General features: G+C 45.2%; 2 protein-coding genes across 2 annotated transcripts in view; one reads left to right on the top strand and one right to left on the bottom strand.

Moving 5' to 3' along the window:
• Positions 1–36,647: 36,647 nt before the first annotated feature.
• On the top strand, positions 36,648–325,678 carry LOC146821350 (alpha-tectorin-like). The gene is made up of 9 exons (XM_085609343.1): positions 36,648–36,919; positions 117,166–117,254; positions 148,584–148,688; positions 170,684–170,844; positions 224,146–224,281; positions 236,694–236,788; positions 298,613–298,781; positions 305,397–305,511; positions 325,025–325,678. Exons 1-9 carry the CDS (start codon positions 36,832–36,834, stop codon positions 325,195–325,197), a joined length of 1,131 nt encoding a protein of 376 aa, XP_085465469.1. The 5' UTR covers positions 36,648–36,831; the 3' UTR covers positions 325,198–325,678.
• A 141,601-nt stretch (positions 325,679–467,279) lies between these two features.
• Positions 467,280–519,069, bottom strand: part of FBXO30 (F-box protein 30) — a 151,998-nt gene continuing 100,208 nt past the window's right edge. Inside the window, exon 3 of the mRNA XM_085612280.1 lies at positions 467,280–474,746. Within this exon, the coding sequence (XP_085468406.1) occupies positions 474,543–474,746 (204 nt within the window). The 3' untranslated portion in view covers positions 467,280–474,542. The remainder of the gene's footprint in view (positions 474,747–519,069) is intronic.

Below are 519,069 nucleotides of genomic sequence, written 5' to 3'. Positions count from 1 at the left end.
GTCAAGACTCCCTTGGGCCGTGCGTTGCTGCAGCATTGACCTGTGCAGGCCCTGGCCCTCCCCCGAGCCCTGGGACTTCTTACCTGCTTCTGCTGCTTCTTCCCAGGCCATGGAGCCTGGTGGGACCCTCGCTGTTACTCTAGGGACTGTCCTTGGTTGGAGTCTACCCCCCTGCTTGACTTACTTGATTTTCCCTTGGGTCATGGGCCTTGCTGGACCTGCGGGGCCAGGGAGCCGACCTGTGTCATACCCCCACTGGCTGACACGTGCACTGGTCTCCCTCTTCCTCCTATTGCCCCTCAACACTTGGGTGATCTTGGACATTCCTTTGTCCTGTGTGTAGCTGAGTGGGCCTTTCACACGCTGTGTGGTCTCTTCATTCCCTGCTCTCTCATAGGCACCCACCCTTGGCCTTGCCACCGCTTGGAAAGCTCTGCTTCTTCTCTGGCTGGGGCCTTGGTACTTCTGGACCCCATCACCATGCCTCCTAAACACAGAGGCAATAGAGACACTGATTTGGCGGCCTCCCGTGACAATCCGGTGACCTCCCTGGGGTCTAAGGCACCCCCATCTACTCAGGAGGACACCCCTGCCTCTTCGGCGCCCTCGGACTCGTCAGCCCATGCTGTACTGATCACCCAGGCCTATATGTCGTCCTTCCAGCAGGAAATAAAGACCAAAATCAGCTCTCTCCGACAGGACTTCAAGGCCGGGTTGCAAGATATCCGGCAGAGATGTCGTAGAGATTGGCGACAGAGTTGAAGGCCTTGAAAGGACACTGGATGCTAGGACAGAAGACATTGAAGGCCTCTGGAAGAAGGTATCCGAGTTGGAAGATCAGAATATTACCCTGCAGTTGAAGCAAGAAGACCTGGAAAACCGCAGTCGGCGGAACAACCTTCACATCTGAGGCGTCCCATTGGGCATGGAGTGGCCAGATATCCTGATGTACACAGCAGACCTCTTACATGCCATCCGCGAGGGTACCTCACCACCCATGCTGGATAGAGCGCATCGAGTTCCTGGCCCCCACAACCGTCCTAATTTTGTCCCGGACATTATCACAAGAGTCCACTTTTTTGCGGACAAAGAAGCCATCCTTCGCAAGGTGCAGGAGGTTCAGACGGTTTCTTATAATGGGCTCTCTATACAAATTTTTCAGGCCCTTGCACCTTCTACTCTTCGCCGGAGGAAGACCTTTAAACCTGTGACTGACAAATTGCGGGCCCCGGAGATTGAATGCCAGTGGAGGCATCCCTTTACCCTGTCGTTTACCTGGAAGGGTCAACGGCGAGTCGTTATGTCTTTACAGGAGGCGCAACGTCTCCTCCGCCTTCCTGTGGATTCGGACAATGACGATCTTCCATCCTCTCGCGCTTGCCCTGCGGGTTCGTTCCGGCCAGAGTGGTCCACTGCTCCTCCCCCTCGCTCCCAACGCCACTCGAGGGACCTTTATTCAACACAGGCCAAGCAGGACGTCATCAACCAAGTTCGCTCCCTGAGTGCCTCCCCATCTCTTACGAACTAGATGCCTTCTATGCGGAGCAGTTCTTGTTTGTGTTTCTACCGCGGATCTGGTCTTTGGGGCCCTCCGACAGGGCCTGGTGGCCGGACTCAGCTGTGCATTTTATTTTGCTATACGGAGGGCTGGCAGTGGAGGCTCCTCGCCCTCTGCGTGTCTGCCGCCCCCCTCTCCAGAGTCCTATAGGAGAGTGACTTCTCTGGAATGACCCACCTTCAGGAGTCCGGGCTGTTCCGAATGGATTCTTAATTGCCTTGGCCCAGTGTGCCTGTTTATTCTTATTTCTTTCTTTTCCTTTTCTTTCTTCCTTTTCTTTCACCCTTCTGTGGGCTCTCTTTGGATGCGTCCCTGCCTGAGACTGTAATGTGGTCTTGTCCTGGGGGTGTAACGGGGGGCTGTTGTCAACCGCTCGGGCCAGCTGGCCCTGTCCCCCTGTGTCCTATCCATTTCCTCTGTCATTGTTTCTGTCATTGTGCCCTTCTCCCTCCCTTGTACGACCTTGGAGGGGATGCCTCTTTTTCGGTCATGGTTTTTTTCTTCTGCTGCTTTCTAGGAGAGTGCCTGGTTGGGTGTGTGTTCTGGGGGTCTCTACAATCTGCTGATGTGCCTGTAGCATGTTGCCCCTCCTCTCTTCCACTATGACCCGTAGTGTCACTTTCCTCTCCCTTAACGTGAAGGGCCTCAACTCCCATAATAAGTGCCGGCAGGTGTGGCGCTATCTACTCCACCATGATCCTGCGTGATTTTCTTACAGGAGACCCACTAGCTTTCCTCGGACACCCATCTCATGTCGCACCGCAAATACCCTACCCAATTCTGGGCATGCTCTCTGACTAAGACATGTGGGGTGGCACTTTTGTTTAAACCTGGTTGGCGCGCGACGACGGCTCAGGCTGTGGCTGACGCTGGTGGGAGATATCTTAAAGTTGACATGGTATGGGGTTGGGATTCCTGCACCTTTGTTAATGTCTATGCACCTAACCAGAAGCAGGATATGTTCCTGCACCACCATCTTGGGTCTCTGCAACGTTCCCTCTCGACCCCTGTTGTGTTTGGGGGGGGTTTTAATTTGGTCTGGGACCCTGAACACGTTCGCACCCCGCAGGGGCACCATGTTGCTGGGGCGATGTCAGCGCCATTGAGGAATACCATCACTGACTTGGGGCTGGTTGACGCCTGGAGATACCTCCATCCAGATTCCCAGGACTATTCATTTTTCTCGCGCGTTTATCGCTCTTATTCACGTAGCGACAATTTTTTTCTCTCGCTTCCCTTGGCTCACTTGCTGTGTACTGCAGATATCTCAGACATCTCCATCTCTGATCATGCGCTTGTCCTGCTTACGCTCCGGGTTCCTGATGCCCATGGCGAACCTCTCCCTCGGTGGCGTTTGCCCCCCCAGGCCCTCCGTGACCCGGTGGACATGGCGGATATTCGTAAGGAGATTGAATGTTTCTTTGTGACAAACTCTCTCTCTGATACCCCTGAGGATGTTAGTTGGGATGCTTTTAAGGCTACTATCCGGGGGGTTATCACTTCAATCTCCATTGCCAGGACTAGAGAGGTGCGACTGGTCGAAACCACTCTCTCCCGGGATATTAAGGTTTGAAGCATGTGGATCATGCCTGTCCCTCTCTTGCCAATAGGTGGCGCCTGGCTACCCTGCATGGCCAGCTGTGCTTACTGCGCACTAATAAGGCTGAACCTCTCCTTGTTAATCTTAAACAGAAATACTATGTGGGTGGTGACAAAGTTGGGGCAGCTTGGCTCGCCGTCTACGGGTTCAGACGGCTCGATCCCATATTGCAAAGCTCAAGAGACCTGATGGCTCCTGGGCTACCGCTAAGGCAGACAAGGCTCATACTCAGATGGCCTTCTACTCTCTGTATGGCAAGGATCCTTGCCCCCCCGGCGGAGGTTGCGTTGTTTCTTGACTCCTACCCCTGGGACCCTATTGATCCTTATTTCAGGGAGATACTTGACGAGCCTATCTCCCACGAGGAAATTGCGAAAGCACTGAAACAGCTGCCGACAGGCAAAACCCCACGTCCCGACTGCCTTCCGGTCTCTTTTCATCACCTCTTCTATCCGCAGCTGCGGGACCATCTTCTCCACCTCTTTAATAACTCTACTGATCGCACCGGCCTCTCCCCCACGATGAATGAAGCAGAAATTGTGCTTGTTCCTAAACCTGGCAAGGACCTGACCCTAGCGGCCTCCTTTCGTCCCATCGCTTTATTGAATACTGACGCTAAACTATTCACCAAAATCTTAGCTAATCATTTGGAGCCTCATCTCCCAGGTCTTATAGACCAGGATCAGGTGGGGTTTATCCGACACCGTCAGGGTGCGGATAACATTCGGCAGATGGCCCATTTGGTAGAAAAATCGCGAATTAGAGATATTCCGGCATGCCCGGTCTCTATCGATGCTGAAAAGGCGTTCAACCGCATGGATTGGGGGTTCCTCCGGGCGGTCCTCCTGAAGGTTGGCTTGGGGCCGGCTTTCATCTCTAAATTGATGGCCCCCTATGTGAAACCTACCACCCGTGTTCGCTTCAATGGAACCGTCACCACTCCTATCTCTATCCATCGAGGCACTCGCCAGGGCTGTCTGCTCTCCCCTCTCCTTTTTGCTCTTGTCGTTGAGCCCTTAGCTATTGCTATACATCGCAATCAGACTATACGGGGTATCCGTATGGGGGGTGCTGAGCACAAGGCATCTCTTTTTGCTGATGACCTGCTCTTGTCTTTGTCCTCTCCCTTGACCTCTCTTCTGGCAGTGGCTGGGCTTTTGAAGGCCTTTGAGTCCGCTTCGGGCTACCGGATTAATCTTGCCAAGTCTCATGCTCTTAATCTCACACTTTCACCCTCTGAGGGCCGGGGTTTACGGGACTTGCTCCCGGTGCAATAGACAAATGAGTCAATTCGCTAGTTGGGTCTTGACCCGACTCCTAACCTGGCTTTCTGTTCTTCCTCTAACTGGCCTAGGTACCGGAAGTCCATCAGTGATGAAATGCACCGCTGGGATGGCCTCCCACTGGCGTGGCTGGGACGCCTTAATGCAGTCAAAATGTCCCTTCTCCCTAAGATTCTTTATTTATTTCAGTCCCTTCCTACTCCCATTCCGCACGCTGACATCCTGGCTCTGCAACAGGATTTTACCAAGTTCATCTGGGGGAAGTCCCGCCCCCGCTTCCCTCAGAAACTACTTATGCTACCACGGTCTCGGGGTGGCCTGGCCTGTCCCAATTTGTTGGACTATTACTGGGCTTGTCACCTTCGGTTTATATCGGAATGGATCGTCCCCGAAAGCGAAAAACACTGGTTCCATATGGACCGTGCGGTGGCCTGTAGACTGCTCTGGGATCTGGCCTGGCTCCCACGCGGGGCGCGCCCACTTAGTGCCTGCATCGCAACCCAACGAGAACGTTTTTGGAAATATGGGATAAATTGGCGCTCTCCCGGGGCCTTACAACCTTCCTTTCCCCGCTAACACTCAACCCTGCGTTCCCCCCTGCTTTGCAATCTTAGAGCTTTGCGGCGTGGACTGTAGAAGGTCGGCGAGTGCTCCAGGACTTTTTTCAGGGTTCTGCCCTACGCTTCTTTGATCAATGCAAGCAATTTTTTCGCCTCGGGGATAGCGCGCGTTTGCAATATTGTCAATTGTGTAATTGGCCCTCTTCCCCGGTGTACTCCCAAGGGGTGACTCATCAGCTCACTCCCTTCGAGACCCTGATGCGCAGATTCGAGGGCACTCGAGCTTAATCTCTAAAACCTACTCTGTCCTTCAACACTCTCAACAGCCTTCTCCTCATGGCTACCAGGTGCGCTGGGCTTCTGATTAGGCTGCTGATATCCCCCCGGAGGACTGGGACCGCTTCTGGACGGACATTCCTAAAGTATACCGTAGCATTCCCCAGCGCGAATCCGCTTACAAGCAAATGACCCGTTGGTACTACACCCCCCTCCGCCTACACCAGATGTTCTCGGACACCCCCCAACATGCTGGCGTTGTCAGAAAGATAGAGGGGACTTCCTCCATATTTGGTGGTCTTGCCCAAGCCTTCTCATGTTCTGGAAAGAGGTCCTTAGCCATATTAAGAAGGTGGTGGGTTTCCCGATCCCTTCTACCCCGTCCCTAGCGATTCTGGGCATTCTTCCTGGTGCATTGAAGGCCATGTCCACATCCCTCTGGCATTTAATACTTCACTTTCTGGGAGCTGCGAGACAGTCCATTGCCTCCTGCTGGAAGCGGCCCCACCCCCCTCCCATTGCAGCGATTGTGGGATGTCCTGTCTTTAAAGCTCCTCACGGCCCGTCTCACTCTCACTGACACACGCTACGACGGCGTCCACTCATACATTTTCTCACTAAAACCGAACACTCTCGCCTAATGCCCCCTCGACTGCGGGCCATTCAACTATTTGATGATCCTTTGGAGCCATTCACGCGGGGCAAGAGACCGGCTACCCCGGAGTAACCAGTTTGTCTTGCTGGGCAGCCCCCTGGAGCCTTCTGTCCTCTAGGCACCACCCTAGCTCCTGGCTCCCCCCCCCACACTTCTTGGGCACATCCACACCTGGTCTCTTTTCTCTTTTTCTCTTCTTTGGAGGGTCACCCCCTCCACTGTTCTTTATTTCTCTCTTGTCTTTTCTCTATCTTTGGTTCTTCTCCCTACTCTTTTCTTGGGTTATGCTGATCTTGGTTTTATAAATGACAAAGTGTATTACTATTGTTGCAGTATATGTTGTGCCTTCCGGGATGATGGGGAATATAGATTTGTTTGGAACTTGTTCACCTTTCCCACCTGGGGGGATAATGGGGAATCTAGATTTGTTTGGAACTTGTTCACCTTTCCCACCTGGGGGGTTTGGTTATGCGACTGCTGGACTTTGATACTGGGCCATGAGACTTTAGCTAGGTCCACATTTGTTTGTCCCTTTCATGACCCCCCTGCGGCTGGGATGCAGGCCCTTCCCCCCTTTTTCTATAGTGACCCCCTATATTCTGGGACGGTGTAGAACCTGCATGGCATTGGTACTATTATTCCCACCTAGCTTAATCAGTCTTATTGTGGGTGTCTTGATCTGTCTGTTGCACCTGTTCCCCGCATTTGGTTTCCTCCCCACCCTGGCCTTTCTGATACTGCGACTTGTGTAAACAGAACCTTCCCTTTTTCTTTTTTTCCTGTTATGTGTTTGTTTGTATTCAATAAACAGATTTCAAACAAAAAATTCTGACGCATCTGTTGGTCCAAAAGTAACGCATTGCTGGAGTTGCTCATGAAAGTGATGCAACTCCAGCAATGCGGCACAACATATAGGTGAGTCCCATTCAAAAAGCCATGCGTCATTCCTTACTCCTGGTCTGAGCAGGCGTAGGGATTTTGATGCAGTGAAGGCATAGAGTGACGCAGTGAAATGCTATAAATTTCAGTGCGTCAGTTCTACATGGCTGTTTGCGTGGGAACGCCCACTCTGCATACATTATACCTGAAGCAGGTATAATGTGACGCAGGGCTTTACAACGTGACGCATCTCCCTAGATGCATCACGCTGTAAATTGGCCGCATTGTTTGCACCACCATTGCGTCAAAAAAAGTGACGTAATGGCGGAGCAAGGAGGCACAAGGGGCTTGTAAATCTACCCCGTAGTTTCCACACCTCCTTAAATCTGCACACTTCACACAGAAAAAGACCATGAGGCCCAAGTCATAAGGCACATATATTTAAACAGACCATACCCCAGGCCTGCACCTGCACTCTCGGCTTTCGGGCCCAGTCACCATCGCCTTGTGCCCTATGTTGATGTAGGGCCATTAGGCGATGGTGACTGGGCCCGTATGTAGTAGGGAAGGCAGTACAGGTGTTTTCCAGACTTGTTCAGAGAGATTTAGTGGTGGAGGGGACACTGAGTATGAAAGACAACAGACATTAATTGGTACACAAGACCTTTACCTTGGTGGCCTGGGTGGAATTAAAAGAACGCCCCCTGACTAGGCTGAGAAAATTGGGCTTCTACAACAGTACCAAGGTGGTATGGCTGTGGTCACTCTGTGACTCTTCCCAGGCATTGAGAGGATGGTTGGTATGCTTCATCCAACAGGAAACATGAGATGGAACTCCTATCACACATCCAACATAGGGCAGATACACCACATAGGTGGGTATCACAGCACTCTGAAAAGCACCTCCCTTGTAGCAACATCAAATATTCAACACAGCACACTAGACCCTACCCTACATATGCACTCAATATAACACAGATATTCTATATACTGGAGCACCAACATGCTCATCAAAGCACAGTAACAAACAACACACACAACTGTGCAAATTTCTGTAGCTGGATCTGGTAGTGTGGAGCCAATGGAGCTTCCAGTGGTGCCAGCGACCATAAGCAGTAACCACAACCTCTAGTAAAATACATTAGTCCAGACAAGACACATGCTTCCAAAATAGCTAATAGACGTCATAAAGTTCAATCAATCAGGGGGAATTGTAAGCGCACTACTCACCCGTGAGGGTCTCAAGGTGCGGGGGGAGGTGAAGCAGGTCCGTTCAGTCAAAGAGCCAGGTCTTTCTGAAGATGTTCAGGGAGGGGGTGAGTCTGATGTCGATCAGGAGCTCGTTCCAGGTCTTGGCCGTGATGTAGGAGAAAGCTCTTTCCCCTGTTTTAGCTCTGTGGATCCGCGGGATTTCGGCGAGGGCGAGGTCGGCTGATCGGCGGTTTCGTTTGGTTACATGGAAGGAGATTCTCTCATTGAGGATTTGGTTCCGGTGTTGTGAAGGCATTTGTAGGCATGGGTGAGTATCTTGAAGGTGATTCTCTGTTCTATGGGGAGCCAGTGGAGGTTCCGCAGGTGTTGGGTGATGCGCTTGTGTCGAGGGATGCCAAGGACGAGTCTGGCTGTGGTGTTTTGTATGGTCTGGGGTTTGTGGAGCAGGGACTTGTTGATTCTGGTGTACAGGGAGTTTCCGTAGTCCAGTCTGCTGGTTATGAGTGTGTGGGTGACAGTCTTACTTGATTCATGGGGGATCCATTTGAAGGTCTTTCAGAGGATGTGGAGGGTGTTGAAGCAGCTGGAGGCGACGGTGTTGACCTGTCGGGTCATGGAGAGGGAGGAGTAGAAGACGATGCTAAGTTTACGGGAGTGGTCCGTGGGGGTGAGCGGGCTGCCGAGGGCAGTGGGCCACCAGGTGTTGTCCCATGCAGAAGGGGAGGGTCCGAGCACGAGGACCTCTGTCTTCTCTAAGTTGAGCTTCAGGCAGCTGCTGCTCATCCAGGAAGCGACGTCCTTCATTCCTTCCTGGAAGTAGAGCCTGGTGGTGATGGGGTCCTTGGTGAGGGAGAGGATGAGCTGGGTGTCGCCTGCTAAGCCCGTGCTGTCTGACGATGGCGGAGAGGGGGGCCATGTAGATGTTGAAGAGCATGGTGCTGAACGACGATCCTTGCAGTACTCCCCAGATGATTTCCTTTGGTTCGGAGAGGAAGGGTGGCAGTCTGATTCTTTGAGTTCTGCCGGTGAGGAAGGAGCAGATCCAGTCGAGGGTGGATCCCTGTATTCTGGCGTCACCGAGTCTGGCGGTGAGTGTGCGGTGGGAGACGGTGTCGAATGCTGCAGAGAGGTCAAGTAGGATCAGGGCTGCGGTGTGTCCTTGGTCGAGAAGCATGAAAATGTCGTCTGTGGCGGCAATTAGAGCAGTCTCAGTGCTATAGTTGCTGCGGAATCTGGTTTGGGAGGTGTCAAGGATGGTGTTTTCTTCGATGAATCATGTCAGCGGTGCATTGACGGTCTTATCAGTCACTTTGGCTGCGAACGGGAGAAGAGAGATGGGTCGGTAGTTCTTGAGGTCAGTGGGATCTGCTGAGGGCTTCTTGAGTAGGGGTCTGAATTCTGCACGTTTCCATTCGTCTGGAAAGATGCCAGTATTGAAGGTGGCATTGATTGCGTGTCGTAGTTCTGGAGCGATGGTGGCTCTGTGGACGATGTGCAGTGGGCAGGGGTCTTTGGGGACTTCTGAGTGGATGCCTTTCATGGTTGAGGTGGTGTCTTCAATGGTAACTGAGGTCCAGGAGGAAATGGTGGTCTGGACAGCTTTGCTGGAGGAGGATGTGGTTACGGGGTCAGGCGTCTTGTCGTTGAAATTGTCATATAGGCCCTTGATTTTCAGATGGAAGTAGGATCCGAGCTTGTTGCAGAGGTCCTGGGAAGGGGTGATGTCCGCGGTTTCGCTGGGGGGCTTGGTGAATTTCTGGGTGATGCTGAACAGTTCCTTCGAGTTGCTGGAGTTGGTGAGGGTCTTGTTTTGGATGAAGGTCCTTTTGGTTGATCCGATGCGTTGGTGGTGTTCCGTCATGGCGTTCTTGTAGGCGGTGCGATCTTCAGACGTTTTGCTGTTTCTCCAGTTCTTCTCGAGGCGTCTGCAGGTACGTCTGGATTCTTGGAGATCGGTGGTGAACCATGTGGCCTTCCTGCGGTGTTGTCTGTCGGGGTTACGTAGGGGTGCGAGCTCGTCTGTGCAGTTGGCGATCCATTTGTGGAGTTCCTTGGCTGCGATGTTAGCATTGGCCGAGGTGGTGGGGGGTCTCGGTTGAGGGTGGAGATGAGCTGCTCCTCAGTGACTTTGCGCCAGTTTCTTCATGGAGGGCACGGTCCTGGTTTGGGCAGCGTTGGTTTGTTGATGCAGAGTGTACACAGTGTTGGTCTGTTCATGAGGGTTGCGTGGTGTGGCTGAAGTGGATGTTGTTACCTCCTGCGAAGATGGGGTCCAGGGTGTGTGCTGCCATGTGGGTAGGTGTGGTGATGAGTTGTTTCAGTCCAATGATGGCGAGGTTGTCCAGGTGGGTGGCAGAGTTGGGGTCGCTGGGGTTGTGGAGGTGGAAGTTCAGGTCTCTGATGAGTATGTAGTCCATGGAGGTGATGGGGTGGGGGGGCGATGAGGTCGGCGATGGTAGTGGTGAACGGAGCCCGAGGTCCTGGGGGTCTGTAGGCGAGGGTGCCGCGAATTGTGATTCTAGGACTGGGCTGGATCCGGAAGTGCAGGTGTTCAGTGGTGGAGAAGGAGTCGCTGGTGGTGGAGGTGGAGAGTCGGAGGGAGCTCTTGTGTGCGATGGCGAGTCCTCCCCCTGGATGGTCCTTCCTCTGGATCTTGTATCCGTCAGGGATGGTGGAGGTGACGTCGGGGGCGGAGGAGGCGTTTGTCCAGGTTTATGTGAAGAAGGCGACGTCTGGTGAGAGGGTGTTGAGGAGGTCCCAGATCTCAACGCCGTGTCTGTGCAGGGAGCGCACGTTGAGGAGGATGCAATTCAGGGCTTCGGTGGTGTTGGCGTTCGGTGTGGGGGGTGTGGCCGTGGGGGTGCATGCGGTGGTGCAGGTAGGGTGGCAGTGACGCAGGAGAACTGTCCGTGGGTGGTACTAGGCGTTGCCCGCTGGCACTTGTTGCTCCTTCAGGGGTCAAGTGCGAGGAGGGTGGCTGCGTCGTAGCTATGGATGATGGGAGATGCAGGGTTCCTGGTGCTGATCGCGGATGGGAGCAGATGGGCTTGCCTTTGGTGTGCCAGATACGCACCTGGCATTAAATAGGGCAGGAGGGAGGGAAGCACAGCTGGTAGGCGGGCCTGAGAATGGCAGGGGTGAGGGGCTACGGGGGAGCAGTGGAAGGAAAAAGGCAGCTAGAATAGGCAGGAAGGGGAACGAGGGTACAGGCACAAAAAAAAACGAAAGGCAGAAAGAAGAGAACACAGACAAAAACAGGCACAGAAATTACAGTGAAAAAAGCAGTAAAGACTGGAAAAGACACCACAAGAGATGATGTGTAGGCAAGAGCCTCCGGGTGGAGGACGGCCTCGAACACCTACCAGGAGAGAGATGTCTGGGGCAGCGGCAGGCGAGGCTATGTCGGAGCTGCTTGGGCGGAGAGCGGGACCCTGGCCAGGAGGTCAGAGGTCCTGCTCATACACCTGAGCAGGGGCCGCCATTAAATAGGGCAGGAAGGAGGGAAGCACAGCTGGGAGGGGGTTGCGAGAATGGCAGGGGGGAGAGGCAGCGGGGGGCGGCTGCAGGAAAAAGAATCTGTAGTGTTGTCACTGTATTACTGTATGTGTTCACAAATGCTTTACACACTGCCTCTGAGATAAGCCTGCCTGCTCGTGCCAAGCTACCAAGGGGGTGAGCAGGGGTTATTTTAGGAGTGTAGCCCCTTACCCTGACTAGACGCAAGGGTCCCTATTTGGTCATAGGTACCTACCTCTGCCAACTAGAGACCCCCAAATCTAACACTACATAAGAAAACAAAATAGCTATTTGGAATGATACAAGTTTTGCCCCAGATGACTACAGAATACCGTCTATGGTAATGAATAGTCTGAGATTTTGTCACGATTAGGTGGTTTGCACTGATATATTTTCTCTACAAATATAGACAAAATGCATGGTAATCGTCCTTGTGATTGTTGGTGGAACACTGAGGTCTAGGGGCCCAATCCACAAAAACTCTAATCTGGATTTACGAGGGGTAACATTTTCCTCACAAGAGTGCACAATATGGGAAAAAGTGACGTACCTGCAGTGGAAGGGGCTTGTAAATAAGCCCAGTAGTTTCTTAGGCCACGGGTCTCAGTTAAGCAACGACCGAGGGGCTGTGAAAGGCCAGACAGTGCTCTAACGCTATCAAAACCAGCTCAGCCCAAGAATGCAGCAAGAAGAGCACGCCCGGTGCACTTACACATTGGTTCCCATAGGCCACCTGGGCATGACGAGGGAGGCATCGTTCTCCCTTACCAGCAACCACGCCCCCGGGGGCTGCTGCAATGGCAGGTGCAGACTTTAAAGGCCTGTATACGTCATTGGTTTGATTTACAGTCCCGCCTCTGAGAGAAAGGTGAGCATATATACATGCGTATTCACGAGTGCCGAGGTACACAGCATTCTAGTCAGTGATTTGTTGCTACGTGATAACGGAGGTAAGGAAATGTTGTGATTTTTGTACATTCTTTTTGTTATTGGTTTTTACATTACATACAATTGCGACAAGTTGTGCCTTCCGATGCTACATTTCTAATGGTCCACACAGGAAGCACACATTGATGCAGCAAGATCGTTGAATGGAACAGTTTCGACAACAGTCGTGAAGGACTTGTTGTTAAGGGCTAGTGATTACTACCAGCACTTTGCCCCAATGTGGTTAACTGGGGAAGGGATAGGGCATGTAAGGCAGGTGGTGCGGGCAGGCCGAAACGGGTGAGAGAGGAGGATGTAAACATAGGTGGGTGTGTACCTTGTTATCTGGATTTCATGGCGAAATACTTGTAGCAAAGTTTTTGTCTAGTTGTTGAGGTTAATCCTGTGTAGGTTGTGACAGGTGTTTGTTTGTCTGGGATGGTTTACAGTGTTCTCTACATCCAGGAAAGAATTGCTGCCTGGCAGTCATGTCTTGGTAGAGGGTGGAGAAATGCTGATTAAACTGTTTACATGGGAAATCTCTCTATATTCGTTCGGGGCTTCTGGAAAACGGGTTGTTTAAAGTTTTGTTTTTGTTGCCCAAGTGGTTGTAGTTTATTAAGTTTTGTATTTGCTTCCCCAGGGGGTAGTACAAAAAAAGTTAATACATTTATGTTTGTGGCCTTAATAGAGTCTAGACCTTCAGATAGGACACATTGGAAAATCTGAATGAGTTGCATTTATTGTTATGATTTGTATATTTATTGTATGTCTTTAAATGTCTTGGAATGTTCCACTTGATTGTTCCAACATCTAGAATATCAGGCTTTCTGTTGGGCATATACACTACCACAGAATAATCCATATGTTGTTGTTTCCTATTGCCGCAAATGTATTCCTGTAAGTTGAGTGAAGTTAGTAAAACACACCATAAAGGTCACTTTTTCCAAAGCAAGATAATGGTAGAAAGGCTATCTAGGGAAGTATGGAGACATCATTACTTTAATAGAGGATGTGTGCCGGTTCCTTCTAGGTAGTTCGGTAACTCCCACCGGTTTACGTTAACCAGAGAGGGCATGAATTTGACCTTGGGAGTGGCCTTAGACTCTAAAGATTGTTCTCTACACGGATCCACGTAAACCAATCCATTGTCGCGCCTGGGTTCTTCTAGCTTCTTGCATTCTTGCGCTGATTTAATGAACACCGATAGACTAGCCGCAGTACGCGTCAACGGGCATACGCCTCTATAAAAATTGTGGATTTAATCTGCTCCCCATTCAATTGTCTCGGTTTATTTTACCAAGAGTGCAGTGTCATTGCTGGGCTGATTAAAAAAACGTTGTGTGTGTAAAGTGTAATCCGCGTGCATGTAAGAAATTGGATTATTATTTAGAGTGGATTACTGCCTACCTGAAGGAGTAATCACAGCCCCTGTCAGGGTGAACCCTTAAAAGTTAAAAATGTACTTGAGCTCAACCCGCTGGTAGCTAAGGCACAGATCAGACAGGCTTAAATTAGAGCATTGTGTAAAGTATTTATGCAGTACAAAAACAGTGATAAAGTCAAGATATAAAATTATAAAAACCCCAAGCCCAACTAGAAAAATAGACTTAAATGTAGTAACCAATATAACACTAACATGACAACGTTTTAAGTAGAAACAGCACCAAAAAGCACAAAGCGCCAGTGTTAGACAATGGTCAAGATAAACCAGGATTTAGGGGCATTTTGAGTCTGGCTGCGATGGAACAGTGGTCACAAGATTTTACCTTTTGACTTATTCTTTCAATTCGCAATCTACAAGAGGAGTACCCTTTTAAAACCCCCAAGGACCTCTAGAGAGGCACTTAGAGACTCAAAGGGTGTCACACAGAGACCAACATCAGGGTTCAGTCCAAGTCCAGTTGCCACTGGTCAGCTGGGTGCTTCAAAGAAAAGGCCTCTTGCAGCTTGTTATCACCCTGTAGCAACAAAGATCAGCTAGTTTAGCCTTGGTGTCCACTTCCTTGTCCTGGGTGCAAGAGGGAGCATGTCAATTCTTTCAAAGGCTCCTCTCCGGTCACAGACAGCAGACCCAGTCCTGCAGATCTTCCGCAGATCTTCCGCAAGTCCAGAAAGTGTTCTGAAGTGGGTGTCTTGACGTACCACATAAGCTAGTGGTTGAAAATGACTCCTGCGCATGCCCTAAACAATTCAATAAATGTTCCCGGGGTAACCCTTGTAGGAAGGTGGAATCTGACTATATGGTTGCCCCCATTTTTTTCCTGGTGTTTGAGTGGTTTTTGACTAGTCTGGCTGGGATCCTGCTATTCAGGACCCCAGCCTATCTGCTTACTCCCTAAAATGATTGATGTGCATACTAGATGCACTAGTGATTGGATACTGTGGTACCTTGTGAGCCCCTAGTATATGGTACCTTAGGTACCTAGGGCATTGGTACTTCACAGGCCTACCAGGGGCTGCAGCATGTATTATGCCACCCCTGGGAAGCAGTCTCAATCTGACACCACAGGCCTGCTACTGCAGCCTGTGTGAGGTAGTGTTAGCACTCCTCACTGAGGTATAGGTTTCTATATCTCACCATACACACACATATGAACCTATCAGTCACCCCTATGGTAGGCCCTATCAATCCCAAGGGCAGGGTGCGTGGTTTACTATGTGAGGGGGTGCTTCTGCCTGAGCAGGACCCCTCTGCAGCTGGTAGAGTCTATTCTCTGCTGCTGTTTGTGGATGCGGTTAAACCATATACTCTTAAGTGCATTATAACCTCCCGGTTAATGCTAACTTTGGAATGACTGCATCAAAACATGTCGTGTTTGGTGTCAAACGTTTTGGAATCATACCCCCACACCAGTAACTGGTGTGGGAGTATGATCCCACCCTACTAGAGGGGACGACATGTACACACTGTACCAAACGGTAGAAATCTTCTAAAGCCCTGGCATCACAAAATGGATGCCACCAGCACAGACACCGGGCTGCCCTCCTGCTGCTGACCGAAACTCACAGTGGAGGGAGCTCAACAAAGGGTTTCCTGTCACAGGGAGGTGTCACAACCTTCCAGACAGGATTTAGTGTATTGGAGCTGGGTGGGTGCACTCTTAGAGTGCCTTTGAAGTCCTGCACTGGGGGAGCAGTAGGTTCCTCTGTGCATATGCCAGCTCAAACCGGTTCAGGGGCCTCTGCCCCTGTCCTGGCGCGAAACTGGACAAAGGGAAGTGGGTGTAACCACCCCTACCCTGGCCCTCCTAGAGGAGTGGCCATAGAGCTAGTCCCTCCCATCTTTACAGTATAAGATACCAAATATTGCCAATGCAATTCAGATTAGACCTGGACGATGCTCTACGAAGAAGAATCCGGTCCCTTCAACGTTCTACTACCTTTAGAAGACCGAAGGATCTCCCTTGGAGCCAAGGAGTGGCTCCCCTGCTTTGCAGGCACCTTAAGGACTGAACAACGGTTGCAAACTTTACCGCTCCCGCCGGAGCCCGAAGTTCCTGCGTCCCCTGAAGTCAATTTCCTGACCTCCCTACGGCCATTTTGAGTCCCCAGTGAAGCTGTGGCGTCTGGACCCCACGAGTGACGAGGAACGACAATACCAGGGAACCGTGCACTGATTTCAAGTGCAAGCCCTGAACGACAAACTACAAACCTGTGCTTTGGACCACTTAATGTCCAAGTCCCGAGCAGGTACTGAACCAAAGATCAGCGGCCTACCCCGTCCCGAGTGACCGTGGGCTGTTGCTGAAGTTTTCCTGCAAAGGCGTCTTCGCGGTTGCTTGCCTGTTGGCTAGTAGCCCTCCTGAAGACATCCTCGACTATTCCAAGAGCTGGCCTGGTTGCTCTGGGCCTACCCTCACTTACCCTTGCTGGGTAAGTCCCTCGGACCTTGCTGGTCTGAGCCATCCACCATCTTCACTCTACACGAGACTTGCAGTTGCCAAGGTTTGTTGGCTCCAATCCGAGTGCCGACACCGCCAACAGCTGCAGACGTTGTGGGACCCTCCAACTCCAGCTGCTGATTGTCATCGATCCCTCCTGGACGACGTGGGCGAAGAGACAAAACACCATCAGCGACGAAAGCGACGCGACAGTTGTGGTCATCTATCCTGAAGGCCACCGGTCACTGGCAAGTGACTCTGAACTCTGTCCCCTCAATTTCCAGGTCGCCTGCAACTCCAATCCATCGTTGGAACCGAACGGACACCTCTCTCGACGACACAAGCAGCAAGAACACCTCGATTCCCATTGAAATCAGCATCGCGACCCGACACCAAAGGACACCTGTGCACCCGGACTCCCTGGGTGAGGTAACTCTGGCATTACGGTGCCCAAGTGTGCATTGGCTATCGAAATACTTACCCTGTAAGTTGTGTGCTTGTTGTCCACTCAGAAGTGCCCTAGAACTTTAAAATACAAATCGCGACATTTTTGCATTGAAGTCTATGAGAAACTCGCGTGCGTGTTTAGACACTGCACGCGCCTCCTGTGGGCTAGTTACTTACCTGAAAACACTACAGCAGTGAAGCCCCAGCGATTCCCAAGGCCCTAGGCCTCTTCATTTTGCTTGTCGAATTTGTTATACCATTTACTTAGTATATGGTCTGGTACGCCCCTAGGGCTACAGTGATTTATGTGCTTAATTTGTTGAGAAATGTTGATCTTTTAAATGTCTACCTGGGACTAATCTCATAAAGAGATTAGTAGAGTATATTTAGTAATAAATACATATATATTTCATATATATACCTGTGTGGTGTCTTTTCATTTGGTAATTCAAGAGATTATAAGGTAAAACAAGCTGCTTTACATTCCTCAGAGACTTAGCCTGAAGGCTGCTCTCCACAGCTACCACTAGGATAGCTTTCTTTTAAAAGGTTGTCTTTAAACCTATCTACCAAGAGTCGAATTGGACTGGTGCAAGGTGGCCACTAGAACTAGTGACCAGCATATGCCAGGCCAACTTCTCACATTGGTGGGCAGCGTGTGGGATTACAGCTTGCCATTGTTTTACCAGAAAATCTCAATTTGAATTACTAACTGAAAACCACTTAAGGTACTCAAGGTACATATAAAGTCAAGCTAGTATCAATAAGTTCTACTGAACTTAGAGCTGTGTGTAAAGGGATAAGCACACCCTTGCTACAGCTCAAGCTAGGTTTAGTAGGCCACAACTAGTGTAGGTAGTACAACACTGCACAACACTAGTATGCCTCACCAGAATGGAGCCAGTGGGTCCATCCCAGCTCAGTACAAAGACCTGGCCTACACTGACCTGAAGGCCTTATGCTTTGAAAGAGGACTGAGGGTGGGCAGGAGTCCCTCATCACAGCACCTGATAGATCTGCTAGTAGCAGATGACCTGAAACAAGCTCTAGGAGCAAGTGGGTCTGGATCAGGGGGTGGGTCAAACATAGTCTCTGGGTCTGATGATGAAAATCAAGATGACCTGGAGTCTGTGATTGAAGGGCCAGACTCAGAAGAGTCTGAAAGGAACAGAGGAATTCTCCCTAAGAGAACTGACAGAGTGGGAGAGAGGCCTAGGTCCCTCTCAAGGGAATCTGACCATTCATACCACTCTGGAAGAGAATCTGTCCCACAGAAGAACTCCAACTTTCCCAGGGAGACCTCTTCTGAGAGAAGGTACAAGTTGCTACAGTATGAGGAAGCTAGGCTTGCTCTCAGAGCCAAGCAACTGGCCTTAGATAGGGAAGCCTTCGAGCTCCAAAGAGCTTCAAAGAAGGAGGGGTTAGATGCCCCTGGTGGCAGCAACAGTGTCCCTAGAAACAGAGATTATACTCCTGACCATAGGAACCTGTCCAAGGTTGTTCCTCCCTACCAGAGTGGGGATGATATCCACAAATGGATAACTGCTATGGAGAGGGCCTGTAAAGTTCAACAGGTCCCCCAGAAACAGTGGGCAGCAATCTTGTGGCTCTCCTTTTCAGATAAAGGCAGAGACAAGCTCCTCACTGTCAGAGAAGAGGATGCTAATGACTATGAATCCCTGAAGAGTGCTTTGATAGATGGGTTTGGCTTAACCACTGAACAGTACAGGTTGAAGTTCAGGGTTACCCAGAAAGCACAGACTCAGGATTGGGTGGACTTTGTAGATTGTGCTACCAAGGCTCTGGAGGGTTGGATTGTTGGCAGTAGAGTCACTGACTTTAAGGGATTGTATAATCTGATTATGAGAGAGCAGATCCTTAATAATTGTCAGAACCAACTCTTACACCAGTACCTGGTGGACTCTGATCTGACCTCTCCCCAAGAATTGGGAAAGAAGGCAGACAAATGGGTCAGAACCAGGGTTAGGCCCAAGAACCAAGGTGGTGACCAGAAGAATGATTCCACTAAACCCAAAGAGAAAGGTGGGGATGACAAAACAGAAAAGTCCTCTGAAGGGCCCCAAAAACCAAGTTCTGGGGGTGGGTCCCAAAATCCTTCCTCTTCCAATAAGAAACCATATTGCCATGTGTGCAAGCAACCTGGACACTGGAAAACTGGCTCCAGCTGTCCAAAGAATGGCAATAAAGAGAATGTTCCTCCCAAAGCAGCTCCAACACCTCCTGTTACTACCAGTAGTAATCCCCCAGGTGGTGGGAGTGCACCCAAAAACTTAGTTGGGTTTTCTTGGGGAACACAGGTGGACTCTGGCCTAACCAGGTCCCCTACACAAGCAACTCTAGTCTGTGATGGTGGCATGGGGTTTGCCAACTTTACCATGAGTCCCAATACCTTGGGCAGGTACAGACAAGAGCCTATGATCAATGGTCAGAAGGCTGTGGCCTACAGGGACACAGGGGCTAGTGTCACCATGGTGACAAGGAGACTAGTGCCCCTAGAACAGCTTTTACCTGAGTTTAGCTACCAGGTGACCAACATTGATGGAATTAGGACAGACCATCCCATGGCAGTAGTAAATCTCAGCTGGGGAGGGGTCACTGGCCCCAAGAGAGTGGCAGTGTCCCCAACCTTGCCTGTAGATTGTTTACTGGGGAAAGATCTAGAGATCTCAGCCTGGGCTGAGGTAGACCGCAATGCCCATTTAAGAATGTTAGGCATCCCTGAGAGAGTGGATGAGACCCTGAGGGCCTCACCTCCACCCCAGGAGAAAGTAAGGGGAGTGAAGCCTGAAACTATGGATCACTCTACCCAAACAGAGAGCATAGGGGGAGAGGAACAGTCCTCCCCCCACCAGACCAAGGGTGAGGGTCAAGTTTCCAAGGGAACTGATCCTGCCCCCTGTGAAGTAACTGCCCCAGAAGTGGACAGGCCTGGCCTGGTCACCTCTCTGATGGCAGGGGATCCTTCCCCGGTGGTACCCAGTCTGGAGCAGGTATCCTGCCCCTCTCTACCCTGCCTCAGTCAGCCCAGGGCTGCAGAGGTCAGGGAGGTCAGTGGACCCTTAATGGGCCCCTGTCCAGAGGAACCCCCTCATCAGCAGATTAGGGACACCCAGCAGAGTAATTCTAGCCAGGTGAAAATTCCTCTACAACCTGAGGGATCCCCCTTACCCCTAGGTATAGGCACCCCTCAAATGGATGTTGTTGAACACAGGGAAACCTGGGGCCTAGTTGCCCCAAACCTTCCAGTGCCCTCCACTATTCCAACCAAAGGGATCCAACCCCCAGCTGTAGGCAGCCAGAGGTTGACCCTTAGGGCCAGATATGACACAGTCATGGGCAGAAAGGCTTCCATAGTGGCCAGTGATCTGAGGAGGTTGAGACCAACCCACATAGGGCCTCACTTCCAGACTCAGACACCCCACCAGCCCACCTCTGACCCAAAAACCAATACAGGTAATTTCCCTAGACTTTGGAGAAACTCTAGAACCCCTTGGGGTAGAATTTCCCAAGTGGACCATGAGACAGGGAGCAACCATGCTAGTGCAGGTTCTTCCTTATATGGCCACTCAGGAAATAAAGGCTTATCTGGACAAGGTTAGCCTTATCTCCTTTCGTTTGGGGGGGGGGGGTTATGTAGGAAGGTGGAATCTGACTATATGGTTGCCCCCATTTTTTTCCTGGTGTTTGAGTGGTTTTTGACTAGTCTGGCTGGGATCCTGCTATTTAGGACCCCAACCTATCTGCTTACTCCCTAAAATGATTGATGTGCATACTAGATGCACTAGTGATTGGATACTGTGGTACCTTGTGAGCCCCTAGTATATGGTACCTTAGGTACCTAGGGCATTGGTACTTCACAGGCCTACCAGGGGCTGCAGCATGTATTATGCCACCCCTGGGAAGCAGTCTCAATCTGACACCACAGGCCTGCTACTGCAGCCTGTGTGAGGTAGTGTTAGCACTCCTCACTGAGGTATAGGTTTCTATATCTCACCATACACACACATATGAACCTATCAGTCACCCCTATGGTAGGCCCTATCAATCCCAAGGGCAGGGTGCGTGGTTTACTATGTGAGGGGGTGCTTCTGCCTGAGCAGGACCCCTCTGCAGCTGGTAGAGTCTATTCTCTGCTGCTGTTTGTGGATGCGGTTAAACCATATACTCTTAAGTGCATTATAACCTCCCGGTTAATGCTAACTTTGGAATGACTGCATCAAAACATGTCGTGTTTGGTGTCAAACGTTTTGGAATCATACCCCCACACCAGTAACTGGTGTGGGAGTATGATCCCACCCTACTAGAGGGGACGACATGTACCCACTGTACCAAACGGTAGAAATCTTCTAAAGCCCTGGCATCACAAAATGGATGCCACCAGCACAGACACCGGGCTGCCCTCCTGCTGCTGACCGAAACGCGCAGTGGAGGGAGCTCAACAAAAGGTTTCCTGTCACAGGGAGGTGTCACAACCTTCCAGACAGGATTTAGTGTATTGGAGCTGGGTGGGTGCACTCTTAGAGTGCCTTTGAAGTCCTGCACTGGGGGAGCAGTAGGTTCCTCTGTGCATATGCCAGCTCAAACCGGTTCAGGGGCCTCTGCCCCTGTCCTGGCGCGAAACTGGACAAAGGGAAGTGGGTGTAACCACCCCTACCCTGGCCCTCCTAGAGGAGTGGCCATAGAGCTAGTCCCTCCCATCTTTACAGTATAAGATACCAAATATTGCCAATGCAATTCAGATTACACCTGGACAACGCTCTACGAAGAAGAATCCGGTCCCTTCAACGTTCTACTACCTTTAGAAGACCGAAGGATCTCCCTTGGAGCCAAGGAGTGGCTCCCCTGCTTTGCAGGCACCTTAAGGACTGAACAACGGTTGCAAACTTTACCGCTCCCGCCGGAGCCCGAAGTCCCTGCTTCCCCTGAAGTCAATTTCCTGACCTCTCTACGGCCATTTTGAGTCCCCAGCGAAGCTGTGGCGTCTGGACCCCACGAGTGACGAGGAACAACAATACCAGGGAACCGTGCACTGATTTCGAGTGCAAGCCCTGAACGACAAACTACAAACCTGTGCTTTGGACCACTTAATGTCCAAGTCCCGAGCAGGTACTGAACCAAAGATCAGCGGCCTACCCCGTCCCGAGTGACCGTGGGCTGTTGCTGAAGTTTTCCTGCAAAGGCGTCCTCGCGGTTGCTTGCCCGTTGGCTAGTAGCCCTCCTGAAGACATCCTCGACTATTCCAAGGGCTGGCCTGGTTGCTCTGGGCCTACCCTCACTTACCCTTGCTGGGTAAGTCCTTCGGACCTTGCTGGTCTGAGCCATCCACCATCTTCATTCTACACGAGACTTGCAGTTGCCAAGGTTTGTTGGCTCCAATCCGAGTGCCGACACCGCCAGCAGCTGCAGACGTCGTGGCACTCTCCAACTCCAGCTGCTGATCGTCATCGATCCCTCCTGGACGATGTGGGCGAAGAGACAAAACACCATCAGCGACGAAAGCGACGCGACAGTTGTGGTCATCTATCCTGAAGGCCACCGGTCACTGGCAAGTGACTCTGAACTCTGTCCCCTCAATTTCCAGGTCGCCTGCAACTCCAATCCATCGTTGGAACCGAACGGACACCTCTCTCGACGACACAAGCAGCAAGAACACCTCGATTCCCATTGAAATCAGCATCGCGACCCGACACCAAAGGACACCTGTGCACCCGGACTCCCTGGGTGAGGTAACTCTGGCATTACGGTGCCCAAGTGTGCATTGGCTATCGAAATACTTACCCTGTAAGTTGTGTGCTTGTTGTCCACTCAGAAGTGCCCTAGAACTTTAAAATACAAATCGCGACATTTTTGCATTGAAGTCTATGAGAAACTCACGTGCGTGTTTAGACACTGCACGCGCCTCCTGTGGGCTAGTTACTTACCTGAAAACACTACAGCAGTGAAGCCCCAGCGATTCCCAAGGCCCTAGGCCTCTTCATTTTGCTTGTCGAATTTGTTATACCATTTACTTAGTATATGGTCTGGTACGCCCCTAGGGCTACAGTGATTTATGTGCTTAATTTGTTGAGAAATGTTGATCTTTTAAATGTCTACCTGGGACTAATCTCATAAAGAGATTAGTAGAGTATATTTAGTAATAAATACATATATATTTCATATATATACCTGTGTGGTGTCTTTTCATTTGGTAATTCAAGAGATTATAAGGTAAAACAAGCTGCTTTACATTCCTCAGAGACTTAGCCTGAAGGCTGCTCTCCACAGCTACCACTAGGATAGCTTTCTTTTAAAAGGTTGTCTTTAAACCTATCTACCAAGAGTCGAATTGGACTGGTGCAAGGTGGCCACTAGAACTAGTGACCAGCATATGCCAGGCCAACTTCTCACAACCCTACTTACCTTTGCAGCAGTTCCTGTTTGCCCTACTGCAAACATGCCCAAAATGCCGTGTGTCTGCCTTTTCAAGATGGCGAACGCCTTTTGCCACACTATACTTGAACTCCGAGGGATGAGGATGTGTGTGGAAAGTGTACTAAATTAATCCAACTAACCCAACAGACCTGTCAAGCAGGATTTGACATTTAGTGTCAGAAACAATGCCCACAACATGCATATTCTGTGGCATTCAGAGGAGTCATCTCTGTTGTTTCATCTCTGCACTATTGTTTGCTTCTCACCTTTTTTGTACACCTATCTAAGGCTGCACGCAAGCTGTGAGCTAGCAGAGACTTATGCTACTTTGACCTTCTGACAGTGGAGGCAGGTAAACAGGAACATTCTAAAAGTTACTTTTCCTTTACAATGATTGAAAATCCGACTTACCTTGTGAACTGGATTTTTAATAACTATTAAAAATAATGGTTTAATTAGTTTTGCAGTAGATCCCATCCCCACAATAAAATAATTTGTATTTTAATCTGTACCCTGGTTTCCTACATAGGACAGCTAGATCTACCACAGTTAAAACAACTTTTAGGTCACTGTTACAGTAGGGCATGGTAACATTAATTTTCTTCATTTCCCAGTTTTAAATGGCACACACCCTACCTTGTGGTCTACAAGGCTTACTTATGGGTGACTTGCTAATATTTAAAAAGGATATTTTTACATGTCAAAAAGTGTTTATTTTGACAGGCCACATTGACTTTTTCACTACTGGTTAACAGGCTTCAGTGCACAGACTTTAAAGTCAGCTGAAATATATGGTTCAGCAAAAGAAGAAAAATCTGCTGTAGCCATGCAGCAAATGCAGATTTCCTACAGTGCACAAGTCACTGATTCAGCTAACCTATAACTATAAAATGTACACCCATTAATGCAATTTTCAGCTGCAGAAACTCCACAAGTATGCATAGTTTCGTCAGTTATAAATTTAGGAGTGGGATGAGAAAATTGATGTTGTACATGTAAAAAGCAGAAGATTTCCCTCAGGCAGATATGCCCCCAGAATATCAAGATAGGAATCTCGATAGCATCAAATATCGTGGACACAGTATCGAAGAACAGAATAGTGAAAGGTAAGTGTAGATTTTCTATACCTAACTCCACATATATGTACCATGATGAGATATATATATATTGTCACGGTGCATACATATGGAGTTAAGAATAGTAAATCCTCTTCCTCTGTATGCATTTACCTTTCGATATTTTGTCCCTAGATAATCTGTCCTCAATATCAGTGAATCACAATATTTGTAGCCTTGATATTCTGTAGTACAATCCCTCAGGCAACAAATCCTTCCATCTACTAAGTGTTATATTCTCATCTGAAATCTCCCCTCTTCCGCATGTGCTAGTTTATGCTGAGTTGCATGTTCTCGTTCATGGCAACAACAACTGGCAATGCAAAGCATAATCAAGCCATAGAAAACTGATTTTCCTTAATTTTGATTCATGTGTATTTCCTTTTTAGTTCGAAGCCTACCAGGCAGCGCAGCTGTCTGTTTTGCTAACGACAACTAGGGGACATTCAGAAAGCTTAAATTCCACCCATTGCTCACCATTGGCTTTGTGGTTTGTAACTCAAATTTACTTGATTTCTATTTACTGGCTCTATTTGTTTTAGCTTGTCCAGCTTGAGTTTGTCGCTTCCGTTGCCCAAATCCTATTTACTGTATTCTTTCACCAGTGCTGGATTTCTGTAAACAGGCCTTTAAATCTTGTTCTTATTTTGTCACATTTGTTGTACAAAGACAGAGGTCAAATGTCAGGCTCCGTTTGCCAGGGAGCTTGGTGTTTACTTTTCTTTCTCTGACGTCAAAGCGAGAGGATTTATGTGACATTCATGCTGGCTGTTGGGAGTGTGCTAGAGGAAAACTGTACGATGATATTTTTTTTCTAGCACACAAAATGTAAATGTGTGTAAATTAACTATGCTGTTATTTCAGAATACATCAAAATTGGGAAAGCACACATGAAGCACATTTTTGGTAATCCTGAAGTGTGGTGGAAGCAAACATTTTAATAGGATCAACATGAATCAATACACTAAGGGCCATATGTAGGTAGCATACAATTTACCACTTCTTAAATACCGAACTTTACCGATTCGGTATTTAAGAAGTGGTAACTTGTATGTAGGTAATCATTCGGTAAATATTACCGAATCGGAGAAATTCGGTAATTACCGAATCGGTATTTACCGATTCGGTAATGAGGCATACCTTCCCATTGATTCCTATGGGCCTGGAGGCCCATAGGAATCATTGGGAAGGTATGCCTCATTACCGAATCGGTAAATACCGATTCGGTAATGGGGGGAGTACATTCAAGGGTGGCAGGGTGTCACATTGACACCCTGTTGCACCCCTGATTCCTGCATGTGTGCACATGTGGCGAACATACATGCCCTAAGGGCATGTATGTCTGCCACATGGCACTCTTTTTTCAGCAAAATATTGCTTTTTGCAATGTATTCGGTATTTAACACCAACCTATATTTGGTGTTAAATACCGAATTACAATTCCCTCATAACACTCATTAGAGTGTTACCTACATCTCCTTTCAGGATTCGGTATTTACCGAATCGGTAAAATTACCGAATCGGTAATTTTACCGATTCGGTAAATTACCGAATCCTGAAACATGCCCCCTACATAGCAAATGCCAAAATACCGGTCGGTAACGGGATAATTTCCGAAAATCGGCCGTTACCGACCGGTATTTGGCTTCCTACATATGGCCCTAAGTGATGACATTTCCACACTTTATCATATGTGCGCTGTATACTTTTAGCAATAAAACTGTATGTCTGTGCAAATGTAATGGTATTATAATTGAAGACATGAAGATATGTTGTCTATAGTTGCATTACGTTACCGCACTATGCATACTCTACTCTACTTTACCCCACTCCACTCTAGTCTGCGCCTCTCCACACTATGCCACTCCACACTGCATCACTGCACTCTAGTCTGCACCACCGCACTCTTTGCCACTGCACTCTACAGCACTCCACTTTGTGCCCCTCCACTACATGCTACTCTACTCTGCAACTCTGCACTCTATGCCACTGCACTCTATGTCAATGCACACTACTCTGTATCACTCCACTCCAGTGCACTCTATGCCAATTCACTCTATGGCACTCTAAACTACTCTGAACTCTACGCCACTGTACTCTACCATGCATCACTTCACTCTACTCTGAAACAATCTACTCTATGCCACTGCACTCAGAGCCACTGCATTAGACAGCACTCCACTCCATGTCACTCCACTCTGCAGCACTTCACTCCACGTCACTCCACTCTACTCTGTATCACTGTACGTTACTCCAGTGTACTCCACACCACATTGCTCAAAACCAAGGCACTATATGCCACTTGACTCTACACCAATCTACTCTGCACCACTGCCCCTACGCCACTATACTCTACTCTGCAACACTTTACACCACTGCACTCTATGCCTTTGTATTCTTTGTCACTGTACTCTACGCCACTCTAGTCTACTCTGCACCAATGTACTCTATGCCACTATACTATGCACCACTCTACAACACTGCACTCCATGTTGGTGCACTTTATGCTACTCTACTATAGACCACTGCCCTCTATGACAGTCTACTCTGCAACACTGCACTCTCTGCCACTGAAGTCTACGCCACTGAACTCTACTCTGCACAACTCTACTCTGCACAACTTTACACCAGTGTACTCTACGTCACCACACTCCGCAACACTCATCTCTACACCACTGCACTCTATCCTGCATCACTTCACTCTGCTCTGCACTGTTCTGCTGGGGGTTACAATTAACAGCCTTTTATACATTTCGTGCCACGTATGAGAAAATTCCACTGAAGACAGTTGCCATACAATAAATCATTGTGGTCAGGCGATAATCAGGAGGCTAATCCAGGAGGTGCACCTAGGGTGCACCGAAACTGCCCGCAAGCACACTCAACGAAAACCCACAAGCTACAAACATCCTGCACCTGGTGTTTGCACACCATCATCACCATGTACACAGTCTCCGTTTCTCCACAGACAAAGAGAAAAAGAGCAATGAATAATATGAATTGCAAAATGACGTACAATTTATAAAATGGATGACCAGTTGCTCACATATATCTACTTCCACAAATCTCTGCCACTCAATTCTGCACCACTGCACTCTATGCCACTGCACTCTACTCCGGACCTCTCTACTCTACGCCACTCTTCTGCACTCCACACCAATGCTCTGTACCTTGCTACACCAGAAAAGCAAACAATAACCGCCTACCCAATAACTTTACAACTGCATAAGTCAATCGCACATTGATTGTTCAATACATATATGTTGAGCCGAACATGCAATCTGCATGCACATATATCTTTTTTTAAGCTTTATATATGTTGATTTTTCTTCAAAATATATTCTCTTTTTAGCCACATAATTTTGTTATCTTTTATGTACAATAGTAATTACACAAAATGCAATGCTCTGAAACAATATTATCAATGTTTTGCCAGAAAAGATATACAAACCCTTCTCCACATATCATTGTATTAAAAAAAATCAACCTACTTTCACACGTTACCAGACATTTATCAGGCATACCTGAATTGCAACCGCCATCACACAACATTAAAAACCATAAGGGGACACAATGAGAGATTTCTGCATCGTTTGAACATATGTATATTGTTCTTGGAAAATGAAAAGATATATGTAGATATATATTGCATGTTGGGCTCAAAATATATGTATTGAAATATCAATGTGAAATTAACTTATGCAGTTGTAAAGTTATTGGGTAGGCAGTTAATGTTTTTTTTTTCTCGTTTATATTCCCCTGGATCCGCCCCCTAGGATATGTGTTGCTCAGCGTCTCTCTTCTTTTTTTCTGTAGGCCACTACACTCTATTCCACTTTATTCTGCATTGTTCCACTCTTTGCCGCTGCACTCTACGTCAATCCACTCCAAGTCACTCTTATCTACTCTGCATCACTGCACTCTATGACACTGTACGCTATGACACTGCACTCTACTCTGAAACAAGCTATTCTGTCATTGCAGTCTTCGCCACTGCACTCTACGCCACTGCAATCCATGCTACACCACTTTACTCTACACCACTGCAAACTACGCCATTCTTCTTTGTCACTGTACTCTACCACAATGCACTCTACACCACTTTACACAAAAACAATTCACTCTACACCACTGCACTCTATGCAAATCTACTCTGCACCACTGTACTTTATGCCACGTCTCTCTAGGTCACTGTACTCCACTCTATGACACCCCACTCTACATCATTCCACTCTACGACACTCAGCTCTATGACACTCCACTCTACGATAATCCACTCTATGACGCTCTGCTCCATTAAACTCTGCTCCACTCCATGATATTCTACTCCACTCTATGACACGCCACAACACTACTCCACTCTACAACGCTCTAGGCAACTTCCTCTATGCCACTCCATGACACTTTACTCCAATCTAATCTACGACACACTACTCCACTCCATTACGCCACTCTATTCCACTTCACTCTGACACTCTTTGCCACTCCGCTGTACGCCGCTCAACTATACAACAATTTACTTCACTCTATGCCATTTCACCCTTCTACACTACTCCACTCTATCAATCAATCAATCAATCAATCAATCAATCAATCAATCAATTAATCAATCAATCAATCAATCAATCAATCAGTTAAGGGTTTTAAGCACAGCTACTCACCCGGAAGGGTCTCATGGCCCAGGGAGGGGGAGTGGGGGGCACGGCTCCTAAGGACTCGCGGATTATCATTGGAGGAGGGATCAGTGGTCTTCCATGGCCCATCAGGGTATGTGCGGTGCCGGATGCTTAAGGTGATTCATCGAAGAGCCAGGTCTTGAGGTCCTTCAGGAACTTGGAGAGAGTTGGTGTCTGGCGAAGGTGGAGAGGGAGGGTGTTCCATGCCTTGACTGCGAGGAAGGAGAAGGGACAATCTCCAATTCGGGTATTCTTTATGCGCGGTACCGTGGCGAGGGAAAGCTGGGCTGAGCGGAGGGATCTTTGGGGTGCATGGAACGAGAGGAGGTGGTTCATGTAGGCAGGGCCGGTGTTGTGGAGGGCTTTGCGAGCGTGGGTGAGAAGCTTGAAGGTCATTCTCTTCTCGATGGGGAGCCAGTGTTGTGCCTACAGGTGTTGGGTGATGTGGCAGTGGCGCGGTAGTTTAAGGACTAGTCTGGCGGTGGCGTTCTGGGTGTTCTGGAGTTTGTGGGTGAGGTTCTTGTTGATCCCGGCGTAGAGTATGTTGTCGTAGTCCAGTCTGCTGTTGATGAGGGCGTGGGTGACGGTTTTCCTGTGTTCAAGGGTGATCCAGTTGAAAGTCTTACGTAGGAGACCGAGGGCGTGAAAACAGGAAGAGGTGACGGCGTCGATCTGGCGGTCCATTTTGAGTTAGGAGTCCAGGATGATTCTGAGGTTGCGTGCATCGTCCAAGGGTGGGGGTGGGTCTCCGAGGGCGGGGGGACACCTGGTGTTGTTCCAGGCATCAGGATGAGGGCCTATGGTGAGTACTTTGGTTTCGTCTGTGTTCAGTTGTAGGCAGCTGTTCTTCATCCACCTTGCTACCACTTCCATTCCTTCATGAAAGTTGTGTTTCGAGATGCTGGGTTCATTGGATAGTGAGAGGATGAGTTGTGTGTCATCTGAGTATGATACGATGTTGAGTCTGTGTGTTCTGATGAAGGAAGCGAGAGGGGTCATGTGGATGTTGAACAGGGTGGGGCTGATGGAGGATCCTTGGGGGACTCCGCAGGTGGTTGGCGTGGGCTCCGAGATGAAGAGAGGGAGTCTGACCTGCTGCGTTCTGCCGAAGAGGAATGAGCAGATCCAGTCGAGGGCTTTGTTCCGGATTCCAGCATTCTGGAGTCTGCGGGCTTGGGTGCTGTGTGAGACTGTGTCAAAAGCCGCGGTAGGTCCAGGAGAATGAGAGCCACAGTCTCTCCTCTGTTGAGGAGGGAGCCGATGTCGTCTGTTGCGGCGATGAGGGCGGTCTCTGTGCTGTGGTTCTTCCTGAAGCCTGATTGGGAGGAGTTGAGGATGTTGTTTTCGTCGATGAAGGAGGCGAGTTGGCTGTTGACAGCTTTTTCAAAGACTTTTGACGGATAGGGAAGTAGGGAGATCGGTGTGAAATTCTTAAGGTCAGCAGGGTCCGCCAAGGGTTTCTTTAGGAGATGGTTGATCTTGGCGTGTTTCCAGTCATCGGGAAGGAGGCGGTCTCGAAGGATCGGTTGATGATTATTTGTAGCTCGGGGGCAATGGTGTCTGTGGCTCTGTGGTAGATGTGGTGGGGCAGGGGTCCATGGGGCCCCAGAGTGGGAGGTCCTCATGGTCTTTAGGACTCTACGCAACTCAGTCTACACCACTCCACTCTGCTCTACACCACACCATGACACTCTGTGCCAATCCACTCTGCTACACTCTGACACTCTACTCCACTCAACTCTATTCCATTCTACTCAATTCCACTCTACTCCATTCATGCTCCTCCACAACACTCCACGCCATTCCACTCCATGAAACTCCACTTTACTCAACTCTATGTACTCAACTCTACTCAAAACCACTCTATGCTGCTCCAGGTCACTATACAACATTCCATTCTATTCCACTTTACAACACTCCACGACACTCTCCTTTACCCCACTAACTCTACACCATGCTGAACAGCAGCCACGCTGGTGTACATAATGGCTTAAACATATTGGTAAACAAATAGCTCCAGCATAGGCAAGGTTTAGGTTTTGCATCGCACTTGTACCCCATTGCGTGGCGCAAGGGTCAACGCAAAACCTTCATAAATATGGGCCTTCAAGTCTAATAACAACTGTTCTGGGAAATTGTGATCCCTGCACAAACACCAGCTTATGGAAGGCTCTAAATTATAGGTAAGGCTCCTTGTTTTCTGTTTTTACGCATTTTTACTAATAAATACAGACAATGTGTTTTCTGTCTGCATTTATTTTAAAAAGTGGATAAATACAGAAAATGTGCTTCTTTTAAGTTACTCTTCGTGCTGTCTTTCATGAATTATAGCCCAACAGATGAGCAGATTGACGGCATGGGAAATTAAAAAACAGAATGAAATTTCTTTAAATAACTGCATGTGTCAACATACATTTGTGGTATAATGCTAATATTTGCCAGTGAATGTACTGTTATGTAATATTTGGCAACTTAATTAGCTAAACCAAGACAGACATTAAAGAACGAGTGTTGGTATATCATTTAAATAAATATGAAAATGTACAGTTTTACAACTACATTTATGCGCAAAACACAAAATAAATATGGATAAATACAGATAAAATGGCCAAAAAATAAATATGGATAAATACAGACAGAAATGTTAAAAAATATAAATACCATAAAACTGGCAGCCATAATTATAGGTAGTGGGACGGTAATCGCACATAGTAATTACCAATTGTGATTAAGTTTATACCCTTTGTTAAAGTTCGGCAGGTCAAACCTGCCGGATTTTAACAGGAGAGAAAGGCCCTGTATTTACCGTGCGTGCAGATTTTTATGCTGTAACCACCAAAAAGTCGAAATAGGCGAGAATTATCTCATCAGACGTGGGCCACTCACAATTAGACCTTAAGAGTGAGGGAAGCATTGTGCATCTAGTGTGAAGGAAGCAATCACCAGACAGTGAGAAGAGCGATGGAGACGTACCGTGCATCACAAATGCTGTATTTATGAATTCACGACATCTAAGCAGGGCCGTTTCTACCATTAGGCAAGACTAGGCAGCCGCCTAGGGCCGCAAAAGGTGGAAGGCGGCAAAAACATGAGTTTGGGAATATCTAATGCAATATTCTTCTAGCCCTGGATGACAGGAGAAGAGAGTGATGGTAGTAAAAGTGAGGGGTCGGCATTTTTCAATTCTCGCCTAGGGTGGCTAAACACCTAGAAACGGCCCTGCATCTAAGGGATATAAAGGGATTTGCTAATGCTCTTTCTCTGGGTTTTACCTTTGATAATCAAGTTATTTTGACATACACATAAACACACCCGCTATTTGTGATCCATGAACCCAGTATAGGCACTTGTTCAGGTTCTGTCAGTGACGCTCAGTGTCTGTGACACGCTGCCGGGTGATGTCTGCCTTAGAGTGCAGGCATGTGGACATTGACTCTATACAGACCACTGGCGGGTGTTTGCTTCACAGAGCCTCACCAGCATAAATGTGGCAACTCATATGCACAGGTGACCATGGCTTAAGTGCTATTCCGGCCATTAACTGGAGCAAAAAAAATAAACGAACCTCTCTCACTGCTATATGTTGATGTCAGTGCCACTGGGTGATTTGAAACATGGAGCGAGGATATTTGTAAAATACGATCCGTGATGTTCTTTCGAGATATTCTCTCTGTGTCCTTTCCTAGCCCTATACTATCAAGTGGTTTACACATTCTGGCAAGTACCCTGGGCAATGCAGAGTCAGGAGCCAAAATTCAGATTTCGAGTTAGGTGAAAACAGTGCATTGATGCCCAGTTTTACCCACAGAAATTCATCTATGCATAACGTAACAATGGAATTCACGTGCGCATTTCAAGTGGAGTAAAATTACAACTGCACTTTATTCCCTGTTCCTTTCTGTCAAACTCAGAATCGAGCATAACATTGCCTCAAACACTAGGGTCATAGGGGCATATCAGCAACAGCCGGCGATAATTATCGCTAAGCCCGCTTAGCGCGAGGATAATTATCGCCGGATTTTATCGCTGAGATAGCGCGATATCAGCGACGCTTATCTCCAAAGCGATAAAAATCCAAGCGATAACTGATAAATGTGTGATTATCGCTGGCGCACAGCCATAGGCGATAGCTTGATGATAGGGCAGGGCAGACTTAGCCATAATATCCACCTTCCATTGGATATAATGGCTAAGTCAGATTAAAAGCAGGCATAAGAAAAGTAGCGATAAGCGCTGTTAGCGCTACTTTTCTTATCTCTCTGCAGGTTAGCGTTCAGATTGATGATAGGAGAAATGTCGTTAAGCGACATTTCCCACGTTATTTTGGCGTGGAATGCCCACTTTGCATCTCATTAGAGATGCAAAGCTGGGCGTTAAGAAAACAGGCGCCGAGGCATGAATTCACGCGATAGCGTGACCTTGCTGATATTGCGATAAAATTATCGCCGCTTTTCGCCCGACAACGGACGCTAAAGCGGCGATAATTTTATCGCAGCGCCTTGATGATATGCCCCATTATTTACCAGCCCCCTGCGCCGCCGGTGTGTCAGTTTTTCCCATATTAAAAGTGATGCATCGGCGGCGCAAAGGGCTTGTAAATAAGCCCAAGGTGTTTATCAGTGGGTCGCACATTCCCCTGTTTGCGCACTGGTCGGAATTCTGACTTGGGTGCTATTTAAAGCACCGCTAATTAATAAGTATGTTATATACCTTATCCTTCTTTAAATTTTGGCAGGTCAAACCTGCAGGAATTTAACAGGAGAAATGTGTATGGTATTTACCACACCACATAGATTTTGGTGCGTTAACCACCAGAATCCACATATTATTTCCCAAAAACTCAGAACAGGCGCCATTTATTATATCCGAAAGATACTGTACCCGGGGTATCATTATTTATTATCAGGTGCGCCTAACGCTTGTTCACGGATTCAGAGCCTGAGGGGCATATTACCAAGGGCCGGCGATACAATTTTCACCGCTTTAGCGTCCGTTTTTCAGGCGCAAAGCGGCGATAATTATATCGCATTATTTAAGAAGGACACACTAGCACGTGTTTCCTTGACTTAGCTCCCGTTTTTCACACGCCTTGCCTCGCATCGGTAATGAGATGCAAAGTAGGCGTGGCTGTGAAAACAACATGGGAAAATATCGCGAAGGCAGCTTCACGATATTAACAACGAGGCGTAGCCATAATTTAAATTGCGCTAACTCTGCCTTAACTCAGGAATTGAACTTAACATCTGTTAAATTCCTGACTAAGGCATACCTAACATGGGAGGTGGATTGTGGAGCTAAGGCCACAGGGCCTATCATCAACCTTATTGCCGTTTTCCATGGAACATTGCTGGAAAACCAGTGATGTTCCATGGAAAACCCCGCTATCGCTGGAATATTTATCGCCATAGCGCTAAGCGTTGATAATACAGCGCTAGCTTGGCGATATATTCCAGTGATAGCCGGCGATGATTAAGAGCTGGGGCTTGATAATATGCCCCTAAGTGTTTTAACAGCATTTCTCCCGGGCGATTTTACCTCACGATAATTTTGCAGTTATTTGAATGATGGCCTCTGTGTACTATCATTAGAGGTAAAAAGCATGTAGTGTTGTGACTACTTTTTCTAGCTTTGTTGTTTTTTCCACGTCTTTTTTCACAGCACTGTAATCGCACTACGTTCTTCAGTGTAAATAACGATTATTTGGAGGCAAGTTTTTGGTGTCCAGGTCTAACTGTCATCGTACAGGTGTGCCCACTCGCAATTCTCTAAGTATGCTTTAAAATTCACTATGTACACCAATACTTGTGATAAAGTGTGTTTTTTGATAAACTAATGCAAATATACAGAATTCTAATTTACAAGAGTAATAGACAGAGAAATTGATTATTATATATCAATATATTTGTATATAAATTCACTCATAAAAACTTTAAAGTTTAGTGAAGGTTGACGGGGATAAATAGAGAATACGAAGATGGAAACTCCACAAGTTAAGATAGTAAAGTTTTCTTAACTTCTATCCCTCCTCAATGCATGTCAGTAAGTGTATGACAGTGTGGGCGAATGTGTGATACTAAATTAGTGAGTGATGACATCCATGGAGTAACAGATGAGCTGAATCAGCAATTGTGCAAGCATTTCTTCGTGCAAGTCTGTTATTTACTGAATATATCTGACAGTAAGGATTTGATCTTTAACTCTGCAGATTATCTGTCGACCTATGGCACTCAATTTATGTTTTTTTTAGGTATCGCACTTCTCCGCCCTTATGTCAACAATAGTGATATAGTGGATGAAATATGTTGTATGTGTGAAATAATGTGTCCGTTAATAAAGAGTGCAATGATAGGGTGCTGAAATTTGAGAAGTCTGTAATTTACCCAAAAATGCTTTCTTTTCACAGTAACAGGGATTACCAGTCTTTATTAATAACTGTTGCTCAGTTCTCACCGGCCATCACTGAACAGTGATATATCTCTACTGTGTTGCTACATCTTGCTTTACACCAGATGCGCATATACAAGCTTTAATGGCAATATCTCATTGGGGGATGCGGTACTCGAAACAGGAATTTGTTGATTTGTGTTGTAGTTAACAGAATCTGATTCTGTAGACATTTACACCAATATGTGGGATGTACAATCATATAAAATCAATTCTAAGCATGGCAAAATATACCCAGTCATGACACCACCTTGCAGGTGGCCATGCCTTGGCTCCGGCCTTCGAACACTGATGTTGCTGCTCTTAACTTTGCGGGTATGCACACACCGTCTAAAACCTTTTAGCAACCATTTGCACACTTTTAACTTTGTGTCAAGACAGGCTTTAGTTGGGTGTGAAAAACATATCCCACAACATACTCATCCTGCTGGTGTAGCGTAAAGGATCTCTGCATTCGGAAACATATTTGCCTTTTAGGGAAAAAAAGTGAGGATGCATTTGTGCCTTTTCCTTAACCATATACTGAAAAGTGAAGGAAAGGGAAGGAAAAGAGGGGAAGGATATGAGAGAAGAGAAAGAGAACAGACAAATGGGGCAAGGAAAGGAGTCGAATCTTCATTAAGTTCCATTTGTGACTAAGCATTTGAATTAGGCTGTATTTCAGTAATTTCTAAACTGTAGTGTACATTTTGTTTGCCAGTACATCGAAGAGCGGTTGTAGGGCACTGCACCAAAGCCTACATGTGCGCTTCCAGTGCAAACACGTCTCTTGTAGACAACAGAATCTCTCGAAATGGAAGTCTTTCACTCTGTGGGGCCCACACAATGCTTGTTTGACTCTTAACGCAATTTATTGGTTCCAAGAAGGGAAAAGAAAGGGTGTCCCCCACTTAATGGCCTGCAGAGTTGACCGGACAAAGATAAAACCCAAGAGCTGGATAAATGGTCTGGGCGAGTTACGGGGGTCCCACGGCAGGCCAATAAATAGCACAGGATCGGGCTGCTGCTATAGCACTGGTCAAAAAATGTGCTGTTTTCCCCTTCATTCCCCTATGGAGCAATTTGGTCTTAAAAGAGCGGCGTGTTTTGTTGTGTGAGCAGGCTCGGTCTCTACTGACCGTCTCTGTGCACCTTAGGAATTCCATTGTCGAGCTCGCTATATAGCATTCACGCGCTCGCTGAGAGGCACTCATCTCTGTAAAAAGAGTACAAGAAAAGAAATAGTTAAAAAAAAAGAAGTGCGTCAGGTGGGTGATTTTTGCCACTCGCTCTGGGCTGAGGACATTTAGTTCTCTCGGGGAGAAGGGAAGCTAGCAGAGTTTCAGAGGCCACCCGAGGGGTTTCCGTCCCTCAGCGTCCTGACCTCAATGGCGTATTCTGGAATGATCTTTGCCTTCGTGCATGCCGCATTTCTGGTCGTCTCTGCCACCGCCGCCGATACCGATATTGGGGAAGGTAAGATTACCAGATGGCCAAGGACAAAGTGTGCGAGACAATTAAAGCATGTTCCTAAATTCTGCATACATATTCATCCGGAACCTTGTCGACACTTGTAGGCCCATGCATTTGACGGGAAATCGAAAGTGTGACGTTGCTAGCCACTTTTTTACTCACGCGTTCTTGTGCCTTGAGAAAAAGGTGCCTCAAAAAATATTTAAGGATAATCATATGTGTACTACAGTACACCTGCTATCCTTTTGAACCCACATCAGACTCGCATGTCTAGCGTTCAGTTTACAATTTCAATTACTGTAGAACTTGTCTTCTGTTTAGACAATACCTTTAACGAAATTTCGGAAGTATGCATTGCACCTAGCTTGTAATTGTACTGTTTTATCCTTTAGACACATGGTCTAGGTTTCTTTTAAGTAATGTATTTTTATACGCACTTATTAGCCTAAAAACCTAAATTAAATTTAAGACAATTTCCACCAAACTTAGCGCTTTTGGCTGAAAACCATGACAGAGGGAAAACCACCTGCACGATTGTAGTAGGGAATATTGAACCCAGAATATTGACAGAACAGAATTTCATTACAACAATTTCGAGGGACAAAATATTGTAAGGTAGGTGCACAGCTGGAGGTAAGGATGTTCTATTCTATTCATGACTCCACACACACACACATATATATATATATATATATATATATATCAGCAAGGTACATATATGTGGAGTTGGGTATAGAAAGTGTATAGAAATGTACCTTTTGATTTTTGGTCCCTTGATATTGTTGTAACAATATTCTGTCCTTTGGAGAATCGGGACTCCATATCCCCAGCCAACACCTACATGCATATTATTCATCAAATATTAATGCTGAGGTGTGACAGGGTGGAGTGATGGTTGCGCTTTGGTCTTGCTCCTTGTGGACCTCTGCGTTGCTGGTATTACCTTTCTTCGACGGCAAGGCGAGCTAACATTTGGTGTATGGAAGGACAACCTGTTTGTTTTACTTTGAGGACTTTAAGAAGACCTACTGTATTGTAAAGGAGAAATATAGTGACAGGTTCGCCTAAGGCACCTTTGGGTTTATTTAGAGCTGATAGAATGCATTGGGCCTCTAGATGTTTGCTGCTGGTTTGACATCTTTGCAAGAGGCTAAAACATACCAGGGGGATTATTTACAAGGAGTTGACACCAGAACATCTCTTTTTCTGACGTTTTGGTGGCGTTCACTCCTTCACCTCATTTACAAGGCAACTTTAAGCCACGTTAAGTGGCTTAAAGTTGCCGTGCAAATCACGCCCCCATTCATGCAGCACTTAGAGTGAAAGGGGCGTGCAGTGGGCGTTCCGCCGCAACACCCATTGCTTTTTGACGCTATCCCATAAGATATTGGGCAGCAGCAAAAAAATGCCAGGGAATACCTGGTCTTAAGCAGACGATACAAGGAGAAATGTTTTATTTCTCCTCTTATTTTGCTCTTTCCACATGTGTTGCATTCTGCGGCACACATAGATAGAGCAAATCGCCTGTAGAGATTGTTTATGCACAGGAAGGTGTCCCTGCACATAAACAATTGCCCCTGCAGTGCAGGCACCCTAGCAAAACTGGCACTAGGGTGTCTCCGCTGGTGATAGGCAGCTTTTTTAGCGCCAGCGTTAGTTGTAATGCAGGGGTGCAGCGCATTCTTGTGAATACAGCGCATCCCTGTTTTTTTAACCTGTTAGAGCACGACGTTACCAATTTGGCATAACACCTCGCTCTGCCAGTTTCTTTGAATATGCCCCCAAGTGTTTAGCTAAGTGGGTGGGAGTGGCACTGCCAAATTGTAGGCCCCTTCAATACCATATTGTCATGGTAGGCACTGCAGAAACATTCACCTGAGCTGTACCTGAGATTGATGGATGACTCAGACTATATATAAACAAAATGTGAACAGATCTTACGCTTGGAGATTAACTCTTGTAAATTGCACACTCAAAGAGTAGTCTCCATACTTTAAGGCATGGGCAAAGTGAACACTTGCCCAGGGCTCCCACCTTACAAGGAGACCCCTGGTAAAATATTTTTTCTCTCAACCTATCTCACCCTTGTTGTTCTACCTGTCTATCAGAACCGTTCACCCTCTCTGTGCCTGCCTCTACCTCTGACTCTGTCTTTCTACCCTGTGCCATTTTATGGATTTTTCACCCCTAAAAAAAAAAATATATATATATATATATATATAGATTGTTTGGCATCATGGAGGCTTGAAATAGAAGACAATAGGCAATGCAATTTAAAGTTGTTCTGAACAGGGGCCCAAAAATATGTCTGGCCCGGGGTCCCAAAATTCCTTAAAATGACATTGAGGCGGAAGCTGTAGATTTTTTTCTAGCATTAAAGAGGGCCTGGCGGTGCTCTTTGATATTACCCACCTTTAATCTCTATATGCATGATTTGGACACAGCACTGTGGGATGTTAAAGTGATGTAGCACTGGGTCGATCCACACCAGGTAGAATTTTATAGATAATGCTATGCTGCCTGCCTGCCTGCACAGAAAACGCCATGGTCTCCATGTTAAGCGCAACAATGCGTGGCGCCCCTACTGAGCACGCTGTCACCTCATTGTAATCCTGATTCTAAAGGTCCAAACAATTTGGTAGCTATGATCTATACTTTGATATTACTGGCTGCAAATCCCATTATGTTTAAATTGCCATTTGTGGTCCTCTGACTTCCTTCGTTGTTCAGTCAGAGGAACGGTGGCATGGGTATCCTTGGGACATCTTTGGTAAAAGCATAACTGTTGTGCTGTAGGTGACGTAAATCTGGGGTTTCGTGAAATCTGTCCTGCTTTCAAAGAGGGGGATCTCTGGCAAAGCCCCAGCCCTAACCACGGGCGGATCTGCGAGCACTGCTTCATTTGTGCCGGTGGGTGCAAGCGGTGGGCCTGCAAGAGGGTGGTAAAGAGACTGGAAATGCAGTGTGGTAGAAGAAAGAGACATTATGGGGCATATGTACAAGCCCCTATCGCCACCACAACGTCACTATTACCGATGTTGTGGTGGCGATAGGGGCTGCGCCTTATTTACAAGGCAGCGTTAAGCCACTTAACGTGGCTAAAGCGCCTTGTAAATAAGGCCCCCTTGCACGCTATGGTTAGCGTGAAAGGGGTGGGCAGTGGGTTTTGCGGTGGGCGTTCCACCGCAACACCCATTCATTTTGAGGCTGCCCCCTATGTACAAGGGTGGCGCACATAGGAGGCAGCACCAAAATTAAGACAAGGTAAATCCTGGTCTTAATTTGTCGAAACAAGGAGAAATGCATTATTTCTCCTAGTTTTTGCTTCTTCCATGTGTGCTGCCTTGTGCAGCACACATAGAAAAAGCAAAATGCCATGGTTTGTTTATGTACAGGAAGGTGTCCCATCCTGTACATAAACAATAAAAAAAAAATGCCATTTTGTCACTTTCATGTGTGCTGCTTCATGCAGCACACATGAAAGTGACAGAATGGCATTTTTAGGATTGTTTATTTGCAGGAAAGGACACATTCCTACACATAAACAATCCTCCCCTGCACGCAGATACCCTCGCACTATGGTGCAAGGGTGCCTGCTTTGGTGCTAAGTTGCGACTTCTAAACTTGCCATTAGGGTCTGATGGATATCTTTTCCTGGGGTCGAGAAACACAGCTCTGTTACGTAAAGTCACCACTGGCGCAGTACCGGATTACCAAATAAGCAAAGTAGACACTGGCTAGTGGGCCCCACTCCTTTTATGGACCCGCAACAACGGATCAAATTAAGCACTGCTCACAGCATAGACTGCAGTGTGAGGAGGGTTGCCGTCTCTCTGCATTATGTGCATGTTTCAGTCTTGAAGTACAGTCTGGGAGTTGTAGGTATCAGTTACCTCCAAAAAACCAATTTGGCTCTCGCACCTGAACACAATCTTTAGTAACTGAAAAGCCTAAGACTGTGCGTGTGGTATCTTTCTTAACAACATGGAGTGAGAAAAAAAACGTAACTGTAAGAGCATGCCAAAGATGTGGCCTAATGGCTAGAGAAGCCAACTTTGGAACTAGGGTACCAGATTCAAGTCCTGGCATCAGCTTAGCACCCCATGATTCTGAACAGATAACATAACATGTGTGTTTGTAAAGCGCACGTTCACCCTTGGGTATCTTGGTGCTGAATAACAGATGTTTATTGTTACCCAACTCAGAGGTACTCATTTTATCGACCTCAGATGGATGAAAGGCTGAGTGGACCTGCCAGGATTTGAACCTGTGGCCATGAGGTCGAATCACAAAGGAGGGACTGGGGGCTTTTTAGACCGCTCCAGCATACATGCCCTAACAATAATGAAGATACAAAAGGTATGCTGTTCCTAATATCGAGACAAGGAAAAACTGGTTTTATGTGGTCATGAAGTGTAGAAGGATGAGGGTTCCTCCTCTTGGAATATAGGGCCCTCAGACACCCGGAAAGGTGTCATGCTTCATCATATGGGCTGCTCCTCATCAGGTCGGAGATATTTCCGCCAAAAAGCCCCTCATAGAGAGCCTGTCAGGTATTGCAGCGCCGACCTGACGAGGAACAGCCCATATGATGAAGCATGACACCTTGCCGGGTGTCTGAGGGCCCTATATTCCAAGAGGAGGAATCCTCATCCTTCTACACTTCATGACCACATAAAACCAGTTTTCCCTTGTATCGGTATTAGGAACAGCATACCTTTTGTATCTTCACCATGAGGTCAAACACAGGCCCCTGCAGTGGACACATTAGTCCACTGAGCCATCAGACCCGGTCAGTTAATCTCTGTGGTTAATTTGAGCCATTAGGGTCCACTGCACTTATTTTTCTCATTAGACATATACGGAGAGCAAGAGAGGGAAAAACACACATGGGTGAAGAAGGAGGAAAAGAAAGAAAAAACATCAAAGGTAGAAATGAGGAACCTGCAAGAGTGAAATAAAGGGGCAGAGAGTGTCTGGTAGTGGATTAAAGATGCGCATAATATGCAGCCTTTGTATTTGGCTCCTGGACATTTAATAGCACTGACCACAAAGCTTCTGGGCAGAGCTTTGCACTCCGGCACTCATTGTTTTACAATTTAAACACTGATCTCCCAGCACCCACAAGAAAAAACAAAATCTTACAACGCATAATGTAACCTGGTGCTCATGTAAAGCGCTCTAATTCACGTTATATAAAAACAATAAAAACATTTTTCACCTGACTTTCTCCCATTGCTTGTTGATGCCAGTGGCAGCAGAAGTGACATACCCTTTGATCGTAATGATGTCACAGAAAGTGACATCATATGACCTTTGAACCTGCATCATCCCAAGAAGTGATGTCTTTAACCTTAATCCTGATATTATGATAATTACCATTGCTAAAGTGACACAATTGCATAATTAATATTCTACATTCTTCTAGGGGAGAACAGAGGGTGGGGGTTTCTCTCCCTTGAGAAAAGTTTGAAAAAAATGCGCTTTACTAGTGCATTTTAATGCACAATTTTCACATAAATTTGCTAAAAAGCCTTAGGCTTTAAAAAGACACTCACTAAATATTTAAGCCCTTTAATGGTGTGCCAAAGTGAATGAAATCTGTCAGTCCCCAAGAGTTCACCCAATTATGTTTTTTATCTGTTCTTTGGGTGCCCCCTTATGTCTAAAATTACCTCTATTGTTGGGACCAGCATTTTGCCATGCCATGGTGGCTACTTTTTCCCAAACATTACATACAATGTGCCAGTGCCAGGATTTTCCTAACACTGCTTCTCTTGCACTGTGGAGGTCCCTTACCCCAAAAGTTATGTCTAATATGTCAAGAACCACATTTTGTCATGGATGACCCCATGACCTTGCCACAGTTATCTTCTCATATGCCAAGAATTTCCTTCAATGTTCCATCACCAGAAATTTGCTACAGGATCCCCCTGTGCCAAGAATTTCCCCCAGGAGGCCAGTGGTGCATTTTTTTCATGGGTGCTCCATGCCAAAATTTACAGAGGGCCAGCAGTAGCATTTTGCCAAGGGTATCCCATATGCAAGTTTTGCCTCTTGTATTCTAATGTAAACATTTTGTCAAGGGTGCTTCGGTGAGCCAAGAATCATGTCAGGTCCAACAGTGGATCCATAAGCATAACAACACATGCTCACTGACATTCACTTACACCCATTCTATCATTAGCACTTACTTGCACTCATTCATTTTCACCTACTTTTGTTTACTCGCTCCCACCCCGAATCACTCGTTCGCACTCTCTCACATGCTCACACACATACACGTTCTCTCACACAAACTAACTCTCACCCACAGGCACGCACACAACATACATTAAAACCCTTTTATTTTTCATATATAAGATGCCAGTGAAGGTCCATATCTTGCTGCTCCACTTTTTGTTACACCAATAATAGAATATTATTTACTATTAATGTAATACAAATGAGCAGAAAATGAGGTTAGAGCCTGACTCTGATAATACGAGACTCCTCTGTGTTCTTGGTACTGATTATGCCACCTCTGAGGCCAGGAGTTGCAAAGGCAGTGCCAGGGGTAGCAAGGAGCAAGCTAGGGGTCGCAACTGTGACTCTTAAATGGCGTCCATTCATACTCCACCCACATTTTGTGAGGGTGACCCAGGGCTTTAAGTGGGCTGGGTTCAGCCGGGTCACAGACCTGGCAGTAAATAAAACTAAAGATATCTTTAACTTTACAGCCAAAAACACTGATGCAGTGTTCAATGACTGGAAAACCTGTTAAGGTGATCTGTGTCAGCTTTGTATTTCATGTTTACATTTGACATGCTTTACTTAATCCTGCACCCCAAGAGTGTTTGCTGTTTCAATGGTGTGTTTTTGGAGTTTTTTTTCGTGAAGCATATTAGTCTTGTACAGAGTATGTTGGGTGTTTATAAAGTGCTCTGAAGTTGAGGCTAAAGACAGTGTGTTTCTCACAGTGCCTGTCTGTGGGTCATAAAGGGTTTTAGAATACATGTTTATGCAGTACTTATCTATAAATAGTGCAACAGGTGCAGTAGCACTGGGACTTAGAACTTAGCAGAATTCAACTCTCTAGACTTAATTCAACTGGTTCACTCAGTGCTATACTGCAGTATTCCACTCCTTTCTGGCTTGAAACTCGTGCCATGATGCAGATGACAACAGAGGCCAGTGGTGAATGTTTAACATGTTGAGCTATTATGCAGCATACAGAATAAGTTGTAATAACATTCATATGGGGTATTCACTCAACGCATTTGCAGGGGTGTCTTTAACCGGCTACTGTGTCCCACAGCAATCTCTCCTCTTTGTTCCATACCAGACACCCCTTATTAAATGAATTATTATTGTTTTCTCTGATGGAAAATACCTTAAACCATTTACTGGAATGGAGAGCATCACATCAAACATATTTCAAATTACACAGCAAGAATATTCCGAATGGCAAAAACAGACTGCAAAAGGGGCCTTCTATTGTTTGAAGGCTTTCACATTGGTTTTTATCAAGTAGCGGCTGCTACTGAGCGTGGGTGTTCGGCGGTTGGGCGGAAGCTGGGACTACAAAAAAAAATGGACTTACCTGGGTGCCACCAATTGCTGCCGCCTCTCCTCCGTCATCTTGTGACACAGCAGCAGGAAGCTCATAGCCTCCCAGAATCCCCTGTCCAATCACAACACTGTCTTACATCCCTGTGTTTTGGCGCTGAGACAGTCTCTTGGAGGCTGGGCATATTCCCCACAAGGCTGTGTAATGCAGCCTGGTGGGAAAGATGCGAAGTGCGCATGACGGTTTGGCCAGCCCAAGAGGGCCGGCCAAACCGTCATGCGCACTTAGGGAGCATGCTAAACGCTCCTTCCCCTGCTCCCTGCACTGGCCAGTCAGCCCGCCCCGCCCCGCACCCAAGCAGGAAGGAAAACAAAAAGCATAATAGCATTAGTTATGATCATTTTTGTTTTCCTTTTTGCACTGCTCGCAGACCAGTGGACAACGCACCTCTGCCTTGGCAGAGAAGCCGCCGCTACTTTTATCAGGCTTCTGGGGTCATTTTGCAAAAATGGTGTCCCACGCTGACACCCTCATTGGCCACTCTTTTTTTGTAATTTAGCGGCACATCACAGCTTCCTCTGCCCAATTGCTCAGTTTGCTGTGTCACTTGTTGATTGTGGGGACACAGCCTGATTTCCATTAAGATGAAGCGGTTGTCTTAACCATTGTTAGCACTAGATTAATAAATTGACAGGTGTCTTTTTTCCACCTTAGGCCTGAGCACAAGACCTAATAGGTAATCACACAGGAGGCACTGTTCCGTGGTGAGTGTGGTCGGAGGACGACCTACACATGCAAAAGGGTCATGGGTGGGAAAAAGCGGGAGAAGTTAGGTCAGAGACTTGGTACTTGAGGTGGGGGGAGGCATAAGTTGTCTCTTTTTTTTAAGTTCAAAAGATTTTTATTAAAGAATAAAGGTGCCGGTACATAGGAAGAACCTAAAAACATAACAGTAATATGAGAGGTAAAATAGACATGCCTGTGAAAATAAACGTGAGATTAGGAAATAACAAATAATTGAGGCTAAATAACAGAAAGCAATACTGAAGATAATATGTAATACAATGGATTATGAAAAATGCAAAGGAACAAAAAGGTCAATCAAGGAGGTTTAGAGACCTCTTGCTGAAAAGGAGGCAAATGAGATGAACGTCTAGCACAAATATCAAGGTACAGGGTCACAGGAAGCCAAAGATCCTGTCGTTTCTTAGCCAGACTGTGGGGATAAACAAAGACAGTATCTAGCCTGTGATTGTGACAAACGTTGTACCACCATGCTCTGAAAGAAATGTTAGCAACATTTTCCCAATTAACAGTAATTTGCTGGAATGCAACAGCTAGCAGCAAATCAACAATTTGCACATTAACATCAAGATCTACCCAACAAGGAGAGAGACTTCCTAAAAAAATATTGACAAAGGAAAAGGGAAATGCAGTATGAAATATGGCATTAATTTGAGCCCAAACTTGTTTCCAAAAATTGTGCACAGCAGTGCAAGAAAAAAGCATGTGAAAGAGAGTAGCCTTGGGTATCAAACAAGACCAGCAAAGGTCAGGGGTTGAAGGAAACCTCTTATGCAACATATGGGGTGAAAAGAGAAGCCTGTTAAAGATAAAAAAGGGTTTGTGTGAGGGAAGCAGCCCTGGATGATTTGCGAATTTTGGTCCACAATTAATCCCAAAGAGAGGTGGACCAAGAGATGTCAAAATCAGACTCCCATTGTTTCTCAACCGTGGATTTTGGCCTAGGTGTGAGAATCTTGTGAAATGAGTGGTAAATTGAGGAGGCTGTGGGGCGGGTGCGCAACAAGGAGTGAAGGTGCAAAGTAGGATTGGAAGGACCGGACTGAGTAGGAGAGTTGGAAAGTTGGGCATAGGTGGACATGACTGCGTCCTTAAGCACAAGGTACTTGCGGGCACAGGAATGAGGGAAATTAAAATGTTGGCGAAGAAAGGAGAAAGGTAAGACGACAGGACCAGAAAAGAGATGGGAAACCCATATCAGACCTTTTTTTCTCCAAGATTTCCAGTAAAAGGGCTTGTGATTAACGAGGATGCTGTTATACCAAATGGTGGTGTTAAGGAATTCGGCCACAGAGGAAGGAGGGTTCGGGGAAATGGAAAGAAGACGTTTGGTAGTGAATTTATGGATGGGAGTGGAAGTAAGCTGGGGTTTACGGGAGAAAGACAGATACTCAGCGAAAGTGAAGGGGGATAAAGAGAGACGCTCAATAACAAGCCAAAGGGGGGGGGAACTCAGCAAGATCTCGCAACCAAAGGGAGGCTTGTCGCAGAAGGAATGCTTTATGGTAAGTGGGAAAGTCCGGGAAATTTACCCCACCCTCTGACTTGGGAAGTCGTAGTCTGAGCAGGGACATACGCGCTTTTTTACCGGACCAGAGGAAAGAAGAGAGAATAGTGTTGATTTTCTTGAAAAATTTAGCTGGAATAGGAATTGGAATATTAGAGATAGTATAAAGTACTATTGGAGATAGCATCATTTTAATCGTGTCGAGGCGGCCCCACCAGGAGAGGTAAAGAGGGTGCCATCTAGAAGTGAGGTCAGACAATTTCTGAATACACTTGTTAAGGCATAGCGAGACAGTGTCGGGAAGGGAGGGGGCAACGTGTAAACCAAGATACTTGATATGTGAGGGACTCCAAATAAAATTGGACGCAGCAAAATCATGTTTGAAGGTAAATTTCGTAAGGGGTAAAATTTCACACTTGTCGTTATTCAACTTATAACCAGAAATTTGGGAATATTCATGTACTTCAGTTAGAAATGCAGGAATGGAAGTAGCAGGGTTGGACATAAAGAGTAGGATATCAACAGCATAGGCAGCAAGTTTGATATTAGTTTGAGAGATACGGAAACCATGTAAATTAGGGTTTTGACGTCATTTTGAGAGAAAGGGTTCTAAGGTCAGATTGAAAAGGAAGGGAGAAAGGGGGCAACCCTGACGGACTCCTCTACCTAAATTGAAGAAAGAAGAGACAAGGCCATTAGCGCAGACCGCCGCTCTGGGACTGGAATATAGGAATGAAACAAAGGAAATAAAATTAGGACCAAACCCAAACCATCTGAGAGCAGAAAAAAGGAAAGTCCACTCTACTCTGTCAAACGCTTTTTCTGCGTCCAGAGCAATTGCCGCTAACGAATCTTGAAATCGTGGGGATTTGGACAGGACATTGAACAGAAGTCTAGTGTTGTCTGTGATGAAACGGCCTTTAACAAATCCAGATTGTTCTGGACCCAACAACTCAGGAAGAAAGGGGTCTAGTCTTATGGCAAGGGATTTAGCATATCTTGTAATCAATGTTAACTAAAGAGATTGGTCTATAATTCTTGCAATGTTGAGTGTCTTTTCCTTCTTTGGGTATAATACATATATGGGCGTCTGAGAAAGTGCCAGAGGAAGTGCCAGTAAGAATAAAAGAATCAATAAGAGAGTGTAATCTGGGTAATAGTAATTTAGAAAATTGCAAATAAAATTCAACTGTAAATCCGTCTGGACCTGGAGCCTTGTCCTTCTTAAGTGATTGAAGTGCAGTGTGCAATTCAGTACTAGAGATGGGCGTTTCAAGGATGGATAAGTCAACAGGGAAGTTCGGGGGAGTCTGAATGTTGGAGAAGAAAGTGGCAAGGGATTGGGCAGTAGGGTGAGTTTCAGAGGAGTAAAGCGTGGAATAAAAACGGGAAAATTCCTCTAAAATATCAGCATCTGTACGTTTTAAAACGGAATTAACATCATAAACAGATTCAATGTTCAGTTTGTGTTGCTTGATCTTTAAATAGTTGGCTAAAACCTTCCCCGCTCGATGGGCTCTGTAAGCGTGGCTGCGGGCTCAGTGCCACCTTTCTCCACATCCTCTGGGAGTGCCGCGAGGTGGCGGAATATTGGCGCCGGGTGCATGATGTTATGAAACGAGTCACTGGGGTCGCTCTGCTGCCGGAGGTGCGCTGATGTGTTCTGAATGTGTGGGAGCCCAATGACTATAATGCGGCCCAGACTCGGTGGGCGGCCCTTGGGAACATGATTGCAAAGAGAGATATTGCGCAGCTTTGGGGTTCCCGACGGCCTCCCACCGTGTGCGTATGGAAGGAGAACATGGACTGGTGCATGTTCAAGGAGAAGACGGTGTATGTGGCTTGCGGTAAACCGGGGGCATGGGGTAGAATCTGGGGTCAGTGGAATGTGTATCGAGGGACTATCTGTTCTCCCCCCCTGGTGGATACGTCTGAGGTTGCCTTGTCCCCCTGATCCTTGAGGGTTCCTTGCTTAATTTGTTCATCTGTGTACAGTTTTGGTTTTCCCGTGGCCCCCCCCTCCCTCTCAGACCCCTTTTTATTGACCACCCTATGGTGGTCGGGTGTGGAGTTCCTCTGCTGTGGTTAGACGCCCTTTCAATGTTTTTCGCCTTGCTTTTTGTTTTTTTTATTTACTTTTGTTGATATTTATATAAAATGGGTGTATCCTGACGTCCCTTATGTGCAGTCTGATCTCCTGTAATTTGGCAGAGCCCCTGTGGGCCAGTCATTGTTTTTGAACTGCTTGACCATTTCTGGATACTAGCGGCCGGCCCAGGAGGTTGTAGGCCCGTGCTTGTACCTTTTTTCTCTGCACAATAAAGCTTTTTTACCCCCCCCAAAAAAAAAACAAGAAAAAAAAACCTTCCCCGCTTTATTCTTACCGCCATAAAATTTTGAGCTAGATTTCAATAAATATAACGAAGCATCTTCAGTGGATTGTTTGTTAAATTGCATCTTAGTTTCAATGAGAGTAGTCAAACTTTCCTGCGAATGGGAGGTGTAAAAGGAATGCTCCAATGTTTTAATTGTGAGGAGAAGGTCACTAGTACGCTTATGAGCAGTTTTGAGTGTTCTAGCCACATGATCAATGATGAAACCTCTGGCTGCAGCCTTATAAGCGTCCCAAATAGCATGCTTGGGCACAGTGGGTGTGTCATTGATGGTGAAAAATTCTGTAGTAAATTCAACAAAGGAGGTGGTGAATTTGGGATCAAGAAGGAGGGTATTGTTGAAGCGCCACCTTTTTGGTCCGGTGGACTTGGGTAAGATATCAATGTTAACCAGTACAGGGGCGTGGTCAGAGAACAAGATGGGGCCAATATCGGCGTGGGTGAGGGACTGAGAGATATGATGGGCAAGAAAGATTGGGAGTAATAAGTGAACTCTTTAGTAGTAGGATTGCATAAACGCCAGGCATCAATGAGTTTGTGCTGGGATATTGCTTGAACAAACAATTTATGAGATTTGTTAGGGATATAAGATACTTTGGAATGCCGATCAAAAAAGGATCGAGGGGTAGGTTGCAATCTCCTGCCATAACAAAATTATCATCAACGTATTCAGAAATGCGAGAGGCCATTGCGCGCCAAAAGACGGGATCACCGCCCGTAGGCGCGTATATGTTGAGAAGGGAAATGGGAATACCCTTCGAGGAAAGTTTGACATACAACCATCTACCCTCGGGGTCCGACTCAGAAATCAAGAGCGAATGAGAGAGAGATTTGCGAATTAACACAATCACACCATTTCTTTTACCATCCCCAGGAGCAGAGAAAACATCACCTACCCAACCCCTCTTGAGCTTAGCAGCTTCAATATCAGACAAATGGGTTTCTTGCAAGAAGGCAATGTCAACATTCAACTTGTCTAAATGAGAAAGAATCTTTTGCCTCTTAATAGGAGAATGGAGACCTTTAACGTTCCAAGATACAATACGCACTGACATTAAGGATAATTAAAAAAGAAATGCAGAGAAAAATTAAAGCAGTGAGAAAAAGCCTCTCGAGAAATAAAAACATAGGAGGAGGGAAGAGAGGAAAAAAAATAGGGAAGAAATGGAATGGACAAGGGAAAGAAAAATAAGAGAAGACTAAGGAATACCATAAAGATAGAGGAAAACCGAAATGTTACTGAGATCAGTAAGATGATTAAATGAGGTCCAAAGAGAATAATAAGTAGGGTCCAATGAAGGAGGAGAAAGAGCATGCGCAGAGAAAGCAATAAACAAGCAAAATAAGAAAGAGGACGGCTTTGAGGAGAGGAACGCAAGCATAAGTCAAAGGAGAAGTGAAGTGGCAAGTGGGTAAAATGGAGAAAGAAAAAGACGCATGTCCTTGAGAGCAAATAAGCAATGAGGAAAAAGGATGAAAGAGGAAGAAAGGAAGAAAAAGGTCGCGAAGAGGGTACAGACACCAGTAAACCTGAAAACATAGAAGGAAAAAACAAAGTCAGAGGTAACAGAACGAGATCAAACTTGTCAAAAAAGATATGAAGGATACTTACAAGGGGTAACATAGGGGGGTGTAATCAGGAACAAAGACAAACAAGGACGCACGTGAAAACGGGAGGGGGGATGTAGGGCCAACTGGAGAAGGCGAGCACTCGGGGTCGGTGAGACATCCAACAGAGGGACAGGCGGAACGCAGGACATTGATCTGTGAAGGAAGAAGGGTAAAAAGGTTAGACGACAACAGACAACAGGGTCATAAGACAGGCAGTGAGTGGGGCGAAACAAGTAGCCGCAACATATATAACGAAACATTTCAATAAAAAGCAAAAACCCAACAGGAGAAACATGCAAATTTTAAGATCCGTTGAATAAGAAAAATCAGCAAGCATAAGAAAGGGGGGCATCATAATACAACTTCGGAAAGAGTCATGTTGGGAAAGAAGAGGAAGGCCCAGAAAGCTCCATGTCAGCTTGACCACAGGAATTCAGGAAACTTCAAAGGCGTGTAGGCTCCTCATATGTCATAGTCTTATTGTTGTAGGTGACTTTGAATAAGCAAGGGTGAAAGAGACCGTATCTGGCACCAATGGAGCGGAGGTCAGGTCTCATGTCCAAAAAGGCCTTACGACGATTCGCAGTGGCTCTGGCGTAATCCTGCGCAAAGAACAAAGTGGAGCCTGACCATGAAAGACGAGGAGAAGCTCTGGCTGCTGAGAGAACTTTCAGCAGATCTGTGTATTCCAAAAAATACATTATTACTCTGTCGTGTCTACTCACTTACAATGACGACAGACACGGAGGGTTCTCTTTTCATGTGCTTTATTGCGTTCCTTACACCAGCATGTCTTTCCCTCAACTGCCGACCTGACCTCCCCACTCCGCCTCTTCCTGTCACCCCAGTCCTCCCCTATCTCCGCCCATACTGCTCCGCCCACACAGCCACTAGACCCCTCATCTCTACATCTCCCCCTTTGTTAGCAACGAACGGGGTCACCAAGAGTTACATCTCCTCAATCAGCCGCTTGGGCTGACGGATAGTTTGTCGTGGACGGAGTGTGCGGCCTTCAGGCACTGTATCTGATTCGGTTCCGGGTGTCTGCCCCACTGGACTGTCACCCTTGCTCTGTGCCTCGGGTTGCAGAGTTTTTGAAGGTGCAGGTTGCGACTCTAGAGTCTCTTGCAGAGCCGGGCTGCACTTCTGAAAGTGAGACACATTCCGGGTTACACGCCTGGTGTCTGACTCTGCTGTCAGCATGGTGCCTTTCTGACGAGTGACCGTCAGAGGTTCCGCTCTGAACCTGCTGTCTGTCTTCTTGGATTGTTCTTGCTTGACAATCACGCAGTCCCCTTCGTGGAACGAGAGAGAGCGAGCCCGCCGTCTGCCATCTGCGTACGCTTTCATGCTTTCTTTGCGAGCTTTGTCGGTGGCTTCAACCTCCCGATGAATACGGTTGGGAGAAATGGGTCGCAGCGCTCCCTCCCAAGTGGGTATCCGGGTCCTGACCGGGCGCCCCAACATAAGTGTAGCAGGGCATTTGCCTGTGGTGGCATGCGGCGTCGTCCGGTAGGCTCGGAGTACATCATTGAGGGCTGCCTGCGGGTCTCTTTTGTCCAGAGCGGCCTGTTGGAATGTCCTTTTTAAAGTGGCCATGAACCTCTCCGCTGTGCCGTTGGCCTGCGGCCATAGTGGTGTGACTCGTCGGTGTCGCACATTCATGAGCGTCAGGAAATCACTGAATTCCCGGCCATTGAACGGAGGCCCATTGTCTGTTTTCACCTCCGCGGGTAGGCCCCAGGCTGCAAAGACTTCATCCAGGACGGTGAGCGTGGCAGCTGCGTTGGTGGATGGGACGAACCGGGCGATGGGGAACCTTGAGTACTCATCTATTATAACTAACACATACTTGCCCGATGACATGGGGCCGTAGAAGTCCATGGCCAGTTCTTGCCATACCCCTGGTGGCAGGGGCGTCATCTGGAGTGGAGCGGGTGGGTCTCCTTGCCTTACCACTTGGCACTGCAGACAGTCTTTTAGGGTGTGCTCTACCATTTTGTCTAGGAAGGGGAACCAGACACGTTCACGAAGCGCTCTTTTCGTCGTGACTACTCCTCGATGACTTTCGTGTGCCAGGTTGACGACTCCCTGTCTCAGTTGTTGGGGTATTACGATTCGAATGTCTCGCAGCAGTAGGCCATCAGGTGTGACGGACAGTTCTTCACACACGTTCCGGAATGCTTGCCACTCCTGACGCCTTGTGGTATCACCCTTTTCGTCCTCCGACTCTTCGTGCCGCCACCTGTTCGTTCGGACCCTTCGGATCACCTGCTGCAGCATGGTGTCTTGCTGGGTGGCATCCAGGATGGCCTCTAGGGGGACCGCCGGTGGCCGCGCTTGATCCACCACAAAATGGACATACTCGTCTGCCATGGACGGTGTGTGTCGCTGTGAGTCTTCCGGGTGGCGCGACATATAGTCAGCCGGGTTGGCAGCCTTCCCTGGCTTGTGCACGATTGTGAATGTGTATTCTTGCAGACGGAGTCCCCACCTCTCGATGCGGGGTGGCATCTTGGACCGGGGGTTGCCATAGATGGTGACGAGGGCTTGGTGGTCTGTTACCATGGTGAAATGCTTCCCGTAGATGAACACGTGGAAATGCTCACACGCCCACACCACCGCAAGGCTCTCCTTTTCCGGTTGGGAGTAGGCTTTCTCCGTGTCGGAAAGGCTCCGGCTGGCGTGCGCCACAATGTGGCGGTGGTCCGTGTCCTTGTCATATTGAGCCAGGATGGCTCCTAGCCCGACGGGGCTTGCGTCCACTGTTATTTCTGTCTTGCGATCTGGGCTGAAATAGGCCAGGCTTTCCACCGAGCCCACCGCTCTCTTTATGTCCTGGAAAGCCTGCTCGCATTCGGGAGTCCACTCAAAGGCTTGTCCTTGCTTGGTGAGCGTGCGAAGTGGGTGACTTATTGTGGCATAGTCCTTGATATACCTTGAACAGTAACTCGCCATGCCAAGGAAGGATCGCACATCACTGACGTCAAGTGGACTCTTGGTGCTGTTCAGAGTACTCACTTTGGCAGGGTCTGGTTGCATTCCGGCTCCTGAAAAGATGTGGCCAAAGAATTTCAGTTGCGACTGATGGAACTCGCATTTCTCCTTATTGAGCGTGAGGTTAGCCTCCAGGAGAGCATGGCAAACCCTATCTAGGGCCGTGTCGTGGGCCTGGAGCGTCGCCCCGTAGACTAGAATGTCATCGCTGTAGTTCAGCGTATTTGGGATGTGATGTATCGTTTGCCGGATAGCTTCTTGGAATATTTCAGCGGCTGATGAAATGCCAAAATTCAGTCTCTTGTATCTGAACAACCCTAGGTGCGTTGCAAATGTTGTGATATAGCGGGAGCTCTCGTGTAGTTCCAGCTGATGATAGCCTTTGTTTAGGTCCAATTTAGAGAACACCCTCGCCCCATTGAGGGCGGCAATCATGTCACTTAAATGAGGTCCGGGATGACGCTCTCTCTCAATGGCGGTGTTGGGCATTCTCATGTCCACACAGAGCCGCACTTTCCCTGGTGTGCCTTTCTTTGGTACGATCACAACGGGAGATACCCACGGTGTGGCGCCCTCCGTCCGTTCGATGATGTCGGCGTCCAGCAGGTCTTGTAGCTCATCCTCCACCGCTTGCTGGAGGTGGAACGGAACTTTCCGCGGGTGTTGGGCAACCGGGCGGACCTGGTCATTTATGTGAAGGCGGATCTGGCCTCTGTTCATTTTCCCGAGTCCAGAAAACAGCTTTGGGAACTTGTGCACGGTGTCATTTTCACCAGTGACACGGTACAGGATTTCCACCAGTTTCAACCGTTCAGCGGTTGGCAGACTGAGGAGACAGTCAGCTTCCGGTCCCTCGATGACGTGAATCACGGCCGGAATAGATGTTGTTCGATGCCTTAGTGTCGTTGAAAACTTCCCCAAGCATGGGAGCGGCTTCCTGGACATCCAGGTGTAGACACGCACATGTGCGGGGTCGAGCCGAGGCCGAGGGTTCATTTTCTGGTATTCGGTCACTGGGATGTAGTTGAGGGATGCCCCGCTGTCCATCACGAACTTTGTGGGATGCGTGCCAACGCAAATGTCCAACCGAGGGTATTTCTTGAGCTGATCGGGATCGGCAATCATGTTTGCATATTCTACAGAGTATTCGTGTTCACTCGAAGGTGATTCGGAGTCTCTTGATGGTGATCTTCTAGACCATCTTGAAGACCGTGACTCCCTGCTGGACTGGGAGGATTTGGAGGAGGACTTCCGGCGGTCACGTACCGCTCGCGCGTGGTGGCGGCGTGTCTCACCTCTTGGTGACCTTGTGGAGGCTTTTTCTTTCTCCCGGCGGTAGTCTCCGCACATGGTCTCAAAGTGATTGTTGCGACCACACTTGTGGCACTTCTGTCCCAGGGCCGGGCACGCTCCGATGTGTGGGAAGTCGTACTCCTCTGGGCTTCGCTGGTGAGGATAAAGAGGAGGAAGCTCGACCAAGTCTGTGGGCGCGTTGGATATTTAGCGATGTATCCTCGGGTAAGTGTAAGATCTTGGGAAGAAAAGACTTGAAAATGTTGACAGGGTCGCTCCCCTCACAACCTTCCACCAGGCCGTAGAGGCGAAGATTATTGCGCCTATTACGATTTTCCAAGTCCTCCACCTGCTTTTGGAGAGATGAGATCTGCGCATGCATATGAGTGACCTTGGCTGCAGAGTCCTGAAGAGAAGAGACATCGAGCTCCACCGACGACATTCTTTCATCCATTGAAGCCCAGTTATCCGTAAGAACTTGCAACTTCGCGTTGGTTTCTTCCATAAAAGGGCGCAATGCCCGTATCTCTTCAAGGAGTAACTCCATCGAAATGGCCGAAGAAGATTTGGGAGGCGAAGGTGGATCTTTTTTTAACCTCTTGGGCGTCGTCTTTGCTGAAGACTGTGAGGAAGTATCCATGGTCGGCGTCGTCTCACCAGGAGGAGGAGACTGAGAAGCTTCTAAATGAGCTAACTCCGTAAAAAGCTTGGAATTTTTAATATAATTGCGCTTTTGGAGCTTGCCAGAACAGTCGGCCATCGACGCGCCTGTGAGGTGCAGGTTTACTGAAGACACATAGGCAAACTGGAAGCAGAGCAGGCACTTTGCCGGGCCCAGGGAATTTGAAGTATAAAGTCAGGCAACAAGAGCAGGCAAAGAAATGTGTCAGGCCAAAAAGACAAAAATACCTAAAAGCCAGGAGATGCAGATTGGGGACCAAAAATGGCTGCCTGATATGAGGAAAACAGATGAGGTCCATTAAGTCCGTATATAAAACATAGCAATGAATAAAGAGTCACCTAAGGAAGCAGAACCATGACATCTGTGCCGCTGGGGGTGCTGAAATTAATGCAGAGTCGTCGGAACAATCAGGAATCCAATGCGCGGGAGGCGCGTTGATGAGGGGATCGCGGGCTCAGGAAAAACAAAATGGCGGTCGCGGCCGATGCAGAGCCGCGACCGAGACTTATAATGGCAGCAGTGTCGAAACCGAAGCCGCCGCGGCATCAAAAACGAACTCAGGATACGCCCGACATCATCCCACGACGAACACCTTCATCCAAGGCTCGCACAGGGAGCGCAAACCGCCGGAGCACTCCGGAACGGACGGAGCACCTACGCCGGCGCCGCCATCCTCCTCGGGCGCCTAGCCACGCCCCCATAAGTTGTCTCTTGTTGCCCTCACACACCCCAAAGGATGTCATGCTTCATCATCGGGCAGTTGCTCCTCGTCGGGCCGGCGGTGCAATGCCCTACGGGTCCCCCGAAGGGTCTCTTTAGCGGAGATCTTTTAGAGAACTGCCGATGGGTGCATGTGGGTATGTGGAAATAAGTACCAAGTGAGAAGTGATGGTAGTGCGTGCAGTGTAAGTTAAAAATACCTCAGGGTTACCAAACACAGAGGAGTAATTTAATAAAGAGGTGCCCTTGGTACAGTAAAAAACCCGTAGGTTAACAGTTATCAATAGAGACGTAATGTGTCTGGGTAACTAGGCTAAGGTCGACATGTTTCACGCCTTGAGTGGTCAGTAAGATCCTTGGCGTTTCATCAGGACCAGGGGTGATGGTGATGTGGGGTGAGAAACCTCGCGTTGAAAATCTCGCCGGGAGGTTTATTTTCCACGCTCGCGATCGCCAACTTGATGTTGCTGATCGCGAACGAGGAAAAAGTCTCGCCGGGATGTCATTTTGCTTGCTAGCGGTCGCCAACTTGACATTGAGGACCGCGAGCAAGCAAAAAATGACCGCTGCACTACGCAACACTATGCTACGCGTGTTCGCACTGTGCTACGTGCAATTCGCATAGTGCGAAGTAGCGCAAACTTCGCAAACTACGCGAGCGTAGCGTAGTGCTTTGCCCAAGCTTAGTGTTAACCCGCGTTGTTGTCCGCTCATGTATTCGGAGTCCAGGTGAATGCACCCATGTCCACTGTTGTCGTGGGATATGTGACCTTATCTCAAAGATGCAACAAGGTGTTGGGACATGTGCAATGGGTTCCAATCTGTTGTGGCTGCAGGCGCATAGTTACTCGTCCATGAAGGCGATTGCAGCTTCGTAGGCTATCAGTTCCAACATGAGGTCGTTGTCCCATTAGCAGGTCCGGACAGATGTGCTGCGTCAACCCCCTTTCACCAATTAGAACTACAGCCCAATAGGGGAGCAGTTCAATGTGGTCACTGCACACTAGGAGTTTTCTCCCAGGTCCAGCTGCCAGCATGTATGCCAAGTATCAAGACATCCCATAAATGGGTATCACTCCTGGTCATGGGCCAACAGGGGGCACACACACATGTCAAAATCCAGTTCAGCTACCGTCCTGTTGGATAGGCAGACATCCATGGACCACTCGAATATGCACTATCGACAATGCAACACAGGCTGAACGCAGGTGACGTTGGCAAGGCAGAAGTTTAGCTGGTAACTGATCCGCAGCACTGCCAGTGGCAGTGCCCCCAGAAAATGCAGCATACATGCACGGTACAGTTCCACGTGACATGGGTTGTGCATGTGTCCGGGATGTTCTGCCATTGCGTAAGTGGCTCAGGTTGAAGTGGCCCTGTTCTGACCTGCGCCAGTTCTGTGGATGAAATGCCACAGCTCGGATCAATGAGTTGTTTTAGTGTGCAACGGTTGTACGCCTGGGATGATGTGGGAGTAAATATGAAGGCCATTCCATGCAAGATAGCTTCGAGCAAGGACTTCTGTGTGTGGGGTGTGTATACGTTGATCTTTCGTTGGGCTGTGCGTGGTGTGGGAGTCGTCATCAGCTGCTATAATATCTGTCAGGGGGTGCCGGGCACATGCAATTCCGAGGTCGGAGGTGCAGATGTGCTTCCGCCTGATAATTCAGACAAAGGAGCTTTCATCCCTAATTTTAGTTTGTCATCTGCTTGCATTCAGGAAATGTGATGTGGCTTGTAGGGGGGGGGGTGTGATGTGTGTGACTTTGGGATTCATGTTTGACATGTCTTCCTTGTGGCAAATGAGCGGCATCACTGTGTGTTACGTTGCCTCACAGCTGCGCGGTTGCATCACTTGCACTCCTACGGCACACCATTGTCATGCCTGTCTGCGTGTGTCCACAAGCCTGACAACGACACTGTGATGTTGGCCGTTGAAGGTGGGCGGCCACGTGAGTGTAGGCCTATGGTAAGGATAGGGTGGACGCAGATGTGGAGTTCATGCCTGGCTGAACTCGCGCTGCGATTAGGTCTAGGAATTTGGCTCATGCTGCTGCAATACAGATACACACAACACTTGGCATGTATGAGCCAAGACCCCGAGCGGTCTTGCGCTCCTTCATTTCTCCGTTCGTCCGAGCCCGCCCTTCGGGTGCATGCTACATTGCCACATAGTCTATTGCGGGCCGGGTGGCGCCGACACTCCAACAGAGACACACGCATTAGTTACTTCCTTGTCCAGGCCAGAACTGAACCACGCCCAGAAGCCTGGGCAAATTCTTCACACCCCTATGCTGGACTGGCGTACGCTGGCCCAGCCCAGTCCGCTTACGCTTACAGCGGGGACGACAAGGCTACATGTCCAATGTCTTACCCACTGCCTGAGGTGACATGGTTGTGTCCGCTGTCCACAGCACAATGTAATGTGGTAGGGCCCGGGGCCATCATGCATACATAATGACCACACGGGCACACTTAGATAGATAGTGGAACTGGCTACGGGCACGTGCGCCCGGACCCTTTTTATTACCAGGGTCACATGTCCAGTGACGCCTATGCTGGATGGGTGTGGGTGAGTGTGAGCCAGCCCTCAGGGAGTGGTTGGTGCTGACAACCACTAGAACAGTGATCATTGGATCACACACAGATTCAATCATGAAGGGTCCATGACTTGTGGTGCACTGAGGGAGGGGCACCAGATCTGAAATCACACACACAAGATTCAATCATAAAGGGTCCATGACCTGAGCTGCACTGAGGTAGGGGCACCGGAGCTGAGCGTGCTTATGTGAAGAAATTGTTAATGATTGTGTCCCTTCGGGATATTCCTGCTGCAGCTGCAGTGGGGTGTGGTACACCTGCCTCATCTTCATCATTGTCCCAGGTCTTCCCCACTGCCTAACGTGACATTGTTGCGTCCGATGTCCACAGCACAAAACCCAATCATAAAGGGTCCATGAGTTGTGGGGCACTGAGTTAGTGGCACCTGAAGAACCGAGCAGGGTATCGAGCTGATGATGGCATCCAAGACAGGTGTAAGCAACTTTGATAGGCTGGCTGTAAGACTCCTCCGACTCTGGCAGTTGTTGGTTGGAGGTTGTCCTGGCGGTGGTGGTGGGTGTGCAGCCAGCGATGATGGCATGTCCTTGCAGGTCAGGATTGGATTTGATATGTGTGAGCCCTGCTGACTGCAGTGTAGGCCAGAGGCAGCGGCCAGCAAGGGCCCACAGCCACGTGGCGTTGACTTGAGCTGCACAGAGTTGGTAGCACCTGATGAGCTCAGCATGTGCGCAGCCAGCGATGATGGCGTGTCTTTGCAGGTCAGGATTGAATTTGATATGTGTGAGACCTGCTGACCGCAGTGTAGGCTGGAGGCAGTGGTCAGCAAGGGCCGACAGCCACGTGGCGTTGACTTGAGCTGGTTAAATCCCTGCTGCTAACGCGCCATATCCCCTGTTTTTGGTTTGCATTGCAGATCTGTCTGGTTGTTGAGAATATCGCGAAGTGGTGTTTTTGTGTTGTGTTGCACGGGAGCGCCTACTCTCCATATCATTAGCGTTAGTTGTTGCTCTCATCCATGGTGATGTTTTTTGCGGCAGCTATCGCTGGAAAACTGGCGATGTCAGCAGTTTGCACCAGCTTGAGAATAGGGCGATAAATCTATCGCCACTTTTGCGGCACTAAAGTGCAGATAAATCGGCAATAAGTCCTTGAGAATATGCCCCTACCAGTCTTAACTATTCACACTGCCATTCATTTCAGTCTTGCCTGCTTTCATCATGCCAGCTTCTATGAATTAAAACCTTCCAACAGTGCCTCACAAGTGGGATTCTGAGTCCACCTCACACCCGCAGTGCATGAAGGAGCAAGGGCTTGGTATCACTGGAATAGGCTAATTTTCCAGGCGTTTGGGGCTGTTAGAAATTGGTTGAGGGTGGTGTTAACCCTTCTAAGCAACAATTACAATCCTTGTCAGTGAGAACCACAAAAGTCACTAAATTAACCTGTGCTAACCCCTGTGGTAGCTTGGCACAAAATCAGTCAGGATTAACTTAGATGCACTTTGTTAAGTGTTTGAGCAGCACACAAACAGTAATAAAGTGAAAACACAACACAAGGAAAAATCTCACACCAATCTATAAAAATAGAGAAAAATAAAAAGACACAATTCAAATAATCTTTATTCTGTGTGAAAAATCTCACCATAAAAGAATACACTCACAAAATATTTACACATATGCAAATACATCAATAATTCATGAGGATGCGTTAAAATTTTTTAAGAGTACATAAAAAAGATAAGTAGGGTAGTCATAATGTTCCATGTTGACACAAAATGCGGTATAGGGTGTAAGGTTTGTCCTGGGAGCAATACATTTGTCTTTGGGGGGGAAAGTGCTAGTGCTTAAATATGCAGAGTTGGATCAAAGTAGTGCAAAACATTACATCTCAAAATTACAGTACAACACTTCTTAAAAATCATATATTTACATTCTAGTTAAAACAGTTGTCCAATTAAAAAGAGAAAAAAGACATTATATCAATACATATTACATTTGGATCGATTTCCTGCACCTAAAAACATTTTTTAAAAAGGTTGTTATAGAGGCCATTACATAAGGTGTCTCCAACTGTTGAAGGGCTATAAGGGCTGGACGACATTGCCTCAAACCAAGTAGTTTTAACAGAGGAATAATCCATAAATTCCTCTGCACTGAATAAAATTTACAAAAGAATACCACATGAATGGTCGATTGACCTGACGTATCATCACAAGGACATTTACACAGTACATTTGACCAATCATTAGCTGTAGGGAAGCTAGTTAATCTATGTAAAATGCCTAGACGAAAACGAATTAAAAGGAATTTTTCATAGTCGGATACTGTCAGGTCTAGGTATGGTTGCAATTTAAAAGATGTTAAAGTAAGGTTATGCGCCTGGACCGTTTTTTTGTTCATTTCTATACAGAGCCTCTGGTCATTAAGAAAACCTAAGGACTCTCTCTTAAGGTCCTTCCTAGATATCCTGAGCATAGTGGTAGGATCATCATAAAATTCTTGGTGACCCAGATTATATAGGAATGTTTTAACATAAAGCAACCATTTAACTTGTTTCACTCCATCAAGACCCATACAATCAGTGATAATCAAGCGATTAAGTTTCAATTCCTCTATTGTCCAAACTCTATGCCACAGCAGAATCGGTTGAATCTTTATGATGTCTTCCAAATATGTCAACCCTAATTCTGTATGGCAAATAAAAGAGGAAGTGCTGTTTGGGACCATTAATAGAAACCTTAAGAAAATATTCTCGACTACCTGGATGGGATATACATCCATGTATCCCCAAACACCCGCTCCATATGTGGCTACAGTAACACATTTTGCTTTGTATATATTTAGTAGTTCCACCGTTGGTCGTCTGCTCATTTTCCTACTAAAGTTGGAGAGGGCAGAAAGGGTTCTTATAAATAGTAGCCTTCTAGTTCGGACTGCCTCCAGCCAGGAACCCTTACGTTCGAAAAGGATACCAAGGTAGGAAAATGTTTTAGTACTTTCGATCCGTTTTTTATCAATAAAAATGGTCTGGGGCTTTGTGCATCTAGTCCCACAATTCATTATAAGTGTCTTGGATGAATTAATGGTTAAGCCCCTCTCTGACATAAAATTTGCAAAACTATCTACAACCCTTTGTAATCCTTGTGACGTACGAGCCATTAAGACCGCATCGTCTGCGTATAATAATGCAGGGATGGGTCGCTTACCAACTAGTGGTAAGTCCCTGCACTCCTGTATTAAAACCTTTTCCAAACTATTTATATATAGCGTAAAAAGAAATGGAGCAAGGACGCAGCCTTGTCTCACACCACGCCTCACTTTAAAGTGTCTAGTGCATTCCCCCTTTATCCCATAACGAACCTGCGCCTTGGCCCCGTGATATAACTGCCTTAAAAAGGAGATCAAATCCACCTCCACGCCCATCTCCTCGAGTATGTGCCATAATTTATTGTGTATGACGCAATCAAACGCTGATGACAAGTCAACGAAAGCAAGGTATATTGGACCTTTTTTGGCTTTAATGTATTTATTCATTAAAATGTTGAGATTAAGGCCCTGTTCTATTGTGCCTAATTTTTTACGGAACCCATATTGCAAATCACTTAGCACTGCCTGTTCCTCCGCCCAGTCCTGTAATCTATTTAGGATCACTCGGCCTACAATTTTTACGGTACTATCCAACAAGGATATTGGCCGATAACAGGCCGGATCAGACCTGTTCCCTTTTTTAAAAATAGGTACCAAGATGGATTCATACCATGTGGGGGGAAGGCCAGCGGGGCCACATGCATTAAAAACTTGTGTCAACAATGGGGCCCAGACTTCCAAATTGTGTTTAAAAATGTCAACTGGGACGCCATCTGGACCGGCGGCTTTTCCACCCAGGCTTTTGTTAATTGCAAGGATTACCTCATCATGCTGGAAGTGCAGATGTGAACCCTGACCCCCTATATTCACTTGAACACTTTTCTGTTCAGAAGTGGTCTGGGGTCCTACATTGGGGTCATTATACAGAGCAGAAAAATGGTCGATCCACTCCTGTTCAGTTATTGCCACCTCTATTGTGGCTGTATCTTTTGAAATAAAAAAAGGGGCATTAACTGCCTTCCAGAAGGCGCTAGTATCCCTACTATGGGCGGCTTCATGTAAAGCCGTCCATGCTTCCAATTTAAGGGCCTTTTTTCTTTCTTTTAGGGCATAGTTGTACTCTTTTCGCGCCTCTCTAATCCTGGGCTTGTCTTTTTTTTCCAAGTGGAGAGCCTTTTTGAGATTCCTATGGGCCCTAGTACAGTTAGTATCAAACCAGCCCTCGTTCTTCTTGGTACCATTCTTACTTTTAATTGTAACAGTAAGCTCCTCCTTGATTTGATTTGTAATAGCAATGAAACCATTAATGACTTCATTGCTTGTGGAATCCTCATTCAAGCAAGCCAATAACTTATCGTTGCATTTCATTAAGACATTGTTCATTACCTCGTTTGGGTCTATTTTATCCCACTTTAAGGCATAGCCATTTAGCCTTGAGAGGCAAATATCCCTTAATAGAGGATTAGGGCTTTTAGATCTCATAGCTTCATTTCCAAACAATATGATAGCGACACTCTGGGGAAAATGATCACTTATGGCAATCTTATGTATATGAAAACTGGTAATTCTAGAACGGTGCCTATTAGTGACCAAAATAAAGTCAATTGTAGAGAAGGTTCCCCGACCATTGAAAGTTGGACCAAAAGCAACCGGCGGGGAGCACAAAATGTTCGCAAAGCCCAAATCAAAGTCAGATGGTATGTCGTTTAGGCTCTCACCATACTTGGAATGAGGGAAATGAGGAAAAGTAGTTTCCATGTCGTAAATCATACCACAGTTCCCCGTATCCGAATGTTGGCACAGGCCGGAATTAAAATCCCCACCCCAAATAATCAGTAAGTCGCTGGATTCAGTTTCCTGTAATTTGTGAATATGACCAGATATAGCTTTAATAATCATTTCTATTTGGTCTTGGGGCACATTGTTATAGTAATTCACTAAGATTACTATTTGGGATTTTTCCAAGGATAGACTAATAATAATATAGTATGAATCCTCCGCTACCGTGTGGATATTACCAGAATTCAACAGGTTAGAAACATAGATACATAAGCCACCTTTGGCTCTGCCATGCTTAGAGGTTATTGCTGGCATGTGTACAGTTTTATAGCCATTTATATGTATCGGCTCCACTGACCAAGTTTCCTGTAGACATATAAAATCAAAGCTATGTACAAATTTATTCCAATCTACATTCCTTATTTTTGATTTTAAACCTGCTACATTCCAAAACAGGAAGTTACAGCTGTGATTATGTGGATCATTTATACAAACATCTGGAGACTCCCCTGGTTTGGGAACGGGCTGATTAACCTCCTGTGTTAAGTGTGGTGCTATAATATTTTTAGCCAGCATTAACGTAGAGGTTGATATTTTTGCACAGGCTGCTGAAGGTGGAGTATCATACAGATTATGTATCAGGGCAGAGTCCAATGTCCCCCCCTGACTCGCATGTTCGTATAAAGCCAGTGTGTCTGTTCCCTCTCTTATATCCTTATCTCTCTGTATCGTAGATTTGATAGGCCCAATAGTGGAATCCAAGGCTGGTATGCCCACACCTAATTCCTCCTTGCTTTGACTAGGGATAAGCCTAGTTGTGTTAAGACCATTTGCCCTCAGTCAGTCCACTTCTTCCAGGTTTGCTAATGCCTGAAAGCGATTATATGTACTTACGCCCCTTAAAAAATTCTGTGCCACCAAAGGAGCATTTGAACCTTGTCCTGTATGGCCATGGTAGCTGGGTTTGTAGAAAAAGCCTAAAGGTACAATATTGATGTGATGTAGTGATATCTGATTACTTCCAGCTCTATTTAGGATTAAATCAATTAACTGGGGGGTTTTAAAATTTAGTATAACACAGTCACCTGCCAGATCTTTAGTCTCCCTACCTATCCACCTCACCCTTCTTGCCATTTTGAACTCTTGGAAGAGTCTCTCGGTTAACCCGGTTCTGCTCCCCAGCCAAGATATTGATTTATTTCTTAGGCTCTCCCAAGTTTCACTCATACCCTGTTGCAGTCTAGGGACGTTGGCTAAAATAATTGTATATGGTGTTGAGGCTGGGGGAAGGTCTATATACATATTTAAATTTTCAGAAACTTCTTCCGTCACAAAACCCCTTATATCACCGGTCGTGGGGCCATCCTTAGAAACATAACTAGGTCTACTTTGGCCAGATGGATTATGATTCGTCCTAATTACATCAGCACTTATTGGCCGATGTTCATGCCTGGTTGTAATATTTGGCTGGATAACAGGATTAGTAATCATATTTCTTGTTTTCATAGTATCCTTAAGTTCAGGGAGCTCCCGATTAGCCAATTTTGTCAAGACTTTTTCCATTTCCCCCACCCTATTTATTAGGTCAGTTACAGAGTCCCTTAAAAAACTCTCTAGGACATTGAACTTATTTTTTAAATCCAGAACTTCACTCTGTATCAGATCACCATAGATCTTAAATGCTGACTCCCCCCCAGTTTGTTTGTTCGTGGCAGAGGCCTTAACTTTTTTGGGTAGCTTTCTTTGTGTTACACCCACACTTGTCTTATTCTTTGATCCTCGTTCCTTACTCTCACTACAGATAGGGTCTGGATTTCTGGGGCGCTTCGGGGTGGTTGGGGGTCACTCTCTGGATCACTATCACTAATATGGTCTAATATATTCACCGCACAGCAGTTGCTACTACCTGGCCCACTGAACTTATCCGCTAAAGGGCCCACCAGGGGGTCTGTTGCGCCTTCATCAGTAACCGATGTAATCAGTCCCATGCCTTTATCAGGAATAGTTTTATCAGGTTTCATTGCTTCTTCTACCGTCAATATTTGTTTTTCTATGGCGCCCACCGCACCTGTTAAATATGTCAGTAGTGATGAGCAAGGGGCTCCCCCTTCTTTAGACGATTTTTTCTTATTTACTATGGAGGAAGCAATGGAGGATGTTTTTCTCTTCCCCATAGTGCGCCCAGTTTACTATCCCTTACCCAGTACCTAAGAGTCAGTGTAATTCAGTGCAGGGGCCTTTGTTTATAAATACCTCTAATACAACAAAGGCTGTAATCAACCACACCAGAACACTGTCTCTATGAAAGTCCAGGTGTGAATCAACAAGTCCTACTTCCGGAAGAACACCTCCGTTACATAGCCATCAGTCACTGTGGGTCATGAAGCTATTTAGGCAATTGTATATCTCAGTACCTTCAAACGGATGGCACAGCGTAGAACAGCCAAGGTACCTGGCCCAGCCCGGCCTCCTCCGGTCAGCGACGGGCAAGGACGGGCCCGCCCTTGCCCGCGTCCCGCGTCCCGCGCTGCGTTGAGCCTGTGGATCTTTTAAGTGTGCTGGGCGCGGGCTGATGTCGTCACAGCCGGGCGCCCAGCAACAAGGCTTCTGGGTATTATAGTTCTTTGGCCGTTTCCCTCACGGCGTTATCTGGGTAATGGTGGTGCTCGATTCTCCCCCACAGTAGCCGTTCCCCTCACGGCGGCAGCAAGAGCAGTGTGGCAGGGTCTCCGGTAAGGTCCTCCAAATGCGCGTCCCTTATGTAAGGCTTCTAGCAGCGCTCAGCTTATGAGCAAGAGCCAATGGAAGTGATGTTTTCTTACTAGCTCTCACACACAAAAACAAATTAAATCCAATCAGTAGAATCAGAGTCATGAAATTTTTAAAGTTTTAAGTGAAAAAAAGTGCCAAAGTGTCAACTGCTGGCATCTAGTCACGCAAGATTGGGGCAAAGTTGAAAGTTATGGCTGACTGCAGGGGAGCGCTTTTTGGATAGAAGAAGTGCATTGAAGTGCATTGCTTCTGGTCTCAGATTACCTTCGGACTAAGAAGACATTTTTATGAAAAATGTCTGAGTGGCTAAAGTTCAGCAGGGCAAGGCACCTGGGTGTGACGAGGAGGCAGCGTCATTGTCGGGGAGCTGCTGGATGGAGCTGCGGTGAAGATTTTTACGTGCAGACTTTGCTACTCAACAGGATTTGCTGCTGCGGAGAGGAATGTAGCAGGAGCTACTGTGAAGTCAGGTCAACAGGCGATGCACCTTGGGTAGATCAGCGAGCAGGTAGAGCCCAGTCTCCGGTCGATTGTCAGTGCACTTTTTGGCTGCAAATTTTATAAGTCCCATGGTTTGTTTTTTGACTGTTTGGGCACCTTTAGCATACCTTCCAAGGTTCCAGAACTGGGGTGGGCACTACTTGGAGGGTAGGACTCACTTCAGGTAGGGTCCAGGTGCATGCAAAACGTTGTTGGAGCTTTTGGTGTCCTTGTAGCTTAGAAAAGGAGGCCACCAACTAGCCCTTGGAGCCACGCTGGTAGTCCTGGGTTCAAGCAGCAGGGCAGGGCTCAAGCAGCTCAAACAATGCTCTGGTAGCAGCAGGGCAGTTCTCTGAGGTACAAAGCAGGCCTCGAGCAATTGGGCAGTCCTCTGAAATAGATGGCAGGCCTTCTGAGTGTCCTCTGCAGATCCAGGAGTGAACTGAAGAGCGGGTCTGAGGGTCCTATTTTTATACCTGTTCCAGCTTTGAAGTGGGAAAAACTTCTAGACTTCCCCCCACATTTGATTATCGAAAATTCCTTCCTTCCCTGGTGAGGTCCCAAGATGTCTAGGGTAAGAAAAGGCTGGTGCCAAGTTCTATGTGAGTGTCCTGGAGGCAGCCCTTTGAAATGTAAGTGGGGCAGGGAACAGCTCCACAGCTCTCATCCTGGCAGGAAAGCCCATCCTGCCAACACCTAATCCTCCTTTGTTACACTGTCTGGGAGGAATACGCAAAGCCCATCTGCTGGCTAATTGCAGTCTTTTGACCCAGGACACAGGCTGCAGGCACCAAATGGTTAGGACAAGAAAATACCAACTTTCTAAAAGTGGCATTTTCAGAACTGCGACTTAAAATCTGACTTTACCATTAAAGTGTGGGTTTTCAATTACAATTAATTTGAGACCAAAATTACATTTCTACCTGTTTCCAAACAGAAGTGATCACTTATTAAATGTTATAAGGTAAACCAATGTTATCCTATGGGAGAGATAGGACCTACAGTAGTGAACAACAAATGTGGGTGTTTTTCACTACCAGGACCTATAAAACCTAAGAGTACGTGTCCAGCTTTTTGAATACAGTGCACCTTGCCCTATGGGCTGTTTGGGGCCTACCATAGAGGTGACTTATTTGTATTAAAAAGGAAGGTTTAGGCCTGGTAAAAGGTTTATTGCACTATGTCCGATTGTCAGTTTACAACTGCACACAGGCTGCAGTGGAAGGCCTAAAACATGCTTTAAAAGGTTATTTAAGTGGGTGACACAATAAGGGCTAGGGACTTGTAAGTAAATTAAATGTGGAAGGTGTACGTTAATTTTACCATCTTTTAATGAGTGAGCACAAGCACTTTAGCATTGGTTAGCAGTGGTAAAGTGCGCAGAGTACTAAAGCCAACATAAATGATTTTCAGCAACAGAAGGGGTGGTGGAAAGAGGTTGGAGGAAAACCACACCTAAGGCTGATAGTCCTAACATGGGCCTTCTTACAAGTATCAGAGAGGCCCTGTAAGTTTTGTAACCAAATTCCACTCTGGTATTACATACATGAGGGCTTTTAAGGAGACCTGCAGCCTAGACTCTTTCACAGGGTAGAACTGCACACCAGAATCAGCCCTAGAAAACATTTTTAAGCTGCCAGCCCTGAAGGAGTCTGCAACAAGGATTTGACAATGGAATCTTTCTTGGTTGGGTTATGAAAGCCAATCCATGCTGTGAATGCAGCTCCCTATCCTTCAGCCTACGAGGATGATGCCTGAGTGCCAGAAAGGCGAGTCCAGCCCTGCTCCTTCCCAGTCTTGCTCCTTCCCAGTCTTAAACTAAATCCCACCTGTCTCACAAACACCTGTCAGTCAGGACAGGCCCACCATTCAAGAAACACTCTTCACAAGTGTGGCTGACACTAGAATGGTCCCTGGATGACAACAGTACACTCAGTCTCATACAGGAAATACACATATAACCCCAGTTAATAACATCTTATCTGAAATTGTGCTCAGATCAAAGTAACTGAAATAAACAGAAACGTGATGACTGGAATCCTTAAATTAATCTCAGCCTGGTAATTATGTCGGCCACATTCCATCCATATGTTTTTGCCCGAATTGCCCCCTCAGATCATTCCCAGCCTTATGCGATTCAGCCTTGATCCTGCTCCAGTAGGAACAGTTGAGCCTGAATTGGCAAACCAGGTCCTTTCCAAATTGGAACACAAGCAACTCAAGACCTATTTTGTCCTATTTGGGCTCTTCAGTCAAGTGCAGCTTGGTCCCAGTGGCACACTTAGCACTGGACCCTCATCTGGGCTTACCTGTAACACTTAGTGCGTTGCTCTCAAGTAAACAAAAAAGTGATGGATAGGATGCTTGAATTAATCTCAGCCACTGTTAGTTCCTGGGGCTGCATCCCAGTCCATTGTTTTCTTGCTTATAATGCCATATCAGATTAGACCCAGCCATATGCAAATCATCCTTGATCCTACTCCTGAAGAAACAGTTGAGCCCAATCTTCCAAGTCCTCACTGAACTGGAATACAAAGAACCCAAAACTGGTTTCACCCTAATTGGGGTTCTTTAGTTGGGGGCAACTTGGTTCCAAGGCAAAGTGAGAATGGGACCCACATCTGGCCATACACGTCACACTTATGGTGTCACTCTGAAGTAAAAAAAAAAAGTGATGCGTGGGATGCTTGAATTACTCTCAGCCACTGGTACTTTGAGATTTCATCAGCAATGTCATTTATTATGTTTAGAGTGATGAAATATACGAGGTCATAATTAGTTTGTTGCACCTGTCAGCCTTAGGGTGGTTTCCCCCCAAAACGTTTTGCCTTACTCCATATTTTTCAGATTTTCTGTTGGCCTTAGGACTCTTGGCATGTCACCACTGCTAACCAGTGGTAAAGTGCATGTGCTCACTCTATAAAACAAAGTAACATTGGTTTATCCCTATTTGGCATAACTAATTTACTTTTGAGTCTCTAGTAAAGTGGTACTCCGTGTTCCCAAGGCCTATGAATTAAATTCTATTAGTGGGTCTGCAGCACTAATTGTGACACCCACTTAAGTAGCCTTTTAAAACATGTCTCAGGCTTGCCACTGCAGCCTGTGTGCATTTATAACTGCCTATTCGACCTGGTCAAATAAACCTTTAGCATGGCCTAAACCTCCTTTTGAATACAAATAAGTCCTTTAAATATGTCTCAGGTCTACTATTGCAGCCTGTACAGTTTAGAACTGCCACTTTGAGCTGGCAAAATAAACCTTTTGCCAGACCCAAACCTTCATTTTTAATACATATCAGTCAACTCTAGGATAGGCCCTATACAGCTCACAGGGCGGAGTGCTATGAATTTAAAAAGTGGGACATATATTTATATGTTTTACATGTCCTGATAGTAAACAACTCTTAAATTCGTTTTTCACTATTGCATGGCCTACTTCTCCCATAGGATAACATTAGAGGTAAATTATTATAATTAATAAGGATAACTTCCAAATGGGAACAGGTAAACAGTTCATGTTCTGTGTCTTTGGAATTGTAATGAAAAATCTTCTTTTATGGTAAAGTCGGATTATAAATTACAATTTCAAAAATGCCACTTCTAGAAAGTTGGCTTTTTCCTGCCTTAGCTATTTAGTGCCTACAGACTGTCTCTGTGTCACATGACTCGGTTTCGTTGGCAATTGGTCCTTGTGTATTCCTTCCAGACAGCCACACACAATAGAGAGCTTAGGCGTGCCTGGATTGGTCATCACTAGCAGGATGAGGGGTTGGAGCTGGGCTCAACCTCACTTACATCTGAATAGGCTGTGTCTTGCCTTCATAGAAAGGATTGCATACTCCCTGTAGTTAGTCTTGAGCCAGGACAGTGGAGGCAGGAAACCTGAGCACTTCAAAGGGAATGCTCTTTAAATGTGGGACCTCAGACACCAACTCTTTCGTACACTTCTGGACCTGCCAGGAAGAAGGACTGCTGTGCTGCTGAGAAGGACTTCTACTCTGTTGGACTACTGCCCCAAAGTACTTCTGCCCTGCTGAGCTGCCCTCTTGCCTGGGTGAGAAAAACTGGGCCTGCAACCTGTACCAGGAACACCAGAGTGACTCCAAGGGCTAGTCTCTTGTAACCAGAACCTGGACTCTGCACCTGTGAGTCCTACCCTGCCAAGTGGTGACACCCAATGCTGTACCCTTGGAAGTGGGCCTGAAAGGAAAGTGTTCTGCCAACCCGTCTGTGGACCCCGCAGAACGGACACATCTCCTCTGCTGCGTGGTGCAGCCCCAAGCAGATCTGATGCTTCGCCTCTGCTGCGTGGACTTTCCTGGTGCCGGGACTTCTCATCACCCTCTTAGCTGAAAGCCTCCTCAAAACTGCCACTGAGTACGCATCCCCATTGCAGGCCTGACAATAGCTTCCTCAATGATGATGCTGGACTTCACTTCGCAAGCCATGCAGCTTCTATGGAACCAAACTGTGCGCAACGCTTCCCAGATGCAATCCCTCGCATCGCCAGCCCCTCATCGAAGTCCTCCTCGACGATGATGCAAGGCCTCACAACGTAGCCTCACAACTCCTAGGAACCAACACTTCACAATGCTTCTCCGAGGCATCCTCGACTCAGGACCTCGCAGCGCTACGCAACCAGGTTTAAGGTACTCTTGTTCAGCATGCCGAACTGAAAGCCTGTAGCTGGCCAGCTCTCCAATCACGGTTGGCCTGAACTTATGACTTTGTCACAGTTCGGTGTGATTAGATATCCACAGTTGATGCTATGTGTTTTTTTATGCTATTTTCACTGAAATCTTTAAATTTGCATATCTCTGGTTCTACTGATTGGATTTTGCTGGTTTGGTCTTGATTTATTTATTAAAATGTACTCTATTTTTCTAATTTGATGTGAGATTTTTCTTATGTTTTGTTTTCACGTTATTACTGTTTAAATTGTTGCACAAATACTTCACAGATTGCCTCTTAGGTAAGCCTGACTGCTCTGTGCCAAGCTACCAGAGGGTTGACTCTAGGTTAATTTGTGGTTTGATTGTGCCTTCACCCTGACATGTATTGTGGTTGCTGCTTGAGTAGGGTTTCACTCCCCTCAACCAGTTACCCAATTTCTTACATAGTGCATGGTAGTGGCGCAAGTTATAGTTAGTTCAATAAAATATTACTGGTGAATTTCAGTGTTCCTTTTGCTTTCAAACAATATTGTTTATATTGTCACAAGGCCTAACTATAACGTCACCTTAACTTTAGTTTTTTTCTGTGTATTTCTATTGTTTCCCCCCGTAAATGTAGATATTATTATAGTACCTAACTGTAACATCACTTTCATCTTTGGGGTTTTCAGTGACTTTCTAAGATTTTATTTAACGTAAAGTAAGATCTTATTACAATACCTAACTACTTTTTTCAGTGAATTTCTTTTTTTAAATCATATTCACCCAACTCCCTCACTGAACATACATTTTGAGGGTTGGATGTGGAACCTGGCCTTTGGCCACGCCCGGGCCTAAACCCACGGGTGGCTTACTTCCCACTGCGCATAACCTTTGGTCGTGCTCTGTGTACGGTTGGCGGTAGGGCCTGAATATCAAGCTCTGTGACTAAACCTCTGTTTGGAGGCCAACCCCCTGCCTTGGATGGCTTTCGGCCGTGCACACCATGGGGTTGGGTGCAGGGCCTGGCTCGTGGCTAGGTTCTGTGCTCAACCCCCCCCTTGGACAGTTAATAACCCATTGATGGACACCACCCCCCGGACAACTTCCACTATTTTTTTTCTCCTCTGTACTGCAATACTTTCCTCCCCGAGGACGACACTGGGGTCCATGCTGGCTCCCGCATGGAGGCCTCACTGGGTCCAGCAGGAGTACAGCGAGATGGGCAGAACAATTTGTTTTTAGTTTAATTTGGCCCCAGTGATGGTCCCAGAGGGATCCCCCCCCAAGGGCCATGGTACCCCTACCATAAACCCTTACACCTTATTTAATTCTTAATTTCAGGACACAGGGTCTGGGTGCCCATCTCCTGTAAGGGTGACTGCAACATTTCGGTTGATGTCACAGCCAGCCAATCAGATTCAGATTGCTCAGTCCTGCGGGACAAAACCGGTCCTGCATGTCTGTGATGTCTGACAGTAAAAAAAGCCCTCTAGGCTAATCAGATTCTCAGGGGTACCATAGGACTCCGTCAAGACCAACTATTCAAATATCACTAACATTTCAACCTTAGTTTCTCCCAAAAATTCTGAATAGACACCAAATCACAAAAATTTAAAATTTAGGGTATATTTACAAGAACAGTGACGAGGCGTTAGCCTTCTATGCTTAATACCGCGCTCCTCCACTTTTGAAACGCAGGGCTGCACCGTATTTACGACAATAAAGTGCAGCCCTGCGTTTCCCCCATGCTGGCACTAATTAAAGCTACCTAGCGCCAACGCAGGCAGCCTTGAACCATAGTGCAAGGGTGCCTGCGTTGTGGGAATGTTTGTTTATGTGCAGGAACGTGTCGCTCCCTGCACATAAACAATCTTAACTGGCGATTTGCAACTTCTATGTGTGCTGCTTTGTGCAGCACACACAGAAGTTGTAACTCGTCATTTTTAAAATGATTTTTTATGTGCAGGAAGGAACACCTTCCTGCACATAAACAATAATGCATGGTGATTTGCTGTTTTTGTGTGTGCTGCTCAATGCAGCACACATAGACACAGCAAAAACAAGGAGAAATAAAGCATTTCTCCTTGTTGCGCCATGTTAAGGCTAGGTTTTTTTTTTAGTCTTAATTTTGGCGCTGACCCATATTTACGCCACCCTTGTAAATACGGGGCAGCGTCCAAATCAATGGGTGTTGCGGCGGAACTCTGCAACACCCATTGCCGACCCCTTTCACGCTAAGTATAGCATGAAAGGGTACCTTATGTACAAGGCAGCATAAATAAGGCGAAGCCCATATTGCCATAGGAATGTTGAAAAAGTGACGTTCCTGTGGCAATATGGGCTTGTAAATATGCCCCTCAGCTTTCTGCCAAATTTGGTGTAATTCTGTTCAGTCCATGTTTCTAAAAAAGTTCCTAGAATTCTTATGGAAAATTGATTAGAAAAACGTGTTTTGGGAACCTATTTTTTCCTGGCCCCCACTTGATTGATCACACAAAACTTTCTAGGGAAGAGGTGTGGTGGATAACCTTTTATTTGAAAGTTTCCTGAAGATTCATCAATGAGTGGTAAAGTTATTACCAAACCAAAAGAAGCTCATCCTATGTGAATGCCACTGTGTAATATATATATATATATATATATAAATATAAATATATATATATATATATATATATATATATATATATATATATATATATATATATATTGGCTCAACTGGAGTAGGTTGAAGATCTTCTTGACCAGGTTTAGATAGCTAGCTAGTCACTGTCACAATGGCTTGGGGGAGTGAAGGTAATATGGGAGTTAAAACAGAGCCCCTGGTTCCTCACTCCTTTTTTATTGGGCTGGGTTGAGGTGGTACCTTGTGTTGTAGGATGAAGTTAATTGAAGAAGGTCCAGTGGCTCATCCCTTACCAAGATGATCTGTTTCATGAAGCCATTTAGTCACAGAAATCTTCAGACGAGCTGTGAACTTTGGTTGATTATCTACTTCCTTAACTGCCAAGGATAAAGCAGTGTGTCATCAGCATTGATTTGGTATTAAACTTGGGTTTGTTGTTTGACTTGAACCAGGGGTTTCATTTATGCATTGAACATTAGAAGGAGATAAAGAATATCAAGGTACTTAATAAGCTGGGTCTGGTGGCTCAGTGGATTAATGCATCCACTGCAGAGTCCTGTGTTTGACCTCATGATCGCAGGTTCAAATCCTGATGGGTCCACTCAGCCTTTCATCCATCTGAGGTTGATAAAATGAGTACTGTTGAGTTGGGTAACAATAAACATCTGTTATTCAGTACCCAAGATACCTACGGGTGAATATGTGCTTTACAAATACATATCTTATGTTGTTTCCATAATGCTGGACGTAACTGTTCCTCTTACAGACCAGCTGGCTATGGCCCATCAAAAAGTGTTTGCTACATTAAAGAACCATCTCATATATTGCTATCAAGTTGTGTAGCAGTGATAAATCACACATTGCAGATAGGTGAAAAGTAGGACTGTTGTTTGGGTCTTGTGTGGGGTGGTGAGTATGTTTTCTGTGACACAGAGTGAATTCCCTGAGCAGTTCTGAACGAAGATATCTGGTCACGAAGTAGGCCGTAAACCTCAATTAGGTCCTGAAGTTGTAGGATCATGTCTGCTTCCAGGATCTTATTTTGAGAAGAGAGATATGAGGTTTGCCAACATTTTGAGCAAAATAGCACTCACGATGCTGACAAATTTGAAAGTTGGGTGAGGAATTTGGATGTGGCTTTGTTATGCATCATGGGCTAAGAACCCTGCTACTAAAACGTGGAAGTGGTGGAATTTCAGGAAGGGTTGAATGCTATCCAGGTGTCAACATGGGAGGAGAATATTTTTGTTCTCCAGCTAGCTAATGACACGGATATTTATTTATTATGAGTTGTCTAAGAGGAGGTGAAGAAAGACAAAGGGGCATATCTACAAGAAAATGTCACGCCCCTGTGTTTTTCCTTGCGCTAAAAACAGCTGCCTAGCGCCAACACAGACACCCTAGCGCTATAGAGCAAGGGTGTCTGCGTTGCAGGGAATTATTGTTTATTTGCAAACAGAAAGGTGTCCCTTCCTGCACATAAACAATCAATAATGACAATTTGCTACTTCTATGTGTGCTGCATTCTGCAGCACACATAGAAGTAGCAAATCATCCTAATTTAATGATTGTTTTTGTGCGGGAAGAGACACCTTCCTGCACATAAACAATCATTAAATGCGCTTTGATCTTTCGGTGACTGCTGCAGAATGCAGCACATATAGAAAGAGCAAAAACAAATGCCTACTTTTTCATGGTGTTTTGTTCGCTGCCTCAGATTTACACCTCCTTGTAAATATGGGGCAGCGTCAAAAAGCAATGGGTTTTGCGGGAGAACACCCACAGTAACACCAGTTGCACACCCCTTTCACACAGAAAACTGTGTGAAAGAGTACCATATTTACAAAGCAGCGTTAAGCCACACAAAGTGGCTCAACAGCACTTTGCAATTATTGTGCAGGGCATTGCGCCACCGGAAAGTCATAAAAAGTGATGTTCCAGTGGCGCAATTCCTTTGTAAATATGTTTCAAAGTCTTTTGGAATATGGCTAGGTTGAAGCATTTTAGCACTGGTAGTTTTTACGCTAGGGGAAAGTAGTATCAGTCTGTTTTGCAGACCAGTTTTCCAGGGACAGTCCTTGCAAAAAGTATTTTGTGTTACCTCAAGACCTAAATAGTGTTTCAGTTTCACTGAACTGCAAGCAACCTCTTTTCAGTTGTTGAATTTCGGGGTGTAAAAATGTGCACGATTAAGGCTTCCTCCTTGTGAAGATGCAGGTTGCGATACTCACGTACAATGTATACATCAAATAACATATTAATTGTATCATCCAGTCATTGTAAAAAGATGAAGGGGGTCATTAGGGTTTGGTGAACTGGGAGAACTGTTGTAAATCAGCTAGTCTCTGCCCCCCCTCCCCAGATCAATCCTGTGAGTCTCTGCCCTATATACAGGTGGCAGAGGCTCAGCTGGCATTGCCGGCAAAAACCTTTGACCTGGTGGCCCATCCTTGGCAGGCTGCTAGGTCATAGTAATGGCTGCCTGTTAGAAAACCGGGCAACCGGGTCAGCAGTCACCCGGCCTTTGCAAGCATAAAGGGGTAGCTTGGCTCGAGCGGACGGGGGTCAGGCAGCGCGTTAAGCGTACGTCACACCCTCACAATAACCATGCGTTCATCCGTTCCAAAAACGACACTACACAGTAAAAATTTAGGAAAGAATCTCTTTGTGTTTATCTTACTTTTCTCTTAGTTGCAGGGTTATGTCACAAATACAATACAAAAGGATTTTCTTGAAAATAGCAGGTCAATTAAATAATAACACTTTACAGGTGCAATAAATAGGATTAGGTCATAAATACACAAGGAATAAATAGAGGTGCGATAAATACATAGGGCAAATAAATACTGTCAGACAATAAATACCAGGCAGGAATAAATACAGTCAGACAATAAATAACACTCCTTCAATAAATAATATAAGCAGTCAAACAATTGCAAATCAGATCACATTTATGAGGTAGATTGATTTTACCATGCCCAAGTACAGCTTGTGGTCACTGGGGTGGCCTGGGGATGTCCCACCTAGGGTGGCTAAGGCTGGGGCCTAAGCTGAGGTAAAATGAGGGTAACCTAAGGTTCTGGCTCACCAACTACACAGTCCCTCACACAGGTCCCTGCACCAGTCTCAGTTTGGTCCTAACACCCCTCTAGCCCCTAGAATGGTCTTTTAGGGCTCCACAGGGCCTCAGATGCCCTTTCTACCACTTACTGCCCTTTTCTCGGTGTTCGGCTCCGCTCGGCGCCGGGTCGACGTCGATGGGCGGCTCCGGTTCGATGACGAGTCGATCGGTTCCACTCGACGCCGTGTCGATGCCGTCGGCCGGTTCTGGTTCGATGTCGCTGGTCGGCCTCGGTTCGATGTCGGGTCGATCCGCTTTACCTGACGCCGGGTCGATGCCGTGAGGCGGCTCCGGATCGATGACGCTGGGCGGCCTCGGCTCGATGTCGGGTTCCGGTGTCACAGGGTCACGGTCTCCCCGCTTCCGGGCGACTCCGGAGTGCGACCTCCACTCCCGACCTCCGTCGGCTCCACTTCGGGTTCCGGCGACTCCGGAGTGCGATCTCCACTCCCGACCTCCGTCGGCTCCACTTCGGGTTCCGGCGACTCCGGAGTGCGATCTCCACTCCCGACCTCCTGCGCGCTTCGCCTCGACCTCAGGCGACTCCGGAGTGCGATCTCCACTCCCGACCTCCTGCGCGCTTTACTTCAGCTTCCGGCGACTCCGGAGGGCGGACTTCACTCCCCCGTCGACGCCTCACCTCAACCTCAGGTGACTTCTACTTGACCTCCGGTGTCTCTCCACGACCTCCGTCGGCGCCCTCACTCAACCTCTAGCGGCTCCGGTTACGACGTCTGCCTTCTGTCAGCGCCGCTTCTCCACCTCGGGCTCCAGGTCTCCAGGCTTCTCGACTTCGGGTCTCCAGGAGGATTCCACCAAACAGGTCAGGAACTTGCTGTTCTTCTACTTTAAGGCCTGTTCCGGCTGTTCAGGTCCTTAAGATGATTTTCTGGTCTTTATCCCACACAGGGTTTTAGGCTGGGCTCGGTCAGTAGGGACTAGTATCAAGGATGGGTTTCTGGTCCCCAATCCAGGCACAAGTTTCCACCCCTGCTGCCTTACTCCTGCCTCCTTCTGTTTCTCTGTCCTCTCTCTTCACTGGTCAGGTGCCAACTGCTGCCTTCCAACTGCCAACTGCCAACTCTGAGCTGGCTTCCCAACATTCCAAACCTGCCTCACACTGTCACAGGGTTCTAGAATGTTCTGGAAGGTACTAGTAGGTTCCAGTGATGTCACAGGTGACAATGGGTGGCCACCATTTTGTGTCTCAGGCCCTCAGACAGAAGTTCCAGGGGTAGGGAAAATGGCTCCCTGACCCTGCATCAACACTAAAAAGTCTGGTGGTTCCCAAAAAGGAAAAATTCTAACAGGGTTTGAGGCAGAAGGGGCACAAAATAAATAATGATGAGGAGGGACCACCTAAAGGGCTGACAGGTCTAACACGCGTCCCCCCCAGCTGAAAGTGGGGAGAGCTACCCAACCCCTTGGGAGTTCTCATCACTAAGGCGGAAATACCTTGAGAGACCGTCTGCATTGGCGTGGTCCACTCCAGGCCGATGTTCCACCTGAAAGTCCATTCCCTGTAGGGAGATAGACCACCTTAGCAACTTGGGATTCTCCCCCTTCATCTGCATCAGCCAACGAAGGGGTCTGTGGTCGGTCTGAACCAGGAAGTGCGAGCCAAACAGGTATGGCCGCAACTTCTTCAGAGCCCATACCACTGCAAAGGCTTCACGCTCTATTGCACTCCACTTCTGTTCCCTGGGAAGTAGTCTCCGGGATAGGAAGACCACGGGTTGATCCAGACCCTCTTCATTGAGTTGCGATAACACTGCCCCAATGCCATGTTCCGATGCATCCGTCTGGACAATGAACTCCTTGGAAAAGTCTGGGGCCCTTAAGACCGGGGCCTCGCACATGGCTTGTTTCAGTCTCACAAAGGCCTGCTGACAAGCCTCCGTCCAGACTACCCGTCGAGGTTGTTTCTTGGACGTGAGCTCCGTGAGGGGGGCCACAATGGTACCGTATCCCTTCACGAAGCGGCGGTAATATCCTGTGAGGCCCAGAAAAGCTCGGACCTCAGTCTGTGTCTTGGGGGGTTCCCAGGCCATGATAGCCTCAATTTTTGCCTGGAGGGGTTGCACCGCTCCCCTACCCACCAAGTGTCCAAGGTACACTACCGACCCCTGCCCGATCTGGCATTTACTGGCCTTGATCGTTAATCCAGCTTGTCTCAGGGCCTGGAGAACAGCTTGCAGGTGACGCAAGTGATCCTCCCAGCTGTTACTGAAGACGGCTATGTCATCCAGATAAGCAGCAGAGAAACTCTCCGTTCCAGAGAGGATCTGGTTCACCAGACGCTGAAACGTGGCAGGTGCGTTCTTGAGCCCAAAGGGCATCACACAGAACTGGTAGTGGCCATTGGGCGTGGAGAAGGCTGACCTTTCCCTTGCTCCATCAGTCAGAGAGATCTGCCAGTACCCCGAAGTAAGGTCAAAGGTACTTAGATATTGGGCAGCTCCCAGCCGGTCAATCAATTCATCCGCCCTCGGGATCGGATGAGCATCAGTCTTGGTTACTGAGTTCAGTCCCCGGTAGTCCACACAGAACCTCAGTTCCGGTTGGGCACCCGGTGGTGCAGCTTTTGGTACTAACACCACCGGACTGGACCAGGGGCTGCTGGAAGGTTCGATCACTCCTAGCTCCAGCATCTTGGTGACTTCACCGTGAATGCTGGCCTTCACCTTGTCTGACATCCGGTAGATCTTGGACTTCACAGGTGGGCTGTCTCCTGTGTCCACATCATGGACGCACAGGTGAGTCCTACCCGGAACAAGGGAGAACAACGAAGAGTACTGTCCCAGGACCTGGCGGCAGTCCTCCTGCTGTTCAGGAGTTAGAGATGGGGAGAGAATCACTCCCTCCACCGACCCATCCTTCTCTTGAGACGCAAATAAGTCGGGGAGAGGCTCGCTTTCCACGTCCTCTGCTCCGTCAGTCACCATCATCAATATGACTTCGGGCCTCTCGTGGTGGGGTTTGAGCCGATTGGCATGCAGCACCCGTAGGGGCTGGCGAGGGGTCTTAAGATCCACCAAGTAGGTAGCCTTACCCTTCTTCTCCAATACCTCAAAGGGTCCTGACCAGCGATCCTGGAGGGCGCTAAGCTCTCCTGGTTCGATCACCCACACCTTCTGGCCAGGCTCCAACTCCACCGGGTGAGCGTTGTGGTCATACCACGCCTTCATTACTGCTTGGCTGGCTTCCAAGTTATCAGAAGCTTGCTTCCACAACTTAGCCATTTGGCTCCGGAAGGCCAGCATGTAGCTCACCACATCCTGGGGAAGCTTTCTGGGAGTTCTTTCCCATCCGTCTCTCACCAGGCTGAGAGGTCCACGCACAGGGTGCCCATACAAAAGCTCAAAGGGGCTGAAGCCCACTCCCTTCTGTGGCACTTCCCTGTAGGAAAACAATAGACAGGGTAGGAGGACGTCCCATTTCCTCCGCAGGCTTTCAGGCAGACTTCTGATCATGCCTTTCAAGGTTTTGTTGAACCTCTCCACCAGACCATTGGTCTGGGGGTGGTAAGGAGTGGTGAACCGGTAGGTCACTCCACACTCCTTCCACATCGCCCGCATGTATGCTGACATGAAGTTGGTCCCCCTGTCGGACACAACTTCCTTGGGAAAACCCACTTGGGTAAAGATTCCCATCAGGGCCCTAGCCACAACAGGTGCGGTAATGGTCCTCAGAGGTATGGCCTCTGGGTACCGTGTGGCATGATCCACCAGAACCAGGATAAACCTGTGACCAGCTGTAGTAGGCGCATCTAACGGACCCACAATGTCGATGCCCACCCTTTCAAAGGGGGTGCTAACGACAGGAAGTGGTTCCAGGGGAGCTTTCAGCTTCACCCCTGTTTTCCCACTGGCTTGGCAAGACACACATGTCCGGCAGTAGGTGTCGGACGACACTTTCATTTGAGGCCAATAAAAGTGTGGGACAAGACGGGCGAAGGTCTTGTCTTGCCCCAGGTGTCCTGCCAAGGGGATCTCGTGAGCCAACTCCAGTAGGAAGGCTCGATAACGTTGAGGGACTACTAAGGCTCGTGACGATCCATGTAGGGGTGCCTTGGGTTCACTGTAGAGGAGGCCATCCTCCCAGTAAACGTTGTAGTTCCCCTCAACGTTCCCTGCTGCCTGGGCTTCGGCCTGTCGCCTCAGTCCCTCAAGGGTAGGGCACTCCCTCTGGCCCTTGCAGAATTCCTCCCTGGTCGGCCCTCCCTCCACGTGCCACTCGGCCGGGATGGGTAGGTCCTCCAGTTTGGTAACATCCCCCACCGCGGTCTCCTGGTCCACCACCTCCGGTGGCCTATCCGTCCCACGGGGCGCGGATGCCGAGGCAGGCTCCTCCTGTCCTCGGTTCCTCCCTTGGTCGGCAGCTGGCTGGGCCTTTGTTCCAGGCTCCAGCCGAAACGAACTCCCTCTCCGGGTAGTCGCGGACCTTGTGCTGACACAGGCCCAGTCAGGTGTACCCAGCATCTCAGCATGAGTCCGGTATTCCACCTCCTTCCAAGCATTGTGCTCCATGTCATTCCCCAGCAGACAATCGACTGGCACGGCAGGGCTTACGGCAACTCGAAGTGAACCTGCAACCCCCTCCCATTCAAAGGGAACCTCGGCCACCGGATAGTGGCCTGTTCTGCCGTCAGCCACCGCGGCTGGGTGGAGTACATCGGGAATTACCTGCTCTGGAGACACCAGTTGGCTACGTACCATAGTCATACTGGCTCCTGTGTCTCTCAGAGCCTCCCATCTTTGGCCGTTGATGGTGACCCACTGCCCATACTTTACGGTATTTGCGGGCACCTGGATCTTAGGAACCATCTCCCGTTCTCCCAGGGACACTAAAGTGACACCCGCCCACTCCCTTCCCTTATCTAAAGGCATCTCCTCCCCGAGCACTACACTAGCTACTCCGGGGGCTTTTCCTCCGATGGGAGGGGGTGGTCTTTTCGGGCACTTCGCATCTCCCTTATAGTGTCCGACGCCACCGCACTCGTAGCAATGGACAACCCTTGGCTGCTGACTCTGGCCAGGATTAGGGTTTCTGGGTGGGTTAGCCCTAGGGGTGAATCCTGTTCCCTTCCCTGGGAAACTATTTTGGGGGCCTTTAGAGAACTCCTTTTTCTTTTCCCCTCCCTCTTTCTTCTGGGGGGCGCCCTGTCCGGCCTTTTGAGTATCCCCTCCAGTCCCCCTTGTGGACACCCGGGTACTAGCCCAAATGTCCGCCTCCTCAGCAAGCTTCCGGGGATTGGTCAGCTTGCTATCCACCAGGTATTGACGCAGTTCAGGGAAACATTTTTCGAGCAGGTGTTCCTTCAACATTAAATCAAACAACCCCTCGTAGTCCCTCATCTCACTGCCCTGAATCCAACCCTCTAATGCCTTGTTTGCATAGTCCAGGAAGTCCACCCAATTCTGTGTGCCCAGTTTGTGGCTACCCCGGAACTTCTGTCTGTATTTCTCGGGTGTTAGTCCAAACTTTCTCACGAGCGCCACTTTCATGGTGGGGTAGTGGGTCTGCTCATCCTGCTCTAGGGCCAATAATGCATCCCTACCAGCTGGAGGCATGTATTTGTACAATCCCCCTCCCCAGTACTTCTCTGGAACCCCATGGGCCCTTAAAGAGACCTCATAGGCCGCTAGCCACTTGGCAATATCATCCCCTGCACTATAGCTAGCTACTATGTCTTTCGGCAGATAGGGTTTGGGTTCCCTGGTGATCTCTCGGTCTTTGCTGCCACCATTAGGAACAGTTTGTGCCCCGACTCGTAAGATCTGGAGATCCATCTCCTTGAGCCTCAACTCGTGAGCCATCCTCCGTTCCTCCTTTTCTTTCTCCAGCTCCGCTAACTTCCATGTGAGCTGTCTTTTCTCCCTCCGGTCAGTTAACTCTGCTTCAGATAAGCCACCACTAGAGACAGTGCTGCCCTTCCTGGAAATGGTTCTGGGCCCCGCTAACAGGTTCCCCACCTCAGGTTGGTACAACCCAGCCCCCTCGCTGTCAGGCTCTCCATCCCTGTCCTCCTGCTCAGCCTTACTCTCCCGTCGTGCCTCCCCCCAAGCCCTCAAGCTGGTCTGGAGTTCAGCCTTCTTGGCACCTGGGGGACAGTACACCCCCTCTCGCTGACAAAACTCTCTGAGTTGGGCCACAGTATAAGTTTCCACATCTTCCAACACAAACTCCATTTTGCCCACTCAGAATAAAGAACAGGTGTTTACAGAAGCTATGCAGGGGGGTACCTTTTGTAATACCTCCTCCCACCACCAGAGTAAATTTGGAAAAAACAAAACTCAGAATTAGGAAGTCCGCTTTGAGAAAACTCCCGGTGTAGGCCTATGGACTACCCACAGTTATTGTCGAGTGGACGCAAGCACAGCTGAATCCCACCGCTGAACACCAATCATGTTAGAAAACCGGGCAACCGGGTCAGCAGTCACCCGGCCTTTCCAAGCATAAAGGGGTAGCTTGGCTCGAGCGGACGGGGGTCAGGCAGCGCGTTAAGCGTACGTCACACCCTCACAATAACCATGCGTTCATCCGTTCCAAAAACGGCACTACACCGTAAAAATTTAGGAAAGAATCTCTTTGTGTTTATCTTACTTTTCTCTTAGTTGCAGGGTTATGTCACAAATACAATACAAAAGGATTTTCTTGAAAATAGCAGGTCAATTAAATAATAACACTTTACAGGTGCAATAAATAGGATTAGGTCATAAATACACAAGGAATAAATAGAGGTGCGATAAATACATAGGGCAAATAAATACTGTCAGACAATAAATACCAGGCAGGAATAAATACAGTCAGACAATAAATAACACTCCTTCAATAAATAATATAAGCAGTCAAACAATTGCAAATCAGATCACATTTATGAGGTAGATTGATTTTACCATGCCCAAGTACAGCTTGTGGTCACTGGGGTGGCCTGGGGATGTCCCACCTAGGGTGGCTAAGGCTGGGGCCTAAGCTGAGGTAAAATGAGGGTAACCTAAGGTTCTGGCTCACCAACTACACAGTCCCTCACACAGGTCCCTGCACCAGTCTCAGTTTGGTCCTAACACCCCTCTAGCCCTTAGAATGGTCTTTTAGGGCTCCACAGGGCCTCAGATGCCCTTTCTACCACTTACTGCCCTTTTCTCGGTGTTCGGCTCCGCTCGGCGCCGGGTCGACGTCGATGGGCGGCTCCGGTTCGATGACGAGTCGATCGGTTCCACTCGACGCCGTGTCGATGCCGTCGGCCGGTTCCGGTTCGATGTCGCTGGTCGGCCTCGGTTCGATGTCGGGTCGATCCGCTTTACCTGACGCCGGGTCGATGCCGTGAGGCAGCTCCGGATCGATGAAGCTGGGCGGCCTCGGCTCGATGTCGGGTTCCGGCGTCACAGGGTCACGGTCTCCCCGCTTCCGGGCGACTCCGGAGTGCGATCTCCACTCCCGACCTCCGTCGGCTCCACTTCGGGTTCCGGCGACTCCGGAGTGCGATCTCCACTCCCGACCTCCTGCGCGCTTCGCCTCAACCTCAGGCGACTCCGGAGTGCGATCTCCACTCCCGACCTCCTGCGCGCTTTACTTCAGCTTCCGGCGACTCCGGAGGGCGGACTTCACTCCCCCGTCGACGCCTCACCTCAACCTCAGGTGACTTCTACTTGACCTCCGGTGTCTCTCCACGACCTCCGTCGGCGCCCTCACTCAACCTCTAGCGGCTCCGGGTACGACGTCTGCCTTCTGTCAGCGCCGCTTCTCCACCTCGGGCTCCAGGTCTCCAGGCTTCTCGACTTCGGGTCTCCAGGAGGATTCCACCAAACAGGTCAGGAACTTGCTGTTCTTCTACTTTAAGGCCTGTTCCGGCTGTTCAGGTCCTTAAGATGATTTTCTGGTCTTTATCCCACACAGGGTTTTAGGCTGGGCTCGGTCAGTAGGGACTAGTATCAAGGATGGGTTTCTGGTCCCCAATCCAGGCACAAGTTTCCACCCCTGCTGCCTTACTCCTTCCTCCTTCTGTTTCTCTGTCCTCTCTCTTCACTGGTCAGGTGCCAACTGCTGCCTTCCAACTGCCAACTCTGAGCTGGCTTCCCAACATTCCAAACCTGCCTCGCACTGTCACAGGGTTCTAGAATGTTCTGGAAGGTACTAGTAGGTTCCAGCGATGTCACAGGTGACAATGGGTGGCCACCATTTTGTGTCTCAGGCCCTCAGACAGAAGTTCCAGGGGTAGGGAAAATGGCTCCCTGACCCTGCATCAACACTAAAAAGTCTGGTGGTTCCCAAAAAGGAAAAATTCTAACAGGGTTTGAGGCAGAAGGGGGACAAAATAAATAATGATGAGGAGGGACCACCCAAAGGGCTGACAGGTCTAACACTGCCCCACCGTGTTTAGGGCAAGACGACCATCACTAGATTGCCACTCCCTCAGCAAGGCAATGCGAGTGAGGCATGGCGTTCCTGACAGGGCAAACAATTAATGGTAGCATACCCCCATTGCAGGGATTTGTTGCTGGAAATCAAAATACTTTGCCGAGCAGCTGCAAAAGCCATGCACCTACTTGACAAAAGATTACAGCCTTCACTGCAACCGCTGCACCAGTGGTTTTAATGAAGGCAGGAATCTCTATATGTGGTGGGTAGTCCACTGCCAGAGGCTAGAGGCCAAAGGCTCCACTGACCTGGAGAGCCAGTAGGCCACCACCCAACTTTAACTTAGACTCTAAGGGGGAGATTCACTAAGATTTTATGCTGCATTTGTATCACAAAAGTGACGCAAATCGGCACATCTTTTTTTCCAATTTACTTACAAATAACGTGAAAGTAACTCAAAGCAGCGCATATTGCTCCTTTGCATTACTTAGCGCCAAGGGGGCGTACCATAGGTGGAGCTTGGGCTTTCCCATGCATCCACCCAAGGTTTCTGACACTGAAACCTATTTACTAAATAAAGTAGACAGGGTTTAGTGTCAGAAAACTGTGCCCTTTTGAAGTAGCCGCAACAAAGGAGAAATGCTTTCATTTCTCCAACCTTTTATGACTTTGTACGCGTGCTGCACTTTACTGCACACTTACAAAGAGGGAAAAGAGTTAAAGTCAGTCTATGCATAGTATTTTGTTCAGCAAAACCTATGCTAGACCAACTGAGCCACCCTTGCACTATGGCACAAAGGTGTTTCGGTGGCGCTTGGCAGCATTTGCAGCTGTGGCACTGCGTGAGTAAGTGGTAAATCTGGCCCCTAAGACTTTCATTCACATGAGGTTCAATTCAATAGTTACAATTCTAACCCTACACAATTTTAACACTTTTCTACACAACGCATGGCGCTCTAACTGGACATTAACCAGGGCTAGCCAGGGCCAGCAGCAGTGACCACTTGATTGCCCTTAATACATCTGGTACCGCCCTTTTTACTCCTGATCTGGGGTGTCACGAAAGGAGAGTTAGGAAATTAAAGTAAGCACTACTCTAAGAGCTCTCTTTACTTCCTGCAGTTTCTAAACATTGCCCTCACCCTGATCATTCAGCAGCAAATAAGAAACTGTTGGGCAGGTAGTGGTGGAACAAGTGATCAAACTTGTAATGTCATCAGGGACAAGATGGGGTGTGGTGTCACTTCCGTTAGCCCTGGCATTTTGATACATCAGCATCCATGACTCTGACGTCACTTATTAGTAGCAGCTTAAATTCACTTTGAGTTAACTCGGAGCAGAAGAACCACGTGTTTTTATGTTACGAACGTGGACATTGTACGTATGTTTAGCATGAACTTTGCAGATGTTACGTTGTCATATTTTGGAGTCATACTTGACCTGGTGTCAATCCAGTCCGTTTTTGGTGAATCTCTGCAGTCAAATGTTGGGGTACTTTGAAGCCAGTATGTTGCATAGTTTCAGATCCTGTGGTAAAATTTTCCAGCCCCATGAATCGCTCTCACGCCGTCTGTCATACCAAGGCACTCTCTTCCCCTCCCCCTAGCGCCGGAGTTGATTTCAGTTGCCGTGCGCCAGAAACACACCTTAGTGCCATAGTACTTGGGTGCGTGCCTGAGTCTACCAGTGTTTTTTACTGGAAGGGTACCCATCCAGTACGAAATACTATGGCTAGACAAGTCAGAAACCTTTTTTCTACTTTGTATGTATGCTGCCCAGTCGGAAAAGCAAGGAGAAATTACATTTCTCCTTTTAATGCTTGCTTTTCAGCAGCATTAATTTTTGGCGCTAAATTCTGTCTGCCAATGTTAGTAGATAGGGTTTAGCATCAAAAGGCATGGGTGGTTGCATGGGAACGCCCATGTACCACCCATGTAACGCCCCTTAGATGCAAAGTAGCGTTTCGTGCTGCTTTGCGTTTCTTTTTTATACAAACTATCACAAATACCAATTTGCGTTGGTTTATTGATCACGAAAGCAGGTTTAGCGTCGGATTACAATAAAAACGTAACGCTAACCTAGCGCTAAACCTTTGAGAATCTGGGCCTAAATCTCTCCACAATCAGGGCAGCAGGTAGTTTCATACCCACACACGTAGCTACCCCGGCAGGTGATGGAAGTCTAGGCTTCTCCTATGTGTGGCAACAATAGCTGGCCTTCTCCCGTATCTGGGTTGACCTTCGGGCCCAGTGGCTCCTGTTGATTCTTGAAAGTAGTGAGGTTAAATTCCCACTTCGAATTGCACAGGGCATTGGGGTCTGACTTCCACTGGCAAGGGTGCAGTCGATTCTCCCAATTGTGCTTTACATATTTGCTAAATAGCCCAGTGTTCTAAAGGGGCACTCATGAAATATTGCAATACTAATCAAGACTGTCTACCCGGGGGCGTTCTGGTTTCTTCGGGCTCAATTAAACTTCAAGAAAATGAAGGGAAATTGTACATTTTTCAATATAAAGCCATAGATGATACAAGCAGATGGAAACTTCAGAAAGCCTTTTATTCTTCAGAGCACTGCTCTTCATTCATACACTTCGCTTGCTTTCATTTTCCCAACATATACCATATAAGGAGATTCCTAGTTGTATGTTATGACTGAGAATCTCCTTGGAAGTGCCAGGTTGGAAAAACACTTGAAATTTACTAAAATCAAGCCTTACAAGCAAAGCTAGGCAGATTCAACAAGTTCATTCAGCAGTGCAATCACTCATTTGAGAAATACCCAACATTCGCTATAATTAATTTTGTTATACCAAGAATAGCATTATAGCAGATGGGCCCCAATATGCCATGAATGGCAACATTAACAATATGATAAGGATACCATTATTGGATGCCGAGATTTACCATTATGCCAGGGCCAACTATCACACACACACACACGCTTTTATTTTTACTCACCCTATGACACTTTTCGCTTTTGCTCTGCCATCTGCTGGTGGGCCATGCCAAGCTACGCCATTAGGGTCCCACCCAAGGTGCATGACTATTGGCTTTATTACATACTTTGTGCTGTAAATCACACTCTAAAGTGTGGCACCGGAGCTGCTACTGGCTTAGAACAGCATTATTCTGGAGAGCCTCACCACTCCAATAAGCAGTAACTGTTTCCACACATCAAAAAACACAAACTGCACACGTGAGTGACCGAGCATGGAGAGCAGGACCATTACACATGCACAGTTTCTTTTTCCCACCATCACACAAAGAATCTGGGGGTTGGGGGCACTATAAATCTCCAAACCCTGGGGAAGACACACATATGGGTTGGCCAATTCTAGGGTCAACATCCCTCCTATCCTTGCCTGGGCTGAGGATAAGTCAAGATCTGATGGGTGGGTGGGGGGTTAATGGCGGTGTAGGGGCTAGTCACCCTGACCAACCCAGAACCAGGTGCAAGCAGCTTGGTAAATACTGGTTTCTTTTTTAGTACAGGTGAGAACCATAAGTGGGATAGGTGTGCACATGTGAAGCTGCTTGGGAAAGGATGTTCCTCTTTCAGAAAGTAAGCAGCCATGTGAGACTCCGAGGGGTCCCCTGTGCTGGATCCATTGGTTAATTGTTAAACAGATACCAAGTTTACAATTAATCCACCACATCTGATTTCATTGTCAGGTGTCCTTACTAAACACAAAACTGATGATTTCACATGTCAAGTTTATTAAGCCTGCTTTACAGAGACCTGCAACTAGTTAAAGAATGCTCCTATAATTTGGCGGCTGAAAATCTGCAGCTGTATTAGATGCATTTTATATGTACATATTCATTTCATCAATGATGTCATCTGTGATGTCACTGATCATGTCAATAGTGATGTAATATGTGACATCATCAGCAGTGCATTGCGGGGGCACGAGTTATAGTTAGCTCAACTAACTATAGTGGCCCAATTTCTCTGGCTTTGTACAAATGAAATGTTCAACTTACTATAACGTCCCTGAAACTGTGGTTTATTCAGTGAATTTCCAAGGTCTTTTAAATTCTAATTTCTAAATAAAATGTCCCTGATACCTATGCTTTTCTCAGTGAATTTCTAGGGTTTTTTTAAATGCTAATTTTTAACTATATCATCCCTGAAACTTTTGTTTTTTTCAATGAATTTCTAAGGTTTTAAATGCTAATTTCTAACTATAACTTAGTGGTCGCATTTGCAGAGTGGTGCAGAAAGGGGCCTGGGCCTACAAACAGCACTCAGGAATTTAGCTGCATAGGACTTACAGGAGGTACCAGGAGGGCTATCTGGCTGCCAAACCAGTACTGTGCCAGGAGGCACATTTGTAGAGTGATGGAGAAAGGTGAGCGTGGCTCCGAAGACCTTTTAGCAATCCCACTGTGTGGGACTTACTGGAGGTAACAGGAGGGGTAGGCCCCCAAGGTCCAACTACCCCTCCTATTACCTCCAGTAAGTCCCAAACAGCAGGATTGCTAAATCCTCATAGCAGGCCACGCCTCCTTTCCCCACCATTCTGCAAATGCACTCATTGGCGTGCTCTTGGATGGGGATTAAAATCCCTTCGCTGCTGGGGGTCCTTAGGGCCCAACTAGCCTACCTGATACCTCTAGTATGCCCCAGATAGTGGGATTGCTGCCAGGTGGACACAGGCCCCACCCCATTTCTTCACCACTCTGCAAACACACCACCTGGGGCATTCTTGGTTGGGGGATTAAGTCTCCTTGAATCCTGAGGGTCCCTGGGGGCCAACTAGCACACCAGGTACCTCCAGTAAGCCCCACACATCTGGATTGCTAAGAGTGGTCTGAGGCCACGCCCCCTTTTCACACTACTCTGCAAACGCGCCTCCTGGTGCACTACTGCTCGGGGATGAAGTCCACTTTAGTCCTGAGGTCCTCAGGACACAAGAGGACCTCCTCGCCCCACCAGCAATGTGCCAAGAGGCATGTTTGCAGAGTGTTTAAAGAGGGGTGTGGCCTCGAACCACTTCTCAGCAATCCCACTGTGTGGGGCTTACTGGAGGTACCTGGTGGGCAAGTTGGTCTCTAAGGACCCTTAGCATTCAAGGGGCCTTAATCCCCCAACCCAGAACGTGCCAGGAGGCGCATTTGCATAGTGGTGCAGAGAGGGGGCGGGGCCTCCGGTGAGATGCCGGCTTTTCTTTTTATATTTTTTAAGGGGGGCTGTGTGGCCCTCTTCTCTCAGTAGTTTTTGGGCCCTGGGGACCCCATCCCCCAGGACCTAAGCCTTTTTTTTAAACTTTTAATAAAAAAACAGTCCAGAGGCCTATTTCGGCCCCGGGGATCCCATTCCCCAGGGCATGGCCACTTTAAAAAAAATAATAATAATACAACATTTAAAGGAGGGGGCAGCGTGGCCCCCCTCCTGAGGTCATTATTGGCCCCGGGGACCCAATACCACAGGGAATTGCCTCTTTAAATTTTTTTTTTTAAATTAATATTATGGGAGGGGGGCCGCGTGACCCCCCTTGCTCACTTTTGGCCCCGAGGTCCCGAGCCGGCATTGCTTTTGGACAAGGGGAGCTGCTGACATGCAGCTCCCCTTGTCCAAAAGCAATTCTGCTTCGCTTCATGGAAGCAAGAGCAAGTTTCCTGCTCTCACTTCCATGAAGCAAAGCAGTATTTGCAATGACAGGGTCATTGCAGACTGCAATGTTCCGGGGGTGGGCACCCCGGGACATTGCTGGAGCCAGTCCTGGGGGGGTGGTGTCCCCCCCAATAACTGAATGCCCTGGGGAGGTGGCGATCCCTGGGGCAGCGTGTGGGGACAGGAGCCCCCCCACGCATTTTAATAAAAGCCCCAGTAGGTGGCGATCCCCCGGGCTGCAGGGGGGCCGCGTGCCCCATCGCATAATTAATAAAGCCCCGGGGAGGTGGCAGTCCCCAGGGCTGCAGAGTCCATGCCGCCCCCACATATATTTGGCATTTTGCCCCCGGGAGTTGGCCCACGGGGGCTTATTAAAACGAAGCAGAAGACCGCACTTTGTTTTTTTACGGCAGGATTCGCGAATCCCACCGATTTCCTTTTTTTACAAAAATGCTTTTTTGGGCCCTGGGGCTCCCTGTGGGACTCCCTGAACATGCCTAGGGGGTCAGGGTGTTTCTACCCTGTCCCCTTTTCTTTTTTTTAACCTTTTTTCTAGTGACTCGGTTCTACCGAGTCACAAGATGGCTGCCAACACTTCCTGGTTTGAAGTGTTGGCAGCCAATCAGAAACAAGCTTGTGATCGGGAGGGTTCAGCCAATCAGATCTCACAATTCTCAGATATCGATATCTGTAAATCTTTAATTATCTCAAAAACTACTGAACGGATTTACACCATTTTTTAAAAAAGCGTGCTTTCTGGACCAAAAGCTACCTTTTTGCCAAATGTGGTGTAATTATGTTCAGCAGTTCGGGCTGTAGCCGTGTTTAAAGTTTCCAATGGAAATTAACATGGAGAAAACACGTTTTGGGACCCCTTTTTTCTCGACCCCGCTTAACGAATCACCCCAAAACTTTCAAGACAGGTTCTGACGTGAGTGGGCCATTAGTTTTGAAAATTTTGCGAAGATTCGTCAACTGGTGTTAAAGATATTGGCAAAAGAAAAAATGCTTTTTGAATAGAGACAAGATTCTAACTATAACTACCTACTGGCGCCTACCAGTAGGTAAATATATATATATATATATATATATATATATATATATATATATATATATATATATATATATATATATATATATTCACAGAAAAAACCATAGGTTTCAGGCACGTTATAGTTAGGAATTAGCATTTAAAAAACCTCAGAAATTCACTGAAAAAACCATAGGTTTCAGGGGTGTTATAGTTAGCTGGACTTTTCACTTGTACAAAACCATTGAAATTCCCCCGTTATAGTTAGTTCAGCTAACTATAACACGCGCGCCCGCAATGCACTGCTGATGACGTCACATATTACATCATTCATGACATGGTCAGTGACATCACTCATGACATCACTGATGACATCTCAAATGACATCACTGCTGACATCATCCAGTGAATGTGTGTTTTTCTGAAAATTAAATATGTTTTATATATGTATATCTCAAGGTCGATGGAAGAATAAATGGGTATATAAGTGTCTGAATGGATGATTTGTTTTTGAAAAATTGATTGTGTAACTGACTGATTAAGTGTATCATAGTGAATACATGGCTTAGTGAGTAATGTTTAAATATGTAAATATCTGTATCAGTCTCTCACTTTGTGTATAAGTGGCTGCATGGGTTGGTGAGTAGCTACATGGGTGTCTATATAGGTTATTAGTTGGTTTTTTGAGTATCAGTCTGAGTGTCTGCATGGTTCGGTGGGGGGGTATTACGTAGTGCATAGGTGCATGAATGAGTGACTCACTCTTTGTATGTGTTGAAGACAGCATGTGTGCAGGACTGTATGGGTGGATGAGTGTGTGTATGGGTGTGTTAGTGAGTGAATGACTGTCTCAATAGTGTCTTTATGAGTAACTACATATGTTTTAAACTAGTATATGTGACTATTGGTGTATATAAGTGAGTATATGTGAGAGTGAGAGATTGAAAGAGTTCCTGTATGAATAAGTATGTGTTTCTATAAGTTATTGTTTAAAAGACTAAGTATGTGTAAGTTTCCGTAGAAGTAAGTGTGGTGGTGTGTGTATAACTGTATATGCAAGTAAATGTATGTTTGATTCTTTATTAGCATGAGTGACTATGTGTGTGAGTAACTCTATGGATGAGTGGCATTGTGGAACAGGATGTATAGGTGTATGAGTACATATGATGAGTGAGTACATGTATGAGTGACTGTATAGGACTGTTGGTGAATGAGTGGATGTGTATGTGGATCTTAGAATTACTGAAGAGGTTGTTGTAACTGGTATTGGTATGTCCATTGTTTTGAAAAGTTTAGTCTCTATTTTTGAATGTGTGTATCAAAGGTTATATTAGGGTGAGAGGAGGTCTGCCACTCTATCACAAGGATGATGTCATCAGTGATGTCATCAGCGATGTCATTTGAGATATCATCAGTGATGTCATGAGTGATGTCACTGACCATGTCATGAATGATGTAATATGTGACGTCATCAGTAGTGCATTGCGGGCGCGCGAGTTATAGTTAGCTGAACTAACTATAACGGGGGAATTTCAATGGTTTTGTACAAGTGAAAAGTCCAGCTAACTATAACACCCCTGAAACCTATGGTTTTTTCAGTGAATTTCTGAGGTTTTTTAAATGCTAATTCCTAACTATAACGTGCCTGAAACCTTTGGTTTTTTCTGTGAATTTCAAAGGTTTTTTAAATGCTAATTTCTAACTATGCCTACAGAGATAGGACATGTGAAGAAAGAAGAAGTGCAGAAAGAAGCAACAGAAGTCCTCAAAGACGAAGAAAAGTGCAGGAAGAAGGATAACGTGCAGAAAGAACAAAAAGAAGAGCAGAAAGAAGCCTTGTTGCAAAATCATCCTGTACGCTCAACTTTTTCAGACGGATACTGGTGGTAACTGAGTCTGACTAAGCAGTCCTAGAGCCAGTGGTATGTTAAAAGACACTTAGAATACAGTGAAAACACCTACATACACTAGGGAACATTATGCGTTGGGGTCCCCCTGTGATTAGCATGACCTCCTCTGTAAGCCCCTAGTATATAATAGGGCAGGGGGATTAAAACTACCTCCTAAAACAGGCCACAGGGCGTTTTTGCACACGTTAACTCAGGCCCTGTCCCCTCCCTTCACCACTGTGTAAACACGCCCTGTGTCCGTTTTTAGTTGGGAGATTAAGTTCATTTGAATCCTGAGGGTCCCTAGGGTCCAACTAGCCCACTAGGTACCTCCAGTAAGTGCCACAGAGCTGCGTTGCAGAAAGGTGTAAAAAGTGGCACGGCCTGGACCACCTCTCTGCAATGCAGCTCAGTGGCGCTTACTGGAAGCACTTGGTGGGCTAGTTAGCCCCCAGGGGCCCTCAGTATTGAAGGAAAATTATATCCCCAATTTAAAATGTGCCATAGTGCGTGTTTGCACACGTCACCTCAGGCCCTGTCCCCACCCTTCACCACTGTGTAAACGCGCCCTGTGGCTGTTCTAAGTTGAGAGATTAAGTCCCCTTGAATCCTAAGGGTCCCTAGGGTCAAACTAGACCACTAGGTACCTCCAGTAAGCGCCACAGAGCTGCGTTGCAGAGAGGTGTAAAAAGGGGCTTGCCCTCAGAACACCTGCCTGCAGCGCAGCTCCCTGGCGCATACTGGAGATGCCTGTTGGGCTAGTTGGCCCTCAGGGACCCTCAGTATTGAAGAGGAATTACTTCCCCAACTTACAACTCGCCAGGGGGCGCGTTTACAGAGTGCTGCAAGGAGGGGGCGTGGCCTCCGGCACGATGCCAGTCTTTTATTTATTTTAATTTTTTAAGAAGGGGGGCTGTGTGGTTCCCCTTCTTATTCTAATTTATTGGCCCTGATGACCCCATCCCCCAGGGCCTGTCTCCTAATTATATTTTTTTGACCCCAATCCCCAGGGCTGGCCACTGTTTTTTATTATTTTAAAAAAATATATATTTGTAGACACACCTAGGACATGCTGGACAAACCGTACGTACCTATCACCATGACGATTTGCGTGATATTTATTAAAATGCGACTATGCATACAATGAATCCACGTGGAATGTATTTACACCACTAGTGAAGCTCTGACATGTCTGATGCCCTACCGTGCCTAATCCCAGTAGACACCCATGTCGTTTATTTATACAAACATGGGTAGCTATTGATGGGCACATTTAATACACATGCACACCAAGCCATTCAAAGGGGATTCGACAAAAATTCGACCAAAACTATGCAAGAAACCCCCCTCACGGTTAATAAAACACACATCCACTGCCGGATGTGTAATACTTTTTATTTTACTCTCTGGAAAGGGGACGAACATCACTTGAGAGTCACAGCGCGCTCCTGTCAGAGCCCAATGCTGTGTTACACCCACCATTGCCTGCTGAGTGCCACACACCTCTGTGTTGTATTCCACTAGCTAGTGCATATGCTATGACACTCTCTAGCCCATGTGTACTGTAACACCACCCCGTGAATATGTCATGCCACACTTGTCTTCGCACGGGTTATATTGCCCCATCTAACGTGCCTTCCTCGATGCCTATGTTATAACGCACAGTGCTATGCCATACATATTACAATCTGGGATCCATATCTTTGTCACAGTGCATATGCAACGTTACACTCCCCAGCACATATTTTATATTACAACTTTAGAGACTAGTTAGGTTACACAACACTGCCCTGTGCATATTACACTCCAAGGCGCATATCGCATAGCACGCGCTAGTGCCTGTGCTATCTCGCGCTCTCCAATGAATCTGTCATTGCGCACAATGTATTGCATATTATATTTCACGCCCGGTTCATCTTATATCACACTTTTTGGTGCATAGTTTATACCATACACTATATCTAGTTTTCATTTTCAATCGTGCTTTCAGGACTATGTTCTATATAACACTGTGTTCACCTACCCTTTTCACGGGCATTACATTTTGCGATAGGGGGTGGAGGGTCAGGGGGTGTTTCTGCCAAGTGAGCCCGGAGTCACAGTCACAAACGTCCTCTTCTTCCTGAATAAAAGTGAGATTATGCTGCATACTTGTTCATATTTTAAGTAATTCGCACAGACACACGTTTTAAAAACAATAAAGTTCCTAATACTCGCCTTCTCTGAGCAGTTAGCTTGCTGCCCCATCCCCCTCCTCCCTATCCTCTGTTGTGTGAATCCATGGACTAGCCTCCTCCCTCCTGCCATGCATGGTCTGATGTGCTGCCACTGCCCTAAATTTAGTATGATGTACCAGTCCACCCCTCCTGCCCTCCATTGCCCAATTCTATGCCCCATCATTGACCTCCTGCTTAAACTCTGTGCTTAGCTTGCTGCCCCTATTCTCCTTCCCCCTGCCCTCCGATGTCTTTGTGCATGCCCCTGCTCCATCCTTTTTGCCCACCATGTTCCATGGACCTGCCACTCCTATCTACTCTGAGTGTTCTGTTGAGCTGCCACTCCCCTCCCACCTGCCTAGCATTGTCAGATGAATGTAACCTGTCCCTGCCACCTCCACCCTGCCTGTCCACATGCCATGCCCTATCCTCTTCCTCCTGTCCTACATGGTCCATTGTACTGCCACACCCTTCTGCCCTCCCTGGTCTGTTGTGCTGCAACTGCTCCTCCTGCCTTCCCCGTGCGGTCTGTTGTGAGGCCCCTTCCCCTGAACTTTCTTGTCTGTGCCCAGGTCCTGACCCTCCCTTCTATCCTCCATCGTCCTTTGTGCATGCCCCTGCACCCTCCTTCTTGCCAATCATAGCCATTGTGCTGCCACTAACCCTCCCACTTGCCATGCATGGTCTTCTGTGCTGCCATGGCCCCTCCCACCTTCCCTGTGTGGTCAGTTAGCTGCCCCTGAACCCCTCCCACCTTCCCTCCATGGTCTGTGTGTATGCCATCACAGTCTCACTGTTGCTCTTCATGGTGTGTCTTGCTTCTAGTACCCATCCTGCCTGACCTCCATGGCTATCTTGCTGCTCCTGCCCTGCCCCCTTGCCCCCAGCCCTCTGTTTACATGTGCAGACCCCTACTCCCTCCCTCCTGGCTTGTCTGTTCCATTGTAATGCCCCTGATCCGTCCCTCCTGCCCTTTATGGTCTGTTATGCTGCAGCTTTCTCTCCTGTCTGTCCATTATGGTCAGCTAACTACCATTGCCTCTTACCCCTCTGTTCTCTGTTGTCCATGTGCATGGTCCTGTCCCCTCCCTCTTGCTTTCTATGGATTGTTGTGCTGCACTCCCGTCCTGCATGCCCTCTGTGGTGTATTGTGCTGCTGCAAACCCTGATGCCTGCCCTGCAGGGTCAGTTTGGTGCACCTCTCCATGTCCCTTCTGTCCTCTGTTATCCAAGTCCATGTCCCTACCCCATTTCCTTCCATGATCCAATGTACCATACTTGTGAACATTTTGAACTTGGTAAGAGGGAGATTTTGAAAAAAAACTGGGGTATTGATTTCCCCCTTTGAGTTACATTGAAAAAGAGGAGATTGTAGACAGGAGACAGATCAAATAAAGCCCATTTGAGCTTAAAAACATTGGACGTTTCCTGGCTGAATCGGGTCTGTTGGCATGTATGGTTGTACTACCATTGCCTCTTCCTTCTGCCCACAATGGTCTATTACATTGCCACAGCCTCTCTTGCAAGTCCTGTATTGTTGGTCTGTTGCCCCTGCCCCCCTTTCCACTGCCCTCCATAGTCTGTTGTGCTGCCACGGCCCTTCCTGCCTGCTCAGTGTGGTTAAATTGTTGCCTTTGCACCCTCCTACCTGCCTTCAATTTTCAGAGTCAGTGCCCCTGGCCTCTGCCTCTCAACAGTATCCTAATGAACAACTAGATTGCTAACATTCTATATTTATTACAAAAGTGTGGAACGCCTGACGTCATCTTGATGTAATCAAAACTGTAATACCTAGAGCATTTCCTTTAGAAATTACATATATGAGAGGGTCTTATTGGCATCAAAATTATGGTTAGTGCTCTAAAAGACTAAAATAAGGACATATTTTCTGAGTTTTCAAATAGCGACAAAGCACTTTTAAATTATTTGTTACCTTTATGTTTTTTTATCCAGTTGACCACTTGATTAAATGTTGCACTTAGGGGAGAGGATGTGGTGTTACTTCCAGAACTGCAGACTTTGCAACTGGGGAACCAGGTTGGAGTTTCTGCTTCAGCTCAACATTCTGTGATTCTGGTCAAATCACTTAGTCTCCCCATGTCTACAATCAAAATGAATTTGTTCTTGTGTGATGTAACCAATGCTCATGTAAAGCACTCCAATACCTGACAAGTCTGCACTATATAACACTGCAAAAACACAAAATAATAAGTGTTTTGCACACTTCTGTCATTGGGCTATATTTGGGCTACATCTGGGTGATGTTGGGCTACATTTGGGCTCTTTTGTCTCCGGTGGCCATCTTGGAAGATTTATTTGTTATGAAGTTTCCTAATTTCCTCATGTACTGCAGTCTCCTCAGTAGGAAATGCTTTCAAAATGTCACTCAAAATGTGCCCTAATTTTCTTTCTGCAGCACTAATCATACATTCTATGGCAAAATGCACCCTTTCATTTTGTTCCTTTTAAAATTAAATGTTTTAAATGTTACCACTTTATTCCAATCAAGATGGCTTCAGGTGTGCCATACCTTTGTCATAAGTAAGACTGTTAGCGCTCTAGTTGTTCTTTGGAACACTCTGGGAAGCTGCAGTAGAACACAAAGGAATCAACTGACAGTCTCTGCCCTTGTTGGATGTACATGTTTTACTGAGAATGTCAGACTTCATTCTCACATGACTGAGAAAGATAATGTGAATTTACAGAAAATAAGCTCTCAGTTTAGCTTATAGATCACCTTCCAAACCTCTGTGGGAAAAGCATGAGAAAATATTTTTCTCTCAATCATGATATCCCAGCAGAAGGCTTTTTCACATGGTGAAATTACCTTAGAACATACCACAATTCCTAAAATGAGCATGGTACCATCAACAAATGATTTATAATGTAACTAAAGTCTTAAAACCTTCTATTAACTGCAATGCTTTTTAATGAGGTGCTATCATGTATATTGGTCCCAAGATGGCTGCCAACACTTCTTGGATGAAGTGCTGACAGCCAATCAGATCTCAGGATGAGATGTGTGGTTAGGCTCCGCCCACATATGTATATGATTTTACTTTTGATTTTCTCCGGAACTACTGAACAGATTGACACCAGACCTGCAAAAGGCACATCCCTGACCTGAGGACTACCTCTCTGCCAAATTTCAAGTAATTCTGTTCAGCTGTTTGGGCTGTACCTTGGACTAAAGGTCCCTATGGAAAATTGCATGGGGAAAACGCGTTTTGGGACCCCCCTTTTTTCTCAGCCCCCGCTTGACGAATCCCCCGAGACTTTCAGGGTAGGAGCGGAGCGGAGCGCCCCACCTATTTTGAAAATTTCGCGAGGATTCGTCAATCGGCGCCAAAGTTATTCCAAATAGAATGTTGCGGATTTTTTAAATGCTAAGTTATGTATTTATTAATTTTTACTTTTTCAGGTTTTTCACCGTGCGCGCACCGTGAATTCTTTTTTTTAAAAATCGCGAGGTGCGCGGTCGCCAGTAGATAGTTATAGTTAGGACCGTGTTTCCATAGGAAAACTGAAAATTCTATTTTGAATAACTTTGGCGCCGGTTGACAGATCCTCGCGAAATTTTCAAAACTAATGGGGCGCTCTGCTCAGCTCCTACCCTGGAAGTCTCTGGGTGATTCGTCAAGCAGGGGCTGAGAAAAAAGGGGGGGTCCCAAAACGCGTTTTCCCCATGCATTTTCCCATAGGACCTTTAGTTGAAGGTACAGCCCGAACGGCTGAACAGAATTACTTGAAATTTGGCAAAGAGGTAGTCCTCAGGTCAGGGATGTGCCTTTTGCACATATGGTGTCAATCTGTTCAGTAGTTCCTGAGTAAATTGCTGTCAAAAGTACATAAATATCTATAGGCGCACACCGTGCGCGCATGGTGTGCGCACCATACCGTGCGCGAGCGTAATTCTGATTGGTGGTTACATGTCAGTCAACATTCGAAACGGTCAAAATCAGGAAGTGTTGTTCGCAATTTTGTGTGTGACAGTGAAAAAGAAAGGTGGAGAAGGTGAAAAGGGGGCAGGGTACAGTGTTTCTGACCCCCTAGCTTTTGTCAGGGGGTCCCTAAAAGACCATGAAGGGTGAAATTTTTTTTTTTTTTATCGCGGTGCGCGCACGGCGGAAAAAAAATCATTAAAAAACTAGAATTAAAAATCAAATTTAAGTGTTTAGATGTTAGGTGGCTCTAAAAAGAGCCGTTGTGTTAATTAAGGAACAGAGGAACAAAAAAATGACAAAAATTATAGGGTGCTGCTGTATCTTGCTCTCTATTAGGGGAATGCTGGTGTCCCCATAAGAGAGAAGAGCATTGCACGCATTGCACCGTATATGCACCCTCTTAAACAGAGGGTGTATATCCAGAGGAACAGAAGCAGGTGAAGCTGCCACTGCAGATGAAGTGCTCGGCTGAGCTGCCGATGATGTGCTCGGCTGAGCTGCTGCGGATGTGCTCGGCTGAGCTGCTGGAGGGTTTTCTCTAGCAGCTCGAGCATAAGCCACAGGATGCACATCTCTAACGTGCCTGATCATAGTGAAGATACTAAAAGAGTATTTCTTTTTAGGATCTCCTCTTGATAAGACACAAATAGTGCAGGTGACTTTTGGAGCATTCACCTTCTTCTGCCCCTCTGGAAAAGTGAAAAATTGCCATATAAAAGAGTTTTTCTGTTTCCTCTGTCTCTGTGGCACAAGGGTCTCCTGCTCACTCCCAGAAGATGACTGCTGCTCTGCCATTCTCAAGTACTGGAGTACTGGAAAAGCTGCTCAATTCCTTCTCCCAGGGAATCAGAAGTAATAATTAGGGGAGTGGGTGTGGTGTTGGAAGTTTCTGGAACTGAAACTACTATAAACCAATGAAAAGTGTTGTTTCTAAATCACATGACCTGAAACTACTATAAACCAATGAAAAGTGTTGTTTCTAAATCACATGACTTGCCGTGCGCGCACCGTGTGCGCACGGTGCGCGCACGGAGCATGCACGCGTGCATGCGCGTACGTGCACGGAGCATGCGCGTACGGAGCACACGCGCATGCGCGTACGGAGCACGCGCGTACGGAGCACGCACGACGTACGCATGGAGCAGGTACGCATGCGCACATGGAGCACGTACGCATGCGTGCACCGTGCGCGCATCATGCGCGCAACGTGCGCGCACGGTCAAAAACACTTTAAAAAATAAAATAAAAGTGTTTATAAGTTTATAGAAGCTATTAACTATGCTGTTCAACTCTATCCAAATAAAAAAATTAAAAAAAACTGAGCCATTCCATATTACAGGATAAAGTTAATCTATAACTATATATATAGGTAGCTTATTGTAAAATAAATATTAAAAAAATTATAATAATACATTCATAAATTAGCATTTAAAAAACCTTGCAAATTCACTTAAAAAAACCATAGGTTTCACACACGTTATAGTTAGGAATTAGCATTTAAAAAACCTTGCAAATTCACAGAAAAAACCTTAGGTTTCACACACGTTATAGTTAGGAATTAGCATTTAAAAAACCTTGCAAATTCATTGAAAAAACCATAGGTTTCACACATGTTATAGTTAGCTGGACATTTCACTCGTAAAAAAACAATGAAATTCCCCCGTTATAGTTAGTTCAGCTAACTATAACTCGCGCGCCCGCAATCCACTGCTGATGACGTCACATATTACATCACTCATGACATGGTCAGTGACATCACTCATGACATTACTGATGACATCTCAAATGACATCACTGACTTTGACTTCTCAAATCCTCTTCTATTTCATAAACAAATTCTGACATGCAGACTGAAACATGCACTTTGAATACCAGCAGCAGACTTCCCTGGTGAGCAGTAGTTTTACTACAGTGATCTAATGAGCAACTAGAGTGCTAACATTCAGAATTTATGGCAAATGTGTGACACATCTGAATGCCTACTTGATGGAACCAAAATAAAAAACTGAAAGTATTCCCACTGAGGAGACTGCAGTAAATGAGGAAATTAGGAAACTTCATAACAAATAAATCTCCCAAGATGGCCACCAGAGACAAAAGAGCCCAAATGTAGCCCAAATATCACCCAGATGTAGCACAAGTATAGCCTAATGACAGAATGTCCCAGAGTGTTCTTAAGAACAACTAAAGCGCTTACTGTCTTACTTATGACAAAAGTATGGCACACCTGAAGCCATCTTGATTGGAATAAACTGGTAACACTTAAAACATTTAATTAAAAAAGGAACACAATGAGGGGGTTCATTTTGCCATAGAAATTATGATTAGTGCTGAAGAAAGAAAAATTAGGGCACATTTTGAGTGACTTCTCAAATCCCCTTCTATTTCATTAAAAAAATCTGATATGCAGACTGAAACATGCACTTTTAATACCAGCAGCAGACTTCCGTGGGGATCAGTAGCTTTACTACAGTGATCTAATGAGCAACTAGAGTGCTAACATTCAGAATTTATGGCAAATGTGTGACATATCTGAATACCTTGTTGATGGAATCAAAGTAAAAATCTGAAAGCATTTCCTACTGAGGAGACTGCAGTAAATGAGGAAATTAGGAAACTTCATAACAAATAAATCTCCCAAGATGGCCACCAGACACAAAAGAGCCTAAATGCAGCACAAATATCACCGAGATGTAGCCCACATGTAGCCCAATGACAGAAGTGTGCAAAACACTTATTTTTTGTGTATTTGCAGTTTTATATAGTGCAGACTTGTCAGGTATTGGAATGATTTACATGAGCATTGGTTACATCACACAAGATCAAATTCATTTTGGTTGTAGACATGGGGAGATTAAGTGATTTGACCACAATCACAGAATGTTGAGCTGAAGCAGAAACTCCAACCTGGTTCCCCAGTTGCAAAGTCTGCAGCTCTGGAAGTAACACCACATCCTCTCGCCAAGGTGCAACATTTAATCAAGTGGTCAACTGGATGAAAAAACATAAAGATTACAAATAATTTAAAAGTTTTTTGTCGCTATTTGAAAACTCAGAAAATATGTCCTCATTTTAGTTTTTTAGAGCACTAACCATAATTTTGATGCAAATTAGACCCTCTCATATATGTAATTTCTAAAGGAAATAATCTAGGTATTACAGTTTTGATTACATCAAGATGATGTCAGGCGTTCCACACTTTTGTAATAAATATAGAATGTTAGCAATCTAGTTGTTCATTGGGATACTGTTGAGAGGCAGAGGCCAGGGGCACGGACTCTGAAAATTGAAGGCAGGTAGGAGAGTGCAGAGGCAACAATTTGACCACACTGGGCAGGCAGGAAGGGCAGTGGCAGCACAACAGACCATGGAGGGCAGTGGAAAGGGGGGCAGGGGCAACAAACCAACAATACAGGACTGGCAAGAGAGGCTGTGGCAATATAATAGACCATTGTGGGCAGAAGGAAGAGGCAGTGGTAGTACAACCATACATGCCAACAGACCCGTTTCAGCCAGGAAACGTCCAATGTTTTTAAGCTCAAATGGGCTTTATTTGATCTGTCTCCTGTCTACAATCTCCTCTTTTTCAATGTAACTCAAAGGGGAAAATCAATACCCCAGTTTTTTTCAAAATCTCCCTCTTACCAAGTTCAAAATGTTCGCAAGTATGGTACATTGAATCATGGTAGGCAGGAGGAATTGGGGTAGGGACATGGACTCGGATAACAGAGGACAGGAGGGACATGGAGAGGTGCACCAAACTGACCCTACAGGGCAGGCATCAGGGTTTGCAGCAGCACAATACACCACACAGCGCATGCGGGATGGGAGTGCAGCACAACAATCCATAGAAAGCAATAGGGAGGGGACAGGACCATGCACATGGACAACAGAGAACAGATGGGAAAGAGGCAATGGTAGCTAACTGACCATGATGGACAGACAGGAGAGAAAGCTGCAGCATAACAGACCATAAAGGGCAGGAGGGACGGATCAGGGGCATTACAATGGAACAGACAAGCCAGGAGGGAGGGAATAGGGGGTCTGCACATGGAAACAGAGGGCTGGGGGCAAGGTGGCAGGGTAGGAGCAGCAAGATGACCATGGAGGTCAGGCAGGATGGGCACTAGAAACAAGACACACCATGGAGAGCAACAATGAGACTATGGTGGCATACACACAGACCATGGAGGGAAGGTGGGAGGGGGTCAGGGGCAGCTAGCTGACCACACAGGGAAGGTGGGAGGGGCCATGGCAGCACAGAAGACCATGCATGGCAAGCGGGAGGGTTAGTGGCAGCACAATGGCTATGATGGGCAAGAAGGAGGGTGCAGGGGCATGCACAAAGGACCATGGAGGATAGAAGGGAGGGTCAGGACCTGGGCACAGACAAGAGAGTACAGGGGAAGGGGCCTCACAACAGACCGCGTGGGGCAGGCAGGAGGAGCAGTTGCAGCACAACAGATCAGGGAGGGCAGAAGGGTGTGGCAGTAAAATGGACCATGGAGGACAGGAGGAAGGGGATAGGGGCATGGCATGTGGACAGGCAGGGTGGAGGTGGCAGGGACAGGTTACAGTCATCTGACAATGCTAGGCAGGTGGGAGGGGAGTGGCAGCTCAACAGAACACTCAGAGTAGATAGGAGTGGCAGGTCCATGGAACATAGTGGGCAAAAAGGATGGAGCAGGGGCATGCACAAAGACATTGGAGGGCAGGGGAAGGAGAATAGGGGCAGCAAGCTAAGCACAGAGGCTAAGCAGGAGGTCAATGATGGGCCATAGAATTGGGCAATGGAGGGCAGGAGGAGTGGACTGGTACATCATGCTAAATGGAGGGCAGTGGCAGCACATCAGACCATGCATGGCAGGAGGGAGGAGGCTAGTCCATGGATTCAGACAACAGAGGATAGGGAGGAGGTGGATGGGGCAGCAAGCTAACTGTTCAGAGAAGGTGGGTATTAGGAACTTTATTGTTTTTAAAATGTGTGTCTGTGCGAACTACTTAAAATATGAACAAGTATGCAGCATAATCTCACTTTTATTCAGGAAGAAGAGGACGTTTGTGACTGTGACTCCGGGCTCACTTGGCAGAAACACCCCCTGACCCTCCACCCCATCGCAAAATGTAATGCCCGTGAAAAGGGTAGGTGGACGCAGTGTTATATATAACATAGTCCTGAGAGCACGATTGAAAATGAAAACTAGATGTAGTATATGGTATAAACTATGCACCAAAAAGTGTGATATAAGATGAACCGGGGCGGGAAATATAATATGCAATACATTGTGCGCAATGACAGATTCATTGGAGAGCGCGAGATAGCACAGGCATTAGCGCGTGCTATGCGATATGCGCCTTGGAGTGTAATATGCACAGGGCAGTGTTGTGTAACATAACTAGTCTCTAAAGTTGTAATATGAAATATGTGCTGGGGAGTGTAACGTTGCATATGCACTGTGACAAAGATATGGATCCCAGATTGTAATATGTATGGCATAGCACTGTGCGTTATAACATAGGCATCGAGGAAGGCACGTTAGATGGGGCAATAGAACCCGTGCGAAGGCAAGTGTGGCATGACATATTCACGGGGTGGTGTTACAGTGCACATGGGCTAGAGAGTGTCATAGCATACGCACTAGCTGGTGGAATACAACACAGAGGTGTGAGGCAATCGGCGGGCACTGGTGGGTGTAACACAGCATTGGGCTCAGCCAGGAGCACGCTGTGAGTCTCAAGTGAGGTTCGTCTCCTTTCCAGAGAGTAAAATAAAAAGTATTACACATCCGGCGGTGGATGTGTTTTTTATTAACCGTGAGGGGGGTTTCTTGCATAGATTGGTCGAATTTTTGTCGAATCCCCTTTGAATTGCTTGGTGTGCGTGTATATTAAATGTGCCCGTCAATAGCTACCCATGTTTGTATAAATAAACGACAAGGGTGTCTTCTGGGAGAGTACCCACCGGCGGGGGCGCCGGGATTAGGCACGGTAGGGCGTCAGACACGTCAGAGCTTCACTAGCGGTGTAAATACATTCCATGTGGATTCATCCTATGAATAGTCGCCTTTTAATGAATATCACGCAAATCGTCATGGTGATAGGTACATACGGTTTGTCCAGCATGTCCTAGGTGTTTCTATAAATATATATATTTTTAAAATATTAAAAAACAAAGGCCGTCCCCGGAGCCATAAGTGGCCTGAGGAGGGGGGCATCGCAGCCCCCTCCTAAAGAATTTAAAGAAAAAAAAGGCCATGACCCGGGGGTTGGGTTCCCCGGGGCCGATTAAGGCCTTGGGAGGGCCAAATTAATTTTTTTCAACAAAAAAAATTAGGGTGCAGGCCCTGGGGGATGGAGTCCCCAGGGCCAGTAAATTAGAAAAAGAAGGGGGGGGCCACACAGCCCTCCTTCTTAAAAAAATAAACTAAATAAAAGACCGGCATCGCGCTGGAGGCCACGACACCTCCTTGCAGCACTCTGCAAACGCCCCCCCTGGCCAGTTGTAAGTTGGGGAATTCAATACTGAGGGTCCCTGAGGGCCAACTAGCTCAACAGGTATCTCCAGTGTGCGCCAGGGAGCTGCGTTGCAGACAGGTGTTCTGAGGCCACGCCCCTTTTTACACCTCTATGCAACGCAGCTCTGTGGCGCTTACTGGAGGTGCTTAGTGGGCTAGTTTGACCCTAGGGACCCTTAGGATTCAAGGGGTCTTAATCTCTCAACTTAGAACGGCCACAGGGCACGTTTACACAGTGGTGAAGGGAGGGGACGGGGCCTGAGGTGAAGTGTGCAAACACGCCCTGTGGCGCGTTTTAAGTTGGGGAAATAATTCCCTTTCAATACTGAGGGACCCTGGGGGCCAACTAGCCCACCAGGTGCTTCCAGTAAGCGCCACTGAGCTGCGTTGCAGAGAGGTGGTGCAGGCCGTGCCCCTTTTTACACCTCTCTGCAATGGCGCTTACTGGACGTACCTAGTGGGCTATTTTGCCCCTAGGGATCCTCATGATTCAAGGGGACTTAATCTCCCAACTTAAAAAACGGCCACAGGGCATGTTTACACAGTGGGGAAGGAAGGGGACGGGGCCTAAGGTGACGTGTGCAAACACGCCCTATGGCGCGTTTTAAGTTGGGGAAATAATTCCCCTTCAATCCTGAGGGTCCCTGGGGGCTAACTAGCCCACCAGGTGCTTCCAGTAAGCACCACTGAGCTGCGTTGCAGAGAGGTGGTCCAGGCCGTGCCACTTTTTATACCTCTCTGCAACGCAGCTCTGTGGCGCATACTGGAGGTACCTAGTGGGCTAGATGGACCCTAGGGACCCTCAGGATTCAAATTAACTTAATCTCCCAACTAAAAATGGCCACAGGGCGTGTTTACACAGTGGTGAAGGGAGGGGACGGGGCCTGAGTTAACGTGTGCAAACAAGCCCTGTGGCGCGTTTTAAGTTGGGGAAATAATTCCCCTTCAATCCTGAGGGCCCCTGGGGGCTAACTAGCCCACCAGGTGCTTCCAGTAAGCGCCACTGAGCTGCGTTGCAGAGAGGTGGTCCAAGCCATGCAACATTTTAAACCTCTCTGCAACGCAGCTCTGTGGCGCATACTGGAGGTACCTAGTGGGCTCGTTGGACCCTAGGGACCCTCAGGATTCAAATGAACTTAATCTCCCAACTAAAAACGGCCACATGGCGTGTTTACACAGTGGTGAAGGGAGGGGACGGGGCCTGAGTTAACGTGTGCAAACAAGCCCTGTGGCACGTTTTAAGTGGGGGACAAATTCATTGGAGAGCGCGAGATAGCACAGGCATTAGCGCGTGCTATGCGATATGCGCCTTGGAGTGTAATATGCACAGGGCAGTGTTGTGTAACATAACTAGTCTCTAAAGTTGTAATATAAAATATGTGCTGGGGAGTGTAACGTTGCATATGCACTGTGACAAAGATATGGATCCCAGATTGTAATATGTATGGCATAGCACTGTGCGTTATAACATAGGCATCGAGGAAGGCACGTTAGATGGGGCAATAGAACCCGTGCGAAGGCAAGTGTGGCATGACATATTCACGGGGTGGTGTTACAGTGCACATGGGCTAGAGAGTGTCATAGCATACGCACTAGCTGGTGGAATACAACACAGAGGTGTGAGGCAATCGGCGGGCACTGGTGGGTGTAACACAGCATTGGGCTCAGCCAGGAGCACGCTGTGAGTCTCAAGTGAGGTTCGTCTCCTTTCCAGAGAGTAAAATAAAAAGTATTACACATCCGGCGGTGGATGTGTTTTTTATTAACCGTGAGGGGGGTTTCTTGCATAGATTGGTCGAATTTTTGTCGAATCCCCTTTGAATTGCTTGGTGTGCGTGTATATTAAATGTGCCCGTCAATAGCTACCCATGTTTGTATAAATAAACGACAAGGGTGTCTACTGGGAGAGTACCCACCGGCGGGGGCGCCGGGATTAGGCACGGTAGGGCGTCAGACACGTCAGAGCTTCACTAGCGGTGTAAATACATTCCATGTGGATTCATCCTATGAATAGTCGCCTTTTAATGAATATCACGCAAATCGTCATGGTGATAGGTACATACGGTTTGTCCAGCATGTCCTAGGTGTTTCTATAAATATATATATTTTTAAAATATTAAAAAACAAAGGCCGTCCCCGGAGCCATAAGTGGCCTGAGGAGGGGGGCATCGCAGCCCCCTCCTAAAGAATTTAAATAAAAAAAAGGCCATGACCCGGGGGTTGGGGTCCCCGGGGCCGATTAAGGCCTTGGGAGGGCCAAATTAATTTTTTTCAACAAAAAAAATTAGGGTGCAGGCCCTGGGGGATGGAGTCCCCAGGGCCAGTAAATTAGAAAAAGAAGGGGGGGCCAGACAGCCCTCCTTCTTAAAAAAATAAACTAAATAAAAGACCGGCATCGCGCTGGAGGCCACGACACCTCCTTGCAGCACTCTGCAAACGCGCCCCCTGGCCAGTTGTAAGTTGGGGAATTCAATACTGAGGGTCCCTGAGGGCCAACTAGCTCAACAGGTATCTCCAGTGTGCGCCAGGGAGCTGCGTTGCAGACAGGTGTTCTGAGGCCACGCCCCTTTTTACACCTCTATGCAACGCAGCTCTGTGGCGCTTACTGGAGGTACTTAGTGGGCTAGTTTGACCCTAGGGACCCTTAGGATTCAAGGTGTCTTAATCTCTCAACTTAGAACGGCCACAGGGCACGTTTACACAGTGGTGAAGGGAGGGGACGGGGCCTGAGGTGAAGTGTGCAAACACGCCCTGTGGCGCGTTTTAAGTTGGGGAAATAATTCCCTTTCAATACTGAGGGACCCTGGGGGCCAACTAGCCCACCAGGTGCTTCCAGTAAGCGCCACTGAGCTGCGTTGCAGAGAGGTGGTGCAGGCCGTGCCCCTTTTTACACCTCTCTGCAATGGCGCTTACTGGACGTACCTAGTGGGCTATTTTGCCCCTAGGGATCCTCATGATTCAAGGGGACTTAATCTCCCAACTTAAAAAACGGCCACAGGGCATGTTTACACAGTGGGGAAGGAAGGGGACGGGGCCTGAGGTGACGTGTGCAAACACGCCCTATGGCGCGTTTTAAGTTGGGGAAATAATTCCCCTTCAATCCTGAGGGTCCCTGGGGGCTAACTAGCCCACCAGGTGCTTCCAGTAAGCACCACTGAGCTGCGTTGCAGAGAGGTGGTCCAGGCCGTGCCACTTTTTATACCTCTCTGCAACGCAGCTCTGTGGCGCATACTGGAGGTACCTAGTGGGCTAGATGGACCCTAGGGACCCTCAGGATTCAAATTAACTTAATCTCCCAACTAAAAATGGCCACAGGGCGTGTTTACACAGTGGTGAAGGGAGGGGACGGGGCCTGAGTTAACGTGTGCAAACAAGCCCTGTGGCGCGTTTTAAGTTGGGGAAATAATTCCCCTTCAATCCTGAGGGCCCCTGGGGGCTAACTAGCCCACCAGGTGCTTCCAGTAAGCGCCACTGAGCTGCGTTGCAGAGAGGTGGTCCAAGCCATGCAACATTTTAAACCTCTCTGCAACGCAGCTCTGTGGCGCATACTGGAGGTACCTAGTGGGCTCGTTGGACCCTAGGGACCCTCAGGATTCAAATGAACTTAATCTCCCAACTAAAAACGGCCACAGGGCGTGTTTACACAGTGGTGAAGGGAGGGGACGGGGCCTGAGTTAACGTGTCAAACAAGCCCTGTGGCACGTTTTAAGTGGGGGAAATAATTCCCCTTCAATCCTGAGGGACCCTGGGGGCCAACTAGCCCACCAGGTGCTTCCAGTAAGCACCACTCCGCTGTGTTGCAGAGAGGTGGTCTAGGCCGTGCCCCTTTTTACATCTCTCTGCAACGCATCTCTGTGGCGCTTACTGGAGGTACCTAGTGGTCTAGTTGGACCCTAGGGACCCTCAGGATTCAAGGGGACTTAATCTCCCAACTTAAAACGGCCACAGGGCGTGTTTACACAGTGGGGAAGTGAGGGGACGCGGCCTGAGGTGACGTGTGCAAACACGCTCTGTGGTGCGTTTTAAGAGGTAGTTTTAATCCCCTGCCCTATTATATACTAGGGGCTTACAGAGGAGGTCATGCTGATCACAGGGGGACCCCAACGCATAGTGTTCCCTAATGTATGTAGGTGTTTTCACTGTATTCTGAGTGTCTTTTAACATAGCACTGGCTCTAGGACTGGTTAGTCAGACTCAGTTATCACCAGTATCCGTCTGAAAAAGTTGAAGGTACAGGATGATTTTGCAACAAGGCTTCTTTCTGCTCTTCTGTTTGTTCTTTCTGCACGTTATCCTTCTGCCTGCACTTTTCTTCGTCTTTGAGGACTTCTGTTGCTTCTTTCTGCATTTCTTTTTTTTCTTTCTGTGCGTTTTTTCTTCTTTCTTCACATGTCCTATCTCTGTTGGCATAGTTAGAAATTAGCATTTAAAAAACCTTTGAAATTCACTGAAAAAACCATAGGTTTCAGGCACGTTATAGTTAGGAATTAGCATTTAAAAAACCTTAGAAATTCATTGAAAAAACCATAGGTTTCAGGGGCATTATAGTTAGCTGGACTTTTCACTCGTACAAAACCATTGAAATTCCCCCGTTATAGTTAGTTCAGCTAACTATAACTCGCGCGCCCGCAATACACTGCTGATGACGTCACATATTACATCACTCATGACATGGTCAGTGACATCACTCATGACATCATTGATGACATCTCAAATGACATCACTAATGACATCACTGATGACATCATCCTTGTGATAGAGTGGCAGACCTCCTTTTCCCCTAATATAACCTTTGATACACACATTCAAAAATAGAAACTACAATGTTCAAAACAATGGACATACCAATACCAGTTACAACAACCTATTCAGTAATTCTAAGATCCACATACACATCCACTCATTCACCAACAGTCCTATACAGTCACTCATACATGTACTCACTCATCATATGTACTCATACACCTATACATCCTGTTACACAATGCCACTCATCCATAGTTACTCACACACATAGTCACTCATGCTAATAAAGAATCAAACATCCATTTACTTGCATATACAGTTATACACACACCACCACACTTACTTCTACAGAAACTTACACATACTTAGTCTTTTAAACAATCACTTATAGAAACACATACTTATTCATACAGGAACTCTTTCAATCTCTCACTCTCACATATACTCACTTATATACACCAATAGTCACATATACTAGTTTAAAACATATGTAGTTACTCATAAAGACACTATTGAGACAGTCTATCACTCACTAACACACCCAAGCACACACTCATCCCCCCATACAGTCCTGCACACATGCTGTCTTCAACACATACAAACAGTGAGTCACTCATTCATGCACCTATGCACTACGTAATACCCCCCACCGAACCATACAGACACTCAGACACTCATACTGATACTCAAAAAACCAACTAATAACCTATATAGACACTCATGTAGCTACTCACCAACCCATGCAGCCACTTATACACAAAGTGAGAGACTGATACAGATATTTACACATTTAACCATTACTCACTAAGCCATGTATTCACTAAGATACACTTAATCAGTCAGTTATACAATCAATTTTTCAAAAACAAATCATCCATTTAGACACTTATATACCCATTTATTCTTCCATCGACCTTGAGATATACATATATAAAACATATGTAATTTTCAGAAAAACACACATTCACTGGATGATGTCATCAGTGATGTCATTTGAGATGTCATCAGTGATGTCATTTGAGATGTCATCAGTGATGTCATGAGTGATGTCAGTGACCATGTCATGAGTGATGTAATATGTGATGTCATCAGCAGTGCATTGCGGGCGCGCGAGTTATAGTTAGCTGAACTAACTATAACGGGGGAACTTCAATGGTTTTATACGAGTGAGAAGTCCAGCTAACTATAACGCCCCTGAAACCTATGGTTTTTTCAGTGAATATATATATATATATATATATATATATACACACACACATATATATACACGTATATATGTATATATATATTCACTGAAAAAACCATAGGTTTCACACACGTTATAGTTAGGAATTAGAATTTAAAAAACCTTGCAAATTCACTTAAAAAACCATAGGTTTCACACATGTTATAGTTAGCTGGAAATTTCACTCGTGAAAAACCATTGAAATTCCCCCGTTATAGTTAGTGCAAGCAACTATAACTCACGCGACCGCAATCCTCTGCTGATGACGTCAGATATTACATCACTGTATTTAGACACTTATTTACCCATGTCTTCTTCCATTAATTTTTAGCTATACATATATTACAAATATTTTTTTTTCAGAAAGACACATATGTCATCAGTGATGTAATATCTGACGTCATCAGCAGAGGATTGCGGTCGCGTGAGTTATAGTTGCCTGCACTAACTATAACGGGGGAATTTCAATGGTTTTTCACGAGTGAAATTTCCAGCTAACTATAACATGTGTGAAACCTATGGTTTTTTAAGTGAATTTGCAAGGTTTTTTAAATGCTAATTCCTAACTATAACGTGTGTGAAACCTATGGTTTTTTCAGTGAATTTGTACGGTTATTTAAATGCTAAGTTATGTATTTATTTTTATATTTTTTTAAGGTTTTTCACCGTGCGCGCACCGTACGCGCACCGCGCACCGTGCGTGCGACCGCACGCCCACGTTACGCAGTTTGCGGAATTTTTCCGTTTCTACCGTACGCGCACGCTACGCGTACTCCGCGATTTTTCGTAAAAAAATTAAAAGAAATTTTGGCCCTTGGGGGTCCTTCTGGGACCCCCTGACAAAGGCTAGGGGGTCAGGAACTGTCCACCCTGCCCCCTTTTCACGTTCTCCACCTTTGTTTTTCACCCCCTCAGACTGCGAGAGACAAAATGGCGGCCGACACTTCCTGGTTTCGACCGATTCGAATGTTTACTAAGATCTAACAACCAATCAGAATCGCGCTCGCGCACGGCAGCGTGCGCGTACGGTAAGTTTTACCGTACGCGCACGGAGCGTGCCTATAGATATATGCTTTTAAATGCTATTTTCTCAGGAAATACTGAACAGATTTACACCAGACCTGCAAAAGGCACATCCCTGACCTGAGGACTACCTCTCTGCCAAATTTCAAGTAATTCTGTTCAGCCGTTCGGGCTGTAGCTTGGACTAAATGTCCTATGGAAAAATGCATGGGGAAAACGCATTTTGGGACCCCCCTTTTTTCTCAGCCCCCGCTTGACGAATCCCCCCGAGACTTTTAGGGTAGGAGCGGAGCGGAGCGGAGCGCCCCACCTATTTTGAAAATTTCGCGAAGATTCGTCAATCGGCGCCAAAGTTATTCCAAATAGAATGTTGCGGATTTCCTATGGAAACACGATCCTAACTATAACTATCTACTGGCGACCACCAGTAGAAAATATGTGTGTGTGTGATTGTAATATTACAATATCCCAATTTTATTAGCAATTCATTTTAAAATTGCACTGTTCTACATTATCTGTAAGACTGTTTTAATCAATTAAATGTTGACCTTATCAATGCAGAGACCATCCTAACTTGTATTAGAAAATTGGAATGTTGGGAGATCCATTGTAGACAATTGAGTGCTCCCTGCTTCTACGGGCTGGTAAAGGCCCGCAGAGCAGCATTCCAGTGTGTTACAAAGTCCTCTAGGAGCTAGAGGGGATTTAAATCCACTCGAGCTTCGAGAAGCCTATGTTTAATTTGTTAGAACATTCTGTGCTCTAGTGGCAGAATGTTCTAATAGCCTTATAGCCCTTCGTAGCAGAGCTATACCGGCTATTAAATTCCCGTCCCTTGTTAAAGTCCCTCGCCTTCGGCTCGGGCCTTTAACGCGGGAGCGGGCCGATATTAGCCGGTATAGCCCACTACGGCGGGCTACAAGTCTATAGTGTTTCATTTGTGTTAATTACGTTTTTACAATATTTTTATGGCTGGATTCGTGGGGGAAACCAGGAGATGACTTTGTTGGTAGAGAAGCTTTAACTCCCAGAGAGCAGGAGCTCTTTTGACATGTTTAGGTCACCAGTCTGGCTGCTGTATTTTGGAAAAATTGCTGACTATAGTTTTTTTAATGTGTGGCAGGCAGAAGAAGTTAATGTAGTCACTGCAGGCGTTGAAGGGAGCTCAGACTAGTCGGGTTACTGGGAGATGAATGAGAGCGCACATCTGTACCTGATTAACTTATAACAGGATGTGGTGACTACGGATCTAATGTAATCATCAGGCTTAATTTTTGGTATTGAGAAGGTACAGTAGTTAGTTGAAGCAGGTTAGTTTCATGCAGCTGGTACCCACCCAAGATCAGGGGACAAGAAAGGCGGCTTTTATGGCTGGTAATGGTTTTCTTGCTGATTATGCATGGATATACGTATGTCTCATCAGTATAGGAGTGAAAGAGGATTCCCTAGTTTTCCAACAGTCTTCTGGGGAAGCAGTAATACATGTTGAAGAAATTGGTGAGCAGCAAGAAGTTGGAGAAACTCCAGAAAATAACACAAAGGTGATAGATGGGAAGATGCTTATCTTGAGGTGCTGCAATCAGTTTGATGGTAAGAAAGTAAGCCAGGAGAGAGGAGAGTCTCACATTCCTGCCATGCCGCAAAGTTGGTGAAGCAGTATCCCAAAAATTAAGCATCAAAGAGAGCTAAAAGTGTAGGAGTTCAAGCAGACAAGCTTACACTTTTCTGTAGAAGAGTAGACATTGGCCCAGAATTTACATAAAATAGTATAGACTTCTACTTGTCTTATTCTACAGTTCTTGTGCTAATTCCTTATCAATTGTCTTCTAAAGATACAATTGCTTTTATGATAAGGCTCTTTCTCCCAAGCTTTTTTTTAACTTGTGGTATTTTGAAATGGATCATGTTTGTAAGCTCTAGGTTCATTTCCTTGGATGTGTTCTCCAATGTGCACTTGTTCTAACAAATTTACTGCTCAGCTTACAATGTATTGCTCATAGGAAAGGTGGCATAATTTATACCTACATATAGAGGGCACATATATTTGGAGTGTCAGCAAAACTAGGAGCAGAAAAAGCAAGGAGACCTTGGAGTGACTGAAAAAATGACTCTTAGATTATTTGTTGGTGTTATTGTGCACGCAAGATGTTTTTTAACACATTCAATGTTTTATCAGGACATGAAAGTTTCTCCATTGATGCAGGCACTTCGCTGCTTCAGGGAGAACTCAAATGAACAGCATTCTCTGTTTTGCCTCACACGGTACATATATAAGTTTGTTAGTCATCAGTGCACACCCTTTAACTGAACGTCTCAGTTAGGTATTTAAAATCCAACACCCTCTTCTCAGTGATCAGAAATATAGAGTAATCTGATCATCCATAGAGAGCAAACAGTTCACACGTCTCCAATTTCACAGTATCTGAGATTTGATTCCCATTGTAAGAAGTAATAAATCATTTTTGGTCCTTATCGTACACGGTATAACTATCTTTCCTTGTAATATGATCTAGTGAGAAAATACTTCAATTTATTATTTGACAATAAATAAATCTTGACAATAAATCTTTTTAATATGTCTTTTTACCATGGGGAAATGTGGCTGACAATTTTAAAACAAATATAAAAATATATAATTCCTTAGGAACAAATAAATGCATTTCTTCATAACATGAGTTATTTGCATATTGGTGCTTCTGTTTTTTATCTTTCTGGTTATATATAAACTTTGGCTTCATTTAGAGTTGGGTGCCAAGGATAAACCTGCTGATCTGTGTAGCAGGTTGGTGTGAGCACACAGCAGGACCCATTTGTGGAATTTCCAGTGAAATTTCTGTCTGTGTGTGGACTTTATTTGTGATTTGCACATTTTCACAAATTGTGGAACTTTCTGTTACTAGCCAACTGTAAATCATGACCTTAGACAATCTGTAAAGATGTTACTGTACTTCTGCAACTCAATAAATATGTATTTAGAAAACAAATGGTTTCACAGAACTGAATCAAATCCTTCATTTGACTGCGGCATTCTTTAATCTTCACACAGAGATTAACGAGACTGTAATCTGCACCAAAGATTTGATTGAAGTGGAGATTCCGAGTGCATTCTTTCTTACGAAGAACCCCCCAATTGACGTAAGTGAAACGCATAAAGTGATAATGCTTACTACACAGGGCAAATGGGGCATTTAGTTTTATATGGACTTTTAAACATTGTATATGACTTGTATAAACAAATCAAAAGCTACACTATTATGTTTGTACTCTTTTCAGATCAATAACAGCAATGTATTGAAAATAAATTTATTTTAGGGCTTGGTTGTGAGAGGACCATGTCCTTCTGGCACATCATTCTCATAATGAAGTCATTATGGAGTAAGGTTTGGAATACAAGAACATACTGGAGGAGGGAACTGTGAAAATAACTGGCCTACATTGGTTATAAAACCAAAGTAAATTTGGAAAAACATCATTGATCATCACATTAGGCTGTGAAACAAGGCAGAATTTAATGTGAAAAGAAAAGAAAAGTTGCAAAAAGAGAATGAAAACATGTCCGCCTTGCCTTGCCTGTTTGTTATGTATGCTATCATTTATTGTTTAGTGTATATTCTTCTATCGGTGTGGCCTCATAGTGCTTTCTTTAATCCATTGAGTTTGCACATGGTTCCAGGGTTACTGGTAAAGAATGAAATCTAATTCAGGTTGTAAAGATGTGTTTAGTTGTGGAGGCAGGTTTTAGAGCAGTGGGACGTGGGGTATATTTCTCCCCAAAGGGGCACAGGGTCAGTTGTGGCTGTTAAACTGTCAATGTGGGCAGGGAGATATATGGCAGCTGTAAACAGTGGTGCCTGATGAAGTTTAACAGTGGGGCATAAATGCACAGGACAAACATTCTAAAGGAAGTGAATGAAGTGAGTGAGCTGTAATTGGATCAAGTGGGACGCAATGAGACTAGACCATGCCCGCAAACTTTTAGGGCTGAAATACGTTGAAAATTTTATGCAGGACATTGGTCATCCAGAATTTTTTATCTCACCTGACAGTATGAATCTTATTAATCGGAAGGAGTTTAAAAAAGCATGCATGACTCATCTAGAAAGAAACAGGTTAACCCTGGAGCTGAACAAACCCATGGTGGTTAAACACCAACTAATTAATACTACGTGCAATATCCAACCATGGGGCATATTATAAAGCCAGGCGATAAAATTATCGCCGTTTTAGCGGCAGAAAACTGCCGCTAAAACGGCGATAATGGGCTTGATAATATGCTCTATGGAATTCCAATTGAAGCCCATGTTAGATGTGAAGGACATCTAACATGGGCTTCAATTGGAATTCCATAGAGCATATTATCAAGCCCATTATCGCCGTTTTAGCGGCAGTTTTCTGCCGCTAAAGTGGCGATAATTTTATCGCCTGACTTGATAATATGCCCCCATTTTTGTTATACGCCCCAGGAGGATATGATAGACGAGATTTAGGTTTGGGACCTTTCATCACATGATTACTTACCCTGCCACTAACGACTGGTCAAGGGAACTTTGCCAATGTCCCTGTGACAATATCGCGTCACAAAGTACAATGCACGTGGTTCTATTCTGTACGTTTTACACTAGTGAAAGTCATAGATGGCTAGTACCACTTTTAAGACAGGGAGGATGGAGGCAATGTCGCCGGCTAGTACCACTTTTAAGACAGGGAGGATGGAGGCAATGTCGCCCTGCCTTTGTGTACTTACAGATGTTGGGTAATTGTTACTGTACTGGCTCTATGGTGGGTTTTTTAAAGAGCGTTTTGAGGACCAGGAAAGGTCTCAATAACTGAATCTTGAGAGACATAATTGGTTGTAATTAATTAGTATGAGTTAGACCGCCAAGGGAATCACAGAATGTTTACATGCATATTATGAATTTATAGGAATCTATTCACGAAAGTAGTGCACTGATGAACTATAAATGTAAAATATGACGATGTATTTTTTAATATGTTTGCTTTTATGATTTTAATGTCCAAAATCGAATAAAGTTCTTTTTTGATTTGATTTGATTTGGATCAAGTGGAAGGGGATGAAGCCCCTTCCCCCTAGAAAATGTTATAGGTATGGGGTCAAATAGTGCCTTTAAGAGCGTAATTTATACCTAAATAGGTTAAACAAAACCTTAGGTTCTGAAGGAGCACTTGTTAAATAGTCCAGTACTTTCATTGTGTTCTAAGCAGGCTTGGCCGTCACCATGATTATTAGGTTTTCATCCTCCCCAAGAAACGTGACAAAATGATGACAAAAGTGCTTTTTTCCAGTACAATTTCACACAAAAATCCTAAGGGGATTAGAAGCATGTAAAAACGTGGGTATCCCCTATATGTTTTCAAAATGTATCTTGCATTCTCCTTCATTTCTATATTATTCTTTATTTGTTTTACCCTGTGCGTTCAATACTTTAGGACTGAACATTTAAATGGAAGGGCATGGTGAAATATCTAAAAGTTACATAAAACTCACAATATAAAGCCTTAGAGAGTGTACAGAGACACACACAGACCCTAAAGGATCATACAGCACAGCCACTCCTCCCAATCTTACACACTCAGATTTCAAACAACAATAATCCTAGTCATTATATCTTTTTTCTTTATTTTGTAACTTTATTTTGCATTTTACAATTAAAACAAAACATCATGTGTACAGCATACAGTATGACATCTTCCTTTTTTTTAGCTTAGTTTGCGGCATTGAAGGTCAAATGATAACAGCAGGGGTACAGAATCATTCTTACATACGGTACATATTGGAACGGAGCATGGTTTAGGCCATATAAGCATTAGTCCTAAACTTAGCATTTATTCTCCTTGGCCTCCGTTTTCTCGTTGGTTTTCCTCATCTGTCCCCCCCTCCCCAGTTTCTGATGCACTGTGTTCGGACTCACTCCCCATTGTTAGCCCAGTATTGCACATTTCCCGCCATTCCATCAAATCTGATTGTAATTTTTCATCTATACGTGTGAGCTTCATGTGTTTCTCCTCTACTAATGCCCATTCCTGAACGTACAAAAGGAAAAAGCACAGAGAGGCAACACAAATATTAACAAGCATTGGCATAGCCAATACGTCTCGCCTTTGGGACCTAATAAGTGTTTAGCCATGCAACAGTTGATGTTGTTGCACCAAGGATATTGTGCTGGATAACTAAGCACTTATAAGGTCCCAAAGGCGAGACCTACTGGCTATGCCAATGCATGTGTTTACGTGTTTTTGCGTGTATCCGTTTGAGCGAAATGACAGGTGGCATTTTGGAAGGTTCTGTGAAACAGCGTCATTCTAAGATACGCTAAAAAAGTAACTTATGCCGCTAGAACGAAAAACTCGTAGCAGATATATTACAGGACCAGCCTGTGGAATATTCAGCCTGTGCATTACTGTAGAGGAGCGAATTAAGAATAAATAAAACTAGAAGTCTAAAATCGGTCAATATTATAAAAAGCACAAGTGGCCAGGGAAGACGAACCTCGCATTTATTTCACATCTGCCCAGCCTTCCCTTACATCCAGTTGAAGATGCGTCAGAGCCGAGGAGCCGAGCCTCGGCAGGGAATGAACACAATGAGGCAGCTTTCTTCTTGAATATTGCACATGTTCAGAGCTGCAGCTGGCAGCTTTGTCTCACAGAGTGCATTCGTGAACACCAGGCGCGTATATTCCATGATGAATTACTCCGATGCCTCGGCTTCAATAGAGTCACTGCGAGCATTAAGAAGCGGCAGTTGCTAATCAACAAATGCAGCAAACCAACTGTGAGCCACCTGCTGACAGCATACGAGGGCGCGTGTAAAGCGAGCACAACAATTCAGAGAAACGCGTTGACTGAGTGACTTCAGTGCCCCCTGCCGGCATCTGGATAATCCGCAAGCGAGGACATCGAATTATTCCGGCAAGGCCAACTCAGTTTTACGTTCTTTCGACTACAATATCCTCAAATTAGCTTATAGTACAGTTGTTGTACGGTGCACAGAATCGACACAAGCAATGAAAATAAGTGGGACATAAAAACATATTAGCAAAGCAAATAGGTTTGTCGGGCTCACTCAAGCGCTGACCAAACAAGCATTGGCCGCGTGACGCGGGCGGAAAAAGTGAAAGCTCCAGATGACGCCTCGGGCGCTGAAAGCTGCCGGCTGCGCGTTTGCACGCTCGCGTGAACGCAAGCGCTAGGCCGTGTGGCAGCACTTTGAAAACCCGTACACTAAATGTCTCGGCCAGACCAGTGCAAGCGCTGGATCAGGCAAGACCTAAAAAGCACAAATACAAGCAAGAAAATCTATCTGGAATCTTCAGTGATGTTTTATCAAATCATTTAATGAATACTTGAACCACAAATGACGTAGTGCAGTGCAAATGCAGCCAACACGTTTCACCCTGAATAGGGCTTCCTCAGGGCAGTAGTCAAAAGTACTGCAATCTGAAAAGTATTCAGGAATGTACCCAGATTGTTGTAAAGTCCGTGAAAACTCAAATCGATGAAATTAAATTCCAGAATTTAAAGCCAAATCCAGTTCCTGATCATTGGATTCAAACAGACTGTCAAATGTTCACTGTGATAGGTGAAGCATCTATGATTTCAGCATCTTAGTATAAAGTGCTTAATAAGCTTTCGAAGGACGCGGTATCTCTCAACCACCCGCCAAACAATAAAGACGCGTTGGCTGCATTTGCACTGCACTACTTTGTTTGTGGTTCAAGCATCCATTAAAGGATTTGATAAAATATCACTGAAGAGTCTGGATAGATTTTCTTGCTTTGCATTTGTGCTTTTTAATATTTGTGTTGCCTCTCTGTGCTTTTTCCTTCTGTATCATATTGGTGTGGTTCATTGGCAGTGGACCAAGGAGCTGGGCAACAGTGACCCTGTGTATTTAAAAACAGTGTATAGCTAGGTAGTGCGGCGTTAATCATCCCTTGCTGCCATTTCTCTTCTTTCTACCATTCCGAACCTCCTTGAGCCAGACTGACACCTCCGGGCCCCTCTGCCCCATCCATGCAATGGCCACTCTACGTCTGGCAAGTACTAGCATTAATTGCAGGAATTTGTAGGGTAATTTGCGTTTTTTGGGCTTCTGTACGTGGGCTAGTAGGCATTGCAATGGTTCTTTCCTAAGCGGAAGGCCTGAAACCTCCCTTACCCGATGAACCACCCCCATCCAGAACTAACTCACCACCAAACATTCCCATGCCAGGTGTATAAAGTCTGCATTTTCCGTGGCGCAGCTCGGACATCTGCTATCTCTGTCGTGGGAGATGCGTTTTAACTTTGCCGGCGCCAGGTACGTGCGGTGTAAAAAAAATTAATGTATTAGTTTAAATCTGCCATTGCAGAAGACAGTGTGTGTGAGAGCGCCGATAGACGCCCACTGCCTCTCTTCTATCTGCAAACTGAGGTCTCTCTCCCAGGCTGCCCTGGAGGGCTGCGTTGGGGGCGTGGAGTCTTGCTTCATGGCTTCATATAGGAGGGAGACCATTCTATGACCAGCGCCGCATGTGAGTAGGATATCTAAGGCATGTGTCGGTTGGGGAATGTCTGGCTATTGTAGCCAGGTGATTTTAACTACCTCCTGCATTCCTCTGTAGTGTAGGTAATGCCCCTGCCCTAGATTAAAACACTCCCTGGCCTGTTCATAGGATATGAAGGTTTTGTTCGGGAATAGGTCGGCAAGGACCTCACAGCCGCAATCTCTCCACGTCTGAAAAGACATGTGGGTTCCCATCTCTCTAATGTCATTATATCTTTAATAATTGTAGTTGATGGAATGCCTCCACCAGTTATGAAGTAACAGTAACAGCAGAAATGGCCCTCTTGCACCAAGGTAGAAACATCAGCAGTAAATCTCCTGAAGTTGGCATGAATGGCAATCACTTCATCCTGAAACATTAGCTTGCTAGTTTAAGGGAATATACACACTTTGCAGTGGAATACAAGTTTTTCATTTTAGATAAATAAGCTCAAATTTACAAAACAAAACCATGTATTTTCATGTTAAAATGTGATGATGTCCTGAAATATACTAGCTTTGTAGTGTTTACTGCATATAAGATTGATCCTGAAATGTCAGTGTGTTACACTGTGTGCCTTACATGCATATATGGCATCGTCACATGAAAAGAATTCAAGGTATATGCCGGGTATTTCCACCTCTTTTATTTCAAGGGTCGGCTCAGTCATGCCGTTGATGTCGACAATATGCCAGAAATGTACATCATTCTGCTAGGGAAAGAATTATGTCACTGCAAACACTATTATTCTATCATAGTCCACAATAAGGCAAAAATACCACCATTAGGCCATAAAAAGATGGAGGGCACCATCATGCCATGACTCCCCCAGCATGGCAGAAATTAACACCATTATGCCTTGGAAGGCATTTTATCAGGTGTGGGCAGCAATATCTCATGAATGCCCATACTATGCCAAAAACTTCCACCATTATTCTAGAGCAAGCATTATTACAAGAGTGGTCACCATCATTCCATGGATGCCAACAATATGCCACAAGTTACCTGTTTATGCTGAAGGGGGTACCATCATTTCTTGGATGCCATCAATATGACAAAAATTACCACTATTATGCCATGGGTGCCATCTGCAACCCAGGCATTGTACCACTGACAGGTAGTGGTAGTGTTCAGGTCTTGTGTCAGTTGCAACTGATGCAAGATATTGCAGGTTTGAGAGTATGTGGGATTGAATACAGTGACACAGAGTGAAAAGTATGGTATCCACATTGTATGTTCAACAATGGAACCTGGGAACAAGGTGCAAGATAGTTCCTCAGAGACCAAGTACCGCAATATCACATGAAGGATCAAATATTGTTCGGCTAACTGCAGGATGCCTCTCACTCAGCTGTCAATACTGTGAGGCATTGATGCATAGTCTAGGGGAAATGGTCTCTGATTGAGAGATCTCTCCTTCCCAGATTTGAAGGTGTCTTCTGCAGAGATTGGAGAGATGTGCTGCATAGACAAGAAGTCTCCTGAACTGACTAGGAAAGGTCTTCTGCACAGACTGAGAGGAAGCTCTTGCACAGTATGAGAGATTTTCTACGCTTATTGGTGGTGGACTTTCGCACAGACCAAGAAACACCATCCTTATAGCCTGGGAGTAATCTCCGGCTCAGACAAGAACAACTTTTTTGCACAGACAGTAGATTATTTATGAAGAGATTTCTATTATGTTTCCTACTCAGATTTGGAGACATCTCCAGATTTGGAGACCCAAAGGTTTATCCTGCACAGACTGGAAGAAAACATATGCAAAGTTTGGGAAATATATCTTTTACAAAGCAAAACTTTTACAAAGTAGAAGAGATCACCTTCATATACCTTAAAGGATCACCTGCGCATATGGAGAGAGGTCTCTAGCAGAGACTCAGAGAGATTTTCTCCTAAGTATGGGAGGGGTGTCCTCCAAAAACTAGGACAGGACTCTGCACCGGCATAGGCTAGAGGAGGTAACCTGCAAACACAGAAATGGATCTTCTTCAAAGACTGGACGACTGCTCCTACACAGATTGGCAGTTGTCTCATGCACAGACTAGGAGGGAACTCCTGTACAAAGTGGAAATAGACTCTTTCACAAACTGAAAGGGGTCTATTGCAACTACTGGGAGGGGTCTTGTGCACAGGCAGGAAGTTGACTCATGTACAAAATGGGAAAGGTCTTCCACACAAACTAGAAATGATCCATTTTACAGCTGGTAAGAGGAATACTGTATACATAGGGAGTGTCCTAGTGGGCAGAGAAGTAAACGTCTCTCGTAAATACTGGAAGTAGATACATGATACAAGATACGCATACTGACTGCATAAAAGATTTCTTGAAAACAATTTCCTCCATACGTCCTGCAGCCTAGAGGCCCTGTGTGCCCCACCTGACGTCAGTTGCCTTCTGCTCTATTTTTAAGGTGCTCAGCATACACACAGAGTATTTCCCTTTCCTTGGAATGATGGACCTTCCGGAACTACTTGCACACACAGTGGGCCCTAAGTTGAATGCATTAAGCCAAGTTAGGTTCATCTTGTTTCACCAGCACCAGCATAAGGAGATGGCAAGTGAAGAAACACTTCCACATGGATGTGGCTAGCAAGAGGGGCATGAAACTGTGGGATGGTGCGCTCCTATATGGAGTCCTGGAATGCAGGAGGTATAAGGGGCATGGAGATGAGGTATTGTGCACCTTACTAAAAGGGGCACTAGAGAACAAGGTGGAAGAGGTAGAAGGGTCATAAAACTGTAAATAAACACTTCACACAGAGACCTGAAGGACAAAAAATACAAAGGGCAAGGATCCAGGAGGTCACACATTTACAGGGAAGGCAGGGGGCAGGTGAAGGGGCAGGGAGGGAGTGCATACTTCATTAAAAAAGACTGGGAAGCATTGGGTTTAGGATGCTGAGTAGAGTATGACAGAGAAAAGGGGCAAAGAGGGGAAGCTTTTACGAGGGAGACTGGAGGGCTGCAAAAGGCCAGGAGCCAGGTGAAGATGCTGAGAAGAAGGCACCAGGGGCAGAAAGCTAAAGATATTCATTAGGGGCAGGAGAAAAAATAGGTTACGTAGAAGGAGGGGGGCTGATTATAGTCTAGTGGAGCCCTCATCGATCAAGGTTGGTATCCTGAAATCTCTCTAATCCGATCACCTTTATTCATTAGTAAAATTTTAATTGAGAATGCTCATTAACTTTAAGTGGAGAAATCATGATAACTGGATCAAATTTAGTTAATATATTTTAGTTTATCAAATCTTTTAGAAGAATACGTGCATCAAATAGGAAATAAAACATTTAGTAATCAGGTCAAATACCCAAAGCTCACAAGTTCAGGAAAGGATGTAAAATGACAGTTTTAGTGGTCCCAAAAGGGAGGGACCACTGAGCGCATGCAGCCTATGCGTTAATTAGGAAAGGAAGCCAATTCAGTTTGCATCGAAAAGTTCTGCAAATCTCATCAGTCAGTTCGTAATTTGCCTGCACGCAGAGCAGCAGCTATCCATCACCACCATCAGCTGCACAAGAGTATCTCTCCAAAAATTAAATCCCCTGAAACTTTCTCATCAGGCAATATTATATTCTTACGATTTCTGGGATGTCACCTCCTGGTGTCACCTCATTCGATCAGATCACTCAGTTCATTGGTCAGTTCATGTGGAATGTCGATCGGGTGACATAAAGAAGACACAAAGTGCGGAGGAAATAGGTGGAACCATTACACCATCCTTAAGTCATCACGTTATTTGAAATGTTAAACAATGCCCCTTTAGCTAGAGCTTGTAGTAGAATTTTGAAAGGGCAGATTCCCAGGCAGCTGTCCTGAAAGTAGTAACATAAATGTAAAAAAAATCTTTATACCATACATGATACTCTCAAGAGGGGAAAGAACTTGATACAGTCAACTGTTACATGAAGTGATTTTCTCAAACTCAGCGTGTTTTGCAATTTGGCCTATGTTAGCTTAGGCTAATTTAACACAGAATATATACCATAAATTTACAAAAAGCATATAGAAGTAAAAGTTCTAGTATAATTTCTGATGCACTTGATAACATTTTTGTATGGTCAAAATGAATTCAAGTAGAAATAGGGTACTACTTCATTTTAAAAGTATCAACATATAAATGCACTTAAAAATAGAGATAAACATTTTTGTTTCAAGCAATTATTATTAGCAAATGTGCAAAGAACATTCTCTCAATCAATCAATCAATCACATGTTTGTTAAGCGTGACAACTCAACCGTAAGGGTCTCAAGGCACTGGAGAGGAGGGGAGGTGCAGGTTCCAGTCCATCAAGGAGGGGGTCTGTCGAAGAGGCAATTTTGGAGGTTTCTCGTGGAGATGGTGTGAGAAGTTAGCCTGGTATATGCTGTCCACTAGTTATAGTGGGCACCTTGTACCAGTCCAAACAACCCTTAATGATGAATAGGTTTAAGACAACCTTTATTGAACGCTATCCTAGTGGTAGCTATGGAGAGAAGCCTTCAGGCTAAGTCTTGAAGGAGTGTAAAGCAGCTTGGTTTACCAGATTATAACCTCTTGAATAACTAAATGAAAGGAGAACGACACAAGGTATATATATAAAATATATGTATTTATTTCTAAACACTCTCTTCTAACCTCTTTATGAAGTTAGAGAGCAAGGCACACAATAATACAGTTATTAAACGACAGTAAATAGCACAATATACAATGGGCCCCAGGGGGAGACCAAACCATATATTAAGAAAGTGTTATAAGAACCACGACTTGACCAGACACAGTGCTTAGAGCACGTAGAATTGCTGGGACCCCAAGGAACCACCCAAGGCAGTGACACAGGAGACCCACGGGGGACGTGTGCAGTGTGAGAACACAGCCGCGAGCCCAGTACAATTCAATAGAAAAGTCGCGGTTGGAATTTTAAAGAATAAGGACACTTAGAAGAGGACTTTGAGCATACCCCTTTAGACCTAGAGGATTCTAGGGCCAGCACCCACGGGAACACCGGAGTACTCGTGTTACCTCACCCAGGGAAGCCGGGTGCATAGGTGTCAAATGGTGTCGGGAATTGTCGTTGATTTCAATGGCGATGTGCTGCAAAGTGCTGCTGCTGTGGAGAGGAGAAATGTCCGGTGTGATCCAAGCCTGGATCGAAGATGTGAAGAACCTGAAAGCAGAGGGGACAGAGTCTGGGTCACTTATCAGTGACCAGGGGCACGATAGACGAATGCCCACCGATGTCGGGTGTTTCAGGTGCGAAGAGTTGAAGCTTGACTCCACTGCCACGGGGACCAGGAGGCTTCGACGATGATCACAGTCCGCAGCTGAGCTGTCCCACAAACGATGTCGAGTGCTGGGGGTCAGTTTTCGGATTGGAGACCAAAAAGACTTGGCAACTGCAACCCATGCGGTGAGAAGAAAATGGCTTCCGTGTGGACCAGCAAGATCCTGTGGACTCCCCAAGCGATGGAGAGTCAGGGCATGTCTGGAGCAACCAGGAAAGCCCATTGAAAGTAAAAGTACCCTTCTCAGGGACCCACAAGTTGAGAGACAAGGGATCGCGAAGGGACCTCAAGAGGAATCACTATATACCAGCGCACGGGTCACTCGAGGAGTGTAGGCCATCAATCTTTGGTGGAATCACTGCTCGGGTACTGGACTACAAGTAGCCCAAAGCACTGCCTCAGGGTTTGCCAAGAAGCATATGCTGCTGCAAATGGTTACGGTGTCCAAAGGATTCGGGTTGCACAGTCCCCACGAGGGCTTTGGATCTCAGAGTTGCTGAGGGCATGGATCAGCCTTGAGGAAGCTTGGAAACCTACCTCCACTGTTGCAAAATCATCGGTGTCCTTCGGGAGCAGTGTCGATGCAAACCGGACAGATGCGTCTTTGGTGCCTGACTTGCAGGGGAGTAACTCCTTTACTCCAAGGGAGATTCTTCGGTCATCCAACGTCGTTTAGCTAGTAGAAGTTCTGGGATTCTGTAGCAGAGTTTCGTCCAGGTAAATCTAAAGTCTTGTAGTCAGGGGTTCCTACTTTATACCCGAGGAAGGGGTGGACAAACTCTGGGGATCCACCTGTGGGAGGGTCAGAAAAGAGGGGTGGCTACACCCATTTCCTTTGTCCAGTTTCACACCAGAGCAGGGGCTGGTAGCCCCTGCAACCGTTTTGAGCTGAACTATGCACAGGGACACCAAATGTGCCCCCAGTGCAGACATCAAAGCACTCTTGGAGTGCTCCCACCCAGCCCCAATACACTAAAGCCTCTCTGGGAGGTGGTTACACCTCCCTGTGACAGGAAACCTATTGTCCTGGCCTCCCCTGCCGGTGTTTTGTCCAGCAGCAGGAGGGCAGACTCTTGTCTGTGGCTGGCAGCATCTATTTTGTGATGCCAGGGTCTGTTAAGCTGGTACCGGGTATACCGGTGCTGTCATGTTTCTCCCTCTAGTAGGGTGGAATCATACCTCCCACACCAGTTACTGGAGTGGGGGTATGATTCCAAGATGTTTGACACCAAACACAACATGTTTCCATGCAGCCATTCCAAAGTTAGCATTTACCGCAAGGTTATAATGCACTTAAGAGTATATGGTTTGGCTGCATCACAAACAACCCCGGAATAAAGGTTCCAAAAGCTGCAGAGGGGCTCTGCTCATGCATGGGAACCCTCTCACATGAAACCCAGCACCCTGCCTTCAGGATTGTTAAGGCCTGCCATAGGGGTGACTGATAGGTTTACATGTGCAGTGATATGCAGAGATATAGGTAACCTATATCTCAGTAAGGGGTGCATACACCACCTTACACAGGCTGCTGTAGCAGACCTGTTGTTTCATTTTAAATGGCTTCTCAGGGGTGGCACAATACATGCTGCAAACCCTGGTAGGCCTCTTGGGTACCTATGCCCTGGGTACATAGTATAACAAATACTAGGGACTTATAAGGGTACCCCAGGATCTAATCTGGAGTGTACCTAAGGTACATGCAATCAATTTAGAGAGGAAGCAGCTAGGCTGCGACCCTGAACAGCAGGGTCCCAGCCAGACTAAAGTCGAAAAACAGTGAAACATCAGCAAGAAGTGGAGGTAACCATAAGAAGCAGATCCTACTCTCCTACAGAGAGGGAGTGATGTTGTCTGTCTGAAGTGGAGTGGAGTGGTAGGGCGTTCCAGGCTCTGGCCACGAGGAAGGAGAAGGAGCGGCCTCCTGAGCTGGTCTTTCTGGCGTGGGGGACCACGGGGTAGGAGAGCTGGGCTGATCGTAGGGTCCTTTGATGCATGTGGAATTTGAGTCAACTACTCAGGTATGCTGGTCCCGTGTTGTAGAGGGCTTTGTGTGCGTGGGTGAGGATCTTGAAGGTGATTCTAGTCTCGATGGGGAGCCAGTGGAGTGTGCGCACGTGCTGGGAGATATGGCAGTGTCTTGGCAGGTTGAGGACCAGTCTTGGGGTGGTGTTCTGGATGTTTTGTAGCTTGCGGGTGAGGTTTTTAGGTCTTGCCTGAGCCAGCGCTTTAGCGCTGCTCTCGCGAGAGCTTTAGTAAACGGGGGGGATTTGGAAGTGCAAACTAGTGCTTTCAGGCCTCCACATACAGTGCATGTGGGCCGGGCGCGCGCACCATTTGGCAGCCTGCGTGATCATTTCGCGGCCGCTTTGATGTTCTCAGTGAGCCGCGCGGCCACTGAGAACATCAAAGCGGCTGCGAAAGTGCTCACCATTTGCCAGCCTGCGTGCCTCTCTCCCCTACCCCCTCCCTTATCCCACTTCCTTATAGCGCGAGGAGCTGTCTATCCCTAGCGCGCGCTTCAACGTTCCTCCCCCACCACAGAGTGCGACTCGCGGCCGCGCGTCTTCCACAACTCCCGGGCTTGTTCTAGTACCCGTGCATATTTTTCTCTGCTCCATCCCTCTAAGTACCCCCATCCCTTCTGCGGCCACTGCTGCTGTGTGGAAGGGTATATATGTTTATAAACTGCTACTTTACCAATAATCTAGTCTTAGTAACAGTCGCAATAAACTAACCACCGAGACCTGGACTGAATATAAACTGAATAAAACATATTGTCTGTGATCACTAACTGACACTCAGCAGCATCATCACAGGTACACTGTATGGAACAGCAGACCATGCTTTCTTCACACATACATGAGGCACACCACATGCCTGAGTTGTGCACGCTTTGTTTGGAGGCAGAACAGGTACAATACACCCAGCTGTGCCAAGAGTCAAACGGAACAGTTTCAGCCCAGCAGATGCAAAATCCTCTCCCAACTCAGAACAAACTTAGAAAGGGTAACAGTCAAAGCTTCTCTTACATGAAAATATGCATGTCACTGTCACAGACATCTAGAGTAAAACTGTTAATGATGCAGAGACTCGAATCCCGTTCCCAACGTCCAAAGTCGGCAGCTCCGGAGGTTACTCCAGTCTCTCTCCTGCTAGACATCAGTGTGTTTGGCTGCAACTTTCATATTGTTTTCCGCCCTCGCTTAAAGCGAGCTGTCGATGGAAAAGCCTGCTTCCGGGGCTGGCCTTGATTATCCTTCCAGCGCCATGCAGCCAATCTATCTTTTTACCTCCACCCAGGCCTACTCCCCCCGCCGATATCCTGCTGTCCATACTAGGTGCCTTCATAGCAACATAGCGGTAGCTTAAGTCGAGAGCTCCCGTAGGCGGGAGGGTTCGAGGCTCACCGCAATCCAGGGCAGCTCCCATGTGCGGGGGGCGCCCCGAGACCACAGAGGCTGCTCTCACCTCCAGGTTGTGCCGTCAGAGACCGCACAGATCGCTCTTGACTTTAAGAAAGCCCCATCGCTGTTAGGAGACCCGCAAATTCACCCCACAAGCCTCTGGTGGTTCGGAGGGTTTGTGAAGGTGGTGCGTTTACTCACAAGGTAATGACTTTCACTCGCACCGCAACTGCACATTTTTACAGTTTGCGATATCTTTTGTAGCACCAGTCACCTTAACTGGAGTTAATTTCAGCCACAGCTCCTGCCTCCTAGGGGCATGGATATTTAATTCATTCAGGTACCGCCGCCAGCGGTGAGTTGTGTAATGTTGCAATCTTCGCGTTGCGGAGCAATAATTTTCTAGCAGTTTAACTCGCCATCTTTGTTTATGCAACAGCTTCTGCCTTTATTAGGCACAGCTGTTTTGACCATTACGGTTGCAGTGGCTTATTTAAGCAGGACCCACGGAGCCTACTTCTTTTTGTGCACTAGTTTTCACTTTGTGCCCGTGTGAATTGCTGGTGCCGAGGCATTTTACTACTCCACTGCCTAGAGGTGATATGGAACTGATTTCTTCGCATGCAGTGATCATTAAAGAGGGGCATCAAATTATTTCCGTCGGGCTGCTAGAGCCACGGCAACGCTGAGCCGAGCTGGTGTGCTGCAACCCGCACCGCCTCAGCTGGCTCAACCCTTGACACTAACCCTTTAACAAGCATTGGCATAGCCGATAGGTCTCGCCTTTGGGACCTTATAAGTGTTTAGCCATGCAACAGTTGCATAACTAAATACTTATAAGGTCCCTAAAGCGAGACCTATTGGCTATGCCAATGCTTGTTGTTTATTCCGGCGTAGAGTGCATTGCCGTAGTCGAGTCTGCTGGTGACGAGGGTGTGAGTGACGGTCTTTCTGTGCTCGAGGGGGATCCATTTGAAGGTCTTGCCTAGGGGGCAGAGGGTTTGGAAGCAGGAGGATGCAACAGAGTTGATCTGGCGGTCAATTTTGAGTTCGGAGTCCAGAATGATTCCAAGGTTGCGTGCGTGGGTCGTGGGGGTGTGTGGGCTTCCGCGGGCGGGGGGCCACCAAATGTCGTTCCAGGCATCGGGGTGTGGGCCCATGATGAGTACTTCTGTTTTGACGGTGTTGAGTTGTAGGTAGCTGCTTTTCATCCATTTGGCAACAGCTTCCATGCCTTCTTGAAAGTTGTGTTTGGCTGTGTTGGGTTCGTTGGATAGGGAGAGGATGAGTGTTGCCTGCGTATGAAACAATGTTGAGTCCATGGGTTCTGACGATGGGGGTGAGCGGACCCATGTAGATGTTGAAGAGCGTGGGGCTGAGGGAGGACCTCTGGGGGACTCCTCAGGTGGTTGGTGTAGGGTCCGAGAGGAAAGGAGGTAGTGTGACCCGCTGCGTTCTGCCGGAGAGGAAAGAGTGGATCTAGTCGAGGGCCTTGTTCCGGATTCCTACTTCGTGGAGTCTGCGTGTTAGGGTGCGGTGGGAGACTGTATCAAAGGCCGCTGAGATGTCGCGGAGGATGAGGGCTACTGTTTCTCCTTTGTCCAGTAGGGAGCGGATGTCGTCTGTTGCGGCGAGGTGGGAGGTTTCTGTGTTGTTGTTTTTTCTGAAGCCGTATTGGGAGGAGTCGAGGATGTTGTGCTCTTTGATGAAGGTGGCGAATTGGCTGTTGATGGCTTTCTCGATGACTTTCGGTGGGAATGGGAGCAGGGAGATGGGTCTGTAGTTTTTGAGGTCGGCCGGGTCCGCCGAGGGCTTCTTCAGGAGGGGGTTGACCTCGGCGTGTTGCAAGTAGTCGGGGAAGGACGCGGTTGCCAAGGAACGGTTGATGGTGTGGCGAAGCATGGGTGCGATGGTGTCTGCGGCTCTGTTGAAGATGTGGTGTGGCAGGGGTCCATGGGGGCCCCGGAGGGGATTGACTTAATCGTCTTCAGTGTGTCTTCAGTGGTAAGGGCTGTCCAGCTGCCAATCGTCGGTTTCAGTGTGTCGGGGGTGGCTGGTGAGGGTTAAGTGTGTTGGTTGTCTTTGTTGAAGTTGTCGTAGATGTTCTTAATTTTGTGGTGGAAGAAGGCGCTGAGTTTGTTGCAGAGGTCTTGTGAGGGAGGAATGTCAGTAGACTCGCTGGTGGGTTGGGCGAACTCCTTAATGATGCTGAAGAGTTCTTTGCTGTTGTGCGCGTGTGTGGAGATTCAGTCTTCGATCGCTGATTTTCTCGTCTTTCTGATGAGTTGGCGGTGGGTGTTGGTGGCGGATCTGAAGTTGTTGTGGGCTTCTGTGGATTTGGAGTTCCTCCAGGCCTTTTTGAGGCAGCGGCATGTGCGTCTGGACTCTCGAAGCTCGGTGGTAAACCATCTGGCTTTCTTGGCGTGTGTGTTGTTGTTCTTCTTGATGGGGCTATGGAACGAGGGAACGTGCGTCACGGCAGAGAAACAAGTCTGGGCTCCGGCTGCCACATGTGGACCAGCTCTGCGATCAATGCGTGCAGACACCGTGAAATATCCAGTAATTTGGGCTGCGGCTTCTCAGAAATCGATAAAGCGTTTTTAAGAAAGGCCCAAAGGTATCAGAGTGCTTTACAAAAGCACCAGTTGAATTACAAACGGACACATTCATTTTCACGGGGAGTAGTGATTTGCCCAGAATCACAGGATGCTTGAGCATTCCGACAGACTCAAACCGTGTTTTTCAGCTTTAAAGACGGCCACTGTAGCCGTTAAGCCACATCAGTCTGGCATATTTACACTCTAAAATATAATGATTTTCTCCATGAGGAGTGGGAACTGTAAACAGACCGTGTTTAGAAAAATACTAGTGAATTGTCCAAGAGACCTAATTCAATGTACACTCTCGATAACTCAAATGTGGGCCACTTACTGCTGTTGAAAGCAGGTCTTCTCCAAACTTGTCAGTGTTCTCGTCATGTCTTCAGGTTGCATCCATTACAAATGCAGTGCCATATCTACTGTGGACACCATAACTGCTGTTCGTATGTTTAGAAAGCAATTCCAATTGATTTTCCGGTCACTTTAGAAAGAGTTAGAGGAAATTAAATGATCAATCTCGTACAATCCTCTGTCCCCCCATGCCTGCTTTAACAACTGCGGCTATGAATGCGGATGTTAAAAATTACTGGCGAGAGCTAACAAGCATTGGCCGCGCGGGCGTGAAAATGACACGGCCGCGCGGCCCGCGAAAGTGAAAGTGATCGCGGACGCGATCAAGCACGGCAGAGTAAGACACATGACGGCTGCGCGCATGCACGCTCACGTGATCGCAAGCTTTAGGCCACAGGCAGCACTTGGAAAACCCGCATACAAAATGTCTCGGCCAGATCAGCGCATGCGCTGGATCAGGCGAGACCTAAAAATGCACCAAAGGCAGGGAGCTGAGGGTATCAATTTGACGCGGAGGCAGCAAGCAGCACTAAGAACTTGCAGTTCCACTCTGGCTTGTGGGTGGGCTGCATGTGCATAAGAGCCCTGAATTCACACCTTCAGTGTCATTGATTGTGCTTGGCCACATTTATGACAGGCACACCTGCCCCGCACTGTTAATCCCAATGTGTGAACCTGCCAGCTCAATAGCATCTTTGAGACTCCATTTTAATGGTCACAGGCAGACTGTGGAAGAGATTGAAAAGGTGCATAGGCACAGGAAATGGAAGCAATAGAGAGTGACGGTCCATCCCCTTCCCCAACCCCACAATGCCCCCTCCCCCACACACAGCTCTGCCACTGGATTTGTTGCACGCATTGTATTCTAGTACAATTCGTGGTAATGTCATTGAGCTGCAGGGGTATGAATTACTTGATTAAAGATTACAAGATTGCTCCTAAATGTGTCCCATGGGAAACTACCCAATAGTATTTAAGGCACAACATCTATAGAGGTGCCAATCATCACAGCCAAGGAGCCCATCCTTCAAAATCCTGATATTCTAACAGCTCTTTTCTAAGGCATCTTCTGATGTATTACCACAGTCGTTCAGGTACTTGGTAATGGCTGGTAGTAGATGTGTGTTTTTTCCAGGTCCTGAAACTGTCATTGGTTATTGGGCAGTATCATTTAACACTGCTGTTCCCGGGTCTCAGGGAGTGTTGCACTTTAATTGAATAACCCAATTTCCCTTTGTGAGCATTTCTCTTTTGGGGTAGGAAGTCGAGAAGTTAAGACTACATTTCAGAGTTGGTAGAAAGTTTGGAATTTGAACTCTATATGACATAACTTACTAAATCCAAGAAATTAAACGTTCTAATTCACAAAAGCATTCATGAGTCGGGAAATAGTACTACAAGAGTTCTCTTTTATGTGCAAATTTGCATGAAATTTCCAACTCCTTATTAGTAAAAGTGCAAAGAAGGCACAGACCACTCTCTTTTCATTTTATTCTAATATTAGATCTTTGGGGCCAATTCCCAAAGGCATGTAATAGTACGTAAAAGAGTACTACAGGATTACTACTTTTAGTTCGCCGAAATTACTTTTTAAATAGGCCACACAATGTTAATTAAGAGCTAATTCTTTTTAAAAAATTGATTTTTCATTTACATCAATGGAGGTAGGGAAGGTGAAATCGCATATACCCAGAGGTTCTAACACCTATGCAAGATACAAACCCAAATAATATTCTAGTTTCCAAGTGTTAGGTGCAACATTAAGAAGTAACATGGGACCGAATCCATAATTTCAATCTACGGGTGAGAACGTAAACAGGCTCAGTATATTGACTATAATCAAAAAGTCTCGAGTATATTGAGCAGAACAAACATTAGTGAGCATTTAACTCTATCTAAGTTTGAAGAGGCTCTGGAGTGGATAAACCCAACTGTGACAACTATGGAAGGCTACTTAAAAGACTTGCTGTCAAACCAATGGCTTGGCATATGACATACCGCAAGGATGTATAAGTGGGGACCAGGTTTGACTATGCTGTTAACCCGGGCTTCTCATCATTGTTTCTTTTAGTGTGCGTGCTCAAAGACAAGGAGGTTGTTCTTTACCTTCTTTTTTCCCTGAATTGCTTTGCCCATGAATGTTAATGAAACTGGTGCACCAACTGTTACAACACATTTTCCAGTCACTAATTGGTAAGGTCCATAGTTGCATGCACCCTGTGATGTGTGACTTCTAAAACCTTTCTGAAATGTGTGTCTTCTTGTTCCTTTTATTGTTAGATTAATCTGCACTGACCCGAAAAACCTTCAGTGTTATGCTAAGTAGATTTGTAATAGAGGTAGATATGTTTCTCTGCGTTTCAATATTTTGTAGCTTCATCAGGATGATGCTGTTTGCCAGGACTCCGTTTGGCTTGCAGCCCTCTTCTTTGTTGACTGGTTCATGTGCCCGGAAGTGAATTTTATATAGTCTTCTCTCTTCCTTTATATGCTGATTTTTGCATTATTTTGCAGCTTTTTAGAATGTGTTCTTTTAAGATTTTCTCAAGTTGTGCTTCAAGTTATCACCATATAAACAGTAGGGCTAAATTACAGCAACAACTGTGCACCAACATAATACGTGTCCAACTCAAATCAGTGCTTGCATTAAAATGCCTGATGGTATTGTTTGATACTATTTCAGCATTTTCACAGGGGTCCAAGTGAGACACTCAGGAGTAGATTTATTCAAAAAATAGCACAACACAGTGCAGCAACCAATGTTGCTGTGCTGCATTGTGCTAGAGAGAGAGAGCAGAGCCTTATCTATTAAGATATGATGCTGCTATTCCCTTCCCTAATACTGCCGCACAGTTTGTCTATGCCACACCCATTCCTTTGCACCATAGTATGAATGTGTGTGTATGTGCTGTATAGTATAGGTTTGGCATGGGATAAGAACACTTCCACTACAAAATACTATGCTAAAACAAACCTTTAAAATCGTCACACATTAAAGTGTACTGTACAGAACAGCATACATGCAATGCGTGAAATGTAAGAAGAAATGAAAAGATTTCTCAGTCCTAGTGCCTGCCTCAAGTAGGCATTATTTTTGGTGCCAAGCCCTGTTTAACAATTTTAGTAGAGAGAGGATATACTTTTATTTGATTTCATAAAAAACCATAAAAGGGTGGAAAAACCACCATAGATAAAACTTCCAAGAATGTACATTGTGATAATTATAAAAAGTATAAAAAGTTAACATGTAAGCAGAACTTTCAAATGGTTTCAAAACCAGGTAATCTAATACTGCGTAAGTTGGTTAATGGGTTCTGCGTTGTCGAAATCTCTTGCTGCATTTTTTAAAAAGTTTATGGCTCTGCAGGACAATGGGATGGATGATCCAGTAAGACAGTGAATCACTGCTGCTCTACAAGTTCTTATTTGTTCCTTCCTAAAGATCTCCCGAAGGTCCTTTTTGGGCATTTCTGCCAAGGCAGGGCAGATGCATAGTAGATGCAGTAAAGACTCATCCCAAGCTCCACACAGGTGACATCCCTTGGATTGCCATACGTGTTTCCATTTTGGGGTCAGGTCCTTTGAGGGATATGACCCTAGCCTTAGTAAAGTAAAAAAGTGTTTTTTCTGGGCTGAAAAGTGATCCAGCAGGTAGGGTTGGGGTTGCAGCCTCTGGTATGACTGAATCACGGCCCAGGCATGTTTATTTTTTGCTAAGGCAATTTTATCTAATAATATGGAATGCCGTTTTATCTCTTTGTTGACCAATTGTTTAAAGCAAGAGTAGGTGGAGGCTGTAAGCCATGCCTCCTCTAACTTCAATGCTGAGAGAGAGGCCCTCAGAACTTTGAAAATTGAATTTGTGAAGCTAGCTTGCTTTTCAATTTCCGCCCAACAATAATGTGCGAGTATATTTTCCTCTGCGTCCCGCATCCTCCAGTAATACTTGACTAGTATGCCTTGTTTGTCAGGGATCTGATTTTTTAAACCATATTCGAGACGAATTTGGGCTTGCGGGATGTGGCGGGGAATTGCAAACAGCTTCTTAAAAAGGATTGACTGATCCAAATTCAGGCCTGTAGCATCCTTACCATTGAGGATTTCTGTGCCATATGAGATGGAAGGCAGGAATGTTGCTGCTATAACCTTTAATAGGTGCCCAGTGGAGCCACCTGCGAGTTTGTTTTTTAAAGTTTTAAAGCCAAACTGCAGCTGTTTGGATTTCGTTTGACCTTGGGACATATGGGTCTTAAAAGTGAGTCTGCGATCAATTTGGAAGCCGAGGTATTTGTATGAATCCACCTTGGTCAGAGGTCGTGTATCCACAATCCAGGTAAATTTACGGTCAGCTTTATGGTGTTTGTCAAAGCTCATCACCTTAGTTTTTTTGTGATTGATGGTCAGTTGGACCGAGGTGGTGTAGGCTCCGAGTTCAGTAATTAATCGTTGCAAACCAATTGGTGTTTGCGCCAGTAAAACAATGTCATCCGCATATTGGAGGCTGGATATGGGTGTTGTGCCAAGTTTCGGAGGATCGCATTGGATTGACCGGAGATGCTTGTCCAAGTCTGCGGTGTAGATGTTAAAAAGGCACGGTGCCAACACTCACCCTTGTTTTAACCCGTTGAGTGTGTGGATCTTCTTGGTGATGCTAAGTCCGTCTCCTTTCCTAATCTGGACCCACGTTTCGGAGTACAGATTGATTATAGCCTCCAGCAACTTTGCTGGGACGCCCCAGTTGCTCATTTTTGCCCATAGCCTGGCTCTAGAGACCTTGTCAAAGGCCGCTTTGAGATCGATGAAACATAAGTAAAGTGGCCTTAAATTACTAAGAGCTTGATTGGCCATGAGTGTTACTGCAGAAATATTCGTCAAGGTGCCCATCCCGGCCCTAAAACCGGTATGTGTTGGTGGAATAAGGTTTATTCGCGCCACCCAGTCTTCTAGATCTACCAACAGGTTTGATGCGTAAATTTTAGCCTCAACATCAATTAACGCAATCAGTCTGTAGTTTGCAGGATCAGAACGAGAACCCGATTTGTATATTGGACTTAGAATGCTTCCCCTCCAGGAGTCAGGAATCATATTAAAGGTTAGAATGTCCGAAAAAAGAGGGGACAAATAATCTGCCCAGAATGGTGGATTGTGCCGAAACAAGGCATTCGGAAGGCCATTAGGCCCGGGGGCACCCTCAGATCTTAATTTTTTTAATTATTTTCAGTACTTGGCCTTTAAGAATCCACAGGGGAAAATCTGAATCGGAGGGGAAGTCGTTTTTCGTTGAGTCTGTAATGGTAACTCTGTTGCTGAGTTGGGAGCCGCTGTCAGCGGTGCCTGGGGAGAAGATTTCGTTGTATAATGATTCGATGTGGGCTCTCCATGTGTCTTCCATGATGTCCGAATTATAGTGGCGATGCCTGCCGTTAGTTAGCTGGTTGATGATTTCCCAGAAAAGCTTGGAGCCTCTTTGTTTGCAAGAGTAATGGAGTTTCGCCCAAAGATGTTCCTGGAATGCTTTCTTGGCCGCCTTGATATCTTTTTTAAGATCTTTTTTGGCTTTGGAAATTAAAAGCAATTGATCTTTAGTAGGAGGTAAGCCCTGTGTTCTTAGTTTACGTAGGTTTTTGTTCAGATGTTGTTTTTGAGTTCTCAGGCTTTTGGTGAACCATGCTGCCCCCAACGGTTTGCCTGCTTTGTTACCAATAGCCAGTTTGGACCAATTTTGATTTAGTTCGGTGGTAAACGTCTCCCAGGCCCGGATGCTGGATGCTTCAAGATTGAGTTTCTCCAAAATGCTAATACATGTTGCCATAAAGTCACTGATATTATCCTTTTTCCAGATAAGGCGTTTGAGGTTATAGCATTGGAGTTCTTGAGACTTTGCGTTAATGAGAGTTGGCTTTATATTATTACTTAAGAGTGTGAAAGATTGCGGTTGATGGTCACTCTCTGCTCTATCCAAAATTTGAAAGTTTTTGATCAGAGAAGCAAGATTATTATGATCTATAAAGGAATAGTCAATGATTGAAGCTGACTTTTGAGTGACCCTTGTATATGCCGCTGGGGTGTCGGATGGACAGTGCCCGTTAAGCATGCGCAGAGAAAGTTCATACAAGTGAGCTGCGCATTGCTTGCCGAGGGTGTCATGTCGGGTTTTGGCCAGAGTGTGCCGCCTAATGACATTTGTTTCTTGCAATAAAGACATATTAAAGTCCCCTGACAGAATGATATTAGCGTCGGGGTAAGCAAGTTTTAAAGTGGCAAGTGAGGCTAATAAGTGGTCGATGCTTGCCCGTTTTAGTTTAGACGCGGGATGAATGTAAGTATTTATGATCAGCAAGCTATTGAAAGGCGGAGTGTCAAGTTTGACACATAACAGCCAGGGGGAATCAAGATCTATGGAAACGGCGAATCCAGAAATATCAGTTGAAATAAAGGTGGAGAGGCCCCCTTTTGCTCTCCCTCGATTGGTCCCCTTTGTGGCCAAATTCTGGAATTCCTTATATCCTACTAGGGGAGTAGATTTTATTAACCAGGTTTCCTGGAAGAGGAGTATTTTGTATTGTATAATGAACTCCATGAAGTCGGGGTCTTCTAATTTTGTCCCAAGGCCGAACACATTCCAGGAGCAGATTTGGTAGCCTTTAGGTGAATTTGTGGCGACTTGTGGATTTTTTCATGCCCTGGTTTGGAAAATTCCGGGTTTATTAAAGTGCCGGAGTCCAATGGGCTGACTGACTTCAGGGTGAACAAGGGTGATTGTAATTGTCCTAACCGTGGAGTCTATGCCTGGAGAAAGACTTTGGTTATCCAGGCCTTTGGCGCCTTTTAAAAGGCCCGCTGGTTGTTTAGGCATGTGTAATGGACTGGGATAACGTGGGGGGTCGATCTTTTTTAACTCAATGCCCCATTTTCCAAATGTAGCCCTCTGCTGCCAGATTTGCTCAGTGACGATGGAGTCAATGAACGTGATGGTAGTTGATTCTTGGAGTTCCACTGAATGCTGATTCTGGTAGAACCCTATGCTTTTGATGTCCCTGGAGTTAATGTGGCTCAGAGTGGGTAAGGCCCTAAATAACTTCAACGGAACACTTCTGTTAAGGAAGTCATGGTTGCCCCTTGAGACATAGTGGGGGATAAAGTCCAATATTTTATTATCTGAGAAAATCTCAGACTGCTGCGCACGTTCAGAGCTATATTCCATTTTGGTAGCTCCCTCAGTAGGCCCAGGAAGCATCAAAGGCAGATGCAGGGAGGCATTAGTATTGACTAATGTTGGAGTTTTATTGGCCTTTGTGTTTGTGATGACGTTGCGTCCCGGACTCGGCTTGTACTTTTTTTTCCCAGTTTTTCCTGAGTTGCTACAGTCTTTCCGGTCGTTGTCTACAAGCGCATTATCCACAGTGGGGCTCATTGTGGTTGGATGGTACGGTTCAGTCCTGGGCAAAAATATAGAGTTGACTGTTAGTTTTGGCGAAGTATTAAGATGATGCTTCTCTTTCTTTGTTGGTGGTTTAAATAAACTGTATAAGTTATCTGGCAGCGTTTGTTTGATTTTAGTATAATTTGGGCTGCTTGGTGTGATGACAGAATCAAGCTGGGCGGTTGGAGAATCCTTGTTGCATGTTGCTACCGAAGTATGTGGGACCTCATCGTTGGTATTTTGTTTCCTTCCCTCTTCTGGTAGAACAGTAATTGCATTGATTAAGTGGTTTGATTGTTTGCTTTTTCTTGCTTTTCTAAGGCGTTTTTTTTCCCGCTTAGTTGGTGGCATGGTTGGTTTAATTGGCCTTCCAGGAGAATGATGGTGATTATCGGAAAATTGAGAGGCCGAGGTATTAGAATTATCATGAACAAGAGCGGCCAGAGGTACTGATGTATTTTCTAAAATTGGCGACGAAGATTGGCCCGTATTGCCGATTGGTTGTCCTTCCATGGGCCTGGAATGAGCCATATCCTTTACCAGCAGGTCCTCATCAACTTGCCCTGCCTTGGGAGAATTGTTCAAAAGGGCTTCCTTGGTGGTGCCCAAGAGGTCTGTTAGTAAGATTGGGACCGCTGCGAGTTTGTCAATAATTTGAGTGCAGTGGCAATGGCGCAATTGGTAGGTAGTCTCTTGGTCTCGCTGAACCTTCGTGATCATCTCATTAAAGCTATGTATTTTTTGTTCAATCCCCTGAACGTGAATAGCTAAAATGTTTAAAAGGTCAACTTGGGTGTCGAGCTTGTTAGCGTGGAGGGTCATGGCTTTGCTTATAGTGTCTAGGGTGTTGAGCAATTTTAGTAGATAGGTTTTTGCACCAAAACTAAGGGAGATTGTATGGAAATGCCCATATATCATCCATTGGATGCACCCTTAATGAAAAGTAGTGCAAAATAGCTCAAAAAGTGTTGTAAAGATTTTTTTCCAGAGGAAAAACCTGTTTTTCTGGAAAGTAAATAATTTACCAACATTTTATGCCGATTTGTGTCACTTTGCACCAATGTGAAGTGTTAATAAACCTGCCTCCTAGTATGTTGGTTGACGAAATACAAAGTATGTGGTTCCTTTTCAGTAAATCTTACTTGCTGGAGAATAAGTTCTCCCTAATTTAAACGACATAGGATCGAATTATATACATTAGATCTGTTGGCCCTACGGTGGGGTGGGCTACTGCACCAGTATATGAGAGTGGTTGCAATTTTAGTGGGGGTCTTGTAAAGATAAACCAGTTTTTGCCCCAGTGTTATGCCCTGTGACATAATGTGTGCCAGTATGTCCCGTGGCAAGCGTCCTATTCAAAAGGCTATGGACCTTCCACGCATCTTTTAAATGTTGACTAGGAAGATTCTTTTGCTGGTGTGGACTAAGAAAGCAGCATTCATAAGCGGTTCTATCAGTTTGTATTGCACAGCTGACATTGGGGTAGCTAGACAGCCCTTGCGCTGGGAATGCACTCTCGGAAGGAACACTGCCAACAATGAGAGGCGATTGTGCCTCTCTAATGCCCCCATAACTATTTTATTTACTTTGGCCCCGGTAGGTTTCCTCTGGACCCCCCCCCCCCGCCCACACATGATCCAGGGGTTCAGGGTACCACTACCCTACTCCATTAAATTTTATTTTATTTTTTAAATTTCAGGACACAGAGACACAGCTTCCGTGTCCGGTAATAGCATCAACAACATTTCTCTTCATGTTGTGGCCAGCCAATCAGAGAATGAGATCCTGCGAGACGTGCAGTAGCCTATCCCTTCGATGAAAGCGAGGCAGGAGATGGGAGAAAAAACACACTCGGTCAATTAGATTGCTTTATCCTTTGAAGTTGTGTGTCTGCAGGGCTCCCACATCCCCAACCGTACAGCTATCTATACATTTTTAACCTTAGTTTCCCAAAAACGACTGAACGGAATTACACCAAATCACAAAAAACACTCTTTTAGGGTAAAGCTCCAGCTATCTGCCAAATTTTCTGTAAACCTGTTTAGCTGTTTTGGCGATTGCGCTGTTAAAAAATCCCTATGCATTTTGCAGGGGGATATTGTGTTTTGGGGCCCCACCTTTTTCTTCGCCGCCACTTGATGGATCACGCCAAAGCTTTCCACGAAGGATCTGAGGTGCATGAACGTTTTTTGGGGATAGTTTCATGAAGATTCATCAATTGGCCCAAAGTTATTAGCAGACCAAAAATAGATTTCCTATGGTAACTAGGTCCTAACTATCACTACATAGCGGCGACCGCTAGAGCGTAATTTAAATCTATTTTTAAATATAGATAATAACAAACTTGCATACAAGTGAGATTTAACATTTTAAGCAAACAACATTGTTTTGCAATGAAAAGTAGTTGGACAAGTAGAAATAAAGCTGGGGCATGGGCCCCACCTGTATTTCGTACATATGCTACAAGAGGGATTTTTGTGATGCGTCATCAAGGAGAGAAAACATTCTAATGGTCCACTCTATTCTTCTGTCCCTAGATCCCTGAAATGTTAGCCAAAATTGTCAGTTACAACAAAATATAGCTAACTTTGAAAAGTTTAGAGAAGGAGACGCTATCAGTAATCTCACAACTCAATTTACAAGGTTTTAACACTTATATTACACTTCAATGCTTAGTTTTTTTTCAAGACTGCAATTCTTAACATCTAGAAACATCTGCTGGAACCTCCTCAAACTAACTGAGAAGTTTCACATACAGATGTGCTAAAATGACCGCTTGGAAAACATATCTGGAATGTGGCGATAGCAAAGAAAACCTAATATTGGAGAAGCAGTGATGAAAGAGGTCAACAAGATTTTTTATATAGATGCCCCCAACCTTCTTAGTTATATTCTACTGAGCCAAGCTAATCCACTAACATACCCACTGTGCTCCCACAAATGAAAAGCAATAGTGACAACCCTCTGTGTGGCTAAACAGGTTATACTGCTAAATGAGGCATCAACTCCATCCCAGACCATCTTGATATGCTAATCAAACTATGGGACATTGTAGGCATGGAGAAACTCACAGCATCCATAGACAGTTCAAACTGCTGCAATTTGACAAAATGTGGGCCTCCTGCATCTGTTTAGTTGCATGTGAATTCTGGGAACCCACTTGCCTGCAATATCTCCAGATTCTTCGACTTCTACAACATGAGGAAAAGAGCGCTCACCTCAACATGAATTGAAAGATTTGCTATTGGTGCCAGGTGGCAACATAACCTCACAATGCTGAATCTGAGAGGACAATGATACTATCGAGATCACCCCCTCTGCCCCTGGTCCGACTCTCTCGTGCTTATCCTCCCCACCCTGCTCTAGATCTGTCCACCATTCCCTCCTGTGTCCCACACTTTCCTCTTATACCTCAGCGGCCGATGGTTGTAGCTGAGTGACTGTGTTAATGGTTAAATAAATCAAAATGGTTTAAACCATAAAACCTAATTTTGGTATCTGGAAACACATCAGAAGTTAATTGGACCACTTATCAAGGTCGGACAGTCAGAGGCATTGCTATTTTATGTGGTCTGCCCCAACAACAGCTGAAGAATTGAACTTCTGAGACCCTATAAAACAGATTGATGCACACATGTGGTGGTTGCACTTTAGACAGTAAAGAGCTCTGATGTAGACATACGTTGATACTAGACTCTTCTTGAATATTGAATAATGGTGCCATGTTTAATGATGCTCGTGTTTTTTAAGCAAAAAATTGAAATTTTCATTGAGAAGTAATCATGGGTAAGAAATTTGATTTTCAATAATACCATTCAATTGTTCATATCTGACAAGCGTGTGGGTTTTGCAGCTCTTATAATAGAATGAACTAATACCAGCTAAGGCAATATACCCCCATCATTAAGGATTCTAATTAGTACAATATATTCAAAAACAGGGAAATCATAATATTTCTTTGGGATCTTCAATATCCTATCTTTACTAACCCTTAGGAAGCGTGAAAACATCCAGCGAAACACGTCTGCTGGATGCAATAACAGTCATTCGAGGAACCAATGTTCAAACTGTGTTGACCGAACAGTCCAATGATTATTTGCAGACCAGCTTGGTGAACTTTCTAAATACAACATATCGGGGCATAATATCTACAAACTGCGATAAGTATCACAAAACGCGCTTAGCGTGTTTTACATTATCGCCCTCTATCGCTGAATTACATCGCCGTGTTACCGGCGTATTAGCAACGCTTTGCTAACAGGCGAAGTACAATCCAGTGACAGACTGCGAAAATCCTCATTAGCGTGTGAAATCCAGCGATGATTTCACAGCGCTAATGAAAAGCTTGGTAATAGGAGAGTGTGTACTTAATCATACAATCCACCTCCCATAGGCAATAATGGTAAGTCAGGTTTTATTCAGGTGTTGGGATCATGCGTTAATGGGGGCTTACCTCGCCTTACCTCATCACTACTGCTTTAGCGGCAAAAAGTGCCGCTAAAGCGGCGATACTGCCCTTGATAATATGCCCCATTGTGTGGTAACATATAAAGCGCTCTTTACAAGAAGGATTATGAATTATGCAACTTTATTATTTTTAGTCACTGTGTAATTCGGACTATTTTGAGAACCAATTGCAGGAGGATCATCCACTTTGGGACAATTTCTGTTCATCTTGGACAAGGATGAATTCCTGCTGTGCAAAAAGATCACAATGTCAATCTCCTTATGCTCTATTTTACTGTTTTTCAATTGATGCACAAAAATAATAAATGTAAAGCAATATTGTCATGACTTTTGAGATTGTTGTCTGGTACAGCTTGCCCCAAAACCATGCATTTTGCATGTCTCTTGTATACCTTAAAAAGACATCTTAGGGTACTGTTGGAGGGCATTAGCTTTGCAGGACCACTGAAGAGTTTTCTCCTCAATTGTACCCTTTTTGTCCCTGTTAGAACTCGAACTGTTGCTTAATTGGAGCCGGGGGTTACCGGTGGGGCCCACCTGCATTCATTTTTGGGCACCAGGACTTGTTTTTCATCATCAGATTTTGACCCAGAACAAGAGAGAGAAATGCAAAAAAGGGGAAGGAGAAAGATAGGAAAATAGTGCCAGAAGGAGAAAGCAGGGATGAAAAATAATCTGCAAGAGTGAGCTAAAGATGCAGGACATGCAGGATAGTGGATGAGAGCGGCAAGAGGTGGAATCAAGATATTCAGCAATCCAGCTATTCGGGTGCTCCGGGGACATAACCATGAAAAATACCTTTGGGCCCCAGCACTTATGCTTTCACAAATGAATCACTGACTGGAACACTATGCTAGTGCTACGTCACTGTGAGCATTGAAACCTTAACAGCACAAGTCTAGCGGATCTCCCATATATCCCAGAGAATGGTTATCATTTTGAAATATAGGTATGTATAAGTTTACCTGCATCCGTTGTTTTGAAAATAAAGGCCTGGATTTTAGAGCACAAGCTTAATGCTTGACGTTATCGGGCTGTCCTCGAATTCTATACATAGTTCAACCCAAGGAGCAGCAGCTACAAGAAACTTGTGGTAAATGGAAGAATATTTTTACTTCTCTATAGTTTGGCCGTCCTATTCCCATCTCTCTAGATATACTGTTCACGGCTGGTTTGTTTGATTCTATGATTCTAATTTACTCATGCATACATTCCAATAGACCCGATTTGAGGCAAAAAATGGCTTTATTTTGGCTATCTCCCATCTAAAATTGCCTCTCCTTCAATAGATTTCAATCGGAGAAATACATTCTCCCGATTTTATTTTTTAAATCTTGTACTTTCCTCTTCTAAAATGTTGTCATTTATGCTTCATAGGTCAGTGCTTGGGTGTACCCCAGACTTGAAAGTGACACGCCTGGCTTCAAAATATATGTCTAATTGGCTGGTGTAGGAATCTAAAGGAAGTTCTATTTATTTACTCGAAGGTAGTGCCAGGGGTCACAAGGGACAGGCCAGGGGTCTCAGCAGGGACCCCTGGCGACCACTAAATGATGTCCGTGATTCACCCTCTTGACTCTACATTTAAATCCCATAAATCCATGTAATTGGGAATGACGTCTTGTATTCTGCTGTGTCATCCGCATGACTGTGATTAAAATTGCGTCATTTGATTAAACAGAGAAGCTACTAGCAGTGTCCGGCGTGCAGTGGACAATCATGTTCTCTGAGATGGCCTTCACCTGGAAAGATGCACACATTTAGCATTTGCTCTTACGAGTGAATACAAAAAATGCATCTAGAAAATGTGCAGGTCCAACAAATTCTGATGTTCTTGTATTGTATTGTATTGTATAATTTCTTGTAAAGCGCTATCTGCCACCCTACGGGTATCCTGGCGCTGTGAGACATGACCGCATGAGACAACACAGAATGAACTGGCCAATGGACAGGGTTAGTGCCCTACTATGCCTGACGGAATAGCCAAGTCTTTAGATCTTTCCTAAAGCCTAACAGCGTTTTGGCCTGTCGCAGCTCTAGGGGGATCTGATTCCACAGGCGAGCTGCCGCCGTGCTGAAGGCCCTACCTACCATCCTGACACGCTTTACTCTGGTAACAACTGCCAGGTTCTGACTACTCACACCTCCAAAGTATTTCAAACCAGTTCTGGGGAGTCAAACTTTCAGCACTCCTGCTAAGGGGCTTGCAATCTCAGGTGTTTCTTTGCATTTTGTGGGCAATGCAAAAATCTTTTTCAGTTGCCTTTCGAAGACCCTATTATGATCTCATTTAATGGTGACCTGTAATTTCGTTTTTTCGTGTACTATAATTTGGTGTTCACGGATTGGTAAAACAATTGGATAAAATTGCGTGTTTGATGAAATGTAAAATAGCTCCTTTCTTTTTCAGATATGGGACCTTCATCTAAATGATCCCGAATGCCGAGGCACTGAAATTGGACCTGTGTATGTGTTCAGCATTAGGACCAACTTTACAGACTGTGGAACCATCACGGTAATCTGTGCATTTAATTGCGATTTCTAATTACATGACACAGCAGGAGTATGTACATTTATATATATATGTTTCAGTAAAAATTATTGTGAGCAATGTGTCCTGAGGGATTTGTCAAGAATATATTTTCTAGAAGGTACATTTACTAATTCCTTGCTAAAACTGGGAATATTCAGTGGCATTGTTTTCAGTTCTAAACTTTTCAAGAGACAAGGGTAATATCTAGCCAACTGGTAGAATTTTTCAAATATTGTGAGTTTTAGGAGCATGGCCTGTGGAGAAATGGGGTAGTCGTATCTAGCTTTTCCAGAATGCCTGAAGTACCGCTTTATCTCTAAAAAGGCTCTAATAGTTGAAGTGCTTTTGAGCCCCAGGCAAAGTGGAGCACCAGGCTGCAGGACTGCGATTAACCTCAAGAATGATCGAAATTCAGACCAACGCATGCCCGCTTTCAACACTGGAAGTGCCAGTTTCTAGCTGCTGAGACCCAAGAAGGAGGCTCAAAGATTGGGGCTTGCCTTTCATCTCCTCTAGATGGTGGCTCTCTGGGGCCTCGATTGACACACGTGTTGGATCACTGTTGGAGGCTGAGAAACAAAATAGTAATGAAGTGCAAAGCGGACCCATAAAGGCAGGTGTGACGGAGAGACCCTAAGTTCCTGGGTGATGCTTAGATGCACCCTGTTGTACAATCCTGAAGGAGGGTCTGCTCAGAAAGGGAAAATCCATGGAACTAGTGGGGTTAAAGGACAGATACTCACACTCAACGAGGAAATGGGAAGACTCCTTTTTGTACCACTGAAACGAGCAAACAACGGGGTGGCATCATGAACTCAATCCACAATCAAAGCATGCAGAGCAGTGGGCGTCATATATTTACCAGTCTATTCTAGAGAGGGTAGTTAGCTCATATTTTGATGAGATGGCACCATATGGCACAGCCTCGGACACCACAGTGTTAGACAGTGGATGGATATCACAACTGCCCATGCTAGATATTCTTTGTAAAACTCACTTGGATTGCTTCACTTAATCAAGCCACACTTGACGAAAGGCCAAGATAAAACTGAGACAGGTACAAAGCCCATGATGCTCGCTTACTTGTGGGAAGGAGAAGGCAGTGGGCTAAAGTAACATGATAGGATTCCCCTACAAAATCAGATGAGGGACCCATAAATCTACCATATCTCATAAATATTCATTAGCCTTGGGCTGGATGGGGCTTCCTAAAGAGCTGGGGGACCCCTGTAGGTTTGTGGGCACCCGTGCACCGCAGGGGCTGCAGAGGCCTGCATTTCGTCCCTGGAACGAGGCAAGATGCTGGTCTCCTATGTGCTGGGATTCTCCCACTTGCCTCAGAAAAAATTTGCTTCTCTAATAGCTACAAAAGCATTGATCGCGAAAGCTGCCCAGGAGTTAGGTGAGGGGTTGTACACATCACCATACGTATCTCTAAGGTGGCAAGCAATAAGGCAAAAGGGAGATCTCGGTGAAGGAGATGCTCACTCCAAAACAGGCCATGGTGAACAAGGAGCTGCCAAACTCCTCTCTATAGATTTTCTCACCTGATAATCAGTCCTAGGCAAGAGAAAATGAACATTACCAAAGAATATATGCATCAATTCCTACCATCATCAAAAGCAAGATAGGAGCCATAAAGGAGGATTTTGAAACGTTTCACAGAACTTAGAGGGGATCTTACATCCATTCATGCAAGGGCCAAAGACCTTTGAGGAACTGTTGATGACTGCTAAGAAGAGCAACATCCGGTATAGGTTGTCCTCCAGAAACTATGGTATCAGAACATCTTCCTATAACTGAAGATTGAAGACATAGATTGGTCCGGGAGATATAATATACAGATTAGCTTGTCAAAAGGAGGATGAGTCAACGACATCCAAAACTGCATTCAGGAGCTGCTGCATTGCGGAATGGCAGAAGAGCAAGACAACTGCTGAGACTAAACCAAACAAGTTGAAAATTGAGACCCCAGAGGTGATGCATCCCATGATATACTCACATCTGTACTCTTCTTTCAAGAAAATAGGGAACTAATGACAAAATGTGATCTCACATTTGCGGCCAAGAGTACAATTCTAGCAATACTTCCCCAAGCTCTGACAGCACCTAGATATCAGACGGATTACAAAACACTTGAAGACAAAGAAAGTGCATATCAGTATGAACACCCGTTGTGTCTTACCTGCAGGAGAGGAAGGAAATTAACAGGTCTGGAGCAAAGAGACTTCTGAACATTGGGATGAGAAGTCAGCAGCAACTGAGGAAGATCCCCGCGCGGAGGCTCCGTTACCACAGCAACTGCAATGGAAGCGAGTGAGACCCCATAGACGTAAGAGGGAGCTGACCCTGGAGGGCATTGCTGTGGACAGAGCAAACGTGCATCATCAACAGAGAGCACTTATTAGGAATGACAACAACCCACAAGACTTTGTTGACTCAAACTGGGACTCACAAAAAAAGAGAGAGGCACTTAAGCCTTTAACACGTGTAGATGGCCTAATGCCAAACCAGACTGTCTTGAGTGTATATGGGGGGGGGGGCTCTCATACGCAATAGGTTCCCTGATTCTGTTAGAGGTGGAATATCCCCACTATTTGCCTTTAAATATGCTATGGACATTACTGTTTATGATTCTGCAGATGGATTAATAGTTTGTTTTTCTAGTTCTGACACTGTGTAAAAGGCTGGGGGAGGGTTCATTGGTGCTGATTATGCTACTTGCTACAAGCCCTAGACTACTACAAATTGCAGTCACACTTCTGAATACCTTAATATACGTGTTCCATCCTGTAGGTGCATAATAGGTGGGCAGTGAAACTCATTAGAATTAACGCTAAGGGCCTTAACACACTGGCCAAGCATCTGGCAGTATTGAATCTCTTACACGATTTTAAGACCCATATAAGGCTATTTCATTAAACCTAGGTGACGAAAAACAGACTGGTTTCATCTTCAAAAGGTGATTTCCTTACCAGTTTCTTTCTTCTGGCACCACAAAAAATGGGAGGGTGGCAATCCTAATATCCAACATAAAGTTTTTTAAGAGCTGGAGAACAGCATCAATGATTACTTTGCAGAGGATGATTGGGCTCCTTAAAGCTAAACTGAGTGGTTGTTTGGTTTCTGCTTCCACAAAACTTCAGAAATCAGAACAGACATATACATGCACCTTGAGTAACTGCTTGCCCGAACTGTAGCGAAAACTACTGGCGATTCCTTTATCGATCAGAGAGAGTACTTTATTGGGACAAGGCAGAATACACCGTGCTACGTCTTAGAAAAAGATACTATTCGGGGAAGGTTGGGAAACAAGGCAGAGCGAATGTTAACATGCAAGCTGCTGGCCAAGAGAGTGACATAGAGGATATCAGATGATAAGGAGCTTGGCAATGCCTTTAGCACCTTCTACGCGTACCTACCTGATTCAGACCAGGTATCATCAGAGTGTGCCACATCTTATCTGCAAAGGTTTCAAGTGCAGATACTAATGCTGGAAGAGGTTACAATCAGGAGCGACCCTTTGAGATTTAGGAAGTAATGACTGAAGCAGCAAGTCTTAAAAAGAGCAAAGCCTCTGTCCCCGACAGTTACACAGCCTTGTTAAAGAAAATCCTTTGCAAGCACCCTGCACCGATTTTGACCAGACTTTTTAATTTAGTAACCACGCACCTTTGATGAGGGAGGCTGTGATATCAGTGATTTCCAACTAAGCCAAAGATGCGACTCACTGCAGTTCCTACAGAATGATTTCCCTTCTTTGATATAGACAAAAAACTCTTCACTAGTAAATAAGCGCCTGGACTAGGTGTGATGATGCCTGGCTTAATTGACCCAGAACAGTTAGGCTTTGTTTACAAGAAACAATGCAGAATAAATAAAATAAATCCTTCATGTCCTTGAAAATGTATGCATAACTCATAAGCAGGCCTGAATTATCTTCCTCGACATGAAGAAAGCACTCGACTGAGTGGACTAGTGCTCCTTGAGTAAGATGCTTGACAAGTTTGGTTTAGGGTTATCCTTCAAAACATGGATCATTTCCAGGGTACAATAACCTTCTGTGATGGTAAGGATCAAATGAGGTATTCCCTCCTTTTCCTATAAGTAGGGGCTTCAGCAGGGCTGCTCTCTATCCCCATTGTTTTTTGTGCTCATCATGATACCATTTGCGGAATGTTTCTAGTAGAAATTATAGCTTTCAGGGATTTTGGCTAGGGAGGGATACCTCGAAAATGACTGACTGACTATGTATGCCGACACAATATTTCAAGATGGCCCAATTGTGACACCAAATTGAATGGAATAAACAGAATTGGGAGAACAATGGCTCTTCATGGCTTTTCATTGACCGCTAGATAGATTGCACCATAGCTGGGAGTTTACTCCTTGCGGGTACAACACAAAAAGATGATGGAAGGAATGCTGAACATTGTCAAACATTCACCCCCAGTACAGAGATCTGGGCTTAAATCCATTGTGTTTTGCTCACCATGCCATTACAGTTTGGAACCAGTCATATGCAAATCAGTCTTGACTCTACTCCTCACGGGAACAGTCCAGTCCGAACAGTCAGGCCTGGGCCTCCCTGGACGGAAACAAGAATCCTGGAGCCGGTTTCGGGGTATCATGCCTCAACAGTCAGACTAGCTTGAATCCAATGGCATAGAGAGCATGGGGCCCTCGTTTGGGCATACCTTTCCCACTGGGAGCGACTATAGCAACACAAAAAGATGATGGACATTGTCAAACATTCTCCCCAGTACAGAAATCTGGGCCTAAATCTATCGTTTTTTGATAACCATTCCCTTCCAGTTTGGAGCCAGCTATATGCAAGTCAGCCTTATCCCTTTCTCACCACTTCCACCTTGATGACTTTCTGTGATAAGGTCTCAAACAAAAGGAGCATCACAACGTTTCCATCCCATATGTCGCCCATCAAGGGTAAACCCATTTTTGCTCCTGTGCTACAGGAGACACAGTTTATTATTTGGGTTTCTCACACTTACCTTAGATAAGGTTACAATGTGACATAAATGGGAGAAGATCATTTGAAATGCTGAAAAGGACACATAGCCTTCATGAGAGTGAAAAATACAACTATTATCAAATTTAACATTGGGTTCTGCACCCTTCAATCAAAACAAGCTTCTCCAGGGTCCTTAGGAAGTTTAAAAAAAGGATACTCACAAAAGTAAAAAATACTGCACTGGCCCAACATTCTTAAAATAATTGTAAACCACTACATGTTCTCAATTGGTTAGTGATAGTGGGAGTATATATAAAGTGTAACTCGGGTTCTCAGTTTTGTGACTATGTCTTTGGTGAATTTTGATGCTTTTTTGGTACTTATGAATTTAATTTTTTGATTCCTATTTCAATGTATAGGTGCATATTTCCAGTGTTTGTAAAGTGTGATGTGTGTACAAAATGCCAGTTGTAGCTGGACATACAGTCTTCATTGCAGTTGTGATGTCTGTTTATACTGTATTCAGTCTCAGCCGTTACATGGAGTACCTCAAGTCTTGTTTTCTGCTGAACACTTGTAATGTATGTATGTATGTATGTCCCCTGACAGTGCTGGGTGGTCTTTTTGAAATCAAGAATCATGGGATTTAAAATTATTTGAGACCCACCCCTCTGCTTCCTCCTCCTTTGTAGATTACAGTGAGGTCAGCAGACCCCCTGACAACACAGTGGGGAGATCTTTCTCTTTTACGGAAGGATACCTTGAGGTCGCTAGACCATGTGAAAGCGAAGCCCTATCCAGAGCAGGCAACCTGTTTTCCTTCTCTGTCCATGAAGCCAGAGTATTTCTCCTTCCAGGAAGAGTAGTCCGTGCAGTGAGTTCTCCTGCAGATGAGAATGCTCTGCTTTTTGTGGAATTGAAAGGAGGTAGAACTGGATTATTTGGCTGCTTCGCTACTACAATGGGCAGAATCCCCAGCTTTTTTTTAAACCTGCCTTCAATAGGGCAATAGGGTGATGGATAATTCATGCAGCCCAGTTGGACCACCTGGTAAGAGACATGACAATCACTTGGGCCCAGCCGCGGCCTGTGCCGATAAGAGCGGTGGGGCAGTGGGGCCGGGGGGGGGGGGGGGGGCTATTTTGACCGGCGTTGGAAAATTATTTATTTAATTTACCTTGTGGTCTTCTGTCAAATCCCCCCAACCTGGCCCCATCTCTCTCACCTGCAGGGGCCGTGGCAGCTTGGGCTCCCGGAGAAATGGAGTACATAGATGTCACAGGTAACGCAGTGCGCTTACAGTCCTCATGCGTCTTTTCATAAAGTGACCACGCTTACAGGAAATTACTACATCATATCGCAACCTATTGCAACAAAAATGTCTTCTGTGACTCATTCATATCTCAAGATCCAGTGGCTGCATTGTTACATTGTTTAACAAGCCCCTCCTTCCTCTGATATACATTTCCAAACACAGGTTTTCCTTCTTAGGAAAAGTTTGCTGCTTGTAAAGCAGGCAATGGAGCAAGCAATGGTTTTGCTGAACTACACATTACACTGAGATTTTCACTCCATGGCAGAAATCGATCCAAATGAGTTATTGCTTTTTGTAAATGTTTGCTGTTTTTGCATCGTGAAGAATGGAACAGATATACAGTTAGAACGTTTTCGTGAGTACTGAGGTATATCTTCCTGTTGGAGCCTATGACGAACATGATGGTCCTAGACCTTCATTACCAGAAGGGGCTATAGGCCCTTACTCAGTGGTATCATTCACTTAATTGTGAGCTAAAATGAATAGGTTTGGTAGCTCTCGGTATTAAATACAGTATTCAACATAAACAAGGAGTGCAACAAAACAAAATCTAATTCACCATACATTTATTTCCTTACAGTCTTTACTTTTGACAATTATCGTAGTCGAGATCACTGCATCAATAGATCCAGTCCCTGGAATATCTCATATATGCACTGTACCTTTAAAAACTCACTACCGGGGTTTGCCTGTTTCTGACCAGCCTGGGTTGGGGTTGCCCCACTTTGTCTGGTGTGCATTGCACATAAAGCACAGGAGATGGCTCAAATTAATCCTCCTTCGTCTCCGGTTCCTACTATTGTGTACAGGCACACGCCTCCAAATCTGGAAGGTGGAACACATGGACACAGGAGGGGCAAACCACACTCTGCTCGCTCCAGCCAGTACAAGGGCATTTTTTCATGTGGCTCTCCTGCCAGCTCAAACTTTCAAGCCACGCACACAAACAAAGCAAAGAAAACATTCCTTATCACAGCAGTGGTATTGTCGGAGATGGGTATGACACCACTGAATGTGGCTGAGATCCTTTGTAGGGCCAGTCCAACTGAAGCATTTTGTTGTCTCGAGATGAAACTGTTGACAGTGGTGGTGATCTTCTTTATGCCAAGGCGTCCAGGACACTTTATGGTCAGGTTTATCCTTCATAGTCACGTGAGACCTTATCAGCAACTTTCTGCATATGTTTGTAAACTGGGTAGGGGAATCTCTAACCCCATGTGCACATGCAAGCACAAATCTGTGGAGCACATCACCTTACTCCTGGGCACCCTGCAAGGGGAACGAGTACCACAAGAACTAACAATACGTCCTGGTGGTGCAAATCCTTCCCTGGGCACAGTGGCCCCAACTTCAGTTCTTCTTGTTCAGGCCCGTGCGCTCTTCCTCTTCTAGGCAGCGTTTCCTTCTTGTAAGAGCACTTCTGAAATATTCGCTCAGTAGTCGGTTCATTCATTCCTTATTGAGGGTTTCAATGCCACTCTTTCTATCAGTATGCAAATTTCCAGATTCCTGCACTCGAACCTGGCAAGGGAAGTTGCCACTCAGTGACCCGCAACCCTGACACAATGACTGGGGATTTCTGCCCTATATTTAACTCAGTTTGCAGAAAGGGATTGTGGGTGCCACAGGCCCAAATCTGGCACTGAATTTAGGTGGTTCCTGACTTTGTATTCATTGTTACCAAACTGGTCAAGCTACGGTCTTTGTCCTCTGGTTTTGGGACAAAGGAGGGGTGGGGCTGGGAGCTCCCTGTCAGTAAGGCACAAAAGAGGGAAAGCCTCAGAACTTGTTGGGGGTAACACTTCTGGAGAAAAATGGAGTCAGAAGGACCAAGTATTGTCCCTGCACTTTAAACAGGCCATTTTTCTTCCGTCATCCACACACTAGAGTCTGGTCCTTTTCAGATGAGCACAGGAATATTTAGGAGAAGCCGGGCAATTCACATTGCTCTGAGTGGTGTTAGTCACACAGCACACATGCCTCTCCTACTGCACATGCACAGTCTCAACATGCATGTGTCATCCATGTTGTGCATGGTGCTAGTTGTAGAGGACTGACAGACAACTTTAAAAAGGACAGACCAGAAGGCAACTCTCTCTGTGTAGACAACATGTAAAAAGGGCATCCCTACAAGTATAATCAGTTGCTGTCATCACTGTTAGTCCTCCACAGCCCAGTGTGCTGATAGTAGTTGTGTTACGACAAGGACCGGTGTGTGCTCCAAACCACAGACCCTCACTCTGGGTCGCAATCCCTTTCTACACAGGCCTACCACATACAGATATAATTGTTGTGTGTGCTGCAGCTAAAAATCTAAAATATCTGTAAACTCACAACTTTGGAAACTCAGAGCAAGGCCAAGCCAGGTAATCAGGTGGTTTCTGCTGGAGAGGAGGATATAGGAGATATTTATCCGCTTTTGGCTAGGCAGTATGGTGCCTGGGGGGGCGGAGGTATGGAATGACCTCATATTGTAAGTGCTGCGACAAGTAAGTAATGCAGGGGGGAGTAATGAAGATTACCAGAAATTCATTGACACATTCATGAAGAACTTATACTGGAGATGGTTCTCACACCTTGGATAATTTAGGATGTGGCTATATTGATCATGCTGCATGGAGGTCACATGGGGCATAATGTACTTCACATCAGTGTAGACTGTTCACAATGCCACCGGTGAATATCAAATATCTTCAAGTTTGCAAGAATGTCTTCTAGTCCACACATCCAATGTGTCCCTAGGCTCTCTGTAGATGTCCTTCATGTTGTGATAATGAAGATTCTCTCCTAAACACCTTCTTAAGTAAAAAAAAAAATATCTGTCCCATGGAAGCTTTTTTCAAGTTGACATGTTTAGTCTTCAGGCTCTTTGAAAATTGACAGCAATCCTTCAGAGAATGTTCACTCCAAGACCATTGCAGTTTCACCTTAGTGACACCAAGATGGCGTGGGCAGCGGAACAGAATTAAGTTCACACGAGGACACAAAATGCAAAACATTCAGATGGACAAATGTGCTTATCACAGCCTTAATAAACCTCTAGAAATACTATTAAAGAGACAGAGGAGCGAAGGAGAATAGAAAGGCATGTTGTGATGTGAACACCACATCCGAAAGCATCACTGGGGATTTTACAATTTACTGCTACTTTTGTTCCATTTTCAGGACCTTTGGAATCTATGCCCTTGCTGTTTGTTCTCCTGTGTTCACTTCAAATATAACTTTGCTTTGGAGCTTCTCAAAAGTCTTAAAAGCAACATCCATGGATTCATATGGAAATGTGGTTCTAGACATTCCAAGCTGTCTGAATAGCCGGACTTCATAGCCTCAGCTTTTTGTTGTCATATGGGCATATTTATTACCCTGGTCTTTTACCCGGCGTCATCCTCTGTCGTGGGTCTGAACAATGTCTTTCTTTTCTTTCTGTTTGAAGACATCAAAATGGAGGCTCGGGTAGCACTCTGCTTGCTTTGTTCTTTGCGTTTCAAAGGCTTGGTTTATTGAAACATGGAGGCAAGACTCAGAGCCTTTGTTGTCTAAATGAACTTAAAGAGGTACAAAATTATGGCAGACTATTAAAACGACTTCAAAATGTTTGAAGTATGGCTGCTTGAGCAACAATGATCCTGGTCAATAAAGGCAACAAGGCGTCTCAAAGGAGGCTCAGTATCTCTGGACAAGAGCGGCTACATAGGAAAACTGCTAGAAGGATGCCCGTGAGCGAGGCCTTCTAAACGAGAGATATCTTCCAGGAGGTGAAGCAACACATTTCTAAGAGTTACAGATCTTGCACCATCCTGAAGGCATGATAGAAAGGACTTGTCACTCATGCAATTTTCTTTCCTTTCAAACGGGGAAAGGGTAATTATTCTGGTGGAGAATTATCAGGTATGATTTTATAGTGCGTCCTTTGCACAGGTTTCATAGGTGATTCGTGTTTTTTATTGTAGTCCCAACAATACCTCTTTAGGATGAGAGCTGAGAGCACATATTACCAAACTCATATGGTTCAATCAATCAACCAATCAGTATTTATTAAGCGTGACAACTCACCCTTGAGGGTCTCAAGGCCCTGGGAAGGGGGGCTGCAGGTCCGACTGGGCAATGAAGTTCAATCAAAGAGGCAAGTCTTGAGATCCTTCCTGAATTGGGTCAGCGACAGGGATAGCCTGAGGTGGAGAGGCAAGGATCTTCCTCTGGCCCTTGTCTTGTGGATCAGAGGGACATTGGCAAGGGCCAGTTGGGCAGAACGGAGGTGTCTGGTGGGTAGGTGGAATGAGATGCGGTGGTTCAGGTATGCTGATCCGGCGTTGTGGAGGGCTTTTGAGACATGTATGAGGGGCTTGAAGGTGACTCTTTTGTTAACTGGGAGCCAGTGGAGTTATTGCAGGTGTTCGGAGATGTGGCTATGGCGGGGGTTGTTGAGGGCCAGTCTGGCTGCGGTGTTTTGAACGTTCTGTAGTTGCCTGAGGAGTTTCTGGGTGACGCCTGCTTAGAGTGCATTGCAGTAGGCAAGTCTGCTGCTGATGAGTGTGTGGGCGACCGTCTTTCTGGCCTCAGTGGGGATCCATCTGAAGGCGTTTCACAGCAGGCGAAAAGTGTAGAAGCATGATGAGATGATGGCATGATCTGGCGCTTAACAGTGGGGGAGGAGTCCAGTATGATGCTGAGGTTTCGTGCGTGGTCCATGCGTTGACTCTTCTATGTATCCACAGGGTCTGCAAAACTAGATTGGGAGGGCAATCCTTCTCCTTATTAGCAGCCAAGCTGTGAAACTCACTGCCGAAAAAGTTGCAAGATACCCACTTGGAATCATTATTTAAATCTGGCGTAAAGACCTTTCTTTTTAGGGAGGTGTAGATATGATAGTTTGAGCTGCTAACTCAAGCGCTGGAACGCTCCCATTAGAAGCAGCTGATCACGCTGTACAAATGTTTTTCCATTCATTCATTCATTGGCAAAGCAATGTTCCTCAGTATTTTTGTAATTTTTAAAGCGCGACAATCACCCCAACGCATCAAGTTGCTAGAGACTGACCGTCAGGAAGAAGGATGAAGAGAAAAGTAGCCCGAATATCTGCTAGGCCAAGAAAAGCCAGGTCCTAAGAGCTTTTCTGAATGGTAAAAGAAGTGGAATAGGCCTAAGAGCGAGAGGAAGGGAATTCCAAAGTTTTCTAGCTGCCATGAGAATGCTCTATCCCCCATTTCCTCTTTTTGGTTCTTGGTACCACCAGTTGCAATTGAAGCGAAGATCGAAGGGGTCTACTGGGGGAGTGCCAACTAAACATCGTTTTTAACCTGGACGGGTAGAGAAGGTACAGCGATTTATGTACCATGCAGAGTGACTTGAAGCAAATAAGTTTTTCAATGGAGAGCCAGTGCAGGGATTCTAGTCCCTTCCTGGCTGATTGTCTCTTGGGAATGTCCGAAACAAGTCTTGCCAGTGCATTCTGTAGCACCTGAATGTTTGTACTGCATACTCTTATTGGCGGCCAGGTATAATGAGTTGTAGTTATCAAGTCTGGACATTACCAAGGCCAGAGCTACCTGTATTCGTGCTGGTCGTTGGATGAAAGGCAAGATTTCTTTTAGCATCCTTATGAGCCAGGTGCACGTAGAGATGGTACAGTTCGTTTGAACATTAAAGTTAAGTTCAATATCCATCAGAACTCCAAGGTTCTTAGCCTTCTTGGTCAGGACAGGACAGCATCCTAAGGATTGAGGCCAACACTTGCTGTTCCACTTTGATGTCCCTGAACCGAATATCATTACTTCTGTTTTCTTCCCATTAAGTTTTAAGAGGTTAGCAGACAGCCATTCTGCCACTTTTGTCATGCACCCAAGAATGTTTTCTGACGTTGAGCATGAGCCTTTGGGGATAGTAACCATGATCTGTGTGTCATATGCATATGACACTACCTCCAGTGCAGATGAGTGAATCACGGTTGCTATAGGTGCCACATATAGATTAAGATGAGTGGGGCTCAGAGAAGATCCATGCGGAACTCCACAAGGTAGAACAAAGGAATCAGAGTAAAACTCCTTTAGTTTCACCCTTTGGGATCTCCCTGTCAGGAATGAGGACAGGAGGGCTAGTGCTTGATAAGAAACACCAAGACTCTGGAGTCTATCCTGCAGCAAAATAGGATAGTATCAAATGCCGCTGCAAGATCCAAGAGAATCAGCACCACCCCCTGTCCTTTATCTATGGTAAGTCTGATATAATCAGTGGCAGATATTAAAGCAGTTTCCGTCCCATGGTGTTTCCTAAATCCAAATTGAGAATCAGTAAGCCATGATTGTGTTCTGCCGTTTCCATCAGCTGCTTATTGAGATGCAGTTCCAACTTTTTTGCAGGAACTGGAAGCCAAGATATGGGATGATAATTCTTACAGTCCCCTGGATCTAGGTTAGGTTTTTATAGGAGCGGCCTAATCGTAGTTTGTTTCCAACAGTGCGGATAGATTCTGGATAGAATCACATTATTCATGAATATACAAAGAGGTTCTGCTATGGTGATAGCTGCCATATGAAGAACTGCTGATGGACAAGCCTCCATGGGTGATCCTGCATGCGTTCTCAAGAGATATTGTGAAACAAGTAGGGGCGAGAGATCAGAGTACAATTACTCTTCACACATGCCATCACATATACCAGCACACATGGAAACGGCAGAAATTGTTCATAGTTCACCCTCAACCTAATTCACACGGCATCATACCCATATTGTTGGTTATGAGATGTCCCCTAATAACACCATTAACCTCTACACAATGATAGCAACACACAAACCGTCACAGCACACTCACTGAAATGCAGAACACACAACTCAAAGACTCAAGTTGACTCAAAGAACCATTACTAAGTACTACAGAGAACACGACCATTGTTACGCAGACTAAAAAACGATAACTATAACTTTGCACAGCTAGGACAGTAAGAACCATGCGGAAAGGCCCCCCCAATGGCTGTAAGTGCTACAAGGTCATAGAAATGGCAATATGATAAGTTTTAGCTGGCTCTAGCAGTTGTATGGACCAACAAACACTATCAAAGGTGATAGTGTTCATGTTCTCCACTACGTAGGACTATAGACACCTGGGGGCATATTATCAAGGACGGCGTTAAAAATTATTGCCGGTTTAGCGGCAGAAAACTGGCGCAAAAACAGCGATAATGGGCTTGATAATATGCTCTATGGAACTCCCATAGAAGCTCATGTTCTGGTGTGAACATGGGCTTCTATACGAATTCTCCAGAGCATATTATCAAGCCCATTATCGCCGGTTTAGCGGCAGTTTTCTGCCGCTAAACCGGCGATAATGTTAACGCCGTCCTTTTTAATATGCCCCTTGATATGCAGTGGAAAGTTGGCCTCTTAAGCATTCTTGACTCTGCAGGTAGACGTTAATGAGCAGACAAGACCTAGTCAAGAGAGTTTCTGTAGGGCGTGTTAGGCAACAGTACAACATCATTATCACATGTTTAGTAAAGAAGTGAATATCTGGGGGGGAGGCAAGCACAAACCAACATTGCTGCCAATCTACAGAGCTCCTTTGTATCCTTTGAGCTGCTCATTTCTGCCAGGGATGCTTGTCGGGCTGTGCTACCTCTTCAGCAGGCTAGAGACTTTGGAATGGCCTTCCGATCCAGCCAGCAAAGTGGGATGTTCAGACTTCAATATGTTGACACTCTTGGTGGAACGTCCTGGCTGCAGATTGTGGGAGTGATTGATGGCTCTTTCTCTAGTGATAGAACCATGAGCCGATAGGCCTGCAAGGAATTCCTAGAGGGGGAGACAGCCACTGTGGGAAACACAACTGGCAAGTAGTTGTAGTGATACAGAGGAGTGGCAGTGAACTGGCAGCTGGGGTCGAGGCGAGGAAGCATAACAGGTGGTGACCCAGCATTGGTCCACAAAAGTATGAGCGAAGGAAATGGGAATACACTGTCAATGAGATCTAGTAAAGAGCCCACCTAAAGAGTACAAAAAAACCCAGCTAAGGTAAGGTCTACCCGCATACATCTTCATGTGGAGGAACACGATGGGAAAGGGAATTTGAGTCTGAAGTGGCACTTATCCAAGGGAAAGCTTAAATTATGCTTGTTCCTAGAACTGCAGAATTCCTCTGTGCGAATAGAGGACACTGGGTGTCTGATTTAGATCTCGGCGGACGGGTTACTCCATCACAACGGTGACGGATAAGCCATGAGCCAAAAATATAATGTGACGTCAAGATTTGTAGGTAATAGAAAAGGAGATGCTTTCTCTGGGAGCAGAGGTCTCCTACCTTTTCCTGCTAGAGTCAGAATCCAGGCAAGTGGGAAGACATTTGTTTTCACCCACCGAAGCTGGCTGAAGAGCATCTGTGGTCAAGAAGTGAGCATGAAAAGAGTGACAATAACAAAGTCCGTGTCTAAGAAGACTCCTTCTAAAGGGGATAGTTAATGCATGATCAAACCAGATCTGACTTCATACCCATGTGATAGGGCAAGCGTGGGTTGTACAAATGTTTTGCTGCATATTCGGGGTCAACTCATGTGTTTTGAAGTTTTGTCAAATTAGAGGATAGGTATCATATTATTATTTCCCAGGCTTCTCTCCAATCTCCACGCACCGTATTCTTCATTCAAGAAACAACTTGGTGAGTGTGTTGAGTTTTATCTACTGTATTAAACAAGTAACTCTTTTTAGATTGAGCCCGGGCAGTGCCTGCGCTGCTCTGCGAGGCATGCTATATTGAGGGCGGGACTTGAAGCTCCGCCTGCTCTCCGCCCACATTTGTGATTGGCTTGTGTCATTGTCCACTGTAAACTGTGGCTGTTCATTGGTCAAAAGGCTTAGTAGTCCCTTCCTATTATGGCCTAGTCTTATTTTGTTACCTCCCATGGGTACACATCCTGTTACATGTGTTGTTGCTTGGTAGGCTTTAATTACACCCTCCGAGCACTATTTTCTCAAATAGCTTTCTCTCCTAACGCTTTTTTTATTTTTATAGCACGCATTTGCAATGCAATAGGTCTTGCATTTGCAAGAGTTTAAGCTATTGGCATTGTAAATACCCACCACATTATGGAACCTACCCCCGGTTACCAGACACTACCCATGTGGCCAATGTGTAGTCTGTCCGCTAACACAAGCAACCAAGACAATCCAACTTACCCACAACTGGACCTGGACCCAAAACAAACACATCAACTGCAACACACGCAACTGTATCTATCTCATTACGTGTCCATGTCATTGCCAATATATAGGAATGACTACACGTGCGGTGAAGATAAGAATTACTGAACTTAGGCGTAATCTACGCTGCAAAAAACCCAATACCAAGGTGTGTTCACACTATGTAGAACATAATCATACTCCTAACGATCTACAGTGGACGGTCCTTGAAGCTTTCCCTTTCATCACAAAGGAAGCCCTTTTCAAGAAAGAACAATGCTGGGTCTTTAAACTGGAAGGACACATATGGGGGCTCAACGATGAAATCCCATGGGCAGAATTGCACCACTAGTACCTCCTGTCTCTACACAGCTCCTCTATGCTAACTTCTACTTAACTGGCAACTACCAAGAAACGCCATTGACACTTTCCTTAACAGTTCATTATAGTGACATTAAGACATACACTTGCACTGTAATCATCTTGAATCCACACAACCCCATCAAGACCCAGGGGTTAAGTCCTCCAGCGTACCTCCCGCTGGATTCACTAAGTACCTACCACGGTCCTGGACCACCCTTTGTGCACTTTTGTTTAAACTCTAGTGAGGCCACCAACCTGAACTTAGGTGTCCCCTTCCCTTAGCCATGACCAGCGTTCATCGGCTACAATTGATACATATATAGTGCTCCAATTCCTTGGTGAGCGACCTACAATAGGCATTTCCTCTCCATGAGGCTACCATCATGTTGCCCTTACAATTCAAACACTTGTTTTAGGTAGCCAGTCATTATCCACCCCTTGCCTCCAGCCAGCTAGCTGTACGCTGTTTCTCTCAATAAAGTTTCCCTCAACACAATATCCCTTCCCAAGATGGCCGCCACGCTCCTTACGTTACGACACACCTCTACTTAAGCTGCCAGTCGGAAGCCTTCCACACGGGGCCCTGAGCAAGGGTAGGACGATCGCTAGTTGCCCGCCTACACCTGTGAGTATCTGCCTGCATTCCCATACCACCGGTAAGCAACATCTTTGTGACATATGTTGTATTCAAACCATAGGTCCTTAGTGCCCTCTCTGGTGTGCTTGTTTTTCATAGCGATCGGAGCAATGACGTGCTCTGGTTTATCCCCGCCAGCCTTGACTAGTTAGCTAGGGGTGAGTGTCTTACTATCGTGAAATTACTTTTACATGCTGTTTGTATCGCATCTTAACGCTCACTACTTCATCGCGCCTACCACTGGCACTTCCCCTATTCTTTATTAGTTAACATGTAACCTCCGCCATTCCTTCGTCAGTTTCACTCGATCATTGGTACGTCCCAACTCACCGAGGTGTGCTTGTCCTCGAGTACCATGTTTTATTCCACCCCCACTACGGCAAATAACCACTCGGAGCTACTGCCCCGATGCCGGTTCACGGGTCACATACCTTCTGCGGTTTTACCCGACCATTGGTACGTTTCAACTCCCCGAGGTGTGCTTGTCCTCGAGTACCTTGTTTTATTCCACCCTCACTACGGCAAATAACCACTCGGAGCTACTGCCCCGATGCCGGTTCACGGGTCACATGATCACGCACAGCGGCCCCCAAGTTTGCCGGCACAGACATTGGTTCAATAACCATTCACCTCATTTTCATCACGGTTTTTAGATACTCCCATTCTTGCTCACCAATGCATCCCCATACAAGATAAACTCCTCATTACCATCGCTACCACAAGATAAGAGTTACCATCCTTGCAGCAATATACCCGCGAGGCACTCCTCTGATGTATCTCCCCAAATAGTGTGTTTTCACTATTACCGCTAGTTCCCCTAGCTTTCCAATTCTGCTAATAAGCGTAATACTTCCAATTGCTTGCTAATCCTTGCATTTCACAAAAGAATAATTTTGTCGCATTACAAATACATAACGTTGACGTGAATTGAAGTGTCCGTAATCAATGTATTTCAAAGGATATTGTTGCAATTAAGGAGCTTGCTTCTATTTTTAATTTGTTTTAACCTCTTGGTTGTCTGTCCCCATTTTATTTTTCTCTCTCCCCTTTCCCACAGGTCTATAAGTATACCCCAGCACTAGCTTACCAGTATACTCCCTAGCGCCTCTGGCATAATTAACCTCACTTGCCAGACGGTAGTACACACACTACCTTCAGTTTAATGGTCCTGACGAAGTGCCAATTGACCCTTATCGGGCAGCTTGGGCATGAAACATGTTGACCTTTGACACCACATCAGCCCTTTAGGAACATTATTCCAACACAAGGGTTCCTTCACTATTTTAACCAGGCAAGAGCCACCTAATAATAAAACTTCACTTAAGTAGGACTGCTCTGAACCTTTTTAACCCACTGCACTCGTGCACTACCTAGCCCCCACACCCGCACGCACCCTACGGCTTCTTCAAAAGATCCCCGATAAAGAGCCCCGGTTTCGGGAGCCCGTCAGGCATTGCAGCACCAGGCTGATGAGGGGCAAGTGCCCAATGAGGAAGCATGACATCCCTTGGGGTGTGTGAGGGCATTACGAAGAAAGACCTGCCTGCCCCCGCTTTCCCTTGTTCCTACCAGGAACTGCTCACCCCTCTGATACTGATTGTAAATGACAATGCCTTTTATTTATCTGTTTTAAAAACCACACATAAATAAAAGACATTGTAATTTATAATGCCAATAGCTCAAACTCTCATAAATGTGAGACCTATTGCATTGCAAATACTTGTTTTACATGTAAGGTGAGATGAAGTGTGTTGCGATTTCCATTCTGTTTTGTAGTCGTAGTTTCACAGTATATGACATTGAATGCTCCTGTTTTTGTGCAGATTAATAAGATTGGAACCTGCAGATGTGCATGGCCAATCAGATTTGTGGGGACACATTGTCTCAAAGTATATACGAATATTTACAGGTCAAACGAGGATATAATAATAGAAAGCACACAAAATACTAAGTGATCCTGAACATTGAAACAGCCCTGAAAGTGAAAACACAGCCCAGTGGCAATGCAGTTCCTAGAATGTTGGAATGGTTCCAAAATATTCGTATACACATACAAATTGCTAACTCACCCTGATCACAACACAGTATTATGAAGGATCAGCAGCCTCTTGCCAAGACGGACATATTTTGCATGAAAGTGATAAACCTATTGTTACCTTCATATTTTTTAACATTGGATATACATTGAAAACAAAACAGCATTATTTATACAGTGGGGCCTATTTATGAGAAATTAATGGAGAGCAGCACAGCAAGTCACCTTTAGGCCCTATGCTATAGGGAAGGGGCAGAAATGCACCCTATTTATCCAAATAAGGTGCATTCCTGTCCTTTCCCCGGTGCTGGTGCACAGCGAGCTGCCTAGCGTCAACACAGGAACACCATGGTGCAAGGGTTCTCTGCACAAAAACAATTCCCTGAGGCATATTCCTCTATCTATGTATGCTGCAGAAGAGGAAGAAATGAGGAGAAATAGAAATATTTCTTCTCTTTATGCCTCCCCTGAGAAGGCTTAGCATTTTGGCACATTCCCAGGTCCACCAGTAGTGGGTCAAAATCCATGGGAGTTGCATGGGAGTAACCATGCAACGCCTTGCCAGGGCAGAGTACCGCAACTCAGCCAGTTGCACAGCGCTGCGTTACTCCTGATTTAGTAAGCCACACAGGGCCACGTAAAGTGGCCTTGCATGACTTGATAAATCGCATTTTGGTTTTGCGTCACGCATGTACCACTTTGCGTGGTGCAAACGAAACACAAACCCCTTCATAAATATGCCTCAGTGTATCTTACACCCTACAAAAAGTAAAATTTGGGAAAGTAAGCTAGTGTGGCCAGGTAAGATTAGGCTGTCTTCTGGTAAAGGATTAGGTAGCATCGGTCCCCAATATGTTGCAATCGAGAGGGACATGGGCAGTACTTAATTTGTAAAAGAATAAGTGGCAGGGCCCTTGTCAGGAGGCCACTGTAGCTTGCACCACCATTGCCCTTGACATCGCTGCCACTGACAGTACCAACACAACTACAAACCATTGCATTCCTAGATATTTGACAATTCAGAATATTCAAGAAGCCCAAAGCTCTAGTAATAGCTTGGATGCAGGTATTAGTCAGTTCTAATGTATATTGTAATAATAAAAAACTGTTGTTGTTCTCATCTGTAAATTAGACAAACAGCACCACCATGTGGCAAACTCTCATAAGGGGCAGTGTTGACAATTAAGTGCTGGTGCCGAGCACCGGAAACCACTGGCTCAAATTAAGCACTGGGAATGAGTCAAAGGCTGTTCACTTAGCTGGGTTCTACCTCGATGATGGAGACCGGCAACATAGAGTCCAATCCACTGTAACCAATTCAAGCGCACTGGTACAAAGGGCTGGTCCTAGCTGACACAGATTGTTTTGCTTTGGCTAGCGCGCAAGCTAACCACGTACTAAATTGCCTCAAAAGCACAAAGTCAACTGAGAAGAAAATAACAAAAAGTGGTGCTGGGAGGGAGGAAGTTTGCTCACCAGTGCACTTGTAGCATTAGTCTCTTGCAGCAGTCTTTGATGAGAGGTACAGAGTGTTTCAAGACGCTGTGTCTGTATCTTTGGAAATCCCATGATGGCTGGAGTCCTCAAAATCAGCAGCAGTAGGTGAGGGTAGCAGTACTTCAGCAAGGGGCCTTTAGCTTGTACCTAGCCTAGAGGAAATGGGCAGCAGTCAGAACAACATTATGGAAGCAGAAAGGTCCATGTAGGTCTGTGTCCAAGAGGTGTTCAACAAGCTGGAGCTGAGCTTATTAGCTAAGGTCTGGCAGGTGGGCCATGTCCCAAAGCCTATCGAAGTCTCTAAGTTTGCAAGGTCCAGAAAATCAGATGGGGTCCAAGGTTCCTTCAAGGGGTTGCTGGGAAGACTCCCTTCCCACAATGCATTCCAGTTGCCCCTGTCTACGAGCGTAAGACCAGATATAACTTCTAGGAGCTGTTCAGGTTGGAAGTCTTGACAATTGCGGCCAGATAGCCCTGGAAAGAAATAACGGAGGAGGAAGAAGAAGTTGGAAGGGGGTTATCCTTCATGTTCAAGTGGGTACTATCCGTCCTCCATCTATCAAAGTGATTCTTACACATAAATACACGTATTTTACTTGGCAGGCAGGGCTCTGAAGTCCTGTGCTAAGTGAGGGTAATGAGTCATGCGCCCTCTAGACAAAGTTTAATGCTTTATTTATTTATTTATTTATTTAGCGATTTTTATTGCGCAAACAAATACCCGAAGGTGTCTCGGCGCATGTGACAAACGAGAGACCAAGCCGCAGGATTACTGATTGAACAGCCATGTCTTTAAGAGCCTACGAAAGCTTAACAAATTGGGGGCAGTTTTTATGGTGAGTGGCAAAAGGTTCCAGAGTTTAGGTGTGGCAACCAGGAAGCGCCTGTCTCCCCAGGTTGCCGTTCTGGTGTGAGGTAACGGAAGCAGGCAGGAGTTGGCGGATCTCAGCTGTCTCTTGGGGCTATACAACTGGAATGCTTCAATCAGAAACTTTGGACCGACGCCATGCACTGCCTTATAGGCAATGCAGAGGGCCTTGAATTTAATGCGGCCCTCTACTCTTAGCCAATGCAGGTGACGAATGGCTGGAGTAGTTGGCTGGCGGCGGGGGATGTCAAGAAGAATTCTTGCAGCAGCATTTTGTATGGACTGCAACTTAGATAGAACGAGTTTCTGAGTATTAAGGAAGAGGGCGTTCCCATAATCGATTTTAGAAAACACTGGGGTAGAGACCAAGGTCTTCCCAGCTGAGGTGGGAAGGTAAGGCAGTATTTTCCTAATTTTTTTTAAAATAAAGAACGCAGATGACACAACCTTGTTGACATGAAGGTTGAATGACAGCTTGCTGTCAAAAATGACTCCCAGGTTTCTGGCCTTATCAACTGGGACAGGAGGAGGGCCCAGCTGGTCAGGCCACCAGGCAGAAGACCAAACCGGGGAGAGATTACCAAAGGTCATGACCTCAGTTTTGTCCGAGTTAAGCCTCAGACAGTTGGAGGACATCCAGGTACTGACAGCAAGCATGGCGCTTTGGAAATTAGCTGCCACCGCTGGGCCGTCCTTGTGTATTGCCAGAACCAGTTGGGTGTCATCTGCGTAGGATGTAAGTCGCAGCAGTAGGAATAGGAACTCCCAAAGTAGGATATAATTTTGTCGCTGCACGTAATGGCCATTGTGCACATGTGAAAGTTGCTCAACCCTAAATAGGGCAGGACTTTCGCCAAACAATTTAAGTAATAGAGACTAAATCGGTTAGCTCAATTGGGGCAAAACTGATTTGTCCTCTGTTTTGCAACTGTTCCATGTTTACCCAGTATGTCCATTCTTAGGACTGAACTTTGAGATAAAGCTTTGTCGTCTTTACGACACAATAACATTGTTAGTCCCAAACGTGTATTTAATTGTCATGTCTGAACTGCTTTTATGTAACCCAAAATGTAATTTCAATTGTTGGTTCTCAGAAGTAATCAAGTGTTTTTTTAATTTTTGATGCAGGCCTCAGATGACTCACATATTGTGTTTATAAACACAATACACAGCAACTCCTCCGATATTGTCACAAGATCGTACATCAATATCACGTTTGCTTGTCGGTATCCTATAAATTACATGGTGCAGCAGCCTAATGGGGAGAACAGGATCAGTGTTGATATCAGGTAAGGTCAGCTTCTAGGCCTACATTTTGAAAATGGTGGATGTAAAGATCAAGTCTCAATTTGTAATATATATATATATATATCATGTGATCAAGGCCGCTCGGACGGCCGAAACGCGTAATGGCAGGCGAGGAGGAATAAAATTATTCATCTTACTTAATGGAGTCTACGTTCGTTCTTTTCCTGGAGAAAAATTTGGACGAAGAGTTTGGATATATATATATAGAGAGAGAGAGAGAGAGAGAGAGAGAGAGGGAGAGAGATAGAGAGAGAGAGAGAGAGAGAGAGAGAGAGAGAGAGAGTCACTGTGTTGTATATAGTGACTGTGTTGACTGAAACGCGTTAAGGCAGAGTGGTGAAATACAACATTTGAAAAATTGAAGAGCTGTGGACTCTGTGTCTGGTCGATTTGGACATAGCAAATACGGGAGGTGATATGTATATATATATATATATATTCACTGTAAAAACCATAGGTTTCACACACGTTATAGTTACGAATTAGCATTTAAAAAACCTTGCAAATTCACTTAAAAAACCATAGGTTTCACACATGTTATAGTTAGCTGGACATTTCACTCGTAAAAAACCAATGAAATTCCCCCGTTATAGTTAGTGCAGGCAACTATAACTCACGCGACCGCAATCCTCTGCTGATGTCGTCAGATATTACCTCACTGTATTTAGACACTTATTTACCCATGACTTCTTCCATTAATCTTTAGCTATACATATATTACAAATATTTATTTTTCATAAAGACACATATGTCATCAGTGATGTAATATCTGACGTCATCAGCAGAGGATTGCGGTCGCGTGAGTTATAGTTGCCTGCGCCAAAGTTATTCAAAATAGAATTTTGAGATTTCCTATGGAAACTAGGTTGTAACTATAACTATCTACTGGCGACCGCCAGTAGATAATATATATATATATATATATATATATATATATATATATATATATATATATGCAACCAATCCTGTTGTCAAGGTTCAAAAACAGGCGTAGACTCCGTGAGAAATAAGCATGAAGGAATTTTATTTCGTACAAAGACCAAGACGCGTTTCGACGGCAAGCCGCCTTTGTCAATATCTCAGGTAATACCAATGGCTCCCATTAAGTACTGTGTGTCACAGACAATCGTCATGGCAACGGTAAACAACTGACATAGAAAACAACAATTTGTGTACTTTTCAGCCCAGAATAAAAAGACAGACTAATACGTTCAGTGTGTTGGTTCTCACTGCAAGAAAAGATTATTTAGTTAAAATTAAATTAATGATTAACCAAAATCTAAATTTCCAACAGTGTGAAAAATCCGCAGAGACAGTAATATAAGCCAAATTTAAACATGATTATTACAATTGTTTGAAATATAAAGCCCCAGTGGGCCTTCCTATACCTCCCTAAAAAAAGACTTTTGAATTAATCGTTTGAACAGAAAGTGGCCAGTTGGCTACCATTTTTGAAACTGTTCTAACTGAGGGGAGAGAAAAGGGGTCTCAGCTGGATTCATATGAGTTCAGAGAAAACACAACGTCTGTCATCATGGGCTAAGGATACTTATTGTATAGACACACAGTTCTAAACAAACTAAAAAGTACAATAGGGTAAACCTGGGATACAAAACGGAGTAAGGGTACGGTAAGAGACAGGCAGAAATAGATTCACAAATGTACGGATAAAGCCTCATCCGTATTTAATCCAATGGGTATTTTGGTGTTAAACAGAATAATGTACTTGGATTCCAGTCTACGCAGTGTTTGCTGTCTATTGCCTCCTCTTGGGTTCCTAGGAACAGTATCAAGAACACAGTAGGAAAGGTCAGATGATTTTCCATTGTGGCATTGATTAATGTGTCTGGCCACCGGGTAATTGGGGTCATCGTTGTTAATCGCCCGCAAGTGCTGCAGTATACGTACATGAACAGGGTGAATGGTAGACCCTATATAACGTTTGTTACATGTACATTGTAACATGTACACTGCAAAATCGCTTTTACACGTATAACTTCCCCTTATAATAAAGGGGGAGTGTCTGAGTGGAGAACTGATTTCTTTTACGTTAATACCATGGCGGCAGGCCTTGCATTTGGTACATTTTCTAAAGCCATTGTTGGTTTTGAGCCACTCAGAGCCTTTGTTGATACTGGGTGCATTGTTAACTAGATTCTGTCTCATGGATTTTGCACGTCTAAACGTTAATGATGGTGTCGTTGGCATATTTGGACCTAGAACGGGGTCATTGCGCACAATTTGCCAATGTTTGTACAGAGTTTTTCTCAAAATGTCATGGTAGGTGTTATATCCAGTTATAAATCTTGGTGTCCCAGATATGAACTTTTTGCTTTTTTTCTTTAGTTTTTCTGGGTTGGGGAAAAGAAGTTCTTTTCTAGTGACTTTCTGGACTTTAGAGTTGGCTTTATTTAAAGTGTCTGCATTGTAACCTCTTTGTTCTAGTCTGTCAAACAGAGTGTTAGTTGCTTCAACAAGACTGCTCTCTGTACTGCAATTTCTCTTCATACGAAGACATTCTGCGTATGGGATGCTTTGTTTCAAAGAGGTGGGGTGGAAGCTACTATAGTGGAGAATGGAATTTCCTGATGTAGGTTTCCTGTAAGTTCTGGTCTCCACTCTAGAATCTTCCACAAATACCTCTAAGTCCAAAAATTGTATAGTTGACTTGTTGATGTTGCATGTAAAAGATAAATTGAGAGAGTTCTCATTGAGTGCTTTGGCAAAGTTAAGAGCAGATTCTTCCGTCCCTTGCCAAAGAAAAAACAAATCATCTATATAACGGACGTCTAACACCACATTTTCAGTCATTGTTTGTTCATGGTCAACCATGAGCACCTGCTCCTCCCACCAGCCCATATGCAAATTAGCATAGCTGGGGGCGAAGCAGGTACCCATGGCAGTCCCGCACAACTGTTTGTAAAATAGTTTGTCAAATATGAACACATTGTTATCGAGACACCATTCTGACATCTTTAACAACATAAGTGTATGATTGAACAATTCTATGGGTCTTTTACCTAAGTAATATTTCAATGCATTGAGTCCATCTCTGTGTTTTATACTCGTATACAGAGTATTAACATCAAGTGTCATCAATAAAGAATTTTCATCACAATGCAAGTCATAGATTTTTGTCAGAAAGTCTCCCGTGTCTTTGATAAAAGACGGGAGGGTCTGAACATAAGGTTGTAAAAAAGAGTCAATTAATTTAGAAGTGTTCTCAAAAAGACCTCCTATGGCGGATATAATAGGCCTACCAGGTGGATTCGTGGCACTCTTGTGTATCTTGGGAATTAGATACAACTGTGGAACAATAGGATAGTCTGTTTTGAGAAACTCAAATTCCTGTTTAGAGATCAGATTGGAACATCTCCATTGGTATAGGTCGGCATGATATTTTTCTTTTGTACTTGCTAAAGATGTGGGGCTTACCCAACAGTAACATTCTGGGTTTTGGAGTTGTTGATGTGCTTCCAAATTGTATTGATTTAATGGCCAGAGGACGACATTCCCACCTTTGTCAGACCATCTCACCACGATATCTTGGCGTGTTTTGATTTTGTTTATGAGTTTCTCATATTCAAGTCTCTGATTATGATTGGTCTGAATAAACCTTGTGCTGGATGTGGTGGATAGACTTTTAAGATCTTTGATCATGTTTTCCGCAAAAATATCTATGTTGTCTCTTGGCATAATAGGAAGGAAGACAGATTTTGGTTTGTACGGAGTAGTTTTCCTTCCGTAAATATCCAATCCCATGCTGTCTGCTGTTTGTTTGGATGTTATGTATGCACCAGATTCCAATGCTACCATATCTTGTAATAGTTCCATATCGGCCACTTTCAGGTTGCCCATTGGTGCGTTTATGTCCGTTAGATTCGGTGCTGGAATTTCTGTTTTGTTACTTGAGCTGAAGTATTTTTGCAATTTCAGTTTCCTTGTAAATTGAAAGAGATCGATACGGGTTTGCACGTAGTCAAAATTGGTAGGAGCACACCATGACAAACCTAGTGTCAATATTTCTTGTTCTTTTTCAGTTAAAGTCATATTGGTGAGATTTATGACTGTGTTGTCTATGGTGGTATTCGATCTTACTTTCTCTTTGTTCGTCTGTTCGTAGTTTTGGATACGTTTTTTTCTTCTCCCTCCCCATCTCCGGTCTTTCCGCCTTCTCGTCTTTGATTTTGTGTTTTCTTTGTTTGTTCGTAGCGAGGTGGGCGGGGTCTCAGATACATGGAACGTTCTATCCGTAAAAAATCCAGTTCTTGAATTACGGATGGCGCAATACCAGAAGCGGTGTCTTCTATATCGGATTCCACCTCCGAGCTGAGTTCTGAACCACTTGGCTCTGTTGTTTTTGTTTGAGAGATGTTGGCTGAGGATAATTGTTGTCGTCGGATGTTATCGAATTTCTTTGAAAATGTATATATCCTGCCATTAAGATAATCACGTTTATCTCTCTGAAATTTCGTTGCTTTGCGTTCCTTAATTGGTTGCTCATGTTTTGTCAGTCTTTTTTGCATTTCAATTTGTGCTTTGCTGAGTTCGTCTTTATCGGGGAATTTGTCTAATTCTTTCTGTAACTCATCTATTCTTAACAGAATTTTTGCACGATCACTGATTGCATACTTTATTAGGATCTCTAACATACGCCGTGATGAAATAGCGCTGTTCTCTGCCCACTCCTTCAGCATATTCGGGTCCGGATTCTCATAAGTTGGTGCAACGAGAACTCGTAGTCCTCTCGGTATGCGACCCACATCCAAGTACCTCTGTAATGATTTGCACTCCCACCATTTGGATATCTCCAACTTGCGTAGCTTCTCCAAATCGTACATAGTCTGTTTTAGATCTTTGTTTTTGTTCGTAGCCTCAATGCTGTTAGTTGGCTGTAAATCCGTTATTTCATCATTGAATATGTCCAATGCTGCCTCTTCTCTTTCTCGTACCCACTCCTCGGCCATGTTACGAATTGAAAATCTCCCTTCTTGCTTCTCACTGCCCGAATGGTTATCTCGGGACTACCTCTCCCATCAGCCACTATAATACCACTTTTAAGACCAAGCATGCGAAGAGATTCTTACCCGACAAACAGACCGCCCTCCGGCTATCCTGTGTGTCCGCAAGGAAAGTCAACGCGATACAGCGGCCGAAGTGGATTAATTCTCTGCTGCGGGGGGCGCCGCGTTTTCAACGCTGAAGTAACCACAAAAGTCCCGGTTACGCGGTGCTCCTAATCGAGGAGGGTCTACCAAAAGACTCCGGAACGTCTTAAACATGCAACCAATCCTGTTGTCAAGGTTCAAAAACAGGCGTAGACTCCGTGAGAAATAAGCATGAAGGAATTTTATTTCGTACAAAGACCAAGACGCGTTTCGACGGCAAGCCGCCTTTGTCAATATCTCAGGTAATACCAATGGCTCCCATTAAGTACTGTGTGTCACAGGCAATCGTCATGGCAACGGTAAACAACTGACATAGAAAACAACAATTTGTGTACTTTTCAGCCCAGAATAAAAAGACAGACTAATACGTTCAGTGTGTTGGTTCTCACTGCAAGAAAAGATTATTTAGTTAAAATTAAATTAATGATTAACCAAAATCTAAATTTCCAACAGTGTGAAAAATCCGCAGAGACAGTAATATAAGCCAAATTTAAACATGATTATTACAATTGTTTGAAATATAAAGCCCCAGTGGGCCTTCCTATACCTCCCTAAAAAAAGACTTTTGAATTAATCGTTTGAACAGAAAGTGGCCAGTTGGCTACCATTTTTGAAACTGTTCTAACTGAGGGGAGAGAAAAGGGGTCTCAGCTGGATTCATATGAGTTCAGAGAAAACACAACGTCTGTCATCATGGGCTAAGGATACTTATTGTATAGACACACAGTTCTAAACAAACTAAAAAGTACAATAGGGTAAACCTGGGATACAAAACGGAGTAAGGGTACGGTAAGAGACAGGCAGAAATAGATTCACAAATGTACGGATAAAGCCTCATCCGTATTTAATCCAATGGGTATTTTGGTGTTAAACAGAATAATGTACTTGGATTCCAGTCTACGCAGTGTTTGCTGTCTATTGCCTCCTCTTGGGTTCCTAGGAACAGTATCAAGAACACAGTAGGAAAGGTCAGATGATTTTCCATTGTGGCATTGATTAATGTGTCTGGCCACCGGGTAATTGGGGTCATCGTTGTTAATCGCCCGCAAGTGCTGCAGTATACGTACATGAACAGGGTGAATGGTAGACCCTATATATAATCTACTTTGGCGCCGATTGACGAATCCTCGCGAAATTTTCAAAATAGGTGGGGCGCTCCGCTCCGCTCCTTCCCTGAAAGTCTCGGGGGGATTCGTCAAGCGGGGGCTGAGAAAACGGGGGGGTCCCAAAACGTGTTTTCCCCATGCATTTTTCCATAGGACCTTTAGTCCAAGCTACAGCCCGAACGGCTGAACAGAATTACTTGAAATTTGGCAGAGAGGTAGTCCTCAGGTCAGGGATGTGCCTTTTGCAGGTCTGGTGTAAATCTGTTCAGTATTTCCTGAGAAAATAGCATTTAAAAGCATATATATATCTATAAGCGCGCACCGTGCGCGTACGCTAAAACTTACCGTACGCGCACGCTGCCGTGCGCGAGCGCGATTCTGATTGATCGTTAGATCTTAGTAAACATTCGAATCGGTCGAAACCAGGAAGTGTCGGCCGCCATTTTGTCTCTCGCAGTCTGAGGGGGTGAAAAACAAAGGTGGAGAACGTGAAAAGGGGGCAGGGTGGACAGTTCCTGACCCCCTAGCCTTTGTCAGGGGGTCCCAGAAGGACCCCCAAGGGCCAAACTTTCCTTTAATTTTTTTGCGAAAAATCGCAGAGTACGCGTAGCATGCACGTATGGTAGAAACTGAAAAATTCCGCGGACTGCATAGCGTGGGCGCGCGGTACGCGAAGCGCACCGCGCGCCCACAGCGCGCGCACGGTGAAAAACTTTAAAAAAAAAAAAAAATACATAACTTAGCATTTAAAAAACCGTACAAATTCACTGAAAAAAACATAGGTTTCACACACGTTATAGTTAGGAATTAGCATTTAGAAAACCTTGCAAATTCACTTAAAAAAATCATAGGTTTCACACATGTTATAGTTAGCTGGACATTTCACTCGTGAAAAACCATTGAAATTCCCCCGTTATAGTTAGTTCAGCTAACTATAACTCGCGCACCCGCAATCCACTGCTGATGACGTCACATATTACATCACTCATGACATGGTCCGTGACATCACTCATGACATCACTGATGACATCTCAAATGACATCACTGATGACATCATCCAGTGAATGTGTGTTTTTCTGAAAATTAAATATGTTTTATATATGTATATCTCAAGGTCGATGGAAGAAACCCTGAAAGTCTCGGGGTGAAGGGGGTCCCAAAACGTGTTTTCCCCATGCATTTTTCCATAGGACCTTTAGTCGAAGGTACAGCCCGAACGGCTGAACAGAATTACTTGAAATTTGGCAGAGGGGTAGTCCTCAGGTCAGGGAAGTACCTTTTACAGGTCTGGTGTCAATCTGTTCAGTAGTTCCTGAGAAAATAGCATTTAAATGCATATAAATATCTATAAGCGCGCACCGTGCGCGCACCGTGCGAGCACCCTAACGTGCGCGAGCGTAATTCTGATTGGTGGTTACATGTTAGTCAACGTTCGAATCGGTCGAAATCAGGAAGTGTCAGCCGCCATTTTGTTTGTTTTCAGTGCGAGAGTGAAAAAGGAAGGTTGCGAACGTGAAAAGGGGGCAGGGTAGAGAGTTCCTGACCCCCTAGGCTTTGTCAGGGGGTCCCTGAAGGACCCCGAAGGCAGAAATTGTTTTTTAATTTTTTTTTTTTTAAATCGCGGGGAAAAAACCAAAAAAATAAAAATAAATTTTTAATACGTAGTTTATTGTAAAATAAATATATAAAAAAATAATAAAACATAAAGAAATTAGCATTTAAAAAAACGTACAAATTCACTGAAAAAACCATAGGTTTCACACACGTTATAGTTAGGAATTAGCATTTAAAAAACCTTGCAAATTCACTTAAAAAACCATAGGTTTCACACATGTTATAGTTAGGTGGATATTTCACTCGTAAAAAACCAATGAAATTCCCCCGTTATAGCTAGTTGAGATAACTATAACTTGCGCGCTAATTCCTAACTATAACGTGTGTGAAACCTATGGTTTTTTCAGTGAATATATATATATATATATATATATATATACATACATACATATTACCTACTGGCGGTCGCCAGTAGGTAGTTATAGTTAGGACCCCTTTTCCATAGGAAATCCGCAACATTCTATTTTGAATAACTTTGGCGCCGGTCGATGAATCCTCGCGAATTTCTCAAAATAGGTGGGGCGCTATGCTCCGCTCCTACCCTGAAAGTCTCGGGGGGATTCGTCAAGCGGGGGCTGAGATAAAAGGGGGGTCCCAAAACGCGTTTTTCCCATGCATTTTTCCATAGGACCTTTAGAACGAGCTACAGCCCGAACGGCTGAACAGAATTACTAGAAATTTGGCAGAGAGGTAGCCATAAGGTCAAGGAAGTGCCTTTTGCAGGTCTGGTGTAAATCTGTTCAGTATTTCCTGAGTAAATAGCATTTAAAAGCATATATATATGTGGGCGGAGCCTAACCACACATCTCATCCTGAGATCTGATTGGCTGTCAGCACTTCATCCAAGAAGTGTTGGCAGCCATCTTGGGACAAATATACATGATAGCACCTCATTAAAAAGCATTGCAGTTAATAAAAGGTTTTAAGACTTTAGTTACATTATAAATCATTTGTTGATGGTACCATACTCATTTTAGGAATTGTGGTATGTTCTAAGGTGATTTCACCATGTGAAAAAGCCTTCTGCTGGGATATCATGATTGAGAGAAAAATATTTTCTCATGCTTTTACCACAGAGGTTTGGAAGGTGATCTATAGGCTAAACTGAGAGCTTATTTTCTGTAAATTCACATTATCTTTCTCAGTCATGTGAGAATGAAGTCTGATATTCTCAGTAAAACATGTACATCCAACAAGGGCAGAGACTGTCAGTTGATTCCTTTGTGTTCTACTGCAGCTTCCCAGAGTGTTCCAAAGAACTACTAGAGCGCTAACAGTCCTACTTATGATAAACGTATGGCACACCTGAAGCCATCTTGCTTGGATTAAAGTGGTAACTCTTAAAACATTTAATTTAAAAAGGAACAAAATGAGGGGGTTCATTTTTCCATAAAAAGTATGATTAGTGCTGCAGAAAGAAAAATTAGGGCACATTTTGAGTGACTTCTCAAATCCTCTTCTATTTCATTAACAAATTCTGACATGCAGACTGAAACATGCCCTTTCAATACCAGCAGCAGTTTTCCCTGGTGAGCAGTAGCTTTACTACAGTGATCTAATGAGCAAAAAGAGTGCTATCATTCTGAATTTATGGCAAATGTGTGACACATCTGAATGCCTTCTTGATGGAATCAAAGTAAAAAACTGAAAGTATTTCCTACTGAGGAGACTGCAGTAAATGAGGAAATTAGGAAACTTCATAACAAATAAGTCTCCCAAGATGGCCACCAGAGACAAAAGAGCCCAAATGTAGCCCAAATATCACCCAGATGTAGCCCAAGTATAGCCCAATGACAGAATGTCCCAGAATGTTCTTAAAAACAACTAGAGCGCTTACTGTCTTCATTATGACAAAAGTATGGCACACCTGAAGCCATCTTGATTGGAATAAACTGGTAACACTTAAAACATTTAATTTAAAAAGGAACACAATGAGGAGGTTCATTTTGCCATAGAAATTATGATTAATACTGAAGAAAGAAAATGAGGGCACATTTTGAGTGACTTCTCAAATCCTCTTCTATTTCATTAAAAAATTCTGACATGCAGACTGAAACATGCACTTTTAATACCAGGAGCAGACTTCCATGGTGGAGTAGTTTTACTACAGTGATCTAATGAGCAACTAGAGTGCTAACATTCAGAATTTATGGCAAATGTGTGACATATCTGAATACCTTCATGATGGAATCAAAGTAAAAAACTGAAAGCATTTCCTACTGAGGAGACTGCAGTACATGAGGAAATTAGGAAACTTCATAACAAATAAATCTCCCAAGATGGCCACCGGAGACAAAAGAGCCCAAATGTAGCCCAAAATCAACCAGATGTAGCCCAAATATAGCCCAATGACAGAAGTGTGCAAAACACGTATTATTTTGTGTTTTTGCAGTGTTATATAGTGCAGACTTGTCAGGTATTGGAGTGCTTTACATGAGCATTGGTTCCATCACACAAGAACAAATTCATTTTGGTTGTAGACATGGGGAGACTAAGTGATTTGACCAGTATCACAGAATGTCGAGCTGAAGCAGAAACTTCAACCTGGTTCCCCAGTTGCAAAGTCTGCAGTTCTGGAAGTAACACCACATCCTCTCCCCTAAGTGCAACATTTAATCAAGTGGTCAACTGGATAAAAAAACATAAAGATAACAAATAATTTAAAAGTGCTTTGTCGCTATTTGAAAACTCAGAAAATATGTCCTTATTTTAGTCTTTTAGAGCACTAACCATAATTTTGATGCCAATAAGACCCTCTCATATATGTAATTTCTAAAGGAAATGCTCTAGGTATTACAGTTTTGATTACATCAAGATGATGTCAGGCGTTCCACACTTTTGTAATAAATATAGAATGTTAGCAATCTAGTTGTTCATTAGGATACTGTTGAGAGGCAGAGGCCAGGGGCACGGACTCTGAAAATTGAAGGCAGGTAGGAGGGTGCAAAGGCAACAATTTAACCACACTGAGCAGGCAGGAAGGGCCGTGGAAGCACAACAGACTATGGAGGGCAGTGGAAAGGGGGGCAGGGGCAACAAACCAACAATACAGGACTTGCAAGAGAGGCTGTTGGAGGGAAGATCTATTACGGGTCAAGGAAGCTAGGGGCGGTCCCCAGATCCCCGGGAGCCACCACAGAACTGAGCAGGAGAGTGAGTCAGGGACAAAAGGGGCACCTTAATTTGAGCCGGGGTGCCTAGGAACGCTTGCTCCAAAAATGAAGAAAACAGACATATGAGACATGGAATTGGAGGCAGAATACAATGGCAGTTTAATGAGAAAATGCAACTTCAAAGAAACCGCAGAATAGAGACATAAAGTACAAAAAACAGAATCCAGATAATCATACTGTGGTAAATAAAATCTTCTTTACCGGACTGAATTTCATACGGAATCTTAAAATAAAGTGAAATAGCTCAAAATAACAAGAGGCAGAATCCGTGGTATAAGAGGTTTTCTAAATGGGCTTTATTCCACTCAAAATGGCCGACTCGAGTCGCGGCCTTCAGGTTCCGTCACCACGAGGGTTCAGGAAGTGAAGTACAATACTTTATTGACAAGAAGTAACTTTTATAGGTTATACATTTACAATGAAACGAATGCAAAAAGGCGTAACAATTGATAAGATAAATTAACATAGTGACACGTAATCGAAACTAGGCGTAATAAGGAGCAAAAAGAAACATGATTGGCTCTGATTATCTTACATAGGTGGATCTATACGATAATACTTAACATAGATGCGCGCGCAGCAGCATGACGTGTGATTGACGTGCAACTAGGGGGTGAAGGGACTTGACATTTAGCTCTACATGTGGAGACGAGAAGTCTGGGGGGTCAAGTCAACCTAATCCCAAATCATATCTAACATCCTATGTTTAAAGAACTATGTTATCCACAAGGAAGGACTCTCGGACAGAATCTAGTCTATACTGACTGTGTGCGTGCACAAACGCCTAAGTGTCTATATGATATGCGAGAGGCAGAAAACTTTCCATGGCAGCAGGGCTATGAATCACTTGCAGGAGGACGGAAAGGCTGAGTCCTTTGCTTGTGAGCTAAAGGAAATGTTTACCTAAATCACTAGACAGGAATGCATCGGCTGGAGAGCAAAATAGATAATTCGAAGGTGAAATACAGCTTCTTGGCAGGCAGGCGAAAACTGGCCGAGGCAGGCACCGTTAGCTGCACAGGGAGTAGGACAAAGTTCATGGATACAGATGCGAGCTCAAGCTGAAGCTGTTAAAAGACAGAGAGCAGGGAAAGGCTTTGAGGACAGAATCGGGCCTACTTGCCTGAACTGTAAAAATGGAGTAACTTAGCCATATAAAGTCGGTGGCCTTTCATGCTTAGGAATCGAATATCCAGCCCATTGATGGCGGATCTGACAGAGAACATGTCGACGGTAGACACACATATGTTTGCGTCTTAGAAACTGGAACTGGAGGGAACATACATGTACTTGTAACATGCATATAGAACCGTTGGGGTCCAAGATAGGGGACATAACTGATCAGGAAAATCCACATTTCCACATTCCCTCCTTGTCCCCTACTTGCCCTTCAAGAGATATCAATCTTCATCATTCCATCGATTTGCTCATGGAGCATCATTTCTTCTTCCTTCTTCTTCCGGTATTTTGAACGAGAACTGTGATATGGAATGCATGATGTGGCACACAGACCACAAATCGCTGGTCCACATTGCAGGCATAAACAACAACTGAAGAGCATAAGAAGGCCAATACCTAGGAAGGATAGAACTCTCCATCCCCAGGCTGATATCACACTCCAAAACCACCCGGACCACGTCCAAGTGCCTGGATTCTCGTGTATCTGGCTCACAATCTTATGAAGGCGTGTTATAGCTTTATATACAGATGGCGAATTTTCTGGTATAAATATGCAGCAGCTGGATCCGATGACCCTGCAAGCTCCGCCCCTATCGGCCAGGATGACGTCAAGGACAAGACGATTCTGGAGAACAACAATTCTCATCACTGATTGTTCTTCTGTCAGATTGCCTAGGGCGGCTATAGTCTCGTTTACTACAGCTTCAAGAGTCTTGGTTAGTCTGCGTATCAGCTTACTATTTGATATTGTACCTATATAGGGAAAGATACCTTTATTGAAATCTACATACTTGTCCCATGCCGTCTCAGTATAATCGACAACTGGGAGATCTCTTCGCTCTCTATTGTGTACTAAATGAACATTTCGATAATAATCAGGGGGGGCTAGGAAAACAGGTGGCAGAAGGAATGCTATGTAACAGGTACCATCCCAATCTAGAGGCAGACGCATATATGCCGTCTGACCACATATAAAGTAAGAATGGCGAGAAGCTCTAAATGAAGATTTACCTTGATCACGATATTCTACTGTAGTAACGCATTGGCTATGGCCCATATGTATGGAACCAACTTTTCTCACACATAATTCACCCTTAACTGGAAATACAGACATAGTGGGCAGAATTAGTTCAACTTCGGTTTTGACATTCAAAATCATAAGATTAGGCGTAAAATTACCTAATTTATACACTTCATTTTCTAAATCAGTTCCTGTTCTACTGGGGTGACCCTCCTTATTAGGGTGACAGACTTTGAATAAAACTAGATTCAGATTTCCCCATATCCAATGTTGTTGATAAACTGCTGTGTCTGGGTCTATGGAATTTAATAAACTAAACCATGCTCCACAGGAGCCATTGTGTGTGAACGGATGTGGAAAGAAAGGCAGAACTCCTTTGTTATTCTGATAGGGAGGGAGTCGGCCACACACCCAACAATTGGTGGCATTACTAGTCTGATGGGAATGATGTAACATACTAATGAATGTGTTATTGCGCAGCGCAAGTCTATAGGACAACTCATGTGGGGGTAGGTCACTAAAAGAATGTTCATCAGTTATATTGAAAGCACGTTTAGAAACAGGATAATACATATGCAACAATATACTTGCAGTAACTATTAAAAAACTCAAGGAAAACAAAATTAATAAAGTCACAATACAGTGGCTACACAGTAATTTACAATAAGCATGTCGTTTCATTATGATTCTGGACTCTACATCATTCAGACCTAAGGGATACATGTCGGGACAGATTCAACCGCTTCACCTTGGAGAGGACTTAAACAATCAAATCGTCCGACAGTTTGGATCTGGACCTGAGTTTCTGCTTATAGAGTTCGGTGCTACTGGCCTCAGCCAAAGGTAGCTTTGAGTCAATGGGGGAAGACACACGGGGAGTACTGTTTGTGTCAGGAGGAAGTCCATGAATTTTCTTGATATGGCTGGAATGCACCCAGCCTTTTCTCCCTTCGATCTTCACAGCTGTTCTGGTCGTCAGCAGGACCAACTTAGGAAGCCTCCACCTTGGCTCCAGTTGGGTTTTCCGATCGAAATTCCTGACGAGAACATAATCGCCGGGAATTACATCATGAGGTTTCACCTCGGTGTTGTCGGGAAAAGCTGCGACTACCTGTGAACGACAAGATTGTAGTGCAGACATCAAGGAAGCCAGGTAATCTGTCAGCATATTACAGTCAACATCAGTTATTTTACGGGGTATAGGCGTCCCCCACATATTCGGTGGTCTACCAAAGATCACCTCATAAGGGGATAGCCCTGTTCGAGAGTGTGCTACCATCCTCATGTAAAATAGCGCAACTGGTAAAGCTACTATCCAGTCCACACCTTTTTCCTGACATATTTTAGACAATCTGATTTTTAAAAGTTGATTATGTCGTTCCACGAGACCTGCTGCCTCGGGGTGTCGGACACAGTGGAATTTCCACTGATATCCCAACAAAAGTGAGACATGTTTCATTAATTCGGATGAGAAAGGCTGGCCGTTATCTGAATATACAACACGTGGTAAACCGTACCGTGGGAAGAATTCTCGAACTAGCTGCTTGGCAGTAGTCGGGGCAGTGTAATCTGATACGGGATACGCCTCTGTCCAACGGGAGAGAGCGCAGACAACTACGAGAACATATTTGAATCCTCGACAACGTTCCATCTGGATATAATCCATTTGGAGCACTTCAAAAGGATGGTCAGGAGGCTGAAATCCACCCTGCTCTACGGGAGCACTCTTTCCTGGATTAAACTGACAACATATCATACAGGTACGGACCTTTTGTTTAGCTGCTGCTCGTAGATGTTTATTGAACCAAATGTGTTGAATGCTATCTAGCATAGCTTTTTCTCCTAAATGCGCCGGGCTGTGAATTGTAGCTATAATGGCTTGGACCATAGAGTCAGGAAGAAACCATACAGATTTCTCCTTCGTCATCCATCCCTGATCTGTCTGGATCCCTCCTAGTTCAGTCCATTTCTTTAATTCTTCTGCAGTAGCATGTGTCTGTATGTCAATTACGTCAAGTGCGGGATCCTTAATTGTCATACACTGTGTTGGTGTCTGAACTATTGGCTTTGTCATGTCTAATGTGCGATTCTGAGCAGTCTGTTTAGCTGTTCTGTCAGCTAAATCATTGCCTTGAGAAATGATATCAGTAACCTTCGTGTGTGCTTTACATTTCATAATCGATATAGCAGTGGGTAGATGTATTGCGTCTAACAAAGCATGAATGAGGGGTCCGTGCTGAATGTGGGCACCATGGGAGGTTAAATAACCTCTCTCTCGCCACAGCACGCCGAAGTCGTGTACAACTCCGAATGCATAACGTGAGTCAGTGTATACATTAACTTTCTTATTTGTGGCTTGAATACAGGCTTGTGTTAGAGCAATAAGTTCTGCTGCTTGGGCTGACAAAGTATCTATACAATTTGTCTCAATAACTTCAGTGTCTGTTGTGACTGCATACGCGGCCACTAAATCTCCTGTACTTGTTCTCATGCACGATCCGTCTACATACAACGTCAGGTCTGGATCTAACAATGGAACGTCTGTCAAGTCTTGTCTAGGTTTCGTCTTTATTTCAATGATTTCAACACAATCATGAGCTAGTGGGTCTGTTCCAATTACAGGTAATAGTGTAGCAGGATTCAATGTATTACACCGTCGGATCTCTATGTGTGGTTGAAACAATGTCAGTTCATAACCGGTAAGTCTTGCTATGGTCAAGTGTTGTGTTTGTGTTCGGTTCACAAGAACCTCTACTGCATGTGGTACTTGTACTGTCAATGGATGTCCTAACACTATGGCATCGCTTTGTCTGATTGCTAAAGCTGTCGCTGCCACTGATTTCAGGCATGCAGGCAAAGCCTGAGCTACGGGATCTAATGTACTGGAAAAATAAGCACATGGCTTGCGTGATCCTGCTTGATCCTGAGTGAGTACTGACAAGGCAGTACCTTCGCGTTCTGTAACAAAGAGTGTAAAATGTTTGCTATAACATGGTGTTGCTAAAACAGGTGCTTGACATAAAGCTTCCTTTAGGCTTTCAAAAGCTTGTGTATGTTCCTGAGTCCAAGGGAGAACAGTCGATGTGGCTGCCTCCTGTGTGGTTAACTGAATGAGTGGTTTTGCTAGAAATGCGTACTGAGGGATCCACTGCCTACAATATGAAGTGAGGCCTATGAAAGCCCGCACCTCCTTTTGTGTCTGGGGTATTGACATGTTAGCAATTAACTGGATGCGATCTGGTGTAAGCTGCCTTCCCTCCTTGGACAGCGAATGACCAAGATAAATAACTCGCTGGACACAGAATTGCAGCTTAAAAGGAGACACCTTGTGCCCCTTGTCGGCTAGAAAATGTAAAACTGTCAGAGAAGCCTTTTCACATTCTGGCTCGCTTCTTGCGGTGATCAGCAGATCATCGACATATTGAAGCAGTGCAGTATTGACTGGCATGTGGATACTGTCAAGTTCTCGTTTCAGTGCTTGGCTGTAGATGCTGGGGCTTTCTGTGAATCCTTGGGGAGCGCGTGAGAATTTAAAACTGCGCCCATTTAAACTGAATCCGAACAAATATTGGCTTTCCGGATCTATTGGGACGCTGAAAAAGGCATTCTTGAGATCGATTACAGTAAAGAATGTTGCTTCGGAATCAATTGCTGTCAACAATGATGATATATCAGGGACCACAGGGAATTGTGGTACAATACACTTGTTTAGTTCACGCAAATCAATAACCAATCGGTACACTGGTGGGGCAGTAGGATCAGTTCGTTTAAGAATCGGAATTATCGGTGAATTACATACATTGGAGTCTGTTTCTACAACTACTCCCTGGGCAATCAGCTCATCAATGATTTTCAGCAAAGCCACTACAGCATCATGCGGTAACTTGTATTGTCGCATTCGTGGTAGTACCACTCCTGCTTTCAATGTGACTCGATAGGGTGTAATGTTCATGCAGCCAACATCCGTAGGGCCTTGTGCCCATAGATGTACTGGTAAAGTCTGTAGTCGGGGATCCATGTCTCTACACGCATAGTGACCTTTAAAATCACGTAGAAACAACCTTACTCCTTCCGGAGAACAACATATTATGGCTCCTAGTGCTTTCAGAGTTTTAATTCCTAACAGATTTTCTGGGCATGATTTAGTAAGCAATAAATCTGTAGTTCGTGTCAAAGGTCCTATCGTAAGTGGTAGAGGCTGTGATACTTCATTAACAATAGGTTTTCCCGAAAAACCAAGGGAAACATTTTGAGAGCCTGAGAGGGGTGCCCCTGGAACTTCACTACGTTTTATGGTTGTTCGACTTGCCCCTGTATCGAGTAAGAATTTTCTATCTTGACCTAATAATTCACTATGTACATAAGGTCCTTCTTGATCTACAGGAATCTCGATAAGCGGTAAGTCAACTTCCCTCTCTAGGCTGGTTCATGCGTAACGCTGATACTCAGGGTATTCATACTGTGCAGTCTGATACATTTGTCGTGTTGTGGTTTGTGTGGCAGTAGCAGGCAACGGTGGTGCAGCTGGCACAAACTGTATGGGTTGCTGTGAGGCTGGCATGGACTGTTGTTGAACTGGCATGGACTGTCCATGCTGCATAGCTCCTTGTTCATTCTGATCTTGTCTAACTAATCGTGGTCTCTCCTTTGCAATACCTGTAGCTATATTACGTTTCAGGACTGGACAATCGTGTACATAATGGCCCAGTTGTTTACAGTAATTGCAGGTTCCCTTTACAGGAACTGCAGAATCACCAGAATGTGTCACACCCTTTTTGTGACCATCTGCTGGTACTGTCTGAGAAACTAGCATTTTCATTTTTGTATCCTTCATGCGTCTATGCTCGTGTTCTTGTTCATCCCTAATTCTATTGTGATGATACTGTAACATTTGTAGCATTTGCGACGGAGTGTTACTTTGCCAGGTACTCTCGAATTTCAATATTCTATTCTTTACTGGAGGCAATGCATTTTCCACTAATTTTGTCACAAATAAATGTGGATATGAGTCACTACTTGCTTTTATACCACTATTTATACCAAAACATTTTTCAAATCGAGCATAATAATCGCTTGTGTCTTCATCTTGCTTTTGTTTGCAGGCTGTGATTGCACCCCAATCTTCCTTTTTTGTAGTTAATAAACGTGGCAGTACCTGTACTAGTAAACCTGGTAACAGTTTAACTTTATCCCCGAGCCCTGAACCTGCAGTTCGGCCCCTTTCTTCCTCTGCTAATGCTGTCCAGTCTATCTTTTGGTCACCCACTTCCCACTCTTTTTCTTTCAGTTTTTCATAAATGCCAGCAGGCAAAAGCACCTTTAATATCGTCATAATATCAGGAAAGGTGTACTCTCCCATCAGTAACATGTCTTTAATTTCTCGGTGGAAACCCGCTGGGTCTTTGTCATGACTAGGTACTACTTTCTTCATTTCCAATAATTCCATTTTTGATATGGGTGTGTAAACAAATACACGGTGAAACTCATTGTCTTCGCCTTTTATTGGGTGCACTTCTCGTAGGGGATTTTGTCTATCCATATAGTACGGCGCTCTTTCTCTGCGGGGCAGCGAGAGAGAATCCGGACTTACAAAAAGGACATACTGCTTACGTGACACTAATATCTCTTTAATTAGCTTGTTACTAGAACCTCTCCATCTGTTCGTGAGTAGTTCCGTTAATATATCAGGTAAAGGACCAGGGTCAGCATGTTGGCTCTTATATAATATGAGGAGTTGCTGAATCATATAGATTCCAGCTAAACGTTGTTCATCTGTACTGAGATTAAAAAACGTGTGTGCTACGGTCTCATCACCGTATTTTTCAGGACTGTCAATCCAGTGAACGGCTGATCTAGCTAATTCTTGCTCATCCATGGAATCGAGGAGGTGGTAACCCCTTCGTTCTCGTAGTATTTTATCTGCGGCTTGAAACGAATGTTCAGGAGACTTCAGATTTATTATAGGCGTCGGATACGTTCTGCTATTATTTGGGCATACAGAGTGTATGGGATCAGAAAAACATCTAGCATTATCACAGGATCTTCCTCTGCCTACATAGGCTATGGTCTCTGACTGTCTTGCGGAATTCCCTGATTCGGACACTTCATCTTGCTCAAACTCGTCTGTTCCCAATCTTTCTTCATGAATACGCTCTATTTCTTTACGGATTTTTCGGCACATGGCTATTATACAATTTTGCTTATCGTGTCTCCCTTCTGATATATTCTGACTCCATCTTGTAAGAATAAGCATTGTATTCGGGTCTACCCCCGGGCGGTCTTGATTTCTGATCACACAGTTTATGAGGAAACGTAACAGTTCCCCCTGTATCTCTACTTTCTGGAATTCCATAGCTCTGTTAATACATCCTGGATCTCGTCCTGTTTGAACAAAATGATATATGTTATCTAGATGCGTAATCATTCCTGGTAACCTTGCTAAATACTCTGCGGCTCGCCTGATACGTAATGATGCCAGGACCATTTCGTCCTCTTTACCAACCACCGGGTCATATCTACAATTTACAAGGAGTTCCTTAAGCGTACGTTCACTTACGAATTTAGGTGTACGTGAATGCGCTGACTCTTGAAAAACAAGTTTATTTATTCTGGGTGGTGTAAAGGTAATGCTAGCACCTCCCGTGGCCCCATCTGGGGCGTCGGGTGTGAATGGATTCGTTGAACGTGACACAGCAACTATGGGTGTCGATACCCCTGTAGGATCGACTGCGGAGACAGATGCGGAAACAGATGTGCTTGCCGAAGCTTGTGTCGGGACTTGCTGTTGCACGGGGACAGATACCTGATCCTGACGTTGAACCCCTACACCAGACGGTCTGTGTGGTGCGGCGTTAGCATACTCGGGAGCTGCGTCGTCTAGATATGAGGAAAGAAAAACATCTTCTGCGGTTCTGGGATGCCCTTTTGGATGTACCTTAATTGGAAATAATGGGGGTGGCAAGTCTTTTGGCATCTCTGGAGCAGCCTTAGGTAGTCCTTCGGCTAGAAGGGGATACATACCATTCATAAGAGCATTTCTTTGTCTATTTACTTGTTCTGATTTCACTCGGATACCTTCCTCAATTAATAGATTTTCTTGAACTTTATTTGAACTTTCTTTACTCCTCTCTTCTTGTCTACGTGCTTTTTCTGTACGTCTATGAGATTCTTTACGCCATAACTCAACAGCGTCTTTCTGTGACTGTCTGACCTTTCTTTTCCATAACTCTTCCTCTACTTTCATGATGCATTCTGCATCCCAGGTTCCCGCTACGGGCCACCTTTGACTTTCCGGCAATCCCTTGGTATAATCTACCCATAGATCAAGAAACAATATGGCATCTAAGCCATGCTTATGGTACATAAAATGCCCTGGAGTGTCCCTAGGAGGAATAGGAACTGCTTCTTCAAGCACCCCTTTTCTGGTAGTAATCTGTCTTAACTTCGAGAAGAGCGGCATATTGACAACTGATCTGATACTTACTCTTGAACTCACTTAATACGAAAAACACAATAATGAACAGTGAACAATGAACACTCATTCATACCACAATATTTGAACACTTTAAACATTAAACATTAAACATTTTAACAACGACCGACAATGATGACAGTCTGCCTAACTAATCACCACGCTGAATTCTTGACAATAACTGCATACTTCGGAATACTTGATATACTGCTAAACAGTACATATACACTGCTAAACAGTGCAGACCGGATTTGTGTACCCAAATCCGTCTTGACCGGCACAACCTATGTGCGCGTCAACACGCCTCCCCGGCGATGGTACTCACCGAGTAGCTCCTTGAAACGGAAGGCCTCAGAGAATGGACAGGACTCGATGACTGCGGACAGCGGACCCTCTGGACATCGGGATTTCGAGAAACCTGGTGGGCCTCTGTATACCTCGGATCTTGCTCTCTCAGCTAGGCTCTGGTCGGGATACTTCGCACTTCTCACCGCCTCGTCTGGGTTGATCGCAGCCTCAGTCGCCCCCGCTTGACCGGAGGGAGCTTACAGGAAATCCTGCTGGTACGCGTTTATGGTCCGTCCAGTTGTGGCAGGAGACCGGGCCTGCAACGCACCGCCGGCGCGTGAGATGAGAAAGTGTCCCTGTTCGGGCGCCATTATGTGGTAAATAAAATCTTCTTTACCGGACTGAATTTCATACGGAATCTTAAAATAAAGTGAAATAGCTCAAAATAACAAGAGGCAGAATCCGTGGTATAAGAGGTTTTCTAAATGGGCTTTATTCCACTCAAAATGGCCGACTCGAGTCGCGGCCTTCAGGTTCCGTCACCACGAGGGTTCAGGAAGTGAAGTACAATACTTTATTGACAAGAAGTAACTTTTATAGGTTATACATTTACAATGAAACGAATGCAAAAAGGCGTAACAATTGATAAGATAAATTAACATAGTGACACGTAATCGAAACTAGGCGTAATAAGGAGCAAAAAGAAACATGATTGGCTCTGATTATCTTACATAGGTGGATCTATACGATAATACTTAACATAGATGCGCGCGCAGCAGCATGACGTGTGATTGACGTGCAACTAGGGGGTGAAGGGACTTGACATTTAGCTCTACATGTGGAGACGAGAAGTCTGGGGGGTCAAGTCAACCTAATCCCAAATCATATCTAACATCCTATGTTTAAAGAACTATGTTATCCACAAGGAAGGACTCTCGGACAGAATCTAGTCTATACTGACTGTGTGCGTGCACAAACGCCTAAGTGTCTATATGATATGCGAGAGGCAGAAAACTTTCCATGGCAGCAGGGCTATGAATCACTTGCAGGAGGACGGAAAGGCTGAGTCCTTTGCTTGTGAGCTAAAGGAAATGTTTACCTAAATCACTAGACAGGAATGCATCGGCTGGAGAGCAAAATAGATAATTCGAAGGTGAAATACAGCTTCTTGGCAGGCAGGCGAAAACTGGCCGAGGCAGGCACCGTTAGCTGCACAGGGAGTAGGACAAAGTTCATGGATACAGATGCGAGCTCAAGCTGAAGCTGTTAAAAGACAGAGAGCAGGGAAAGGCTTTGAGGACAGAATCGGGCCTACTTGCCTGAACTGTAAAAATGGAGTAACTTAGCCATATAAAGTCGGTGGCCTTTCATGCTTAGGAATCGAATATCCAGCCCATTGATGGCGGATCTGACAGAGAACATGTCGACGGTAGACACACATATGTTTGCGTCTTAGAAACTGGAACTGGAGGGAACATACATGTACTTGTAACATGCATATAGAACCGTTGGGGTCCAAGATAGGGGACATAACTGATCAGGAAAATCCACATTTCCACAATACAGCTGTCATAATATTCTCTGTATCTCAATTAATGTACTGACAGAGAGAGAGAGAAAACACATCTATAAATGCATCATGAGAAACAAGTTACACCAAGGAAAATGTTACCTAGGAACACTCACGTTTACTCTTAGAGCAAGCATTCCTGCAATTACAATACAAAATCTTTTAAATGCAAAAGTAAAGAGAACAATGGTTAAACATAACATGACATTTCATATAGGTAAAATAGAATAAGATACTTCAAGCAAAGCAGAGCAAGACATTTTAAGCAAAGGAAGACAAGAGCTCCCAGCTCTTGGGGAAAACCTGCACTGCCTGTTAACCTACATACAGACGGCGAGGTAGTCCGTCGATATCTGTGGGTGCTCCCTTTTTATATCATTTTGTGGGCTCCTTTGCACGCTACATCTACCTACGTATGCTACCCAAAAGCTTCAACTGCAGATTTTACCAGACATTTCGTCATTTACCCACTTAATGCTGACAATGGACTGGGTGAAAAGGTCAGTCTCTCAGGCCAATCGCTTATCGTAAGTTCCATAGAGCAAGCAGAAAATAATGGGTATTGTACGGGAATTCAATATATTCATGTATAAAATCTCCTCAGTTCTCCTAACTTGACGCTCTGCGGTTGCCACTTCCTTAAAAGCGGGAAACCTGCCCAGGAAGCAAGTACCAGTCCAGGATGCAGCCTACTGTATGTCGACAGCTTCAGGGGGATGTTGAACTTTGATACCGAGCACGGAGCACTCGGGTAGGGTGGGGGCTACTAGTTTGGATCAGAAGGCCTTGCAGACCTGCCTTCAGACTGCTATACACTAAAATTGCAGAGCTATGGTCAATTTAACAAAGAGGCCTACATATTGAACAGAAGGGCCTACACAGGGGTTTTATGCTGGCTGAGTGGTAAGGATGTCTCAGGATAATTATATAGCAATACAGGACCCGCTGGTCAATTTAATACGGCCTACAAATGCAGCTGGCAGGGCAAGGACAAGGGTCTCATACTTCAGGTGTGGACAGAACGGGCCAGGGGCCCCCTGTGATACAAAATCTACCCTCCTTCAAGGCTGTGGCAATGTAATAGACCATTGTGGGCAGAAGGAAGAGGCAATGGTAGTACAACCATACATGCCAACAGACCCGATTCAGCCAGGAAACGTCCAATGTTTTTAAGCTCAAATGGGCTTTATTTGATCTGTCTCCTGTCTACAATATCCTCTTTTTCAATGTAACTCAAAGGGGAAAATCAATACCCCAGTTTTTTTTCAAAATCTCCCTCTTACCAAGTTCAAAATGTTCGCAAGTATGGTACATTGGATCATGGAAGGAAATGGGATAGGGACATGGACTTGGATAACAGAGGACAGGAGGGACATGGAGAGGTGCACCAAACTGACCCTGCAGGGCAGGCATCAGGGTTTGCAGCAGCACAATACACCACACAGGGCATGCAGGGCGGGAGTGCAGCACAACAATCCATAGAAAGCAAGAGGGAGGGGACAGGACCATGCACATGGACAACAGAGAACAGAGGGGCAAGAGGCAATGGTAGCTAGCTGACCATAATGGACAGACAGGAGAGAAAGCTGCAGCATAACAGACCATAAAGGGCAGGAGGGACGGATCAGGGGCATTACAATGGAACAGACAAGCCAGGAGGGAGGGAGTAGGGCTGGGGGCAAGGGGGCAGGGCAGGAGCAGCAAGATAGCCATGGAGGTCAGGCAGGATGGGCACTAGAAGCAAGACACACCATGAAGAGCAACAGTGAGACTGTGATGGCATACACACAGACCATGGAGGGAAGGTGGGAGGGGGTCAGGGGCAGCTAACTGACCACACAGGGAAGGTGGGAGGGGCCATGGCAGCACAGAAGACCATGCATGGCAAGTGGGAGGGTTAGTGGCAGCACAATGGCTATGATGGGCAAGAAGGAGGGTGGAGGGGCATGCACAAAGGACAATGGAGGATAGAAGGGAGGGTCAGGACCTGTGCACAGACAAGAAAGTTCAGGGGAAGGGACCTCACAACAGACCACACGGGGCAGGCAGGAGGAGCAGTTGCAGCACAACAGACCAGGGAGGGCAGAAGGGTGTGGCAGTACAATGGACCATGTAGGACAGGAGGAAGAGGATAGGGGCATGGCATGTGGACAGGCAGGGTGGAGGTGGCAGGGACAGGTTACAGTCATCTGACAATGCTAGGCAGGTGGGAGGGGAGTGGCAGCTCAACAGAACACTCAGAGTAGATAGGAGTGGCAGGTCCATGGGACATGGTGGGCAAAAAGGATGGAGCAGGGGCATGCACAAAGACATCGGAGGGCAGGGGGAAGGAGAATAGGGGCAGCAAGCTAAGCACAGAGTTTAAGCAGGAGGTCAATGATGGGGCATAGAATTGGGCAATGGAGGGCAGGAGGACTGGACTGGTACATCATACTAAATTAAGGGCAGTGGCAGCACATCAGACCATGCATGGCAGGAGGGAGAAGGCTAGTCCATGGATTCACACAACAGAGGATAGGGAGGAAGGGGATGGGGCAGCAAGCTAACTGTTCAGAGAAGGCGGGTATTAGGAACTTTATTGTTTTTAAAACATTGTGTCTGTGCGAACTACTTAAAATATGAACAAGTATGCAGCATAATCTCACTTTTATTCAGGAAGAAGAGGACGTTTGTGACTGTGACTCCGGGCTCACTTGGCAGAAACACCCCCTGACCCTCCACCCCCTATCGCAAAATGTAATGCCTGTGAAAAGGGTAGGTGAACACAGTGTTATATAGAACATAGTCCTGAGAGCACGATTGAAAATGAAAACTAGATATAGTGTATGGTATAAACTATGCACCAAAAAGTGTGATATAAGATGAACCAGGCGTGAAATATAATTTGCAATACATTGTGCGCAATGACAGATTCATTGGAGAGCGCGAGATAGCACAGGCACTAGCGCGTGCTATGCGATATGCGCCTTGGAGTGTAATATGCACAGGGCAGTGTTGTGTAACCTAACTAGTCTCTAAAGTTGTAATATAAAATATGTGCTGGGGAGTGTAACGTTGCATATGCACTGTGACAAATATATGGATCCCAGATTGTAATATGTATGGCATAGCACTGTGCGTTATAACATAGGCATCGAGAAAGGCACGTTAGATGGGGCAATATAACCCGTGCGAAGACAAGTGTGGCATGACATATTCACGGGGTGGTGTTACAGTGCACATGGGCTAGAGAGTGTCATAGCATATGCACTAGCTAGTGGAATACAACACAGAGGTGTGTGGCACTCGGCAGGCAATGGTGGGTGTAACACAGCATTGGGCTCTGTCAGGAGCACGCTGTGACTCTCAAGTGATGTTCGTCCCCTTTCCAGAGAGTAAAATAAAAAGTATTACACATCCGGCAGTGGATGTGTGTTTTATTAACCGTGAGGGGGGTTTCTTGCATAGTTTTGGTCGAATTTTTGTCGAATCCCCTTTGAATGGCTTGGTGTGCATGTGTATTAAATGTGCCCGTCAATAGCTACCCATGTTTGTATAAATAAACGACAAGGGTGTCTACCAGGATTAGGCACGGTAGGGCATCAGACATGTCAGAGCTTCACTAGTGGTGTAAATACATTCAACGTGGATTCATTGCATGCATAGTCGCCTTTTAATGAATATCACGCAAATCGTCATGGTGATAGGTACGTACGGTTTGTCCAGCATGTCCTAGGTGTGTCTATAAATATATATTTTTTAAAAATAATAAAAAACAGTGGCCGGCCCTGGGGATTGGGGTCAAAAAAATATAATTAGGAGACTGGCCCTGGGGGATGGGGTCATCAGGGCCAATAAATTAGAATAAGAAGGGGAACCAAACAGCCCCCCTTCTTAAAAAACTAAAATAAATAAAAGACTGGCATCGTGCCGGAGGCCATGCCCCCTCCGTGCAGCACTCTGCAAACGCGCCCCCAACAGGCATCTCCAGTATGCGCCAGGGAGCTGCGCTGCAGCCAGGTGTTCTGAGGCCAAGCCCCTTTTTACACCTCTCTGCAACGCAGCTCTGTGGCGCTTACTGGAGGTACCTAGTGGTCTAGTTTGACCCTAGGGACCCTTAGGATTCAGGGGGACTCTCAACTTAGAACAGCCACAGGGCGCGTTTACACAGTGGTGAAGGGAGGGGACGGGGCCTGAGGTGACGTGTGCAAACACGCACTATGGCATGTTTTAAATTGGGGATATAATTTCCCTTCAATACTGAGGGCCCCTGGGGGCTAACTAGCCCACCAAGTGCTTCCAGTAAGCGCCACTGAGCTGCATTGCAGAGAGGTGGTCCAGGCCGTGCCACTTTTTACACCTCTCTGCAACGCAGCTCTGTGGCACTTACTGGAGGTACCTAGTGGGCTAGTTGGACCCTAGGGACCCTCAGGATTCAAATGAACTTAATCTCCCAACTAAAAATGGACACAGGGCGTGTTTACACAGTGGTGAAGGGAGGGGACGGGGCCTGAGTTAATGTGTGCAAAAACGCCCTGTGGCCTGTTTTAAGAGGTAGTTTTAATCCCCATGCCCTATTATACACTAGGGGCTTACAGAGGAGGTCATGCTAATCACAGGGGGACCCCAACGCATAATGTTCCCTAGTGTATGTAGGTGTTTTCACTGTATTCTAAGTGTCTTTTAACATAGCACTGGCTCTAGGACTGGTTAGTCAGACTCAGTTACCACCAGTATCCGTCTGAAAAAGTTGAGGGTACAGGATGATTTTGCAACAAGGCTTCTTTCTGCTCTTCTTTTTGTTCTTTCTGCACGTTATCCTTCTTCCTGCACTTATCTTCGTATTTGAGGACTTCTGTTGCTTCTTTCTGCACTTCTTTTGTTTCTTTCTGTGCATTTTTTCTTCTTTCTTCACATGTCCTATCTCTGTAGGCATAGTTAGAAATTAGCATTTAAAAAACCTTTGAAATTCACTGAAAAAACCATGGGTTTCACACACGTTATAGTTAGGAATTAGCATTTAAAAAACCTTAGAAATTCAATGAAAAAACCAAAGGTTTCACACATGTTATAGTTAGCTGGACATTTCACTCGTAAAAAACCATTGAAATTCCCCCGTTATAGTTAGTTCAGCTAACTATAACTCGCGCGCCCGCAATGCACTACTGATGACGTCACATATTACATCACTCATGACATGGTCACTGACATCACTCATGACATCACTGATGACATCTCAAATGACATCACTGATGACATCACTGATGACATCATCCAGTGATTGTGTGTTTTTATGAAAATTATATATTTTTTATATTTATGTATATCTCAAGGTCAAAGGAAGAATAAATGGGTATATAAGTGTCTAAATGGATACTTTTTTTTGGAATTTTTTTTGTGTAACTGACTGTTTAAGTGTATCATAGTGAATACATGGCTTACTGAGTAATCTATAAATATTTAAATATCTGTATCAGTTTCTTACTTTGTGTATAAGTGGCTGCATGGGTTGGTGAGTAGCTACATGAGTGTCTATATAGGTTATTAGTTGGTTTTTTATCACTATGAGTGTCTGAGTTTCTGTATGGTTCGGTGGGGGGTATTACTTAGTGCATAGGTGCATGAATGAGTGACTCACTGTTTGTATGTGTTGAATACAGCATGTGTGCAGGACTGTATGGGTGGATGAGTGTGTGCATGGGTGTGTTAGTGAGTGAATGACTGTCTCAATAGTGTCTTTATGAGTAACTACATATGTTTTAAACTAGTATATGTGACTATTGGTGTATATAAGTGAGTATATGTGAGAGTGAGAGATTGGAAGAGTTCCTGTATGAATAAGTATGTGTTTCTATAAGTGATTGTTTAAAAGAGTAAGTATATGTAAGTTTCTGTAGAAGTAAGTGTGGTGGTGTGTGTATAACTGTATATGCAAGTAAATGGATGATTGATTCTTTATTAGCATGAGTGACTATGTGTGTGAGTTACTCTATGGATGAGTGGCATTGTGTAACGGGATGTACAGGTGTATGAGTACATATGATGAGTGAGTACATGTATGAGTGACTGTAGAGGACTGTTGGTGAATTACTGTATGTGTATGTGGTTCTTAGAATTAATGAATAGGTTGTTGTAACTGATATTGATATGTTCATTATTTTGAACATTTTAGTTTCTATTTTTGAATGTGTGTTTCAATGGTTATATTAGGGGGAGAGGAGGTCTGCCACTCTATCACAAGGATGATGTCATCAGTGATGTCATCAGTGATGTCATTTGAGATGTCATCAGTGATGTCATGAGTGATGTCAGTGACCATGTCATGAGTGATGTAATATGTGACGTCATCAGTAGTGCATTGCGGGCGCGCGAGTTATAGTTAGCTGAACTAACTATAACGGGGGAATTTCAATGGTTTTTTACGAGTGAAATGTCCAGCTAACTATAACATGTGTGAAACCTTTGGTTTTTTCATTGATATATATATATATATATACATATATATATTACCTACTGGCGGTCGCCAGTAGGTAGTTATAGTTAGGACCCCTTTTCCATAGGAAATCCGCAACATTCTATTTTGAATAACTTTGGCGCCGGTCGATGAATCCTCGCGAATTTCTCAAAATAGGTGGGGCGCTACGCTCCGCTCCTACCCTGAAAGTCTCGGGGGGATTCGTCAAGCGGGGGCTGAGATAAAAGGGGGGTCCCAAAACGCGTTTTTCCCATGCATTTTTCCATAGGACCTTTAGACAGAGCTACATCCCGAACGGCTGAACAGAATTACTAGAAATTTGGCAGAGAGGTAGTCCCTAGGTCAAGGAAGTGCCTTTTGTAGGTTTGGTGTAAATCTGTTCAGTAGATTCTGAGAAAATAGCCTTTAAATCAATATATATATCTGAGCCCGCTTACGGCACGCTTACCGTACGCGTACGGTGGCGTGCGCGAGCGCGATTCTGATTGGCTCTTAGATCTTAGTAAACATTCGAATCGGCCGAAACCAGGAAGCGGCGTCCGCCATTTTGTCTCTCGCACTGAGTGTTATTTATCAAACATGATGCCCAAAAACATGTTACGGGGCTGTTTTGACAACTCCCTCCCACATAGTCATGTTGAGGGAGTCCCCAAACATCCCCCAGAGCAAAAACGGTTTTATTTTTTTTTCGGCAATTTCGCCGAGTACGCTTACCGTACGCTTACCGTAAGCGTACGGTAAAAAATAGAAATAAAAAAAACACTATCCACACTTACCCCACCCCCTGTGCTTTTGGTGGCCGTAGGCCCCCAAATGTACAGGGCTTATTACATCAGTAAAAAAACTATATTTTGGCAACATGAAATTATAAAATCGAAATAAAAAAAACACTATCCACATTGACCCCACCCCCTGTGCTTTTGGTGGCCGAAGGCCACCAAATGTACAGGTCCTATTAAAGTTGATAAAAACCGTGCACGGAACGCACTGCGTTAAGTGGGCGCGCACGCCTCGAATGGCGTAAAGTAACTTAGCATTTAAAAAACCGTACAAATTCACTGAAAAAACCATAGGTTTCATACACGTTATACTTAGGAATTAGCATTTAAAAAACCTTGCAAATTCACTGAAAAAACCATAGGTTTCACACATGTTATAGTTAGCGGAAATTTTACTGATAAAAAACCAATGAAATTGCCCCGTTATAGTTAGTGCTGGCAACTATAACTCACGCGACCGCAATCTTCTGCTGATGACATATGTGTCTTTATAAAAAAAAATATTTGTAATATATGTATAGCTAAAAATGTATGGAAGAAGACATGGGCAAATAAGTGTCTAAATACAGTATTAGCATCAGCAGAGGATTGCGGTCGCGTGAGTTATAGTTGCCAGCACTAACTATAACGGGGCAATTTCATTGGTTTTTTATCAGTAAAATTTCCGCTAACTATAACATGTGTGAAACCTATGGTTTTTTCAGTGAATATATATATATATATATCAAAAAGTTTCTTCAAATGACGATGCACACTCAGGAGTCCATTGCATCCACAGGTGTTTATTTCAAACAATCGCTACGCGTTTCGAAACACAGAGTGTCTTGATCACACGATCTCATTAGAAATTCATGACGTGTATATATTAGCAAGCAACATAGAAAAGGCACGTCCTGTCAGGTATACAATCTCGCCACATTGATTGGCATCCATCTTGCACTAGTTTACATATAATGAAATACATCCCTGTTTCTTAGGTTTGCAAGTCTATAGAACGACAGAAGATTGGTTTCGGCATTAATATATCATGTATTTCGTAATCATACATAATGTGGTCGTTTGAAAACTGGTGATGTTAAACATTGCAATAAAACAAGATAATCATACATCAGTGCTATAAGGTTGGTTCGATTGCACAGTAAACAAATATGTGTGTTGTACTCGCGAACTGCAAGTGCAGAAAATTGCAAAGTAACCCATCAGCCGAATACATCTAAAACCAATACTGACAGCTGTGTGAACTCGTATTGTCATTGCCAGTTGTCAATAAAGTTTACAGACAAAAATTAAAAAAATATATATATAATGCGACAAGTGTCCAAAATAATACAAGACTCCGTTTGTTTCTTTGTAAGTTATTACCAGTGTTGTGCTTACAGGCTATTGTAGCAGAACAGATGGAATGCATCCTATGATTAGACAGTTTAGGGCATACTAAAATATGTGCGATCTAGTGTCCAAATTATTTAACGTTGGTAAAGTATAAGCATGGCTTGAAAAGGCAAGTGCCCTACAAAAACTGACTTGTTATTAGGGAAAGGAAAGTGAGATGGACCGTTTAGAAATTAAACGCCACAGTGGCTATGATCCAGGCCTTTAGACGTGGTTCAAGTTAATAAATTCCAGGTAAGTGCATATAAACATACAAAATAGTATCAGAAAAAGTGCTGTACATAATCTAATGTGTTTTTACTTCTCTTTGATGGTGAGTGCCCAGATGATTCTGACGAAGGAAAAGGGTAGGGTGCCCGTGAAGTTGTGCCCGCAAGTGCCAGTGAAGGGTCCCTTCCTTTCCTCCTAAAATTCAACAAGAAAAAAACTTAGTTAAAAACACATTATTTACAATATAAATATGAAGTAATCAATACATTTATCACAAAATTTCTGTACATACAATTTCATATTTAACACAGTTTGTAGCCAAGAGAGGGGGGGGGGGGGTTAATCTTCATGTAGATGACTTGCTAGTTCTTCATCGAGATTATGCCCCCCCCCGGGAATCTGGTTTCTAATTCTATAATCCATTTGGATTCCTTCTTTCTAAGGGCTGCCTCTCTGTTTCCGCCCCTCTTACTTGTGTTGACCTGTTCAATGGCAAAAAATCTCAGAAGGGAGTTGTTTGATTGATGGTTTGCTTCGAAATGACGAGCTACGGGGTAATCCTGATCTTTATTAGTAATAGCCCGTAGATGTTCCTGCACTCGTTTCTTAACCATGCAGGTTGTGCTCCCCACATATCTTAATTTGCAAGGGCATTCTAGAACATATATTATGAAGTTAGTGCTGCATGTTAGGAATTGCTCTATCTTTCTGTTGTGTTTTGTCCCTGGGACCCCAAACTCTTTCACCATGTGGCTAGATTTACACGCCCTACAGTGCCCGCATGGGTAGAAGCCTTTGAGGTTATGATTCTTTTCAGGAATTTCAGTAATGTCTCCTTTAACTAAGATATCCTTTAGGCTTCTGCCTCTCCGATACGTGATCAGGGGTCTGTCTCCTATATTGGGACCTATCACGCTCTCAGTTTTTAAAATTTTCCAGTTGTCAACTAATATTTTTTTAATCTTTTCAGAATCATGATTGAATGTAGTGATTACTCTGGTTTCAACTTCCTCACTTACTATTGGTTGTTTGGTTTCCAGGGTACTTGATCTCGTGGTATCCTTGATTTTATTAATTGCTCTGTTAAGAGCCCATTCTGGGTAGCCACGTTCTCTGAACCTAGCAAGCATTTTCTCCTGTTCATGTAAATACAAGTCCTCAGTACTACAGTTCCTCCTTGCCCTCAGTAATTCCCCGAAAGGGATGCTCCATTTGAGAGCTTCCGGGTGAGCACTGAGGGCAGGAAGAAGGAGACTGTTCCCAGCTGTTTCTTTTCTGTGGAGACTGCTGACTAGCTTGCCTTCTTTCACTACAATAAGAGTGTCAAGAAAATCCAACTTTTCCTTGCTAATGTTGGAAGTCAGTGAAATGTTGTATGGGTTAGAATTAAGTTTCTCAATGAAGATATGTGCTTCTAATTCCGTACCCTTCCAGATGACAAACAGGTCATCAATGTACCTGATCCACATCACTACTAAGTTAAATTCAGATTTGAGATTATCGTCCTTGCGAATTTCTTCCTCCCATTTGCCTAAAAATAAATTAGCAAAACTCGGTAAAAAGGGGGCAGGGTAGAGAGTTCCTGACCCCCTAGGCTTTGTCAGGGGGTCCCTGAAGGACCCTGAAGGCAGAAATTGTTTTTACATTTTTTTTTTTAAATCGCGGGGGTGCGCTCACCGTGCGCGCACGGTGAAAAACCAAAAAAATAAAAATAATTTTTTAATATGTAGTTTATTGTAAAATAAATATATAAAAAAATAATAAAACATAAAGAAATTAGCATTTAAAAAACCGTACAAATTCACTGAAAAAACCATAGGTTTCACACACGTTATAGTTCGGAATTAGCATTTAAAAAACCTTGCAAATTCACTTAAAAAACCATAGGTTTCACACATGTTATAGTTAGGTGGATATTTCACTCGTAAAAAACCAATGAAATTCCCCCGTTATAGCTAGTTGAGATAACTATAACTTGCGCGCTAATTCCTAACTATAACGTGTGTGAAACCTATGGTTTTTTCAGTGAATATATATATATATATATACATATACATACATACATATATATATATACATATATTACCTACTGGCGGTCGCCAGTAGGTAGTTATAGTTAGGACCACGTTTCCATAGGAAAACCTCAACATTCTATTTTGAATAACTTTGGCGCCGGTCGACGAATCCTCGCGAATTTCTCAAAATAGGTGGGGCGCTACGCTCCGCTCCTACCCTGAAAGTCTCGGGGGGATTCGTCAAGCGGGGGCTGAGATAAAAGGGGGGTCCCAAAACGCGTTTTTCCCATGCATTTTTCCATAGGACCTTTAGAACGAGCTACAGCCCGAACGGCTGAACAGAATTACTAGAAATTTGGCAGAGAGGTAGTCCCTAGGTCAAGGAAGTGCCTTTTGTAGGTTTGGTGTAAATCTGTTCAGTAGATTCTGAGAAAATAGCCTTTAAATCAATATATATATCTGAGCCCGCTTACGGTACGCTTACCGTACGCTTACGGTACGCTTACCGTAAGCTTACGGTGGCGTGCGCGAGCGCGATTCTGATTGGCTCTTAGATCTTAGTAAACATTCGAATCGGCCGAAACCAGGAAGCGGCGTCCGCCATTTTGTCTCTCGCACTGAGTGTTGTTTATCAAACATGATGGCCAAAAACATGTTACGGGGCTGTTTTGACAACTCCCTCCCACATAGTCATGTTGAGGGAGTCCCCAAACATCCCCCAAGAGCAAAAACGGTTTTATTTTTTTTTCGGCAATTTCGCGGGGTACGCTTACCGTACGCTTACCGTACGCTTACCGTAAGCTTACCGTACGCTTACGGTAAAAAAATAAAAATAAAAAAAACACTATCCACACTTACCCCACCCCCTGTGCTTTTGGTGGCCGCAGGCCACCAAATGTGCAGGGCTTATTAATAGAGAAAAAAAACGTAATTTTGGCAACATGAAATTATAAAATCGAAATAAAAAAAACACTATCCACATTGACCTCACCCCCTGTGCTTTTGGTGGCCGAAGGCCACCAAATGTACAGGGCTTATTAAAGTTGATAAAAACCGTGCACGGAACGAACTGCGTTAAGTGGGCGCGCACGCCACAAATGGCGTAAAGTAACTTAGCATTTAAAAAACCGTACAAATTCACTGAAAAAACCATAGGTTTCACACACGTTATAGTTAGGAAATAGCATTTAAAAAACCTTGCTAATTCACTGAAAAAACCATAGGTTTCACACATGTTATAGTTAGCTGGACATTTTACTGATAAAAAACCAATGAAATTCCCCCGTTATAGTTACTGTAGGCAACTATAACTCACGCGACCGTAATCCTCTGCTGATGACATATGTGTCTTTATGAAAAAAAAATATTTGTAATATATGTATAGCTAAAATTTAATGGAAGAAGATATGGGCAAATAAGTGTCTAAATACAGTATTAGCATCAGCAGAGGATTGCGGTCGCGTGAGTTATAGTTGCCTACAGTAACTATAACGGGGGAATTTCATTGGTTTTTTATCAGTAAAATGTCCAGCTAACTATAACATGTGTGAAACCTATGGTTTTTTCAGTGAATATATATATACATATATATATATATATATATATATATATATATATACATATTATCTACTGGCGGTCGCCAGTAGATAGTTATAGTTAGGACCGTGTTTCCATAGGAAATCCGCAACATTCTATTTGGAATAACTTTGGCGCCGGTTGACGAATCCTCGCAAAATTTTCAAAATAGGTGGGGCGCTCCGCTCCGCTCCTACCCTGAAAGTCTCGGGGTGATTCGTCAAGCGGGGGCCGAGAAAAAAGGGGGTCCCAAAATGCGTTTTCCCCATGCATTTTTCCATAGGGACCTTTAGTCCAAGGTACAGCCCGAACGGCTGAACAGAATTACTTGAAATTTGGCAGAGAGGTAGTCCTCAGGTCAGGGAAGTGCCTTTTGCAGGTCTGGTGTCAATCTATTCAGTAGTTCCTGAGAAAATCAAAAGTAAAATCATATATTTATGTGGGCGGAGCCCAACCACACATCTCATCCTGAGATCTGATTGGCTGTCAGCACTTCATCCAAGAAGTGTTGGCAGCCATCTTGGGACCAATATACATGATAGCACCTCATTAAAAAGCATTGCAGTTAATAGAAGGTTTTAAGACTTTAGTTACATTATAAATCATTTGTTGATGGTACCATACTCATTTTAGGAATTGTGGTATGTTCTAAGGTGATTTCACCATGTGAAAAAGCCTTTTGCTGGGATATCATGATTGAGAGAAAAATATTTTCTCATGCTTTTCCCACAGAGGTTTGGAAGGTGATCTATAAGCTAAACTGAGAGCATATTTTCTGTAAATTCACATTATCTTTCTCAGTCATGTGAGAATGAAGTCTGACATTCTCAGTAAAACATGTACATCCAACAAGGGCAGAGACTGTCAGTTGATTCCTTTGTGTTCTACTGCATCTTCCCAGAGTGTTCCAAAGAACAACTAGAGCGCTAACAGTCCTACTTATGATAAACGTATGGCACACCTGAAGCCATCTTGCTTGGATTAAAGTGGTAACTCTTAAAACATTTAATTTAAAAAGGAACAAAATGAGGGGGTTCATTTTTCCATAAAAAGTATGATTAGTGCTGCAGAAAGAAAAATTAGGGCACATTTTGAGTGACTTCTCAAATCCTCTTCTATTTCATTAAAAAATTCTGACATGCAGACTGAAACATGCACTTTCAATACCAGCAGCAGTTTTCCCTGGTGAGCAGTAGCTTTACTACAGTGATCTAATGAGCAAAAAGAGTGCTAACATTCTGAATTTATGGCAAATGTGTGACACATCTGAATAGCTTCATGATGGAAACAAAGTAAAAAACTGAAAGCATTTCCTACTGAGGAGACTGCAGTACATGAGGAAATTAGGAAACTTCACAACAAATAAATCTCCCAAAATGGCTACCAGAGACAAAAGAGCCCAAATGTAGCCCAAATATCACCCAGATGTAGCCCAAGTATAGCCCAATGACAGAATGTCCCAGAGTGTTCTTAAAAACAACTAGAGCCCTTACTGTCTTCATTGTGACAAAAGTATGGCACACCTGAAGCCATCTTGATTGGAATAAACTGGTAACACTTAAAACATTTAATTTAAAAAGGAACACAGTAAGGGGGTTAATTTTGCCATAGAAATTATGATTAATGCTGAAGAATGAAAATGAGGGCACATTTTGAGTGACTTCTCAAATCCTCTTCTATTTCATTAAAAAATTCTGACATGCAGACTGAAACATGCACTTTTAATACCAGGAACAGACTTCCATGGTGAACAGTAGTTTTACTACAGTGATCTAATGAGCAACTAGAGTGCTAACATTCAGGATTTATGGCAAATGTGTGACATATCTGAATAGCTTCATGATGGAAACAAAGTAAAAAACTGAAAGCATTTCCTACTGAGGAGACTGCAGTACATGAGGAAATTAGGAAACTTCACAACAAATAAATCTCCCAAAATGGCCACCGGAGACAAAAGAGCCCAAATGTAGCCCAAAATCACCCAGATGTAGCCCAAATATAGCCCAATGACAGAAGTGTGCAAAATACTTATTATTTTGTGTTTTTGCAGTGTTATATAGTGCAGACTTGTCAGGTATTGGAGTGCTTTACATGAGCATTGGTTACATCACACAAGAACAAATTCATTTTGGTTGTAGACATGGGGAGACTAAGTGATTTGACCAGAATCACAGAATGTCGAGCTGAAGCAGAAACTCCAACCTGGTCCCCAGTTGCAAAGTCTGCAGTTCTGGAAGTAACGCCACATCCTCTCCCCTAAGTGCAACATTTAATCAAGTGGTCAACTGGATAAAAAAACATAAAGATAACAAATAATTTAAAAGTGCTTTGTCGCTATTTGAAAACTCAGAAAATATGTCCTTATTTTAGTCTTTTAGAGCACTAACCATAATTTTGATGCCAATTAGACCCTCTCATATATGTAATTTCTAAAGGAAATGCTCAAGGTATTACAGTTTTGATTACATCAAGATGACGTCAGGCGTTCCACAGTTTTGTAATAAATATAGAATGTTAGCAATCTAGTTGTTCATTAGGATACTGTTGAGAGGCAGAGGCCAGGGGCACGGACTCTGAAAATTGAAGGCAGGTAGGAGGGTGCAAAGGCAACAATTTAACCACACTGAGCAGGCAGGAAGGGCCGTGGCAGCACAACAGACTATGGAGGGCAGTGGAAAGGGGGGCAGGGGCAACAAACCAACAATACAGGACTTGCAAGAGAGGCTGTGGCAATGTAATAGACCATTGTGGGCAGAAGGAAGAAGCAATGGTAGTACAACCATACATGCCAACAGACCCGATTCAGCCAGGAAACGTCCAATGTTTTTAAGCTCAAATGGGCTTTATTTGATCTGTCTCCTGTCTACAATCTCCTCTTTTTCAATGTAACTCAAAGGGGAAAATCAATACCCCAGTTTTTTTTCAAAATCTCCCTCTTACCAAGTTCAAAATGTTCGCAAGTATGGTACATTGGATCATGGAAGGAAATGGGGTAGGGACATGGACTTGGATAACAGAGGACAGGAGGGACATGGAGAGGTGCACCAAAATGACCCTGCAGGGCAGGCATCAGGGTTTGCAGCAGCACAATACACCACACAGGGCATGCGGGACGGGAGTGCAGCACAACAATCCATAGAAAGCAATAGGGAGGGGACAGGACCATGCACATGGACAACAGAGAACAGAGGGGCAAGAGGCAATGGTAGCTAGCTGACCATAATGGACAGACAGGAGAGAAAGCTGCAGCATAACAGACCATAAAGGGCAGGAGGGACGGATCAGGGGCATTACAATGGAACAGACAAGCCAGGAGGGAGGGAGTAGGGGTCTGCACATGTAAACAGAGGGCTGGGGGCAAGGGGGCAGGGCAGGAGCAGCAAGATAGCCATGGAGGTCAGGCAGGATGGGCACTAGAAGCAAGACACACCATGAAGAGCAACAGTGAGACTGTGATGGCATACACACAGACCATGGAGGGAAGGTGGTCAGGGGCAGCTAACTGACCACACAGGGAAGGTGGGAGGGGCCATGGCAGCACAGACGACCATGCATGGCAAGTGGGAAGGTTAGTGGCAGCACAATGGCTATGATGGCAAGAAGGAGGGTGCAGGGGCATGCACAAAGGACGATGGAGAATAGAAGGGAGGGTCAGGACCTGTGCACAGACAAGAAAGTTCAGGGGAAGGGGCCTCACAACAGACCGCACGGGGCAGGCAGGAGGAGCAGTTGCAGCACAACAGACCAGGGAGGGCAGAAGGGTGTGGCAGTACAATGGACCATGTGGACAGGAGGAAGAGGATAGGGGCATGGCATGTGGACAGGCAGGGTGGAGGTGGCAGGGACAGGTTACAGTCATCTGACAATGCTAGGCAGGTGGGAGGGGAGTGGCAGCTCAACAGAACACTCAGAGTAGATAGGAGTGGCAGGTCCATGGAACATGGTGGGCAAAAAGGATGGAGCAGGGGCATGCACAAAGACATCGGAGGGCAGGGGGAAGGAGAATAGGGGCAGCAAGCTAAGCACAGAGTTTAAAAAGGAGGTCAATGATGGGACAAAGAATTGGGCAATGGAGGGCAGGAGGAGTGGACTGGTACATCATACTAAATTGAGGGCAGTGACAGCACATCAGACCATGCATGGCAGGAGGGAGGAGGCTAGTCCATGGATTCACACAACAGAGGAGGGGGATGGGGCAGCAAGCTAACTGTTCAGAGAAGGCGGGTATTAGGAACTTTATTGTTTTTAAAACGTGTTAAAAGTATGCAGCATAATCTCACTTTTCTTCAGGAAGAAGAGGACGTTTGTGACTGTGACTCCGGGCTCACTTGGCAGAAACACCCCCTGACCCTCCACCCTTATCGCAAAATGTAATGCCCGTGAAAAGGGTAGGTGAACACAGTGTTATATAGAATATAGTCCTGAGAGCACGATTGAAAATGAAAACTACATATAGTGTATGGTATAAACTATGCACCAAAAAGTGTGATATAAGATGAACCGGGTGTGAAATATAATATGCAATACATTGTGCGCAATGACAGATTCATTGGAGAGCGCGAGATAGCACAGGCACTAGCGCGTGCTATGCGATATGCGCCTTAGAGTGTAATATGCACAGGGCAGTGTTGTGTAACCTAACTAGTCTCTAAAGTTGTAATATAAAATATGTGCTGGGGAGTGTAACGTTGCATATGCACTGTGACAAAGATATGGATCCCAGATTTTAATATGTATGGCATAGCACTGTGCGTTATAACATAGGCATCGAGGAAGGCACGTTAGATGGGGCAATATAACCCGTGCGAAGACAAGTGTGGCATGACATATTCACGGGGTGGTGTTACAGTGCACATGGGCTACAGAGTGTCATAGCATATGCACTAGCTAGTGGAATACAACACAGAGGTGTGTGGCACTCAGCAGGCAATGGTGGGTGTAACACAGCATTGGGCTCTGCCAGGAGCACGCTGTGACTCTCAAGTGATGTTCGTCCCCTTTCCAGAGAGTAAAATAAAAAGTATTACACATCCGGCAGTGGATGTGTGTTTTATTAATCGTGAGGGGGGTTTCTTGCATAGTTTTGGTCGAATTTTTGTCGAATCCCCTTTGAATGGCTTGGTGTGCATGTGTATTAAATGTGCCCGTCAATAGCTACCCATGTTTGTATAAATAAACGACAAGGGTGTCTACCGGGATTAGGCACGGTAGGGCATCAGACATGTCAGAGCTTCAGTAGTGGTGTAAATACATTCCACGTGGATTCATTGTATGCATAGTCGCCTTTTAATGAATATAACGCAAATCGTCATGGTGATAGGTACGTACGGTTTGTCCAGCATGTCCTAGGTGTGTCTATAAATATATATTTTTTAAAAATAATAAAAAACAGTGGCCGGCCCTGGGGATTGGGGTCATCAGGGCCAATAAATTAGAATAAGAAGGGGAACCACACAGCCCCCCTTCTTAAAAAATTTAAATAAATAAAAGACTGGCATCGTGCCGGAGGCGATACCCCCTCCTTGAAGCACTCTGCAAACGCGCCCCCTGGCGAGTTGTAAGTTGGGGAATTAATTCCTTTTCAATACTGAGGGTCCCTGAGGGCCAACTAGCCCAACAGGCATCTCCAGTATGCGCCAGGGAGCTGCGCTGCAGACAGGTGTCCTGAGGCCAAGCCCCTTTTTACACCTCTCTGCAACGCAGCTCTGTGGCGCTTACTGGAGGTACCTAGTGGTCTAGTTTGACCCTAGGGACCCTTAGGATTCAAGGGGACTTAATCTCTCAACTTAGAACAGCCACAGGGCACGTTTACACAGTGGTGAAGGGAGGGGACGGGGCCTGAGGTGACCTGTGCAAACACGCACTATGGCACGTTTTAAATTGGGGATATAATTTCCCTTCAATACTGAGGGCCCCTGGGGGCTAACTAGCCCACCAAGTGCTTCCAGTAAGCGCCACTGAGCTGCATTGCAGAGAGGTGGTCCAGGCCGTGCCACTTTTTACACCTCTCTGCAACGCAGCTCTGTGGCACTTACTGGAGGGACCTAGTGGGCTAGTTGGACCCTAGGGACCCTCAGGATTCAAATGAACTTAATCTCCCAACTAAAAACGGACACAGGGCGTGTTTACACAGTGGTGAAGGGAGGGGACGGGGCCTGAGTTAACGTGTGCAAAAACACCCTGTGGCGTGTTTTAAGAGGTAGTTTTAATCCCCCTGCCCTATTATATACTAGGGGCTTACAGAGGAGGTCATGCTAATCACAGGGGGACCCCAACGCATAATGTTCCGTAGTGTATGTAGGTGTTTTCACTGTATTCTAAGTGTCTTTTAACATAGCACTGGCTCTAGGACTGGTTAGTCAGACTCAGTTACCACCAGTATCCGTCTGAAAAAGTTGAGGGTACAGGATGATTTTGCAACAAGGCTTCTTTCTGCTCTTCTTTTTGTTCTTTCTGCACGTTATCCTTCTTCCTGCACTTTTCTTCATCTTTGAGGACTTCTGTTGCTTCTTTCTGCACTTCTTTTTTTCTTTCTGTGCATTTTTTCTTCTTTCTTCACATGTCCTATCTCTGTAGGCATAGTTAGAAATTAGCATTTAAAAAACCTTTGAAATTCACTGAAAAAACCATGGGTTTCAGGCACGTTATAGTTAGGAATTAGCATTTAAAAACCTCAGAAATTCACTGAAAAAACCATAGGTTTCAGGGGTGTTATAGTTAGCTGGACTTTTCACTTGTACAAAACCATTGAAATTCCCCCGTTATAGTTAGTTCAGCTAACTATAACTCGCGCGCCCGCAATGCACTGCTGATGACGTCACATATTACATCACTCATGACATGGTCAGTGACATCACTCATGACATCACTGATGACATCTCAAATGACATCACTGATGACATCACTGATGACATCATCCTTGTGATAGAGTGGCAGACCTCCTCTCACCCTAATATAACCTTTGATACACACATTCAAAAATAGAGACTACAATTTTCAAAACAATGGACATACCAATACCAGTTACAACAACCTCTTCAGTAATTCTAAGATCCATATACACATCCACTCATTCACCAACAGTCCTATACAGTCACTCATACATGTACTCACTCATCATATGTACTCATACACCTATACATCCTGTTACACAATGCCACTCATCCATAGAGTTACTCACACACATAGTCACTCATGCTAATAAAGAATCAAACATACATTTACTTGCATATACAGTTATACACACACCACCACACTTACTTCTACGGAAACTTACACATACTTAGTCTTTTAAACAATCACTTATAGAAACACATACTTATTCATACAGGAACTCTTTCAATCTCTCACTCTCACATATACTCACTTATATACACCAATAGTCACATATACTAGTTTAACACATATGTAGTTACTCATAAATACACTATTGAGACAGTCATTCACTCACTAACACACCCATACACACACTCATCCACCCATACAGTCCTGCACACATGCTGTCTTAAACACATACAAACAGTGAGTCACTCATTCATGCAACTATGCACTACGTAATACCCCCCACCGAACCATGCAGACACTCAGACTGATACTCAAAAAACCCACTAATAACCTATATAGACACCCATGTAGCTACTCACCAACCCATGCAGCCACTTATACACAAAGTGAGAGACTGATACAGATATTTACATATTTAAACATTACTCACTAAGCCATGTATTCACTATGATACACTTAATCAGTCAGTTACACAATCAATTTTTCAAAAACAAATCATCCATTTAGACACTTATATACCCATTTATTCTTCCATCGACCTTGAGATATACATATATAAAACATATTTAATTTTCAGAAAAACACACATTCACTGGATGATGTCATCAGTGATGTCATCAGTGATGTCATTTGAGATGTCATCAGTGATGTCATGAGTGATGTCACTGACCATGTCATGAGTGATGTAATATGTGACGTCATCAGCAGTGCATTGCGGGCGCGCGAGTTATAGTTAGCTGAAATAACTATAACGGGGGAATTTCAATGGTTTTGTACAAGTGAAAAGTCCAGCTAACTATAACACCCCTGAAACCTATGGTTTTTTCAGTGAATATATATATATTCAAACTCATTGGCCCAACGTTTTTCTGGTGTACCAGAATGAAGACTACCACGGCTGCTGACTTTTGGGTCCACCTCAAGTTTCTTTCTTCCACCACCTTACACTTCCTGTCTCTACCTCTTTCTTGCAGGTTTCTTTTCATCCCTATTTTCTCCCTTTGTCTCTGATACCTATCTTCCACTTGTTTGTTCTTTCTTTTTTCTCACTTTCCTTCGTGATTTCTGTCAAAGTCTCATAATGATATGTAAACCCAGGTCCCCAAAAATGAGGGCCGCTTTTACCAATTACAACCACGGGCAGAAATTCAGCACTGCAAACATCTCTGGATAAAGGGAATCCAAGGAAGAAATTATGGAATGTTGAAAGTTTCCACGGAGTGCCATGGTTTTATGTTGTCACCCAGGGATATTCAAATAAAGCAAAAGGACTGTGGCTTTTAAATGTTGTATTATATAACATAATCAACACAAACCTATGAGTTAGAGTGCACAGAGAGACAGAATAGAGTGAGGGAGTGACAAGCAAGGGAGGGATCAAGGAAAGACAGGTGAATTTTGTGATTATGTGTGTGGTGGAAAATCTAATGGCCTTATTTATGAAGAATTGGCGTAGGGCTGTGCCACAAGTCTTCTTGCTGCACTGGCCTATGCCAATGTGAAAGGGTAGAATGCAACGTATTTATGAAATACGGGGGATTCCTGTCCTTTCCTGCTGCGATGGTGCACAATTTGCTGCCTAGCATCAACATAAGCACCCTTGCACCATGGCACAAGGGTGTTCCCGTTGACGGCAGGATTGTTTGTTGCAGGAAAGGGCACCTTCCTGCACAAAACAATCCAGAGAGGCGTTTTCCTCTTTCATGTGTACTGCAGAGTCCAGCACACATGGAAAGAGGGAAAAACAAGGAGATATAAAAATGTTCAGAGTAAGGCAAGACAGCGTCTTGCGCTGCTTTGTCCAACTCCATATCTATGAGGCCATGCCAAGCCATGCAGAGTGGCTGTGTTTCGCCTCATTGATATGATTGAGCGGCTTACGCCGCCAGAGCATATAAAAAGGTGACACTCCAGCAGCCAAGCCTCTCGTAAATAAGCCGCTAAGTGTGTATCTGTTTAAAATGCATCCACTGACCATTCCCAAGCACAACCACACACACAAATCAGCCACCAACATTTACTAAGACAGCACCCCAAAACTTGCAAGCATAACACCTCCAGAGACATTTATAAGTTCACAGATAACCCCTACTTAGAGATCACACAGATAAATGCCAGAATACAGAGAATGTTAATTCCAAGAATTCTATACATGCAAATTCACGCACAGGTGCATACCGCACACAACACTCTGGTCAGACATTTAGAAAACACATAGTGACATATTCATCAACACTTTGCACTGGTGCCAAGGCACCAAAAATGACGTAAACCGATGCAAATTGTTGATTTATTTACTTTTGTGCTGGAGTGTTGCGTAAAAAGTAACTCAAAGCAGCGCTCTAAGCTACTTTACATCAAAGGAGTGCCTGGTAGATGTACATGACCATGTTTTTTCACTCAAAACCCTATCTATTAACATTTGTAGGCAAGTCATGATGACAAATGTTACTATTCCTCAAGGCAGGCAAAAAGGAGAAAAGTTTTCTTTTTTCCAAACCTGTCTAACTTAGCATGTGTGGTTTACTGAACAACAGACATACAATGTGGGGAAATGTTTAAAGTAAGTCTAAGTATAGTATTTTGTACAGGAAGAGTACCCTTAGAGTACCAAACCTATGCTAGACACACACAGATAGATGGTGCTAGGAAGTCATAAAGTGCATCAGCACTTGGGAAGAGGGAAGCAGCGCCATATCTTTGTTTACCTTCTGTCTCCCTTTCTTGTAAGACAGTGCATCAACTTTGGTTGCTGCTTTGTGTTGCGTGTTTTAAAAAAAAAAAAAATGCCACATAGGCTTGAAGATCAACGGAGCACCTATTCCGAGAGGCCCACAGAGGCATTTAAATACACAAAGAAAACCCCAAACACCACGTGTATGCAACAAGATACAAACAGAGATCCGAACACTCATGCATGAACACACACGCAGTGATGCCGGTGCTCATTTTGTGCCAGACTTTAATTGAGAAGAATGCTAAAATGTGATGGGTATATTGGTTGAATTAATCTCAGCCACTGGAAATTACTCTGGGCCTCATCCCAGTCCTTCCAAGTTTTGCACGCTGTGCCAACTTAGTTTGCACCCAGACATATGCAAATCAACCTTGATCTTGCTCCACAGGAGGAAATCAGCATTTGTTTTAGACTTAGATTTGAAATAGCTTACCTGCTCTATTTCTGTTTTAGCCAGTGCTTTCAATGGGCCGGTATTCACCGGTACTGAGTACCGGCACATCTCAGTTTTCTCCCCTGAGTACCAGAACCTTTTTTTGGGCAAGGAGAGTACCGGTACTCCCAAAAGCAGCAGGGCTCAGGCCCTGAAGTATGGGTAAGTGCAACGCAAAAACTACTGAAAATGACCCTTTCAGATGGAGCTTGATTATGTGCCGCTCTGGCAGGCAACGGGTAGTGTATTCTTGTACTGGGTCGCTCCTGCAATGTTAGGTTCTAATTGGCTTCTCAACAAGAATGACGATGTGGCCAGAGCTGCCAACAGTGGAACTGGCAAACCAGGTTCAAATCCTCCCGACGTCAGCTAATCATCCTGTGATTCTGGGTAACTCACTTAACCATTGGTGCTTAAAAAAAGTAAGCTTGAATGCAAATGTTCTGATTATCATTTAAAGTGCTCTAATGCCCACGGGCCAAATTCACGCAATATCAAACTGCCAATAATGAGGCCGGCCCTGCACGTATGACATAGAAGCTGATGCTTGCCATGTCTCCTAATGTACATGTTGGGAGCTGAGTGTTCATTGACCTGGCTGAGTAAGGAGGTAGTGAGCTGAGACACAAAACACATAAACGGGACCGCAGTCCCCATGTATAACAAAAAATAAATGTTAGGTTGCCTTAAATAATGCTGACTTGATTTTTCTTGAATGTATGTGCCTATGCCCGCTGCCACATGCCCACATGTAGTGGCAGGGCTGGAAGAGACACGCTGGCACTTACTCCCTCTCACACCAATTCCAGAAGCAGAAGGTTTAGAATGTGGGTCTCATGGTGACAGTTTACAACTATCGAGACTACACCCTCTCTGTAGTGCTATATCTTAAACTTTAGGTTGTGCTATACGATGTTTGATTGAATATTCAAAGTTCACCAACCTCTGATCCACGCAAAAACAAATGTGGCTGTTGTTAAATGCCTGACTCACAGCCACACCCTCAGACACGCCCCTAACTGCCCACCCAGTCTAAATAGTGAGTACCGGCACTTCTAATTTCCCATTTAAAGCAATGGTTTAGCGCCTATGGGATTCAAAAACCAATTCAAAACCTATACATAGCTCATATTTCCACATGCAGGTAATAGAATGGAGTTAAGGGCCAGATGTACTAATGCTGTTTAGAAACCAGGGATGTGCAATTGGCACACTGACTGACTTGAGAAAGCAATCTGCAATGCAGATTAAGTGCTGTTAGGTCACATCCCAAATTGTGCATTTGCAGGTGGGGTAAGGGTCACAAAGTGACAAGCCAAAGGAATGTTAATTATGGAGGTCCGAATTTGCGACGTCTGCTATTGCCCATGAATGTAGTGAGGAGCAGATCTCCATCCCTGCACTTGCTTTCCCAAAAAGGAAGCTTTTTTTTCTTAAAAGAAAAACAAGCAGCCAGTGTTCTTTAAAGACACAGGTGATGCTTTAAAAAAACACAAAGGGGCAGATTTACAAACCCCTTGCGTCACTTTTGCGCTGTTGTTGCGTCACTTTTGTGATGCATCGGCAGCTTAAAAGATGCGGCCCATTTACAACGTGACGCATCTAGGGAGATGCGTCACGTTGTAAAGCCCTGCGTGACATTATAGCTGTGTCAGGTATAATGTATGCAGGGTAGGCGTTCCCACGCAGGAAAGCCTTGTAAAAGTGACGCAGTGAAATCTACAAGATTTCACTGCGTGACTTTTAGGACGCCACTGCGTCAAAACTTACGCCTGCTTGAAGCAGGCGTGAGGAGTGACGCAGTGTATTGGGAATAGGCCGCAACACGCATTGCTGGAGTTGCGCCGTGCTTGCGACACTACTCCAGCAATGCGTGACATTTCCATCAACAGATGCGTCAGAGTTTCTGACGCATCTGTCAATCTTTGCGCCATGGTGCGCCGAATTGTAAATACGGCGCATCCATGATGATGCAAGGGTTTTGCATGGTGGCGCAGGGAAAGTGACGCTTCTCTACAGATGCGTCACTTTCTTGTAAATCTGCCCCAAAAGGTTTCCACTTTGGTAAAACATCGAGGGGAAGAAGGCTGTGGTTCTCTGGGTCATTGCCTTCCCCCTTCGAGGCCATCAACACAATTGACAAAGCAGATAGCCCGTCCAACAGGGATATCTTCCGTTTTGTGGTGAAAAAGGAGAATCAATGATTCTGCCAAAGTTTTATACCTTCCTCAGTTAAATTAGTAGGCCACAACTCCAATGAAAGCTACATATATTCGAAATTTGCAGGGAGCAGTCCTGCTTCACAAATGCAGATCCACTTAACAATGTCGGCCCACATTTGTGAAATATAAAAAGCAGATATTGGCAGCACACAGTGGCGGCCAGCACAGATCGTGGGTGGCGAGGTGGGGGGGATCAAAAATAAGAAAAAAACCACTTATCGCCGCGTCTCTCCACCGTCTCTCCTCCGTGTCGGTAATGGAACAGGAAACACCCAGGCTCCCCTGACCAATCACGACCCTGCAATGTGTGATTGGACTGCGCACTGTGGTTCGGTGCTCAGCCATGGAATAGGAAGCTGGGTATGTTCTCCACCCAGGCTGTAATGCAGGCGGCCGGTCAAACATTCATGCACACTTGCGGAGTGTGCCCACCACTTCTCTTCCTGCTCTGAGAGCAGAGCAGCTCTGCCAGCCCGGCCAAGCTGCCGCAGCAGGAACAAGTAAAATGATAATAACGTCGGGTTATTATCGTTTTATTTTTCCTTGATTTCACTGCTAAACAGCAGTGCGGCAACGCTCCTCTGCCTTAGTGGAGGAGCCACCACTGGCAGCACATATCTGTCTAGAGGACCAACTGTTCATTTAGAAAGTGCCGCTGCCCAAGCCAATTGCCACAAGTGCACTGAGTAAAGTAAAAGTAAAGACTTATACAGGTACTGCACCTTTAAATAAGTTTTGTACTGCCTTTTGCACCACAGTTTGATATGAAAATACCAGTGCAGCTCTGTTTTCATGCCTAACTGGGAGGGTGGCGGTTTTCAGGGGCATGCTTTGCCCACTCTAATGCGGACAATTGGGGCATCACAAACTCATTTACATCTGTAAGTGTAATACATTTTGCTGTAAAAAACAAGCGATCTAAAAGTTCTTCACTTTTTTCAAAGTGCCACACAGGGAGGTTGCACTCGTGTTTTTTTAGTGCAAATGTGTTGCATCCATTGGGGGCATCATGATGTAACTCAATGTGGGGATAAGTGGCCGCATGTTTGTATGTTTAGTGGTCTTACCAAGAAAAGAAGTAATTGTCTTAATACAAAAGAGCTCTTACGCTCATGGGGAAGTCCCTTATTAGAAACACCCACCCAGTGTTTGCTTCTCTTTGTTGGGAACCAAGAGGGTCGAGTGTCGTTAGGTAGCCCCCTCTTATGTTGTATGCTACTGGTCAGTGCTGCAACAAAGGAAAATGCAGACTCTGTGGCCCAGATTTGCAAATACTTTGAGTCAGATTTGCATTACTTTTAAAATGTAAACCAGACACAAAGTGTGATGATAGTATTCACAATCCATTGCAAAACATGATGTGTGCTGGATTGTAGTCAAAAGTAGCTGTGCAATGTTTTGCCTTGCAATAGTTTGCATTTCCATGGGTGGGGCAAATCCTGGCACTGCTTAAGGCAGTAATTAACTAGGAGAAATGTTCTAATTTCTCCTTGTTTTTCCCTCTTTGCATGCATGTCGGCTGCATTGTACAGCACACATACAAAGTGAGAAATGCTCACTACCCATGCACTTGCACAGAGGTTTGTGCTGGAAAGGTTGCATTCCTGTAAAAAACTATGCTTGCCACATCACTGACACCCTTGTGCTATGACACAAAGGCATCTGCTTTGGCACATGGCAACTTAAAGTGTGCCAGTACAGTGAGAGAGCAGAACAAGCACCACAACTGAGTAGATATGGTGCAGTTCTGCTCTCTCCTGTTCAAGCAATACAGCGGAGCAACTTTTCTTGCTGCACTCCGTTGCATGAATTCTTTGTAATTCTTGGCCTGTGTATATAGGCGGAAACTAGGGGAAGGGCAGAAACAAGGTCTGTTTTGAGACTCATTGAGGCTTTATTGAGATACCAAAAAATGAGTACCGGATCTCAAGTATTAACAGACCTAAAAACTAATAAAAAAGCCCGATATATGTGACTTGGCTTTAGATGGAGGCCTCTTCCCTAGAAACCCCAAGTGGCTATTTAGTGTTTTAGACCCAGTGGTTTGTGGTTGGCTGGGACACACCGAAGCCAGACAGACTGCCGCGTCCTAGATAGTATGAGTATGATACACTTGTCAGATAACCTTTGCATGAACACACATGTAGTGGGCTCCATTTGTGCCAGACTTTAATTGAGAAGTATGCAAAAATGTGATGGGCTGAATCGTTGAATTAATCTCAGCCACTGATAATTACTCTGGGCCTCATCCAGTCCAACTTAGTTTGCACCCTTTGGTAGCTTGGCACAGAGTAGTCAAGCTTAACCTTAGAGTCAAAGTGTAAAGCATTGTCACAGCACCACCCTTGCAACACACTGATTACACTACAAAAAGACTCCACACCGTATGTATAACACACTGGCCTTTGGCGACACTTTGATTAGATTGTCGGGACCACCTAAAGCGGAAGGAAACAGTTACTTGGTTTTGTCCATTCAGGTTAGGTTATCAAGGCACCAAGCAGCACCTTGATGAGTGTGGGATCCCTATCCCCCCCTTAGGCAAAAGACTGTGACACTGGAAGCTGGCGTGCTTCCAATTATGAGAAATGTTTCCCCCTAGGCCGAGGTGCGAGCCGCAGGCGCTCCAGGCAGCCAGCTGTGGGTGCACACAAGGAACAACGGGACCCCTCGGGTCCAGGTACGATGCTACTAACAGAGTACCTTGTGGCGTGGGTCCGGGGAGAGGAAGCCGGTGGCTGCATTTTCAGGCCCTGTCGCCCTCCCGAACCAGAGGTCGGAGGCAGCTCAGTCTTCTAGCTCCTTTCCCGCAGACTCGGCAAATGTCCCCCAACACCCCTCGGACACTATGCACTACAAAGTGCAAGCTAGCACAGATTTCCGGTTGCAAGCTCAGGTCCCTCAGACTCGTCAAACTTCCCTCAGCACTTCTTGAGCTCCTCACTTTACGGCACCCCAGGTGGGTAGCTGATCTTTAATAGCACACTCCTCTGCACAGTGTGATTACTACAAACGTTGGGATAGTCCTTGTCCCAGCCAACAATAACTTCCATTCATTTCTGCTGAACCCTGCATGGTCCTTAAAATTTCATGGATACAGGAAGATCCTTTCTGTCCCTGGATCTCATGGACAGGAGGCCAGCCAACCGGCCCTTGGAGAGTGCTTAGGGACCCGGGCCACAACAGTTGACAATTAGCTGCTGGCCAGCAACATCCAGGCAAAATCCACCAAGTGATAGTCCTTTTCCTGGAGCACAACAAGCCCCAGGCCACGACAAGTCTGTGGATATTCCCATTGCAGTCCCTCCTGCCCCAGTGGTTCCTCTTGTGGATGTCCCAGCATCGAACCAGCGTAGTAAGGTTTCAACCTTAAAAGCATCTCTAAACTTCTGAGGACTGAGCCCCAGTAGTTATACCCACGATGGCCTTTGAAAATGAGGTCAGTTCAAAAGGCCACCTTTGAAATGCACGGGCCCCCTCTAAATGTATTCCTGTCTGCTATCCTACCCTGGGAAACTTGATCAATATCTTAAGTGGAGCTGGGACACTGCCCTTTGGAATGCAAGTGCCAATTCCACCCCCTCTTATCTGTCCCAGGAAGGCCCTTCAGGGTCAGGTGTCTGCAGTTTCCCTTGAGGTCCCATAGTTTGTGGCCATCTATCAGGAATGCACAGATGTAGCTGTCCTCCCCAGAACCCAGATGTGTATTGGAGACAGGCTGACAGGAACACAGAGAGCCACAAGCATAGAATACCCGCTTTCCCCAAAATGGCATTTCCACATTAGTAATGTCAAATCCACTCTCATGACCGGAGAGGATTTGCCATTACTAATCCAGCGATACAAGTCACCATACTGATACTCTTCCGTAGGAAATACAGCTCAATAGCCTTTCCACAGATCCCCCATGTCAATCAATGCGAGAAGTAGGCCTCACATTACTGAACACACCATCCGATGTTATTCACTACTAGGTCATGTAGTGCACACGTGCACATACCCTCCCTCTTCTCTATATTGCACCCTGCCCCCAGGGAGTACTCAGATGTAGCGAGAGACATTGAGAACTTTGGCAAGTAGCTTTTAAATGCCAAGCTGAGTAGCAGTAACCTGCACACACAGGCCCTGCCATGGCAAGCCTGTGTTACGTTTGAAGAGTTACCTCCGTGGGTGGCACAACCAGTGCTGCAGGCCCACGGAGTAGCATTTGAGTTACATGCCATAGGTATATGTCTTACCACTGGACAAGGTACTTACAGCTAACTCAAAACAGCCAATCGTATAAATAGCAATCACCATTATGTATATGACCAGCACAGCGCTTTAGCACATAATGGCAGTGTCAAAGCACTCAAAGTCCTAAGGCGAACACGTAGCTCAGCGGAAAACCAGGAGGTACAAAAGCAAAAAGTTGAGGGAAAGCACCCTAGAAAAGGCCACTTCCAACACTGTGTATATCACATTCCACTTTGATTCATAGGACTAATTTGTTCAGAGAATGCCCTGCCATAGAAAAAATGATTTAATAGGCATTAACCCCTTCCATGCGCGGGGAATTCCCACGCCGTGCGGGAGTTTTTATTAGTGGGCGGGGATTCGGACGGCCAGGAGCCGTCGTGCGCACACGCCCACCGTGACACGTGACGGCTCCCGGCCGTCCTGCGCATGGAAGAGGTTAAGAAGTATTGGAGCCACTAGGGCATGCGTAGTGAGCATCAAGCAGCTGAATTTGTCTAAGGCATCATCTTGAGAATAGCCATCAGAGACTATGATAACATAGTGATATTTTATGGTCCTGATTCACGAAGGTACCTTACATTTCTGATTAATTTCGACTTTTGAGTATGTTTCCTACTTTTTTGTCTGTTCATAAAATCAGAGGGTTACTTACACTGTTTGTGAAATTAGTAAGCTTACTCAAAAGTGCATAACCCTAGCCCCTTTAATTTGGTAGAGATATGTAAGTTATACCTTTGAAGTAAATTTACACTCGGAGTTTGTGACTAGACAAAATGTAGAAAATGTAATCAAAAGTGTAACTTACTCAAAAGTGTATTTTTCCATTGTGAATCAGGCCCCATGTCTTTTCTAACCTTAACATAATAAACCGTGGCTATTTCGCAATAAAATACAATGTATTTTTGCATTGGCTCGCCATTGTAAGGCAGGAACAAAAACTTGAGCAGTCATGAAGGGGTTCAAGTGATTCATTTGTAAATAAATAAAGAAATACGTGGAGGTTTCAACAGTTTTTCACAGAAGCCTGCCACCGGCATTGCCAGAGCACCTCGGTTGTGAATTCCAAGGCTGCCTAGTCTGGATTCCTGCTTGTGGCTCTATTTTCACCATTTTACGCATCCCGTCTCTGTATCTGACTCTTTCATGTTGTTTTTTATTGCTTCTTCCATTTCTGCCTTTCTCTCTCTCTCTTGCTCTGTGTCATAGTCTGATTATGAAAAAATACCCAACGTTGACTGTCCACCACCTGCAACCACCAGCACAAATGAAGCACTTGACTTTTAAGATATAATTATTAATCCCAGGTAACGCCTTGATCTAAATGGATAAACAAGTATGTATTTTGTCAACAGAACCATCACTCTAAACACAGAAGATGGGAACTTCTCGGTATCGATGATGCTGTACAAGGACAAGGATTTCGAGGACATGTGGACCACCGTTCCGTTTCTCACTCTCGAAGACAACATCTTTGTCAGAGTTCATATGGTACGAATTAAACTTTTATATAATGCTTTGGGTCTAATTGTGTCATGCAGAACTCAATGTCTAGTGAACAAAGGCATTATAATATACGGCTGTCCAAAAAACAGATAAGGTGAGGCAGTTAGTGACTTATTGTGTTCAGTGACAAAGTGCTGTACAAAAAATAACATATATAATACATATTTACACAAAAAATTAAGCACAAGTGTCCCAAATTGAGTACATAAACCACAGCAGGATATGGAATTTCCTTATTCTAGTTGTGGAATTGCAAGGACAAATTGAACTAAGAACGTCGACGTTTCGACCCTAAGATGTAGTGCAGATTTGTAAGCATCTATTGTGGGTCTTCATCAGGACAGAAGAGGATCTGACAGCCTGTAAATTTAAGAATTGAATCAGAATGGTGTGTGTGTTTATGAACTACGAAAGAGAAAATAAGTGGCGACCAACTGCTCGCCTGGTAGTAAAGAAGTGTAATGATTGGCTTCCTTGAATTATACTCTTGGAGGTGTCAGCCGACACCATCCATTCATTTCAAAGGTCGTCTATTCTGTAAGGAGAGGGAGGCGTGGGTCAGGTCTGTGTTATTTAGTACACACGCAGGGGAGGGGGAGCAATAGGTGTTGGTGTATACATACCTATGGCGATTATCTTAACCTTTGTGAATTCTGCCGGTTGATTGAAGGAATAGGGCCCCGCCGTAGCGATCACCAAGGACTGTGAAGACAAGGGGGGGCATGGATGAAGCTCTTCCCGATTACTTGTTATTGTGCATGTTAATCTAATACAATTAGAATGACCCCAGGGCGTTAATTGCGGCCATACACCATAAAAGTGGTGTGTCAACTAGTGAGGCGATATTGCGTATATAAGCGCCTGTGAGGTAAGTTTAAACATAATATGTGACTTCGGGTGTGTGGTATAACGCGTATGCGTGTAGTTGGAAGATTATACCGACGCGGAAGGACAAGTGCACATCGTACCTGAAAAGCAGGGTAGCGCTCATTTAAAAATAACAATTTGGTCTAAGAGGCGTTATTTTAAAATGAAAGGGTCGTGGCACGGCATGTCGTATTCCGTGCGCGAGGCCAAATAATCATAAAGATCGGTCTGTTCGCCAGATAAATATAAAGCGCGTTTAAAATTAAGCATTCTAGTTAATAATCCCTGTTAAGTGCGAGAAAACAATTATAAGTAGGGATTGATCGTGCTATTTAAACTCTGCGCTCAATTCAAGTGATTTAATTAAAAAAGCCATGGTTTCCCGTGTTGCTTACTTGGGAGAACAGAGTGAGACGTCCTCGTCTGTCTGCAGCTTGCAAAGAATAACAGCGAGAGCTCGTGACCTGTCAGCTTTTAACCTATTGCGGCGTTCGCTGTACGTGTTGCTAGGCACATATCGGTTCGAGTACACCTAGTGTCAAAGTAAAGCGTGGTGAGCACTCCATGGAGCGGATTGGGCTTCTAAGACTAATTTAGTATTGCGAGTGTACGGTTACATGTATGATGAGATGTCGAATTCTTTAGAATATTCTCGTGTCAGTAATGAAGCAATGTTTACAGTAGAGCAAACTAAATATCTTTAACAATTGTGGTAAAAACATTTGTAATCTTAAATACACCTCTTCATTTAGCATTAATGAAAGACTTTTTAACAACATTTCAAAAAGTTAAATATATGTAAGAATATATCCAATTGGATTTCTAATGCACAAGTCGCCCATACATTAAGAATAACGGTATTTCAGTAATCCTGAACTTATGCAAGCGATATCATGTAGTACTGGCAAACAATAAGAACAGCAGTAATTCAGTGTACATGCGTTTGAAGGCTCTTAAAGCCTACTCATTTGTATGTATGTTTCTTCATGCTCGTTAAGGCCATGGTTAACGGCCTCAAGTGTATGTATCCAGCGACACTCTTTGTAGTTGAGAGAGGTGGCGATGTCGCCCCCCCTCTTGTTTAAGGAGACTTTTTCCAAAATCCACCATTCCAAGTGTTCATGGGTGTGTCCTGAGCTAGTGTAGTGTTCTACCAGAGGTGCCCCTTGGGTCCTGCATTTTAGTCTACTATGATGCTGCAGGATCCTGTTTTTTACTTTCTGTGTGGTCTGACCGACATAGATCATGTGGCATGGGCATCTGATAGCGTAAATTACGTTATGGCTGTTACAGTTTGTAATCTGAGCAAGGGCATATGTTTTTCCACGATGTATGAACGAGGTTCCAGCAATTGAATATTGGCAAGCATTACAGTGGCCATATTTATGATGTCCTTTTACAGGTGGCAGACTGAGTTTTGATCTGATATCTGGTGTTGGTGGTGGTTCAAGGAATGAGGATACTATGTAATCTTTTATGTTTTAGCCCATTTAAATGAAAACCTGGGTGCCTCCATCATGCAGATTTCAGATCCTACCAAGTTCCAGTATTTTTTAATCACCCTTTTTATCTCGTGGCTTCTAGTATTGAAGGTGGTAACGCCTATAAATTTGTCCATTTTTGCATCTCTTGGTTGTACTTCCAACAGGGTATCCCGTGGTCTATACCAGGCCCTTTTTCTGACTCTGTTAAGTAAACCTTTGGGATAGCCCCTTTCTCTCAGGTTTGTGATCAGTGCGTCAGTTTCTTTGAAGTAGTCTTTTTGTCTAGTACAGTTGCAGCGTAACCTCAGAAATTGCCCATATGGCAGATTGTACCGGAGGTTCCTTGGGTGATGGGAATTGTACTGTAAGAGGGTGTTACGGTCTGTTGGTTTCTTGTAAAGGTTCATCAATATTCTTTAATCTTCCACTTCAAGTGTGAGATCTAGAAATGGTATGGAGTCGCTGTTGTGAGTCATCGTGATTTGAATGTCCTGGGAGCGAGCATTCAACCATGTAAAGAATGCCAACAAGTGATCCCTTTGTACCGGTCCATAGCATCAGCATGTCATCTATGTACCGTTTCCATGTGGTGATATTATCAATTTAGGGGTTTTGTTCAGAGTAGATATTTTGGTCTTTAAAATTATCCATGAATAGATTTTCCGGCTTGGCGCGAACCCGGCCCCCATGGCAACTCCTCTGAACTGGTAAAAGAATGTGTTTTGAAAGATAAAGTAATTTTTAGTCATTGCAATTTGTAGTAGTTGCACCAAGAATTCGGTGGGGATCCATTGTGGTGAAGGTTGAGTCTCCAGTAAGTTTCTGATGACTAGGATGGCCTTTGCTTGTGATATGCTAGTATAAAGCGAGCACACGTCAAGTGTGACCAGTAGCTGCATGGATTTCTCAAAAGGTTGATTTTCAAGCAATTGAATGGTGTGCATTGTGTCTCTGAGGAATGGTCTAGTTTCCAACACAAATGGCTGTAGGAAGCTATCTAGGAACTGGTTCAAGGGTTCCAGGATAGAACCACAACCAGGGACGATTGGTCTGCCCGGAGGTTTTTGTACATTTTTGTGTACTTTCGGGATTGTAAAGATCGTGGGGATCCTAGGGTTAGTTTTGTTGAGGAACTTAAATTCAGATTCTGAGAGAAAACCTTTCTCCAGACCCTGAGTCGTGAGGTCTTTGATCAATTTTGCTATTTAATTGGTAGGGTCTCGTTGAATGCGGGTATAGCTGGTTTCACAGTTGAGTTGACGATTCATCTCTTCAATGTAGTCTTCTATATTCTGGACTGCAACTGCGCCTCCTTTATCCGCAGTTTTGATCACAATTGATTTATTCTCCTTCAGCGATTGTAGGGCTGCTCTTTCTTCCTTCGTGATGTTGTGTCTGATGTATTTGCTGTTTTGTAGCAAGCTCATAACCTCAGTCATCACTATTTTCTCATACGCCACAATTTTTTCACTCATGAGCTGTGAAGCTGGTGTGAACGTGGCGGCTGGACGGAATTCTGTTGCCGCGGCTTTTCTGGTATACATGTCATTCTTCAACAAGAAGTACTTTAGGTGAATTTTTCTAAAGAATTGTTGCAATTGCAGTTTTATGTTGAAGGAATTAGGAGGAGAGGTGGGTACAAAGGACAATCCTTTTGATAGGACATCATGTTCGGTCTTGCTCAGGGTGTAGTTGGAGATATTGAGAATAGGGTCTTTTCTATTCGTGTTGGTGGCTCTATTTCCTTATTCTGCATCAGGATGCTCCCCTCTTATTGTTGGGTCATCAACTGGTGTAGGAATTACCAGCGATAGGTCTGGCGCCTAGTCCAAATTTCTCCATGATTCTGTTGTGGTTGTGATTGGAAGTGTACCCTGTTGTTCCCACGTTGGTTGCCCTTTGATTGGTTCCATCTGGGTGGTCTCCCCCAACTTGGGTCTCTGTTGGTCCAGGTGGGATCGTCTAAAAAAGACGATGAAGTGGAAGGTCCAAAGGTATCTTGGTAATGAGCACCGGATTGATACGATGGTCCTTGTGGGAACGAAGGCCCCTGTGGTTGGTACGTCTGTCCCTGTGGTTGGTAAGTGGGACCCTGTTGGTATGCCCGGGGATCAGTGCTGGTGCTCGATCTTTCAGATTCACTCTCTGAACCGCAGCCAAAAGATGAGTTGGAGAAGGTGGCAAATCTCCTTGAATTCTGTCTTCCACGATTAGTGAAATAACCCTGTCAATCTTGTGTATAATAATCGTCGCAGATGTATGGGTATGTAATCTCCTTGTCGTATGCCTAAATGTCTTTGGCTAGTTTCTCTAGTTTTCTGATCAATGTTGTGGTGTTGAACTCGGCTGTAGCCTTCTCAGCCCGTTCCAGAGCTTCTTTCGTGCTTTTTAAGCCTCTATCCTCCAAAATCTCCTTTTTGAGGTCAGCGATTTCCTGAATAAGTTTCTTTACGTATTCCAATGCTGTCTCCACTCCCAACACCATCCAGTGCCAGGAGCAGTTGTTAGCCACAAAGCTGAAGCCTTCTCGGAAGTTGGGGAGGTCTATGAAGATGGCCGGCTCATTCCGAACTTGTAGCCCTTTGGGAATGATGTTCGCTTGCAGATATTTTGTCAATAAATGACCATGTAACCGAGTGCGAATAAGTTTTTTCTCTAGTCTTTCCAGGTGGGATAGTTTGTCATTCAAGGTGGTGTCTATGGGGGTTAGACCGGTACCCAAATAATCAAATTCTGCTTGTTGTAGTATTAAATTATTAATGTACTCCTCACTGTAGGACAGTGTTTCTTTTTCTGACATCTTATGTAACTTAAATCTACTACACCAAATGTGTATGAACCCTCGCAGGTGTGCACCTGCACTAGATAGCCATTAAAGATAATGGGGTAACCCAGTAACCCTCAGACCCTGAGTATGATTGCAAAACAAAAAAAGGTTCTGTCGGGAATCACGTAACCTGAGTTTCTATTGCACTTAATACATTTCACAGATATTACATTAATCATTCAATGAAGGTAAAACACACAGACACACATCATTAATAATAAATAAGAGAAAAAGTTCAGTGGATAAAATCCTTTTTACTCTCTAGATTAATCAAACAAATTATAATATACGGCTGTCCAAAAAACAGATAAGGTGAGGCAATTAGTGACTTATTGTGTTCAGTGACAAGGTGCTGTACAAAAGATAACATATATAACACATATTTACACAAATAATTAAGCACAAGTGTCCCAAATTGAGTACATAAACCACAGCAGGATATAGAATTTCCTTATTCTAGTTGTGGAATTGCAAGACAAATTGAACTAAGAACGTCGACGTTTCGACCCTAAGATGTAGTGCAGATTTGTAAGCATCTATTGTGGGTCTTCATCAGGACAGAAGAGGATCTGACAGCCTGTAAATTTAAGAATTGAATCAGAATGGTGTGTGTGTTTATGAACTACGAAAGAGAAAATAAGTGGCGACCAACTGCTCGCCTGGTAGTAAAGAAGTGTAATGATTGGCATCCTTGTATTATACTCTTGGAGGTGTCAGACGACACCATCCATTCATTTCAAAGGTCGTCTATTCTGTAAGGAGAGGGAGGCGTGGGTCAGGTCTGTGTTATTTAGTACACACGCAGGGGAGGGGGAGCAATAGGTGTTGGTGTATACATACCTATGGCGATTATTTTAACCTTTGTGAATTCTGCCGGTTGATTGAAGGAATAGGGCCCCACCGTAGCGATCACCAAGGACTGTGAAGACAAGGGGGAGCATGGATGAAGCCCTTCCCGATTACTTGTTATTGTGCATGTTAACCTAATACAATTAGAGTGACCCCCAGGGCGTTAATTGCGGCCATACACCATAAAAGTGGTGTGTCAACTAGTGAGGCGATATTGCGTATATAAGCGCCTGTGAGGTAAGTTTAAACATAATATGAAACAAAGGTTTCTCAAAGGTAGTGGTCGCGACCTGCTGTGATCACTTGCATTGAGAAATCCAACCGCCCGTATTAAGAAATCCCAACAGGAGGTTAATTTTCCTCACTCGCGCTTGCCAACTAGACCGTGGCAAGTACGAACGAGGAAAAATATCACCGGGTGGTGGATTATCCTCACTCATGCTCACCAACTTGACATTGACAAGCGCGAATGAGGAAAAAACTTGCGAACGGAGCGGAGTTCTCTGCCCAGGGTAACTAACAGAGCAGTGGAAATGGAGACAAATGCAGATTTGTGGGGGTTCTAACTGAGAGAAAACAATATTTTGTAAAATAACCAACATTTTTTAAAAAGTTCAAAACAGAGAGGGAGAGTGTGTGTGTGTTTTAGTCTGAGTGTATGTAAAAGTTCCAGGTGCAATCTGAAACACCTTACCATACATGACTGAAAGCACCTGTACCCAACTATTTACCAGAAAATGCATTTATTGGGGGTTGTAACACCCCAAACAACACCCCTGAAGCTACGCCCCTGGATTTACATATCACCAGTGCCATGCTGCTTTCTCCCCTTTCTCATGCGAGTGCATATTTTCCGTTTTTGTTTTTCTCATGCCAATTAATTTTGCATGTGATGGTTGTGTTTCACTCCCACATTGTAAAATAATGAGTCTGTGTCTGGTGCACTTGGTGTTTGTCTAGGAGTGCAGGTAAGTGTGATAATAGCATTGCTAATGTTTATGAGCACCCCAAAAACTATGACTCTTTCAGTGTGTCATTTGCACACCCCAATTATGCCAAGAGTTTGCGGGCCTAGGTCAAAAGTTTCATGTGGGGCGCCACATACAATGAGCACCTGTTTCTGAGTTTTAAAAAAACATGTACAGAGAAAACCCAGTAGTTCTGGCATCTGGTGCCATCTGGTGTTAGATGCATCATCATTAATAAAGAGGACAGCCTTACTTCAATATCTAGAAACAAATTTTGCAGCTCAAGCTTGGGGCCCTGAAAAAGCTTGGGACTGGGGAATAATGCCCCTTCTACCCACCTTTGACGGCCAACCTGTCTGACATTTCCTTGAGCCCATCCACTACTCTTTCCCTAGGTGTCACTCATGGGCATATACACTATGATAGTGGTGACCTGCTTATAATGATTTCAAAGACAACTTTATCATTTACAAACAAGGAACTGTTGAACTTGATGGCAACTAAGGGGGAGCCATTGTAATCTCTGCAAAGTTCCTACTTTACTACTACTTACAGGTGTTAGACAAGTGTTTTTTGCGTGCTTAGGATCTGGTGACTCAATGACATTTTATGTGTGAGTACATACCATGCTTAACTTCTTCTCATGAAGATTCTGAATCTGTGTTGTGCTGATGACTCACATGCATTTTGTGTGGAAGTGTGTTCCTTGCTGGACTTTCTTCAAAAGTGACATCAGAAACGAGACTTGCATGCATTTTTTTGTGACAGTCCCGTGATACTAGGGCAGAAGTCTCTCTAGTGGCAAACTATGGGTACTTTGAGAGGTTTTTGTGGTGTTTGTTGAATCGCGCTTACTTCATGATGAAAAAACTATGGGACATATTTACAAGCCCCTATCGCCACTGGAACGTCACTTATTTTGACTCTCTAGTGGCGTAGCGCCATTTTCAATATTTAAAAGGTTGTGCTAAGCCACTTAGCGTGGCTTTAACGCCACCTTGTAAATATGCGCCTTTCTGCCGCAGCCCTCTGCTGTAAAGGGGCGTGCAACAAGTTTTCCTGTGGGCATTCCACTGCAACACCCATTGCCTTTTGAAGCTGCCCCAGATTTACACGGAGGTGTAAATCTGTGGCAGCGCCAAAAACTTATGCCATGCAAGCGCAGTTCTTAGATAGGCGTACGAAGAGAAATGCTTTTATTTCTCCTCGTTTTTGCTCTTTCTAAGTGTGCTGCAACCTACAGCACACATATAATGAGCAAAAAAACTTGATTGCTATTATTAAGGGACATCTTCCTGCACATAAAAAATGATTCCTTGCAACGCAGGCACCCTTGCACTATGGTGCAACGGAGCATCCGTTGGCACTAGGCAGCTAATTATAGTGCCAGAGCTAGGGAAAGCACAGGGCTGTGCCATATTATAGTAAATATGGTGCTTCCCTGCATTTTGAAAATGTCAGAGCACATCACTGCCAAGTTTGGCATTGCTCCACGCTCCAACATTTTCTAGTAAATATGCCCCTCTGTGAGTTTGTATGTCCGTTCGCACAATGTGCCCAAGGAAGAGTGACCTGACTGATTCAAGCTGATTCATGTGTCACTATTTGAATGATTTGAACCTTTATTTGAGTTCCTCACTCAATCTGATACGGGGGCAAATTTACTAAAAATTGATGTTGCATAAAAGAGGGAGAGCAGGGCAGCACCATATCTGCTAAGAGATGGCACCGTTGCCCTCCCCCCCCAGACTAGGTGGGTAGGGCAACTGCAATAGAAAGTAAACATCTATTATGATGCTTATTAATGTCGTTAATGGATTGTGTTGGAATAATTGGGGTCTTCTGGTTAACTCTGCTAATAAAAGCTGATGACAATGACGAGTCTGACTTCCATACTGTGAACAGCTTACAAATGTAGTCGAGAAACCACTGCAGAGACAACTTTTTGCCGTGAAAAGTGCGACCACAGTAGAGGGCTTTTCATAGGAGCATAGTCTAAAATGTATATGGTTGTATCACTGGTATCCTCTTTACTGTGTAGTTTTTTTTAGGTATTTATGAAATATCGAGGACAAAATATCAAAAAGAAGTTAGTGTAGGTTTTCCATACTGAACTTCATTTATATATACTTTGGTGATGAATATATCTTCAAGGTATGTAGATGTGCAGTTAGGAATAAGAAATCTATGCTTCCCTACATGCACTGACCTTTCGATATCTTGTCCCTCGATGTCCTATGAACAATATTCTTGTATGCCAATATTCTTGCGCTCGATATTCAGTAGTAGAACGCTTATTTCTGGCCCTGTTTTAAATCGTTTTTTAAAAACTAAAATTAATTTATTAAAACAAAATCAAACTGCTGAATATATCACGCAGACGACCGCAGTGGCAGGGTTTCAAAATATTTCCATTTTTTTCAAAGTTATAAATTCTCAATTGTTTCAAAGATTATTTTTGAAATTGTAACAGTGAGAACGCAAGGACGACGTGTTTGTTTTTTCGAAATGCAGATGACGATGGCATGCGTAATAGGAAGGATACGAAAAGTGCGAAATTTTGAAGTAAATATTTTGCAGCCGGTCTTGTTGACGCAGGGATAACAGGCAGTTATTGTTCTGGGATGAAATGAAAAACAAGAAACATCACCCTTTCAGATGCGCTACTATTTCGCCATCCGCGGTTCAAAAACGAATCTAAAATGGCCGCTGGACCTAAAAACAGAGGATTTTTTAGCACAGGTGACGCACGCAAACAGGGAGGATAGGTGGCCGCCAGCACTTAATTAAATGGATCTCTCGTGTTTTCTCATTCTTCAAATTGTCGAGCTGTCTGCCAGGCGGCTGCTCTTAATTTTAATAACGGGCACCTGACAGAAGAACTCTTGGCCCGGCCATGCAGGTATTTCACAGAGCCCTCTTTCATGCTGCGAGTGCCTAGAAGTACACACTGTCCTTGTAATTCTGATGTTGGATTCTTCAGACGCCAATAATTCTCAGCCCAGGGCTAGAAGTGGGAAAAATATGTTTTTAGACCTTGGAAAGATGCATCAAGTACTTAGCATGTTTTGACGAGTACTGAACGTTTTTGTAAGTAACTATACGAAAAGCCTGGGAACAGGCAGGCATAACAGGAGGTCCAGAGAAAGTCCAAGTACATGTAGAAAAGCGTACAGAGCAACAAGTCAACAATGCCCATGAACTGCGATGTGCTTAAGTATGGCTTCCAGGTTTGGAGAATTAAAAGTATTCTTAAAGCATCTGGTTTTTCTCTCAGACGTCCCCCAAGTCACTTGCCTCCACTCCATGTGCGGACACTTGAACTGTTACAAATCGAATTGGCTGTTCTAACCTCTGCTTTGCTCACAGCATTGAAATAGGCATTGATAAAGCCAGCAGGTTTGCTTCTTGTGTGGTGCATGTACGCTGGAACACATAATATTCGTACCTAGATTGACAGATTACAGATCCATGCACCCATTCACACATAGCTGCATATATACATATATTGTTTGTGCACAAATCAGTGTATGTAGGTACAGCAGCACACATTTAACACCAGGCATATCTGCAACCATGCACTCAGATCACCAGGCCTATAGCCACCAGGGCAAGCAAGCCAGCAGACCTGCTGGTACCCAAGCAGACAGACCACCCGGCTGCATGCGGCATGCACAAACACTTTCACCTATACACGCTAAATAGTATCCAACACATATTCTGCTACTTACATACAGCATAGCACACACATATACAGTTCCACACAATATAGTGAGACAGCACAGAGGTGTGTGCATATAGGCAGGGTCGGAGGGACAGATTTAGGGACAACAGAGAGATGGAAAGACTGAGGGACACCTAACTTGTGCAAGAACACTCAGGCTATTTTAGATGGAGAAAGCAGTGGAGCACTCATTCCCAATCAGTCTTTGGTCTCTCCTTCACACTGAGTGATGCCAGATTTAATTTCCCACGCCTATTCAATCCTACTCATCTTTTTAATGAATATCTTTACGCAGCAATACTGCATTCCACTTCGCACTCAGCATTTTTTTTTTACCATTGAGTACGCCTCTCTATAGTACTAGCGTATGTCGCATTTAGGGTTGCATAGCTGAATGTCCACAGTACAACATACATCCAGCTCCAGGCTTTCATTTTGCAAATAATTTTCATCAATTGTGTGAGGGCCATATGAATGAAATTTCCATTTTGCATTTCCTAAAGAGCGAATACCAAGAAATCACTATTTAGGAAATGCAAAATGGAATGTACGAAAATAGAGGTTTCCTAATAGTGATTCCTGCAGAGTAGGAATCGCTATTAGGAAATCGCTATTTAGGTAATGCTAAACCATTTGTTCCTGTGGCCCATAGGTTAGAATAATTTTGCATTTCCACATTTGCGATTTCCTAATAGGAAATCACAAATTAGGGATTGCAAAACCAAGGGTGCCGCCAATGGGCGTAAGGCACCCCTTGATGCTCCCCCCAAAAAAGTGGTGCACATTTAAAGTGCACAAATGACCTAGGGTATGTGTGCGCTACATGGCACGTCAAAAAATGCTTTTTGGATGCATTTTTTAGAATTTCACGTGATTACCATCAACTTTGAGTCGAAGGTAATAGCATTTCCTAAACACCTATTTCGCATTTAGGAAATGCTTTGTACACGTGCTTGGGAAATCGCAAATAGGAAATCCCTATTTGCGATTTCCCATTTAGGGAATAGCAAAATAAGATTTCTACTGGGTCGAAATCACATTTTGTGATTCCTTATCTGCCTTTGTACATATGGAAAGGCAATTGAGCATTTCTTAATAGACCAAAATCGTGATTCGGTCCGTTAAGAGATGTTAAATTCTTTCCTACATATGGCCCTTAGTTTCGTTAGGAAAAAAAAGGAAAAAATATAAGACTAAAACTCCCATGATGCATCAATTTGTTAAATAAAATCCCAAGATGATAAGCTTGCTACAAAGTGTCTCATGTATAGTGATGATCCATTTCCTCTTTGTGTCTCCCATTATGCTCCCTAGTGTTTAGCTGTTTCTACCTTCCTAAATTCGTGCCTCCACCATCGCACTTACAGCTGGTCATATTAGTGTCTTTAATGTTTCTTCTTACAAGTAATTTGATGTGGTGTTACATCAACATTGTTTTATCCACAGCGGGCTGATATACTTGGGTCGAATGTGCTATGGGATTGAACACATAAAATAAATGACATAGTATAATGGAACATAACATAACATCGCTTTCAGGATGGTTCTTCAGGACGAGCAATGTTTGCATCGTTCTTTAGCACGAGTAATGTTTGCATCGTCTAAAATAGCAAAAAATGGCTTTTGTCCTGATGCACTCTATAAATGACTAAATCATAAATGTTTTTCTTCTGAATAGATCCCAGGTCATTTGATTATACGACTTGAAAAGTGCTGGGCTACACCCACAAATGACCCATCGCATGCCATCCAGTATACTTTTATTCAAGACAGGTTAGTATCGAGAATGCACATTCTTTTTTAATATCTTTACATTTCAAGAGGGTATCAGAGTCTGACAAATAAGCAATGTGACATGGCATGTTCTTCTTGTGAATGAGTGGACTGTTGGCTCAGAAAACTGACAAGCTCTTTTATGAACTAAGGGGCAAATTTACAAGCCCCATTCGCCACCAGAACATAACTTTTTTTGATGCTCCGCTGGCGTACCGCCATTTCCCATATTTACAAGGTGGTGCTAAGCCACTTAACGTGGCTTAAACCCCCCCCCCCCTTGTAAATTTGCCCCTTTACGCCGCAGTCCTCTGTGGTAAAGGGGCGTGTAATGGATATTGCAGTGGGCGTTCCACTGCCACATACATTGCTTTTTGACGCTGCTCCAGATTTACAAGGCTAAGGCAGAGCCAAAAACGAACATCAGGGAATACCTGGTCTTAGAATGGCGATACGAGAAGAAATTATTAATTTCTCTTCGTTTTTTGCCCTTTTATGTGTGCTGCAGAACAGTACACTTAGAAAGAGCAACTCGCCATTTTTTATTGTTTGTATGCAGGGGGCAAGATTCCTAGGCTGGCGCTAGGCAGTTGTTTTTGCCCCAACGCTAGAGGAAAGACATGGGTAAGCCGTATTCTTGTGAATACAACACATCCCTGCGTTAAAAAAAATGTCAGAATATGGCATCACAAAATTTGGGGTGGCACCACGCTCTGACTTTTTTATAAATAAGTCCCTTAGATTGGCTGTTGCAACCTCGCAGGTATCAAGAGAGCTTCACATAACTTATAAAGATGCCATTCTTTAATGGATTTGATGACTCTTTCCTCCGTGCCCTTGCACGTTACCATATTTCAGACTTTAAGATAATGAAGATGTCAAAGATAGCTAATGTTAATGTTCTTCTTTCAGGAGAAACTTAAAACAAGCAAAGAAGGATATTTTCCTGAAACAAAACCTTCTGGTAAACTATAGATTTTGAGGTGGGGAAAACAAAAAGCTTTACTTCAACTGAATGTTTGGTTAATCGTTATTTCAAACTTTGAATTTGAAAAGATAGGTAGTAGATTATTCTTGGAATGTTATTGTTGCTTCCGAATTGCCTTATAATTCTCAACGCCAAATTTTTGAGCTCTATTTCAATATTTTGTTAAAATTTTTATTTGATTTTCTGTTGTTTTACAATCCAATATCGAGAAATAGACATTAAAATATAGTGCATCATTGTATTGTAATTGCATTTATATAGCGCTTACTACCCCTGACGAGGTGTTGAAGCACATTCTCGGATGGAGTAGCCACTCCAAAACGCAAAGAGCAATATTGGCAAATTAGTATAGGGAGATATGAAATACATTTTAGCGGTGGACATGTGAGTTTGTTATTTGGATTGAAAAAGGAACGTGTAGGAATAGAGGAAGGAAGGTTTTGCATTTATATAGCGCTTGCTACTCCTTATGAGCTGTCAAAGCGCTTTTTGGTGGGTTGCACGCTACTCCGGAACTCAAACAGGATTAGTGGGGAATTAGTATAGAGAAATATGAAATAAATTTGAGTGCTCACATTTATAACTTATGACATATACTTCCCTACTTAGCATACCTGGTTTAATTTCACCTCTGCACTCTGCACGGGCTATAAAAATAAAATCAAAAGAGTTCACATCTTTTCCACATCTTATGGACACAGAATGTGCAATCAGACCCATACTGTGCACTGGCAATATCGATCCCACTCTCCTTTTGTCTCTTTCTAGTTCTAAATAGTACATTTCCACTATCCATGGGAGGCCTTATCCTACCAAGAAAGAATCGGACTTGAGGTGTTAACAGTCTCACCGTCTCTGGAGAAGTGTTGATCTAAAAAAACTGATAAATGTGACCCTTTTTATTGCTAATCCTTTAATAGGGCCCCTTCCAAATCTTCAATTGGGTCAAATCTAAATAATCGATTTAGCATATCCACCATTCAGAGTTGCTGCACTGTGCTGCACTGCATGAAAGAGCAGGACAGCACCATATCTACTAAGGTACGGCACTAGTGCTTTTAGGCTGCCTAGTGCCCCAAGCACACTTTTGCATCATAGTGCAAAGCTGTGCGTGTGATGTCAACCATAGGGTTTGTACTGGAAGGCCTCCTTCCAGGCCAAAACACTATGCTTAGATTTACGTTTAAATTGTTCCCACTTCGTATGTGTGCTGTACAGCGCAGCACAAATGCAAAGTTGGAAACATTTAGGGAAAGGAAAATGTTTCTCCTTTACACTTACCTAAAGGACACCTCATTTTTTTGGGGTGCAAAGCCCTAACTACAAACGTTAGGAGATATGACTTTGCTTAAAAACCATGAGTGTTTGCATGGAAACGTCCTTGTACCATCCATGGGACACCCCCTGAAGCAGAGTAATGCAAAGCAGAGTAAAGCGCTGGATTCAAGCTAGCCTGGCTGATGAGGGCTGTTAGCCCGAAACCGGTCCCAGGCTGCTTGTTTCTGGTCCAGGGAAGACATGGCTTGGCAGTTCGGGCTGGACTGTTCCCATGAGGCACAGGCTCAAGACTGATTTACACATAGCTGTGTCTGAACTGGGGTGGCAAAGTGAGCTAAAGATTGATGATAGATTCAACCCAGATCCTTGACTGGGGGTAAGTGTTTGAAAAGTTTCAGCACACCCTCCATCATCCCCTTGTGTTGCTTTGTTCACCCTTAGTTGGCAGGGAATGCACAGACGTGGGTCCCTTGCTCACTTTGCCACTGGATTCAAGCTAGCCTGGCTGATGAGGGCTGTTAGCCCGATACCGGTCCCAGGATGCTTGTTTCTGGTACAGGGAAGACATGGCTTGGTAGTTCGGGCTGGACTGTTCCCATGAGGCACAGGGTCAAGACTGATTTGCATATAGCTGTGTCTGAACTGGGGTGGCAAAGTGAGCTAAAGAATGATGATGGATTCAACCCAGATCTGTGACTGGGGGTGAGTGTTTGAAAAGTTTCAGCACACCCTCCATCATCCCCTTGTGTTGCTTTGTTCGCCCTTAGTTGGCAGGGTATGCCCAGACGTGGGTCCCTTGCTCACTTTGCCACTGGATTCAAGCTAGCCTGGCTGATGAGGGCTGTTAGCCTGAAACCGGTCCCAGGATGCTTGTTTCTGGTCCAGGGTAGAAATGGCTTGGCAGTTCGGGCTGGACTGTTCCCATGAGGCACAGGGTCAAGAGTGGTTGGCATATAGCTGTGTCTGAACTGGGGTGACAAAGTGAACTAAAGAAAGATGATGGATTCAACCCAGATCTGTGACTGGGGGTGAGTGTTTGAAAAGTTTCAGCACTCCGTCATCATCCCCTTGAGTTAGTTTTGGGCAACTGTAAAGTAATCCCCAAACCACAACTTTCTGTAGTTTGCATCCCTTTGTGTGACTCTGTGTCTCTGCAGAAGGTCTGTTAGGACATGGCTACTTTGATGCAGCAGGGCTAGAAACAGACCTACTCTCTGTTTTTGCCCTGGAGTCGAAGTCCCACATTCTCCCCCCAAGAGGGCAGTGAACAAATATTTGATAGCATCCAAATTGTTTATTTTGAGAAGACTAAACTTCATGACCATGATGTCATCTGGGAGAAATGACATGAGAATTTACCTTACCACTCGTGTTAAAGCCACCATCTGGCATGCTTTTCCTAAGCACTAGCTATTTAACTGAATATATGAATGAGAACCACACTATCAGGAGGTAGAGTACATTTTTGAGAGTGATGTTTATACTAGATGTGAAAGACATGAAAATATGTACTGATGAGGTGTCCATCAATGATGAAGGCATAAGGTAAATGTTGATTTATTTGTAAATTGATTTCGGTAATATTTCATTATAATTTGTTAATGATTTTAGCTGTCATCAGAGTTATTTCAAGTCATTCTGTTCAGAAGCAGCACCCAGTGACACTTCTTGCCTGTTGGGGAGACTTCATGAACTTCTGGGAGACTTTGGCTGAAGAAATGGTGCCAGTCTGTGAGTGAGGGTAGCCGCAGTGATGGTGAATGGCTTCTGCGATGGTAGTGCCTGAGTCACACTCACAGGTACACAGTGTGATTGGTGAGCAGTAAGATTGATTTCCAATGCCTGTCTGGGTTTCTTCATTAATCAGTGCTCTCCTAGCTTTTATCTGCCAAGTGATCCAGAATTTTACATCAGACGGAAGCAGAACCCCGATTAAGCACTGCCACAGAGGCTGGAGTGAGAGTCTAATACTGGAGTTGTAGGCACTAGGAGATTTCCATCCTCTGCCACTGCTAACTTCATGGCTGCCACAAGAATGGCCTACTAGGGCCCTCACTGACTGCACACCAACAGTCAGATACGCATGACCGTCTGTGTATGAGCCAGGATGCACACCTCAGCTTTCTTTCCCCTATGTGCAAACAGTGCACAGCCACATATATAGCTCCGTTCAATTCAAAATCGGGGTACTGCATGCATGGATGGGGGGGGGGGGGGGGTGGCTACAGGTGTCGCATCCTGGATCTTTAAGTGATCGCAAAGAAGCATCAGTACCACACTTTGTTCTGCAGTTTGATACTCCCTGTACTTGCCAGCATGTAGGGAAGATTCACATAAGGTGTTTGACTGACGTGGGGTGCGTTATTGACGTGGTGTGTATCTGCTACGGTGTACTTAATTGATAAGTGTGGCCTAGCATGTCAGTTTGTGCTGTATGATATGCTTTACAACAAACAAATGATGGACGGAATGCTGACAATGCAGACATTCTCCCCCAGTCAAGAGATCTGGGTTAAATCCATCGATATTTTGAATGTCTGCATTGTCAGCATTCCGTCCATCATTTGTTTGTTGTAACGCTTTTCGCTCTAAGTGGGATGGGTATGCCCAGACGTGGGTCCCGTGCTCACTACGCCACTGGAGTCAAGCTATCCTGGCTGATGACGGCTGATAGCCAGAAACCGGTCCTAGGATGCTTGATTCCGGTCCAGGGAAGACATGTCTTGGCAGTTCGGGTTGGACTGTTCCCATGAGGCACAGGGTCAAGACTGATTTGCATATGGCCATGTCTGAACTGGGGTGGCGTAGTGGGCAAAAGAACGATGGATTTAACCCAGATCTCTTGACTGGGGGAGAATGTCTGCATTGTCAGCATTCCGTCCATCATTTGTTTGTTGTAACGCTTTTCGCCCTAAGTGGGATGGGTATGCCCAGACGTGGGTCCCGTGCTCACTACGCCACTGGAGTAAAGCTATCCTGGCTGATGACGGCTGATAGCCAGAAACCGGTCCTAGGATGCTTGATTCCGGTCCAGGGAAGACATGTCTTGGCAGTTCGGGTTGGACTGTTCCCATGAGGCACAGGGTCAAGACTGATTTGCATATGGCCATGTCTGAACTGGGGTGGCGTAGTGGGCAAAAGAACGATGGATTTAACCCAGATCTCTTGACTGGGGGAGAATGTCTGCATTGTCAGCATTCCGTCCATCATTTGTTTGTTGTAACGCTTTTCGCCCTAAGTGGGATGGTTATGCCCAGACGTGGGTCCCGTGCTCACTACGCCACTGGAGTCAAGCTATCCTGGCTGATGACGGCTGATAGCCAGAAACCGGTCCTAGGATGCTTGATTCCGGTCCAGGGAAGACATGTCTTGGCAGTTCGGGTTGGACTGTTCCCATGAGGCACAGGGTCAAGACTGATTTGCATATGGCCATGTCTGAACTGGGGTGGCGTAGTGGGCAAAAGAACGATGGATTTAACCCAGATCTCTTGACTGGGGGAGAATGTCTGCATTGTCAGCATTCCGTCCATCATTTGTTTGTTGTAACGCTTTTCGCCCTAAGTGGGATGGGTATGCCCAGACGTGGGTCCCGTGCTCACTACGCCACTGGAGTCAAGCTATCCTGGCTGATGACGGCTGATAGCCAGAAACCGGTCCTAGGATGCTTGATTCCGGTCCAGGGAAGACATGTCTTGGCAGTTCGGGTTGGACTGTTCCCATGAGGCACAGGGTCAAGACTGATTTGCATATGGCCATGTCTGAACTGGGGTGGCGTAGTGGGCAAAAGAACGATGGATTTAACCCAGATCTCTTGACTGGGGGAGAATGTCTGCATTGTCAGCATTCCGTCCATCATTTGTTTGTTGTAACGCTTTTCGCCCTAAGTGGGATGGGTATGCCCAGACGTGGGTCCCGTGCTCACTACGCCACTGGAGTCAAGCTATCCTGGCTGATGACGGCTGATAGCCAGAAACCGGTCCTAGGATGCTTGATTCCGGTCCAGGGAAGACATGTCTTGGCAGTTCGGGTTGGACTGTTCCCATGAGGCACAGGGTCAAGACTGATTTGCATATGGCCATGTCTGAACTGGGGTGGTGTAGTGGGCAAAAGAACGATGGATTTAACCCAGATCTCTTGACTGGGGGAGAATGTCTGCATTGTCAGCATTCCGTCCATCATTTGTTTGTTGTAACGCTTTTCGCCCTAAGTGAGATGGGTATGCCCAGACGTGGGTCCCGTGCTCACTACGCCACTGGAGTCAAGCTATCCTGGCTGATGACGGCTGATAGCCAGAAACCGGTCCTAGGATGCTTGATTCCGGTCCAGGGAAGACATGTCTTGGCAGTTCGGGTTGGACTGTTCCCATGAGGCACAGGGTCAAGACTGATTTGCATATGGCCATGTCTGAACTGGGGTGGCGTAGTGGGCAAAAGAACGATGGATTTAACCCAGATCTCTTGACTGGGGGAGAATGTCTGCATTGTCAGCATTCCGTCCATCATTTGTTTGTTGTATGATATGCTTGGCATTATCATCTTCTGACCTATGACAAACGCTGGGGCAGATTTACAAGAAGGTGCTGCAGCGTGGCACCGCAAGCCCTTTGGCTGCACCACGCTTTGGCACTTTCAGAGTACAGGAATGCAACATATTTACAATGATATGTCGCATTCCTGTGCTCTCCCGTGCGTTGGCGCAAAACAGCTGCCATGCGCTGGTGCAGGCACCCTTGCACCATGGTGCCAGGAATACCTGTGTCATGGGGAGATTTTGTTTGTGCAGGAAGGGGCACCTCCCTGCACAAAAACAATCACTGCATGCATTTTCCTCTTTCAATGCGTGCTGTAGAATGCAGCACACATTGAAAGAGGAAAGAAACGAGGAGAAATGAAAAATTTCTCCTCGTTGGGTGGCGTAGCATACTGACGCATTTGCAGGTTTACGAATCCTCGTAAATCCGGAAATGTGTCTGGTTCCGTGGGTGTTGCATGGGAACACCCACAGCAACACCGCAAAAAGTGCTATGTATAAAGGGACCGTAATGACAAGGAAAGGAAAAGCCACGCAGGGTGGCTTCTCTTGTCCTTGTAAATATGGGGCAGAGAAATGCGCTGCCAGTGCGTCACAAAAAGTGAAGTACTGGCAGCACAAGGGGCTTGTAAATCTGCCCCCCTCATGTAGAAGATTTGCAATGTGTTACTCCTTGTAGGGCCTCCTAGGAGTGGTTGGGTAGTGTTTTGCCAACTGTAACTGTCTGTTTATTTTATTTTGTAACGGTATGCTTGCCGTGTGGAAATACGCTTCATACAGTACGTCTGAGAAAGTTACGGTGACAAACCGATGGTAAACGTTGGAGGCCTTATTGGTTATTTTGAGGATTTTATAACAAAGGCCAAAAGTCTGATCTTTTTATTATAAAAAGTAATGACAAAGTCACTAGGTCTGTCTTAATTATTGTGAAAAGCCCACGTAAAAGACAACAGACCTTTAATTGTGGATTGTAATTTCACTGTGTTAAAATCTGTGGACAGGTATTTTTCTAAAAGGGGTCTCTCACGTTACTTTATAATATAATGGGTTTAGTGTTCGTAACCCCCTCTGAGGAACCCTGTTAAAATATTTACATCACATGGTTAGTGACAGCTCTCGTATGCACATTCACTTTCGCTTAGGTGCTAACGCTAAAAATATACCTAGTAAAAGGCACTCACCTTGCAATCATATTGTACATATTGTATGATTGTTTTAAATTCCAACATGGCTGCTATGTTTAGAAGTATCATTGTTTTATGGCTCCAGGATGGCCAAACCATTACTTCTAAACATAGCTACTTTTATAGGTCACCTTTAATATATTGATTTCTCAATTTTGTTTGTTTCCTGCAGCTCCCCAGAGAGTGCTAAAAGGTCACTTGCTGCTCATTTCATATTCAGTGTGTTGTATTCCGTTTGGACAACATGGAATGGTCCTGTTCATGAATTTTATTGTGTTACCATTGCAAGATCGCTGCCTGTTAGATCTGTGCCAAGATCTGTAATGAGAACAGTGCCAAGAGCTTACTAGTAACTAGTTTACCCATTGTAATTTTCTTGGTATATTTTTACTTTTTATTGCAGACGTATATCGGCCACGTTTGAGCAGCAGTATGCTTTGTATACTTTTACTCTTTTCATTTATCTTGTATATGTTTGTTGAATTTGTATTCTTGTTTTATTGTGGATGGGTGAAGGTAAGAACAAATCAGTGGGTGGAGGAATGATGCATCTGGGTAGGAATGAGTGACAGAGATCCTTTTTGATGACTTACTGAGTGTATAAAATCAGTGACTAAAGAGCACTTTCAGTTAAAAGCAAGACCTATTGGCGTTGCCAACGCTTGCTAAATTTGAAGGTTTACTATTAGTGTTTTGAATTGCACATGTACTGCTTGTGTCCAGTAACCACTTTTTAAGCTTCTCCAGTGTGGACATCAACTCAGGGTGACGCCAGCTCTCCCAGCATTGTGCTCATAACCTCTCACCCTGCGAAAGGTCCAGTTTGGGAATTTTCAGTCCAACCTTGCGTCTCTTGTCTCTGCAAGTTAGTGCCACCATAAAATGTGCTTTGAGGGATCCAGCATTGTGAATTCTGAAGTATATATAAGCACCTTGGGTGCAGTACCATATTTGTCAGAGAAATTCTATCTGCCATTGACAGAGGTAGTGTTTGCCAGAATTTCACAGAGGCTCACAGACTTGTCAGTACGCTGCCCATGATGAGAGCGAATTGCTTCTCTGATGTGTGCGCCACCTGTATCCCCAAATATCTAAATGCCTCCAGTTCCCATGCAGCAGGGACTTCAAGGACCTACCCTGTAGAATCACTAGGGGAAATTTCAAGGATCTGTTTTGATTGACCAGAAGGCTGGATGCATTGCCGAATCGCTGCAGCACCTGCAGGATGAGCAGTACTGACACCTTGGGCCGCTGCAAATAGATGAGGGATACTTGATGCAATTAAGGAATAGAGCATCAATAAAGAACAAGCAGAAGCATGGAATAACAAAAGATGGGTGAGTAGATAAAGGACAGAAGTAAGATATATTAAATGGAAGGAAGGGTGAATGGAAGAATAAGTGGGTGGATGAATGAGTGGGTAGATTGTTCTGATTGGGTAGATGAATGAGCGAGTGAAAGGATGAATGGATGGATGAGTGAATGGATTGGTGGATGGACAGGTAGAGTATAGGGATGGATAGGTAGATGGGCAGGTGAAAGGATGGAAGAAAAAAGAGAAGGACTGGTGGATGGCAGGCGAAAAGATGGCAGATTAAAGGAATTGATGGATGGGTGAAAGGATGAATGAATGAATGGATGGCAGAGTAGATGGATGGATGGAATGGTGGCAGAGTGGATGGATGGTAGCAGGATGGATGGATGGAATGGGGAAATATTGAAGGATGGATGAAATAATAAATGGAGGAGAGAATGTAAAGTTGAAATAGTGGATATTAACTGGCGGATGAAAGGGTGATATGATGAATGGATAGATGCTTGGATAGAAGAGACAAGGGAGCTTTTCTAGGGGAACTACCTTTACAACGCAACTTTTACCACGCTGTGCTATTACAACGCTTTTTTTACAACGCTAAAACTTTTACAACGCATGCTTTTACAACACGTTCCATTATATGGTAAGTACCTTTACAACGCATATACCTTTACAACGCATTTAGTGGAAATGCTTTTACAACGCATGTATTTACAATGCATGTGTTTACAACGCAAGATGTTATATTGTAAGTACTTTTACAACGCATATACTATTACAACGCATTTTTTTTTGCAAAATATTTATCTTGTTTGTTTTTCTAAATATTATTACTTGGGTAGCATTAAAATTAATACTTGAGTATTTTTTTTTTTTTTAATATAGCAATTCTAATTAAAAAAAGGGCAGTAGTTAATAAAAATATTAATACTTGTTTATTTTTTCTGGTAGAAATGTTTGGTTGGTTAGCAGTAAAATAAATACTTGAGTATTAAAATAATTTAAAAAAATGCAATTTTTATTTGTAATAAGTGAGTAGTATATAAAAATAATAATACTTGAGTATTGTGACTAGAAGAAAAGTTTGGTTTGTTTGGTGATAAAATAATACTTTAGTATTTTTAGTTTCTATAGTAGTTTCAAATAAGTGAGTAGATAATCAAAATTTTAAAGCATGTGTATTTTATTATGTAGAAATGTTTAATACTTGAGTTTTTTAAAATTTAATACTTGAACATTTAGTTTAGTGTTTTTAAAATAAAAAAATAGATACTTAATAAAAACTTATTTTAAATGTTGAGTATTTATCTACTTAAAAATAAGTTTAAATAGACATTAAAGAGTATATAATATTTAAATATATAGAAAAATGATTGAGTACCTATTTTTAAAAACTAGAGTATTTTTATCACATATGAAAAGACAAGAGTATTTATATGTTTAAAAAAAAGTGTCCTTTTATAAATAAATGGAAGTGTATTATTGATTAATTTATTATATAAATAAATAAATAATATATTTAAAAGATTAATATCAACATTAAAAATTTTTTACAGTAATAATTATACTAATTTTACATTTTTAAAATTTAGAAATCAGAAATAACAATTATAACTTACTTTTTGAATTTATTTCCCACGGTTTTCCATTGAAGTCTATGAGCGTGTTTGTCCTTTATTTATTTTGGCAGCCTCTGCATATACAGCCCGCGGAACAAGAAAAGAAGGTACAGAAAGTGAAGTAAGAGGAAGTTTAGAAAGGAAAAGACAATAGAGCCAAGGTAAGGAACATATTAAGTAATTATACATTTATTAAATTACAATATTGGAGATTTAAACATTTAATTAAAAATAATGATAGGAAACAATTATTTATTTCACAATTTTATTTGATTAATAAAACATGAAAAAAATAAACATATTTTTCATGAATTTTTAAAAATAAGTTTTATATTTAAAACAAAATATAAATATTTCATTTACATATATTAACATTTATTAACAGTTGAATGTAAAAAAGTAGTCCGCCATAAATAGAGAAGCACGCGATGACGTAAGGACGTGTGCGTCGACGTAATACGCCATTTTGCAGAGCATCGGAGGAGGAAGCAGCAGGAAGCTGATCTGCGTCCAGGTAGGAAATATTTTCTGTTGATATTATAGATTAAACCTTTTTAAGGGATACATATATAGTAAGGAAAGAATAAGGGGAGGTTGCTGGAAAACTAATAGATGTTTTAAAAGTTGTTAAACATGTCCACATTAATGTTATTAATACATGCCTATGTCGGGTCGCTGAAAGTAAGTTAGTTGTTTTAAAAAAGTATGTAACTCTTTCTAAATAAAAAGTTACGGATCAGACAGTTGATTTTTTTGTTTCCGAAGATAAAGAAGTACTGTCGATCTTCATTTCTTTGTACAAAAATTGTGCGTACTTTAATATTTTGTAAATTTATAATTGAAATACAAATGAAAATTCGGATGCAATGTGTATTAAGGAATATGGATTCATTTCTATTTTATAGTTCGGATTGAGTTTTGGTGATTGGTTTTGACGGAAATAAAGTAGGATTTTTTCGAAATTTAGAAAAATGGCGTACCGATAATGATAAATGGTTCGAATACTAAGGAACAGTAAATTTTTCAGCATTGGTTTATTTTTGATGAAATGAAGATTTGTTTGAAAAAATGAAAAAAACCCGACTTGTTAATTTGAAAATTTTTTTTAAAAAAAAATAGTTGTATGCCAATTGAATCATTGTAATTACTATAATTTTTAGCAAAGCAGGAAAGTAAGCAAATTCATTGTTTTAAAAAGAAAGAATGTTAGAAAGATTTTCGAGGTAGTCTATAGCCACACACAACGAAAACTGTTGTAGAATTGCCAATAGTCTCTCAGACATTTCCCTTGTTTTGACTGTTACTCGTGGGTTTAGACTACCTGCGAGTGTTTGTGCTATTCTCATTTCTTGGAAACTTTGCTCCTTCTTCAAAGTTTCCAAAAATGAGTAGAAGTTAGGATGTGGTTTACCAATTGTATGATTGAAGGAGTTATGCCACCCCTCAATGGCATTGTTTGTTTTGGCCTCTCCCTCTAAACAACTCGTGTAGCAGTTCCACCACTCCACATGGAATCGTGGCTTCCTCCTGCGACCCGATCTGCTTAGGTGTCCAATCCATGTGTCCTCAAAATAATTTAGAATGGGTGCCAATTTTTCCTCGTTACTCGTATAATAAACAGATTCTATAATTGCAGTGTAGTACTCGTCCACACTTTCGGGAGGAACAAAACAAAGTGCAGTTAATTTTTTAAGTTCAAACTGTAATTTGCTATCCCGAGAATATTCTGCAACTAGGGATGTTTTTTGTAGTTTACGCCAAAATGCCTGCGAAAAATGGAAGAAACATCCCTGAATTTGGGTATCCGTGTACGTTTTGGTGATCACATTGATCATGCTCAATTCGAAATCGATTATTATTTTTCGAGGACTTGCAGATGTTTTGCTTTTAATCACTGATAAAAGTTCAGTGTATGTTGCAGAAGTCTTATCAGGTAGCAAACTATACACTAAGGGAATTACACTATTGTTAATCTTAGCATGTATAGTGTAAATTTGAGTGAAAGGATGGGGTGTACTTTTAAACGTCCCATCCATCATCCAAATTTCACTACTTTCTAACTTAGCAAGGTTACGGGGGGTACTAAAAATTAAAATACGTTTCTGAGGGTTTTCGTTGTCATGCAGAAGGAAAGGTTCATCAGAAAAAGAAATAGAAAGATCATGAGGAATTCTAATGTCAGAGAATGTATGTGGTGTAGACAATTGAATATTACTTGCCTGCTTTTGTCTCTGAATAATTCTTCGCAAATTGGGTATTATAGGCATGTTGCTAGCAACATGACTGGGGACATGCTGTGCAACCTCCCTTAAAATGGATCCTGTAGAATCATTAGAGGTGCTTGCAATAGCTTTCATCTCATTAATTGTCTCTCTGATTTCTACATCCATTGCAGAGGCAGAGTGGTTATGTTCTGTGGTTTTCACAACCAAATTATCAACAGTAACCGCTCTGCCACTGCAATGGGTAGTGTAGTATTGCACGCACCTCCAATGATTTCTAGTTAAACTTATTCTTTCCTTACTATATATGTATCCACCATGGTTTAAAAGATTTTTGCCCTTCCTGGATTTAATGAAGTTGGCTGCTCCAAGGCTAGACATTATCTGAAAAAAGGAGAAAAGATAAAACATTTAGCTTGATATTTATAAAAATTTGTATACAAAACATAACATGTACTCAATCCTTTCTTTTGCCTACTGATGCATCTTTATGGAGTAAGAATAGCAAATTGTTACCCCTACACTATCCAACACTTTCCCTACTGATGCACCTTCCTGGAGTTAGAATAGTAAATTGTTACCCCTACACTATCCCACACTTTCCCTACTGATGCACCTTCCTGGAGTTAGAATAGTAAATTGTAACCCCTACACTATCCAACACTTTCCCTACTGCAGCACCTTCCTGGAGTTAGAATTGTAAATTGTTACCCCTACACTATCCCACACTTTCCCTTCTGATGCACCTTCCTGGAGTTAGAATAGTAAATTGTTACCCCTACACTATCCAACACTTTCCCTACTGCAGCACCTTCCTGGAGTTAGAATAGTAAATTGATACCCCTACACTATCCCACACTTTCCCTACTGATGCACCTTCCTGGAGTTAGAATAGTAAATTGTTACCCCTACACTATCCAACACTTTCCCTTCTGATGCACCTTCCTGGAGTTAGATTAATAAATTGTTACCCCTATACTATCAAACACTTTCCCTACTGATGCACCTTCCTGGAGTTAGAATAGTAAATTGATACCCCTACACTATCCAACACTTTCCCTTCTGATGCACCTTCCTGGAGTTAGATTAATAAATTGTTACCCCTATACTATCAAACACTTTCCCTACTGATGCACCTTCCTGGAGTTAGAATAGTAAATTGTTACCCCTACACTATCCAACACTTTCCCTACTGATGCACCTTCCTGGAGTTAAAATAGTAAATTGATACCCCTACACTATCCAACACTTTCCCTACTGATGCACCTTCCTGGAGTTAGAATAGTAAATTAATACCCCTACACTATCCAACAATTTCCCTACTGCTGCACCTTCATGGAGTTAGAATAGTAAATTAATACCCCTACACTATCCAACACTTACCCTACTGCTGCACCTTCCTGGAGATAGAATAGTAAATTGATACCCTTACACTATCCAACACTTACCCTACTGCTGCACCTTCCTGGAGTTAGAATAGTAAATTAATACCCCTACACTATCCAACACTTTCCCTACTGCAGCACCTTCCTGGAGTTAGAATAGTAAATTGTAACCCCTACACTATCCCACACTTTCCCTACTGATGCACATTCCTGGAGTTAGAATAGTAAATTGTTACCCCTACACTATCCCACACTTTCCCTACTGATGCACCTTCATGGAGTTAGAATACTAAATTGTTACCCCTACACTATCCAACACTTTCCCTACTGCAGCACCTTCATGGAGTTAGAATAGTAAAGTGATACCCCTACACTATCCAACACTTACCCTACTGCTGCACCTTCCTGGAGTTAGAATAGTAAATTAATACCCCTACACTATCCAACACTTTCCCTTCTGATGCACCTTCCTGGAGTTAGAATAATAAATTGTTACCCCTATACTATCCAACACTTTCCCTACTGATGCACCTTCCTGGAGTTAGAATAGTAAATTGATACCCCTACACTATCCAACACTTTCCCTACTGATGCACCTTCCTGGAGTTAGAATAGTAAATTAATACCCCTACACTATCCAACAATTTCCCTACTGCTGCACCTTCATGGAGTTAGAATAGTAAATTAATACCCCTACACTATCCAACACTTACCCTACTGCTGCACCTTCCTGGAGATAGAATAGTAAATTGATACCCCTACACTATCCAACACTTACCCTACTGCTGCACCTTCCTGGACTTAGAATAGTAAATTAATACCCCTACACTATCCAACACTTTCCCTACTGCAGCACCTTCCTGGAGTATAAATAGTAAATTGTTACCCCTACACTATCCCACACTTTCCCTACTGATGCACCTTCCTGGAGTTAGAATAGTAAATTGTTACCCCTACACTATCCCACACTTTCCCTACTGATGCACCTTCATGGAGTTAGAATAGTAAATTGTTACCCTTACACTATCCAACACTTTCCCTACTGCAGCACCTTCCTGGAGTTAGAATAGTAAATTGATACCCCTACACTATCCAACACTTACCCTACTGCTGCACCTTCCTGGAGTTAGAATAGTAAATTAATACCCCTACACTATCCAACACTTCCCCTACTGCAGCACCTTCCTGGAGTATAAATAGTAAATTGTTACCCCTACACTATCCCACACTTTCCCTACTGATGCACCTTCATGGAGTTAGAATAGTAAATTGTTACCCCTACACTATCCAACACTTTCCCTACTGCAGCACCTTCCTGGTGTTAGAATAGTAAATTGATACCCCTACACTATCCCACACTTTCCCTACTGCAGCACCTTCCTGGAGTTAGAATAGTAAATTAATACCCCTACACTATCCAACACTTACCCTACTGCTGCACCTTCATGGAGTTAGATTAATAAATTGATACCCCTACACTATCCAACACTTTCCCTACTGCAGCACCTTCCTGGAGATAGAATAGTAAATTGTTACCCCTACACTATCCCACACTTTCCCTACTGCAGCACCTTCATGGAGTTAGAATAGTAAATTAATACCCCTACACTACCCAACACTTACCCTACTGCTGCACCTTCATGGAGTTAGAATAGTAAATTAATACCCCTACACTATCCAACACTTTCCCTACTGATGCACCTTCAAGATTTTGGAAAAGAAAATTGTTACCTCTACAGCATGGTACATTTTAAAAATTGTTGCAGCTTACAATGTTGGCCTAAATTACCTTTTTTTCCGATTTGGTTTTCTGGCAGACTGTTGTTCAGTGGTATTGGTGAGTCGGTTTGTGTAGACACTTTTGAGGTGATTTGATGGGGAATGGATAAATAAATGTCTGGAAATGTGAAAAAAGGAAAAAATTGGAAAACTGACCGATGTTGAGAAATGTGTTTAGGAAAATTATTCCACAAAAATTGCACATGTGATATAAGTTGCTGCACATAACTATTTCCGTAAGGAAAATCCATTCTTTAGACATGAAATATAATTCTAAAATTTGAAAATGTAATCATAATTACATTGATTATTTCTTTGAAATTTAGCTATGTGATAGTTATTCAAATATTTTGAAGGTAAAGAATCCGTGCTGTAAAAAAAATACCTTGTTTTTGAGAATTCGCTTTTGTGGATGAGGTGGTAGAGGATGTTTTTCTTTGTTGGCTCAAAATTTTACTTTTGAGAAAAAAAATCTTTTCTGTTCTGGAAAAAAGGCGATAAAAAGATCATTAACGGTGGGTAGAAATGTAGTACTTGAGTATCTTTAAAATTTAACAGACATACAATTTAACTAGTAATACATGATACTGTCCTAATTAAAACACATTACTGTAGTAGAAATAGAGATATGTACCCCTACCCTACACAAAAATATCACTGATGGTGCTCTTTCCTACAGAAGAAATTGAATATTGTTTCTCAAAACTATCCATTAGTTTTCAAAATAAAGAACGGTACAGGAGGAATAATTGCAAAGGAAAGGATTATTAATGTATCGTTATAATAAAATGGAAAAGAAAACATACCTTTTCTAGTAGGTTTTTTGTTATCGTGCCTTTATCCTGATGTTTGCTGGAGGTTAAAAGGTTTTTGGGAAAAGATGTTCACTGTTGGAGTGGAAAAAAAAAAAAAAAAGTTCCTTTGTCAACGTTGGTTATAAAAAGAAAAATTTGATTTTTATGCGGTGTGATTGAGTATTAAAAAAAAACACCATTGGCATACATGACTTTATGAAATTTTTACAAATAAATTTTACAAGTAGAACCATGACACAAAAATAACATTTACCTAAACAATTGAGTTTGTCAGTCGTTTACGTGGTGGGGATGTCCAAATAGGTTCAGCTGCTGTGGAATGTTTAAATCTTCCGTTTTTCTGGTTGAGGGAAATAAATTACTTGTTTTAATTTTGTGTTTTATTTTATTGATAATATATTGGAAACATTTCATTTCTTAAGTTTTTATTATTAAGTGAAAAAATATTTTTTGTGGTTTATGAAAATATATTTTTCTAAAAATTATCGTTTACATATATATTATTAACTTACTAGTAGTTGCTCTGTTGTGAATTCCGTGCTCTCTCTGAGGAGGTCGCAGTGCAGGTGACAGAGGGTCAGCTTATTACGTCTGCTCTCTCTGCTAGTTGATAATCAACTGAGTGCAAAATGGTGTCTCACTTGTATTTATAAGTTTTACTGTGTGTCACTATTAATTTTTTTAAAAACTGCGTTCGTTGTGTTTTTTTTAATACTTTGGTTTACTGTGGAAAATGATATTTTAAAAATGCTTTTAAAGAAATATTTTTTTCATTCATTTGCCCCGTTTTGGCATCCATTTTGGAACATGTCTTTTGGTATTGTTTACATAGAAACTGTGGTAGGACAAGTTTTATAAGTGAGATGGTTAAAATGGCGCCTATGTGCATGTGTGTTATGTGTTCGTTAGTTTACTTAGTTTGCGATCTTTTCATGTTAAAAATGTGTATGTACTGCAAATTATTTTTTCCTTATTATTTAAAAACTTACTATTGTCTTCAAACGGATTTTTATGGGGCATTTTGAGTATTGATTTTAATACTCGAGTATTAATTTTAATACCCGAGTATTAATTTGTTACTGCATTTTGGTCGATTTACGTACAGTTCTTCTCCACGTTTTAATACACTTCCCCACCCTAAAACCCCTAATTTCCCTGCATCCTGTGCCAGATTTTATTGTACTTTTTATTAAAAAAAAAAAAAAATCGCGTTGTAAAGGTATGCGTTGTAATATACTTCGTTATAACAGCACTTTTCAGTATTGTAATAGGTTTTGCGTTGTAACAGAATTCGTTGTAAAGTAATGCGTTGTAATAGTACTTGCGTTGTAAAAAATGCGATGTAAAGGTATGCGTTGTAATAGCATGCGTTGTAACGTCATACATCCGCTTTTCTAGGCAGGTTTGGGCTCACTTGCTTCAGTTACATGATGCCAGCAAAGCTTTAGTTTAAAGTGGTAGGCATTTAATCTTCCCGTAGTTACAGCTCCCATAGGGCCAGAGGGAGCTCCTTGAGGTTCAGAATGATAGTTACTTGAAACATTTTGTTTCCAATATGCTACAGTCAATAGAATGGGTTTTGGGTCAGCCCCTTTGTTAGAACTGCATGGTTTTGGTGGTCATCCCACTTCTCTGCTTTTGATTTGATGACTTTCATCCCTATTCTTATGTTTATCCTGGCTAGGAGCATTTAAGTCTCACAGTGTTTTGAGTGGTTGATGAACTCATCCACAGTTGACATTCGACTTTCATTGCAGTGCATGGGAAGGACTATTTTGTCTTCCTCTCTTTCACTCTTCCATCCACCCACTACCGAAAAAGATGAAAAGTAGTACAAACTTAAATGGACAACAGAATTTTGTGCACATGAGAACGTGGAGGTAAAGGATAACGCATTCTCAGGAGGTGAAGGTTGAGACACACCCAAGGTAAGCCAGAGTGAGACAAAGTGAACATAGCGGAATGACACAGACATATACAGAAGAAACACCCTATCCACAAAGTCAAAGGTGATTTGTTAATTCACCCCTAAGCATTGCATGGTTGCTGTGATTCCCCAAACAGCAGCATCCACATCTTCACAAGCTTCTTTCATGGTAGTCTGAGGCAGAAATAAGCCCACCTAAGCCAAAAACCAAGCACCTAGCATCCTGGTCAGTAGGGAACACACACAGACTCACCTCTGTCACAGGTGCATGGCCTCAAGGATCCAGGGAGAAATCCCAGTGTGGTATGTGAGGCAGGTGAAGGTGTGTGAGAAAGGAAGATGCTTTAAGCTAGTGAAATGTGAGCGGTGGTAAGGTGTCAGGAGTCAAGGTAGGATGAGACAAGCTGTGGGAGTGGAAGTTGAAAAAGGAGGTCGTATGTGAGATTCTTGGAGAGAGGTGGATAAGAGGGAGGAGCTTGAATAAGGTGTACAGTGCATCATGTAAGCAAGTAGAATTCGCAAAACAGGATTGCTCTTAAGATGCAGGAGACAATATGTCTTGAAAAAATTAGGAGCATAGCTGCTAATGGTGCAGTGCAGTCCGTTCAATAGCACCGGGGCCCCAAAATGTTTGGGCCCCAGCCTGCCCTGTACTGCCTGCAGTTCTTTATATAGAAGTCTCAGCAGATTTTGCCTGAAGGGAGCCCTTTTTAAATTGTAATTGTAAGTGTATTTATATAGCGTTTACTGCCCCTGATGAGGCGTCAAAGCACTTTTTTTCCAGTAAGTAGCATGCTACTCCGGAACCCAAAAAGAATTAGTGGTGAATTAGTATAGGGAGATATTAAATTAATTTGAGCGGTGGACATGTGATGTTTACTCTATAAAGAGGTGGGAGGGCTGGGAGGATAGGAGAGACTCACTTTAATAGAGAACCAGACAGGCCTTGGCAATTCCGAACTGGAGTGGAGCAGGAAGGTTACAAAGGCTTCCTGTTTACATTTGTGAAGCTTCTGCTCTTCTTGACCTGAGTTGCCTTATGATTGTCTGGCTGCAGCATCCTACATCCAATTACAAAGCAGCTCACCTCAAGCCAGCACTTGATGGAGATACCAGTGGATCTATTATTCCTGAGGGATAGGGCCCCATCAGGACCATCCCAGCCTATCCCACTCAAGAGGGACCAAACTCGGTTCTGTCAAAGGACTCTATCAGGTACTCGGCTCGAGCGAGAACTGATTACCCGCCAGTATGCGAAGGTGGATTCAGGATAGCAAAGTGGACAATTGGCAACATGTCAGCACAATACAAAACACAATCTAATTAATAAATATACCAAAAACAAAAAACCCAGCTTCAGCTCTGATGAAAAAAGATGTGCTTTGGGATAAATGACTCTCAGGTGACTCTCTTGTGCCTCAAACTACTAGTTCCCACCTACCCATCTACTACTCTGTGGGCCTGATTTACAAAGGTAAACTGAGACAAAAGTCTAATCTTACGACTTAAGGTATTCGCAAAGAGCGTTTATGAGTAGTACAGTTAGACTTTTGTCTCAGTTAAACGTATGTTTTGGTCTTAAGTTTAACCATTTCGTCTAAGCTAAACATAAGACCACAACATAAGTTTAACTGAGACAAAAGCCTAATTTTACTACTCATAAATGCCCTTTGTGAATACTGAAAGTCGTAAAGTTAGACTTTCATCTCAATTTACCTTAGTGAATTGGGCCTTCCATGTTGGAGATGCCCCTGCTACTGTAGAAATACTCCCTTTAAAGTGCTCCACTGCTCCTTGCTGAATTTAAGATAATAACGTGCTTACATGTAGCGTGAATTAAGATGCAATGTGACACTTTACACCCTAGTTTGGCCTTAAACTGTCTTACACCCCAGTTTTGACTCTTCCCCTTTCAGATCCCAGTTTGGCCTATGCTTACCTTACTCTTCAGGTTGGCCTGTGCCCCTTGCCTTCCAGTATTACTTATGGCCCTCTTTAAGCCTCAGTCTCCAATCTTGCTTTTGCCCCCTTGGGCCCAAGTCTGGCTTGTGGCCACCTTGCACTCAGTGGCCTGCACCCTCCTGCCCCTCACCCTTCTGATAATCTCCAGTCTAGCTTGCCCTCTCCCGAAATTCACCCCCTCACCCCCAGCCCCCTTATACTTCAGCCTGGCCTGTCTCTGCACATCAAACCCAATCTTTCTTTAGCACAATTTCATCTTAGGGAGGGTCTCTGAAATACCAAAGTTTTAAATCTGACCCTGGCCAAAAAGCTGCAGTCTCTGTGATCACTGGGGGTCGAGATTTGGAAGGCTTAGTTGCCCACACTTCTTCCATCCCCCCCCCCCCCTCGGAGGTGAGAGTTAGAGTCATGACCTCAGAAGGACTCGCCTCACAAGGCAGAGGGAAGGCCTGAACCTATCTCTTCCTCCCACCAACCACTTCCTTTTCCCTACTAGCGAGTCCATATTTCAAGAAGGAGGGTAGAGCATTCCACCATTATGAATGATGTATCAAAAGGGCCAAGGACGGGGAGGGCCAGCATGACCAAGACATTATGTGCTACTTCTAGCTGTTCTGAGTGGATTGTGGTTGACTGGACTTAATAGAAGCCTGACTTGCCTGTATTTATTTGTTGATGTCTATCACTGAGCCTGTATTTGAGAAGTGACAAATTTCTTTCAAAGGTTTACGTGAAAATAGCCAGTCAGTCAGGGGCACCGTGAGTATACCCAGTCTTAAGGCCTCAAGTCAAGTGCCTTAATAATGCTGTGTTACTATGAGGTGACTTGTAATATACTTTTTAGTATACCTGTTGGGTATTTTATTCCTTTAGATACAGGTAGTCATTGTTACTTAACTGCCTCTTTTTTGTTTGACACCTTCAGCCAGCCGTGGGCATTAGCGAATAACAATTTGCATTCTGGTAAATCAACATCCTAGCTATAATGTCTGTAAAAAAAAAAATATGTCACAAAACCCAATTACAGGATTCTTTTAAAATTTCTCAAATAAACAAGTTCTTTGCTTACATATATTTTTGCACTTTTTGTTATGCATTACTGTGCAACAGCTCACTTGTACCAAATTACATTGCGCTCCAGCGCTGGTTGCATTCTTTTCGGCCACTTGAGGGAAACGAGTGGACTGGCGTGGAAGTAGTCCCTATGTAGCAATCAGTCATGTCTCCGCTTTTAATGCCATAATATTGTGTGAATTGTTTTAAGAGCTGGAAGAGGTTCTGCCAGACCACACAACATTTGCACTGCTCTGTTCCCAGTCCAGTGTGAGGAACTGTAGCACCTTGGCAGGTGGAATAAATGTCTCAGCAGGCAGGGAGAGGAACATTTTATAGGGTAAAGTCTTCCTGCTGTGGCATCTCTGTAGGTGGGGTGAGATAGGCAGGCTTTGCATAGCTTGTCTCCCCCTCCACACAGACCCTGTCTGGCTGTGTTTCCAACCTCATGTGTGCTGCTGCAACATCTCAGCTGATGGGACAATGGGTTGGTAAAGACTGCTGTTCTGTCAGTGCCAGCCCAGTAACACAAACTGACTTGCGGACTTGCCGTGTGATATTACTACTCGCTTATAATAAGTCATTCATTCAAAGTGAGTAGCTCTATATTTTCTTATTATGGGCACGTTCTTACATAAAAACATGGCTGCAATATGGCCTTGATGGGTCCAGGAACGAGAAGGTACTTTATAACACAGCCAATGGTAGTGGCAAAGCGGGACATAGTCGCCTCATGGAACTGTCCTACACCTCCCAGCTCGGCCGGATGGAGAAGGGGGGTGGACTGGTGCGCGGCACAAGAGAAACCCTTGTACAGGGCTCGGGGGTGTCCTGGGAAGTACCGGAGGGTGTGGGGAAATGGCTGGGTGCCGTGGTCTAGCCTGTCCAATCCGTACCTTATGCTGTTCATGGTGGGAGGGCGGGTCTGAGTGTCATGCATGTGTTCTTCACAATGAATGGTGTCAATGTCTATATTCGGCAGTGTTGATGCTTTGGTGGTTGCTTTCTCTAAAACAATAAAATGTGTTCATCAAAAAAAAAAACATGGCTGAAATAATGAAATTTTAAAAACAAATATTTACAGTGATTTCAATGTTCCTCACTTGTAATAAGTGATTACAAGCAGTTACAAATGTTCCTATTACATGTTCTGATAATCTCCTCACTACATTTGTGTGTATATATAAATATATATTCACTGAAACAAACAAAATAAAGGTTACAGGAACGTTATAGTTAGGGTCAGATTTTACTCATACAAAACCAGAGAAATTCGGCTGTTCTATATACCCGAGTCAACTATAACTCGCACCCCAGCAATGCACTGCTTATGACCTCACATTTTACATCACTCATGACATGGTCATTGACATCACTGATGACATCACTGATGACATTAGTGATGATATCATCCAGTGACTGCTTTTAAAAAGATTATGAGTGTTAAATATATATACTAAGGTATATTTGTGAATCAGTGGTTGCTTTTTTTGGCCCTGGGGGTTCAACCCCTGGTCAAGGTGTTTCTACACTGCTCCTTTTTTTTTTGTTTTTTTAAAAAATGTTTTTTGTTGTGACTCGTTTCAAACGAGTCACAAGATGGCTGCCAACACTTCCTGGTTTGAAGTGTTGTTAGCCAATCAGACCTCAGGCACTCGATCGGGAGGGTTCGCGGATCCACCGTGGCCACAGTTGTATATCTGAGAAATCTTTACATTTCTCAGGAACTACTGAATGGATTTACACTATTTAACAAAAAGCGTGCTTTCTGGAGCAAGCGTTACCTTTCTGCCAAATGTGGTGTAATTCCATGTAGCACTTCGGGCGGTAGCCGTGTCTAAAGTTTTCTATAGAAATTAACATGGAGAAAAAGCGTTTTGGGATCCTTCTTTTTCTCGGCCCCAATTGACAAATCACCCCAATATTTTCAAGACAGCAGCTGAAGTGATTGCATCGATAGTTTTGAAAGTTTCGCGAAGATTCGTCAAATGACACCAAAGTTATTGGCAAATCCAAAACAGCTTTTTAATAGAAATCAGGTCCCGATATATATATATATATATATATATATATATATATATATATTACCTACTGGCGTTTGCCAGTAGTTAGTTATAGTTAGGACTTAGTTTCTATTCAAAAAGCGTTTATTTGTTTGCCAATATCTTTGCCACTGGTTGACAAATCTTTGCGAAATTTTCAAAACTAATGGGGCGCTCCAGTCAGCTCCTGTCTTAAAAGTTTCGGGGTGATTCGTCAAGCGGGGGCCGAGAAAAAAGGGAGGTCCCAAAACGCGTATTCCCCATGTTAATTTCCATAGGAACTTTAGACAAAGCTAGAGCCCGTATATTACTGAACAGGATTACATCACATTTGGCAAAAAGGCAGGTCTTGGTTCAGAAAGAGCCCCTTTTTTAAAATGGTGTAAATCCATTCAGTAGTTACTGAGAAATTAGAAAAAGAAAAGTTTTGATACCTGAGTACCGAGGAGGGTTCGCGAACCCTCCCGGGCACGAGCTTCACTCTGATTGGCTGCCAACACTACAAACCAAGAAGTGTTGGCAGCCATCTTGTGACTTGGTAGAACTCAGTCACAAGAAAACAGTGAAATAAAGGTTAAAAAACAAGAAAAGGGGGTAAGGTAGAAACGCCTGCTCAGGGGGTCCCACAAGGACCCCCAGGGCCAAAGAAAGCATTTTTGAAAATAATAATTGTCGAATTGACGCTGGGTGTGCGAATCTGGCCGAGAAAATAAAAAAAAAGAAACGGGGGCTCCCACGGTTCGTTATTCTTAAGCCCCCGGGTGGGCCAGGTCCCGGAGGCAATGCCTAAATACATTACCCTAGGTTGAAGAATGACCGTGCTATTGATGCATAAAGTAACATACTTGAATAGGTTAAGGGTACATTACCCAAGATTGATGACTTAACATGCCATTGATTCTTTGGGTACAAAACCTTGGATACACGTTGTAAATATTATTGGGATATCGAGAAACCACAGCTTTGAATTGTAGTATCGCTCCCATATTGGGTGTTTAGTATGTAAGTTAGGAGATTGCAATATCCCGTTACATTACTTAGCGGTAACTCTTTCTCTCTGTGGCCGATAGAACACATATGGGCATGTTGACAAATGTACGTTCTTTATGTCTATGATCAAATTTTAAAAATAATAACAATTTGCGGGCCAAGCATAATATTAATATGTATTTAACCGGCACAACTTTACTGTTATTTTGATCCATTGTGATACAATTTGCGTTACTTATTGCAATCAGTACTGATCTGGAGCGTAGTATGTCTTCCATTGCTATGAACTTGTTTCAGTATTTCTATGGGAATTTGAACGTGCTGAATTAACTTGATAAAGGCATCGCTGAAACGTGTTGTTTGTGTGCACAATCAATTTGTGTATAGTCCTCTGGTATGCCGCTTGGTCTTTGCTGGAGTTCCTGCATCGTCCTCTCACTTTGAGATATATATATATATATATATATATATATATATATATATATATATATATATATATATATTATATTCACTGCAAAAACCATATATAAACATAGCAGCATGCCTGGCACAACATACCAAGGGGCATATTCTCAAGGATCTATCGCCGAGTTATCGGCACTTTAGCGCAGCCAAAGTCATGATAAATTCATTATTATGAAATCTGTTTATTGGCATTTTGTAGATATAATCACATTACCCAGTACATTTGAGCAGCCTGATGGCTAATGATTGAAATAAGACCAATGATACATCGATGAGCATGGTGACAAACAGGATCAAGTGCTACACGCACCTATTAGGGAAAATGAGCATTACGGGCCTCCCAACCAGCCCCATTATCTCAGTAACCCCCTCTGCTCTCACGTCGCTGGGTGGCTACCCCTGGAGGAGCCACTCGTGATGCACCCGTACTTCCCTATTGCATTCCTTTAAACAGTTCCCTTAAACAATAAGAAGAGAGGACAAAACAACAAGTGCCTCTATATGACAACAGCAGCAACTACAGCATTCTCTGTAACATCCCGTGTGCCGCCCCCCAGACTGACTCCCCCCTTCAATCCCGCATCCCTTTGTGCAGACAGCTTTATTGATAGTATCTTTCTACTCTCCGATACCACACCTAGTCATCTAAGGCCTTTAAAACACCTTTTATGCCTGACTCCCTGTCCGACCTCCATCCCCCTCCTCCTCAATAAGTGTATCCCCAGCGTGTGTCTCACGGGAACCCAAGGTGTCCCCGTCTAGTTGTGTCAGGGTCTGTAAGAGTGTGTTCCATTGGTTCGTTATGGGCGTTCGCCTGAGGCCCACCGTTTCTTCCCTCAAGAGGGCAGCGCCCTCCGCTCCCGCCCACACCAGCATTGAGTTCCACCATGCTCGTGCTCGGGGGGGTTCCGCTGCCTTCCAACGTTTGGTAAGCAACCTCTTCTTCACCACCAGGCCCAGGTCGAAAAATCGAGAGGGGACCTTCGTGGGAGGGGTTCTGCGAAACAGGTGTAGTAGGCAGACCAACCACTCCAGCGGCGCAAGCCGACCCTTGCAGGTGCTCATTGCTTCGTGCACCACCCGCCAGTACACATCCAACGCGGGGCAGCTCCACAACATGTGAACCAATCCAGCAACCTGCAGCGTGGACAACTTGCATCTGTGCGATGGAAATACCTATTTATAGAGTGGGGTGTGAGATACGCCCTATGCAGAATAAAGTATTGGATTTGGCGGAACCGCATGTTCCTGGGAATCCGTGTGGGACCTTGTAGCGCCTTACTCCATTCCTTGTCAGCCATTGGACGGTCCAGGTCCGCCTCCCATTTACAGAGCAGCGGGGACAAGTCGGTCGCCGTATGCGTGCGCAGGGAAGCTGCGAACCAGCGTATCAGATGCCTCCCCCGCCCCATGACATGTAGATATTGTATCGTGAGGTGCTGTTCTGGTTCCTCTTTAAGATCTCCCCAGCGACTCGCCAGCGTCGAAATAAGTGATCGGTGACACAGAAATTGGCCTGTTGGTAACCCCGTCTCCTCCGCCAACAAGGCGAATGGGACAAGAGCACCATCTCGGTAGAGGTCCCCAATGTGTAGATATCCGCCGCATGCCAGTCCGCAAGCTCAGTCGGGCGCAGAACCCTCCGCCCACTAGGAGAGCCCTCTATCGGTATGGCAGGGGTGTAAGGGATGCATTTCCGGGTTAGATGAAGAACTCAACGGTAGCATTTATAGGCCACTTTAACGAGGAGGGGCCGCGGTTTAAGCACCCTTGCAGTCGGATAGAACGACGCAATGATGTCAGTCAAAGGGATAGGGGGTTCCGCGGACGCCATGTCATCCCGCTCTCTTTCCGCCAGCCACCGGGCCACCCATTGTAGTTGTGCTGCCAGATAATAATGCGCGAAGCACGGCACCGCGAGACCCCGCTGACCCATGGGGAGGTATAACTTCGGCAGTGCCACCCTGTGGCGCGCATTACCCCACACAAAGTCCCGAAGCGAACGCTCTAAGGTTGCAAAGAAGGATGCCGGAATATAGATCGGCAGGTTAGCAAAATAGTATAGGAGCCTAGGCAGAACCACCATTTTAACTAACGCGATGCGCCCCGTGACCGTGAGGGGAAGGTTACCCCAAAACCGCATCTGGGATCGGACCGCTGTTACTGCGTTACCCAAATTGCCCTCTACTAGATCAGCTGGCTGCCTGTATATTTGGATGCCCAAATAACGGAAGGTGTCTGATTGCCATTTGACTGGCACACCCCCTAAGCAGAACTGTGGCTCCAGAGTATCTGCCCGGAACGCATAAAGGCACGACTTAGCCGCGTTTACCCGTAGTCCGGAGAGCGCAGCGAAATCAGTCAGGACTCGCTCCAGGTCCCCAGAGATGTTCGCCACATCCTCAATGAAGACCAGGAGGTCATCCGCATATAGGGAAACCTGATGGGTCGCGTCGCCCATGAGAATGCCATTTGCCAATACCCTCCGTAGGGTAGCAGCTAAAGGCTCTATTGCAAGCGCGAAAAGGAGGGGCGAGAGAGGACACCCCTGTCTGGTACCACGTCCAACCGGGATGGCATCAGAAATGTATGGACCGGTTTTCACCCGCACCACTGGGTTTTTATAGAGGAGCGCCGCCATTTGGAGGAACCCGAGGCCTAGCCCGTAATGCGACAGTGCCGCCACCAAATAGCCCCACTCAAGGCAATCGAAGGCCTTTTCAAGGTCCAACACCAAACAGCCTGCCCTTGGCCAATGTTGCGCCCCATCCGTGGCCACCCGGAAAAATCTCCCGCAGGTTAAGAGAGGTGCTGCGTTTGGGCACAAACCCGTTTTGGTCCTTGTGTACCAACATCGGCACCGTTGGGGTCAGCCGCTCCGCCAGGACCTTGGCTAGAATTTTGTAGTCAGTGTTGAGAAGGGCGAGGGGGCAGTAGGACCCCAAATTGGTAGGATCACACCCTGGCTTAAGTAAGGAGATCAGGTAGGCCTCTCTCATAGAGGCTGGTAGGGTAGCCTCCTCAAGGGCCGTGAGATATAGCGCATGCAATCTGGGCACTAGGGACTCCCGATAGGCCTTCTAATACTCTGCTGGAAGTCCGTCTGGCCCTGGCGCCTTTCCAGAGGCCAGTGAAGCTACCGCCTCCCCTATCTCTTACAACGTGAGGGGGGCCTCTAGCGTCTCCTGGTGGGCATCCGGGACCGCAGGTAGACAGGCATCCTCCAGAAACTGATCCAGATCCTGTGCCTGTCTGCGCCGCGTCGAGGCGTATAGGGCTGCATAATTCGCTGTCAGTATTTGGTGGATCTCCCGCTGCATGTGTACTAGCGTCCCGTCCGGCCCACGAAGAGATTCTATTGGAGCATGTACCGCCTCCTGTCTAATCAGCCAGGCCAACAACCGCCCCACCCTATCGGATGTAGCATAGACCCGAGCCGAATGAGCCACGTAATTGTGGCATCGAAGTCGCTCCATCAGTTCAGCATGTCTCGTCCGGAGCCGGGCCGAGTCCCGACCTCCTCCTTCGCCATGGCGTTCACACGACAGAAGGCGCGACTCCAAGGTAGCGAGCAATAACATGAGCTGCTTACGAATATTTCCCGTTGCCCCCAGGCAGTGTCCCCGCATTGTGGATTTGTGCGCATCCCATTCCGTCAGCGCATTACCTGCCGTTCCCTCGTTTAGGTCGAAGAACTGCTCAATCGCCGTGCCTAGAGAGGCACGAAACTCCGCGTCTTCTAGAGCGGCCGGCTGCAGTCGCCACGTCGGAACGGGGGGGTCTACCTGGGTCCCAGGATAGTCGCAGCCGAAGCGGATTATGGTCCGAATGGGTCCGGCCCAGGTATTCTGCCTGAGTTATCAGAGAAGTCAATGAGGGAGAGCTCACCACCCTGTCAAGGCGGACATGAAGGTCATGCACCGCCGAATAGTACGAATAGAGACGATCGCTAGGATGTAGGGAACGCCATATATCATATAATGCCCAGCGTGCCAACCAGTCTGTGAGACTCCTCGTGTTCGAGACTGCCTGAGTGCTACGGAGTGGTGGGTATGATCTGTCGAGGTGTGTGTTGAGCACTGCATTAAAGTCCCCACCCAGTAGCCATGGAAGACCCACATATGGTGTTAACGCCACCGAAAGTTGGTCCAAGAACGATGGTTGGTCGACGTTCGGGGCATAGAGTGAGCCCAGGAGTATGGGTTGTCCATTGAGTTTCCCCCTAACCAACGTGTATCGTCCAGCGGGATCAACCACCGATTCAGTGCATGTAAAAGGTGTACCCGCTCTTACCCAAATCAGCGTGCCACGGGCATGTGCAGAGTATGTGGTCCCAAAAAGTTGCCCCCTCCATCGAGCACGCAGTTTATCTAGTTCTGGTGGGTCAGATGGGTCTCTTGGAGAAGAGCTATGGCCACCTTATGCCGTTGCAGGTAGGCGAAAACTGAGTAGCGGCGCGCTGGTGTGTGCATACCTCTTATGTTCCAGGTAACCAACATAGTGTCCGCCATCGAGAATGAGTGAAATCTGTATGAGGCTCAAGGCCAGGAGCGGGCCAGCCAAGGGGAGGGGGGGGGGATTGCAATTACGGTTGTCATGTCTGTCTGCTGCAAGAAAATAATAAACAAAAGAACTACAGTGCATTGCCGAGTGCACTTAACTAAAAAACTGCCGAACTGTGAGGGCAAACCCCAGAACGGGCATTCGTCCAAACTTATAACTCAGTCGCCTATGAGATACTAGGCCAGGTGTTTGCTAGTGGGTGCTAAGGGCTGAGTGAAGATCCCCGAGTTATTAGAGCCCAATGTTACCCCCGTCCACGCCTTGTGTGCCTTCTGAGCTGTTAGCTGTGCCAAACCCCCACCAGGAGCGTGACTGTGCTTTGGAATTGTTAGCCGCGTCAAACATTCACCAGAGGTGTGAATGTGCGCACCGCTGCAGCTCATCGCCTATCAACGGAATCATGTGTATTTCTCATCTCCCATTCCTCGTGCAGAGAGCTCCCCGTTGCCCCCAGTCCCCGGGCCATCAGCGACGCCCCAGCCAACCCGCATGCACCAGCACAAAGAGTCGCGCTACAGTAAAAAAGGAGGCAGCAAAGTCCACAACCCCTCTCCCAGAGGCGTCTGGCAATACGCACTCTACCTCCTTACATCGTCTATACTCATCACTGTCCCTCCGAGCCAGTGATCACACAATAATGTCAGCTGTTTGGGTCATCACCGCTGGCATCATATGGTCATCTGAAAGCATGGTATGCGAAGAGGAAGATCCATCAGTCTCAGTATCGCTATGGTCACGGGCTGTCACGTCACCTTGACTCTACACAGATCCCAAGGAGGCCACCGCCTCAAGGGCTTCCTGGCGTTCCAGTCGTATCTTCTCCGTGCTGGGGGCCGCGGGAGGGCGCGGCCTTGCCCCTTCACGTCTTCCCCCTTGCTGCCGTCGTCTCAATCGTTTCCCCCCTCGCCCTCTGACTCCCGAGTCCGAGGGCCTTGGACCATTGTGCTGCCCCGTTTCCTCCAGCCAGTCCCAAACATCAGACGGGGCGTCGAAGAGGCGTGTCCCTTCCTTCGTGACCACTCAGAGGCGCGAGGGGAACAACAGCGAGTATGGGATTTGTAAGTCACGGAGCCGGCGCTTCACCTCCAGATAATTGCTTTGCCTCTTCTGAACCGTCGCCGTATAGTCCGGAAACAGCATCACCGTGCCACCCCCTACCGTCAGAGCACTCATTTTCCTCGTTTCACGGAGTATCACGTCCCTGTCACGGTAGTTGAGGAGCCTGAACAGGCAGGGACGTGGACGTGCTCCGGGCACAGGCCTCCGCCCGGCTCCCTGTGTGCCCGCTCCACGACGAACTGCGGGGAGAGCACCCCTGGGGGGAGTATGTCTCGTAACCACCCTTCGACGAACTGCTCCGGGTGTCGACCCTCTTCGCCTTCCAATAGGCCCACCACACGTATGTTCTGGCGCCTAGAGCGGCCCTCCGCATCCTCAGCACGATCCTCCAGAGTATTAACTCGGTCTATCAAGTCCTGTAAAGTTGCAGAGTGGCTGCGCATTATCGGCTGGACATCTTGGAGTGCCTGGCACTGGCTAGCAACAGTGTCCGCCAGTTTACGGTGGTCAGCATGAAGTAAAGTGAAATCCACCGTGACTTTGTCAATACGGGATTCTAATGAGGTTCTGGTTTGTTCCAAAGTGTTGCCCAGCCGGTCCACCACCGCCAGCATGGCATCCATTTTGGCTTCCAATGTTGACACTGGCGGGTTCGCATCTCCAGCAGAGCGTCTTGATGCCGGGTCAGGACCCTCCACCCTCTGCCGGCCCTCATTCTGCTTGGTCCGCAGCCGCCCCATGGCCAGTTGTTGAGCTGACGGCATTCGGAAACTCCAGCGATGCGCTGCAGGTAGTTGTGACCCTGGACACCACCGCATTCAGGCAGCACGGGGCCAAATACCCACCGCCACTACCAGTTTCAGGAAAGGAGAGGAGGCGCAGGGTCCTTCCAATCACTAACGTTGCCCCTGTAGGGTCGGCGTCATCCAGATGGACTCCCCCGTTGAACGAGAGTGTTGTACCCTGTTCTTAATGTGTACCTCACGAGGAGAATTCGCCCATCGACTGTCTCTCTCTGGCCCCAACAATTGTGCCACTCACCGGCTGGGTCCGATGATGTTTCACCGTAGCTGTCAGCGTCCAGCGTTTAGGAGCCGTCACCAGGCGCGCCACCGTCCGTGTGGCCGTGCCGATACCACAGTCCGGGTAGCCTTCAGAAAACGCGGAACGTACTCCAGCAATCTGTCGCCTGCTTCCAGGATCGCTTCTCTACTCCCCGTCGGCTTTGGCCGGTCCTCACCAACCTGTGCTGGTAGGCTCACGGCTGCCCCACCATTTCCTGTAGGCGCCGGGTGGGAAGAGAATGGGGGGGCCCCATCCACAGACAGACGACCCCCTGGGGCCGAAACTCAAGGCAGTCCCTCAGGCGTGGATATGTTCGCAGCTCCCCGTGCCTCCGCCGCCAGTCAGTCCGGGGGCTGCGTCCGTGTGCCAGATCCCGAGCCACTAAGACCGCACCATCCGGGTCACAACCGCACTATCAGTAATGTGCGGACAGCCGGCCTCCCCAACTGCACATTCAAAGGATGTCTGGCCAGATCGTTCCCGCAGCACTGCACGCAGGGCCACACTTCGCGCCCCAGGTTGCACCCTCGCAGCCTCATCGGTCCCCCTCACTCCAGATGGCGATCTCCCGCTTCTCATCCGGCCAGTCCGCCAGGCAATCGCTGAAGCCTCATCCAGCGAAGCACAATCAGAGCGGGGGCTCTCGCCTGTTCATACGCTGGTCGCCGTATGTCCTCCCCTCCGCCACCACCGCTGTTATCCGCAATGCGCTCCGTCGCGCTCCGGGAAGGACAGCTGCCGTGGTAGGTCCCACAGTCACAATGTTCTCTGCATGTGGTGCCGTAGCCTATTCAAACGTCAGCTCCTCCGAGCCCCGTCATCACTTGGGGGTGCAGCAGAATCCCCGCAGGACACCAGCTAGGCGGTGGGCGTCCGTGTCCGCAGTGCACGATGTGCACGGCCTGGGCCCCTCGTGGCAGGCCGCGGTCTATAGTAGTCCTCGCGGCCGGCCGCCACCTCCAGCGCGTTCTGCGCGTCTTACCGAGGGAACCGTTGGTGTTGAAATTTCCGATAAGGATCTGACTTCGCCCCCAAATTTTCTCCCTCAGGGCCGCCGGAGTCTCTTAGCCGGCAGTGGGCGGCAGCAGCAGTACCGGGACTTGTCACAGGCAGGAGAATTACCGGATAATGGCTCTAGGTTACGGGAGCCTCACGTAGTTGCAGCCATCTTGGCCGTGCGCCCTCTAGCGCCCCAAAGTCATGATAAATTCATCACCCCATTCTCAAGCAGGTGCTGACAGCCCATATCACCAGTTTACCTGCGATAGCAGCCGCAGCCGCAAAAAACATCGCCACAGATGACCCCGGCATCTAACGCTAATGAGATGCAGAGTAGGCGTTCCCGAGCAAAAACTTGTGACAACACCACTTCACAACATTCTCAACGACCAGCCAGATCTGCAATAAGATCACAAAACAGGCGATAAGGTGAGTTAGCAGCAGGAAACTAACACCTGCTCTGACCTGGTGTAAAGTTGGACGACAACCGGCACCAGACAAGGGAGCACAGCCCAGAGACACACATGAAGAAGAACAGATGCCCAGGAGCAAATGAGCATGCAGCCTGGAGCCCCAGTAGGGCAACAACATCCACTGCCACCCTCCCCAGGACTCCACCTCCCCCCCCCCCCTCCCGGGCCCTACCCCGGCCCCCCCTTTGGACAAAGATATTGCACATCAACTCCACGAAATCATGAACCGAACAATTCACCTGTAGTTACACAATCACAACACCTAACATACATGTGTGGTCAGAAAAAGGAGAATCATACATTAATCTTAGAATATCCAAATAATCCGTTTATTATAGAATAAACCCAAAACAACAATTCGGAAGGGTCATGTCGGGTCTTCTCAGGACATTCTGTAAGTCACAGCCTGCAAGACAAAAACCTAGATAAGAAGGTGTGTCATGCGCTCATCAAAGTACAGACAGAGAGAGCGAAAAAGAGGGAGAGAGATAAAGAGAGAAAGAGAGGGAGAGAGAGAGAGAGAAATAGGGAAAGAGGGAGAGAGGGAGAGAGAAAGAGAGGGCGAGAGAGAGAGAAAGAGGGAGAGAGATAGAGAGAAAGGGAGAGAGAGAGAGAGAAAGAGAGGGAGAAAGGGAGAAAGAGGGAGAGAGAAAGAGAGGGAGAGAGGGAGTGCCGACACTGCGGACCCAGGCCTCACTGCTCACCTGCTGCCACCGGTGTGTTTCCAACCACGTGCCGGTACACACTTCAGTCCCCCAGGTCCCTCATCTGAAACAGTTTCCAGAAACATGAATGACAGAGTCCATACAGTGTCAGAGGGCAAGAAAAACTTTCTACACAGTTTGCTCGGTATAACATATTTTATGAAACAATAAATAAATAAATAAATAAACGATAGGTACACTTCTTTCAGTCAAAAGTAGTACTGTTTGTGCATTGTGTCCCCAAGTGAAGAAATGGAACGAATAAGTGAATATACAAAGTGAATTATTATGTACACGGTTTCCATCAGTTGTGAAAAACGACCATTCTTATACAGTATTTTTTACAGCTTCAGTACACAATGATACGGGCTGGGTAATGGTCTGTTCTTTTTTACTTGTCGACGGCTTTTCGACCCTTCTATCAATGGGGGTCTCCTCAGGACTAACGATGTAGGGACATCTAAAACAAAATAAGGAAAGCATAAGGCCCATATACTGGCACAGAAGCAGGAAAAACTAATGAGAAGGCATCTATAGGGAATTACCTGGATGAAGAGAGTGCTGCCTCTGTGACAGTGAAGTGAAAGGTGAAGGTAAAAACTCACGTGAGGACCCAGCCGGGTTCTTCAGTGAAAAGACAAGAGAATGCATGTCAGTTACTGCATTATAGTAAGGACATAGAGATAGCTGGTTATAACATGTCGTGGTGGAAGAAATTATATTTACCTCAAAGTGAGGTCAGGACGGCACTTCAGGATGTTAGATGGCCGGTAAGCTCTTCTTTAAGTTCGCTACAGCCGTAGCGTTCTGTTTGACAGCGTGGTGCTGATTACAGTGACGGTGCACTGTAGGGTACTGTGAAATAAGGCATACGGAGAGTTAAGCTTTAGGGATGGGTTCTGAGTGGAAAAGGTGGGGAGCTGAGAAACCGGGGCTCGGGACTTACTTGTTGTTCTTGTCTGGATAAATCAATTTCTTAGGCAGCAGCTTGTGTCAGCTGCAGTGAGGCCTCCCAAGTAGGCTCCGGGTGCAATGACACCGAGCGCCTGCGGGACGCTCTGTTTTATCTCGGGTTTCCCGCCTTTCCGATCTGGGAACCGGCAGGCTTCCCAATGGAAAACCGTGCCACCGATCCATCTGGTGCTCGGTTTCCATTAAGCGATGGAAACAGAAGAGATACTGTCTGGGATGGGGTCTGGCAATAGTTGCTCTACCCAGTGATTTGTGCGTGCTGTACTGTTACTGGTTTTACAATTTTTGAAACATCATATTCAACATTACATGTGTAAAAAATGGCACTAGTTCGTTATTTACATCTTCAATTATTAAATTCAACCAAGTTAAATACAGCATGTAGTATACATTCTATTGAGGCAGAGTCTGTTAGACATTAAGCTAGTTTTAATATTCCCTAAGCGCGAGCACAATGAACTGTACTATGGCTTCGCTAGACAGAGAAGGCAAAAAAGAAACACGTTAGAACGGAGCTTCAGGCTCGTATGCTGACGGAATTCCTGAAAGCAGGCATAATCCCACAGGGACTGCAAATCAGAAACGTCCCAGGCATTTTCAGAGAAGATCCTAAATTCAAAGGGAAATTTAGCAACATCTCCACTACCTGCTCGCGCCATTGGATGGTACTAGGAGTAGAAACCGAACTAAAGCACGTAAAGGCCGAACTGAAAGAAATAGAAGAGCTTGAGAAAGAACTCCTAAGTAGAAACGTAGTAACCGAGGCCAAAACACTACTAGACAAACTCAACAAAACCATAGAAGACTTTAACACATTTGAACTTAAGAAAAAGGCAGACAAAGTCTCCAACGACATTAAAAATTATTCAAAAGAAAGAGCATATCCATATCTTAGAGAAGATTATTACACAACCATTGGCAATCAGAATAGACAAAATACCTGGGCTCGATTCAGAAGGAATCAACCGGTGACATTCTCCGAATCCTCTGGGGGTTTCGACGACTCAGACACACAGGCGGGCCTTAGCCGCCCGGACAAACCAAAACATGGTACCAACACCCAGGAGAGAGGCAGACTCGGAGAAAATACTACCAATGGGGCCCACAACCATATTAACTACAAATAGTAACCATTCTGACACTATCCCTATTTTTAACCTATCTCAGCATGTGCTGTCTTCAGCAGAAATTTCCAAACCAGGCCTCACTGCTCACCTTCGCCACCGGCGTGTCTCCAAGAGGGCCCACCACGTGCTGATGGGCGCCCGGGGCCTGTGACCATGGCACCCTCCACATCATGCAGCCCCGCACCGCAGGCCACCAGGTCACACACTTGATTCTGGGTCTTGAATTCGCAATGGCAGAGAACATATCAGTGCACACGGCATCATCGCAGGCTGCACACCTGCTCAGCTCTTTTGGGGGTGCCACTAACTCTGTGAACCGCTAGGCGACGCCACGTGGCGGAAGGCCCGCACTGCCTGCTGGCTCAGGCCTACACTGCGGTCCAGCAGGGCTCACACTAATCCTACCAGCCCAGACCTCCAGGACGGGGATTCACTGCAGGCTGCACACCCGCTCAGCACTTAAGGTGCCCCTACCTCAGTGCACCGAAAGACACCGTCCCGTGGCGGTGTGCCTGCTACAGTGTATCCGGTGCCACCAAGTCTGTACACCGCAAGCCATGGGCCCTTTATGATTGAGTCTCGTGGTGCGGACGCCATCATGTCACCTCCGGCACTGGGCAATGTGCTGTGCTCGGGCCCTAGGCCCTCATGCATAAATGATAACCACACGAAGACACCCAGTTAGAGAGTGGAAATGGTGTCCAGCACGTGCGCCAAGCCCTTTTTATTGGCAGGGTCACATGTCCTGTGACGGTTGTACTGGATGGGTGTGGTGTGGGTGTAAACCAGCCATGAGGGAGTGGCTGTGGCATGCTGACAACTAGACCTGTGAGCAGCAGATTCCTACAGGGTAGACCAGGGACATGTAGCGTTGTCGTCCCTCCCTGTGAGCGTAAGCGGAGTGGGCTGGCCCGGCGTATGCCAGTCCAGCGTAAGGGTGTTAACAATGACCCCCGTGCTCTGGGTGTGGTTCCGAGCCGGGACTGTACAAGGCAGTAACTAATGCGTGTGTCTCGGTTCTAGTGTCGGCGCCACCCGGAACGCAATCAGCAATGTGTCACCCTGTGACCTAAGTCCCACAACATGAGCAACATGGACGTAAGGGGGAATCATTGACCCTACATTCATCTATACCTCCACACTTGAAAGATCATAGACATGACACATCGGTGTGAAAATGAATGTTTAATGCACATTCAGTGGAGTGTTGTAGCTGGAGCATTACAGGGCCATGCAAACCCCACCTTGCATTGTTGGCCCTTGGAGGGCCAGCCATAGTCCTTCAGGGAATGACAAGTACATCAGAAGAGGAGGAGTTCAGTCCGCAGTCTGAAAGCTGTGTCATTGGTGACCTAACAGAATATGGCAGTCCATGTCGAGATCCAAGGTGAGTGTCGCAGAGTACATCGGGGGACAGTGGAAGGTGATGATGCAGAAGGCAGAACCAAGCAGAAACAGGCCATATGTCGGAGATGCATGCTTCTGCGTCCTTCTGACCACGGAGGCAGATTCACCCGCATCTTTGTCCTCTGCTGTTGCATGTGTGTCACACGTGGGTAGTGGTGTTCTATCTCCAGCGCTGTGTGGCAGTGACACCTCAGGGGCCGGAGGTGGAATGTCCGCTGTACTGTGTGGCACTGACACATCAGGGGCCGGAGATGTGGTTGGAGTGGTAGCAGCAGCATGCATCAGGGCCAGGCCTTGTGGCAGCAATGCCATGAGGATGGTCTTTAGCTACCTCTCGCTGGTGTGCAGCCGTGGCAGCCGCTCTTTCCGCACGCATCGTTTCCATGTTCTCCATGAGCCTCCGCATGAGTCCCAACTCCCTGGCGAGCTCGCTGGAGCCACTCTGACTGGACAGTCGTTCTTGTCTGAGTCAGGACTGGCGATGTCAGCCATGGTTCGTTGGAGAGCATTGAGCAGACTGTGGGTGTCCGCTGGGACTATGAGTGGTCCCTGATGGGACTTACGCACCCATGTATGGCGTCTAGTTTGTCTGCCATGCGGTCAAACCCCACCTGCACCTGTTCAGCCAGCTTCTCCTGGCACACCAACACACGGCGTTGGAAGGCCATGTGTTCATCGTGGGGGTCCTGGGAGGCAGCCGTGGTGGTGGGTGCTGCCTGCTGTGTGTTCTGTGCAGAGAGTGGGTTCTGCTCATAGCAGCTGGGCTGCCCTGCTTTTGGAGGTGGGGTGTGGAGGCTCTCCACAAGCTGTTGGAGGGCGTCGGAGTCGAAGGTGTGGTGGTTCTCTTCGTCATCAGAGAAGAGAGGTTCAGGCTGCTCTGCAGGAGGTGTTGGATTCCCCCCTGCAATGTGAAGGGGAGATGCAGTTTTACATTGTATTCACATGTATGTTGACGCATTGCTCTGTGGGATGCAGGCTTCGGAGAACCACGCCTCCGAGTAGCCGCAGGTGATCACCACCCCACCCCCAGCAATGGTGGATCGTCTTTGGTGTGCAGCAGACTGGCGTTTCCTGTCGGGATTTGCCTCGGACCAGCTGCGGAGCGTGTTTCGCTTCTGAGGATGCTTTTTCTCCTGTTTAAACGCTTGGGCGTTTGCGACGGCAAGGCTCCCCCGGCGGGTTCAGACGGTTCCCGCAGTAGGTGAGGAGAAGGAGGTTGTTTCGAGCGGCGGCGGCCGCTTTGATCTGATCTGCTAGCACAAATGAGGAGTGCTGGGTGCAAAGTTGTGAGCCCCCGCTGACGCTGATGGTGAAAATCCCCCTAAAGGTTGAGTAGAGATAAGGGAAGCGAAAGCACAGCTTGTTATCATCGGAGAGCAGGATAGACTTTCACTTCTTTCTCCCCTCTCCACAAGGTGTCTCCTCTGTGTTTCCTCGGTGTGGGTCTATCAACTCCACGCTTCATTGCTTCTTCATTGCTTCTTCAGTTCAGTTATATTTTCTAGGGAGAGACTATATAAAAGAAGCATAATAGAAGCATAATTCATAAGCGCCATTATATTTCACCGGGGAGTTGTAAGGAGGTGCGGAGGCCAAAACGGGAAAACTGCTTAACGCCCGCCTCAAAGTTAAAACTCGCCGAGGCGAAGGAGGCAAAAGAGGTAGCCCGACTGGCTAGTAAGGAGAATGCCCCCAATTTGCTCGGTCTGGATACTACACTAGAGAGCTCAGAAGAGGAGGAGTTATCCTTTGCCGCATCTTCAGAACAGGCGGGCACGGTGGACTTGGCAGACAAGAATGTAGCTGCAGCTATCCCAGTTACATCTCTACAGGATAATTCGGCGACCGAAGGGCCCAAAAAGGCGAAAGAGACAAAAGAAACAAAACAATTTGCATTATTTTTTAAAAAAGCAACGCTGCAATCCCCCTCTCTAGGCTCCAGCCCAGCCCTGAAACTTTCTAAGGAACCCTCGGGAGTCATAGCACCACCAGCTTTAGTACCAGCAGCAGACTTGGCCCCTATCAGTCAGGAAAAATTGCAAGGTAACCTGAAAACTGATTTTCTTACAATCATGGAGACATTCTTGGGACAAAATCCAAGTCAGGATGAACTGACCTCCTTAACTTTGCTGACTGCTCAAAATGGGAGACAAGTGGGGCATCCAGAACCATCAGAAGCACCTGGTCAAGCTGTTGTCGTCTCCAGTGCCCCCGGCTCACCAATAACTCCCCAAGTCGAGACACCAACACAGCTTTGGGTTCTTCCACAAGAACTGGTACCCCCTATTGGTCTGATGTCTCCCAAGGGGATAATGGTAGAGAGCTCTTCTTCTTCCGCTGTTGACCCCCCCCATGTTATCTCTAGCCCAAATAAAGAGCCAGCTGGTGAATTTCAGATTCGTGTCCAAGACATGTTGAACTTAATTCTGGAGGAAGTCCGTGAGTTGAAGAGAACTCAGAAAGCTGAGCTTGCCTCTCTTCATCAACGATTAGGGAAAATCGAAGAGACAATGTCAAGTTTTCCAATTAAACTCCAGGAGGCAGAAGCCAGGATCTCAGTTCTAGAGGACCAGATGACTATTCTAATGGGAGAAGCCAAAGCTGTGGCCAAAAGCAAGAATCTTCTTGAGAACAAACTGGAGGAGCTAGAAAATCATTCCCGGAGGTCTAATCTCTGGATTGTTGGAATCCCGGAAGGAATTGAAGGCTCCCAAACCCTGCAGTGGGTCAACTCGTTTATTAAACAAAGGGTTATCCCAGAGTTCGAAGGAGATCTCACCATCACCAGGGCTCATCGTGTTCCTGCCCGTCCGTTTCCCAGCTCTACGATGCCTCGGACAATATTGTTAACTTTCGCAGACTATCGTGTAAAAGAGAGAACACTGACTAAAGCAATCCAACAGAGACAGTTTGTAGTGAATGTCACTGTAAAATGTCGTATTTTTTCCGATATGACTGCTGTGGCGGCACGTAGAAGAAAGGAATTCGTGAAGATCCTCCATTTGTTCAAAGCTAACGGGGCACAAGCATCTATCGCCCAACAGTCCAAACTGAGAGTTTTGGTTAAGGGCAAATGTTTTATGTTTTCCATCTTGGATGAAGCCCAGGATTTATTAAAAGGGATCTCGCAGGGCTCCAGGGCCTAGAAGGAAATGCTTGATTTATTATAATTACCATTGTTATAAATTGGGGGGTTAGGTGGGTAAGGCTTCTCTTGCCTCTCTTGCCTCTTGTCTCTGTCATTGGAAAATTAAGTTGTTTGCCAAGCTGTTATTTTGATCACAGTGGTGGTTCCACCCTTAAAGCGCACGTTTGCTTGCATGTTTAATTAATAATTGACAATTTTAAGCATTGCTGGGGGGGGCCAGGGGTAGGATCACTCGGGTGTAATTACATGACACCCAGGTTAGATGGGGGGGTGAAATGTGGTTAGTGTAGTCGGTGGGGGGTTTTCCACATTTTGGGGGGTGGGGTCACGAGGGGTGGGATGGGAGCATAAGGGAAAAAATTAAGTCCTTCTTTTTGCAAATTAATTCAGGATTTATACATCCATTCTTTAGTTTGACTCTGGGTAGGGTGTTTAGGGGGTTTGAGTTTTGGTTGGTTCTTAATTATGGCTAGCAAGCAACTGCAAGTAGTCTCTTTTAATGTTAATGGTCTGAATAATAAAATGAAAATGCGGGCAATTGAATTATGGATTAAAACAGAAAACCCGGCTGTGATTTTTTTTACAAGAGACCCATATACCAGCTGCAAAGCTGCCAGATTTTTCTATGTTCAGGTCCTGGGCAGCTTATAGGGGATTCTCTTCGTCCTCAGCTTCCCATAGAGGGATAGCGATATTTTTAAGTAAAAGATTTCAGGCGAAGGTTGTCAATTTTGATAAAGATCAGTATGGTCGTTGGTGCTGGGTTACCTGCATTCTCAGACAGAGACAGAGACCGATAACTTTTGTCAACATATATGCCCCAGTTGAGGATAATCCCACGGTCTATGAAGATCTGTTTCAGTCCCTAATTCAGGTACCGGGTGAGCTGATTCTGAGGGGCAATTTTAATGTTCTAATGAATCCTAAAATCGACTCCTCAGTGCGGGCTAAAAAACAGTTGAAACCTAAAGTTTTAAGAACTATGCAACATTATGGAGCAACTCTGGATCTACAGGCTCCATGGCGTGCGGCCCATCCAACTAAAATAGAGTATACTTGTTGGTCAGGCAGATTCCGTACCTCGTCACGCATTGACTTTTTCTTGGTCTCTCGGAGATTGCGCTTTAGGCAGCGGAGATCTCTACATAACGGATTCTCTGATCATGCTATGTTGGTGCTTGAGGTACATTTAGGAGATTGTGCTAGGACCCCTAAAAGATGGTCGCTGAACAGACAATATTTAATGAAGAGGACTGGGTGGGTTTTATTGGGACAGAGATCAAGGAATTTTTATCACGTAATCGTGAGTCTGCACCACTGAGTGTGGTCTGGGACACACTCAAGTCCTTCATCCGGGGGTTAATCATTGGAAAAGATGCAGAAAACGTAAAAAAGGCCAGGTAAGATAAGAGAAACTTGGAGCAGAAGGTCCAAGGGTCTTACTCTGTATTTCTTAACAATTCCTCTGTGTTTAACCAGCGCCAGCTAGATCAAGCTAAGCGTGAACTCAGTGCCAATTACTATACTCAGAGTGAAGCCTCTTTTCAACAATACCGTCAAAAAACATATGAGGAAAGTAATTTTACGGGTAGGTTTTTGGCCTGGCAGGCTAGGGAGCAGGCTGCTTCGAATCAGATCAATGCGTTAAAAAGCCCCTTAACCGCCTCTCGCACAGATGACCCAGTCAAAATCGGTGAAATAATGTTGCACCATTATGGGTCCATTTATGGTCAACAACAGACTGTGGATATGACTTCCCTAAAAAGATTTTTGCAGAATAACGGATTACCGATACTCTCGGAAATGGAAAAACTATCTATGGCAAGCCCCTTTACTATGGAAGAGCTGGAGGGGGTCATTAAGAATCTGCCAAATTGCAAGGCCTGTTGCCCGTATGGGTTTTCACCTGAATTTGTTAAAGTTTTTTTTAGTTCAGTTGCGGATTTTTTCCTTCGTTTAGTAAACTCTATGTTGGGGGGGTGGCAATACCAGCGTCCTTTAGACAAGGGTTCATAGTTAGTGTCCTGAAAAAAGGTAAGAACAGCGAGGACCCAAACTCTTATCGCCCGATAACGTTGCTAAATTCAGACTTCAAAATTGTCACACAATTGTTATCAATTCGGTTTAATCCACACGCTGCGCAACTGATCCATTCGGATCAGAATGGTTTTATCGCTGGTAGGCAGCTAGCCACCAATACACATTATTTAACTGAGGCGTTGGACTATTTCGACACTCAGAGGATACCCGCATTAGTCCTTCTATTAGATGCCGAAAAGGCTTTTGACCTTGTTGTGTGGGAGACATTGTTTATGATTTTAGGTCATTTTGGTATTTCCTCAAAGATCACGGCCCTGATCCATAATTTATATCTTAACGCTGAAGCCAATGTAATTATTAATACTTCGATGGCCGGGCAGGTTAAAGTAAAATGAGGCACAAGGCAGGGGTGCCCTTTATCGCCGGTCTTATTTGCTTTTTTTATCGAACCGTTGGCGATAGCAATAAGGAATTGTGCTGATATTCGTCCCCCAATTCCATCTATGGCGAAATTGAAATTATACGCCGAAGATATCATGCTTATTATCAAACCTGAGATAGAGGTTCAGGCCAAAGTTTTCCAGGTCTTTGAGGATTTTGAGGTTTTAGGTGGGTATCGTATTTATAAAAGGAAAACTGAAATTTTACAATGTGGTGGAGCAGGCTTCGATCTGCACCCCGATATTCTTTTTTGCGTCAACTCCAAACCTAAGAGATATCTGGGGGTATATTTTTCCGAAAGGGTTAGCGACCTATATCACCTGAATTTTGCACCACTCCTTCGAAAAACTCAGGCCTTGTTTTTACGCTGGAATTCTCTTCCTTTATCCATCCTGGGCCTGGTGGCTTTGATTAAAATGTCTGTTCTTCCTTTGTTTAATTTTTTGTTTTCGACCATCCCCTGTATTTTATCAGGCTCCTTTTTTACCCAAGTAGAGTCAATGTTTACAGCCTTTCTCTGGGCAAATAAATCATCACGTATTACACTTAGCACTTTATATGAAGAATCGGAACAGGGAGGCTTAGCTCTTCCGAATCTCAGGGATTATTACTATGCCTATTTTGCACAATATTTATCTAGATTCAAACCACAACTACAATCAAACCTCTTTATTATTTGGTTTTATGATGCTAATGTGTAAGGAAAGTCAGATCCACTCCCCTTTGTTAATCTTTAAATCCCCTAAAATGGTTTGCTATAAGTGTCTTCAATGGCTTTTTAAAAAATGACAGGCTCTCTATAAAAGATATTCCATCCCTGAAATTAACTCAGCTACTTTACTAACTGGCATTTTACCATTAGCAGGGATTACACATTCCTCAGAACTCACATTAAAGTGGGCCTCGGCTGGATTTCGCAAGGTCTCAGATTTTCTGAGGAATGGAAGATATTGACTATGATCGAAATGTCGCAACTGATTGTTAATGATTTAATTCTTTTAGGGTCATATAACATCTTCCACAAATTCCTTGCTGAACTAGATGTATCCCAAATTGGCGAACAACATCAGCTAGTTAATGAACTTTTAGAGGATGTACCCGGCAGAAAACCTGGGGCATGGAAAAAGCGTTTAGCCTTAGTTAGGGGCCTGTATCTTGGACAGAAGGCAATTAAAAAATGGATGAATCATGAAGACTTAGAAATCTCTGCCAAATGTGGTCAGTTATTAATAAATTTAATTTCAGCATGCTTAAGAGGTGCGAATTGGTGAAAGATGTTGTTTTTTAGCAAATGGCAACTTTACCAAACCCCTTTCTCCCTTTCGAAAATGTTTGCCAATCAACCAGCGCACTGTTTTCGCTGTATTAACCACTCTACAGCTAATTGGTCGCATATTATGTTGCAATGTCCTAGGATTCAGAGGTTCTGGGAGGATATTTTCTGTCACTTGGAAACTGAATGTTGTATACAATTAGTAGTGAATGATTTGTTAATTATTATTAGTTTTGATCCAGATCTTCTCCTTCCTGACCAATTGGTCAAATTCTTATACATTGCAATGGCAGTAGCTAGATCACTTTTGTTGCAAAGGTGGCGTACCGACTTGATTCCTTCTGTCCTAGAAGGGGTCCATAAGATGAAAGCGGTTAAAAGAAGTGAACACACTTATGCACTACGTGTGGGGGGTCTTAGGAAGTTCGAAAAAATCTGGGCTACATACTTTGATTAAGATTAGAAGGGGTCACTGCCTTATGCATGTTGTCAAAAAGCGAATAGTATTTTTGTCCGTTTTATGTATCTGTTCCTGACTTCTTAGTGCTTTATGTACTATTTATTAATTATTCTAATATTATGCCCATAGGAAAACTCGTTTTATGGATGTATTGGTTTTAATATTTAATGTATTGTAATTTTTGGACTTAAATAAAAAAAAATGGAAAAAAAAAGAAAAAAATGTGTGTTGACGCATTGTACATGTTTAAATTCCGACTGCATGACAGTGTACATTGTGAGTGCTTGGGGGAGCTGCCTATTTGATGCGGGATAGTGGACATTTCGCCAATATCACGGATATGTGTTTGTACTTGTACATCATCATCTCACATTTCCCTGCTATGCCAAATGTGATTGGCCAGTTTCTGCACGCAAGCGTCACCAGTTGTGTCCTCTGTTCTGTTGTGGACGTGTTGCTGTTTGTACCACATTGTTTTCACTGTTGCGGTGGTCTGCATGTTATGTGTGTGTGCTGCATTTTGGGAGAGTCGCCCCTGCAGCTCTGATTTGGATGCCCCTTATCCCTTTGATGCTGTGTGCCTTTGACTTCTGTGCTTATACAGTGCTGGGATGTTGCGGACTTGGGTACATTGAGCTCTTGGTGGGAGTTGGGACTCTGGGGCATGGTTTGTCCGCAGCTGTGCTATGGTTAATTGTGCATGTGTGGCATTGTGCCGATCTCCCCCTGTCCCCCCAGTCCCTGGTCGTTACTCAACCTGTTTCTGTTGTGTCTGGTCATGTTGAGCAGTGTCCGGTCCCCCAACTCCTGCCACCGTCTCCCCACTGATGACTGTGGACACCATTTCCTTCATCTCGTCCAGCTCCTCCTGTGGTGCTGGGTTCCCACCTCCAGTCTGCATTGCTGCCTTCCAGTTGTTTGCGAGTTTCTGCTTGGTTTTGCGCTTGACATCATTCCAGCGCCTCTTGACCTCTTCCATTGTCCTCTTCAGCACTCCGACTGCATTCACCTTGTCCACGATGGACTGCCATATTCCATTTTTAGTTGCCAGTGACACAGTGGAGGTGAAGAACAGTAGTTGATGGTGTTCAATCACCTCCGTTATCAGGATCCTGTTTTCCTGAGGACTGAACCTTTTCTTCCTACTCTTCTTGTCCTTGCCCTTCCCTGACCCCGAGGTCCCAGGCTGGTCATCCGGGGGGCTTGTGGGGTTCTGGTTGTCCTCTGCACTTGCTCTGGCTACTTCCAATGTGCTTCGCTGTTGTTTGGCTTTTGTATGTATATTTTTTTCCAACTTTTAAAGTGCATTTTCCTGCATGACGCGTGGGGATTGCAGACCTGTGGCTGTTTTTCGCTGATTTTTGTATCGCGGTTGGAGTCATTGCTGCTTTTTTGCGTTGGTGTTTCGCATTTTTGCGGAGTCGCATTGATTTTAGCGCGTTCATTTGACGCGTTATTGTGGGTCTATCGCATGTTGCCGCCGTGTTGAGAATACCACGTTAACACAGAGTTATTTTCCCGCGATAGACTGGGATGTAGAGAGTTCTTTAGAATATCCCCCCAAAATGCTTGTAAATATGACCCTGTTTTGCTTGGAGAACAATTTTTTTTAATTTCAAAATCTGGTCTATCAACAACTACGGGGATATGCAATAGGAGCCAACTTCTCTCAAGCTATTCATGTCTACACATGGGCTGGTGGGAGGAGCTGGTTCTTAGGGACAAATTTAGCCAACAAATGAAAGAGCATGTAGTAGTTTGACTACGAAATATAGATGATTTATTTGTTGTGTGGCGAGGAACTGAAGAGAGTGCTTTACAATTTGTGTCCACATTAAATGAAAATGATATCAACTTAACTTTTACAGCCACAGTTAGCCTAGATGCAGTTAAGTTCCTTGATGTGAGAGTCAGGAAAGTTAACAACAAATTGGTAACATCATTACACCGCAAAGAAACAGCAGGGAACACGGTTCTGCATGCTACTTGCACCCATCCATTTAATCTAATAGAAAGCATACCCAATGGAGAGATGTTAAGATTGAGGCGAATTTGCAGGGATGATTCTGCTCTAAAATCAACACAAGAGGCGAGCAAAAAGAAATTTTTCGAAAGAGGTTACTCGCCAAAAACAGTGGACACAGCCATAGCCAAATCAAATTAACACCGCAGATCCGAGCTGCTATTTGGCAAAATCAAAGACCCCATTAGATTGATATGGACATACTGCAGACAGGAAAGACAACTAAGAAATATTTTCAAATGCAGCTGGCCCCTAGTGTTAGATGATCCTGTAATAGGACATCTTCTACCAAAAACACCCTCCATAACATATAGGAAGACAAAATCCATGAGCAATGCTCTGGTTAAGAGTAGTCCGGAATTGGAGGAAGGGGGATCATGGCTAAATGCAAGAAAGGGATTCTTTAAATGTACTTAAGTATGGGGTAAAAAAAAAGCTCTTATGAAACTGCGTTCTGTGATAAAGAAAAGAAGATAACTAGACGTCTTACGTGCAAAACTGATTATGTTATATATGTACTGCAATCTACATGTGGATTACAATATGTTGGGAGTACTAAATTACAAGCCCACAAGCGAATACTCCAACATATTAGGGCCATTAAAAACTCAGATTCAACTTACCTTGTAGCGCGACACTTTAAAGAAAGCCATAACAACAATTTGAGTGATTTGAAATATTTCCTAATTAATTCACTCCCCACCCTAAGAAGGGGAGGGAATAGAGAAGTGAAACTCAGAAGATTAGAGACCCATTTCATTCTCGACCTAGATACAAAGAGCCCTGGGGGTTTGAACACCACAGAAGATCTGTATACCTGTCTGTAAATGCATTATGTGATACACCTGATTTTAGAGATATATTTTATATATAGTTTGAATTATTATATTATTAGATACAGTGTAAATATATCTGCAGGTGGTTAGATCAGAGAAATTTCACATAGAACATCTTGCAATGATTTTCAGATCTAAATATTTTGTATATATTATATATCTTTAGGACGATTGTGTTATACAAAACCTATGATGAATGTAAATATTGATGAAATTCTTCGATAAGCACAAATTCCGCTGCTGCTAAAACAAATATTAAATAACAAAAATCAGCACACAGAACTAAGGCAGTTTATAATAAATTTTAAGGTTATGAGGGTGGTGATACACATATCGCACTTTATAAATATAAGGATTATAAAGGACAATGATGGGCTAAGCATCATTGTAGGTAATATACCGTATGAAATTTAGATAATGATTTTAACCATGGTTTTGATTGTATCAAAGTAGGTACCATGCTATGATAACATTATACATTTATGTATCTATTTTTTCATTTCATGTTGTTGCATCAAGCTTTGTTGTCCTGAATGTATCAACATTTAGAGAAACACATATTCATATAGTTTTCGATGCTATTCAAAGGACTTAAACTCGAAATTGCAAAGTCTGTCTTCTATATTATATGTCACTTTAAATTTGATGATCTGCATAAGCAGCATTGTCATGTGATCAAGGGTGAGGACGGCCGAAATGCATAATGGTAGATACCGCGAGTCGAATAAAATAAGCAAGCACCGATTCTATGGTCTGTGTCCCTTTGTCCATGGGAAGGAACAGGAAGAAAGCGGATACTGGATATATATATAAAGTAAATGATGTGAGTGCCCGGAATTTTATCGAACAGATCAATGTCAATAATTTGAATTTGGAGTTTACAGCTCAAATGAGCAAAAAATCTATAATTTTTCTGAATGTAGAAGTTTATATTGAGAACAACAAATTGGAAACTAAAATGTATAGGAAACCAACTGCGGGCAATTCGGTATTGCGCGCCTCGAGTCATCACCCTAAACATCTGATCCACAGCATTCCCTACGGGAAAATGCTGCGGATATGCAGGATCTGTAGTAAAGACTCTGAATGTCATAAAGCCCAGATTGAAAGCAAGCTTAGATTTAGAGCAAGAGGATACTCTGAGGTAGTGCTCAATAGTGCCATTAAGAAAGTAAACAAAATTGATAGAGCAATGGCATTGATCAATAAAAGCCCTAACGAGAATATAATATCTGAAGAAAATCAATCTGATCAACCTACAAGATTGATTTTAACCTACAACCAGCAACACAACTCCTTATGAAAGATAATAAATAAGAATTGGCCCTTAATACAAAATGATCCTATTATTGGAGGCCAGCTCACTAAATCTCCAAATATTACATTTAGGAGAGCTCCAGCAATGAGCCAGTCCTTAGTTAGCAGTAGTCCTGAGGTGAGGACGGGTAAAAGCTGGCTAAGTGCTAGGAAAGGGGTTCTATAAATGTACCCCATGTAAGGCTTCCAAATATGCTAGTAACAAGTCTTCATACGCAACGCCTTTCAAGCCCAAACCAGTCCAGATAACTAAAATGCTCAACTTTAAAACAGAATTTGTGGTATATGTGCTGGAGTGTTCGTGTGACCTGCAATATGTGGGTAGTACCAAGTTTCAGGTCCACAAACGAATACTCCAGCACATAAGGGCTATCGTTAATAATGACGTGACCTACCCGGTTGCACGGCATTTTAATGAATTCCACAATAGGCGATTGGAGGATTTAAAATACTATGTGGTGGACTCTATTCTTCCCCTAAGGAGGGGAGGGAATCGGGAGGCGCTGCTCAGGAGACTTGAAACAAGGTATATATTGGAGTTAGATAGCAAAACACCATCTGGTCTTAACTCCAGTGAGGACTTTTACACCTGTCTATAATTGTTCTTAAACTGCATCGATCTTTTAAACATTGCCTTTATTTATACCAACTGATATATTGCTGCTGCTGACATTAATTTTAGCTTTCACGTAACTTTATTTACATAATATTGCACATTTGCACAGACTAAATCATGGCTGTGATTTAGCATGATAATTTTATTTGCACTTTTGGCGCAAATACAGTGATAGGGGTGGGATTAAGTAATCATGGCCCACTGGGGCATTATTCTATAAAACAAACCCAATCATCCAAAAAACATATACATTAAGTTTAATGGACAAAGGCATAAATGAGGGCAAACTTAATGTCTGCAATTTATAATTTTTATTGATGACATTTTTAAGCATTAAATTATATGTAATTTTATAATAGATGCTTATTTATGTTTGTATGGAATGGATTATTTGATTCCAACTCGTTGATCTGAAATGATCAAATTTATGCAACTTGTATCATTATATTGAAATTTTATTATTATATTGATTTTTAAGGATGCATTTGCCAGTCTGTTTTTTTAAACACTAATTTTCTATGTATTAACATGATTATTGTGTTTAAATGATTCTGATGTGTATTGGATGTTGTCGATTAATTATTGTATTCTTACAATGATTTTCATAAGACTTGGGTTTGAGAAGACAGACTATGCCAGTAATAGTATGTTTTCATGGTTATTGAACATCCGTATCATGTGATTTGCACTAGCACTTTAAGATGGTGAGAGCACTCCCATAGCGTGTCATGTGATGAAGGTCTCGGGTAGGCTGAAACGCATAATGGGGAGGTGCAGGGCATTCCTCAATAAAGAAATAATTTGCACAGATTCCTGGGTCTGCATTCATCTGTTCAAGACAGCGGAAGGTGGCGGAGTAAAGAAATATATATATATATATATATATATATATATATATATATATATATATATATCCAAAGTAGAGAAAAAGCAATCCCAGTGCGCTCTCAGGAGACAAAGCCACAGACACGAAATGCAAAGAGGGGTTGTTTATTCCACAACGCGTTTCAGCTCGGAAGCCTTGATCACGTGGAAGAATGTGTACAACAGGGTAACTGATAAAGTTGTAATTCATAAACATGGACATGGGACTGAAAGGCCAGCCCAAAGGCATATTCGCCGACTATGGCAGACATGTTGGAATGTGCAACAAAGAGTAATAATTGTCTGGGTATGCATACATAATTATCAAGTGATCAAACACCAATGTAATTGAAATAATGCATGAATAAAATACAATGTTTCAAATATAAACGCTACACGAAAATAATAGGAAAAATGCCTAGAATCAAACGAATTGTAGCGTTATTGTGAGTAAATGCATAGTGCTTGCGAACTCGAGAACGGGGCTGGTGCCTGGCATAGGCTCATCAAAAACAAATTAAATGTATGACCCAACTGGCACTCACTCCGCACGGGCCACCTACCCTTCCTTCCGTTTCTTCACGTTTTCGAGCACGGTAACTGATTTTATCGGCATTCCATTAATTTTGGACTTTATGGGACTCATGCACTATACTTATTTTCCTGGGGTATTTGACCCCCAGGTTGTATTTCATACAAAATTGACCCTTCTGCCTGACATACACGCTGTTACCTATCGTAACGCGAACCCATTTGGGTTCACATTTCATTTTACTTCATTCATTTTATTTTATCCCCTTATCCAAACCCAGTTGGGTCATACATTTAATTTGTTTTTGATGAGCCTATGCCAGGCACCAGCCCCGTTCTCGAGTTCGCAAGCACTATGCATTTACTCACAATAACGCTACAATTCGTTTGATTCTAGGCATTTTTCCTATTATTTTCGTGTAGCGTTTATATTTGAAACATTGTATTTTATTCATGCATTATTTCAATTACATTGGTGTTTGATCACTTGATAATTATGTATGCATACCCAGACAATTATTACTCTTTGTTGCACATTCCAACATGTCTGCCATAGTCGGCGAATATGCCTTTGGGCTGGCCTTTCAGTCCCATGTCCATGTTTATGAATTACAACTTTATCAGTTACCCTGTTGTACACATTCTTCCACGTGATCAAGGCTTCCGAGCTGAAACGCGTTGTGGAATAAACAACCCCTCTTTGCATTTCGTGTCTGTGGCTTTGTCTCCTGAGAGCGCACTGGGATTGCTTTTTCTCTACTTTGGAACTTAATTACCGGCACGCTCCGCCGGAGTGTGCGCCACCTCCCATCTGGGTCAATACAGTCGGAAGGGGCATTTTTGTGAATATATATATATATATATATATATATATATATATATATATATATATATATATATATATATACTGAAAAAACCATAGGTTTCACACACGTTATTGTTAGGAATTAGCATTTAAAAAACCTTGCAAATTCACTTAAAAAACCATAGGTTTCACACATGTTATAGTTAGCTGGACATTTCACTCGTGAAAAACCATTGAAATTCCCCCGTTATAGTTAGTGCAGGCAACTATAACTCACGCGACCGCAATCCTCTGCTGATGACGTCAGATATTACATCACTGATGACATATGTGTCTTTCTGAAAAAAATATTTGTAATATATGTATTTAGACACTTATTTACCCATGTCTTCTTCCATTAATTTTTAGCTATACATATATTACAAATATTTTTTCAGTGAATTTGTACGGTTTTTTAAAATGCTAAGTTATGTATTTTTTTTTTTTGTAAGGTTTTTCACCGTGCGCATACTGATTGGCAACCAAATGTGTTGAATGACCTGATTTTATCATGGCACAATGTCAGCGGGCGCCTCTGCTATGCAGATCTCCTAATGACGTATATCCATGTGTGTGGTTGACATATATCCACGTGTGCAGTGTTATATCAGAGATAGTGCACCAGAGTGCCTACTGAGATATCATCCCATTGTGCCAGAGCTATGCCCACCTGCTAAGTCAAAAAATAATATTTGTCTTCTGACATATTGTCCATTTGATTGGCAACCAAATGTGTTGAATGACCTGATTTTATCATGGCACAATGTCAGCGGGCGCCTCTGCTATGCAGATCTCCTAATGACGTATATCCATGTGTGTGGTTGACGTATATCCACGTGTGCAGGTGTGTCCAATACTTACTCTCCTTCCCATATGTTACGTAACATAATCAGTGCTGTAAACATGTCTTATCCACAAGTTAGAGGTCTGTGATTAACTAAGTGTGGTATTGGAGGCTATTGTTATATGTGCAGTTGTACCCCACAAGATATCTCCCTTTCAACCAAGGATTGCTCTTTTACTTAAACCGTTGTTAGTAACAAGACTATGCTCCTTCTTTACATTATTGACCTCCTTCTAAAATCACAGGCTAGTATCTGTGAGTATGTGGTACATTCTTGATATATTTGTCAATAAGCATTATACAGGTCTAATCAGTTAATAGCTGAACATAAACTTCTTCGTCCCCATTCATTCAATGTGGGACATTTGTTTTGAATCCTATAATGAGTTGCGACTCCAAATCGTCTCAATTTGAGAACTCTGTCCTCACCTCGCTCATTCCTAGGGACACTTGCTATGCCGAAGTAGTACATATTTTTCCAGTTCTTTTTAGGGTGTGTAATCAGTGACTTTGCCATTGCATAGTTCAGATCTTTGTTGTGGACTGCTCTAATGTGCTCCAATATATATGTTTCTTCAAAGGGCAGATAGTACTCTCTATGGGGCATATCAACAACGAGGCAATAGAAAATTATCGCCGCTTTTGCGGCAGTTTTCGGCCGAAACACGGCAATAATTTTATAGCCTAATTAGCAAGGTCACGCTAACGCGTGAAACCTTGCTTTAGCGTACAAAATCTTAACGCCCAGCTTTGCATCTGTAATGAGATGCAAAGTGGGCGTTCCTGACCTGACATGACAGGAGAAATGTCGCTAAGTGATATTTCTCCTATCATCAAGCCCCACGCTATGAAGCATAGCGGCAGGAAAAGTAGCGATAATCCCTGTTATCGCTACTTTCCTTATGCCTGCTTCAGGACTGAATTAGCCATGATATCCTATGGAAGGAGGAGATCATAGCTAAGTTTGTGAGTCCCTATCAACAAGCTAACGCCACATTTCATGAGATTATTGCTGGGCTTCCAGCGATAATCTCACATTAGGCAGTTAGCGCTAGGAATTTTATCGCTTTTGAGATAAGCGTTGCTAATAGCACGCTATCTCAGCGATAAAAATCCACGCTAGCCGGCGATAATTATCCTAGCGCTAAGTGCGCTTAGCTATAATTATCGCCGGTTGTTGTTGATATGCCCCTAAATATCTCAGTTCACAGAAGCACTCTACCACATATACTACGTAAGCAGAGTCCCATGTGATCCTCTCATTGATGGTGAATGTCTTGCCCTTGAAGTCATGGAGATCTTTCATGTTTTTACCGATCCGGCATGCTTTACACTTATCACAGCGAGTGACACCCTCTTGTTTGTTCAGCCGGTTGCTGGATTTTTCATTGTGAAGTGACTCCTCACTAGTTTGTCCTTCAATGAGCGTACCTTGCCATAGGTTACAGTGTGGACAAAGTTCTCCACCTGAGACGAATGGAGCCTCATAATGGACAATGTGGGAGGTATGTATAAAAAGTCGAAATCGATGATGGACTCATTCAACCGTGAGCAAGACTAGATATTCGAAACATGTCAGTGGTGGTTTATGTGGCTGATCTGTATTTACGAATACATTGAATCCTTTAAAACTCTCCTTCAGTGCGGCGTTTCTTAATACTTTGATATATATTAATTATCTACTGGTGGTTGCCAGTAGATAGTTGAAGGTAGGGTTTAGGGGCATATTTACAAGCCCCTATCTCCCAGGAATGTCCCTTTTTATGATGTTACTGTGGGGATAAACTCTTTGCCTGATTTACAAGACATCGTTAATGCCACTTAACGTGTAAATAAGGCCCCCTGTCACGCTACATTTAGCGTGAAAGGGGCGTGCAGTGGGTGTTGCGGTGGGCGTTCCGCCGCAACACCCATTGATTTTTGATGCTGCTCTTTATTTACAAGGGTGGCATAAGTAGGAGGCAGTGCCGAAATTAAGACCAGGGAAAACCCGGTCTTTACATGGCAAAACAAGTAGAAATGCTTTATTTCGCCTAGTTTTTGCTGTTTCTATGTGTGCTGCATTGTGCAGCACACATAGAAACAGCAAATCGCCATGAATGATTGTTCATGTGCAGGAAGGTGTCCCTTCCGGCACATAAACAATCATTGGAAAAATGATGATTTGCAACTTATATGTGTGCTACACATTCGGAATTGTTTATGTGCAGGAAGAAACACCTTCCTGCACATAAACAATCAAGGGTGCCTGCGTTGGCGCTAGGCAGCTAGATTTAGCGCTAGTGGTAATGCAGAGGTGAATATGGCACGTCCCTGCGATTTCAGAATGGCCGAGCGTGGTGTTAGCAATGTTTGCTTAACGCCACGCTTCGCCATTCCCTTGTGAATATGCCCAAAGTTTCCATACAGAAAGCGCTTTGTTTTGCTAATAACTTTGGGGCTGTTTGATGAATCTTCACAACATTTTCACTCACTTCAGCTGCTCTCTTAGAAGTTTTAGGGTGATTCGTTAAGTGGTGGCCTAGAAAAAACAGGGGTCCCAAAACGTGTTTTCCCCATGCAATTTCCCATAGGGCTTTGGAACACTACTTCAGCATGACTGCTGAAAGGAATGACATCAAATTTGTCACAGAGCAAGAGATTGGTCCAGAACGATCTCTTTTTGTGATTTGGTGTAAATCCGATCAGCAGTTCTGGAATTATATTTAAAAAAAAAAATTATGTATAACTAGGGGCACAGAGGGTCCAGGGATCCGACAGATCTCACAATGAGATCTGGTTGGCTACCACCACTTCAACCTGTTATCAGCCAACTTGAAACTTGGACTCAGCCGAGTCTCAGAAAAACATTTTTTTTAAACCATGAGGGGGCAGGGTAAGAATACCCTGACCTCCTAGGCCTGGTAGTGGGGTCTCACAGGGACCCTGTCAAGGCCCCAAAACATTTCTTTACATTTTTGCAACAAATTTGAATCTGTGGCAAAAAAAGCCCCAACAAGCATGGTCTCCCGCCCTTGTTTTTTATCTGGCCCTCGAGTGGGCCATGTCCCGGGGGGAACTTATGTGAAAATAATTGAAGAGGGGGCTCACATGGCCCACCTTCCTGAGCCACTTTTGATCCTGTGGACCGCCATCCCCCAGGGCATGGCCAATGCATGACATGGTGAGGGGGGCCGCGCAGCCTGGCTCACGAAACCATTAATGGCCCTGGGGGACCCTACCCTCCAGCTATGCCCCGGGGTGACCACCCTGGGACATAGCAGTTTCGGTAACCTGTGTTTGCTCTCGCTTGGTGGAACCAATTTCAAAGCTCCCCCAAAGCAAGAGCAAACTCTAAGTCCGCTCCAAGCAGGCAGGAGCATGAAAAATGCTCCCTGCTCCCTTTGAAGCACGCATGGAAACATGAAAAAATTGCTCCCACCTGCCATGAGCAGCATTTGTAGCTGCTCCCTGTGGGCGGGAGCAATGCCGGCTCCCACTGGCGGTAGGGAGACCACTGGGACTGAGGGGGCATTGGGGCTACCCCCACAGCCTGCAAAAATGATGAAATGGATGCCCTGGGTGGCTTCCGGCCACCCATCCGTTACTGAGCAAAAAAAGATGGATTTAGGCCCAGATTTCTGTACTAGGGTGAATGTATGACATTGTTCTGCATTCTGTCCATCAACTGTTGTTTTTACCCATCCGTTACTGGCCAGGCCCCGGGCGATGGAGTCCCGGGGGACAAAATGAGCCTGGGGAGGGGGGGGCCGCATGGCCATTTATAATTGGCCAGGCCCTGGGTGATGGGGTCCCCTGGGCCAATATTGGCCCAGAGAGGCTGGGTGCTTGCCTTCCTTCCCATTCACCATGTAGTCGGGCCCTGGGAGATGGCATCCTCGGGGCCAAAATTGGCCCTGAGAGGGATTCCGTTTAGGCCCCCGTCCCAATTATTAAGTGGATAGTCTCCGAGGGATGGGGTTCCTGGAGCCAATATTGGCCCAGGGAGGGCACTGTATGTTCCCCTGCCCTCCAGAATAAGGCCAGGGCTCGAGAGATGGGGTCCCTGGCCCAAAATCGTCCCGAGGAGGGGGGACATGCGGCTCCCACCACCAATTTTTAATTAAAGAGGCTTTGGAGGATGGGGTCCCCGGGGCCAATGTTGGCCCAGGGAAGGGGGCTGCATTCCCCACTCCCCCCTTTTAATATGCAGTGGTTGCCCTAGGTGGGCTCCAGGGCACCCACCATTTACTGGTCGGGCCCTGGGTGATTGGGACCCCGTGGACAAAACTGGCACTGTAAGGGGAGCTGCGTGCCATGTATGTGGGGTTGGCTGCATGCAGAGGGTTGGCTGCAGGTCCTGTGGCCAACTTCCTGCTGCGCACAGCCGTAGGGCATGCATGGCATGGGGTTGGCTGTGTGTGGGGTGTTGGCTGCAGGGCCTGGCTATGTGGGGTTGGCTGCATTTTTGGCCACCATGCCATTCCACTTTAAATCCAGCCATATGCAAATCAGTCTTGAGGCTATCCCCCCCACACCCCCCCCCCATGGGAGCAGTCCAGCCCAAACTGCCAGGACAGGTCCTTCTTGGACAGGAAACAAGAACAATTGATGGATGGAATGCTGCGCAATGTTAAAAATTCACCCCAGTACAGAGATCTGGTCCTAAATCCATTGTGTTTTTGCCCACTATGCCATTCCAGTTGAAACCAAGCCATATGCAGATCAGTCTTGACCCTGTTCCTCATGGGAGCAGGCCAACCCAAACTGTCAGCTCAGGTTCTTCCAGGACCAGAAACAAGCATCCTTGGACTGGTTTCGGGGTATTACCCCTTATCAACCAGGCTAGATGAACCCAGTGGCACAGGGAGCACTGGCCGCATGTCTGGGCATACCTGTCCCACTCGGGGTGACAAATGCTAAAAGAACACTTTTTTTCACACTCCATGCCATTCCAGTTTAAACCCAGCCATATGTAAATCAGTCTTGACCCAGCATGAACTACCAGGCCAGCTTCTTCCTGGACCAGAAACAATCATCCTACGACTGGTTTCGGGGTATCCCAGATCTTAGAGACTGGAGGTGAATGTTTGCATTGTCCATCATTTGCTCTTTTTACTTTTAGAAAGTTACCATTTTCCTGCCTTAACCGTTTAGTGCCTGCAGCCTGTTGCTGGGACACATGGCTGGGTGTAGCTGTCAGTTGGGATTTGTGTATTCCTCCTAGACAGCCACACACAATAGAGATCTTAGGTGTATTTGGATGGGGCATCACTGGCAGGATGGGAGGGAGGGACTGGGCACAGCCCTACTTACACCTAAATAGGCTGTGTCCTGCTTCCACATAAACGCCTACATACCTCCTGTATTTAGCCTGGAGCCAGGGCAAGGAAGGAAGAAAACTTGGGAACTTCAAAGGGAAACCCCAAGAAGTTTCTCTTACTTTCAAGGAAGACCTAGGTATAAATATTGGACCTCAGACACCAACTCTTCAGTACACGACTAGACCTGTGGAAACTCACCCAGGAAGTAGGATTGTTGTGCTGCTGAAAGGAATGCCACGCTGCTGGACTGCTACCCTGCTGGATTGCTGCCCTGCTGCCCCCTTGCTGAGTCAGAGGGATTGGTACTGCACCTGAACCCAGGATTCGCGGAGTGACTCCAAGGGCTAGTCTACTAGCCTCCTGTTCAGTGCTATATGGACATAACATAACCACCTGAACCAGCACCCACATCAAGCTGTAGGAAGCCCCTGACCCCCAAGTCCTGGACACTTGGTGTTGCCTCAGGGAGGCAGAATTAAAGTTTCTGGGCTCTCTGCGACCACAAAGGGGCCTATTAGTGCCGAAACCTTGTCACTCGCACAGCCCACCAACGCAAACCGTCACTCCAGCTGACCCGCTCGCAACGACAACAGGATCTTCAAGCTACAGTGATGACCGTCCATGATGCCCTGCCTGCTCTGTGTGCTGCATCGATGACATCCGTGACGCTTCCCTGCTTCTTGTGACCTCTTCCACCTTGAACGAGACTCTTTGCCTTTGACCGTGAAGGTAACATTTTAGCGGGACTAACCTGTCCTGTCACAAGGGGTGGGTAGAAAACATAAAATAGCTAAAGCAGAAAAAATAAAATGTCATTTTTCATCTTCAGTTAATTTCATTTTTAACAATATAGTGTGAAGAATGCAAGAAAGAGTAACACATACCACAAAACAAATGAGGGTAAACTGGCGGCTGCTGACAAAGATTCCATTGTAAATCTATTCCATTTGGTGCAAGACATTAAACTTTTCTCTGGAATGTTGATTGTTGTATGTTTCTCTTTTTGGGTGTTTGATGCAAGATCTTCTTTTACCAGAAGAGCTATGAAAGTTTAAAGGAAATACATGTGGTCCCTGAATCTGACCCACGCTCCATTCCAGTCGGCCTGAACTTGTGACTTTCTCCCGATCTTGTACGCCTAGAAAGCCGCGAGTGGCGCTTTGGGCTTTTTGGCACTGTTTTAGCTTATATCTTTAAAATCGCACATTTCTGGCTCTTGATTTGTTTATTAAATTCTGCTCGGTGTTTCTAAATTAGTGTGGGATTTTTCTTCTGTTGTGCTTTAACTTTATTATTGTTTAAAGTGCTCCATTAATACTTTACACATTGCCACTACGTTAAGCCTGACTGCTCTGTGCCAAACTACCAGAGGGTTGAGCACAGGTTGATTTGGGGTTTGTGTGTGCCTCACCCTGACAAGCATTGTTGTTCCTGCTTGAGTCAGGTTTTTACCCCCACTCAACCTGTAAACCAATGTCTCAAATATTTCAAAACAGATATGCATGCAATGGTTTGTAGAGCTAACCATAACATAATATTGAGTTTTTTGTTTTTATTTTGTAACCATATCTGATCTTTTGTTTTTTTACATATAAATGCATCAACATTTTACATGTTATGAAAATCAGCATAAAACAGATGTCAAAGCTGGATCTTAATACATCCTTCATTATCTTTCACATTACTCCAAATTCACTCATTCAACATAGATTCATATCATTTCTACCGATTAAATCATTACATCATTCCTATATTTGTATCTCAAGCCAGATCTTCATCCTAATTGTCTCATAGGCATGAATTAACAATGATTCTACCCGGTGCATTCAGACAGGATTTCAGTGGACTGCATGATGTCACCGCATTCATTAGATGTCTTTTTCCATATAAACGTATATCTCTGTGCCATCTCCACACCTCTGTTTTTTAGATTGTTTAATCTCAATTTGGTCAACACTATACCTAACTTGGTATGTCAGTGCGTTAACTAAACTTGTACTGATTTCACATCCACTTTCTTGAACTTTACCAGAAGCCTCCAGCATTCTGGAGCATATGCACAAGGAAGTGGCGGTGTGCGGCATTAGGCACCTTAATTTAATGCCGCGCTCCGCCACTCCTGAAACGCAGGGCTGAACCGTATTTACAAGAATACAGTGCAGCCTTCGTTTCCCCCTGAGCTGGTGCTAATTTTGCTGCCTAGTGCCAACAGAGTGCAAGTGTGCCTGCGTTGTAGGGAATGATTATGTATGTGCAGGAAGGTGTCCCTTCCTGCACATAAACAATCTGAAATGATGTTTTGAAACTTTTATGTGTATTGTTTAATGAAGCATACATAGAAGAAACCTACTTTTTTTTCTTTTACTGTGCCCCTTCCTGCACACAAACAATCAATGGCATTTTGCTGTTTATATGTGTGCTGCACAATGCAGCACACATGGAAAAAGCAAAAACGAGGCGAAATTAAACATTTCTCCTCGTTTCGCCAGGGTAAGACCAGGTTTTCCCTGGTCTTACGTTTGGCAATGCCCTATATTTACACCACCCTTGTAAATATGGGGCAGTGTCAAAATCAATGGGTGTTGCAGTGGAACGCCCACCACCCGGCCCTTTCACGCTAAGTATAGTGTGAAAGGGTGCCTTATTGACGTTAGGTGGCTAAATGCCATCTTGTGAATAAGGCGAAGTCCCTATCACCACCACAACGTTGTGAGAAGTGACGCTGTGGTGGTGATAGGGGCTTGTAAATATGTCCCTCTGTGCGTTATTCTAACGATATTCCATGTATGTTTGAATATCGATACACCTATGCAAGTGTCACTCCCCATGTCGTGTTATATGTCCTACAGCTTTTATAGATGAATTACCACTTAGTTATTTTTGTGCCATTCATGTTGTGTTTTCTGTTATTCTAGATTGAGTTTCAATGAGTTTTCTTCCTTACTGTACTTAAAAATATCTATTGTAGAGAACCTACCAGATCCTTGGACTCACCTGGTTCTGGTTGACTCTACAGAGCCTCTTCTTGCTTTAGGATCGCTGTGATTCTACTTTCAAAGAAAAGGTCAAGTTCAACAGTGTTGAGGGACGTAGAGATCAAAAGTTCATTTGAGGAGTGTTCGTTTTAATCACATGAAATGATTAGCAGTGAAGATAGGATTAAAGAGGCTAGTGGTAGAGGGCCACGAAACAGATCAAAGAGAAAATGAGCTGGATAAAGAGGAGGAGGGGTACATAGATGCAATCATGGGCAAACCAACTTAGAGATAAGAGAAAGAAAGCACAACAAAGAAAGCTGCCCATGCTAACATTTTCTGTCTCGTTATTCATTCTGAAATTATTAATTTCCTTATTTATGCAGCTGCTCCAGAGACACAGTAGATGAAACATTATCAATCATAACAAATGGAGTTGGTCCAGAGGCAATGTTCCGAATCCAGATGTTCAAATTTGTTGGGCTTACGTACAATGACGTCTTCCTTCACTGCACTGTCCAGATCTGTCACAATACAGCAGCGATTTGTATGCCGGTGAGTACACTGAGACAAGAGAGTTTTTGTTGACCTAATGGGGACAGATGGGCTATCAGGGGATTAGCAGGATCTACAGACAGATCATATTCATTATCACTTGTTATTGAGTGTCACAAGGGGCGGCTGGAAAACATATGATAGCTAAAGTAGAAAAAAATAAAATACCACTTTCCATCTTCACTTCATTTCATTTTTAACAACGTAGGGCCTCATTACGATATCGGTCGGAAAGCCTTCCTGACGACTCGGTTTCGGAATGGTTTCTGACAGACTCGGGTTCAGGGAGTCCGACCAACCGATTACTATGTTTCCGAACACCGTTCGGTGTGACTCCCATTGACTTCAATGGGACCCTATGTTCTGACCGACAACACAGGCTCCCATTGATGAAAGGGGTGGTCATGGAAAACTTGCAATCTGTGGCGGGCACCCCTTGGTGGCTGCCACATCGTGCATGGCTGTAAAGAGGGGACCCAAGGGTACCCCCATGCACCTCAACTGGAGTCCTCCGGGTGAAGGGGGGCCTGCTACAGGCCCCCAAAGTCAGATTCCGACAGCTACTCCGTGTCGGACGGACAGATTCGGAAAGGCTGTCCGAATCCGACATAGTAAGCGCTAGGTCGGAAACGTGGTCCGTAGAGACATACGAGTCGGCTCCGACTGACTCGGAGTCTCTGAATGCCATACGGACCCGAGTCGGAACCAAGTCACACAGTCTGAACGCTTTCCAACCATCATAATTGGTCGGTCAGAAATCTTTCTGAGTCGGTCGGAAACAAGGCTTCCGACACGGATTCGGACGAACCGAATGCTGTTCGGAGCCTTTCTGAACAACATCATAAACGGCCCCATAATGTGCGTAATGCAAGAAAGAGTAGCACACACCACAAAACTAATGAGTGTGAGCTGGCTGCTGACAATGATTACATTGTAAATTTACTCCATTTGTCGCGATACATTAAGCCTTTCTCTGGAATAATGATTTTTGTATGTTTCTCTTTTTTGTGTGCTTGATGCAAGATCTTCTTTTGCCAGAAGAGCTATGATAGTTTAAATTAAATACATTTGTAAGATATTTTTTTAAACAAGTGGGGTAATGAAGGACCATACAGAGAGCAAGGGCTTCTAGACGATATGTAATTAACCTATTTATGGACATGATGATTTCCCCATTGTGATCAGATTCAACGTGGGTTCTATTTCTAATGCAACACAAGCTCAGTCAATATCACTAACAGCCCGATAATTTATTTTGTGTCTTTATTGGTGTAAAGAGTCAAGGTCTGTGGTAGTTGTGCAGAAAGAGGTATGGCCCTAGTTGCATATGAATTTATAGAACAATAAATTCATACAATACTAATTCAGAAAAACAATTTCACATTAACTGTTTAATTGATATTTTCACCATGAATGGCACTTACCATTTGGTAAAAATAAATTTATAGGAGGTATTTCTTCACAATTTCCTACTGCATGTTTCTTTAAAGAGTAAATTCTGTCAATCTTGAAAATTGATTCTTTCTGTAGGTTTTCAGTTCTTTCTTCTTTCTCGTCTTCTGTTTTTCACATCAGGTCACATGGTGATGTTTAAAAATGTTTTTAATTACTGTTCCAGGAGTGACAATCAGATTTTTTTTGTTTAAACTGTTTTTATTAGTTTTTACCACAGTGAAATCATACAATCTCAATATCATAAAATGCGGACAGGCACGTGATTAATAAACGTGTGACAATAAAACTATTCCTTGCAAGAATGTCTCTTGGTGGACAGAATCAGCGTCTCGTTCCGAACTGTTATTGCAGTGATTCCTGCAGTACATCATTACATTACGATCTCGAGGACACTGTTTGACATTACATGCATTATTCACATCTGTACATTGAATGTGATTACTAGCCACAGTACACTGACAAACAGCATTAACACAATAGCGAATGTATACGCACCAATATCAGCGACTAAGAGGGATCTGAAATGGGTATAAAGCAAGGGTCGGAAATGTGGGAAGGGTGCACCTTCAGGGGGTTGTCGGGTGAGTGCGTACAGGCGATGCCTGTGTGGATGGATCGGTCACATCCATGTGTGAGGGATGTGTAAGAAGATAGGTTTTTAGGGGGGCCCATATATCCCTGGGGCGTGAAGCAATGGGGAGTAAGTCAGCGTAATGAGTCAGTTGCTCCTGGCAATATAATAAATCTGTAAACCATTCCTTGAATTGTGGTGCTCGCCCTCTACCCGATCGGCATGCGACACGGCGTTTGGCCAGTAGCAAGGCAATGTCAAGATATTTGCGATATGGTTTGACGATAAGTTTTGTGTAACCGAGCAGGGCGACCAGGGGAGTACACTCCAGGGATAGCATCGTCATCTGATTCAAGGCATTGAACACTTGCTCCCAGTATGTATACACTTCGGGGCATTCCCAGGCTAGATGAAGAAAATTGGCCTGCGGAGCGTTACAGCGTGCACACCGATCAGTGTCTTTAACTTATATTTGTGCATTTTTACTGGGGTATAATACAAGCAATGTAGAAATTTGTAGTGTGTGATGCTCAACGATCAGAAATTCCTTTAACTCTGTCCACTGCTTCTTTTTCCTCGGATGTTCATTCTCCCTCCCTACCTTCTTTTCCTCTTTCATCACTCTTCCGCTTTTTTTTGTCAGGGGAGTGGGAATGAATCCTGGCACCCCTCTATGACACACTTTTTAAATGAGTTTATAATCTCCATCATACCAGAGTCTCCTTTTTTCCACTTTTTGTTGCTGGCAGCCCGGAATTCCTACACTCATCATGGAAAACTGCCGCTAAAGCGGCGATAATGGGCTTGATAATATGCCGCAGAGAATTCCAATAGAAGCCCATGTTGACACCAGAACATGGGCTTCTATGGGAATTCTCAAGGGCATATTATCAAGCCCATTATCGCCGCTTTAGCGGCAGTTTTCTGCCGCTAAAGCGGCGATAATCTTAACGCCGTTTCTTGATAATATGCCCCTTGATACTCTAAACCTTTACCTACAAGCCTCCCTCACCCTTAATTTTCTGAACTCTTTTTTTAAAACTTTCATTAAAAAAATATTTTTCATAACCAGCATTTGCTAAGAGAGGCATGATTTTGCCTTTGAAACTTGCAGTAACTGAATATTATTATTTATGGTTACGGGGTAATTTTACTACTATATTTGACCAACTGGATTTTGATAAATATATGTTTCTATTAAATGGGTTTTCAATGATTTGGTTTCTAAGAACTTGGTTTACGGAAAGCCCTATCAACTCTATGCCACGTCACAATGCTGTGTTCAACGTTTGTAACTTTCGCCTTTGGTGAGCTGGCAGGCTTTCCCGCAAAAACAGCAGTAATCTAGTTCATTTGGTAGTGAAAAATTTGTAATAACGTGAAACATTTAATCTTTGTGGAATGTTAATCTGTCTAAAAATATCCTGCGCTATCAAAAACCTTAGCATTTAAAGGAAGTAGACCGTCTCACAGACAGGACATGGACAGTTACAAAAACCTCTTTAAGTAATACCTGTTCATAGTTTTAAGAGGAGCTTATGGATATTACAACCATTTAGGAAATTATCAAGGAAAACCATGGGGCATATTTACAAGGGCCATATCTCCGCTTTATTGGCTTTCAAAGCCAAAAAAGTGGAGATAAAAATATTACCCTATTTACGAGAGGGTGCTAACATGCATTAGCGCATGGTAGCACCCTTTTTACCGACGCCTCCCTTTGCATCTCTAATGAGATGCAAAGTGGGCGTCACTGGGCAGTACAACCTTGTAAATATCGCTGATGTGCACATCGTGATATTTACAAGGTGGCGCACGCATTGTAGCAGACGTTAGTTTTCGGCGAAAATCGCCGTTTTCGCCAAAACTAACGTCTGCTAAAATCATAACTAACCCCTACCTAACATGGGGGTGGATTCTTGTGTTACGACTACATCGTCGTATCAACAAGCATATCGCCGTTTTGCAGGGAACATCGCTGGAAAACCAGCAATGTTCCCTGCAAAACGGCGATTACCCCGCTATCGCTGGAATTCATATCGCCATTGCGCTATGCGTTGTAAATACAGCGCAAGTATGGCGATCAATTCCAGCAATAGACGGCGATAAATATGAAAGCGCTAAGCGCACTTTGCAATATTTATCGCCGTCTGTTGTAAATATGCCCCCACATCATTTATCTGGGCATGGTTTAGTTGGAAATGGGACACAAATAATCCCTTATTTTAATAGTCGAAATTACAAAAAGTCAACATTTTGGTCCAATACTGAGTCCATTGGAAAACAAATCAGGTATTTACTACCCTGCCTAAAAAGGGGGAGGGTTTTACATCCAATTTCCCTTGGAAATGAGTCATAACCTGTGGAATTGGTATTTAACACTCCAAATTCAGAATGTTTAGATTTTTTTCTGCACCTTTTTTCTCCAATGAATTATATTAGGTTTGACCTGTTGAAATCTGTCAGGGGAAAATTGACGGCGCGCGCAAATTGTTGTCAAACGCAGACTTCTGAATCCTGTGCAAACTCCTTTCTGCTCAGGGACAGCAATTTAATCTCCTCCCACCCCGAGCCCCCCCCCCCGCTCTTAACTAGGGCCTTTATGACATAAATCATTCTACATTCATGGTTTTCAAACATATGTTTAATCTATTTTATGAATGTCTCATTTCTCACATTCCTGTCAGTGTTTGTGTAGTAAGAATCTTTATGTGGCATTATGGCAGTGGTGCTGCAACAATTTTCAGACTTTGGGTGCCTCAATCAGTGTTACATCACCCAAGTCATAGGAAGTGTGAAAAATACCAGCATCACACAAAGAACAAGTGTAGGAAATGAGCCATGCCCATTCAGCAGGAGAATGATAGGGATGTGGTGTGTAATCAGTGGTGTATTTTGGAGCACATTGCCACAAATGTATTTTTTTACTGAAAATGGCTATTAAATATGCACAAATATGCTTTATTAGTGATAAAACTATGTAGAGCACAAACATGTGGAAATCAAAGCGGCAAGCTTATAGATGAACTCCTCATGATATGCACTGCCTATGTGATACCTCTATATTCCAATAAAGTTATTAAAAAATACAATGTGTGGAAATTGGGTTTCTGTGAATAATTAATTTTCCACATCACCAGGGCCCATATGCACAAAGCATTTTCGTGGTCGAAAACGGCCCGATTGGACCATATTTTACCGCAAAAATGTTTTAACATATGTTCAAAGCTCAAATTATGATTCAGTAACACCATACCCAATCGCAATTTGTGTTTGCGATACGGTATTTGGAAGGGGCATATTTCGGGCATTCTTTCCAAATACCGAATCTGAATGGGATGTATTGTTTTGCGACCGAATTCTGGTCACAAAATATTAATACTTTACCAACTCCTGGAAGGAGGCTGTAATCCATTTGCAAATAGGAAGGGTTCTAAATGGGACCCCTTCTCCTTTGAGAATGGAAAAAGAATGTTTTAATACTGGGACCACTGCCTACTCTTAAAAAATGAAACTTCAAAGTTTCTGTTTTTTAAACACATCTCGTCTGACTTTAAGAAAAACAGGCTGATTTACAAAAAATATGCTTTATGAAAAAGCAATCGGAGGCATGGTGGTCTGCTGACCCCAGCAGGCCACCATCCCTGTGATGTCTATCATTCCTAATGGGTCGCAAAACTGCGATTTACCTCATTAATATTCATGAAATAGGTTGACTTGTGACCCACCAGGAATTATTATTTGAGAGATGCAAGTTTTCTTATATCAAGAATTGAGATTTCCTACTTGCTATTCAGTAAGAATCGCAATCAGGAAATAACACTTCTAGATTTTTGTACATGTGGCCTTAAGTTCCTTGGGGGCATATTATCAAGCATGGCGTTAAAATTATCGCCGCTTTAGGGGCAGAAAACTGCCACTAAAGTGGCAATAATGGGCTTGATAATATGCCGCAGAGAATTCCAATAGAAGCCCATGTTGACACCAGAACATGGGCTTCTATGGGAATTCTCTGCGTTATATTATCAAGCCCATTATCGCCGCTTTAGCGGCAGTTTTCTGCCGCTAAAGCGGCGATAACTTTAACACCGTTTCTTGATAATAATCCCCCTAATTTGTTTGGAGCCTGTTAAAAATGTTTGTTTAAATCATGTCAGGATTACAAAAAGTGCGTCATTTGTGCTTTCTTAACTACTGATATATTTTGGAATATTTGTCAGTCCATTTAAAGGTATTTAAATTTTGTGCTAAAAAAATAACATCCTACACACAACATTTCCTTCACACTCCTTGTTCTCCAGCACGATTTTCACAAACTTCTCTTTACAAAATCCTCTTACCTTGTAGCCAGAGTTCGAAAAATAAACGCCAATGTACATGTTTAACAATAAACAGCATTATACGGTGTATTTTATTTAAATTATTCTATTGTTATTTTGTTGCTCAAGTAATGTTTCGTCAAGGGGTACAGGAAAATATAATGCAAACTTCAATAAAAATCAATAAACTTTACAAAAAGGCATTTTCTCTTGCTGTAGACTTTCAATGCCCTGCATGTAATTGATCTGGTGTGGAAATGTATTTTCCAGGATTGCAGAAATGACAGCAAGATAACCAGAACAAAACGGAATGCTGCGGCCACTCATACCATCTCTTATGGACCAATCAGGAGAAAGCAGATGGAGGAAGGCGAGACAGATTTAAGTAAGACTCTTAATAACGCTTAATTCTAGCACCCTAGTAGAGAATGGAAATATACTGTAAAAGTTAGGAGGATTTGCCCGCAACAATCTAAATGGACAAAAAACATACTGTAAAAAACGTTAACTTTTTTTTTTAATGGTGTTATTTGTTTTGCTTTCGCTCTTTTTTCACGGTATTTATATTGGATAAATACTGTAGAGTGAGTAGATTGAAAGGAAGACTGATTGTTAGTGATACAAATAAACCTTCGCAAATTATGTGTATTCAAAAACCTTTGAAGGAGGACTAACCCAGAAATACCCACAGCCACTCCTCCAGCCTTCGATATGCAAATTCATATATTCCAAAGTAGTGGAAGAATTTCTGTGCTGGAAAATCCATTGTACAAAGTTGTTTGTCCACCTTTTCCTACTGTTTACCAGGAATGTGGCTTTTCCCTTGAAACAATGTTTTTTGCAGAGGTCTGTCTCTCTTTCATTTTGGGCTTGCTGCTTGATTGTGCAAGAGCTTGGTTAGATGTCCCTCTTCATGAAGTATGTACCTAGTTTTAAGAGTATGAACAAAGACTCAAGAGAGGTGTGCCAGTCTTCCAAGAGATCCAGCAAATATTTTAAGTGTGTCCTGGCCTGGGAAGCTCTGCCCCCATGACCAGCTCTTTGTAGCCTCTCCAAGTTTGTCCCGGGGCTTCTTCTGGAAAAGGATTTTATGCCCTTCTTCTCTTTTATGAAGCTGGGGTTCACTGCTACTCTTCAGGATCACCCCCATCTCTTGTGTACGGACTGCTCAGCGCCCTGAAGGAAGCCAGCAGGGGCAGGTTGTCAGCACTAGCATTGCATTACAACGCCTCATTGTCCATCCATTGAAGAGAGTCAGCCTGATAGGCACTCAAAACATCTAAGTCAGGCAGCCACACGCTTCATACGTGCTAATGTGCAGGTGCCATGCAGCAGCCAAGGTTTGCAAGGCTGAAGATCTCACAACCGTGAGAGCAGTGACATCCTCCCCTGATGACAATGAGGAGCATTACTGATAGAGTCAGTCATGGGCATTTTAGTCTCTGAAATTCTCAGGGCTGACTGTCAATCATTACAGACTCATGCCACCCTTTCCCAACTCATCACAGAGTAGGGTGGGATCAGCATGCCTCATTGGCCCCACTCTGTGATGAGTTAGGGAGGGCGTATCCCTATTGTCACCCAATGCCCCAGTGCTCTATTGGCAGGTAAGTGCTTCATTGAAATGTTGGGTCTATGTGTGTACATATGAATATATGGGTGGGTGTGAGTATATGTACATGTGGGTGCTTCTAAATAGATAGGTGTGAGTATGTGTGGCTGTGTGTGTGTGGATGGTTGGAAGTGAGTGAGTATGTGCTCATGTGTACCCACCCCACAATTTATAAAATGAATCAGCCACCACTAGAAACCAGCCCCCTTCCAAGGCAGGTGTTGTATTGTCATCTTTGCCTTTGTATTCTTCTCTTGGTGCTATGTCCCCTGCTGCTCAGCCAAAGTGACAGTGATTTAATTAGAATGCTGGTGTGTGCATGGTTTGAGAGCGTGTCAGTTGAATGCGTGGGCTGAGCAGCAAGGGTGTTGCTCCCGGTGGGGCTTCCATATTACCATATTTCCCTGCATCCTTAGACTCCTTCCTTATGAGTAATCCTGATCCTGTTTCACCTTACTACTGGCTACCCTGCATCTTCATCTACCACAGCGGGGCTATGTAACAAAGGGGTACAGTGGCCAGTGTTACTGGCTCCTGATGTTGTTTGGGGAGTAGCACTCCATGGCTCTTCTTGTGTTGCTGTGGCAACCTCCTGTGAAGAATCTCAAGTAAAGAGAATCAAGCACTCCTAATCTCTCAAAGATAATCCAATAACGTACTCAGCTTGTAGCGTGCATTAGGGTTTCACTCTCTGATCCAAGAGTGTAACAAACGCATGATTCAAAAGCGTTCCCCAACGGGGTTTGTCCCCTCCTTGCACTGCACTGATGGTAGAGAGCGTTTACACGCATCTTCACCGACCAAAGAGCTCTGCTCTTATCATTATCCCCTGACGAAGAGCCAACCCGGCCCGAAATGAATCGGGATGGGATGGATTACAGTTGTTTATAGACAAGCTCTTTGATTTTTGAGAACTGTATTCACTGTTCAGCATTGGAATTAATGATAATTACCCATAACAACCAAATGGAAATTCAATGAATAAATTCTTTATGAAAACTCGATTCTTGAATTGTGATTTATGAACTTTACAGAATCCCTACTGGTTAGAATCTTCAAGCAGTTCAAGGAGGAGACAAACCCCTTTGGGGAGCGCTTTTGAACCTCCTGTGAAGGACAAATGGCTACCAAAACAACAGCCTCTATACTTCTCACCCTTCCAATATGCCATATTCAGCACTCCTGGTTGGCAATGCAGTGCAATACAGGGGGGGGGGGGGGGGGCACCGGGAATGTGGCTAGTCCACAGCTCTCTCAGCCATGCCCCCATTGAAGGAGTCTACTAATGATGGAATAATTTGATTGAGCTATGCAAATTAAGTTTTAATACATGTTTACAAACCTACATTAATGTCCTGATTACATTACATTAATTATTGGCCCCAATAAATAACAGTACCCTGGGCATCGGTATTTATCTGGTCTCATAAGAAAAACCTCATATTATAAGTTTTCCCTATTGCATATGGGGAATAACATACAGATGCTGGTGCTCACTGAACCAAAATCAGCATAATGCATATTTCACTGGGCTTTTTTGCCTGCTAAATTTCATTTTGTTTAGCCTGTTTAAATTTAACGAGCGGGCGGACATTTATTGCACACGGTAATTACTGGGGGCATTAAAATTCTTTCAAAACATAATACTGTGACCCTTGTGCAAACAGGTGTTTGTTCAGGGGCTGCAATTTGTAGGGGCAGTAGAAACGAGGGCCTGAGACAAAATACCTGAATTTTTTGAATGACATAATTCTAGGTTCTTGCCTTCTGTACAAAAAATAGTTATAATAGCCTACTTCATTTCACATTTCTCATGTAATAATAATTCCTATTTGTAAAGTACTAACATATCACCCCTTGAGGTTTCAAGGTGCTAATGGCCGTCGGGGAGATTTAGTGAGCTATTGTCCAGAGTCACATGATGCTAAGCTGAGCTCCCGTAGGGATCGAACAGTGAGCCCAGCGCTCCGGAGTCGGTAAATGTTCTTTGGAATTAAACACTGAGGTCAGATTTAGTAATATTTGATGCAACGCAGCAAGACAACTTGCTGCGCTGCGTCAAGTGGCGAGAGCAGGACCTTATGAAATGAATCAGGAAATAGTCTATCCTTTCAAGACTATTTGGTATTTTTAGACATGACACCTGGTCAATCTCTAATAAACATACTTTTTGCCCACGTAGTCATTTTTATTACACTTTCACCACATAGCACTGCACACACATTTCAGCTTTAATTTCGAGTCTGAATTAGGTGAATTACACACTGTGTCAGGAGTCTCTAAATGCGGGGATAAGCAGGTTGGGCACTCAGCAGAGCCGGCTGGCTCGACAGTATGGGCCCAAACCTTAACCCCTCTGAGTCTCAGATGACGAAGCTCCGCCGATAAGGGTGGGCTGATGGACTCTCAACTTTTGACACAGTGTTGTATTTACTATTCGGTGAGGTCCCCATTTTGTTTATAGCCTTTGAGTGGCCCATTGTTCTATGTTGTTGGACTGAGTACCTTTCTGTAGTTGTTTTCTGTGTTGCTTAGGGAATAAAGGTACTTTAGTCGTTAAACTAGTTCCCTTTTGGACCCTTGTATATCGCGTTTTCTTTGAGAGCAGGAATTGCCATATTTACTAAGATATGAGACATTCCTGCTCTCTTTCTGCACGGCACACTGAGTGCTGCCTAGTGTCAACGCATGCATTCTTGTGCCATGGTGCAAGAGTGCATGTGTTGTAAACAGGATTGTTTTTATGCAGGAATGGACACTTTGCTGCTCAAAAACATTTCTCAGAGGGATTTCCAGGAATAGGGAATGCAGCACAGGTAGAAAGAAGAAATAACGAAGATAAATAAACCTATTTCTCCTCATAACGTCACTGTTGGGATGGCATAGCATTTTAATGCATTACCAGGTGTATTTTCATTAGATGGAAGTTTTGCTCTTCGGAGATGCCCCTCTCCTGTGGACCCCTCAGTGGTGGACTCCAGAACTTGGCACCCCCCCTACCCCGGCGACCACAGTCAAGAACCTCGGGGTGTTCCTTGAACAGTCCCTCTCTATGAGAAAACACGTCTCACACACAGTGGGCTCATGCTTCCACATCATGGGCCTTCTCAGGAAAGCGTTTCCCTATCTCCCGACTCCACTAGAAAGACCCAGACCCTAGAACTGAGTAAGCTAGATTACTGCAATGCCCTTCTGATCGCAGCCAATTAGTCCTCACTAGACCGCTTGCAGGTGATACAGAACACCGCCGCTCGCCTGATCCTAAATGCGCCCTACAGATCAGCCTCTCTCCCTCTCCTTCATCAACTACATTGGCTGCCCATATGACAATGCGTGAAATTCAACATATGCTGCCTTACTCACAAAGCGAAATTGGGAAATGGCCCTTCCTACCTGGCGGAGAGACTCCACCACTCCACTCCACACCGGACTAAAGTAAGAACAGAAGGAAAATGCTTCTCTTACCAGGCTCCTCGCATCTGGAATCAACTCCCGCTCGCCATAAGACAATGCCCTGACCACTAGAAGTTCAGGAAAACTCTGAAAACTGCCCTGTTTCTAGCCTGAAACCCCGATCAACGCTTCACTGCAATTCCAGAGCGCTGAGATACCCTCCCGAGGGTGATTCAATGCGCTATATAAACAAATCAATCAATCAATTAGTAAGTCTAGGAATGTGCCAGAATCCATGGGTGGATGCAATGGAATTCCCACAATCCACCCGTGGAACGTCTTCCCAATGCAGAATACATCAGATTATTCTTGCACAGCGCACACCAAGAAATCAAGCATTGGAAGGTGCTCTCATATATGATATCAAAGAAAAAGGAGTCTTTGTTACATAAAAAATTTGCCTAGGGTCACACAATTTGGTCCCAGGGTTTATGGTTTCACGTTATGCAGTTCATTCATTAGATGGCTACCTATTTTTCTTTTTAATGCTAAAGGTTTATGCTTTGCTTTTAATTAAATTCCATGATCGTAGAGCGTGGGTGGCAACCACAAGCCACATTAAATCTCAGCTTGTATTGGGCTTGAGGGTCCAAGATGACTGAAGATTCTGGAGATGGTCTCTGTCTTTCCCTTGATTTCGTTTAAACACAATCTCAGTGTTGAGGTTACCATCGTCTACTTGTTCCTAGCTCAAAGGTATTGAGTACTGAATTATCATTAACTTCCTGTAAAGTTTACACCTGCTTTTTATAATACGTGCATACATTTTACAGCCTTAAAAAAGTCGCATAGATGAAACACTTATCGGCTGTATTCTGAGTGATCAAGAAGACTTATATTATTGTCTTTGTCTCTTTTTGTGGATAAATATGAACTTTGAATAAAAATAGCGAAGCTCATACTTTGTATGGAATTCAGTTGAATTACCACCACCCCTCTCTTGGAATCTAAAATATGGTGTGCTCTAGACCTTCGCATAACATGGTTCAAGAGGACCTCTAGCTGAGCTATAGCCAGACTTCTGCCTCAAGCCTGACTTAAGCCTTAGGAAGCGTGCCCACCTCTGTCTGTAGCGGAGTGCTAATAATCCAACTAACACTTAACGTTTTTGTAAATGACCCTCAACCTCTCTGTTAGTGGCATGCTTCATCATCGGCTTTCATTCTGGTACACTAGCAAACCCGAGTGGGCTCGACCCAGGTGGAGGGTGCCCATGGATATTTCTTGTTTTGTAGGGGAATGTACACAATAAAAATACCTAGGGTCTACCCCAGTTACTCCTTATTTAGAGAGCTTCTGAGTAAGTTTAAAAGGAAAGTAATGGGGATGTCACAGGATATATTTATCCAAGCATCCTTTGTGTTGACATTTTTCCGCTGCATTTTAGCGGCCTCTAAGGGTCCACAGCTTTCATCAGGACTCTTTAGTTGTCCCTCTCACTGATTTAGTCCTTTTATATGTTAGGAACAGTAACATGCAGGATTACTTAGCTGAAATTATCCAGTGAATGTAGGAAACATAAGGTAGAATGCATCACACATTGAAAGAGGAAATAAGAAGCCGGAACAAAAGATTTTTCTCCTCATTACTCCATGATCTGAGAGGCGTACCGATTTGACACATTCCCAGGGCTACTAACATTTGTACATCTGGAATTGCATCAAATCCATGGGTGGTTGCACAGGAACGTCCAGCCTCAAAGCTAGAAATATAGCATAATGCAGGTCAAGCAGGTGTGTTGCATATACAAAAGTATAAATACCAAAGGAGGGACAGGGGCTTTTTTGATAGGTCCAGCATACATGCCGCTATAAATGTATGGCAAGAGAAAGGAGTATGCGGTTCCTAAGGAAGGCGTTGAGAGGGAGGGGTTATAGCCCAGGTGCCAGGAAGTGGAAAGAATGGCTGGGGGAATAGCTCCTTTTAGGAGCAAGAGCCCACACAGCCCCCAAAGGATGTCATGCTTCATCATCGGGCAGCTCCCCGTTGGGCCGGCGCTGCAATGCCCAGGGCCCCACAGGGGGCTCTTTGCCAGAGGTTTTCCCTTTTTGCTGATGTGAAGTCTGCTGGGTGTGGGGGCAAAAAAACTGGTGTGAGTAGAGACGGGAAAGTGCAAGAGTGAATTAAAAATAGCTATAGAAAACCCACAAGGAATCCTTTATTCACTGGGTTTCTATGCTACATTAAAAGCAAGGACAAGAAAGTCGTGGCTGGAAAGGGAAAAAGTATATAACATCTCTAGCTCAAATGGGAATGTGTGTAGTGAATGGGGTCAAAAAGTTTCATGCTTGTTTAAAGTCCAAGGGATCTCAGCATTTTGTCAGGACCAAGGGATCCTCATCTACTCTGACAGGGATGGACAGTATATGTGGTTCTGTGAGTGAAGTGCGGTACCCTGAGATCTGGACTCGTGATGTAGCTCAGTGCAAATTACAAACAAGATATCTTCAGGATACACCTAGAGGTGGGAGAACTACTGGCCCCCTCGCGTCGATCTGGGTATTCGTGCAGTGGCGAGAAATAAAGCCGCAGTGAGCGCTCCTCCAAGGTATACGACCTACTCAAGTCTAGTAACACGTCGAGTGTGGGCCTTCCTTAGCAACCGCATAATCCTTTCTCTTGCCATTTATTTACAAAACCCCGCAAGATGATACAAATCTGAATTAAGGCATTGTGCTGAGTCCATCACCATTCATGATTCAAGGACAATGCATCTCCATAATAAATTTGACCTGAAGTTTTGAGCTGCTGATAAAGTGCTCTAGTGCAGTCCTTGCTCACTCTCACTGAACTAGGGTGCCATGTCAAAGCAGACCCCTGTGATCCCCCTGTCTCTTGTACCAATCTTTGTGAAATGCATCCAGATGGCTGATAAGCTTGTTGCTTCTGACACAAAAGAGCCTTCCTGGTTACACTCCTCATTGAATTAACGTCACCACGTATGCATGTGATGTCCCACATCAGAGCTCATTCACTATAATCCTGTATTAATTTACTCATGACGGGCCTCCCCATCCTCTCATGTTTGCATGATCGCGATTGCCTGTTAAGCGTATTGTCACTAGGTTTTGAGGGACTCATTTACAAGCCAATTGCGCCGCCGGTGCTTCACTTTTTTTTTACGCACCGGCAGCGCAATGGGCTTGCCCATATTTACAAGACCACGTAAAGTCACCCTGCGTGATTTTTCATGGCCATGTAAATATGGGCCCCTTTCACGCATTACTCTGCATGAAAGGGACGTTCCATGGGTATTGCTGTGGATGTTCCGACGCAACATCCATAGAACCTGACACATTCCTAGATTTACAACTTTTTGTAAAGCTGGGAATGCGTCAGAATCCTACGCCTCCCCAAAAAAAAGCCACCATTGAATATTTTTGCTGCACAAAAACAATAATCCCCTCAACGCAGGCACCCTTGCAACATGACACAAGGGTGTCTGCGTTGGCGCACAGCTGCTGTTTGTGCGCAGGGGAAAAGAACAGGAACGCTCCGTGTCTTATAGATATGGCGCATTACTTGCCTTTTATTTTGACATGCAGCAGAAAAGCTTGCTGTGCTACCGTGCATCAAAATATAGTAAATGAGTACTTGAGTTATTATGGAAACTAGTACACAAGAACGAAAAACATTTTAATTACACATGCTCACAAATTTGCGGGACAGTTTATTACACTCTATAGTGGGATGTTATGTGGAAATATTATCCAATAAAAGGCGAGAGATTGTCATAAAGAAAACTCTTTAAGAGCAACTGTATAGATGCAAATGGGATGGGAAGACAGCCTGTGAAAAGCAGATAGACATTTAACTGTTTTACATATGTGCGAGGGAATTATAGGTGCTGAATGTGGTAATTATCAGCAAGAGCGATATTGTATTGCTAAACCCAGCGTTGTTCTCTCTCTTACTAATGTGAGTGTTTGATTTGTATTGGAATGCAATTTTTCTATAATTACCCATTCTAAATCATCATGGAAGTGTCTGTGGTCTCTAAGCTTTGTTTGCTTGATAATGTAGCATACTTCATTATCATGTATCGACAACCGAACGTGCAGGATACAACCTGCAACAATTTGACAACAATCTTTTGTCCTGAAGCATCAAATGTAGCTGGGTATCACCAGCGTACATGTGGAAGACGGGAAGCTTAGCTGTTAAAGATGGTAGCCAGTGGGGCAATGTAGATGTTAAAGTAGGGTAGTCTTAAAGCCAATTTCTAAACGCTTTGCAGGCAAATATGGTCATGAAGTTTCACTTGGTGGTGGATTGATGAGAAGGTAGGTGAACCTTTTTAGAACTGTACCCTTGAATCCCATGCAGTGGAGAACACTGTTGAAAGGTGTAGATACAGTGAGCATGATCAAGGTTAATGTGACCCTGAAATTTGCCAGTTAGCTGCTCTACTTGGATGCCCATGAAGGTGGTTCCCAAACCTTAACTGGGGCAGAAGCTCGATGGATAGCCGCTTAGTAAAGTGTGGTGAGTTCAAGAAGAACGAAGTGCTCATGTATGATTGTAATTTGCAAGAAGCTTATGAAAGGATACATCTGTGCTTCTATCATCCCCATATCATGGCAAGTAACCCCTGAGAAAAAGTGAACATACTTCATGGAAATGTTCCCAGTTTAACAAATAATTAAATAATAAATGAATAAAACACTGCATCTTGTGTAAATGTTACAGATTTATGTATTTTCCATCAAATCATTTTCAACTACTGTTGTCACATCTACTATTCATTGTAGCATCATCATTCCCTACAAACTGAGCCTAGCTGAAAGACTGCAGAAACACTCTGTGGATAAAAAGGCCTTCCTCTAACTGTGGGTGGGTGAGCTGGGGCAGCTGTACAAGGCACAGGAAAGAGTATTGGTTAGTGTTGGTCACTGCAAAGGGTGACATGTTTTCCATATAGAGACCTAATGCCAGCAAAAACACAATATATATATATTCATTTAAATGATATATTTGATCTGTTTGGATATTGAAGAAAGGAGAAAATATATATCTGTTAGAACTGTCAGCCTTAGGGTGGTGTTCTCCCCACCTTTTTGCCTTTCTCTTCCATGATTTTTTATCTCGTTTTTGCTGGCATTAGGACTTTGAGCTCTTTACCACTGCTAACCAGTGCTATAGTGCACATGCTCACTCCTTAAAACATGGTAATATTGGCTTATCCCCAATTGGCGTATTTAATTTACTTATTATTCCCAAGTAAAGTGGAACAACATGTACACAGGGCATGCAAATTAAATGCTACTACTGGGTGCTGCTGCACATATTGTGACACCAACTTAAGTAGCCCTGTAAACATGTCTCATGCCTGCCATTGCAGATCCCGAGGGGCCTATTCACCATTCCGCTGCCCATGGTCAAAAGAAAAGGGCAGGAAAGCGCTGTATCTATGAGATACAGTGCATTCCTGTCCTCTTAAACTGCACCAGCACCAGCACACATATGGCTGCCTAGCACCAACTTAGGGACCCTTGCACCATGGTGCAAGGGTGCCTGCATTGAAATCAGGTTGTTTTGTGCTGGAAGGGGCATCTTTCTTCACAAAAACAACCATTATGCCACCCCTGGGGAGGTGTAGGCTTTTGATGCATTCCCAGGTTTCCAGCATGATGTAAATCTAGGAATGTGTCAAATACCATGGGTGTTATTTGGGAACACCCACTTTAATGCCCATGGCACGCCTCCCTATCGCAGTGTGAGGCAACGAAGCGACTTGCACTGTGCTGCATTTCCTCACACCAAATCTACGAGGCCATGAAAAACCATGCACTGTGGCATTACATGGCCTCGAAGATATGGCTCGGCAGTATGCGCAACCGTAGCGTCATTAAAAGTCACGTTTTGGTGGTGTACAGTGCTTGTGAATGAGCCACTGTGTGTTCAGTTTTAAACTGCCATTGCGACCTGGCAAAAGAAGCCTTTTGCCAGGCCCAAACCTTCTTTCTAAATACATATGTCCCCCCTAGGGTAAACCCTGGACAGCCTAGAGAGCAGGGTGCAATGTAGGTAAAAAGTAGGACATGCACTTTTAAGTTTTACATGTCCTCGCAGTGAAAAACTCTTAAATTGATTTTTCACTACGGCAAAGCCTATCTCTCCCGTAGGATAACATTGGAGTTGCCATATTACATTTTGTAAGGGTAATTTCCACATGGAAAGTGATTTCCACATGGAAAGTGATAGCCAGCTCATGTTTAGTGTTTCTGCAATAACAATTTTAAATCCTAACTTTTGGTGAAGTTGGATTTCTGAAAATGCCACTTTTAGATGTGGGTCCCGTGCCACTGGAGTCGCTATCCTGGCTGATGGGGGGTGAAACCCCAAAACCGGTCCTAGGATGCTAGTTTCCAGTCCAGAGAAGACCTGGCCCGGTAGTTCTGGCAGGACTGTTCCCATTGGGTGCAGGGTCAAGACTGATTTGCATATGGCTGGGTTCAAACTGGAATGACATGGGGAGCAGAAAATGATGGATTTAGGCACAGATCTCTGTACTGGAGTGAATGTATGACATTGTTCTGCATTCTGTCCGTCAATTGTTGTTTTTGCATTTGTCACCCCGAGTGGGATGATTATGCCCAGACGTGGGTCCCGTGCTCTCCATGCCACTGGAGTCAACCTATCCTAGCTGATGAGGGGTGGAAACCCCAAAATTGGTCCTAGGATGCTTGTTTACAGTCCAGGGAAGACCTGGCCGGGCAGTTCGGGCTGGACTGTTCCCATTGAGCACAGGGTCAAGACTGATTTGCATATGGCTGAGTTCAAACTGGAATGGCATGGAGAGCAAAAAAACTATGGATTTAGGCCTAGATCTCTGTACGGGGGTGAATGTATGACATTGTTCAGCATTCTGTCCATTAACTGTTGTTTTTAGGTCTCGCCTGACCCAGCGCATGCACTGGTCTGGCGAGACTTATTGAGAGGGCTGCAAAAAGTGCTACCAGGCCAGTCTAGAGCTACAGTGCATGTGCGCGGGCGACGAACTTTACCGCAATTACTTTCACTTTCGCGGCCGCATGGCCGTTTTGCATAGCCAATAGGTCTCGCTTTTGGGACCTTATAAGTATTTAGTTATGCAACTGTTGCATGGCTAAACACTTATAAGGTCCCAAAGGCGAGACCTATTGGCTATGCCAATGCTTGTTGCATTTGTCACCCTGCCATGGAAAGCCACAATATGCTATAAACTAACTACCTTGTTCTAGTCTCAGCACTTTATCAAGAGCCTACATTTGACACCATGACATGAATGTAAAAAATGGCAAATTATAATATCATAGTGCCCAATCCAGAATCCTACCAAGGGTGCAAAAAACAAAGTTCTACAATCACACATACACACCTGTGTACACACAGGCACAGGTGCACATGAACACAAACAAAGCAGACGGTATCTGCCTGCACATGTCCTGATCAGGATTCACCTCTCTCTTTCGATCCTCTGCTCCCGGTACCTTTTCCTGAGACATGACATTGTCTGTATTACGCTAGCAGTACGACTGAAAGCGAAAGGCCCTCCACTGTCAATCCTACTTTTGGTGAGACTCGGGGTCTGCTCCTGGGTTTGGATCACTGATGTACAATCATCTGCTGGCGAGTTCAGAGCCCCTATATTAGACTCCACCTCTAACAGAAGAATGTGTTTCACAGAGGCATAGCTTCTGGCAGGGAGGCAGGGGCGTGACACCCCCCAAATAAATGCATTCTTGGCTTGATATTTGGGTCTGTGGGCCCTGAGATGGGTCTGCTATTATGTGTATTTTTTTACTCACCATCCTGATTTTACTAAGAGGTTTTAACGTGTTAATTTTTTGGATTAGGAACTTTATTATACATATATATATAGTGACCTGTTTACCAAAAAAACTAATAAACTGCACCCATAGAAGTACTTAATTAATGGGTGCAGAATTACTATGTTATGGAATTTACAAACATTGGCAGTAGTAGCTTTAGAAAGCTGTGCCAGTCTCAGGTTTCCTGGCATACTGCTGACAAGGGTGATGGGACAAATGCTTGCAAATAGTCTAACCACTGTCTATTGTTCGGGATAGCATTCCAACCCATCTTTTCACACCCACCGTGCCACTCTAGATGAGGTCCACCTAATGCAGATCAGTAATGACCCTTCTCCTCAGGGTAACAGTCCATCACAAACTGCTTTTTAGTTGAGATATTTGAGGTTCACACACCCCAAATCTCAATGACCAAGCAAAACCCCTGGTGTTTCTGTGCTGTAAACCATACCAACCAAGGGGCATATTAACAAGGGCTTTAACTGGGCATTTTTGGCTTTAAAAGCCAAAATAGAGGAGATAAAACTATCGCCCTATTTACAAGAGGGTGCTAACATGCATAATCGCATGTTAGCACCCTTTTTCCCTGACGCCTCCCAGTGCATCTCTATTGAGATGCAAAGTGGGCATCACTGGGCAGTACAGCCTTGCAAATATCGCTGATGTGCACATCGCGATATTTACAAGGCTGCCCCAGCATTTTAGCAGACGTTAGTTTTTGGATAAAACCGCTGTTTTCTCCAAAAACTAACGTCTGCTAAAATCCTGACTTACCCATCCCTAACATAGGGGGTGGATTATGCCGCTACGACCACAGGGTCGTATCAGCGAGGTAAACCAGCGATGTTCCCTGCAAAATGTCGATTTCCCCCGCTATCTCTGGAATTTTATCGCCCTGGAGCAACGTGGTGTTGAGAACGCGCTACCAGGGCAATAAATTCCAGAGATAGACGGCGATGAATAACAAAGCGCTCAGCGCGCTTTGCGTTATTCATCGCCGTTCCTTGCTGATATGCCCCCAAAGTACCTACTGGATGGGCTGAGTATCAACTGCTTGCTCAGCAGACATGCAGTTTGTGTGTTTTTTAAAACACCTTCCGCCCCTCAAAGTGACACGGTAAAAAGAAAGTGGCAAGACCCAGATATCCACATGGGCGAGCTGTCTCTGTATAGGAAGCAATATGTGCGAACTCTACACCATTAAAGGACAAAAGGTCATATGTTTCTCAAATCATAAAATCCCCTTGCGGATGCTGGGAGTTTTTGTAAATCATTGAACCAGTTGAAAATCTTGACAATGTTTAGCCATTTCTGCCACTGCTACTAATGCCGTAAGAAAGAGGGACGACTGCTTTTGAGAAATGCCAATTTTCACCATACATCCAACCATACATTTCTCTGCTTTCTGTTTCTCATCCCACTGTCTCAGTTATTTCTTGTTTTCTGCATACACCATTTCCCATCCTCCTGTATCGGGTCTTATAACTAGATTTATTTCTTTGAAGTTGTTGGAGTTGTTGGACACATTTGTAATGTCTTTAGGGCAAGTTATTTTGCTCTAGTCCTTTCTTAAATTTGGGTTATCTATTGATTTTCTTCTCCCTCTCTGTTGTTTATTTTAGACAGGTCTGCCAAGCAAGTTTTAGACGTTGCTGTAATACTGGCATTTGTCCTGTATTTTTGCCAATACTGCAGTTCGCCTTTTTGAAATTGCCATGTTTCTACAAGGCCTAAATGATGAAAATACTGTTTAATGCAGGTACATGTTTGAAAACGGCTTTGAAAAATAGAAACATGGCTATTTTGCCCACGCTACCATTCTGTATTGCTTTTGGGTAGAATAAGAAAATGAAGACTGATTGTGATGGGAGGGTGGGTGTAGATAGAAAGAGAGAGAGTGAGAATAAGAGAGGTTAAGGAGAGAAAATGAGAGGAGAGAAGCGTACAAGAGTGTAATATGAAGGAATACTTCCATGGTGCAAACCTCACTGCGAAGCAATCGAGGACTGACCAGGGGGAGCGAGATATAAAAGGACTTAAGATATCAGGAGTGAGAGAGAAGAGATACAGGGGGAAAGAAGATAGAAGGAGGGAGATATATAGATTGAGGGAGTGGGAGGGAAGGCAGGAGAATATGAGAGGGTATGTAGCATTTAGCAATATTTCGCTAGTGAAAAACTAACAGAAGCAACTGAGCACTGAACTGAAAAAGAGAGCAATATAGGAAGAAAGAAGATAGAAGGAGGGAGGGAGACATGGGGGAAAGGAGATAGAAGGACAGAATGAGATATTCGGTAATGAAGATAGAAGGGGAGAGATAGAACGAGACAGAGTGAGAGAAAAAAGCAAGGTATACAGCATCCATTTTAGGACATCCTCCTTCCGCACTCCTCAACACTGCTTCTTAACCATCATTCCTACTTCTTTCCCCTACCTCTCATACTTCATCCCGTTTTTCTTGTCCATCATTCCTACTGCTCGTACAGCATTCTTACTTCTCATCCATCATCCATACTGCTCATCCATCATCCCTACTTCGCATCCATCATCCCAATGTCGCATCCATCATTCCTACTTCTCACCCATCATCCCTATGTCTCATCTTTCATCCCTACTTATGATCAATCATCCCTATTTTTCCTCCCTACTTCTTATCGTTCATCCCTATGTCTCATTCATCATCCCTACTTCTCATTCATCATTCCTACTTCTTATCCATAATCCCTACTTCTCATCCATAACCCCCTTTCCATTCATCATCCCTACTTCTCATCCATCATCCATTATTCCTAATTCTCATCTATCATTCATCCACCCTACTTCTCATCCATTAACCCTACTTCTCACTCATCATCCTTACTTCTCACCCATTATCCCTCTTTCTAATACATTATCCCTACGTCTCATCCATACTTCTCATTCATCATCCTTACCTTTTACTTCTCATCCCTATTTCTCATCCATCATCCCCTCTTCTCATTCCTCATCCCTCAGTCAAACCAACACACTTTCAATGTTGTGAAACACCCCTTCACAATGATTGGTTGGTAACAGACAATCAGCGATGAGAGAGGGATGCATTCTATTGGTCTAGCTACTGACAAAACAGCCTTCTCATTGCACATACTGGTTGAGGATAGTGGAGAGGAAATACAACTGCATGTTTGCTTGCAGTGAATGTAAGGCTGTACAGAAATTAATTGTATTCAAGTATGTGCTTTACTGTTTGCACATGCCTCTGCACAAAGCTCTTAGGACTTGGGAAAGACAAGTGGCATGGCGTGGGCCATAAATTAACACTTGGAGTAAGGACTATACAGGTGATCAGAAACCTTTTCTGGTTTGAATTTTAAATGTATCAACTCTGTCCAGGCTGTGCTCTTCCTGGTTTCCTACACAACTGAAACCAAATCTGCAAACTGCAGAGACTGAAAAAAGTAGCTCTCAGAGCTAAAGGTAACTTCACAGCAAAACATTTTTTGGTACAAACAAAACTGAAACTAGAAAAGATTCCCCTGTGACCTGTATAGCCCTGTCTCCAAGTGTTGATTTATGGCTCCAAGTGTTGCCTTATGAAAACCATCAGAGCTTTCTGCAGAGGGTTGTGTAAATAGAAACACTTAATTAAATAAAAATGAAACGCTGCAAAGCCTTGGATTCACTAGAAGCAAGCTGCACAGTGTGCAATGAGAAGGCTGTTTTATTTCACCGGCTAGACCAATAGAATGCATCCCTCTCTCTTTACTCTGATTGGCTGTTACCAGCCAATCATTGTGAAGGTGTGTTTCACAAAATTTAACGTGTGTTGATATGACTGAGGAATAAGGAATGAGAAGTAGGGATGATGAATAAAAAGTAGGGAGGATGTATGATTCATGAGAAGTTGAGATGAAAAATGGGAATGATGGATGAGAAGTAAGGACGATGGATGTAAGGTAGGGATGAGAAGTAGGGATAATGCTTGAAAAGTAAGAAAGATTAATGAGAAGGAGAGATTAGTATTAGGGTTGAAGGATGAGGAGTAAGGATGATGTATGATGGATGAGAAGCAGGGATAATGAATGAGAAGTAGGGATGATGGTTGAGAAGCAGGGGTGGTGGATGAGAAATAGGAGTGAGAAGTAAGGGGGATGGATAAGATGTAGGGGTGATGATGAGAAGTAGGGATTATGGGTGAGAAGTAGGGATCAGAAGTAAAAATGATGGAAGGCAAGTGGGGATGATGGGTGAGAAGCAGGGATGAGATGTAGGAATGATGAACGAGAAGTATAGTTGATGGATGAACAGTAGAGATGATGGTTGTGAAGTAGGGATGGTGGATAAGAAGTAGGGATGATGGATGAGAAGTAGGGATGAGAAGCAGGGATGAGCGATGATAAGTAGGGATGATTGATAAGAAGCAGGGAGGAGAAGTAGGGATAATGGATGAGAAGTAGGAATGATGGGTGTGAAATAGAGATGAGAAGGGAGGAATGAGGACACCCTAAAATGGATGCTCTAAATGTAAGTTAGAAACAGTGAGAAACAGAGGAAGATGGAAAAAAGGATGAGATTGAGACAGGAAGAGACATTGATATAGAGACTGAGAGAAAGAAAATGTCAGAGTTAGTAAAAAGAACCAAAGAATACTTTTTACATATACACATTGATACCATCAGCATATTTATTTGGTCCTTTTATGTTATGCTGAGCATCTCCAACATGCACAACTCAACCAATTACCACATTACAATATACTGCTAAATACAACTTCCCTTATAACATTTTATATAAAATTATAATGATGGCTTACAATTGTAGGCACATACTGGCCATATTATGACAATCTAACAACCAGTGACTATGATGCCCCTATGAAGATTGTAGTTCTTTCCTTTAATTTATGTACAGAGTCTAGAAACAGGTGCCATAACATACTGAGCACACCCTAGCAAAACTGAACTCTCTTAAGCATCAATAAACGTCGTCCTGGAACGAAAATTATAGGGGCATATTTACAAGGGCATTGCGCCACCAGAGCGTCACTTTTACTGAAGCTCTGGTGGCGCAATGCCCTGCTCCACATTTACAATGTGACTCGTACCACCGCAACACCCAATGCTTTTTGACGCTGCCACAGATTTACAAGGATCTGTAAATCGTTTTTTGCTCTTTTTATGTGTGCTGCATTTTGCAGCACACATAGGTGGAGCAAATCACCCTCGATGATTGTTTATGTGAGGAAGGTGTCCCTTTTTGCACATAAACCATCATCCCTGCAACGCAGGTACCCTTGGCGCAAGGGTGTCTGCGTTGGCACCAGGCAGCTTTTTTTAGCACCAGTGCAAGGGAAAACGCAGGGGTGCACTGTATTCCTGTGTATAAGGTGCATCCCTGCATTTTTTAAATAGCACAGCGCTGCTAAATTGCTTGCAGTGCTGCGCTGCATCATTTCTTTGTAAATATGCCACTAAGTCTTTAGATGAGACTATACAGCGTTGGGCTTCTAAGCAAGGTAATACGATATAATACAGCGCTCCTTTGACTTTCAAATTATTCAAATTTCTCAAGGCGGCATAATCTGACACAGCAACTGGAAGAATTAAAGGGCAAATCCAGATGCAATCTTTACTACAACAGCAATATGTGGGAGCATTTCCTTAACCTCACTGAACCTGTAAATGCTCCTTTACCATTTGATGAAGTGGGCACCGTGCCGTCCAGGCTAATTGCTCTACGCCAGGACTCCCTCCAACTTTATACATGCTAGTCTTACCTGAGACTTTATTTAACAAGACAAACAAATAGCGCTGAATATTGTTGCCCGATACAATGTCCTTGCTGGTGCTCCTTATAGTTCAGTTGAGTTAAAATATGGTGGAAACAGAAGGGCTTTCTCTCTCTATCTCCTCAATGTAAGCAGAAGTCTATACAAGTGGTCCCTTGTCCATCTTGCTCTTTTTCATCTTTCATCTTGATTAAGAATAGTTCTTTTGCCATCTGTTTTTGACTCACCATTAACGAACACTGAAAGAAGACTGAGGGGCATATTTACAAGCCCCTTGCACTGCCGGTGTGTCACTTTTTTAATGCACCGGCAGCGCATTTTGCTGCCTCATTTTTACAAGGACACGTTTAGCCACCCTGAGTGACTTTTCGTTTCCCTGTAAATATGGCCCCTTTTCACGCAGCACTTTGCGTGAAAGGGGACTTCCATTGGTGTTGCTGTGGGTGTTCCAACGCAACACCCATGGAACCTGACTCATTCCCAGATTTACGAGAAATCATAAACCTGGGAATGAGTCAGAATGCTACGCCTCCCAAGGGGAGGCGTAGGGAGGCGCAGTGAGGAGAAATGTTTTAATTTCTCCTAGTTTTTAGGTCTCGCCTGACCCAGCGCATGCACTGGACTGGCGAGACTTTTTGAGAGGACTCCAAAAAGTGCTACCAGGCCAGCCTAGAGCTACAGTGCATGTGCGCGGGGGCGCGCGCCGCGCTTGACGCGATTACTTTCACTTTCGCGGCCGCTTTGATGTTTGATCGCGATCACTTTCGTGGCCGCACGGCCACTTGGCATAGCCAATAGGTCTCGTTTCTGGGACCTTATAAGTATTTAATTATGTAACTGTTGCATGGCTAAACACTTATAAGGTCCCAAAGGCGAGACCTATTGGCTATGCCAATGCTTGTTTCCTCTTTCTATGTGTGCTGCATTATGCAGCACTCATAGAAAGAGGAAATCACCTCTTGTTTTTGGGGAAGAAGGTGTCCCTTCCTGCACAAAAACAATCTCCCTGCAACACAGGCACCTGTGCACCATGGTGCAAGGGTGCCTGCGGCAACACATGGCAGCTAATTGTGCACCAGACCAGGTGGAGCACAGGGATCCGTCATAGTGTGGATATGGCCTGTGCTTTGAAAGTGACTCAGTGCGGCGCAGCAAAATGGCTTGTGGCAAAGTGTTGAGTCACTTTCTCGTAAATGAGACTCTGAGTTGCTAAGAAGAAAGACTAACAGTTCGAAATCATTTCTTCTTGCAGATAGAGGATCCTTTCCGCCGGTGGAAACCATTGTTCTGGGAGGAGTGCTTCTGGCTGTTTTGATCATCACCGCAGTTTTTGGGAAACTTTTGTACCAGTCAAGAAGATCGTACCCTACCATGCAGGCACAGTTGACCCTAGCCAACATTCACCACTCAGAAGTCGCCTCCTGAACAGCGTACATGCCATCAATGTCATCAAAAGCGTAGTCTCACACGTGTCAAGATGCGGTGTGCATACAACCTGATGCTAGGTCCTCCATCGCGGCGTTGCCTCAATTTACAGATGTACATAATTTATATTTTTATACATAGAAATGTAACTTTTTGGAAATAATGCCAGTCTTGCTCAATTTTGGAGCTGTTATTGCAGTGCATTTGTGAAAAATTGTTTCAGACATGTATTATAAAAACACTGGACGAGGATTGTGCACTCAAGGTGCATCACACTTGAACATGTTGGTGCATGCAAGATTGGAGCGGTGCATTTTACCCTTTGTCCTTCTTTTGTTTCATGAACCCTAACGAGGCAGTCTACCGTCTGATCAAATGTTTGAAACAGTTGCTTCTAGCTGCATAAGAATGATACAATTTACCAACAATTAAATAAATACACACTTTCCACATACGACAAACACACACACTTGCAATATTTTGTTTTCTTTAAGTGATGATCTCTGGAAAAAACTCACCTGAAGATAGCTGCATTTTAGCCATGCTTCTTGTGTTTGTAAATGGCGGCATTGCCATCGTAAATATAAAGGAGGCAGTTATTCTGGATTGCATCGGCCTGCAATGGTGCTCGTGCAATTCTGCACCAACATTTGCACCCATTGAACAAAGCAAAAGAGAATATTCACCTGCCTTACAACAAGTGCACGGTTTATGTTTAGAGTTACTGAAAAGTATGATCGCTTGTGAATGTACGAGGGCAAAATTGCACAAGCAACATTGCAATCCGAAACAACAGAAATATCATTACAATATTGCACCAGAAGGGGTGAAATTCCTTGTAAGGCGCATGAGCAAAATGCTTTTGAAAAATACAAGGAGATATTTAGAACTTTTGAATCCAGAAACCTTTGGTTTAGAGAACAAATTTGCTCCTTTTCTCTAGGTGCTACATCGCATATTTAAGCACAACAGCTCTTGTGCCGTCAGTTGTGAAGATGAAATTAAAAAACATTGGAGCATATTTACAAAAGAAGTGACGAAGCATGGTGTTAGTCTTGTTGGCTTAACGAAGCACGGCGTTAGCCTTGTTGGCTTAATGCAGCACTCCGCCACTTCTGAAACACAGGGCTGCACTGTATTTACAAGAATACTGTGCAGCCCTGTGTGTCTCTCTGCGTTGGCGCTAAATTTAGCAGCCTAGTGCCAACGAAGGCCCCCTTGCACTATACCATAGTGCAAGGGTACCTGCATTGAGGGAAAGGATTGTTTACATACAGGAAGGTGTCCCTTCCTGCACATAAGCAATCTGAAAGGGTGTTTTGTAACTTCTATGTGTGCTACATAATATAATAAAAGTTGCAACTTGTCATTTTTTAAAAAAAAGATTGTTTATGTGCAGGAATGTAAACCTTCCTGCACATAAACAATCAATGCCATTTTTCTGTTTCTATGTGTGCTGCATTGTGCAAAAACAAAGTGAAATAAAGCATTTCTCTTCATTTCGCCAGGGTAAGACCAGGTTTTCCCGGTCTTAATTTTGGCACTGCCCATATTTACTCCACCCTTGTAAATATGGGGCAGCGTCAACATCAGTGGGTGTGGGGTGAAAGGGTGCCTTATTTACGTTAAGTGGCTTAACGTTGCCTTGTAAATAAGGCGAAGCCCATATCGCTAGAGGAACATCACTAAAAGTGACGGTCCTGCGGGGATAGGGGCTTGTAAATATGCCCCTAATTTTTCTTGTCACACTGGATCCAACATATTAAACTGAAAACATACTAGCGTAGCAACAACCCACCCATGTTATAATGAAGGCTATAGACATATGGAGTACTTGTAGATTCACTGCGGTACTCGAACATTTAATAAAACCATGACCTTATGTCTTGCTTCCTATATGGAGGATGGTGGCTTCTTTTTCACGCTTGGGGGGGGGGGGAAGGAAAATTGTGGCTAAGTAATTGGTTCATCAGTATGCCATTCCACTGCCATCAAAAATCAGGCCTTACGCCCATGGACCTGTAACCGTTTTATGCGTCAATTTCAAAGTAACACTATGGCGATACATAAGAATGTCTATTACTCACAAGAGCATAATTCCCTAATGAAGGCTTCACAGTACAAAACCTTAGGGGGTCGGAGGGGGGTCATCTAGAGGCCTCAGGAGGTCAATAGGCTTGGTTGGCAAGCATATGGTCTCTGCAGGCGAAGCTAAAGCCACGTCACCTTGCTTTAACTTCTCTAACGTTTTGAGTAGGCAATAACAGCTCTGGCCAATATTATTATTATACAGATTTTTACAGCGTATGGCTACCCAAAAAGGGGTTCCCAGCGCTAAGCTACACCAGATACCACAAGCCAGGCTTTTATAATCTCCAAAGTCAGAACAACTGGGGGCATATTTATAAGGGGATTGTACCACTGAACGTCACTCTTTGATGTTCCAGTGGCGCAATGCCCTGCGCCATATTTACAAAGTGGAGTTAAGGCACTTTTTGTGGCTTAACGCTACTTTGTAAATATGGTACTCTTTCACGCAGGTATCGTATTGTATTGCAATTGCATTTGTATAGCGCTTACTACCACTGACGAGGCGTCAAATCGCTTTTTTCGGCGAGTAGCACGCTACTCCGGGACCCATAGAGGATTAGTGTTGAATTAGTATTGTGAAACATGCAAGTACATTTTAAGTGGTGGATAGGTTAGTCAGTTATTTGGATTCGGAAGGATAGCAGAATTATAGAAGAGGAAAAAAGGTTTGTATTTATATAGCACTTGTTACCCCTGATGGTGTGCTGAAGCGCGCTACTCCGGAAAACCCATAAGGATTAGTGGTGAATTAGTATGGTGAAATATGAAAGTGATTTGAGTGGTGGATATTAGTCAGTTATTTGGAGTAAGAAGGATAGCAGAGGGATAGAAGGGGAAGAAAGGTTTGTATTCATATAGCACCTGTTACCCCTGATGGGTTTTGAAGCGCTTTTTTGGCGCGTAGCACCCTACTCTGAAACTCATAAGGATTAGTGTTGAATTAGTATGGTGAAACATGAAATTAATTTGAGTAGTGGATATATTAGTCAGTTATTTGGATTGAGAAGGGTTGGGGAGGGGTAGAAAAGGGAAAAAAGGTTTGCATTTATATAGCGCTTGTAACCCTGATAGTGTGTTGAAACGCTTTATTGGTGAATAGCAGGCTACTCTGGAACCCATAAAGGATTAGTGGCGAGTTAGTATAGTGGAATATGGAATTTGAGATGTTCACTTCTCAAAAGGATAGTGGAGGGATAGAAGAGTGAAGGACTTTTTTAATTATTTTTCTTTTTATTCCTTTTTTATTTATTTATTTATTTAGGTCATAGCAGTAGAAGGAGGCTTTTGGATGAGTAAAGAGGGTTTTTGGAGGGGAAGAGTCAGAGGAAAGAGTTTAGAGATGTTTGTTTTGGGGGATCGGTATAGTAAAAGAGGTGTCAGATGATGTAAGGAGGGGTAGAGTATGAGAGAGTCTAGAAAGGGTTATTTTGGGGATCATAGTAGTGGTATGGGGTTTGGGATAAATGAGAGAGTGGATGTAGAGGATATATTGATAGATGAATAGGGTGAGAGGGTAGTGCATTGGATAGAGTAGTAGAAAGTAATTTCAGATGAGTCAGAAAGTTGGGCTAGAAGATATATTAAGAGAAGTATAGGCTGAGGAGTAGGGTAGTGCATTGGAAATGCCAAATTAGAAGAAAGTGATAAATATATAGATCGATAAGTACATTGAAAGTATATAGATGCATAAAGGAGATAAGTATATGAAGATTAAAGATATTGATAGAGGTACAGGATGAGAAATAAGGTAGTGCATTGGATATGCTTTTTCAGGAGAAAAGTAACAGACACACAGATCCAAGTACATGGAGGTACATAGATGCACAATGGAAGCAAGTACATGTAGACCAAAGATGATTTATTATTTTATTTTTTCAACAACATAATTATTCTACATGTTTATAGAAAGCAATACACAAATAGTGAAAATAAATTGTGGGTGGGTTTTACTGAATGGGAACATGGGCAGCATATCTGACCCTGGTTCCGACCAGTCTTGAACAGGCACAAACAGGCAACTGCCCTTGTCCTCTCCACCCTTAACAGGCTCAAACAGGCAACTGCCCTTGTCCTCTCCGCCCTTAGCTTCGACGCCCGGGCTGAGACACGCTAACCCTGGCCTTTTATAGCCCTAGTAATCAGGTAACCCCTCCAGCCAATGGGAACCCTAGCCCTAACACTATCCAATCACAACGATACCCCTAAAAACTGGAACCGTATCTGTGTGAAAGGGGTGTGCAACGGGTGTTGCTGTGGGCGTTCCACTGCAACACCCATTGCTTTTTGATGCTGCCCCAGATTTACAAGGAGGTGTAAACCTGAGGCAGTGCCAAAAACTTACGCCATGCAATAATAGGCGTTAGAATGGCGCAACGAGGAGAAATATTTTTATTTCTCCTCGTTTTTGCTTTTTCTATGTGTGCTGCATGCTGGGTGGGGGGAGGATGCCCACCAGCATAACTTTGTTCTTATCACAAGTTTCTTCCTGCATGAACGCTAATTTCCTGAAGCTGAATAGGGATTCAGCTTAAGGAAAATAGCGTTCATCCACGAAGAAACTTGGGAAAGGCAGCTGTTCAGAGCCTCTGCATTACAGTTCTATTGAGATGACAGGGAGACTACGATCTACCACCTCTACGGCACCAGTCCCAGGCCAGAGCTTTCACCCCCAGAAGTCAGGCCACTGCCATCACTTTTCACTTCCACAGTACATCCTGACTCCGATCTAGAAAACCTATTCACATCACAGGTTCAGGACTGCATCCTTTGTCAAGGGCAATGTTAACGGAGCCATATACCGTTGCTCCAATTACATGCATGTTATTATACGAGTGTCTTATATATATATATATATATATATATATATATATATATATATGTATATATATTACCTACTGGCGGTCGCCAGTAGGTAGTTATAGTTAGGACCACGTTTCCATAGGAAAACCTCAACATTCTATTTTGAATAACTTTGGCGCCGGTCGACGAATCCTCGCGAATTTCTCAAAATAGGTGGGGCGCTACGCTCCGCTCCTACCCTGAAAGTCTCGGGGGGATTCGTCAAGCGGGGGCTGAGATAAAAGGGGGGTCCCAAAACGCGTTTTTCCCATGCATTTTTCCATAGGACCTTTAGAACGAGCTACAGCCCGAACGGCTGAACAGAATTACTTGAAATTTGGCAGAGAGGTAGTCCTCAGGTCAAGGAAGTGCCTTTTGTAGGTTTGGTGTAAATCTGTTCAGTAGATTCTGAGAAAATAGCCTTTAAATCAATATATATATCTGAGCCCGCTTACGGTACGCTTACCGTACGCTTACGGTAAGCGTACGGCGGCGTGCGCGAGCGCGATTCTGATTGGCTCTTAGATCTTAGTAAACATTCGAATCGGTCGAAACCAGGAAGCGGCGGCCGCCATTTTGTGTATTTCACTCTGAAAAAAAAGAGTGAAAACAAGGAAAGGGGGCAATGAGGAGAGTTACAGACCCCCTAACATTTGTAAGGGGGTCAAAGAAGGACAGAAAAGTACAAAAAAAACATTTATTGATTTAAAAAAAAAATCACGGGGTACGCGTACGGTAAGCTTACGGTAAGCGTACGGTAAAAAAAAAAAAAAAAAGATAAATGAAAAGCAGATTTAAGAGTTTAGAAATTAGGGAGCTCTAAAAAGAGCTGTTGTGTTTATGAAGTCATTTTTTTAGTGGTACCTACAAGTAAGTACCGATGCAGAGTCTAAGGTTCAAGAGGAAGACTCTGTTCCCTTCATCATTGAAGTGCACACCATCTCCTCTATAAATGTCTTGCATGTCATAACGCAAGTTGTTGTGGTAAATGGCACCCATACCATAGTCACGGAGGAAAGCAGAAACAGATTTGTTGACGTGCTTTCTTGCTTTGTCAATCTGTGGACAGAAATGATTGGACCAGTTCCATTTTTGCCTTTGGCATATGTTGGAAAACACAAAGGCAGTTTTAGGGAAAAGTGTAAACAGTTGTGCAAAGGTGTCCTTCATAAGCATTTCCAGACCTACCCCAGTCAAAGTGCCTAGGTCATTGCCACCACAGTGCACTATTATGAGGTCAGGGTGTTGGATTTGAATGAAGGATTTCACCAATGGCATCAATTGGTGCCACTTTAACCCTCTCTGACCAATCCATTTAATGTCTACATTTGGCAAAGCAAGGTCTCTCACCATATCTGTTTTCTCTGCAAACTTTTCACTCCAGAAGACATAGCTGTGCCCTACAATCCACACTGTGAACATCTTCAAAGGAGAACTGGATGCACTCAGGAGGTGTCTTTCAGTAGAATGGCAATAAGAAAAGAAAGACAGTTTGGAAATGGAGGCATACATATTTTTTTAAAACAAAAAGAACTGATTGGCTGTTTCATACCATTCTAGAATAAAAACTAGGCTGTATGTGAAAATTAATAGAAGCATGTTTTGTATTGGTACAAAAAAATGTGTAACCAAAGAACAGTACTATGGATTTGCTGTAAGGTTTGAAAAGTCAAGCACTCTTGCTCTGTGGAATTGAAACATTGTGTGTCGAACTTCTGACCTAACTGCACACAGCAGTGTTCCATGAGCTGTTGCTATGGTAGCAGGCAGAAGTCAAGTTGGGGGAAGGGTACTAGGCAGAAGTCAAGTTGGGGGCAGGGTACTTTTGGAAAAGGGTTGGTTTTCAACCAATAGAAATGTGTGAATACATGTGAAAAAAAGGGGGAAGCACTGAGATTTGAAACTTACATGTATATGTGTGGAAAAATAGAGGGAAAGTTTGCCATTATCTGGTTCTGCTGAGAGGAGAGAGGTGAACAGAACAGAGATCCTGGCTCTGATAATCTGCTGTTTGAGTGTCACATTTCTTTCACAACTAACTAATTTTAAAGGTGAGTTTACAGTTTGAGAGGGGATGTATGTGGTAACTTAAGAAATGAATAATAGAAATGGGAATTGTTTTTGTTGTAGTTACACATGGTGGTTTCATAATGTGTCAGTGTGTAAAAGTGATTTACACTTGCCCCGAAAAAAAAAAAGAGCAGTAAGTGTGCTTTCAAATTGGCAAAGAAATTTCGTTTTGGCACTAATGTGAAAACATGACTCTGTGTGCATAGAGGAATTATAGGCAGAGATTTATTGCGTCTTGCTCTGGTGATTTCACAGTTGCATTAGATGGAAAGGGGGAGCGAATTTTTGGGGGAAGAAGCAGAGGCTTAGCACACACCCATGTCCTTGCCGTGTATAGTCATGCACAGTATTTACAAGCGAGTGGGGTTTTCAGGTTTCAGTCTGTAATGCAAATACATTCAGCATCACTAAGGCTGGTTGCCCTTGGTGGAGTGTAGGCAGTCACAGAGAATGCACATGGTGGTGGTCTGAAAAAAAAACAGCTTGGACACGTGCAATTAAATAAATCAAAAATAGTGGTTTCATAATGTGTCAGTCTGTAAAAGTGATTTCAAATTGTAAAAAGAGATTTTCACTTGGCCCGAAAAAAAAAGAGCAGTAAGTGTGCTTTCAAATTGGCAAAGAAATTTCGTTTTGGCACTAATGTGAAAACATGACTCTGTGTGCATAGAAGAATTATAGGCAGAGATTTATTGCGTCTTGCTCTGGTGATTTCACAGTTGCATTAGATGGAAAGGGGGAGCGAATTTTTGGGGGAAGAAGCAGAGTCTTAGCACACACCCATGTGCTTGCCGTGTATAGTCATGCACAGTATTTAGAAGCCAGTGGGGTTTTCAGGTTTAAGTCTGTAATGCAAATACATTCAGCATCACTAAGGCTGGTTGCCCTTGCTGGAGTGTAGGCAGTCACAGAGAATGCACATGGTGTTGGTCTGAAAAAAAAACAGCTTGGACACGTCCAATTAAATAAATCAAAAATAGTGGTTTCATAATGTGTCAGTCTGTAAAAGTGATTTCCAATTGTAAAAAGTGATTTTCACTTGCCCCGAAAAAAAAAAGAGCAGTAAGTGTGCTTTAAAAATGGCAAAGAAATTTCGTTTTGGCACTAATGTGAAAACATGACTCTGTGTGCATAGAAGAATTATAGGCAGAGATTTATTGCGTCTTGCTCTGGTGATTTCACAGTTGCATTAGATGGAAAGGGGGAGCGAATTTTTGGGGGAAGAAGCAGAGGCTTAGCACACACCCATGTCCTTGCCGTGTATAGTCATGCACAGTATTTACAAGCCAGTGGGGTTTTCAGGTTTAAGTCTGTAATGCAAATACATTCAGCATCACTAAGGCTGGTTGCCCTTGGTGGAGTGTAGGCAGTCACAGAGAATGCACATGGTGGTGGTCTGAAAAAAAAACAGCTTGGACACGTGCAATTAAATAAATCAAAAATAGTGGTTTCATAATGTGTCAGTCTGTAAAAGTGATTTCAAATTGTAAAAAGAGATTTTCACTTGGCCCGAAAAAAAAAAGAGCAGTAAGTGTGCTTTCAAATTGGCAAAGAAATTTCGTTGTGGGACTAATGTGAAAACATGACTCTGTGTGCATAGAAGAATTATAGGCAGAGATTTATTGCGTCTTGCTCTGGTGATTTCACAGTTGCATTAGATGGAAAGGGGGAGCGAATTATTGGGGGAAGAAGCAGAGGCTTAGCACACACCCATGTCCTTGCCGTGTATAGTCATGCACAGTATTTACAAGCCAGTGGGGTTTTCAGGTTTAAGTCTGTAATGCAAATACATTCAGCATCACTAAGGCTGGTTGCCCTTGCTGGAGTGTAGGCAGTCACAGAGAATGCACATGGTGGTGGTCTGAAAAAAAAACAGCTTGGACACGTGCAATTAAATAAATCAAAAATAGTGGTTTCATAATGTGTCAGTCTGTAAAAGTGATTTCAAATTGTAAAAAGAGATTTTCACTTGGCCCGAAAAAAAAAGAGCAGTAAGTGTGCTTTGAAATTGGCAAAGAAATTTCGTTTTGGCACTAATGTGAAAACATGACTCTGTGTGCATAGAAGAATTATAGGCAGAGATTTATTGCGTCTTGCTCTGGTGATTTCACAGTTGCATTAGATGGAAAGGGGGAGCGAATTATTGGGGGAAGAAGCAGAGGCTTAGCACACACCCATGTCCTTGCCGTGTATAGTCATGCACAGTATTTACAAGGCAGTGGGGTTTTCAGGTTTAAGTCTGTAATGCAAATACATTCAGCATCACTAAGGCTGGTTGCCCTTGCTGGAGTGTAGGCAGTCACATAGAATGCACATGGTGGTGGTCTGAAAAAAAAGCAGCTTGGACACGTGCAATTAAATAAATCAAAAATAGTGGTTTCATAATGTGTCAGTCTGTAAAAGTGATTTCAAATTGTAAAAAGAGATTTTCACTTGGCCCGAAAAAAAAAGAGCAGTAAGTGTGCTTTCAAATTGGCAAAGAAATTTCGTTTTGGCACTAATGTGAAAACATGACTCTGTGTGCATAGAAGAATTATAGGCAGAGATTTATTGCGTCTTGCTCTGGTGATTTCACAGTTGCATTAGATGGAAAGGGGGAGCGAATTTTTGGGGGAAGAAGCAGAGGCTTAGCACACACCCATGTCCTTGCCGTGTATAGTCATGCACAGTATTTACAAGCCAGTGGGGTTTTCAGGTTTAAGTCTGTAATGCAAATACATTCAGCATCACTAAGGCTGGTTGCCCTTGGTGGAGTGTAGGCAGTCACAGAGAATGCACATGGTGGTGGTCTGAAAAAAAAACAGCTTGGACACGTGCAATTAAATAAATCAAAAATAGTGGTTTCATAATGTGTCAGTCTGTAAAAGTGATTTCAAATTGTAAAAAGAGATTTTCACTTGGCCCGAAAAAAAAAAGAGCAGTAAGTGTGCTTTCAAATTGGCAAAGAAATTTCGTTGTGGGACTAATGTGAAAACATGACTCTGTGTGCATAGAAGAATTATAGGCAGAGATTTATTGCGTCTTGCTCTGGTGATTTCACAGTTGCATTAGATGGAAAGGGGGAGCGAATTATTGGGGGAAGAAGCAGAGGCTTAGCACACACCCATGTCCTTGCCGTGTATAGTCATGCACAGTATTTACAAGCCAGTGGGGTTTTCAGGTTTAAGTCTGTAATGCAAATACATTCAGCATCACTAAGGCTGGTTGCCCTTGCTGGAGTGTAGGCAGTCACAGAGAATGCACATGGTGGTGGTCTGAAAAAAAAACAGCTTGGACACGTGCAATTAAATAAATCAAAAATAGTGGTTTCATAATGTGTCAGTCTGTAAAAGTGATTTCAAATTGTAAAAAGAGATTTTCACTTGGCCCGAAAAAAAAGAGCAGTAAGTGTGCTTTGAAATTGGCAAAGAAATTTCGTTTTGGCACTAATGTGAAAACATGACTCTGTGTGCATAGAAGAATTATAGGCAGAGATTTATTGCGTCTTGCTCTGGTGATTTCACAGTTGCATTAGATGGAAAGGGGGAGCGAATTATTGGGGGAGGAAGCAGAGGGTTAGCACACACCCATGTCCTTGCCGTGTATAGTCATGCACAGTATTTACAAGGCAGTGGGGTTTTCAGGTTTAAGTCTGTAATGCAAATACATTCAGCATCACTAAGGCTGGTTGCCCTTGCTGGAGTGTAGGCAGTCACAGAGAATGCACATGGTGGTGGTCTGAAAAAAAAGCAGCTTGGACACGTGCAATTAAATAAATCAAAAATAGTGGTTTCATAATGTGTCAGTCTGTAAAAGTGATTTCAAATTGTAAAAAGAGATTTTCACTTGGCCCGAAAAAAAAAGAGCAGTAAGTGTGCTTTCAAATTGGCAAAGAAATTTCGTTTTGGCACTAATGTGAAAACATGACTCTGTGTGCATAGAAGAATTATAGGCAGAGATTTATTGCGTCTTGCTCTGGTGATTTCACAGTTGCATTAGATGGAAAGGGGGAGCGAATTTTTGGGGGAAGAAGCAGAGGCTTAGCACACACCCATGTCCTTGCCGTGTATAGTCATGCACAGTATTTACAAGCCAGTGGGGTTTTCAGGTTTAAGTCTGTAATGCAAATACATTCAGCATCACTAAGGCTGGTTGCCCTTGGTGGAGTGTAGGCAGTCACAGAGAATGCACATGGTGTTGGTCTGAAAAAAAAACAGCTTGGACACGTCCAATTAAATAAATCAAAAATAGTGGTTTCATAATGTGTCAGTCTGTAAAAGTGATTTCAAATTGTAAAAAGAGATTTTCACTTGGCCCGAAAAAAAAAGAGCAGTAAGTGTGCTTTGAAATTGGCAAAGAAATTTCGTTTTGGCACTAATGTGAAAACATGACTCTGTGTGCATAGAAGAATTATAGGCAGAGATTTATTGCGTCTTGCTCTGGTGATTTCACAGTTGCATTAGATGGAAAGGGGGAGCGAATTATTGGGGGAAGAAGCAGAGGCTTAGCACACACCCATGTCCTTGCCGTGTATAGTCATGCACAGTATTTACAAGGCAGTGGGGTTTTCAGGTTTAAGTCTGTAATGCAAATACATTCAGCATCACTAAGGCTGGTTGCCCTTGCTGGAGTGTAGGCAGTCACAGAGAATGCACATGGTGGTGGTCTGAAAAAAAAGCAGCTTGGACACGTGCAATTAAATAAATCAAAAATAGTGGTTTCATAATGTGTCAGTCTGTAAAAGTGATTTCAAATTGTAAAAAGAGATTTTCACTTGGCCCGAAAAAAAAAGAGCAGTAAGTGTGCTTTCAAATTGGCAAAGAAATTTCGTTTTGGCACTAATGTGAAAACATGACTCTGTGTGCATAGAAGAATTATAGGCAGAGATTTATTGCGTCTTGCTCTGGTGATTTCACAGTTGCATTAGATGGAAAGGGGGAGCGAATTTTTGGGGGAAGAAGCAGAGGCTTAGCACACACCCATGTCCTTGCCGTGTATAGTCATGCACAGTATTTACAAGCCAGTGGGGTTTTCAGGTTTAAGTCTGTAATGCAAATACATTCAGCATCACTAAGGCTGGTTGCCCTTGGTGGAGTGTAGCACTGTGGACATGGGCTTTTTAAAAAATCTGAAAAGTGGTTTCATAATGTGACAGTTTGTAAAAGAGATTTTCACTTGCCCAAAAAAAAGAGCAGTTTGTGTGCATTCAAATTGGCAAAGAAATTTCGTTTTGTGACTATTGTGAAAAGAAATGTAGTAATATATTTAAATACAATAACAGATTTTTTTTTTAGTTTTTTTCAGGTATTGCTGAAGAACAGTGAACAAAATTTAAGATGCCTACAAAATCTCGAGTTCAAAAAACGCTAAAAAAAAAACTATATTTGAAGACAACTGGAGGACCAAAGTTAGTAGAAGATGCTGATGTTGGGAAAAAGAAAAAATCTTCTGGTAAGCAAAAAAAACAATTCCTAAACAAAATATTTAAAACAAAGAAAAATGTACAAAATGTCTGTTCTCGGAAAAATGTAACAAAACATAGAGAACAGCAAAAAATTGAGAATTTAGTTAATGCAAATATACCTTCTGCAATTGAAAAGTTTAACATAAACAGAAAAACAGCATTTAAAGAGATACGTAGAAAAATGTTTCAGAGAAGAGTTATGTCCAATTTGATAAAGGATATAAAGAAATATAAGCAAAAGGCTAAATATTACAAGAGAAAAAAAGAAATTGAAGCCATTGCAGCAAAAGCATTAGAATTAAAAAGGAAACTATTCATATTAATTTTGAATAGGATGCGTACATTAGACAAAATGGTTAATGTACTGAAATCACATAGCAAAAGGAAAAGAGTAGTGAACAGAACAAACTTTTGTAAAGTGTTTTTAGGCAAGTGGATGCATAGTTCAAGTAGTGAACCTTTTTTTAATGAAGAAAGCTATTTTCAAAGTAATAGTTTGCTGCATGCAGTTGACACCAGAGGTCGTTCATACGAAGTAAAAAATGGTTGCATAATGGAGAAGGAGATAATGGTTCCAAGAGATGAGGTACAAGTGATGGCAGATGAGGCAATGGGGAGACGTCCTAAAGCCCCAGTGTATACTTGGAATTGTAGTAGTATTTGCACTGTGCGTCAGGAATCTATTGACAGATTTCGAGAGTTTCTAAGAGAATATAGTAAAAAAAGTGTAAAACAAAAGATTAAGGTGCTTCAAAGTCTGGATCCATGCAGAGTGAGAGAGAATACTGGTTTGCAGGGTCATTCTCTTGCTTGTCTATCTAGAAAAGTGTGCAATAGTGTTTTCCATCATTTTAGGATGCTGGCTGTTCATCATACTGAAATGAGAAAGTTTGTGAGACGGTTGTATTTTGCCAAAAGTCCAGCAATAAAGTTAAATGAATTGAATAGGGCTCTGTTCCGAGGAACGGTATCAGATGTAGAGAAGGTTGTTGATGAAATTCAGTTTTGTTACTTTGGTCCTGAACAAAACAGTGCAGAGAAGGACACAGTAAATGAGGAAGAAGTGGAAGAGAATGTAGAACCCTCTGTAAGTAACACATTTAATGATCACATAACAAAATTTGCAATAGTCTCTAATGAAAGACCAAATTTTACTTGTATTTGTTGCCGCAGAACTCATTATAGAAAACAAACTAGGAATGTTGATCTCTACAGAAAGAGTGAAAATGAAGATAATTATAAGTGGAAGGATTTTGCCACATATATATTTCTAGAAAATTGTTTTGAATTGGGTGAAGATCAGCGTATTTGTAAATACTGTTATAACAAGTTAGAGGAAAATAGAATGCCGACCAGAGCTGTACATAATAATTTAGAATTGGATGCTATTCCTGCTGAACTTTCTGAATTAAATACATATGAGTCTATACTCATTCAATGTGTTCATCCGTTCCAGACCATAGTACGTATGGAGCCCAAAACTGGTAAATTACCTCCTTCAGATTTACTGAGAGGTTTAAAAGGTAGAGTGGTGTATTTGCCCTTGGATTTGAAAAAAAATATGGAAACTATTGATGCGGATACTTTGGAAACTGAACCATTAATTATTCTGGTTAATGGTGTACCTACAAAGAATAAGAAGATTTGGCAGGAGCTGGTAGATGTGCGGAAAGTACAAAGAGCAAATTTGTATTTGAAAAAAAATAACAAATGGTATGAATCAATTTATATAGAAGAAGAAGAAGAAGAAGAAGAAGAAGATTTACAAGGAGACACAGAAACACCAACTGGACAAATTGAAAAAGTGGACAAGTCAAAGGAAGAAGAAATTTATGAACATTTTAGCATACATCCTCTCCATTCGAAAGAAGTTATGGGAGACAATATTGATCTCTTTCAGATGAAGAAAGCAAAAGGAAATCCCGTGAGTGTATGGGAGGAGAGCTTGGAAGCTCGATGTTTTCCCCAGCTGTTTCCTAAAGGAAAAGGAGGACGATACGATGAACGTCCAGAACAGATTCCAGCTTCAGAGTATCGAACTACAAGACTATATGCTGAAGATCCCAGATTTCGACAAAGTATTCCTTATTTGTTCCATCTTTTATTTGAAAGCGACTTGTCTGCACTGTCTTATGCAGTAAATCACATTTTAAAAAGTGGAGTACATTTACAAAATGTGTCTGCTAAGGATTTTATGGAGAAAGTGCAGCACCGAGATGATCATTTGGAAACACAACTGATCAATCTGATGGCTTGTCAGCGTGGGACAAATGAATATTGGTACCGACGCCATGGTGAACTAAAATGCATGTTACGCAATTTAGGAACACCAACATGGTTCCTTACCCTAAGCTGTGCCGAGTACGCTTGGGATGATTTACTGGATTTTCTACGAGAGGCCAATTCAAACATTAAAAACATCGAATACAAGACAGCAGGAGAACTGTGCTCATTGGATCCGGTTAATGTTTGCAGATATTTCAATCATAGATTTGAGGCTATGATGTCCTTCATCTGCAATAAAAAAAATCCACCCCTTGGAGAAGTAGTGGATTTCTTTTGGAGAAAAGAGTACCAGGCAAGAGGTGCTCCTCATATTCATATGCTGCTGTGGATCAAGGATGCCCCAAAGTTTGGAACAGATACTGATGAAGCAGTGTTATCTTACATTGAAGAATATGCAACATGTGCTATACCAAAAAGCACAGAAGAGAACAAGTTAAAGGAGCAAGTTCTACGTTTCCAAAGTCATCGGTGTGGAAAATACTGTCGACGGAAATACAAGAGCAAAGAAAAATACTACACTAAATGTCGATTTGGATTTCCTAGACATGTTCTTTCAAATGGAAGAGTCAACAGTTTTATGTCAGCTGTGAGACATACTATCACAAGAAAATCACCTAAGAATACCTACAACCTTAAAAGAAAAGAAGAATCTAAAAATATAAATGACTACAACCCAGTCATTTTATCCATGTGGAACGCTAACATGGATATACAGTATGTTGCTGACAATTCCATTGCTGTTGCTCGATATGTAACGTCTTACATTACGAAATCAGAAAAAACAGAATTGAAGGAAATGTGGGAAGAGATTTCTCACGAGAAGACTGTCAGTAAGAAGCTGTACAGTTTCAGTTTGAAGATGTTATCGCATCGAGAAATTGGATCCTACGAATGTTCAGATAGGTTATCTTCTGCAAGTCTCTACTCGAAGTCAAGAAGAATAATTTGGGCAAGTTTAGGCCTTGCAGCAATGAGAAATCGGGTACTGAAATCTGTTGGAGAAATTGAATATTTGGCTGAGAATGACCCAGAAAGTACAGATATATTGAAAACAAACATGTTGGACACATATTATCCCAAGAGAAGTCATCATCTGGAGAACATGTGTCTCTATGAAGTGTTACAGAACTACATTTATTCACGGAAAGCTGCAGAAGACATCAACAGTGGAAAATATAAAGTTGTTGGTGAAGAAGGATGTTTGGTGAAGCAAACCAAAGGAAGTTTGATAAATCACCGGAAGCTGAGTTGCGACACTACCGACAAGAAAGAATTTTACTACTTGGCTCTTTTACAGTTGTTTAAACCATGGCGTACAGAGGATGAACTACTGGGAGAATTCCAGAGCTATGAAGATTCTTTTAATGCTTGTAAAGACAGCATACAATGCAGTACATTCTCAACTTATCTGCAAATGTTAAATGAAGAAATTGAACAGGAAACTACAATTGCAGCAGAAATAGCTAGAGACAGTTCTCAGGACAGCCAAAGTTCAGGAACATACAGTCAAGATCCCCTAGGACAACCAATCGTTGAAAATGAAGCATCAATAGCCATGAATGAAGTGGAAACGGCTATGAATCAAGGTCAAGAAGAATTTATAGACTTAGAAAATTTGGAAAGACAACTGAATCAAGAGCAGCAACAAATTTATGAAGAGATCAAAAACAAAATTGATCACGGATTTCTACATATCAAAAAAGAGTGCTCATGCACATCATTTCATCCAATCAGGATGTATGTAAGCGGACAAGCTGGCACTGGAAAAAGTTTCCTAATTAAAGTCATCAGAAGCTACCTAAAGCAAAAAACGGATTCTACTTTGTCTTGTGTGGTTACTGCTCCAACTGGGTTAGCAGCATATAACATAAAAGGAATCACCTTACATCGTTTGCTAATGTTACCAGTGGAGCATGAGAACAAAATACAATTCAACAAGCTAACTGGAGAAGCATCCTTGGAAGTTTCAAGAGTATTGAAGAAGATGCAAGTTCTCATTATTGATGAGGTGAGCATGGTATCGAACTTAATGCTTGCCTTTGTGCATTTAAGAATGCAGCAAATTTTGAAGACAGACTATGACGTGTTATTTGGTGGAAAACACGTCATAGTTTTTGGGGATCTTTTGCAACTTACTCCAGTTAAAGGACAACCAGTGTTTAATACTGTGACACATGAAGACACGAAGAAGTCATTGGGAAGCATTGGAAATACAAATATTTGGTCCTTCTTTGAGTACAAGGAACTTACAACTAATATGAGGCAAGCAAACGATGAAGAATATGGAAGTATTCTGAAAGATATCAGGATTGGAATACTCACAGAAGTTGGGAAAAAAGCATTACAGAGTCGGCTGCTACATAATTTATTTCCAAAGGAAGAAATAGTTGCAGAGAAAATATACAAGAATATTGCAGAAAACAAAAGTGTCATCTGCTTAATGCCAACTCTACGTGAATGCTCAATATTTAATGAGGAGCTTTTGAAATTGGAAAAGGAAGACATCAGGAAATTGGAAGCAGTGGACAAAATTGAGGATGGAAGAATTACTGTCACAGTAACAGGCAAACTGAAAAATAAATTGGACTCACTAGAGAAGAACATCTCCAAAACAGCAGGATTAGAAAAAAATCTATATGTTTGCATGAACTGTAGAGTGTTTTTAAGGAGAAATTTGGATGTTGAGAAAGGCTTAGTGAATGGAGCAATGGGAAGAGTTGTGGGTTTTATTAATTATCAGAAAAAAGAAGGAATTGAATGTTTAAAAATAAAATTTGATCAGATAGAAGAAGTTAAAGATATTTGTCGTTGTACAGTTCGTTTTATGCTTGTGAAAGACTTATATGTACGTAGGAAGCAGTTTCCGTTTTCTCTAGCATATGCTGTAACTATTCACAAGTCTCAAGGATTGACTGTAGATTGTGCATTTGTGAACATTGGTTCAACTGTGTTCAAAGAAGGTATGGCATATGTAGCTTTGTCACGAGTCAAAACATTATCAGGTTTATTCATGATAGACTTTGATGACTCAAAAGTTAGTGCTGATACAAACTGTGTAAAGGAGTATAATAGATTAAGAAGAAGCTATGCTCCTCATTTAGGTCAGTATCCTGTGTTGGAGAAACGTGTAGTTTCTCGTAAAAGGAGAAATGAGAATATCTGTAATGAAGATATAGAGAAGAGGAAAAAAAAGAGGAGTGATGTAATTGCAAGCAAAAAGAAAAAGGAAAATGAAGAACAGGTTGTAGGATGTCATTTTGAAAATAGCTCTGGTGTCAACTGCTATGCAAATGTAGTGCTGAATGTTGCATTTTATCTGGAAAGTTTGCAAGAGCAGATAATAGTAAATCAGGGAAAAAGATTCTGTTCAGAGCTGAGTCTCCTTTTTCAAAAGCTGAGTAAAGATAAAACTCAAATAGAAAGTGCTACTGACATTAGAAAACTTTTAGATGTATGTTCAGGACGAACACAGTTTTCTCAAAATGAACAGCAAGATGCACACGAATTTTTGATGTATTTTCTTCAGGTAGTGGAAGAAGAAGGAGTTCCCATTGACATTTTTTTTGGTCTCTCTTATAAATGGGAACATAGTTGTGATAATTGTTATAATATATGTGGCTCTATTGTTGATAATGAAAGGTTTATTTATTTGACATTGCCAGAGAGTAAAACAGTCACTTTTGCAAAATTAGTTAAAGATGCTAATCATAGCATGAAATGTGGTGAGTGTAATTCTGACATGTTATCAACATTAATTTTAAGGGAATACGGACAGTATGTAATTTTAATGATGCAACGATGTAGAGCTGATGGATCAAAATTGGATACTTTAATAAAGAAGTTTACAGGACAGCAATTATCAATTTCAGGAAAAACTTTTGTAACTGTTGCAATAATTTTCCATGATGGACCTACTGTTACTTCTGGACATTACACAGTTTATCTAAAATGTGAAAAAGGCTGGACACTGTGTAATGATTCCCAATTGATTTTCAAACAACGTTTGCCTTTTGATTTAGCAAATTCCTATCTAATCTTCCTGAAACCTAAATTTTAGAGAGACTTGGCAAGATCTGGACAAAATAATTTTACCATTTTACTGGATTACCATTGCAATTTTGTAGAAAAAATATTTTTAAAATTATCATTTGGCCTAAAGGAAAGATAACCAATTGTAATGTGGACTTTTTTTAATTTTTAATGCAATTTTGAAAAACCAATAATTTAGAGATAATCGGTAACTTCTGCACATTTTAAATTTTGGAATGCTATTGAACTGCCATTGGAAATTTTTTTCAAAAATGATTTAAAAAATTACTATTTGGCCATGTGGAAAAGTAAGCAATTCTATTGTGGACTAAATAAATTATTCAAAAAATTTTCGTGAACCAAAATGTTACAGAGAATCGGTGAGATCTGGACAGATTAAACTTTAGAATTTTAATGGATTTCCCTTGGAAATTTATTCCAGGAAAAAAAAACAAAATACTATTTGGCCTAAAGGAAATAAAATCAGATGTATTTTGGAGTTATTTGAGATATAATATTGTGATTATACTTCTCAAACAAACATATCAGACGGTATTTTAAAGAAAAAAGTATTGTTTTTAGATGATATTTTTTTAGAATAATATGCATTTCTGTAATGATAAGTTTAAGTGAGAAGAGATTCTGGGCTTTTTTAATACAATCTTTGTGATTGTTAATTTTTTTTGCCCGCTGTAAAATGATGAATGCAATTGCTTTCACAATTAATAGTGAAATGCAATTTATTCTGAAAACAGCAAAAATAAGGCAAAAATATTTTTTGGTAAAAAATGTAAATATGTGTACTGTATTATTAAATGGTTTAAAAATATTAATACTTTTTTCTTTATTTTCAGATCGATATAGAAAATTTTCGGAAACTACAACCATTTTAAAAACTATTTTTTAAAAAAACAAATGAATAAATATTTTTTTGAGTGAGTATGGTAAGTCAATAATAAAAATTGTAGTCTCTCAAGGACTTTATAATGTGATAAATGATTTTTAGTGTTTTTTTTTAAAAAATAAAAAAAAGGTACGCTTACCGTACGCGTACGGTAAAAAAAAAAAAAAAAAAGTTTTTAAAAACAAGTAAAAAAAAGATGGAAGATAAGGTTGGCTCTTAAAAGAACCGTTGTGTTCATGCAGGGACAGAGGAAAGGAAGCATGGGAAAATCATTCAAAGCTACAAATGTGCTGATCTATTTTGTTGTTTACTAGGGAAACACTGGTCTCCCTATGACAAATTAGACCTTTACAAAATGTGCAATGAATATCAACCTTCCGAAATCGAAGGTTCATTTCCAGAGGGCCAGCAAAAGGAGATTCTCCCCCCACAGATGAAGGGCTCACCTGACCTGCAGAAGAAGGAGTAAGCCCTGCAGGTGATGGTCCAGGCTGAGCTGCTGTGGATGTACTGGCTCGTCTTTCTGAAGAGTTACCTCCAAAAAGATGACCATGTGTCCTTCTGTGTACATCCTGGAGGTGTCTCTTCATGGTGTGATTCCCAAAGGAATACTTCCTGTTAGGATTACCTCTAGAAAGTACACGCTTACACAGCTTGCAAGTAACTAAGGGTGCATTCACCTTTTGCTGGCCTTCTGGAAAAGTAAAATAATCCCAAACATAAGAAGGCTTTACTTTCCTCGCTCTCTGCCTCAAGACAGTGCTGCTGGTGCTAGCCTCACTCTCAGAAGAGCTCTGCTGTTCTGCCATCGTATCCCAAAGACAAACCAGCTCCTTCTCCCAAGGGATCACAAGCAGAAATGAGGGGAATGGGTGTGGTGTAGGAGAGTTCTAGAACTGAAAGTACTTTCAACCAATCAAAAGTTGTGTTTCATGATCACATGACCTACCGTACACTTACGGTACGCTTACGGTGCGCTTACGGTGCGCTTACGGCAAAAAGTACGCATGCGCGTAAAAAAGACACGCGCTTGCGCGCATGCGCATAACAGTCACTCCCCGGCACTTCCGCGTAACGTGCGCGTGTGGCGTAAGCGCGCACGCGACCCACGCGCAGTACGCGCGGCTACGCAAAGTACGTAACTATACGCAAGCAGCGTAGATAGATTACGGGCGTCGCGTAAACCGTACGCTTACCGTGAGCTTACGGTACGCGTACTATAAAAAAAAAAAAAAAAAAAAAAAAAAAAACTGGAAATAAATTTTACATGTTTATTTTAAAAAATTTAAATAAAATAAATATTTAATGATTTTAAAAATGTAAGCATAGTCTTTATAAAAGGTAAGAAAATTAAATTAAAAATATGTTTGAAAAAAATGAAGAATAAAAAAAAAAATAGCATTTAAAAAACCTTGCAAATTCACTGAAAAAACCATGGGTTTCACACACGTTATAGTTAGGAATTAGCATTTAAAAAACCTTAGAAATTCACTGAAAAAACCATAGGTTTCACACACGTTATAGTTAGGAATTAGCATTTAAAAAACCTTAGAAATTCAGTGAAAAAACCATAGGTTTCACACATGTTATAGTTAGCTGGACATTTTACTCGTAAAAAACCAATGAAATTGCCCCGTTATAGTTAGTTCAGCTAACTATAACTCGCGCGCCCGCAATGCACTGCTGATGACGTCACATATTACATCACTCATGACATGGTCAGTGACATCACTCATGACATCACTGATGACATCTCAAATGACATCACTGATGACATCACTGATGACATCATCCAGTGAATGTGTGTTTTTCAGAAAATTAAATATGTTTTATATATGTATATCTCAAGGTCGATGGAAGAATAAATGGGTATATTACTGTCTAAATGGATGATTTCTTTTTGAAAAATTGATTGTGTAACTGACTGATTAAGTGTATCATAGTGAATACATGGCTTAGTGAGTAATGTTTAAATATGTAAATATCTGTATCATTTTTTCACTTTGTGTATAAGTGGCTGCATGGGTTGGTGAGTAGCTACATGGGTGTCTATATAGGTTATTAGTTGGTTTTTTGAGTATTAGTCTGAGTGTCTGCATGGTTCGGTGGGGGGTATGACGTAGTGCATAGGTGCATGAATGAGTGACTCACTGTTTGTATGTGTTGAACAGAGCATGTGTGCAGGACTGCATGGGTGGATGAGTGTGTGTATGGGTGTGTTAGTGAGTGAATGACTGTCTCAATAATGTCTTTATGAGTAACTACATATGTTTTAAACTAGTATATGTGACTATTGGTGTATATAAGTGAGTATATGTGAGAGTGAGAGATTGAAAGAGTTCCTGTATGAATAAGTATGTATTTCTATAAGTGATTGTTTAAAAGACTAAGTATGTGTAAGTTTCCGTAGAAGTAAGTGTGGTGGTGTGTGTATAACTGTATATGCAAGTAAATGTATGTTTGATTCTTTATTAGCATGAGTGACTATGTGTGTGAGTAGCTCTATGGATGAGTGGCATTGTGTAACAGGATGTATAGGTGTATGAGTACATATGATAAGTGAGTACATGTATGAGTGACTGTAGAGGGCTGTTGGTGAATGAGTGGATGTGTATGTGGATCTTAGAATTACTGAAGAGGTTGTTGTAACTGTTATTGGTATGTCCATTGTTTTGAAAATTTTAGTCTCTATTTTTGAATGTGTGTATCAAAGGTTATATTAGGGGAAGAGGAGGTCTGCCACTCTATCACAAGGATGATGTCATCAGTGATGTCATCAGTGATGTCATTTGAGATGTCATCAGTGATGTCATGAGTGATGTCACTGACCATGTCATGAGTGATGTAATATGTGACGTCATCAGCAGTGCATTGCGGGCGCGCGAGTTATAGTTAGCTGAACTAACTATAACGGGGCAATTTCATTGGTTTTTTACGAGTAAAATGTCCAGCTAACTATAACATGTGTGAAACCTATGGTTTTTTCACTGAATTTCTAAGGTTTTTTAAATGCTAATTCCTAACTATAACGTGTGTGAAACCTATGGTTTTTTCAGTGAATATGTATATATATGTATGTATATAGATATATGTACATATATATGTGTGTGTATATATATATATATATAAAGACCAGAATTTCGTAGTTCTCCTTATTTGAATTTGAAGACCCTATTTAGGGTTCCTCTTTACTTAATGACCTGGCAGGGGCGGGCTGCTTTTGCAGTCACACATTCGTCAAGGCGAACAGGCCTGCGTAAATAACTATTATCTATCCTTGTGCCAGCCAGCCTATCTCTCAAGAGAAATAGGGTCTTGAAATTCAAATAAGGAGAGATAGGAAATCTCGGACTTTACAATATATGCATATACACTAATATACAATCATAGAATTCAAGCGAGGGATCCTTTGTGCGATGAGGAAAGCCCTTGACCACTTACCTGTCTGTTAGAGCAGGCAGAAACATGTCAGCACTTTCAAAGGATGATGAGGCCATGGTACCACTATACAGCCAGTAATTTGTTAATTCACATTTTCATCATACCTGAGGTACCACATAATAAAGGATGTACCCGTGGTACCTGTGGTATACCTTAAGATATCTTTAATGTAAACTGCATCCCTGTACTATACAGCTAAAGAATATATCTTAAGAACACCCATATTAATTGGGGTAGAGTCCGCCCTGTTAGTACCATCTTACCATGGTGAGATGAGATGGCCAGTGATGAATCATGCCACATTATGTGGGTGAGGCCACCTTATCCAAAATCTTTTTTTGTCCCAGAAGAGGTCCAGTAACCTGTGGACAAGGAGTTAGGAAAGGGAATTACCTGTTATGCTAATAGATTGATGGCACTAGGCAGCCTGTTTGTGCACCAGTGCAGGGGGAAAGCGCAGAAGTTGTCCATATTTAGTAAATATGCATCTAAGCTTCTCTCTCCCATTGGCGTAATGCAGCCCAGCAAGTCTGGTTGCTGTGCTGCTGTTTTTTGTAATTAATCTACATAATAGTGTTACATGTACATTCCTCTTCATTGCATCACTTGTGTGAAGATATTCATGCACATAAATCCATAGGAGGTGAAAGCTGTTAGTAACCAATGTGGGTTCAGTCAAGGATATTCTTCAGTCAGTCAGTCAGTCAAAGTTGCTTTATTTTGATAATCAATATCTTAAAAGCATTTCCAAACTTACATCCTTCATTTTATATAAGCCTTAAAAATGTTAAAAAGAAAACATCAATTTAAAATATAAAATCCAACCAAACATTAAGTTCATCAATTCCTAATTACCCAAAAAATTAGATAGTGTGATTGTATTAAGAATAATCTTAGATCGATTTTTTATAAAAGTTCATTTTAAGCCCTACTTCACTTAAAAACCTTTTTTTCCCTTTAAGTTATTCTTAGTCTACATACGGGGAATAAAGTGGCAGTTCAATATATCATGTGCAAACCATAAAGCTAGAAATATAAAAACATAATTCATTACAGATCTCCACGCAAAAATGTAAACCTTGCAATCCAAACATAACCAAGATACTTGGCTACACCACAAGCAAGGAGAGTCCGCGCATCAGCCTTTAAAATACGTAGAGCAGTACGACATTTGCGCGTACTCAACTCTCTGCAGATGGGTTTAAGCCATCTCGTTCCTGCACTTTTATAAGCAGGGCAGACAAACATGAAATGGGCTATACTCTCTACCGGTGTTTTGCAACAGGGGCACCCTAATGATGTCTGATATGGGGTGCTGCATTTCGCAGTTATCTCTCTGACCGACAGTGAGCCTACCCTAAACTGTATATAAAGTGCTCTGTCTCGTGGTGTTCGAATAACATCTAAGTAAGGTTCTAAAAATGTGTATTGCTTATGGATATACAACTCTTCCGTCAGCCTACCTGCTCTTAAGTTGCTAACCTCTTGGGCATTGACCCAGGCCCAATAGCGTCTTTTAAGATCAGCCTTACTAGGGGGGTTTACGTATCCCATGCTTCCTTGAAGCCTAATGCAACAAGAGATTTTTTAAGATTGAGCACCCAACTAATTCTTTGGTTAACATCTAAAGCCATGACTTCTGTAAGCGCGGCAGCATAGTTGGTTAATTCAGGGGTCCGACATAGGCTGGCCCAGAATAACAAGGGTCGTAGCCTAGCTATATCTTTAAAAGAATACCTACCCATGTCTTTTAACAGCGGTTTCAGTGGCATACTTCGGGGAAGCAACGCTAAATCTATTAGAAACTTATGTTCGGACTTACAAATGCTTTCAGTATTCTCAAAACCCCACAGTTCAGCTCCATAAAGAGCTGAACTGACAGCTTTCGCTGCATAAATTGTAAGGGCAGGAGCCACAGGTCTGCTCTGCGAGGAGCGTTGTTCTTTAATTAGTATGCCTGTGACACGCTTGTGGTTTAAAAGCATTTTATCAATGTGATGCCTCCATCGCATTTTGTCATCTAATCTTATTCCTAAGTAGTTGAACGTTAAAACTTTGTCCAAGCGTATTCCATCTAAAGTAAAGTTATCTCTGTACGGCTTGTAAGGATTAAACGCCATAAGTTTAGTCTTGGAGGTATTCACAATCAAACCCCTAGACTCACAAAAAGTATAAAATCTGTCTAGGAGCTTTTGGAGCCCTGCTGGCGTTTTAGAGATAACCAACGTATCGTCTGCAAAGAGTTGAGTGGGAACCCTATCTCCTGCCAGGGCTGGTGCATCAGATGGAAACTCCTGCAAATAGCTCACCACCCCGTTCATATATAAAGAGAACAGGGTGGGAGCCAAGACACAGCCCTGTCGTACCCCTCTGTTTACTGGGATCCTGTTTGTTTTTGGGCCCTGGGACCCCCACCTCACTTGGGCATAATTGCCCTCATGTAGGCGAGTCAAGATGTTCAATATTAGCGGTGGCATCCCCATTTCTTCTAATAGATGCCATAGCCGATCACGAGGAACTAGGTCAAAGGCAGTCTTTAAGTCAATAAATGCCAAATAAAGGCTGCCCTTGCCAATCAGGACCACCTTACAGTAAATTAAAAACAGTCTAAATGCTTGGTCCACTGTCCCAGTGCATGCCCTAAATCCAGCTTGGTATTGGGAGAGTATATTTCCTTCATCCACCCATTGATGGATTCTCTGCAGTAACACCCTGCCAACTACTTTCTGCATAGCATCAATCAAACTGATTCGGCGGTAGTTGGCAGGGTCATCCCTTGCTCCTTTTTTAAAAATAGTTACCACCTCTGCCCCTTTCCATGTTTCTGGTACTGCACTCCCTCTTGCAATTGAGTTAATTAGAAGCGTAACATAATTTGCCTAATTGCGAGGGTCTGCAAGGAAAAGATCTCCTGGGAGGCCATCAGGTCCTGGGGGTTTTGCTGGAACTATTTTATTTATAGCCATCTCGACTTCTTCTAATGTGAAGAAATCAATAGGATTTAAGATAGTATGGGAATTTATTTGTTCATGTATCCCCCTCGATGAATAAGATCTCGTGCAGAGTAGCGAGTCTCAAAATGATTATACCAGTCCTGGCTTGTGATGTGGTTAGGAATTACATCAGGATCTTTATTGCCAAACCGCCTAACCTTATTCCAGAAAAGGTTAGGGTCTCTAGCTATACTTGCATCTTTTAGGTCTTACCAATATAATTCATCCCAATCTAGTTTCACACAATAAGTTGCAGTTTTATAGGTCTTTCTAGCTTCCCTAATTAGAAGGCAGTTTTTACTTTTTATTGCTAAGATTAAGGCCTTTTTTTTGTCTGCAGTCCCCATTAAACCAGGTATGGCACTTTTTGACTCTTCTAGTTGATTTGCCTGTATTTTTTACAATAAAATATGCTCCTATCTGAGCTGTCATATTATAATACAAATCTGGTATTTTTAATAGTCACCCTGGGTCCTCAATGGCCTCTAGTAATAATCGAGTGTTTTCGCTCAGAGCATGGCTAATGCCAGATGTCAATGATTCTTGAGCAAGAACTTTAGGCCATTTAAAAGTCCTTCTAGAATTTGAAGGTACTAGCTGTTTAGTAATCATAAGGGGTTCTAAGATCTGGTTACAAGAAGCGAAAGGAACCCAAGGACTATCTATAGTCATGCTTAGTGTGTTATGATCACTATCAGAGGAAGGAAGAACTTCCATATCCAGTATCTTTTTCCATAGCCTCACATCTGCTAGTATGTAGTCAATTCGCGAGGGGCAGTTAACTCTATTAAATGTGTTGGCTCCTATAGCATCAGAGGGAGTTCCACCATTCACGGCCCTTAATCCAAATTCTAATGTAAGTGTGCTAATCTGGATTGCAATTTAAGACCATTTCTTAATAGGAGGTATATTTAATGTTGGAACACCCCATTTGGCATCTTCTTCATCTAGCCACATCAAGTCCTCAGAATCTACCGGCTCAAAGGTGCAATTAAAATCGCCTGCAATCATGACATATGAGTTTGGTGGGCAGTTGGCTAACTCCTGTTCCAAGGACAGTACAATGTTTGACGGTTTGCCCCCAGGTGTGCCTCTTATGTATACATTAAACAGTTCCACAGTTTTACCGCATCTATGTCCCTTGATCGAAAGCCACATAATATCTGGGTTATCACAGTGGTGTTCAATAATTTGACAGCCCATGTCGATCTTAATCCAAACAATGAGACCTCCGGAAGGCCTTCCCCTCCCCTTAGAAACAGAAGATTTAAAAAAAAAACAACTATAACCAGATTTGTATAGTGGGACTAAGCTCCATGGGGCATATTTACAATAACTGGCGCATCCCTGCATATCAGTAGGGATGCGCCAGTTATTGTGCGCCACAGCTCCGCCACCATGGATGCGCCGCATTTACCATGGGGCAAAAACGGCACAGATGCGTGACGCATCTGTGCCGTAAAAGTGGCGCATTGCTGGAGTTGCGTCGCAAGCGTGACGCAGCTCCAGCAATGGTCTGGGGGGCCCTATCTTGCTAATGCTGCGTCAATCCTTACGCCTGCTTTAGGCAGGCGCAGGGTTTTGATGCAGCATGGGCCTAAAAGTGACTGATTGAAATCTTGTAGATTTCACTCAGCCACTTTTAGGAGGCGTTCCTGTGCCGGAACTCCCCCCCCCCTGCGCAGGAACGCCTACATGTGGCTCAGGGCTTTACAACGTGACGCATCGCCCAGATGCGTCACATTGTAAGTACCCTGCACCATGGCGCAGGATTTGCGCCGCCGCTGTGTCACAAAAGTGATGCAACGGCGGCGTAAATGAGGCGCAAGGGGCTTGTAAATCTGCCCCCATGTTTCTTGGAACATGCAGATATGATGTTCCTCGATCAGATAGTTCCAGTCAGGTAGCAAAATCTTTCTATAAAGACCTGCAATGTTCCATGAGAGAATCTTAAGCTGAGATATTGAAGTTTTATTACAAATAAGGTTTTGACATGTCAATTGAGGTTAAACCGGTGGTTGGGCAAGAATGTTAGTAGATATTACCGCCCCCTGGTCTCTTGGGCCATTAATCAAATTGTTACTATAGATGTTAGATTTTTGGGAAGTTGGAGGGCCGTCAAGGGTGGCATTTAAACCAGGATTACCAGGGACGTTTAGAATATTAGTGATTATGATGGATTGTGGTTTCTGCCTAAACTGATCGGGCTGCCGTAGTCAATCCACGGCCTCAAGCGGGGACCCACTAAAAGTGGATGGTAACTGCACACTGTCATAGGCCCCAGCCATGGCAATTATAGGAAAACGCCTAACCTGAATAGATGAAAAATCAGGAGAGCAAGTTCTATACTCCAATGCCAAAAGATTTTCTGCTAGGTCTGAGTTGGTCAGGGTAAACTCAATGCAATCCAATGGTTGGTTGATGGACGTGCGTCTCCTCGCTCTAACTATATCTTCCCATTATCAACGAACGGCAACCCTTGACATGACGCAGCCAATGTATGGACTTGTTTATTAGAGACTCAGCATTCTCGTTTTTTGTACCTATTTTGAGGACGTTAACAATAAAGACTGTCTGAGCATGGCTAGTGGAACAAGGTAGCTCTGTGTGTTGCTGGAAAGATGTATTTCCACCCAAAGGAGGAGTAAATGGGACGTTGGTTGGCCTTCTGTGGATTGCAGCTACTTGTGAGTATAGTTGTTTTTGCCGAGTATTGAGAGGGGGGATTCCAGGAGGACCTAAAGACTTAATAGGTTGAGCCTTAGCAGGTCGCTGTAAGGGAGCAGCGGAAGCCAGCGGCAAAGCACTGTCTTTTTGATCTCCTAGCGTTGGTATACAGTGCGAGTTGAATAAAGCATGGGTAACTGGAATGTGCGATACATTATTAGAAACTAGGAGTTTGACAGTAGCTACTAACTCCTTGATTGTTATTTTCAGAGACCCAACCTCCTCCCTAAGTAGTTTAACCGTGTGGAGAAGAGTCTGTGGGGGTAAAAAACCTAAGTACTCTATCTCATTTTGGCTCTTCTTCGAAGTTATAATGGGATGTGAAGGTTGTGCATCCTCATGGGAATCAGGCTCCCCAGCCAGAACTGCGAATCGATTTGTACAGGTGATTAAGGGATCTATATGGCATGCAATGTCCTGAGCAAAAAGGGTAGACATTTGGAGAGGAGTGTCAGGCACCTGGAGAACAGACCCTGACTGTGTTGTCTCTCGACAGACAACTGTTTCCTTACGATGTAATTTCTGGAACATTGGTGGGACGATGGTGGGGCGTAAAGTAATAAAGTCTTTCGAGGGTGTCCATTTAGCAGGGTTGTGGTTCATGGCAGAAACTGGACTTCTGGATGAAACCCCTTCAACAGGCTCAAACGGGATGGGTTCCATGGCTGCCCTTAAAGACTTTAGTTAAGAATCACCTCAGGGAAGTTAACAGGTCAGGGGTCATGCTCCATTGGCAGGCAGACCCAAGGCTATGCCAGAATGGCAGAGTGGGTTTAATAAGGCTTCATGGGAAAGGAGAGTGAATGAGAATTGTAGAGTGCAATGGGACAGGGAAACAAAGTGGATACCAAGGAACGATTAAAGTAGAAGCACACATTAGGCGAGGTTTAGGGTGGAGGACATCAGGCAGCAGAGGGCTCAGGATAAGAAGGAGGAGAAAGCAAATTAACCACACAGGAGGAGAATGTACAGTGGGAGTGGGCATGGGAATTAAGGAGACACCCCAGGGCTATGAAAAAGAATTGGGAGTGAGGGCAGTGGGTGGCATGATTACTAAAAATGTATGGAAAGAGATGCAGCCACGCCATGGTTCCCTAGTGAGAGAACAGGTTGGCCAGTGGTCAACTCACATGACACACAGGACCGACCAGATGGGCATGGCAAGTCATACAGGGCTGCAGGGGTGAAGGAGTGTCAACAAGACAAGCCGGTATAGGGAAGGGAACTAAAGGAGGGACCTGACAGGAGGAACCATATGGACTGCATCAGGGGCTTAATGCACAGTCAAATGGGCCAGGGCAATCACAGGATATAATAATAAGCAACAAAGAAATCCTTGGATGAAGGAAGGGGTTTAGGAGGGAAATGCAGAAGAAGAGAGCATAATACTGGCGTATTTTAAACACAGGACCCAGATAATGGGACTACCTTCTCTTCTCACACATACAGCAAGAAGCCTTAAAGACACTCTAGTACAACCAAGGGGAATATTATCAAGACAGGCGATAAAATTATTGCCGTTTTAGCGGCAGAAAACTGCCGCTAAAACGGAGATAATGGGCTTGATAATATGCTCTATGGAATTCCAATTGAAGCTCAGGTTAGATGTCCTTCACATCTAACATGGGCTTCAATTGGAATTCCATAGAGCATATTATCAAGCCCATTATCGCCGTTTTAGAGGCAGTTTTCTGCCGCTAAAGCGGCGATAATTGTATCGCCTGTCTTGATAATAAGCCCCCACGACCTAAGGAGACAACAAGACCAACCAACACCATACATAGGGCCTTAGGCCTCCTGGCAGTAGTGGGACACTACCCGTGTGGCAAGTGCAGCATTTTCCATCTAAAGTCACCAACAAAAGAACTCGAGCTAGGCCTGAGTTTCCCCTTGCAACTGAGAAGACACACTAATTGCAATACAAAACAGGTGATATACTTGATTACCTGCCTGTGTTACATCAAATACATAGGGATGACAACCAGGAAGATTAGGACACGGTATGGGAACACAGAAACAATATCCAATGTAAACGCAATACTACTAAAATGGCGGGACATTACATCACCAACAAGCATTCTGTGATAGACCTTAAATGGGTAGTTTTGGAACAAGTCATAGTGGATAATAGACATATGGAGAACGTCCTCTCAGAAAAAGAGCAACGATGGATTTTATAAACTGTCCACATTCAAACAATGGCTGAATGACGAAATCCCATGGTGGAACATTCTATAATATTACTCCCCCTAGAATAATGGTAGTCTGATAGCAAGAGTTATGCACAAAAAATACTTTTCACTCACTGCACTGCATCAGAATACTACCACCCCCACAATTGTTTTAACACACGTGCCCCACTTGCTAAGATACCATCCAGTAAATATGCTAACATAAGATTTAATGATAAAACCATAAGAGACGCAACTTTCAAGGGACTACATCTCTCAGCATGCATTAAACAGACAGCAATGATTAGCAACAGAGTCAAAACGTCACGGCTGCGGTGCATCAAGAAACGAGAACTACATTTCCCAGCTACCCTTGAGCAAAAGCACACCGCGGGATGTACGTGGAGCATGCGAGTCACATGACATTCTCTGTGTTAACCTGATTACTATTTAAATACAACTCTGAATGAAAGATGGCACAATCAATATGTGATGGGAGTAGAATAGGTGAGAAGGGAGGACAATGTCCCTTGAAGTAGTAAATCTCAGAGGCATTCAAATTGGTACAGTCATGGACGGGTGGTCGAACCTAGTAATGTTGTATGGGACTTTGATGTCATGAATTCCTTTTCCTCTCAGTGTGTGACTATAGGGATTGCCCGCCCCCGCTGCCTTATGAAGCCTCAATATTATACGCTAAATGTAGGTCACATGACAGACCTTTATGAGGCACTTGTGCAAGCATGTGATCACTGTTTGTCACATTAATTTGCCTTATTTTTTTTTAAGCACATTTTTATTCATCAAAGGACACATATGGAGCAGGGCTCTGAACCCCAGAGACATCTGCATAATCATTACACAGCATCCTTACTTTGATTTTTGACAATAAAGAGAACAAGGATAGGGAAAGGGCAATACAAATGAAAATATACCTCCCAAAAATAAACCACCCCCCAATAACAGCCTCCCACCCCCCCAGGCGCACTAACCGCCCCGCTGCCACGACCTAGGCTTGACCCTACCCCATCAGCACTCGCAACCGTATGCATGAACATTGTAAGCACCTCACACACCCAATAGAAGACATTAGACAGGATTCAAGGGCCCCCCTGCAGCAACCGGCTCCAGCAGCAGGCCCCGATAGTCCGCCCACCGCTTCCCCACGCCATAAAGATCGGAAGTTCCAAGCCCATACAGAAGTCCAAGCCTCTCTTCCATACCGACACCGAAGGTGGCATCGGAGCCTTCCATGCCTGTGCAATATCTCTCTTTGCCAAAGTAAACCCCAACAGCATAAGGTGTCTTTTATAAATATTGCCCGCAATCCCCTCCATAATATGAAGTAGCATCAGCTTCGGTGTCAGTGACAGATCCCAGCCCAGCACCTGTGAGAGGCAGGAGACCACCCCCCTCCAGAACCGTGCCAAAGACAAGCAGTGCCAGATTGTATGCATCAGGGTCCCCTCCTCCCTCTCACATCGAAGGCATAGCGGGGAGGACACCAGACCCGCCTTCCACAGTCGGACCCGCGTAAAGTAAACCCGGTGAAGGTATTTAAATTGGATGAGACGTAGGCGCACCACAATGGACGCCCCCCGCGGGGAGGCCAGGGCCTCCGTCCAGTCTTCCTCATCCAGCGATCCAACCTCCCCCTCCCAGGCGTCCCTGAGCTTCTGCTGTGTGGGGGAGCAGTGCGTAACCAGGGACAGATATATCTTGGATATTTTGTGGTACTGTAGGTCCCCCATAAATACCTTAGCTTCCACCAGGATGAACTCCGCCAACGACTCCAGGCCCACTACACTAGGGGAGAGGGCATGGCGAAACTGAAGGTACTTGTAGAACTGGGCATGAGGCATTTGAAATTATGTTTGTAAGTCCTGAAAGGACTTCAATGTAAGCCCCCTCATAATATCTCCCAGGGTAGAAATTCCGATTCTGTCCCACCTACCAAAGGCAGACAGGGTAGCCAGCTGTGGCAGGCAGCCATTATTCCACAAGGGGTTTCCCGGGTCGATGTACCCCACCACCCCATACGCAGCAGGGCCTGCCGCCAAATTTGGAAGACCACCTGAGTTACTGACGGTAGGGCTCGACGCATTGGCGCGGAGTATAGAATAGTATGAAGGGAGGAGTCCCCCATCAGGCGCCTCTTCACTGCATAGGCCGGATCCTCCCTGCCCCCATACCACCATTCATTCAGGACGAGCAGATGTGAAGCCATATAGTAGGACAGTATGTCAGAGGTCGCCAGGCCTCCACAATATGTAGATAAGAAGTACGTACGTAGTGGGACCCTCACTGCGCCCCCCACCCACAGAAACGGGCCCAGCACTGCATTAACCTGCCGGAACCATCTAGTTCAAGGCCTACCTCCATCCACAGGCTACCACCTGCACGTCATCCCTGGTGGCCAGTGGTAGGCCCTAGGTTTGCTCTTTTGCTTTGCCTGTTTTTGCTTCTGTTGCCTGTTTTTTGTAACAGGTTTTTGTAATTGTTTATCTGTGCTCTTCTTTTTTTCTCCCCCTTTCATTCCCCCTGCTTTGTTGTGCCTGTCTTTGCCTTCTGTGTCCTTCGCCAGTGCCGCTTTTTGCCCGTTTTTGCTGCTCTTGCCTGTTTCTGTAATTGTTTATTTGTGCTCGTTTTTTCTCCCCCTTTCATTCCCCCTGCTCAGTTGTGCTCGTTTTTGCCATCTGTGCCCTTTGCCGGTCCCGCTTTCCCGCCGCTACGTGCCTTGCGGCCCTGCCCCCGTTCCCATTCGTCCGCCGCCCCTGCTGCCTCCTCCCTCCCACCTCCACTTCTTATGGCGGCCGCTGCGCAGTGAAGGGAGCGACCCTTGACCCTGATCCAGACAGGTCGCTCCCCACGCCGCGCAGCTCCACCAGCCTGTGCCCGTGTCCTGAGCCCAGCTGCTGCTGGGAGTTCGAGGCCCGCCCCCACCCGCAGGCTACCACCTGTGCCTCATCCCTGGTGGCCAGTGGTAGGCCCTAGGTTTGCTCTTTTGCTTTGCCTGTTTTTGCTGCTGTTGCCTGTTTTTTGTAACTGTTTTTTGTAATTGTTTATCTGTGCTTGTCTTTTTTCTCCCCCTTTCATTCCCCCTGCTTTGTTGTGCCCGTCTTTGCCTTCTGTGTCCTTTGCCGGTCCCGCTTTTTGCCCGTTTTTGCTGCTGTTGCCTGTTTCTGTAATTGTTTATTTGTGCTCGTTTTTTTCTCCCCCTTTCATTCCCCCTGCTTAGTTGTGCTTGTTTTTGCCTTCTGTGTCCTTCACCGGTCCCGCTTTCCCGCCGCTGCGTCCCCCGCCCCCCCACTCCCATTCATCCGCCCCCTCCCAGTTGCCTCCTCCCTCCCACCTCCCCTTCTTATGGCGGCCGCTGCACGGCCACACGCAGCGGGTGCGCCGCTGGCATGCCGAAGTCACGCCTAAGGCAAGCCCGTCTGCGCCTGTCCGCGCCTGGACCGTGCCCAGTGCCAGAACCTAAGGCCCCCGCAAACGCCACGGCGCCCACCTCCACTACGATGCCAGCACCCTCCACGCACTCAACACCGGATGAGCACACTCCTGCTTCCAGGCCGCCACGAAACGCACCCAAGGACCCTTCTCCTGTCGGAACTGCAGCTTCACCAGCATCCGGCCCGCCAACCCGCCTACCAAAGAACCCAACTACCTCAGATGCATTCTTCTCAACACCCGCTCCGCCCGCAAACACGCCGTTGAACTCTGGGACCTCCTCGATTCCAACACCCCAGATGTCGCATTCCTGACAGAGACCTGGCTGAATCCCTCCTCGACACCCGACATTGCCATAGCCATCCCAGAAGGCTACAAGATCACCCGCAGGGACTGCACCAACGGAGTAGGAGGAGGAATCGCCATCATCCACAGGAACAAAGTTTCGACAAACACCGGCGACATCCTCAGCACCGCCGAACACCTGCACTTCCAGATCCACACCGACCCCAACACCACCCTCAGAGGAACCCTCGTTTACAGAACCCCGGACCCCGACCAGAATACAGCGACTCCATCGCCGACTTTGTCAGCACACACGCCCCCGCCTCCAAGGACTACATCCTCCTTGGAGACCTCAACTTCCACCTCGAGAACAACAACGACATCAACTCCACCACCCTGATCGACAACCTCACCAACGTCGGACTCAGACAACTTGTTACAACACCCATCTACTCCGCCGGCCACACGCTTGACCCCATCTTCTCCGCAAGCCCGCACGTCTCCTTCAACCGCACCACCGAACTCCACTTGACTGACCACCGGTGCATCCACTTCACCTTCCGGAAACCCGCCACGCACCACCAGACCCAACAGATGCCCCGCCGCGGCTGGAGCAAAGTCACAGAAGACCAGCTATCCACCACCCTCGCCCAGAGCCCACCCGCAGACCCCACCGACCCCGACGCCACCACCCGCAACCTCAGACAGTGGATCGACAACTGCGCCGACACCCTCACCCCGCTCAAGAAACCCTCCAAAAGCCACACAAGCAAGAAAGTCAGCTGGTTCACTGAAGACCTCCAGGCCTCCAAGCAAACCTGTAGAAAGCTCGAAAAGAACTGGCTCCGTGAATGAACACCGGAAAGCTACACAGCCCACAAGAACGCCACTCGCAGACACCACCATCTCATCAGAGCCGCCAAAAGGGCCTCCTTCAAAAACCGCCTAGACAACAACACACACAACAGCAAAGAGCTCTTCAACATCGTGAAGGAACTCTCCAACCCCAGCTCCAACACCAACGACATCCCACCTTCGCAAGACCTGTGCAACTCACTCGCTACCTTCTTCCACGGCAAGATGGCAGAAATCCACGACAGCTTCAACGCCATGACCGCCCCAGCAACCACTGAGACCCCCGCCCCCACGACCACCACCCGCACCAACCACCTGCTATTCTGGACCAACATTAACGACGACGACACCATCAAGATCATGAACACCATCCACTCCGGATCCCCGTCAGACCCATGCCCACACCACATCTTCAACAAAGCCAGCACCACCATCGCATCCCACCTCTGGAAAACCATCAACATCTCCTTCGAGACAGCAACCTTCCCAGAGAGCTGGAAGCACGCCGAGATCAACGCCTTACTCTAGAAACCCAAGGCGGACCCCAAGGACCTCAAGAACTTCCGGCCCATCTCCCTGCTCCCGTTCCTGGTGAAAGTCATCGAGAAGGCCGTCAACAAAAAACTGACCAGCAACCTCGAGGAGAACAGCATCCTGGACCAGTCCCAGTCCGGGTTCCGCAGCAACCACAGCACCGAAACTGCCCTCATCGCCGCCACCGATGACATCAGGACCCTGCTAGACAGCGGAGAAACCGCGGCCCTCATCCTCCTGGACCTGTCAGCTGCCTTCGAACACGGTCTGCCACCGCACACTACGAACACGCCTCCAAGATGCCGAGATCCAAGAGAAGGCCCTGGACTGGACCACCTCCTTCCTCTCCGGCAGAACACAGAGCGTCCGCCTCCCCCCTTTCCGCTCCGAAACCACCGAGATCATCTGCGGCGTACCCCAGGGCTCATCCCTCAGCCCTACGCTGTTCAACATCTACATGGCACCGCTCACCCACGTCGCCCGACTGCACGACCTCAACATCATCTCTTACGCCGACGACACACAGCTGATCCTCTCCCTCACCAAGGACCCCCACACCGCCAAAACCAATCTCCGCGAAGGAATGAAGGCCGTTTCCGAATGGATGAGGAACAGCCGACTGAAGCTAAACTCGGACAAGACAGACGACTCCTGGTGGCCGACCGCACTGGGAACAGCTCCAACACCCACCGACCACGCACGCAACCTAGGGGTCATCCTCAAACCCAACCTCTCCATGACGAAGCAGGTCAACGCCGTCTCTTCCTCCTGCTTCAACACCCTCCGCATGCTCCGCAGGACCTACAAGTGGATCCCCACCGAAATGAGAAGGACGGTCACCCAGGCCCTCGTCAGCAGCAGACTGGACTACGGAAACGCCCTCAACGCAGGAGCATCGGCCAAACTCCTGAAACGGCTCCAACACACCCAGAACGCATCTGCACGCCTGATCCTCGACATCCTTTGCCGCAGCCACATCACACCCCACCTGAGAGACCTGCAGTGGCTCCCCGTAAACAAGAGAATAACCTTCAAGCTCCTCACCCACGCACACAAGGCACTCCACAACACCGGACCAGCGTACCTCAAAAGCCGACTCAGCTTCTACACCCCCACCCGCCAGCTCCACTTCGCTGACTGCGCTCTCGCCTCTGTCCCCCGCATCCGAAGAGTGACCACCAGCAGCAGATCATTCTCCCACCTCGCCGCCAAGACATGGAACACCCTCCCCATCCGCCTACGGCAGACCGAAGACCTACTGACCTTCAGAAGACTCCTCAAAACCTGGCTTTTCGAACAGTAGCAGCACTCCCCACCCCTAGCGCCTTTGAGACCCTCACGCGTAAGTAATGTGCTTTACAAATGATATGATTGATTGATTGATTGATTGATAGGGGAAACCGGGTAGGGATGACTCTGCAGTTGGTAAAGCAGGCGGGGGAGCGCTACCATCTTGAAGATAGCCGACCATCCATATATAGACAACGGCATACGGGACCAGATTTTCATATCCTCCCGCACACGGTCCCTGACCGGAGCCAAATTCCTCTCCCATGCCACTGTAGGGGACTCTGAAAGGAAGACACCAAGATATTTCATACTATAAGATATAAGATATAATATATTTCTATACTTCTCTCAATATATCTTCTAGCCCAACTTTCTGACTCATCTCAAACTACTTTCTACTACTCTTTCCAATGCATTACCCTATCTCTCACCCTATACATCTATCAATATATCCTCTACATCCACTCTCTCATTTACCCCAAACCCCATACCACTACTATGATCCCCAAAATAACCCTTTCTAGACTCTCTCCTACTCTATCCCTCCTTGCATCATCTGACACCTCTTTCACTATACCGATTCCCCCAAAACAAACCTCTCTAAACTCTTCCCCTCCAAAAACCCTTTTTAATCATCCATAAGCGTCCTCCTACTGCTATGGCCTAAAAAAAGAAATAAAATAAAAAATCCTTCACTCTTCTATCCCTCCACTATCCTTTTCAATCAAAATAACAGACTAACATGTTCACTTCTCAAATTCCATATTCCACTATACTAACTCACCACTAATCAGTTATGGTTCCAGAGTAGCGTGCTACTCGCCAATAAAGGGTTTCAACACCCCATCAGGGTTACTAGCGCTATATAAATGCAAACCTTTTTTCCCTTTTCTACCCCTCCCCAACCCTTCTCAATTCAAATAACTGAATAGCGTATCCACCACTCAAATTAATTTCATGTTTCACCGTACTAATTCAACACTAGTCCTTATGGGTTCCAGAGTAGTGCTACTCGCCAAAAAAGTGCTTCAAACCCCCATCAGGGGTAGCAAGCGCTATATAAATACAAACCTCTTTCCCTCTTCTATCCCGCCACCTACCCTTCTCTATTTAAATAACTGAATAACATATCCACCACTCATATTAATTCATATTTCACTATACTAATTTTCAACACTAATCCTTCATGGGTTCCGGAGTAGCGTGCTACTCACCAGAAAAGCGCTTCAACACCCCATCAGGGGTAACAGGCGCTATATGAATGCAAACCTTTCTTCCCCTTCTATCCCTCCGCTATCCGTCTCACTCTAAATAACTGACTAATACCCACACACTCAAATTACTTTCATATTTCACCGTACTAATTCACCACTAATCCTTTATGGATTTCCGGAGTAGCGTGCTTCAACACCCCATCAGGGGTAACAAGTGCTATATAAATACAAACCTTTTTTCTACTTCTATCCTTCTGCTATCCTTCCGAATCCAAATAACTGACTAACCTATCCACCACTTAAAATGTACTTGCATGTTTCACTATTCTAATTCAACACTAATCCTCGATAGGTCACGGAGTAGCGTGCTACTCGCCACAAAAACGCTTTGACGCCTCGTCAGGGGTAGTAAGCGCTATACAAATGCAATTACAATACAAAATACAATATTTCATCCCGTCGGTAACCACACGAATGGACGAGGCCCAGACACCCACCTCTTGCACATCCCCCAAAAGCCAGAGCGTAGATTTGCTCGGATTCAAGTAGAGTCCAGACGATTCCCCAAAAATTTGCATAATACATAGCAACCGTGGGACGGTCTGGTCGACCTCCGTGAGGAAAAATAAAACATCGTCAGCATATAGTGCAATTCGATCAGACAATCCGCACTCCCACTCAAAACCGGTCACCTGTGCATCCATGCGAACCCATGCCACCAGAGGTTCAACTGCCAGCGCGAACAAGAGAGACAGAGGGCAGTCCTGTCGGGTACACAGGCCAAGAGAAAAGGTGGATGAAGTAGAGCCTGCCACCCGTACCGACGCGGTAAGATCAGTGTATAGTCGGGACAAATAAGACATGAATCGCGGTCCAAGATTCAATCTACGCAGTAAAGCGAAGAGATACGCCCAACTGAGAGAATCAAATGCCCTGTCCATATTGGCCAATAGGAGCGCAACCCGATCACTATGTCCACTGACGTCCCCCACGGCCACCTGCGCCCGGCGCACATTATGTCTGCTTGCCCTCTGGGTCATGAACCTGGACTGGTCAGGGTGAACCAAGGTAGTAATATGCGGCCGCAAGCGGTTGGCCAAGGCTTTGGCTATTATTTTTGCTTTTGTGTTCAGTAACTAAATGAGACAATAAGAAGCGTGTTGTTCTGGGGGTTTGCCCGGTTTGTGGAAGACCATTAACTCCGCATGCCTCCAATCCCGAGGGAGACTACCCCGCACTCGGGACTCCTCCATGACACTACACTAGTGGGGACCTAGCTGCAAAAAGAATTTCTTAAAAAATTCACATGGAAACCCATTCGGCCCGGAGCCTTACCCGAGTTGAGGTCACCCAAAGCTGCACCCAGTTCCTCCTCTGTGAGCGGGAGATCCAGCTCCGCACTCGCCTCATCTGACAGTGCCCGAGGCGGTAGGTCGTCAAGAAACCGGCCTATCTCATCCTCACTGAGACATTCCTTGGGGGCAAATAGCTCCGCATAGTAGGTAGAGAAACTCTCAGCAATATCCAAGGAGTCTGTAAGAGGCCGTCCATCCGGACCCACTATCCCAGGGAGAGGCTGGGATTGAAACAACCCCTGGCAGAGCCTGTGAAGCATCTTACTAGGCTTGTCTCCCCACTGGTAGATCCTACTACGCGTTGCCAACCAGGCGAGGCGGGCCTCGTCCATAAGCAGGGCCGCATAAGTCTGTTGCGCTAGCTGAAGCTCACGCCGTGTTTGGTCCCCTCCCTTGCTTCGACAATGTAGCTCAAGATCCGCAATATTCGCTTCTGCCTGGAGCAGGGCCTCCCTCCGAGACTTACGAGCAGCAGTGCAGAAGGAGATATCCACTCCCCGCAGGGTGGGCTTCATTGCCTCCCAGACATGCTCAGCCGCGGGCTCCGACCCCACATTAATCGACAAGTATTGATCCATCGCCCCTCCAGGCATTCCCTGTACTCTGCCTTCTGGAGGTTCCACGCCGACAGGCACCAGCAGAACGGCTGCTTTGCCCAACCCATCCGCAACTTAAGGATTATCGGCGAGTGATCTGAGGCCCCTCGGCAGTATATCCGCCTGCTCCACCCGAGCAACAACTGCCCGAGGTACAAACAAGTAATCAAGTCGAGAGAAAGAATTTTGGACTGCGGACATGTTAGTATATCCCCGGTCCTGTCGGTGCAACCTGCACCAGGGGTCCACTAATTCAAGCCCAGACACGAACGAGGACAGTTTCATAGCCTGACTAGCCACCGCCCCCTCCCCGGGCCGCCAGCCGTCCCAGGTCACATCCATAAAATCATTCCAGTCCCCCCCTAACACGGACAGGCAATCTGGCATGTCCGCCCACAGTGACATAAGACGCTCAGCCAAACCCCAGGAAAGAGGAGGAGGAGCATACACACAACCCAACACCACCTGTTCTTCCCTGATCTTGCCTTGTAGGAATAAGTAGCGGCCCTGGGTGTCCGTCCAAGCCTTAATATGTGTATAGAGGACTCGTCAGTGAATCAATATCGCCACCCCCGCGACCCCCGTACAAACCCGGAATGGAAAACCTGGGCTTAGCCGTAATGCTGGAGGCAGAGAGCCTTAGACCCCATGAGATGAGTTTCCTGTAGCATAAGTATATCTGCGAGGACCCGTTTGGCGTAATGGAGAATAGCCCCCCGCTTAATTTTATCAAGGGCTCCCCTGACGTACCAGCTTACCACCCTGAGGGTCTCAGAGGAGATCCGGGAAACACTAGGTGAATTGGCCATGGGGAACCCCGTTGGACAAGGTGAGTTCAAAGAAAAATGTGTAGTGCGAGCATAGAGGCCTAACAGTAGGACAGTACGGTGCGACTTGTGAACCCAAACAGAAACAAACCCCATAACAACCCAACAAACACCCCACCCTATACTTCAACCACAATGAAGCATCTGTCATGGCGAGTACCGCCCGCAGACCCCAACAGGGAGTCCCCGCACACCTCTGCCAATGGATCCCCAAAGTACAACCTGAGGTAGGCAGGCACCCTCTCCGCTGGGAGACCATCAGAGAAGCCGGCCCTCACTGAGTCACCTACGATCTAGACAACAATGTTCAATGCACCAAGGACTGCAGACACCCGTAGCAATCAGGAGCCAGACACAGGCTGCCGGGAGGGTGATCCGGTCTGGGAGGAAACACTGAAGGGGCGGGAAACGGTTGGATCTGGAGCACCTGTGCTCCTTAGGCTTCGAGTGGGGTTGCTTACGAGCTGCCTCACTAGACAAAGAGTCCGACTCCCGCCGAGGTGATGTATGGGGACGCAGCCGGACTGTCTCATATGTCCATTGGAACACCTCCTCCAGTGTCTCGAAGAAATGAGCCCGAGAACGGTATACCACCCGCAGGTGGGCCAGGTACAGCAGAGCGTAAGGAAGTTTGAGTTCTCGAAGACGAGCCTTGGCTGCTAGAAAGGACTGTCTCTGATGCTGAACCAATTTTGTGTAATCCGGGAAGATCAGTATGTGTGCATTGTTGAAAAGCGAAGGTTCTTTAGCCCTGACCTGCTTGAGGATACCATCCCGGTCGTGATAATTCAACAACCTTGCAATGACCGGCCGCGGGCGGGCTCCCGGCGGGGGTTTTTGCTTAAGAGCCCTGTGAGCACGCTCTATCACAAAACAGCGGGACAGGGACTCTGAGGGTGCCAACTTTCCAGCCATTTAAGTAACAATAGATACCTTGAGGATTCATTCAGTAGAAATTAATTAATTAGATAGTCACAACAGTGATCTTAATTTCCTTGAACTCAAAAAAGAAGAAGAAAAAACTCACAAAGTGCAATTTTCGAAAAAATGACCCAAGTTCATTTTTAGTTTTTTAACAAAAATAAATTTGTATTTTCAATTTTTAAAGTAGTGAAACAATACACTTTACATTTCATGTACGGCAACATAAAACTACTGTCTTCTTTAGAATCTCATTAGCAGTAGTCAATGACATTTCTTACAAACAAAACAGAGCCAACCACATATTTGGCCATATATTGAACTTAATCCATACAAAGTAGAAGGATTTTTTTTAGGCTACCAATGCCTATTAACTGTGTAAGAAAAATGTCGCAGCGTCGACGTTACGGTCTCACTCTTGAAGAACAATCACAGAGACCATCCTCAGGACCGAAGTTGCACCATGAATCTTTTAAAATATATACATACATTCTATTAATATACTTGAGTTCATAAATTTGTATTGATTATACACGAAAGGAAAACAGGTGTGATCTGTTCCAACCACCCAAAGTGTGGTGGCAATTTAAAATAAGTGGCAATTAGAAAGAACCCGACACCTCTACACCACACCAAACGAGTCTCCCATAACTTTCCAGACATGTCGTGAGGAACAGTTCCATGTCCCCCCTTCACATCCCTCCGGGAAACCAACAAAGCGGAGGTTATTCCGCAAGGCCCGTCCTTCCGCATCATCTACATGTGTCGCCAGGCCCCGCTGGGTGGTCTCAAGAGTGGCCACTCATTGCCACAGCTACCAGATCCGCCGATGTGCCGGAGCTCCAGGGGCTGCTCTCACCGTGTGCCGAGCTCCGCTGCACACCACGGCACCGATCCTCATCCCCTAGGCCGGAGCCCCGACCGCCACCTCCACGGCTCCCCTCACGGAGATTCCAGCTCAAAGGACACGACACACAGCCCGAGGTTGCGCCCCACCAGGGACTCGATTTGAGGTACAAATATGATCGGAGGGAAGGATAATTGTAGTATGTATGATCAGGCTGGACGGAGCTCATCTAGCACACGTCCACCATCTTGGCTGCCAGGCCACGCCCCACAATGTGCCTTATTTAATGTTTTTATGTTGTTTAATATATAGAGTAATGATCTGTAAGCGTGGTAGAGGGGTGACCTCACTTGTTTTCATGTCTTAACAAGAGACCCCTATGATGTTATAAAACGTTATCCTTTTTTCTCAATTTAGAGACCATACTGAGAAAAAAGTCTGCAATTGTCTGTATGTTGTGTGCATGCTACATATTGTATTGTCTTAGAAATCTGACAAGTTTTTGGTAATGCCAAACTATAGTATGTAGAGATTAAATATAGACTTGGGTCCTGAAGAAAGCCTGCTTACCCTTAGTGGCACAAAGATGGCTGAAACATGTCGACCTACTGATGTGATGGGTCATTACACTGAGACACATCTTCCTGTTTTTAATCTTGCCAAAGAACCCCAAAGTAAATGGAGAGAGGATCTGGAAGGCAGTTTTAATCTTCACATACTATACCTCATTCTTAGTTAAGAGACCCACTCACAAATCGCTTTGAGCCCACCCATTCACACTAGGTGTAGTGGGGGAGGATTCGATGAAGAAGCATGCCACAGGTGGTACCTGTAGGTGAAATTCCTATGAAAATATCAAAGATATGCTAGGATCCCACTAAATTACCAGGGTGATGATCCTACAAATGTCAGGTTCAGAATAGAGGGATCACAATAGAAAAGTTAACCCTCCTGTCTGTAGTTACTTGACGAACTAAGCTTATCAACGACTGGGGCTGAGATGAAAATGCACAGTGGAAGAGGGGTGGGGAAAAATAGGCAGATACTTTTAGGAAGAGGAAGCACCTGGGCAATACAGGGGGGGGAGGGAAACAAGGCATAGACAAAGAAGCAGTAATGAAGGAAAGGTATGTGCAACATGCGGTGCAGAAGTGCAGGAAACAATGCACAATGGGAGAGGGTTGGGAAATTAATGAAAGATGCAGGACATTCCTGAATCCCATGACACTAGTAGGGTGAGCACATAGCGGAGTAAGGCAGGGAACGTGGTAGAACATGAATGGAGATGAGGGATTGAGCATATGTACCACAAAGGCTTTGATAAAACATGGATCAGGGGGAGGTCTAGCAGAAGAGGCAGAGACTCATTAAAAAAGAGAGGGTGAGAGAACACACCACAGGAGTTGGCAGTGCAAATAAAGGATAAATCAAGGAGGTGGACACAGATAATGGGTCACAAACAGAAGAAAGAGTATGTAATCAAGGGAGACGCTGAGGACAATGAAGTAGTACATGGCCAGATGTGAGGGGGCGGCAGGAAAAATGCACAACTGGTGAAAGCATGGAAACAAGGGAAATGCAGGTATAACTCACAAAGCTGTTGCAAGGGAAACAAGGTGAGCCAAACTGAGCTACAGTTCTAGAATCGATGTTTAATATGAAGGGGATTATTTACAAGAGGCCTGAACCGCCGGAGCATCACTTTTTTTTTATGCTCCGGTGTCAGAGGCCTCTAAATTATATCTATGAGGCGATGCAAAGCCACCCGCATCACTTTGCATGGCCACATAGATATGGAGTAAGGCAAGGCAGCACAAAGCATTGCATTGCCTTATTCTGCGTCAAGGAGGCGTTTCATGGGCGTTGCGGTTGGTGTTCCCATGCAACATCCATGGATTTTGGCACTACCCCAGATTTACAAAATCACGTGATCCTGGGATAGCACCAAAACCTTACACCTCTCTAGAGCAGGCTTAACAAGGAGAAATTAATTTTGCAGCACACATAGAATTAAGAAAATGCCCCGGGATTGTTTTTGTGCAAGAAGGTGTACCTTTCTGCACAAAAACTATCCAGCATGCAACACAGGCATCCTTGCACGATAGTGCAAGGGTGCCTGCATTGGAGCTAGCCAGCCCATTGTATGCCAGCGCAGGGGGAAAGGACAGGAATACGTCGTATTTCATGAATACTTTGCGTTCCTGCCCTTTCATATTGGTGTAGAACAGCGCAGCAAGAAGACTTGCTCAACGCGGAAGCTATCCTAACATCAAAATCTAAATCTTACAATTATACAGAGTTCTTTTAGCATCCAAAGAGGAATTGAAAAAAGTTGAATGACGCAGTTTCTGCTTCATTGAGAAATGTAAGAAATGTTTGGTAGAGTAGAGCATAGATCCAGAACACCACTGTACCAAGGGAACGGAATAGTTTTCCTCACAATTAAGTGGGCTATCCTGGCCAAACATTAGAATTCTGGTACACCTACTGTCTCATCCTATAACTGTACTACTGGTTTATTCATTCCCTGGAGTGGTATGGCCTCTCGAAGTTGAAGACGAGCGTGTCTTGCATCCGGTGAGTCTGGGTCCTACCCGCTGCGCAATCGGTCAGCTTTCCCGGCTCGTGGGCCTGGACTTGGCCCCTTCGGCTTGATGGGACGTGAGCAAGCCCCCCTGGAGTGATCCTGCCTCCCGACTCTATCTCTGTCCGTGCTCGCTGTTGACATCACTTTCGCCTGACTGTGGTTGCTTTCTCTGGTGTGCGTGCTCGCACTGCGGTCTCCTCACCGTCCCAATCGTCCCAGGGAAGCTTTCCATCTGCAGTGGATTGGCATTTATGGGAGCCCCCTCGATGTTGCGACGACTAATTTTGACCGGAGTCTGCTGGGCTCAGGGTGTATTTTTAGCTGTCCTCCTACCACAAACTAGACTTTTGGATGAACGTGAGATGGGCATGGTCATTGTCACAGATTTTGGGCTGTGTCGGAGGCGACAGACCCCTTTTGGTGACTGCCTGATAGCCTTTATTTTGTTTCCAGAGACACATAATCTGGACTGTGGTCAGGAAACTTGGGTGCCATTTGGACTGGCTGGCTAAGAATTAGCTGCCATTTTGTCCTTCTTCCCTCCTGATGCTCAAACTAATGGGGAAAGAAAAAAAGGACTCTCCCCACTTCACTTCCATGGTGGCCATCTTGAAATGGAATCAGTTTCGAAAAGGAATGTCCCTGAAGATTTAACTATCTGAATATGCCCACCACCTTGTTTATTTTTTGTCTATGTTCTTTCCATCCCTATCCCCCAATAGATATACACCCTGCCCTCCCCCATGTTAATTACCTGTCCCACCCCCCCATGAGTCTGTTATTTAATCTTACCCCTAACTATACCTAAAGTGCTGCCATAAACCAGGCCACCTCCCCCTATTGTCCACCATAAATCTATTATGCAACCTACCCCGAAGCATACTTTCTGCTAATTTTATTGTCTCCCTGACTTACCTCATTCTGCCACTTTATTTTATTTTATTTTTGGATTATCTATCATGTTTGTAACTTATATCCCCTTCAGTCTCGCATTCCCCTCCCCCCTTTCTCCCTACCTTCCACTCTCCCCTTTTTCTTAAGATCGACCCAGTCTACTGCCTTTTCCCCTGGAACCTCCCCCTCTCCCACCTTCCCCCTCCCAAACACCTCTCATTCTCACCACCACATTGCTTGGCCCTCTTTATCACATGGAGATATTTACATTTCACTGATATTCCGCCGCCCCCTCCGCCCGTTCCCCTATCTCCCCTCCTACACGTCTGCCCCATCTCGGTCGACCTCCCGCTCATCTGCCCTCTCCTCCTGACCACTATAGCAGATTCATCATGCCTCCCCTCAACAATACTCTCTTGACACTGGACTCACCCGTCACTAGGCATGGCCCTAACTCTTGGTCCATCCTCTACCCTTCTAACCTTTCCAAAAATGGCAAGAAAAACTTTAAACACAAACTTCTTATTTGCCACCAAGAAACCTTGGAGCATATTAGCAAGACCGGCGATAAAATTATCGCCGTTTTAGCAGCAGGAAACTGTCGCTAAAACAGCGATAATGGGCGTGCTAATATGCGTTATAGAATTCCAATAGACGCCCAGGTTAGATGTGCAGGACACCTAACCTGGGCTTCTATTGTAATTCTATAACGCATATTAGCAAGCCCATTATCGCCGTTTTAGCAGCAGTTTCCTGCCACTAAAACGGCGATAATTTTATCTCCGGCCTTGCTAATATGCCCCCTTACTCGTTGACAACTACCATAGCATAACCTCCATCATAAAAACGAACTACATCTTTTTCACTAAACGCCCTTCCATATGGAAAAGCATCTTTCTCCAACTCCTTCCTGTCACGAAGTCCTGCAAAATTCCCTATGGTCTGAAACTTTCCACCACTCCTTCCTCTACATTTCCTGGAGAAATCGACATCTCTATATTCAAATCTGGAAATATCCTTATTCAAGCTTCCGAACACCACCTCTCCATTTTGGAACACCACTTTAGCTCCTTATCCCAAAACCTACTTCCTTCACTTCACCATCAACCGCCCAGCCTCCCCATCGCAAGATGCCTTTATGTCCCCACACACACACACTGACCCCTTCCCTGCCTTTCCCTGTTTCGCCAACCTCAAATGAAACCCCCGATTGGCAGATGTACTCCCCCACGACATCATCAGCATCACCCCTCCTGTTTTTCCTACAACACCCTCTACCTCCCAAATCCACCCTCCTCTGGTACCCTCATCCCAACTGCTCCTCAAATAACCCCAATATCCTTCCCTCTTAGTAACCTTACTACTACACCCTCAGCCGCGCAAACCCTTCCCTTTCCTCATGTAACACCTCCCCTCGATCCCACAATGGCTCCACTAATATCTCAAAATTCTTCTCCTGGCAACCATCCACCCCATTATCTTTCTAGCAGCACCCAACTCCCCTCCCAGGCCCTTTTTTCCTCTCACGACTCCAAGTTGACTCCTGGAAATGCATTCTCACCCTTCAACTCCTCCCTCACCCTGTAACCTTAACACCCCTCTCTGCCCTCCGCCCGGTTTCCCACCTCTTTCACACCCTAGACCATCAACCCCGACTAACATAGACCACTCCCCCCACCCAATCTCCTAGCCCCCTTCCCTATATCACTTCTTACCCAAACACTCCTCAATATTGAACTCCACCTCTCAACCCTAGTGTTAGAACTCTCTTCTCTCAGAAACCAAGGAACCATTCCTATTGCACTTATCCCTTAGACCCCACACAAATATACCCTGCACTTTTTAACCAAGGGCATATTTCCCCTAATGACAACTCTCCACCTAGACCTCCAGGCATTAATAGCTCAGTTGGACCGCCCTTCTCCCCGACCCATCCTCCCTTCAACGTCCTCCCTGACCCCAATAAAGTCTATCCCTGCACCACCACCTTGACTACGAATTCTCCCCCACCTCATTCATCTATCCCAGTGATACTGGGAACTAGTAGGATTCCGTCCACCCCAATCTCGCCTAGACCCCCTCAGCAACTCATCAATATCCACTCCTGTTCCTCCACAAAACTAAACGACCCTAAACCCTTCAACTGCATGCTGGTCAATTGCCGATCGGCCTCATGTCATGCTACAGAAATCGCTGAAACCATCCTCAGTGAAAGCATTGACATCGCCTTCTTGACAGAAACCTGGCTCAATTCCCACTCCACATCAATTCTTGACTTGCTCTCTCCCCCTGGTTATTTCATCCTCAGAAAAGATAGGCCTGACAAAGTTGGAGGGGGCCTCGCCATAATTTATAAAGCAGAACTTCAACTCTCTCCTGTAAACCACCCGGACCCTACCACTTTTGAATACCTTGGTGCTGAGCTTATAGTCCAGGGTTCCCCCTCTATCTGCCTACATAATATCTACCACCCCCCTGGCGACCCTCTTTCCTTTGCTGAAGAGTTGTCCGATCTTCTTACACAGTCATCTATTTCCAAATCTAGAAACCTCTTCCTCGGAGACTTTAACCTCCACTTTAACAAAAATGATGACCCCTCAGTTACTCTCATCAATGACTTACTTGACATCAATGACTATAAACAACTCTGTAATTCTCCAACACACTCCAAAGGAGCCACCCTTGACGCCATTATCACCAGCAAGGATCTCGCTTCTCTTTCCCACATTATCCCCATTGATTGGTCTGACCACCACCTCATCCTTTTCACGAGCAATAGATCTGTGCCCATCCCTCCCTCCAACTTAATCAAACAAAATAAGTTAACCAGAAATCTTCACACTATTCCTCCTTTCGAGCTAAAGACTAAAATAAAAGTTCGTCTACGGCTTACTCCTCTTCCTCAAAGTCCCACCGGTCTTATAGAACATTACAACGATTCTATTAGTGAAGTCCTTGACCAAATTGCCCCAGCTAAATTAAAACTACAAAAAAATAAACTCTCCAGATCCTGGTTCAATACCGACCTTAATAATGAGAGACGTGCTCTCAGGCAGACTGAACACACTTGGAGGCAACAGCCTTCCCCCTCGAATCTTGTCCTCCTCAGAACTGCAAGAGCTAAATACAAAAAACATATCTTTAATGAGAAAGCCACCTCCTCCGTTCACAACTTGACCGGGCAAGAAACCAACCCAGGGAACTATTTAACATCGTCAAAATCCAAACCTCCTCAGCCCCCACTAAACTACTGTCTACAGTCGAGAGATGTGAAGAAATTGCTAGCTTCTTTTCTGATAAAATCACTAAGATTGATCAAACCTTCGTCTTTACCCCCCCTCTAGATAACCAACCTCCCCTCCATAACCTCCTCTCTGTGTCTCTATCCTCTCCCACTACTCCCCCTGATTCCACCCAACCCCCCCGCTGTCACCCCCTCAGAACCTTACCACACCATCCCCCAACTAAACAACAAGGCTTCCTGGAACAACTTTTGCCCAGTTTCAGAACGAGATGTCCTAAACATTATCACCAAGCTTAAACCCTCCTTACATAGCAAAGATCCTTTCCCAGCCTATCTTGTACAGGAACTAAAACACGCCATCGGCCCTTACTGGACCACTATTATAAACTCTCCCCTGCCAATGGTTGTGTCCATGCGTCCCTCCAACTAGGCCAAATTACCCCCACCATCAAAAATGTAATGGCTGACCCTAATGACTTAAACAACCTACGCCCTATCTCCAACCTTCCTTTCTTATCGAAGGCCCTGGAAAATGTGCCCTGCTTCAATTGGACAAACACATTGACTCATTCAATCTCTTGGACGCTTTACAATCAGGCTTTTAGAAAGGGCTGTAGCACCGAAACTGCAATGCTCAACATTATCGATGACATCCATTGCTCCCTAGACAAGGGTGAATCTTCCCTTCTCATTCTTCTAGACCTCTCTGCTGCCTTTGATACCGTTAACCACGTAGCTTTACTCGATATTCTCAAAGACCGTTTTGGCTTGGATGGTGCCGTGCGCAAGTGGTTCACCTCCTATTTCCAACATAGAACCCAACAAATTAAAGTCTGTGATTGCCTTTCTAAACCTCAGCCAGACACCTTGGGCGTCCGCCAGGGCTCTATTCTCTCTCCTACTCTATTCAACCTCTTCATGGAGTCCCTCACCCTTATACTTAAACAAGCAGGAATTAGTTCCCACCTCTATGCAGATGACACACAACTTTACTACAGGATCAAATCCCATGACGACGTCTTACATCTTAATGGCACGTTGACTAAGATTCAATTGTGGTTCCATTACAACCACCTCAAACTAAACCCTAAAAAAACTGAAATTATTCTATTCACTCCTAAAAACAACCCGCTCCCTATTCAACACTGGATCTCTGACATCAAAGCTCTCAACTGCTCTTTCACCATCTCTAACTCGGTCAAGTCCCTCGGCATCAGCGTCGATCAGAGCCTCAGTCTTACTCCCCACTTAAAAATCTTGGCCAAAGGTGCTCTCTTCACACTACACCATCTTAAAAAAATTAAACCCTTTAGCCCTGCAGACGACTTCAAATCAGTTGTAAAATCATTGGTCTTGTCCAGAATTGACTACGGTAACGCCAATCTTGCTGGAACTCCCAAAGTCCACCTAGCCCCTATGAAATCTGTTCTTAACCTTGCTGCCAGGCTTATTACTGACTGCAAACGCTTTGATCACATCTCCCCCGTTCTCAAAAACCTTAAATGGCTTCCGATCGAAGGCAGATCTACCTACAAGACCACATGCATCACACACAAAGCCCTCCACCAAAATACCCCTTCCTACCTCTCTGACAAACTCCACAAAGCGGGCTGCACTAGAACAATGAGGAGCACTAACGCACTTGTACTTATCCCTCCTTTGTTAAAAAAGAAATTAACACAGTCTCGCTCTTTCTCTGGAAACGCGCCTACCGTCTGGAATGCCCTTCCCAAAGATCTACGTTGCAACCCCTCCTACCCCTGCTTCAAAAAAGGGATCACTGACATAATATCGATAACCAAAATATCGACTACATAAAATATCGTTGACAAATTATCGACTACAAAATTATCGACTCACTATACTTATTAACAAAAACACTAAAATATCGAGTACACAATATCGTCTTAAAAAAATATCGTATCTCATTATATCGAATTAATAAATATCGTTAACAAAAATATCGTCTAACCTTAAATAACTATCTAAATGACAAAATTATCGAAACCCGAAATATAGACAACCAAAATATAGATTTTGTCACAATATCGACTATCTAAAAAACAATGAATAAAATACACTTTTAGCACAAAACATACATTAGCATTGTAATACATAATAAAACACTTAAATAACATAAAACATTTTTGTTCAAACACATACATTTAAAAATAAACATACCATAAACAATAATAATTAATTTTACAACATAAATAATTTTATCATTGTAATACTTGCATTAGACCACAATAAAAAATATCTTTAAAGCATTTATTACTAAAAATAAACCATCACTTACTACTAAGAAGTTGCTAATTAGCGTTTCCCTTACATGGAAACAGACAGCCAAAAAAGAAAAAAACATCAAGGTAGACCAATGAAATGCTCACATTTCAAATTTAACCAATGAAATAAAGCACCTAATTAAATTCACACTATAAAAACACAACATTTCGACATCTCTTTCACACTACAAACTGAAAAGAACAAATAAGGTGAAACTATACTCACCTGTTTCCTGAAAGAAAATTTCCACTCCAAAAGAAAATTTTACAACTACACAAAGTAAGTTAAACTCTATTTAAAATACAACAATACTAGAATGCTACAGCTGAAACTATTTCTAAAAATGAATTTACTAAGCTTTATTTAATTACATTCATATCTCCTCTACAGATACCTTCTAAACAGACAAAGATATTTTCTACATCCCCACAACTCAAATATTAATCAATGTAAGTATATTTTACATTTTTCCTACCCACCTAGAACAATTAATTAAAAAAAAAAGTCTAAAACATATTTTATTACTTATTTCTCTCCTCTACAGAAAACTACAAAACCATCCAAAACTACCTTCTACACAATAACCTACTGGACCAAAGAAATAAGTAAGTTTATAATTCTCAATCATTAAACAGCCTAAAATACGCAGCCAAAATGTAACTTTCCCCTTAAAACAGTATCACATTAAAACAAATTAATCCAACTATTAACTACTTTTTTCTCTTACCAACAGAAAATCTATCTCCAAAATTAAACAGAGAGCTTGAAATCAGCTCATTAACATCTTTCTACACATCAAACTAAACATTGTGAGTATATTCACTAAAATGTAAATATATTTAAAATCTATGTAACATTGTTTATATTTACAACATATTTTTTAATCTCCTCTAGCATAATACAGAACAACATGACTGAAGGTGCTGAATTTATAACGTCTCAAAAAAATAAAATGTTGTTATGTTATATGGGTTATGTATATACACAGGAAAAGCAAAGTGGTCTGAAAATGTTTTGGAAATGTAGCAAATACTACTCAAACAAATGCTATGGGAGAGCTATTACAAAAGAAACCACTGTTCTTTCTGTAAAAGAACATAATCACCCCCCCCGCAATATAACAGAGATAGAAGTTAGAAATGCTCTTGAAAACATTAAAGAAGCAAGTACTAGCACTGATAAAGCCACCACCCAAATACTCAAAGAACAATTATTAAAAATACCACACCATGCATCAGCACAATTACCCTCAATTGATTGTTTAAAAAGAACTATTGCTAGACTGAAAAAACAAACTACAAAAACTCTACCTACCCCTAAAACATTCGAAACAGTAGTCATTCCCCCAGAATTAAGCATAACTCACACTAAAGAAACATTTTTTTTTTTATAACAAATCTCCTAATAAAAGAATAATTATGTTTGCTACTGCAAACAATTTAGTGAAATTACAACAATGTGACACTTGGATGATGGATGGAACTTTTAAACTTTGTCCAAAACCATTCTACCAGCTGTACACAGTGCATGGATTGTACCAACATTCTAACATTCCATTCATCTATGCCCTCTTACCAAATAAACAGCAAACGACATACATAGAAATGCTAACCAAAATAAAAGAAGAAACCAATAATTATTTCCCACAAAAAATAATTATTGATTTCGAATTAGTCATGATCAATTCAATACTCAAAAATTATCCACACACAGCAATCCAAGGTTGCTATTATCATTTTAACCAGAGTCTGTGGAGACATCTGCAAAAATCCACCCTAAGTGTACAATATGCTACAGATAGTACTTTTGCCTACCAGGTTAAAAAACTAATAGCACTAGCATACGTACCTGTGACAGATGTAGCAGAACACTATAATATTCTAATAGAAAGTCCCTATTACAAAAAGAACGAAGACAAATTAAGCCAACTCCTAGACTACTTTGAGGACACCTGGGTGGGAAGATTACACCGATCAGGACATAGAAGACAACCAAAGTTCCACATTCCTTGGTGGAATGTATAACTAAGTACCTTAAATAAACAATCCAAAACAAACAATAGTGTTGAAGGATGGCATAATGCCTTCCAAGCAACTACAAGCAGAGTAAAACCTACCCTCCAAAAACTCCTGGAATCTCTACAAAAAGAACAAAGCTACCAAGAATTACGGATGCAACAATCTGTTACTCAAATAGGTCCTAAATTAACTAAACAAACCAAACAAATGTTTGATCTACTACAAAGTCAAGTAACCCTATACCCATCAACAAGTGGCCTAGACTACCTATCACTAATAGCCAAAAGCATTTTATAATAAACATACCCACAGCTAATAAACAAAATTGGTCAATACAATAAACAATTACAAACATATATTAATACTATATTTTCATAAATAATATATAATTGTCATATACATTTCTTTTTCATATAGGAAATATATATGTACAATTAAATTTTATAGGGCCGATTCCGATCCTGGAAAAATGTCCCCGTACGAATCGTATCCGGATTTTTTACCGTACGAATCGTACAAGTAGCGTACAAACTGCCAAGTACGATTCGCATGGGAAAAAGTCCATACGAATCGCATTGGCAAAATTTCCCCACACGTCCTCGGGTTGGAAAATGTGTCCGACACATCCCCGGACGATTTACCGTACGAATCGGAAAATTGAAGTCCGACCGCGCAAGTACGATCAGAAACGTCCTTTCGATTTTACAACCGTATGGAAAAAACACCGTACGGACCGAACTCCTATAGCAACCATGGAGACATGTGCCCGCATACGCGCCGAACACCCCACCCCAGACCCCGTATGTACGCGCAGAACACCCCCCCAGCCCTCGTATGTACGCACCAAACACCCCCCCCAGCCCCCGCATGTACGCACCAAACGCCCCCCCGGCCGCGGATGTACACGCCGAACCCCCACCAGTGTATGTACGGAGCGTACCCCCACCCGTGTATGTATGGAGCGTACCCACACCCCACCAGTGTATGTACGGAGCGTACCCCCACCCGTGTATGTACGGAGCGTACCCCCACCCATGTATGTACGGAGCGTACCCCCACCCGTGTATGAATGGAGCGTACCCACACCCCACCAGTGTATGTACGGAGCGTACCCTCACCCGTGTATGTACGGAGTGTACCAACACCACACCAGTGTATGTACAGAGCGTACCCCCACCCGTGTATGAATGGAGCATACCCACACCCCACCAGTGTATGTACGGAGCGTACCCCCACCCGTGTATGTACGGAGTGTACCAACACCCCACCAGTGTATGTACGGAGCGTACCCCCACCCGTGTATGAATGGAGCGTACCAACACCCCACCAGTGTATGTACGGAGCGTACCCCCACCCGTGTATGAATGGAGCGTACCCACACCCCACCAGTGTATGTACGGAGCGTACCCACACCCGTGTATGATTGGAGCATACCCACACCCCACCAGTGTATGTACGGAGCGTACCCCCACCCGTGTATGTACGGAGTGTACCCCCACCCTTGTATGCATGGAGCGTACCAACTCCCCACCAGTGTATGTATGGAGCGTACCCCCACCCGTGTATGTACGGAGCGTACCCCCACCCGTGTATGCATGGAGCATACCAACTCCCCACCCGTGTATGTACGGAGCGTACACCCAGCCCCCCCTGTATGTACGGTGCGAAACACCACCACCGATGGATGGTGCGGACCAACACCCTGCCCGGGTCTGTACGCACCCTACCCCAGGCCCCTACACCAGCACCCTCACCCAACATCGCGCATGTACGAGTCATACTAAGCCATAGCAAAGGACAGCACTGTACAACAACATGGCCCATGTACGCACTGTACAGACGCCAAAAATACTCTTACTGAACCAGGACAAACCAAAACAACACAAGGAGAGTCAATTCGATGCACACAACACCACAAAACATGTCCAACAAGCCCAAATACATCCTATACACTGACCTGCAACTGCCAAACAGCTAAACAGAGGCCCAAAACACAACCACTCCTTATAACACACCCACCCAAAGTTCAAACACAGCCACACCCACAAATGGACCAATAAAAAGGCCCAACACACACAAACCATGATCCTTTGCAACAGATCCACTACTGCCAGACCACAGAGACAACGCACTGCACCATACTACATCCATCAATACACCTTACACTTGCACTCCTTCACACAACCACCATCACAAACACCCCCTCATCACATTCACACACACACACCTTCACAACCACACTCACACACCCACAACCATCCACACCAACACCCCCACAACCATCCACACCCACACCATGCCCACTAACAAGAATCCAAAGTTCACAAAGGAGGAGCTGGAGGTCCTTGTCGACGAAATCGTCAGAGTCGAGCCACAGCTCTTTGGAACATTGGTCAGACGGACCAGCATATCCGAAAAATCAGCCATGTGGCAGAGGATTGTCAATTCTGTGAATGCTGTTGGGTCCACCAGAAGGACCAGGCAGTACAATCTGCGGAGGACGGTCCGCTGCAAAATGACGGACGATCACAACCAGGGGAACATCACTGGAGGAGGGCCGCCCCGCAGACCGGTACACTACCATCCCTGGGAGGAGAAGGTGATGGCCATGCTGCCGCCGGTGGGAGTAGACGGAGTAGAAGGAGTCCGAGAGCCTGGTGAGTACACAAACAACTCACCTCACATGGGGGGAACGCCATACACAACCAAAATACCAATCATGCACGCAACCCCCGCAAAGCCAGCACCGGACACAACCACACTCCAAAAACACACACATGCCACTAGCGCCTCCATGCCCCATGCCCCAAGCAAGGCCATGCCAAGTCACAGGCCACACAAAACACCAACACAAGACAGAATGTCCCCGATGCCGGGAGGGTGGGCCTCAAAACTAACATAGAGCAACTCTGAAGCACACAACAATGCCCTCAGCCGATATGGCCTAGGGCACAGCCATACAAACAGTGTGTCCCCACACAGTACTGTGTTGCCTGCAAATGGTGGCCGCGTTGCAGGATGACATGGGTATGAAGGTACAATTTGCACATAACAGCAGCTAATGAAGACGCATCACTCTGAAAGAGTGTCAGCACACACCGCCACAGCAGCAGCGCAGACTCAGACTCAGACACTCCGCCCAATGGGTGCCCGGAGATAAGAAACAAACTCACATGAACAAGCCAATGGCCTTTGAAAGACCTGCAAACTGTGTGTGCCCAGGAAGCTGGGCTGAGGTGACAGAGGGTGACACACTGAGGGAGGGAGAGGGGGAGAGAGAGGGAGGGAGACAGAGGTGGACACAGGGAGACAGACGGAGGGAGGGAGGAGGGTGACAGAGGGAGGGAGAAAGGGAGACAGAGGGAGACGGACAGAGGGAGGAGGTTGACAGAGGGAGACGGACAGAGGGAGGAGGCTGACAGAGGGAGGGAGAAAGGGAGACAGAGGGAGACGGACAGAGGGAGGAGGCTGACAGAGGGAGGGAAAAAGGGAGACAGAGGGAGACGGACAGTGGGAGGAGGGTGACAGAGGGAGGGAGAAAGGGAGACAGAGGGAGACGGACAGTGGGAGGAGGGTGACAGAGGGAGGGAGAAAGGGAGACAGAGGGAGACGGACAGAGGGAGGAGGCTGACAGAGGGAGGGAGAAAGGGAGACAGAGGGAGACCAAATCACCCTTGGGTGGTGTGGCCATGTCCGCTCGTCAGCAGGTGGACTGTGTGCATGTAGACAAGGTTTGGCAGTGCGTGAACCACCCCTTTAACCTTTAACCTTTGATAAACACTGGGCCATGTGTCAATCTGTGCACGAGTACATCCCTGCTGCAGGCACAAACCTAACCTTACACCCAGTATACCCACCCACTGTGTTTGTCAGAACCCTGTCACAAATGCTTAAGTTACCTACCTGCATTCTCAAATAGCATGGAAAAAACACCATTTGGCCACGTACAGTGCAACACGTAAGGCGGCTCTGCATGGCTTGCTACGCCCGCTCACTACACTGCTGACTGCGTTCAAAAAAGATGCATCAACTAAGATTGTGTCACACATAGGTAAAGTGTCGAAATCTGTGGCCAAGGGACATACCCATGCACAAGTGCACTGTGAGAGGAATGCAAGCCAAATCCAACCACCCAGAGGAACTGTGCCAACTCAAAAATGAATGAAACATGGATGTCGCATGTAACACAATTAACATTGTCTCTCTCACACACAGGTCAACGTCGTCGATCTCCCCCCAACACTGGGGGGAAGACTCACAGGACCAGGCTCTGCGTGAAGAGGACCCCACCGGCAGCGACGACTCTCACCACTCCGTGGATGACCCAGACCAACCTGGCCCCACTGGTGTCCAACCACCTGCAGCACCTGTGTCAGGTACAACTGTGCCAACCACCACCCCCATTCCTGCCACATCCCAGGAGACACCCAGGAGCCCTGCCCGCACACAACAACACAGCCAGTCTGTCCAGGAGGGACACGGTGCTCCGGGCACCCAGGAGGAGGCAGGCGACACCGCAAATGCCATCCCTCAGGGGTCCCGGAGACCCGATGTGCCCACAACGGGAGGCCAGGCACGGCGGTGGGAGTGGAGGACGGCGGAGGCGCGAACCTGACCAGTGGGCTCAGGAACCCGTAATGTCACACGTCAGCAACATCCTGGACACATACCGGCGTGACACCAGGGGCATGGTCCAGATTGCGTCCACCCTCACAGACATCAAGGGGACCCTCGTTGAGATGAAGACCCTGCAGGCCGAGTAACATGCCTGTCAACAGCGACACCAAGGACGGATGGAGGCAAGACAGGCTGAGCTCGTGGCGGTGCAAACGGACATGACCCGTGTACTCCGTCGGATTGCCAAAAACATGGGCAACCCTCCCTGTGCCACCAGGCGAAGAACATCACCACCCACAGGGAGGGATCAGGAGGAGGAGGATTCATCCGACGGAGCATCACAAGCATTGTCACGGCCTGCTTCTGAGGGTCCCCACAGGAAGGTGGGTCGTCCACGCAAAAGACCGTGAGAGTCAGCGGAACATCACCATCTCCCAGGTCACCTGGCCTGGCACCTGGCCCTCTGGCCCAACAGCAGCACCTCATCACATGACATTCTCTGGCACATGGACTTGCTGGTCACTGTCTGACCAATGTTGACAAAGACTGTGGCATAGACTCTGATGACTTCCAATGGCAAGGATACCAACTCCCCCTGTGAACTTTGGATTCTACACTTCCGCCAATCACCTCTTGTCATCCCCCCAAACACGTACCCCACCACAAATAAAAATCATCACAATCACGAGATGATGCCGTCATTTTGCATAATTCCACTACATGTGTGTGTTGTAAAGTCAAACCATGCCTGATTTCAGAAGTAACTCCAACCATCCATACCCTGGGGTCTGATTCTGGCACAGGATACACATGGGTCACAATGTATCATCCAATACAGACATGGAGCACCATACTCACCCGTGATGGGCCCAACCAGCTGAGGGGGTGGCCGCACAACTGTGCCTACAGACCTATTTAGAAGAGCAACAGTCATGCGCAGAGGTCAGGGATCATGTGGAGTGTCCTGTGGTGCTACTCCCAGGTATGTGTAGACACGTGGCAGAACCATGTCCTGCATGCTTGAGTCCGGTGGATGTGGAGAATGGTGGGCCGGCTAAGGTTGGATGCATGGAGATGGCACAATGGGGTGTTGGATCACAGTGCCACAAGGTTGTGTTGTGGTTGTGGGCTGCATCCTGAGTGTGTGCATGGATTGAGAAGGTCATCCTGCAGCTGGCAGTGATCCATTCCCCCCATCTCTGTTGGACGTTGATGTGGCTTGGTTGCCAGATGTAGAAGCAGAGCTGTGCAGATGCACCCTGGATGTGGACAAGTATCATGGGAGTTGTAACGCACATGTCCGTAGAGTGCATGGTAGGATTAGACACGGATGTTGTAGTTGACCTGGGGGATGGTCTCTCTTGCCTTGAGGTGGATGGAACTGGGGATCTTGTGCATAATGCAGAGTGTGCTGCAGCATGAGGCACAGATGCTGCTGATCAGCATAGCACATGTCAGCAAGCAATCCATGATGAACACCAGCTTGTTTGCGTGGACACTGGGTGCCCTTGCTGCAGGGCCTGCAGCAGCATGCGCCATGTCAAGAAAACAATGCCACAAGTTGCACACAAAGACAAGGATCTCAGGAAGGAACTATGCAAAAGGTGTATGTCAAGGAAGGAATGTCTGGTTCAACATGGCCCACACACACACAATGGATGCACATGCAGCACAGTTGCCGTTGTGGAGACTGACATGCCACAATACCTACACAGCCATGGACATCATGCACAATACAGATTCTAATCCCTGACAAACATCTTGCATCTTGCTACTCTACACATAGACTCATATGCACTATCTCTGATGACTATGCCAGACATGCCGCATGCACAGTGGCAACAGACCACCATTGACAGAGATGAGGCACCTTGGAGGCAGAGGGACACCTTTATTAGTCATGTGTGTCGGAATGCTAATGCAACTCTGCCAACACATACACAGGTCATGTGGATGAACATGTGGGACCGACACTGGCACCCCCCTTTGCACCACAGATGCTGGAAATCCATAGAACTGGCACACAAGTGACGGGTTACAGCTAAACACCCCCTGCTGCTCACGGAGAGGCTGCTATACACCATTGAGCCTCTAATGGGGAATTCACACACCATGTCAACCCAGTACAACCCGTATGTTTCCGAGGCCAGTGTCACACACATTGATGGCTCCATCGCAATCCAGTATCCCATTACAGATGACTGTCACCAAGTCTGACCATCAATTCAGGTGAATTCAGCTCCATGTCATGTGCCCCATGGTGATTCTACATGTATGCAAAGTAACCAAACATGAACAGGAGCAGTGCACACACATTCCAAACAAATACCACACCCAAAAAGCCGTGCTGCATCCCTTACCCTAAGGAGATTTGCAAACTTGTCCGTGCATGTAACGCTGATTCAGCACATGTTGCTGTGTTCATGAGGAATAGCAGGAGCACAACAATGCCACCAGCAGACAGCATGCGCAAGTACCTGTGGATGAGAGACACACAAGGAGTCAGCCAAAAGAAGCACATCCGCATGCATGTGCATGTACTCGACACGTATAAGGTTGTCAACATGCTAGGTGACAATGATGACTCTGGAAAAACATTCTTCTATTACACCATCACTCGAGTGACACATGCAAACACACCTCTGACTCACTTTGCAGACATGCAGATGGACACACACATTGCAACACATGCCACACACGGCCCAATGCGTGCACACTCAGACACTGGAACTCACCACTAAGCAAAGAAGTCGCGTATGAGCCGACTACGGATGTCCTCCACTGCCTCCTCCTCCTCCACATCACTTGCCTTGTCACCAAGCCCTTCATCCTCCACGGGTGGATGGTCCTGCTCATCCGGATCCAGGATGAGTGGCACACCTTTCTCCACTGCCATGTTGTGCAGCATGCACCACATGAGGAAGAACTTGCAGACCGTCACCGGTGCATATGGGAGTGCGCCGCCGGTTTTGTGGAGGCAACGGAATCGGCTCTTCAGGAGGCCAAACGTCCTCTCTATCACTCGCCTGGTCCGCCCATGGGCGTTGTTGTAGCGGTGCTCGGCAGCCGAGCTGGGGTTGCGGAGAGGCGTGATCAGCCATGGCATGTTGGGATAGCCAGCGTCCCCTACATGGAAACATCATGGACAAAAGAGGGTCAGGAAAAGCAGTAAGACAGGAAGATGACGCTAAATACAGGACTGCCAGAGTATACCCACCAACAATACATGCTCGTTCGTTGCGCAGCTGCAGCATCATTTCAGGCACCCTGCTACGCCTCATGATGTAGGCATCGTGTGCTGATCCTGGAAAACGAGCACAGACATGTGAAATCACCATGTTGGCAAGACACACCACAAGGGCATTAATGGAGTGGTAATGCTTGCGGTTCCTGTACGCTACCTCCTGTGCCTTTGGTGGTACCAAAGCCACATGTGTTCCATCTATGGACCCAATGACATGGGGCATCCCTCCCAGGGCATAGAACTCACGCTTGACACCTGTCAACTGCTCAGGATTTGGGAATTTAATTAACTCATCCAGGTGATCCAACATGGCCTCTAAAAAATCATGCAGAACACGGCTGAACATGGTTTGGGACATGCCACCAACATGGGCAATGGTATGTTGAAAGGTACCCGTGGCAAAGAAATGTAGGGCTGCCATCACCTTCATCTTGGGTGTCAGTGCAGTAGGATACCTGTGTAGCGGTTGGAGGTGTGGTGCCAGCCGTGTCGTCAAGTCCTCAATCAAATGTTGGGGGAAGCGGTAGCGGCATATACAGTCATGTTCCCTCAGGTCAGCCAAGTCCGGAATTGGTCGAGGGAGAGGCGGAGCCCTGCAGTGAATTAGAAGGGACAACGAAGTGTGAGTACAGTACACCACCAATGTCAATGTACTGAGCACATGTTCAACAGGCAATACACATATGCTACATACAGAGTCAGGTCTGTGCAATATGCCCTGGGCACGTATGCCGGGCAGGTGACACTCCTACCAAGAGCCAGCTACAAACGTTGATTCTCAACCTCAATATGCCATGCCATGAAACTAGCTGTGGGCCAGTGTAAGTGAACAGGCAGACGCATTACAGGAGTTACAGACATCCACATATGTGCAGAAGAAGGATGTTTATTGTACAGACAGGTTGCGGAACACTAGAGGCACAGGTCACATGTCATAGAAAAACAACAGACCACACACCTTGCCATGAAGGATTACATGTCAAGACTGATCACACATACATTGAGAGTATGCAGATATGTCCTTGTTTTGAAACTCCGTGTCGATGCATACATACACACCTTACGTCGGATTACACATGTGGGCTGGTGTGCGTAACAGTGTGCCATGGCCATCTACACACAGACACATGTTGGTTGCAGCAACTGCAGATGCATTTGACCAAACACCTACAGCAAACCTATGAGAACACATGACACACACATGACATAGTTACAGCGTGCAACGCGGGCATTCACATGTCAGGGGTAATATTCTGTGTACCTGGCATCAGGGGACAGTTGCGGGTGTCGGTGACTGTGCCATGCCAGTGACGCATGGCTCAACAAGTCTGTACTACATGCACACATGTCAAAGGAGTGAAGGGGATGTGTGGCACATAGGGCACCATCACACATGACATGTGTACACAGCTCATCATACTTTTATTAGCTTCACACCTCAGGAGTACAGTGCCACATCACAGCCTGACCCACCTGTGCCCGACACATGTAGTACTGCACAGACAATGCCTTGATGTCCAGCCTTGGCCAAGTATGACAGCTCAATTCCTTTCTGTGTGCCGCCTGTCACCACTGTCAGGTGTGAAACGCACCGTACATACGCTCTGAGGGCGTGTGTAGGGTCCCAATCACTATGGGAGTGATGGCGTATGCGTACGCCACAGTGATACGGACCGTAACCGCGTGTGTAGGGTCCCTATCACTACGGCAGTGCTGGCGTATGCGTACGCCACAGTGATACGGACCGTACACACGTGTGTAGGGTCCCTATCACTATGGGAGTGCTGGCGTATGCGTACGCCACAGTGATACGGACCGTACACGCGTGTGTAGGGTCCCTATCACTATGGGAGTGCTGGCGTATGCGTACGCCACAGTGATACGGACCGTACACGCGTGTGTATGGTCCCTATCACTATGGGAGTGCTGGCGTATGTGTACGCCATAGTGATACGGCCATACACGCGTGTGTAGGGTCCCTATCACTATGGGAGTGCTGGTGTATGCGTACGCCACAGTGATACGGACCGTACACGCATGTGTAGGGTCCCTATCACTATGGGAGTGCTGGCGTATGCGTACGCCACAGTGATACGGACCGTACACGCGTGTGTAGGGTCCCTATCACTATAGGAGTGCTGGCGTATGCGTACGCCACAGTGATACGGACCGTACACGCGTGTGTATGGTCCCTATCACTATGGGAGTGCTGGTGTATGCGTACGCCATAGTGATACGGACTGACCCTACACACGCGTGTACGGTCTGTAGTACTATGGCGTACGCATACGCCAGCACTCCCATAGTGATAGGGACCCTACACACGCATGTACGGTCCGTATCACTATGGCGTACGCATATGCCAGCACTCCCATAGTGATAGGGACCCTACACACGCGTGTACGGTCCATATCACTATGGCGTACGCATACGCCAGCACTCCCATAGTGATAGGGACGCTACACACGCGTGTACGGTCCATATCACTGCATTTGGGGTGCCCTAGGGCCATGGCACGGACCGTACCTGTGTATAAATATTGAAATAACATAGGGGACACATGAGGGACAAGTATAAGGGCCTAAATGCATGCTGGTTGTCATGGAGACCCAGTTTAAAGTTTGAATTATTGCATCAGGTGGACAGCAGAAGTCGGTTGGAAACAATATACTTTGTTGCAAGTGGTTGTTGACTTGACATCATGCTCAATTTTTAAACCATGCAAAGCCACTCACTGGGGTAGGTTTAAAGGGATTGGGGAAAACGTAGGATGCTAATGTGACTGACCAATCACTCTGTACTCCTGTAAATGAAACAGGCCAGCAAGGCAGATATAAGGCAGCCAGGTCCCATGAGAGAGCACTTGCCTGCACATCCTTTCATTCCACAACACTACTGCTGCTCGTGATTCCTCTGGCACCATGTCCAGGTCTGTGGAGAGGGCCCAGCCATTCACCATGGAGGAGAATATGGCATTGGTGGATGTGATCCTCCCACAGTACACCATGCTGTATGGTCGACCAGGGGAGCAGGTGAGTGCAGACTCCACTAGCTTAGACTGTGCCCCTTTTTTGTGACTGTGACTTCTGGCATTGTGTCCCTGTGTAACAGACATGCAATGTTGTTTCGAGTGGGTCGCAGGGTGAGGAAGGCCTCATGTCTCCCATGCAGAGCATGCTGTGGTTCCTGTATGCACTGCTCACTTGCATTGTGCTTACTGTGACAATCAATGCATGGTGCATTCCACATTCTGCCTGGCTACTCCTCCTGGGAAGGTTGTTGCTACAGTCCTGATGTGATTCTGTGGTCCCCCCAGTGTGACAGGTGACAGTACCCATAGATGTGTGTTTGTTTAGTGTACCTGTGCTGTGAGTGTCCAAATGATGTGTTCGTCCCCTGGACATTGGTGTGTGTGTAAGTCCCCTGTCATGTGGGTGAGTGCATATGGGGAGTGTTGCACACCAGCTGCATGAGGGATGGATGTACCCTGCCCATGTGATGTGAGCAGGGAGCAGTGCTGTGTGACTGCCGTGCTGAGCCAGCCCCACACCTGTGACACCCCCCAGTCTAGTGGCACATGGGCAGAGTGAGGTTTGTACCCGCAGTTGGCAATGGCAGGTGATTGTCCTGTGCCTGTGTGTGTCTGTGTACTCTGCTGAGGTAGCGTCAGTGGGCTGGGGCATGTAACTGCTTTGAGGTGCTGTACATAATCCTTGTGTAGCTTGTGATGCACAGTGTGATCCAGGATCATTGATTGTGTGGCACCCCTCATGCCACCTGTGTACTTTCAATGCCATGTAGTGCATTTTGCCTTCCACAGTGGATTATATCCCTATGACAAATGTGCAATGAGTTGCCTGCATACCATGGCCTGTTCAAAGAAGACAAATTGTTAATATGTGTGTCTCTGTGTCATTGCTCAGGTGAATTAAAGTATTCTCACTTTTGCATCCTCACAGGTAGGCGTCCATGCCAAGGGGGAGATATGGATGCAAGCCGTCAGTGCCGTGAGGAATACGGAGGGTCGGAAGCGGCGCCTAGCCCAGGTGAGGAAACGCTGGCAGGATATCCGGTGCTGGACGAGGAGGATTGCACGGGTCCTGCTGGGGGACTCACCTGAGAGCCGGAAGAACCGTGGACGCCGGCGTCTGACCCACATCCATAAGCCTGTGCTGGCGGTGGTCTTCCCCGACTTGGATAGGCGCTTACAGGAGAAGCAGCAGCAGGAAGGGGGTAGGTACATGTGTGTTTGTTGCGTGTCACCAGCTTTTGGAAGTGCGCAGTTGCATGGATACACTGCCAGTGTTTACATGTGCAGTGCATAACCAGTTCCCCAAAGTAAACCGGTGCTGTTCTTCCTCCCTTCCCCTCCTTGCCATGTGTTCCCTGGTCGGTGTGTAGTCACTCTTGCACAAGGTAATCTAGGCTGGCAGTTAATCCAAGTGCCCAATGCTTGCAGCATCGTGTGTGGGGGTGGAGTGTAACAGGTTTTGGGACCTTGGCTGTGCCCTGGCCAGTTCAGTCATTGTGGGGTCCATGTCAGTTGGCACTGATGCTGAGTCCCAACATAGGAGTGTGTCTTTAAAGTGTACTGCCTTCCAGCATGCATGTCCAATGTTGTGCCCTCTGACATGATGTGCATGAGTGGGAGTAATGCATAGTGCAGGGACGGTTGCTTCAGTTGCAGTCATATCCATCCAGGACCATGGAGGTGTGTGGCCACTACCGTGCCCTGGGGCACCTTTTCCTAGGTATCATGTGTGTCATCCAACAATGTGGACATTCTCTGTGTCTTCGGCATAGGTTGGGCTCTGTGGCATTGTACCCTGGCCTCATCTGTATTGACGTAAACTGTGCTACATGTGTCCACTGTACAGTGTGACCCAGTTTTGCTTGTGCAAAACTGGGCAGTGGGCAGTGCCTGTGTGTCTTGGAACGGCAATCTGATGATGGTTGATTGTCAATGATATATGTGGACAGGCGCACCAGGGGTAGTTTGTGTACAATCAGGATTTAGTGCAGGCCATGTGTTTTTATCCCAGAGTAAGAGGTGTAAGTACTTCCACTGTCTCAATCACATTGTCTCAGGTAGGGGGTGCTTTGTGCGGGCAAGGCCTACATGTCCAAATCTGAAGTCTCCCTGCTAGGTCTGGCCTGTGTGTGATGTTTGTCTGGACATACACTCAAGGTGCAGTGACCCAGTCATGTTGTGCATGTTTTAATGTATTAGCTTTGCAGCATGTGCAAAAAGTTAATAGACATGGTTCCTGCTCATCCCTTTTTTGTCAACGCTTTGTGGTACAGATGCTGTGCACGATTGTGCCCAGAGCCTGGCTCCTCTGTCCTATTTGATAGCAAGTAATTTGCTGTTGGGTCATGCTCTCCATTGTTTCTCAGTGGCATGGTGGGTCAACCAGCTGTGTGTTGCAGGGCCTACATATGTACCTTGTGTTGTAGATGTTACTCATGTTGCTTTTCAGGCTATGCACTGTGACCTATGTAGATTTGACTCATGTGTCATATGTATACAGGTGTCTGATTATTTCCTGTCTCTTCACCTTGCCCACAGCATCGTCGGGGGACTCCGAGGGAGACACTGGCACGGACTGTGAGGAGGGAGCAGGTACCAGTGGCAGCAGTGTTGTCTTGTCTGGCGCATCGAGTGGCACGGAGGCCGAGGGGAGTGAGGCGGAGGACCTGTCCAGTACCACCACCGACTATGACGCTGACGGATCCGAGGCTGATCTCCCAGAGGGGGCGGAGGCTGCTCCCACAGCTGACAGCAGCACTCGATCTCTACCCGCCCCCTCGATTCCCATCACCGGCCTCCCACTTGCTCTGGTCCCTTCCCGCCGTGCTAGGTCACCACGTGTCTCCTTCTTGCCAGGCACCACCCCCCCTGCCCCTGTCTCCACTGCTGCCGCGAATGCCGAGTCTGTGGACATCCTGCGCCAGTTGCAGGTTGGTCAGACTGCGATGCTTAATGTCCTCCATGGCCACACACGAGTGCTCACCCAGATGGAGGCATACATGGAGGGCATCTCAGCTGCGCAGTCTGACCAGCGCCAGTTGCTGAGGTCCATTGACTCGACACTGACTGCAGCAGTGGGTCTCCTGCTGCGCTACGTCCCCCCCCTACCCCTGCACCATCCACACTTCCCACTCCCATGCCTGTCCAAAGCACACCCAGACGTACCCATGCACGCACCCCACCAGACACAGGCACCACACCACCAGGGAAGGCCAAGCGCACACCTCCTGTCACGCACACACAGGGTGAAGTAGGCACACCCACTGGGTCGGGGGGCAAACGGAAGACACGCAGCCACAGTGGGAGTCCACATTCATCACAACCCACTACCTCCAAATCCACTCCCCTCAGCTCTCCTGGCCAGGATTCCACCAAAGAATCCTTCATGGCCACTCTGTCCGTGAGCCCCAGTGTGACACCACCCCGCAAGCAGTCGAAGGAGTCCCCGGTCAGGGTAGTTGAGTCCCCCACCTGTCCACACCCTTCCCCAGTAGCGCTGCGACCCATCCCTCCAACACCCCCCCCCCATCCTTGGGGCCTGTGGTTCCTTCAGGTGCAGGGGAGACGCTGGAGGACCTTGCAACCGTGTGCAGCGCCATTCTCACCTCCACCTTTGGCGCTGCCCCACCCCCTGTGGTGGAGTCCTCCGTCCCTGCACCCACAACACCTACCCTTGCCCCTCCAGTCCCTGCGGTGCCTGGTCCTTCCCCCCACATGATGCCCCCCCCCTGTGGAAGCAAAGGAGGTATGAACTGTGCAGGCAAGCTAGGGGACACGCGTCCCTATGTGTCCCCCACCAGGAATTGGACTATGGACTGCCCTATGGGCCTTGTACATATTCAACTTTTAATAACAAATCTTTTTTTAATGCTGAATAAAGCTATGTTTTTTTCCCTTTGCACACTACTGCTTTTCTGGTATTGCTGTTGGTGGTGCTGCTCCATGATTTGGGGTGGGGATAATGTGTTAGGTATTTGGCAAATGTAGTAGTGTGCTGCTCATGGGATGGACCCTGGTATCTGTGTGCCATCACAAGGTATTTGCGAAATAACTTTGTTCATGTATGCTCTTACTGCATGGTGACATTGTCCCAAGGTGTGTTCCTTCCTCTGTGGACCCTGACATCTTCCCTGCAGGGTGTTTCCTACATGTTGTGCTGAGCTGTGTCTACATATCCTTGGTGTGTGACGGATCCGTTCAACTTTGGCCATGCATGCTGGGCAATGTCTCCACCTGTATCATTTGTGGCATCCTTGGTGGTCACTGTACTTGTGTGTGGAGTATATTGAAGTTACTTCATGTGGAAACGTTCCCTTTTACACACTATGCATGTGTGTACTCCCAGCCCCGCACACATGTTACGTGTTCTGCAGGGTCTTTGAGCACCTGACTGACAATTGTGGGCATTGTATCTGTGGGTACTGCACCCTTTTCTTTCCATGGGCACTGCTGGGAGGACTCTGCACCCACCCCTCCTGTGTCTGTCTGGGCACTGCTGGGAGGACTCTGCACCCACCCCTCCTGTGTCTGGGCACTGCTGGGAGTGATAGGCACCCACCCCTCCTATGTCTGGGCACTGCTGGGAGTGAAAGGCACCCACCCCTCCTGTGTCTGGGCACTGCTGGGAGTGATAGGCACCCACCCCTCCTATGTCTGGGCACTGCTGGGAGGACTCTGCACCCACCCCTCCAGTGTCTGGCACTGCTGGAAGGACTCTGCACCCACCCCTCCTATGTCTGGGCACTGCTGGGAGGACTCTGCACCCACCCCTCCTATGTCTGGGCACTGCTGGGAGGACTCTGCACCCACCCCTCCTATGTCTGGGCACTGCTGGGAGGACTCTGCACCCACCCCTCCTATGTCTGGGCACTGCTGGGAGGACTCTGCACCCACCCCTCCTATGTCTGGGCACTGCTGGGAGGACTCTGCATCCACCCCTCCTGTGTCTGGGCACTGCTGGAAGTGATAGGCACCCACCCCTCCTATGTCTGGGCACTGCTGGGAGTGATAGGCACCCACCCCTCCTATGTCTGGGCACTGCTGGGAGGACTCTGCCCCCACCCCTCCTATGTCTGGGCACTGCTGGGAGGACTCTGCACCCACGCCTCCTGTGTCTGGGCACTGCTGGGAGTGATAGGCACCCACCCCTCCTATGTCTGGGCACTGCTGGGAGTGATAGGCACCCACCCCATCTATGTCTGGGCACTGCTGGGAGGACTCTGCCCCTACCCCTCCTGTGTCTGGGCACTGCTGGGAGTGATAGGCACCCACCCCTCCTATGTCTGGGCACTGCTGGGAGGACTCTGCACCCACCCCTCCTGTGTCTGGGCACTGCTGGGAGGACTCTGCACCCACCCCTCCTATGTCTGGGCACTGCTGGGAGGACTCTGCACCCACCCCTCCTATGTCTGGGCACTGCTGGGAGGACTCTGCACCCACCCCTCCTATGTCTGGGCACTGCTGGGAGGACTCTGCACCCACCCCTCCTATGTCTGGGCACTGCTGGGAGGACTCTGCACCCACCCCTCCTGTGTCTGGGCACTGCTGGGAGTCATAGGCACCCACCCCTCCTATGTCTGGGCACTGCTGGGAGTGATAGGCACCCACCCCTCCTATGTCTGGGCACTGCTGGGAGCACTCTGCACCCACCCCTCCTATGTCTGGGCACTGCTGGGAGGACTCTGCACCCACCCCTCCTGTGTCTGGGCACTGCTGGGATTGATAGGCACCCACCCCTCCTATGTCTGGGCACTGCTGGGAGTGATAGGCACCCACCCCTCCTATGTCTGGGCACTGCTGGGAGGACTCTGCCCCCACCCCTCCTATGTCCGGGCACTGCTGGGAGGACTCTGCACCCACCCCTCCTATGTCTGGGCACTGCTGGAGGACTCTGCACCCACCCCACCTGTGTCTGGGCACTGCTGGGAGGACTCTGCACCCACCCCTCCTATGTCTGGGCACTGCTGGGAGGACTCTGCACCCACCCCTCCTATGTCTGGGCACTGCTGGGAGGACTCTGCACCCACCCCTCCTATGTCTGGGCACTATTGGGAGGACTCTGCACCCACCCCTCCTATGTCTGGGCACTGCTGGGAGGACTCTGCACCCACCCCTCCTGTGTCTGGGCACTGCTGGGAGTGATAGGCACCCACCCCTCCTATGTCTTGGCACTGCTGGGAGTGATAGGCACCCACCCCTCCTATGTCTGGGCACTGCTGGGAGGACTCTGCCCCCACCCCTCCTATGTCTGGGCACTGCTGGGAGGACTCTGCACCCACCCCTCCTGTGTCTGGGCACTGCTGGGAGTGATAGGCACCCACCCCTCCTATGTCTGGGCACTGCTGGGAGTGATAGGCACCCACCCATCCTATGTCTGGGAGAGATAGGCACCCACCCCTCCTATGTCTGGGCACTGCTGGGAGGACTCTGCCCCCACCCCTCCTATGTCTGGGCACTGCTGGGAGGACTCTGCACCCACCCCTCCTATGTCTGGGCACTGCTGGGAGGACTCTGCACCCACCCCTCCTATGTCTGGGCACTGCTGGGAGTGATAGGCACCCACCCCTCCTATGTCTGGGCACTGCTGGGAGGACTCTGCACCCACCCCTCCTATGTCTGGGCACTGCTGGGAGGACTCTGCACCCACCCCTCCTGTGTCTGGGCACTGCTGGGAGTGATAGGCACCCACCCCTCCTGTGTCTGGGCATGTAGGCTCGGGACATACATGGGTGTGGGTACGCTCCATTCATACACGGGTGGGGGTACGCTCCGTACATACACTGGTGGGGTGTGGGTACGCTCCATTCATACACGGGTGGGGGTACGCTCCGTACATACACTGGTGGGGTGTGGGTACGCTCCATTCATACACGGGTGTGGGTACGCTCCATTCATACAGGGGTGGGGGTACGCTCCGTACATACACTGGTGGGGTGTGGGTACGCTCCATTCATACACGGGTGTGGGTACGCTCCATTCATACACGGGTGGGGGTACACTCCGTACATACACTGGTGGGGTGTGGGTACGCTCCATTCATACACGGGTGGGGGTACGCTCCGTACATTCCCCTACCCACGATCTGCAGGCCTGGGTGCGTACCGTACCCACGCCTTAGGAGCATGGGTACGGGTCATACCACGCCCACCCCTACGTCACCCCAACAATGGCGGTACGGCCCGTACCCACGTTCTAAAGGCCTGGGTACGGGCCGTACCAGCATTGTTGGGGTGATGTAGGGGTATGCGTGGTACGACCCGTACCCACGCTCGGAAGGGCTGGGTACGGTGCATACCCCTGGGGGTCTGCACCGTACCCAGGCCTTCAGAGCGTGGGTATGGGTCGTACCACGCGTACCTCTACATCACCCCAACAATGCTGGTACGGCCGGTACCCAGGCCTTCAGAACGTGGGTACGGGCCGTACCGCCATTGTTGGGGTGACATAGGGGTGGGCGTGGTACGACCCGTACCCACGCTCTTAAGGCGTGAGTACGGTACGTACTGGTATTGTTGTGTTGCCGGTTCGCGTCTACATCCACTTCCGTTGTGGCGGACGCTTGCGTTGCTGGACACGCCCCCACCCCCTCGAGGTGACCAGGTCCTGCAGGTCAGGTATGTCCAGGGCATGTGTGATTTGTGACTTGGGTGGGGGTTATGTGTCCTGCCCCTACCCCCCCTTTGCCCCTGGGTGTTGTTCTGACCTTCTGCGGCGTCTGCGTCGGTTCCTGTAGAGCAGGTGGACTGCTATGAGTGCTGGGATGACACGTAGGTTCGGGTCCATGGCTGTTCGTCACGTACAGGTGCTCCTTGTGCGCGTCGTCCTGATTTCCCGGCAGTTTTTGGCAGCCGGAGAATTTAATCCGTACGGGGTGACGTCGGTGCGGATCGTACTTCCTGGTTCGTGAAACGCAGCCTGAATGCGTCCCGACGTCACGTCGGCGCTGTCTCGGATCACATTGGTATGTATTTTTTCGTCGGTCGGTGTTTTTTATGATTCGTACGGAAATTGTGTTTCCGTGCGAATCGTACTTGCATGTTTATAATGTTTTTTTCCCGGGTACGAGTCGGACGGGGAAACCGCTTTTTCCAGGATCGGAATCGGCACCTTTATATATTATGTTTCGATATTTCTAACAACACTAATAAATCGATATTATCTACAAACGATATTACTACATCGATATTTCATACTTCGATATTTTACAAACCAAAAACAAAACTGATATTAATTACATCGATATTCTACACTTCGATATTAATGTTATATCGATATTTTTACTTCGATATTATTGTTATTCGATATTTAAAATTCGATATTATGTCTACTTACCTCAAAAAAGACCTCAAGATGCTCCTTCTCAATAAATATTGGGGTTCCTATTATATAGTTCACTGATTACTAATTTCTTCCTCTTTACATTGTCACTATTGGTTCCCTTTCCCACTCTATTCTCTCTTCCTGACCCCCCCCATTTTTTATTTTTCAGGATTTCACCCACCCTCTGCCACCTGCTTTCCCCTTACTCCTCCCTCGCCACAATTGTCCCTGACTCTCTCGCCCGTCCCCTTCTCACTTACTTTACATTCTCTGCTGTCCTCCAGTTCTTCCTGCTTCAATCTGTTACTTTTCGTAGTTCTTCCTAGCTTACTTACCCTTTCCCAAATCTATCAAAGTGCCCTACCGCATTACCTCAATGTTCTAAAATCAACTGTAACTCTGTTATTACCAAATTTTGTAAAGCGCTCCGATACTCTTGGGTCTAGCCAGCACTATATAAAACCTTTAAATAAATAAATAAATAAATAAATAAATAGTGCAAACATTTATTTAGCATTAGGATGATAATGTCCTTATTTGGAAATAAAAGACATGGTGTGTCATCCATGATATAGAACTAGGGCCACCTGGGAACCAAACTGAGGGAGACTGGATCCAATCGAATTTAAGGTTTAGATAACAAATTAGCAGACAGTCCTAAGGGAAACCAGATTAGTGGCAAACAGGAATTTGCTTGTGAATCAGGATTTCACTTATTGCGGAATTTAGCACACGTTGAACAAGTAACTTACCTTTGGTAGCACTATTTGCAGTAGATAATTTATCTAATCGTAGATATTTCCTCGTTGGAATATTCCCCATGTGTCACACTGGATCCAGAATCATTCTAACCAGTACCCCTGTGCACTATTAGGTGGTGTCGTGCAGATCCACGCCAGCATCTTTCCATTCCAGAAGTGATGTGCAGAACTGAATATAGGTGCTACTAACACTCGCTGGAGTCAGTTACTTTCTAGGCTGTGCATGCCCCCAGAAGCAGAGCCCAACATCAAATTGGCTTTGGTCGATGTGCAGACCTCTATACTTGGGACCTTCTTAGTAGGAAATGAGCCCACTTCACAGATCAGGGGGATGGGAGGGTCTGTGATGAGTTTGCGGTGAGGTAACAGTTTCTAACAGAAAGAGTGTTACCAAATGTAACTTGTTCTTCTAATAGATACTTCTAACAGCAGATTTATCACCTTTTGTAATAGATACCAAAGCAGTACCTCCCAGGTGATGGGTCTGTGAACTGCCTTAAACCACGAAGTCCTGCAGGACTGAGTGGGCACAATGCCTATCTCGACAGGCCTGGCTGTCCAGACAGTAGTGCTTCATTAATGTACAGAGTGACACCCACATGCCTGGCAAATATCCAAAATAGGCACTCCGTGTGCCAACACAGTGGTATCAGCCTTGGTTCTGGAGGAATGGCCGCAAAACTTCCAGGGGTTCACTTTGCCAGTGCATAACTGATTTAAATGGAAAGCACACCCACCACTGTATTGTCCTTTGCTCCAACGAATCCCACAAAAAGCGAATCATCCACATCATGTTTCTTGGTATGATCGATGTAAAAGCTAAGAGCCCCTTTTAGGATCCAGCTGATGGAGTCTCTCCTCCTCTCTTGAGGGCCGAGGTAGAGGGAAGAACACCAGTATGGTGCTGTTTTGCTTGATGTGAAAAGTAGTTACTACCTTCAACAGAAAGGAAGCTTTGGGTTTAAAGACCAGCTTGTCTGGGAGGAAAGTAGTGTATGGCAGGTTGATATTGAGGGCTTGAAGCTCAGTCACATGTCGCACCAATGTTACGGGAATGAGGAATTTAAGGGTGAGAAGCTGTAGTGGGCAGCTGTTCAAAAGGAGCATACATCGGGATGTGAGGACCAAGTTAAGGTCTCAGTGAGGCATCATAAAGGGAGAGGGGGGGAAACTTATCTTGCAAACCATTTTTTTAAAATGCATCGGGCATGGCTGGCGTTTAAGCGTGATGGCTGTGGGCTCTGAGCTCTACCCCATACAACATAAAATAAAGACTGGGACTACCCTTTAGCACATCCACGGCACATCAGCTCCCTTGTTTGCCAGCATTCCTACTGCTTCTCCCCAGTCTACCTCTGCCTGCTAGGCGGCCCTAAAATAGCAGCTGCTATCTACCCATTTGTTGAGAAGCAGCCTGCACGGAGCTCTGTGACTGAATAAAAGCTGCGAAAGACAAGGGGTCCTGTAGGGCAGAAAACTGATCCGATCGGCTCGTTATGTCACTTAGGGGGATGCGTCCACTAAATCGCCAATCTACTATCAGAACACAAATCACCTGTACCTGGCCAATACATCAAGTTAGTACATGGATGTCTATGACACCTAACTACCCCCAAACTCCAGGGCTGTGAAGTTCTTTCCTACCCACTATCACACAACAAAGTACTTTAAAGAGTGCAAATCCCTGGTTGTCTCCTCCTCATAGTGTCCAGGATTGGTGGCCGCCACCGACCTGCCTGAAGTGGGGGGGCTGCTTGAAGCGGCTTGGCCTATCATGAAACTATAAAGATCTGGGCCCCAGAGCCAGAGACCTGATCAGACCAAATCATCGGATTACTGAGGTGGAAACCTATACTAGAGCTGGGGTGCCATTGTAGTGACAGATTACAGTGCACTTACACAACCTTCCCCACTCACCTGCATTTCGCCTCCTGGGCCGCATAATATCCTGTCACCAACCGGCCATTTCTCAATCTGCATAGCTTCATGGGGGATAGAACCACCTACATTCTTGGTTCGACATCTTGAGAAATGCGTCCTTGTTGAGATTATCACCTGCCACAATCATGGTACCTGTAGGTACTTAAAACATTTTATGTTGTCTTCGGCACTGATATGTACTTGGAAGAAATACAACCTGCTGTCTTTGCCCGCTGGGCTACCAACAGTACCTCTTTGCCACATATTACTGCTCCATGACTGCCCTAAAATAACATCTGGCTACCTACCCAGCCACTAGCGGTCGGTGTGGTTCGCTGCCCTCTGCACACTGTGCTTCTTGTGCGGCTCCCCACCATAGGTAGTTCACTATCACGCTAACACTCAGTACCCCTGAAATGGCAGAACATAGAAATAGAGAGTCCAAGGACTTCAAAGAGGCCAAGGATACTTAAGACACTTAAAAACATTCAAAAGCAGAACCACCTCGGCCAGACTCTTCAGTTGACCCAAAATGGACATGTCATCAAGCATCCATACCATTATACAATGACTGGGTGCGCTACACAATCTTGTTCAAGAAACTAAAACTAATACAGATGCTATGCACTGTGACTTACAGGCCCTCTGCAACGATTTCAAAGGCCTTGTCAATAGACACACGGAAGCTGAATCTAGAATTAGCACTCTGGAAGACTTCAAAACATTGGGGCAAACGCTGTCAGACTTGACAACAGGGAGGATGAATGTGATGCAAAGGAGCTATCGGAACTTGAGGATCGCAATTGTAGGGGCAATTTATGTATTTTCAGCCTACCGGAGAATGTAGAGGGTGATGCAAACTCCTGAGCTGAATTCTTAGAATCGTGGATTCCATGCTCGCTTGGACTCCTCCAAGTAAACCTCTCAACACCCCTGCTGACTCATTGACATGACCGAGAATGATGATTTTTCTGTCCACTATGCTACCGCCATATGGAATGGGTCGTATCTCACTTGAGGAAAATCCAGCTCATACATAGGAATGAATACAAAATATCAATTTCGCAGTACTACTACAAACAAACTGTTACTGCCAGGAAAGCTTTCTGGCCCTTTGCCAACCACGGCGAGATCACTACATCACTTTTTCCTTTGTGGGCCCGGTCAAGTTAAGCATCTTGTTTAAAGGCAAACTGATGACCTTCACAACCCCCTCGGATCTTCAATCCTTCATAGACACTACAACTCAAACAGACATGGTAACCTCAAGCTGTGACAAATGGGGCTCTCCTACTTGCATCTAGACACACCTCAGCCTGTTCACGTTCAGTTTATCACCTTATACAATGTTCATTATAGTATTCTCTTTCATGTTACTCTATGGTGGAATCCTAAGTGCACACAAACTGCGACCTGGGCCTCGATGACCTGTGCTTATGCCTGCTTGGCATGCTCTTCGCAGTGTTAATACAATGGTGGTTTGATAGACTCTTTCGATTGTGTACTGACTTCCATTTTAAATGTTTACGCCTGTTTTGTATGTTCTTCACATTATTTACATAACTGTGGTTGGGTGGATTATTTTAATCATGTAATGAACAATAACATCTTTACATGCATGTGCTTATATCCTCTTTACACAGGGTTGGGCTCTGTCAACCTTATTTGTCCATGGGAGAGAGTTGGGACCTACGGTACCTGGGCTTGGCCTGCTTGCTGCCTACTTCTCCCCTAATTAAAGAAGGGTGGGAAAGGTGGTGCGACTTCATTTCTGGGGTGGGTTTGTCGGAGGGTTGGGGTTCTGGGATTGATTTGTAGTTATATCTTTTTCTCTGCTTTAGTGTTGACCTTCTTTCCTCTTTTCCCCTTGGATCCTTTTCCCCCCATTGCACATACACCGGTGTCTGTGGCAGGATTGTAGCATGACTCCCCCATACTGATGAGTACAGGTCCCAGCTAGGCCCGCAAGTACAGAGGGTTCGCCCTTCTGTATACGAAGTGTTAGAAGGAAGTTGACACGGAAACTGCAAATACAAAGACAAAGTTTATTAACCTTCAAAGGTGGTCCTACAATCTCAAAGCACAAAGAACTTGTGTACATGGTCCCCTTTTATACACAATAGGGGGGCTCATAAGTAGGCGGATACAACATGAAGCAAGGTTTATGGCCTTATATGGACATGTTCAGTACATGATCAATACATGGGTGGAGTTAACAGTTCTTGCGATCCACGAAAACACATTTGAGCAAAGCCTAATTAGTGACAGATGTGGTCAAGTCTGGACATGCACCAAACGCACAAAGGGGTTATTTATAGACTGTTGCTAGGCAGATCTCGGGAGTGACCAATGAAGAGGTAAGACTCTTCTCGTGCAGAGCACGTGGCTTCGTGGCCATACAAGATGGCGGACGGCTAAGCAAAATGGAGTCTGAACATTAGTCAATATAAGCAGAAAACGTAACTCAGACATGAAGAGCACATGTCTTCAGTAAATGCTTAATCATATCGCTGTTTCATTTACAACAGACAACCCTTTCAGCATTTGCTGAAGACATTCGGCTTGTTAGGATAATCGAGATAATCATCATTTATATTGATTCTCATCATCTCAGTTATTTCTTTGTTTATGCTCTTTCGATAGGTGGTATCGGCAACAGCTTTCTTATTGGGGATACAGAATGAAACACATAAAGAACATATCATAGGACCACATTGAATACACATACAACATGTGAATAAAAGTGCTACAATAATGCATAGACCAGTAAGAACTTTCCATCCCCATGCAGTAATTAAGGTCCAAAACCATTCAGAGAAGGTCCAAGTGCCATTTTCTGTATTAATGTCAGCAGCAATTTTATGCAATTTATTAATAGCTTGATAAACTGATGGTGTGTGATCAGGGATGAACACACAACAACTACTTCCTATAATTTTACATGCTCCACCCCTGTCTGCTAACATAACATCTAATACCATACGGTTCTGTAATGTAACAATTCTAGTGATCTGCAATTCTTCCGTAATGTTCCCAAGAGCAGCAGCAGTTTGATTCGTCACAGCCTCTACAACCCTAGTTAGTCGTCGAACCTTCCTACTATTCAGGGTAGCTCCAACAAAGAAAAATAGTCCTAGATTAAAATCAATATACTGTTGCAAACTGGTATCCGTCTGGTCAACGTCATCAACAGATAGAGTGCGTTTATACCTATTTATGGTTACGTTGTTTAATAACTTCAAATCTTTATGATAAGACGCAGGTGCTAAGAATACAGGGGGTAATAAAAATGCCACATAGCATACCCCGGACCATCCGGCGGGCAAACGATAATAACCTTTATTACCACACACAAAATAGGTATTGTGGGAGGCCAGAAAGGTACTGTTATTTAGTCCGTCTATATTTAGTACAACAATGCAATCACTGACACCAACAGGAATATGACCAACGCTTTGGATACACATGTCCGCTTGGGCTTGTGCCGCTGAAATTACAAATTTCTCACTTCCATGAGTGTCTCTAGTATTCGTAAAGATGTAGGGAATTGATTCATTGTCTGGTCGATATTCTTCCCACTCCCATATTGTCCCATTGGCTTGTGGATAGCCTTCTTTAGCCTGATGACACTCTTTATTAAGTCTAAAAAGTAACCGTCCCACTGTGGGTTTTCGTGTGGCAAAAAGCAAAGTGTACCATGCTCTACAAGAGCCGTTGTGTGAGAAAGGGAGAGGTATAAATGGTGTTCCCCCTTTCTTCTGATGGGCTGGCATCATACCACATATCCAACAGTTTGTAGCATTTGTAGCAACGTGGGTATGATGCAGCATCTGGATGAATGTATTATTCAGATAGGACTGGCGATGCTTCAATTCTTGATACGGAAGGGTGTAGAAGTAGTGCTCCTCAGGCACTGGAGTAGACACAACAAGCAACTCACGGGCAGGAATCACATCCTCAACAAGCCACGTGGTTATGGCAGCAATTGCCATAGCAACAATGAAACCTATCGCACAAAAACTTTTCTTCTTTTCCATTTTCAAACAAATGTCAATATCTTCCTGAAACTAAAAAGGTTGTCAGAACTCTTCCCCCTAGGCAGCGGTTGATTTCTTCACCATTGGGCCAAGACGGGTGTCACTACACTAATGCAGGGCTGATCCCCCCCCTTGCCTCATTGGCTCTCCGTTTCACTAACCCAGGGGCTGCTCTTACAACGTATTTTGATACTCAGAAATTCACTTCCTCGGTCTGAGGTGATATCTTCTTACTCCAGGGGTCGCTTGGTCCGGGAAGAGCTCCTCAGTATCGTCCGGGTCCACAGCACGGCCTTTCTTCGCAGTCAGGATTTCTCGATGGTCGGTCAATACGGCAGGCTCCACCAATCCGGGTGGCACTCTACGACAATGTATAGAGTGGATCCAATTTTTGCGGTTAGAGACCCGGACAGCCGTTCTTGTTGCAAGCAAAACCTGCTCAGGACCGCACCACCTCGGCTCTAGGCTGCTCATCCTTTCAAACGATTTCACCAAGACGAAATCTCCGAGCCGGAGATCGTGGCCTTCACCTGTGGACCGGTCGGGGAGTGCTTCTCGAACCTGTTGATGAATAGAGACCAACTTATCGGTTAACTGTGCCAGATAATCACTCATCATTACACAAGGTACATCATGCACTGACTTTGGTTTCGGTGGTCCCCAAATGTTCATCGGACGTCCAAACACGATCTCATATGGCGTGAGACCGGTTCGAGAATGCGGTACTGATCTGATTGACAATAATGCCAAAGGTAAAGCATCCGGCCAAGTCAGAGAAGTGGAAGCTTGTATTTTCGCTATCTTAAGCTTCAAAGTACCGTTATACTTCTCAACCAATCCCGCAGACTGAGGGTGAAACACTGCGTGGAATTTTTGTGTAATTCCCAATCCTTTCAGGACATACTTGATAACGTCCGCTATAAAATGAGGTCCGTTATCACTCCACAACAATCTACAAACACCATATCGAGGAAAGAATTCCTTCAATAACACCTTGGCTGTAGTAATTGCAGTATTGTCTTTCGTAGCGTATGCCTCAATCCATTTGCTGAAGGCGCAAACCACTACCAGGACATACTTCAGAATATTACAGCGTTCAAGCTGAATATAATCCATTTGCAAAACTTCAAAAGGTGCAGTGGGTGTTGCAAATCCTCCTGCTGGAGTTCGTGTCCCTTTTCCTGGATTGTACTTTAGGCAAATCATACAAGTCTGCACCACCCTCTTTGCCATGCTAGCAATCTCTGGATGCTCCCAAACCTGTGTGAGCAATTTTACAATTGCGGAAGCTCCAACATGAACTAGCCCATGTGCCATCTGAACCATAGGTTGTACAAAAGCTATGGGTAACTTCCATTTATCCATCTACTTATTTCTCCAACAACCTTCATCGTCCAATTCTCCGTCAGTAGACCATTGCTCCCGTTCTTTATCAGAAGCTGTCCTCTGTATCTCTAACACTTCTCTCCTAGCATCATGCCATCTTTCTGCCTGCGATTTCACAACATACATTGCAGTGGAGTCAGGCTGCATCGCAGTGTCTCGTGCTACTCGATCTGCCAGAGCATTCCCTACTCCCACTTTATCTATCACCTTTTTATGTGCATTGCATTTAACTATGGCAATCTTCTTTGGATATGTTAATGCAGTCAAGAGGTTGTGAACTAACTCTCCGTTCATTATCTGCGCTCCATGTGACGTTAGAAACCCTCTCTCCTTCCAGAGCAAGCCAAAGTCGTGTGCTACCCCGAAGGCATAGCGGCTATCTGTATAGACATTCACACGCAACCCTGCACTAAGCTCACATGCTCGTGTTAATGCTATCAGTTCCGCTGCTTGAGCTGATTTCTGCGGTATGCGTGCTGTCTCCACTACTGTTCGTAGCGTAGTGATTGCATACGCCGCTGAAGTCGTACCATCTGGTAGCTTCAGGCACGACCCATCCACCCACAGTTCTCCATCCACATCTGTAAAGGGCGTATCCTGGAGATCAATACGACCCTTTGTCTGTTCCTCAGTTACAAAGATGCAATCATGTGTTTCTTGTGCCTCAGGCTGAGTCTCCGGAAATGGCAACAATGTGGCTGGGTTTAGTGTTGCGCATCTCTTCAATGTAATATGAGGAGCCAACAACGTCAGCTCATATCTTGTGCTGCGTCTTTGTCTGATTCAGCAAAGCATCAACAGCATGGGGGACCAACACCAATAGATTATGGGATAACACAATTCCTTCACTTTGGCGTATTGACACAGCTGTCGCTGCAACCGAGCGAAAACAACCAGGCAGCGCTCGGGCGACAGGATCAAGTACTGCCGAGAAATATGCACAAGGGCGCTGCTTGTCGCCGTGCATCTGTACTAAAACTGATAACGCACATCCATCTCTTTCATGTACGTACAATGTAAAGGGCTTCGTATAATCAGGGGTGCCTAACACTGGTGCTGAACAAAGGGCTTGTCGTAATTGTTGAAAAGCATTTCCGCACTCGTCTGACCAGGGAAGGGGAGTTGGAGCGTCTTTCGTCCAAAGTGCCAACAGTGGTTTAACTATGTGTGAAAAACCCAATATCCATTGCCTACAAAAAGAAGTGAGTCCCAAAAATGCACGTACGTCCTTCTGTGTGGAAGGTACCGGCGTGTCCAAGATTGCTTGAATGCGATCTGATGTGAGTGCACGCCCCTCCTTAGACAAAAGGTGACCTAGGTAGGTTACCTTTGGTCTACAGAATTGTAATTTTTTCTTCGATACTTTGTAATTGTGCACTGCCAAAAAGGAAAGCAAGGATAACGTGCACTTCTCACATTGCTCAGGAGTATCGGCCGCCAACAAGATGTCATCGACATATTGTATGAGGGCCACCCCTTCAGGTAAAACAAAGGAATCCAACTGTCTTTTCAATGCTTGACTGTAAATGCTAGGACTTTCTGTGTAGCCTTGAGGAACTCTACAAAATCGATAGGAACGATTATTCAAAGTGAAGCCGAAAAGGTATCAGCTATCAGGATGAATAGGAATCGAAAAGAAAGCATTTTTCAAATCAATAACAGAGAACGTGGTTGCCGTTAGCGGGACCAAAGTAAGCAATGTCGTGATGTCAGAAACTACTGGGTATTGAGGTATCACTATCTTATTCACCTCCCTCAAATCAATAATAAAACGATAAATCCTAGTATCAGTGTCTTTTTTCAAAATCGGAAGGATAGGACTATTGCAGACATTATTTGGAACTTCCTCCACAACCCCCACCTTAATGAGATCCTGCACTATCAGTGTGAGTGCCTCCTCCCCCTCCTGCGAAATACGATATTGAGGTAGGCGTGGTAACACAGCTCCCTCCTTTACCCTGATGTGTACCGGGGGGATAACCATCTGTCCCACGTCAGTATCCGAGGTGGCCCACAGAGTGCGGGGTAGAGAAGCCAATGCGGTATCCTCTGCAACCACACACATCCTTCCTATCCTTGGATGGTTATCATTTAGAATCACACGCACTCCTTCAGGGGAGCAACGGATTGTGGCTCTAAAATGTTTAAGCATATCCAGACCCACAATGTTATCAGGCGTGTTCGGGGAAAGCAAAAACGGGCAGGGTGTAGAAAACTTATTAACATGAAATGCAAGTGGTTGTTATAATGGGCTAAGTGAAGGTGTACCATCGAACCCTATCGATGTAACCGTTAAGCCAGACAGGGGAGCCCTCGGAACCAATTGTTTGGACAAAGCGCTACGAGTAGCTCCTGTATCAACCAGAAACCTATCAGTAGTACCCAAAACATGTGCCGTAACATTAGGACCCCTCTGATCTACTGGCACTTCAACTGATTCCTCCCCCCATCCTACGCAATCCTATGCATGCTGTGAATCGGGATACCCAGGGCGTTCATAATCGGACATTTGATACTGGTTTCGTCGATCAAACACATTAGGCGCATCCCGTGGCCGTATATTATAATCAAACCGAGCGCGATCATTTGGATGTCCTCTAGGGCCCGAAGAACCTCCTCTACCTCTCATCGGCCCCTGGCCACGCCCCTGGCGCTGTGCATGTAATACCGGACAATCCCTGGCCCAATGACCCAACTGTTTGCAGTACGCACATTGATCCTTAGTTACATCTGGGCGACCAAAAGGGGGACCATAAAATCCTCTTCCACCTCTCTCAGCACCCCGGCGAGGCGGACCATACAACTTGCGCTAACATCACCTTTGTTTTTAAATCTTTCGACTTTTTCTCTTCGTTACCCTTCGCTTCTTGTTCCTGACGCTCATAATACTGAGCCATCGTCAGGAGGGATGCCGGAGACGATGTTGTCCAAGAGCTTTCACTCGCTTTTAATTGAGCTGCTACTCCTGGCAATAAATTCGACACATATTTATCAACAAAAAGATGTCGACCCGTATCATCCGTAAGTGACTGACCACTAAAATCATGAAATGTTTCCTCAAATCGCGTAAAGAAATCAGAAACGGATTCATCTACCTTCTGTTTACATGAGGCTAACATATTCCAATCAATCTTCTTAGGGGGGATAATCGTTTTCAACTTAGTCAAAATAGCAGCTGGGAGATCTAAAATAAGCTGAGGCGGCTTTTGGGCGGGTTTCCTTTCTCTATCCTCATCTTCTATATCAGACCATTTCGCCTTAAAGACAGCTTGATCATCTACTTTCCGTATGGATCTCCACATATCCGGTGGTAAAATAAGCCCAAAGAACAAATCTATGTCTGCTAATGTCATAGTACAAGAATTTAAAGCCCCCTCAACTTCCTCATAAAAGGCGGCAGGATTCTTTCGAGGATCGGGTAGTGCTTTCTTCAATGCCATAACATCAGCCCTATGCCAAGGAGTATAAACCCAATTATACACAAAATATCCTCTAGCATCGGGGGAAGACATATCCGAACTAGTTCCCGCTCCCTTAGGAGGAACGTACAGAGGCGCTGCCTCTCGCATCGGTTTAGCATGCACTAGTTCAACCTTATCTGAATGAACGATAGACGACTGCTTTCCTCCTGTATTTGAATTCGATCGCTCCTCCTCCTCTTTCTTTTGGCGCGCTTTCCCTTTGAGTTCAAACATCTCGTCCCGTAACGCAAACAGCCGTCGAACCGCATCGGGTACCTTAGAGGGAGAAAGAACACCGTTACGTAATGCTTTAGAATCTAAAACTATATCATCAGGCTCAAAAACATCGGAATATTTCCGAAAAGCAGTAACCACTTCATCAGAAAAAACTTCTGCAAAGTATAACTTTTCCCTATCCTGCCACCCTTCCAAAGACGACAATAATTCAGCGAGAGATAGTTTATCTTTAAACGCACGAAAAGAAACTTTCCGAAGCTCACCCATGCGATCAGTTGATAACATGGACCGCGTGTCTACCTTCTCCTTGAGCAATCCAGAATCCTTAACTCCAGGAGCGGACGGGCCAACATAAGGTGGCGGAGAACGATCTAATAGTGAAAAATCATCTTCAAGATTAGTAAGGACAGGATAAAGAGGCTGCCGAACAGCATATTGACCCGATATTTGCAACCTGTGCTCTTTCTCCTGTTGTTCCGCCAGTTCTTTTTCCTCACGCTGCTTCGCTTCCTGTGCTTTCACATGGTCCTTTTTCCGTTGTTCTTTGTCACTCAGCGCTTTTTCACGTTTCTCACGCTCACGCACTTCTTTCACCCACAATCGTATACATTCAAACATGTCTTGTCTCGCACGCCGCTTACATATACACTGCTCCACATACTCAATCTTACGCATATCAAACGATCTATACAAAGGCCATCGCAACTCAGGATCCTTCTTAGTATATTTCCTCCACAATGTGCTGTACATTATAGGGGAAAGACCGTGCTTCACGTACATGTCCCTATTAGGAGTCCCCTCTGGGGGAGCTGGTTCAGATTCCTCAAGACTTAACCGGTTTCCAAAACAACAGCACCACTTACGGAGTGCGTTCAAAGCAGGCATGTTCAAGAATAGTGCAAAATATGCAATATTATCCAAAAATGGCACTTAAACGTTGCGCCGTTCAAATTCAAATCACCCCGGAGAAATATCTCCACATTACCTGCCTATATGTGTTGCAACGCATATATTTCACATTACTTATTTCAAAATATGACCGGTCATCACAAATCAAATCAAATAGCCTTGCCAACCCAGGCTTCAAAAGCTCGCAGCAAGTACCGTACAACGGTTCTTACCAATCAAGAGCGTCCAGATTCCAACTGCCAAGTTCCAAATCCGCCCAAACGGCTATTGCACGGCAAAACCAACAGAAGGGGTCTCAGTCGAGGACCGGCGCCACCCAGATGGTCAGCTCGGAAGGGAAGGAAGAAAGCCTCGGGATGCCAGGACTAAAGACACCGCTGGCAGTGATCACATCCCCGGCAAGGTTCCACTCCTTCGTCACGACCAGTCCTTCGAGTATCCGAGTCGCCGATGAGCCCCATGTGACGGGCGCCAATTGATTAGTACAGGTCCCAGCTAGGCCCGCAAGTACAGAGGGTTCGCCCTTCTGTATACGAAGTGTTAGAAGGAAGTTGACACGGAAACTGCAAATACAAAGACAAAGTTTATTAACCTTCAAAGGTGGTCCTACAATCTCCGCAACACTCTACAGTATTGCACAGAGTAGCACAAAGAACTTGTGTACATGGTCCCCTTTTATACACAATAGGGGGGCTCATAAGTAGGCGGATACAACATGAAGCAAGGTTTATGGCCTTATATGGACATGTTCAGTACATGATCAATACATGGGTGGAGTTAACAGTTCTTGCGATACACGAAAACACATTCGAGCAAAGCCTAATTAGTGACAGATGTGGTCAAGTCTGGACATGCACCAAACGCACAAAGGGGTTATTTATAGACTGTTGCTAGGCAGATCTCGGGAGTGACCAATGAAGAGGTAAGACTCTTCTCGTGCAGAGCACGTGGCTGCGTGGCCATACAAGATGGCAGACGGCTAAGCAAAATGGAGTCTGAACATTAGTCAATATAAGCAGAAAACGTAACTCAGACATGAAGAGCACGTCTTCAGTAAATGCTTAATCATATCGCTGTTTCATTTACAACAATACTATCTCACACTCCCCTGATTACACAAATTAATTGATACACAACCGCACACCTTACATCCTATCTCCTTAAGTTACACACAAGCGGATATAGTTGTTTTTTCTCCATCTACTACATTTACACATTCGATTCTCCGATCGAGATAAGGTCGGCCCAACTTAAAATTCTGTTGCTAAATACTAAGGACCTGAATCATCTCATGAAACGTAAAAAGATTGCAGACTATTGTAGTAAGCTAAAAAAGGACAAAATATTTCTAAACAGCTTGAATACAATAGGTATGCCAACTTGTACTGTCCCTGGATAGCTGAATATGTACTATCCCCAGGTAGCAAAATATGTACTATCCCCAGCACAAAAAAAAAAAGAACAGAGTTATCATGATGTTGACCAAGAAATCTGAAATGACCGTACTATCTCACACACATGATCACCAAGGCCGATGTCTCATCACCAAAGTTAAAAGGCAAGACAAAGAATTTGTTACTGTGAACAAATATGCCCGAATGATAACTCGGTGGAGTTCTGGAAAGAGCTCAACATACAGCTATCAGAGCTCCCTCACAATTTAGAAATCACCCTCGGTGGGCACTGTAATCTTCTGATAGACGCAACTTGGATAGAATGTTAGCAACCAAATTCCTGGGCAGCAGATCCCAAAACCAAATTAAACTTTGGTGCAAGAATAACAACCTGATTGATGTCTGGAGGTTGTACAACCTGTCAAACAGTGACTACACATTCTACTCCCCACCACATCACTCTTTCTTAGGATTGATTATATCGTGGTCAGCAAATCAATCCTCATAATAGCCCAGAATCCCATAATTGAACCGATAAAAGTCTTGGACCACACCTGCATATCTTTAGACCTCAAACTTACTGATTCCTCTCCACCTCCACAAACAATGACACCTTAATGACGACCTCTTGGAGGATGACAATATCAGGAAGAGGCTCACTATAGCGATTGAACATTTCCTAAGTGAAAATGCCCCTCAAGATACCTCTGCCAATTATCGGATGGAATGCCCTTAATTAACGCCTACCTCAGAGGGAGGCTGATAAACCTTACCTCGATCAAAAATAAGGCCCTGCACAAATGACTGACCAACGTAGAATCTGAAGTAAAAACACTAAATGAGTGCATTAGACACATTGTTGGTTTAGCCTCTATACGAAAACTGGGCAACTTACAATATGAGTACAAAAGAATAAAGAGCAAAAGGGCTCAGAAGTAGGTAGAGCTTGTACATGCAGAGAAAGTGGTAACTAGAAATTGAGTCGTGAAAGTATTGGTGAAGTATTTGAAATACACTAAGAATAGGGCCATCACATCCGCTGTCAAGACAATTGGTGGGGAAATATCCACATCACCTTAGAAGATCCTGGAGATGTTCCAGACTTTTCACACTGACCTGTATAATGCTAGCAAATTTGTACATCCCAACACATGCAATGATTTAAATTCATGGGTCCTCCCTCAGTGTCCCAGAAGGACCAGATTTTTTTTAAATCACCCATTGAGAGAGGAGGTTGTGTCAGCCATTCACTGCTTCAGGGCTGGAAAAGCCCGGGGATCCGTAGGATATTTGTTAAAATTTTACAAAACCTTTTCAGACCGAATAGTTGAACCTTTAAAAGCCGTCTATTGGCATTAAGTGACCTCATGGTGAGTCTCAAGATCTGGGAGATAGGCTACAATAGTAGTCATCCCACAAAAGGGGAAGGATATACGCCCCCATGAGGCAGCGGCGCTGCCGTAGAAGTGCGGTCACGCAGTGCTCCTGTGGAGGGGAGCTTTCCTGTTAGCCCAGACGGGGCAGACTGAGTGGAGGGGGCCAGACTGGTGGCTACCGACGTGTGGGGAGTAGCCTGCTGTTCGGGTGAGCGGAGCAGGTCCAGGCCGTCCCGGGTAGAAGCTGGTGAGTGCGCTGCTGGCCTGGGGTCTGCCCGGCTCTTGACCCCGAGTGTGTCTTTTGGGGTTGCTCGGCTCCGTGCAGCCTACTGCCTGACCCCGGCTTGCCTCGCATGGTGGGGGGCCCAGTGGCAACTTGAACATTGAGGTCCCTGTGGATGGCCATACATAGCCACGCCTGAATTACTTGTCTTAGGCTCTTGACCCCGAGTGTGTCTTTTGGGGCTGCCCGGCTCAGTGCAGCCTACTGCCTGACCCGGGCTTGCCTCGCATGGTGAGGGGCCCAGTGGCAACTTGAACATTGCAGTCCCCGTGGATGGCCCTACATAGCAGGGCCTGAATAACTTGTCTTCAAGACTTGCCTTTAGAGAGACGGTGGATTCATCGTGTAATCCCTCTGCCATTTGACATACTATGCTGCCTTGCAGGGCCTTGCTTTCTCCACAACTTGGGGAGTTACTTGGTGCCCCGCAAAAGAGTCTGCCTTGGAGCCCTGGCAGGCTGGATCTAAAGAGTGAGTGGCTGCCAGGGAGGGACTAACGGAAGCCCGACAGGCCACGGGGGCATCTTTAGAGCCCTTTGGTAGGCAGCGGGGGTACCGGTACCTGCCCCCCCCCACCTGCTGATTCTCCTGGTGACCAGATTATAGCAGCGTTTAGGGAGAGGGAAGCAAAGAGAGATTTTTTGGAGTAAACAGGCCTCAAGTGGCACATCAAACCAAAATGGATAAATACGCACAGCCCAAAATGAATACAATGGTTGCGAATGAATAGGGGGAGCAACAGTCGCCTCCAGCAATAGAGGGTGATTTAACATTGCAAGACATTATGGCAGCTATCCAGGGTGTTTGCATGGCTCAGGTGGGTAAAATAGACAACGTCACCTCTGAAGTTACTCTGATGCATGCAGATCTGAGGAATCTGGGTTCCGGCATCAAAGTTGACGAGGACAAAATCAGTATGTTGCAGGCTGAAACTAAGACGCTTAAGGCCCAGGTTAAAGAACTGCAATCTACTACAAACATCTTGGAAGTCAGGGTGGAGGACTTTGAGGGGCATTCTGCCAAAATAACGTCCATATTCTTGGGTTAACGGAGAGGGCGGAAGGTCAGACAACCGTGTTATTTTTGAAGATCTGATTCTCAAACATCTCCAACCTCATGGTCTCTCCAACTACTACTCAGTGGAACGAGTGCATCAGGTTCCAGGCAGTTCACTGAAGCCGGGCGCGCCCCTGAGCCCCTTTGTTGTATTGTATTGCAGAGAACTGGATTAGCAATTGGTGCACAAGATGCCCCAAGAGTGTGGGGGACTAAGGACTTCAGGGACAGAAATGCTACCCGGCTGAGGAGGATACCACAGGTGAACTGTCTCTGACCACAACACACTGAAAACCTCTCATATGATCTGGACATGTTGGGAACGTTGCTGGAGAGGCTAGCTGGACTTGATCATGATTCCCTCGAGTTGGGTTGTTTGAGCTGGTTGCTCCTCCCTTACCTACCTGCAGTGGGCCCATTCTCCAGCGTGATCACTACGAATTTGCTGTTAAACTTATCTACACCAATATGGTAACTTATTTTGCTATGTGGGGAAGGGAGCGGTGAGACGGCACTCCGGCTGGCCCACGTTCCCCTACAATAGGTTACATGGGTTGGGGTAAAGAGGCACTCTGCAAAGTTGGGGGGTGGGCAGTTCTGAGTTCACTGTGCAGGGTTGCAATTTGGGTTTTTTATGTGTGTATATATTAGATGTGTGTGTTAGTAGTAGCGATGACAGTCCACAGTGGTTCCAGAGTCCAGCTGGCCACATGGATTGGCCCTGACCTCATTGAAAACTGACTGCATGGACGCAGGCTTCTTCCGTTAATCCTTGGATTCAGAGAGCTGCGGGGTTCTGCGTGGCTCGGTGCCCCCACCCTGGTTTGCAGGGTACCCACTGAATGTCCCAAATGACTAACACAGTCTTGTCCTTCAAATTTTAAATTCTATCTTAAAACGTAAATGGCCTAAGGGACAAAATAAAAAGAGGGCTAGTTCTGCAGTATCTGAAAAGGCTCTCCCCTGACGTGGTTCTTCTCAAGGAGAGGCACAACTCCAGTGGACAACTTTTTGTGCCTTAAATAGATGGGGTTACTGGCTGGTGGCCCATGCAGCATACACAAGAGGCTCTAGAGGGGAGGCAGCCTTCTCCAAAACTCCTTTCCATTCATTGTCCAGCATGTTACCCACAATACACATGGGTGGTTTGTTGCACTCACAGGACACTGGGAGGGTCACTTGTACAATATTGTCTCACTCTAAATCCCCCCTAGACTCCACACCACGGCACTCACAGACTTAGGTGCCTTTATTTTTTGCCTCCCAGTGGGGGAGATTCTGTTCGGGGGGAACTGTACTGCAGCTCTCTGCGAACAACAGATCGTTGGCCCTCACGTCATGGAGAGCCCTCCAGTAAAGCCCTGTCTGACTTCATCTCAGCACTAGGATTGGTAAACGTATGGCGAGTCCTCAACCCCACTGCCCGTCAATATAACTTTCACTTGGGAGCACAAGGGAGACTGTCCCACATAGACTACATATTTGGGCAGGCTAACCAGGTCCCAGCTTTTAGCAATGTATGGCATCTGGCGTAAGGAATTTCTGATTACTCCCCGAAATGCGCAACATATGGGCGTGGGTCGCCGGACTCGCGATGCGTTATACCACTCAACCACTGGTGCCATAAATATGTATTGGCATATGTATTGGCATCCATGAGGCTGCCAAACACTACTTTAAAGACAACGAAAGAATGGTATTGTGGGAGGCCAAGGTATTTCCTTGATCGCGGGTCATAAAAAGGACAAGGCAGCACGGTTGGTGTCCCTGGAGCGGAAGTTTCAGAGTTGGAGACAAGGTTGACATCAGGGTAACACTACGGCACAACATCGCTTGGCCATCAAACGCAAGGAGTATAAAGATATACTGGAAGAAGCGGCCAGGGCCAGATACCATGCAACACAAAATAGGTTGTATGAGGTGGGGGCAGGGCCGGCAAGCTTCTAGCTTGGTTGGATAAGAGGGAAGCGATGTCCAGATGGGTGTTTGAGGTGATCAATGAAGGAGGTGCTCAGGTACGTGATAGACAGAGTATAGCAGACACCTTTGCTTCCTTCTATACAAAGTTGTACTCCCCGTCCTCAACAACTACTATAGACGAGGCATGGGAATTATTAGCAGATCTTCAGGTACCACATCTCGAGCCGGCTGACAGGGACCTCCTCGAACAAGATCTCACTGATGGCGAGGATGTACAGGCTATCTGATTGTTAAATACCAAAAAAGATGTAGGCCCTAATGGCTTCCCTATTGGATTATATGTACTGACGGCAGTCAAAATTGCTACCTTCCTACTAAAGGATGCTCCAAGAAAGCAGGGACTTTGGAGAACTACCGGCTGACCGGAGACTGGCTAGAATAATAGTAATCCACAAGGATGGTAAACCTGACCTCTGCGCATCCTTTAGACCGATATCAATATTAAATGCAGAGATCAAGATTTTGGCCAAGCTCTTGGCGAGTAGACTAGCCCAGGTGATAGGTAAACTGATTCACCCGGACCAATTTGGCTTCATGCCAGGTAGGAACACTGCACTTAACCTGAGGAGCTTACATGGGGTACTGGGACGAGCAGCTTTGAACAAGAAGATATGTGGTGGTGTTTGATGCCCAGATGGCCTTCGACCCAGTAGAATGGCCATTTATGTATGCGGTCCTGGAGAGGCAGGGGTTCAGGCTGAAGTTTTTATCCTGGATCCAACTGTTGTATCAAAACTCTCTGGTGCAGATAATGGTGAACAGGAACACATCGGCGACGTTTAAGCTACACCGAGGTACGAGGAAGAGTTGCCCTCTTTCCCTATTGATTTTAGCCCTCATGCTGGAGCTGCTGGCGGTTTGGATAAGAGGAGACCTGATTAGAGAGCAGAGGTAAACAGAGGACTGGGAAGATAGAATCTCTCTACGTCGATGATATCCTCCTCTATGTAGCAAGGCCATACACTATGCTACAAAGAATACTCCACATATTTGATCTATACCGCAAATACTCAGAATACACAATAAACTGGGATAAGTCTCTCATATATGTGCTCCATGGAGAGGGCCATCATCTCCCCAGGGTATGTTCAGCCAGGTTTATGACGGTGGGGATTAAGTATCCGGGAATATTCATCACAAGACACTTGATTGTCTCTATGACAGTAATTTAGAGCCCCCACTGTGGCGCTTGAAGGGGGATGTGCAACAGTGGCGAGGCCTGCTCCTGTCTACTTGAAATGGCGTCACACTTCAAAATGATGGCGCTGCCACGTTTCCTTTACATCCTTCACAATGCCCTACCTGGTTCTCCCCCAATACTTCTAAGACGTTGATGTTATCCGGCTGCTCCATTGGGATGGAGGGGCCCCCAGGATTTCACTACCAATATTGATGAAGGACTGGTATGATGGTGGGACTACACTCCTAGCCCTTCAATACTGTTGTTGGTCGACCCAGCTTATGGTGGTGAATCACTAGGCCCATCTCCCACATGATGAACCTGCGTATAGGATGGATTGGTGAAATATTAACCAGGGGGCTACCTCAGAGCGATCTATGGAGAAAAATCTAACATGGTGACGCTCACTTCAACCTAAACAACTATTACACTCTGGCATACCACATTGGCAGTGCTGGGATGGAAGGGCAGGATTACCTGGGCTACACCACTGTGGGACACAGCACAGTTGGGTTTACTAAGCAAACACCAGGGGTTCAACAAATGGGATATAATTGGCCTTTTGCTTGTAGAGGATTTATAGGCAAATAGGGGGGATGAAGTCGTTTGGGGTCCTACAACAAGAATACCAACTGGCACTCCTGGAGACCTACCATTACCTTCAGATCAGACATGCCCTGCAAGGGCCATACAGAGAGGGCTGGAACTTCCAGGTGCCTCCTCACTGGAAGACAGACTGTTTGATGCCTACATGCATAAAAAGGCAATCTCCTTGACCTATCGTAAACTTCAAAATAACTCCCCTGATCCCTAGTCAAGCTCTGTGCAAGGTGGGTGGATGACTTGGGGTAGCTAGAAGATGATGAGTTGCAAGAGGCATTGGCATACCCCAGAGAAGTGGCCATCTTTTCCTGTTTTAGATGAGTGAAACTTAAGATTCTTCATAGAACCTACTATGCATGCACCACTCTGATCAGAATAGGCAGAGTTTAGTCACCATTGTGCCCTAGAGGGTGTGGTAGTGAGGGCACATTACTCCAGGTGCTGTTGGACTGTCCGGTACTCCAGGCTTTCTGGGCCGCAGTGATATCCTATACTATGTCACTGAATAAGGGTAAGATGACGCCCTCCGTAAAATGGTGCCTATTGAATATATGGTAGGCGACGGACCTGACCACCATGGATTGGCTCTTTGAAACTATGGGTTTTATGGTGGACAAACATAATATAGCTAGAATGTGGAGAGCTACGTCAGCCCTGATGCTGGGGGAGTGGAAGGCAGTCATGGACTGGTGTATGCAGGCGGAAAGGGTGGTTTATGTGGCCAGGGGGTGTCCCCATAAAAGGACAAAGATCTGGGGGAGGTGGAATGAGAGTAGGGGAAAGATATGCGCACCTGCCAGTAGGGTAAATCCCATGGAGTTGGAATAACTGTGGCGATATAACAGACCCCGCATTGTTGATGAGATCTGTTGGGTTGAAAGTTATGGGAGCCGCATTGGACTAATTTATTGCTATACGATATGTGTCTATTTTGTGTGCGAAGAGACACCGCCCTCGCTGTAGTGTGTTTATTCACAGCAATAAAAAGAGGGGAAGGATCCCTTAGATATTAAGGGGCAGATTTACAAGCCCCTTGCGCCACTTTTGCGTCACTTTTCCCATGTTAAAAGTGACGCAAAAGTGGCGCAAGGGGCTTGTAAATCTGCCACTAAGAACTTAAGACCCATATAACTAACTAACCTGGATAGCAAAATATATGCAACAATCCTCGATCGGAAAATAGAGGTCATACTAAAGCTTATCGCTCCCTCTCAGACTGGTTTCCTGAAAGGCAGGCTTGCTGTTGACAACATTAGATTACATTGTCATGTCCTCGAAAGACGAGTAACACTATATCCCCAACAGCTGTTCTGGCCCTTGACACGGAAAAAGCATTTGGCAAGGTCTCTTGGCCCTTCCTGCAGGCTGCCTTACACAAACACCAATTCGGAGAGGACTTTATTTGCATGGTAATGGCGCAATACTCAAACCCAATGGCGAAAGTCAGGGTCAACGGTCATCTCTCTAGACCCTTCCAGCTAGCCCAGGGTACACGTCTGGGCTGTCTATATATCCGCTTCTAATCTTGCTTGTGATTGGACCACTTTTATCCTTCCCATTAGGGGGTGTTCATTTCTGCTTAGGCAGACATCTGGTTGCTGCCTATGCTGATGATGTACTTGTATTCAAGGAAGAAGCACACAGCCATCCCTCAGATTATGCATGTGATAGAGAGATTCTCCACGCTGTCTGGCTATTCTCTAAACAGAACCAAGACCTAGGTCTTTCCATTAAATGTCCAATGCACCACGTGCAAAACTGTAGATAAACAAAAATCTGAGTTCCTATGGAAGGGCATGAGGGCCAGGATCTCTGGAAATACACGGAAACTGAATAAAACCAGGCGCTGCCTTAACTTCCCTGATTTTTCAAGATACCTGTGAGAGGCTGGCCTTGTATATGATGTCCACTAATTTAAGTGGGCATCTTGCATCAGTCCAGACAACCCTTATGGTGATTTAGGAGGTCTCAGACAACCTTAGAAAGCTATCCAAGTGATAGCTGTTGAGAGCAGCCTTCAGGCTTAGTCTTGGAAGGAATGTCAATCAGCTTGTTTTACCAGAATGTAATCTTATAGTATAGATTAAATGAAAAGGAGCCACACAAAGTATGTATAAAATATGTATTTATTATAGAACACTCTCTAGTATGTTACAGTATCTCCTACAAGGAGATAGACACAAAGCACATAATACTTTAGCAATGAAATCACATAAATAGCACTCATACACAGTGGGCCTCAAACCATATACTAAAAAAATGGTATAGAAATCATGACTCGAGTCAGGACAATGTCCGGAGGATGTAGAATTGCTGGGGACCCACAGAACCCCACGGAGAGCGTGTGTGGTGTGGGAACACAACCGCGTGCTCCGTACAAGTCTATGTGCAAGTCGCGGTTGGAATTTTAAAGATTAGGGACCCTTCCCAGTGGACCCTGAAGAAACTCCATGGAATACAGAAGGTTAGAGAGCCCCCCTACTCGTGGATATCGTGGTACCCAAAATACCTATCCCAGAGAAGCCGGGTGCAGGTGTGAAGTGGCGTCGGAAACCGAAATCGAACTCAATAGAGGACTTCAGGGAAGTGCCACTGCTGGAAGAGGAGAAAGTGTCTGGAGGAATCCAAACGTGGATTCTGGAAGAGGAGTACCTGAAAGCAGAGGGGACAGTGTCTATGTCACTCGATAGTGACCAGGAGATTTGGAAGACGGATGCCCTCCCATGTCGGGTACTTCAGGAAGGATGACGGTGACATTGACTCTGCAGCTGCGAGGACCAGGCGATGCCGAGGATGACCAGGACTCAGATTCCAGCTGACTCACGAAGGATGTCAAGTACTGAGGGGTAGGCGTCTGGCGGGGGCACCAACAAGCCTTGGCAAATGTAACCCAGGCAGGAAATCAAGAAGGTGCACGGTTGGGACCAGCAAGGTCCAGGAGACTAACCACAACCAGGGGAGTCAGGGCAGGCCCCAAGCACTCAGGGGAACCCAAGGAAAACAAAGATGTCCCTCAATTGGACCCACAGGCCGGAGGCACAAGAGTTGCAAAAGGACCTCTAGCAGCTCACCAAAAGGAGCAGGCCACGGTGCCCAAGAGGCGGTGTGGCTGAAGATCTTAGTGCAATAAATTGCCGGAGGTTGGGACTATTTGGAGCCCAATGCACTAGTCGCAGAGTTACCAACAAGCATATGAACTTGCAAAAGTATGGGGTGCACAGGGGTTCGGTAATGCAGCCCCCACGAAGGATTCTGACCTCAGTCTTGGTGAGAGGACAGCTCGGGCCTCGGGAGACATAAATAACCACCACCTGTTTTGTTGAACCCTTTGGAGTGCACAGGAGCTCGGGATCAGCAGACCGGTCAGCAGTGTTGAGGTGCCTGCGAATGCAAGGAAGTGGCTCCTTCACTTCAAGGGAGATTATCTTCAAGTGTCGTGGATGCTCCACAGGTCCTAAACGGATCCTGTATGGTCACAGACGATGCAGAAGACTGAAAGGGAGACAAATTCAGGCCCAAACGTAGTGCAGCAAAGTCCAGAGTACCCAGACAGTAGAAGTGCAATGGTTTCAGTTCTGAATCTTGTCCATGATGAATCTAGGGACCTACACCCAGGTAACCCCTTATGTACCCTAAAGAAAGGGTTGGGAAGATTCAGGGAACCCTCCCGGGGGAGCGTCTGGACAGGGGGAGGTTAAACCCATGTCCTTTGTCCAGTTTTGAGCCAGAGCCGGAGCCAACGGCTCCCAGGACTGGTTTGAACTGGACTATGCACAGGGACACCAAATGTGCCCCTCATGCAGACTTTCAGGCGCTGGCAACAGCACCCACCCAGCCCTAATACACAAAATCCTGTCTGGAAGGTGGTCACACCTCCCTGTGACAGGACGCTTATTGTTCTGCCTTCGCCTGCTCAAACTTGGCTCAGCAGCAGGAGGGCAGAAAAGTATCTCTGGTCGGCAGCAACCATTTTGTGCTGTCCGGGACAAGAAGCCTGGTACCGGTAACACGGAGACCCTAACGGAGGGCTCTCCCGGTGCTTGAAATTATACCTCCCACACTGTTTACAGTGTGGGGGTAGGATTCCAACATGTTTAATACAAACATGATAGGATTTGTTGCAGCTGTTTTCTAGATAGTCATCGTTAGGGGTGGGCGGAATTTGCGTAGCTGCGCTACGCAAAGTTCTGCAAAACGGCAAAAAATCTCCGCGAGCACGCGGTATTCCATGTGCTTGCGGAGATTTCTTGTCTTCTGCCCTTGTAACTTTGCCACCGCGCCGAAAGGCACCGAGGTCCCTTGAGTGAGCTGTCCATCATACTGGGTAAAGGGCGGGAAGACTTGCATACTGCTAGTGTGTGTGGGGCAGGGCAAAAATGGACCGGGTTTCTATGCATGTTCACATGCCTCTTGTTAATAAAAGGTCAGAGACCGATCAGAGCAGCAGATGAGGAGAAAGAACCTCCTGGTCACAGGAACTACACGGGGATTGCGCTCGAGAAAGTCATGGATGCAAAGACCTCCATCACGCATCACAGCTAATGTTTGACGTTAGATATGGGGAGAAATCTAACCTACCCAGCCTCGACCGAGCTCACAATTTTTTTGGGCTGATTAATGCGTTACCGAATTTGAGCTGCAACTCGGGCACCAGCTTTATTTATATTAGTAAGTGCTTCCTATTGAGGTTTAGTTTTGGGGACAAATACCTCTACTCAACGGGAGTACTTTCTACTGGCTAATCATCAGTAAGTGCTACCTCGTTGGGTAAATGTATAGCGATTTTCCTACACTACAGCCGCGGGCCAGAAGAGCTGTCCCCAGCGACCACGCGCGTCTGTAACTTTGCCACCGCGCCGAAAGGTGCCGGGGTCCCTTGAGTGAGCTGTCCGTCATGGTGGGTAAAGGGCAGGAAGACTCGTGCCAGAATTAATCCTGCCCTGCATATTTGCCCACGAGTTCCGTTCCGCGCGGAATTGCCGAAATTTCACAAATTCCACGGGCGGAACAGAATTTGCCGCCCACCCCTAGTCATCGTGCGGTCACGCAATGCCCCTCTATATAGTATATGGCTGCTTCACTGACAACCTGGGAGAATGGACGCCTAGGCTGCAGGGGTGACCTGCTCATGCAGGGGCACCCTCTAACTTAGAACCAAGCACCCTGCCCTCAGAATTGTAAAGGTCTGCTAGAGGGTAACGTACAGGTTTTAAGTGCAGTGACCCTTAGATATACTAAACCTACTTCTTTTGTAAGTGATGCATGCACCAACTAACACTGGCTGCAATGGCAGGCCTGTAGTTCCATTTTGAATAGTCTCTCATGAGTGGCATAATACATGGCAGACCTTTGGGGTACCTATACCCTGGGTACATTGGTACCATATACTAGGGATTGACAAGGGTACCCCAGTATACAATCTGGGATGTATCTAGGTACTGAACACAACAATTTAGGGAGAAAGCAGATAGGTTGGGTCCTGATTAGCAGGATCCCAGTCAGGCTAGTCAAAACACAGCTTAACATCAGGCAAAAAGTGGGGGTAACGATGCAGATGGATCCTACCTTCCTACATAACCCCCTCCCCCAAACAAAAGGAGACCAGGCTAACCTTGCCCAGTTGAGAATTTATTTCCTGAGTGGCCATATAAGGAAGTTCCTGCATTTGCATGGATAATCCCTATCCTATGGCCCACTAAGAAGTTCCTCCCCTTTTGGGTCTTGGCTCCTCTAAAGAATTTGGGGTGACTACCTGTAATCTGTTTTAGCCAAGAAAGAGGCTGATGGGGTGTCTGGGTAAGGAAGCAAGGCCCTGAAAGGGTTGGTCTCAGCTTCCTCAGAGCACTGGCCATTATGTAGGCCTTTCTTTCTAGGACTGACATATCTATCCCTAGGGGTCAACCTCTGGCTGCCTACAGCTTTTGGTTGATCCCTTCTGGTTGGAACAATGGAGGGCCAGTGAAGATTTGGGACAGCCTGGTCCCAAGTTTTCCTTTGCCCAACAAAGTCCATCTGGGTTATATCATTGCCTAAGGGTAAGAGTGATCCCTCAGATTGTTGAGGATTATCCACCTGTCTAGTATTACTAGGCTGAGGGTCCCTGATCTGTGGATGAGGAGATTCATCTTGGCAGTGGGCCCTTAGGGTCCACTGGCATCCCTGACCTCTGCAGCCCTAGGCTGACTGAGGCTGGATAGAGAGGGGCAGGATAACTGCTCCAGACTGGGTACCTCCTGGGAAGGTTCCCCTGCCCTCAGTGGCTCTGCCAGGATAGGCATGACCACGTCTGGGGCAGTTCCTTTCCAAGGGGTAGGATCAGTTCCCTGAGGAGGCTGACCCTTACCTAAAGTCTGGGGGGAAACTACTTTTCTTCATCTCCTTTGCTCTCTGGCGGAGCACAGTGGGCCATTCTTTCAGGCTCCACTGCTCCTGAACTTCCCTGGGGTTGGACTAGGGCCCTAAGGGTCACACCAACTTTATCAGGGAGGCCTAAAATTTCTAGATGGACCTTCAGTTCTACTTCAGCCCAGACTGAAGTTTCCAGATCATTGCCTAAGAGGCAGTCTACAGGCAAATTTGGGGACACTGCAGATCTTTTGGGAACCAGTGACTCCTCCCCAGCTGAGACTGACTATGGCCATGGGATGATCTGTCCAAACACCATCAGTGTTGGTCACCTGGTACTTGTACTCAGGTTAAAACTGAAGTTGGGGCACTAGGTTTCCTGCCACCATGGTGACACTAGCTCCTGTGTCCCTATAGGCTACAGCTTTCCGACCATTGATCAGAGGCTCCTGTCTGTACTTGCCCAAAGTTTTGGGACTTTCAGTAAAAGTAGTCGTAGGAGGAATGTTTTCCTTATTGCTGGCCTTGGAGCAATCAGAATCATATTTATTGTGGCCTTGCATTTTACAAACAGAGCAATAAGGTTTCTTACCAGGGGAACAGGAGTTTGAGACCCACCCCCAGAGGAGGTCTTTTGGCGACCTTCAGAGGACTTCTCTTTAGACTTATCCCTACTTTTCTCTTGGGTTTTAGAAGTATCTTTCTTCTGATCACCACCACCTTGGTTCTGACCCATTTATCTGCCTTCTTTCCCAATTCTTGGGGAGAAGTAAGATCGGAGTCCACCAGGTACTGGTGTAAAAGCTGGCTTTGACAATTATTAAGGATCTGCTACCTCATAATCAAATTGTACAATTCTTGTTAGTCCTGCACTTTACTGCCATGTAACCAACCTTCCAGAGACTTTATGGCACGATCCACAAAGTCAACCCAGTCCTGGGTCTGTGCTTTCTGGCTGCCTCTGAACTTAATTCTGTACTGTTCAGTGGTTAAGCCAAACCCATTAACGAGAGCACTCTTCAAAACTGAGACATTGTCAGCATCCTCTTCTCTAACAGCGAGGAGCTTATCTCTACCTTTGTCAGCAAAGGAGAGCCACAAGATAGCTGCTCACTGCTCTTAAGGGACCCTCTGAATTTTACAGGCCCTCTCAGCAGCAGTTATCCATTTATGGATGTCATCCCCAACATGGTAGGGAGGGACAATCTTGCTCAGGTTCCTATTGTCAAAGGAATGTTGCTTACTTCTAGGGACACTGTTACCTCTACCATGGGACTCCAGTCCCAATTTCTTCCTTGCCTTCTGGACTTCTAGGGACTCTCTGTCAAGGGCCAACTGCTCTTTCCTGAGCCTAAGCATAGTTTTCTCAAGTTCAAGCATTTGGTACTCCCTATCCAAAGAGTTCCCTCCTTTACTAGAAATGGAGGTCCCTACTGACGGTCTAGAAGCATTGGATTCTGCAGAGGAGGATCTAGACATCCTTGGTCTACTTTGCACCTTCCCAGGAGGATCAAAGAGGGCATCCTCTTGTCTCTCTGTGTTCTCCTCTGAATTGTCCAGTTGGGAACTATCAGGCTCCCCCTGGTCAGGGTTTGATTCTAGGTGAAAGAGGGCTTCCTCTCCTGCCCAATCTTCATTCCCCGGCCCACCCACTCTGTCCTGTTCATCTGACCCAGAGGCGTTCCTCAGGTCATCCAACAGTAGCACCACTACAAGGCGTTTAGTGTTGGCACTTCTTCCTGTCTTCAGCTTTCTAGATGCACACAGTGCTTTCAGTTCTTGGAACGAAAGTTCACTGTATCTATTAGGCAGAGAGACACTGGCTTCTCCTTTAGTAGACATACTAAGTGAGGTGAGGTGTTGCACCTACCTAACCTAGTGGGAGCTAAGCTCTCTTAGGTTGGAGAAAGGGTGTGCTAGACCCTTGACTTACCGATCTCCAAGTTCACTAGAACTTACTATTTTAAGCTTGTATTATATCTGCCTAGTACTAGAGGTTTTTCAGTTAATCAATACAAAGAGTTAATTGGTAAAACAATGCAAGCTTGAATCCCAACCACTGCACACCAATGTGGGAGGCTGGCCTAGTATATGATATCCATTAATGTAAGTGGGCACCTTGCACCTGTCCAGACAACCCTCATGATGATTTAGGAGGTCTCAGACAACCTTAGAAAGCTATCCAAGTGGTAGCTGTGGATGGAAAGCAGCCTTCAGGCTTAGTTTTGAAGGAGTGTAAAGCTGCTTGTTTTACCAGAATGTAATCTTATAGTATAGATTAAATGAAAAGGAGCCACACAATGTATGTATACAAATCTGTATTTATTATAGAACACTCTCTAGGTCGTTACAGTATATCCTACAGGGACATAGACACAAAGCACAATATACTTTAGCAATAAAATCACAATAATTGACACTCATTCACAGTGGGGCCCGGGTGGGGGGGCCCAAACTAAATACTAAAAAAGTGGTATAAGAACCATGACTCGAGTCAGGACAATGTCGAGAGGTCATAGAATTGCTGGAGACCCACATAACCACCCAAGGTAAGTAGATAGGGTCCCCACGGAGAGCGTGTGTAGTGTGGGAACACGACCACGTGCTCCATACAAGTCTACATGCAAGTCGCGGTTGGAATTTTAAAGATTAGGGACCCTTCCCAGTGGACCCTGAAGAAACCCCATGGAAAACAGAAGGTTGGAGAGCCACCCCACCCGTGGATATCGTAGTAACCAAGTTACCTATCCCAGGAAAGCAGGGTGCATAGGTCTGAAGTGGAGTAGGGAACCGCCGTCAAATTCAATGGAGGACTTCAGGAAAGTGCCACTACTGGAAGAGGAGAAAGTGTCCAGAGGAATCCAAACGTGGATTCTGGAAGAGGAGTACCTGAAAGCAGAGGGGACAGTATCTATGTCACTCAGGAGTGACCAGGAGAATTGGAAGCTGGATGCCCTCCGATGTCGGGTGCTTCAGGAAGGATGACGGTGACCTTCACTCTGCAGTTCGGAGGACCAGGCGATGCTGAGGATGAGCTGGACTCGAATGCGAGCTGCTCCACGAAGGATGTTGAGTGCTGAGGGGTCGGCGTCCGGCAGGAGCACAAACAAGCCTTGGCAAATGCAACAATGCAGGAAATCAAGAAGGTGCACGGTTGGGACCAGCAAGGTCCAGGAAACTCGCCACAACCAGGAGAGTAAGGACAGGCCCAAGCACTCAGTGGAGCCCAAGGAAAACAAAGATGACCCTCAATTGGACCCACAGGCCAGAGGCACAGGAGTCGCGAGAGGACCTCGAGCAGCTCACCAAAAGGAGCAGGCCACGGTGCTCACAAGGCGGTGTGGCTGAAGATCTTGGTGGAAGAAATTGCCGGAGGTTGGGGCTACTTGGAGCCCAATGCACTTGTCGCAAGGTTGCCAACAAGCATATGCACTTCCAAAAGTACGCAGTGCACAGGAGTTCATTATAGCAGCCCCCACGAGGGATTCTGACCTCAGACTTGGTGAGAGGGCAACTCGGGAGACATAAATAACCACCACTTGTGTTGTTGAACCCTTCGGAGTCCACAGGAGCTCGGGATCAGCAGACCGGTCAGCAGTGTTGAGGTGCCTGTGAATGCAGGGTCCCCACGGAGAGCGTGTGTAGTGTGGGAACACGACCACGTGCTCCATACAAGTCTACATGCAAGTCGCGGTTGGAATTTTAAAGATTAGGGACCCTTCCCAGTGGACCCTGAAGAAACCCCATGGAAAACAGAAGGTTGGAGAGCCACCCCACCCGTGGATATCGTAGTAACCAAGTTACCTATCCCAGGAAAGCAGGGTGCATAGGTCTGAAGTGGAGTAGGGAACCGCCGTCAAATTCAATGGAGGACTTCAGGAAAGTGCCACTACTGGAAGAGGAGAAAGTGTCCAGAGGAATCCAAACGTGGATTCTGGAAGAGGAGTACCTGAAAGCAGAGGGGACAGTATCTATGTCACTCAGGAGTGACCAGGAGAATTGGAAGCTGGATGCCCTCCGATGTCGGGTGCTTCAGGAAGGATGACGGTGACCTTCACTCTGCAGTTCGGAGGACCAGGCGATGCTGAGGATGAGCTGGACTCGAATGCGAGCTGCTCCACGAAGGATGTTGAGTGCTGAGGGGTCGGCGTCCGGCAGGAGCACAAACAAGCCTTGGCAAATGCAACAATGCAGGACTTCTTCACTCCAAGGGAGATTATCTTCAAGTGTCTTGGATGCTATACAGGTCCTGCACAGATCCTTTATGGTGCACAGGCACAGATGATGCAGCAGACTGAAAGGGAGACGAAGTCAGGCCCAAGCGAAGTCCAGAGTGCCCAGAAGGTAGAAGTGCAGTGGTTTCAGTTCTGAATCTTGTCCTCGATGAATCTAGGGACCTACACCCAGGTAAGCCCTTAAGTACCCTAAGCAAAGGGTTGGGAAGATTCAGGGGACCCTCCCAGGGGAGGGTCTAGACAGGGGGGAGGTTACTCCCATGTAATTTGTCCAGTTTTGCGCCAGTGCGTGAGCCAACGTCTCCCAGGACTGGTTTGAACTGGATTATGCACAGGGTCACCAAATGTGCCCCTCATGCAGACTTTCAGGCGCTGGCAAGCGTATGCACCCAGCCCTAATACACGAAATCCTGTCTGAGAGGTGGTAACACTTTCCTGTGACAGGATGCCTATCGTTTTGCCTTCCCCTTCTTGAGCTTGGCTCAACAGCAGGAGAGTAGAAATATGTCTCTGGTCGGCAGCAACCATTTTGTGCTGGCCGGGACTAGAACGCTAGTACTGGTAACACTGAGAGCCCAACGGAGGGCTCTCCCGGTGCTTGGAATCATACCTCCCACATCGTTTATGGTGTGGAGGTATGATTCCAACATGTTTGATACTAAACATGATAGGATTCGTTGCAGCCGTTTTCTTGATGGTCATCGTGCAGTCATGCAATGCCCCTTTATATAGTATATGGCTGCTTCACTGACAACCCAGGAGAATGGACTCCATAGGCTGCAGGGGTGCCCTGCTCCCTTAGAACCAAGCACCCTGCCTTCTGGATTGTAAAAGCATGCTAGAGGGGTGACTTATAGTTTTTAAGTGCAGTGACCATTAGATATAGTAAACCTATATCTTTCGTAAGTGGTGCATGCACCAACTTACACAGGCTGCAATGGCAGGCCTGTAGTTCAATTTTGAATGGTCTCTCATGGGTGGAATACTACATGCTGCAGCCCATTGGAGACCTCCGGGGTACCTCGGCTCTGGGTACATGGGTACCATATACTAGGGACTGACAAGGGTACCCCAGTATCCAATCTGGGATGTACTTAAGTAATGAAAACAACCATTAAGGGAGAAAGCAGATTAGCAGGATCCCAGCCAGACTAGTTAAAACACAGCTTAACACGAGGCAAAAAGTGGGGGTAACCATACAGAAGGATCCTACCTTCCAACAATATCAACAAGCATTCCGTGCTGCCCAGGGCTCATGGTGGTTTAGGGAAGCAAATGATTGTTCTTCCCCATGGCTACATATTGAAGCTAATTCGCCCACTTACTTCTTAGCTTGACCCTTTCTATTCCAGGTGTTGCAAAACTGCCATTAGATCACTCTAAACCCATACTACTAGATACGATTCCAGCATTATTACGAGTAGATAAACTATTAAACAAACGTCCGTCTGACTTAGTACAGGCCTGCCTATGACATAACCATAGGTTTATATTAGAGGGGAGGGAGATGTTCTTGGATCTGTGGGAAAACAAGGGCATAAATACAATATGGGATTTGGGCACATTTTGCAACTCCATTCCCTTCCCTGCCTTACAGGTACAATACGATCTCCTTGGCAGAATTTTACAACTTCTTGAGACTGAAGAGTGCCACCAGGAAACTGCCACAACTTCACACTCCTGATCTCATGGGGCTATTGGTACATTTTAGAAAACTAGGTCATTAGGCATTTCGCCTTTATAAATTGCTTGAATCTTTTAAGAATCACAATTTAAGGCTCTAATGAAGAAATGGCTTCCACACATCCTAACTGCACACGCATTCCATTTCACAGATGCAACACAGAGCAGAATTTGGCACTCCCTTTTATGGCAAAAATTACCCCAGCACTTTCTCAATCAAGGTTTTGGGTTATACATAAAACCTATTGAACACGCCCAACTTAGGCCTCACCACGACTGACTGCTGTTAGCAGTGTGGAGAAGTTGCGGGTTCGGTTGAACACATTCCTCTGATGTAAAATGATCCAGCCTCTTTGGACCAGGATATAGCATACGATTGAAGACATTTTTAAGGTACCATTTACGATTGACTTCTTGACAGTAACATTGGGCATTGCGGCCAACCCATTCACCATAGGTTTTCCTGAACATGAACTATTATTGTTAGACCTTATGTTGAAGTTGGGTGTCATGACAATATTATTGGAGAGGAAACCAATATCCAAGGTCCCCTTTAATAAATGGTGGAACATGCTATGCATCACTAGAAGTGTAGACAATATAATGTACAAAAAGCTACACAATACATCCAGTGCAGGACGACTATGGGACTCTTTTTATAGGTATTCACAAAAGTCCAAACCACCGTAAAAAAAACGTGCAACCACACAAACCATATAGGTAATTCAGTAAACCTATGCTGGATTATGAGGCTGCTAATCCTGCCCAGCTACCGGTCTTGTCGGCATTACCAGACATCCCCGCTCTCTCCTATCTCTCTTACACTTCATTCCCACACGCTGAAGTTCACTCTTATTTTGATATGGTACATTTCGATGGGGATATTAGTTCATTCGCACCTGGGGAAAAAGTTATTATCTATCATAGGATGTTATTACTATTAATCCTATCTCCCTAAAATCTGTACTCATTCGTCTTTGACTTTTAGCCTTTCCAGTTTGTACAAGGACTTTACACTGTACATCTAATGCGGTTCAATTGATCTTTGATTTTGCTGTTATCCTTATCTGACCTGTACCATATATGTCTTTACTATGCTTAAAATCTCAATAAACCTGGTTGGAGGAAAAAAAACACAACAGGTGAGTTAAACAAAGAGGTCTGATCCAGCAACTGCAAAAAGAGATGACAGACACCATTTAACTCTACCAAAAGCAAGTCCTTGCTGGGATAGGGACAACACAGAAAGCAATACATTGGATAATCTAACTTGTATTGGTTTAATGTGCTGAGTACCGCACCAAGCCAGAAACTTGTCCCAATGGCTGGGGTATACTGATTTTAACTAGGGGCTGCTACCTGCCAAGATAACATCTACAACTGCAGGAGGGAGATCAAAGGCTGTCAGCTGTCGCAGGCCTGGGTGGAAGACCCTACCATGCAGCTGCGACAGAAGATCCTTCCGAAGCAGCAGCCTGATCAAAGCACAGATGCTCATGCCAAGGAGTTCTCGATGACTTGTGCCAGCTCGTACCTGATCTTTTTCAGAACTCAAAGCAGGAAAGGTGCACAGGAGTCCTGTGTTCCACACTAGGCAGAACATGTTCCCGAAGAAGAGATGCCTTGAAAGCTCGAAGCGCAGATATTGGAATTGAGATAAATTTAGAGAAATAGGTTACCATTAAGGCCCTGACTAGAAATGTGTCTCTGGTTTTTCGATTTAGAGTTGTTCTTCAAACTCATGAGAACGGCTACACCCATGAACAGACCTCCAAAGATGAAATGTATAAAATGATAAATGTGATGGTTACCACCTAATTTGTTTCTGTCCACAAAGTCACTGCAGTTGTACACACATTAACCAACATATTGTGTTGCACTGTTTCATATAGGCCTCTGAGGTGTCTCTTGGGATACTCTGAATCATATTCCACAGCATGTTCATACTGCCTAGGCCAACATTAACTAAAAAGGCATACTTCCTTCCAAAAGAACTGATTTACGGGCATGACACTGTATAATGCTATAAGGCACACATTTTGTGAATTAAAACACCTAGCTTGGATTTCGCTTGGATTTCACTTGGAACCCAACTCAATAGCAGATCTGAATGTTATTCCTAAAACTCTCGTTAGCAGAACCCCAAAAGTGGTATTTTTCTGTTATGACATCTTCATTAATAATTGTATTCAACATGGTATTTTGTCCTCTTGTCACAAGCATAGAGAATAACTAGTGTAGTGTTGACAACTTATACAGTACTAGCTTTGCTGGTGGCAAGAACGGGAAGGGGATGTAGGACTGGGACTATGTGGATCTTCCTGTGCATAAAGACATACTATGCCCTGGCTAAAATAAAACCCCCTGAAGGCCTAGAAGCTTATTCTGCCTGAACAAAAGCTGCCTCAACACTGCTGGAAAGGGATGCTCCTGTCCTCTCATCAGAAATGACCTCACCAAGCCCCGGGATTGAGCCCAAAACATCGGGATCATACCCTGAAAATCCTTGGCTCGTTGTGTGAGTGGGAAGGCTTTGAAAGCAACTGCTTCCATGATAGCCCCTATGAAGAGAATCCTCTACACTGGCTTCAGATAGGATTTCAGTTCACTGAAGAAAAACCTCATGGATGAAAGAAGGGCACCATTGGACAGAGATGTTCTGTGACTATAACTGTGGTGAGCCCACCTTGAGCAGCCAAGTTTCAAGGTATTGGAATGCATGTATCCCACACCTATGATGGTTGTCCACGACCATCACCTTCATAGAAATCCAAGAGGTGGAGTGACGTCAAAGGTAAAGACTGTAAATTGGTAATGCTCTCACCCCCACAAGAAATAAAAAACAAGCATTTACAATGCAATGGTCTCGGCATTGTTAAAGTTAGAGCTATTGGCATTGCTCATGACATTATTTTTGTTTATGTTTTTGTTTTTAAAACATTTAAAGAAACGGCATTGTTATTTGGCTCCACATAGCGCCTTCTTCAGCTTGACGCTTCTTTGACTGAATATTGAAATTATAATTTCATAAAGTGTGACGTGCGCACTTTCATTGGGATGTGTATGTTAAAATCACCACTCTTTTCTAAAGCAGTCTACACATTGTTAAGTCTAGTAGCGAAGAAGTGTTCCTGTTTAAACATAACACATAATTACATCGATTGTAACGTGTATTGTGGGTGGAATTTCTACTAACGTCGGCTTCTCAATAAACGGAAGGTGATCGGTTTGCATGTTATTTGTTTTGTTTTTGTTCATAAATTGTGCACCTGAAGAGAGGGTATCCGAGGAGGCTTATTGAGAAACCCCTTAAGAAGGAAAAACTGGCATGTCGGCATTGTACTTAAGGTCACATTTCACCATGTCACATATGTTAATGGATTGCTTATATTTGATTATCTGTTGTCTATATGTTTTACATTTTGTTATGAAAATAGCAAATACAGGCGTAAATAATTATTGTTTTTCAAGCACAAATGAAGACTGATTTTAGAGAACCTTTCTCTGAAATGTGTACATCTTGGAATAATTTTAATGATATACTGTGATATTCGTTTATAGTGCTAATAATTATTTGTTACAGTTGCAATTATTCGGTTATATAAGCGTCATTTAAACCAAAACGAAAATTATTGATAAAGGCAATGTACATGTTTTTGTAACTACATTTGATGGGCTGAAGAACAGGAGTCCCTACCATCTTTATGACAAGCCATGCCCCAGACTAAATGAATATTAATGCATTTAAATTATTAAAGTTGAGACAAAGATGTTTATTAGCAAAACGCAAGACAGCAGGCTTTATCCAGCTATGCATCCGAGACCTGGTAAAGCATCCTTGCATCCACCCTATGCACTGCACATGCGTAAAACCAGCGGCCACGTTAGGGCCAGGCAACGTGCCAAGAGCGCTTATTTTAAACGGCATTGGCTTTCATTCTCGAGCAGCAGCGAGGGAAATCCAAAAAGTGTTTGACAGGAGAATGAAGTTTGCCGGCGCGGCCCCCCGCTCACCTTAGAGGAGCCGCCCAGAGTAGTGACCCGGGTGTACAGAGCATGCAGGTCCAGCTCCCTGCCCGCCACAGCTGGCAGCTTTCGAACCCGGGACCTGTGCACAAATAGAGAGCATTAGAGAGATCCGGCAGACGAGGCCGGCGATACCGGACCCCTGGCAAAGCTACCCCTCCACCACCCCCGTGTCTTATAGGTTTAAGGCTAAATGGGTCTTCTCACCCTCTGCTGTGGTGGAACTGCCTCAGCTCGTCCAGGAAAGCTTGCCCTTTCCTCCGCTGGTCCTTTTGAGGTTTCCCCGTCGAGTTTGCCATCGTTTTGGGTATTTTAAAAACAAAATGTATTTTTTCCCCTTTGTATTTATTTTTTTAATCCCCTCTCTCCGTGTTAGGGAACCCGAGTCCCCATCGTCGTCTTCGGGACTGAAAGGCCGGAGAGTGGTCTCTTTTCAAAGAAAAGTTGGTATTTAAAGAGGGGGGGGGGGGGGGGTGATAGCAGGGCCGTCGGCGGCCTGAACTGGGGGGGTCTGGGATCTTCAGCAGGGCCAACGGAAACACAGACCAGGCTCCCCTGAGCCCCACTCCATGCCTCTCACCCAGCTTCGGCAAGAGAGATCCAGTGTTTTTTCCCCGGTTTATTTGATTTTTATGGGTTTTTTCTGTCGGTTCTTTCGGGAGACATCCAGGGAAGGTGTATGTGTGTATGTATTGCACTTACCACATTCGATCACACACCGGCCGCACGCGCCCGCTTACAGGACGCACTCGCGCTCTGCACACGCTCACACACACCAAAAGAGCCCGGGATATGCGAGGCCACGGCGGCTGCTGCTCGCCTGAGAGAAGGGGATATTGTGTGTGTGTGAGGGGGAGGGAGCGAAAGAGCTCGGCAGACCCCTAGACTAGGCCGGAGGTACTGCGCACTGACAGAAATGGGTGTAAAGTCTGGTCAGCTGTGGCTCCCGATCAAATGAACGCCATCCTGAAGAGAACGGCCTAACGCGAATTTATCAGCGACCTTCAGCTTTATGTGCGTAACAGCTTCATAAGTTGAATTATAAATGCATACTTTTTTGTGAGTTGAAATACTTTCTTAGGAACAATTTTCGGAAACCATTTTAATAAAGGCAACCTGTTTCTAAAATATGTGTAGACAGTACTTACTTGTTAATTAATTTCAAACCAATATCTCTACTAATATATGACGATTTAACTTTGTACCTTCGTTATCTGTTTGGAAGCTCTTTGAGCTTATTTAAAAAAAAAGAACGATGTGCTCTAAAATGGCCGGCATGGGACTCCTCGGCGTTTGCAGTCCGCTTTCTCTATCTTTGGCATGACAGCAGCCACCCCAGCGGTAAGCGGCCAAGCCGGGAACAATAGAACAGACCAAGGGTTCGCCTTCCCGTGCTTTAGGGATCGTCGGAAATGTGCAGGCAGCGCATGTATTCTTGAGAACGACCCAACTAACAAGGAAGGGGGAGCACCGTTGGATTCACCAACAGCAACATTTAGGGGTTTCAAGCTCTCTCATGGCACATCCAGTGTGGCACCAGGAGTATCAAGCTATCTTCTGAGGCGAGCACACTGCACCGTTTCAGCTTTCGCCTTAGCACCCTCGCTTTACCATTTTTCTATGTATTTTAACGTGACGTATTTTTAAATTCCCACATCACATTTAAACCTTACTTCGTGGGGATGATCTACTCCCACTTTGCAGTGAAGAAAAGCCTGGCTTCCTCGGCCAGCACCTGTTATTTTTACTCCGTTACTACTAGATACACAACATGTCTGTGTGCGGAGGACTCGTTGCTAAGACACAGATAAATCCCTCACATCGTACTGCGCACAGGAATGCACCGAGTCGGAAACCTTTCAGATCTACGTAAAAAGATTCAAAAATCACATCCCCAAAAAGTGTTTTAAACGACATCTGTCTTGGTGGTCGGTACAATTTACTATAGCCACCATGGGAAAACAAATGCACAGCATTTTTTGTTGGTTTTGTTTTTTGTTGCCGTTACATAGCGCGAACTCGGCCGAAGGCCGCATTTCACGAGCACCAGATTACACAACACAAACTCATTTTTACAAGGGCCGAAGGCCGCATTTCACGAGCACCAGATTACACAACACAAACTCATTTTCACAAATACATTTAACAAGCTCACCACTAAGCACACCACCACCTTTCTCCGAGGCTGAGAAGAACTGCCTCGGAGAAACGCAGCGTCCTTTTCGGATTGGGGGGCGTGTTTTGCTGTTGTCTCCTCCCTGAGACTTCTCGCAAAAAACACGCCCCCCGATCCGAAAAAGACGGGGCTTCAACGGAGTGACTGGACCTCTTCTCCAGTGGCTGGCCAGCATTTAAGAGGCCAGCCAATGGAGAACAGGATAGAAGAGGGGCGGGTGCAAGCCCCTCTTCTCAATAACATTAAATCTCCGGACTTCCGGTCTGCCGACCGGATGGTCCCGAGACCTAAAAAGGTAGCATTTGTAGAACTGCGGGACAGGCAAATGAAAGAATGCTGCCTGAAACTGCAAGAATCAAAACTCAGGCTAAGCTCTCCCTGCTTTGCCGCCAGAAAAAGGCAGGAGTAACACCCCCTCACTCTTATCCATCCCTGCCTCTTTTCGATGGCCTCCTTGGCCAAGATGCCAAGTAAATTCCCCTAAAAAGATGATGTAATGATCTGATTACACTGCTGGTGGAACAGTTGAAATTCAAAGGGGAGGGAGAGAGACTAAGATATGGGAGGGCATATCCGCTTTAAACAATTTACAGCAACCGAAATTATGGATTTCAAGCAGAATAGATAAAATTAAATCCTGCACTCTACCGGCTGTGTGTGGTCATGCAAGGAGAAATCAAAGACGTTTGAAAGCCACTATGGTGGGGGAAAGAGGTGGTGGAAGATTGTTGCCCTTGGTAGCATCCATAAACTTAGGCACCACCATAAAGTGTGCAGCAGAGAAAAGTCTGGGCAAGCTACCCGATTAGTTGCTAGGGCTGCTGCTGTCGATTGGCCAGATCTCGAAAAATAACCTCTGAGGGGGGCGGAGCTTGCCTGACTCCAAGATGGCTGCGAGTTAGTGCAGCTCGCCCAATCGCCACCAGCAATCCGACAATACCTGCATGAAATTCCAGTTGGTACCCTGCCTGGGAGGTGCCATCGTCTCTCCGCAGCTAAGCGCTTTCCAACACACCCAGCGGATTTAAAATCGGTGCGATATTGTGTGAACTGCCGACGGTGACGCACTCTGGCAGCCGTGCAGCGTGAGGCCTCTCTGCGGCCCGACCAACATCACGGCCTGTCTCGAAGTGGAGGAACCTGACAAACGCCCTCTCCAGGGAGCGCTGCGTGCCCAGTGAACAACACAAGCAGTGTGACCAGCTGGACTCCCACGACGCACAGGTACCTGTCGCATCAAGCTGCTGTGGCCGCGGGGTGACGGGTAGAGTTACGGGCCAGGGCCAAGGCTCCTCCTGAAGGTGTCCGCACACATTTGTGGCTGCCTGTTCCCACCGAGGACTGCCATACAATCAACGTGCACTTCTCCCAAGAGGCGGCTTCCACGGCAATAACTCATCGGACTGAGGCCCTGAGCGTGGGCTGGTAGCAACGAGTGGGGGCCCTGTGACGAGCGTCACTTTGCGACTTCAATTCATTGTAGCTCCCGAGGGTGCTAACGACCCGCAAAAGACAGCTATTGGGGGCGCTTAGGCATGCACGTTCCCTCCCAGAGCGTGCCCATATCCCTAGGGAGCCAGGTCGCAGCGCTCAGGTGGATATAGTTGCATGAGGACCGTTCTGTTCAACACACGCTCACGTAAGTCGGCTTTTTCAGGCGAAGAGCGTCACCACATCGAGGCTGTTATAAAGGGGGAGACATTCACTAGTTATACGCGCGGATGCGACACGAAAATTGTGCATATAGAGATGCAAGCGCTGATATTGCTCTCACAGCCTAACATAGCTCTGAGACACAAACAAGAGTGAGCCCATGCAAAGCTGCGTCTTGAGACAAACGAGAAACCCTGCGCTGCTCACTTATCCTGTGCTTATCCTCACATCATGGGCAAAACAGACAAGCTCCAGTCGAAGCTACATTTCGACTTACGAAAAACCCCAAGGTCGAGGGACTCTGCTTCTACTGAACAAGACAATGTCTCAGATGACCCGGAAGCAGGAGCAGACATAGATGTAAAACAAGCCTTCTGCACAATACAACATACTCTCTCCAAAATAGACAGTAAGATTGACGCACTGTCTTTTCGGATGGATCGCATGTCAGAGCGGCTGGACAAGCTTGGGGAACGACTTGACGCTGCGGAACAACGGGTCTCCGACTTGGAAAGAGTAATATGTGCGGATGCAGAGACTGACAAAGAACGGGACAAAATTCTACATGCGCTACAAGCGCAGGCTGAAGATCTCGAAGCACGATCGAGGTGGAATAATGTACGCATTTTAGGTGTGGCCGAGTCATCCAATATTGGAAACATGGGGCAGTATGTGGAGCAACTTCTTGTCGCACTTCTGGGCCGGAACACCTTCTTGGAAATATTTATCATAGAACGTGCGCATCGGTCGTTGGCACCCAAACCAATTCCCGGAGCACCCTCTCGGCCTATAATTGCGCGATTCCTGAACTACAGGGACCGAGATTCTGCCCTGCGGGAGGTCTGTGAACTGGGGTCGCTACATCATGAGGAATCAGACATATCCCTATTTCCTGATTTCACATTGGAAGTTCAGTAGGCACGTAGGCTCTTCATCCCAGCAAAAAATAATCTCTGGGACTTGAACCTAGAATACAGCCTGCTCTATCCCGCGAAGCTAAGAATCAAAATGGACAGTAAATCCCACTTTTTCACTGACCCTAAAGCCGTCCTATGTGCCATCAAGGATAGAGAACAGCCCTTGAAACAACGTGGTTCACCTACAGCCTCGCAGTCTCAAGCGGAGGATTCGTCAAGTCTTCACGAAGAACAAGCACAAGAAGAGTGACTGCAAAAAAACTGTCCTTCTGTAGACACTACATGGAATGTCATGTGACATTATGGGTACCTAGTACGACTTGATGCGTAGGGGTAGTAAGCACAGTTAAAACACGGCACGTCTTGTAGGTGAGGATGGGCGTGGGCTCGATCAATGATCCCAAGCACAATTGTAATTGTAATTGTAAAAATATTTATTAAGCGCGGTTGCTGCCCGTAGGCGTCCAAGCGCTGAGTTGAACAGAGAAGTGACGGGAAGAGGAGCTAAGGTACGCCGGATTTGGCGAACAGCAGTGTCTTTAAGTTTTTACGGAATGAGAAGAGGTCTGGGTTGGAACGGAGTGAAAGGGGGAGAGCATTCCAGAGCCTGGCGGTATTCAAAGAGAACAGCCTGCCCCCAGACCTGGCTCGCTTCACTCTGGGAACAACGGCGAGGAACGCCTCCGTCGACCGAAGGTTCCTGTTAGGGTGGTAGGGGATGACAAGGTCGTTGTTAATGGCTGGGCCCGTTTTCCAGAAGGCGCGGTGCGCCAAGCACAGCGCCTTAAAGGCCACTCGCTGCCTCACTGGCAACCAGTGGAGACTTTTTAGAGCAGGTTTGGCCGACTGGGTGCGCGGGATTTTCAGCAGAGAGCGTGCTGCACAGTTTTGCACAACCTGCAATTTTCGGAGGGTCATCTCAGGAGCCCCCACATATAGGGCATTGTTCGAGTCCAGGCGAGACTGGATGAGACCTTGTACAGCCACCTTTTTGGCCTCTAAGGGAAGTAGCTGGAGAACCTTCCTCAAGATTCTAAGTAGGCCAAAACATGAGGCGGACAGTTTTGTGGCCTGGGTGGAGAAGGAGAGTTTGTTGTCCAGCCACACTCCCAGGCTTTTAACACTTTCCCAGTGCACTGGGCCACAAGGAGGTGAAAGGCACAATGACTGCCAGTTGCAGGCGCATCTTGCTGGGTGCATTGACTATGATTCAGCACCTCACGGGGATACAGGTTTCAACAGTTTGAGATCTATAGACATGGTGGCGGAGGGAACAAGAACGGATGGCAACATCTGCCCCCAGTGTATCACACTATCCACTTTCTTTTTTCTGGGGTTATTGTTTGTTGTTAGGGGTTCTGGTGGGGCAGGTGGAATGCAAATAGCCACGATGGTTGTGGGTTTTCGTGGCGTGGGAGGCGAATGTCCTCCATACTTACATGTATGATTGCATGGGTACTATTTCGCTATGTTGTTTCCGCACAGTGTACACCCTAGGAAAGGGGTTCTGTCTACCACAGGGGTCCCCTCCACCACATGGCCACTGACAGGGTAGGACCACAGGGTCTTCAACTCATTATTTGGAATGTTTGCGGCCTAAATGATGGCAGAAAAGTTAGAAAAATAGGTGCTTATTTAAAAAGACACTCTGTGACTGTTGCAATCTTACGGGAGACACATCTCACCCTAGAGTGTAGCAGAGATGTGCAACGTAAATCACAAGAAATGTGCTTTTCCTCTGATTTCACATCCCATTGCTAGAGGGGTTCTGCTATGGTTCGATGGAAAGGCAGGGGTGGAGATGACAGGCTTGTTGAGTGACCCACAGGGCAGCTTGGCGGTAGCTCTTTGCATGAAGACCGACCTGAAATTCCTACTCGTGGGAGTGTATGGCCCGAATTACGACGATCCCCAATTTTACAATTCACTGGAGGCCAAACAGGTACAATGGAAGGGCATCCCACAGATTTGGGGGGGAAGACTTGTATTTTAGACCCAAACTTGGATAGGTCACAGGCCTCGCCCAGACGTCCAGCAGATGCAGCAGTAGCCTTGCAGACATCATGCATGCAGACCGCCTCCTAGATATCTGGAGACATAGATATCCCGCAGTGCGGGATTATACTCATTACTCCTCCGTTTATGATACTCATACTCGTATTGACTTTTGGTTAATATCTGGGGGGTTAGAGACTCGGGTACTCACCTGCGATCATCTCCCGCACACATATTCTGACCACTCCCCAGTTCGACTAACACTGAGTTACATTGCTCCTCGTGTCCCGGCTTTCACGTGGCGCTTTCCTCCTTACTCTTTACTAGACACAGTATTTAAAGAGGAGCTGACAACAGCGATAGAAGAATTGTTTTCTAATAACATTGGCAACGTCCAATCATTCGCCACAGTCTGGAAAACATTCAAAGTCTATATTAGGGGGTAGTGATTCCAAACCAGCAGGAGTGCTGCGCTCCATTCGTGGCAGGCTGGACCTTTTAGAAAAGGAAATTGGTCAACTAGAACATGCTCTGTCCGAGACCAGGCATGCACAAAGTGCCGCCCACCTTAAACTAAAATTAGTGGCGTTTCAGGATACCGCCAACGATGAAATTAAACACATGGGGACGTATGCAACGGCACGTATTTACGGGGAGATCGACCAGGTGCTGGGTTGGCAGGATTGCTAAGGCCCAAGAGGGAATTAGATAAAATGGTAGGTATGTCGGACTATAGCGGGAGTCCGCTTGGCACCGCTGAAGATATTGTAACACATTTCCGCGCGTATTACCAGAATTTATACACCTCTCAAATCCCAACAGATAGTGAGGATGATCGAGCAAGGACTTGTTTATGTGAGACTTGCTCGAATTCAATTTACTCGTTTAACTTCTTAACTTTTAACATGAAATTATTAATTGTGTCTTGTGATTAATCCTCACACTTTACATTTACATTAATGACAGTGAAGCTTGCCTATGTGTTTCCTAACCATTAGTACGGATAGCGGACTAAAAGCGCGGCTCTAACAGGGAAAACTTTACTGCGCATGCGTCAATTGCATCTACATAATGTGACGTTTAACAGCTTTGGAGGGAATTTCTCGCGCATGAGCAGAATGCACTAACATGGCGTCTTCAAGACCCATATGCCTTGCACCTGCTTTGCTATCTAGAAAACGCTTTATTTACTAAGAGCTAATGCAGGGAAAGTATTAATGAATAAAGGGGAATAGAGTAGATGTAGGTGGTATACAGTGAAATCATTTATTTCTTGAATTAATATTTTCTCTTTTGACCTTTTCATTAGTTCGTATTTGGGCCTTCTTGCCATAACCCGAGTGATTGAGTGAAAACCTGTGCATGTGTGACCGCTACTTCTCCTGGAAGAATGATCCCAAGATTGGACCACATCCAAGACCACCGACCGCTAAACCCTAGGAAACACGGATGTCAAAAGTGCATTGGCTGAAGTCATATAAACATTATTGATAGAAATGTTTCAACTGTGAATAAAACTCGGGTGGGAATAAAGTAAAATGCATATTAATAAGGGGATGGGTTTGGGAACAAAGAAAAGTGCATTGCCATCATGGTGTGATGGCCGAATGCCCTTTGCCTGTCCAATCAGAGTTCGTATTTTTGCGATATTGCGACTTTAGGGGGTGGTACATGAATCTCAAAAGGTATAACTAAGGTAGTTTAGTTAGTTGGGGTGTGCGTGATCCTGAGAGAATGCTGACAATGGAGATGCTGTCGGAGTTATTGATGATGCTGTGAGATGCTGAAGAAGATTCGAATAGAGAATTACTTATCTTAAGCAAATAATTTGAAGAAGATCGCGGAAGAATCTCGAGGTGGAAGAGAGTATCAGAGAGGGGTGCGGCGAGTTGTCGGTTCTAGAGAGGTCCACTGTCCTGTCCTAATTCCTGTCCTGAAGCCTTTGTCGCCTGATCTTTCCCGGGGGACCCTTGCCGGCTCTTTGGCCAGGGAGTTGGTCTTCACACCATCTGTGGTAACTATACGATTTGTATATTTCCTGATGTACTGCTGTCTCTATCCTCGCCTTTCTGAGCAACGTAAATCCATTGAATCCGTGAGAGTATTTGAATTGATTGAATCTTCCTCCCTAATGATTGATGGTGTCCGTGATGTATTTGAATGGTTCACTCACATTTAAACTTTAGATAAACGTTTTGAAAACTTTCAGTCTGTTTATTATTATAGATGAAATATTTACAAGAGAGGTTATGTACATCGTCACCATCAACTAGTTCCAACTAATTTGGTCCGTCGACTAAATGGAAAGAACTTATCGATCAGTGATAAGAATTTGAAAGGAATATAAATTACTTAATATTGATCAATAGGTAAACAAACTTTCCACCCAGCGGCTAACCAGGTGAATTTGAGTGATAGGTGTATGTTTTGATGGGCCCAGGTGAATATATGGTATTGGAATATCTGTTGTTGGTGCGCCGCTGAATCAAAGCCCTAGAGGAATATCTCTCATATTTGAAAATGCCCTGGCTAGTGACCGAACATAGAGAACATTTAATTGCGCCGTTGACAACCGATGAGATACTGTGCACGTTGCGTGGGATGGCAGCAGGAAAGGCCCCAGGGCGGATGGTCTTCTGGTGTTCTTTTACAAAGAATTTCTAGTTATACTGATCCCTCACCTCAAAATGCTCTATGAAGAGATGGCAGAGTCAGGCATCATGCCGCCTTCTAAGCGTGAGGCTATCATCGTCACTTTATCAAAACCGGGTAAGTCGCCAAGCAATTGCTCCTCATATAGGCCCTTGTCCTTGCTCAACGCGGATGCGATGATCTACGCAAAAATCCTGGCCAATAGGCTAGCCCCCTTATTACCTGGCATTATATGACCAGAACAGGCTGGGTTCGTCCCCAGTTGCAACCTGTCCCAGAAGTCAAAGCTGTGGCAGTGTTTCTCGACACTGAGAATTTGACTCCGTCGAGTGGGGATTCATGTTTGCGGTACTGCGCAAGATAGGAGTTGGAAATATATTCCTACGTTTAGTAACAGTGTTGTATGCATCTCCCACAGCCAGAGAGCGGATTGGAGATGTAGTCTCCCAATCATTCCACATTACACGTGGAACACGGCAGGGGTGCCCTCTGTCCCCGCTCTTGTACGCAATAGTTGCAAAGCCCTTAGCTTGTACCATTTGTGAATGTCACACTCAAAGAGGGTTGTGATTTCCCAGGTACACCCTTAACATTTCTGCTTATGCGGATGACACTTTGCTTTATGTTTATGACCCAGAGGTAAATTTGTCCCCCATACTGCAGGAGGTAGTTCAGTTTGGCGGGAATTGTGGTCTCCGAGTACACTGGACTAAATCCATCATATTCCCCCTCACCCCTATCACCACGGAACCCAGCATGGAGTTCCCTCTATGCTGGACTGATGAAGCCGTACGCTACTTGGGAATTCAATTTCATACTGACCACACACTTGTGATTTAGGAAAACTATGGCAAGGCCACACAACAACTGGTGTAAAATGTAGATAGATGGATAAAGCTTCCGCTTTCATTAATGGGACGAATCGCTATCATGAAAATGGTAATTCTACCAAGATTCCCCTTTCTCTTTCAGAATATACCTATCCTCCTAGCCAAATATTTATTTAAAATCTGGCGCACACAACGGATGCGACTCGCGTGGGCTGGTAAACAGCCCCGAATATGGTGGGACTCGCTCACTCTGCCTTATGAGCTTGGCGGGCTGGGCGTCCCGGATTTAGAAAAATATTACAAGGCGGCTAATAGTACATTCGCCCATTTTTGGATTCATGGTCCACAAGACACGCCCTTTTTATATTTGGAAAGGAATGCGGCGGAACCGCTTTCATTATCCCAGTGGCTTACCCATCCGACCTCTAGGCGAATGCGTGTCTATGAGTCCCTGGCTGTCGCGGTACGTGCATGGCAGAAGCTACTACACATGCAGGCAGGGGCCTTCCTGTATTGTCCAGAAATGCCACTCCAATGGGGTTTGTGGTTCTCGCAGAGTAAAGATGTGGGAGCAAGGCAGGCACTACAATCCATGGGCATCACTAGAATGGGAGATTTCTTTCGAGATGGTACACTAGCATCCTGGGAAGCTGTGCAACGACTGGAGGTGACACCGGCAGGTACAGCGCTGTTTCACTTCTTCAGGGCTAGGCACACGTGGTGCGATCTCCTGAGCGACGACTTACAGGAACCACTAGCCATGAAGACATTCACTAACCTCACTAAAGCTGAAGAGCCCCTTTAGTTGATTACAAAATTTTACTCCAGTCTACAGGCTACTCGTGGGTCTGAGGTCCTCCGAGTCAGATTGGAGTGGCAACAAGATCTGGGCATCCCGTTGCCAAAGAGTTGCAGTATTGTTGTTCCCGCACCCGGGCGGTTTCTCTCAATGGGAGGCACAGACTTATCCATTATAAATTTCTGCATAGAGCATACTGCACCCCTGCACGACAGTTTTGGTGCGGGCTAGCAGAAGACTCCCTCTGTCAGCGGTGTGGGGCAGAGGACGCTGGATTCTGGTACCTAGCTTGGCAGCGTCCGGGGATTAAGGTATTCTGGGACAAGGTGTTTCAGGAGCTGGGAACGATTATCAGCGCTGATTTGGAACCGGAACCTAAAATGGCCCTCCTGAGGTGGGATCTTACAACTAGCAAGACAGTGAGGCCGTTACTCGCCATTGAGCTTCTCCTAGCTAAATGCTGTGTGGCACTGCACTGGATGGGCGTCCCGCTACCACTGATAAAAGACTGGCACGCTGACATGTTATATTGTAATACCCAGGCCGACACATACATAAGTTGTTCCCTCCCAGAAGCCATCCCAGGAATGACTGAGGACCATACCAAACATACCTTTCAAATACAGCCGCCGACACAGTCTTAGACCCATAGACTACTCCCATCGAGACATCATCATAGGTGGTGGCTACATAGTAGCTAAGGAGGCCACAGGCGCATACACAACACCTATGGCAGGGCCACCAGATAAGAGCCGAGATTTATGTAAGACACTGGCAGGTCGCATCGAGCACTTTATAATCACTGGCCGAGATTTGTTCCATAGTAGACATTGAAAAGACGGTATTCCCAAATTGTCCGATTCATGTTCTTGAATAATAATCTTGATGTGTATTAAGATGCTTTGAAGCGATGTAACTCTGCGTGCAATTATTTGTATTATGTTTTATGATGAAACTAATTTAAAAAAAAAAGAAAAAAAGGGACCTCTGGATTTCCTGTACTGCTGATGAGCAGGCAAGACAGCGAGAGCAAGTCTAGGGAGCAGACAATAACATAGCTGTTGATGAAGCATTTTGAAACCGAAATGTAACTGAATGAATCCCGGCACTCTGAAATTTTAAAAATTATAAGTATATAATCATGATAAGTTTTTGTACCCATACCGCAAAAGTCTATTCACTCACAGGTAAGAACCAAGAGATAACGTTGAACAGAATTTCTTTAAACAAAATTTCATCAATATATTACATGCAAAAAAAGTTATACATGTAAGTTAAAAGCTGTCTAGATACAACTATCTAGTGTTTTTATATTATTTTAAGTGATAATTGGTGAGGTGCGTTTAGTGATCCATGAAATGTCATGGGAAAGTACTATGTGTTTTTAAAATACCCCTCACACACTATGAGTCCCATAGTGTCATGCTTCATCATGGGGGTCTTCCCGTCCATCTACGGGGCGGGGCGTGCTACTACCTGCGAATACGGGGGAGCACTGATTGTTATGAAGGAATAGGCTATGTGTAGTGAAGAAGTGTGAGTGATAGGGTTAAGTGAAAATTACAAAAAATAGTTAAAAATTCCCTGGCTAGTAGAAAAAACAATTGTATTCACTTCTCTGGCTGGGAACATTAAAAAGGGGGAATGTGTAGGAGATGTATCACAATGTGTAGCCCCTTACTGGGTCAACATGTTTCGTAAGCAGTCCCCACTGCTTTACTCATCAGGACCAAAAGTAATCTCTATTGCACTCAATAAAGATTTTCTGAATTGTTTGTATGCCTATTATTCCAGAAAACCAGACCGTTAAAAATGTATGTAGATCTGGAGAGAGATTTATATGAGGGTGCATTGACCCCTGTGGTTCATAACCAATTTGGTATCTGAAAGGATAAGGAAAAAAAAAACAAGAACAAACAATGCAGACAAGTTTCTAACTGTTATATTGACACATCACCATACAGTGGAACATCCAATATAGATTCATTGTGATATATTTTTCTAGATATACTTTTCTTCTATGGCAGCGTAGGATTTTATTCTTAAACCCGTGACCCACTGCCTATTTGTAGTGGCAAGGATAAAAAAAGAGTACTGTAGTTAGACAGAGAGACAACTCACACACACGCTTTCTTCAAAAATAATAAGTAAATTAAATATCAAAACAACACAAAACTCTGGTTTTGTTAATAAAGTAATCAATCATTCATCCATCTACTCAGACTTGGTTGTAAAGGTTATTAAGTTCAGCCCGTTGTTGATTGTGCCAAACAACATTTTAACGTGAAATCGCTATGTGCATACACTATTTAGGAGTAATATTCAGGCTTCATGAGCGCGCACTGGAGGGGAGGATGCCTGGATTAAACACTGTTGGAAAACAAACATGGTGTTAGCTTTAAGGCGTTCGCGCCACAATCTAGCGATGTAACAGTCACGCTTGCCTGTTTTAAAGACTTGGCATAGTCTTACTCACATATTGCACGATCTTTCCTCGCTTCAGTATGCCTCCGTGTTGCTCCATGGATAGCAACACGGAAGTGTATGTAGAGGCTCTTAACTGGTTGAAAAAACGCTTTGGTTTGGTAAACTAGAGCGTGAATTATTTCAAAATGGCTGCCCGGAATGGGCCTGTGAGGAGGTACTGAATGCTTTACTTCCTGGTTTGTCGATGATCATGAAAATTTAACGTCCTGCGTGAAATGTAAAATGAACTGTTTCAATGTAGGTTATAATACTCAAATAGAGTTCTTCTGATTTATGTGCCCATCAGTCTACAGCGGATACAAAAATTTGGAATCAAAAATAAAATAAAACCGAAAAGACGGGGAATGGGCGTGGCAATGTCCATGGTATTTAGATTAGTTCTAAGGGCTAAAAGCAGTTCATTTCACCTTCAGAATTGAAGTAAAAAGGAGGGGAAATAAATGAGGTCTTCTAATCTTATTCTTAGTGAACCCTCCTTCATTACAAGATACTAAAATAAATAAAAGTGCCTGAAGGGAAGGAAAATAAGGAATGAGTTCTTGCGTTTCTATTCTTTGCGAAACCTCCTTCATTATGAAATACTAAAATAAATACAAGTGCCTAAAAAACTTAAAGGAAGAAAATCACAGGGAAAACGAGAGACTATTAATTATCTGCTCTTCGAACACTCCTTCATTGGAAAGACTGTAGTTATGACTGTACGGATACTTCGTCACACGATTGTGTAACATAATTAAATGAGACTGGAATACTTGGGGGTCTCCAGCCATGTGTTGAGGTGGCAAGTCAGTTCCCATAGGCTCTGGGTGTGTGAGAGACAAAATCTCAAACTCGATTTTTTAGTTATAATAATAATTTTTTAAAAAGCACATAGGGCTATCGATTCCAACACTGATAGCACCTGGTAGAAGTGAGAGGTGTTCCCTTTTTAGGTCTCGCCTGAGCCAGTGCATGCACTGCTCTGGCGAGACTTTTAGTAAGTGGGCTTCAAAAATCCAACCACTTTGGCTTGTGGCCTAAAACTTGCAGTTACGCGGACAGGCGCCATCTGGCTTTCCTCTCTCGTCATGGCTCATTAAGCACATCGCTCGCGGACACCCTTACAGAGTGCGATCACTTTCACGGCCAATGCTGGTTTTCTTTTGCAAGCTGCGGCGTGCTCCTTGAAGCTCTTTTTGCTTCCACCCATCCAACTTCGCATTGAGCCCCCCACCTCCCAACTCGGCACAAACACAATCTCACCCTTGATAAGGGGCACTGCCTCTTCAATACTTACTCCTCCTTCACAGCATTTGCTGCCCTGCCTGACCTCCTCCCTCCACTCCCAGAGGTCTCCCAGTTCCCACTCCACCATGAACTGCTGGAACTCGTGAACGCCCGCAGGGGTATAAAAGTCACACCGCCTCAATAGCTCCCGCCGGTGCCAAATGCTTGTGTATTTCGTCATTTACTCCATAACAAGCCCCATAATGTATGTGCCAAACGCAATCAGTTCCCCCCGTGGCGAGTGAGATCGCATCATACACTGAAAGCCTCATTTCCCTTAACGCTACAAACCATCCCAAAAAATATACTTTAATAGCATGCCCCACTATACACTGATTTATGCCAACAGCAAAGCGCCACTAATTCTGAAAGCTTTTGTGGTACGGACGAGGACTGAGTGCTTTTAGTCATGGACAGTTGAGTATCTTAAAATATAGTTAAAAACACGTAAGTGAATCAGGCTCATTAACCTGGATTTACCCTTGTATAAGCCATGCCGCTGACCCCAATTAGAATGTGCTGCTCCAATAAGTTTGGGAGTTCAACAATGTGCTGTTCAGAGCTTCTTGGCCCTACAAAACTGGATTATTTACTTTTTCTACTGTTTTATTTCACACAGTTATGACAAATGCATTAAACGTGTGCAGTTACATATGCTTTATCTTGAAAATTCCAGTTTTTCGGCAAATGTTATAAAAATCAAATATGGCAGTAGTAGTCAGCTGCACGTAAAGCAGGACTTCCTGAGCCATTGATACTGTTCCAGCCCTTCCAGTATATCTGACGCAGTATTATGGAATTTTTTACATTTTAATAAAAGGTACCATATTTTTCCTCTTTACTGCGGCACTCAACTGCACATTAAACAGGACTTCCCCTGCAACTGACAATCGCCGAGCCCTTCCTGTCTTTCCAACGCAGTAACGTGGCATCTACTGCTTTTGGCAGCATTTTAGGGGAGGGAGAGTGTTCAAGTTTGTGAGCCCACCAACGTGCTGCCTGTTCACATCTTTTTGGCCGTGTTGAATTGGATTATTTGATGGATTGGATTTTTTTGATGGATTGGATTAAGCGTGTCAGTTACACATGCTTTCGTTTGAAACTTCTTGATTTTTGGCAAATGTTAGAAAAATGAAATGGCTAGTGGCAGTCAGCTGCAGGCAAACAGGATTTGCTGTGCCATTGACACTTTCCCAGCTCTTCCGGCATATACGTAGCAGTAACAAGGAATTTCTTATTTTTAATGAAAAAGCATCATATTTTTCACCTTTTACAGTGGCGGTCAGCTGCACATCAAGTACGACTAGCCCTGCTACTAACACTGTATCTCCTTTCATTTTTTTAAAAGCCACCATATCTTTTCGTATTTTACAGTGGCAGTGAGCTGCAGGTTAAGCAGGACTTCCCGTGCCACTGACACTGTCCCAGCCCTTCCAGTATGTCTGACGCAGTAAATTTTAATTTTTTTATTTTACTAAAAGGCACCATATTTATGCCTTTACTGCAGCAGAATAAATTAGGGGTTTGGTTTGAAAAAGAAAGACAGCTTTCATAACAAAAATAATTTACAATGCAATAGGTCTCATATTTGTGAGAGTTTAAGCTTTTAGCATTGTAAATGACAATGCCTTTTATTTGTTTTAAAAACCAAGACATAAATAAAAGGCATTGTCATTTACAATGCCAATAGCTCAAACTTGTGTAAATGCGAGACCTATTGCATTGCAAATGCTTGTTTCTTTTCACTGGGCGTTAGGCAATGATACGCAAAACCCCTGGGTGTAATATAGGGTGTAATTCAGCAGTTCAGGAATAATTTCCGGCCTGGATGAATAGCTTGTGTCTGGCCGCACAGGGCGGATAGTTATCAGGTTATTCCTGATTCTCCATTTAAAATGTTACTAAATTTTGTCCACTGAGCTGGTAGCGACAGACTATCAGGCTCACCCTGCTCCACGTACTGCGCAGAGCATCACATCGCGCTCGTGATCCCATTGTCTAAAGCCATCGCGCAACTCACCACCCAGCACCGGACTCTACCGATGTCCTGGTAACTCCACCTACTCGAGGTTTCTAATTTGTTCTCACTTCATTCCAAGTAATTGGCAACAAGTTCTAAGACAACGAGTAATTCAGCTCCATCATCGCTTTCACCGCTGCCGGCTCAACACGTAAACTATTTCCATCACGGAACTTCCGATATCGAGGAATTTGCCTTTATCACCTCGCTAAGGCAGTATATAAATTCAGGCTTGTAATTAAACCGTCCTGATGATGATCCCAATATTTTGCGAAAGGGGATAGAAACGTCGTCGACCTTTTAAACATATTTGCACGTTAAACCACTGAGTTAAAACTAGTGTGAATACTGTTTTTTGAAAGCTTGTCCTACCTATCACCATTGGCCATAAGTTTCTTTTTTACCTGAAATGCTATTTGTCCAAATGTAATGGTCTTTGTTTATATGTAGGACTGTGTCCCACTCTATTTGTTTGCTCTTAATATGCTTAACAATTCTTGGAATCATTAAATTGTTTGTCCGGCTGGAAATCCTACAATATAGTACTGATCCTAGTCTATATTCATTATTATTATAAACTGTTTAAGGACCTTTGTTTGTAATAAAAAGCTAAAAACGTTCCCACCAGCAACTAGGACGATATTCGTGACTTGGAGGCAAGCTTTGCGTTGACTGGGGTGGTGGGGCAGATTGACAAACGACACTCCTCTTAGGCACAATGGCCACTTACCACAGTTGTTAAAATAGTCGGATTTGGGGGCTGGGAGGCTATCAGCATCTCTACGGTCGGGGGGGGGGGTCTTACAGGGTCGGACCTTAAAGTCCTTTCAGGAGCATCAAACTGATTATGACATGCCCCACTCGCAGTTTTATAAATACCTCCAATTCCGCCATGCATTCTTGCCCTACATAGCCCACCAGGAAGATATACCAGACTTCAATCCCATCGAGGCCAAAGTCTTTATGGGGGAATTCTGTGACCGCAAAATTACCAAGATATACAGCACACTCCTGACTAATAACCCCACTACACTGGACACAACACACAACGCCTCGAAGTGTTGGGATGGGATATTCCAGTTTCACCACGACTGGCCATGCTACATATTACAGAGAACATAGGGGGTAAATGGTACAAGCGCCATTTACTATTCCTTGGTCTTACATTGGTGAAACCAGACATTGCCAGAGCATGGAAAGATGCGTCTCCGCCTTCGTGGGGATTTGGTAGAGGGGACTCGAATTCTGTATGGGACAGGAGATACTGATATTTAAGGCGTAGGGGTGCCCTCAGAAACAATCCAAAGATATGGAGGAAGTGGGCGGCCTCTATTTGGCGCCCATTACTCCTGCACCAACAAGTGGGGTGTTGGTGTGATAATAGGATGTTGAGAGATAAATTTGGCTATAACTATGTAATTATCAGATTTGGATGGCTGAGAACTACGTTTCGGGCTTTGTGCTAGGTTAGTGACACTGTTGTTTACTGTTTGGGCTTTTGTTCAGAATTCCTTAAGTCCTATACTGCTTTATTTTGATACTGTACATGTTGACATCAAGACCTCTACTGTGTATATAGTAACATTGCACACCCTGGCTGCACCAGGGCCAATTCGGCTGTTGACAAAAAAAAATAGTGGTGAAAAAAAAAGCGATAAATCTGGAACATCTAGGGTCTGGGGGAGAGGGGAGCAATGGGAGGGAGGGTCTCCCCGGTTAAACTTGTTGGCCCAAATTCAAGGTACGGGGATGGCCACGCAAGCCATGCCTAGTTGGTCAAATTGACACAAACGGGGCCCCATGAGGTAGCATCTAAAGAAGTGAATAGCCCGATCCAGTCATGCCTTTGTTCAAGCCACAGGGTCCAGAGAACAGCGTCTCAGTGACGGACCCTCAAAACCCCAAAGAAAGAACCCAGTTCGTGGGCCTCAATCCATTGGGAAGTCCCAACAAGTTTAACGCCAAATCCATCAGACCGGACACCTACAGTTCCAACGAGACCCTTGACTTCTGCTGTGAAAACACTCAGGCAAACATAGTCCCAGCCATTTTTAGGTCTCGGCTGTCGAAAGCAGCGCATGCGCTGCTCTCGGCATTCGAGAGCTTCTTGAAATCAATTCAGATTCTGAAGATCTCGGAGGCGGAGTTGAAGCCCCACCCATCTTTCTAATTGGTTCTCGTCACGTTGCATGCAAAAAGTAGGCTTCTCATTGTAAAGGAGGCTTCTAAGTCCCTCCTTGTTGCCGCCTTGTCTCCTTTTGGCCACGCCCACCGGGATTTGATCTTTTACCGGCAGCGTGACACTCCCTGCTTCATTTGTCCCCATGCACTTTTTCCTTCTCACTCAGCTTTGGCATTTTTAGGTCTCGGCTGTCGAAAGCAGCACATGCGCTGCTCTCGGCATTCGAGAGCTTCTTGAAATCAATTCAGATTCTGAAGATCTCGGAGGCGGAGTTGAAGCCCTGCCCATCTTTCTAATTGGTTATCGTCATGTTGCATGCAAAACGTAGGCTTCTCATTGTAAAGGAGGCTTCTTAGTCCCTCCTTGTTGCCGTCTTGTCTCCTTTTGGCCACGCCCACCGGGATTTGATCTTTTACCGGCGGCATGACACTCTCTGCTTCAATTGTCCCCACACACTTTTTTCTTCTAACTCAGCTTTGGCAAAGGCAGCCGAATGTTTAGTTTTGCATCACGCTTTCACTTAAAGTGAAAGCACAATGCGAAACTAAACACGCGGCTGCCCACCAGCGCCGTAGTCTCCAGGTTCGTGTTTGGAAGATCTTCCTTCCCTCCCTCATAATTACAGCCGCGTGTTTAGTTTCGTCTTGACTGGTTGACTCACGTCGGCCAGTGTTGTTGCGACTTCTTCCCTCCCCCGCTGGATGCACTGTGTCTGCAACGTGCCTCAGACGTCATGTACCCAGGACCAAGGGGTCATCGGCGTGCGCGGTCTGTGGCACTAGCCACTCGTCTAGTATTTTCTTGGCACTGTGCAACGGTGATGATGAGGGGGGGGGGGGGAGTAACAGGATGCTGAAGGTAGAGGGGTGGCTTGGAGAGTGTGACGGGTCTCTTTGAAGTGGCGGTGGCCTTTTGTCGGGGGCTGTTGCCGCACCTCTTCCAAGTGCGTGTTGGGTGAAGTGGAGTTTGGCCATTAACCACTGCTTTTGAAAGCGCCCATGTGGTCAGTACTGAGTACCTGCGCTTCTTTATTTTGACGCGGAGAGTACCTCCACTTGCCGACACTGCTGCACTACATTTGATGGGTGACCCTACTAACAAGTCTCCTGAGTAAACGGGTCCTCTAAAGAGTGAGTATCCACACTTCACTGCCCATTTAAATCACTGCCATGAACATGTGTATTGTCGGTTCTCCTGACCTCTACAATGCTCTCTCTTAGTGGTCTGTTGCAGTGCATGCATCCCACAATGGGCACAGATTTCCCTGCCAGAGGACTGGGACAGTTTCCTTTGAATCGCTTTGTCCGGTAAGAACTTGGCTCTCATGCTGGGCCACACGAAGGATCGATCCGACTAAACTGTGCAGCCGCCTACTTCAACGATAAAGGTCCTTTTATATTGTTCTTTCGTCCGTTTTTCAGTCAGTAAGCGTGCAACGTAAAATACCATGGACTGAAAATTAATTACGTGGGCAGTTTGTTTCGTGTTCAGGGACACATGAACTAGTTTCGGAAGTGGACAGATAGTGATGCAGTTTGGTGTACCAATCCACCAATATTATTGCTTGTCATGAGAAAGCTGGCCACTAGCAGCAGAACAACGGGGTAGGATCCTGCAGCAGAGTGGCCTTTACCTCCGTGCAGTCCGCTTCAGGGTGCAAGAGCTCAACAAACAACTGTATGTAGTCCCCTAGGGGTACAGATAGAGATTGCATGTGGCTTTGAATTTGCTCCTGTAGACCTCTCCGGCTGTCACGTTAGATGTGAGTAAGCTGACCCACTTCCAGTATGATCTTTCATTTCGGGTACTTGTAGTCCTGCTTGTCAACTGGGGGCAAAATGAACAATATATATGTTTAAGCAAATACCAGATAAGTCCTGGTACTCCAGCGCTGTACCGGATAGGTTAAGAACCTCCATGCTTGTGTGACTTTACAATATAGATGATTATGCTGCAAAAGAACTTGTATCGTTGATCACTAATTGAACTTCAAGGAGAAAGATCTAATAATTTGCAGACAGTACGTAAACACCTGAATGTTCTGCAGAAGATTAGTTCCTAGAGGAAGGGACCGGAATAATACACACGTTTTTCAAGATCCTATATATTGCCTGGAGTGTAGTTAATTTGTCTGCCATGAATATGCTAACGTATTCAGTGTGGAGACATTAAAAGGAAATATTTTTTCATGGTTTGTTGATGCATCAGCGATGCTAAAGTAGAATATACCAACAGTTTTCCATATTACTCCAAATTTTAAACAAACATTGGCAAAGATGATAGACCTGTAGTTTGCGGTCAGCCTTTTGTCTTTGCCAGTGCTCTTTTGTCAAAGTTTTGGGGAAACTGTTGTCAAAGCTGCTGCGCCTCTGACAGTCTTAAAAAAAAAAAAAAAAAATATATATATATATATATATATATATACACATACAGCACTATTTTTCTGTTAGCTTCTCAAAAAGCACACTGCCACAGTTTGGCCTGGCACTTAAAGAAACTACTGTGTGTTGATGTACTCCTTGCAAATGGGCAGAATGCTGCCACTCTGAAGTTAGGCAGTGGCTGACGCATGGTGACCAACTCCCCTATGTTGTATGTTGCAGTGGGCGGAAAAAGATTCAAATGGCACAGTAATAGACCAATTGATGAAGATGACGTGCAATCGGCACCTTTAAGTGACAAATGCCAAAACTAAACCAAAAAACAGTAACCGCTTCCTGATGAAGCATGAAATGTAGAGGGCATATCACATATTGTTTCTGCATAGGACACCTTTTTGGGTGCCTTGTGCAACCAAGTAAAGCTCAATGTTAACTGAGAGAGGTGTATTTTGGGCTCTTTAACTGTAATTCATCATGTTGATCGCTGGTCTCGATTCTGGAGGAAGGGAGTTTCATTTTTTTGTGAGCGCATGTAGAAGTTTGTGATTAAGCCAATATTGCTCTTTGGACATAATGAATTAAAGGCATCTTTAGGAGAAGTCACTGTGAGTTTCCTCAGATTCATCCGAGGTGGTGGAAGAAACAAATCTACTACATTGAAGACAACTAAAACATAAAAGTAACACTGGCCCATACCTTGTGCCTTTTCACCACAGCCTTATTTAATAGATACATGCTCTCTGCAAGCCAAAAGAAGTTTAATTTAAAAATGATGAAAACCACATCGTACAAAAAGTGAATATACATTTTCTGTATGTATTTTAAAGAACTGAAGCTCAAAATAGTTAAGGTAAAAATATACAAATCATGTCTAGTATTTCTAATATTTTTCCATGTATAAGCATCTCATATTCTATATCCATGTTGATGTGAATTGATATACATACAGAAGTTGGTGTATAGTGCACAAGCAATTTGTTTCTAGTTGCAGAGATATTGGGAATCAAGTAAGTTATAGCCTAGTATATAGGTAAAATGTTCAGTGTACATGGAAGATGGGTGTTAAATGCAGGACTTGTGAACCTTTGGCAGGGTGACTGAAGTTGCAAATTAAATTTCCAAAAGGCATTCAATGCCCAATATATATCAGGCAGGCAGGCAGGGCATATGCAAACTAGGGGTGGGCAGAAAATTACGCTCCGCCTGCATAGCAGATAAAGACAGCCAGCCCTGCTCACCTGCCCGGTCCCTGCTTTTGAAAGCAGCCAGGCCGGGGAGAGCCTCCCCGTGCCCCAGTGGCCCCCTGTCTCCAGCGCCCGGACCCTCGACTGGCTTGCAGGACGGGGGGCTCCTGCACCCCGGGGCCTGCCCGACGGAGCACAAGCCCCGGGCCCAGCTTCCGAACCCTAGCCAGGCCAGGGAGAGCCGCCGCGGTGGACACCCTTCCCCAGCGCCCAGACCCTCGGCTGGCTTGCAGGACAGGGGGCTCAAGCACCCCGGGGCCTGCCCGACGGAGCACAAGCCCCGGGCCCGGTCCCAGCTTCCGAACCCTAGCCAGGCCAGGGAGAGCCGCCCCGGTGGACACCCTTCCCCAGCGCCCAGACTCTCCACTGGCTTGCAGGACGGGGTTGCTCATGCACCCCAGGGCCTGCCGGACAGAGCACGAGCCCCGGGCCCGGTCCCAGCTTCCCCAGGACCTGGACCCTCAGCTGGCTTGCATGACAGGGGGCTCCCGCACCCTGGGACGGAGCACAAGCCCCAGGTCCGGGCCCTGCTTCCAACTCCTAGCCAGGCCGGGAAGAGTCTCCCCGGGGCCCAGTGGAACCCCGGTCCCCCACGCAAATGGACCCTCATCGAGACTTCCAGGCAAGCCCGGCCATCTGGTCACCCAATTGGAAAGCATTGCGCGCGACCAGATGGCCGAAGGGACAGGCGCGACCAGATGGCCAGGCTCGAAAGGGAAGCCATCTGGTCGCTCTGTGCCCCAACGAAAGAGTGAGCGGGTGCCGGGGCATGGGGGACCGGAGGCCCAGGGCCCCAGCTGGGCCCCAGCCATGGAGGCTGCGTGGGGGACCCGACAGGCCCTCCGACCCAGGGTCCGCGGACACCTTGACAAGCAGGGGAGGCTTGCACAGGACCGACAGACCCCAGTCCTGGGCCCTTGGCAGATCAGCAGGACAGGGCCCGGCCAGGCCCCTGGACCCAGCCAGGGCTCCCAGGCCCGGAGGCGCAGGGGAAGCCTCCCCGGGCCCTCCGGACCCCGTCCCGGGCACCCTGCCACACGGCAGGACCCAGGACGGAGCCTGGGGAGGGGAAACCACCCTCCCCGGGGCCCTCAGGGCCCTGGCCGAAGCTCCTGAACCCAAACGAGCAAGGGGAGGTTCCCCGGGCACAACGGAACCCCGTCCCGGGCCTTTGGCAGTGCCGCAGGCCGGAGGAAGGCAGCACAGGGGAAGCCTCCCCGGGCCCTCCGGACCCCATCCCAGGTACCCTGCCATGCGGCAGGACCCAGGACGGAGCCCGGGGTGGGGAGGCCGCCCTGCCCGGGGCCCTCCGGGGCCCAGCCGGAGCTCCTGAACCCAGCAGAGCGAGGGGAGGCTCCCCGGCCACAACGGAACACCGTCCCGGGCCTCTGGCAGTGCCGCAGGCCAGGGGACAGGGCCCAGGGCTAAAGCGCCCGGCCGGGCCCCTGGACCCAGCCAGGGATCCCAGGCCCGGAGGCGCAGGGGAAACCTCCCCGGGCCCTCCGGATCCCGTCCAGGGCACCCTGCCACGCAGCAAGACCCAGGACGGAGCCCACGGGAACTCGTTCGGGCACACCTGCCACGCGGCAGGACCCAGGACGGAGCCTGGGGAGGCCGCCCTCCCAGGGGCCCCTGGACCCAGCCCAGCATGGGGAGGCCTGCAGGGTCTCATCCGTGGTAGCCTGCCACACGGCAAGCCCCGGGACAGACCCAGGGCTGGGGCAGCATCCTGGCCTGTCCAGCTGCCGGCTGAGGTCCGCTAGGGGTCCCAGAGTACCCTGTCCCTAGTAATCCGGAGGAAGGCTACCCTCCTTTCTGGTAACCCGCGTGCTCCGATTTATGGAGGGCACCATAGGGGCAAACGCGCCCGGCCTCCTGGAGCCCTGGCTGGGATCCGGGAGGCAAATGGACCCTCATCGAGACCTCCAGGCAAGCCCGGCCATCTGGTCACCCCATTGGAAAGCATTGCGCGCAACCAGATGGCCGAAGGGACAGGCGCCACCAGATGGCCGAGGGGACAGGCGTGACCAGATGGCCGGGCTCGAAAGGGAAGCCATCTGGTCGCTCTGTGCCCCAACGAAAGAGTGAGCGGGCGCCGGGGCATGGGGGACCGGAGGCCCAGGGCCCCAGCCATGGAGGCTGCGTGGGGAACCCGACAGGCCCTCCGACCTGGGGCCCGCGGACACCTTGACAAGCAGGGGAGGCTAGCACGGGACCGACAAACCCCAGTCCCGAGCCCTTGGCAGATCGGCAGGCCGGAGGACGGGGCCCAGGGCCGGAGCACCCGGCACGGCCGGGCCCCTGGACCCAGCCGGGGCTCCCAGGCTCGGAGGTGCAGGGGAAGCCTCCCCGGGCCCTACGGACCCCATCGCGGGCACCCTGCCACACGGCAGGACCCAGGACGGAGCCCGGGGAGGGGAGACCGCCCTCCCCGGGGCCCGGCCGGAGCTCCTGAACCCAAACGAGCAAGTGGAGGTTCCCTGGACACAACAGAACCCCGTCCCAGGCCTTTGGCAGTGCCGCAGGCCGGGGGACAGGGCCCAGAGCCCCCGAGCCGGAGGCGCAGGGGAAGCCTCCCCAGGCCCTCCGGACCCCGTCCCAGGAACCCTGCCACGTGGCAGGACCCAGGACGGAGCCTGGGGAGGGGAGGCCGCCCTCCCAGGGGCCCCTGGACCCAGCCCAGCAAGGGGAGGCCTGCAGGGTATCATCCGGGGTAGCCTGCCACATGGCAGGCCCTGGGACAGACCCAGGGCTGGGGCGGCATCCTGGCCTGTCCAGCTGCCGGCTGAGGACCACTAGGCCGAGAGGGGTCCCAGAGTACCCTGTCCCGAGTAATCCGGAGGAAGGCTACCCTCCTTTCTGGTAACCCGCGTGCTCAGATTGATGGAGGGGACCCTAGGGGCAAACGCGCACGGCCTCCTGGAGACCGGGCTGGGATCCGGGAGGCAAATGGACCCTCATCGGGACTTCCAGGGCAGCCCGGCCATCTGGTCGCCCCATTGGAAAGCATTGCACGCGACCAGATGGCCGAGGGGAAAGGTGCGACCAGATGGCTGGCATCTGAAAGGACTCCCGTCTGCCCACCCTGAGCCATAGGGGTAGGGCTCCCGCCTGCCCACCCACGCAAGACTTGGGGGGGCTCTGCTTCCCGGGGGGCTCGAGGACCCCGGCTGGGCCTCAGGCACATGGAGGACCACTGGAGCTCTCGGGCCTGGACGCCTGGGGGAGGACTGCCCGGGCCCCGTGGAGCCCGTCCCGGGCTCTTTGCCACGCCGCGGGCTGGAGGTGGGAGGCCCGGACGCCTGGGAGGATGTTGCCCGGGCATAGCCCATCTGGTTCCCAGCAAAGAACCACCAGTCCCGGAGGGGTGTTCCGGCATACCCTGCCCCTACTAATCTGGAGGAAGGCTACCCACCTTTCTCGTAACCCGCGCACTCCGAGTGACGGAGGGGACCCTAGGCCCGGACGCACCCGGCCTCCTAGAGCCCTGCCTGGGATCGGGGAGGCGAATGAGCCCCCATCGGGACTTCCAGGGCAGCCCGGCCATCTGGTCACCCCATTGGAAAGCATTGCGTGCGACCAGATGGCCGAGGGAAAGGTGCGGCCAGATGGCCGGGACCGAAAGGACTCCCAGCTGCCCACACAAAGCCATAGCGGTAGGGCTCCCGCCTGCACTTGCAGGGCTCCGGGGCTCGGCACCAGGGACCCTTGTCCCGGGCAGATGGACACTTGGCAGGCCGCAGGACGTGGACTCCCAGGCCCTGACCGAAACTCAAGAGGCCCGGGGCCGGTCCCTGCTTCTCAACGCAGCCAGGCCGGGGAGATCGGGGAGCCTGCCCAAGCACGAGGGACCCCAGTTCCGGCCACATGGTCCCTCAGGTTGTGCGCTCGTTTTCCACAATTTCTTTCAAAATTGTGTGTAGTTGCGCTAGGCAAAGTCCGCCCAGCCCTACTCAGGACGTGCGCTCGTTTTTCACAATTTTTTTCAAAATTCTGCGTAGTGGCTTTACGCAAATTCCGCCCAGCCCTAATGCAAACAAATAAGTTTGCTTATGTGACTTCTGTCAACAAGTAGGAGAAGTGTAGATTCTGGGGTGTTCGAGCAGGTGGGGGCAGTGCTTGATTCCGAAATAGAACTGCATCTGTGGTTGGAGGTGGCAGATTTGCTGAGCCAAGTTATTCCAGAGGTCTGGTGCTGACCCTTACAATAATCTGTGTTCTGGCAGGTTATGAGAGTGACCAGGACCCGTCATTCTGCTGAGCCTAGTTTACATGTAAGTTTATTATATACTGTTTTTCTTGCATGTATGGGCAATACTGAGGGCATTTGCATGTGAAGCTGAGCATTTTGAATGTGCTTCAGTCTTCATGGGAGCCCCTGAAGTTTTGAGGGCCGGATACTGGTTCACGCCCCTTCCACGCCCCCTCCCCCTCAAAAATTGGTTTTCTACTGTTTTTAACAAATTTTCAAGGATACTGATAAGCTAGGTGGCTGTCCTCCTGGGAGTCTATTCGGGGGTAATGTTAATACATACGTTCCTTATTTATGCGGATGTTATAGGGGGATGAAAAACGCTTTTCTTTTGACCTATACAAGCCCTCTGTGGGACTCTACGTGTGATCATATGGTAAAGTGAGTGGAGTTCTACCATTATTACATTTTGGGTGTGCTCCTCAAGGAGGGCAGTAAATATCTAATAGCATTCTCTAAGGAAAGGGTGTGTAGGTCTCGAAATGTAAGCATACTGAGTAAGCCCTCATTCGCAATTTCAATTAGGTCATGCCACACGTTCACTAGTACTGTTAGGGCTCTTGTTTGGGTCTGAAAACCCCATTACTGGTGTAGTTTGTCCCGTGTTTCGGTCCTCTCCAGGGAACAAGTCCTAAACAAGCATTGACAATGCAATAGGTCTCACCTTTGATTAAGTTAAAGCCATTTGCTTTGCTAATGGTATTGTATAGCAAAGCTAATGGCTTTAACTTAATGAAAGGCGAGACCTATTGCATTTTGAATGCTGGTTTTCCACTGCAGGTCTCCAACAAGGGGGTCCACACTTTGTTAGAAGTGGCAATGCCCAAAAACTGTGAAACAGCCCACCGGGACCCACATAATAGAGCCCCAAGTTTCTTGACCCTTCCAGAAGAAGGGCAGGCTCAGAAATGCAGCCAAGTCGACACGTGCAAGAACCAAGGGGCACACACATGTCAACAGAAAATTAACCCTAAAATTAAACATTAGTCTCTCCTCACATTTGCACGCAGGCCAGATAGGTCAAATGGGCACCTCAGCACCTGCTAAAATGTCACGCTCCTTGCAGAGAAAATACTGCTCCCGCTGTAGCAAGGAGAGGAGGAAGAAATCACTAATACAAACCACATTAAAATTAGTTTATAAATCCCGGGTCGTCCCTAAAATTCTAATGCTCACTGAAATTAGTATAAAAACCTCACCAATCCTGTTAAAAAGCCCATTACTGCCATCCAATCCCCATAGCAAAATTCTCACCCCTGTAAAACCATATAGTCCTGAAACCCCCCCCCCTCCCCCAGTAAAACCGTATGCAGGATCATTTTACAGATGAAACAACTTGCCTAACAAATTTTATGTTTCCAAGTTAACCGACAACCAACAGCTCTTACTCCACTGGTCGCGATCGAACTGTAAGTGCACCAATGTTGCTGTAACCCACCATTCCTCTAATCCAGACTCTCAACAGACTAGCTACACAAGTACTTTTGAATTCAATTTACTTTTGTGACTTCATTTTTAAGATCCATTCTTCCTGCACGGCACTAAGATGAAAACAGCCCTGGGTGCCCAGACAACAAACAGACACCAAAGCACAGACCACGAACAACAAAAGACAGACCCAAAAGACAGACCGCTCTCCTGAACAAGACTCTACATTCTAGAAATGCTTTTCAAGTTTTGAACCCATTTTTTTTTGCGCTCCTTAGCCGAGGTGCTTTCGAGCCCCTCCAGAACCGAAAATGTACATGATTTTGTAAACTGTACTTCTACATTCTTACAACGCATGTGCAGAGACCTCTCTTACCTCGCCTACACTGAACTAAAAGCTACACAATGCACTCCTACACAACACCTGGTATCAGCACATGATCAGTGTTAAGTCTGCTCGTGGATACCTCACGCTGTAGGTGCAGATAGGCTTTACTTATCACAGGTGATAGCCCAAAAAGGCAAAATGCCTCGTCCGTCTGTATCCATTTAGGATCAGGTCAAAAATCCAACCCAACTGAGAAGAACCCAGGAGACCATACCCACTGCACTATATCTTTTCACCGAGCAAAGTGATAGCCAATCCGAGGTAGACAGGATGTGCAGGAAGCGCACCATAGGGGTGACACTATTTGACCCCAAGGCTTTGTAGAAAAGAGGTTCCTTGAGGTAGAAAGATCACCGCACCAGTGTACAAACACGTCCAGTCCTGCCTCCGTCTGTGGTACCAGGGCAGCCATTAATATCATTGGAACCTCCTTTGTTAATGCTCAATGGACCCCAGACATAGAATTTCAGTGCAGGGCCGCTCATCTCAATTCCACGGTGAGGGGTTGGAGGGGAAGGAGTTCCATGGGCGAGGGTCAAACGCTAGCATAGACACCCTGTGCCAAGAAATCTGGGATAGGAAGATCAATAGTTACACGTGGGAATGGACAACCCATAATTGTAAGGAAACTTAAGGTGTACTCTATGTTTCAGAGGCAAAGGAACCAAAACGTTGGGCAGCAATAAGAATGGCAGCACAATAATGCATATACTAGACCTGAAATGGGGCATCTCTACGTTGATGGGTCTGTGTGGCACTGTGGGGACCTTGTCTACACCCAGCTCGTCCCCGGATGACGTGGCTCATACACACCCCAACCCTGGTTATCCCTGGAGAAGACCTGTACGAGTTGTCTCAACATCCGTTAAAAAAGAAAACAACTGTGTTGCATCAGGATTGAAGGTGAAGAACTGACGAGTATTTTGGCTGGGTTCAATAAAAGGACATTCCAGAAGAATTCAGACTGTTCACAGAAGCTCAAGTAAACGCCGGAGGATAAATACTCTTTCACCATGCAATGAAAAGCCAACGCCTGCTGGTTACAAATAACCAGATGGGAAAGGAAGAAACAAACAGTACTGAGCTCAGCCTTAACGCTATAAAAGAGGAATTGAGAGGCATCCGCCTTATGGTGATGCAACATTGGTATGCGTTGAACAGGATGACTGCTATGAAGGGTGGGGTGTGTGCCATGATTGGTACTTCGTGTTGTACTTTTATACCTGGCAATGACCTGGATAACGGTAATTCCCGGGATAACGGGTCATTAGCCCATGCTATCCAAGAACTGCATTGTCTACAAATCGACATGAAGGAGGGAGGTGCCCCGGAGCAGGACTGGTTGCATACTATTTTTTCATGGATCTCCTTATGGGTGTCCAAACTATTGGCGTAGTTTGCACCTATTCTCATTGCTACACTTCTGTTATGTAGTTTCCTACAAGTAGGAGTTTCTTGCTGTAAAAACGCAGTCTGCAAATTAGGTAGTATGCACTTAACTAGGGAAAAAGCAACCAACACTACACACACACACTTTCAAATACCATAACTCATAACATATGAGGACAGAGTAGTTGATGAATCAACTATAGGGGGGAATGTCGGAATGGGTGAATACAATGTCAATGAATGTAATGATATATGCATGCCTGACAACAGCAATATCAGTAAATGCAACGTGAACTTATGCCTCTGCTTGAACCCACACAATGCATACCACAGCTTGTGACTGCACAGCAGCACCGACATCAGCAATAATGATACCATGGTACCCTACACCACTATCCCACAATATAGCATACTCCAATCTACCCCACTCCAAGCTACCCTAGTCTACCACACTACACTCCAATCTAAACCCACTATACCCTAATCTACCTGACTTCGCTTCACTCCACCTAACTCTAATCTGCCCAACTTCACTCAAATCCACCCAATCAACCCCACTCCACTCCAATACATTCCATCCTATTATACCCAACTCCACCCCAATCTATCCCACTTCACTCCACCCTAGTCTACCCCACTCCAGTTCAATCTCCCCCACCCTATTCCAATCTAATCCAATCTCATCTGCCCCATCTACCACACTTTCATCACATTTGCCCATCTACCCTACTCCAATCTACACTACTCCACTTTTACCCAATCTACCCCATTCCACCTCACCTCACCCCGCCCCACCCCAACCTTTAGCCGTGCTGAACAGCAGGCACACTGGTGTACAACATTGTTAACACATATTGCCAAACCAATAGATTTTGCAAAGGCACGACCTATTGGCTTTGCCAGTGCTTGTTTTCGCTCATATCTGCATGGAGTTGTATTTCTTGCATTTAGTGAGGATTCCAACCTTCTATATCTTATTTGGCTGAGGATTTAATCAATTATTTAATTGCTAACAAAAGAACAAGAATGTGAGTCTCATAAGCTGTTTTTTTAAATGCATTACAATTTGGAATTACATAGTAGAACTACATGTTCTTGCACCAAAAGCATGGGGACATTTGACAGTTTAGGAATATCGAGACAATCAAAAGACAGCGAATGAACATAGACTAGTCTACAGCTCAACGTCGACTGTCGATGCTACTCTTAAAGTCAAAATAAGTCAGTGATGAGCTCCTGCAAATAAAAAGTTAAACTAATCTGAATCCTCCTTGGTAAAATACTTTTCCAAAAGAATACAATGGCCCACAAACCCAAAAACATGAAAAAGGCCACCAGAAGGAGAATTTTGTTAAATGACGGAAAAGAAAGCAAGCTGCTGAGCACAGAATCAGGCCCCAGGCCATGTTTTGAAACCTGTTAATGGCACAGGTAGTACTGCCTAGGTTAAGTCAGTATTGAAATAAACAGAAGTCAAGAGCAACGCATTCAAGCCAGCATGGTGCATCAAACACAAACGAGACATTGCAAAAGAACTTCAATGTGAAAATCCAGAGTCCCCAGCAGTTCGGAACAGCAACTAGAAAAGATTCTCCGCTTTTCACTATATACAATTTATTCACAACTTATTCTATTCACAAATTTGGCACTGATCACGTCGACACCATGTGCAGCAAAGGGGCAGGAAGGATGGAAAGAAAAAGAAGCAGTTTAAGTACTGTACAAAAACATAAAAATGAAAACGTAAGCACATATGTGAATTTAATTAAACAATAGATCAGGATGGTAAAATATGCAGAAAACAAGAAAAAGTTACAATTTTTCAGAAATAAAAACGTTTTACAGTGAACTCTATTAGAGTGTAATACAAAAATACTGCAGGACATTAAAGATTTAGACCAGCAGATGATATTTAGTCGGAGGTGCAAACCTGTGAAAAAAATAAATACACAATGTGCTGAACTGTAAAAATAGAGAATAAAGTCATTTGACTCAATTATGTTACAAAATTGTGAGTAACATTCATAAAAAGTAAAGCTTTTATTGCTGGACCATAGGTCAATAATTTTAAAGAAAATTCATAATGATAACCAAGAAGTACAGATGTTATTGCACACTAATATGAATGGTTCTTAACTGGAAAGGCAAAACGTTTCTGCTGCACTTCCACCACATGAACTCTAAATATTTATTTTAATAAAAAACGACTCAAAATAGTGACTTCAATATTATTCGTCTCACTTACTCTTGGCTGCTGACTTGAGGACTGTGTACCAGAACATTTTTAATGCAGCTCAAAAATACAAAACCTTTAGATTAAGAAAACGTGTATTTGAATTTAGAAGGAAAATCAAGTGATTTGGTAACTCCTGTTGCCTCAAAAATATACTCGTGAAATAATGCGCTTACAAACTAAGTCTCTCAGTGAGCCTCTCTATCCCTCTCCCTCGTACCCCTTCCCAAACACACACACACACCCACACACAAATGTAAGCAAAGCAAAAAGGCATTTGACTAAATGATGCCCCCAAACTGCAAGTAACATTCATGATCTGATCTATAAAAGGTTTACTGCTGGGCAAGAAGTCAAATATTTGCTTGGAAAATGTACTGAGAAACATGCGAGTACAGGTAATGTACTACCACATAGTTAAAGGATTTTTAACTAGCAAGGCAAACAGTTCTTTCAGAACTGTCACCACGGGAACACGGTTATTTATATTAATAAAATTAATCTTACCTAGGGACTGGTATTCTTAGCTGCCTTTCACTTACGCTCATGGCCGACCTGTAGACCTGAGAGCATTTTGGTCCATCACAAATTGTAACCAGGTGACATGCACAACTCTCTTCACTGAATATCAGCCTGCTTCCATACGCTCTCTTCTCTTTTCATAAACTGATAGAGAGGGGGGTTTTGTGTTGTCGGAAGACGTAACAAGGACTTCGAGATACAAAAACTGCTGAGGTAAATAACATGTACCAATTCCCATCACCGATTATGGGAGAAATCAGAATGACAGTCCGAATATTAGGCAAGTCTCCCAAATTGTTTTGTCCTCTCAATTTACACATGCAAATGGCTTGACTTCTGAGTGTACATTCACAAACCAAAATACACAATAACAGTTATCAAAGAAAAAAAGAAAATAAACCTGCGCTAACTTTGCCAGTTACTGAATAAGCATGAACAAAACCTCTGCAGGAAAAATGCCATAGTATCTGAAGCATTTTGACATACAAAACAACTAAGCCGGTGGTGAAAACCTGAAGAAAATGGCTGGCAAGGAAGGTGGACCGCCACCACTGACGGCAAGAGCCAGGTGGACTTCTTAGGGACACAATGAGGGATGCACAGCCTGAGAAAAGACTTGGTTTTTGTGACCCCGAAAGGATTGATTTACCTACAGTCTCTGTGTTGCTTTGTCAGAATAAAGTCGCACAACTACCATGCAATCAAAGGTTTATGGCTACGGCTGAAGATTACTGGTAGTCCACAAAGAGTCCAAGTAATTCTGGGCATGGAAAATTTCCAAGCACAACCGATGAAGTCAGCTGAAAACTGATGCCTGTCGATCTGAAAACAGATGACATATCCAATTGGCAGATGGGCAAAATCATGTGAGACCTCACTGTGGTGTCCTAGGAGAGTCTATGCCCTGCATGAGGTTTCTGGTGCATGTAATGTGTGATGTGTGATGTGTGTGTACAGAAGAAAGCCACTTTATGGATTGAGGACTCCGACGCAGCTCACCATCTAGCTATGGGTACGCTTATTACCAGTCTACTACTTGAAGCTTCTATGTAACTATCTACTAGAATCAAAATAGTTTATGTTGTATTCAAACATGACCAGATGACTTCTTTTACCAACACAAAATACAGCACTCGCCCACACAGACAGGATGCAAAGGTATGACAGCGGATGGGTAATAGAAGGCGGAGAGTACGGAGTAAGCATGTCCCTGGCTGCAAGATAAAAATGTGATTCACTCTTTGACACGGTGGATTAGGGTACTGTCCTCCTAAAGTCTGGAAAAACAGAAACCGGGTGATGGAGTATGTGATGCTTGGTGGGTCGCAGATGAGCTGCGGGGTAACTTCTCTCTAGCAGTATTAACAGTTTTCTTATGGTTATTTATTTTAAACAATGGAGTTGTGGAATAAAACCTGGTTCTGCAAGAATTAAAATCAGTAAGAGTTTATGTATTATTTTAGAACTGTTCAAACTTGACAAATTCTACAACTTATCTGAAGTCAGAATTGATCAATCTTGTAACTTGGTGGCTTCTTTGACAGTGACACAGAGTAAAGATGTTGCCTGTATGACTAACTGAGGTATGCAAAGGAGTACTATGCCACCTAAATCAAGTTCCAAATCATGTTTGAGAGACAAAAGTCAATAAGAGCCATGATGGGAATTTTTACTAAAGAGGATAGTGCATAATTAGGAGAAAAGAGAGGCAGGGTTCACAAATAAAAGGTAAAGCATTAAATACTGACACTTGTTAAGTGACATTTGATTTGCCCAAAGAGACAGGGAATTATGTCAATTGCCTACAGAAATAAAAAAAAATTCCAACAGTTTTTTTTTATCAAGAAAATACCTGGGGACATGTTACGATGAAGATATTTTACCCTTAAACGCGTAAACGATTACTATCTTTTTTACTGCAGAAGTTACACACTATAGGGGCAACCGAAAAATGTATTCTATGCAACGGGGAAAGGGGATGAAGAACAAAAACAGCTTTTACAAAAAAACATTTAAAAACCACTAGTTGTTCACACTATGGGACGAGAATAAACAAAATATTTGACAGAAATCCACCTTTAGTTCTTAGTTCTGTTGAGCTACGTAAGACCTTTAGATTGGGGAAACTAACTTGTGTTTAGTAACAACATTGCAGAGCAGAAATGTTTTTGATAATCAACTTCCAAATACCAAGAGATGCACATACCTTACAAACAGTTCAATAATTTCTGAGTAATGTACCGGTTTTAACTGTTTGAGCGACTGTGTGACTGTGCCTAGTGACAAAATACTACTGACATATGATGCCAGCAAGTCAATAGTGGATAATTGCATCATTTATATGGGAAGAGGCAACTGGTAGAATCTATTTAATAAATAAAATAAAAACTCTAGAAATTGAACTTTTTCGGAGTTCAAGCACTTAGGCAATAATACACTGACATCTAATGTGCAAACAAGAACAGGAATCTGTTGGCCAATCCTAGTTAGGTCTAGCTAAAGACAGCTTAGATATCTAGGAGACCATATGCCAAACGCTTTAAAACGTACAAGAAGAAAGACAGAAAGGGCTTTTAGTTGGCCCCCCTTCAGCCACTGGCTCTCCTGTGTTTTTCATGGTTTCTTAATATTTTGATGGCCTGTCCATCAAGTCCATGTCATTTCAAGGAAGGTAACATTGTCCTGTTAGAGTTGCCATTAGGTTCTGGTGATGGATTTAAAGTAGTCCTGCGCCTCATCATCTTCACTTCCCATCCTGGCATCACTGCTTCCATGATCCATCGCAATCCCACAGTTTGCCATCCTTTTGTTGCTTAGGCACTGCCTCAGTCTTCCCCCACAATCCTGTCTCCCCCTAATAGCTTCTCCTCTCTGCATCACTCCCTTTCACCCCCACCTCCCAGCTCGTTTCTTCCCATTCATCAGGTCATCCCCCTTTCCAACGTCACATGCATCCCTAGTGACTTTTCGTATCACCTCTGACCCTCAACCTTTTATCCTTGCTCATCATCCAGACATCACCACTGTCTAGTCCGTCTCCACTTTCTTATCTTCTCGCCCCTACATACTGGGGGCTTCTCTAATCATACACTTTGGACAAAACACTATTGAGAAAACCGCTAAAGAACTAGGTTATATATTTAGTAGAGGTATTGTTCTGTATCGAAATAATTGGTAATAACCATCAATAGTAGAGTGGCCTTTTCAGAACAGGTAAGAGTTGGTTTTAGAGCATTAGTAATAGCTATCACTATCAAAACCCAGAACTGGTATATTTAAGATTTATCAAAACGGAGGGAGCCAAGAGGTACAAGAATTGGGGCACAGACAAATACTACTCATGCCCCAATCACAAAGAGATTGGTAAAGGCTACTTCCAATTTCTGAGAATGTGACATTACAGTAATGCACACCAGTGTGCTTCACAGCCAGGCTTGTATACGACCCCGAAGCTTGTACCATTCACACTGGTGAACCCAGTATGAGGAGGCAACTTTGAGTCCAAGTGAAATTATGAGACATCTGTGTCACAATCTGTCCTGAAGAAAATACCACATTCTTAGGCAATGAAACAAGTCGATCTTCCCCTTAGAAAAGGTTTACAGATGTATTAGATTTTAATAAGTACAGGGGACGATTCATAGCACCCCGAGATATTTTAAGCTGCACACTAGTAGGAAGCACATTACTACATTTAGGACGCACATCATCACACTACGAGATAACTCCCATTCTTACCACTGCATACAGATACTTTGCGGAGGACAGTTATTGGTAGGCCTATTCTATTTACTTAGTCTCACAGGTCCTTGGAGCGAACACCAATGATCAGTAGTCCAGGACACCGTAACAATTGTGCCTGATGTCACTCCTGTAAGGTGCCATTTGGGTTGCTTTAGATGAAGTGAGGGTATAAGATAGACACACAGCAACGAGTACTCAGGCCTAGTCTTCTCATCTCTTAGGGCTCACATTTAGTAGCATTTCTGTGAATGGGGGGTGAGTTATATTTAGATTTGTTTAGGAAACAGAAAACGAGCGAAATGTAGACTTACGAAAGTGAAAATACAAATGTAATTTTAAGCCGCACGCTCTAAGATCTGGTGTGATGAAAAGAAAAGCACAGTCCAGGTGTTGCCACAGTTTTTCCTCTTTCAACAAAAGGAGTCATTCAATGGCAGCTACTGATCATAATTCTGATACTGAGGTAGCACCTGCGGACCCCTGCCAGACCTCTAGTAAATGCCCAGATACTGCGGTCTGTCTATAGAAAAAACGTGGGTCTGATTCGAGGGACCTGAAGTAACAAACTAAGGTTCTACAGAAAACACTTTTGTCCAAGTTAAGGGTCGCTAGGTAGTGTACTGCAACGTGCTAAATCAAGGACTTCAGCCTGACTCAACCAGCCTAAGGTGCGGCTGCCTTTATCAGGAGAGGGTCAATTGGATCTCTTCAAAACACAGAGGGCATGGGAGTACCACTTCTAACGGAGGGTATTTTTGTGCGTTTTCCGTTTATTTACATCTTCAGTCCTTGGCAGGTGCAGAGTTTGAGAACAGTAATTAGTTGGCCTAACTGTGCAATGTGAAGCAGCACTGCCAATGTCACAACTAATGACTTAAGCTTTTTTTTTTTTTATGAGGCCTATTGGCTTTGTAAATGCCTGTTTTTTTTTTGCTATGTCAACGTTGTCCTTACATGTAAGTAAACAAAGTGGTAGACTGTAACCCCTTAAGCACAAGCACAGCCATGCTGACATACTGGCGCTATGATCAGAGCTTTACAAGTGCACAGAGCAGGAAGCCTGGTATTTTGGTAAAAATTAAAACTAAAATGAGTCACTTTGCAGGCAAGTTTCACCATCCTCAAAACTTCTATTGAAAGAGGGGCCCCAAATGATTCTGCTCAGTTTTTGCTTAAGAGTTACCAATCGCAGAGTCTCGCAGGGGACTTGAAAGTGAAGCATCTACACAGTGATGTTGCTATTAACCTTAACCTTTGAAAAGTTAATTTACTAAGTCATTTAAGTAAAGAATTATTAGAGAAACGATTCCCTTAAAGAATAGAATCTATACGCGTGTTCTTGGTCATGAGAAGATTTTGTATAGTGATATATGGTCTACTGAAAATGACTATTGTGCAATGCAGTGTACTTCCGATCAATAAAAAAAATGATATTGCTGAACAATTAAACGCCCTTCAAGTCAGAATAAACACAAGAAGCTTCTAAATTATAGCTTCATGGACTATTTAAAAAAAAAAAAAAAAAAAAAATTGTAATTTTTTGCCAAACTGCAAAGCAAATCAACCTATTCGAGGGCTGCAGGCTTACTCTTATGTAAAATGGTGCAATACACATCTTTATTCAAGTGTTTCTTTTGCAAAGTGCCGTATTTTAACAATGTAGTTTATTAACTCTTCAGTTCTCATAGGTCTGGACAATATTGAATAGTTGGCTTTAAAAGATATTTCATCTCGAGTAGACAGCTACAGAAAGTTTGGAAATGTGCATACATGAGAAAAACTTCTATTAGGAATACTGATGCTTTGCTCCCCAAAACGAAACACCAGTTACAAAAATGCAATAAAAAAAAAGGAGTCTTTGCTGACACTTTAAAATACTGAGCAGTTGCAGTTTAAAAAAATAGTGTTGCATGTGCTACAATTAATCACGTTAATGAATTTCACTAATGTTTTTAAAGTGCACAACCTTGGCCAGTGGTATTTCGAAGTAAACAAACATGTACAGCCATAGAATTCATATTTAACAACCTTTGTAGATAGGATACATAAAAGACGTGAACAGCATCCGTAAGTATGGATATATTTTTGCTGACAATAAAGAATACGTCCGGTTAAAATGGGATTTTAACTTGCATTTTCAAAATATATACCATGTGGAATATTCATTTATATATCTTTGAAGATGAATAATGGGCCCTCGGAGGGGTAAATGGTAAAAAGAACCACTGCAAGGCATTTCAAGTTAATAAAACAGGAAACCTACCCCAAGACATTCCACGTTTTTAAAACATTAAGGCCTTTTCTCACCTCTAAACAATACTTATAGATATAAAAAAAAAATCATCACTTCAAAATATATATTAAAAGCACAGTGAGTGTGGCTTAAACTAGAACCAATCTTTAGTAAATGAATAAAGTGTCAGGTATTGAATATTACATGGAGGTCTTAGCAGATGCTTAAGTTGCTTAAGTGTCTGTGCAAGTGGAGTAAATCTCGCGGATTTGGGTTTAAAGAACAGGTTTCAAAACGGATCGCAGCGACCGTCCTTCTTTAGTCAGTTCCCTTGTCACGCACATGCATGGGAGGGGAATCGCTTCCTCCCTCTTCTCTACAGTATTGTAACTGCATTTCTTTAAATGGTCAGACATGCTGGTGATGTTAGCAAACTTCCATTCAGTGATTGAGCAAAATGCAGTACTGAATCGCCAGACCTAGAAAGAAAACAAAGTCAATCACTTTAGTAACTTCAGTCATTTAAACAAGTTAGAAGTCATATAAAAACATTAGTCAAATTTGAACTGTCAAAATATATATAGATTTTTTTTCAACAACACTTCATGATACTTAGTTTTCGCCTGCAGAAACTATTGTATTCAACAGAATCTTAGAGGGCACATCCCACCCTTTTGCTTTTCATTTTTTCCTGTGCTGGTTTCTTACTTTTCCTCCATTTCTATTGACTGTAGCATAGTTCCCTGCATTTACCAATGTGTGTTCCTCGCCTGCTTCTCTTTCATGTCACAAATGTAGTTTCCTTCAGCTGTTGGGGCACTTTTTTTATTGATCACTTTTACTTAACGCGCTTTACTTTTCCTAGCTTCAGGCATTTGTCTCATTCTATTTAAACTTTTCGGGCATGAATTTCAAGTGTGCTTGTGAACCCACGCCGAGACTCTAACGCTGCTCACAAGCTCCAAGGTCAGCAGTTCTGCCCATTACGGCACATCCTCGGACTTACCCCTTTACTCTATTTTTTTCATTTAAATCAGTAGCACTCCAAACGAGCGCATGTTTATGTTATAATCTTTCCCTATACCCCTTTCTTTTCTGTAGATCCTCATCTTTCTTTCCTCTGCAATCTTCAGTTTCCCCTTTTGGTATGTTCCACCCCTCTACCAGTAGACTATGGTTCCACCCTGGAATGCAGCAGGAGTGCACCTTAGAATGTTAGCACTTCTGGACTGAGGAGCGTTAGGCTTGGTAGTTGAGGAACTGTATTGAGAAATAAACTCACGTTCCACTCTTATCTCCTTGCTTCTTGGAGTGATTTCTACATTTTTGGCGACGACTGGGCACTGGATGCTGTGCAGGGGACAGCTGTAGTTCCTCACCCCTGTTTCTATTTTTGCCAGCCTACCATCATTTGTTTTAGCTCCTGCTTACCTTTTTTGCTTCTTGCCTTCCACACCTCTTGTGCATTCAACATCACATCACTCTGAACGCCGGTCCGGCTGTGATATTTTTACTCTGGACACATCGTGTCAAGTACTTCTCATTGGGAGCACCATCTCCACCTCGAATTCTTCAGAGGAGCGTCTTCGTTTCACCGCAGAGGGGGTTCGTCAGTACACTCCGTGTATTGTCCCGAATTGTCTCTTCGTCGGCGCATGCCTTTCCCTCTTCGTGTGCACAGTGAGCAGCATTGTCCCGTGGCGAAATTGTGTTTATTCATCGGCGCATGCCTCTTTTTTTTCCCCATAGTGCGCATGGTAATTAGCGTCTACTCAAAATTGTCTTCAAGGGAGGCGTCTACGTTGGTGATCGTTTCTTCGTCAGCGCATTCCCTGGAGTGTCTGCTTTCATCAGCGCATGCCCTTTCTTTCATCGTGTGCATGGTGAGCAGGGTCTCCTCAGAATTTGCATCAAGGGAGGCGTCTATGCTGGTGAGTGTTTCCTCGTCAACGCATGCCGCTGTAGTTCCTGCGTCGTCTGCCCCATTCATCTTCAGGAGAGGCGTTTTCGATCAGTGAAGTAGTCCTGTATGTACGCATGCTCTTTTCATCATGCGCCTACAGAGGTATTTCTAGTCACAATTGCCTAAAAGAAGCTTTGCTGTTTGAGCAGTCATTCTTCCCAGTATTTGTACTTCGAGACGTTAGACAAGTGTCTCCATTTCGTTAATCCAACAAATTTCTCTTGCTAATCTCCTTCCGGTATCCTGCATACCCAAGGCAAATTCCTCTATTTTCCTCATGACCTCCAAGTAAGCGCCTTACAACATGCTGACAGGCACAGCTTGCCTGCAGTCTTCTCAATTTTATGTTTTTTCTTCAGTGTTATCGCTGACAGGCTCAGCTAATAGCCTGCAGCATTGTTGTGACATTCCACGCTGACAGACAGCCCTCTTTGTGTTCAGTTGGACTTTTGTACCTTGCACACTTATTGGCATAGCATATTTCTTGCAGTTGTTTACTTTTTCTCTTTCCTCATAGTATTTCAAACTTGGATTTCTAACTTTAACCATGTCAGTTACCAACATGAATCAAACACCTCTATTTTTAAACGATAAAGGGGAACCAGAAATCTTGTGGGATAGGAATTAAACATTTTGACCCACCTATCTAATTGCCATAGGAGGAGAAAAGTTTTCTTCTGTGAGGAAATAACATTTTGCTGCATAAGTTGTGTACTCAAGGGAGGAAAATGTATGAAGAGCATATTGATGAAAGGGGGGGGGGGGGTGAGGATGGGGATGCTGATGTTTTCACCACCACATTGAGGAAATTGGGTGCTCATTTCAAAGATAAAGTTAACGTGGTATTGGAGCGACAAATTCTACCAAAGGGTACAAGAAAAAATGAAGAAGTCACCTCATTTTGCCACTTTGAGGGGACTCTCTGCCACTTGAGAATTTGGTGCTCTTGCCGATTCTCTCAGAGATCAGTTGGTTCGTTGCACCAATGATCACAAGGTGCAAGAGAGGTTGTTAACCCAAAGACCACATTTGGAAGAAGCTGTACCAATAGCTAAAAGTATTGAGCACACCGCTTATTGTGTAAGAGAAATGAAAGTTAACAAAGTTTGTGTCATCGGAGAAGCATGTAAATGAAATTAAAGGGGATGATGATATTTTTAAAATAGTAAATAAAAACACGGTGGTTAAACCCAAACCTAAAAAAGAGAATTTCAGAGGTTACAGATGTGGGAATGTCAATCATCTAGATGATTTTCCTAAGTGTCCTGCAAGAGGAGTTTGTTGCAGAAAGTGCAATAAGAGTTGATCATTTTTCTAAAATGTGTAATTCCAAAGATGTAGGTTAAGAGGTACATGCTGTTTATGACAAGGTCATTGAAACTGGAAACAACAAATGTATCATGGCAAAGCTGAGGAAGAGAAGATTAGTTATCCTGTTTGTGAAATACAATTGGATGGTAAGAAAGTAAATGCTTTTGTGGACTCCTGTTCCCCTTACACTCTAATTGACAAAGAAACTTTCCAAGGTTTGTTTAGAGAAGGTGAATACATTTTGGAAAACCCTGATGTATGCCCAGGGGGGTACAACAAGGATCCCATTCCTTTAAAAGGAATGGTGAAGATGCAGATCACTTTCAAGGACAGACATACATTTGGGAAAGTCTACATTACAGAGAAAGGAAGTAATTATATTAGGGTGGAAACACCAGAAAGATCTAGGCATCGTGCTTGACCCCAACAATATAGAACAGGTATTACTAATTCACAGATCGTTAACAGGAAAGGGGATAAGTGATGAATTTCCAGGTCTTCACGGAAAATGTGGGGTTGCTAAAAAATAAACGATATGCACAAATTGAAGCCTAAAAATGATGCCGTTCCAGTCACACACACAACCAGGTCCATCCCCCTGGTTATGCGAGAACTGTTAAAAAATATAACTGGAGAAACTAGAGAAGCTGGGCATTATTCAAGCTGTGGAAAGTTCAGAATGGTTGGCCCCTATTGTTATAACTTCTAAAAAAGAGTAATGAGATCCGCATGTGATTGGACTTGAGAAGTCTTAACGCCAATATTTGGGTAGACAGGTACCTACTTCCCAAAATTAACAAAGTGTTATCTGTAATAAATGGTGCCAGATACTTTTCTGTATTAGACCTCACATCAGCATATCATCAAGTTGCATTGCACCCCGATACACAAATTCTCGCGGCTTTTACAACACCCTTTGGTACCTACAAATTCTTAAGGATGCCATTTGGTTTGGCCTCGGCCGCAGCAACTTTCCAAAGAATAATGCAACATATTTTGGTGGGGGTAGACAAATCCATCTGTTTCCAAGATGACATTCTCATTTATGGGTCTGATGAGGATGAACACAATTTCAACTTGAGGAAGGTGTGTACCAAACTTAGTGAAGCAGGTTTCACCATCAAAAAGAACAAGTGTAAAATCGGAGTAGCATCTGTTGAATTTCTAGGACACACCTTGTCCAGTGAAGGCATGAAACCTAAAATGGACCTTATAGAATCAGTGGTAGAAGCTCCCATTCCTGTCAACAAGGATGAAATCAAATCTTTTTTAGGTTTGGCTGAGTACATGTATAAATTCATAAAAAAATTCTCAGATCTGGTACAACCTATCAGAGACCTATTGAAGAAAGATAACAAATTTGAATGGTTACCCATCAACAACAGTGCTTTTGTGGGTCTCAAAAAGGCTATTGCTACTGCACCATGCATAGGTAATTTCGACAGTACCAAAGACACGTTCCTCACCACGGATGCCAGCAATAGAGGAATTGGTGCCACACTCTCTCAAATGTAAGAGGGCAAAGAAAAAATCATAGCCTTTGCGTTCAGGACACTCAAAGATGCAGAAATTAACTACTCCACTATTGCGGAGGTGACTTTATCTTGTTTTTGGGCAACCAATCATTTAAAGTTTTTTCTATGGGGTATACAGTTTGTGCTCAGAACGGACCATAAACCTTTAGTGTCATTATTTTCTTTTAAGGACATTGAGAAAACTACACCCAGGATTGGCAAATGGCTTGCGTCCCTGCACAATTTCATTTTCAAAATGGAGTATGTTCCAGGTAAGAAGAATCAGGTTGCCGACTGCCTCTCGCTTACCCCTCAATAAGCATATGGAGGAAAATACAGAAGAGTTTTAAGTCCTACAAGTAACCATTCCTGCCATTTTAGAGGAAGAGTGGAAGCGCCTCATGTCAAGGGATGCCATAATGAAAGCAGTCATTGAGATCATCACCAATGGTTGGCCCAAGAAATGTAGTGACCTTCCTTGTGAGTTACAACCATACTGGAATGTTCGAGATGAACTGTATTGGAGGAACAAATGTATTAAAAACTGACAAAATAATTCCACCTGAATAACTCAGGATGTGCATCAGTGAAATAGCTCACAAGGGCCATCTAGGAAGGAACCTTACTAAAAGCAAGTTCGTTCAGGGTATTGGTTTCCTGGCATGGACACTCTTATAGAGAATCTGGTTAAAGAGTGCCATTCTTGTGGCCTCCGCGACAAAAGCATGAGGAAAACACCATTAGAACCTGTACACGTTCCCATCAAGGCCTGGGGAAAATTAGGCTTGGACATTATTGGTCCCTTACAAATTTCAGGTCTACAAGAGAGGTTCATTATAGTTGTAGTAGACTATTTTTCCAAATGGATCACACTAAAGTTTGTCAATAAGGTAAACACCAAAACCATAATACTCTTCCTGTCTGATGTTTTTGCTAATGAAGGTATTCCATACACACTCATTACTGACAATGGAGTGCAGTTTGTTTCTGAGGAAATTAAAGAGTTTGTCAGTTTAGCCATAAAACACATTTCCACTCCCTTATATTGTCCTCGTGCAAATGGACTAGTGGAACGCTGCAATAGGATGATCAAAGATGCTTTGCAGTTAGCATGATTTGGTCGTATCACATCACACCCAACAGCGTGACTGGTTACTCCCCTTTTTGTCTAAGAGGGCACAAACCAGGATCCAAACTTACACCAAACTGGTTATTCGAAGATGACTCATTTGTATGGGATGACAAAATAACCAAGGAAAGAATTGATTATGCTACTTACCAGTATGCATCTGTTCTTGGCATGTAGGGCTGCTGACATTCATATCTGTGCATAGATCGCCGCCTAGTGTTGGGTCCGGATGATTGCACATTGTTGTCCTGGAAGAGTCTTCGAAGTATCACGAGATAGGTGGCTCCTCCCCTGGACTACAGTGCGCATGGGCATCCTCTCCATCCTTAGATTGTTCTTCGCCATTGTGGCAGTGATGGAGTAGATACAGTAAGTGATGACCATGCTATACAGAAAATGTGAGTGCTGCAGCCGCTACAGGCGCCGGGGAGGAGGGTGGGCGATATGAATGTCAGCAGCCCTACATGCCAAGAACAGATGCATACTGGTAAGTAGCATAATCAGTTCGAGGCATGTGGGCTGCTGAATTCATATCTGTGCATAGAATATATAGCAGTACCTTCCTTAGCGGCGGCTACCTGTGCCAGCTGCAGCAGTCTGGAAAAGAGTTTTAAGAACAGCCTGTCCTACAGCTGCCTGCTGTTTTGAGTGTACATCTACATAGTAGTGTTTGGTAAATGTATGTATAGTGGACCATGTGGCTGCTCTACACATTTCTTGTAAAGGGATGTTTCCTAGGAAAGCCATGGACGCCCCTAACATTCGTGTTGAGTGGGCTCGTGGGGGAACCGTTAATGTGCGTTTAGCTTTGTGATAGCAAATCTGAATGCATTTAACGATCCATCTGGCTATTCCTGCTTTGGAAATGGCGTTGCCCTTGTGTTGTGGAGAAAAGGCAACGAAGAGTTGTTTAGTTTTTCTAAAATCTTTTGTCCTATCGATATAGTACATGAGAGCCCGCTTCACATCTAGTGTATGGAGCATTCTTTCTGCGACATTTTGCGGATTTTGAAAGAAAACGGGCAGTTCGATAGTTTGGTTAATGTGGAACTGTGATATGACTTTGGGCATGAACTTGGGGTTGGTGCGTAGTACAACCCTGTTTGCGTGGACCTGAATGAATGGCTCTTGAATGGTTAGTGCCTGGAGCTCACTAACTCTTCTTAAGGAAGTGATGGCTACTAGGAAAGCCACTTTCCAGGTGAGGAATTGAATCTCACATGAATGGAGAGGTTCAAAGGGCGGACCCATCAGTCTGGTGAGGACCAAGTTGAGGTTCCACACTGGTGCTGGTGGGTGTCTTGGGGGAATTACTCGTTTGAGTCCCTCCAAGAAAGCTTTGATGGCAGGTACCTTGAATAAGGAGAGGTGCTGCCTGTTTTGGAGGTAGGCTGCTATCGCGGTCAAATGGATGCGTATTGAGTTGTATGCCAGATTACAGCGGTATAGGTGTAAGAGCATATGATGTTTTGAATAGATGCGTCCAGTGGGTTAATGTTATTGTTGTTGCAGTAAATGACAAACCTTTTCCATTTGGCCGCATAGCAGGCTCTAGTAGTGGGTCTCCTGGCTTCTTTGATGATAGTCATACAGTCAGGTGGTAAGTTTAGGTAGCCAAACTCTAAGACCTCAGGAGCCAGATCGCCAGGTTCAGTTGTTGGGGATCTGGGTGTTGAATTTCGCCATGGTTCTGCGTTAAAAGTGCTGGTTTTATCCGCAGTCGTTGATGAGGCACCACGGAAAGTTCCAGAAAGGTGGTGTACCACGGCTGGCGTGCCCACGTTGGAGCAACTAGGATAAGGGTCAGTGAGTGTTGCCTTAGTTTGCGCGCCACCAGCGGTATTAATGGTGCTGGGGGAAAAGCGTACGCAAATGTGCCGGACCAGTTCATCCATATCGCATTGCCCTGCGACTGTCGGTGTGGGAACCTGGCGGCAAAGCTTTGGCATTTTGTGTTTTCTTTTGTTGCGAATAGGTCTATCTCTGGATGACCCCACTGCTGGAAGTACGGTTTGAGTACTGATGGATGTAGCTCCCACTCGTGCATCTGGTGGCTGTGTCTGCTGAGCAGATCCGCCATCTGGTTGTCCTTGCCGGGGAGGTGTTCGGCCATGAGGAATAGGTTCCTCTGGATGGCCCACTTCCACATGCTCTGAGCCAGATGAGACAACTGTGGAGAGTGCGTTCCTCCCTGCTTCTGTATGTAGTACATGGCAGTCATGTTGTCCGTCCGGATCAACACGACTTTGTTGCATAAGTGTACTTTGAATGCCTTCATGGCTAGGAAGATTGCCATCAGTTCCAGAAGGTTGATGTGCATCTTCTTTTGTTGTGTTGTCCATAGTCCCTGCACTGTGTAATTGAGTACATGAGCTCCCCATCCCTGGAGAGACGTGTCCGCTGTCAGTATGATTTGTGGAACAGGCTCTTGGAATGGTCGGCCCTTGCAAAGGTTTTGTGGATTCCACCAATGCAGAGAGTTGTATGCCCGACCGCTCACCAATACTAGGTCTTTTAGTTGCCCGTGAGCCTGATTCTATTGACGTGCTAAGCACTCCTGAAGCGGGCGCATATGTAGTCTCGCGTGTGGGACTATGAAAATGCAGGAGGCCATCATGCCTATCAACTGCATGAACACTCGCGCAGGAAGGGAGTGTTGAGGTTTGAATTTTGAGATCAGCAGTTGCATGCTGTTGATTCTCACTAAAGTTGGCTGAGCTGTGGCAGCCAGAGTGTTGATTGTTGCGCCTAAGTACTGTTGTACGTGCGCAGGTTGGAGATTTGATTTTGGGTAATTTAGCGAGAATCCCAGATCGTGAAGAAGGTGAATGGTGTGGGACATGTGGGTGGCACATTGTTGTGCTGACTTGGCCTGAACTAGCCAGTCGTCCAGATAAGGGAAGACGTGAATGTTTTGTCTTCGCAGATGCGCGGCTACTGTCGCCAGGCACTTGGTAAAGACCCTGGGTGCTGTTGTTACTCCGAAGGGGAGAACTTTGAACTGATAGTGATTCCCTTGAATAGTGAACCTGAGGTATTTCCTGTGTGAAGGGTGTATGGGTATGTGGAAGTATGCATCCTTTAGGCCTAGCGTGGTTAGGAAGTCCCCCTGACTGAGTAGTGGGAGAACCTGCTGTAGGGTGAGCATATGGAAATGCTCTGACAGAATATATTGGTTTAGGGGTCACAGGTCTAGAATAGGTCTGAGCGAGCCGTCCTTTTTTGGGATTAATAAGTACAGAGACTACACCCCTGTTCCCTGCTGGTTGATGGGCACTACCTCTATTGCTCCTTTTGTGAGCATAGCCAGCACTTCTTGCTGTAATAATGCCAAGTGCTCGACTGACATAGGACGTTGCTTTGGTGGTATGTCGGGTGGAGTGGACGTCAATTCTAGACAGTACCCGTGGTGTATGATGTCCCTGACCCACCTGTCTGTGGTGATGTTTTTCCACGCGGACAGGAACAGCTGTAGTCTTCCCCCGACAGGTGTTATGTGGTCGGGGGGTAAGGAGAGGGCGTCACTGTTTGTTCTTTGGGGAGGACCTGGTGTTGCCATAACCACGTCCCCTGCCTTTGGTGCTTGATCCACGATATCCACCCCTGTTTTTGTCGTAGGTGCTTTGTGTGCCACCTTTAGCATACTGCTGTTGTGACCCCTGACCTCTTGTTGCTCCCCTATTTCCGGGGCGACGAAAGGAGCCACTACGAAATTGCTGCATCTGCAGAGCCCCCATTGATTTCGCAGTGTCAGTGTGCTTTCTTTATTTTTTCTAGTGTAGTGTCTACGTCTGGGCCAAATAAGTATTCTGTGTTAACTGGTAAGTTCAGGATATTGTTTTGGATCTCCGGCTTGAAGCCTGAGATTCATAACCAGGCATGGCGTCGTAGCATGACGCTTGTGTTTATTGCCCTAGCTGCTGTGTCAGCTGCGTCAAGTGCGCATTTTATGGATGCATTAGTGAGGAGTTGTCCTTCTCTGATGAGTAGCTCCGCTGACTCTTTATACTCATCTGGTAGATGTTGGAGCAGTGACTCTAGCGTGTCGTAATGTGACCTGTCATAACGTGCCAGGAGTGCCTGTGTATTGGCAATGCGCAGGATGTTTGCTGCTTGCGCTGCAATGCGTTTGCCCGATGTTTCCAGCACTTTTGACTCCTTGTCTGGGAGAGGAGCATCACCCGTTGTTTGTGAGTGTGCTCTCTTGCGAGCATTGGCAACTACCATGGAGTCCAACGGCAACTGACCCCTAATGTATTTAGGGTCACCGGGAGCAGGCTTGTATTTTTTTTCAATCCTGGGATTTAACACCCGTGCTCTTGTGGTGTCCTTGAAAATGTCTTTGGCAGGTTTGAGAACCCCTTTTAACATGGGCAGAGTTTTGACAGTTCTTTCTGAAGATGCGAAAGTGTCAAGCAAGAAGTCCTCCTCAATGGCATCAGAATGGAGTTCCACCCCATGATGAGCAGCAGCCCGTTCGATGAGGGCATTAAAGGCAGCAGTGTCCTCTGTGGGAGACGTTTTTACGTTATAGAGCTGCGCATCCTGGGTTTGTGGCACGGCACGGCACCTTGGTCTGTGGGGTCATCCCATGCCTTATCCGTGTTTTGTAGAAGCTCCTCAGGATCTACGTCCCCAGGGTAGATGGTATCATCCCCGCCATAGTCCTGTAGTGCGTCCGATTCGGAAGGCGTCGGAGAAAAGGTTGGCGGATCTGGATGGAGGGGTTGGAAGTGTTCCTGGAGCACTGGTTCCGGCCCCGCTGGCATTTTGCGTTTAAGAGGAATTTTGTAGGGCTCCTCTTCTCTAACTGGCGTTATCTTGCGCTTGTGGAGCATTAACCTGCCGGTGTCGGCGTCGATAAATTGTGGCCCCGAAGAGTCGTGCTCTGTTAGACCAGAGGTGGTGGACTGTGTGTGGAGGACACGTGTCCGAATTTCGAATAGTTTCGGTGCCGAGGGCGGTGGCAACCCAAACGTAATGTTGGTTGGCTCCGAGTGCGCTTTAGAAGATTTGTTCGTGTCGGGACCCGAGAAAGAGTGGAGGGCTGCCCGGTCACGGATGCGTTGCAAAGATGGAGACTTGCTGCACAGTGAACGCAGTTGGTGGTTTGATGGGCATTGTAGTGGTAGGCGTGGAGGCCGGCCCCGACTTTTTTGCAGAAAGGGGGTCATCGTTCCGAAGTGAGGTATCGACGCTTGACGTAGTTGAGGACTTAGTCGGCGCCGTTGCGCTAGATGACGACGTAGCGTGGGCGGCCATTTTAACTTCGGAGGTTACGGCCTTCGATGTCGGCGCCGAAGGTTTCGGTGCCTTGTGGTGCCCGAGGGCTTTCCTTTTCGGGTTGGCAACCGTATCCGCTGCGGTGAGCTCGGCACCGAAGTCTCGTTGTACGCGGTCGGAGCCGATGACCTTTTTTGGCGTCGAAGTAGCGGATGGCTTCGACGTCTTCGAGCCGACCACCACCAGTTTCACTTTAGTTTTCGAAGGGACTGGTGCGATGGATGGTTTTGGGATTGCGAACCCTGTCGTCTTCAATAATATTGGCTCTAGCAAAGTGTTCGAGGCCGGGCCGGAAGGCGGGGCCGGAGAACTGTGTGTTTGGTCTGGGGTAAGGCCCGGAGGCGATCCTTCGACCGGAGCCTTATGACGACGTACTGTTTCGGCCTCCGTTTCGACGGATTGGCCTAGCTCCTCGGGAGAGCTGTCTTCTTTGGCCCCATAGGCCTCGTCGTAGTCTCCTACCTCATCGACGTTTTCTTCACGTTGAAAGATCACTTCATCGTCGTCCTCCGAACGGGAATCATGTTCGGAAGCGGGGCTAGAGACTAGTTCTTCCACGCTCTCGGCGTCCTCGTCCTCGGTGCTGAATATGTTGGTAGGGGCAGGCGCCGCTTGCTGGGCCTCCAGTCTCGCTGCCCTTCGATTCCGCAGAGTCTTTTTGGATCGGAATCGGGCACAGGCCATGCATTTCGATTTGTCGTGATCTGGCGAGAGGCATTTATTACAGACCGGGTGGACGTCAATATGTGGGTACTTCGCGTGGCATAACGGGCACCTCTTGAATGGAGTCCTCGATTCCATCGTCGATCAAGCTTCGATGTTCGGAACAAACCGATCCGAAAGTTGGAAGAAGGTGCTAAACACTAAAGTAAGTAGTCGAGACCGAACGGGAACAGTACCGACGAAAACTAAAGGCCTTTTGGCCTAAAACTGAATATTCCTAAGTTGAGCTAAGATAGCACATCCGAACCCAATGGCGGAAAAAAACAATCTAAGGATGGAGAGGATGCCCATGCGCACTGTAGTCCAGGGGAGGAGCCACCTATCTCGTGATACTTCGAAGACTCTTCCAGGACAACAATGTGCAATCATCCGGACCCAACACTAGGCGGCGATCTATGCACAGATATGAATTCAGCAGCCCACATGCCTCGAACTGTGCGCCACCAAAAGAAGTACAAACAAGTATATGATCACAAATGGGGAGTCAAATAATCTGATTGGAAGGCAGGTCAAATGGTTCTGGTTAAAAGACCTCACAATAGTTTGATAGGTACAATAAATAAATACTATGGTCCTGCAAGAATAAAGGATGTCAAGAAAAATGTGGTTACCATGGCCGATGGCAGAATGTGGAGCATGGACAGATTAGTTTCATATGCAGAGTAGTGGTAACAAGTTGGACGAGAGTTCTGAATTGCAATCCAATACGTCTGGAGTTAAACACAGTAACAGAATTGTAAGATCACCTAAGTGGCATGGGGATTATGTCATGAAATAATTTGAGCTTTGTAAAACATTTGAGCTATGTATGGTAACCAGTTGCTTGTTGGTTTGTGTTCAACTCTTATGTATCACGCAATCACATTACGGTTTCCCCTCTGGTTTGGGAATTTGGTCATAAGCAATTTCCCCCCCGTTATCTCTTCTTTTCTCCTCCTTCCTCTTTCGCCCTATGTTCTATTTTTTTCCTTTCATCTTTTCCGATCTCCTCTCCTCCATACCCTTGGGGAAGGAGGTGTGTTATAATCTTTCCCTATACCGCTGTTTCTTTTCTGTAGATCCTTATCTTTCTTTCCTCTGCAATCTTCAGTTTACATTTTTGGCATGTTCCACACCTCTACCAGTAGCCTATTGTTCCGCCCTGGAACTCAGCAGGAGTGCACCTTAGAATGCTGGCACTTCTGGACTGAGGTGCGTTAGGCTTGGCAGTTGAGGAACTGTATTGAGAAAAACTTGCGTTCCACTCGTATCGCCTTGATTCTTGGAGTTATTTCTACAGATTTTCAGAACTTTCTCCCCCCATTGCGATCCCAAACGTTACTGGCATCCGTCACCAGCCGCCATCCCCCGCCCTGTTCATTACTTTCACCCACCACGCCCACCCCGTCAATGCTTGATTTTTTTTTAGCAAGCTTGCTGCTACCACGAGCCATGCTCTAACCCGTATATCACAGCGTGAAGAATTTCACTGACTTTGATCATCACGCGTTGACATGAGGGAAAGAATGGATTACATAAATCATTGCTATTATTTGCTACAAATTACAACCCAAAAAATATTAAGAATCACATAGGCGAAACCTAATGCATTTATCAATGCTTGTTTGAGTGCTATGTTCAATTTCAATTGCGAGTACAACGGATCATTTTAAGCCACCTGAAACTAAATATCAGTAACACTGATTAAAAGGTGATGCTGGAATCAGTTATGTTATCATACAATACCCTGAACACTTTAAATTAAAACAGTAATTTACATTTTAAACACACCAGGGTCTGTATTAAAGAAAGTGCCTTGGGGAGCAGTGGTGCATACGCCTGATTTTTGTGCCCCTGGATTCACTGGTATGACAGAGGGATGCAGGCAATTGTGTGGCCACTTCCCTAATGCAGATCACAAAGGGGCTACATGTGTGTCGGGGCGTTTCCAATGGAGAATGTGGTCATTTGCAAGGGAAATCATGCTTGCGCAGATATTAGACGTGGGCAAAGAGAACATCAAGGAGGTGAACAGACTCTCTCTCAGATGTGGCACACAAGCGCACAATCAATGGTGCCCCTTGAAAAGGGAAAGCAGGGTACCAGGGGCCCTACACAGGAGTCCCCAATGAGGCAGGTGCAGCCATCCACTGAATCCACCCACAAGGGACTCTCTGCCCCGTTTAAAACTCCAACTGGGATGCCATCTACACAGTGGGAGCTTAACCGAAGGCTTTCCAACAACCAATTTGCTTTCCACAGCAGGCTGTTTCCAGTACAGGCACGAGTTCACTCAGGCTCTGGGAACCGCGCATTCAATGTAATATGAAGCACTGCCCCAGCCTGCGTCTAGCATACCTAGATCAAAGGGTGTCGCACCAGATCAGTGGCAGTATGCTCCATTTGCAATACGGCCCTGATATATTCCCCATTACGCTCAAACATTTCAGAATCGCTTTTAAATTACCGGATTCATTTCAAAGCATTTCAGATTCTATTTTAGGTTACCTGGTACCTAATCAATGTGCCACCTAATACAAAAAGGTGTACGACAAATAAATGGTTAATACATTCCATTAGCAGTTTATGTGGAAATGATAAATGGACAATACAGTCTGCAAGGGTTTGACCTTTAAACCGGTCACATGATTGTGCCCCCGTAGGGATAAGTTTCAAACTGCCAACAGGTGAATTAGCCGACAATGTGAGTGCAATGCCTATGATCATTGACTACGTGTAACAAGCATTTGCAATCCAATAGGTCTCGCATTGCTGAAAACGTAAGCTATTGGCGTTTCATTATTATAAGAAACTTTCAGTAATGCGAGAGCTATTACACTGGAAATCAATCGCAGCACTCGCCCTTTAGCTGTAAACATCTGAAGCTAAAGTGCTGGTGCCACGATTGCTTCATGAAAGAAAGCATTTTTGTTTTATACGGCAAGTGGTAGAAACCATTATCGCAATTACATTAGCAGGGTTTGCTAGATTCACCGAAGCAGCAGTCATGGAAAGAATAGGCACCTGCTTCTTTTCTATGTATTCTCTCATGCTGCTCCAATGCTTTTGACATTTATTTTATTTTTTTACAGAATCCAGGGCGCGAAAAATCTGATAAATGGTACTAGTCCTGCAGTACTAGTACCTTGAAAAATCTCCTCGACCTAACAGTAACCTACTTGACCCCCGTCTCTGAAAGCGGAGCAAATGTGACAAGATAACAAGATTTAAAGGCATCTTTATTGCTCATTTGCTTTGTGAGCAATAAAAAAGCTTTTAAATCTAGTTATCGTGTCACATTTTCTCCGGTTTGAAAGACAGAGGACAAAAGTTAGTATGTTTTCCTACTCGCCAGAAAGGGCGAGTAGGACCTAAAAATAGCTCGACCTCATTAAATTTACCTTGCAAATGCGAGCGGATTTGTCGAGCCCTGCTTGGCCACCGGTCATACGGACCTGACATGCTTACACGATACCCACGTGATAGAGCTATTTACCACGAACATAAGGCATGCTAACTCATAATAATCCCCACTCAAGATGCCTGCTGAGAAATGAAGTACTTCAAAAAAGATCAAGTGACTATGACCAGACCGTTCTAGTCTCTATTAAAAATGTTTGACCGGGGCGAGAGGAGGCAGCAATCCTCCGAAAGCTTCTTCTGGCAGCCACACAGGTTCAGCGACACAAAAGAAAGACAGTGATATTTAGTACAGATGTCCAACTGACATAGGGCATAATGGCAGTTTTTTCTTGATTTGAGCTCTTTAATTCACACTCGCTTTGTGCGTGTCTCCATCGAACGGGTAAAAGGCAGCTATATACATGACCATTGCTTAGACTATCTTGTAAGGACTCACCCAAACACGTACTCGCCGCTGTAGAATAACCAACCACAAGCAGAATAGAAGTGTTAAAAAAAGCTGTCCATATAAAGGATAAGTTCCTGGTTTGGTTTGGATTGCATAGGCTTTACCAGCAGTAGGCAGTTGCGGCACCTGCGCTTTAGCTTAAGATGTTTACAGCTAAAGCACGGGTGCCGTGATTGGTTCAAAAGTAAACTAATAGAAAAATATGGGGGCGCACACTTTTTTCTTACATTTACTTTTGTTACAATGGCGGCACCCGTGCTTTAGCTATAAATATCTCGAGCAAAAGCTGGGGTGAAGCGATTGGTTCAAAAGTAAAGAAATATGAAAAAAAAAAAGTAATGCGGTCACGTCGGTGATAGAATAAAAGAAAAGCGTGGCCACCATTATTCCAGCTAAGGCGTCCCACACTGGATAAATAAAAAATAAAAAATTAGCGTTGCAGGGGAACATGTCCTGCAGCAGGCAAAACAAAACTATTTAAGAAACTAGTGCTCCAAGGCTGTAATTAAAATGGCCCGCGTAACAACACGCGTAAAATGGGATGTCCTCATGGGAGGTTACAAGAAGAGAAAAGGCGGTACTAAGGAGGGGCAACTAAGCCTACTGACCAATGAAAAGCCACCGTTTACAAAAGACAGTGCCAGGAGCCAAATAAAAAGATGGCCGGAAAGTGGACGGAGCTTCATGCCCATACCCTGAATACAGCAGGTCTAGAAGAGACAGCGCAAGTGCTGCCTAGGCGAGACCTAAAAATACTGTGGTGTTTTAATGCATGATCAAACTGCTGTAAACCTAATAAAAAGATGTTTTTAAAAAAAACTGTCACATTAAATCATTAGGAGTCAAAACGTAGATTTACAATAGTGAAAAATAAGCCTCTAAATAAATACAATGCTATTTACAGACTGAAGTCACATTGGATCTAGAGAATTTCTACAGAACCGTTTTACCATGCAAGTGAATGCAGGATTTTGGTAACATACTTGAGTAGAGTCCTTTCCTTCCTTTACTAGAGCATGAATGAAAAGATACAAAAACATATACATTTGACACAGATTGCAGTCAGGTCTGTAAATTGAACCTTTATACTACTGTGGGTGGAAACCAAATGTTAACAAGCATTGGCAAAGCAAATATGTGTCGCCTACGAGAGCTATTGGCATGTTTTTTGTCATGTTGTAGAGCCGTGCAGTTGCCATGCAGCATAGCTGAAAGTTTAAATGAAAACACTTTCACAAAGCCAGTGCTGGCCAATATATAAATAAATAAATAAATAATCTACTGGCGGTCGCCAGTAGATGGTTATAGTTAGGACCGAGTTCCCATAGGAAATCTGAAAATTCTATTTTGAATAACTATGGCGCCGGTTGACTTATCTTCGGGAAATTTTCAAAACTAATGGGGCGCTCCGCTCAGCTCCTACCCTGAAGGTCTCGGGGTGATTCGTCAAGCGGGGGCTGAGAAAAAAGGGGGGTCCCAAAACACGTTTTCCCCATGCATTTTCCCATAGGACCTTTAGTCGAAGGTACAGCCCGAACGGCTGAACAGAATTACTTGAAATTTGGCAAAGAGGTAGTCAGTCCTCAGGTCAGGCATGTGCCTTTTGCATATATGGTGTCAATTTGTTCAGTAGTTCCTGAGAAAATTGCAGTTAAAAGTACATAAATATCTATATGCGCACCCAGTGCGCGCACGGTGCGCGCACCAAATGTGCGCGAGCGTAATTCTGACTGGTGGTTAGATGTCAGTCAACATTCGAATTGGTCGAAATCAGGAAGTGTCGGACGCCATTTTGTGTGTGACAGTGAAAAACAAAGGTGGAGAACGTGAAAAGGGGGCAGGGTAGAGAGTTCCTGACCCCCTAGCCTTTGTCAGGGGGTCCCTGAAGGACCCCGAAGGGTGAAAAAATCATTTTATTTTTTTTCAAAAAGAATGCGCGCACGGTGAAAAACCCTTTAACCCCTTGTATGCCCATGACGAGCTGGACTCGTCATGGAGCACAGTCGGGCTGTGCCCCATGACGAGTCCAGCTCGTCATGAGGCATACCTTAGGGAATCCCTCTGGTGCGGGCACCAGAGGGATTCCCCTTCTGCAAAAATAGCCTCGGGAGCTGGGGAAGAGCTTCCCCAGCACCCGAGCCCCCCCCCCCCCCCCCACCCCCCTTTCACTGTAATGACGATCGGCGCGCACGTCGCGCCGACGTTATTGCAGTGAAAGTGAAACTGAAATGAGCCAAGAGGCTCATTTCAGGTTTCACTTTGTACGTGCTCAAGGGGCTATCTCAGCCCCCTGAGCACGTAGAAAGACGGGAGAGGTATAGTTGGAAAGGGGAGAATCTCCCCTTTCCAATGGTACCCCTCCCCAGTGGATCCCTGCTTGGGGATCGCCACAGGAGGGCGATCCCCAAGCAGGGATCCACCCACTAGACACCAGGGAGGGGGAGCGGCCCCTTGGGCAAGGGCCTTTGCTCCCCCCTGTGTATTTTTGGCAATTTTAGTCTTTATGCCCCCCTGGGAGGCAGATGGGGGCATTAGCCCCCAATCTGCCCCGGGGGGGGGGGGGGGGGTAAAAAGCCCACTAGACACCAGGGAAGTTTTGTGAAAAATAAAATAGGGGTTGGGGCTGCCCAAAACGGGCAGGCCCATGCCCCCCCCCCCAATTACTACAGTCTTTCTGCCGGGGGGCAGATGGGGCATTGGCCCCTAATCTGCCCCTCTGGGGGGGGGGGGGGGCAGAAAGCCCACTAAACACCAGGGATTAGTCTCTAGTTTTATTTTTAGGGTGGGGGCTGTCCGCAACGGGCACGCCAATGCCCCCACCCACCACCATTACAGCCTTTCTGCCCCCCCTGGGGAGCAGATGGTGCATCGGCCCCCAATCTGCCCCCCCGGGGGGACAAAAAGCCCACTAGACATCTGGGAATTGTAAAAAATAAAATAAAATAGGGGTGGGGGCTGCCCAAAACGGGCAGGCCCATGCCCCCACCCCCGCCCAATTACTACAGTCTTTCTGCCCCCCCCGGGCGGCAGATGGGGCATTGGCCCCTAATCTGCCCCTTCGGGGGGGCAGAAAGCCCACTAAACACCAGGGATTAGTTTTTCGTTTTATTTTTAGGGTGGGGGCTGCCCACCCGCCACCATTACAGCCTTTCTGTAGGCCCCAATCTGCCCCCCCCCCCCGGGGCGCAGAATGTCCATTAGAAACCATGGATTTTTTTGTTTTATTAGTGGAGGGGTAGGGGCTCCCCAAAATGGGCATGACAATACCCCACCCCACCCCCAGAGAGATTCCAGTTTTCTGCCCCCCCGGGAGGGCAGATGGTGGCAGTGGCCCCTGATCTGCCCCCTGGGGGGGCAGAAAGACCAGTAGGCACCAGCGAGTATGCAGGCTTTTTTTTATGCGTGGGGGTGGGGGCTGCCCAAAATGGTCATACCAATGCCCCCACCCCCACAAAAAATAGCCACAGTCTTTCTGCCCCTTTAGGGGCATATCAGGATGAAACCCCCTTCCCCGATTCCCCCCCAGGGTGGCAGAACGCCCACTGGGCTCAGATTTTTTTTTTTTTTAGCAATGTGCATACCTATGGATTTTGGGCCCTAGCGCAGTTGGCACGTAGGCAAACCTAGCAAAACTGTACATTCTTTAAAACTAGACACCGAGGGGAATCCTGGATGGGGTGACTTCACTGGCTCTCGCCAGGTTCTGTTACCCAGAATCCATTGCAAACCTAAAAATGTGTTCAAAATAACCCATTTTCCTCACATTTCTTTGTCGGAAAGTTCTGGAATCTGCGTGGGTCCACAAAATTCCACCCACCCTGCGTTCCCCAAAGTCTTCAGAGAAAAATGGTACCTCACTTGCGTGGGTAGGCATAGTGGCATCACTGGGCTGACACTAATTTCCTACCACCCAGCGTTCCCCCGGGTCTCCTGATAAAAACGGTGCCTCACTCGTGTGGGAGGCCTAAGGACCCGCCACGGGCAAGGGCCCAAAACATAATGAGGCGCACTACGTTTAGGACACTTGCCTGTTGAGGCGCACTACGTTTTGGGCCCTTGCCTGTCGCGGGTACTTGGGCCTCCCACACGAGTGAGGCACCGCTTTTATCGGGAGACCCGGGGGAACGCTGGGTGGTAGGAAATTTGTGTCAGCCCGGTGATGCCTCAACTTTCCCACACAAAAATTTGTGAAAAATTTGATTTTTTCAGCTAAAATTGAGGTTTGCAGGAGATTCTGGGTAAGGAAACGTTGGGGGATCCACGCAAGCCATGCCTCCCTGGAAGCACACGGGTGTCTAGTTTTCAAAAATGTATAGGTTTGCTAGGTTTCCCAAGGTGCCCGCAGAGCTAGGGTTCAAAAACTACAGCTAGACATTTTGCCAAAAAAGGGTCATTTTTCACTGCAAAATTGAGGTGTGACCACGTTGCTTTTTGCGCAGTTTCCTTTCGCGGGCACTAGGCCGACCCACACAAGTGAGGTACCGTTTTTCTCGTAAGACTTGGGGGGAACGCAAGGTGGGTGGACATTTGTGGATCCACGCAGATTCCGGAACTTTCCACCACAGAAATGCGGGGAAAATGTGTTTTTTTTGTCAATTTTTTAGGTTTGCAAGGGATTCTGGGTAACAGACCCTGGTGGGAGCCAGTAAAGTCACCCCATCCTGGATTCCCCTGGGTGTCTAGTGTTCAAAAATGTATAGGTTTGTTAGGTTTCCCAAGGTGCCCGCAGAGCTAGGGTTCAAAAACTAGAGCTAGGCACTTTGCCAAAAAAGGGTACATTTTCACTGCAATATTGAGTTGTGACCACGTTGCGTTTTGCGCCGTTTCCTGTCGCGGGCACTATGCCTACCCACACAAGTGAGGTACCATTTTTATCGGGAGACTTAGGGTAATTCAGTTCTGTAAAGGAACTGTTATTATCTATTGACTTTCGATGCATTTCTGCATTCCAAATGAAAGATAGTGTAAAAAAAGAAGTCATGCTAAAAAATGACTGATAATTCTCATGCTAGTATGAGTATTCCCAATTTCAGAAATGTGCAAATATCTACTGTTTCTAAACTCTATATTTTGTTCCCATTTCAGAAATATATAGGTGTCTTTCATACCGATTTTTCCATGTACACATTTTTACAGAATAATTACTATATACCCGGAACATAATAAAAAACCATTGCAAGTTGCTGCTCAGTTTTTGGCTCTGGGTTCGTCGTGTTCTTGGTGAACCTACAAGTCCTATATATCCCCACAACCAGTAATGTCCAGCGGATGTAATGGTATATTGCTTTCAAAGAGCCGTCATAATTAGAAGAAGTTACAGGTGAAAACGTTGACACAAAAGGCTTTTTTTCAACTAATTTTCAATTTATCCTATATTTAACTGTTAGTTTCTATAAAAAAACCTTGATGGATCTACACAAATGACCCTTTGCTGAATTCAGAATTTTGTCTTCTTCTCGAAAATGTATAGCTTTCCAGGATCCATTATTGCTTTTGTACCCATTTTTGCCATTAACTGGAAGGAGGTCAAAAGCACAAAAAATAGCAAAATTAGGCTATGTCCCAGAAAAATGCCAAAACTGTGTAAAAAATGTTGGGTTTCTGACAAAAGTCTGGTATCCCCGAAAAGCTGGGAAAATGGTGATTTCAACCCCACAAACCGTTTTTTGATAACATTTGCAGGGAAAAATCCAGATGCTTTTATTTGCCGCCTGTTTTTCCGAAAAAAACAAAAATGTTGCTGTATTTTGGCTCATTTCTGTGACCCCTCTAGGAGAATCCACAAACCCTGAGTACCTTCAGAATCCCCATGATGTTGGAAGAAAAGGACGCAAATTTGGCGTGGATACCTTATGTGGTCAAAAAGTTACAGGGGTCTAAGCGCGCACTACCCCAAATAGCCAAAAAAGGGCGTGGCACAGGAGGGGAAAAGGCCTGGCAGCGAAGGGGTTAAAAAAAAAAGATTTTTTTTTTAAAACTGTTTATATGTTTATAGAAGATATTAACTATGCTGTTCAAGTTTATCCAAATCAAAAAAAAGCTGAGCCATTCCATATTACAGGATACAGTCAGTCAATCTATAACTAAATACATAGGTAGTTTATTGTAAAATAAATATAAAAAAATATAATACATACATAAATTAGCATTTAAAAAACCTTACAAATTCACTAAGGTTTCACACACGTTATAGTTCGAAATTAGCATTTAAAAAACCTTGCAAATTCACTGAAAAAACCATAGGTTTCACACATGTTATAGTTAGCTGGACATTTCACTCGTAAAAAACCATTGAAATTTCCCCGTTATAGTTAGTTCAGCTAACTATAACTCACGCGACCGCAATCCACTGCTGATGACGTCACATATTCCATCACCCATGACATCACTTATGACATCTCAAATGACATTACTGATGACATCATCCAGTGAATGTGTGTCTTTCTGAAAAATAAATATTTTTTTTATATGTATATCTAAAGGTTAATGGAAGAATAAATGGGTAAATAAGTGTCTAAATGGATGTTTTTTTGGTAAAATTAATTGTATAACTGACTTATTAACAGTATCTTAGTGAATACAGTAATGCGATATGTGACGTCATCAGCAGTGGATTGCGGTCGCGCGAGTTATAGTTAGCTGAACTAACTATAACGGGGAAATTTCAATGGTTTTTACGAGTGAAATGTCCAGCTAACTATAACATGTGTGAAACCTATATTTTTTCAGTGTATATATATATATATATATATATATATATATATATATACTCACTTAAAAAACCATAGGTTTCACACAGGTTATAGTTAGGTGGACATTTCACTCGTAAAAAACCAATGAAATTCCCCCGTTATAGTTAGTTCAGATATCTATAACTCACACGCCCGCAATCCACTGCTCATGACGTCGCATATTACATCACTCATAACATGGTCAGTGGCATCACTCATGACATCATCCTTGTGATAGAGTGGCGGTCGCGCGAGTGGATTGCGGGCGTGTGAGTTATAGATATCTGAACTAACTATAACGGGGGAATTTCATTGGTTTTTTACGAGTGAAATGTCCACCTAACTATAACGTGTGTGAAACCTATGGTTTTTTAAGTGAATTTGTATGGTTTTTTAAATGCTAAGTTATGTATTTATTAATATATATATTTTTTAAAGGTTTTTCACTGTGCGCGCACCGCTTCGCGCACGCGCTTTGGGCGCACGGTGCGCTTCACGCACCGTGCACTCGCGTTGGGCACACGGTGCGCTGCGCGCCCCGTGCACCGTGCGCGCACCCGGCAATTTTTATTAAAAAAAATAAAATGTTCATTTCACCCATGGGGGTCCGTCTAAGACCCCCTGACAAAGGCTAGGGGGTCAGGAACTCTCTTCCCTGCCCCCTTTTAACGTTTTCCACCTTTATTTCCCCCTTTTTTTTTCAGTGCGAGAGACAAAATGGCGGCCGACACTTCCTGATTTCGACTGATTCGAATGTTGACTGACATCTAACAACCAATCAGAATTTCGCTTGCGCACGGCACCGTGCGCGCACACGTGCACGCACCGTGCGCGCGTATAGATATTTATATGCTTTTAAATGCTATTTTCTCAGGAAATACTGAACAGATGGACACCAGACCTGCAAAAGGCACTTCCCTGACCTGAGGACTACCTCTCTGCCAAATTTCAAGTAATTCTGTTCAGCCGTTCGGGCTGTACCTTCGACTAAAGGTCCTATGGAAAAATGCGTTTTGGGACCCCCCTTTTTTCTCGGCCCCCGCTTGACGAATCAGCCCGAGACTTTCAGGGTAGGAGCTGAGCGGAGCGCTCCATTATTTTTGAAAATTTCGCGAAGATTCGTCAACCGGCGCCAAAGTTATTCAAAATAGAATTTTGAGATTTCCTATGGAACCACGGTCCTAACTATAACTATCTACTGGCGACCGCCAGTAGATTATATACTGGCGGTCGCCAGTAGATAGTTATAGTTAGTATATATATATGAACTTATGGTCATGTGACCAAGAGCTGGATAGCTCGAAACGCGTCTTGTTTGCCCTGTCAAATAAATTGCATATTACCTAACTGGATTCGTGTGGCTCGTGCTTGCATAGGAAGTTTGCGAGCGGTTGGTGGAGATATGGAGATTATATATATATATATATATATATACATATATATACACATATATATACATACATACACACACATACATACATACATACACATACATACATACATACATACATATATATATATATATATATATATATATATATATATATATATATTTTTTTTTCTTCAAATGTTCTGTGACGAAAAGAAATGCCCATCCTGTCGGGCCGGGCCTGTAGGGAACGTCACTCCCTTAATATCCAAACGAAAACGCATCCATCACCTTCTGTGACACGAAACAGGTCCACCAGTCAGTGCTCAATTTGAAGTTCTTTTTATTTAGCGCCAAATAAAAAGAAATTTAAATTGAGCAATGACTGGTGGGCCTGTTTCGTGTCACAGAAGGTGATAGATGCGTTTTCGTTTGGATATATATAGATTGACAAAGGCAGTATGTGAAGAAAGTGCTGTGACACAGCCAACGTGGCAATAGGGAAGGGAGGCAACACAAATTTGCCAACACTGATGGAGGTCTGATGGCAACACAAAGGGTTTGGCAACAGTAAGGTAGAGAGTGTGAGGCGATGGGGTGGGGAAGAGGCAACAGGAAGTTGGCAGAATACGTATGATAAATTGATGCACAAAAACTCTTGATTGTTTTTAATAAAAGGCAAAACATTTAGCGGCTTTTTAAATTCTCTTCTCCATAGTGCTGTACTTGGTTCTACCATCATTGTCACTCATTTGCTTGTCTTTTGTTGGTCACATGCTGTAGGCTTCCTTTGTCTTCATGTATTTGTCCCTTACCTGGAACATGGGCGTGTTACTTCATTCCTTTCTCAGCTTATTACTTTAGGCACTAATAAAAAACAATCTTTGGCAAAGCCAATAGGTCTTGCAGACCTATTGGCTTTGTCAATGCTGTGCATCATCCAAAAGGAAAAATAAATTAAAGGTGTGATGACTGGTGCACTACTGCTGCTGCGAGAAGCATCATTCCGCATGCACACATATGTAGCACCATGTGGTGGACGACACTAGGATCAGTAAGTTTAATTAAAAAAAAAAGTCCAGCAGTAGTTTTGGCAATACAAAGCAGGCTGGCAGCAAACAGTTGAGGGTCAAGCAAATAAAAAAATGTAAGAACTGCGGAGGTGGAAAAAAGGAGTGGTTGAAGGACAGGTGAGGGGAAGCAACGGGGGAATGGGTGGGGGCAAGAAGCATCAGAAGGGAGCAAAAATAGCTACCTGTACTGTGGAGTTGCCTGGCAGGAAATGGCACATGCAAGGCCGTCCAAAAATAGAAAGGAAAAGGACCACAAGGGGTACAATGTGGGTGTGTGGCAGGTGGGAGCGGTGGATTTAAAGGAAGGAGAAGCAAGCAAAGGAGATAGCAAGAACATATATGTACTCTCATGGAGTGTTGAATGAAAAAGCAGTTCCCCAATAAATGAGAGCCTTGGAAGGATGCAATTGAGCCAAACAAAAAGATGGTAAAGAAGCAATGCTCCAGGGGAGGGACAAACATACGAACAAGCTATTGAATAACAAGGAAGCCTACGAGTAACAATGAAGCCATGTGTGGGCTCTAAGCTTGATGTATGTTTTTCTTAAAGTCCACAATCGGCTTTAACCTACAGACAGCTCAAAGATGTCTGGTAGGCCACACCCAAAAAACTCTATCCAATCATAAAAACTCACACATGAAAAGTGCTGGGGGACTCCAAATCAGATGAGCCTTGCTGGACAAACTTTTTTTTTGAAGAATATTCATAATGTCAAAAGACATTACATGGAAGAAATTGTTTCCATGGACATATAGCCTTATATAGGAAAAACAAAACTAGCTATGTTCTAAACTAGTGTCGAACCAGGGAGCTCCAGGGCCCCAGAATGGGCCACAAAGGCAGCTTGTTCATCAGTATAATTTGACCTCTGAAGGTTGAGAGGAGCTACAATTCAGCTCCCATACAATTGGCTGCATTTTGGATGAAGGTGGGGAGTTTCACATTTTACTACAGAAGCTTATGACAGAGAACGGATGCTACAGAAAAGCAATATTATCCTCTCAATCATGAAACCTTCATTAATACTCAAACACTCAAAAGAAGAGCAAGATCGTCCTTTCCTAAAGGAGTTGGAAGACATGGAAGCAATTAGGGAAAAAGCATGGGAAAAGACAACTGAAAATAATGAAACATATGTTTTCAGTGGTGTCATTTACTTAGTTGTAAGTTTTAAAGATCGGATAGAGACAAAAATAAATTGCCAACCCTTGAAATGTGCTCACTTGTCACTGCAAGAGACACCGATACTTACATTCTGAAAAAATTTATCCAAAGCATAGCTGACTACTCTTGTGGAAGGCTACACTATCTTTCAATTAGATATGGCAATACATTTTTCATTCAACACTCCACTCTTAAAAATAGTCATTGATTTTGCATAAACATTAAGTTATTACACCATGTACAGGGACCATCCAACATTCCTTGGGGCACAGATGGAATTCATATCACCAATTACACACAGTTATGTGCACTCTCAGAGTGGTGACCTAGTGAGCATAGTGGTGGGGGTATGTAATCCTGTCCCGAATTGTACAACAGAGTTGATTTAAAAAAAAAAAAAAAAAAAAAAAAAAAAAAAAAAAGAGTTGCTAATAAACTCTATATTTCGTCCAAGAACCCTACATCTCCCCACATTTATGAAAACAATGTTGCACGCACCAACAGCACAATTATCTGCAGAATGAGAGTTTGCCTAAAGTTGTCATGCACTATACTGAAAATTCATTATTTTCAAAGTGTGGTGATTCACTCATCTGAAAGGATCTGCACAGATACAAGTTCTTCATGCTGTTATTATTACAATGCCGCAAGTTAAAACAAAAACTGCAATAAAAAAAATTATCAAAAAGAAATTCAGTTGGAATGGGAATCTGATTTAGGAAGTTCTTGGTCAAGCGATATGGGGTAAAATTTGAAAAGAAATGTCTTTGCACAATAATGTCTGCTAGTAAACTAAGATCCTTTTCTTTTCCTTAAATCAATCTCATATTACTCTCTACATTTTGCATAAATATAATTGTATTTGCAATCCATGTTGGTCATGCAAACATACGGTTGGCACATATTTTCATTTATGTTTTTAACGTGATACTAACCAAACATTTTTAGAAATCAGTTTATGCTACAACAAATTGCATACTGAATACAAATATTTATTTCCAATATACTAATATTGCTCTAGAACTTAATGTAGGGGCATGGAGGTATTTTCCAGTGAAGGAAAAACTTGTGAATATTTATATTGTTACTGTTATTCAACAAACTGTCTCCAATTAGGATAATCTAAAATTATTTTTATTTTGCCTGGTGGAATTAGTTTGGTTTAATCATAAACCAAGAAATGTTAACCTATTCGGTCACAAAAATGCAATTATGGTCTCCATTTTTAGAATGTTTATGTATAGTTACACATAACGTATCTAATGTTTTAATTTGTGATAAGGAAATATTCAACCCCCTTATATATGTTCTACTTTTCAACAGTTACGATTTTATTTTATACCTGTGATCATTTAATATAATTTAAAGTAATACATATTATTTAAAGTAAGTCATCATAAAATCTTTATTTGGATTTGCATGAATCCATAAAAGCATCAAACACATCATGGATCGAAGTTTGATATCATATTTAAAACATCAATGAGTAAATATTATAAGTATTCTAATAGTGCTCGTGTACTCCTCCTTTGTGACATACAAGTCACACTCGAGGAGATTGGGATTACAATGAGAGTTCCATCTGGTCAGGTGGCTGGCGAAGATGCACACCCTGTGAAGTTCATTAAGGTCATTATAGAAAACACTGGCAGCTTTGCTTTTGACTGTTCTTCAATATGAAGAACTCGCAGGTGAAATACCCAATTCTTGGCGCCATACTAATATTGTGGTCTTCCTTTAAAAAGGACTACTGTGCTAATGTTCGACGAGAACTCGATCGCATTCTCACTGAAAATAAAAACGTTGATCCTGGCCGTTTGACAAGTAAATGGCGCCTTAAGATTGGATCCAAGGTGGCTTTTGAAGTTATATATTCGGTGATCACCTAGGTGAGCTTGAAACTCCAACAATTTAGTACCTTATGCATGTTGTATTACACTCCGGAGTGAATATGTAAATGGGAAAATGATCTAACAGGAAATGCATGTCAGGAAAGTTCTCCGCGTTGAGGCTATTGGCTGGAGAGATCGTACACATATTTGCCAGCTGTTCACATCTTACTTTATTTTGGGATGGTGTAGCTGGCTTTCTTTTCTTTCACAGTTCTTAAATGTGATCTGCAGTTTGATATTAGGGATGTCATGCTAGGCCCTGAGCGTGTGCTTGATAGGCATATCACTGTCATTTTTAGGTCGAGCCTGGGTAGTGCATGTGCTGCTCTGCATGGCATGCTGTATGAGCATACAGCCTTGAAGCTCTGCCCACTCCACCCATATTAGTCATTGTCCTTCGTAAATGCTGGCTTCAGATTCGTTAATAGGCTTGTTAGTCCCTCCTTAGTACCACCTTGTCTTCATTCGTAACCTACCATGAGGACTGACCCTTTTACTTCGGTTGTTACACGGTATGTCTTATTTCATCTGTAAGGAATATGCTACTTACCAGTATGCATCTGTTATTGGCATGTAGAGCTGCAGATCTATACACTGTGCATAGATCGCCATCTGGTGTTGGGCCCGGATGTTTGCAGTTTGTTTTTCCTCTTGGAAAGTCTTTGGAAGTCACGAGGTCGGTGACTCCTCCTTTGGTTCGTATTGTGCATGGGCTTCGGCTCCATCCTCAGATTGTTTATCGCCAGCAGGGAAAGATGGAGCGTAGTAATAATAGTAAAGAAACCCATGTGTGTTGTATCTAAAAAAGATAGACTGGAACGGATACAGGTAGCCGGGGAGGCGGGTGGGCGTTTATAGATCTGCAGCTCTACATGCCAAGAACAGATGCATACTGGTAAGTAGCATATTCCGTTCGAGGCATATGAGTTGCAGATTATACACTGTGCATAGACTATATAGCAGTACCCAACCCTAGCGGCGACCACCGGCATCCTTTGCAGTTGTTTGGAACAGTGGTTTTAGTATAGCCTGGCCCACACTAGCTTGTTGCTTGGTTTGCACATCTACACAGTAATGTTTTGTGAAAGTGTGCGGTGTTGACCATGTCGCTGCTTTGCAGATGTCATCTAGTGGTATGTTTCCTAAAAAAGCCATAGAAGCCCCTATCTTCCTTGTAGAGTGGGCTTTAGGGGGAACAGATAGCATTCGTTTTGCTTTGTGGTAGCAAATCTGTATGCATTTTACAATCCACCTAGCTATCCCTGATTTAGAAATAGGGTTGCCTTTATGTGGTGGAGAGAAAGAGACAAATAGCTGTTTGGTTTTTCTGAAAGGTTGTGTTCTTTGGATGTAGTAAAGTAATTACCTTTTAACATCCAGTGTGTGTAAAGCCCTTTCCGCAATGGTTTGAGGTTGTGAGAAAAAAACTGGTAATTCTACCAACTGGTTTAGATGGAATGGAGAAATGACTTTGGGTAGAAATTTTGGGTTGGTGCGGAGTACAACCTTGTTCTGATGCATTTGGAGAAAAGGTTCCTGTATAGTGAGTGCTTGTAGTTCACTAACCCTTCTAAGGGAAGTGATGGCCACTAGAAGGAATATGCTACTTACCAGTATGCATCTGTTCTTGGCATGTAGAGCTGCAGAGTCACACACTGAGGATAAGATCGCCATCTGGTGTTGGGCTCGGATGATTGCAGGTTGTTGTTGTCTTCGGAGAAGCCTTTGGTCACGAGGTTGGTGACTCCTCCCCTGGACAACAGTGCGCATGGGCATCCACTCCATCGGCAGATTGTTTTTCGCCATGTTGGGAAAAGATGGAGTATATAGAAAAGAAAGAAAGGATGTCCATGTGTAATGTCTAAGTAAGACGGATGCTGGAACAGATACAGGTCCCGGGGAGGCGGGCGGGCGTGTGTGACTCTGCAGCTCTACATGCCAAGAACAGATGCATACTGGTAAGTAGCATATTCCGTTCGAGGCATATGAGCTGCAGATCACACACTGAGGATAGATTATATAGCAGTGCTCCCCTTAGCGGTGGTCGCCTGTATCCGTTGCAGCAGTTTGAAATAAAGTTTTTAGGACAGCCTGGCCCACGGAGGCCTGTTGTTTGGCCTGTACGTCAACACAATAGTGTTTAGTGAAGGTATGCGTGGTAGACCATGTGGCTGCCTTGCAAATGTCCTCTAAGGGAATATTGCCTAAGAAGGCCATAGAAGCCCCTATTTTACGCGTGGAGTGCGCCCTAGGGGGAACTGTGAGTGTACGTTTAGCCTTGAGGTAGCATATTTGGATGCATTTAACTATCCACCTGGCTATTCCTGATTTGGAGATCGGGTTGCCTTTGTGTGGTGGCGCGAAAGCAACAAAGAGTTGTTTTGTCTTTCGAAAAGGTTTTGTTCTGTCGATGTAATAAAGCAAAGCTCTTTTAACATCTAAGGTATGTAGGGCCCTTTCAGCTACCGAGTCTGGATTTGGGAAAAAGACCGGTAGTTCTACTGATTGGTTAAGGTGGAAAGGGGAAATCACTTTTGGAAGAAATTTAGGGTTTGTCCTAAGAACCACTTTGTTACGGTGTAGTTGTAAGAAAGGTTCTTCAAGTGTAAGGGCTTGTATTTCACTTACTCTGCGCAGGGAAGTGATTGCGATAAGGAAGGCTACCTTCCATGTTAGGAATTGCAATTCACATTTGTGCATAGGTTCAAATGGGGGGCCCATGAGTCTTGTTAGAACCACATTGAGATTCCACACTGGGGCAGGTGGCAATCTTGGGGGAAGAATCCTTTTGAGACCTTCCATAAACGCTTTGATGGCTGGTACCTTAAAAAGGGACAGGTGTTGCCTATTTTGCAAGTAGGCTGCCAAGGCTGCTAGGTGTAATCGTATAGAGGAATACGCTAGGTTGCATCTTTGCAAGTGTAGTAAATAGCAAATGATGTTTTGGATGGAAGCATCCAATGGGTGTATGTCATTATTAGCGCAGTAGATGGCAAATCGTTTCCATTTAGCGGCATAACACGCTCTAGTAGTAGGTCGTCTGGCTTCTTTTATGATATTCATACAGTCTGGAGGGAGATTGAGGTAACCGAACTCTAGGACCTCAGGAGCCAGATCGCTAGGTTCAGTGTTTGAGGATCTGGGTGTCTGATTTCTCCATGGTTCTGGGTTAATAGATCCGGGGAGAGGCGTAGCTTTTGATGTGGAACTAAAGATAGTTCCAGAAGTGTGGTGAACCACGGTTGACGTGCCCAAGTGGGAGCCACTAGTATTAGTGTTAGTGACTGTTGTTTCAGTTTGCGTACCACAAATGGAACTAGTGGGAGAGGCGGAAAGGCGTACGCAAATCTGCCTGACCAGTTCATCCATAGGGCATTGCCCTTCGACTGTGGGTGTGGAAACCTGGCGGCGAAGGTTGGGCATTTTGTGTTTTCGGCGGTGGCGAACAGGTCTATGTCTGGTTGTCCCCACTTTTGGAAGAAGGGGAGTAGAACTTTGGGGTGTAGTTCCCATTCGTGGATCTGTTGTGTGTGGCGACTTAGGAGGTCGGCCACTTGATTGTGGATCCCTGGGAGATGTTCTGCTAACAGGTAGATGTTTTGGGGAATTGCCCATCTCCAGATTTGCTGTGCCAGTTGGGACAGTTGGAGAGAGTGTGTCCCTCCCTGTTTCTGTATATAATACATTGTCGTCATGTTGTCTGTGCGTATGAGGACAGTTTTGTTGTTTAGGTGAATTTGAAAGGATTTTAGTGCTAGGAACACTGCTAAGAGTTCCAGGTGGTTGATGTGGAGCAGTTTTTGTTGGCTGGTCCATCTGCCCTGAGTGGTATGGTGGAGGAGGTGGGCTCCCCACCCCGTGAGAGATGCGTCTGTAGTTAGCACAACTTGTGGAAGAGGCTCTAAGAACGGTCTCCCTTTGGACAGGTTGATGGTGTTCCACCATTTCAGTGATCGAAGTGAGCGACTGTCCACCAACACCAGATCGGTAAGTTGTCCGTGAGCTTGGTTCCACTGTTGTGCTAAGCATTCTTGTAAGGGACGCATTTGAAGTCGTGCGTGTGGGACTATGGAGATGCACGACGCCATCATGCCTAGGAGCTGCATGAACACTCTTGCTGGAAGAGATGGATGAGTTTGAAATTGAGAGATGAGATTTTGTATACTGGCTATCCTGGCTGTGCTGGGATAGGCAATGGCTTTGGATGTATCTATGGTTGCTCCTAGATACTGATGTAAGTGGGAAGGTTGTAGGTGGGATTTGGGGTAGTTGATAGTGAATCCCAAATCGTGGAGAGTTTGAATCGTGCGATGAGTGTGGAGAACGCATTTTTGGTATGTATTGGCTTTTATGAGCCAATCGTCCAGATAGGGGAAGACATGGATCTGTTGTCTTCTGAGATGCGCTGCCACGACTGCTAGGCACTTGGTGAACACTCTGGGTGCTGTTGTTACTCCGAATGGGAGAACTGTAAATTGATAGTGTTGCCCATCTACCACAAATCGTAGATATTTTCTGTGAGCGGGATGCATAGGGATGTGAAAGTATGCGTCCTTGAGGTCCAATGTGGCGAGGAAGTCTCCCTGTTGTAAAAGTGGGAGGACTTGTTGGAGAGTGGTCATGTGAAAATGATCCGAATGTATATACTGGTTTAGTAGTCTGATGTATGAGTTCGAGGCAGTAGCCAGACTGGATAATTTGTCTTACCCACCTGTCTGTGGTGATGGAAGTCCAGACAGGCAGGAATTGTTGGAGTCGTCCCCCGACCGGAGTGGAATGGTCTGGGGGGAGTGGTGGCAAGTCACTGTTTGGTGGCTGGTGAGGTGCGGGTGTTGTTGTTATTGCCCCGTCCTCGACCTTTGTTATTGTTTCCCCTATAACCTCCCCGGAAGTAACCTCTGTTGGGGGATGTTTGTCCAGAATTTTTAAAGGTGGACGTGGTCTCAGTTGATGTGTTTTTGGAGCCTCCTCTATAAAAGGAGCGACGAAAGGAACCCCGGTTCTGTTGAGACTGCAGTGCTCCCATAGACTTGGCAGTTTCATTATCCTTTTTCATTTTTTCTAATGCAGTATCCACTGCAGGGCCAAATAGCTGCTCTTGGTTGAAAGGTTGAGCAAGAATTGCGGTTTGAACCTCCGGTTTAAAACCGGAAATACGGAGCCAGGCATGTCGTCTGAGTAAGACGCCAGTATTGACCGCTCTAGAAGCAGTGTCTGCTGCATCTAAGGCGCATTTAATGGAGGCATTAGATATTAATTTGCCTTCTTGGATGAGGTCAGAGGCCTGGGACTTAAAAGGTTCAGGCAGATGCTGCATAAGGTCCTCAAGTTGGTCATAATGCGCTCTATCATACCTGGCTAACAGGGCCTGGGTATTCGCAATACGCCAATGGTTAGCCGCCTGCGCGGCGACCCGTTTGCCCGAGGCTTCTAAAAGCTTAGACTCCTTGTCTGGGGGAGGCGTTTCTCCAGTTGTCTGAGAGTTAGCGCGCTTCCTGGCATTTGATACGACTAGGGAGTCTAAAGGGAGCTGGGCCTTAATGTATGCAGGGTCTTGCGGGGCTGGTCGGTACTTTTTTTCGATGCGTGGGTTGAGCACCCTAGCTCGAACAGGGTCCTTAAAGACTTCAGTAGCATGCTTTATAACCCCTTTGATCATGGGCAGTATGTGGACAGTCTTTTGTGACTGCTCAAAGGTATCAAGGAGGAAGTCCTCTTCAATGGCGTCTGTGTGCATTGTAACGCCGTGGAATGTTGCTGCCCTATTTATAAGTTGGCCGTACCCTAGGTGGTCATCAGGAGGGGAGGGCTTGGAAGGGTAGGTAGTGGGGTCAGGCATGTCAGGTATAGGATAAGACCAGTCATCCATGGGTGCTGGGTCTGGGAACGTAAAAGGGTCGTTTGGATCAGCAGGATCATCAAATAAATCAGGGTCCGCCCCTCCCCCTAAGTCATCATTATCATCCTGTGGAGGAGGTGAATGATAGGGAGATGGTAAAGGTAAAGGTAAAGGTAAAGGAGAAGCAGGAGGAGGAGGGGGGGACGGGTTCGGAGGTAAAACAGGAGAGGAAGGACGAAGTGGTGAAGTAGCACAGTCCTTTTTCCGTATGGGAGCTGGGGGAGGTGTAGTGTCCAGCTTCCGCTTTTTATATGGGATGGCAGTCACATGTCCCGTTTTAGGATTGATGTAGATCCGCTTCTGAGTAGGATCTGGTCGAAAAAGATCATCTGGCTCCGAAGGTGGTGTCTGTGACGTCCGCTTCGGGTCTTTATGAGCTTGTGTCGGCGGGGACGCAGTTTTCGGCTCCGATGATTTTTTCGGGTCCGATGGATTTTTCGGTGCCGACTGATTTTTCGGTGCCGACTGATTTTTCGGTGCCGACTGATTTTTCGGTGCCGACTGATTTTTCGGTGCCGACTGATTTTTCGGTGCCGACTGATTTTTCGGTGCCGACTGATTTTTCGGTGCCGACTGATTTTTCGGTGCCGACTGATTTTTCGGTGCCGACTGATTTTTCGGTGCCGACTGATTTTTCGGTGCCGACTGATTTTTCGGTGCCGACTGATTTTTCGGTGCCGACTGATTTTTCGGTGCCGACTGATTTTTCGGTGCCGACTGATTTTTCGGTGCCGACTGATTTTTCGGTGCCGACTGATTTTTCGGTGCCGACTGATTTTTCGGTGCCGACTGATTTTTCGGTGCCGACTGATTTTTCGGTGCCGACTGATTTTTCGGTGCCGACTGATTTTTCGGTGCCGACTGATTTTTCGGTGCCGACTGATTTTTCGGTGCCGACTGATTTTTCGGTGCCGACTGATTTTTCGGTGCCGACTGATTTTTCGGTGCCGACTGATTTTTCGGTGCCGATTGAGGTTTCGGTGCCGAATGAGTTTTCGGTGCCGATGGACTTTTAGGCATCGATGTTGAAGAACGTTTCGGTGCCGGTGGAGACTTCGGTGCCGAGGAACGTTTCTGTGCCGAAGGAGATTTCGGTCTTGGAGCCTGTTTCGGTGCCAACAATGAGTGTTTGGGTGCCGAGGGTGTTAAAGGCACAATTAGGTGAGGTTTGCTCGAGCCCGAGCCACCCACAGGCTTAGATGTCTTCGGAGCCGGGCCCGAGGGCGGGGCTTCTGAAGAGGATTTCCGGTCGCGACTGGGCCCAACTGGCGGAGTCTTGACCACTGCTTTTTTGGATGGGGCAGGGGCAGGGGGGGTGGTACTCACACGCTGCCCTGGAGTGATGAGGTCATCGGAATCGTCGGCTTCGGACACGATCTCGAGATCTTCGGTGTCGTCTTCGGGAACATCTTGAGCAAAGATGTCCTCCGGTTCTGGAGCTGGTTTGGCCATAATATGGCGTCGAGCTCTTCGGTCCCGGAGGGTCTTCTTCGAACGGAAAGCGGAACAAGCTGGACAGGTGGACTCGTTGTGTTCCGGCGACAGGCAGAGGTTGCAAACCTCGTGGTGGTCACTGTGGGGGAACTTCGCTCCACACTGGGGGCATTTTTTGAAGGGTGTCCTGTCCATCAGCCGCTTCCGGAACCGGTCCGAGTTGATGTCGACGTCGATGGAATACAAATCAAAGAGTTAAATCGATTGCTGGAAGTTTTCTGCTGGAGCGGAAAAAAGTTCATCCGAACCCAATGGCGGAAAAAAACAATCTGCCGATGGAGTGGATGCCCATGCGCACTGTTGTCCAGGGGAGGAGTCACCAACCTCGTGACCAAAGGCTTCTCCGAAGACAACAACAACCTGCAATCATCCGAGCCCAACACCAGATGGCGATCTTATCCTCAGTGTGTGATCTGCAGCTCATATGCCTCGAACATGCTGTTTTCCATGTGAGAAATTGCAGCTCACATTTATGTAATGGTTCGAAAGGGGGTCCCATTAGCCTTGTGAGAACTATATTCAAGTTCCAGACAGGCGAGGGTGGCACTCTGGGTGGAATTACTCTTTTGAGGCCTTCCATAAAGGCCTTGATGGCAGGCACCCTGAAAAGTGATAGGTGCTGCCTGTTTTGTAAGTAAGCAGCAATTGCTGCAAGGTGTAACCGAATGGATGTATATGCTAGGTTACACCTTTGTAGATGGAGCAAGTAACATACAATGTGCTGTATGGACACATTTAGAGGGTTGATTGTGTTGTGGCAGTAAACAACAAATCTTTTCCACTTTGCAGCATAGCATGCCCTAGTAGTAGGGCGTCTAGCTTCCCTGATAATATTCATGCAATCAGGAGGAGGGTTAAGGTATCCGACTTCTAGGACCTCAGGATCCAGATCGCAAGGTTGAGCTGAGCTGGGTCCGGGTGCCTGATCTCTCCATGGTTCTGGGTTAGGAGGCATGGTGAGAGGTGCAGCTTTTGGTGTGGTACTACCGAGAGTTCCAGCAGTGTGGTGTACCACGGTTGTCTGGCCCATGTTGGAGCTACTAGGATCAGTGTTAGGGAATACTGTTGTAGCTTTCGCACCACTAATGGAATTAGTGGGAGAGGTGGAAAAGCGTATGCAAATTTGTTTGACCAGTTCATCCATATCGCATTGCCTTTGGACAATGGATGTGGATATCTGGCGGCAAAGCTTGGGCATTTTTTGTTGTCGTGGGTGGCGAGTAGGTCTATGTGTGGATGCCCCCACTTCTGAAAGAACGGGTGAAGAACCGGTGGGTGAAGTTCCCATTCGTGAATCTGTTGCGTTTGTCTGCTGAGCAGATCTGCCACGGTGTTTTGGACTCCTGGGACGTGTTGGGCCAGGAGAAAGATTTTCTGTGGAATTGCCCATCTCCATATGCTCTGTGCTAATTGAGAGAGCTGTGGAGAGTATGTGCCCCCTGTTTTTGAATGAAGTACATGGCAGTCATGTTGTCTGTGCGAATGAGGACTGCCTTGCCTGAAATCTGCGTCTGGAAGGATTTTAGGGCTAGGAAGATTGCCAGTAACTCCAGATGGTTGATGTGGAGTAATTTCTGTTGCGGCGTCCATGTGCCCTGTACTGTGAGATGTAACAGATGAGCTCCCCAGCCGGAGAGCGATGCGTCTGTTAGGATGATTTGTGGAACCGGGTCCGGGAACGGTTGACCTTTGGAAAGGTTTGTGGTCCACCACTGCAGAGAGCGATGGGTGCGACCATCTACCAACACCAGATCTGTCAGTTGCCCCTGGGCCTGGTTCCACTGGCGCGCTAAACACTCTTGGAGTGGACGCATCTGGAGTATTGCATGGGGCACTATGGAAATACAAGAGGCCATCATCCCTATCAGATGCATAAACACCCTTGCTGGGAGAGAGTGTGGACATGAATTTTTGACGCAGAGCCTGTATATTTGCAATCCTGGCAGGATTGGGATAGGCTATGGCTTTTGAGGTGTCTATGGTGGCACCGAGGTATTGTTTTGTGTGTGATGGTACCAGGTGGGACTTTTGGTGGTTCACCGTGAAACCTAGCTGGTGAAGTAGTTGGATTGTAGCGGCGGTGTGTTGCACACATTGTTCGTAGGACGTGGCTTTTATTAGCCAGTCGTCCAAATACGGGAAGATATGAATGTGCTGTCTTCTGAGGTGTGCCGCCACTACTGCTAGGCACTTGGTGAATACCCTTGGTGCTGTTACCCAGAACGGGAGCACCTTGAACTGGTAGAGTTGCCCGTCCACTACAAAATCGGAGATACTTTCTGTGAGCATGGTGTATTGGGATGTGAAAGTATGCGTCTTTCAAGTCCAGAGTGGTGAGAAAGTAGTTCTGGGAGAGGAGTGGAAGAACCTGTTGAAGGGTTACCATGTGGAAATTGTCTGAATGTATGTAAGTATTTAGAGGTCCGAGATCTAGGATAGGTCGTAGAGTCTCGTCTCTCTTTGGAATCAGAAAGTACAGGGAGTAGACCCCTAAATTTTGTTGATTGATGGAGACCTGCTCTATGGCTTGTTTTTGCAGGAGGGAGATTACCTCCTGTTTTAGTAACGTTGCATGTTCTTGAGACATTGGGCGTTGCCTGGGTGGAATGTTTGGGGGGGTAGATGTTAATTCTAGGCAATACCCTGAATTAAAAATTTGGGTCACCCATCTGTCTGAGGTGATTGTCTCCCAGACGTGAAGGAAATGTTGTATTCTGCCCCCGACCGGAGTGGAATGGTCTGGAGGGAGCGGGGGAAAGTCATTGGGTAGGCGGTGTGGCAGAGCAGGCGGTATTTGTCTTGCCTCTTCCTTTATTATTATTACCTCTGTATCCGCCTCTTTGATAACCCTTTGTGAAGGTAGATTGAGGAGGGGATTTGTAGGACGTGGATGCACTATCCGAGGAGTAGCCCCTGCCCGTGCCCCGAAAGGAAGAGCAGCGAAAGGAGCGCCTAGGAGTGTGTGACTGTAGGGCTCCCATGGATTTCGCCGTATCAGTATCTTTCTTCATCTTGGAGGGCTTCATCAACTTTTGGGCCAAATAAATGATGTTGGTCGAATGGGTGGTTCAATATGGAGGCTTGTACCTCAGGTTTAAAACCTGAAACTCTTAGCCAGGCGTGGCGACGGAGAAGGACACTGGTGTTTATGGCCCTGGAGGCTGTATCTGCCGCATCTAGGGCACAGTGTATAGAGGTATTAGTCATTGTTTTTCCCTCTTGGATCAATTCATTAGCCCTATTTCTGTATTTTTCAGGGAGATGGTGCATGATGGTCTCTAACTCATCATAATGCGCCCTGTCGTATCTGGCCAATAGCGCTTGCGTATTGGCAATGCGCCATATATTGGCGGCTTGTGACGCAGTGCGCTTCCCTGATGCGTCTAGGAGCTTGGACTCTTTGTCAGGTGGTGGTGCTTCGCCTGACGCCTGAGAATTTGAACGCTTCCTAGCTGTAGATACCACTAAGGAATCCAGTGGTGCAGGGCCTTTAATGTATGAAGGATCTGTGGGGGCGGCTTTGTATTTTCTCTCTATACGGGGGTTTAGGACCCTGGCCCTGAATGGGTTTTTAAAAACCTCCGGTGCATGTTTGATTACTCCTTTTAACATAGGTAGAATGGCAGTAGACCTATGTGCATTATCGAAGGTGTCTAGGAGAAAATCTTCCTCCACTGGGTCAGTATGTAACTCCACCCCGTGATAATGTGCCGCCCTCTGTAGTAGGTGGTGAAAGCCTAACGAATCTTCTGGTGGGGATGGCCTAGATGGGTAAAGGTCATCCTGTGGAACATCTGGGATGTCCGGATTGTTATAGTCATTTCATGGGTCTGGAGATCCAGTAGGGGTGGGGTCTTGTGGCACATCTGCTGGATCATAGTAAGGGTCCCCTAGATCATCTTGGTCTGGAGACAGGGTTGGAGAGCGATGAGGCAGGGGTGGAGAAGGTGGAGGTGGGGAGGGTGGACGAGGTGGGGAAGGCACTCTGAAAGGGTAGGTAGCAGTGTCCTTCCTCTTTGGAGGTGGAGCTGGTTTGTCCAAGTGTCTCTTTTTTGAAGACGGTGTCAAATGTCCAGTTTTTGGATCCTTGAAGTGTCTTTTGCAGAGGATCCGGTGTGAAAAGTTCTTGCGACACTGGTTGTTCGGTCGGCGGCGAGGTTTTCGGGGCGACGGCTTTTTAGGCTTGTCTAAGCCGTGCTTCTTCGGGACCTCCGATTTTTTGTTCGGTGCCGAAAGAGGCTTCGGCACGGGAGTGTCGGTGCCGAGGGCCTTATGATGTTTGGTCGGCACCGAGAGGGCAGGTTTCGACACCGAGGGCTTTGGTGCTGGGCTCGGTGTGGAGGTGAGGCCGATTTTTTCTTCGGTGCCGAAGGGTGTCTTTCGGTAGCGCTGGTAGGCTGGCTTGAGCCCGAGCTGCCGGAAGGCTTAACAGGCTTCTTTACCGGGCCCGAAGGTTGGGTGTGAGAAGCAGTATCCTTGGTCTTGCCTAGGCGCGAAGGTGTGACCGAAGCCTTTTTGGGTATCGGCGTGGGAGGGGGTATAGTACTCACGACCCTCTGCGCCGGGGTGATGTCCTCCACATCTGAGTCGTCGGCCTCGGAAGCACTGACGAGGTCGTCGTCCTCTTCTTCAATGTTTTGCTGTCCCGGAGCTTAGACGTCGTCCCCGAAGATGTCGACTGGAGCGGAGTTTGAGGAGTGCGCCATGTTGCGTCTGGCCATTCGATCTCAAATAGTCTTTTTAGATCTAAAAGACTTGCAGGCGGGACAGTCTCGGGCCTCGTGTTCAGGGGAGAGGCAGAGGTTGCACACCTCATGAAGATCGGTGTGGGGGAATTTGGACCCACATCGAGGGCACTTCTTGGAGGGAGTTCTTTCCATCAGCCGAGACCGGAGCCGGAATAGGCCCGAAGGCCGCCGTCGACGACCGGAATCGAAGAAGTGCCAAAGAGAAGGTGATTAAGATGATTTATTATCTGAAGGATCTCGATGAGCGAGGATTTTGCGTCGATTGCTGAACTGGAAAAGTTCGGAACCGGAGTGCGAAGTATTACATCCGAGCCCGATAGCGGAAAAAAACAATCTGAGGATGGAGCCGAAGCCCATGCGCAATACGAACCAAAGGAGGAGTCACCAACCTCGTGACTTCCAAAGACTTTCCAAGAGGAAAAAGAAACTGCAAACATCCGGGCCCAACACCAGATGGCGATCTATACACAGTGTATAATCTGCAGCTCATATGCCTCGAACGGAATATGCTACTTACCAGTATGCATCTGTTCTTGGCATGTAGAGCTGCAGAGTCACACACTGAGGATAAGATCGCCATCTGGTGTTGGGCTCGGATGATTGCAGGTTGTTGTTGTCTTCGGAAGAAGCCTTTGGTCACGAGGTTGGTGACTCCTCCCCTGGACAACAGTGCGCATGGGCATCCACTCCATCGGCAGATTGTTTTTCGCCATGATGGGAAAAGATGGAGTATATAGAAAAGAAAGAAAGGATGTCCATGTGTAATGTCTAAGTAAGACGGATGCTGGAACAGATACAGGTCCCGGGGAGGCGGGCGGGCGTGTGTGACTCTGCAGCTCTACATGCCAAGAACAGATGCATACTGGTAAGTAGCATATTCCGTTCGAGGCATATGAGCTGCAGATCACACACTGAGGATAGATTATACAGCAGTGCTCCCTTTAGCGGTGGTCGCCTGTATCCGTTGCAGCAGCTTGAAATAAAGTTTTTAGGACAGCCTGGCCCACGGAGGCCTGTTGTTTGGCCTGCACGTCAACACAATAGTGTTTAGTGAAGGTATGCGTGGTAGACCATGTGGCTGCCTTGCAAATGTCTTCTAAGGGAATATTGCCTAAGAAGGCCATAGAAGCCCCTATTTTACGCGTGGAGTGCGCCCTAGGGGGAACTGTAAGTGTACGTTTAGCCTTGAGGTAGCATATTTGGATGCATTTAACTATCCACCGGGCTATTCCTGATTTGGAGATCGGGTTGCCTTTGTGTGGTGGCGCGAAAGCAACAAAGAGTTGTTTTGTCTTTCGAAAAGGTTTTGTCCTGTCGATGTAATAAAGCAAGGCTCTTTTAACATCTAAGGTATGTAGGGCCCTTTCAGCTACCGAGTCTGGATTTGGGAAGAAGACCGGTAGTTCTACTGATTGGTTAAGGTGGAAAGGGGAAATCACTTTTGGAAGAAATTTAGGGTTTGTCCTAAGAACCACTTTGTTACGGTGTAGTTGTAAGAAAGGTTCCTCGAGTGTAAGGGCTTGTATTTCACTTACTCTGCGGAGGGAAGTGATTGCGATAAGGAAGGCTACCTTCCATGTTAGGAATTGCAATTCACATTTGTGCATAGGTTCAAATGGGGGACCCATGAGTCTTGTTAGAACCACATTGAGATTCCACACTGGTGCAGGTGGCAATCTTGGGGGAAGAATTCTTTTGAGACCTTCCATAAACGCTTTGATGGCTGGTACCTTAAAAAGGGACAGGTGTTGCCTATTTTGCAAGTAGGCTGCCAAGGCTGCTAGGTGTAAACGTATAGAGGAATACGCTAGATTGCATCTTTGCAAGTGTAGTAGATAGCAAATGATGTTTTGGATGGAAGCATCCAATGGATGTATGTCATTATTAGCGCAGTAGATGGCAAATCGTTTCCATTTAGCGGCATAACACGCTCTAGTAGTAGGGCGTCTGGCTTCTTTTATGATATTCATACAGTCTGGAGGGAGATTGAGGTAACCGAACTCTAGGATCTCAGGAGCCAGATCGCTAGGTTCAGTGTTTGAGGATCTGGGTGTCTGATTTCTCCATGGTTCTGGGTTAATAGATCCGGGGAGAGGCGTAGCTTTTGATGTGGAACTAAAGATAGTTCCAGAAGTGTGGTGAACCACGGTTGACGTGCCCAAGTGGGAGCCACTAGTATTAGTGTTAGTGACTGTTGTTTCAGTTTGCGTACCACAAATGGAACTAGTGGGAGAGGCGGAAAGGCGTACGCAAATCTGCCTGACCAGTTCATCCATAGGGCATTGCCCTTCGACTGTGGGTGTGGAAACCTGGCGGCGAAGGTTGGGCATTTTGTGTTTTCGGGAGTGGCGAACAGGTCTATGTCTGGTTGTCCCCACTTTTGGAAGAAGGGGAGTAGAACCTTGGGGTGTAGTTCCCATTCGTGGATCTGTTGTGTGTGGCGACTTAGGAGGTCGGCCACTTGATTGTGGATCCCTGGGAGATGTTCTGCTAACAGGTAGATGTTCTGGGGAATTGCCCATCTCCAGATTTGCTGTGCCAGTTGGGACAGTTGGAGAGAGTGTGTCCCTCCCTGTTTCTGTATATAATACATTGTCGTCATGTTGTCTGTGCGTATGAGGACAGTTTTGTTCTTTAGGTGAATTTGAAAGGATTTTAGTGCTAGGAACACTGCTAAGAGTTCCAGGTGGTTGATGTGGAGCAGTTTTTGTTGGCTGGTCCATCTGCCCTGAGTGGTATGGTGAAGGAGGTGGGCTCCCCACCCCGTGAGAGATGCGTCTGTAGTTAGCACAACTTGTGGAAGAGGCTCTAAGAACGGTCTCCCTTTGGACAGGTTGATGGTGTTCCACCATTTCAGTGATCGAAGTGAGCGACTGTCCACCAACACCAGATCGGTAAGTTGTCCGTGAGCTTGGTTCCACTGTTGTGCTAAGCATTCCTGTAAGGGACGCATTTGAAGTCGTGCGTGTGGGACTATGGAGATGCATGACGCCATCATGCCTAGGAGCTGCATGAACACTCTTGCTGGAAGAGATGGATGAGTTTGAAATTGAGAGATGAGATTTTGTATACTGGCTATCCTGGCTGTGCTGGGATAGGCAATGGCTTTGGATGTATCTATGGTTGCTCCTAGATACTGATGTAAGTGGGAAGGTTGTAGGTGGGATTTGGGGTAGTTGATAGTGAATCCCAAATCGTGGAGAGTTTGAATCGTGCGATGAGTGTGGAGAACGCATTTTTGGTATGTATTGGCTTTTATGAGCCAATCGTCCAGATAGGGGAAGACATGGATCTGTTGTCTTCTGAGATGCGCTGCCACGACTGCTAGGCACTTGGTGAACACTCTGGGTGCTGTTGTTACTCCGAATGGGAGAACTGTAAATTGATAGTGTTGCCCATCTACCACAAATCGTAGATATTTTCTGTGAGCGGGATGCATAGGGATGTGAAAGTATGCGTCCTTGAGGTCCAATGTGGCGAGGAAGTCTCCCTGTTGTAAAAGTGGGAGGACTTGTTGGAGAGTGGTCATGTGAAAATGATCCGAATGTATATACTGGTTTAGTAGTCTGAGATCCAGTATGGGCCTTAGTGTTTTGTCCTTTTTGGGAATGAGGAAGTATAGAGAATATACCCCTTTTCCCTGATGTTGAAGGGGGACTGGTTCTATCGCATGTTTTTGTAACAGGGATTGAACTTCTTGTTTGAGGAGAGAGAGATGATGCGAGGACATTGGACGTTGTTTGGGCGGTATGTTTGGGGGGGATTGTATGAGTTCGAGGCAGTAGCCAGACTGGATAATTTGTCTTACCCACCTGTCTGTGGTGATGGAAGTCCAGACAGGCAGGAATTGTTGGAGTCGCCCCCCGACCGGAGTGGAATGGTCTGGGGGGAGTGGTGGCAAGTCACTGTTTGGTGGCTGGTGAGGTGCGGGTGTTGTTGTTGTTGCCCCGCCCTCGACCTTTGTTATTGTTTCCCCTATAACCTCCCCGGAAATAACCTCTGTTAGGGGATGTTTGTCCAGAATTTTTAAAGGTGGACGTGGTCTCAGTTGATGTGTTTTTGGAGCCTCCTCTATAAAAGGAGCGACGAAAGGAACCCCGGTTTTGATGAGACTGCAGTGCTCCCATAGACTTGGCAGTTTCATTATCCTTTTTCATTTTTTCTAATGCAGTATCCACTGCAGGGCCAAATAGCTGCTCTTGGTTGAAAGGTTGAGCTAGAATTGCGGTTTGAACCTCCGGTTTAAAACCGGAAATACGGAGCCAGGCATGTCGTCTGAGTAAGACGCTAGTATTGACCGCTCTAGAAGCAGTGTCTGCTGCATCTAAGGCGCATTTAATGGAGGCATTAGATATTAATTTGCCTTCTTGGATGAGGTCAGAGGCCTGGGACTTAAAAGGTTCAGGCAGATGTTGCATAAGGTCCTCAAGTTGGTCATAATGCGCTCTATCATACCTGGCTAACAGGGCCTGGGTATTCGCAATACGCCAATGGTTACCCGCCTGCGCGGCGACCCGTTTGCCCGAGGCTTCTAAAAGCTTAGACTCTTTGTCTGGGGGAGGCGTTTCTCCAGTTGTCTGTGAGTTAGCGCGCTTCCTGGCATTTGATACGACTAGGGAGTCTAAAGGGAGCTGGGCCTTAATGTATGCAGGGTCTTG

The sequence above is a fragment of the Triturus cristatus genome, chromosome 6 (assembly GCF_964204655.1).
Source record: "Triturus cristatus chromosome 6, aTriCri1.1, whole genome shotgun sequence".
Taxonomy (NCBI): Eukaryota; Metazoa; Chordata; class Amphibia; order Caudata; family Salamandridae; genus Triturus; species Triturus cristatus.
This window is presented reverse-complemented; position numbering and strand designations above follow the sequence as displayed.

Coding starts and splice junctions, on each gene's coding strand:
- LOC146821350 (XM_085609343.1), top strand. CDS start 36,832: ATGGCGTATTCTGGAATGATCTTTGCCTTCGTGCATGCCGCATTTCTG. Junction 148,689..170,683: donor CAGACTGTGGAACCATCACG/GTAATCTGTGCA, acceptor TTTTTGATGCAG/GCCTCAGATGACTCACATAT. Junction 170,845..224,145: donor AGGATCAGTGTTGATATCAG/GTAAGGTCAGCT, acceptor TTTTGTCAACAG/AACCATCACTCTAAACACAG.